The sequence below is a fragment of the Harmonia axyridis genome, chromosome 2 (genome assembly GCF_914767665.1).
Source record: "Harmonia axyridis chromosome 2, icHarAxyr1.1, whole genome shotgun sequence".
NCBI classification, from domain to species: domain Eukaryota; kingdom Metazoa; phylum Arthropoda; class Insecta; order Coleoptera; family Coccinellidae; genus Harmonia; species Harmonia axyridis.
In genome coordinates this window covers 39,599,091-40,175,806 of record NC_059502.1, presented here as the reverse complement: position 1 = coordinate 40,175,806, position 576,716 = coordinate 39,599,091, and the positions used below count along the sequence as shown (strand labels likewise).

General features: G+C 34.8%; 14 protein-coding genes, 7 long non-coding RNA genes and 1 pseudogene across 38 annotated transcripts in view; 11 read left to right on the top strand and 11 right to left on the bottom strand.

The window, feature by feature from the left end:
- Positions 1 to 95,703: 95,703 nt before the first annotated feature.
- LOC123672379 (pyruvate dehydrogenase phosphatase regulatory subunit, mitochondrial) lies at positions 95,704 to 376,497 on the bottom strand. Of its 3 annotated transcripts, XM_045606474.1 has the most exons (15): positions 376,142 to 376,497; positions 375,723 to 375,935; positions 282,079 to 282,242; positions 281,425 to 281,661; positions 229,764 to 229,874; positions 229,526 to 229,704; positions 202,419 to 202,770; positions 202,104 to 202,273; positions 201,417 to 201,565; positions 97,977 to 98,071; positions 97,780 to 97,922; positions 97,542 to 97,721; positions 97,281 to 97,484; positions 97,116 to 97,222; positions 95,704 to 95,883 (listed from the first exon to the last, which is right to left on the bottom strand). In XM_045606474.1, exons 1-15 carry the CDS (start codon positions 376,363 to 376,365, stop codon positions 95,775 to 95,777), a joined length of 2,637 nt encoding a protein of 878 aa, XP_045462430.1. In that variant the 5' UTR covers positions 376,366 to 376,497; the 3' UTR covers positions 95,704 to 95,774. The 3 variants fall into 3 exon arrangements, with proteins under 3 accessions (XP_045462430.1, XP_045462429.1, XP_045462431.1); XM_045606473.1 differs by having other exon boundaries at positions 97,780 to 98,071; XM_045606475.1 differs by lacking the exon at positions 375,723 to 375,935 and having other exon boundaries at positions 97,780 to 98,071.
- LOC123672407 lies at positions 110,406 to 111,347 on the top strand. The gene is made up of 3 exons (XM_045606517.1): positions 110,406 to 110,947; positions 111,085 to 111,189; positions 111,251 to 111,347. The coding sequence occupies exons 1-3, from the start codon at positions 110,459 to 110,461 to the stop codon at positions 111,305 to 111,307; spliced, it is 651 nt and encodes a 216-aa protein (XP_045462473.1). The 5' UTR covers positions 110,406 to 110,458; the 3' UTR covers positions 111,308 to 111,347.
- Positions 169,136 to 175,012, top strand: LOC123672382. Its single transcript, XM_045606480.1, has 5 exons — positions 169,136 to 169,369; positions 169,560 to 169,685; positions 169,742 to 169,771; positions 171,920 to 173,618; positions 174,461 to 175,012. The coding sequence occupies exons 1-5, from the start codon at positions 169,274 to 169,276 to the stop codon at positions 174,907 to 174,909; spliced, it is 2,400 nt and encodes a 799-aa protein (XP_045462436.1). The 5' UTR covers positions 169,136 to 169,273; the 3' UTR covers positions 174,910 to 175,012.
- Positions 204,096 to 205,891, bottom strand: LOC123672396. The gene is made up of 2 exons (XM_045606505.1): positions 204,289 to 205,891; positions 204,096 to 204,223 (listed from the first exon to the last, which is right to left on the bottom strand). Exon 1 carries the CDS (start codon positions 205,695 to 205,697, stop codon positions 204,549 to 204,551), a length of 1,149 nt encoding a protein of 382 aa, XP_045462461.1. The 5' UTR covers positions 205,698 to 205,891; the 3' UTR covers positions 204,096 to 204,223; positions 204,289 to 204,548.
- On the bottom strand, positions 244,685 to 252,336 carry LOC123672383. Of its 2 annotated transcripts, XM_045606483.1 has the most exons (7): positions 252,264 to 252,336; positions 252,084 to 252,200; positions 245,586 to 247,189; positions 245,314 to 245,507; positions 245,170 to 245,256; positions 245,035 to 245,112; positions 244,685 to 244,928 (listed from the first exon to the last, which is right to left on the bottom strand). In XM_045606483.1, the coding sequence occupies exons 1-7, from the start codon at positions 252,273 to 252,275 to the stop codon at positions 244,723 to 244,725; spliced, it is 2,298 nt and encodes a 765-aa protein (XP_045462439.1). In that variant the 5' UTR covers positions 252,276 to 252,336; the 3' UTR covers positions 244,685 to 244,722. The 2 variants fall into 2 exon arrangements, with proteins under 2 accessions (XP_045462439.1, XP_045462437.1); XM_045606481.1 differs by having other exon boundaries at positions 245,314 to 247,189.
- Positions 268,363 to 271,189, top strand: LOC123672395. Its single transcript, XM_045606503.1, has 2 exons — positions 268,363 to 268,966; positions 269,259 to 271,189. Exon 2 carries the CDS (start codon positions 269,263 to 269,265, stop codon positions 270,430 to 270,432), a length of 1,170 nt encoding a protein of 389 aa, XP_045462459.1. The 5' UTR covers positions 268,363 to 268,966; positions 269,259 to 269,262; the 3' UTR covers positions 270,433 to 271,189.
- On the bottom strand, positions 330,964 to 335,077 carry LOC123672392. 2 transcript variants are annotated; one of them, XM_045606495.1, is made up of 3 exons: positions 334,661 to 335,077; positions 333,236 to 334,368; positions 330,964 to 333,156 (listed from the first exon to the last, which is right to left on the bottom strand). In XM_045606495.1, the coding sequence occupies exons 2-3, from the start codon at positions 334,362 to 334,364 to the stop codon at positions 333,104 to 333,106; spliced, it is 1,182 nt and encodes a 393-aa protein (XP_045462451.1). In that variant the 5' UTR covers positions 334,365 to 334,368; positions 334,661 to 335,077; the 3' UTR covers positions 330,964 to 333,103. The 2 variants fall into 2 exon arrangements, with proteins under 2 accessions (XP_045462451.1, XP_045462450.1); XM_045606494.1 differs by having other exon boundaries at positions 333,236 to 335,077.
- Positions 346,664 to 354,565, top strand: LOC123672385. The gene is made up of 4 exons (XM_045606486.1): positions 346,664 to 349,702; positions 349,893 to 350,018; positions 350,075 to 350,104; positions 352,236 to 354,565. The coding sequence occupies exons 1-4, from the start codon at positions 349,607 to 349,609 to the stop codon at positions 353,985 to 353,987; spliced, it is 2,004 nt and encodes a 667-aa protein (XP_045462442.1). The 5' UTR covers positions 346,664 to 349,606; the 3' UTR covers positions 353,988 to 354,565.
- Positions 376,498 to 376,541: 44 nt separating the features above from the next.
- Positions 376,542 to 378,013, top strand: LOC123672433. 2 transcript variants are annotated; one of them, XR_006746293.1, is made up of 3 exons: positions 376,542 to 376,657; positions 376,711 to 377,347; positions 377,602 to 378,013. It is a non-coding gene; the product is annotated as an uncharacterized LOC123672433 (long non-coding RNA). The 2 variants fall into 2 exon arrangements; XR_006746292.1 differs by lacking the exon at positions 377,602 to 378,013 and having other exon boundaries at positions 376,711 to 377,462.
- Positions 377,733 to 379,355, bottom strand: LOC123672417. 4 transcript variants are annotated; one of them, XR_006746268.1, is made up of 5 exons: positions 379,112 to 379,355; positions 378,842 to 379,036; positions 378,308 to 378,784; positions 378,076 to 378,248; positions 377,733 to 378,016 (listed from the first exon to the last, which is right to left on the bottom strand). It is a non-coding gene; the product is annotated as an uncharacterized LOC123672417 (long non-coding RNA). The 4 variants fall into 4 exon arrangements; XR_006746267.1 differs by having other exon boundaries at positions 378,308 to 378,436; positions 378,527 to 378,784; positions 378,842 to 379,338; XR_006746266.1 differs by having other exon boundaries at positions 378,308 to 378,436; positions 378,637 to 378,784; positions 378,842 to 379,316.
- Positions 379,356 to 390,258: 10,903 nt separating this feature from the next.
- LOC123672406 lies at positions 390,259 to 392,012 on the top strand. Of its 3 annotated transcripts, none has more exons than XM_045606514.1 (5): positions 390,259 to 390,305; positions 390,369 to 390,551; positions 390,605 to 390,676; positions 390,878 to 391,766; positions 391,820 to 392,012. In XM_045606514.1, the coding sequence occupies exons 4-5, from the start codon at positions 391,058 to 391,060 to the stop codon at positions 391,990 to 391,992; spliced, it is 882 nt and encodes a 293-aa protein (XP_045462470.1). In that variant the 5' UTR covers positions 390,259 to 390,305; positions 390,369 to 390,551; positions 390,605 to 390,676; positions 390,878 to 391,057; the 3' UTR covers positions 391,993 to 392,012. The 3 variants fall into 3 exon arrangements, with proteins under 3 accessions (XP_045462470.1, XP_045462471.1, XP_045462472.1); XM_045606515.1 differs by having other exon boundaries at positions 390,282 to 390,300; XM_045606516.1 differs by lacking the exon at positions 390,259 to 390,305 and having other exon boundaries at positions 390,317 to 390,551; positions 391,820 to 391,961.
- Positions 392,013 to 403,390: 11,378 nt separating this feature from the next.
- On the top strand, positions 403,391 to 404,813 carry LOC123672435. The gene is made up of 2 exons (XR_006746295.1): positions 403,391 to 403,920; positions 404,285 to 404,813. It is a non-coding gene; the product is annotated as an uncharacterized LOC123672435 (long non-coding RNA).
- A 10,794-nt stretch (positions 404,814 to 415,607) lies between these two features.
- On the top strand, positions 415,608 to 417,242 carry LOC123672427. Its single transcript, XR_006746284.1, has 3 exons — positions 415,608 to 416,321; positions 416,377 to 416,511; positions 416,565 to 417,242. It is a non-coding gene; the product is annotated as an uncharacterized LOC123672427 (long non-coding RNA).
- Positions 417,033 to 418,079, bottom strand: LOC123672434. The gene is made up of 2 exons (XR_006746294.1): positions 417,927 to 418,079; positions 417,033 to 417,563 (listed from the first exon to the last, which is right to left on the bottom strand). It is a non-coding gene; the product is annotated as an uncharacterized LOC123672434 (long non-coding RNA).
- Positions 418,080 to 418,324: 245 nt separating this feature from the next.
- Positions 418,325 to 419,651, top strand: LOC123672415 (replication protein A 70 kDa DNA-binding subunit-like). 2 transcript variants are annotated; one of them, XM_045606525.1, is made up of 3 exons: positions 418,325 to 418,461; positions 418,527 to 418,721; positions 419,406 to 419,651. In XM_045606525.1, exons 1-3 carry the CDS (start codon positions 418,459 to 418,461, stop codon positions 419,505 to 419,507), a joined length of 300 nt encoding a protein of 99 aa, XP_045462481.1. In that variant the 5' UTR covers positions 418,325 to 418,458; the 3' UTR covers positions 419,508 to 419,651. The 2 variants fall into 2 exon arrangements, 1 of the variants encoding a protein (XP_045462481.1); XR_006746264.1 differs by having other exon boundaries at positions 418,409 to 418,765.
- Positions 419,529 to 420,278, bottom strand: LOC123672418. Its single transcript, XR_006746269.1, has 2 exons — positions 419,735 to 420,278; positions 419,529 to 419,681 (listed from the first exon to the last, which is right to left on the bottom strand). It is a non-coding gene; the product is annotated as an uncharacterized LOC123672418 (long non-coding RNA).
- Positions 420,279 to 443,549: 23,271 nt separating this feature from the next.
- LOC123672437 lies at positions 443,550 to 443,940 on the top strand. Its single transcript, XR_006746297.1, has 2 exons — positions 443,550 to 443,765; positions 443,822 to 443,940. It is a non-coding gene; the product is annotated as an uncharacterized LOC123672437 (long non-coding RNA).
- A 1,853-nt stretch (positions 443,941 to 445,793) lies between these two features.
- Positions 445,794 to 446,276, bottom strand: LOC123673309. Its single transcript, XM_045607797.1, has one exon. The coding sequence runs from the start codon at positions 446,274 to 446,276 to the stop codon at positions 445,794 to 445,796; it is 483 nt and encodes a 160-aa protein (XP_045463753.1).
- A 6,204-nt stretch (positions 446,277 to 452,480) lies between these two features.
- LOC123672411 lies at positions 452,481 to 454,166 on the top strand. Its single transcript, XM_045606520.1, has 3 exons — positions 452,481 to 452,760; positions 452,819 to 453,072; positions 453,582 to 454,166. The coding sequence occupies exons 1-3, from the start codon at positions 452,663 to 452,665 to the stop codon at positions 453,758 to 453,760; spliced, it is 531 nt and encodes a 176-aa protein (XP_045462476.1). The 5' UTR covers positions 452,481 to 452,662; the 3' UTR covers positions 453,761 to 454,166.
- Positions 454,167 to 481,837: 27,671 nt separating this feature from the next.
- LOC123672416 lies at positions 481,838 to 482,261 on the bottom strand (annotated as a pseudogene).
- Positions 482,262 to 494,780: 12,519 nt separating this feature from the next.
- On the bottom strand, positions 494,781 to 500,035 carry LOC123672391 (uncharacterized protein K02A2.6-like). Of its 2 annotated transcripts, none has more exons than XM_045606492.1 (2): positions 498,411 to 500,035; positions 494,781 to 497,679 (listed from the first exon to the last, which is right to left on the bottom strand). In XM_045606492.1, the coding sequence occupies exon 2, from the start codon at positions 496,619 to 496,621 to the stop codon at positions 495,266 to 495,268; it is 1,356 nt and encodes a 451-aa protein (XP_045462448.1). In that variant the 5' UTR covers positions 496,622 to 497,679; positions 498,411 to 500,035; the 3' UTR covers positions 494,781 to 495,265. Both variants share the same exon structure in this region, with proteins under 2 accessions (XP_045462448.1, XP_045462449.1).
- A 12,436-nt stretch (positions 500,036 to 512,471) lies between these two features.
- The window catches only part of LOC123672378 (ubiquitin carboxyl-terminal hydrolase 47), a 312,797-nt gene continuing 248,552 nt past the window's right edge, over positions 512,472 to 576,716 (bottom strand). For 5 of the 6 annotated variants that reach the window (XM_045606467.1, XM_045606472.1, XM_045606469.1 and 2 more), the window contains 2 exons: positions 559,901 to 560,939; positions 512,472 to 513,301 (listed from right to left, as the gene is read on the bottom strand). In XM_045606467.1, coding sequence (XP_045462423.1) covers positions 513,127 to 513,301; positions 559,901 to 560,939 — 1,214 coding nt within the window. In that variant the 3' untranslated portion in view covers positions 512,472 to 513,126. Of the gene's footprint in view, positions 513,302 to 530,821; positions 531,123 to 559,900; positions 560,940 to 576,716 lie in introns of all 6 variants that reach the window. The other variant, XR_006746263.1, reaches the window with a different exon arrangement.

Genomic DNA, 576,716 nt, shown 5'->3' with positions numbered 1-576,716 from the left:
AACTGTCACCCTCAATATCAACCGAAGATGATAGTTCTGCATTAAGCCAAGTTTCCGTAAGACCAATCAAATCAAAATTATGATATTTAAGTGTGTCTTTGAATTCAGACAAATTAGCTATTAATGAACGAACATTTAAATGTGCACCAGTCAGACCGAATTCGGAACTTCCCCCCTTAAAATATATCAGAAAACAAACAAGAAATTAATTGAAACAAAAAAAAAATTCCCCAATATTCCCCCCAAACAGAGAATGCAAATATATGTACAACCTTTATTCTCATGAAGAAATTACTTCCTCCTACTCCGCGATTCCACTCTTCTCTCCATCTAACATAACCAAGTCTGCGTCAGATCTTATTAGCATTTTTCTAGCACCCACTTTTGTATAAACATTACCATTAAGAGTCCATACATCTCTACTTCCCATCCTATCCATACTTCGTTTGAAAAGGGCATAGTTAGTCTTAGTTAAATCCTCAGTAATGACCAATGTTACAGTTTTATATAGTTTAATAGTCAGTTGGCTTTTCAATCATTCAAACATGTTATATTAAAGTTTTCATAGTAATAGTAAAATTTGTTATTCTAAGTTAAACAGTTTTTGTATAAGTCAGAGCATTAAATAGTAATTTACGTAACAAGTCCGAAAAATAAGGTGTTTTTGGACGAATAGACAAAATTCCAGGACGAGCGTAAGCGAGTCCTGGAAGTCTTTGAGTCCAAAAAAACCATTTTCGGGCGTGTTGCGTACAATATTTTTTCGGCAACCATGTAAAATAACACTATCGCGGCTGCTTTCCATATTTTATTGCGATTGCGATCAGAAAACATGCAAATTTTTGACAACTAATTTCATATGAACTGTCAGCGGTTATCTCGGTTGCTATGGATTCTATGATTCTTTTCCGGCCTAGTCCGGGAAGTACGTACTTTCCGGACTAGGCCGGGAAATGCTACTTTCTCAGAGAAAAAGCGTCCGGGAAGAGAGCACTTCTCGGACGGTTGCCGAAAAAAGTTATTATTAGCCAAAAAATAGTTATTATTAGCCAGCGTACAATAACATTTGGTCCTTCGAGCAAAAAACTGCCTAGTCCGTGGAAAAATAGTCAATAAAGTATTCGGGAAATAATCATGTCTGTCAGAAGAAGCAGTAGGAAGAATTTGGGAGTACCTCCAGAAAGATATGGGGATGATAGCCAACCCAAAGCAATATCCGAACCACAAATTATTCATCGACGTGAACCCGGAGAAATTCCAAAAGATCAAGAGGTTTTGAGTGAGAGAAAATCATTATCATCGAAAGCCTTATCGAAGATGACGAGAACCAGCATAATCCGAAGACGAGAACTAGAAATAGAACTTGAAGCCCAACGCCGGATCGTGCAATTGGAGAAGTCACTCATTCTGAAAGAAACTGAGCTGAAAAAAGCAGAGTTGAAAGAACGACAAGACTTAGGACATACTGAGTCGTCAGAAGAAAGAAGTGAATGTGGAGATCAAGAAACCGACATATGTCTCTAAATGCAGAACCCAAAATTGGGTTGAGGTTCATTCTTTTAATGATAAAAAACTTGTTTTAAGTTCTAGGTCTGGCAAAGATCCTGAACATCTTTTGGGTAGTGAGACAGGGACAGAAGACAGTGATGAAAAGAAGAAACTACACCAGAAGAATGAAGAAAAGAAGCAGAAGGTCAATTATGAAGAAAAAATTAAAGTAAAACAAGAAGATCATAACTTATGCAAGTTTTCATCAAGACAGTCCATTCCCAAAGAACTACTAATATTTTCCGGAGATTCAACTGAATGGTTGCAGTTTGTAACAGCCTTCAGGGAAACCACTGAAATATGCGGCTTCAGTGATAGGGAAATTATTGCCAGGTTCCAGAAATGTTTAAGAGGAAAAGCTAAGATAAGTGTTCAAGCATTATTGAATTTCACCTGTGAAGTGGATAAAATAATAGAAACACTCGAAAAGAGGTATGGAAAGTCGGAGTTCATTATTAATGATTTGATAGCTTCTATTAGAAAGTTTCCGCAATTGCGCGACGATAAATTAGAACCTTTATTAGATTTCTCCGCAGCAGTTCAGAATCTGTCAGTAACAGTGACAAGTCTCAACTGTCAACAATATTTTTACAATCCACAGCTACTGACTGAACTAGTTTCAAAGTTGTCAACCTCTTTGAAATTGGAATGGGGCAAAAAAGTGAATTGTCTAAATGTCAAAACTGAAACCATTAATATTTCAGATTTTTCTAATTGGTTCGCTGAGATAGCAAATGCAGCATGTTGTGTTCTAAGTTATCCGGAAACTGAAAATGAAAAGAAGAAGAAATACGTATGTGCCGCCAGTGAGGAGAACTCTACCCGCAAATTCAATTGCCTGTTCTGCAAAATGAACAATCATTGGACATATACTTGCAGTAACTTTAAGCAGTTGGATTCAGACAGAAGATGGGAATGGGTAAAGAAAAATAAAATTTGTTTCTGTTGTTTGCGTAACAATCATCAGATTAGGTTTTGTAGAAAGAAAAATGTGTGCAACAAAGATGGTTGTGATAAATTCCATCACAACTTACTCCATTCAAATTCTCCGAGAGAATATATTGCCACAGCACCAATTTCTGCGACTGAAAATGTGAGTTATCATACGAAAGACACAGAAAAAAAAGTTTTATTGCGCATAGCTCCTGTAATTTTAAAAGGACCTGAAAACGAGGTTCATACATATGCGTTATTCGATGAAGGGTCCACTATTACCATGATAGACAAAGAGTTAGCCTCATTTTTGGGAGCAACAGGTCCAACTGATCCTCTAAGAATACGCTGGACAAATTCAACTGTTAATGAAGAGAACGATTCTCAGAGGATCAACTTAACTATCAAAGGCAAAAATGAAAATAAAGAATTTTTTATGACGAACGTAAGAACTGTCAGCGATCTGAATTTACCAACTCAGACAATTAGTTACGAGAAATTCATGAAAAAATGGAATTATTTGCCACCAATTAACCTTCCAGACTTAATAGATGCGCAACCAAAAATATTAATCGGGCAAGACAATATTCATTTAATAATTGCATGTGAGGTTATAGAGGGTGAAAAAAATTCACCAATATTATCTCGTACTAAGCTTGGTTGGGTTGTTCATGGCAATATGATGCACCGTGGCCGTGTTGACAATGCATTCATTTTATATGTCGATAGGGATGAAGAATTGCATGAATTAGTTAAAATGTCTTTTAAAATTGATAGCCTTGGAGTGAAGATGGAAGAGAAAATATGAGTAGAAGAAGCTAAAACAATGAAAATAATGGAAGAAACAGCTAGGAGAGTCGGAAACAGATGGGAGATAGGCCTTCTATGGAAAGAAGATGATGTTAAAATACCTCAGTCGAGGTCAGCAGCAGAAAATCGTCTCAAAATTATGGAAAAGAAATTAGCCCGGAATCCAGTATTTTCCAAGGAATATTTAAACAAATTGAATGAATATGAAGGCAATGGGTTTGCAAGAAAGGTCATAGATATGGAAATACAGGATGAAAAATTATGGTATCTACCTCATTTTGGAGTTGTGAATCCCAAAAAGCCTGGAAAGGTAAGATTAGTTTTTGATGCTGTCTCTAAGGTAAATGGTATCAGTTTAAACGAAAAATTATTAAAAGGTCCTGATTTTTTAAATTCCTTACTGGGTGTACTCTTCAAGTTTAGACAAAAGAAAATTGCATTCACAGGAGACATCAAAGACATGTTCCACAAAGTATACATCAGAGAAGAAGATAGAAAATTTCAAAGATTTTTGTGGTGGGGAGAAAATGGACAAACGACGGAATATGAAATGACAGTGATGATTTTCGGAGCAGCTTCTTCTCCAGCTTCTGCGCAGTTCATAATGAGAAAAAACGCGAAAGAGTTTGAAGACGAATTTCCTGAAGCAGCAAGGGTAATTTTAGAACAGCATTATATGCATGATTATTTAGATAGTGTTGATTCTGTAGAAGAGGCATTAGATTTAATAACCGGTGTCGAAGGGGTTCATAAGAGAGGTGGTTTCCAAATAAGAAATTGGACAAGTAACTCCAAAGAAGTTTTAAAGCTGATTCCGACAGAAAAAAGAACAAGGGAATTGAATGATGTAGAAATAGAGAAAGAGCTTCCAACAGAACGTGTTCTAGGACTTCACTGGAATCCGAATGAAGATTGTTTTTTGTTCAAAGTCGAACCCAAGGAAATTATGGAAATTTTAGAAAAGAAAGCAACAACTACCAAAGGAAACATGTTGAAAATTGTAATGTCAGTTTTTGACCCTCTTGGGTTTCTATGTCACTTCACTGTCAAAGCAAGAATTTTGTTACAAGAAATTTGGAAAATGGGTTCTGGATGGGACGACAAATTAAAACATTCGGTAAATGAAAAAAGGCTCAAATGGTTGCAAGATTTAAGGAAATTTGAAGGTGTGAAAATTCCTAGATGCTATTTGGATGATAATACGGAACGTAAAATACAATTGCATACGTTTTGTGATTCCAGTTCGAAAGCCTACGCCGCAGTTTCGTATTTTCGAATTTTATCATATCAAAAAATTTATTCCAATATCGTTATGGCAAAATCAAGAGAAGTCCTCTGAAAACCTTATCTATCCCTAGATTAGAACTTCAAGGAGCAGTACTGGGAGCTCGTTTGGCTAGAACAATAAGAGAAAATCACAGTATTCCTATAAGTCGTCAGTATTTTTGGACGGATTCCCGGCCAGTAATCAGTTGGTTGAAATCAGACCCTTGCAAACTTAAGCCATTTGTGAGTCATAGAGTTAATGAAATATTGGATATATCTGAAGAGAATGAATGGAATTGGATTTCAACAAAGGATAATGTAGCAGATGAAGCAACTAGGGATAATATAAATTGTGAATGGTCCGAATTAAGTAGGTGGAACATTGGTCCATCCTTTCTTAGATGCGATGAAGACACGTGGTTCAGAGAAAACGAAATAGAGATAGACAAAGGAGAAAATGAAGAAATGGAAGAATTTTTCAGGGAAATGAAAAAAGAATACGTTGCTCTGACAACGGAAGGAGACAATTTAATTGAGTCTATTCCGAAAATTGAAAGGTTTTCATTTTATATTCGACTCATAAGGTCAACTGCCTGGTTGTTGAGAGCTATTCAAGTTTTCAGAGGTACCATAATATCGTTCTCTGAGTTATTACCAGATGAAGTAGACAGAGCTGAAAAATTATGGTTCAAACTTGTACAGGAAGCATGTTTCAGGGAAGAAATTCGAAGTTTAAAGAATAAGAAGCCTGTCGATAAAACGAGTAGACTTTATAAATTATCGCCAATGTTGGATATTGAAGGAATTGTAAGGATAAACGGAAAAATAGGAGAATCAGAAGATATCTGTTATGAAACAAAATTTCCAATCATTCTTGATAGAAAACATTATTTTACACGTCTTTTGATCCTTCATTATCATAAAAGAGCCAGTCATCAGGGACAAGAGTTGGTTTTGAATGAGTTATGTAACGAAGTGAAATTCGTTACTAAAATCACCCGGTATAATTTAGCCCAGGTCAAGAATTCAATAATTATTTTACTAGAATCACCTAGTATAATTTACCCCAGGTTTAGAATTCAATAATTATTTTATTAGAATCACCCAGTATAATTTGCCCCAGGTTTAGCATTCCATCATTATTCTACCAGTCATATGAGTAGGTGAAAATAAAATTTTAATTGAGAGCAGTGAAGGTATTTTTCGTCCAATTCAGAAATTTTCATTTGGAATAATTTCTGATTTATTTATTTCATGAAAATATAACGATGCAATTTAAAATATCAGCCTATGTATAAAAACTTCCGTGCGATACCGCTACAGACGTTATCTCTTCAATATGTTCTTTTTTACATGTTGCCGTTTGTTTTTCATATTCACACCGCCGATTTTGAGACTCGAAATTTTCCCCTTCCAACCGAGATTACAAGTGAAGTATTTCGGAAAAGGAGAATTAGTCTCGCCGGTGTCTTCGAAGTATCAAGATATTTTCCGATTTACTCCTGTCGGAGTCTTCGAGCTATATATTTTCATAGTTATTGAGCGGATTTTCTTAAGTAACAATTTAGAGTTTAATTTTTAGTTTGCAATTTTTCTTTTGAACGTTGGACGTTTTAGTGCCGTATTTTAGATTCGTGAATTTGACACTTAGCACGTACACGAAAAGAAATTTGAGTTCGTGTAGTGAGGTGGGAAATTCTTAGGATTGGTAAGAACCGTTTTATTCCTGTCTGTATTATCGGTGACTTTCCTGTGTTCCATCGATACTTTCCGAGTGTGATTTATTTGTAATTTATTTTATTTCTTAGATCTTTCTCAAGTGGAGTTTGTCTGTTCGGTTCCTTATTGCGAGCAACTCTTATTTGGAACTACCAGGCAAAACTCCTTACCTTGGGGAGAGGGGTCGTTTATTTCCGATCTCCGGATCATTGCGGTCTTTAAGGTTAATTACCCTGTCTGGTCCGACTCGAGTCGTTAATTGGTGGATGCACCGAGGTATTACGTAAGTGAAATTTATTTCTTTGATCTTTCTTTCTCAAGTGGAGTTTGTCTGTTCGGTTACTTATTGCGAGCAACTCTTATTTGGAACTACCAGGCAAAACTCCTTATCTTGAGGAGAGGGGTCGCTTATTTCCGATCTCTGGATCAACGTGGTCGTTTGGGCTAATTACCCTGTCCGGTCTGACTCGAGTCGTGAATTGGTGGATGCGCCGGAGTAAACCCTGAGCGAAATTTATTTCTTAGATCTTTCTTTCTCAGGTGGAATTTGTCTGTTCGGTTCCTTATTGCGAGCAACTCTTATTTGGAACTACCAGGCAAAACTCTTTATCTTGAGGAGAGGGGTCGCTAATTTCCGATCTCTGGAGCACCGTGGTCTTTTGGGCTAATTACCCTGTCCGGTCTGACTCGAGTCGTGAATTGGTGGATGCGCCGGAGTAAACCCTGAGCGAAATTTATTCCTTAGATCATTCTTTCTCAGGTGGAGTTTGTCTGTTCGGTTCCTTATTACGAGCAACTCTTATTTGGAACTACCAGGCAAAACTCCTTATCTTGGGGAGAGGGGTCGCTAATTTCCGATCTCTGGAGCACCGTGGTCTTTTGGGCTAATTACCCTGTCCGGTCTGACTCGAGTCGTGAATTGGTGGATGCGCCGGAGTAAACCCTGAGCGAAATTTATTTCTTAGATCTTTCTTTCTCAAGTAGAGTATGTCTGTCCGGTTCCTTATTGCGAGCAACTCTTATTTGGAACTACCAGGCAGAACTCCTTATCTTGAGGAGAAGGGTCGCTAATTTCCTATCTCCGGATCACCGCGGTGGTTAGGGCTAATTACCCTGTCCGGTCTGACTCGAGTCGTGAATTGGTGGATGCGCCGAAGTATACCGTGAGCGAAATTTATTTCTCAGATCTTTCTTTCTCAAGTGGAGTTTGTCTGTCCGGTTCCTTATTGCGAGCAACTCTTATTTGGAACTACCAGGCATAACTCCTTATCTTGGGGAGAGGGGTCGCTTAATTCCGATCTCCGGATCACAGCAGCCTTTTTGGCGGATTACCCTGTCCGGTCTGACTCGAGTCTAGAATTTGTGGATGCGACAAAGTATACCCCGAACGAAATTAATTTCTTAGATCTTTCTTTCTCAAGTGGAGTTTGTCTGTCCGGTTCCTTATTGCGAGCAACTCTTATTTGGAACTACCAGGCAGAACACCTTATCTTGGGAAGAGGGGTCGCTTAATTCCGATCTCCGGATCACAGCAGCCTTTTCGGCGAATTACCCTGTCCGGTCTGACTCGAGTCTAGAATTGGCGGATGCGCCAAAGTATACCCCGAACGAAATTTATTTCCTAGATCTTTCTTTCTCAAGTGTGTCGGGTCCCTTATTGCGAGCAACTCTTATTTGGGACCACCAGACAGAATTCCTTATCTTGTGGAGAGGGGTCGCTTATTTCCGATTCACGGATCACTGTGGTCATTTCGGTGAGACACCCTGCCCAGTCTGACTTGAGATTTATTTTGGTGGATGCGCCGACGAGTACCCTGATTGAAATCTGTTTCTAAGACCCAACTTTCTCAAGTGGAATCCGTGTGTCGGGTTCCTTATTGCAAGCAACTCTTAGTTGGGACCACCAGACGGAATTCCTTATCTTGTGTAGAGGGGTCGCTTATTTCCGATTCACTGATCACAGTGGTCATTTCGGTGAGTCACCCTGCCCAGTCTGACTTAATATCAATTTTGGTGGATGCGCCGATACAAGACCTGATTCGAAGATATTGTTCAGGCTTGCTTTTTCTAATAAAGAGGTATCGAACCGGACCGTACGGAACACAGGATAGGTAGTCACATCTGACTTATTAGACTGCATTTCACACGCCAATATGCATGCTTTCCACACTTGTCCGCGCTTAACCGTTTTTATCATCGCTCAATTTGCTTGCTCACTGCTTACTCATTTCTGCTGCTTGATATACGCCACCTGCTCACCTCGCTTATTTCTCGTTCCGTACCGTGTTGCATTGTAAATATTTGCTTTTGGTGTTTAGTAGCCTTTTGCATTATTGTATATATATAGGATAGTATTGTATATAATTTGATGTTGTACATAAGGGAACGGATATTGTTAAATATAGTGTGTTTCGTCAGGGTGTCTTTTATTTATCTCATAGACATTTACTGCCATTTAGCGAAATAAATCACCACTGGCCAATCGCTCTTACCTTAGATTGAATCGAACCCTTCTCCAACTGTTTAAAAGCTACCCAGAGTCGATAATAGTGAGCGACGTAAGGAATTGCGACCTTATAAAACCTATCGCAATTGGTGCCCGAGGTAATATAGAAGGGAAATAGTAAACAATCAACAATCCGAAGAAAGTCGCCGTCACAAATTGGCGCCCGAGCAGGGACCTGATTTTTTTGTGCTATAGGACTGACAGAAGAGCCCTTTAGAGTATTTCTTGTGTAGAATATTTTTCAGAGGATAATGGAGGTGAACAGATTGAGAGCGGAAGAGTTGATATGGGAGCTGGAGGCTCGTGGTCGTAGAGCCGGCAGAACCGTACAAGAAAACCGAAAGGAACTAAGGAAGGTGTTGGCACAAGAGGTACAGTTCTGTCCCATGGAAAGAGACACCGAGGAAGAACTGAACGATGCCAGCCGAATCCTGAGAAGCTTGATGGAACATGTTCAAGCTTTTGACGAGGAGAACACCGCGAATGAGGAGCCGCGTATCAGGAGTAGACTCATACACCTACAGAACCGTCTCAGCCTGGTGAGACCGACTACGATGGAGGAGCAGGCCAAGGCCGATGAGCTGTCTGAGTTATGGAAACAAACAGACGAGATGCTGGGAGACGCCGTGGTCTTGGCCAGAGCTAAAGTTACCCGGAACGGGATGGGGGATGTTTCGGAAAACCCTGAGCTGGGTGAAGTATCTCAACCGGAAAGAGAAGTAAGTCTTATCACCTTCGAGGATCCTCCCATGGAAGACCAACAAACCACCGGCGCTGATAACGGAGGCACCTTCAAGGGAGACCAAACGCAGATTTTGCAGCAGGAAAATAGCGAGGGAGGTTTCTCATTGAATTTCTTCCGGCGGTTGCACAACAGGGCTTGTGAAGCTGTCCGTCGACGATTAAACTTCACTAGTCTCTGGAGAACAGATGAAACTTCTGGACCGCTCATGCGAGCGAATAGGCCGGTGGTGGCTGAGTCGACTCGGAGAATTTCGTTCCCATTTTTGGTACCCGAGGATTCGAGAGATACCGAGCAGGATGTAGCCCACACGACGGCTACGGGAGGTCAAGCTGATCTAGGCAGATCAGATAGTTTGGAGCGAGGCAGATCAGGACAGGACAACGGGACTGGAATGGATAGATCATTTAACCAGCCAGCCTTATCTGTTTATAAGTGGAATATACAATTCGATGGATCAACCAGCGTTAACGCATTCCTGCAGGAGGTCGAACATCTAGCCGAAACTCGCAAGGTTACTCGACAGTACCTCTTCGAATCTATCTTCGAGTTACTACGGAAGGATGCCAGGGATTGGTATATTCCCAGGAGAGGTACATTCAGAGGTTGGGAAGACTTCAAGGAGCAACTGCGTGAAGCTTTCCTCCCCCTCGACTACGAGGAAACGCTTCTAGAGGAAATAAGGAAGCGAACCCAGGGGGGGGACGAAAAGCTATTGACGTTCGTCACAAGGATGCAGAACCTGTTCCTGAAGTTGACCACAAAACGACCTCCTGAAGCTGAGCAGGTGAATATGATCAGGAAGCGTCTGTTGCCGGCCCTGCAGAAGGCGCTGGCTTTTCAAGAGATCAACAATTATGCCCAGCTGTTGTCCAAAGGAAAGGTGTTTGAGTTGGTTCAGTGGCATGCGGACCAATTTACTCCACCTCCAGCCCACAAAGGTCTAATCGATGATCCACACCTGGTATATGAAAGACCTCGCCGAAAACTTCCACAGACCTTGATCGTCGAGTTTCCACCGTCCAAGAGGCCGGAAGAAATAAAGCCACCGGAAAATGCACCAAAGTCGACGCCTAAGGCCCAAAAGGAAACACCAAACAGGGAGTCTGCATCAAGTAGAGTCAAACCTGGAGACCCACCACCCCGTGATGCGAAGGTCGTTTGGTTCGAAGACACAAGGCTCCGAGAACTTCAATGCTGGCGTTGTGGTAAGGTCGGACACTTGAGAAGGGAGTGTCAATCAACGCCGAGGCTGTTTTGTTCCCGATGTGGGAAGCAAGGCGTGATGTCCAGGGATTGCCGATGTTCGGAAAACTAGAGCGGAGCTGCCTCGCGGGGAAGAGACAGTTCCGTTCCATGGCATCCCCAATCAAGCAGTCAGCGTACACGCAGGATAACCGGCCAATAGTCGCTGTCCACATCGGAAAACAGTCCGTGGCAGCCCTGCTAGACACTGGTGCGTCTAAGTCCTTTTTGAGCAAAAAGGCAGCAGAGGCATGCAGGAGGATGAGAGTTTTTCCGTCGGAGATCGCAGATATGGTGGCCACAGTGGCCGACGGAAGTTCAATCACCGTGCAAAAGATGTACGAACCCATAATACGGTTTGGGGAGGAGGAGATCAAATCTCGACTCCATTTGGTGCCCCATCTACCGATGGATCTGGTTCTGGGAATGGACCTACTGGCTTCGCACGATTTTAAGATTGATTTCCGTTCCTCGCAGTGCTTCCTCAAGGGCAAGTTGCTAAAGAGAGCCGTGTCGCCGATCTCCGTGCCGTACAACTCATCGATCAGTTCCTTACACCGACAGGAAACACGAGTCGTTCAGAAGTTCCCGGAGAAGGAACTTGGAGGTTCCGAAGGAACAAGGATGGCCCAACTGAAGAAAAAAACGAAAAAGCCTAGATATCGTCCGAGTAAGCCCAAGATGAAGAAAATCAAGGAACAGGCCTATGTGGTTAAGAACACGAACCGATGCCCGTGGTATACCAAGAAATACCAGGAGGTCTCGAAGAATCCTGTGGAATTTCCAGATTACCGGATACAGGAGGGAAGGTTATATAGATATTTTTGGAGCGCTGACGACTTCACGGAAACAGAGATGGGAACGCTGTGGAAACTGTGCATCCCGACAGAGGATCGGCAGTCGATACTGCGGGAGAACCATGATGAGCCGGTGGCTGGTCACTTGGGAATCGCAAAGACCATATTTCGAGTGGCCCAAAGCAGTGGCCTGGGATGTTCCGTGAAGCAGCCCAATACGTTCGAAGGTGCAAGCAATGCCAGAGGTACAAGGTTTGCCAACAGAAACCCCCAGAGAAAATGCAACCGTACCACATCACCGAATCATGGCATACTGTCTGCACGGATCTAATAGGCCCATTACTTCGTTCCAAAAGGGGTAATACTTTCCTCGTGATGTTCCAGGACCGTTTCTCGAAGTGGATCGAATGCAAACCACTCCGGGCAGCCACGGGTAAAGGTGTGTTCCAGGCGTTTTACGATCTAGTGTTGCTGAAATTTGGATGTCCAAAGACCGTAATTAGCGACAATGGTTCTCAATACGATGGAGGTCTATTTAGGGAAAACCTGAAGAGTTTGGGTATCCAACATAGATTTGCTCCGGTCTATTCGCCGCAGTGCAATCCCGTGGAAAGAGCTAACCGGACCATCAAAACCATGATAGCACAATTCTGCGAGCAGGATCATCGCTCCTGGGATGAGCGAGTGGGAGAACTGACTTTCGCGTTGAATTCTGCCAAACATGAGTCCACCGGATTCACACCGGCGTTCCTGAATTTCGGTCGGGAGGTTCACTCCCCAGAAACGAACCGTCGGACATCAGGAACCAAAGGTGATGCAGAGAAATCAACGGAAGAACCACAGGTCCAAGGGTTAGACCAATACGCAAATCGCATCAAGCGACTCCAAGAGACCCGGGAGTTTGTTAGACTCCAGCTGGCTCGTGCATTCAACCAACAGAGTCGGTATTATAATCTCTGAAGGAGAGCGTGGTCGTGCCGGGTAGGTGACAAAGTTTTGCGCCGAGAACATCCGTTGTCGTTGGCGGCAGAAGGCTTTGCATCTAAATTAGCGCCCAAATATTCTGGTCCATATACCGTTACCAAGGTCATATCTCCAGTGGTTTACAACTTGAAAAGCGAGTCGGGTAAATGCCTCCGTCATATCCACGTGAAAGATTTGAAACCGTTCCACGAGGATGAGCTAGGTGGAGAGCATGCCAATAAGGTGTAACCGTGTTAGCCGCTTTTTTTTTGAGAAGCTCCGATCTTTGGTGGTCACATCATCCGCCTCTTCTGTAGATGTGACCACAATGCGAATTTAGACTCCCAGAGTGTGAGGCCGTCCATCAAGATGTCCTTATGTTGGAGTCCGAAGTGGGTAGTCGTTGGTCGTGGGGGATCCATACGAATGGTCGCTAATCCTTTTATGTTTCAGAATAGAGATGTCTAAAAGTAGTAGGACCTATTCAATGTCAGGCTGGTGGATTCCATGTTAGAACGCCTAGACGAGCTGGTGGTAGAAGCATTCGACTACTGGCCAAGACTACGAGAGGGTAATGTCCAGGGAATACTTGTGCCCGAAAGAGTTCCCCCAAGATAAGGCGACAAGAGGAGCCATCGCGAGCTGAAGAAAACCGCAATCAGCAGGCGAGGTCAGACCAGCCAAACCCCGAGTCCATTGGAATCCAATGCGAGCTGCTGCGAACCTCGACGAACCTCCATCGCTGGTCATTGAAGATTCATCCAGGGGTTATATTGGCCGTCTGCCAATAGATTTCTGAACAACGAGGTAGCAGGTGGTCATAAAAAAAAACTTTCGTTTTTTTTTTGGGGAAGTAAGGGGGGTGTGTAACGAAGTGAAATTCGTTACTAAAATCACCCGGTATAATTTAGCCCAGGTCAAGAATTCAATAATTATTTTACTAGAATCACCTAGTATAATTTACCCCAGGTTTAGAATTCAATAATTATTTTATTAGAATCACCCAGTATAATTTGCCCCAGGTTTAAATTCCCTCATTATTCAACCAGTCATATGAGTAGGTGAAAATAAAATTTTAATTGAGAGCAGTGAAGGTATTTTTCGTCCAATTCAGAAATTTTCATTTGGAATAATTTCTGATTTATTTATTTCATGAAAATATAACGATGCAATTTAAAATATCAGCCTATGTATAAAAACTTCAGTGCGACACAGCTACAGACGTTATCTCTTCAATATGTTCTTCTTTACATGTTGCCGTTTGTTTTTCATATTCACACCGCCGATTTTGAGACTCGAAATTTTCCCCTTCCAACCGAGATTACAAGTGAAGTATTTCGGAAAAGGAGAATTAGTCTCGCCGGTGTCTTCGAAGTATCAAGATATTTTCCGATTTACTTCTGTCGGCGTCTTCGAGCTATATATTTTCATAGTTATTGAGCGGATTTTCTTGAGTAACAATTTAGAGTTTAATTTTTAGTTTGCAATTTTTCTTTTGAACGTTGGACGTTTTAGTGCCGTATTTTAGATTCGTGAATTTGACACTTAGCACGTACACGAAAAGAAATTTGAGTTCGTGTAGTGAGGTGGGAAATTCTTAGGATTGGTAAGAACCGTTTTATTCCTGTCTGTATTATCGGTGACTTTCCTGTGTTCCATCGATACTTTCCGAGTGTGATTTATTTGTAATTCATTTTATTTCTTAGATCTTTATTTCTCAAGTGGAGTTTGTCTGTTCGGTTCCTTATTGCGAGCAACTCTTATTTGGAACTACTAGGCAAAACTCCTTATCTTGGGGAGAGGGGTCGTTTATTTCCGATCTCCGGATCACTGCGGTCTTTAAGGTTAATTACCCTGTCTGGTCCGACTCGGGTCGTTAATTGGTGGATGCACCGAGGTATACCGTAAGTGAAATTTATTTCTTTGATCTTTCTTTCTCAAGTGGAATTTGTCTGTTCGGTTCCTTATTGCGAGCAACTCTTATTTGGAACTACCAGGCAAAACTCCTTATCTTGAGGAGAGGGGTCGCTAATTTCCGATCTCTGGATCACCGTGGTCTTTTGGGCTAATGACCCTGTCCGGTCTGACTCGAGTCTTGAATTGGTGGATGCGCCGGAGTAAACCCTGAGTGAAATTTATTTCTAAGATATTTCTCTCTCAGGTGGAGTTTGTCTGTTCGGTTCCTTATTGCGAGCAACTCTCATTTAGAACTACCAGGCAAAACTCCTTATCTTGAGGAGAGGGGTCGCTAATTTCCGATCTCTGGATCACCGTGGTCTTCTGGGCTAATGACCCTGTCCGGTCTGACTCGAGTCGTGAATTGGTGGATGCGCCAGAGTAAACCCTGAGCGAAATTTAATTCTAAGATCTTTCTTTCTCAAGTAGAGTTTGTCTGTCCGGTTTTTTATTGCGAGCAACTCTTATTTGGAACTACCAGGCAGAACTCCTTATCTTGAGGAGAGGGGTCGCTAATTTCCGATCTCTGAATCACCGCGGTGTTTAGGGCTAATTACCCTGTCCGGTCTGACTCGAGTCGTGAATTGGTGGATGCGCCGAAGTATACCCTGAGCGAAATTTATTTCTCAGATCTTTCTTTCTCAAGTGGAGTTTGTCTGTCCGGTTCCTTATTGCGAGCAACTCTTATTTGGAACTACCAGGCAGAACACCTTATCTTGGGAAGAGGGGTCGCTTTATTCCGATCTCCGGATCACAGCAGCCTTTTCGAAGAATTACCCTGTCCGGTCTGACTCGAGTCTAGAATTGGCGGATGCGCCAAAGTATACCTCGAACGAAATTTATTTCCTAGATCTTTCTTTCTCAATTGTGTCGGGTCCCTTATTGCGAGCAACTCTTATTTGGGACCACCAGACGGAATTCCTTATCTTGTGGAGAGGGGTCGCTTATTTCCGATTCACTGATCACCGTGGTCATTTCGGTGAGTCACCCTGCCCAGTCTAACTTAATATCAATTTTGGTGGATGCGCCGATACAAGACCTGATTCGAAGATATTGTTCAGGCTTGCTGTTTCTAATAAAGAGGTATCGAACCGGACCGTACGGAACACAGGATAGGTAGTCACATCTGACTTATTAGACTGCATTTCACACGCCAATATGCATGCTTTCCACACTTGTCCGCGCTTAACCGTTTTTATCATCGCTCAATTTGCTTGCTCACTGCTTACTCATTTCTGCTGCTTGATATACGCCACCTGCTCACCTCGCTTATTTCTCGTTCCGTACCGTGTTGCATTGTAAATATTTGCTTTTGGTGTTTAGTAGCCTTTTGCATTATTGTATATATATAGGATAGTATTGTATATAATTTGGTGTTGTACTTAAGGGAACGGATATTGTTAAATAAAGTGTGTTTCGTCAGGGTGTCTTTTATTTATCTCATAGACATTTACTGCCATTTAGCGAAATAAATCACCACTGGTCAATCGCTCTTACCTTAGATTGAATCGAACCCTTCTCCAACTGTTTAAAAGCTACCCAGGGTCGATAATAGTGAGCGACGTAAGGAATTGCGACCTTATAAAACCTATCGCAATTGGCGCCCGAGGTAATATAGAAGGGAAATAGTAAACAATCAACAATCCGAAGAAAGTCGCCGTCACAGTTACGACAGAAGTTTTGGATTTTACAAGCTCGAGCTGCTGTCAGAAGTGCATGGAACTCTTGATATAGGTGCAGGAATTTCAGAGCGAAACCCATAGTCCCAGAAATGTCTCCACTCCCAAAATGCAGGGTAAGAGCCATTGTAAGACCTTTTACTTTTACAGGTATGGACTACTTTGGTCCAATGAATGTCACCATTGGCCGTCGACACGAAAAACGTTACGGGGTTTTATTTACTTGTATGAGTATTCGAGCCATCCACTTGGAGATTGCAAATTCTCTAATTACCGACTCCACCATTATGGCCATCAGAAGAATGATCGGACGAAGAGGTTGTCCTAAGAAAATATTTGCTGATAATGGTACGAATCTGAAGGGAGCCGAGAGAGAAATGAAGAAGGCGTTGCAGGAAATGAACGAAAATCAGATTTTAGCCGAAATGACTACTATGGGAATCGAGTGGGTAAGGATACCACCGCTTACACCACACATGGAAGGTTGCTGGGAGAGGATGGTGAGATCCGTAAAAACGGCCCTATCAGTCACTCTCAAAGAGAGATCGCCAAAAGAAGAAGTTTTGTCTACACTTCTCATCGAAGCTGAAAATATAGTAAATAGTAGACCCTTAGTCCACGTTCCAATAGATGCCGCAGATGGAGAAGCTTTGACGCCGAACCATTTTCTTATAGGGACTTCAAGTGCTTCTCCACTTCCTTGCCTCTTGTCGGAAAGAGATCTAGTTACGAGATAGCAGTGGAAGATATCCCAATATTTTTCAGACTGTTTCTGGAAACGTTGGATCACGGAATATCTTCCAACTCTCACAAGAAGGACGAAATGGCACAAGAAGACGACAAATTTAGTCGTAGGAGACGTAGTAATGATAATCGATGGTGACTTGCCCAGGAACTGCTGGATGAAAGGGGTGATCGAAGCTGTTTTTGTTGGAAAGGATGGACAAGTCAGAAGCGCCGACGTCAAAACAACACTGGGAACATACAGAAGACCAGCTGTTAAATTATGTCCCCTAGATATTCAATGAAGTTGTTGTTTTATTTATTTTTGGGGGGGAGAATGTTACAGTTTTATACAGTTTAATAGTCAGTTGGCTTTTCAATCATTCAAACATGTTATATTCAAGTTTCCATAGTAAAAGTAAAATTTGTTATTCTAAGTTAAACAGTTTTCGTATAAGTCAGAGCATTAAAAAGTTATTATTAGCCAAAAAATAGTTATTATTAGCCAGCGTACAATAACAACCAATCTAGTTCCTTTCAGCTTACTTTTATTCTTGAAAATTAAGTCTCGAGATTGTACATATGAAAAGTGAACTATGACAGGTTTGGCCCTTTTAGTATTTGTTTTCATTCGATGGCAATAATCAATTTGAACATCGTTACGTTGAAGTTTTAATTTATCAAGAAACGTTTTTTTAACTATAGCGGTCAGATCTTCACCCTTTCTCTCTTCAAAACCAAGCAATCTTATACAGTTTCGTCGACGCTGTTGATCCAAATAATTAAGTTGTTTTTTCAAAATAAGATTTTCATTCCTCAATACAACAACCTCAGTTTCAACCTCATTTACTTTTTCTTGCAGGGAATTCCATTTCTCGTTCAATTTATCAACAACCAGATAAGCGACAGTTTCAGCGAGCATCGATAAGATTATCTTATCTTCAAATGTGTTTCGGATGATATCTTTAACATCACTTTGTTGTTGCGACGTAAGAACCATTTTCAAAATCAAAAATTGGGATTCAAAACACTTGAAAATTGATATTCCACTTATATATTTCAATGGGAAAATATGAGAATTTTGTATATGACACAGTTTTTTCAGTCTGAGCAGAAATTAACCTCTCGAAAATATCAAAAAACGATGGAGAGATTGACGAGCGACTATCTCTGACTAGAGCACATATTTGATCCTGATTGCAAAGTTTCATTACAATCGGAAGGCTACTCGAGGAGATTTAGGTCATTTTGTGTCAATATCGAGTAATTTTCTTCTATGGTTGTGATGCAACCACAGAAATGAAATTTGGCACAACTCTCTGTTCAAGGACTGTGATCTTTAGTGCGAAGTTTCATCACAATCAGATGAGCACTCGCGGATATTCAGGTCATCCTGTGTCAATATCGAGTAATTTTTTCTATGATTGTGATGCAACCACAGAAATGGAATTTGGCACAACTCTCCGTTCAGGGAATTTGATCCTGATTGCAAAGTTTCATTATAATCGGAGAAGTACTCGGGGAGATTTAGGTCATTTTGTGTCAATATCGAGTAATTTTCTTCTACGGTTGTGATGCAACCACCGAAATGAAATTTGGCACAACTCTCTGTTCAAGGACTGTGATCTCTAGTGCAAAGTTTCATCACAATCAGATGAGCACTCGCGGAGATTCAGGTCATCTTGTGTCAATATCGAGTAATTTTTTTCTATTGTTGTGAGGCAACCACAGAAATGGAATTTGGCACAACTTTTTGTTCAGGGAATGTGATCCTCATTGCAAAGTTTCAATACAATCGGAAGGCTACTCGAGGAGATTTAGGTCATTTTGTGTCAATACCGATTAATTTTCTTCTATGGTTGTGATGCATCCACAGAAATGAAATTTGGCACAACTCTCCGTTCAAGAACTGATATCTGTTATGTTAAGGCTTATGCAATGTTCAAGTCTTTTCTGACAAATAGATTTCAGGCCACCAAATGGGGAAATTACATCTCGCGAGTGTTGGAGTTGAAGGTTGGTGTACCGCAAGGCTCTATATTAGGGCCTATATTGTTCATACTCTATATGAACGACATTCATGACAATGTCGCAACCGAAAAAATAATTTGCTATGCGGACGATACTGGACTAATGATTAGATCAAAGTCAAGGAAAGATCTTGAAGACAGAACAGATAGGGCGATAATTTCTGCCAAAAACTGGTTCCAAGTAAACGGTCTACAAATGAATGAGGAGAAAACACAAAAGATAATTTTTCACAACAACGCTCGTGATAGTTGTTCATTGACTTACCTTGGTCTTGAATTCCAGTCATCTCTTAGTTGGGTATCACACATAGATTACTTGTGTAAAAAATTGTCAACCGCGATATTCATGATAACAAGGGTGAAGCAGATGTCAGATTTGGAGACGGCAAGACTCACACATTTTTCTAGTTTCCATAGTCAGGCCCTATATGGAATAATAATTTAAGGACAGTGCAGCGATGCTTCAAGAGTCCTGCTACAACAACAGAAGGCCATTCGAGTACTTTTCAGTATGAAAAGTACAGAAAGCTGTCGGGAGGTATTCAAAAGGGAGGGCTTGCTCACCGTAACATCTAATAATAATAATAATGTTTATTAACCAATTCAAGAAAACTACAATATAGACAATAATTCTGATACATTCTCAAAGTATGAAGAATTCGGAAAAATAAACTTGGGGAAACTCAAAAAAGCTCGGAGGAGCTTGTCCTTGAGATGTAGCAGCTCATTATTTGCAATATCTTCAAACTAAAGAGTAAAGGGTCGATGACCCCGCATCAACTGAGTGATGAATATGGTGAGCATTACATTATCACATTATGAGTTTTTGTCTGTACTCGCACATATGTACACTCGTTCCCGCACATACAAACCCGTTATACATACACATATATACACTTATATTAACCTATGAAATTTAGATATTTTCAGGGAAAATGATGGCATAAATTGTGTGTCTCTCAGATGAAATCAACCATTTTTTCAGCTTTTTCTTGAAAGGGCGAGAATGCATATAACTTTTCAGCGCGTCGGGGATAATGTTTATTAATCGTGGAGCAATATATGCGAAATATCTCTGGCCAATTGCTTTTTTAGCTCGCGGTAAGTATATCTTATGCTCATTTCTTGTGTTGTGGATGTGATTTACGGTTTGTATACCAATTTTTTTCTCGCTATAGAACACTAGTATGTTTTGTGCATACAGCTTTCTCATATCCATTACGTTCGCGTTTTTAAATAATTGGTCGCTGGAATATATACGTGGGACTCTCATCATAACCTTTAATATCCTCTTCTGTAATATTTCAAGAGGAAGAATGTGGCAGTCTCGTACTCCTCCCCACGCTATAATTCCGTACTGCAGTAGAGACTCAACAAGAGCATGATACAGTATCTTCAGTTTGGGGAAAGGAATGAAGTTCCCGAACTGGTAAAACTTATAAATGAGGGATCGGATCTTTTTAGAGAGTTCCGTAATATGAATATTCCATCTCATGAAACTATCGATGTGGACTCCGAGGTACTGGACGGTTCTTTCAAGTACAACTTCTTCATTTCCTACCCTGACGGTGAAAGTTGGTAAGTTAGTTTCATAAGATGTGAAAGGTAATATTTTAGTTTTTTTAATATTGACAGTAAGTAGATTCACTTTAAACCAACCAATAATTTTTTTAATGTCTTTTTCAGCTTTTTCTTTAACTTCCCTCCAAGAGTTTCCGTCATAAATGAGAGCCGTGTCGTCAGCAAAAGAAATAACAGTGCCTGTGGATCGTATTTTCAGCAAGTGATTAATATAAATAAGGAACAAAACAGGTCCCAGGACGGTACCTTGGGGTACTCCGAATCGAACAGTTTTTTCTGTGCTACGGATTCCATTTATTTCCACCACTTGTTTTCTATCGTACAGATAATTTTCGATTATGTTGAGGATTCTGCCACGGAATCCCAAGCGTTCCAGTTTTTCCAGCAGGATCTTATGACTTACCGTGTCGAAAGCCTTCGCGAGATCTAAAAAGACACCCAGACACGGACGATTGGAATCCAGGGCCTGATATATTTTTGACGTCAACAATGCGAGAGCATCTTGGGTTGAGGTTTTCTCTCTGAATCCAAATTGTGAACTGGAGATAATGTCATTTTTATCAAGGTAAGCTATAATTCGCGTTTTTATAATTTTCTCGTATACTTTAGCAATGCCCGATATTAGCGATATTGGACGATAGTTGCTGACATTGAGTTTATCACCATTTTTGTGGATAGGTTTGACAATTGCACATTTGAAATGAGTTGGAACTTTTCCTGTACGGAAGGAGAGATTGAATAAAAATGTTAGAGGCTCTGCTATATACTCGCAGCTAATTTTTAGCGTTTCATTCGAAATTCCGTCCGGTCCTGGCGCTTTAAAGTCCTCCAGTTCGCGAACAATTTTGCTCACTGAACTTACTACGACTTCCTCAAGGAACATTGAATGTAGCACTGTGCTTTTATCAGTTATTTCATTTTCCGTATCGTCGTCAACAAGAGTAGGGTCGATTTGAGCAGCTAGCTCCGCACCTATATTTGCAAAATATTTATTGAAACTGTTTGCAATTTGTTTTGGGTTATGGATAACTTCCCCAGATTCCATCTCTATTTTATTCATTTCATGGGCTCTCTTTCTTCTACCATTTCCTGCAAAATCATTCACGACATTCCATAGGCCCTTTGAGTTGTTAGCATTCTGGACAATTTTGTTTGAGAAATAGTCGAATTTGGTTTTTTTTAATATTTTTGTAAGCAAATTACGGTATCTCTTGAGTCTACATTTAGTGTTCTCAGATGGATCTCTAATGTAATCTTGATAAAGCTTGTCCCTCTGTTTGATTGAGTTTATTATGCTGAGAGTTATCCACGGTTTTTTTTTTCGGAATTGTTTAATTCTATGTGTTGTAGAAGCATTTGTTATATGTTTCTTCAGGATATTTTGGAAATTCGACATTCCGCTTTCTATATCGAGACAATTGTAGACGTCAAGCCATGTTTCATTTTTCAGGGTTTGTGTGAGTTTTCGTTTATTAAGTTTTTGGATGGAAATTTTATTAAGAGAATTGACCAATTTTGTCTCCGTGCCGCGAATCTTTATTGCTGTTGCGTAATGGTCGCTAATATTTGTTTTGATAATACTTGACGTAGTATTTTCCATCTCATCTACTCTTGTTCTGGCAAAAATATGGTCAATAGAAGTTTTACTATGATCTGTGGCGCGGGTGTAGTTGTTAATCTGGGATACAAATCCGTTTTCATACAGAATGTTCAAGTACTCTTCCGCATAATCACTCAAGTCATCCATGATGTTAATGTTCATATCTCCAACGATCAGAAAGGTATCAATGTCCCCGTAATTGACGTTTTTCAAAAAGTTTTCGAGGTCATTGTTAAATTCGTTTGGGCATGTGGACGGGGACCTGTAAACTGCAAATATAGCAATGAATTTGGTATTGACGTGCAAATTAACAAGAATCCCGTATCCTTCGCCTATCTTGTAGAAACTGGTCGTATAGTCAATGTTTTTTTTTATATATATTATAATACTGTCGGCTTTGTTTATGCTTTTTTCATTATTGTGAACTAGGTTGAAGTTGTCTATTGCTATTAAGTCACTGTCCTTTATATTCCAGGTTTCTGTTAATATCATGCAGTGGAGAGAATCATGGATCTCGGATGTACTACACAGAAATTCGTCGAAATGCCTATGAATGCTCTGGATATTATTGTGGATCAGTGAAAAACCATTGGACGACATTTCCTGCTCAGTATATAAGGTTTCTCTCATTTCGCTATATGAATTGAATTTCAGGGTATCAACAGTTGGCGCTTGGAAATCTCTGATGAACTGATCCATGTTGAGAGTTTAACTAATTAAAAAAATACAACACAAGAAAAAATCAAGAATAGGATGAACTTGAGTTCTTGTATACAGATAATACCCACAATCTAATATACACACATATATGGATTTTTTTTTTTTCATAAATTTATTAAAGAGGTCTCACTAAAACTGGAGTGGCATTACTGCGCCTAATTTTTGTTAACGGACCGTGTTCTTGGCTTTTCCTGCATTGGTTTTTGTGTAGGGAACATTTGTACTTGCTTCTTCGCTGTGGAAATCCTTGGAGTGTTGGGGACCCGGGGCTGTGCAGGTGCAATTTTCCTTGTAGCCTCAACTGTAGGAGTGGGAGGTGCACTATTGTGTTTAGGTTCCGGGCTTTCCTCTTTTTCAAGATCTTCAATTCCGTAAGCAATTCCGTCAACAAAAAGTCTGTTTCCCTTTATGAAACAATCCTCGTATTTTCCTTCCTGCCTGGCGAGAAGGAGATGCTTCCTCAGTATTTTGATTTCTTGTCTTTGCCTGAGGGTTAAGTCGTTAGCTATCGATATATTCTTCCCTTTTAGCTTATTACAATTTTTCAGAACTTCTCTCTTCTTAGGATTTGAATTGAATTCAATTTTAATGGGGCAGTTTTCCGACTTTCCCAATGGATAAACGTCACCAAAGTCGCTGTCTTTTAACTCAACACCAAGCAAATCCCTGAGATCCTTGCACAGATTTCCTGCTGTAACCTCTTCACGTTTCTTCTTAAGCCCAAATATCAAAATGTTCTTTTTATTTTGAGCTCTTTTGAGGAATTCTACCTCTCCCTTGAGTTCGACGTTTTCTGTTTCAAGTTTCGTTACTGTACTCTTGAGTTGTTCTATCCTCAATAGGAGTCTAGCTTCACTAGCCTCTATACAGTTTTTTATTTCACTGCGAGTTTTTGAAATTTCTTCCCTGATGTTTTTAACTGCCGCATCCAAATCTATCATTTTAAACTATATTTGGGAATAGTATATGTCCTCCTTTACTAATTGACACTGTTTCCTATTGTATGCGTTATTGTAAGCACTGTTCAAAGTATTAGAAACTAGTCACCCTCAGATGCTATTTACGTAATTATACTTCCACACTGAAACTTTGAAACCTATCGCCTATATTTTCAAGAAATTTTGCTTTTAAATTTTTGCCTCAATATATTTCATTCAGTGCAGTGCAGTTAATATACTGGTGAAAAAAGGAAAAACAGGGACACCCTTCACAACGGCTGGGCCGATAGCCGGTGACTAACAGACACACAAGAGGGCCACGGAAAACACAAAGCAGGAATGGATAGGTTACACCAGTATTTAATGAAAAACAAAGAAAACCCCGCAAACTAGATTTGAACAGCAATAACACGATACCAAAAATGAACGCACCCCGTATACAAAGAACGAGAATCGCTCACCAGCCGACACAGATATGACAAATAACCGGTAGCTAGGTACCACACGTGTCCCCGGAGTCCAGATATTAACGAAACGAATATGAATATTATGAATTTGACAAAACAAAAAGGGAAAAAAACAGTGAAATATATTCTGATATATATATCAGATATATTGTATAGGTACTTGCCACCACTTCAGTCTCGAAACAAACCAAAAATACCAGAATTCTCACCACTAAAATCAAATTAAACGGGAGCAATCACTACTACATGTGCATCTCGTGAACTCTACCTATATACTTGCCTCAGTGAGCTATGTACACCAACATCTGAAGCAGTATCCAGCGGGCTCAAATTACCATGAATATAACACTCGAGGAAAAAGCTCACTGGTGATACCTCACTCCAGGATAAAGCGGACCCAATAAGGTCCAAACTACACTGCGGTTAAACTTTATAAAAGACTCCCCCAAGAATTTAAAACGCTTCCATTCACTCAATTTAAAGGGAAGGTGAAAAATTTATTACTCAAGGAAACAATTTACGACTTGAGGGAAATTTTATCTTGAAATGTAATGAAATAGTTTGTATAAAATACGTCCTATGTTATATACCTATTTGTAAATTTCTGCTGTTGTGACTTACCATGTAATATTGATGGTGCATTTTTATGCTTGTATCTCTACATGTCATAAATAAATAGTAAAAAGTAAATAGTAAATTATCTCTAGTGCAAAGTTTCATCACAATCGGATGAGCACTCGCGAAGATTCATGTCATCTTGTGTCAATATCGAGTAATTTTTTTAAATTGTTGTGAGGCAACCACAGAAATGAAATTTGGCACAACTCTCCGTTCAGGGAATGTAATCCTCATTGCAAAGTTTCATTACAATCGGAAGAGTACTCGGGGAGACATAGGTCATTTCGTGTCAATATCGAGTGATTTTCCTCTATTGTTGTGATGCAACCACAGAAATGAAAATTGGCACAACTCTCCGTTCGAAGACTGTGATCTCTAGTGCAAAGTTTCATCACAATCGGATGAGCACTCGCGAAGATTCAGGTCATCTTGTGTCAATATCGAGTAATTTTTTTAAATTGTTGTGAGGCAACCACAGAAATGAAATTTGGCACAACTCTCCGTTCAAGGACTGTGATGTCTAGTGCAAAGTTTCATCACAATCGGATGAGCACTCGCGAAGATTCAGGTCATCTTGTGTCAATATCGAGTAATTTTATTAAATTGTTGTGAGGCAACCACAGAAATGAAATTTGGCACAACTCTCCGTTCAGGGAATGTGATCCTCATTGCAAAGTTTCATTACAATCGGAAGAGTACTCGGGAAGACTTAGGTCATTTTGTGTCAATATCGAGTGATTTTCTTCTATGGTTGTGATGCAACCACAGAAATGAGATTTGGCACAACTCTCTTATCAAGGACTGTGATCTCTAGTGCAAAGTTTCATCACTATCAGATGAGCACTCGCGGAGATTCAGGTCATCTTGTGTCAATATCGAGTAATTCTTATCTATTGTTGTGATGCAACGACAGAAATGGAATTTGGCACAACTCTCTGTTCAAGGAATGTGATCCTCATTGCAAAGTTTCATTACAATCGGAAGAGTACTCGGGGAGACTTAGGTCATTTTGTGTCAATATCGAGTGATTTTTTTTAAGGTTGTGATGCAACCACAGGAATGAAATTTGGCACAACTCTCTGTTCAAGGACTGTGATCTCTAGTGCAATCAGATGAGCACTCGCGGAAATTCAGATCATCCTGTGTCAATATCGAGTAATTTTTTTCTATTGTTGTGAGGCAACCACAGAAATAAAATTTGGCACAACTTTCCGTTCAGGGAATGTGATCCTCATTGCAAAGTTTCATTACAATCGGAAGAGTACTCAGGGAGACTTAGGTCATTTTGTGTCAATATCGAGTGATTTTCTTCGATGGTTGTGAAGCAACCACAGAAATGAAAATTGGCACAACTCTCCGTTCAAGGACTGTGATCTCTAGTGCAAAGTTTCATCATAATCGGATGAGCACTCGATAAGATTCAGGTCATTTTGTGTCAATATCGATTAATTTTTTTCCACGGTTGTGAGGCATCCACAGAACTGAAATTTGGCATAACTCTCTTTTCGAGAGCTGTGATCTCTAGCGCAAAGTTTCATAACAATCGGATGTGTACTCGCTGAGATTTGGTTCGTTTTGTTTCAAAATCGAGTAATTTTTCCCTTCGGTTTTGATGCAAACACAGAAATGAAATTTGACACAACTCTCCGTTCAAGGACTGTGATCTCTAGTGCAAAGTTCCATCACAATCGGATGAGCACTCGCGAAAATTCAGGTCATTTTGTGTCAATATCGAGTGAGTTTCTTCTATAATTGTGATGCAACCACAGAAATGAAATTTGGCACAACTCTCTGTTCAAGGACTGTGATCTCTAGTGCAAAGTTTCAACACAATCGGAAGTGTACTTTCGGAGATTCAGGCCATTTTGTGTCAAAATCGAGTAATTTTTTTCTATGGAGGTGATACAATCACAGAAATGGAATTTGGCAAATCTCTCCGTTCAAGGACTGTGATCTCTAGTGCAAAGTTTCATCACAATCGGATGAGCACTTGCGGAGATTCGCGTCATTTCGTGTCAATATCAATTAATTTTTTTCTATGGTTGATGAGCAACCACAGAACAATCGGATGAGCACTCGCGAAGATTCAGGTCATTTTGTGTCAATATCGAGTAATTTTTTCTATGGTTTAGAGGCAACCACAGAAATGAAATTTGGCACTACTCTCTGTTCAAGGACTGTGATTTCTAGCGCAATGTTTCATAACAATCGGATGTGTACTTGCTGAGATTTATTCCGTTTTGTTTCGAAATCGAGTAATTTTTCTCTTAGGTTGTGATGCAACCACAGAAATGAAAATGGGCACAACTCTCCGTTCAAGGACTGTGAGCTCTAGTGCTAAGTTTCATCATAATCGGATGAGCACTCCCGAGGATTCAGGTCATTTTGTGTCAATATCGAGTAATTTTTTCTATGGTTTAGAGGCAACCACAGAAATGAAATTTGGCACTACTCTCTGTTCAAGGACTGTGATTTCTAGCGCAATGTTTCATAACAATCGGATGTGTACTCGCTGAGATTTGGTCCGTTTTGTTTCAAAATCGAGTAATTTTTTCCTTCGGTTTTGATGCAAACACAGAAATGAAATTTGACACAACTCTCCGTTCAAGGACTGTGATCTCTAGTGCAAAGTTCCATCACAATCGGATGAGCACTCGGGAAAATTCAGGTCATTTTGTGTCAATATCGAGTGAGTTTCTTCTATAATTGTGATGCAACCACAGAAATGAAATTTGGCACAACTCTCTGTTCAAGGACTGTGATCTCTAGTGCAGAGTTTCAACACAATCGGAAGTGTACTTTCGGAGATTCAGGCCATTTTGTGTCAAAATCGAGTAATTTTTTTCTATGGAGGTGATACAATCACAGAAATGGAATTTGGCAAATCTCTCCGTTCAAGGACTGTGATCTCTAGTGCAAAGTTTCATCACAATCGGATGAGCACTTGCGGAGATTCGCGTCATTTCGTGTCAATATCAATTAATTTTTTTCTATGGTTGATGAGCAACCACAGAACAATCGGATGAGCACTCGCGAAGATTCAGGTCATTTTGTGTCAATATCGAGTAATTTTTTCTATGGTTTAGAGGCAACCACAGAAATGAAATTTGGCACTACTCTCTGTTCAAGGACTGTGATTTCTAGCGCAATGTTTCATAACAATCGGATGTGTACTTGCTGAGATTTATTCCGTTTTGTTTCGAAATCGAGTAATTTTTCTCTTAGGTTGTGATGCAACCACAGAAATGAAAATGGGCACAACTCTCCGTTCAAGGACTGTGAGCTCTAGTGCTAAGTTTCATCATAATCGGATGAGCACTCCCGAAGATTCAGGTCATTTTGTGTCAATATCGAGTAATTTTTTCTATGGTTTAGAGGCAACCACAGAAATGAAATTTGGCACTACTCTCTGTTCAAGGACTGTGATTTCTAGCGCAATGTTTCATAACAATCGGATGTGTACTTGCTGAGATTTATTCCGTTTTGTTTCGAAATCGAGTAATTTTTCTCTTAGGTTGTGATGCAACCACAGAAATGAAATTTGGTACAACTCTCCGTTCAAGGACTGTGATCTCTAGTGCAAAGTTTCATCACAATCAGATGAGCACTTGCGGAGATTCGGGTCATTTTGTGTCAAAATCGAGTAATTTTTCTTATGGTTGTGATGCAACGACAGAAATGGAATTTGGCACAAGTCTCTGTTCAAGGAATGTGATCCTCATTGCAAAGTTTCATTACAATCGGTAGAGTTCTCGAGGAGATTTTGGTCATTTTGTGTCAATATCGAGTAATTTTCTCCTTTAGTTGTGATGCAACCACAGAAATGAAATTTGGCACAACTCTCCGTTCAAGGACTGTGATCTCTGATGCAAAGTTTCATTACAATCGGATGAGCACTTGCAGAGATTCGCGTCATTTCGTGTCAATATCAGTTAATTTTTTTCTATGGTTGTTGAGCAACCACAGAAATGAAATTTGACACAATTCTCCGTTCAAGGACTGTGATCCACAATGCGAAGTTTCATCACAATCAAAAGAGTACTTGCTGAGATTCTGGTCGTTTTCTGTCAAAATCGAGTAATTTTTTTTTTTTGGTTGTGAAGCAAACACAGAAATGAAATTTGTCTTAACTCTCTGTTCAAGGACTGTGATCTCTAGTGCAAAGTTTCATTACAATCGGAAAAGTACTCGGGGAGATTTGGGTCATTTTGTGTCAATATCGAGTTATTTTCCTCTATGATATTGATGCAACCAGAGAAATGAGATTTGGCACAACTCTCCGTTCAATGACTGTGATCTCTAGTGCAAAGTTCCATCACAATCGGATGAGCACTTGCGGAGATTCGGGTCATTTTGTGTCGAAATCGAGCAATTTTTTTCATTGGTTGTGATGCAACCACAGAAATGAAATTTGGCACAACTCTCTGTTCATAGACTGTGATCTCTAGTGCAAAGTTTCATCACAATCAAATGTGTACTTGAGGAGATTCAGGCCGTTTTGTTTCGAAATCGAGTATTTTTTTTCTATGGTTGTGATGCAAGCACAGAAATGGAATTTGGCACAACCCTTTGTTCAGGGAATATGATCCTCATTGCAAAGTTTCATTACAATAGGAAGAGTACTCGAGGAGATGAGGAGATTTAGGTCATTTTGTGTCAATATCGAGTAATTTTCTTCTATGGTTGTGATGCAACCACAGAAATGAAATTTGGCACATCTCTCTGCTCAAGGACTGTGATCTCTAGTGCAAAGTTTTATCACAATCGGATGTGTACTTGCTGAGATTCAGTCCATTTTGTTTCGAAATCGAGTAATTTTTTTCATTGGTTGTGATGCAACCACAGAAATGGAATTTGGTACAACTCTTTGTTCAGGGAATGTGATCCTCATTGCAAAGTTTCATTACAATCGGAAGAGTACTCGAGGAGACTTAGGTCATTTTGTGTCAATATCGAGTAATTTTTTTCTATGGTTGTGAGGCAACCACAGAAATGAAATTTGGCACAACTCTCTGTTCAAGGACTATGATCTCTAGTGCAGAGTTTTATTACAAACGGATGTGTACTTGCGGAGATTCAGGCCATTTTGTTTCGAAATCGTGTAATTTTTTCTTTGGTTGTGATGCAACCACAGAAATGAAATATGGCACAACTCTCCGCTCAAGGACTGTGATCTCTAGTGCAAAGTTTCATCACATCACTCATCCGGATGAGCACTTGCGGAGATTCGCGTCATGTCGTGGCAACCACAGAAATGTAATTTGGCTTAACTCTCTGTTCAAGGACTGTGATCTCTAGTGCAAAGTTTCATCACAATCGGAAGAGTACTCGAGGAGATTTAGGTCATTTTGTGTCAATATCGAGTAATTTTCTCTTATGGTTGTGATGCAACCACAGAAATGAAATAAGGCACAACTCTCTGTTCAAGGACTGTGATCTCTAGCGCAAAGTTTCATCACAATCAAATGTGTACTTGCTGAGATTTAGTCCGTTTTGTTTCGAAATCGAGTAATTTTGGATTTGGTATTGTGTAACAAATTCAGGGTGAAAGAGCTAACTAGATCTTGGGTCCCAATTGTAAATGAGGATGACCATCACCCAGCTCTCGAATTTTTGTTTGATTTCAAGAATTATAGCTATTTGAAGGAACCTACTGAATATCGGCTCAATTTTAAAAAGGCCGATTTCGAGGCAATGAATACCGATTTATCAGAGGTCGATTGGATTTCTCTTTTATCAGGTTCGGATGTAGAGTCCCAGGTGAAGGTTTTTTACAGCATTCTTAAATACCTTATAAAGAAGTATGTACCTAGGACTAAAAGTAGGAAAAAGTGTCCTTTATTTTACTCCGAAGAACTAATCAAAACTATAAAGAGCAAACTTAAAGTACACAAAATTTAAAGTCTATAAAAATAAATCCGATTATGATCTTTTTAAAAATCTAAGAACACTTTCTAAATACTTAATGGTGAGAGATTTTTAAAACTGATTTGGTTCAGTCTATACTGAAGGAGTGTGCCAAAAACTCAAGAACTCGTCCTTTGAAAGTACGTTTGTCCTCTCCTGATTTGGTTCCTGTTATATTGCGCAGGTTCAGAAGATTGAGGACCAGGTTCGAGAAAGTTTATATCACCCCGGATAGAACTCCCCAGCAGATGGAATTTTATAGATCTGTCAGGGCTGAGCTAGATCATCGCTTGTCTGCAGGAGAATCCGATCTCCGCATAAAGTATAATATATCCGGAGTTCCTTCGATCGTACGCTCGACTTCGGAAAACTAGCTGGCTTCAACGGGATTGCTTCTGCTGATTTGTCTCGTGAGTCAGTGGGTGTGACAGTTTATTATCAGAATGCAAGAGGACTTAATACAAAATTGTCTCAATTTTTCAAATCTGCTTGTGAATGTACGCATGATATAATTTTTATAACAGAAACATGGCTTAGTGATTCGGTTTACGATGGTGAAGTTTTGCCGACTGGCTATAGTGTGGTGAGGTGTGATAGGCAGTTCGCAAGGGTTGATAGATCTCGCGGTGGTGGTGTGCTTGTTGCATTCTCTGTCGTCGTAGTCTTCGGTATTTTGAATACAGCATTTTTGACGGATCGTGTTCCATTGACAGACGTTGTTTTGTGTCGTTGTGCCGAGCCGTTTCCTTTCGTTATCTGTGCACTATACAGGGTGAGTCTTTGACTTGTATATATATTTGAACCGAAGATTCCTGAAGTCAAAAGAAACACTTTTTTCCCTTATAATTTTTTCCGATTCGGCCCGGTTACAAAGATACAGGCTGTTGAAAATCGATTAAAAAATTTGATTTTCGGCTATATCTCGTAAATGGTTCTATCGAAGGGAATGATTTTTGGAATATAGCTATTCCTTGATGTGATACATCTTTTCCGAACACAAGATTCCCTACACATCTTTCAGTTTCTTCATTATGAACATTACATCCCATAAAAATACCAGAAATTCAAAGAACCCAACTCTCAAAAGTAATTTGAACGTTCATTGAAGAATATTTGGCTAATTTGAAGAATAAAAGGATTCTTCATATTTTCTTGTACAAAGTAACTTTTCGAGTAACTTGATCTTAAAAAAAAAAATTATCTGTGAAATTCAAAAAATTGGGTACTTTGGCTAAATGCAACTCTGTTCTGTTGTGGAAAAAATCCACAGAAATGAATATTTACTATGATGTCATGTCCCAGGTTTTAGAATTGAAGTACTAGCCAACTTAGTTTGAAAATAAAGTCATTTGAATAAGCTCACCTCAACTCCTCAATTTGATTTCAAATTATTATTATTAAAGAAATTACAGAGTGGAGGCAAAAGCCTATGAACTCAAAGAAAGGTGAAAAAAATTGTTGAACATACTATATATACAGACATGTTCAGATGCGAAACCCATTTTCAAACCAGGCGTCAAGTCTGTTCTTGAAGGTGTTTACGGAAGGTGCATTCACGACGTCACCGGGGGAGTCTATTCCATACACTGAACACTCTATTAGAAATAAAATATTCGCGGCACTTTGCACGAAAACTTTCACGCTTGAGTTTTAAACTGTGACCACGTAGATTGTTTGTGTTCAGTTGGTATAAATGCGAGATATCGGTACCGAACATTCCATGGAGCGCACGAAAGGTGATGATCAAATCCCCGCGCAGCCGTCGATCTTCCAGTGAAGACAGCCCCATCCTCTCCAACCTCTCCGGATACGATGGTCTCAAGACACCATAAGGCAGACGAGTCACTCTGCGCTGAAACCCCTCCAAGAGAATCAGATCGCCTCTGAGCCAAGGGTGCCAGACAGGACCGGCAAATTCTTAAATTGGCCTCAGGTATGTTTTATAAATCTGGCCTACGGTAGCGACATCACATCCCTGGAAAGATCTCTGTATAATAAAGAGGAGTCTCCTTGCTTTGTTCAGCGTTTTTGTTATGTGGCTTGACCAGGAGAGATCACTGGTAATGGTCACACCTAAGTCAACATGTGCGGTACAACCCTCCACTCCGAAGCCATCAATACAATAACTGTGTCGGGGATTGTTTGTACCGAGATAGAGAACACGACACTTTGACTGGTTAAGAGGTATCAGCCAACGAGATCACCAGAGGGAAACCCTATTAAGATCCTCCTGAAGTTGTCCATAGCAAGTCACAGCCCCTCCGAAAAACTTGACATCGTCCGCATAGGATGCACTTGGTGAGACAATAGAAGAAGTCAGATCACTTACATATGCTATAAACAGAAGTGGGCCAAGTACCGACCCCTGAGGCACACCGCTAAGCACCTCCCTGGGCTCCGAATACGATTGTCCGACATTCACTGAGAATGTTCTGTTGGTCAAAAATCCCCTGATCCAGTTGAGGAGTGCACCAAGAATGTCAAAACTTTCCACTTTGTACAGCAAAAGAGATATTGTAACCTTATCAAAGGCCCTGGAGAAATCCAAATAAATAACATCAATAGGTATCTTTCTATTCAAGGCTGACGTCCATTTATCCAAACAAAATAATAAATTAGTGATTATGGATCGACCAGGGACAAATCCATGCTGTGAATCAGGAATTAGTCTGTGATTCAAGAGGAAAGATGTTAGCTGCTCAGAAATAACTCGCTCAAGAATTTTACAAACTATTGAAGTTAAACTAATTGGCCGATAATTGTCAGGATTGTGCCTGTCACCCTTCTTAAAAATTGGTTTGACCTTGGCCTCACGCCAGGGGGAGAGTAAATCACCAGAGGCAAGAGAAAAGAAGAATATGGACGCAAGAGGCACAGATAGACTGGTAGCACACTCCGACAAAAATTTGGCACCGATATTATCGGGACCAGGTGACGATGAGATCTTAAGCGATCTAAGTTGTCTTTCAACTTCTTCATGTGTGATCACGATTTCAGAAATGGATGACTCATTACGGGGAGTTGTCAGCGGCGGCATCGGGCCTACCGGCTCAGAAATAAAGGCGAGAGAAAAGCAAGATGCAAACGACTCCGCTGTCTCAGTGGGACCGAGTAGATCACCATCCTCAGCAGATCGAATTGAAGGGGTGAACACCTTGCAGTTGAGACATTGGCGTGTGATTTTAAAAAATTTCTTTTTGTTGTTGGATGTCGTCAGGCTGTTAATGTAAGAAATTTTTGCCCTTTTAATTGACTGTGACAGAGAGTTGGACAACTGTCGATGCTGCTTAAATATAGCTTCACTCTTGCTTCGAAGGTATCGCCACCAAAGGCTCTTTTTATACCTTATAGTTTGCAAAAGTTGATTGTTAATCCATGGTTCAAGTTTATCTTTAACAGTCTCCACGAATGTTGTGTTTTTGTCGATTGCACTACATATATAGTCAAAAAAGTTCTTCCACCGCTCATCAACACTGCCCTTGCCCAATACAGAATCCCAATCAACTGCGTCAAGAGCTTTTCTCACCTCTCCATAATCAATGACTTTGTGAGTCTCTCCCACGATATTGTTTTTCAGCGATGGAATTCTTAACTGAAGTTGAGTGCTCAAAACCAAGTGATCCGATTTTCCAAGTGGAGGACTATACCTGATATCTGATACCATGTCCGGGTCATTCGTAAATATTAAATCAGGACATGTAGGGGTCTGATTCGCCCTATAACGAGTGGGCTTTTCCACCAGCTGTTGTAGGTTGGAGTTGAAAAACATATCTATGAATAGAAAGGATGGAGAATTCGCAGATGGGGGTCGCGAAACTGGCCACTCTCTAATATCACCCAGGTTGAAATCACCGACAATGAAGACATTTTTTTCACGTTCTGAGATAGTTTTAATGTGATCGCAGATAGTGGCATCATGTTCGGATGGTCTAGGGCGGTACACACATTCAGTAAATAGAGTAAAATTCCCAGAAACCATTTTTAAGAACAAGTTATCTATTCCGGGTGTTGGCAATGAAAACTTGGTGATAGAGAAAATATCTGCAACACAATCATGAACGTATATACACGACCCTGCATGCCCCGGTGTTGTCAGGCTATCGCATCGAAACATAGAAAAACCAGGTATATGGAAGGCTTGGTCGGGCATCTCGGGAGACAACCAGGTTTCAGTGATGAAGATGAAGACTGGTTTACAATCCTCCACAAGAAGAAGAAGATCACCAAACTTTGCAGATAGAGAAGCTAAATTCGTATACAAAATTGTCCAATCCATGAGTTCGTCCACTAGTTTTCCGACCCAGATTCCTTGTTGATGCTGACTATCATGGGGGAGCCCCTTACATATTTTATAGTCAGATTCTTTTGCCCAGATAACCTCCTCTGATCCAGTTCCTTTCGCAAGTTATGAAGTTGCTGGGTCTGCATGGGTGTTTTATCATCCGATAAAGCTACTTTACTGAAGTTTGGAAAACCCATGAGAGCCCTTTTATTACGGAGGATACGAATGGCAGTATTGAGATTATTGAATTCGATCCTAATCGGTCTTGGTCTATGACTCGACTCTGCACCCAGCCTAACTACAGAGGTGATGGAATTCACGGCCCCCTCATCAATCTTTCCAATCACTTCCCGTGCAACTGCGTTATCGGAGATGATACTGGAGCTCTCGGGAACATTACGAACAATAATGTTGTGTGACCTTTTGATGCGTTGAATAATCTCATCCTGTGCTACACCCTGACCACCCACAGAAGGTGATGATGATTGCTCGACAGTCCTTGCGATGTTCTCAATCTGGTCCATCCTATCACCGATTGTCAACAGATTTGTTTCTAGAACGTTATGGGTATCCTGTAAACTCTTTACGTCCTTTTGACGAGTTTTCAATGCGTTGCTATGCTCATTCAATATCATCTCATGAGCTCTGAGTGTATCAGTGCACTTCTCCAATTGCTCAGTTAGCTTATTCTGAGTGGACTTAATCGAGGCTATGTCTTCGGCAATTTGATCAAGAACAGCAAGTTTTCCCATGGCTCTCAGGATCTGGTCAATGCGTGTATCAGGCAAGGAAGGATTTCCCGATACAGAAGGGGAGACCGGAGTGCCCCCAACATTGCGGCTACGCAGCTGTCTTGCTGAACTAGAGCATGATGGACATGAAAAAGGTTCGCCGCTTTCAAAAAGAAACTTTGCATCCTGAGTCTTCAGGTTCACACAAGCCAGATGAAACGTTCTACAACAGACATTACATGAGATCTTATCCCTGCTGCTCACATTCTTCGTACATATTACACAGTTCGTCATGATTATGTTATGGGAAGTCTCCAGGTGGACGGAACCCTTTATTCTCTAATATTAGAATTCAATCGAACTTGTGGTAAATCAGCCAGCGAACACGAATAAGAGAGCGAAAATAATCAAGAATCACACAAACTAATCGAGCTGATTATAAGCCGGGGGAAAGGAGAAAGACAGGGGAAACACACTTTTCACTTTCTGAGGCCGACCAGAAAGACTTTGAGTAGACGAACACGGGTGGGCCTAGGAAAAGCAAGGGTATTCCTACAGAGGAAAATCACAAAGGAACTGGGTACTTGTATTCAGTGATCACTTTCAACAAACTACAATATAGAAAATACGAAGAAACTCTCGTGTATGGTCTTCCTTAGTCACGGGAATACCGATGTGCTTATCAGAAACGCAGATGTTAACTTAACTGATTACAGATGAATGTGATTCTCGATCCAAGAAAACCGATTAAACTGAATTGGAAGATTGTTTCGAATAACAAATTTGAGGTGATATAACGACAAAAATTGCAACAAAATCACACAAAAACTCACGCGTGTACCCTTATCCGTCACCAGACAACAGGAAAATAGAAAAGAACCCTGAAAAATCACAAAAAACACCGCACGATAAATTAGCCTGCCACACGATTGTATGCTCAATCAATATAAAAAATTACTGAGCTTTGGCACAGCTCTGATAATGAGAAGATACTTCATTAAAATCAACATTCTTTTTGAACTGTCCAGATTACCCATAAAGCCAAGTTTAAGAAAGTTTTCACAAAATAGTCCCATTATAATGAAAACCATCAATATCCCACTAAAGACTGCTATCGAACAACACTATATTCTTCTTCGGGCCATTCAAACTCACATCGAAACATACCACTAGGTACATACTAGACAAATTTTCAATTGATTGAGATTGAATACTTTTATTCTTTTGCTATTCCATAAATTCATCCTAGAGCATATGATTGACATACTTCCAAGAGTGCCATAATTGTTTTAATGTGAAAACAAATAGTTGAGTTGAAAGGAACAGGCAACAGAAATTGTAGATATTTATATTAAATATTTCTCATTTATTTTCAATGGCAAAATCAAGATGAATCATGTAGTAGGGTTGGCTATAATGTAGGTACATATTATAGTATAAATTTGATTACAAGTGGAGTTCAACATTTTCCATTGATTACAGAGCCATAAAACTTCATTTCCATATTTTCACACTGATGGCTTCAAAAATATCGATGCAGATCAATATTTTTATGAGATAGTTGGAACGAATCAAATGCTTCATTTCATGAAGAAATTGCTTTCTATCAGAATGCACACTTATTTATTTTGTATCCACACAATTATTTTGGAAATTGTTATTAAATTTCTTGAAAATATGTATGGAACTTCAATATTTTGTTAGGTTTCTTCAAATCTTGAAGTATTTCAGTTCATATAAAGAATGCGATAATTATTTTTTCTCGAAATTTTTCATAGAAAAGGGATTGTCGAGTGTGCGTAAACACTCCAGGTTATATCACCGAAAGATAATTTAGGTTTGAAATCGAGAAAAATAACGATGGTTCTCCAACAAATCGCATTGAATACAATCCGTTATTCAGTAAAACGTTTCAAGGTGGTTCTAAAAGCTGCACAAGTAGTAAATGGTTGGTTTCCAATAATGAGAGACAAACCTGCCCTGTACGTCTTACAACTGAAAATGTGTCTGAGGATTTCAATTGAATTTACCGACTTTTTTTAATCAATCAAACAGGCAATCTTCTGCGAGTGTACACGTTACAATCGACCTTGCCTCATTTTGTGGCTTGATCAGTTCCATAGTAAATTTCTCAATGAACTGCTTTTCTTGTTGATAATAAATAATATTTGTTTAAGGGTATTGAGACTCATGTATCATTTAGGTAAAAAGTGTACTCTTTTTTCTTCACCAAGCTTTCGCAATTTATTTATTGCATCTTCAGGGTTTCTAAAATTACAGATATAGTTCATTTAAATAAAATTTGTCTACTATAATTTGTTTGTTATTACCGAAGTTGAGATGGAAGATCACGAACAGGGAGTTCCCTTTCTCGACACAAAAGTATACCGACATAACAACACCATAAAATTGAATTGGTACAGAAAAAATAAAGCATCTAATAAATTCATTAATTACCACTCAAACCATAATATGAATATAAAAGTTAATTTTATCGTAGGAATGAAGGAGATAATAAACAGAATATGCCATGAATCCTTCAGACAAGATGCATTGAAAAAATTATTTGAAATTTTGAAATAAAATTCATATCCAACAGGTTTGTTGAATAAGCTTCTGTACGCTTCGGATACAACACTTGAGTCACGTAGACAACAGGAGAATAATGACACAGTGGAAAAATTTTATGCATCATTCCCGAATATAAACAAACTTACCTCGAAAATTAAATATATTTTCAAAAATGAAAAAGTTCTATTGGCAACTTACAACCAAAAAACAATAAAATCATTATACAGGGTGTTTCCTAAACATGCGGCAAAAATTCAGGGGGTTGTTCCTTGGACTATTCTAAGAATATTTTGTCCTCTGATGATTTTTGAAAAACCTATTTGTTTCGAAGATATAGGGGAAACAAAATTTCAGATATTAACATTTTATTATGAAAAATTACATGAAAATTCAACTCAACCTACAAAAACTGTTGAAAATGACCACCTCTAGCCAGCATACAAGCATCCAATCTTCTCCTCATTGACTGCCGAACCCTTTCAAAAACACCAGGATCATTTCTTATTAAGTTACACCCAGCAATGATCCGATTTCGCAAGTCTTCCACATTTTCTTCTGGAGTGGTATAAACTAATGATTTTAGATGGCCCCATAGGAAATAATCTAAGGGGTTTAAGTCCGGGGAACGAGCAGGCCATAAATGAAATGCATGTCAGTCATCTCGGTGTTTGTATAGCGATTCATAATAGTCAAAGATAAAATGTTAATTGCTAATACATCACAAAACGAATTCAAATGAAAACCGTATTCCTTTGTATTCCTTTACCATCTGCACTTATCAATTTTTAGTCAAAAACTGGCCGTTTTTAGTAATTGGAATGTTGTTAAACAAATTTAAAAATAAATTGTACCTACTTAGTAAACACAGTGCGGTACGCATTTTTATTTAAACTATTATTAATTTTAAAAATATGAAAAATGTTGTTCGCCCTGTATCTTCGAAACAAAGATGTTTTTCAAAAATCATCCAAGTACAAAACATGCTTAAAATAGTCCAAGGAACAACCCCCTGAATTTTTGCCGCATGTTTAGGAAACACCCTGTATAGTTATCTCAAAGACCCAATACCAACTAAATCAAAAAGTAATGTAGTGTATCAGATAAAATGTCAAGATTGTCAGGGTATGTATATTGGTCAAACTTCCCAGTGGGTTAAAAGTAGAATAGCTCTACACAGATCGGATATAACAAAACAGAAAGATCGATGTGCACTTACAACGCACGCTCAAAACTTGGACCATAAAGTTGATTTTGAAAATGTTGAAATACTCAAAACGGAAAGAAACTACCAAAAAAGATTGATTCATGAGATGATCCAGATTAATAAAAATGAAAATACTATCAACAAGAAATCCGATACAAAAAAACTCAGCAATATTTACAGCTATTTGTTGGAAAAAGAAAAAGAAAATGAATTTTACGACGGTCCATTAGATGAATGATAAGAAAATCACGATTAAAAACATTTCAATCTGACTTGTCATCGAGACATATTGACCACTAATTAATAAGAGGAAATAACCCAAATCAAAACAGATCACATTGTTGTTTTTAAAATGTATTCGTGTAAATTTATTATTATTTTTATATCAAATTAGTTTTATACCTGTAATATGAATTGTCGAGCTCACAACTCAATAAGTTTTAATACATAACCTCAACTTGCAACGATTTCGCACGCTTCATTCCATGTTACGCTACTGGAATTTTTGAAGACGCGGTAATTTGTCAATTAATCGTATCATATCGTGTACTATCGGTCGGAACGCAGATGCGCGTTTCTGGAGAGAACCTTCTGAAAGATTTTGAATGATTATTGAGACTTCAGCAAGAATACGTACCTAAGATTTAGATATCCTGGTTACGAAAATATTTCGATATCCTTCATTAAAATCTGTTGTCCTCAAGTTCTACCATTTATTTTGAACATCTTCAAGTCTATTTTGCTTAGTTCCAAATTCCCAGCTTCCTGGAAGCACGCTCAGATTACGCCTATTACCAATTGTGTTGAGCAGGATATGCACGCGAATGACTGGACTCCGCGTTTTTTCACAATCAAGCTACAACTCGAATACTACATGTTTGTACTTCTATTTGTGGAAATAAAGTTCATTATTATTATTATCATCCTAAGGAGCTATCCGATCTAAGACCCATCAGCATTCTGTCTGGTTTATCCAAACTTGCCGAATATCGCGAAAATAATTCGATTTTGCCTGCAGTGCAGTCAGGTTTTCGTCCGTGATAAAGCTCTACTGGTGCACTGCTGGGGGTAACTGATGATATCCTGCACTCACTTGATGAGTCGAAGTGTGTTGCCCTGTTTCTGCTGGACTTCAGCAGGGCTTTCGATACGGTTAAGCATGATATTCTTTTAGCTATTTTAAGATCTTGTGGAGTCCTCGGAGATGCTCTTCGACTCTTCGAGTCATATCTTACAGGACGATCTCAGAGTGTTAGGCTGAGTGAGAAAGTCTTCCATGCTGGAGATGTTCTGGATGGTGTTCTCAAAGGCTCAGTCCTTGGTCCGCTCCTTTTTTTTGGTTTACACCACCCAATTAACGGAATTTATTCGATATGCATGAAGGGACTTAAATGATGCAGCATTAAGAATGAATGATGATCTGAATCGACTAGCGGACATCGCAGCAAAACATTCATTGAAATTGAACCCGAAGAAATCATCTGCTTTAGTATTGAGTATTGCTCTCGCAGAATAAAGACGTAATTTTAGTGCTCCTGTACAAATCTACCGAATTCTACAAGAATACGGAATTTGAGAAGACAAAATTTTTGTGACAAAGTTGTGAAGTAAATCGGTGGCTATATAGGGCTGTTGTTACATAGGGCCATAAGTTTCAAATGACACTAATAAAGCTGGATTAATAACAAGAATTGGGACTTTCTCTCACCATCAAGTTATCAATTTTCATCATGCCCAGCTGACTGATAGGGATAAGGAGTTCCATACAGTTGCGGATCACTCGTGGTAGAATATCTGATAACGCAGTGGATGTTATTTCGGCTAAGAAATTATTGGACGAAATAATCAAAACACGAAGGGAGTTAAAAATAGGATCACCGCATCCAAAACAAGGCTCATTTTGGAAATACAGAACCTAAATAATTTGGAAGAGGAAAATTTACAATTGAGGGAGCAATTGGAGCAAAGCAACAGAAATCACAATAAAAACAATATAATCGTATTTGGGTTGAAGAAGAAGAATGATGAAACAATAACAAAATCAGTCTGCGATGAAATAAGCCAATTTTTGGACGTTAAACTGGAGGAATTTGAGATAAACGACCTTTTCAAATTGGGAAAGACTGAAAATAGCCCAATAAAGATCGAGCTGATCTCTCATCAGAAAAAAAGACAGCTTTTAAAAACGCCAAAAAATTGAAAGGAACGGGTGTATCCATTGCAAATGACCTTACTGTCAACCAACGTGAAGAAATAAAAACGCTAACTTAATTTCTCAAGAAGGCTAGACAACAGGGTAAGGAAGCATACATAAGGGGAAATAAGTTGATAATTGAAAAAAGAGTATATACGGTAGTAGATTTGGAAAACACTGAAGAGGAAGAAAAAGCAAGAAGTGCTCCCCACACACCTCTAATAGAGGAAGAGGAAGGCGGAAACGAACTCACGGAAGAAGAAGAAAACGACTCATCCTGTGCGGTACCAACTGAAACTGAAATAGAAGTCAAGGCAACAACATCGAAATTAGCTTGTCAAAAAACAAATATGTCATCCAAGAATACACCATTAAGAGGCGAAACAATGAAGAAACTTCGTAAGAGGTTTTTATAGGAGGGATTAAATCAGAGATCACAGTGGAGGAGCGTCTAGATGACAAGATAAAAATTGGGATAAGTAATTAAATATTGAGAAAGTTGTAAAAAAAAGAAAGTGTTTAAATATAATTTCAATTATTTGAAATGCAAAACATGAAAGTAAATTTTTATTAACTTTAATCATTGAATTACCATAAAATATGTTAAAGGTTCGCCGAAGATTGTTCCTGTTCAACCTACTGTGGCATCAAAAAACTAAATATCAATTTGAACTGGAATATTGTATACTCTAATGTGCAAAGTTTACCATCTAAATTAAATGAAATCTTAGCATTCGTCCAGCTTAATTCTCCTACATTTTTACTGTTTACTGAGACTTGGCTCAAACCATCTATTCCTGATGTAGCTGTATCAATACCTGGTTATTCTATTTTCCGCAGCGATAGTGTTGTAACCCCAGGACATGCTGGAGTCTGTGTTTTCATGAGAGATGAGAATTTACTTGACTTTCATCTGTCTGTATCTAGTATCAATACACCTGGAATTGATAATGTTTTTCTGGATATTTGTGGACTAGGAATATCAGTAACACTGGCCTGCATATATCGCCCTCGTCAGTCCAGCCACGATGATACATTATTTCGGCATCTTTCTCATTTATCCAACACCAAGCAATCTGTTGAAGTAGCAGGTGATTTCAATTGTCCTGCCATTTCCTGGCCTTTAACAACATTACCACCTGTAAACTCACCCGCATCAGAGTTTGTGAATGTTATCATTAGTTCCAGTTTTTCACAAATTGTGACTGAGCCAACCCGAATTCGTATGGGACAGCGGCCTTCCTTACTAGACCTTTTAATGACAACAGATGAGAACATCCTCTCTGATTTGGAATATTTACCACCATTTGGGAAGTCTGATCATTTGGTGCTGAAATCAAACCTCCATTTATTCACAACCAATCCTCCAAAATGTACGAATAAAACCTTCAAACAAATAATCTATCACGACCTCAATCGAGATCTGGAGAAAATAGATTGGCGAAACTTGTTGGTCGGAAATGTTGAGAGCATGTGGGGGGCATTCTTGGAGGTTCTCAACAGTTCAATGTCTACTAACACCTCAATAAAAACATCTAAACGGAACCTCTTGAAGCCTTGGATCGGCAGGGATATATTGCAAATGATTCGTCACAAAAAAGCATTATGGCAGAAATATAGACGTCACCTCCGTTCTCAAGATTATGTGAATCACCGGATTTACTCTAGGGAGCTCAAGAGTATGTCAAAGTCGGCGAAAAGGCAGTTGGAAGATAAGATAGCTTCATCACAGAAAGACAGAAAGAAATTCTAAAAATTCGTGAGGTCCACCATCAAGACGAAGGTTTCGACGCCCAGGATTCGTAGAGCTGATGGAACATTGTGTGAGCTGCATCAAGAACCCGCGGAAGTTTTTGCAGATAGTTTCGAGGCTTCTTTCTCCTGAGAACCAGACGGACCAATGCCGGGGCTAGGGATCCCCAGGTGTGTTCCCACCTTTGATTTCGTGGAGATTTCTCAGGATATGGTGTTGAGACATCTCTCTGCCCTCAAGGATTCCTCACCAGGGCGCGATGGATTATCTCCTGCCATTTTACGAAAATGTGCGAGTTTACTTGCGTTACCTCTATCTCTTATTTATCAGGAGTCGCTCCGCTCGCATTGTCTGCTATCTTCCTGGGTCTCAGCCTCTGTAATACCAATTTATAAGAAGGGCGATAGAGAATCTGCAGCAAATTATTGACCTATAAGCTTGACATCGGTTCCATGTAAGGTATTAAAGCGGATTATACAAGAACAACTACTTAAGTTTGCCCTGGAGAACGGGTTAATACCTCCAGCACAACATGGTTTTGTTCCTGGCAGGTCCATTCTAACTAACTTGCTTTCCTGCGTGAATGATTGGACCAGAATGGTCGACGCTGGTGAGCCAGTCGATATTATTTACTTGGATTTTTCCAAGGCTTTCGATCGGGTTCCACTTCGCCGCTTACTATTCAAGTTGAGACACCTGGGTATCGCGGGAAATGTTCTGCTTTGGATCGAAGCTTTCCTGACGGGACGGGAGTTCAGTGTTAGGGTGGGGAACGATTTTTCCACCTCAAGACCTGTGTGTAGTGGAGTGCCTCAGGGCTCAGTTTTGGGTCCTTTGCTCTTTCTTCTCTATGTTTCTGATTTGCCGTTCATGCTGAAGTCTAATGTGGTAGCTTATGCTGACGACATGAAAATTTATAATTGTTCATTGAAAAACCCATGGTTCTACAGGCTGATCTGAATATCCTGAATGAATGGTGCAGGGACTGGATGCTGCCCCTCAATCTGGAAAAGTGTAAGGTGATGCATCTCGGCAATAATAACCCGAAATCACAATATTCCATCAACGGACACGTGCTCGAAACCACAAGAAGTCATTGTGATCTTGGTCTCACAGTAACGGCGGACCTTAGTTGGTCCCAGCATACCCTGAATGTCACAAGACGAGCTGGAAGGGCTCTGTACCTTATTGAAAGCACATTTCGTGGTTGCAGCCCTGCAACTGCCTCCCTGTTATATAAGTCCTACGTCAGACCCATTATTGAGTTCGCGGGTCCTGCTTGGTTTCCAACCTTCCACCGAGACATGGAGTTATTGGAGAGACTTCAACGAAGAGCAACACGCTTACCCTACGGACTTGATAGGAATAGACCATCTTATTCCGAAAGATTGAATATCATGGGAATCACTGAATTTCAGAGGCGTAGAAGCAGAGGTGATTTGATTGTTACATTTAGAGCCCTAAACGGATTTTTCGGTGTTGACCTGTCCAGTCTTTTTGTCCTGAATCCTCATAGTCACCTGAGAGGTCACCATCTGAAACTATACAGAGAGCAGTTCAGGACAAGAGCCCGTCAACAATTTTTGTCGAACAGAGTTTTTGACGAGTGGAACAGACTGCCCGTCGAGATCATTGCATCCCAAAGCGTGAACTCTTTCAAGAATAATTATAGTGACTGTGGCTGAGTGTTGTTTGTTGCTTACTGTTATTTTTTGTATTAGATGAGTTATATAGGATTACCTCAACTCATATCATGTAATTAATAATAATAATAATTGATATATATATATATATAAATATACAGGGTGTTTCAAGTTCGACGGCCTATAAAACGTTTCTGGAGAACAGGGCCGATTTGAAATCTGAAAATTCGGAATATGACATTATTTATGATGGCCTATCCAGCTAAAATATTTTCGAAGTTCCGGCACTTCCGGTTATACAAGAATAAAAAAAAATTTCTAAAAAAACTCTTTTTTCATTTTATGTTTCAGATATCATCAAGAGTTTCATTCTGAATTACTCTTTGCTAAAATAATTGCATTAGTCCTCATAGTTTTCAAAATATTAAGAAAAAACCGAAAAAAAGAGAGAATTTCCTTAGTCACAATTACGTGAATTATTTTTACTGTGAATATCCTATGCGTATACTCAATTCACTTTCTCAAACAAGAATGATGTTGGAATATCGTGCATATCTTGAATTTGAGAAATATCACACAGGGTGTTTCAAATATTGTGCCAAGCCTGCCAAGTTTAAAGGGACTGAATACGTCCGTTGGATAAATATATATATATATATAAATATAGCAAACAGAAACAATCTTGACGCTCGCGTCCGGTTGTTTCTGCAAAATCCACAGACTGCTGTGTGAAGTAATATATATATATATATATATTATATATATATATATATATATATATATATATATATATATATATATATATATATATATATATATATATATATATATTTATATATATATATACCTTAAGTATATCAAGTTCATCTGGAGCCAGTAGTTTCCGTGTTTTGATGTTCTTCACTTGGGCTACCAGATGTTTTCCCGTGAGTTGATTTTCGGGATAGGTCTCGATCCATCGTTCCGCCAGTTTTTCTGCGTATTTCTTAGTCTGTGTTTCTCCCTCAGTTACATGAAAGTATGCGTTGATTAGACATATATTCATTTCCCTCGTCCAACGCTGCCTTTCTCGTCTTCGAGTTTGAGCGGGACCGCCTGATACAGGTTCTACCGAACTGTATGGCGGATCCAAACTCTCACCCTGCGTAGTCCTTGTCGAGATGCCAGGCCTTGTGGATCCATTTCGCAAAGGAGTGCCACTCGCTTCACTCGCATTTGCTAGAGACTGTGCCGGTCTTCCCCCTGGTGCAGTCCCCACACCGGGGGCGGTTTCCGAGGCTTCGTCCTGTATATCGAAAGCAATATCTTTCACAATGTAGGGGCTGCTAACCCCTAGCGTTGGTTGACTCGGGTATGCGGGGTCGTCACTCCCCGATATATTTCGCCACCCTGCATATATATATATATATATATATATATATATATATATATATATATATATATATATATATATATATATTTTTATATATATATATATATATATATATATATATATATATATATATATATATATATATAAAAATATATATATATATATAAAAATATATATATATATATATATATATATATATATCGTTAAGATGGCGTCAGGCGATGATGATCGTAGTGAAGACGAGAGCGTAAGAAGTGATAAAAGTAGCAGTGTAATAGACAATTATTATAAATGTTGTTCCAAAAAGGCATGTACTATACAAGTTTGTATAAATTGCGAAGGAATTTTTCACGGTTCCTGCGTGAAAAAGAAAAATTTCAAAGTTTTAAGCAAACGTCATATTGAATGCTGTGATAAGATTCCCGACGAAAACAAAAAGTTAAATAAAGAAGAAATACTAGAACTGAAAATTGAAAATCTGAGTAAGTTGCTAGCTGAATGTCAAGATAAAAATGATGTTTTAAAAGAAAATAATTCCCTATTGAAAGAAAATAATAGGTTATTAACATTACAATTGAACTCCATTCATAAAAAAAGTGAGACAAAAAGTGAATCTCAATATGCAAACGTTGTCAAGCGCGTAAATAATAATGATGTCAAAAAAATAGTTCCAAACGTTCCGCAGATTGTAGTTCAAACATCTGAGAGAAGTGATATGAGACCTAACCCTAAAAAACATAACCTCAGTATTCTTAGCAAATCCAATGTAAACTCTGTCAATGAAAATATAATTAATTCTGGAGACACGGACAACTACAATCAGTTAGAAACAGCACAGAGAAAAAAAATGGAAGAAGTAATAAATCTGGGTCAACACACAGACTCAATTAATAACAGAACACATTTAACGCCTGAAAATCAAGAAGAATGGAAAACAATGCATAGCAGAAAAAAGAGAAAATTCAGACCAACTAGATTTGGGACCTGTAAGATGACAGAAGATATTGCAGAAAACAGCTTCGTTGGGCAAGAAAAAAGAGCATGGTTCTTCATTAGCCGAGTAAAAGCTCATGTCACTGAACCTATAATTGAGGAATATATAAGAAAGAAACCGGGATTCGCTAAAGAGGTTGTGGAAATTAAACAATTAAATTTTGAAAATAAAAAAAGTGCTCAAAAGAGTTTCCTAGTGAAAGTTCCTTTTACTAAAAAGGATGAATTATACAAACCCGAATTTTGGCCCGAAAATGTAGTTATAAAAAGATTCAACATGCATGTGTATAAAAAAAATAATACTGCGGTTGATTTTTTATAAGAAACAAGTCGCAGAAAGTCAAAACCAGACATGAAACAGCCAATAGAGAGTGTAGTATTATACATCAAAATCTGCAGTCTATGGGCAATAGTATCAACGCTTTTCAACATTTTCTCTTGACTCAACCTATCTGCAAGGTTGTTTGTGTAACAGAGCACTGGAAAAGTGAAGATGAATTAGTGCACAAGTTGAATAACTTCAACTTGATATCATATGTGTGCAGAGACAGAGGCAAACACGGTGGATCAGCAATATACATCCATGAAGAAGTCAAGTGCAAGCGGAGAAAGAAATTAGAAGAGTTTTCCATAATTGGTCAGTTTGAGTGCGCATCTGCTGAGTTATCACTGGGCAGTGAAAGTTTTATTGTGCTGTCAGTGTACAGACCATGCAGTGCGGCAAGTGACATAGAGGTGTTTCTATCACAACTAGAAAAAGTTCTTGCTGTGATTATTGAGGAAAACAAATTCATCATTGTGGCTGGAGATTTCAATATTGACATTTTGGAGAATACTAGTAAAAGGTCGGATTTCCTTACATTATTGTGTTTATACCAACTTTTTCCCACAATAAATGTTCCTACTAGGGTTACAAGTTGTACAAGTACTTGCTTAGATAATATTTTTGTTAATTTTAATGCTGATTCAGAAGTGCTCAGTACTACTGTTTCAGATCATTTCGGACAAAAAATAAGTTTTACTGTCATGAGTAAAGAAAATAATAACAATAGGTTAGTCTATCGTAGATTTTATAATGAAGAGGATAAAATTAATTTCTGTGATGGTCTGAAACAGGAGGACTGGCAAGCAGTATTTTCGATTGAAGAATCTCATATTGATTTACAGTGGGAGTCTTTTATGAAATCCTTTTTTTTAATATTTGAGGAGCATTTTCCATTGAAATTGGTTAAATTGGGTAAAAAGAATTTGAAAAATTATTATGACACAAAGGAGGTTAGGGAGAGTAAGCGTAAATTAGACATTTTGCTCACTTTAAAATCACATGATAGTTCTTGTAAAGCTTTATACAATATTGAAAAACAAAATTATGATAAACTCCTCACAGCAGCTAGGACCGATTTCTATAATGTGAAAATTCAGTCATCGGACAATAAAAATAAAACAATGTGGTCGATTTGTAATGATATTAGAGGTACAGAAAGTAAAAATAAAAATAAATTTTTTAATGAAGGTCCTGATAGTATAGCTGAAAAATATAATAAGTTCTTAGTTGATAAAATTCCCATTATGCTAAGTGATTTGGGTGATGAGGTCTTTTCTTGTAATTTACCAAACAACCCCAGGTCAATTGATTTACATCCAACTAATCCTAATGAAATAGTCGAAATAATTAATAAAATAAAGAATAAATACTGTAGTGGCGATGATGGTATACCTGTCAATATTATGAAATATTGTGCAGATGAGATAAAGGGTGTCATTTCATATATAGTCAACAATTCTCTTAAGTTTGTAATTTTTCCTAAGAATTTGAAATTAGCGTTGATAAAACCCATTTATAAAAAAGGAGATGATACTTGTTTTGAAAGTTACAGACCTATCAGTATACTGTCCAGTTTTTCCAAAATATTTGAGCATGTAATGTGTGAAAGACTGTTGATATTTATGAAGGAGTGCAATCTGTTTAATGACTCTCAGCATGGCTACTTGGAGGGTCGATCTGTTCAGACTGCATTATATCAGTTTACGGAAAGGGTTATAAGACTTCTGGAGGAGGATAAACTTGGGTTGGGTTTATTTGTTGATCTGGCGAGTGCTTATGACTGTTTGTTCAGACCTTTTCTTTTAATAAAACTTGAAAAGCTGGGTATTAGAGGTAGTGCAAAAGACTGGATAGCTTCATATCTTTCCGAGCGCTCGCAGAGAGTGTCTATTGTTAAAAATGGCAAAGATGTAAAGTCAGATATAATTGAATCAAATTATGGGGTACCTCAAGGCAGTGTTATAGGACCCATCCTATTCATAATTTTCATAATAGATATATGTGATGTTATTGAAGACATCCTAAAATTGTTAACTTCTTTTGTTGATGAGACAAATTTGATGATTGGTGGAAATGATTTTGATGATATCAAGGCAAAAACACTCTCAATTTATAATGAATTAAAATCGTGGTTTACAAAGAACAAATTATTAATGAATGAAAATAAAACATCAGCTGTGCTATTTAGCACAAGCAGATCGCAGAAAATGAGGGAAAATGTGTTGGATTTAAAAGGTTGTAATGTCAAGATTGAAGAGTCAATTAAATTTTTGGGGGTATATTTGGATGGTTTCCTTAAATGGTCATATCACATAGATTACCTGTCAGGGAAGCTATGTCGTGTAGGATTTGGAATCAGAACATTATCAAGGTATTTGAGTCTAAATAATTTGAAAACAGTTTATTTTGCAAATTTTGAATGCCTTTTAAGATATGGAATTATATTTTGGGGATCAAGCTCAGAGGTCAATAAATTGTTTGTGTTACAAAAAAGGGTGATGAGGTATATTTTTAAAATGACTTCAATTCAATCATGTAGGGGATTATTTAAGAGAAATAAAATGTTAACAATTTTTGGTATTTATGTATTAGAATGTTTGCTTTTCTTTTTCAAGAACAAAGATATTTTTTCAGTTCACACAATTAAAAGTATTCACCCTTTAAGATCGCAGAACTCACATTATCCTATACATAGGTTATCTCTATCAGAAAAGCACCCATCTTACATGTGTATTAAATTGTATAATAAACTACCTGATAGTATAAAACAGATGGATGATTTTAAGAATTTCAAGAAAAATGTCAGAGAATATTTGATTTGTTTGGAACCATATTGTCTTAATGATTATTTGAGTTAATTTTAGTATTTTTGTGAATTTTGGCAATTTGACACTATTTCTTTTATGTATAGTACACTGTACAGACATGATATGAAATAAAGAGTATTATTATTATTATATATATATATATATATATATATATATATATGCAGGGTGGCGAAATATATCGGGGAGTGACGACCCCGCATACCCGAGTCAACCAACGCTAGGGGTTAGCAGCCCCTACGTTGTGAAAGATATTGCTTTCGATATACAGGACGAAGCCTCGGAAACCGCCCCCGGTGTGGGGACTGCACCAGGGGGAAGACCGGCACAGTCTCTAGCAAATGCGAGTGAAGCGAGTGGCACTCCTTTGCGAAATGGATTTTTTTTTTACTTCACAAGCAGTCTGTGGATTTTGCGGAAACAAGTAAAAGAAATATATAAATATATATAAAAAATATATATATATATATATATATATATATATATATATATATATATATATATATATATATATATATATATATATATATATTCTATCAGAGTTGCAATTAGCCAAAGTAAGTGTGTTAAGTGGAAATTAGCAGAATGTATTCTAACCAGGAGATGGTAGATATGTTGGAATGCTATTTCACAAATGGGAAAATAGCGGGAAGAGCTAAAGAAGCTTATGGAAGGCTGTTTTCAAATAGGAGACAGTCAAATGAGAGAACTTTCGTAAGGATTGTTCAAAGATTCATTTCTCTGGGTCTTTTCTATCAGAGTTGCAATTAGCCAAAGTACCCAATTTTTTGAATTTCACAGATTTTTTTTTTTTTAAACACATATGACTCGAAAACGGTTCAATATACGAGAAAATATCAGGAATACTTTTATTTTTCAAATTAGCTAAATATCCTTCAATGAACGTCCTAGTTACTTTTAAGAGTTCGGTTCTTTGAATTTCTGGTATTTTTATGGAATGAAGTGTTCATAATGAAGAAACGGGGAGATGTGGATAAAATTTTGTGTACGGAAAAGATTCATCACATACATGAAAAACTATATCCCGAAATTCATTTTTTTCTATACAACCATTTCCGAGATATAACGGAAAATGACGGGGGAAAATGAAGGAATTGGATTTTTTTTCATTTTTCATCCTAGAAGCTTATGAGTTTCATGAATCTTCAATATTCCATTATTGACTAATTATTGATCTTGATTTTTGTATTAAAAATGAAATGGTGGTATTCAATATGAATATCCACTATTGAATATTCTGCTTCTTTCAACTCACTGAAGTTTTTTATTTATTTTCACGTTAAAACAATTTTGGCCCTCTTAAAAGTATGTCAATCAAATGTTCTAGGATGAAATTATCGAATAGCAAATGGATAGAAGTATTCAATCACGTAAAAATGAAATTTTAGGATGTATTGTTATGTATCGATGAAAGCTCAGAAGACTGGAAGAAGATTATAGTAATGTTTGGTAGCAGCAGTTTTTAATGGGATTTCAGATCTTGATTGGTGTTATTTTATAAGGAGCCTAGTTTGTGAAAATTCACTTGAAAATGAGTTTCGATCAGAATTATTCAAAATAGAATATTAACTTTAATGAAATCTCTTCATATTATAGGGCTGTGCCAAAGCTCAGTAAATTATTATGAAAATATTTGAACTCCTTTTCTTCTTAGTGTTCACTAATGCCAATATTCTGTCTGAAAATTTGATACCCAATAGGTAACTCCAAAAAATGCTCTCGAGTACTTTCGATAATAAAGAAGCAATTAGTCTTTCCTTGATATTATCAATGTTATAATCAACATCTTCGAAAATTTCATTTTCCTGAAGATGGTAAAATGGTATTCGGCTAGAAAAAAGGAAGTACAACGTACAAGTAAATTTACTTGTTTGTTATCAAACAGATAAACTGAAAATATTATGAAACTTCCCAACAATTATGTAATCTTTTTTTTTTTGTTTTCACATATCAACTACATGTAAAATAAATTTTGAATTCTTGTAAGGTATACCTTTTTTTCAAAAGTACTCAATAAACTGAAGCTTTTGATAAACTTATCGAAAGATTAACAGTGACTTGAAATCATGTATTATTGCCAAATCCACTCTTTTACTATAAGTCCAGTATTCAAATCAAAATAGAAAAATATTTCTCCTGTGTATCTTGTAGGTATACAACATTCAAAGCAATTTGAAATAAAGATTTTTCATTACTGAAACAAAAAAATGCATATCAAAAAACAGAAATTGAAGTAGAAACTACCATAATAATAAATTGTCTTTATTTTCATTTAATTTATAAATAACCAGGTTTAACATTTTTTACTCTAATACTTCTTACGTAGATTCATTCAGCCTCAGATGGATTGTGCGAAATAAAAAACATTCAATAATTATCAAATTAGGCCTGCCATTATTCGAATTAATTCTCAATTATTCCTGATCTCAGATGTATTCATTATATTATTATAATATCTATAAACCACGGACAGTAACTACAAACTATGTATATGCCTTAAAATATCAATAGCTATTGATTCTGAAACATATGGATTGGATCAGTTCATGTACTAGATAATAGGATAGGATCTGCGTTAATGGTGAAATCAGTGACTTTGCAATTATTTTTCAGTACATCGATGAGTATGAAGTTTGAATAAGTATTCATTACAGAACAAGTGCTTCACTTATTCAAGTAGTTGAATTTATCAACAGAATCATTGTATTGTAGATTTTTGGTTATTTCAATTAATCAATTTACTTTTCCATTTATTATATGGAAAAATTATCCTTATGAAATCCTCACAGCAAACTGTTTCCGGTTGGATTTAATTTGAAGGGGTTCAAGATTCTCTTTGAATACAGGTCATCTGAAACTTCTCTGTATCTAGTGGGCAATCATCTTCACGAAGGAAAATTGTCGTCCAATTAAATTCATTATGGTGTTTTTCTGAATGATTCGATGAATTATTAGGAGATCTGGAAAAATACAATAATTATTCAATATATTATTTATATTATATAACTTAGTAACTTACTTACGCCGAACTATGTTGTTTCTTATTGAAACATAAAATATTTTCGAATCATATATCGAATTATTCCATTTGTTTGCCAAAAATAACCACAATTCTTCGAGATTTCTCAAATTTTCAGTTTGACCATGCGCATAGAGTAATAAACTCTGAGGCCATGCGCAATAGTTCAAATCGTTCATAACATACGGTAATCTAGCATATTATGACTTATTTTATTATACAAAATTCGATTTAACATTTCGGATGACACTAATTATTACATTTAATGAAATTCATAATAAAATAAATTTATTAATTCATAAATTTGATGGTTTGTTTGAAAACTGATTCGAGATTCTTCTATGTTGATCGGTCATGCGCATAGAATGATCCGAAAACAATTGAAATTCGAATTTATGGTATCATGATTTCTGTTGCTTTGTTTAATGTGAATGATAAGTATTGAGTATATTTAGTTTGTTAGGTGCTACCTAAGTGCATTTAACTTGTTAAGTGTTAAGTTTGTTTAGTTTGTTTAGTGTAAGGTGTTTGTTCAGTGTAAAGTGTTTGTTTATGAAGTTCTTTGAGTGTGTTAAGTGGAAATTAGCAGAATGTATTCTAACCAGGAGATGGTAGATATGTTGGAATGCTATTTCACAAATGGGAAAATAGCGGGAAGAGCTAAAGAAGCTTATGGAAGGCTGTTTTCAAATAGGAGACAGTCAAATGAGAGAACTTTCGTAAGGATTGTTCAAAGATTCATTTCTCTGGGTCTTTTCTATCAGAGTTGCAATTAGCCAAAGTACCCAATTTTTTGAAATTCACAGATTTTTTTTTTTTTAAACACATATGACTCGAAAACGGTTCAATATACGAGAAAATATCAGGAATACTTTTATTTTTCAAATTAGCTAAATATCCTTCAATGAACGTCCTAGTTACTTCTAAGAGTTCGGTTCTTTGAATTTCTGGTATTTTTATGGAATGAAGTGTTCATAATGAAGAAACGGGGAGATGTGGATAAAATTTTGTGTACGGAAAAGATTCATCACATACATGAAAAACTATATCCCGAAATTCATTTTTTTCTATACAACCATTTCCGAGATATAACGGAAAATGACATTTTTTTATCGATTTTCAACAGCCTGTATCTTTTTAACCGAGCCGAATCGGAAAAAATGGTAAAGGAAAAAAGGGTTTCTATTGACCTCAGGAATCTTCGGTTGAAATATATGTACAAGTCAAAGACTCAGCCTGTATATATATATATATATATATATATATATATATATATATATATATATATATATATATATATATATATATATATATATATATATATATATATATATATATATATATACAGGCTGAGTCTTTGACTTGTACATATATTTCAACCTATATATATATATATATATATATATATATATATATATATATATATATATATATATACAGGCTGAGAGTCTTTGACTTGTACATATATTTCAACCGAAGATTCCTGAGGTCAATAGAAACCCTTTTTTCATTTACCATTTTTTCCGATTCGGCCCGGTTAAAAAGATACAGGCTGTTGAAAATCGATAAAAAAATGTCATTTTCCGTTATATCTCGGAAATGGTTGTATAGAAAAAAATGAATTTCGGGATATAGTTTTTCATGTATGTGATGAATCTTTTCCGTACACAAAATTTTATCCACATCTCCCCGTTATATATATATATATATATATATATATATATATATATATATATATATATATATATATATATATATATATATATATATATATATATATATATATATATATATAGCAAACAGAAACAATCTTGACGCTCGCGTCCGGTTGTTTCTGCAAAATCCACAGACTGCTGTGTGAAGTAAAAAAAAAATATATATATATATATCTGCAGTCTGTGGATTTTGCAGAAACAACCGGACGCGAGCGTCAAGATTGTTTCTGTTTGCTATATATATATATATATATATATATATATATATATATATATATATTTTTTTTTTTTTTTTTTTTTTTTTTTTTTTTTTTTTTTTTTTTTTTTTTTTTTTTCACACGCAATGTGTATGTATATATATATATATATATATATATATATATATATATATATATATATATATATACAGGGTGTTTCCTAAACATGCGGCAAAAATTCAGGGGGTTGTTCCTTGGACTATTTTAAGCATGTTTTGTCCTTGGATGATTTTTGAAAAACCTCTTTTTTTCGAAGATACAGGGCGAACAACATTTTTCATATTTTTAAAATTAATAATAGTTTAAATAAAAATGCGTACCGCACTGTGTTCACTAAGTAGGTACAATTTATTTTTAAATTTGTTGAACAACATTCCAATTACTAAAAACGGCCAGTTTTTTGACTAAAAATTGATAAGTGCAGATGGTAAAGGAATACAGATTAAACACGGTTTTCATTTGAATTCGTTTTGTGATGTATTAGCCATTTTTAGTCAAAAAACTGGCCGTTTTTAGTAATTGGAATGTTGTTAAACTAATTTAAAAATAAATTGTACCTACTTAGTAAACACAGTGCGGTACGCATTTTTATTTAAACTATTATTAATTTTAAAAATATGAAAAATGTTGTTCGCCCTGTATCTTCGAAACAAATAGGTTTTTCAAAAATCATCAAAGGACAAAATATTCTTAGAATAGTCCAAGGAACAACCCCCTGAATTTTTGCCGCATGTTTAGGAAACACCCTGTATATATATATCGGGTGTCCCAAGGTGAGTGGCCTATTAGATTATTATGGAAACTATTGATGGTAAAAATTTCAAATTTTGTGGATAGATATTTGGCCATGTTAGGTACATTTTTAAAATAATTTCACAATTCCAGTGTTGCCGGATGTACCACAATTTGGCAACAACTTTGTTATTTTGAATAGGACATCCGGTATTTCTATTTTTTTTATGATACTCCATAAAATATTAAATCTATTCACTCTTACTTTTCCATCCCTATCTTCAACGGTTTTTGAGTTATTAATTATTTTTCGAAATTTTTGATCAAATTGGCGTATTACGAAAATGACTCTAGTTCGTTCAATATTTGAGATTTAAGTCAGAAATTTTGCAAGTCGTTAGATATTGATCTGATCTGTGTCACTGCTCTTGAATTATGGTTGTCAATAATACAGGACGGACAAAAAAATTCATCATTTGCCAAGTTACAAAATTGTGAAAAAGTCTATTACTTCAAATTAGACACCTAGTATATTTTTCAATTTTTGGAATCAGTACAACACACTCTACAATTTTTCTATTCACGTTCCTATACCTATCTCAACTGGATTCCGAGTTATATGCGTTTATTAGATTTCACATTGATTCAATAAGTGTTAATTTCTTTTGTATTGTTATTTTCTCTTTGTCATTCATAGATCGATATATCAATGAATCAGTTCAATCCATAAATGTCAAAATAAACAATAATTGCCTAACAGGTGTTTTGTTCCGAGGTTTTTCTATAAATAATGGCTCAAGAAAGATATACACATATAACGCATATAAATCGGAATCCAGTTGAGATAGGTATAGGGACGTGAGTAGAAAAATTGTAGAGTGTGTTGTACTGATTCCAAAAATTGAAAAATATACTAGGTGTCTAATTTGAAAAAATAGACTTTTTTACAATTTTGTAACTTGGCAAATGATGATTTTTTTTGGTCCGTCCTGTATTATTGACAACCATAATTCAAGAGCAGTGACACAGATCAGATCAATATCTAACGACTTGCAAAATTTCTGACTTAAATCTCAAATATTGAACGAACTAGAGTCATTTTCGTAATACGCCAATTTGATCATAAATTTCGAAAAATAATTAATAACTCAAAAACCGTTGAAGATAGGGATGGACAAGTAAGAGTGAATAGATTCAATATTTTATGGAGTATCATAAAAAAATAGAAATACCGGATGTCCTGTTCAAAATAACAAATTTGTTGCCAAATTGTCGTACATCCGGCAACACTGGAAATGTGAAATTATTTTAAAAATGTACCCTACATGGCCAAATATCTATCCATAAAATTTGAAATCTTTACCATCAATAGTTTCCATAATAATCTAATAGGCCACTCACCTTGGGACACCCGATATATATATATATATACAGGGTGAGTCTTTGACTTGTACATATATTTCAACCGAAGATTCCTGAGGTCAATAGAAACCCTTTTTTCATTTACCATTTTTTCCGATTCGGCCCGGTTAAAAAGATACAGGCTGTTGAAAATCGATAAAAAAATGTCATTTTCCGTTATATCTCGGAAATGGTTGTATAGAAAAAAATGAATTTCGGGATATAGTTTTTCATGTATGTGATGAATCTTCTCCGTACACAAAATTTTATCCACATCTTCCCGTTTCTTCATTATGAACACTTCATCCCATAAAAATACCAGAAATTCAAAGAACCGAATTCTTAAAAGTAACTAGGACGTTCATTGAAGGATATTTAGCTAATTTGAAAAATAAAAGTATTCTTCACATTTTCTCGTATATTGAGCCGTTTTCGAGTAATATGTGTTTAAAAAAAAAAAAAAATCTGTGAAATTCAAAAAATTGGGTACTTTGGCTAATTGCAACTCTGATAGAAATGACTCACAGAAATGAATATTTGCTACGTTGTCAGGTCAAAAATCATGGATTGAAACACTGAATTTGCATTGACAAGTCAGGGAACCAGCCGACTTAGTTTGAAAATAAAGTGATTTGAATAATCTCACCCATTGATAAAATTCAATTCTTTTTGGTAAATCCGTCGGCAATAAAGCTTGTACCTTTTGAATATGGTATGGGTACAATCCTTGATCTCTCAAGCTGCGATCCACCGTAGATTGCGATATGTTATATCGCAATGCGAGACGTCTCGTACTTGTTTTGGGGTGCTGTTGCACGTCATCTAGAACATCATCCATTGTCTCATGATAGCATTCGGCCATTATCCACCATGTTGATAGCGAGGGTTCCATGATCACGCAATCTTTGAACAATCCTTACGAAAGTTCTCTCATTTGGCTGTCTCCTATTTGGAAACAGCCTTCCATAAGCTTATTTAGCTCTTCTCGCTATTTTTCCATTTGTGAAATAGCATTCCAACATATCTACCACTTAACACACTTAAGGAACTTCACAAACAAACACTTTACACTAAACAAACTAAACACACTTAACACTTAACAAGTTAAACGCACTTAGGTAACACTTAACAAACTAAATACACTTAATACTTATCATTTACATTAAACAAAGCAACAGAAATCATGATACCATAAATTCGAATTTCAATTGTTTTCGGATCATTCTATGCGCATGACCGGTCAACATAGAAGAATCTCGAATAATTTTTTGAACAAACCATCAAATTTATGAATTAATAAATTTATTTTATTATGAATTTCATTAAATGTAATAATTAGTATCATCCAAAATGTTAAATCGAATTTTGTATAATAAAATAAGTCATAATATGCTAGATTACCGTATGTTATGAACGATTTGAACTATTGCGCATGGCCTCAGAGTTTATTACTCTATGCGCATGGCCAAACTGAAAATTTGAGAAATGTCGAAGAATTGTGGTTATGTTTGGCAAACAAATGGAATTCGATATTTGATTCGAAAATATTTTGTGTTTCAATAAGAAACAACATAGTTCGGCGTAAGTAAGTTATATAATATAAATGATATATTGAATAATTATTGTATTTTTTCAGATCTCCTAATAATTCATCGAATCATTCAGAAAAACACCATAATGAATTTAATTGGACGACGATTTTCCTTCGTGATTTATTTCGTGAAGATGATTGCCCACTAGATACAGAGAAGTTTCAGATGACCTGTATTTAAAGAGAATCTTGAAGCCCTTCAAATTAAATCCAACCGGAAACAGTTTGCTGTGAGGTGTTCATGATTTCATGAGGATAATTTTTCCATATAATGAATGGAAAAGTAAATTGATTAATTGAAATAACCAAAAATCTACAATACAATGATTCTGTTGATAAATTCAACTACTTGAATAAGTGAAGCACTAGTTCTGTAATGAATATTTATTCAAACTTCATACTCATCGATGTACTGAAAAATAATTTAAGTCACTGATTTCACCATTAACGCAGATCCTATCCAATTATCTAGTACATGTACTGATCCAATCCATATGTTTCAGAATCAATAGCTATTGATATTTTAAGGCATATACCTACATAGTTTGTAGTTACTGTCCTTGGTTTATAGATATTATAATAATGTAATGAACACATCTGAGATCAGGAATCATTGAGAATTAATTCGAATAATGGCAGGCCTAATTTAATAATTATTGGCTAAATATTGAATGTTTTTTATTTCGCACAATCCATCTGAGGCTAAATGAATCTACATAAGAAGTATAAGAGTAAGAAATGTTAAACCTGGTTATTTATAAATTAAATGAAAATAAAGACAATTTATTATTATGGTAGTTTGTACTTCAATTCCTGTTTTTTGATATGCATTTTTTTGTTTCAGTAATGAAAAATCTTTATTTAAAATTGCTTTGAATCTTGTTTACCTACTGTATGGCACAAGAGAAATATTTTTCTATTTTGATTTGAATACTGGATTTATAGTAAAAAAGTGGATTTGGCAATAATACATGATTTCAAGTCACTGTTAATCTTTCGATAAGTTTATCAAAAGCTTCAGTTTATTGAGTACTTTTGAAAAAAAGTATCCCTTACAAGAATTCAAAATTTATTTTACATGTAGTTGATATGTGAAAACAAAAAAAAAGATTACATAATTGTTGGGAAGTTTCATAATATTTTCAGTTTATCTGTTCGATAACAAACAAGTAAATTTACTTGTACGTTGTACTTCCTTTTTTCTAGCCGAATACCATTTTACCATCTTCAGGAAAATAAAATTTTCGAAGATGTTGATTATAACATTGATAATATTAAGGAAAGACTAATTGCTTCTTTATTATCGAAAGTACTCGAGAGCATTTTTTGGATTCACCTATTGGGTATCAAATTTTCAGACAGAATATTGGCATTAGTGAACACTAAGAAGAAAAGGATTTCAAATATTTTCATGATAACAAATTACTGAGCTTTGGCACAGCCCTATAATATGAAGATATTTCATTAAAGTTAATATTCTATTTTGAATAATTCTGATCGAAACTCATTTTCAAGTGAATTTTCACAAACTAGGCTCCTTATAAAATAACACCAATCAAGATATGAAATCCCATTAAAAACTGCTGCTGCCAAACATTACTATAATCTTCTTCCAGTCTTCTGAGCTTTCATCGATACATAACAATACATCCTAAAATTTCATTTTTACGTGATTGAATACTTCTATCCATTTGCTATTCGATAATTTCATCCTAGAACATTTGATTGATATACTTTTAAGAGGGCCAAAATTGTTTTAACGTGAAAATAAATAAAAAACTTCAGTGAGTTGAAAGAAGCAAAATATTCAATAGTGGATATTCATATTGAATACCACCATTTCATTTTAATACAAAAATCAAGATCAATAATGGAATATTGAAGATTCATGAACCTTATAAGCTTCTAGGATGAAAAAGGAAAAAAATTCATTTCCTTCTGGAAATTACTTATTCCTTCTCATACTACTGTTATTTTTAACAAGATAAAATCGGAATTTTTCCATCACAAAATTACCTCTGTGTGATACAGAGGTGATTCCATCTTCCACATAAATCCATTCATGAAACTGCCTTTTCATTTTCGAGCTAAGTTATTGTGTAGGTACTTAGATAAAGTATTCTGGGTTCATTCAATCCAAAATGCAAGCGTTCTTACACTTCTTGCTACCCTAAAAATTTAAAACTTTTCTCACTGATTCCATGATAATAAGAATTCAAATTGAACACTGGTTTGAATACCACTTTTTTGCTGACCTCTAGATAACAAAATATACTCAATTAGCCCAAATTTCTAGTAATGTACAAAACTTCAACCGTTTGTTGGGTTTCTTGAATTTTATTGACAAAACATAACATAACCTTTAAACATAACATTACAGATGCGAGATGATTAGTATTCATAGGTACATAGATTTAGCTTATTATTCTGTAGGTTTTTTGTCATTATACAGTTTTGTGACTGTAAACTTGGCAACGTGAAAAGTCCACAGATGTTTATTTACCTTTATGAAAATTAAAGGTTATATGAATTGTTAACTCTTGTACCTACGAAAAGAGGTGAAAAAGCGAAAATAAATGATTGGATATGAATATCAGATTTAATATGGTTGGTTGCAAGCTGAATTTTTTATTATTATCGAATATAAAATAGAAATCAAGAGAAAAATAATCAACATATTTATCTCCCACGAAATTGCTATAACTCATTTATTATACTGAAAATAATACTTCGGTCACCAAAGGGAATGGAAAAAGTGAGTTTATGCTTGTGTTGCTAATATAGTAACCCATTTCCAAAGTTCAAATGGTATAAATTTATGCTTGGAAAAACTTCAGTGGGCTGATTTCCAGGTTCGGCATAGCTCATTATGAAAACTTAAAATGGCCATATCTTTTCAACCGAGCCGAATCGGAAAAAATGGTAAATGAAAAAAGTGTTTCTTTTGACCTCAAGAATCTACGGTTAAAATATATGTACAAGTCAAAGACTCACCCTGTATATATATATATATATATATATATAGCAAACAGAAACAATCTTGACGCTCGCGTCCGGTTGTTTCTGCAAAATCCACAGACTGCTGTGTGAAGTAGAAAAAAAATATATATATATCTGCAGTCTGTGGATTTTGCAGAAACAACCGGACGCGAGCGTCAAGATTGTTTCTGTTTGCTATATATATATATATATATATATATATATAGCAAACAGAAACAATCTTGACGCTATATATATATATATATATATATATATATATATATATATATAGCAAACAGAAACAATCTTGACGCTCGCGTCCGGTTGTTTCTGCAAAATCCACAGACTGCAGATATATAAATTTTTTTTTTACTTCACACAGCAGTCTGTGGATTTTGCAGAAACAACCGGACGCGAGCGTCAAGATTGTTTCTGTTTGCTATATATATATATATATATATATATATATATATATATATATATATATATATATATATATATATATATATATATATATATATATATATATATATATATATATATATATATATATATATATATATATATATAACGGGGAGATGTGGATAAAATTTTGTGTACGGAAAAGATTCATCACATACATGAAAAACTATATCCCGAAATTTTTTTTTTTCTATACAACCATTTCCGAGATATAACGGAAAATGACATTTTTTTATCGATTTTCAACAGCCTGTATCTTTTTAACCGGGCCGAATCGGAAAAAATGGTAAATGAAAAAAGGGTTTCTATTGACCTCAGGAATCTTCGGTTGAAATATATGTACAAGTCAAAGACTCAGCCTGTATATATATATATATATATATATATATATATATATATATATATGTGGGAAAATTGATAAGTGTTATAATTTCACTCTTCTTTATTTCATTTAGTCGACGTTTCGATCCCGATGGGGACCTTCTTCAGGACTCTACAATAGCAATAGAAAACAGTCAAAAACATGGCAACCACAAAACATGTAAAAATAGTACATACCGAAATACAGAGTTGTAAAGATCTTATTTGAACACAAATCAATAGCTCTCAAGAAAGCAATGAACAAGAACATCAACAAATTTAGCGAAAAAAGATCTGATATTTCGTTAGCACAAGAGTAGAAATCAATTATCATATGTAAATAAGGTAAACAGAAAAATCAACAAAATGAGAGGTTGTCAAAAATGTTGTCAACCAGACTTGCCACAGAATACACGCACATGACAATTGAAACATAGAATAGCATTAAATCACACTTGGTCGCAGTAATTCACTCTCACCGAACTCAGAACAAATGCGATTATTGAAAGACTCCATGAACCGAATCCAATCCCCTCTCACAGAAATAGTCCGGAACACAGATTTCATTATTACGTTATCCCGACTGTAGAACTTGTGAAAATATTCATTCCATTTGATCCGTCCAATTCTCTGCCACCAAACTGGTCATAATGAATCAAATAAGTATAGATGGAGCTAATATTGTTTACATCCCTTCTGTAATTCATAGAACAAGTGTGTCGTTTAATATGGTACATCTCTAAGAAACATCTTTTCTTTCCACTAACTGCACATTCAAGAATTTTGGTGGAATCATAATCCATTGGGTGATCTTTGTCCCGGGTATGGTCTGCTAGGGCACAAATCTTATTTGGATTCTTGATGTCGCTCTTGTGTTGAGCAATCCTTCTCTTCAAAAGCTGAGATGTCTGACCAATATACACCTCACTACATATTGAACATGGAATACAATACACCACACCACTCATATTATCAACAGTCATCCTATCTTTCACTCGACTGTATAGTCTGTCAATTTTAAAATAAGATTTCGGAATCAATTTAATTTGTGTGGTCTTTAGGAGGTTAATTAATGCATTAGTCATACCATTTATTAGGGGAATAGAAGAGTAAAGAATTCTATCTACGTTCTCAGTGTCCACAGTGGTGGATGCGCCCCTCTCTCCATTCGTTGGCTGTCTCGAAGGAGTGGTATTGTATATCAATCTGGACAACAACCTCTTTGGGTATCCATTCTCTAGCATCAATTGTAACAATAACCTCAGATTCTGCTGCCTTAGACTTGGATGGGCAACTTTTTCGATGCGATTCTTCAATCCTAAAATCATGTTTACCTTTTGTCCATGTGGATGATTGGAAAAATAGTGTAAGTATCTCCCTGAACTTGTTGGCTTTCGGTACCAATCCAGAATCAGCCTATTTTCCGGTGTTCGAATCACCCTTGTATCCAGGAATGGGACACCACTCGCTGTTTCTTCCTCCAACGTAAACTGTATACTTTCATGTTCACTGTTGAACCTGTTTAGAACGAAAGCAACCTGGTCTTTAGGTACAGCACATATTAGATCATCAACATATTTCTTGATGAAAGGAATGTGAAAAGGAATGCTAACAAGAATGCAGTCCAGAAGGAAATCCATTACTACTTCAGCAATGGACGGACTGAAGTTGGAACCCATAGGGGAACCGAGCACCTGTTTGAAGAACCTACCATTAAAAAGAAAATAGTTAGAAGAAAACAGGAACTTAATGGCATATATGAATTCTTCTTTTGGTAGACTAGTGTGGTTTTTGATAGTATCCCACTTGTTCTCAACAGCTGAGACTGCCAACTCTACAGGAATGTTGGTGAAAAGAGATACAACGTCCAGGCTGATCAGGACATAATCAACAGGTAACTGGAAACCATTCACACATTGGGCAAAAGCAAAGGAATCTTCAATAAAATATCTACTTCTGGTGGAAGAAATATATATATATATATATATATATATATATATATATATATATATATATATATATATATATATATATATATATATATATATATATATATATATATATATATATATATATATATATATATATATATATATATATATATATATATATATATATATATATATATATATATATATATATATATATATATATATATCTGAGTCGAGCTCAGAAGGAGGTTGTACTGGCCACAACCCGAGCAGTCCGGAAGTTCCTTACCAGCTCCTGAGGACACCTTGTCTGCAGAGTAGACCGGTGCTCCCAGCGAACCGACCCGTCTATCGGTGGATTAAAAAAAAAAAAAAAAAAAAAAAAAAAAATATATATATATATATATATATATATATATATATATATATATACTGCCTCTGGTCATGTCAACAAATGGATTGGTCGAGAAACATCTGGTTGAGAATACACAGAGACTGGAATTGGACGAGGAGGTCATCAGCGCAGCCCAAAAAGAAGTTATCCTCGCGAACACAAGACTGGTGAGGAAGTTCCTGACATCCCTCTGACCTGCTTTGGCAGAATCTGCCCAGCAGCGAAAAGTCCAACCCTATATGGTGAAGAGGAAAAAAAAAAAAAAATATATATATATATATATATTATAAGTGAAGTTAAGAGTCTCAGGAATATTTAGAGGAATGAGATAAGGGTTTATCGACTCAATGTTTGGAGGAATAAATAAAAAGATGAACTCTTTATTAGTTTTATTAGTTTTACCAAGGCATTTCTCAGTTGTTCGTATATATATATATATATATATATATATATATATATATATATATATATATATATATATATATATATATATATACGAGCAACTGAGAAATGCCTTGGTAAAACTTACCCGGCACTCTCAATGGCCTAACCCTAGAATGGTGAAGAAAAACAAAATATATATATATATATTTAATAATAGTGACACCAACATTCTGACTCAGCTCCCGCCGATTATTATTCCATCTGTCGGATGAAATCAGGAATATAATGAGTAAATTTCCTAATAAGCTGACGTTTGGTGATGATCAGATCCCCTCGCTACTCCTGCGAGGGTGCAGCTCAGCACTTGCCAGGCCCCTGCAACTAATTATATCCATGAGCCTTCGTACCTCTACTCTTCCCAATAGATGGAAGACAGCTCGGATTATTCCGATATTTAAAAAAGGTGATTCATCTCTTGTGGAAAACTACCGACCTATTTCTGTGCTGCCAAATTTCACCAAGGTTTACGAGGAGATCTAATATTCATGTATTTACCATCATGTCAAGCCACATTTGTCCTCAAGGCAGCATGGTTTCATACGAGGTAGGTCAACAGTAACTAACTTGGCCACATTCTCGCAAGATCTTGCTGAGTCTCTTGATGACGGAGGTCAGATAGATGTCATCTATACAGATTTTTCACGTGCTTTTGATACTATAGATCAAGTATTGCTTTTGAGAAAACTTGGATCATTTGGCTTAGCTCCTTCTTTTCTGTTTCTAATGCGTTCTTATCTGAAGGAGAGGATGAATTACGTATTTTATTATGGCTTCAAATCTTATGAGTATGAGCTCAAAACTGACGTTCCTCAAGGATCTAATCTAGGTCCATTATTGTTTGTCATCTTCATAAACGATCTTCTGTGCTCTCTTAATTGCAGGGCTTTGGCCTATGCGGATGATTTGAAGCTTTATTTGAGAATATATCGAACTGTTGATGTTTTGCGTCTTCAATCTAGTCTGGAGTTTGTCCATGGATGGTGCTTGCGGAATGGGATTATTTTGAATTTGAAAAAGTGCTTTAAAGTTACTTACACGAGAAAAATGCAGTCGCTCACTTTTAATTATCATATTGGAGACCACCTGATTGCTACTGGAAGATGCTTTCGTGACCTGGGAGTCCTATTTGACAGCGATTTGAGTTTTGTCCCACACATTGAAGAGATATGTGCCTCTTCTTGTAGGTCATTGGGATTCCTCTTCAGAAGCTTTAGGGAGTTTGATGATTTGTCTGCTCTTAGAAGCGTTTACTTCTCGCTTGTTGTTAGTAAGTTGGAATATGCTAATTTGATATGGTTTCCAATATATGCAACTCATCTCACTCCGGTTGAGCGAATCCAGAGGAAATTTCTTAAGTATATCATGTTCAGGAGGACGGGGAGGTATCCTGAGCGTGGTGCTGATCTTTCGGGTATCATGGAGGAAATGGGAATTTCAAGTTTCCTTACACGTCAGACCATACAGTGCGCAAGATTCGCACAGAAGCTCCTTAGCGGAAGAATAGACTGCCCTTTCCTGCTTTCCCGAGTCAACATCCTGGTGCCGAGAGTGGTAACCAGACATCCGCTGGCGTTTGGCCTGCCTACCCCTCGGACCAACATTATTCGACGAGCCCCTGTGTATCGATTTTGTGAAAGTGCTAATAAAGTTTTGATGTGTTTTTATAGTTATAGTATTGTAGTTAAGAGGGAATGCTACCACTTGACTGCTCAGTTCAAAACTTAAAGGGGAAAAACTATTCTTGCAGATCACCGATTTGTATGGGGTTTTCTGATAATTTCTTCAAACAATGATCTGAAATGAAAGGAAGGGATTGGCTATTTTTAATTTGCGAATGAAAAAACAAAAAAAAAAGTTGGTAACTTTTCGTTTTTCGCAAATGAATTGATGATATGGATAAAGGGCTTATCACTGATTCATTTTAAAATTATTCGTAAAAAAAAAACTACAGAAAAACATTTCAAAAGGGCTGAAATCACTTCGAAATAAAAAAGAATAATCGACAGTCGTATAGTGCTGCCCCTACTGTATAAATTCACAACGAATCACCAGATTCTTCAATACTACCTACAATCTGATAATTCCGGCAACGTTGCTGCGTTATGAATCAGTTCTCAGTTAGAGTCGTAAACAGTATTAGGTGAATAGAAAGATTTCCAGCTTCCAGTTCGTTCCTTTTCGAACGCTTGAAGGGATGAACAGACCGACGTTGAACTGGTTGATAATTATAGGGGAATATTGAAGTTCAGTACTAAGATGTTATTATTGTTTAGAAATTTCTTGATTCGGCATAGTCAATTTCTGCCAATGAGATTAGAGTCTTTTTTTTCTCTTCAAAATTGTTGGATCGTAATCCTGAGCATTGAGAATTAATGCGAGATTTTGATATAAGAACTGATTTTTGTATGTAGCCAATTTCTGAGAATGAGAATTTTTTATAATTCCATTCCTTTTTTTGCCTTCAAAAAATTAATCGTAATCCTGAGCGTCCTGAATATTAAAATCAATGCGATATTGCTATATAACAACTGATTTTTATACATAGTGAATTTCTGGAAATAAGAATCTTTGAAAATGTTAATTCTTTTTTTGCCTTAAAAATTAATGGATGAGTATGGAAAATCAAAGCGATATCGCGATATAACAACTGATTTTTGTACGTGAGCAATTTCTTAAAATAAGAATTTCTAAAAATGTGAGTTATTTTTTTGCCTTCAAAATTGATGGATCGTAATCCTGAACATGGAGAATCAATGCGATATCGCGATATAACAACTGATTTTTGTATGTAAGCAATTTCTTAAAATAAGAATTTCTAAAAATGTAAGTTATTTTTTTTGCCTTCAAAATTAATGAATCGTAATCCTGAGCATGGAAAATCAATGCGATATTGCTATATAACAACTGATTTTTGTACGTAGTAAATATTTGAAAATAGGCTTTTTTTTCAAATTCCAGTCCTTTTTATGCCTTCAAAATTGATGGATCGTAATCCTGAACATGGAGAATCAATGCGATATCGTGATATAACAACTGTTTTTTGTACGTAGGCAGTTTGTGAAAATAAGAATTTTTGAAAATTTTAGGACTTTTTTTTTGCCTTCAATATAAATGAATCGTTATATTCAGCATGTTGATCAATACGATATAACAACTGACTTGAAATGAATATTAGTCATTAATGCCCATGTTTGAGATTGCTCCACTCATCCTGAAAAGTGAGGGCTTCTGAGAGGGGCTGGGGGGAGCTGAATAGGTAAACTTTGACAGATGCGCCCGAACGCACGTGGTACCATTCTCTCTTAATTTTTATATTTGTAGAAAATTTTGAGTTTTGATTTGGGATGTCTCTTTCTTATTTATGAAATACTTATTCATTTGTACCCTCTAATTGGGAACTCTCCTATTGGGTATAATAAAGATTTATTATTATTATTATTATTATAACTATTTAGACCAGATTGACCAAAGACTTTCACAAGATCCTACAGAGTTTTTCAAGTTCATATCCCATAAGAAAAAACATGGCAAATTTCCCTCACAGATGAAAAGTGATAATGTTGAGGCTTTCTCATCTGAGGATATAGCCAATCTCTTTACTCAGTTTTTCAGCGGTGCTTTCGAGTCGTCTACGAAAAACCACGATAATCTTAATGAAATACAGAATCTTCATAACAGTATGTACTTGTCTGAAATCACTTTGAATGAGATAGCAGTAGAAAAGGCTTTAAATGCTCTAAATCCTGATAAGGGTCCCGGCCCAGATGATATTCCACCACTTATTCTGATAAAATGTAGAATAAACATATTGAAACCGCTCACTATAATTTTTAACTCATCTTTACATTCGGGGATTTTTACCCATAGATGGAAACTCTCGAAGATAGTCCCTGTTCACAAAGGTGGCGCAAAAAATTTCATCAAGAACTATCGCCCCATATCCATACTCTCGGCTATTTCTAAACTCTTCGAGTCACTGATATACGATTTCGTTTCTAATCATGTAAAATACATAATAATAGAAAATCAGCATGGGTTTGTCAAGGGTCGAAATCTGCAAACAAATTTATTGAATTTCCTAGAAAATCTTCATGAAGGCTTTGAAAGCCATTCTCAGGTTGATACTGTTTATACAGATTTTAAAAAGGCTTTTGACAAAATAAATCATGCTGTTTTATTGCGAAGACTTGCGGAGGTGGGTATATGTGGGAGCTTGTTGAGGTGGATACAGTCCTATCTTCTACATAGATCCCAATTTGTATGCGTGAATGGACAGTATTCAGGCATTTTTCATAATGGATCCGGTGTTCCTCAGGGATCTCATCTGAGGCCCTTGTTCTTCATTATTTATTGAAACAATATATCCTGCTGCTTTCATTTTGCTAAGTTCTTGGTGTACGCTGATGATCTTAAAATATTTCTGAGGATAAGTAGTTACGAAGACTGCATAAAGCTTCAGGAGGATTTGGACAGGTTTTATGAGTACTGCTCTGTAAATTTCCTCTTTTTGAATTTTGACAAGTGCCTCAAAATATCTTTCACTAGGAAGTCAACACATTTGCATTTGATTATACTATCAATCAGGTGATTATAAAGCAGGAAGATGCTGTGAGAGATCTGGGGGTATTACTGGACTCGAAGTTAACATTTGACGTGCATATCAACGGAGTTATTGAGTCATCGAATAAGATGCTCGGGTTTGTTCTCAGGCATGGAAAATTGTTCAAGAAAAATGAAACATTGTTGACTCTTTACTATTCATTTGTATTCAGTGGGCTTAATTTTGCAACGTCAATGTGGAATCCACAGTATAGATGTTATATTAGTAAATTAAAAAGTGTACAACATAAATTCTTGAGGTTCTTGACTTTCAGAAGTAAAATTCAGATTATTGATCATGACTACACCGAAATTCAACGAAGTTTTAAAATATTAAGCTTGGAGAATCGTAGAAGACTTAATGATATGTGTCTGCTTTTCAAATTAGTAAATAATATACTTTATGTCCCAGAAATTCTCGAATCTATCGATTTTATAGTACCGGAGAGAAGACTAAGATCCCGTGCTTTATTCCCGGTTCCATTCCGTAGAATTAATATAACCCAAAATTCGCCACTGTGTAGAATGCTGTCAACATTTAATTCTTTTTCATGTGATGTTGATATTTCCAATGTTCAACTCCATGAATTGAAGAGAATTTGGAAATTAAAGTTGCCCTTCCTTTTTTCAGAATGCTGATCATTTTCAGATAATGTTATGTTTAATTTTCAGTTTATAGTTCATAGCATAGCTTGAATTTTGTTTTCATTATTTCAATATCTTGTATGATATATTAATTGTCCAACTGTGAATGCTGTATTGGGTTTTACCTGTTTGTATTCCTATTTGTCTTAAATAAATAAATAAATAAATATCGAGTAATTTTTTCCTATGGTTGTGATGCAACTACAGAAATGAAATTTGGCACAACTCTCTGTTCAAGGACTGTGATCTCTAGCGCAAAGTTTCATCACAATCGGATGTGTACTTGCGGAGATTCAGGCCATTTTGCTTCGAAATCGAGTAATTTTTTTCTTTGGTTGTGATGCAACCACATAAATGAAATTTGGCACAACTCTTTGCTCAAGGACTGTGATCTCTAGCGCAAAGTTTCATCACAATCGGATGTGTTCTTGCTGAGATTAAGTAGGTAAGTAATTTTTTTCTTTGGTTGTGATGCAACCACAGAAATGAAGTTTTGCACAACTCTCCGTTCAAGGACTGTGATCTCAAGTGCAAACTTTCATCACAATCGGATGAGCACTCGCGGAGATTCAGGTCATTTTGTGTCAATATCGAGTAATTTTTTTCTATGGATGTGAGGCAACCACAGAAATGAAATTTGGCACAACTCTATGTTCAAGAACTGTGATTTCTAGTGCAAAGTTTTATCACAATCGGATGTGTACTTGCGGAGATTAAGTCCGTTTTGTTTCGAAATCGAGTAATTTTTTTCTTTGGTTGTGATGCAACCACAGAAATGAAATTTGGCACAACTCTTTGCTCAAGGACTGTGATCTCTAGCGCAAAGTTTCATCACAATCGGATGTGTTCTTGCTGAGATTAAGTAGGTAAGTAATTTTTTTCTTTGGTTGTGATGCAACCACAGAAATGAAGTTTTGCACAACTCTCCGTTCAAGGACTGTGATCTCAAGTGCAAACTTTCATCACAATCGGATGAGCACTCGCGGAGATTCAGGTCATTTTGTGTCAATATCGAGTAATTTTTTTCTATGGATGTGAGGCAACCACAGAAATGAAATTTGGCACAACTCTATGTTCAAGAACTGTGATTTCTAGTGCAAAGTTTTATCACAATCGGATGTGTACTTGCGGAGATTAAGTCCGTTTTGTTTCGAAATCGAGTAATTTTTTTCTTTGGTTGTGATGCAACCACAGAAATGAAATTTGGCACAACTCTCTGTTCAAAGACTGTGATCTCTAGTGCGAAGTTTCATCACAATCGGATGTGTACTTGCGGAGATTCAGCCCGTTTTGTTTCGAAATCGAGTAATTTTTTTCTTTGGCGGTGATGCAACCACAGAAATGAAGTTTTGCACAACTCTCTGTTCAAGGACTGTGATCTCTAGTGCAAAGTTTCATCACAATCGGATGTGTGCTTGCGGAGATTCAGCCCGTTTTGTTTCGAAATCGAGTAATTTTTTTCTCTGGTTGTGATGCAACCACAGAAATGAAATTTGGCACAACTCTCCGTTCAAGGACTGTGATCTCAAGTGCAGAGTTTCATCACAATCGGATGAGCACTCGCGGAGATTCAGGTCATCTTGTGTCAATATCGAGTAATTTTTTCTATTGTTGTGAGGCAACCACAGAAATGAAATTTGGTACAACTCTCCGTTCAGGGAATGTGATCCTCATTGCAAAGTTTCATTACAATCGGAAGAGTACTCGGGGGGAGATTTGAGTCATTTTGTGTGAATATCGAGTAATTTTCTTCTATGGTTGTGATGCAACCACAGAAATGAAAATTGGCACAACTCTCTGTTCAAGGACTGTGATCTCTGTTAGAGTTCACCCTGTGTAATTTTTTTTTAAACATGCCTACAACAAATCAAATCGATTAGTCCATCTAGCGGCAGCTAGATGAACTAGATTATAGAGGACAATTGGTCCTTCTAGCGGTGAATAGACGAACTAGCGTATGAAGGACGATGAGTCCTTCTAGCGGCCTATAGACATACTCCTATAGAGGAAAATTAGTCCATCTAGTGGTCAAGGGAGGTAAAGGATCGGTTGACGGCCGTTACGTGATGTTTCCATACTAGAGTCGATGACTGAAAGTGGTGGATGTAACTCACGTGTTTTTCGAAAAATCTTGTTAAAAAGGAAGTATAGTTAATGGTGTTGAATACGAAATATCTAAGTTGGTAGCAGAGCGAATAACTCTTAATTTTTGATAACAGTCTTTTTGTCGATATCATTGTGAAATAATTGAAATAAATCCCATATAATAAAATGGACAACAACCAAGTATATGACGTTCCCAGCAATACAGAAGCTCAAATTGAAGACCTTGATTGGATGATTGCATCTCCACACCATAAAGAGGAAGTGAATAATATGGATTTGGCTACTTTAATAAAACAGCAAGTAAATTAAACTCTTGCCAATGGAGGGTTAGACTTTAACTGGGAGTTCGTTCATTGAATCTACTAGATTTCCTAACTGAAGAATAAGGAAGTTTGTCCTACAATATGCCTTTTGGTAATAGAGTTCTTCATGATGCTCAAGCAATGCAATATTTAATATCAACACTATCTAAGGGGATTGCAAATAGTCTGTTGAAAAGTAAAATCTGCTAATAGAAAATATAAGCAGATCCTAGAAATGTTTTCTGGTCAAAAACTTCAAGAATTTATTGTTATTGAAGAAAACTATAATAAGTTGCATTTTCGTGATTATGACTGTCCTATAAAATTCGTGAAAGAATTTCAAAACAGTATCGAAGAATACAGAAAACTGGGAACAGTATTTGAAGATCTATTGATTGCTAGATTCTCGCCAAAAAAAAAATTAAAATTGAGAATTGATATGAATCTGGAAATCCATATTCTACTTATTATAATATGTTGAGAAGCTTGCCAGAACACCTGAAAAACTTCAATACTCACATCCGAAAAAGGAAAAATGAGAGTGAAGAAAGTTAAACATGGAAGAGAAGTAAACACACAACCCCACTGAAGGAAATGAAGCATAATGAAAATCAGAACCAAAGAAGAAATATTGATTTCAAGGAAAGAATAAGCATGACTGATTTATACTCCAAGGTTTGGACACAAAAAAAAAAAATGTAAAGAAAGTGAGTATGAGAAGGATTTATAATGTATGATGGTGACTCGAACAGTCGAATTGTTAGAATCGCAGGGAGAATTGTGGTATGAAAGGTGTGCTCACATTTCCTCTACGTACTTGAATAAATTACGGAATGTGTCAACAGGTATGACGGGAAAAAAAAGCAATGGACCTCCACATGCTCTCTATCGAAATTTACTAGGAAAACGATAAACAAAGCCAGAAATGGGTCAAATAGATCATGTGAAATAATTCACACAGATTTAATTGGTCCAATCACACCAGCCACATTTGTTAACAAGAATAAATATATTCTAACTGTTGCGTTTTGAGTTGTATTGATTTTGATTTATTTATAGTATGCTTTGATGAAAGTTGTCAGAATAAAAAAATAAAAGAGAACAGTCACGTTATTTCAAAGTCCAAGAAAGATTTCGTATAATTTCCATTTTTAAGCACAATTGAGAGTTTTTCTATTTGAGAAAGTTACATTTGGCGACCGTGACAGGACTGAGAAGATATAAAATAACTTTCAAGATGGAAAAAGCGCTTAAAGCTCGTTGTGTTTTTCGCAAGTCTTTCTCTTTGGAATATAAAAAGATTCTGGACATAAGCAAGAAATGTTCAGAAGTGGAACTGAAGGCAAGTTTCCATCTTCTAGAACAGAAATATGAAGATATCCGAGCATTCGATAGAGAAATTTTTGAATATCTCCTGGATAACAATACATCTGAAGATGGTTTGACTATTGAATGTGAAGAAGTCAGTGATAATAGTCAAAAATTTTGTATGATTAAAGAAGAAGTGAGCAAATTATTAGAGAAAGGAGATAGTGACTCAGTCAATAATAATTCTGCTATTGAGAAGTTTAAGTTACCCCGTCTAGAATTGAAAAAGTTTGATGGTGATTTACGCAAGTGGATTCATTTTTGGGGCTCATTTCAGAAGATTGATGAAAATGATCAATTGGATAACATTAGAAGTTCAATTTTTTGATTCAATCTACAGAAGAGAATTCAAGAGCACGAAGAGTAGTTGAAAGTTATCCTCCTAGTGCTGAGAATTATCCAAAAGCCATTGAATCTCTGAAAAACAGATTTGGACGGGAAGATTTATTAATTGAGATATATATAAGAGAACTTGTAAATTTAGTGACACAATCAAATTTATCACTGACAGATTTGAATGACAAACTCGAATGTCATATAAGATCTTTGGAATCACTAGGTGTTACAACTGATAAATGCTCAGCAATGTTATATCCAATGGTTGAGTCGTGTTTACCGGAAGATATTTTGCGAATCTGGCAGCGTACTTATTCTTCTTCAGATACATCAAAAGTGAAACTAGAAAGCCTTTTGAAGTTCATCAGATCAGAAGTAGAGAACGAAGAGAAGATTTCGATGGCAGTTGCTGGATTTAGTGCATCTAAGACTTCCAGGAAGAACAAAACTTCAAAAACTGAACAGATGTCTACTGCTGCTGTTCTATTATCTAATAGAATTAATTGTTCCTTTTGCAGCAAGAGCGATCACAAGAGTTTTGAGTGTCCTACTGGATTGAATATGTCTTTTAATGATAGAAAACAATTTCTTTTTCAGAAAAAATGTTGTTTCGTCTGCTTAGCCCCAGGACATACTGCAGGAAGGTGTCGATTGCGAGGTGTAAAATGTTCAAAATGCAAGAGAAGACACTACTCTTTGATGTGTCCAATTTCCTCACGAGAATCGCAAGTTCAGCCTGGAAGTTCCGGTGAGGTAACAAATACCACTATCTGTGCCAGTGAAAATTCTTTGGCGTGTCAAAATTTTTCCGATACCCGAGAAAATGTTTCATTACAAACAGTTTCAGTATATTTATGTAGGCCAACCGGAAAAATGCGTCGTGTTCGTGCTTTATTTGATACAGCAGCACAACGTTCATATATTCTCAAAGAAACTGTCTTAGAAATGGGTTATCAATCAATAGAGTATGAAACTGTAGTTCATTCCCTGTTTGGTGGTATTGTTACAGATGAAGCGTTACATTCTAAGTATAGGATTGAAATAGATAGTTTGGATAGGAAGTTTCAATGTAGTCTGACAGTATTAGATCAACATATAATTTGTGGTGATATCAGAGTTGTAGGGCCCGATTAAGATGCATAGAATACCTGGTGTGTCTACTTATATCTGTAAAACTTTCAGACAAAACGGGAGATTTTTCGGATTTATACCTACTTGATTTCGAGGGATCGCGGGCTTCAGGTGGCGCATACATCGTTTACATTTGACATTTCTCTCAATTCTCGACTCTTGTGAACCAAGGGCGTAGATCTTTTTTTTCTTGGGGAGGGATAATCGAAAAAAAATTTTTTGACGACAACTTTTATTCATATCTGTTATGTTAGAAAAAGAGGTTTGATAATGAAGTTTGAACCAAATTACTCGAAATAATTTTTGTTGTACTAATTCGGTTGTTCTTACCTTGTTCTCAAATAAGAGTTACGAAGGAAAATGAGAAATTACTTGGATAATTTTGAGGAAAAAGAGTTTCATGAATATGAGCCCACAAAGGCTTTGCTTTCAATATACAGGTTGTTTCTAGTGTGTCGTACAGTTTATCAAATACTTATTAATCTTCGCTACAGATTAGGTAAATAAATACCAAAACTTATAATTAATGCATTCATTAGAGCTTACTAGCTGGATCTTAAAAATAATTTGGATTTTCCTGAGGATTACTAGAGATTTTTCTCGAAATCGATAGCAAAACTATAACAAACCAAAAAGTGTAGTACTGGACCAGAGTTTTTTTTCTACATTTTTAGATATACTAATCGTGGTACTATGGGGGGGAAAGGGGAAAGAAACGTGTTTTTCGGCAACCGTCCGGGAGTGAGCACTTCCCGGACGCTTTTTCTCTGAGAAAGTAGCATTTCCCGGCCTAGTCCGGAAAGTACGTACTTCCCGGACTAGGCCGGAAAAGAATCATAGAATCCATAGCAACCGAGATAACAGCTGACAGTTCATATGAAATTAGTTGTCAAAAATTTGCATGTTTTTTGATCGCAATCGCAATATACAGGAATGGAAATATATGGAATATATGGAAAGCAGCAGCGATAGTGTTATTTTACATGGTTGCCGAAAAAATATTGTACGCAACATGCCCGAAAATGGTTTTTTTGGACTCGCTTACGCTCGTCCTGGAATTTTGTCTATTCGTCCAAAAAAACCCTATTTTCCGGACTTGTTACGTAAATTACTATTTTTTAAAAGGGAAGAAAAGTTTAGACTTTTTTCGACCGTTCGCAGAGAAGTAGGAAGGGACGCGATAATACGTTTCGAAAGAGGAAAGACGGACATTTGTTACGCTACCGGGGTTTTTCGGCAAAAGTACCCCGATTATTTTATAATTATTCTCAAACTGGACGAAAAAATCGATTTTCGTCGAAAAGTGAAAACTTCTAGAAACGAGATGGGGCGTAGGATATCGTCGGGACGAGATGTTTTGGCTCAATCTGATGCAAGAAAGATGAACTGGAAAAGTAACGGAACCCTTTTTTCGATTTTCGTCTTTGTTTTCTCGAAAAATTCACGCAAAAATGTGCAATTTTGGTAACATTTTGACGTTTCTCTTAAATCTGTGTTCCCCGATATCATCCATCGATGGCATTCAAAGTAGGAACGCCCCTAATTATAAATACGAAACGTCAGATGATATTCGACTAGAAACCAGGGGCGGATCCAGGCGATGTCTGAGGGGAGGGCCATAAAAAGTAACGGCTCATATCGATTAGCAAAATAGCGGAATTTTTTTGTTGGTGGCTACAGGGTCAAGTATTTTTTTTAAAGAAAGATGTATTTAAGTAATTCATATCATATTCAGTTTCCAAAATTGTTGTAGTACAAAAACAAGTTCAAACAATTTCATGAATACATGTAGATTTATTTCATGAGAAAACTCAGGCACAGGAAAATATGAGGTATGGAAAAAAATCATTATTTTTGCATAAAATCAATAATTCAATTACCACAGTTAGAATGATCCAATTTAAGTCGAATATGCGCCGTTTTGTTCTATAACTTGTTGTCATATTGAAGGTTTTTTGTATGCCTCTCTCATAGAAACCCTTGTCGCTATTGGCAAAAAAAAATGAAGACAGTCTATTTTCACAAGCCTCTGTTGAAACGAATTTTTCACCAGCAAAATTGTTTGCGATGGACAGCAAGAGATGCACTTGGGGCTAGTTCCGGACTATAAAGTGGATGCATAAGAACCTCTGGCAAGTCACTATCAATGTGTTTGGACTTACGTTGTCTCCATGGAACACAATTTCTCTCCTATTGGTCGCTTATGGGCAATTGCTTCCTTCAGAAGGTCCAAATGTTGACAGTACAGTTCAGAGTTAACATTTGTGCCTTAGGGGAGCAGCTTGTAGATAATTCCCTTCCAATCACTCTTAATACACAGCAAAACCTTCCTGACCGTTTCCGATGGCTCACCGCTTTTTTACCACGATTGTTTTCGCTTGATGTTGTTGTGAGTCGTCCACTTTTCATCACCAGCCACCAACCTTTTCAAAAACGGGGTGATTTTGTTGCGATTCGCAGATTATAATTCGGTCTAAGAAGTTTTTTGCGGTAACTCATGTGGTACCCATACATCTAGTTTCTTCTTGAGACCAGCCTTCTGCAAATGGTTCCAAACGGTTTTTTGTGCAATCTTCAACTCTTGAGCAATGGAAACAGGACTCGATAATGTCCATGATTCTGTCGATCTTTTCGACAATTGGTCTCAAGTGCGTGATGCATCTTTGACATAGAAATTACCAAGATGGAATCGACGAAACTAAAATTGCGCGTGATTGTCTATTACAGTATCAAAACCATAACCATTATTTAAATTTTCAGCCGCTTGGCTTGCATTTTCGACTTTATCGAAGAAAAACTATAATATAATGTAGTTTTTCTTTAACGCGCGCTCAAACTAAACGAAGTAAACTAATCATAAAACTGTCGAAAAAGATTATGTAGTACGAAATCTCATCTTTCTAACGCCATTTAGTTGAACCCGATCGGACCTATAAAACATGAAACGCAGATAACTAAAGCTATCTATTGGAAAAAAAAATTAAAAACTAAATGAGTGAAGAGTCTTCGGTAATTCAGGATACACTTTTATATTTATAAGGTCCTCGAGGGGGGGGCCATGGCCCCCATGGCCCCCCCCCTGGATCCGCCCCTGCTAGAAACATTGAAATTTGGACGAATTCAGAGGAAAGATGCAAGAAAATATGATTAATATACGATTTCTATCCTTTTTTCCATGTATATTTGATGATATTTTCAAACGGAATCGTTTTGTGTCAATGGGAAACTTGATAAGCCAGAAGTCTCTACAGGAGTCATTTGAGGAGTTTTTAACGAGATATTCAAGGAAATAATAAACTACAACTGTATGTACCGACTTTTTATGATGGTATTATTGCGTTTTGTTGAGATTTTCATGGAAATTGGTCAAATCTTATAGCATTCCGTTTCATGTAAGTTGTCAAGGAGAGACGTGAATTTTTCATTTTGGACTGATGAATCGGTAGGTACAGATATAAATATTCGATTTCCTTCATATCTAATGGTTTTAACACGAAAATCATGAAAATTCTTCAATTTTATAGAATCTCTGTATCCTGTGATTTTGACGTTTTCCCTATAAGAAGCACAAATGCAGTAACATCCTCAACGTTGTCATGGCTGGAGGATATGAGTCGCGGACTGATAAACTGTGGCGCAGCGCTACTGCAGGTTCGAATCGCTGCCAGAATTTTTTTTCTTATTTTTCGCCAGTTATTAATTCTTATATTATTTAGCGGTGAATGCTTTGAAATGATGAAATGGATCATTTTTTTTTGGTCTACTGTGAGAATGATTCCGTAATATACATATTATATATTTATGTTTTTGCGTAGTTTTCAAAGTATCTACTTATGAGAATAACGATTATACAGTGTTTCTGAAGTTACAGTGCCTATTGGAGGTTTCTTGATGAATAGACCTATTTGAAATATGAAAATCTGTATAATAAAATTAATGAACTGATTTGAAAATAATAGGGGTTCCCACAATCTCATCTCATACGGGGTGTACAATAGATTTATAGTTGAGATTATAGCTACAGGTTATTATTCCATAGCATAATTCTTGAAGGTATATACTAAGTGACTGACGATCATATACAGGGTGTTTCATGTCGAATTGATTAAAATTATTCCTCAAATTACATACATACTGTGCGTTGCTAACGCGTATTTATGAAAATACTGAAACCTTAGTATCTCGCTGTATATTAGTCCGATATCGATAATACAGAAGATATGCAGTATTTGAATGAATTTTATATAGATTTTTGGCCAATGCAGATCTATGGACAATGTGGATCTATGGACAAAGAGGATCTATGGGCAATGTAGATCTACCTACAAGGTGTATCTACGGGCAAAGCGAATCTACCTACAAGGTAGATCTACGGCGCGTACCTACTAGTTCTAAACTAACAGCCATTCACCAAAATATAGATTTGGAGAAAGGAAGCAGGCATCCTTCCAGAAAATATATCTCCCTGTAGGTTTTCATTCAAAATTAGCATATCACATAGTGAAAACTTTAAACTGGAATATCTATGGCCAATTCATATTGAATATCTTGTGAAGGGAAGGTTATACGAGAAAATAATTTGAACTTCAACACATGTATCTCAAAACAAAATGTTTGGGGACTCATGTTATAGGATTTTTTTTCTTAAAATATCCGGAAATCTGTCATTTTCATTCGTATCCCCAATTTAGGAGCACCGTGTAATTACCCCCAGTATCCCCTTATTTCTACGCTCTTGTCGTGAACTTTGAGTATAGAACAATAATATTTTATATTCTATGGTCTGTCATTATATTCCATTCATTTGAGTAAAAATTCGATATGAACTGAATTGTAATTTATTGTGAATGTTTACAGTGTCTAAAATCAGTATTCCCTTTTTAAACGGCACCAGGCAGATGCGGGAATTCGAAAAATTTTAAAGAGCGCCACCTTACAGCACTCTGGTGAAGCCGACCACCAAAGCAACAGGTGGGTCTCTCAAAAAGTCTGAAACAAAATCGAATCAGTAAACACACCAGGTATTCTATGCATCTTAGGCCCGATATAATTCTTTTGCAGAATGAATTAGCCGATTTAGGTATTATTATTTCAGATCAAATATCAGGTAAAATCGAAATTCTGTTAGGTGCAGATGTAGTTGGAAAATTGTTTACTGGAAAAGTTATTCAGCTCTCATCTGGTTTAACTGCGATAGAAACTCATTTAGGGTGGAAAATTCTGGGAAAAAATCGTGTATCAAACTCTAATTCGAATGCTATGGTTATTACTTCATTGTTATTGGAAGAAATGAATATTGAAAATCTGTGGGAATTAGATCACATAAGAATCAAAGATCCTTATGAATTACAATCTTCCAAATGTAGGGAAAAGGAAGTGTTAGAAAATTTTGAACAAAGTGTCAAAAGAGATTGTGATAATAGATATATTGTTAATCTACCTTGGATGAGGACTCCTGATGACCTACCTTCCAATTACGATTTAGCATTGCGGAGATTACAGGTTACATTGAAAAGACTTCGAAAAGATAATTGTTTAAAGGAATATAACAATGTTTTTGAGGAATGGCTCAGTGAAGGAATTATAGAGGAAGCAAGATTAGATAGATCTCATGGTCACTATCTACCTCATAGACATATTTTAAAACCAGGTAGTATAACAAAAATTAGACCCGTATTTGATGCTTCAGCTTCTTCAAAAAATTCTTTCTCTTTAAACAGTTACCTTGATAAAGGCATAAATTTAATAGAAAATATTCCTTCAATATTATTTAGATTCAGACTTTTCAAATTTGGGGTTATATCGGATATACGAAGAGCTTTCCTACAAATTGGGTTGAATGAGTACGATCGAGATTTTTTGCGTTTTTTGTGGATAGATGCGAGGGAAAACATTGTAGTATACAGACACTGTCGTGTTGTGTTTGGTGTGACTAGCAGTCCATTTTTATTAGGTGCAGTCATTCAGTATCATCTTCAAAATTCCCTGAAAAACATTGAGAATGAGCCGAAAAAATATTCTTTAGAGACAATCAACTTATTGTTGAACAGTTTTTATGTAGACAATTGTGTTGTGAGTTTAGAAACTGAATCCGAAGCTGGGAGGTTTATTGCCGAATCTAAAGAAGTTATGAATGAGGGTAAATTTGATCTGAGAGGTTGGGAATCTAATAGTATAGGACTTAGTGAAGAAAAAGAGAAGATTGAATTCAATGTGTTAGGTTTAATTTGGAATCATTCGGATGATATGTTATACATTCAGACAGAGAATTTCTTGAAATTGCGTCTGGATAAAATAACAAAACGTCTAATTTTATCTATTTCACATAAGATTTTCGATCCGATTGGTTTCACTGTGGTAGTGACTTTACTCCCAAAAATTCTCCTTAGAAATTTGTGGGAACAAAAGGTTGGTTGGGATGAGGAACTATCAGAAGATTTGAGGAATGAATTTTTAGAGTGGTTTGAAGATTTACACTATTTGAAAGAAATCAGAATTCCTAGATGTTTCATTCTATCACTTAGATCGAATTGGAAAAATATTAGTATTCATACATTTTGCGATTCGTCAAAATTGTCTTACGCCTGTGTCTCTTTTTTGAGAATTGAAACTTCAGAAGAAGTTTACGTTCAATTGGTTCAAGCTAAATCAAGAGTAGCTCCAATAAAGAAAATAAGTATTCCTAGGTTAGAGTTGTTGCCTGCTACTATTGGTTCACGATTAGCTAATTCTATGACAGAATATTTTCTCTCCGATCTTCAAGCAAGTTTCATTTTCTGGACAGATTCATCGACAGTGTTAGCATGGTTAAATCGGGCAAATAACTGGTCGGTATTTGTTCGAAATAGAGTGAATGAAATTTTAACATTGACGAAAAAGCAGCAATGGCATCATGTTCCAGGTGATTTGAATCCTGCCGATTTGCCATCCAGAGGTTGCTCCGCGAAAAAGCTACTGAAATCAAGATGGTGGGAGAGACCGCAGTGGTTGAAATTCCCTTCATCAGAATGGCCGAGTCAGGATTTTAGCTTTAATGAGGAGGATATAAAGAATGAAACACTCAAAACTTTAGTTTGTAATCTTGATTTCGCAGATTCTGGTTGGTATTATAAATATTTTAGTAGATTTTCTGAGGTTGTTCGAATGGTTGCTTGGATGAAACGTTTTATTGACAATTGTAGAACTCAGACTCGATTTGGCTGGATTTGGAACTCGATTTGGCTGAACTGATAATTTTAAAATTTATTCAAAAAGATTGGTCAGCAGATTCGGACAATCTTAAATCGATTAATTGTTTATTGCCATTCAGAGATGAATCTGGGTTACTCAGAATCAAATCAAAATTGATTTACAGAGAGGATAGTTTAGATTTCAGATATCCCATAATACTTCCCGCTTCACATCTTTTAGTTCATAGACTCATATTCGAAGTACATGTTAAAACGTGTCATGCTGGAGTTCAAATTTTGATGAATACTCTGAGGGAAAAGTATTGGATACTTGGAGGACGTCGAACAATACGATCAGTTATTTCAAAATGTATTCGGTGTAAAAGGTATTCCACAAAGCACTTTTCTGTTGGTCCTTCATTTCTTCCCGAGACTAGAGTTCGTAATGCATGCACTTTTGAAGTTGTATGTGTTGACTTGGCTGGTCCACTTTTTGTTGAAAATGGTGTAAAAGTATGGATAGTACTTTTCACTTGTATCGACCTCCAAAAGGTAATTTTGATGATTTTTCAACCATTATTGACAGAGCTTTGTGCCTTGTGAAATCTGATGTAGTAGTAACTGGTGATTTTAATTGTCTTTTTCAAACTGATGAATCAAGTGCTGATGCGAACGCTTTGTCCCTCGTTGAGTTGCTCAGTACTCATGGATTTGTGCAGAATGTTTTTTCAGGAACCAGAGCGAGCAATTGTATAGATAACACTTTCACTAACTTTTCTGAGAATCAAGTTGAGATTGGTGTAAACCCGGTAGAATTTTCTGACCATAAGGCTACTCAATGTAATTTTCATGTTGTAAACCCGAACCTAAAAAGATCTTTTACATCTCTTAAATGTAGGCTTCTTACAATGGAGGGGTTTTCAGTGTTTCACACTAACCTTGGAGGAATTGATGTGTCATTTCTGTCGGATGACTCATTGAATGCGAATATGTGCTTCAAGATTTTCAGTTCGATATTTGTCAATATTTTTGAGATGTCTTTTCCTGAGAGAACTATGAAGGGAAAAAGTAATGATGCTGGAGTTAAGTGGTTCAACGGAGGTTTAAGACTGATGCGAGAAAAACTAAGATTAATAAATGAAATGTACCTGAAGTTCAAAACCGAAGATCTAAAGCGGGCTAGAAGTTTACTATCAAAAGAATATAAATCCTCATTAAGACAGGCTAAGACTAAAGCTAATGATAAGTTCATTTTCAAATCAGATAATCCGGTTCGTAATATGTGGAAATTGATTAACGCGAAGAGAGAAAATAAGTGTAAAGAGTCAAATAGTATTTCTGCCAATAGCTACAGTAACTTTTTTTCCTCAATACCGAGAAAAATACTCGAGTCTCTGCCACCCACCAACTCTAATCCCCTGCATTTAATGCCTAACAAAATTAATATGAACTTGAAATTTAAATTCAGAGAAGTAAGTCTGATAGAAGTACGAGATATAATAGATGGTCTCAAATATAGCAAAACCACGGACTATTCTGGATTATCAGTGGCCCTAATCAAGAAGAACATTAACACGCTAGTTTCTCCACTTACAAAATTAATCAACAAGTGCATAAATGAAAGAATATTTCCCGACTGTCTAAAACTTGCCAAGATAATTCCAGTCTACAAAAGAGGAGGAAAAAATATTGTAGAAAACTATCGCCCGATATCCATATTGCCTGTATTTTCCAAGGTTGTAGAGAAAGCTTTATATTTCCAAATAATGGAATATTTCGAATCAAATATGTTATTCTCAAATAAACAATTCGGATTCAGGAAACATAAAAAAACTTTGGATGCAGTTTATCAGTTTCTGACTTTTACACTGGAATGTTTCGAGAAAGGTTATCACTCACTGTCCCTATTCTTAGACCTGAGTAAGGCCTTTGATTGTGTTGGACAGTCAGTACTATTGGAGAAAATGAAACGGTATGGTTTTGAATTAGAAAGCTTGGACCTTATGAGGTCATACTTCGCCAACAGACGTCAGCGGGTGTTCAGTCAAGGTATGTGGTCACAGTGGGAGTCGGTGAATGTGGGAGTTCCTCAGGGCTCCATTTTGGGACCATTGATGTTTCTTATATTTGTCAACGATTTTTCTGACTATATGTCTGATTTTGATCATCTTCTATGGGCGGATGATTCGAGTATTATGGTGGGAGGACGTGATATGTCTGCTGTCTGTGAGGACGTTCAGATTGCTGAACTGAGAGCCAAGAAATGGTTTAACACCAATGGTTTATGTTGTAATGATGACAAGACAGAGTACCTGCTTTTTACTTTGAGAAGGATCGCTGATGAGTCGCTGATGGGATCATCGAGGTTCCTGGGAGTTCATATGGATTCTAAACTGACGTGGAACGTGCATATTGAGAATATAAGCACGAAGATTAGTAAAAATATATTCGTGCTGAGGAGACTAGTGGGAAGTGTATCATTGCCTGTGCTCAGAGGTGCATACAGTGCCCTGTGTGAATCCCACATGAGATACTGTGTAATATTATGGGGACACAGTTCAGGTAGGGAACGCATTTTCAGGCTACAAAGAAAAGCTGTGAGGCTAATGGCGAATCTCGGATACAGGGATGATTGTGAGGCAGCCTTTAGGAGTTTGAGAATTCTGACATTTCCTTCACTTTTCATTTATGAGTGCCTTAAGTATGTTCATGTAAACAAAAAGACCTTCAACTGCAATATAGATTTTCATGATCACAATACTAGAAGAGCTAATGATATAAGATCCGATTATGTGAGACTGAAGAAGTCGCACGTCGGCCCAGCTTTCTTAGGCCATAAACTTTTCAATAAATTATCGTCGTCAACTCGAAATCTACCTGAAAAGATGTTTCTGAGAACTATCAGAGAATTCTTGATTGAGAAAGCCTTTTATAGCGTTGCATCATTTCTTTCTGCCACTATTGAGCTATGAATTTGAACTTTTATCTAACACATGACATATGTATATATATATTTTTTGTATGTTTGTCGTATAATTATGTTGTTGTACTTTTCAATCACTTTTTGTCATATGTTATTTCCCTATTTTATTTTGACGTGTGTAATATACCTGTAAAGTATAAAAGGCACGAAATAAATTACTTACTTACTTACTTGTGCAGTTTATAGGGCTGTCCATCTTGAATTAGTGTCCACATTGTCTACAGAGGTCTTTTTACAAAGTTTCCGCAGATTTGTAGCAAGAAGAGGAAGACCGAGTATCGTTTATAGTGATTGTGGAAAAAACTTTGTCGGTGCTTCAAATCTTATAGAAAAAGTCGATTGGGAAGAAGTAGTCAAGAAGACAGCTGTTGAACGTATCGTGTGGAAATTCAACCCACCATCTGCAGCATGGTGGGGTGGCTGGTGGGAGCGTCTCATAAGGTTGTTGAAGGAATTATTGCGAAAAGTGCTAGGTAGAGCAAATTTGACTTACGAGGAACTTTCAACTGTGGTCTGTGACTGTGAGGCTGTAATAAATGGAAGACCAATTTCATATCTTTTTGACTCTGAACAAATTTTATCGCCTTTGACTCCCGCAATGTTTCTAAAAGATATAAAAGAATCTGGAATTCCAGATTTTGAGTTTTTAGATCAGGAAAGCCTTAATCGAAGGATTAGATACAGAAATAAGCTGAGTTTAGATCTGAAAAAACGATTCAGGATAGAGTACTTAGGTGCTTTGAGACAACATTATAATCAAAAAACAGAAAGAAACATAAATTTGGGGGAATTAGTGTTGATCGGAGATGATAATAAGAAACGCATAGATTGGCCTTTAGCAAAAGTGATTGAAATATTTCCTGGCAAAGATGGTGGTATTCGTGTTGTTCGAGTTCGGACTGAAAAAGGAGAAATGTTAAGACCGGTCCAAAAAATATATCCACTCGAAATAGGTAGTAGTGACACGGAAGTCTCATCCTCGACAAATCCATCTTCCTCCAGTAATGTTTCTGAGAACACAGCAACGAGTAAAGGTACACTCAAAACTCGAAGTGGACGATGTATTAAAAAACCCACCAAATATTGTTTATAGTGAAGATTGATTGCAATTTATTTGAAATTGCAAGGTGGGAGTGTTGCGTTTTGAGTTGTATTGATTTTGATTTATTTATAGTATGCTTTGATGAAAATTGTCAGAATAAAAAAATAAAAGAGAACAGTCACGTTATTTCAAAGTCCAAGAAAGATTTGGTATAATTTCCATTTTTAAGCACAATTAAGAGTTTTTCTATTTGAGAAAGTTACACTAACCTTTCTTGATAATTATACTTGCTTTTTGCAAACTTTTGTATATTAAAATCCAAAAAACAAGTACCTGAGTGTTTAGAGCAAACAGCTAAACCATATACTCAGAACATAATGGTACAATTGAAAGATTGAATCGCACTTTAGAAGAACGCATTCGAGCTTTACTTGTAAGTTCAGGATTTTCACTATCTTTTTGGGGCCTAGCTACTCAATGCGCAACTTATTTATACAACAAAACCCCTTTTAACAAGAGCAATTTACTTACTTCATTAAAGCACTGTTTATGTTGATGTATTTCATTGCCCAAAATTAGCCTTATATAATAATAATCTTTATTCTCTGACCTCGAATCAGTAATGTTAACATAACTATTTTAGATATTATTGAATGCAATATAAAACTGTTTTTTATTAGGGCTGAAACTTATAAGTAAGTAAGTAGGTGAGTTTATTGATAAATAGGAATAATAATAATAATAAGTTGTCTTTTCAGAGAATTCTACCACTTGTTTGTGTATTCGAAGCGGTCTGAAACTCTGTTTCTAGAAAGCTACCATTTGATTGACTATTCAAGGCTATCTGAAACTATGTTTCGAGAAAGCTACTACTTGATTGATTATTCGAAGCGATCTGAAACTCTGTTTCTAGAAAGCTACCATTTGTTTCATTGGTCGGAAAGATCTGAAAATATAACGAGAAAGCTACTAATTGATTGACTATTCGAGCTATCTGAAACTGTGTTTCGAGAAAGCTACTACTTGATTGACTATTCGAGCTATCTGAAACTGTGTTTCGAGAAAGCTACTACTTGATTGACTATTCGAGCTATCTGAAACTGTGTTTCGAGAAAGCTACTACTTGATTGACTATTCGAGCTATCTGAAACTCCGTTTCGAGAAAGCTACTACTTGATTAACTATTCGAGCTATCTGAAATTCTGTTTCGAGAAAGCTACTACTTGATTGACTATTCGAAGCGATCTGAAACTCTGTCTCTAGAAAGCTACCATTTGATTGATTATTCGAGCTATCTGAAACTGTATTTCGAGAAAGCTACTACTTGATTGATTATTCGAAGCGATCTGAAACTCTGTTTCTAGAAAGCTACCACTTGATTGATTATTCGAAGCTATATGAAATTGTGTTTCGAGAAAGCTACTACTGGATTGACTATTCACGCTATCTGAAACTCTGTTTCGAGAAAGCTACTACTTGATTGACTATTCGAAGCTATCTGAAACTCTGTTTCGAGAGAGCTACTACTTGATTGACTATTCGAGCTATCTGAAACTGTGTTGCGAGAAAGCTACTACTTGATTGACTATTCGAGCTATACGAAACTCTGTTTCGAGAAAGCTACTACTTGATTGATTATTCGAAGCGATCTGAAACTCTGTTTCTAGAAAGCTACCATTTGTTTGATTGGTCGGAAAGATCTGAAAATGTAACTCGAAAGATACCACTTGATTGATCATTCGAAGCTATCTGAAACTCTGTTTCTAGAAAGCTAATACTTGATTGATTGTTCGAAGCGATCTGAAACTATGTTTCTAGAATTATTATTAATTATTAAGAACAAAATGAAACTGTACTTCATTATAGCTGAAACATATAAGGTTTTTTTTCTTTCAAATAAAGAACCAACTCGATTTGCAGCGAAATAGTATTCTAAAGCGAAAATTCGGATTAAAAAAAAAGAAAAAAATTTTAATGAATTTTCTCACTTTTACCTTGTCGGCATGGGAGGGGGTGTTAGAGTTCACCCAGTGTAATTCTTTTTTTAAACATGCCTACAACAAATCAAATCGATTAGTCCATCTAGATGAACTGGATTATAAAGGACAATTGGTCCATCTAGCGGTGGATAGACGAACTAGCGTATGAAGGACGATGAGTCCTAGCGGCCCATAGACAAACTCCTATAGAGGACAATTAGTCCATCTGGTGGTCAAGGGAGGTAAAGAAATGGTTGACGGCCGTTACGTGATTTTTCCATACTAGAGTCGATGACTGAAAGTGGTGGATGTAACTCACGTGTTTTTCGAAAAATCTTGTTGGGAATGAAATTTGGCACAACTCTCCGTTCAAGGACTGTGATCTCTAGTGCAAAGATTCATCACAATCGGATAAGAACTTGCGCAGATTCAGGCCGTTTTGTTTCGAAATAGAGTTATTTTTTTCAATGGTTGTGATGCAACCACAGAAATGAAATTTGGCACAACTCTCTGTTCAAGAACTGTGCTCTCAAGTCCAAAGTTTCATCACAATCGGATGAGCACTCGCGGAGATTCAGGTCATCTTGTGTCAAAATCGAGTAATTTTTTTCTATGGTTGTGATGCAACCACAGAAATGGAATTTGGCACAACTCTTTGTTCAGGGAATATGATCCTCATTGCAAAGTTTCATTACAATCGGAAATGTACTCGAGGAGATTTAGGTCATTTTGTGTCAATATCGAGTAATTTTCTCCTATGGATGTGATGCAATCACAGAAATGAAATTTGGCACAACTCTCTGTTCAATGACTGTGATCTCTAGCACAAAATTTCATCACTATCAGATGTCTTCTTGCTGAGTTTCAGTCCGTTTTGTTTCGAAATCGAGTAATTTTTCTCTTTGGTTGTGATGCAACCACAGAAATATATTTTGGCACAACTCTCCGTTCAAGGACTGTGATCTCTAATGCAAAGTTTCATTACAATCGGATGAGCATTTGCGGAGATTCGAGTCATTTCGTGTCAATATCGAGTAATTTTCTTCTATGGTTGTTAGACAACCAAAGAAATGAAATTTGACACAACTCTCCGTTCGAGTACTGTGATCCTCAGTGCGAAGTTTCATCACAATCGAAAGGGTACTTGCGGAGATTCAGGGCATCTTGTAACAAAATCGAGTAATTTTTTTCTGTGGTTGTGATGCAACCACAGAAATGGAATTTGGCACAACTTTCCGTTCAAGGTCTGTGATCCTTAGTGCGAATTTTCATCTCAATCGGATGTGTATTTGCGAATATTCAGGCCGTTTTGTTTCGAAATCGAGTTTTTTTTCTATGGTTGTGATGCAACCACAGAAATGGAATTTGGCACAACTCTCCCATCAAGAACTGTGATCCTCATTGCAAAGTTTCATCACAATCGGAAGGGTACTTGCAGAGATTCAGGTCATGTTGTGTCAAAATCGAGAAATTTTTTTCTAAAGTTGTGATGCAACCACAGAAATGAAATTTGGCACAACTTTCCGTTCAAGGACTGTTATCTCTAGTGCAAAGTTTCATCATGATCGGATGAGCATTTGCGGAAATTCGGGTCATTTTGTGTCAATATCGAGAAATTTTTTTCTATGGTTGTGATGCAACCACAGAATTGGAATTTGGCACAACTCTCCGTTCAAGTTCTGTGATCCTCAGTGCGAAGTTTCATTACAATCGAAAAAGTACTTGCGAAGATTCAGGCCGTTCTGTTTCTAAATCGAGTTATTTTTTTCTATGGTTGTGATGCAACCACAGAAATAGAAATTGGCACAACTCTCCGTTCAGGAAATGTGATCCTCATTGCATAAATTCATTACAATCGGAAGAGTACTCGAGGAGATTCGGGTCATTTTGTGTCAATATCGAGAAATTTTTTTCTATGGTTGTGATGCAACCACAGAATTGGAATTTGGCACAACTCTCCGTTCAAGTTCTGTGATCCTCAGTGCGAAGTTTCATCACAATCGAAAAAGTACTTGCGGAGATTCAGGCCGTTTTGTTTCTAAATCGAGTTATTTTTTTCGATGGTTGTGATGCAACCACAGAAATAGAAATTGGCACAACTCTCCGTTCAGGAAATGTGATCCTCATTGCAAAGTTTCATAACAATCGGAAGAGTACTCGAGGAGATTCAGGTCATTTTGTGTCAATATCGGGTAATTTTCTCCTATGGTTGTGATGCAACCACAGAAATAGAAATTGGCACAACTCTCCGTTCAGGAAATGTGATCCTCATTGCAAAGTTTCATCACAATCGAAATAGTACTGGCGGAGATTCAGGTCATCTTGTGTCAAAATCGAGTAATTTTTTTCTATGGTTCTGATGCAACCACAGGAATGGAATTTAGCACAACTCTCCGTCCAAGGTCTGTGATCCTCAGTGCGAATTTTCATCACAATCGGATGTGTAATTGCGAAGATTCGGGCCGTTTTGTTTCGAAATCGAGTTTTTTTTTCTATGGTTGTGATGCAACCGCAGAAATGAAATTTAGCACAACTCTCCGTTCAAGGACTGTGATTCCCAGAGCGAAGTTTCATCACAATCGGATGTGTACTTGCGAGGATTCAGGCCGTTTTGTTTCTAAATCGAGTTATTTTTTTTTATGGTTGTGATGCAACCACAGAAATGAAATTTGGCACAACTCTCCCTTCAAGGACTGTTCTCCTCAGTGCGAAGTTTCATCACAATCTAAAGAGTACTTGCGTAGATTCAGGTCATCTCGTGTTACAATCGAGTAATTTTTTTCTATGCTTGTGATACAATCACAGAAATGGAATTTAGCACAACTCTCCGTTCAGGGTCTGTGATCTTCAGTGCGAAGTTTCATCACAATCGAAAAAGTACATGCGGAGATTCAGGTCGACTTATGTCAAAATCGATGATTTTTTTTTATGCTTTTGATGCAACCAAAGAAATGAAATTCGACACAACCTCAAGTTCAAAGACTGTGATCCTCAGTGCGAAGTTTCATCACAATCGGATGTGTATTTGCGGAGATTCAGGTCATTTTGTGTCAAAATCGAGTAATTTTTTTCTATGGTTGTGATGCAACCACAGATATCTAATTTGGCACAACTCTAAGTTCAAAGACTGTGCTCCCCAGTGTGAAGTTTCATCGTAATCGAAAAAGTACTTGCGGAGATACAGCTCATCTTGTGTCAAAATCGAGTAATTTTTTTCTATGGTTGTGATGAAAACACAAAAATTAAATTTCGCACAACTTTACGTTCAAGGGCTGTGATCGTCAGTGCAAAGTTTAATCACAATCGGAAGAGTAGTCGAGGAGATTCAGGTCATTTTGTTTCAATATCGAGTAATTTTTTCTTTGATTCTGAGGCAACCACAGAAATGAAATTTGGCACAACTCTCCGTTCAGGACTGTTATCCTCAGTTGTGCAAAATTTGATTTCTGTGGTTGCCTCAAAACCATAGAAAAAAATCACTCGATATTGACACAAAATGACCTGAATCTCCTTGAGTATTCTTCCGATTGTGAAGAAACTTAGCACTTAGGATCAAAGTCCATGAACGCATAGTTGTGCCAAATTTCATTCCTGTGGTTGCATCACAATCATAGAAAAAATTAATCTATTTTGAAACAAAATTGCCTCAATCCTCGCAAGTACACATCCGATTGTGATGAAACTTCGCACTGAGGATCACAGTCTTTGAACTTGGTGTTGTGTCAAATTTGATATCTTTGGTTGCGTCCCAACCATAGAAAAAATTACCCGATTTTGACACAAAATGACCTGTATCTCCGCAAGTGCTCGTCCAATTGTGATTAAACTTAGCACTAGGGATCAAAGTCTTCGAACGGAGAGTTGTGCCAAATTTCATTCCTGTGGTTGCATCACAACTCGATTTTGACATAAAATGACCTGAATCTTCGCAAGTACTTTTATGATTGTGATGAAACTTTGCATAGAGGATAATAGTCCTGAACGGAGAGTTGTGCCAAATTTCATTCCTGTGGTTGCCTCACAACCATAGAAAAAATTACTCGATATTGAAACAAAATGACCTAAATCTCCTCGACTACTCTTCCGATTGTGATTAAACTTTGCACTGAGGATCACAGTCCTAAACGGAGAGTTCTGTCAAATTTCATTTCTGTGGTTGCCTCACAACCATAGAAAAAATTCAACTATATTGACACAAGATGACCTGAACCTCCTCGATTACTCTTCCGATTGTGATGAAACTTTGCATTGATGATCACAGTCCTTGAACGGAAAGTTGAGCGAAATTTAATTTTTGTGTTTGCATCACAACCACAGAAAAAAATTACCCGATTTTGACACAAGATGACCTGTATCTCCGCAAGTACTTTTTCGATTGCGATGAAACTCCGCACTGGGGATCCCAGTCTTTGAACTCAGAGTTGTGCCAAATTTGATATCTGTGGTTGCATCACAACCATAGAAAAAAATTACACGATTTTGACACAAAATGACCTGAATCTCCGCAAGTGCTCATCCGATTGTGATGAAAGATGAAACTCTGCATTAGAGATCACAGTCCTAGCAAGTACACATCCGATTGTGATGAAACTTCGCACTGAGGATCACACTCTTCGAACTTGAGGTTGTGTCGAATCTCATTTTTGTGGTTGCATCACAACCATAAAAAAATTACTCGATTTTGACACAAGTTGACCTGAATCTCCGCAAGTACTTTTTCGATTGTGATGAGACTTCGCACTAGAGATCACAGTCCTTGAACGGAGAGTTGTGCCAATTTTCATTTCTGTGGTTGCATCACAACCATAGAAGAAAATTACTCGATATTGACACAAAATGACCTAAATCTCCCCGAGTACTCTTCCGATTGTAATGAAACTTTGCAATGAAGATCACAGACCCTGAGCGGAGAGTTGTGCTAAATTCCATTTCTGTGATTGCATCACAACCATAGAAAAAAATTACTCGATTTTGACACAAGATGACCTGAATCTACGCAAGTACCTTTTCGATTGTGATGAGACTTCGCACTAGAGATCACAGTCCTTGAACGGAGAGTTGTGCCAATTTTCATTTCTGTGGTTGCATCACAACCATCGAAGAAAATTACTCGATATTGACACAAAATGACCTAAATCTCCCCGAGTACCCTTCCGATTGTAATGAAACTTTGCAATGAGGATCACATTCCCTGAACGGAGAGTTTTGCTAAATTTCATTTCTATGGTTGGCTCACAACAATAGAAAAAAATTACTCGATATTGACACAAGATGACCTAATCTCCGCGAGTGCTCATCCGATTGTGATGAAACTTTGCACTAGAGATCACAGTCCTTGAACGGAGAGTTGTGCCAAATTTCATTTCTGTGGTTGCATCACAACCAAAGAAAAAATTACTCGATTTCGAAACAAAACGGCCTGAATCTCCGCAAGTACACATCCGATTGTGATGAAACTTAGCACTAGAGATCACAGTCCTTGAACAGAGAGTTGTGCCAAGTTTCATTTCTGTGGTTGCCTCACATCCAGTGGCGGCTGTACCTTGAGTGCGCTCGTGCGCTGAACCACCAATTCAAAAGATTTAAAAATTACAAAATAACTTCATCCTTATTTTTAAATTACCGTATTAATATTTATTTTTTAAACATACAAAAACATATAACAAATAAAATGTCCAACTATGACGAAGCAATTTAAGCGCTTTGCTAAACTATTAAGACTTATTTTCCCTGTAAAGAAACATTCTCGTGCGCTACGGCGAGCGCACGAGGACTGCTAATACAAAATGTATGGGTTACGAGCTAATACGCCTGACGCGTGACGTGAGACAAAAGATAGTTCATAGAAATGTACCGAGTATTGAGTCTGTTCTCGAGCGCCGCACGGGCGAACCGAAGGTTAGCGAGAGCACCCGATGTTTGACGAAATTCGCCAGGTCTGCGACGGCGGCGTTCTACTTTTCCCGATAAAGATTTCACGATCACAGTTTCCACTTACGCCGCTTTGGACAAATACAAATTGAAAAACGAACTCTCCGCAATTTACAATTGCGACGATTTCATCAACGCAAATATTGCAATTACAATTACTCCGAATTCAATTATGATTCATTTTAATTTACAATATGTCAAGTGGATATTTACAATTCATAAATATGTATATAATACTAAGCATCAAATTTATCTTTGTTTCTTGTTGCTCTATAAACATCACGTTCTTGATCTGGATATTTTGTTGGTAGAATTGGTGAGTGAATGTTTACTTTTGCTGGAAACCTGTAAATATAATGTGTAAATATAAAAATAAGGCAAATTTCTATTATCCATAAAGTTAAATAAATAAACAATTTGACTTTATAATTCTATATTGAATATTTTAGGATTAATTTTGGTAATATTTGAATGAAGTATTAATTTGTTTACAATCATAAACAACAATCGTTCTTTCGGATCATTTATTAAAGTTTCAATTTGTAGATTTCATAATATTAAACTAAATTTCAGATAATCATCCTTATTATTTATTTTTTATTCCGGAAAGTAGATATTGAATTTTATATTACTTATAAATATAGATAGATCATTTTTTCTCTCTTTTGTACTTATTACACAAATTTTTTCTCTTATTCAAATTCTACAGATTTTTAGTACTGATTTTATAATTTGTATCATGGTATTACCGGAAGAGTTAGTTGAAACAGAATATGAATCAACCACCATTTCGATCTATACTAATACATCTATCTATTCTGCATGTTTGAGTATCAGTCGACATTGGCGGAGTCCACCATCGTATAAATTTGATGCTCAAGAAGATCAAAATATTACATACTGTGGAAAAAAACCCTTTGGCTAACATCTGCCCAACAATCCTCCACCAAATTGAAGCTATAGATACCAATCAAGTATATCAATTGAATATTGGAGAGCACAACGTTTATGTTCACGCTGCTTCGTATCTAATCTAAATTATTGAGTATATATTCAAGTGAGATCTCAAATATTTCTGTCCTAACTCATTCCAATCAAAATTCTGTATGAAATCTAGTCAATTTATTTTTGTAAACATAATTTCTTTTTTTTGTTTTTGTAATCAGCCTTCCGCATTTTTCGGATTGTAATTGAGTTTGTTGAATAAAATTATAAATATCAAATTTCTTTGAGCAAGATTTCACTCGGTTTACTTGTTAAACGTTAGACCTGGCGCCCAACTAAAAGTAAGCCCTATGAGGTTCATGGGTACAACCCTCACCGTATCAATTTGAACAGCTTAACAACTTCAATAACAAAACAAAACATAGTGCTGCTCAGCATCAGAAAATATGATGCCGAATGATAGCCTCTAATGAATATTTTTGTCAGTTGAGGGAGTCCAATGCTGAAAAACTCTCAAAAACTGAAGATATCTGTGAAATTGAATCTTTTTTTTCCTTATATGATTACACATTACAGAAATTTAGTATTATGATTCTAGTGGGTTTTTGAAACAACAATGATTATGAACTCACTTCATTCCAGCAATATCTACTTCATATTCCCCACTCATAACATAGTCATTAGTTACCTTCCGCAGCTCACCATTTGGTCCTATATTTCGGATAAAACCTAAGCATACCTAAAATTTGAAAAATGTGATGTGAAAAGAAGTCATATTATATAGTTAGATTTTTCACCTGCTTCTTGAAGGTATAGCCATAACCAGTAGTAGTACATGTTCCAACAAATTTTCCATTCCTATAAATAGGTTCACCACCCCACGGCCAAAGATCTGTTTCAGAACAAAAATCCTCATCTAAAATGAGTTGGACGTATTTTCGCTCAATTCCTTCATTCCTTTGTCGTAATAACGCATCTCGTCCAATGAAATCCATATTTTTCTATCAACATAACATTTTTTATCAACAAATGAGGAATTATGGGAAAGAGTAACTTACATCGAATTTCACACGCCAAACTCTTCCACATTCCAAAGGAGTTGTCCTGGTATCTAGATCTTGTCCCCAGAATGCATAAAATTTTTCAACTCTCAAGGCTCTTGTTGCATAATATCCTGCATGTCTTAGTCCATATTTTTTTCCAGCTTCAACAAGTATTGTATAAACATGGAGAGCAAACTACAATAAATTAGATTAAAAAAATATATACTTTTTATGCCAGACGCATAATCCTCACCTCGTTTGGAATGTACAAAACATAACCCAGTTCTCCAGTATGTGTTAAATTCATTGTTCTGACTCCAGTTGCAAGACCAATATCCAATGTTTTGTGTGTGAAAAATGGGAAGTTTTTTGGTTTCAAATCTGTTTCAGTCATTTCTGATAATAAAATTCGAGTAAATGGTCCCATTATACATAGGGCTGTATACATACTGGTGACATCGGACATAGCTACCTCTCTTGGTAGATGTCGTTGAAGCCAAACTTTGCATCTGGTTTGCTGGATTGTAGGTGCAATCATCATGTACCTTAAAATTCCAATGAAACTACTTAGAAACTAATAGCGACAATTTTTTTCATTCTATCTCATTTATGAGAATTTTTTCAACCAACTAGCGGAGTCCCCTAGCAGCCGGGGTATTTATTGAGGGTTGCTACTCTAAAATAACCATATAATTCGAATTTTATTGCCAACAGGTAGTAGTTCATTAGTTGAACAATAGTATCATGGTTGAACACGTCCTACAAAAATACTTTCTTAACTCGACAAAATCTATTGCTCAGTCATAAAAATATGCAATTATGCTACTCGGAAAAGTTTCGAAGTAATAGAAACGTCTGGTTTCAAAATTTCAACAACGATCTGTGTTATCCTCATTCATGTGTTCGATTGATCGGAGTAATGACTCTTCGACTGATTTAAAAAAGTTTGAAAATTATATGAAATGGATTTAGAAACAGCCAACGAAATAACCTCTAAATGCGAATTCAAGGTGTGAAAGAAGGAATCAATTAATTTCCCTTCCAGTTGAATTAGGTGTACCACAAGGGAGAATTTTGGGTCCATTCATTTTTATAAATTTCATAAATGATCCATTTGCTGAAATAGCCCAATCACTGATTGTTCACTAATAAATTACGCAGATCTTATTGAAAGCCACAACCATTAGTACTTTAGAAAGCACATCGAATCTACCATCAAGAAATTGAATGAGTGGTTTCTTAAAAATCAATTATGTTTGAACATAATTTGTCTTCTGAGGAAGACAAGTGCTGTTATGTTTCACACCAACCATGCAAAAATTGAATTTCCTCAATGCATCAGGATGGTCGATTTTGAGCTCCAACTGGAAAGAAACTGTAATTTCCTGGATTTGGAAAATTTTAACTGGGGTAATAATATCACCAACTTATGTGGAAAACTCTGCTCCAACTGTTATTCAATATCAAAATTTTTGTTCAATCAGGAAACATTGGGTGTGAAGCTTTAAACGAGTAGTGTGTTTTTAATTTGCTCCTGCGGAAAATACTTTGTGTCACTTCATCTGATCTCCAAAAATTCAATTTTTGTGTTAATCCTTCAGCTTACATGGCATTGAGACTTCTCCACTAGTTTGAGCCCCAGAGTAACAAACTTGGATCTATGGATCTAACCTAGACTCTGTTGTATTTATTGTCGTTTACCATCTGGCTTGGCGATTTGCTTATCAGTTGCTGTTTCGTTTCGTCCAGTTCTAAAGGATGACATACATTATAATAAAGAAGAATAAATTCTGACCAGTCGTCATTATGCCATCTTCCCAGAAAGTTATCGCTCATGATTCCGACTCAATATCCTGCCCAACTTGTACAAATCATTTTCATTTGAAATGCGTCCAGTTTATCTCTGAAGACAAGAGGACACTTGATTATGCTGATTCCAAAAGGTAATGCTCCTACTGCACCTCATCCCGGAGAACTAAGCGGATGGCTCCGGCCAACATGACTGCCAACCAACATGACTGCCAACAAACAGTATAAATCGAGTTCCAGCCCCTATGATACGCCACTCACGATGCGTGAATTTCGACCGAAGACGGAAAAACTGGACTAACATTTCAGAAATTCCAGGTAATATTGCTACAATAAAAGATACTCAGCGAAGTCTAAAGATTCAGGTTGCTCGTTGCTCATCTTCAATTGCTGAGCATGATCAGGCGTTGGCCCAACATGAACGGAAATTTGAACAGGGTGAGTTTGAGTTAGTAATATCACCGCTGGTCTCTTTGAGGTAATGAAGGATATTTTAAAACTGAGTTCAGATACTCGTCCAGATACTGAAATCATGGAGAATTCAAACAGCATCATAATTCGCAACGTTCCAGAGTCGTAAGTTGTTGGACAGGACAGTCTTGTGGTCGATCAGATAGTCGATAATATTATTCCAATGCGATACGTTGCCGTCAACACACGCTAATCGGGATACGGCTAGTGATATTTCGTCATCTTAAATACCACTACCTTCTTTTTGTTCACGTTTTCCAACTTCATTTAAAAGTATCAACATGAGTACTAGACAAAATCTGAATTCGAAAAATCCTTGATTGAAGCATTAAAATCTGATAATGTGATCAAGGAAAATATCTGATGCCATCGTCACCACAATCAGCAGAAAATTCGCTGAAAATTTTATTGTTTATGATTGGAAGCAGAAATACAATTATTGAAATCCAATGCCGATAAAAATGAGAACAACTTCACCGAAGGCTCCTGTAAGAAACTCGAAAAAAAAGTGGATTTCCTCGAGCAGAGGACAAAAAGGAAAAACATTCGTTTTATCGGTATCTTGGAATCCCAGGGAGAAAATGTGGTGACCCAGGTCAAGAAATTGTTTCGACATAAACTTAACATACCGGCCGCCGATGAGACCTCCTCCGTATACAGAACACGTGCTGCGAATAAGGAAAATTCCCGTAATCTCATTGTTGTTTTCAGAGATTCGAAATATAAGAATATTATATTCAGGAAGAAGACATTTCTCAAAATTTCGCACATAGTTATGAAGGAAGATCTAACATACGACAGATGAAAACTTGTCAGAAATTCATCGGAAAAATATGGGTTCAAGAATGTTTGGACGTCTAATAGAGCTGTTTTCGTCAGGTCGGATACAGGTGTTGAAAGACTCATTTCTGGTGTGTAATTATTTAGTTTTATTCAGTTTTTTTCAATGATTCGCTGGCTGTATCTTTTTTTGCACTTCTATTACGCACTGGCGAATTTATTGGGGTATGATTTTGTTGGGTCATTTGAATGTGCAATCTTTGTTTCCTAAATTTTATGAATTGAAACTTTTTAATGAGCATAATAAATGTGACATGCTTGCACTGTCAGCAGACTTGGTTGAATGATTCAGTTGATACGGAATGCTTAATGATTACAAATTTTAATTTTGTCAGGGTAGATAGAAATACGGGTGCAAGGGGCGGAGGAGTCTAGTTATAACGGGTGTTTTTTTCGAGGTATATAATTTCAAGTTGGCATTTCTGTTCGAGATGGCGACCGATTTAACAGCTGTCAAGTGATTTAGAGCACGTTCACATGACAAGCGCTCTACGCGCGTTTGAATGAGCGCTGGATAATTGGATACCGTTCACATGGAACGCGCTTGCCAAGCGCTGAACGCTCGTTGCCGGAACGGCCGTATTCAGTTTGAATTCTACATTTTGGTTTTAATCTGGATTCAGTATTAGATTTAGGTGAAAATTAAACTTTTTTAAGTTTTCATAGGTAATTATAGATCGAATAGTTTCTATTATTCATCAATTAAAACTGATTCTACTTAAATCATCTTCGTTTTGCCGATGACATCGTCCTAATAAGTAGCAACATGCAGGAATTGAGCGAGAATGTTAAAACAACTTAGTGATGCTCTGAAAAATGTAGATTTGAAAATTAATGTTTCGAAGACCAAACTCAGCAACAACACCACAGAACACATACACATTGACGGCACACAACTTGAAAATGTAGAAGAATATATATATACTTAGGACACGAGATTTGCAGGCTCTGTGGATCGGAAGTAGAAACTTCTGAACACTTGATATGCAAGTGTCCAGAGCTGGCTGGCCTAAGAACCATTCACATGGGCAAGCCGGTCCTGGATACCAGAGAGGTAATGGCCAAGGCCCCTAGGGAGGTTGTCAATTTTATTAACGTCGTTGACGACCTCCCTGGGTTTCTATGAATGAGTAGGGTAGTGAACAAAAGATCTGCATGGTCGCAGTTCCCGGAAGGCTCACCGAAGCAAAACGACCCCAGTTCAAATAATAATAATAATAATTGTTTTAGCCCTTTTTAAGTTATTATGATTTTAGTTTTGGCAACGTCGCGCATTCTGGGAAATCGAGACGTATGTTTTGTTAGATAGAATTAAGATGTATCGGTTCATCGGCGGTCGGAAAGAAAAGTTAAAGGTTGTTAGTATAAAGTTTTCGGTGTTTAATATAACGGTTTTGGTTTAATTAACGGACATTTCAAATATATTAGGATTACAGTTCATTAGAAGGTCAGTTTGCATTGTATAAGTCCCATTTTGTTCCATTTCAATCCTTATACCCTGTTCCCTTACATCCTTATACAGTGCGGTGCTGTGTGGAAGCAAGAGAGCAGTTTATATTGGTAAGATTATTATAACATCATTTTATTGGTTCAAATATAGGGAAAATGCAACATTTTTTGGTTCTTCGAGCACGGGTTTTTTGAACTTTAATTCAAGTTTCGGTTACATTTATTTAGGTTTCAATCGGTATACAGAGTTTCGGAACTCATTTTCATTTCATTCCTAATTGTATTCGGAAATATTAATTCAGTTTTTTTTGTTCGTTCATACGGTATTGAGCGAAGTAAAAACGTGCGGTAGTTTTTTGTATTTTTTCAGCGGTTATCAAATACGATTCGAGTCCCAGAGTAAGCCTTGTTGCCAAGCGTACACAAAAGTATTCAATTCACAGTTTAGACTCGCGGGGTTAGTTTTCGAGTATTCTGCGCACTTGACTTTCAACACAATGGGTGGAACGTCAACTGAACGGAAAATTAAGATGCTTATTGCTAAGAAAGAATCTTTATTTTCGATACTGCAGAATTTATTGGATTTGTCAAAATCATTAACAAGTGAAGTAGCTAAAACTAAATTTTTAACAATGGTCAGTTCAATCAATTCAACAAAGAATGACCTACTGAAAATAATAGATGATATAACAGAGCTCAGTTTTGAAATTAATGATGAGTTCGAACCAGACTTTAATATATTTAGAACTATTGATGAAATGTGTTGTCACATTCAAGTTTCAGCGGCTAAATTGGAACGAGAACAAATTCAGAAAGATGTTTCTTCGGTTAATGTTGATTCTCAGGGAAGTTTGGGATTGATACGTAATCTTCCTACATTACCGAAGATTGAATTACCGGAATTTTCGGGAAATATTAGAGAATGGGAAACCTTTTATTCAATATTCAAGAGTTTGATACATGAAAATAAATTACTTACGGATACTGATAAAGTTAATTATTTAGTAGGTCGTTTGAAAGGATCTGCGTTGACTATTTGTTCTTCGTTAGCTCCTACTGGAGAAAATTATGAAATCATTTGGAATTCGCTTGTGGAAAAATATCAGGATAAGCGCGCTCTTGCAACTAATTATCTACGCCAAATTTTAGAGTTCAAATCGATACAGGGTGAGTCATCTAAGGGTCTCAATATATTTTTGGAAAAATTTGATTGTGCGGTACAGGCTTTGAAAAAGCTTAAATTAGATGATATGTCGGATTTCATTTTAATGCATCAGGCCCTTTCTAAGCTTGATTCTGATACGGTGAGATCGTTTGAAATGACTATTAGGGGTAATGGAATACCTACCTATGAAAATTTGATTAAGTTTGTGAAGGAACAATCGAAGATTTTGGCTCTAAATCAGCAATCAACCATTAGTAGAGGTGATAGCTATAAAACCCGTAATTCGAAATCCTTTTTTGTACATCAAAATAATTCTTGTGTAGGAATGGATCGGTCGAATATATGTATTTTTTGTAATCGGAAAAATCATTCGTTGAGTAGATGTGATAAATTTAAACAACTATCGCCATCTAAACGATATGCTACAGTACGGGATAACAACTGGTGCTATAATTGTTTATCGCCAAATCACGGGGTGAGAGACTGTCCTTCAGACAAATTATGTTCAGAGTGTTCCAGAAAACACCACTTCCTATTACATTTGGGACGTATACAGGGTGAACTGGAAAAATATCCAAATTCGAAATCGGATTCGAATACAAATACGTTGGTTTCAACAGATAACAATTTTTGTGCTACTGCTTTGGGTGATCGGAATACTCATACGGTTTTATTGTCGACGGTTGTGGTAAATGTTTTGAACGGTTCGGGTGGTTTGAAGAAAGCTAGGTTTTTAGTAGATAGTGGCAGTCAAGTTAACTTACTTACTTATAGGTGTTGTAAGAAATTAGGATTGAAGTTTTCACAATGTTCAACGTCAATTCATGGGGTTGGATTCAGTTCAAATTCAATTAAAGGTTTTACAAGTATTATTGTTTCGTCTAGGTATGATCTTAATAAGAAATATTCTATTGAGGCATTTTTAGTAGATAAAATTACGGATAAACTTCCAATAGCCAAAATTGATCGCGGTGTTTTAAAGAATTTTGGAAATATACAATTGGCAGATGAAAAATTTGACGAACCGGCTGAAGTTGATGGCATTATGGGGGCGGATCTTTTCTCGATTATTGTGGGTAATTCGGTACCATCAGCATCGGGATCTCCAGTGGCGGTACAAACGGTATTTGGTCATATGATTATGGGAAAGGTTCGTAAGTTAGAGTCAAAGGGAGAGTTCGGTGTATTCTTCAGTTTAAGGGAGGAGTGTCGGTTAAATGACTTGGTTAATAAATTTTGGGAGATGGAACAAGTTCCAAAGAATATTTTGCCGGACCCAGCAGAAGTAATATGCGAAAATTTGTTTTCTACATCTTTTAGTAGAGATTATGAGGGACGTTTCACGGTAGCGCTTCCTTTTAAGAATTCTCCGAATACTTTGGGTAATTCTAAGACAACGGCATTGATTCGGCTCTATTCATTAGAAAGAAGGTTGGCGAAATTTCCGGAGTTTCGTTTGAGTTATAATGAGATAATGAAAGAAGCAATTCAGTTAGGTAATATGCATTTGGTTGAGGATGAATATTTAAAAGATTCGGAACCTGCGTATTACATTCCTCATCATGCCATTGTTAAGCAAAGTAGTTCGAGTACACCAATTCGTGTAGTTTTAGATGCTAGTACATCATCCGATAATGATGTTTCGTTGAACGACATTTTACATGGTGGTCCAAAACTACAAACCGATTTATTTTCTTTATTGCTGAATTTTAGGTTGTTTCGAATAGCGATTACAGCGGATATTCGACGAATGTATCATCGAATAAAATTAGTTGATCATCAATGGAGGTTTCAAAGATTGCTTTGGCGTTTCAGTCCTGATGATCCGGTTCAGGTATTTGAATTTAATCGTTTAGCGTTTGGGGTGAAATCAAGTCCATATTTAGCTCTTCGTACTATAAAGCAATTGATAAAAGAAAATGGATGTAGTTATCCTTTAGCAACGAAAATAGTTTCGACAGATGTTTACATAGATGATTTGGTTTGCAGCATTCCTTCGGAAGAGGAAGCATTCAATTTGTATTCACAATCAGTGTCATTATTCGCAGAAGGAAAATTCGAGTTAGTTAAGTGGTCTTCTAATTCTCTCGATCTATTGAAGTTGATTCCTAATGATCAACAACTTGTAAATTCGGTGACATTTAAAACGGACACAAAAATTTTGGGTATGTACTGGAACCCGGAGACGGATTATTTAAAATTTTTCTTTCAAGTTCCAGATTCAAAATGTACGAAGCGTATAATATTGTCCACGGTGGCTCGATGTTATGATCCATTGGGACTTCTTGCACCGTTTTTATTACACTTAAAACTTTTGATAAAGCAATTGTGGAAACGGACTTTGGGTTGGGATGATGATGTAACGGAGGATATATCGAAAAGTTGGTCAATATTAAGAAAAGAATGGCCGATACTTGAGCATTTTCAGTTTGCACGACATTCTGGTGTTGTGACAACATCTCCGATTATGTTGATTGCTTTTGCAGATGCGAGTAAAGATGGTTACGGTGCAGTTGTTTACGTGAGAACAATCGGAAATGATGGTAAAATCGTTGTCAATTTATTATGTGCAAAATCTAAAGTATCCCCGACTAAATTAATTACAATTCCTAGATTGGAATTAGCTGCGGCTGTACTTTTATCCCAATTAGTAAAACGTGTTACAGAAGAGTATGAAAAACGAATTATCATCTCGAAAATAATAGCCTTTTCAGATTCTTCGACGGTTATTCAATGGTTGAATACTGTATTTCTAAAAGACATATATGTGGCGAATCGGGTATGCCAAATAAAAGAAAATTGTCCAAAAGCACAATGGTTTCACATCTCCGGAGTAACAAATCCCGCTGATATTTTGTCTAGAGGTTGTATTCCCTCACAATTAATTGATAATCCTTTATGGATGTCCGGTCCAATTTGGTTACAATCTTCAGACAGAGATTGGCCTATCACTAGGGAGACTTGTTTAAGAGATTCTGAAGATGAAATAGAGCAAACTGGGTGTTATGTATCTATTCAAAATGAAGCGAATGAGTCGTTTTATACAATGTTTTCGAGAGTTTCGTCGTGGATTTCTGTTTTGCGGATTACGGTTTGGGTACTTAGATTTTTGAAGAAGATTCCCAAGAGAAAATTTATTATAGCAGATGATTTGAAAAAAGCGGAGATCGTATTGATAAAAATTGTTCAGAATAAAGCATTCGGATCGGAAATAAGGTTATTGAATTTAGAAAAAGAGATCTATGGAAAATTACGCAAATTGACACCTTTCATCCAAGATGGAGTTCTCAGGGTGGGGGGACGATTAGAAAATTCTTCACTCAAGTTTACTAGCCAACACCCTATTCTACTTCCAGGCAAAGATCCTTTTACGGTAAAATTAACCCATTAAAGCCCATAATTCCCAAATGGGGATTTTTGTCTGAAATTTGATATAATGAATCGATAAGACTTAAAAAATTATATTTCCTCATAAAAATAATGAACAAACATGCAGTAGGGTAACTTTGGAGTGGCAACTTTAGTTGCCACTGGGATGATTCATATATACATCAGTCCAAGTCCAATAAAACTAGGATATCATAAATATTTCTATATTGTTATTCAACAGCTTAGTATTTCATATTATATTTTATTGAAAAATATTATTTCACGCAATGAAAACCTTGAAGCACTCATCAAGGTGGACAGGAACCTCGCACTTTTAGCATAAATAAATTATACACCTGCCATATATTTTACAAGGGCGGTATTTAGAACCGAGTACCACCAAGTCCTCGGGAACTAAATTCTTCCTACAAATTGACTAACGTGAATAGATTGTCAAAGTCAAAGATTGACAATTTCATGTGTTCAATAACTCCAATGACTACATTGTCCCCTTGGTCAAGACATGATGAAAGTACCCACAGCTCCGCAGCTACCCACAAGTTGATGTCAAATCTGATCGGTTAACCACGAATTGGTCGATATTCACATTCAGGTTCAGGTAAACTTGAAGATAACTCATTGATCATCGGCTTCCAAGTACGAGTTGGCGACAGCTTGCGTTTGGTGCTTTGAACTCCCTTCTGCGAAGAAGTCCTAGGTGTATGGCCCTCATCTTGGTTGACCTGATTGCTGAGATCATCATTGTATTCTAAACCCCGCATTTCCACCAGAGAGGGTAATAACGGACAGAAAAGTGTTCAATATCTCCAACTACCTCTTCATCTGACAAATCAGAGTCCTCATCTGTATCTGCACCACTGCACCAGGAAGCTCAACTGGAGGACATATGGCTATAGTAGTAGGTGATATATCCTCATCGTTCTCGAGAAGACCAAGTGATTCCTGAAGAAGTAACCCAGTACATACCTGTCGAAATATTGCATTGAGAAATGTAAATATTTCCGAAATTGATGTCATATGTTCCCCTTGGCAACTTTAGTTGCCATCAAATTTTGCACGTATGCCAAAAACAAAACACTGCACGAAACTATTGTTGCGTTATTGAAATATGTTGCTATATTCATATTGAACGAAACTGATACGAAAATACAAACATAAATACATCAATCAATCAGAATAATCACAATCGCTCATCGACTGCCATTATTGTGAATAAAATACGTCAATAACCCTGAATAAAACCTTATATGCAAACTCACTGTATGACAATATCTGATTGACTGCTGTGCTATATGAGGCAGGAGATATCATATTTTCAAAACTGGCTAATGGAACCTGTACAAATACGCGCATGCGCATTGTATGGAGCAGAATGTGCAGTGGCCACTTTTGTTGCCACAGGGCTATAATGGGTTAATTCAATACTATCATAAAATAAATCTCCATACAGGTTCATTTCTTTTAGAAGCGTTGTTGAGACAAAAATATTGGATAGTGGGTGGTCGTAATGTTATACGACAGCAAATACATGCCTGTAATCATTGTTTTAGGTTAAAGCCCAGAAATAATTATCCTCTGATGGCGAATTTGCCTGCTTCAAGAGTGAATCCTACAAAAGTGTTTTCTCAAACGGGGGTAGATTACTTTGGACCGTTCGAAATATCACTCGGTAAAAATAGAAAAACGCAAGTGTATAAGGGATATGTTTGTTTGTTTATATGTATGAGCGTGAAAGCAGTTCATTTGGAACTCGTCAGTTCATTATCTACGGATCATTTTTTGCAAGCCTTCAAACGGTTTTTATCTCGAAGGGGTACTTGTAATGTTCTGTATTCAGATAGGGGCACTAACTTTGTGGGTGCTAAAAAAGTTCTTCGCGAAATTAATGAATTTATAAATTCGGATCAGTTTATAACTTCTTTTCAAAATGAATTAGCTTTGAATGGTATTGAGTGGAAATTTAATACGGCCGGTGCACCCCACATGGGCGGTTTGTGGGAGAGCAATGTTAAATCGGCTAAGAATCTGATTTATAAGGTAATAGGTACTCAAATTCTAACTTTTGAAGAGTTCAGCACTCTTCTTACGCAGGTGGAAGCTTTATTGAATTCACGTCCTCTTTGTCGTCTGTCATCAGATTCAAGTGCACCAGAAGCATTAACACCTTCACATTTTTTGACAATGTCACCATTAAAATGTATTCCAACGCATGATTTGTCGGATATCAAGTTGAATAGACTTGATCGTTTTCAACTGATTGACCGGATGGTTCAGGATTTCTGGAAACGCTGGAAATTAGAGTATTTAACGACTTTACAAACTCGGGAGAAATGGCATTTGAAATGCTCAAATATAGAAGTTGGCGCGGTAGTCATATTAAAGTGTGAAAATTCGCCACCACTGCATTGGCCATTGGCGTTGGTCACAGCGGTCCATCCCGGAAAAGATGGTATAGTCCGTAATGTAACGATGAAAACGAGTAAAGGTACCTATACACTATAGTAAAGGTATGTCCTTTACCGACCCAGTAGTCAGAAGAGTTGACTACTATATATATTTTTTTGTAGGTTAGTTTTTGTTTCTTTTTTTTGGTGAATTTTTTTTCTAGAAGGGGATGATTTTGACAAGTTCATTTATGAAAGGTATTTGATTTCAAAGTGACTGAAATTGAGTTTTCAGGGCGGGGGGTATGTTTTAGCCCTTTTTAAGTTATTATGATTTTAGTTTTGGCAACGTCGCGCATTCTGGGAAATCGAGACGTATGTTTTGTTAGATAGAATTAAGATGTATCGGTTCATCGGCGGTCGGAAAGAAAAGTTAAAGGTTGTTAGTATAAAGTTTTCGGTGTTTAATATAACGGTTTTGGTTTAATTAACGGACATTTCAAATATATTAGGATTACAGTTCATTAGAAGGTCAGTTTGCATTGTATAAGTCCCATTTTGTTCCATTTCAATCCTTATACCCTGTTCCCTTACATCCTTATACAGTGCGGTGCTGTGTGGAAGCAAGAGAGCAGTTTATATTGGTAAGATTATTATAACATCATTTTATTGGTTCAAATATAGGGAAAATGCAACAATAATAATACTTAGGACACTCAATAAGAATCGGCAAAGAAAATCAAACAGCAGAGATAAAAAGAAGAATCAGGCTAACTTGGATGGCTTTTGGAAAGATGAAATATATATATATATATATATATATATATATATATATATATATATATATATATATATATATATATATATATATATATATATATATATATATCATCATTCGTCATTCGTCGCTCAACATGGCACCACGTATTAATAATAGTGCAGAAACTTTCTGTAAGAAGTGTGTGAAAGAAGTGAAAACCTTCATAACATGCAACAATTGTAATAGTACATATCATTTCAGTTGTGTACTGAAAATTTGTGGAATTTTTGTAGACCAGGATGGAAGTTTGGTTTGCTGTGATGACATAACCTCAAAACTGTGTCAAGCAGAATTGGAAATCCAAAGTTTGCGGTCTCGTCTTATTAATCTTAACGAAGTGTGTTTTGAGAATTCCGTCTCCCAGATTGAAAGTTTAACTGAAGTAGATGAAACAGTTGGGCTGAACAATATTCGTAAAACCCCATTGCAAAATGACGAAATCAAAAATAATATGGAATATCAATATCTGAACATAATTATTGAAAGTAAGGACAAACTGATTGAGGAACTACAGGATAAGATAAAAATACTGAAGAATTATAATCATGTCTTAGAAAAAATCGGAGAAAATCAAGGAAATTTTTCTGGTGAAAATTCACCTAGTATGGTGCCATCTACGAGATCTCCTACCGACTCTCATAAATCTGTGCAGAAGTCATTGTTACCGTCTCTTGTGTGTGGAAATGTAAAAAATTCAGATGAATCTGTGCATTCAGCCAAACAGGTGAATCAAGAAATGAACAAGGATAGCAGCGAAATTTCCGTCTCTTTATCTGAAGATAGAATAAAAACTAAAAATATGAAGTTTGGTAGTTCAAATGAATCAACGTCAACAAATAAACAAGGAAATACTGCCGTCAAACTTAGACAGATGTCAAAGAAAGTCGTGAATCAACAAATACAAACAAACAAACCTGTTGTCAATTCGAAGACATCAAAGAATAAAAATAATAAATGGTCCATTATGGGAAAGGCAACAGATAGCAATATAAAGGCTATTCCTAAAAAAGTATCTCTTTTTGTTTCAAGGATCAATACACAAACAACATCATTGGATTTCATAAGCATGGTGAAGCAGAATTTTGAGGAGGCTGTATGTACCCAGTTACAATCTAAACATCCTGAATACTATCATTCCTATAAAGTCTCCATTAATGCAGAAAATCTAGAAAAAGCCAAATCATGTGATATCTGGCCGAGTGATGCTTATGTGTCGATGTTTTTCCACAGGAAAACCACACGAAAGGAACAAACATGACCAACAATAAAACTAAAGATGATACACACACCTTCCAAGTTTTACATTTGAATATTCAGGGACTGAGTCCCCATAAGGTAAATGAATGGGACCTGTTTCTCATGGAAAATAATATGTGTGATGCGATCTGTGTGACAGAGCACTGGCTGCCATTGGGGGTTGCAGACACATACTGCTCAAGTGGTTGGCACGTAGCTTGCAATTTCTCAAGAACAAGAAATAAACGTGGAGGTACGATGATTTTAAGTAGAAACCATGAATACGAAGTCCTGGGAAAAATAGTGGAGTTATCAGTAGAAGTTGATTGTGAAGTAGCTGCTATAAAGAAACAGGGGTTAACCCTGATATCAGTTTATCGTTCACCTGTAGGTAATTTTAATAATTTTATGAATATAATTGAAAATGTTTTGAATTTTGTAAATATTAATGATGATCTTGCTATTGCAGGTGATTTTAATGTGTGTTTTAATATAAATAGCAATAATGTACTGGACAGGAACGCAGAAGTACTGTTGGAGGTCTTTCAATCGTACGGTTTGAAGCAAACAATATATGAGCCAACGAGGAACAATAACTGCATTGATAACATTTTTGTAAGGTATTCGGGATCGAGCAGTTTTTTTCCCAAAATTTTGACAGTAGAGTTTTCTGATCACAAGGCACAGTGCATTAATATCCCAAGACCCTTAGCACTGACTAACTATATTACCAAAAACAGATACAGACTCTTAACTCAGGTAGGCTTTTGTATGATGCACAATATATTGAGCGAACAAGATTGGTCTTTTATATATGATGATTCATTGTCACCCAATGATTGTTTTGACGCTTTTCACAATCGGTTCATAGAAATTTTCCTCGAATCTTTTCCAGAGGTTGATATTAAAACCAGAACAAGCGACTCCGGGGTAAAATGGTTCTCTGGTAACATGGTAGCGATGAGGGAGAAAGTGAGACTTTACAATGACATGTATAATCACTTTAGAACTGATGACATAAAGATGGTGCGGAATAAAGTACGTAGTGAGTACAGAAAAGCTTTGCGCATGGCTCGAATGTCAGCAAATGATAATTTCATATTGAAATCAAATAAATGGCAAAAACATGTGGAAAATAATAAACAGGAAGAGACATCCTGAGGCAATTCCATCTATCCCTATAAGCTCCCAGGATTTTAATTCTTATTTTATTTCCTTACCCCATGAACTTGTAGATAATTTGCCAAAAACGGGAATTACTGAACCTAAGAATTTTACAGATACAAACTATCAATATAAAAATGGTTTTCGATTTCAGGAAGTGTCTTTCAATAATGTAAGAGATGCAATATGTTCCCTAAAGGGTAGTAAATCGAGGGACTACAACGGTTTATCAATATCACTCCTGAAAAGGAATATAAATCATTTAGTGAGGCCCCTCACTAGAATGGTGAACCGTTGCATTGAGGAGGGAGTTTTTCCAGATTGTTTGAAGGTGGCAAAAGTAATCCCTATACACAAAAAAGGTGATAAGAATGACAAAAAAAACTATCGACCGATTTCGCTACTCCCAATTTTCTCAAAAGTCTTCGAGAAAATAATCCATAATCAGGTAATGAACCATTTTGAGAGTGAAAATCTCTTATACAAAAATCAATTCGGATTTAGAAAGAAATCGAGAACATGTGATGCAATATTACGTTTTGTTGAATATACGCTTGACTGTTTTGAGAAGGGCTTGCTTTCACTATCAATATTTTTAGATCTGAGTCGAGCTTTCGACTGTGTTTCCCCGCTGGCTCTTCTAGACAAGCTGGCAAAGTATGGGTTCGATGAGATTAGTCTTAGACTAATTATTTCATATTTCACAGACAGGAAGCAGAAGGTCTTTTGCAATGGTACATGGTCTGCAGAGGGTCTGTTAAGTCTTGGGGTACCACAAGGTTCCATATTAGGACCCCTATTATTCATAATTTTTATGAATGATTTCTCCTACTTCATGGCTATGTATGAACACCTACTGTGGGCTGACGACTCTGGAATTACAGTGGGGCATCGAGAACTGCATGGGGTTGAACAGCTTGCGAGAGTGGCAGAGCTGAGAGCCAAGGAATGGTTCGTATCAAATATGCTAGTTTGCAATGCAGAAAAGACAGAAACTATGTTGTTCAATTTGAGAGGGATTTCAAATCATACTACCAGTGAATCGGTCAGGTTTCTGGGAGTTTACCTAGATCCAAGTCTCACCTGGATCTCCCATGCCAATGAAATAGCATCCAAAATAATAAAAAATACCTTCCTGCTCCGTAACTTGGCCAACATTGTGTCAAAGGATGTTATCAAGGTTGCTTATCATAGTCTGGTCGAGTCACATCTGAGATACTGTGTACTGATCTGGGGTAACTGTTCTAGTAGGGAGGGTATTTTCAGATTACAAAGAAGAGCAGTTAGAATAGTTGCTGGATTAAACTACAGGGATGATTGCGTAGACGCCTTCAAAAAACTTAAAATCCTGACATTTCCCTCTATCTATATTTATGAATGTCTTGTTTATGCATATAATAATAACAGGGATCTTCCGAAGTTTGGTGATACCCATGATTATTACACACGATATAGAAACAACATTAAATCTAAGTATATGCGATTAGAAAAATCCAAGAATGCACCTAATTTCATTTCACATAAACTTTTTAATGAGATACCTGAAGAGGTGAAAAGGCTCAGTCTCAAAAAGTATAAGCAAACTGTTGGTGAATTTTTGCGGCAGCATGCGTTCTGGAGTGTCCAAGAGTTCCTGTCCAGTAGTTTGAATTTTAATCTCTTTTAAATTAATTTATTCTTTGTGTTGTAATGTTTGTAAGGAGGAATGGTATTTTATATCATTCATAGTCGTATTACTTTATTGAGTAATGCTTTTATATTTTGACAATGATACTATGTATCATTTAAGAATTGTATAACTTTATTGAGTTATTCCAATTTTAATCTCTTTTAAATTAATTTATTCTTTGTGCTGTAATATTTGTAATGAGGAATGGTATTCTATATCATTCATAGTCGTATTACTTTATTGAGTAATGCATTTTTATTTTATATTTTGACAATGATACTCTGTATCATTTAAGAATTGTATAACTTTATTGAGTTATTCCAACTATTTTTATATTCTGACATTGATGAGAAATGCTCTATTCAATTTCGAAGTTCGAAGTTTATTGAGTAATGCCTTTATATTTTGACAATGATACTTTGTATCATTTAAGAATTGTATAACTATATTAAGTTATCTCTATTATTTTTATATTCTGACAATGATGAGAAATGATTTATATCATTTCGAAGTTGTACTTTTTATCGAATCCTGTGACGTGTGCAATACAATGAATTTTTGTAAAAGAGCATCAATAAATTATCTATCTATCTATCTATCTATTCAGGAATAACGACATCCCAATAAACCTTAAAAGGAAAGTTTTCGATGCCTGCATATTACCGGTAGCGACATATGGCCTGGAAACTATGGCTAATTTAATTTTTTTTTTTTTAATTTTATATCCAATATTTAATCATCATAACATACTGGAGTCTTAAATTAAAATTTGAGCCTATGTGGGTATTGAGAAGATTTCAAACCGAACATAGCAGATAGATAAGCTAAAAGTATTTTTTTATCGGCGTGTTTCCTAATTGCTTCATGAATCAATGAATCAACAACCTTCTGATCCTCTTTACGTTGCTCACTAGCTTTGTATCCCTCTTTCTTGGTTTGGAAGATGTCGCCTTCCTCTTTCTCGGCTCTCTTTTCCCTCATCCTCTTGAAGTAATCATCATTAATGTGTTCTGGTATCTTAACATCACTCAAATCAATTTTAGTCTGAGTACCAATAACATACCTCTGGCAATAACTAAGAAGACCGCAGACCAGCTGACGGTGATGCAGAGAGCGATGGAAAGAACTATGCTCAATGTCAGTCTAAGAGACAGAAAAAGGAATGAAGAAATCCGACAAAGAAGTAGAGTCGTAGATATTATAGCGGGTGTTGCAGAATTGAAGTGGCAGTGGGCAGGACACGTGGCTCGACAGAACAAATCGAGATGGACATATAAAGTAACACACTGGCGACCAAGAACGACGGAACGCAGTGTAGGTAGACCACAGAGAAGATGGCTCGATGATATAAAGCAGTATGCGGGAAATAGATGGTTTCAGATAGCTCAGGACAGGAAAGCATGGAGGAACATGAAAGAGGCCTACATCCAGGAGTGGATAAGGGAAGGCTGACGAAGAAGAAAACTGAAGAACTGGCTTTTTACTGAGCCGTATTTTAAAAACAATTGAAAACATATATTTCATTAACAAAACATTCACATGGTGCGCGTTGCCAAGCGCTGAACGAGCGTTGCCAAGCACTGAACGCGCGTTGCCAAGCACTGAACGCGCGTTGCCGTGTCCGCCCGTATTCAGTTTGAATTCTACAATTGTCAAAGATGGAAGTAGAAATAGTTTTAACGGTGATTTGATACCGACGGCAGCAACAACGAGACAGAAGACGTAGATATTGGGTTCACCCAATTTTTTCATACAGGCTGACTGAAAGCCAGTACATAATTTTGTAACCCAAGTTGAGGCAATTCGAGCCCAAATTTTTCAACTACTTTAGAATGTCCATCAAGTCATTTGATGATTTAGTGGCTCTCATAAACGATGAACTCGTAGCAGATAAAAACGCTGTGCGATATTGTATTGCACCTGAAGAAAAACTCATAATTACACTAAGATAGGTTTTTTATCAAAACTAACTTATTTATAAATCAATACTTGAATTCAAATTTAAAATTGAAATTTAAAGAAAAAAGGAAACATTTCGTTACTCGTAAAAAATCTCCGATTCATTGCTGGCATTAGTTTGTGCAGGCGATGAAGATCCCATTGATGTAGTATAATAATGGGCTAAATCATTTGATACACTAGATTGCTGTTAGCTATTATCATTTTTATGTGGTCCTATAATACATTTTTTTTCTTCATTAGCATCTCCTTCACAGGATATTGACGAGTTTTTCCCAAGCCCGTCTCCTTGAGTTTTTATCTGAATGTACACTACTTGTCATGTCGCATATTACAGGAAAATTCTCAATTTCATCTATGAATAATTTAGGAGCGTCCGGTTCCATTTCGAAATATTTCTGACCGAACGGATTGAAGGAAAATACGTAAATACGTCTCTGGCATCTATCAGCTCGTGCAAGCGCGCTCATCTGAACGGTTACATTAGAAACCTATGATCTCAAAGCGCGAGCCAACGCGCGCTTACTACGGGCAAGCGCTAGAACAGCGCTCCATAAAAACGCGCGTGTGTACGCTTCGAAGAAAATTCATGTACTTGTAAACGCGCGTTGTCAAAACGCGCGCTGAGCGCTTGTCATGTGAACGGGCTCTTATTCTCAGTTTGGTTTGGCAATTCATCATGAATAGACTCACGCCTGAACAACGCTTGCAAATAGTGCAATTTTATTTCAAAAATAATGGTTCTGTGCGGAATACGTATCACGCAGTACGTCCATTTTATTTTGTTTAGCGATGAAGCGCACTTCTTATTGAATGGCTACGTCAATAAACAAAACTGCCGCATTTGGAGTGAAGCTAATCCTCGAGTGTATGTCGAAACACAGTTACATCCAGAAAAATTTATTGTTTGGTGCGCTTTATGGGCTGGTGGAATCATTGGTCCGTACTTCTCCAAAAACGATGATGGCCAGAACGTTACAGTCAATGGTGATCGGTATAGAGCCATGATTACTAACTTTTTCATTCCTGAATTGAACAACCATGATGTCCAGGAGCTGTGGTTCCAACGAGACGGCGCAACATGTCACACAGCTCGTGCCACAATCGATTTATTGAAAAACACGTTTGGTGACCGCCTAATTTCACGTTTTGGACCTGTGAATTGGCCTCCAAGATCTTGTGATTTAACACCGCTAGACTACTTTCTGTTGGGCTATGTAAAGTCATTGGTCTATGCGGATAAGCCACAAACCCTTGAGCATTTGGAAGACAACATTCGCCGTGTTATTGCCGATATACGGCCACAAATGTTGGAAAAAGTCAACGAAAATTGGACGTCCAGATTGGACTACATCCGAGCCAGCCGTGGCGGTCATATACCAAAAATCATATTTAAAATGTAATGCCACAAGATTATCTTGCGGATAAATAAAATTCATGTCAATCGAAAAATCCATCGTTGTTTTATTGCAATTTAAAGTTCTATAGCTCTAAAAAAATACCCTTTATATTCATGACAGATTTCGGTTTGAACTGTTTGATGTTCCAAACAATTCTGATATAGAACAGTTATTTGTCAAAATTCAATATAATGGAATATCCTTCGTAACTGCCGTTGTTTATAAACCACCTCACTTGCCTTCTAAACTCTTTATTGAAGTTCTGGAAACTAGTTTAACTCATGCGCTGTCTGGATGTAATTTGTGTTGGCGATGTTAACGTTAACTTTCTTGATGCTAATTTACCTTCGGTAAAGTATTTCGGTTCAATGCTTTCCTCTATTGGTATGAATCAACTCATTCGGGGGCCAACTCATATAACGCCTTCTTCAGATTCTCTGATTGATGTGTGATATTGTGCAATAAAAATGGCATTGTTTCTACGACCTTCTCGTGTCCATCTAACTTTTCTTTGCATGAATGTATATCATGTAAGGCGAGAGTACAGAAACCGAAGATTTAACCACGAATTTTCACTGTCAGATTGCAGAGGGTTTAATGAGAGATTGCTTTTCGATGATATTACAGATGCAGATTTTTCCACATGTACGATGTTGAAGAGAAGGTGAAATTTTTTTCGGATAATCTAGCGGTTTTATTTGATAAATATTTTCCTGCAAGAGTTATTAGAGCATCGAAAAGGCATGCTCCGTGTATGACTGATGAAATAAGGGGTTTGATGAAGGAAAAAAATAGGGCTAAAGCACGACATATAAAAAAAAAACGCAGGTTATGTGGGACGAATACAAGCGTTTGCGTGATATGGTAAATCATGCCATAACTAGGGAGAAGCGATTATATTTTCAATGTATCACCATGAATAGTTTTAGTAAGGAACAATGGAAAGCACTCAAATCGTTAGGAATTTCGAACAAATCACGGTAGGATCTGAATTTTCATGACACTGATGAAATAAATGATTATTTTCTGAAAAATACATCCCCAGGTTCAGATAGTTCGGTTCTCGATTATTATAGGGACAATCTCATTTGCTCTGAACAGTTTACATAGTTTTCGTCTTGTTGATGAAGAAACTATCCTGAAATAGTTGCAGAAAATCAAAAATAGTGCTCCTGGTTACGAAAATATTTCGATATCCTTCATTAAAATCTGTTGTCCTCAAGTTCTACCATTTATTTTGAACATCTTCAACTCTATTTTGCTTAGTTCCAAATTCCCAGCTTCCTGGAAGCACGCTCAGATTACGCCTATTCCCAATTGTGTTGAGCAGGATATGCACGCAAATGACTGGACTCCGCGTTTTTTCACAATCAAGCTACAACTCGAATACTACATGTTTGTACTTCTATTTGTGGAAATAAAGTTCATTATTATTATTATCATCCTAAGGAGCTATCCGATCTAAGACCCATCAGCATTCTGTCTGGTTTATCCAAACTTGCCGAATATCGCGAAAATAATTCGATTTTGCCTGCAGTGCAGTCAGGTTTTCGTCCGTGATAAAGCTCTACTGGTGCACTGCTGGGGGTAACTGATGATATCCTGCATTCACTTGATGAGTCGAAGTGTGTTGCCCTGTTTCTGCTGGACTTCAGCAGGGCTTTCGATACGGTTAAGCATGATATTCTTTTAGCTATTTTAAGATCTTGTGGAGTCCTCGGAGATGCTCTTCGACTCTTCGAGTCATATCTTACAGGACGATCTCAGAGTGTTAGGCTGAGTGAGAAAGTCTTCCATGCTGGAGATGTTCTGGATGGTGTTCTCAAAGGCTCAGTCCTTGGTCCGCTCCTTTTTTTGGTTTACACCACCCAATTAACGGAATTTATTCGATATGCATGAAGGGACTTAAATTATGCAGCATTAAGAATGAATGATGATCTGAATCGACTAGCGGACATCGCAGCAAAACATTCATTGAAATTGAACCCGAAGAAATCATCTGCTTTAGTATTGACTATTGCTCTCGCAGAATAAAGACGTAATTTTAGTGCTCCTGTACAAATCTACCGAATTCTACAAGAATACGGAATTTGAGAAGACAAAATTTTTGTGACAAAGTTGTGAAGTAAATCGGTGGCTATATAGGGCTGTTGTTACATAGGGCCATAAGTTTCAAATGACACTAATAAAGCTGGATTAATAACAAGAATTGGGACTTTCTCTCACCATCAAGTTATCAATTTTCATCATGCCCAGCTGACTGATCGGGATAAGGAGTTCCATACAGTTGCGGATCACTCGTGGTAGAATGTCTGATAACGCAGTGGATGTTATTTCGGCTAAGAAATTATTGGACGAAATAATCAAAACACGAAGGGAGTTAAAAATAGGATCACCGCATCCAAAACAAGGCTCATTTTGGAAATACAGAACCTAAAAAACAGGATAAATAATTTGGAAGAGGAAAATTTACAATTGAGGGAGCAATTGGAGCAAAGCAACAGAAATCACAATAAAAACAATATAATCGTATTTGGGTTGAAGAAGAAGAATGATGAAACAATAACAAAATCAGTCTGCGATGAAATAAGCCAATTTTTGGACGTTAAACTGGAGGAATTTGAGATAAACGACCTTTTCAAATTGGGAAAGACTGAAAATAGCCCAATAAAGATCGAGCTGATCTCTCATCAGAAAAAAAGACAGCTTTTAAAAACGCCAAAAAATTGAAAGGAACGGGTGTATCCATTGCAAATGACCTTACTGTCAACCAACGTGAAGAAATAAAAACGCTAACTTAATTTCTCAAGAAGGCTAGACAACAGGGTAAGGAAGCATACATAAGGGGAAATAAGTTGATAATTGAAAAAAGAGTATATACGGTAGTAGATTTGGAAAACACTGAAGAGGAAGAAAAAGCAAGAAGTGCTCCCCACACACCTCTAATAGAGGAAGAGGAAGGCGGAAACGAACTCACGGAAGAAGAAGAAAACGACTCATCCTGTGCGGTACCAACTGAAACTGAAATAGAAGTCAAGGCAACAACATCGAAATTAGCTTGTCAAAAAACAAATATGTCATCCAAGAATACACCATTAAGAGGCGAAACAATGAAGAAACTTCGTAAGAGGTTTTTATAGGAGGGATTAAATCAGAGATCACAGTGGAGGAGCGTCTAGATGACAAGATAAAAATTGGGATAAGTAATTAAATATTGAGAAAGTTGTAAAAAAAAGAAAGTGTTTAAATATAATTTCAATTATTTGAAATGCAAAACATGAAAGTAAATTTTTATTAACTTTAATCATTGAATTACCATAAAATATGTTAAAGGTTCGCCGAAGATTGTTCCTGTTCAACCTACTGTGGCATCAAAAAACTAAATATCAATTTGAACTGGAATATTGTATACTCTAATGTGCAAAGTTTACCATCTAAATTAAATGAAATCTTAGCATTCGTCCAGCTTAATTCTCCTACATTTTTACTGTTTACTGAGACTTGGCTCAAACCATCTATTCCTGATGTAGCTGTATCAATACCTGGTTATTCTATTTTCCGCAGCGATAGTGTTGTAACCCCAGGACATGCTGGAGTCTGTGTTTTCATGAGAGATGAGAATTTACTTGACTTTCATCTGTCTGTATCTAGTATCAATACACCTGGAATTGATAATGTTTTTCTGGATATTTGTGGACTAGGAATAACACTGGCCTGCATATATCGCCCTCGTCAGTCCAGCCACGATGATACATTATTTCGGCATCTTTCTCATTTATCCAACACCAAGCAATCTGTTGTAGTAGCAGGTGATTTCAATTTTCCTGACATTTCCTGGCCTTTAACAACATTACCACCTGTAAACTCACCCGCATCAGAGTTTGTGAATGTTATCATTAGTTCCAGTTTTTCACAAATTGTGACTGAGCCAACCCGAATTCGTATGGGACAGCGGCCTTCCTTACTAGACCTTTTAATGGAAACAGATGAGAACATCCTCTCTGATTTGGAATATTTACCACCATTTGGGAAGTCTGATCATTTGGTGCTGAAATCAAACCTCCATTTATTCACAACCAATCCTCCAAAATGTACGAATAAAACCTTCAAACAAATAATCTATCACGACCTCAATCGAGATCTGGAGAAAATAGATTGGCGAAACTTGTTGGTCGGAAATGTTGAGAGCATGTGGGGGGCATTCTTGGAGGTTCTCAACAGTTCAATGTCTACTAACACCTCAATAAAAACATCTAAACGGAACCCCTTGAAGCCTTGGATCGGCAGGGATATATTGCAAATGATTCGTCACAAAAAAGCATTATGGCAGAAATATAGACGTCACCTCCGTTCTCAAGATTATGTGAATCACCGGATTTACTCTAGGGAGCTCAAGAGTATGTCAAAGTCGGCGAAAAGGCAGTTGGAAGATAAGATAGCTTCATCACAGAAAGACAGAAAGAAATTCTAAAAATTCGTGAGGTCCACCATCAAGACGAAGGTTTCGACGCCCAGGATTCGTAGAGCTGATGAAACATTGTGTGAACTGCATCAAGAATCAGCGGAAGTTTTTGCAGATAGTTTCGAGGCTTCTTTCTCCCGAGAACCAGACGGACCAATGCCGGGGCTAGGGATCCCCAGGTGTGTTCCCACCTTTGATTTCGTGGAGATTTCTCAGGATATGGTGTTGAGACATCTCTCTACCCTCAAGGATTCCTCACCAGGGCGCGATGGATTATCTCCTGCCATTTTACGAAAATGTGCGAGTTTACTTGCGTTACCTCTATCTCTTATTTATCAGGAGTCGCTCCGCTCGCATTGTCTGCTATCTTCCTGGGTCTCAGCCTCTGTAACACCAATTTATAAGAAGGGCGATAGAGAATCTGCAGCAAATTATCGACCTATAAGCTTGACATCGGTTCCATGTAAGGTATTAAAGCGGATTATACAAGAACAACTACTTAAGTTTGCCCTGGAGAACGGGTTAATACCTCCAGCACAACATGGTTTTGTCCCTGGCAGGTCCATTCTAACTAACTTGCTTTCCTGCGTGAATGATTGGACCAGAATGGTCGACGCTGGTGAGCCAGTCGATATTATTTACTTGGATTTTTCCAAGGCTTTCGATCGGGTTCCACTTCGCCGCTTACTATTCAAGTTGAGACACCTGGGTATCGCGGGAAATGTTCTGCTTTGGATCGAAGCTTTCCTGACGGGACGGGAGTTCAGTGTTAGGGTGGGGAGTTCAGTGTTAGGGTGGGGAACGATTTTTCCACCTCAAGACCTGTGTGTAGTGGAGTGCCTCAGGGCTCAGTTTTGGGTCCTTTGCTCTTTCTTCTCTATGTTTCTGATTTGCCGTTCATGCTGAAGTCTAATGTGGTAGCTTATGCTGACGACATGAAAATTTATAATTGTTCATTGAAAAACCCATGGTTCTACAGGCTGATCTGAATATCCTGAATGAATGGTGCAGGGACTGGATGCTGCCCCTCAATCTGGAAAAGTGTAAGGTGATGCATCTCGGCAATAATAACCCGAAATCACAATATTCCATCAACGGACACGTGCTCGAAACCACAAGAAGTCATTGTGATCTTGTTCTCACAGTAACGGCGGACCTTAGTTGGTCCCAGCATACCCTGAATGTCACAAGACGAGCTGGAAGGGCTCTGTACCTTATTGAAAGCACATTTCGTGGTTGCAGCCCTGCAACTGCCTCCCTGTTATATAAGTCCTACGTCAGACCCATTATTGAGTTCGCGGGTCCTGCTTGGTTTCCAACCTTCCACCGAGACATGGAGTTATTGGAGAGACTTCAACGGAGAGCAACACGCTTACCCTACGGACTTGATAGGAATAGACCATCTTATTCCGAAAGATTGAATATCATGGGAATCACTGAATTTCAGAGGCGTAGAAGCAGAGGTGATTTGATTGTTACATTTAGAGCCCTAAACGGATTTTTCGGTGTTGACCTGTCCAGTCTTTTTGTCCTGAATCCTCCATAGTCACCTGAGAGGTCACCATCTGAAACCATACAGAGAGCAGTTCAGGACAAGAGCCCGTCAACAATTTTTGTCCAACAGAGTTTTTGAAGAGTGGAACAGACTGCCCGTCGAGATCATTGCATCCCAAAGCGTGAACTCTTTCAAGAATAATTATAGTGACTGTGGCTGAGTGTTGTTTGTTGCTTACTGTTAATTTTTTGTATTAGATGAGTTATATAGGATTACCTCAACTCATATCATGTAATTAATAATAATAATAATAATTGATATATATATATATATATATATATATATAAATATACAGGGTGTTTCAAGTTCGACGGCCTTTAAAACGTTTCTGGAGAACGGGGCCGATTTGAAATCTGAAAATTCGGAATATGAAATTATTTATGATGGCCTATCCAGCTAAAATATTTTCGAAGTTCTGGCACTTCCGGTTATACAAGAATAAAAAAAAATTTCTAAAAAAACTCTTTTTTCATTTTATGTTTCAGATATCATCAAGAGTTTCATTCTGAATTACTCTTTGCTAAAATAATTGCATTAGTCCTCATAGTTTTCAAAATATTAAGAAAAAACCGAAAAAAAGAGAGAATTTCCTTAGTCACAATTACGTGAATTATTTTTACTGTGAATATCCTATGCGTATACTCAATTCACTTTCTCAAACAAGAATGATGTTGGAATATCGTGCATATCTTGAATTTGAGAAATATCACACAGGGTGTTTCAAATATTGTGCCAAGCCTGCCAAGTTTAACGGGACTGAATACGTCCGTTGGATAAATATATATATATATATATATATATATATATATATATTTATAGAAGTCCTGAAGAAGATCCCAACCAAGGATCGAAACGTCGACTGATGAAATAAAGAAGTTAGTAACAATTGAAGTTTTCCAACACCCCTTAAACCATTGTTTATTAATTACTTTAGGAAATTATCACATTTTGTATATATATATATATATATATATATATATATATATAGCAAACAGAAACAATCTTGACGCTCGCGTCCGGTTGTTTCTGCAAAATCCACAGACTGCTGTGTGAAGTGAAAAAAAAAAAAAAAATATATATATATATATATATATATATATATATATATATATATATATAATAGATAACAATGTTAGGATGTTTCGATCTAGGAAATTCAGTGATACACTTTTATATCATCCAAGCTTTCGGTAAGACTTCTTACCTTTCTCAAGGATCTGCAATATATATTAAATATAAACATTACAAATAGCAAGTTCACAAAACTAACGTACATATATTGTGGTTTTATTCCTTCCTTATTTCAAAATATTCAAAAAACAAAATAGTTCAACCCAACTACTCTCTCACAGTAATAAAGATTAAACATGTAAATAATATCATTGATAACACTCATATATTCTGTCAGACATCAATTCATGTAAGGTAAACAAAACATGACACCATATATATATACAGGGTGAGTCTTTGACTTGTACATATATTTCAACCGAAGATTCCTGAGGTCAAAAGAAACACTTTTTTCCGATTCGGCCCGGTTACAAAGATACAGGCTGTTGAAAATCGATAAAAAAATGTGATTTTCAGCTATATCTCGTAAATGGTTATATTGAAGGAAATGATTTTTGGAATATAGCTTTTCCTTGATGTGATACATCTTCTCCAAACACAAGATTCCTTACACATCTTTCAGTTTCTTCATTATGAACATTATATCACATAAAAATACCAGAAATTCGAAGAACCCAACTCTTAAAAACAATTTGAACGTTCATTGAAGAATATTTGGCTAATTTGAGAAATAAGAGTATTCTTCATATTTTCTCCTACAAAGCGCCGTTTTCGAGTAACTTGATCTTGAAAAAAAAAATTATCTGTGAAATTCGAAAAATTGGGTACTTTGGCTAAATGCAACTCTGTTCTGTTGTGGAAAAAATCCACAGAAATGAATATTTACTATGATGTCATGTCTCAGATTTTAGAATTGAAGTACTAGCCAACTTAGTTTGAAAATGAAGTTATTTGAATGAGCTCACCTCAACTCTTCTATTTGATTACAAATTACTGAGCTTTGACACAGCTCTTATAATAAGAAGATACTTCATTAAAATCAACATTCTATTTTGAAAAGTCCAGATTTCCCATAAAGCCCATGTTTGAAAAAGTTTTCACAAAATAGTCCCATTATAATGACAACAGTCAAACTCACACCGAAACATACCACTAAGTACATACTAGACAAATTTTCATGTGATTGAGATTAAATAATTTTATTCTTTTGCTATTCCATAAATTCATCCTAGAGCATATGATTGACATACTTCCAAGAGTCAGGGCCGTCGCTAGGGGGTAGGCAGGGGAGGCGACCGCCTAGGGCGGCAGAATTCTGGGGCGGCATTTCAATCTTGATCAACAAAAATCATATGTGTAGAAATTCAAAGTAAGAAATGAGATTTAAATCGGTTAGAAACAACACGAAAATATACAGACAATTTAATCAACATTTTAAACTATCAGAGGTGCCGCATTATACACAACAACTCATAAATATCCAGATGTCGTGTAAACCCTCTCACAGCTGTTTACTGTTTACGAGATATTGATGCTAAAAAACACATGTACTAATCAGGCGTGTCGGGCTTCTCTTTGCTACAATGCTCAATTTTATTGCTTTATTAGGGTAGCGAGGATATTTTTGTCCACAATTCTTCAACCGGAATGCCTATTCCCAGATTAATGCAAAATATACGAGAAACGTTTCCATTTCATCATTTCCATCACATCCTGCCTAAGAAATACATATCTGAGAAGTTAATTTCATTCTATACCACGTTCCATTATATAACAATATTTTTTTGATCGTACTGTATGTGCAAAGTGAGTGTTATATTCTGAATTTTTCGATTTGCCTTTGGATTTAAGGATTTCAAAGTAGATTACTGAAGGTAAGTTCTATAATTCTATTTTCATCATTTCCTTATTATTATCATTTTTCGGCACTGGGAAGTACCTACGTTCGAAGCGTCGGATGATGAGATAGACTTAATAGAAAAAATCATATTCATTTATTTCAAAATAGGTATAATGTTCTCAAAGAAATATGATCCGTGTTTCTTTCAGGTACGTTTCCGGGGTGGTAGTAGTGCGCCCCAAAACTGTCCAGGCGCCCCCTGGAGAAAAATTGGGGCGCTTAGATTCAGTTACGATATTCTACTTTATGAACAAAAATTCACATGTTCAAAATGTAAGGTGCCGAAAGAGAAAACAAAAATTTCAAGATAATATTTTTCTAAAACGTTCTCATACTTCCCTCGCCCGGAACTTTCAATTGCCCCTTGAAGAACTTTTTCTTAATTAAATACTGAATCAGGGCCCGCTCTGGAGGCTGCCTAATTGGAATTTTGCCGGGGCGGCAAATATTGGAGGGCGGCAAATATTGGAGGGCGGCATTTTCAATTTTTTTCAGAAATCCGAATTCCAAGAAAAAAGTGTTGAATACTTTTTTTTTAATTTCAAAGAATTTCACACATGATTTTTTATCAAATTAATTAGTTTTGGGGGTGGGCGCATTCGAATTTGAAATAATGTAGCTTATCTATCCATTGAATCTGAAATGGCAGAATCATTAGATATCAAAGAACTTGTGAGCAAATTTGCAAAAATGAAAGCTCGAAAAGTTAATTTCTAAAGAGTTCTTTGAATTTTCTGAGTAATATTTCTAGATTTGTATCACTAATCAACTTATCTCATTATATGTAGATATATTGTACTTATAATTTTCTTCTAGTCATTTATATTATGTATTTCTATCTTTACATTTGTTTATTTATACTCGTCATGTATATTATTCGTTTTTACCAATCCTTAAATGCCAATTTTGACATTCAATTAATTAACTTTTCGATCATTTATTCAAATGATCGAAAAGTTAATTTTTGAATAATTCGTTGAATATTTTTTCCGGAAAGATATTTTTTGTTCTAGTCATTCATATTATGTATTCCTATTATTGTTCCTTACCAATCCTAAAATGATTTTCATTTTTTGTAAAAGTTTGAACTTGTTGGTTTTGTTTATATTTTTTCTATGTTATTATAATTAAAATTTTACAAACTGTCGCCTTCAACTTTTTCATATTTCGGTAGAAGACCCCGATAACCCAAAATAATTTTTTTGCATTCTGCAGAGTTGACTGTTAGGGCGGCAAATTGGGTATTTGCCTAGGGCGGCAATTTGGCTAGCGACGGCCCTGCCAAGAGTGCCATAATTGTTTTAATATGAAAACAAATAGGTGAGTTGAAAGAAACAGGATATTCAACTGTGGATATTTATATTGAATAGTTCTCATTTATTTTCAATGGCAAAATCAAGATGAATCAAGTAGTAGAGTTGACTATAATGTAGGTACATATTATAGAACAACTTTGATTACAAGTGGAGTCTAACATTTTCCATTGATTACAGAGCCATAAAACTTCATTTCCATATTTTCACACTGATGGCTCCAAAAATATTGAAGCAGATCATTATTTTTATTTTTATGAGATAGTTGGAGCAAATCAAATGCTTCATTTCATAAAGGAATTACTTTCTATCAGAATGCACACTTATTTATTTTGTATCCACACAATTATTTTGGAAATTGTTTTTAAATTTCTCGAAAATATGTATGGAACTTCAATATTCTGTTGGGATTCTTCAAGTCTTCGATGATTTTCATTTCATGATAACATATTTTTTTTAGTAATATCAATTATCATAATAACAACAACAGTGTAATTTCACTGTAAATAAATATTTTAGGTTAGAACATAGATTATTCGAACTGCTGTGTTTAAATTTGCAACACTCGAAATTTGAGGTTCAAACTTAAAACCACAGACTACTAGTTAGTCTGTGTTAGAACTCAGATGAATATTATTTATTTGAGAATGTGAGGTTAAATTGTACGAAAATAAATAAACAACGATATATTATAAATGCGATATAATAAATGAATGGATATAAATTATGAATATCAGAGCTAAGCAAATATGGGTGGTAGCGAGCTCAATTCGTTGTGGTTATCGAAAATGAAATGGAAGATCAACAGAAAAACATTTAATCTTTATCGTCAATGAAATTGGGATTACTTATTTATTGTATTATAAATACTACTTTGTTCAACAAATGGAATGTTTAAGTGAGTTTATGATGCTTTTCCAATATAGTAGCTTATTTCCAAGGTTCAAATTGTATATCTTATACTTGCGAAAACTTCAGTGTTCCGGTTACCAGGGGTGAATTAGCTCATTATGAAAATTTAAAATGGCTATATCTTTTCAACAGGGCCGAATCGGAAAAAATGGTAAATGAAAAAAGTGTTTCTTTTGACCTCAAGAATCTTCGGTTAAAATATATGTACAAGTCAAAGACTCACCCTGTATATATATATATATATATATATATATATATATATATATATATATATATATATATATATATATATATATATCAACAATTTTAATTCCCAATATACAACAATAGTTATAAGTTAGATAAGGGGTGTGGGAAAATTGATAAGTGTTATAATGTCACTCTTCTTTATTTCATTTAGTCGACGTTTCGATCCCGATGGGGACCTTCTTCAGGACTCTACAATAGCAATAAAAAACAGTCAAAATAAGGCAATCACAAAACATGTAAAAATAGTACATACCGAAATACAGAGTTGTAAAGATCTTATTTGAACACAAATCTATAGCTCTCAAGAAAGCAACTAACAAGAACATCAACAACTTCAGCGAAAAAAGATCTGATACTTCGTTAGTAAAGGAGTAGAAATCAATTATAATAAGTAAATAAGGTAAACAGAATAATCAACAAAATGAGAGGTTGTCAAAAATGTTGTCAACCAGACTTGCCACAGAATACACGCACATGACAGATGAAACATAGAGTAGCATTAAATCACATTGGTCGCAGTAATTCACTCTCACCGAACTCAGAACAAATGCGATTTTTTTTGAAAGATTCCATGAACCGAAACCAATCCCCTCTCACAGAAATGGCCTAGAACACAGAATTCATTTTCACGTTATCCCTACGACTGCTGAACTTGTTGAAATTCTTTCTGTATGTGATCCATCCAATTCTCTCCCATCGAACTGGTCATAATGAATCAAATAAGAATAGATGGAGCTGATATTATTTACATCCCTTCTGTAGTTCATCGAACAGGTTTGGCGTTTAATATGATACATCTCTAAGAAACATCTTTTTCTTCCACTAACTTCAATTTCTAGGATTTTGGTGGAATCATAATTCATTGGATGATCTTTGTCCCGGGTATGGTCTGCTAGGGCACAAATCTTACTTGAATTCTTGATGTCGCTTTTGTGTTGAGCAATCCTTCTCTTCAGAAGCTGAGACGTCTGACCAATGTACACCTCACTGCATATTGAACAAGGAATACAATATACCACACCACTCATGTTATCAACAGTCATCCTATCTTTCACTCGACTGTATAATCTGTCAATTTTAAAATAAGATTTCTGAATCAACATAATTTCTGTGGTCTTTAAGAGGTTAATTAATGCGTTTGTCATACCATTAATTAGGGGAATAGACAAGTAAAGAATTCTACCCGTGTTCTCAGTGTCCACAGTGGTGGATGCGCTCCTCTCTCCATTCGTTGGCCGTGTCGAAGGAGTGGTATTATAAATCAATCTGGACAATAACCTTTTTGGGTATCCATTCTCTAGCATCAACTGCATCAACAACCTCAGATTCTGCCGCCTTAGACTTGGATGGGCAACCTTTTCTATGCGATTCTTCAATCCTAAAATCATGTTTACCTTTTGTCCATGTGAATGATTAGAAAAATAGTGTATGTATCTCCCTGAACTTGTTGGTTTTCGGTACCAATCCAGAATCAGCCTATTTTCCAGTGTTCGAATCACCCTTGTATCCAGGAATGGGACTCCATTCGCTGTTTCTTCCTCCAAAGTAAACTGTATACTTTCATGTTCACTGTTAAACTTGTCTAGAACGAAAGCAACCTGGTCTTTAGGTACAGCACATATTAGATCATCAACATATTTCTTGATGAAAGGAATGTGAAAAGGAATACTAACAAGAATGCCGTCCAGAAGGAAATCCATTACTAATTCAGCAATGGATGGACTGAAGTTGGAACCCATAGGGGAACCGAGCACCTGCTTGAATATTCCTTTAAGGGAGGTGTCCATGTCGAGGCTGTTGTCAGATGTGGAGGGCATTATTGATCTTAATGATAGACTGTCAGATGAGGGAAAGAACATCAAACGTTCCCAAGCTGTTAATATTATCACAAACTACATCAAACCTGGAAAAAGGACTAATAATGTTTTCCAGAGAGAATTTTACCACTGTAAGAGATACCTAAGTGAACATCAAGAATTGCTTGTGTTACGGGCTGATAAAGGCAATGTTACGGTTTTGATGGATAAGGATCCATAGAGCTCTCCAACGAAATTTTACTTAATGAACAATATTACCAACTTCTTACTAACAGAGATCCAACCGTTACAATACGAGGTGAATGTAATGCATTGATTAAACGATGGGTGTGTGAGGGCCACATAACACAAATACAAGGTAAATCACTGTACATTTACAATTCAGTTCCAGCTAGATTCTACGGTTTACCAAAAATCCACAAACCCATTCTTGCCTTGAGACCAATAATATCATCTGTTAACACCCCCACATCCAAACTGTCAGTTTTTGTTTCAGACATCCTGTCTAAATGTCTTTCTTCTACCAGAAGTGGATATTTTATTGAAGATTCCTTTGCTTTTGCCGAGTGTGTGAATGATTTCCAGTTACGTGTTGATTATGTCCTGATCAGCCTGGACGTTGTATCTCTTTTCACCAACATTCCTGTCGAGTTGGCAGTTTCAGCTGTTAAGAACAAGTGGGATACTATCAGAAACCACACAAGTCTACCAAAAGAAGAATTCATCCATACCATCAAGTTCCTGTTTTCTTCAAACTATTTTCTTTTTAATGGTAGGTTCTTCAAGCAGGTGCTCGGTTCCCTATGGGTTCCAACTTCAGTCCATCCATTGCTGAATTAGTAATGGATTTCCTTCTGGACGGCATTCTTGTTAGTATTCCTTTTCACATTCCTTTCATCAAGAATTATGTTGATGATCTAATATGTGCTGTACCTAAAGACCAGGTTGCTTTCGTTCTAGACAAGTTTAACAGTGAACATGAAAGTATACAGTTTACTTTGGAGGAAGAAACAGCGAATGGAGTCCCATTCCTGGATACAAGGGTGATTCGAACACTGGAAAATAGGCTGATTCTGGATTGGTACCGAAAACCAACAAGTTCAGGGAGATACATACACTATTTTTCTAATCATTCACATGGACAAAAGGTAAACATGATTTTAGGATTGAAGAATCGCATAGAAAAAGTTGCCCATCCAAGTCTAAGGCGGCAGAATCTGAGGTTGTTGATGCAGTTGATGCTAGAGAATGGATACCCAAAAAGGTTATTGTCCAGATTGATTTATAATACCACTCCTTCTACACGGCCAACGAATGGAGAGAGGAGCGCATCCACCACTGTGGACACTGAGAACACGGGTAGAATTCTTTACTTGTCTATTCCCCTAATTAATGGTATGACAAACGCATTAATTAACCTCTTAAAGACCACAGAAATTATGTTGATTCAGAAATCTTATTTTAAAATTGACAGATTATACAGTCGAGTGAAAGATAGGATGACTGTTGATAACATGAGTGGTGTGGTATATTGTATTCCTTGTTCAATATGCAGTGAGGTGTACATTGGTCAGACGTCTCAGCTTCTGAAGAGAAGGATTGCTCAACACAAAAGCGACATCAAGAATTCAAGTAAGATTTGTGCCCTAGCAGACCATACCCGGGACAAAGATCATCCAATGAATTATGATTCCACCAAAATCCTAGAAATTGAAGTTAGTGGAAGAAAAAGATGTTTCTTAGAGATGTATCATATTAAAAGCCAAACCTGTTCAATGAACTACAGAAGGGATGTAAATAATATCAGCTCCATCTATTCTTATTTGATTCATTATGACCAGTTCGGTGGGAGAGAATTGGATGGATCACATACAGAAAGAATTTCAACAAGTTCAGCAGTCGTAGGGATAACGTGAAAATGAATTCTGTGTTCTAGGCCATTTCTGTGAGAGGGGATTGGTTTCGGTTCATGGAATCTATCAAAAAAAATTGCATTTGTTCTGAGTTCGGTGAGAGTGAATTACTGCGACCAATGTGATTTGATGCTACTCTATGTTTCATCTGTCTTGTGCGTGTATTCTGTGGCAAGTCTGGTTGACAACATTTTTGACAACCTCTCATTTTGTTGATTATTCTGTTTACCTTATTTACTTATTATAATTGATTTCTACTCCTTTACTAACGAAGTATCAGATCTTTTTTCGCTGAAGTTGTTGATGTTCTTGTTAGTTGCTTTCTTGAGAGCTATTGATTTGTGTTCAAATAAGATCTTTACAACTCTGTATTTCGGTATGTACTATTTTTACTAGTTTTGTGATTGCCTTATTTTGACTGTTTTTTATTGCTATTGTAGAGTCCTGAAGAAGGTCCCCATCGGGATCGAAACGTCGACTAAATGAAATAAAGAAGAGTGACATTATAACACTTATCAATTTTCCCACACCCCTTATCTAACTTATAACTATTGTTATATATATATATATATATATATATATATATATATATATATATATATATATATATATATATATATTTTTTACTTCACACAGCATTCTGTGGATTTTGCAGAAACAACCGGACGCGAGCGTCAAGATTGTTTCTGTTTGCTATATATATATATATATACAGGCTGAGTCTTTGACTTGTACATATATTTCAACCGAAGATTCCTGAGGTCAATAGAAACCCTTTTTTCATTTACCATTTTTTCCGATTCGGATCGGTTAAAAAGATACAGGCTGTTGAAAATCGATAAAAAAATGTCATTTTCCGTTATATCTCGGAAATGGTTGTATAGAAAAAAATGAATTTCGGGATATAGTTTTTCATGTATGTGATGAATCTTTTCCGTACACAAAATTTTATCCACATCTCCCCGTTTCTTCATTATGAACACTTCATGCCATAAAAATACCAGAAATTCAAAGAACCGAACTCTTAAAAGTAACTAGGACGTTCATTGAAGGATATTTAGCTAATTTGAAAAATAAAAGTATTCCTCATATTTTCTCGTATATTGAACCGTTTTCGAGTAATATGTGTTTAAAAAAAAAAAAAAAATCTGTGAAATTCAAAAAATTGGGTACTTTGGCTAATTGCAACTCTGATAGAAAAGACTCAGAGAAATGAATATTTGCTACGTTGTCAGGTCAAAAATCATGGATTGAAACACTGAATTTGCATTGACAAGTGAGGGAACCAGCCGACTTAGTTTGAAAATAAAGTGATTTGAATAAGCTCACCCATTGAGAAAATGCAATTCTTTTTGGTAAATCCGTCGGCAATAAAGCTTGTACCTTTTGAATATGGTATGGGCAATACGAGACGTCTCGTACTTGTTTCGGGGTGCTGTTGCACGTCATCTAGAACATCATCCATTGCTCATGATCGCATTCGGCCATTATCCACCATGTTGATAGCGAGGGTTCCATGATCACGCAATCTTTGAACAATCCTTACGAAAGTTCTCTCATTTGACTGTCTCCTATTTGGAAACAGCCTTCCATAAGCTTCTTCAGCTCTTCCCGCTATTTTCCCATTTGTGAAATAGCATTCCAACATATCTACCATCTCCTGGTTAGAATACATTCTGCTAATTTCCACTTAACACACTCAAAGAACTTCATAAACAAACACTTTACACTGAACAAACACCTTACACTAAACAAACCAAACAAACTTAACACTTAACAAGTTAAATGCACTTAGGTAGCACCTAACAAACTAAATACACTCAATACTTATCATTCACATTAAACAAAGCAACAGAAATCATGATACCATAAATTCGAATTTCAATTGTTTTCGGATCATTCTATGCGCATGACCGATCAACATAGAAGAATCTCGAATCATTTTTCAAACAAACCATCAAATTTATGAATTAATAAATTTATTTCATTATGAATTTCATTAAATGTAATAATTAGTGTCATCCGAAATGTTAAATGGAATTTTGTATAATAAAATAAGTCATAATATGCTAGATTACCGTATGTTATGAACGATTTGAACTATTGCGCATGGCCTCAGAGTTTATTACTCTATGCGCATGGTCAAACTGAAAATTTGAGAAATCTCGAAGAATTGTGGTTATGTTTGGCAAACAAATGGAATAATTCGATATATGATTCGAAAATATTTTATGTTTCAATAAGAAACAACATAGTTCGGCGTAAGTAAGTTACTAAGTTATATAATATAAATAATATATTGAATAATTATTGTATTTTTCCAGATCTCCTAATAATTCATCGAATCATTCAGAAAAACACCATAATGAATTTAATTGGACGACAATTTTCCTTCGTGAAGATGATTGCCCACTAGATACAGAGAAGTTTCAGATGACCTGTATTCAAAGAGAATCTTGAACCCCTTCAAATTAAATCCAACCGGAAACAGTTTGCTGTGAGGATTTCATAAGGATAATTTTTCCATATAATAAATGGAAAAGTAAATTGATTAATTGAAATAACCAAAAATCTACAATACAATGATTCTGTTGATAAATTCAACTACTTGAATAAGTGAAGCACTAGTTCTGTAATGAATACTTATTCAAACTTCATACTCATCGATGTACTGAAAAATAATTGCAAAGTCACTGATTTCACCATTAACGCAGATCCTATCCTATTATCTAGTACATGAACTGATCCAATCCATATGTTTCAGAATCAATAGCTATTGATATTTTAAGGCATATACATAGTTTGTAGTTACTGTCCGTGGTTTATAGATATTATAATAATATAATGAATACATCTGAGATCAGGAATAATTGAGAATTAATTCGAATAATGGCAGGCCTAATTTAATAATTATTGAATGTTTTTTATTTCGCACAATCCATCTGAGGCTAAATGAATCTACGTAAGAAGTATTAGAGTAAAAAATGTTAAACCTGGTTATTTATAAATTAAATGAAAATAAAGACAATTTATTATTATGGTAGTTTCTATTTCAATTTCTGTTTTTTGATATGCATTTTTTTGTTTCAGTAATGAAAAATCTTTATTTCAAATTGCTTTGAATGTTGTATACCTACAAGATACACAGGAGAAATATTTTTCTATTTTGATTTGAATACTGGACTTATAGTAAAAGAGTGGATTTGGCAATAATACATGATTTCAAGTCACTGTTAATCTTTCGATAAGTTTATCAAAAGCTTCAGTTTATTGAGTACTTTTGAAAAAAAGGTATACCTTACAAGAATTCAAAATTTATTTTACATGTAGTTGATATGTGAAAACCAAAAAAAAAATTACATAATTGTTGGGAAGTTTCATAATATTTTCAGTTTATCTGTTTGATAACAAACAAGTAAATTTACTTGTACGTTGTACTTCCTTTTTTCTAGCCGAATACCATTTTACCATCTTCAGGAAAATGAAATTTTCGAAGATGTTGATTATAACATTGATAATATCAAGGAAAGACTAATTGCTTCTTTATTATCGAAAGTACTCGAGAGCATTTTTTGGAGTTACCTATTGGGTATCAAATTTTCAGACAGAATATTGGCATTAGTGAACACTAAGAAGAAAAGGATTTCAAATATTTTCATAATAAATTACTGAGCTTTGGCACAGCCCTATAATATGAAGAGATTTCATTAAAGTTAATATTCTATTTTGAATAATTCTGATCGAAACTCATTTTCAAGTGAATTTTCACAAACTAGGCTCTTTATAAAATAACACCAATCAAGATCTGAAATCCCATTAAAAACTGCTGCTACCAAACATTACTATAATCTTCTTCCAGTCTTCTGAGCTTTCATCGATACATAACAATACATCCTAAAATTTCATTTTTACGTGATTGAATACTTCTATCCATTTGCTATTCGATAATTTCATCCTAGAACATTTGATTGACATACTTTTAAGAGGGCCAAAATTGTTTTAACGTGAAAATAAATAAAAAACTTCAGTGAGTTGAAAGAAGCAGAATATTCAATAGTGGATATTCATATTGAATACCACCATTTCATTTTTAATACAAAAATCAAGATCAATTATTAGTCAATAATGGAATATTGAAGATTCATGAAACTTATAAGCTTCTAGGATGAAAAATGAAAAAAAATCCAATTCCTTCTGGAAATTATTTATTCCTCCTCATACTACTGTTATTTTTAACAAGATAAAATCGGAATTTCTCCATCACAAAATTACCTCTGTGTGATACAGAGGTGATTCCATTTTCCACATAAATCCATTCATGAAACTGCCTTTTCATTTTCGAGCTAAGTTATTGTGTAGGTACTTAGATAAAATATTCTGGGTTCATTCAATCCAAAATGCAAGCGTTCTTACATTTCTTGCTACCTTAAAAATTTAAAACTTTTCTCACTGATTCCATGATAATAAGAATTCAAATTGAAACACTGGTTTGAATACCACTTTTTTGCTAACCTCTAGATAACAAAATATACTCAATTAGCCCAAATTTCTAGTAATGTACAAAACTTCAACCGTTTGTTGGGTTTCTTGAATTTTATTGACAAAACATAACATAACCTTTAAACATAACATTACAGATGCGAGATGATTAGTATTCATAGGTACATAGATTTAGCTCATTATTCTGTAGGTTTTTTGTCATTGTAGTGTTTTGTGATTGTAAACTTGGCAACGTGGGAAGTCCACAGATGATTATCATTTATGTTTATTTACTTTTATGAAAATGAAAGGTTATATGAATTGGTAACTTGTACGAAACGAAGTGAAAAAGCGAAAATAAATAATTGAATATGAATATCAGATTTAATATGGGTGGTTGCAAGCTGAATTTTTTATTATTATCGAATATAAAATAGAAATCAAGAGAAAAATAATCAACATATTTATCTCCCACGAAATTGCTATAACTCATTTATTATATTGAAAATAATACTTCGGTCACCAAAGGGAATGGAAAAAGTGAGTTTATGCTTGTTTTGCTAATATAGTAACCCATTTCCAAAGTTCAAATGGTATAAATTTATGCTTGGGAAAACTACAGTGGGCTGATTTCCAGGTTCGGCATAGCTCATGATGAAAACTTAAAATGGCCATATCTTTTCAACCGAGCCGAATCGAAAGAAATGGTAAATGAAAAAAGTGTTTCTTTTGACCTCAAGAATCTACGGTTAAAATATATGTACAAGTCAAAGGCTCACCCTGTATATATATATATATATATAATTACATAATACGACCCCATTCTGATCATACGACCTATTTTCGAATCTTCATTTATTACTTTATATTTCATGATAGAATATTGTTAACTCATCAATCTCAAACACGGGATAATGTGGGTGGAATGAATGCCTATTGTAACTATAATACATCCTTTGTTCTTACAATGTAATTTTGCTATTTTAGCTATTCTTTGTGTGACGCTTAGGATCACGCCACATTTTGCATTAGAGATAAGTAATGTTATAAATTCTCAGATGCATTGTTTTTTAGGCAGTCAATAGTCAATAATAGATCAGTCAATAATAAGTCGTTTTGAATTGTACCTTTCGTCTTTTTCTTGTAAATAAAGTTTTTTTTAAAAACAAGGTTTTCCATCTCAAAAACATAATTGGCGACGAGGATGGGATGTTAAAATTTTTTCGATATTGAAATATTTTGAATAATAAAATATTTTTAATACGGTTTTTTCGTTATCGAGTTCGATCGGAAAAGTGCGACGCAACTCATCGAAAACCGAAATTCGAAAAAAGTGCCGGTCGTGAAAGTACGTAAAAACTTTCAAGACTTTCAGTTTCAACTGTTAAGGTGACAAGCAACCCTGAGAAGGAAACCACCTAGAAGCCCTGATCTTTGGAGTAGCGCCCAAGACGACTTCATTACAAGGAATACGAAACAAAAAAAGGTTAGCAATCCTTTCTAATTGACTCCCAGTTTACCTATTCTGGCCCAAAAATAGTCAACCTTTTCCCAAAGTTTTGAGTGTAAAACTTGTAGAACAGTTTTTCCTAGGTTTCTTTAAAAAACCGACATAAGAGTTTTTTCTAGGTTACTCATTTAAAAAACCGATTACCAATTTTAATTCAAGATTACTTCAATAAAACATTTTAAAGGCCGTAAAGCGCAAACAGTAAAAATGGCATTAGAAAATATAAACTTAACATTACCGGAAAAGTTCGGGATGCTTTTGCCAAGATTTTCAGGAGTGGAGAATGAATTACATTCTTTTATAAAAAGTACAGAAGAATATTTAAGGATGTTCACAAATGAACAAAATATAGTAAAAAGTTATTGTTTATCAGTTGTTAAAAGTAAATTAGTAGGAAGAGCGTTAGCTGAGGTAGCAACTTCCGATATTCCTGATGATTGGAATTCTCTAAAGAGATTCTTACAGATTAAATTTGGCGATCAAATTAATTTAGATGTATTGATACACAAATTACAATTTTTGAATAAATCACATAATGAAGATATAATAGATTTTATTGATAAGATAATTTCCTTAAAGATAAGAATAAATTATAGAATTGACGCGGATCCCATGCCAGATCCAGAAAAACAATTATATAAAACTAATATTTTAAAGATTTGTAAAACAGTTCTTATATCAAATGCCCCAATAGAATTAAGGACTTATTTAATAACAAATAATGCTTTGAATTTTGACGGAACAGTAAATGCAGTTAAAGATTATATATCGAATTTAGCTCAATATGATTTACTCGATAAAAGCAGAAGACAAAAATTTCAAACACGCCCTGAAAAAAATAATTTCAGAAATAATCCCAATACGAGAACAAATAATTATAGATCAAATTATATTCCTAATAATTATCATTTTAGATCGAATAATAATTATAATTCGAATTCAAATTCAAATTTCCCCTCACAACCTATTCAGTTTAATCAAAGACCTGTGAATAGATACTATCCCTCAAACAAACAAGTTTTTGGACATACTAATACTAATACTAATGTTTTTAAACCAAATCCTAACCAAAGAATTAATACACCACCAGAAAAAATGTCAGTACAAACAAGAGTTTACCCCCAAAAACGTCCAAATTATTCGACGCAATTCCCAACGAATCCCCAAAAGAAATTTTTTAATGAACGCGTTTCTAATGAACCACATTTTACTTTTGAAGAATTAACTCAAATAGGATCAAATCCTAATAATGAATTCTTTGATAGATTTAATTATAATAAAAATCATGATAGAGATTTTTATTCAAAACCTTCAACTTCCAAACAAAATTTTCGGGACCCTACTTTAGAAAACGAATTGACATGAAGCATACCCTAGATAATACAAATCAAAATCCTATTAAAGTACCAGTAGACCTTAGTCATCTAGAAAATAAAAAGAAAGATTTATCACAAAAACAGAAACTGCATATTGCAAGTGATTTTAGAAAATTAAATGAAAAAACTATTGACAGTAATAATCCCAAACCGGAAATAAATAGTCAATTGTCGAAATCTATAGAAATGAATAACATTGAATACGTATTTTCCAAATGCGATATAACTAATGATTCCAATAAAAGCGAAACCAATGAAATTGAAAATAATAAAGTCACGGAAGAAAAATCAGATAAACCCTCTGAATTATTAAATACTATTGAACAAAAAGATGATAATGTTTTGATTCATAAATCGATAGAAGATGTAAATGATCATAATTATACGGATATTTCCAGTGATCCAAAACGAAAATACTTAAGGACAAAAATAAATAAAGAATTTTTGAATGATATGAATTCCCATAAATTTCCCCATGATATTTATCGAAAAAGCAAATTCAAACGTTCTCCCATACAATTTCAATCAAGTTACGTAGGTCACGAACCGTTCAATTACTCCTATTGTAATACGAATCCAACTGTTATCAAAGCACCGATTATTCGCAACCTTGATCCTATATTCAGAAGAAAGCAAGTATGCAATTCCCGATTCTCAACTAATAAAGAATGTGCTTACCCATTGAGTAGAATTATTTTAGAATCTAATAATGAAATGAATCAAATTGAAACATTGAATTCCCAAATAGATGATTTGAATGAAATTAAAGATTTAAATTGCATTGAAGATTTTAATGGTATTGAAGATTTAAATGGTATTGAACATGATTTAGTTTCAGTGATTAATCAAGTTACTGACGAAGAACTTGATGAATGCTTAGAATTATTAAATGCGAGTGAATACGAAAATAATGATAATAATGAATTTACTAATGAAATTGAAGATGATATAATTGACTTCGAAACTCAAAATGTTATTATTCATGACAATATAACTATTCATAGCAATATTGAAAATCCAATTTTCGAAATACCTTATACAGAAAGAAGTATTAACTCATCTAATTTACAAATAATATTCAAAACTGCATCTAATTATAATGTTATAAAAATTAAACTATTCGGAGAAAAACTCAGATTTATTGTTTCCATAAATTCAATTGAAAGCGATTTATATAAATTTATTAAAGAATATATTAGACCAAAAAGTTCCTATACATTATTTTTTAAGTCACCAGAATTAGAAAAACCGCTTATACGAATTTTGCAAGAGAAATTCGACTATAAGAGTTTTGATTTAAAAATTTCAAGAATTCTGTTAGAAGACGTTGAAGACATAGATGAAAGACAACTTAGAATCACTCAGTATCATGAAACCAAAACGATACATCGAGGATTAAGAGAAAATCTTATTAGTTTGAAACGGAAATTTTATTGGCCGAATATGAATAAAGATGTTCAAAATTATATAAATTCCTGTGAATATTGCCAGAAAAGCAAATATGAAAGAACTCCAATTCAGTTACAATATAAACCTAATCCTGTTGGTTCTAAACCTTTTTCTCATCTTTATTGCGATACAATACGATTTGGTCAAACATACTGTTTAAGTATAATAGATTCATTTTCTAGATTTGGACAATGTTATCCATTACTTCAAAAGAACGGATTAGAAATTGTAGACAAATTAATAATTTATTTCAGCCATTATGGTATACCTAATAGAATAACATGTGACAACGGTATTGAATTTAAAAATAATGTTGTACAAGATCTATGTAAAGTGCATAAAATCGAAATTCATTACATTACAAATTACAACCCAAATTCGAATGCTTTAGTGGAACGATTTCATTCAACACTTATAGAACAATTACGAACTATTGAAGGTAAAAACAGTACTTTTCAAAATAAATTAGCTCAAGCTTTATTAAGTTATAATAATTCAAATCACTCAAGTTTAGAAATGACCCCCATGCAAATTATTAAGGCAGACTTAAATTACTCATTACCTATTGAACGTACGCATAACGAACAAGTTCAAAATTATGTAGAAAATTATATTGAAAATTTGAATGACATCACAAAACAAATAGAAAAACAACGAGATAAACAATTAAATCGCTTAGAAAAAACGAATTATAAGAGACGTGCGAAGGAAGATCACCCTCTCAATAAAAACCCGACCTATATCAAAGCCCCAATCACAAGAAAACTTGATCCTGCATACAAAAAGATAAATGCGAAAGAAATTGATTCACATCGTATTCAAGACGATAAAAATAAGCATATTTATCATAAAAAAATTCTGAAACAACGGAAAAAGTAAATTTTAATTTTTATTTCAGATTGAAAATGAATTATTTCATCGTGACACTCACACTACTTGAGATTATCATAGAATCATTTACCTTAGAAATTATTCCTACTGAAAATAATATTTTACCTATACAACTTGGAAGAGCATTTATTACAAATAGAAATTTGCAATTAATATATCATATTGATTTAAGTGAGATTGAAAAAGTAATTAGCGAATATCAGAAAGAAATTGAGAATATTAGAAAAGAACCACTAGGTTTTGCACAAACAGCGAATTTTAAATATTTAAGACATTCCAATGAATTGAATATCAAGGCCCTTGAAGAATTATTAAATGAAAATATAAAAACAAAAAGAGGACTTATTAATCTCGGTGGAAAAATATCAAAGATTTTATTCGGAACTTTAGATTCAGATGATGAGGAATTATTTAAGAATTATTTTGATGGTATAAAGAAAAATGAGAAAATACTCATGAGGAATCAAAAGAATATTGCTACTGTAGTTAATGACTTAAAGAATAAATATTACGATAAATTTCAAAAAATAACTGAAAATTTGAAATTATTACAAATTGTACCTGCACTCCAAGAAGTCGAACAAATGCATCTTATGACATTTCAAATTAAAGATATTAAAAATACTATTGATGAAATTCAAACGGCAGTCAGTTTTGCTAGATTACATCTTTTACACGAATCTATTCTGCCTTACAATCAATTTTCTGAATTAATCAAAAATGTTACGATAATCCCTGTTCATCATTTGAAGGATTATTAACTTTGTTATACGAAAGTTATTTTCAAAAACAAGATGTTATTGTTCTTAATATCGATTCCAACTATTTATGAAAAGGAATACGAGTTGTATAAGTTTTACTTCCTATCACAAAATAATGAAACCCTTCCTTACACCGATTCCTATTTGCTATCTCAAGAAGAAATATTACAATGGTCGACAAGTGAATGTCATCCAGTTGAAAAGGACTTCCTATGTAATCAAGAATCCATGAAGAAACCTCCAAGATGCCTCATCAACGTTTTGAAAACCCATAAAGAAAATTGTACCAGAACAACATCAGCTCCCTATTCAGATTTGAAATTATTAGAAGATGGAAATATTTTATCTCTAGACAATAGAAAAGTTATAGAGAAATGCCCTCACCAAATTAAACATTATTTTATTCCGCCAATGGCCCTGTTGCATTCTAAATGTACTATAAGTAATTCACAAAAAGAAATTTTTCCTCTAACCATCATAAATGAAGAAAAATATATTATTCTACCCAAGCAGACCCATTTTATCAAGAATGATTCTCAAGAAGAACTTATCAAGAATGAAGATATTCCAGACATCGTTTTAGAAGAATTAGAGCAGTGGAATCTTCAACCTATTGGAATAACATTTGCATTTATTTTGACAATACTTATAATTATTATTGTTATTGCTTTTGCTTGTAGATATTTCAGAAAAAATGTATCTTTAAAAGCTACACCTCAGCAAGGTGATACCTTTTTCCAAGAAGGGGAGGAATTACATAATACGACCCCATTCTGATCATACGACCTATTTTCGAATCTTCATTTATTACTTTATATTTCATGATAGAATATTGTTAACTCATCAATCTCAAACACGGGATAATGTGGGTGGAATGAATGCCTATTGTAACTATAATACATCCTTTGTTCTTACAATGTAATTTTGCTATTTTAGCTATTCTTTGTGTGACGCTTAGGATCACGCCACATTTTGCATTAGAGATAAGTAATGTTATAAATTCTCAGATGCATTGTTTTTTAGGCAGTCAATAGTCAATAATAGATCAGTCAATAATAAGTCGTTTTGAATTGTACCTTTCGTCTTTTTCTTGTAAATAAAGTTTTTTTTAAAAACAAGGTTTTCCATCTCAAAAACATAATTATATATATTGAAGTTTTCCAACACCCCTTAAACCATTGTTTATATATATATATATATATATATATATTAATATATATATATATATATATATATATATATATATATATATATATATATATATATATATATATATATATATATATATATATATATATATATATATATATATATATATAAATATATATATATATATAAAATTCGTAGGAAAATTATTGATCGCAATATATCTAATAGATAAGAATGTATATATATATATATATGTATATATATTTTTTTTTTTTTTTTTATCACCGTTGTAGGGTAAGGCTTCGAGGTTGCCGGTTCCTCACAGAACAAGGAAGAATGCATATATATATATATATATATATATAAATATATATATACATTTTGATCATGTTATTTACCTGCTCTTTAATAGTCAATAGTATTTTCTTTATTTGGATGTCATATACATAAACCCAATTTTATGTACCACTCCTGAAAAGTCGGTAGAGTATATCGATATATATATATATATATATATATATATATATATATATAATAATAATAATAATAATAATATTTCCTTATTTGGATTATATCCTGACGAATATTGCTAGGGAGCTTTTGACTGATAGGGTTGTTGATGCTGGTATTGGAGATCACAAGGCTGTAATTGTATCTGTCATCACGAACACCATGAGGGTTCCCAATACGGGCGAGATTCGCACATTCAGGTTACTTTCAGGTAATAATCTTTTTAATCTCGCCTCTATGGCCTCTTCTACGTCATTTGAAGACGTATATGATACATCTGATCCTAACGACGGTTGCAAGCGGTTCTTCGATTTTCTGGAGTTTCTGTTGAACTCAGCTTGTCCTATCAAGAAGAAAAAAATTTTGAACAACCGGAAAGCACTGTGGATAACTGAAGAGGTAAGAGTAGCTAATCGTGAATTGAAAAATACTCATTGGCTATTTCAACAATTGAAATCTGAAAGGGCTAGAGAACTTTACCTTTCAAAAAAGAGGGAGTACAAAAATTTGCTGAACCAAACCAAATTAAATTTTCATAAAGATCTCGTAGAGTGTTCTAGCAACAAAGTTAAAACAATTTGTAATCTTGTTCGGAAGGAGACTGCCAGCAAGAGCTGCCATAGTAACCTCAATTTAAATGTAAACGGGAGAATTTATTGTGATGAACGAGAGGTAGCTGATATTTTCGGTGAATATTTTTCCAATATTTGTTCTTCGAGTTTGAGTCAGCATTTTCAAGATAGTTTGTCTGGCTCCTGTACAACTGAGCCACTATCAGCTCGAATTTTTTTTTTTTTTCCGGTGGTTGCCGATTAAGTTTATGCCGTTATAACAATAACTTTAAGAATAAAAATAGCTGCGGATTCGATATGATTTCGATTAAAGTTTTGAAAGTTCTTTCACCTCAGATCTCGCAGCATCTCGCCCACCTGATTAACTTGTCGATCACTTCGGGTAAATTTCCTAGTGTCTTGAAAATCGCTAAGGTTATCCCCGTACACAAGAAGAATGCTGTTAACGACATTTCAAATTATCGTCCCATATCTCTTTTGAGCACTTTTTGGAAAGTCATAGAGAAATTGGTATTCAATAGAATGTTGGATTATTTGAACAGGTTTTCATTAATTACTGAAAGCCAACACGGCTTCCGACTCAACCGATCGACCAATACAGCTGCTTGTGATTTACTTAGTTTTGTGTACGACTGCCTTGATGGCGGATCCTATGTTGCAGGGCTCTTTTTCGATGAATCAAGAGCATTTGACTGCCTTAATTTTGAGTTCATTCTGGCTAAGTTATACAGCCTTGGATTCAGGGGTGTTTTTCTTGAGTGGGTCAAGGATTTTTTGAATAGTAGGTATTTCTATGTCCGCATAGGACAACAGAAATCTTCCAGATATCCAGTTGAATTGGGGGTCCCGCAGGGTTCTGTATTGGGACCTCTATTATTCATTCTGTTTGTCAATGATCTTCCTCTTCACGTCATGATGTATTCAGCAATGTTGGTCCATATCAAGATAGTTCTGTTTGCTGACGATACATCCTTTATAATTTCCGCATCAAGTCTGATTGAACTCACAGCCAGGTGTGAACTTTTGGTGCGCTGTTTCACTGATTGGTGTTTTCGTAACTCAATAATTCTGAATGTCAATAAAACCGATCTTTTGTACTTTCAGTCGCGGGATATGGGTCGCCAGTTAATCTTGGAACTTCCGTCGGGTGAGTTGAAGTGTTCCGAATGTGTGAGGTTTCTTGGACTGCAGGTTGACGGTGTCCTGAGTTGGAGGAACCACGTTGACTCAGTATGTTCGAGATTGAGTAGTGCATTTTTCGCCATTAGACGTCTCAAGCAAGTCCTTTCGGAGGAATCTCTAATTTGCGTCTATTATTCTTTGGCCTACTCTCACCTTAACTACAACATCGTGTTATGGGGAGGATCCTCCTCGAGTCATCGTGCATTCATCGCACAGAAAAAAATCATGCGGCTCATTTTCGGCCTTTCACCAGTGGAGTCCTGTAGACCCTACTCATTTCCAACAGATTGTTGAGTTGAGAAAAATGCTCTGATTACCATGATTACGATACAAGACATAAAGATATTCTCTGTATTCCAAAACATAGAACAACAAAATTTCAGCACTCGCCAACGTACTATGGTATCAGATATATCTTCGTGCGGAAGTGCGCGGTCACTCGCGGAATCACGATGGTCCTACATCGCGTACTACAGGGAAACGGCAAAGGCAGTCGCTGAACGCGGCAGGCGACAGCTGCCCCAACACACGCCGCTTGTTTTTGAGGGACCGAAACAGTGGAGTAGACTTTTTAATCGACACCGTCGCAGACTTGTGCGTATTTCCGCGACGTTTAGCGAAAGGCCGACGAGTAAAAACCGGTTATGAGCTAACAGCGGCTAACGGTAGTGCGATCGATACGTACGGCTCAATTCCACTGACACTTAACCTCGGTCTCCGCCGTGATTTCGCGTGGAATTTCGTCATCGCGGACGTGTCCAAGGCCATCATCGGGGTGGATTTTTTAACCCATTATGACCTCCTCGTGGATCTGCGCATCGGACTCTTACTTGACCGATCCACGAGTCTCAGTGTCACGGAACGGGACTCCAAGTGCGCGACTATCGCCGGAATCCGAACATCCGCAGGCGATACTCGATATCACGCGTTGCTCCAGCAGTTCCCGGAGCTGACGCGCCCCGATGGCGCTTGCAAAGCAGCGGATGTGAAACACCGGACAGTGCATCACATCCACAACCCGTCTTCCAGAAGCCACGTCGCCTAGCCGCGGATCGCTACCTCGCCGCTAGGAAGGAGTTCGAATCAATGCTCCAATTGGGGATTTGTCGCCCATCGAAGAGCAGTTGGGCTTCGCCACTCCACATGGTGCCAAAGAAGGAAGACGAATGGCGCCCTTGTGGAGACTACCGGGGACTAAACGCGCGCACTTTACCAGACCGGTATCCAGTGCGCCACATCCAGGACTTCGCCCAAATGCTCCGTGGAAAGTCAATTTTTTCCACCATTGACCTGGTACGAGCGTACCACCATATCCCGGTGGCCCCTGAAGACGTGGAGAAGACGGCCATCACCACTCCGTTCGGATTATTCGAATTCCCGGCAATGAGCTTTGGACTACGAAACGCCGCCCAAACATTCCAGCGGTTCATCGACGAGGTTCTCCGGGGACTCGACTTCGTGTATGCCTATATTGACGACCTACTGGTGGCCTCCTCGTCCGAGGAAGAGCATCATGAACACCTACGCATTCTTTTCGAACGTCTCCAGCGGTACGGAATTGTCGTCAATTCAGCGAAATGTTACTTTGGCGCTAAGGAAGTAAAGTTCTTGGGGTACCTAGTATCTGGTGATGAAACAAAACCACTCCCCGAGAAAGTCGCTGCCATCCGCGAATATCCCAGGCCAACAACAGCAAAAGATCTCCGACAATTCCTTGGCATGTTGAACTTCTACAGGCGTTTCATACCCGGAACTGCTAAGACCCAGGCACCACTCAATGACCTGCTCCACGGAAACATCAAAAAGAAGACACCAGTGAATTGGAACAAATACGCTGATGCCGCATTCGCCGCATGCAAGGAAGAACTTGCAAAAGCGACACTTCTGGCACACCCCGAACTTGGCGCCGAGGTCTCATTGGTTTGTGATGCATCGGACCACACCATTGGGGCTGCACTACATCAACGGGTTGGCAACGAGTGGGAACCACTCGGTTTTTTTTCGAAGAAGCTGGCTGGCGCTGAGTGCAAGTACAGCGCCTACGATCGGGAACTCCTGGCCATCTACAAGTCGGTCAAGTACTTCCGACACATGGTTGAAGGACGCCACTTCTTCATTTTAACTGACCATAAGCCGCTGACCTTCGCCTTCAGTCAAAAATCCGATCAATGCTCCCCACGCCGATACCGCCACCTGGACTTCATCGGGCAGTTCACTACAGATATCCGGCATATATCCGGAAAGGAAAACGTCGTCGCAGATGCCCTTACCAGGGTGGACGAGATCGCAGCACCACTCGACTTCGAGGCCCTCGCAGCATCCCAGCAATGTGACCCAGAGCTCCAGGAGTTCCGCCAGAAGCAAGACTCTGGCTTACTTCTACGCCAAGTCACGATACCAGGATCCAACGCTGCCGTCTTCTGCGATATATCCACCACTAAGGCACGACCCTTCCTGACGGCTCCATTCCGAAAACCAGCTTTTGACGCCATCCACGGCCTGTCCCATCCAGGCGCCAAGACCACCACAAAGCTGATGAGCCAACGATACGTCTGGCCCTCCATCTCCAAAGATTGCCGAGCGTGGTCCCGAGTCTGCAATTCAAATTCCTTAAACAATAGAGTAATCCAAGTATTCGCTGACACTATAAAAACAGTTCATCAACAACAATTCCTTAATGTCATTCTTAAATTTTCTATACTCCAAAACTTTCAGTCTCTCCGGAAGATGATTGAACAATCTGATACCATAGTACGTTGGCGAGTGCTGAAATTTTGTTGTTCTATGTTTTGGAATACAGAGAATATCTTTATGTCTTGTATCGTAATCATGGTAATCAGAGCATTTTTTCAGCAACCTTGAGTTCTTTTTGATATACAATAAACAATTTAATATGAAAACGCAGGGAAAACTCAACAATCTGTTGGAAATGAAGTAGGGTCTACAGGACTCCACTGGTGAAAGGCCGAAAATGAGCCGCATGATTTTTTTCTGTGCGATGAATGCACGATGACTCGAGGAGGATCCTCCCCATAACACGATGTTGTAGTTAACGTGAGAGTAGGCCAAAGAATAATAGACGCAAATTAGAGATTCCTCCGAAAGGACTTGCTTGAGACGTCTAATGGCGAAAAATGCACTACTCAATCTCGAACATACTGAGTCAACGTGGTTCCTCCAACTCAGGACACCGTCAACCTGCAGTCCAAGAAACCTCACACATTCGGAACACTTCAACTCACCCGACGGAAGTTCCAAGATTAACTGGCGACCCATATCCCGCGACTGAGAGTACAAAAGATCGGTTTTATTGACATTCAGAATTATTGAGTTACGAAAACACCAATCAGTGAAACAGCGCACCAAAAGTTCACACCTGGCTGTGAGTTCAATCAGACTTGATGCGGAAATTATAAAGGATGTATCGTCAGCAAACAGAACTATCTTGATATGGACCAACATTGCTGAATACATCATGACGTGAAGAGGAAGATCATTGACAAACAGAATGAATAATAGAGGTCCCAATACAGAACCCTGCGGGACCCCCAATTCAACTGGATATCTGGAAGATTTCTGTTGTCCTATGGGGACATAGAAAAAATCCTTGACCCACTCAAGAAAAACACCCCTGAATTCAAGGCTGTATAACTTAGCCAGAATGAACTCAAAATTAAGGCAGTCAAATGCTCTTGATTCATCGAAAAAGAGCCCTGCAACATAGGATCCGCCATCAAGGCAGTCGTACACAAAACTAAGTAAATCACAAGCAGCTGTATTGGTCGATCGGTTGAGTCGGAAGCCGTGTTGGCTTTCAGTAATTAATGAAAACCTGTTCAAATAATCCAACATTCTATTGAATACCAATTTCTCTATGACTTTCGATAAAGTGCTCAAAAGAGATATGGGACGATAATTTGAAATGTCGTTAACAGCATTCTTCTTGTGTACGGGGATAACCTTAGCGATTTTCAAGACACTAGGAAATTTACCCGATGTGATCGACAAGTTAATCAGGTGGGCGAGATGCTCCGAGATCTGAGGTGAAAGAACTTTCAAAACTTTAATCGAAATCATATCGAATCCGCAGCTATTTTTATTCTTAAAGTTATTTATAACGGCATAAACTTAATCGGCAACCACCGGAAAAAAAAGAAATTTCGAGCTGATAGTTGATCAGTTGTACAGGAGCCAGACAAACTATTTTGAAAATGCTGACTCAAACTCGAAGAACAAATATTGGAAAAATATTCACCGAAAATATCAGCTACCTCTCGTTCATCACAATAAATTCTCCCGTTTACATTTAAATTGATGTTACAATGGCAGCTCTTGCTGGCAGTCTCCTTCCGAACAAGATTCCATATTGTTTTAACTTTGTTGCTAGAACACTCTACGAGATCTTTATGAAAATTTAATTTGGTTTGGTTCAGCAAATTTTTGTACTCCCTCTTTTTTGAAAGGTAAAGTTCTCTAGCCCTTTCAGATTTCAATTGTTGAAATAGCCAATGAGTATTTTTCAATTCACGATTAGCTACTCTTACCTCTTCAGTTATCCACAGTGCTTTCCGGTTGTTCAAAATTTTTTTCTTCTTGATAGGACAAGCTGAGTTCAACAGAAACTCCAGAACATCGAAGAACCGCTTGAAACCGTCGTTAGGATCAGATGTATCATATACGTCTTCAAATGACGTAGAAGAGGCCATAGAGGCGAGATTAAAAAGATTATTACCTGAAAGTAACCTGAATGTGCGAATCTCGCCCGTAGTGGGAACCCTCATGGTGTTCGTGATGACAGATACAATTACAGCCTTGTGATCTACAATACCAGCATCAACAACCCTATCAGTCAAAAGCTCCCTATCAATATTCGTCAGGATATAATCGATTTTGCAAGATGACGTTATTCCGTGAATATTGGTGAATATCCTAGTGGCTTCCAAGGAACTGATACTCAGACCAAATTCCAAGAGAAGGCAATCTAAATGTCTGTGGGATTTGAAGTAATCAATATTAAGATCTCCACAAATAAAAACTGATATTGACCCTGTGTAACAATAATTAAGAACATAAGTGAACATTTTACAGAATAATTCAATATCACCAGTAGGAGGCCTATAGACACTTACCACACAAATGCTTTTAGACATATATTTTAAATTCATTGCACAAAACTCGCAATGTATCTCTAGCGAGAATTCTTCAATTTGAGGAATATTCTTAAATTGTTGTGTATTTTTTAAGTAAATTACCGTTCCCCCATGCATTCTTGTAGGACGACAATATGAGGCGGCCAAAACATAATTTTCAAGGTTCATGAAAGCAATCTCTATTTTATCACACCAATGTTCAGCAATGGACAAAATATCAGGTTTCTCGAGATCAGTGAAGACTTCGAGTTGGTTGATTTCATTACAAATACCCTGAGCATTCAACTGAACAATTATTAAATTGTCGAGTGAAGGATTACCCTCAGGAACCTTTACATATTTTAAATTATCCCCTAAGGGGCTATGCTGGATTGACGACGCTTCATAAAAAACTTATTTACAGCAACGCCTTCTGGCCAAAATTAGGATCCAAGACCTTTTGAAGAAGCTCAGCTGGTAAAGTGACTTTGAATGACGAGTAAATCTCGGGTCTTCTAGAAATTAATTTTTCGCATGTCACATTAGGTATAAGTTCACCAAAGAAATCCTTCAATTCATCATTGGTAGTTGAAGGACTGAGACGCGAGACGTGTAAATGTGCAACATGTTTAGGGACCACTTTTAGGTTACTAGATGTTGATGTACCCACTATTGGCTTCAATACTCTTCTGGATGATTCAACATTCTTGGATACCAAAGCAGTAGTATGACTAGCTGGTCCAATGGGATGGTAGCGTTTCTTTTTCTTGCCAGATGTGAACAGAGTCCACTGGGAACTCTCGGAAGAGACATCATTTTTGAATCTTCCATTCGTCTCCGCCACTGCTCTGTTATTCACGGCAATTTCCTTGTCTTTCTGAGTCATAATCGTATTAGACTGTATTGCATGCGATTCAGATGGGCCCGCAACGGAATTCCCAATATGTGGAATCTCGGAAACACTCATGTCAGCTGTTTCTGCGATAAACGCATATTTCTTTCTTTAGTTCTTGGGTTTGTTTAGATTGACTTTCTAACATAGTTTTCAAAGTATCAATTTCTTTTAAGAAAACTGTAGATAATTCACTCACAATTTCCATCCTCATAGCGGCTAAGGTCTCCTTAGTGACGAAAATACTACCAGAGGAATTCCCCGTTTTGACTCGTCCCACATCAGAAGTCTTTGGTTGCCGACAGGCTTCGCAAATCCATTTATTCGTGGGATTTTCACGAATTTTATTGAAACCTTCCACAGATAACTTTACACATTTAATATGATAAGTTTTCTCACAATTACTTCAACAAATAGAATCATCGTATCTATCTATTTTAACGGAACATTGAGAGCAACTAATTCCACGACTGTTCGACATGTTGGATATATATATATATATATATACAGGGTGTCCCGTAAAGACCACGTCAAACCGAGGGAGAATGTAGATCAAAGGATAACCCACCTGCTATGACAAAATTCCTATTATAAAAGTCTTACCATTTTCGATATATTTTTTTTTGTGAAAATAATGAATTTTTCCCCCCTTCCAATAGTTTTGTCCTTTCGGTTGGTACAATTCTACATCTTTTTGGTTAATTTTTTCAGTAAAATATTGCTGAAGAATGATTTCAACGTTTACGTTAAAAACATCCTCCGAACATTTTAAAGAGGGGCTATGAAAAATATTTTTATTGGAGATTTTGGTAGTGGATTATTTTTCTCATGAAGTTTATCCCATCGTAGTGGAAAAAAAATGTACCGAGCTACTGCTGCACATTACACCAATAAATTGTCTATTTTATAGTGATTTCAAAGATGTATCACACAAGTCATTTGTTATTCAAAGAAAAAAGATATGGCTGTTTTTATCCAAATGGGTACGTTTCTGACATAATCAAGTTTGTCAATTCTGTTAAGAAATCTTCGATATTGCATTACTTAGTGAACAATGGCAATTGTTTACGTGCGAAAATATTACTCGCATAATTATTCACCTCAACGAAATTCAATTTTGCCGGCAAATTTTGCGAAAACATCATGCAGATCCAGATTTTTTTAATAAGATCATTAGGAGCGACGAGTCTACCTGTACATGAATCTCCACAATTTGCATGGCTGGAATATCATAAATCTACACGAGGTGAGAGAAGATAGATCCCAATATCGATTCAAGATCAATTTATGGACTGGAATATTTAATGGTCCAATTTTGGGCCCGATCGAACTGCCGCCATTACTGAACGCAAACAATTATTTGGAATTTTCAACCAACCAGCTGCCCATTTTATTGGAAGATGTGCCACTAGCGCTGCGACGTAGTCTGTGGTTTCAACATGATGGATGCCCAACACATTACGGACTCGAAGTTAACGCTCATTTAAATAGAACGTATCCCCTGGATTGGAAGAGAAGGTGAAATTTTGTGGCCTCCTCGTTCACCTTACCTAAATCCTCTGGACTTTTAATATTGGGGCTGCCTAAAAGACAAAGTATACGCAATACCCATACGTGATGAAGCCGAATTGCGGATGCGTTCTCTCAATTCTTCTTCATCTCGCATCATCACCTAAATCCTATATGGACTTTTATTATTGGGGCTGCCTAAAAGACAAAGTATACGCAACACCCATGCGTGATGAAGCCGAATTGAGAGAACGCATCAGCAATTCGGCTTCATCACGTATGGGTGTTGCGTATACTTTGTCTTTTAGGCAGCCCAATATTGAAAGTCCAGAGGATTAAGGTCTTCATGTACCCATCCTTGGTGCAGGGAGACTCTTCGCTCCAAAATGATCTTATTGAAAAAATCTGGATCTGCATGATGTTTTCGCAAAATTTGCCGGCAAAATTGAATTTCATTGAGGTGAATAATTATGCGAGTAATATTTTCGCACGTAAACAATTGCCATTGTTCACTAAGTAATGCAATATCGAAGATTTCTTAACAGAATTGACAAACTTGATTTTGTCAGAAACGTACCCATTTGGATAAAAACAGCTATATCTTTTTTCTTTGAATAACAAATGACTTGTGTGATACCTCTTTGAAATCACTATAAAATAGACAATTTATTGGTGTAATGTGCAGCAGTAGCTCGGTACATTTTTTTCCACTACGATGGGCTAAACTTCATGAACAAAATAATCCACTACCAAAATTTCCAATGAAAATATTTTTCATAGCCCCCCTTTAAAATGTTCGGAGGATGTTTTTAACGTAAACGTTAAAATCATTCTTCAGCAATATTTTACTGAAAAAATTAACCAAAAAGATTTAGAATTGTACCAACCGTAAGGACAAATTTATTGAAAGGGGGAAAAATTCATTATTTTAAAAAAAAAAAAATATCTCGAAAACGGTAAGACTTTTATAATGGGAATTTTGTCATAGCAGGTGGGTTATCCTTTGATCTACATTCTCCCTCGGTTTGACGTGGTCTTTACGGGGGACACCCTGTATATATATATATATATATATATATATATATATATATATATATATATATATATATATATATATATATATATATATATATATATATATATAGGAGGTGTGGTTGGGTATCTAGGCAATTTAGAAAAGATCAACAGTCTATAGTCTATTCATCTATATTTCGAACCAATATGCGGTTCTTCTTCAGGATGCTAAAAAAATTATACAGAAATGGGTTTCTTTGATGACATATATATATATATATATATATAAATCATAAGGATAAGGACAGGAAAGCTATATAGCTTTCCGCGTGGTGATGTCGGTTGTTGCCCGAAAACACATTGGGTCTTCCTGCTGAAACCACAAATGGATTGCTGGCTTCTGTTGACACGAAACACGTGTCTACGGTTAGCATTTCTCTGTGAGGGACTGTCCTTATCCTTTTGTGCTTTGTTTTATGAACAAAAACCCTCGTTATCCTTAACACATGTGATAATCCCGGGACTCGGATGTCACGCAGGTAGCTATAGCTTCCTACGTGGTGATGTTGGTTGTTTCCCGAAAACCCATTGGGTCTTCCTGCTGAAACCACAAATGGACGGCTGGCTTCTGTTGTTGACTCTGTTTGTTTGTTGTTTGTTTCAGGTGTTGCTCATCCTAACACTTTTGCACCGTACTGATGAGGGCCTAAAGCCCGAAACACGTGTCTACGGTTAGCATTTCTCTGTGAGGGACTGTCCTTATCCTTTTGTGCTTTGTTTTATGAACAAAAACCCTCGTTATCCTTAACACATGTGATAATCCCGGGACTCGGATGTCACGCAGGTAGCTATAGCTTCCTACGTGGTGATGTTGGTTGTTTCCCGAAAACCCATTGGGTCTTCCTGCTGAAACCACAAATGGACGGCTGGCTTCTGTTGTTGACTCTGTTTGTTTGTTGTTTGTTTCAGGTGTTGCTCATCCTAACACTTTTGCACCGTACTGATGAGGGCCTAAAGCCCGAAACACGTGTCTACGGTTAGCATTTCTCTGTGAGGGACTGTCCTTATCCTTTTGTGCTTTGTTTTATGAACAAAAACCCTCGTTATCCTTAACACATGTGATAATCCCGGGACTCGGATGTCACGCAGGTAGCTATAGCTTCCTACGTGGTGATGTTGGTTGTTTCCCGAAAACCCATTGGGTCTTCCTGCTGAAACCACAAATGGACGGCTGGCTTCTGTTGTTGACTCTGTTTGTTTGTTGTTTGTTTCAGGTGTTGCTCATCCTAACACTTTTGCACCGTACTGATGAGGGCCTAAAGCCCGAAACACGTGTCTACGGTTAGCATTTCTCTGTGAGGGACTGTCCTTATCCTTTTGTGCTTTGTTTTATGAACAAAAACCCTCGTTATCCTTAACACATGTGATAATCCCGGGACTCGGATGTCACGCAGGTAGCTATAGCTTCCTACGTGGTGATGTTGGTTGTTTCCCGAAAACCCATTGGGTCTTCCTGCTGAAACCACAAATGGACGGCTGGCTTCTGTTGTTGACTCTGTTTGTTTGTTGTTTGTTTCAGGTGTTGCTCATCCTAACACTTTTGCACCGTACTGATGAGGGCCTAAAGCCCGAAACACGTGTCTACGGTTAGCATTTCTCTGTGAGGGACTGTCCTTATCCTTTTGTGCTATATATATATATATATATATATATATATATATATATATGATTTTTAGTAGTAGTAAGTATATACAGGGTGGCCACTTTTTCAATGGGATTGAATTGGTAACTTTTAAACCATAAGAGTTAGAAGGTTGGTCAAATGGAGAAAAAGTTGCATGCATAGAAGCATTATCAAGCAGTTCAAACAAATCGAGATTATCAGGGACGGTTTTCGAGATATCATAAGAAAATTAAATTATGTCATTTTGATTTTTCTTTTTTTCCTACTTCATTTCAAATATATATATATATATATATATATATATATATATATATATATATATATATATATATATATATATATATATATATAAATCATAAGGATAAGGACAGGAAAGCTATATAGCTTTCCGCGTGGTGATGTCGGTTGTTGCCCGAAAACACATTGGGTCTTCCTGCTGAAACCACAAATGGATTGCTGGCTTCTGTTGTTGACTCTGTTTGTTTGTTGTTTCTTTCAAGTGTTGCACATCCTAACACTTGTTCACCGTACTGATGAGGGCCGAAAGCCCGAAACACGTGTCTACGGTTAGTATTTCTCTGAGAGGGACTGTCCTTATCCTTATGATTTGTTTTATGAACAATTACCCTCGTTATCCTTCCGACATGTAATGCATTTCACCCGTAAAACGAACGGTGATATATATATATATATATATATATACATTTTTTTTTTTTTTAACCACCGTTCGTTTTACGGGTGAAATGCATTACACTTCGGGCGCTTTGCCAAGATCTGTATAGCCACTACGGACCTTGGAGAAATTTTCTTACTGTTCTTGTCGTATACAGTATTATTTGCTTTTGTGAGCTGGATATCACATTTCGGTCCAGGCAAAGCCTTTTGGTGTTCTCAGGTAGATGTTTCTCCACCAGGCCGTTAACTGAGATTATCATCGGGAGCACATTTACTGATTTCAGCCTATACATCTCACGTAGTTGGATAGCCAGATCGGAGTACTTTGTTATTTTTTCTGTGTACGCCCTTGCCATGTTGTCATCTGCTGGGACAGTGAAGTCCAACAGCAAGCAAGTTTTCCGTTCCCAATCAAAGATGGCAATGTCTGGCCTATTGTGCGCCGCTCCTCTGTCCGTCACGAGAGTTGCGTCCCAATACATTTTATGGCGTTGATTTTCCAAAATGGTTTTTTGGCATGTATAAATGTTGCTCTACCTCATCCTTGAGCAACCCAAGTTTTAAAGCAATCTGCTGATGGTATATACGTCCCATCGCATCATGCCTACCAAGATATTCCACGGGGCAAGTATGGGACACGAGGAGGTGATATGCTGTATGGACTCCGGAGCCTCAGCGCACCTCCTACATCGGTCAGATGGGACCTCTTGCTTCGCAATATGCTTCATATACATCCTTGTGGGCATCACCTAGTCCTGTATCGCCAAGAGTCTTCCTTCCGTTTCCGGGAAAAGGTAGCCTGCACGAAGGTAAGTAAGAGATTCTACCCTTTCTACTTCTCTACTTTTCAGGTGAGATGGATATCGGCCGTGCAAAGCTTTGGCGCTTCACTCCGCGATAAGGTCTTCCGCAGAGGGTTGAGAGACCTGATATTCCAAGTCGGAGAGCTTCAGTGGAGACAATTTCTCGTCCGCTTCTCGGATCGCCCTAAACATTGGTGAGTTTCTTTTGAGGAAGTACTGCCTGAGGTTGCTGATATTCTTTCCATGGTCTGCCTCTAAGCTTAATAACCCCCTTCCCACTTGATGTCGTGGTAGGTAAAGCCTGATAGTGGAGGAGTGGGGATGGTGCACTCCATATTTAGTCAGGATTAATCTCACATCCCTGTCTAGGGCACGGAGCTCAGTCGTCGACCAATTGAGTACACCGAATGAATAAGCCATGATTGGGATCGCCCATATATTGATGGCCATGAACAGAGCCTTGGAATTCAGCTTGACTCTGAGTAGCAAAACGACCCTTGCCAAAAGCTTCTCCTTAAAGGACTCTTTCATCTCTGGTGTTCTTATTTCCAACGCCTGTTTGATCCCCAGGTATTTGTATGGGACTTCTTTATCCAGTGCGGGTATTGTGATGTTATTCATCAAGGCTACTCCCTCCGTAGTATCCTCGATTTTTCCCCTCCAGACATCGAGCACGGCACATTTTTCAACCCCCAGTCAATTGGGATGAAGATCCCAATTGACTCGCTGAAAGCTGAAACTATCTCCAACATTCTTCTCAGTTGTTCGGAGTTCGCTGCATAGAGTTTCAAGTCGTCCATATATAAGCGGTGAGAGATGGTGACTTGTCTGTTCTTATTTATGACATATCCATATTTGGTGTTGTTGAGGATTATGCTGAGAGGATTGAGAGCCAGACAGAACCAGATGGGGCTCAATGTGTCTCTGTGAAATATACCCCTATTCATCTTTATTTGTTCTGTCTCCACTAGTGCATCTCCCGATCGCACGAGAAGGGAGGTCCTCCAGTTCTTCATCAGGTGCCCCAGCAGCTCGATCACCTTTCCAGCTACCCCATGCATTTCCAGGACTTTCAGCAGCCATGTGTGCGGGACGGAGTCAAAAGCCTTTTTGTAGTCCACCCAGGCAACGGAAATATTTCTGAGCTTTTTTCGCGCTTGGTTGGTGAGAATATGATCTATGACTAAAAGCTCTTTACACCCCTTTGTCTTCTCTCGGCAGCCACCTTGCTCTTTGGTCATTAAGTTATGCTCTCTGATGTGTCTACTGATATATTTCGTGAGCACTCCAGTTAAGATCTTATAAACCGATGAAAGACAAGTTATTGGGCGATAGTTCTTGGAATCTTTTTTATCGCCATCTTTTGGAATCAGGTAAGTGACTTCCCGCGTGAGAAAGCCTGGCAATAGGGTAGGGTTGTTGATGGCATTTTGTAGGAGCAGTGCTAGTTTTTCGTGCACATTGCTGAAATACTTCCACCAATAGTTGTGGAGTTTGTCAGGCCCCGGGGATGCCCAGTTGTTGGAGCCCCTGAGTATTTCAGGTATATCCGACTGCCACAGGTTTATTTCGTCCATAGGTTGTATGGATATTCCCTGCTGTGCTTCCTCTATCCAGTACGCGTTGTCATCATAGGTGCTTTCCCTAGACCACACCTCAGTCCAGAAGCTGTGCGCTTCATCGGGTTCTAGTTGACCAATTTCCCCTTTGTCTCCTATCTCCAGAGTACGAAAAAATTGTTTCTGGTCCTTATAAAATAGATTGTTGTTTTTGTAGCGTTTAGTCCTCTCGTCATATCGTCTAATACGGTTCCCCAATGTCTTGATTTTTTGTTTCAGGTGATCGGAAACGACTGTTATCCTTTCTTTGAAGTGCGGGTCCTTGCATTTAATACGGGATTCCGAGGCTATCTTCTTAACAGCTTTGATAACCTTAACATTTGAAGTTGCAGAATGGAGGTAAGTATGGACTACACCAATCTTCTTTCTAATAGCTGTGATCTTTTGCTCCAGGCGCAGCTTCCAAGGAAGTACTGTGAGTGATCCTGGAGTATTTTGGTGGTGATCAGTCCGTTGCCCAAGTGCTTCAGAGACCGTCACGGCGCCCGCATAGACTACATCCACCAGCTCTTCAAGCGTCTCAACGTTCACAAGGTGCTCCGGTAGGATTGAGTTCACCTTTATCACCATATCGCGAGTCGCCCTAGAGAACCTCAGCCGCGGAATCCTTGGTCTCCTCTCCGCAGCTACTCCCGAAAACCTCATTAGGTTACCAGTGAAGGATCTTTGTATTGAGTCTTCTTCCGGCGTCTTTAGGAAAAGACCGCTCCTTCTAATGCCGATGGATGGCTTCCTTCTAGCTTCCTCTGGTGGGTCTGTGGCATCTTGAGTTGCGATGGTCGGATAGCAGGCTGCCTTAATGCACTCCAGCTCAGCTCGGCATAGTTTTTGGTTGTCAAATATCCATCGAACCCTATTGGAGAGCAGTTAACCATATGCCGGGCGATACGGGCAGATTTCGTTCCATATCTCCAATAATAGGTTCCTGTAAGTGGTATTACGGGTCTCAACAAGGTCCAATGCAATAAAATGAGCACGCATAACCATGCAATTCTCTTCCTTTGACCAGCGTGTTCGCCTATCCAGCTGTGGCTTTGCCGTAGTGGTGTGGACCGTTTGTCCACCCAAACTATCGGGGCTTTCTCCATGTGGCCTTGCGGTGCCATCTCGGAGGGGTGCGCCGCTTGCTCCACACGTACCTCCAACAGGCCGAACATCTGGACGGTTCCGAAAGGAGCCGGCCTGAGACTCCTCACCGCCCTGCGTTCTACTTCTCGTTACAGGAGATGATACAATTCCCTACCAAGGGTGCTAGCCTTGGATAGGTGAGGCGACTCGGGTACGCGGGGACGTCACACCCCGATAGTCTCACGACCACCCTGCGTATTATATATAAATTATTCTCAATATATATATATATATATATATATATATATATATATATATATATATATATATATATATATATATATATATATATATATATATATATATATATATATATATATATATATATATATATATAATAGTTATAAGTATGATAAGGGGTGTGGGAAAATTGATAAGTGTTATAATTTCACTCTTCTTTATTTCATTTAGTCGACGTTTCGATCCCGATGGGGACCTTCTTCAGGACTCTACAATAGCAATAGAAAACAGTCAAAAACATGGCAATCACAAAACATGTAAAAATAGTACATACCGAAATACAGAGTTGTAAAGATCTTATTTGAACACAAATCAATAGCTCTCAAGAAAGCAATGAACAAGAACATCAACAAATTTAGCGAAAAAAGATCTGATATTTCGTTAGCACAAGAGTAGAAATCAATTATCATATGTAAATAAGGTAAACAGAAAAATCAACAAAATGAGAGGTTGTCAAAAATGTTGTCAACCAGACTTGCCACAGAATACACGCACATGACAATTGAAACATAGAATAGCATTAAATCACACTTGGTCGCAGTAATTCACTCTCACCGAACTCAGAACAAATGCGATTATTGAAAGACTCCATGAACCGAATCCAATCCCCTCTCACAGAAATAGTCCGGAACACAGATTTCATTATTACGTTATCCCGACTGTAGAACTTGTGAAAATATTCATTCCATTTGATCCGTCCAATTCTCTGCCACCAAACTGGTCATAATGAATCAAATAAGTATAGATGGAGCTAATATTGTTTACATCCCTTCTGTAATTCATAGAACAAGTGTGTCGTTTAATATGGTACATCTCTAAGAAACATCTTTTCTTTCCACTAACTGCACATTCAAGAATTTTGGTGGAATCATAATCCATTGGGTGATCTTTGTCCCGGGTATGGTCTGCTAGGGCACAAATCTTATTTGGATTCTTGATGTCGCTCTTGTGTTGAGCAATCCTTCTCTTCAAAAGCTGAGATGTCTGACCAATATACACCTCACTACATATTGAACATGGAATACAATACACCACACCACTCATATTATCAACAGTCATCCTATCTTTCACTCGACTGTATAGTCTGTCAATTTTAAAATAAGATTTCGGAATCAATTTAATTTGTGTGGTCTTTAGGAGGTTAATTAATGCATTAGTCATACCATTTATTAGGGGAATAGAAGAGTAAAGAATTCTATCTACGTTCCCAGTGTCCACAGTGGTGGATGCGCCCCTCTCTCCATTCGTTGGCTGTCTCGAAGGAGTGGTATTGTATATCAATCTGGACAACAACCTCTTTGGGTATCCATTCTCTAGCATCAATTGTAACAATAACCTCAGATTCTGCTGCCTTAGACTTGGATGGGCAACTTTTTCGATGCGATTCTTCAATCCTAAAATCATGTTTACCTTTTGTCCATGTGGATGATTGGAAAAATAGTGTAAGTATCTCCCTGAACTTGTTGGCTTTCGGTACCAATCCAGAATCAGCCTATTTTCCGGTGTTCGAATCACCCTTGTATCCAGGAATGGGACACCACTCGCTGTTTCTTCCTCCAACGTAAACTGTATACTTTCATGTTCACTGTTGAACCTGTTTAGAACGAAAGCAACCTGGTCTTTAGGTACAGCACATATTAGATCATCAACATATTTCTTGATGAAAGGAATGTGAAAAGGAATGCTAACAAGAATGCAGTCCAGAAGGAAATCCATTACTACTTCAGCAATGGACGGACTGAAGTTGGAACCCATAGGGGAACCGAGCACCTGTTTGAAGAACCTACCATTAAAAAGAAAATAGTTAGAAGAAAACAGGAACTTAATGGCATATATGAATTCTTCTTTTGGTAGACTAGTGTGGTTTTTGATAGTATCCCACTTGTTCTCAACAGCTGAGACTGCCAACTCTACAGGAATGTTGGTGAAAAGAGATACAACGTCCAGGCTGATCAGGACATAATCAACAGGTAACTGGAAACCATTCACACATTGGGCAAAAGCAAAGGAATCTTCAATAAAATATCTACTTCTGGTGGAAGAAAGATATTTGGACAGGATGTCTGAAACAAAAACTGACAGTTTGGAAGTGGGGGTGTTGACAGATGATATTATTGGTCTCAAGGCAAGAATGGGTTTGTGGATTTTTGGTAAACCGTAGAATCTAGCGGGAACTGAATTATAAATGTACAGTAATTTACCTTGTACTTGTGTTATGTGGCCCCCACTGACCCATCGCTTAATCAATGCATTACATTTACCTTGTATTGTCATGGTTGGATCTCTGTTAGGAAGAAGTTGGTAATATTGTTCATTGAGCAAAATTGTGTTGGAGAGCTCTATGTACTGATCCTTATCCATCAATACCGTAACATTGCCTTTATCAGCCCGTAACACAAGCAATTCTTGATGTTGACTTAGGTACCTCTTACAGTGGTAAAATTCTCTCTGGAAAACATTATTAGTCCTTTTTCCAGGTTTGATGTAGTTGGTTATAATATTAGCAGCTTGGGAACGTTTGATGTTCTTCCCCTCATCTGACAGTCTATCATTAAGGTCTATAATGCTCTCTACATCTGCCAACAGTCCCGACATGGAAACCTCCTTCAACCTCCTTGCTTTTGCCCAATGTGTGAATGGTTTCCAGTTACCTGTTGATTATGTCCTGATCAGCCTGGACGTTGTATCTCTTTTCACCAACATTCCTGTAGAGTTGGCAGTCTCAGCTGTTGAGAACAAGTGGGATACTATCAAAAACCACACTAGTCTACCAAAAGAAGAATTCATATATGCCATTAAGTTCCTGTTTTCTTCTAACTATTTTCTTTTTAATGGTAGGTTCTTCAAACAGGTGCTCGGTTCCCCTATGGGTTCCAACTTCAGTCCGTCCATTGCTGAAGTAGTAATGGATTTCCTTCTGGACTGCATTCTTGTTAGCATTCCTTTTCACATTCCTTTCATCAAGAAATATGTTGATGATCTAATATGTGCTGTACCTAAAGACCAGGTTGCTTTCGTTCTAAACAGGTTCAACAGTGAACATGAAAGTATACAGTTTACGTTGGAGGAAGAAACAGCGAGTGGTGTCCCATTCCTGGATACAAGGGTGATTCGAACACCGGAAAATAGGCTGATTCTGGATTGGTACCGAAAGCCAACAAGTTCAGGGAGATACTTACACTATTTTTCCAATCATCCACATGGACAAAAGGTAAACATGATTTTAGGATTGAAGAATCGCATCGAAAAAGTTGCCCATCCAAGTCTAAGGCAGCAGAATCTGAGGTTATTGTTACAATTGATGCTAGAGAATGGATACCCAAAGAGGTTGTTGTCCAGATTGATATACAATACCACTCCTTCGAGACAGCCAACGAATGGAGAGAGGGGCGCATCCACCACTGTGGACACTGAGAACGTAGATAGAATTCTTTACTCTTCTATTCCCCTAATAAATGGTATGACTAATGCATTAATTAACCTCCTAAAGACCACACAAATTAAATTGATTCCGAAATCTTATTTTAAAATTGACAGACTATACAGTCGAGTGAAAGATAGGATGACTGTTGATAATATGAGTGGTGTGGTGTATTGTATTCCATGTTCAATATGTAGTGAGGTGTATATTGGTCAGACATCTCAGCTTTTGAAGAGAAGGATTGCTCAACACAAGAGCGACATCAAGAATCCAAATAAGATTTGTGCCCTAGCAGACCATACCCGGGACAAAGATCACCCAATGGATTATGATTCCACCAAAATTCTTGAATGTGCAGTTAGTGGAAAGAAAAGATGTTTCTTAGAGATGTACCATATTAAACGACACACTTGTTCTATGAATTACAGAAGGGATGTAAACAATATTAGCTCCATCTATACTTATTTGATTCATTATGACCAGTTTGGTGGCAGAGAATTGGACGGATCAAATGGAATGAATATTTTCACAAGTTCTACAGTCGGGATAACGTAATAATGAAATCTGTGTTCCGGACTATTTCTGTGAGAGGGGATTGGATTCGGTTCATGGAGTCTTTCAATAATCGCATTTGTTCTGAGTTCGGTGAGAGTGAATTACTGCGACCAAGTGTGATTTAATGCTATTCTATGTTTCAATTGTCATGTGCGTGTATTCTGTGGCAAGTCTGGTTGACAACATTTTTGACAACCTCTCATTTTGTTGATTTTTCTGTTTACCTTATTTACATATGATAATTGATTTCTACTCTTGTGCTAACGAAATATCAGATCTTTTTTCGCTAAATTTGTTGATGTTCTTGTTCATTGCTTTCTTGAGAGCTATTGATTTGTGTTCAAATAAGATCTTTACAACTCTGTATTTCGGTATGTACTATTTTTACATGTTTTGTGATTGCCATGTTTTTGACTGTTTTCTATTGCTATTGTAGAGTCCTGAAGAAGGTCCCCATCGGGATCGAAACGTCGACTAAATGAAATAAAGAAGAGTGAAATTATAACACTTATCAATTTTCCCACACCCCTTATCATACTTATAACTATTATATATATATATATATATATATATATATATATATATATATATATATATATATACATTAAACCGCCTTTGGAGAGCCATACATTGTCGTTTTACCATCATTTCGACGTCCTCTTGCAATCCGACGTCCGATATACGGACGTCGAATTGTTTTGCCCAATTCTCAATGTATTATGACTTCATGGCACGTCCTGAGTGCGTATGTCAATTTTTGCCGATGACGTCAGGTATTCTCATCGTGTACAAAATCGTATATTTCAGTTCAAACAACGAACGACCGTAGCGCTGACTACTACCTCTCGCGTATATGTTATATACATCTTCCCCGTTTCATATTGAGAGGATTTGACGACATAAAGTTTGGCAACATAGTCTCATAATAATTCTTATACAGTGCGATCAAGGGACGTCCGTTATACTTTGTTATCTAAAAAAAACTGTTTTCCATGCGTAGCGTCGCTTCTCGATGAAGTGCTTGGAGCTGCATTTATGAATACTCACGAAAATCGTCTATCCACATATCACCGTGTGATGAAGTGATGATGATGTGAGAGACAGAAAGGAGATGATAGTATATCAATTAACTACCTTCGTGAATTTCATAACGACCAACCGTTATGGGATGTTTAATTGATATCTTTGTTTTTTATGGAAATTGTTGATCTGCTATATAAATTATTTTTTTTAAATATTATTGATATTAAATGGAAAATAACAAATAATAAGGGTGTGGTAGAAAAATCTATCACAGAAATTGGAATGACCGTCGATAAAAACAAACAACTCGAATCATTGATTCTCTAGATTGAATGTATTTTCGAAAGTAATATATCCTTTATTCCTGAAGGCTACCTCACACGGTCAATATTATTGAAGCAATATCCATATTCATCAATATAATTAACGTGTGAGGAGTACATAGAAATAATCATATCTATTGATGGCGATAATTTAAAAAAAATAAAGAAGCACTGACCTGAAATCAGAAGCTTTTGCGCGTTTGTCTATATTGGGAAAAAGATAAATCCAATTTGAATACCCTGAGGGCTATTGATTTGATTCTACTCGTTCATGAATTCATCTTTCCTTTTTGAGAGGATTTGACGACATAAAGTTTGGCAACATAGTCTCATAATAATTCTTATACAGTGCGATCAAGGGACGTCCGTTATACTTTGTTATCTAAAAAAAACTGTTTTCCATGCGTAGCGTCGCTTCTCGATGAAGTGCTTGGAGCTGCATTTATGAATACTCACGAAAATCGTCTATCCACATATCACCGTGTGATGAAGTGATGATGATGTGAGAGACAGAAAGGAGATGATAGTATATCAATTAACTACCTTCGTGAATTTCATAACGACCAACCGTTATGGGATGTTTAATTGATATCTTTGTTTTTTATGGAAATTGTTGATCTGCTATATAAATTATTTTTTTTAAATATTATTGATATTAAATGGAAAATAACAAATAATAAGGGTGTGGTAGAAAAATCTATCACAGAAATTGGAATGACCGTCGATAAAAACAAACAACTCGAATCATTGATTCTCTAGATTGAATGTATTTTCGAAAGTAATATATCCTTTATTCCTGAAGGCTACCTCACACGGTCAATATTATTGAAGCAATATCCATATTCATCAATATAATTAACGTGTGAGGAGTACATAGAAATAATCATATCTATTGATGGCGATAATTTAAAAAAAATAAAGAAGCACTGACCTGAAATCAGAAGCTTTTGCGCGTTTGTCTATATTGGGAAAAAGATAAATCCAATTTGAATACCCTGAGGGCTATTGATTTGATTCTACTCGTTCATGAATTCATCTTTCCTTTTTGAATCTTAATTCTACGCTGAAAGTTTTGAAGTCGTTCCTTCCACCCTGTATACCTCGCGGACTATTTTCATACCTACAAACTACATTTTCATAAAAATTGGTCGAGTCGTTTCGGAAAAGTTCGTAAATTATCACCGTAACACGGAATTTTTACATATAATATTTTCCTCGTTGAAATTTCAAAGTTCATCAACTTCAATGGTTAGTTCGAAAAAAACGTTGTCTCAGAATTAGTATCTCATCATTCTCAACCCACATTGGAATTGATATACATTAATGCTCCGATCGGTCATGAATTATAACACAATATATTAAATTCTATTGCTTATACATCTTCACGAAAAAAAAAATGTGATACAACTAATTCTTGGAATAACATTAGGCGAAAATATAGGGACCAATATGAATAAATTTCCAATTCGATTTCAATTTGACGACAAACATCAATTCAATAATTGCAACCAAATGAGAGATTTAGGGTTTTTTAACAAAACTACAAAGAATCTATAGGGGCACTTGTATAGATCTATATATTAATTTATTTTGATTAATCAGAATTGGGGAAAACATTCTTTTGACTTATTCGTATGTTTTTATTTTTTTTATGATATTCCGTTACTAGCGTAACTATACACATATCTTATCACACTATTCCTAATAGTCAAAAAAACTCTGCATGCTGAATTTTATCGAATGGAATTTGATGTAAGCAGTATATACTGACATAAGATACTATTTTTTCATCCAGAAAAATCTTATCATTTATGAATATTTCAATATTTTAGAAAGTATGCATCCCTACATTCTTTTTTGTTCTTTCACAACCCTCTTATTAATTTGATTGGAATTTACCAGCTCTTGAATGAGTGTATCAACAGGTCCGACTACTGTATATACTCCGTACAGAGTCAGCTTTTTCGACGTCCATTTCATTAGGGTGTATTTTCATGGGTCGCTTTTTGGACGTCCATATATAACAAAATGTTATTATGAATTAATTTATGTTGATGAATTTCTCTGAGAAATATTCGAAAACGGAAACATGATTCAAAACAGAAACTGTTCTTATATTAGAACATTGAACAACAAACCCTAACTAGAACATTTGAAAGAAACAAATACGGCATTGCATCATTTTAATTCTTACGATGATTCCTATTAATTTGGATCGGACTAAACCGGAAAAATGCGAAATTTTAGCGGGAAAAGATCTGGAATTGAGGAGTTCCTATGATATCGTTTCAGTGTTGTTGTGAGAGTGTAGGTATAAGAAAGTGCAAGATGAACCGCCACCTAACCAGAGCACGAAAAATTTTATCGAGCGCATTGGGTAAGTAGCTATTTTATTATAATTTCGGAAAACATATAATAATAACATATAATAGGAGAGTAATATTATGTAATACCAACAGAGACCAAATTCTATAGTCTATACCCAAAGAGTCTCGATTTTAATATGGAAATAGGCAATAAATATTGCTTAGCAATTTCGCGGAAGACGTTTTATCGAAATTTTGAAATATAACAATCGAGAAATTTCACCTGCTGAGATTTTATCTCGAATGGTATTCGGAAACACTATACATGGAAAAATTATTCGCAAAGTAATATGATCACTTTCGACAAATTTTCATTTCCTAAACTATTTTGAATTTGGAGAAATGACCAAATAATGGCTAAACGAAGTTGTTAGTCTAGCCGACTTGCATCGTCTTTCATTTTCTAAATAAAAATGGAATGAGAATGTCTAATTACTGAAGAATGAAAGGATAATTTTCACATCATATTTTTCTTTTTCGGAACTTTTTTTTCATTTTGGCTTTGCACTTCTTTAGGAGAACGAGAAGCAGACCTAAAAATGAATGAAGAATTGAAAAACAATTCATGGAGAAAGTTTTGTAATGTTGACCCTAAAGAATCTTTCAAAAACTCTGACTTTGAAGTACCAAAAGAGGTAAGCTTCTTAGAAAATTGCAATTCATTATTCGAAAATGGAACTAAATCGAGAATCAGAACTCAGTTCAATGTGACAGTGTATCAATATTGTCATATCCTCTAGAAAAATTAATCGATCAATTTTGTATTGATCATTTTATATTGATCTATCGATTTTATATGTGAACTGAAAGTCTTCGATTTTCTAGATGGAATTTGTTGAAAAAATCCCAGAGAATGAAAATGAGGCAGATGATGCTGGAGTCCAAGAAAACTTGTCTTATTCTTTATCCTTTTCGGATTTAGACGTTGACTACGTTCCGTCCAGTTTTGAGGTATATGAATATTTTTTGAGATTTTGCAACTTCATACGACTGCTTTCATGTTTCAGATCTCGAATGAGGATAATTGCAATTCCCAGGTTAGTGAAGCATTCTCTGTAGCATGTTACATTTTTTTTCATTATGGTAATTTTTATTCTCTCATATGCACATATTAATATTTTGAGTATGATTCAACTAGCACTCCTCACTCGAAAAGTGCTAGTTGTATTATGTAAACTTCCATACTGCCATACTGGTAAAATGGGGTGAGTAGAAACAAAATATTTTTTCTGAGGGATCAATGAACGCCAAGAGGTTTTCAAGAACGAAAACAACGGACTATACGAAAACCAAACTTTCTAACAGTCGGTGGAATGGGGAGCTTTTGAAAAAAACCTGTGTGGTATTTCGAGCTTACAAGATTACTTAGAGCTGATTTCAAAATACAACAAAGAAAAAAATATTGATCAAATTTTCGAAAAATTGTTTTGAAATGTTCATTTGCGGTTTTGTATAGAATAAAGAACGATCTTTTCCAAAAGCTCAATACCCAAAATGGACAACTCAGAGAAAAAAATATTGTGTTTTCGCTTTTTGAGTGCTCGTTCTATTTAAACGAGTGTTATAATCGTTTTGCCTAAATGTCTGTAATTTTCGATTTTCGAACCGATAATGGTCTCATCTCAAACAACAAGGTTCGATTCACTGATGAAGAATCCGTAGTCAAATTCAATTTCGCCCGTAGGGCCGTCCGTTTACACGATTACTGTCAAAGGAAATGTCCTAGAGACTGGAAATTTTCAGTACCGCGGTTGAGTTCGTTAACGACCAAAATAATCAGGGTGTTCCATAAAAGTGGGCATTCGAAATTTTGTTCCCTCAATATCTTAGACAATACTGAACCCATCAAATTGAAATTTTGAGGTCATTTGTACCATATCCATTTCAAGCTTCATACGAAATTATGTGGCAATCGCTTCACCAGAACCATAGAAAATTCAATTGAAATATCGAAAAAAAATTCAATTTTTTTAACAACTGAAATCAATTGGCACATGCAAAATATCAGAGGGATTGCATGATCAGAACCATAGAATTAAATTTTTTTAAATTATCGATTTTTCAGATAATCATAAAATTGTGAATTCGATCATGCTGAAATTTCACAGTCATATATTTAACACCAATCATCAGCCTCATACAAAATTTTGTGGCAATAGTACAATGAACGATTGCTCAAAATTTTCTGCACAGGACTTCTCATAATTTTTTTTAACAACTAGAATTGAACTAGAATTGATAAATTTCAGAACATTCCTTTTTTTCTGACTCGTTCACGTGGAATGCCCCCAATTCCAGTTTTCCTTTACTTCATTAGAATCTCCCAAAATGGATTTTTCATCATTAAAACTTTCTGAGTTTCCACAAAATGAATAAAAGTTATATACAGTGTGGCCATTTAATAAAGTGCCACTTTTAATATCTCGGCCATGATGAAAAATCAGAAAAAATGCAAAAAGAACTAGGTTAGGATTTCATGGGAAACATTTTATACGGTAGATTTCAATCCAGTTGTATCAACCCTGTGAGCATGCAACAGCTAAAATCTTGAATGGGAAGGGCTTTAAATGTCACTTTATTTCAAAGGTGATCCCGTTTATGGTTAGTAATTCCGAAAAAAAAATGGAATTTTGAGCAAATTGGATTGGTAGAATGTTCACTACACTCCCCATTTTTACCACCCTTAGAATTCTTTTTCCGGAGACATTTGAAGGTGGTTGGGTATAAAACACATCCCAGAGATGTAAATGAATTCAATGTAAGAAAAGGCACTGCAAGCCGAGGAATTCAAGTTTTTCAAAACCTAAGGTTCGAATTTTTGTCTACAAAATAATGAACAACATTTTCAAAATCTTTTATAGTAATTGCAACTTTTGCTATCGTAACTAGGTATGCTACCGTTTTTATTTTTCGGAAGTTCTGACAAGGAAGGGCCAGTGTTTCGTTTTTGTAAGAAGGCATTATAATTACGGTTGAAACAAGGTTACACGTAACCACCTTTTCATTTAAGATTTTAGGGTTTGATGTCTTCACTTTTGCAGGGCTGATACAAATTGATTGGAAAAATCCCTACGAACTAAACTTTATCTCTTTATGCGTTTTTTCTGTTTTTGCATGGGGAGCGAGATATTGACGGTGGTACATTTTCAAATTGACACACCTCATCTCATTGGTACTTCTTCCAGGATTCAGATATACCAGTTGAAATACTTAATTTCGACACGACCTCTGAAGCAAAGGACTTGGAAATTATGGAAAAAGAAAAAAATATGAAACCGAAAAAAAAATATAAAAAGAAGGCACCTGAGAGGGACAATTGCTACTTTTGTGAGACTGAGGTTCTTAATTTTAGTAGACACATTGCAAGATGTCACTCAGCTGAGATAGAGGTGCAGCGATTACTTGCGAAGCCTGTGAAGAGTAAGGAAAGACAAAATCTAATAACGAGCCTAAGAAAAAAAGGAAATTATTTGAGAAATTCCGAGGTATGTTCCAAGCCGATGAAAAAACCACCATGTGGAGATACCAGTGAATATTTGCCTTGCCTTTACTGTCTCGGATTTTACTCTCGTAAGCAGTTGTGGCGACACAAGAAGAGGTGCACAGAAAATCCTCACTTGGAGAATAACATAAGCTCCACTTCAGCATTATACTTCAAAAATCATAAAACAGATCCTGATTTACGTGACAAAGTATTTCCTAGAATGAGACCTGATAAAGTGTCTATAGTTGCCCAACAAGATGCACTTATTTGTGCTTTTGGGTCACGTTATTTGAGGGTTCACCGAGAGAAGCATTTCAGAAATGTGACTTCAAGAAAAATGAGGGAACTCTCCCGATTATTAATCGAAGCCAAGAAACTCGATAAATCAATCAACACAATGATGGATATGCTCCAACCTAAATATTATGACACAGTTGTAACAGCTACCAAACTTTGTGCTAAGTATGATAAGTCTACAGAATGTTTTCTGTCGCCAACATTCGCCATGAACATAACAACTTCATTAAAGCAATGTTGTGACTTGGCAATAGTATTCGCTCTAAAAAGAAAACATATTTATGCAACGGTATCTGCAGCAAACGCTGAATCGGCAATAAAAACTTTCGCACAGCTCATTGAAGCCAACTGGAGGTATGATATCTCAACCGTTGCATCGAATAATCTGCACATAAAAAGATGGAATAAAATAACCATCATACCCTTAGCCAAAGACTTGAAACTGATGAAAAATTACCTGACTACTGAAGCTGATAAATCCAAACAAAAATTAAGTAGTGAAAATGAAAACAAATCGGCATACAAAGTTTTAACTGAAACTGTCTATTGTAGGGTGTTATTACTTAATAGAAAGAGGCCAGGAGAATTACAGAGACTATTAATCGATTTATATAATCAATCATCCAAAAGACAAAATTATGAAGAATTTTCCGATGCTATTTCACCTACGGAAAAAATTTCAATGAATCGATTCAAGAGAATTGTTATAAGAGGAAAGAGAAATCGCGGCGTTCCTGTCCTATTCAGCACAGAAGTTCAGAAAGACATCTCAATAATGAATGAAATAAGACACAAATATGTCAGAGAGGAAAACAGATTTTTATTCGCCCTTCCTGACAGCGATTCACATATCGTGGGTTATAAGGTTCTGGCGAAATATGCAAAAGCCTGTGGGGCAGAAAGACACGATGCACTTACATCTACGAGACTAAGGAAGCACCTAGCCACCCTATCACAGATATTCAGCATGACGGATTCGGACTTGGAGCAATTATCAACATTTATGGGACACACTCCTGGAACCCATAAGAATTCTTATAGATTGCCTGATGACGTTTACCAATCATCTAAAATTGTGAAAATTTTGCTCCTCATGGAACAAGGTAATGTATTTGAAACACATAACTCATTGAAAATATTATTGCAACTATTAGTAAGCCAATACTAAATTGGTCAATTATCTTATCATTGCAGTTCAGAAATCACTTACGAAACAATCTCTACGTGGAATTTTATTATTTTATCCCAAAAATAGTATTATATAATACAGTACTTCTCACATGGCAACATGAATGAAGAAGAAATGATGTTAAAGAAAGAATTGATCTATACCTACCATGCATGCATAAGCATATTTGTAAAATAATGATGATTAATATTGTTGGTGGTGAATTAATGTATTTGCCATCAGAATGAAAATAATGAGAGCTTTTCAGAGCAATTTGAATTTAAAAAAAATTTCATGGATTTTTTGTTGTAAGTTGTGTGTACCGTTTATCTTCAATTCCCAAAAAAAAAGCACTAAAAGAGCGCGAATAAACTATTTTCATTCTGAAACCAGGTGAGGTAAACGAGTAGTAACCCAATTTCGAAACAAAATAGTCATATCTGAGATTGTTTATTGAATTCTTTTACTAAGCGAGATATGTCAGACTCAGATTCTGTCCTCTTTTCGATTTTGCTCTGAAGTTCTGTATCTAGTATAGTGTCTACAATTTTGCCAGATTTTCGAAAGATTATCATCCTTCAAATCAGTTAATTTGGTTTATGAATTTGAAATACTCAAACATTTTCGCATTGAAAAAATTTCATTCGGATGATTAAAAACCGATTCAATGGAATTCATTCATTCATTTTGTTAAATCTAGACGCATTAGCCCAGATTAATAAACTTCAGAGCTAAATTCATACAAGAATTATATAGCATGTCATGAAATATTTTCAGGTACATCTGCTTCTTTCAAAGGGAAAACTCTTGATGAAATCGAAGTTGATTTGGAACAGAACCTAGAAGATGAACTAGAACCAGATGAAGATGCCATTCCAAGCGATGTGAATGATGATATTAATATGGACTACGAAACACTTGAAAGGAGTAGTAGGCAGATTAACATTGAAAGAAGAGAAGAATCTGAGAACGAAAACCAGAAGGATGAGGTTCTGAAAAAAAAGAATAAGAGAAAAAACAACAAAATTCAAAGAACGCCGTGGACAGAGGAACAGAAGAAGGTTGTTAAAGAATTTTTCCAAACCAATATCCGAAATAAAGTACCACCCAAAAGAATCGAGTGTGAAAAACTCATAAGCCAGAATAATGAATTATTGAAGAACAAGGACTGGCTTAAAATTAAGGTTTTCATACAGAATGTATATACCCTTAAATGTAAGGGTTAAAATTGAAAAATTGTATCAATTTCAATAGTTTTTTTTTGAATAAAGGTTCACAAATAGACGAGGTTTCATTTTTTCTTCTTCTTTTTCCTCAGTCAGGATATTGGGGATTCTAGAGCTGACCAGGCATATTATTCTTCTTTTGAATTACATTTGATATTCCTATCCGAATTTTTCTTCGAGAATAATTATTGTTCAATATAAAGCAATCGTTTTTCCACCCCAAGATTAATTTATTCACACTGCCGAATAATAAACAATATGAGTCGAATGAAAATAAGTGTTATTTTTCCAAAAAACAGATTAGGAAAATACTCGTTCCAGAAGATTAACTATTGATAGATGGGGAATAAAAATGGGGATTATATCATATCAACATCGAATGGTTTTGCATTGTATCGAATAATATATATTATGATATATAGGTATTTATTTTTAGTACTTAGGGCAATTCTTCCTTCTGAATTATTTCACTATAGATCAATGGCGTAACTAGAGTTGACTCATGGGAGGGGTAACCCCACTTTGGAAAAGCAAAATCTTTCTTTCTTTCTTTTTTAAAAAATTTTTTTTTTTGTATTGTTACTTAGAATTTTTTTATTTCTTCTAATCAATGGTGAGGTTATGTCCCCAATTACCACTTCTCGTTACGCCTATGCTATATATATATATATACAAATCATCTATCTGAACCTCAACTTGCATAAAAATAATCGTTGAAATTCTGTTGCACTCTCAAATTCTGTGAATTACTTACCGATTCTTGGTAATGAAAATAACTATGGAGGATTTTTTTCTCATTTCCAAGCAACGCTAAGTTATTCACAGAATTTGACTGTGTAATCCTATTTTCCTGAATATTATTATTCAAGTACCTAGAGGTTCTTCGGTCAACTCCATTTTGATTTGATATAAAAAAAAATCCCTAAATAAAAAAATTAAAATTTCGTCAAGTTATTGACAAATCTGACAAAATCGTTCAAGTTCAAGACATTTATGTTTAGGTATGTTGTTATTTTTTGAATATTTCTGTGAAGGGTTCACCTTGGTTATAATTGTAGAAAAATTATGCATTAATAGGGGATCGTCGATTTCATATACCTACATGAAATTACCGCATTCTTTTGTGATTATTTCATATCAACATCTGGTATTTTATGACAAATTTTTTCAAAGTCTTGGCCCTATTAACATGGGCGCCCGCAGAAATTTTTCTCAGGGGGGGCAAACTGAAAATTATTGAAAAACGATAAGGCGTCCATGATTGTCATTGAAAACCGAAAAATTGTTGAGAATCCATTACTTTCCTTTTTTCTATGCCCTTTGAATAGAGAAAGTAATATTGAGGGTGTTGTGCTGAAAAATGAGACAATCAAAATCTCAGGGGGGGCCATGGCCCCCCCTGGCCCCCCTCTGCGGGCGCCCATGCCTATTAACCTAATCAGCCTTGCTTCAAAAAGTAAGTTAGGATTTGTAAGGAGTTATTCGCATGGCTTCGATGGAGAAACCGTTTGATATTTAATGATTCTGTGTACATGTTCCTGTTGGGTAAGAAAGAAAGTAAAATCGTGAGGAATATAACAGAAAAATTTTGTGCTGAAGACATTAAAAAAAAATCGTGTTCCATGTTAGAAAAATTTCTTCAAAGAAAATCTCAGAAAAAAATATGAAATTCAAATTGCCAAACAAAAACAAATCATAAACTTTGTAGCTTTTTTTTCATTTCGATTTTGTTTTCAAAAATCCTCACCCTTTCCGTATTGAGTACACAAAAATACTGAGATATGACCTGAATCTGATATTTCTTGAAAGGTTGCACATAACTGACTCCACTCAATTCAATATTTCTCAAGAATGATGTTCAACTCTTGTATCTGGCTTATACTTCGAAAACAAGTCATATGTCATTGGACAAAAAAAATTAGACAGTTGATGGTGAGACACTTATTGTATTTATTCAATAATTTCCTACTGAATATGTTCGATGAAGATGAACATAAATTTTCTCATTGAAAAATCCAATTTATCTAAAATCAGTTGATACATTTTGATGAAGACCATGCTAATGAAATATTTAACTTTGTCTTTTGAATATTTCCTGATTTGAAATTGATGTCATTTTTAGTAACGGAATATGCTATTTGTTATTTGAAACACAATTTCATATTCTGTGATCACTTTACATTTTTCAATCCTTCCTAAATCAAAATGTCATCCCTTAAAGCAAAAAAAAAAAAACGGTGGTCATATGGAACATAAGATTAGATATATGAAACTTTTGATTGAATTCTTGTTTTTCTTTACCATACTTCTGAAAAATGGATGAAACTTCAATAATACAAACGAGAAGCACCATAATATTCTGCCCTATATTTTAGAGAATAAGCATTTCAAATTAGTAGTATTATGTATAACTCTTACACACTAGTTCTCAACATGGATTTTAGCTGACCAATAAAAAAAATGGGTTCTCATTTGAAAAAAATTTTTGGTTGTCTGACTCTGACATTAAAATAGAAACAATCTGCATGTTCAATAGAATTTTCAATCAACGTAGGAGAAGCATTGGTATGTCTTCTGATAGAAACTAGAAAATTAGGAATTTTTATGCAAAAATCTGCAAATTGATAACATTGGAATTTTGGGGTTTTTTTCAGATTTCACACAACTTTTCTGAGAACAATATATAAATAAAATTAAAACAATGTAGAATTCAATGGGTAATCTGATTATCAATGATAAAATGATCAATGAAAGTTAGTATCAATTCCAGTTAAACCGAAAGTCGAACGAATCTGAAATTATTTCCAAGTATTTATCTCTTATAACAGAGCTTAAATAAAAGAGTTTATCTTTAGTCTTTCTCTGAAATATTCTAACGAACGGTCTTTGCGAATCACCCTGGAGGTATCGGGTTGTCAGTCAATGAGCTTGATGTTCATATTAACCTCTTCATTGTTACAGCCTGTAATATTTCAATGTTCATTTTTGTGCTCTGAAGAAGGCAAAGTGTTCATCCGAAAGCTAGGCTGGTCAATATGAACATATGAACAAGTTTGAAAGCATATTCCTAATTTCCATGATTCTCAAGTGAGAATTCAATGAAGTCTACTGATTATAAGCTGAAAATGAAAGAAATTCCTGCGATGGACCATAAAATCTATCTGTTATGATTATTCTTAATATTTTCTTAACTGACTTGAGCAAAGGAAGTGGAAATTGAGAGGGAAGAAGACTGAAATCGAGGTTACTCGATAGGTGAAGTCATCTCATTAATTCTTCCTCTCTAAGTCTAGTTGTCATTGAATTACGATTGACTTATGTTTTTCCTATTAATTCATCACAAAGAATGAGAATATTCATAATAAATAATGATACGAAATTTGTAAATCATGAATCCTTGATGAAAATATGGAGGTTTCGAAGGTTTCGAGAATGAAAAAATGTGAAAAATTAGATGAAATATATTCCCATTTCCTCAAAAAGTAAAGAATTCGATGAACTGATAATGAAAAAGAGGTATTTTAAGTAGATACCAATATCAATAGAATTTTAGAGGGAAAGAAACTTCAATTTTGAGGAAGTTTCACACGGAAAAGCTTTTTTTATGCATTTTCATATTTTGAAAACTTGGTTCTTCATAGGCGGTTATCTCATCACTCATCAATAAAGCAAACTGACAGAAATATAATAATCATTTCATAAAATGTTTACAATACATGATTATTCATAACTGAAACCTCATTTTTTGGAATATGACAATTAGGAACTTTCCGAGTAAATATGACATAACCTGTTAATCAATTACAATAATTATTTTCTACCATTCAGAACTGAATTCGTTATAATTCGATGTGAAAATCTCGGCACCGTCCATGTATACTGCATTTCGTTTTCATTTTTAGAGAAAAATATCCTGCATATAAAATCGTATAACGTTACAACAAAACCCCCCCCCCCCCCAATATTACGAAGCAGGCACCTCTCCGAATGCGTAATACAAATAAAACGTTTGGTCGTAAAATGAACTCATTAAATACAGTTGGGTGCATATACGTATCCGAGTCAATAGAACTTGTGCAGACGCTAAAAGGCAACACTGTGGGACGTCTAAGATACACAGGATGTACGCATTATATACTTTCGGTCGTCAAATTGAAAGAGGATGAAAGGGTATGAGATAGCACTGAAATAACTGAAAAAAAAATTGGTGTATGAGAAAAACTGAGTACGGTTACTGAACCCACAGGGGCACACTTCATTATATACCTGATGAAATTTACAAAAAGCCGACTATTTCTGATGGACGTTGTAAGCCTAGATTTATACTGGACGTCTATCAGCACCAGGATTTATATATATATATATATATATATATATATATATATATATATATATATATATATATATATATATATATATATATATATATATATATATATGTATATATATATATATATATATATATATATATATATATATATATATGTATATATATATATATATATATATATATATATATATATATATATATATATATATATATATATATATATAATAGTTATAAGTATGATAAGGGGTGTGGGAAAATTGATAAGTGTTATAATTTCACTCTTCTTTATTTCATTTAGTCGACGTTTCGATCCCGATGGGGACCTTCTTCAGGACTCTACAATAGCAATAGAAAACAGTCAAAAACATGGCAATCACAAAACATGTAAAAATAGTACATACCGAAATACAGAGTTGTAAAGATCTTATTTGAACACAAATCAATAGCTCTCAAGAAAGCAATGAACAAGAACATCAACAAATTTAGCGAAAAAAGATCTGATATTTCGTTAGCACAAGAGTAGAAATCAATTATCATATGTAAATAAGGTAAACAGAAAAATCAACAAAATGAGAGGTTGTCAAAAATGTTGTCAACCAGACTTGCCACAGAATACACGCACATGACAATTGAAACATAGAATAGCATTAAATCACACTTGGTCGCAGTAATTCACTCTCACCGAACTCAGAACAAATGCGATTATTGAAAGACTCCATGAACCGAATCCAATCCCCTCTCACAGAAATAGTCCGGAACACAGATTTCATTATTACGTTATCCCGACTGTAGAACTTGTGAAAATATTCATTCCATTTGATCCGTCCAATTCTCTGGTCATAACTGGTCATAATGAATCAAATAAGTATAGATGGAGCTAATATTGTTTACATCCCTTCTGTAATTCATAGAACAAGTGTGTCGTTTAATATGGTACATCTCTAAGAAACATCTTTTCTTTCCACTAACTGCACATTCAAGAATTTTGGTGGAATCATAATCCATTGGGTGATCTTTGTCCCGGGTATGGTCTGCTAGGGCACAAATCTTATTTGGATTCTTGATGTCGCTCTTGTGTTGAGCAATCCTTCCCTTCAAAAGCTGAGATGTCTGACCAATATACACCTCACTACATATTGAACATGGAATACAATACACCACACCACTCATATTATCAACAGTCATCCTATCTTTCACTCGACTGTATAGTCTGTCAATTTTAAAATAAGATTTCGGAATCAATTTAATTTGTGTGGTCTTTAGGAGGTTAATTAATGCATTAGTCATACCATTTATTAGGGGAATAGAAGAGTAAAGAATTCTATCTACGTTCTCAGTGTCCACAGTGGTGGATGCGCCCCTCTCTCCATTCGTTGGCTGTCTCGAAGGAGTGGTATTGTATATCAATCTGGACAACAACCTCTTTGGGTATCCATTCTCTAGCATCAATTGTAACAATAACCTCAGATTCTGCTGCCTTAGACTTGGATGGGCAACTTTTTCGATGCGATTCTTCAATCCTAAAATCATGTTAACCTTTTGTCCATGTGGATGATTGGAAAAATAGTGTAAGTATCTCCCTGAACTTGTTGGCTTTCGGTACCAATCCAGAATCAGCCTATTTTCCGGTGTTCGAATCACCCTTGTATCCAGGAATGGGACACCACTCGCTGTTTCTTCCTCCAACGTAAACTGTATACTTTCATGTTCACTGTTGAACCTGTTTAGAACGAAAGCAACCTGGTCTTTAGGTACAGCACATATTAGATCATCAACATATTTCTTGATGAAAGGAATGTGAAAAGGAATGCTAACAAGAATGCAGTCCAGAAGGAAATCCATTACTACTTCAGCAATGGACGGACTGAAGTTGGAACCCATAGGGGAACCGAGCACCTGTTTGAAGAACCTACCATTAAAAAGAAAATAGTTAGAAGAAAACAGGAACTTAATGGCATATATGAATTCTTCTTTTGGTAGACTAGTGTGGTTTTTGATAGTATCCCACTTGTTCTCAACAGCTGAGACTGCCAACTCTACAGGAATGTTGGTGAAAAGAGATACAACGTCCAGGCTGATCAGGACATAATCAACAGGTAACTGGAAACCATTCACACATTGGGCAAAAGCAAAGGAATCTTCAATAAAATATCTACTTCTGGTGGAAGAAAGATATTTGGACAGGATGTCTGAAACAAAAACTGACAGTTTGGAAGTGGGGGTGTTGACAGATGATATTATTGGTCTCAAGGCAAGAATGGGTTTGTGGATTTTTGGTAAACCGTAGAATCTAGCGGGAACTGAATTATAAATGTACAGTAATTTACCTTGTACTTGTGTTATGTGGCCCCCACTGACCCATCGCTTAATCAATGCATTACATTTACCTTGTATTGTCATGGTTGGATCTCTGTTAGGAAGAAGTTGGTAATATTGTTCATTGAGCAAAATTGTGTTGGAGAGCTCTATGTACTGATCCTTATCCATCAATACCGTAACATTGCCTTTATCAGCCCGTAACACAAGCAATTCTTGATGTTGACTTAGGTACCTCTTACAGTGGTAAAATTCTCTCTGGAAAACATTATTAGTCCTTTTTCCAGGTTTGATGTAGTTGGTTATAATATTAGCAGCTTGGGAACGTTTGATGTTCTTCCCCTCATCTGACAGTCTATCATTAAGGTCTATAATGCTCTCTACATCTGCCAACAGTCCCGACATGGAAACCTCCTTCAACCTCCTTGCTTTTGCCCAATGTGTGAATGGTTTCCAGTTACCTGTTGATTATGTCCTGATCAGCCTGGACGTTGTATCTCTTTTCACCAACATTCCTGTAGAGTTGGCAGTCTCAGCTGTTGAGAACAAGTGGGATACTATCAAAAACCACACTAGTCTACCAAAAGAAGAATTCATATATGCCATTAAGTTCCTGTTTTCTTCTAACTATTTTCTTTTTAATGGTAGGTTCTTCAAACAGGTGCTCGGTTCCCCTATGGGTTCCAACTTCAGTCCGTCCATTGCTGAAGTAGTAATGGATTTCCTTCTGGACTGCATTCTTGTTAGCATTCCTTTTCACATTCCTTTCATCAAGAAATATGTTGATGATCTAATATGTGCTGTACCTAAAGACCAGGTTGCTTTCGTTCTAAACAGGTTCAACAGTGAACATGAAAGTATACAGTTTACGTTGGAGGAAGAAACAGCGAGTGGTGTCCCATTCCTGGATACAAGGGTGATTCGAACACCGGAAAATAGGCTGATTCTGGATTGGTACCGAAAGCCAACAAGTTCAGGGAGATACTTACACTATTTTTCCAATCATCCACATGGACAAAAGGTAAACATGATTTTAGGATTGAAGAATCGCATCGAAAAAGTTGCCCATCCAAGTCTAAGGCAGCAGAATCTGAGGTTATTGTTACAATTGATGCTAGAGAATGGATACCCAAAGAGGTTGTTGTCCAGATTGATATACAATACCACTCCTTCGAGACAGCCAACGAATGGAGAGAGGGGCGCATCCACCACTGTGGACACTGAGAACGTAGATAGAATTCTTTACTCTTCTATTCCCCTAATAAATGGTATGACTAATGCATTAATTAACTTCCTAAAGACCACACAAATTAAATTGATTCCGAAATCTTATTTTAAAATTGACAGACTATACAGTCGAGTGAAAGATAGGATGACTGTTGATAATATGAGTGGTGTGGTGTATTGTATTCCATGTTCAATATGTAGTGAGGTGTATATTGGTCAGACATCTCAGCTTTTGAAGAGAAGGATTGCTCAACACAAGAGCGACATCAAGAATCCAAATAAGATTTGTGCCCTAGCAGACCATACCCGGGACAAAGATCACCCAATGGATTATGATTCCACCAAAATTCTTGAATGTGCAGTTAGTGGAAAGAAAAGATGTTTCTTAGAGATGTACCATATTAAACGACACACTTGTTCTATGAATTACAGAAGGGATGTAAACAATATTAGCTCCATCTATACTTATTTGATTCATTATGACCAGTTTGGTGGCAGAGAATTGGACGGATCAAATGGAATGAATATTTTCACAAGTTCTACAGTCGGGATAACGTAATAATGAAATCTGTGTTCTGGACTATTTCTGTGAGAGGGGATTGGATTCGGTTCATGGAGTCTTTCAATAATCGCATTTGTTCTGAGTTCGGTGAGAGTGAATTACTGCGACCAAGTGTGATTTAATGCTATTCTATGTTTCAATTGTCATGTGCGTGTATTCTGTGGCAAGTCTGGTTGACAACATTTTTGACAACCTCTCATTTTGTTGATTTTTCTGTTTACCTTATTTACATATGATAATTGATTTCTACTCTTGTGCTAACGAAATATCAGATCTTTTTTCGCTAAATTTGTTGATGTTCTTGTTCATTGCTTTCTTGAGAGCTATTGATTTGTGTTCAAATAAGATCTTTACAACTCTGTATTTCGGTATGTACTATTTTTACATGTTTTGTGATTGCCATGTTTTTGACTGTTTTCTATTGCTATTGTAGAGTCCTGAAGAAGGTCCCCATCGGGATCGAAACGTCGACTAAATGAAATAAAGAAGAGTGAAATTATAACACTTATCAATTTTCCCACACCCCTTATCATACTTATAACTATTGTTGTATATTGGGAATTAAAATTGTTGATATATATATATATATATATATAGATATATTAAAATATATATATATATATATATATATATATATATATATATATATATATATATATATATATATATTAAAATATATATATATATATATTTTTTTTTTTATTTTTTTTTTATTTTTTTAACTCTTCACACAGCCTGCTGTGTGAAGAGTTAAAAAAAATAAATAAAAAAATATATATATATATATATATATATATTTTAATTTCACACTTCTCGTAGTAGCCGTGATACCCGGGCGCACGCATATATATATATATATATACAAGTCTTTGACTTGTACATATATTTTAACCGAAGGTTCCTGAGGTCAAAAAAATACTTTTTTCATTTACCATTCTTTCCGATTTGACCCTGTTAAAAAGATATAGCCATTTTAAATTTTCAAAATGAGCTAATTCACTCCTGAAAACCGGAACACTGAAGTTTTCTCAAGCATAAGATATACCTTTTGAACCTTGGAAATAAGCTACTAAATTAGAAAAACCATCATAAACTCACATTTAACATTCCATTTGTTGAACAAAGTATTGTTCATAATGAAATAAATGAGTTATTCCAATTTTGTTGACGCTAAAGATTAAATATTCTTCTCTTGATTTCTATTTCATTTTCGATAATCATAACGAATTGAACTCGCTACCATCCATATTAGCTCTGATACTCATATCCATTCATTCATTATATTTCATTTATATGATATCGTTGTTTACAAGAATTGCCATTTAACCTTAAAATCTCAAATGAATAATATTCATCTATGAAAGTTCTAACACAAACTATAGTAATCTGTGGTTTTAAGTTTGAATTTCAAATTTCGAGTGATGCCAAATATAAACACAGCAGTTCGGTTCGAATAATCTATGTTCTAAACTAAAATTTTCATTTAAAGTTTATACTGTTATTGTTATAAGATATTTGTTATGAAATGAAGCATTTGATTTGGTCACACTATCTCATAAAAATATTGAAATGCATCAATATTTTTGAAGCCATCAGTATGAAAATATGGAAATATGTAAATATTCTGGCTCTGTAATCAATGGAAAATGTTAGATTCCACTTGTAATCAAATTTGTTCTTAATGTGTACCTACATTATAGCCAACTTTACGACTTAATTCATCTTGATTTTGGCATTGAAAATAAATGAGAAGTATTCAATTTAAATATCCACAATATAATATCCAGTTTCTTTCAACTCACCTAATTTGTTTTCACATTAAAACAATTATGGCCCTCTTGGAAGTATGTCAATCATATGCTCTTAGGATGAATTTATGGAATAGCAAAAGAATAAAAGTATTCAATCTCAATCACATGAAAATTTGTCTAGTATGTACCTAGTGGTATGTTTCGATGTGAGTTTGAATGGCCCGAAGAAGAATATAGTATTGTTCGATAGCAGCAGTCTTCAGTGGGATATTGATTGTTTCCATTATAATGGGACTATTTTGTGAAAACTTTCTTAAACATGGGCTTTATGGGTAATCTGGACTTTTCAAAAAGAATGTTGATTTTAATGAAGTATCTTCTTATTATCAGAGCTGTGCCAAAGCTCAGTAATTTGTTATCAAATTGAGGAGTTGAGGTGAGCTTATTCAAATAACTTCATTTTCAAACTAAGTTGGCTAGTACTTCAATTCTAAAACCTGGGACATGACATCATAGTAAATATTCATTTCTGTGGATTTTTTTCCACAACAGAACAAAGTTGCAATTAGCCAAAGTACCCAATTTTTTGAATTTCACAGATTTTTTTTTTTTTAAGATCAAGTTACTCGCAAATGGCGCTTTGTACAAGAAAATATGAAGAATACTTTTATTTTTCAAATTAGCCAAATATTCTTCAATGAACGTTCAAATTACTTTTGAGAGTTGAGTTCTTTGAATTTCTGGTATTTTTATGGGATGTAATGTTCATAATGAAGAAACTGAAAGATGTGTAGGGAATCTTGTGTTCGGAAAAGATGTATCACATCAAGGAATAGCTATATTCCAAATATCATTTCCTTCGATAAAACCATTTACGAGATATAGCCAAAAATCAAATTTTTTTATCGATTTTCAACAGCCAGTATCTTTGTAACCGGGCCGAATCGGAAAGAATTATAAAGGTAAAAAGTGTTTCTTTTGACTTCAGGAATCTTCGATTAAAATATATGTACAAGTCAAAGACTCACCCTGTATTTTTTTTTTTCTTTCACCGTATAGGGTATTGGTCCCACATCAGCCGGGTCAAGTTTGACCAAGACTAATCTAGGTTGTCGTCAGGAAGATTCTCACTATTCTTGCTGTCCAGAGCAGTACTTCCTTCTGAGCTGTGTCAATAAGGTTTAGCTCGAGATCTAAGGAATTTGTGTGGTCTCTTAGATGGCTTTCAACAAGCCCGTTAGTACCTACTGATTATAAGAGGGAGAATGGTTACTGTTCTCAGTTTATGGATCTCTTTCAGTTCAAAAGCGAGGTCCTGATATTTGCTGAGCTTCTCAGAGTATGCTTTGATGATATTATCATCAGCTGGGACCGTTATATCTATTATAGTGGCTTCTTTATCTACCTTGTTGCACAGCACTATGTCAGGTCTATTGTGCGCTATCTTCCTGTCGGTTTGGATGACATTATACCAGTACAGTAAGTATCTGTTATTTTCGAGCACAGTAGGTGGTACATACTCATGTATTTTCTTTCTAGCTGTATATATATATATATATATATATATATATATATATATATATATATATATAAAATATATATATATATATATATATATATATATATATATATATATATATATATAAAAAATATATATATATATATACATCCCGCTATCTTCAAAGCGTCCATTCGAAAAACAGTCTCTGAGCGTCCGTGGCGAATTTCTCGCACAATCCCTAACTTATCGAATATATACTTTTCATCACTGAACAGAAGAGGTCGTTAGATGTCCGCAAACTCGCAAACTTACTTTGGTCAATATCTATTTTATCAACTCTTATTCTAACGATTTCCGAGCGTCATTTCAAGAAACCTTCCTAGAGCGTCCAAAATATACAACAAAACTTTCACCTTGCCGATTACTAGGCGTCCAGGCTATGTTGCCAGTTAGGGCACTGTCGGCAAGACCGAGGCTTCTCTAGAAACAAACAAGAACAGACTCTGCCGACTGATTTACGATCATTCATGCGTCATTAATTGTAGAAAAAAATCACAACAGCTGCACTCGCGTTCCAATAAATGAATCTCGACCGAGTTTGGCGTTTGAAACTTTTGCTTCAAGCGTTGACCTCGCTAGGCCTAGCCTTGATATTAATAAATGGGGATTGGATTGGAATATAATATGAAACGAATTTTCAAAACTTGGATATTTCAGAACCTGTTTGTCACATGGTGTTGAAATTTTGTGTCTATATGCGTCAATTTTATTATTAATTGATTGTAAATTCAGGTTAGAAATTTTTAACTTATTTTTGTTACTGATCTCTTTAATTTTGGAAATCTCCTGATCTGTGGCCTCTTTGCGAACGAAAAAATACAAAACGCTTGACAATGATATTTGCTGGCCAATTTTCTTCTCTGTACAGTTCGTCCAGCATATCCAGATCTGCACTTACTTTGAATGAACAGCTATTTGCCGAGTCACGCACAGGTAGCGCTTCAGCCGTGAATTTTCTAGTTGGAAACTTGTTTTCTAAATGCTTAATAACTGTTTCGCTAGTTGTGCCTAGTCTCGCACGTCCCACATAGATTCACGCCTTTTTCGGATAACTGGCCAAGGGGGATGTTGTATCGGTGCCCTCAATAATTTTTGTACCCGCCATGCAACTTTCGACCTTTTTGGCCGGCTCAGACACAGTTGTGCTCCTCTTCACTTCCTTTTTCGGAACCTCATCTACCAGTAGTGTCGCTTTTACTGAATTTCCAGCACCAGCGGCAACACTGTAGGGTCTCTTGCTTTTGTTTACATTCAGGACTGATTCCTGCAGCTCAATTATTGTTATCTGGTGTTCATTTATGTTCAGTAAATCATTTGTCTTTAGCTTAGCTGAGTCCAGTTTAGTTTTAAGGATCTCAATTTCACTCTTCAGCTTAATTACCTGTTATTTTCTAGGTTAGGTTGGTCTGTATCAGCTGTTACGTCGAATAAACCCTCTTCAGACTGTGAATTTATATGTTTCCGAAGGTTCTCACTTATTATAACACCTTCTGGGACACGTTTGTTAATAATGATTTCTATTAACTTATTTTTATTCAATTTGTTAAGTTCACTAAGATAATCGTCGTGGCTCGCCATGTTGCCCTATTCCATATTGAGAGTTTCTTCGTTGAGACAACGGTTTGCAACCGCTCGCCTCCTTCAAAATCAGCTTGAGCAAACTCATGGGGTGCAAATTAGCACTCAGACAATAAGAAATCGCCTCAGAGAATATGATTTAAGGCCTCGTGTCGCGGCAAGAGGCCCAGCTCTTACCCCAGCCTATCGAAGGGCGCGTTTGGATTTTGCGAGAGAGCATATCCATTGGGAAGAGGCTGATTGGGAAAGAGTTCTCTTCACAGATGAGTCTAGATTCTGCCTCTACCATTGTGATCGACGTTCCCTTGTATACAGACGTCCTCATGAAAGATATGTTCAGTGCAATTTCCCGAATACTACTGGTTTCGGAGGAGGATCGATTATGGTATTGGGTGGAATATCTTTGACTGCTCGCACAGGCCTAGTGGTCGTTGATAATGGGGCTGTAGTGCCATTTGCCCCATACATTGGTGTAAATTTCATTTTTATGGACGATAATGCCAGACCCCATCGTGCGCGCATCGTTCAGGAGTACCCTGAAGAGGTTGAAGTCTCTCGAATGGAATGGCCAGCAAGTCCAGATCTCAATCCGATTGAGCAGGTTTGGGACAACCTCAATAGAAGGCTGAGAAGTTCAGAAAATCATCCAGCTACTCTTAATGACTTAGGAATCCAACTCAGAGAAATCTGGGAAGGATTAGATCAGAACATTTTGAGATCATTCACTTTGAGTATGAACCGTCGCGTCGTTGCCGAGCTGTAATTAACGCAAGGGGTGGAAATACCAAGTATCAAATCACTTATCAGCATTCCAGTATTTTGAAAATTGTTTATTTCTCTTCTTTCACATAAGATTCGGTGAAATCCTGAATTTTTCTTGCATTTAATGTGTCTTGTTTCGTTCAAAATTTTTCCGAGAGAACATAAAAAATAACTTATAAAGTCAATGTAGAGTTAACTTTCATTGAAATTGAGGTTTTCAGAATGTGCGTTAATTGTTTTGCGCAGTGTATATTGAAAGTAATTTGATATATTCACAGAAAATTATACAACTTGGTGATGTGGCATTGCTAGATATAGACCTTTTCATCAACCGGAATACAGAAATCAAAATAACTGCTTTATATAGTCGCCACAAATAAGTGTCAATATTTTTAATGACAGTTTATTCGAATTTCTTCGCGGCATTCCTCCTAGTCGCAATCATATTATCGTTAGCGATATGAACGTCAACATTTCATCAGATGATAAAAGTGTCGAAGAATACTTGAATATATTATCTTTATTTGGATATGAGTCTTAAATAAATGAATGTACTAGACCGCAAAGTGGTGGTTGCCTCGACCATGTATTCGTGAAAGGAAAACAAATGCGAGATTTCAATACCAACGGTTTCGTGTTGCAATATCTATTAATTGATCACTTTCTCACTATGTTGACGTTTGAGTTACCAAAAAACTATTCAAGTTAAATACATATAAAAAAAATAACGAAACACAAAATATATATAGACTATTGCCGACTTAGAGAGGAGTTGCTCTGTACAACGTGGCACGATATATATGAGTCCGATGATCCAAATTTTATGATTGAAAGATTTATTGAAACACTGAAATCCTGTATAGAAAAACATGAAAGAATTGTTAAAACGAAGAAGCATCAGATTGGAAGAAAAGATTGGATCACACCAACCCTCTTGAAACAGATAATTGAAAAAAACACCTTGTATGAAATTTTGAAAAATAATGTCGGTAATGAAATAATAAAAAAAAATAAAGCAGATGCAATACTGAACTAAAAATACTGATAAAGAAAGCTAAGGAAAATCACCTAACAAAAATACTTCAGAAGGAAACATTAGAATCGAAAGCAGTTTGGAAATGCGTAAGTGCTGCATGTGGTGATGTTGAAGTCAAAACTGATATAAAGTCCATCAAAATAGAAAATGAATTGATTCATGAAAAGAAGGTCATTTGCGAACTTTTAAATGACTATCATAGTACCTTAGGTGGCGACTGAAATACATGATCCCGCAAATTTTGTTGAAGACGATGCTCATCAGATTAACTCATTCTTTCTGGCTCCTACCAATAAATTCAAAGTAGAGGCAATAATAAATTCACTCAAACCTAGAAAAGCTCCAGGTTTTGATGGACTGAAATCCGAAACTCTGAAACAAATAAAAGATGTCATCTCACAACCCATTGCACACATCATAAATTTTTTCATGGAGAAAGGTATCTTCCCAGATCAATTAAAGTTAGGAATGGTTACTCCAATTTATATAATTGGTGATAAATCAGAGATTAAAAACTACAGACCGATCACATTAATCTCGAGTATTGCAAAAATTTTTGAGACGGTGTTGAAGAGGCAAATGATTAGATTCCTGGATAAGTATAACATAATTCACGATAATCAGTATGGATTCAGACAAGGCAGGTCCACGGAGGATGCCATAAGAGAACTAACAGCACAAATTTACATCTTGATAAAACAATAACTTCACTTGTAATATTTTTGGACCTCTCGAAGGCATTCGACACCGTGGATCACAAAAAGATGATCGACAAACTTTGGAACTGTGGATTTAGAGGATCTGTTCACAATTTACTTAAGAGTTATTTGAACAATAGGTAGCAGTTTGTCAAAATAGATAATGCTGAAAGTGGCAGACGAACGGTTGAGTACAAGGTACCCCAAGGAACAGTTTTGGGACCAGTGCTGTTCCAAATATACATAACAACAACAACAACAACTTTATTTCAAATAATGTTGATCGCTACATAATTCAATGCACATACACACCAACAATAAATGAAATGACGTCACAGCACAGTAAACAAATATGTACATTAGACTAACTGTGCACCAAAATATTCTGCCAAGTTATATGGCTCCAAGTTTGTCAGCAAAGAATACACTTCTTTTCTGAATTTTCTGAGATTACTTATACATTTTATTCTATTAGGCAGTTTATTAAATATTCTTATACACATATATGATGGGTTGTTCTCTGTCAATGTTAGTCTATGTATAGGATAATTTATATCCAATGATCTAGACGAGTATTTTTGAGTTATATTGAAATTATTTCTATTTTTAAATAAGAATATTAAACAATCATTTAAATATAGGCCACTTACAGTTAAAAGACCTTTTTGTTTGAATACTCCCCTACAACTTTCTCTGTATTTCATTTTATACATAATCCTTATTATTCTCTTTTGAATTATGAACATTGTTTCTAAGTTTTCTCTACGTCCCCAAAAAATTATGCCGTATCTTAATCTAGACTCAAAATTAGCATGATACAGTATTTTAAGTGATTCTACTCCAACATACCTAGAGGTTATTCGCATAGCATAACAAATTCCACTGAGTTTTTTTGACACAATGTTTGTATGGTGGTCAAATTTCAAAAACCTATCAATGTATACACCTAAGAATTTTGTGTATTCCGAGAGAGAAAATTCATTATCATTTATGGTTATTTGTTCTGGTTTTTCTAATCTACATCGGTTAGTACTAAAAATTACAACGTTCGTTTTTTTCTCATTTAACATCAATTTATTTTGTTTAAACCATGATTGTGCTCTGTTAAAGAAAATTTCACTTTTATAAATCAATTCTGCCATTGTTTTTGCTCCTACCAACAAATTCGTGTCATCAGCAAAACTTGAAATAGTTGAATCTGAGTTAAGTGCGATTTTACACAAATCGTTTATGAAGATTATAAATAATATTGGACCTAGAATACTGCCTTGTGGTACACCCACAGTGTTTTCTATTTTCTCTGATCTCGCTCTAACACCGTCCTTTCTTATTTCAACTCTTTGGCATCTAGCTGAAAGATAGGATTTGAACCATGCCATAGCATTTCCTCTAATACCGTACATGTAAAGTTTTTCTAACAATTTATTTCGATCTAATGTATCATAGGCTTTGGATAAATCTAAAAATAGTCCCAAAGCAATGTTATTATCTTCAATTAGGTTGACTATATTCTTTGTGAATTGAAAAATAGCAGTTTGAGTTGATCTTCCAGCCAGATAGCCATGCTGTGTTTCAGTAAAAATACCACTATCATTAAAAAAAAGCAAGTACCCTGATTACAATCACATGTTCAAAAATCTTTGAAAAACTCGGTAATAAACTAATTGGACGATAATTATTTATATCTGTTGGATCACCTGTTTTTAGTAAAGGTTTGATTAATGCAGTTTTTAAACCTTCTGGATATATCCCATATTTGAGTGACTTATTAATTATATATGATAAAACATATTTGACTTCCTCTATGCAGAATTTTGCAATAAATATAGGAATTTCATCTTCCCCACTACTATTTTTGTTCTTCAAAGATCTCGACAGCTCGACAATTTCATCCGGAGTAGTAGGCTTCAAAAAAATTGACCTATCATTCCTAGTGCATATTTTCCACATAGTTTTGTTTTTGTTGTCAGATTTTTTAATTTCCTCCTGAAAATGGTTTGCTTTCAACCTGCATGATAGCTCATCATATTCTTTTTTTGTTTCTTTATATAATTGTTTGTATCTACTATCTTGATTATTTAAAACCAACAAAATATCTAGCCTATTCTTACATTCTACCACCTGAGGGTCTTGTTTTAGTTTTGTTGCAGTCTGTTTTTTTATTTTCTATTTTAACGGAAAACATTCATCAAACTGTCTGAAAAATTCAGAGCTGAAATTATTCCACTGTTCATTCACTTCACCTTCATCTACACTATACACTGTCTTCCAATCTTGTTCTCTTAGTCTTGATATGAAAGTCTGCTTCGCCTCTTCGTTAAAAAATCTGGTATACTCTCTTACGTTTTCTCTTGTTGTTTGCACTGCAAAAGTTAACTTTTGCGCTGTGTGATCTGAAAGATGCATTCTCACAACACTACTTTTAAATTTCATTATGTTCGTACAAATGTTATCCAAACAACTTTCTGATTCTGGTGTTATTCTGGTCATTTCATTCACAGTATGATATAATCCAAACGATGCTAACTGGTTGATGAAGTCGGTTCTGTCCTTATTTGTATATTCGATATGTATATTGAAGTCGCCTGCTAACAGAATGCAATCGAATTTATATTCTCTTGTGGATATTAAGAACAATTCCAGCCTATCAAAAAACATATTGACACCTGAGCCACTTGGACGATATACTGAAGCCACTATGCAGACAGTACCATCAATATTACACTCGACAGCAGCACACTCAAAGATACCACTGATACTCAAGTTTGTTAGTTTTTTTAATGGTTTACATTTTATGTCTTCTTTTATGTAGACTGCTGATCCTCCATGTTTACCTTTGTCCCTACAAAAACTTGAAATTAGTTTGAAATTTTCGATTGCCATCTTCTTCAGTCTTCCAGTGTTCAGTTATGCACACCATAGTACACTCTGGATGATTTTTCAGTTCACATTCCAGTTCGTTAAATGCAGTACCCAACCCCTGGACATTCCAGTGAAATAGTCCAAGACTTGAACTGCACCCGCCTTTTGATAATGAACCTGCATTTCCTAGGTATTTTGGGTATGCATAAGGTGCTACCCTACTTTTAATTGTTTCTATTGGCTCGGGTATAGTGTTTGTGATTGTTGTATTCACTACTGGGTGTGAGGTTCCTTTTCCCCTGCATTTTGTTCTAGAAAATGTTTGCCACGGTAAAAACTGAACCTCTCAAATCTGATCCCTACTGGCCAAAATTCATTACTGTATACAGTCTCTTTCATATCTAGTGGAACACCCACCATGAAACACTTCGAGTTATCTTCCATTGGTTTTGTGTTTAGAGCTGACACTGATATATCTTCTTTTTCGTATTTACTTTTATTTGCAATATATTCTTGAATATGTTTGTCTTCAACACTTTTTTGTGCCTTTGAGATGAAAAGCCAAAGTCTTTTGTCCTTCTTGATTGGTTTGGTTGATTTGAATGAATTTTCATCTTCGGCTGTGTGTGTACCAACGTTTCTTACTTTTTTACGTCTGTTTTTATATCTAACTGTCTTAAATTCGTTCAGATTTTCTGATTCGGGTTTGTTATTTGTTTCTCCTCCTAAATTAGTCATAGCAGGAAAACTTTTATTTTGTTCATGTTTATGTTTCATGTTTAGGTTAATTACATCGGCGGTAATTTGATTATCTTCTATGTTTTGTAGTTTGTTTGCACTCGGTGTTTCCACTTGATTGCTGTCATCTGTAAGTTTATCCTTTGTTTTGATTTTGACATTTGCAGCAAGAATTTGATTCTGGTTAAGTTGATTACCTGCGATGTTTACATTTTTTCCTGTTATCGCCTGCGTATGGTTTTTTGCTTCAGAGCGCTTATCTTGCATGGATTCAATTTGAATACGTAATAGACTGTTACATTCAGTCAATACACTATTTTTTTCCTGTGTTTCTTTCAAAAGTTGCTTTAAATAAGCAATTTCAATGTTTAGTATTTTATTTTGTGTCACCAAATCGTCACTCGGTTTCACAGACTCAGTTGTGTACTGTTCTAGTCTTTCATGCTTGCATTTTGCATTTTTCGCATGCAGGATGGATGAAAGTTATCCAGACACTTGGCACACTTTACATCACCTGTCACACTTTTACCGCAATGGGCACATTTGAACTCGCTATTTTCGAAATTTTTATGGGAACTCTGTTCCGTGTTATTCTCTCCCGGCGCCATCTTTCAATCTCATAAACAGCCTATTAAAAATGAAGAGTTCTGGTCTTGTTATGAGCTTCGCAGATGACACAACAGTACAATTTACAGCAGACAATTGGACCGACTTGGAACTGAAAGTAAAAAATGATTTTCCAAATCTACAAAATTGGTTCAAGCGTAATAAACTGACTCAATCTGGAGAAATCAAAGTGTATACCGTTCGCGTCATATGAGTCTGGACTACCTGAATTGAAGGAGTTACAAATGGATGATAATACAAGGATTCCGTGTGTGAAAAGTATTAAATATTTAGGAGTCAAAATAGACTGTCACCTAAGATGGGACCATCATGTTCGATTCTTGGTTGGAAAATTAAGACGATTTCTTCATAAGTTCAGAATACTGGAAAAATATTTGAAAGATAGGAAGGATCTTGAAATAATATATTATGCGTTGGTTCAGTCTCAGATCAGTTACGGTATTATAGGATGGGGTGGTGCATATGAACGACATATTATTAGAAATTTGAACGTCATACAAAAATGGATCCTCAAGATTATTCATAACAAAAAAAGAACGTACCCGTCTCAGCTGTTCCAGTTGTCTCAGGTCTTAGATATTAGACAATTATACGTTTTGAAGATTTTAACTAATGTGCATGCTTCCAAGATCAAATTGAATAAAGTCGATTACCTACATAACACACGGCCAAAAAGATCAGGCCTACAAAACCATTAGATCTAATAAAAGAATTGGTCAAAGATCTGCTTCTTACTTGGCACCTAGAATTTTTGCCGTTGTACCGAGTAGTCTGAGAAATACAATGAATTGTTCAGCGTTCAAAAAAAAAGTTTCTGAATGGTTGAAAGATCCTGAAAACGAAGGGGCACTCAAATCAAACATATTCTCGATGGACTAATAGGATGGAATGATTAATTACGAACACAAGATAATGAAAACGACAAATCTAAGAAAACATAAACTGTATGAACTGGATGAATACAGTGGAAAAAACACATGATGAACGAAAAAATGAATACGGAAGGTAACAAACATCTCTGACGCGAGATTTGTGCTGCGACAATTATGGGGAATGAGATTACACATAATGTGTATATTATAGAATAGTTATAGGTCATAAGTACTTTAATTTTTGCGGGGAGTAATTGAGGAATTTTTTTTATGTTACTCACAGGAATCCTCTGTAACGAATTGTATGTTTATTGACAATTGTCTTAATAAACTTATTGCCTGATTGATTGATTTGGCTCGAACAAGAACAAAACAATTTTCAGACAAGTACAAGCCAACAATAAACAATGATGTCATTCAATTTGTTGATTGCCCAAGAAACTTGGGCTTGATCTAGGACGATTCTCTGAGATTTCGTGAACATGTGGTGAGTGTGGTTCGGAGAGAGTATGGAGCGTTGAGATTGCTGTATCCTCATAGGTCGTGCCTGCCCCTGCATACTAAATGGTTCTGTGCGAGACTCTGGTCTTGTCACAGTTCACTTATTGTTCACCTGTGTTTGGTTCTTGTCTTGATCAAGAACCGCTTGGAAGGATCCAGCGTGTGCAGAACTCCTGTTCATTTATGGAATTAGGAAGTATGATCATGATCATCATCAACATAAGTTGAGGGAATTGAATTGGCTTCCGATGGGATTTTTTTTAATTTTACTCTCTGTATATTTCATAATATCATTCTGAAGAGAAGCCCACCTTATCTCTTCAATAGATTGGTTTACAGAACTGACGTTCATAATATTAACATACGTCGTAGGAATATATTGTCATGTCCCTGTCACAGAACATCTACTTTTGAAAGAAGTTTCAGTTATAACATTTGCATGCTGTAAAACGGTATTCCTGATAATTTTATACTGTTAAATCAAAATGTTTTTAAAATAAAGATTAAGGCCTATCTCCTCAATTCCTTATCAGTGTAAGTTTTTGCCAGTTTAATGGTTTTGTTTATTGATATGCTCATTTTTTTTTCTTTTTTTGATAATTTCTGTATATTTTCATTTTTGCATAAGTTATACTCAAATGTACATTTTGTATACAACAAAGGGTTATGTGATAGAGCACCTTTGGGTGAACTTCCCCTTGAGATTTCCAGTGAAATAAAGACGTGATTATTATTATTATTCCTCAGCAATCTCATGTCACCTCGCTATCCCCGATTTGATCTCTGGCTCTCCCCAAGAACCGACCTATTCTTGCGTCTTTCGACAACGTTAATATTGCTAAGAGGATATTGAAGAATGAAAATCTTTTGAAGGGTGTGGATTCTTTCAGAGGAGTTTCTCTCTCAGACGACTTGACCCCGAATCAATCCAGCTACCTTCGCGATCATCTCCAGCAGAGTCCACAACACTACTACATTACTATCAGGTTGAACAAGTTGAACGAATTCCGGACCCTTGTCGATCACCTCAGGCCTCACCTGATACTCGTTGCCGAGACCTGGTTTCATCCAGAGAGAGCAGATTCTTCTTCAACTATTGATGGTTACTCCTTGTTTCGGGGAGACTATACTACAAACGATGGGTACGGTGGCGTTTGCGTTTATGTTGTGGATGAGTTGTTGTGGTGTTTTCCATGTCGGAGTCAACAGTCTTGACTTTCCCAGCATTGATAGTTTGTTTTTGGATCTGTCTTCTCCGAACTTCTCTACCTATATCGGCTACATATACCGTCTTCGTCTCTCAACTTCTGATAATTTTTATTGTAAAAAGGATATAATTATTACTGGCGATTTTAATTTAGCTCACTTAGCCAATAACTAATTGTTCTCTAGGAGGTTCACTTGCTGCACAATTTGTTTTGGTGATGAATGATACAGGTTTTTCTCAGCTAATTAATAGTCCTACAAGGTTTGTGCCGGATCAGAGTTACCCTGTTGGTATATCTGATCACGCAGTTATAACTGCAAATGTTCATTCATGTGTCAGCCGAGGATCTCTTGTAGCAGGAAAAAACGAAGAGAACTATAGATTACTGCTCTCTAAACGAAGATTTGTCGTCAATAGCATGGGATCAGTTACTACTTCACTTTGGCGTAGATGTTGACTCTGCAGGGATCTCCTTCGTTTCCATTCTCAATGAGAACTTGGACAAAAACTCTACATAATAATAATACTTCTTTATTTCAAATGAGGTTTACGAATAAGATGCTCACCTGAAGTGAAATAGTGTCTACTTAACATCAATTTGTTAGCTTTCTAATGTGACATTTGAAAAATCTCCCAACTCATAAGGCTACAGTTTCATAATCAAAGATTTTATCTTCATTTTGAAAATTCTTAAAATATGGAGAGTTGAATCGACTCCTACCCACCGCAGATTCCAGGAGCTCCCTGACCCGGGAAGCTGAAACCTGTCGAAGGGTCCCTGTCCAAGGTAACGGACGAAGCCGTGTGGAAAGCAGCTCAAGAATTCTCCCACCGTAGCTCTGCGGATCGTAAAAAGCGATCAAAGGCCGTCTCCCCCACGACACGGTGGAACCCATGAATGATGGTGAATTCAAGGAATAGGAATATAGAGCCGCTGCCTGAGGTTCGTCAGGGCGTGTCTGGAGCCGGCGCTGGACATGACAGTATGCGGGACGTCGGTGACAGAGTGCTAAGGAGACGGGCGTCTGTCGAACAAAATGCTACGCCTCCACAATCTCAACATTCTAGGAGAAGAATAACACGAGTTTCTCCGACCGCCAAAGGTGCGGCGCAGGATCCCAACCAGCACTCACCCAAGCAGGTCTACCAAGAAGACGCATGAAATGGACAAGTTCGATAAATGAAACGATTATGCGCATATATTATGAAGTGACTAATACGGAAGGGGATAAAATAGGCTACCGTCAAAAATTATTTGCAGAATTCCACAGAAACTATCCCGAACTTCAAGTTTCTGAGCAAAGAGTAGCCGACCAATACTGGGTCATATTGAGAAATAAACTTGTAACCGATGAGAGACAACACCATAAAAAATTAAGTCCAACTGAGGCTACAGAATAGAAACCTTACTAACAACGAAACGACAGTTGAAGAAAACTACGATTGTGCTGAAAACCAACACAACATCAATGCACAAATGAACTCTGAGGAACAAAACAACGCAGATGTGATTGCAATAAGTGATGCTCAACGACGGAATATATATGCTGCACCCGTCGAAAATCCAGAAGAAGACCAAAGAGAACTACTGGAGCGATTATTTGCCACAATGAATAGATGCGTTATAGATTGGGAGGCTCACCCAATTTACAAAAGGTTCGCCGTCTAGAAGATTACAAAAAATGGTGAATATAATAATGGATCGTCACCGGCAACATACAACGTATGATCCAAACAATGAAAATGCTCAACAAATTTTAGACACACTGAAACAAAAACTTAGTGTGTACTCCGAAAGACTCAGAAGATACAATGAGAGCTATAGAAGAAAACAGGATAATATGATTTTTAAAATCTCCGAAAGAAAATTCTATAGAATGTTAAACCATAATATGCATGTTCAATTCTTACATACTCTTTCGGTATCATTCCATGGACCAAAACAGATATAGAAAACCTGCAACGCAAAATGAGAACCTTGATGACGAAAGCACACAAGCACCATCCGAAAAGTAGTATTGAGAGGACGACACTGCCGAGGAATAAAGGAGGCAGAGGTCTGCTAGACATCATGGAATTTGCCCATGGGCAAATTGAATGCCTAAGAACATACTTCAAAGACAAATCAGGCATGTCAGAGACCTACAAAGTACTGTGTGAAGCAGACGAATCAACACCTTTACAACTGCACAAGGAGCAATTGTCATACAACCACCAGACAATCAAAGAAAACTTGAAAAAATGGAGAGAAAAGCCCCTACATGGACGACATTTCAACAAGGTGAACCAGGATCATGTCGACATTGAAGCGTCGAACTATTGGCTCACATCAGGTGCGATGTATCCAGAAACGGAAGGATTTCTTTTAGCCATCCAAGATCTAGTGATCTCAACAAAAAATTACTGAAAGCATATCATAAAGGATCGAACTATTACTGACGATCGATGCCGTTATGGGTATCCAACAAATGAGACAATCCAACATATCACGGGAGGATGTCAAATGTTTGCAGGAAATGAATATAAAGAGAGACACGATGCAGTAGGAAAGATACTACACCAAGAAATGGCTAAATTAACACTAATTCATTCTGAAAAAGTGCCATACTACAAGTACCGACCGGAAACCATTCTGGAAAACGAACGCTATAAACTGTACTGCGATCGTACGGTTTTGACTGATAAAACAGTCCCTCACAACAGGCCAGATATATTGCTAGATGATAAACATCAAAAGGCAGCAATACTCATCGACGTAGCAATACCTAATAACAACAACATGCGTCAAAAAGAGGTCGAAAAAATTTCAAAATATAGGGACCTCGAATTTCAGACAAAGCGCCAGTGGGGAATGATATCAACGAGAACTATTCCAATTATCATCTCAACAACAGGAATAGTACCCAAAAATCTCAAGAGAAATATCAAGCAACTAGGACTTAGTGAGTAAATATGTAATATAATGCAAAAAACTGTTCTTTTAGGTACTGCAAGGACGGTGAGAAAATTCCTAGGAAGCGAAGGACAGGTCCAAGGATCGCGTGTAAGAGGACCACAAGTTCGACGAGAACCAGGGGGACCACAAGGACCGGACACGACCGAGTTCTACCCTTCTGATATTTTAAATATCTGGGACTGAGTGAATGCTCCTCTTAGCGAGGAGTGAGAAGCCGACGGCGAGGAGAAATCCTACGCGTATAGGCAAAAGTCGGGATAATAACAATACTTCATTGCATATGCAATTGGCCATCGACCAAGGGTCCTTCAGCCTGTAAGTTAACAATCTTTGGAACATACAATTTGTTTAAGGTAAAAGGTTATTAAGTTACATATTTCATTTTTTCATATCAAACTTTTGATTTTTGCTAATAGAGGGAGTTCTGGATGTTTTCTCTTAGATGTTTTTCTTCCGTCTTCCTGGTATTGAGAAATCACTTCATCCAACTGAAGTAACCAATTGTTGAATGCTTTATTCAGTTTGTCCATTCTTATCTCAATAGGCTCTATTCTGGTATTAAGATAAAGTAGATTGTTTGTAGGATTATGCAGTGAATTTCCAGGATGTTTCATTCGAGTTATGGTTCTCAATGCTGTCCTTCCTGCTACTGTGCGATTTTTAAATGCTGGAGGCTTGCAGTTGGCAGACACTGGGTGTGCGTATTCTAATAAAGTTTTACAGATTGTTTTATATATCATTGATGCACTTTTGATGTTAATGCCTTGCTTTCTGCGATCTATAATTTGGAAAAATATTTTGCTCTTGATATGGTTTTTCTCTTCATCAACTTGGTGTGTAGGTTTATTCACATTCACATTGAATAATAAAAAATAAATAATAATAAAACTCTTAAATAATTCAATAAAATATTTATAAGTCACCTATTCTCGGATATTCTTGCCAGAGAGCAGTCATTTTCATAACCTCCATTCTTATTTTGCATTCCAGTATGAATGATACTATCAACTGGGACATCCACATCATTGGAACAAATATATTGTAGGGCAGCGACTACTTCATCACCTTTAGACTGAAAACAGTTTTTTTCAAATTAAAAGAAGTAGTAGATACATACATACTTTTGATTTATATGAATGTATTTATTTGTATATGTTCTAACAGTGCTTAGTACGTGGATTTGGAAATATAATAAATAATTTTCCAGGAAAATTTCAGATAATTGAAACTGTGATAAGTTAATAATAAATTTAAACCCCCAGATACTGATGTATAATGAAGCAAGATACTGATACAATACCATCATTAAAGCGATTTCAAGCCCTTCAATTTTTATTTTATCATCATTATTTTACCTAAACATAGCCACATATTTACTTAGGGCTTGAAGTCCCTTCATTTCAACTTTTTTGCTAATTATAGACGTTTTTCCTAGTACGTTAAGATATGGCCAAATCCAATTTGAATAAATATTCTTCAATTCTTCATATTCTAATATCTTCATTCCGTTAGTATTGCTATTCAAATTTCAGCATTATTATCAACTGTTTCCAGGTAACCGTCAAATTAAAAATGTATTTTAAAAAGTGAATATGAAATAAAATATTTACCCACAAATCAATTTTGGTGAAAGAAGAATAGTCACTCAAACCAATGCCTTCTCTACATGAAGCATATTCTAGGCTTACTCTATCGAACCAATGTGGTTTTCCGAAACCTTTTGCGGATGCTACTTGGAAATTAGTAGCCCAATCTTCAATTGATTGATTTGATGAGTATTCTGAAAAATAATTCAGTTGCAAACATGTGACATAAAATCGTTTTGAGGTGTCGAAATTGAGGCAATAATAAATAATTAATATACGAAGATCTATGCTATGTTAAAATTATAATAATAAACATTAAGAAAAAAAATTTGAAATTACCGTCTGAGTGACTTTCTTCAAACCAGGTTGGTCTTTCATAACCCATTGTTTGACCAAATACAGCCCCAGCTTCCCTCAGCTTAGGATAAACTGGAGACATTCTTAGATTTCTACCAGTAACAAACTCGTGAAAAGGGAAGTTTATGGCGTAATGTAAACTTGGAACTTCCCTTACTCGATCTCTCAAAAATTTTCTGTTATTGTGCAAACCTAAGAAACGTGATACTTCCAACTCGTACATATCAAAACCAGTATCGTTATATACAATCATTTCTGCAGTCGCTTGACCCACTCCTCCTGCCGCTGCTATACCTACTGTTTTCATTCCAGCTGCAATATAATAATTTTGAATCTGAAACAAACAATTATTTCTATATACAAAATACATATATATTATTTTCATTTGGATACTTATTTTATTCTTTCACTCTCATTTCAAGTTTCAAATTTTTTGATTTTCATCTCCTCCAATAATAACCCATTTGCTCATCAATAACTTTCGGTTCATAATTTCTAATAGGCAGAGATAACAACGAGATGGTCAACTGCGCACTAAATTTCTGTTCGAACTTCTCTCTCTAGCCTTGAAGTTATAAACCTATAACTTTCGGGATTCAAGGCTAGAGAAAGAATTTCGTACAGAAATTTAGTGCGTCACCGCGCTATGGGCGGAAAATGAATAGCGGAAAATCCAATTTGTTATTTTTTGGAGCTTCAAATATTCTGAACTATTGACAACAAGGTGGAAGGGAATATGATGCTAATATCGAGTAATAGGTAGAATCCGTTCGTCTGAAGGTTTTTTCGGGAACTATGAGAGCTTTTCGCATTACATTTGGTACAAAAATCAGTTGTTATATCACTTATAGCGCATTGATCCTTCATACTCAGGATTCTTCTTCTTCCTCAGCTATTCTTCATCCACTCCTGGACGTAGGCCTCCTTCAAATGACTCCACTCCGATCTGTTCTGTGCCACCCGATGTCATCCAGGATTACGATCCATTGATTTTGAAGGTAAAAAAAGGACTCAAATTTTTTAAATATTCTCATTTTCAGAAATTACCTACGTACAAAATCAGTTGTTATATAGCAATATCGCATTGATTCTCCATGCGCTGGATTACGATCCATTGATTTTGAAAGCAAAAAAGGACTCACATTTTTTAGAAATTCTCATTTTCAGGAATTGACTACGTACAAAAATCATTTGTTATATCGCAATATCGCATTGATTCTAGATTATGCGCAGGATTATTATTCATTAATTCTGAATGAAGAACGAGAGGCCTGCGAAGCGAATATGGGAGGCCAAAATCCAAAGGAGGAAGACCAGATCACAAACATGGAACAACACCATCACCGAAATAATTAATGAGCGAGGACGAACATGGAGAGAAGCAAGAGATATGGCTGTGAATAGGAGAGCATGGGCCAAATTCGTGCATGGGGATAAATCCGACAATGAAGAATTGAAAAATTTTAATGTTAAATGTTAAATTATTGAATAATTCTTTTATGATGTAATATTGCACCCTACACCATTTTCATGGTAATTGGGTTATTTTGATTATATATATATATATATATATATATAAATGTATATATATATATATATATATATATATATATATATATATATGTATATATATATATATATATACTTCAAACTTATTTTTAAGAGTCTTTAGTGTATAACTGTGAACTATTGATAAGGGTCAAACGACTCGATTATTTTGGAGAATAAAAGAAAACTCTTTATTCCTTGCCAAGCTTTCGAATTTATTTAATTCTTCTTCAGGGCTTCTGAAATACAATACAAATCCTTCACATATTCAGTTTAACAATAACTTCGTTAATAATTCACTTACAGAATGTGAGGTTATGTTTAGGAAACTTGCAAAACTACAAAACATTTGTCTTAATTCAATTCACATTGATCCTTTGGACATTAAAACGACAATAATTTTCTTCAATTTGAAACGTCAACAAAATAAAAACATTTTTCTCACAACCAAAATATATTACTTAAAATATTTAATTTATTTATTTTTTCTCCTTTGTGTCAACTGGCTAGATAGGTATATTGTTTTGTTTGTTTTTGACACTTTCGTAATCTGCCTTCTTCCTTTCACTCGTCAACTGGACCATCGAAAAAGTATATGTTTTCTTCCGATTTTTCTAACAAATATCCATATATAGCACTCAACTTATTTGTGTCTGTTTTTTTGTTAATAATATTTTCCTGTTTATTTATCTCTATCATTTCCAATATCAACCTTTTTTTGTAATTTTTTTCCGTTTTTAACACCTTTGCTTCTTCGAAATTTATTTTATGATTTAAATTGAATGCATGGGTTGCTAGTGCGCATCTATCCGGATGTTTTGCAATATCTGATTTGTGTAATGCCAATCTGCTTTTCAACCATTGAGATGTATGTCCTATGTATATTTTTTCGCAATCTTCACATTTTACTTCATAGACTACGTTGCTTTTTAATAGTGTTTGAATAGGATGTTTTAATTTTGTATATAAATTGCCCACAGTTTTTTTATTATAAATAGCAATTTTCACTTTTTCATGTTTAAATATATTTATTAGTTTTTTTGTTAATCCATGTATATTTGGGTATGATGCATAATGAATTTCCTCTGTTTCTTCCTCGCTTCTTATTAGTTGTGGTGCTTCTGTGGTGTCACTTGCATACAATAATTTCTTCAACATTCCATAGGGATATCCGTTCTGTCTTAATATCTCCAATAAATTTTGTATTCCCTCCTGTATGTAAGACTCATGACATATTCTTTTTATTCTATTTTTCATTTGTTTTATCATGTTAATTTTTATATTTATGTTATGGTCTGAATTATAATGGATCATTTTGTTTGAGTGGGTTTCTTTTCTATGCCATTTTAACTTTATAACATCATCTTGTCTTTGTACTTTTGTGTCTAAGAAAGGTACACATTGTTCCAAGTTTTCTACTTCCAAAGTGAATTGTAAGTTTTTGGAATAAGAGTTAAAACACTTCAACGTAGTCTGTATATGTGTTTTTGGTACAGTCAATAATAAGTCGTCTACGAATTTTTTTAAAATGGGTATATTAAATGGTAACTTTTCCACACATGATTTTACCAAGTGATCCATGACATATTGGGCTAGTCTTGGACTTAGTTTAGAACCCATAGCACATCCAAATATTTGAAGGTAATATTTTTCTTTGAACACGCAGTAGTTGTTATTCAATATAAACAAAATAATTTCCATAAACAGCTGCATATTGATGTTTGTATGTTCTTTAATTATGTCCTATTTTTGTTTCAGGACTTCAATAATGTCATTTTTGTCCAGATTACCGAATAAATTTATGACGTCTAGGGAGATTAGTGTGTAGTTTTCTGGTAATTTGAAATTGTTAACAGTTGTTGCAAAGTGGAATGTATCTTTGACATAATATTGGTTTTCTTCATCATATGCGGTATATATATATATATATATATATATATATATATATATATATATATATATATATATATATAATTCGTGCATGGGGATAAATCCGACAATGAAGAATTGAAAAATTTTAATGTTAAATGTTAAATTATTGAATAATTCTTTTATAATGTAATATTGCACCCTACACCATTTTCATGGTAATTGGGTAATTTTGATAATATATATATATATATATATATATATATATATATATATATATATATATATATATATATATATATATATATATATATATATATATATATATATATATATATATATATATATATAGATGTTTATTATTTGTATGTAGGAATCCAAGTTATTTTGTGAATTTTAAAAACATCAATAGAACTAGACAAAACTCACATTTCCTATACCCTTCTCATCATCTGAGTATAACGGAGTCTAATGTACCTTATATATGTTTGAAATTGTTTAATTTGTTACCTAGAAAATTTTATAATGTGGATCTTAAATTATTCAAAAAAGAGATTCAATCACTTATTATTGAATGTGAACCCTATTCTATGAGAGAATTCGATTTTTTTTGTAAGAATCTTTGATTTTGTTTCCTTTAACTGACGTATTTCTTTTCTTTGTACCAGATTCTATGTACAAGATTTCTGAAATAAATTTATTGTTATTGTTAAGTGCAGTATTGACTTGCTGGAATTGTAAGCAACCTGGTCATTGTAAGATGACCAAAAATAAGTACTGCTTTAAGTGTGGTCGTCCAGGTTCCACTGTTCGGACCTGTCATAAGTGTAAGCCCTCGGAAAACTGAGGAGGAAGACCTCTAATGGCAGTATGTGTGCCTTCCCTCATTTCTCTGCCCGTGATCGTTTACCTTTACACCAGAAATCTTTGTTAGATGAAGTGTCGGTGCATGCGCAAAATGATGAACGTCCATATTTTAGGTCTTTTGGATTCTGGTGCTTCATGCACGATTATAGGAGGCCCTGGATGGGCGATGTTGAACAATTTGAATTTGAATATTAATGTCGATAATGTTCTTTCTTGTAGAGTCGCTAGTGGACAAAGTTGTTCAAGTATCGGTTCGGTGGATCTAAAAATTAAGCTTGAGAATAAGGTTAAGATTATTTCAGCCTTAGTAGTTCCTGAGTTGCCGCACTCTTTAATCCTAGGCATTGATTGTCGTACCGGATCTTCGTTGTGGGAAATGGGTATTTCAACGAGATGCTGATGTCTCTGTGGATGCGATTGCATCAGAGGAACACCTTACCCATGAGCAATCTAGGATTTTGAATGAGGTTGTGCAGGAGGCTTTTCGGAACATGGGGGACGATTATTTCAGCCTTAGTAGTTCCTGAGTTGCCGCACTCTTTAATCCTAGGCATTGATTGTCGTACCGGATCTTCGTTGTGGGAAATGGGTATTTCAACGAGATGCTGATGTCTCTGTGGATGCGATTGCATCAGAGGAACACCTTACCCATGAGCAATCTAGGATTTTGAATGAGGTTGTGCAGGAGGCTTTTCGGAACATGGGGGACGAGTGAGGGTGTACTAAACTGGTGGAACATGAGATTAAAACCTATTGTCGTCCCATTAAGCAGAGGTATTATCCTGTGAGTCCGGTAATGCTAGGTCATATTGATGCAGAGTTAGACAACTTACTGGACCTGGGCATTGTTGAACCTTCGACCAGCCCCTGGTCGTCCCCGATTCTTCTTGTTAAAAAGAAGGATGGCTCGTACCGATTATGCGTTGATTACAGGAAATTGAATGCCGTCACATAAAAAGATGCATATCCTCTCCCCTATATAAATTCTACCTTGGATCGGCTCCGCAACGCCAAGTTCTTGTCCTCTATGGACATTAAGTCGGCTTATTTTCAAGTGCCCTTAGAAGCATCCTCTCGCCCTCTAACTGCGTTCTCAGTACCCAAAAGAGGTCTGTTTCAATTCCTCCGTCTGCCTATGGGACTGTATAATAGTCCGGCTCCCATCCAGCGTTTGGTTGACAGAGTTCTTGGTCCGGATTTGGAACCATATGTGTTTGTCTATTTAGACGACATAATTATCATTACTGATACCTTCGAAAAGCATGTAGAAGTATTGAAGGAAGTCTTTAAACGACTCAAAGCGGCTAACTTAGCGGTTTCAAAGAAGAAGTGTCATTTTTGTCGACCGGAACTCTTGTATCCAGGTTATGTAGTAGACTCAAAAGGTCTAAGAATGGATCCAGCGAAGGTTCAGGCCATTTTGAACATACCAGTCCCCACTTGTGTTTCGGAGGTTCGGCGTATACTGGGTTTGGCTTCATGGTACCGGAGATTCGTACCAAACTTTGCGGATCTGACTACTCCCTTAACGGAGCTGCTTAAGAAAAATCGGTCCTTTAAATGGAGTTGCCAATGTAATGAGGCCTTGGTTAAATTGAAGGAATGTTTGATCAGTGCCCCTGTTTTGTCTTGCCCAGATTTTTCAAGATCGTTTACCATACAGTGTGATGCTTCCGGTTATGGGATTTGTGCTGTATTGACTCAGCAACAAGAGGATGGAGAAAAGGTGATATGCTATTTTTCTAGGTCTTCAACCCGGTTAGAAAGCAATTACACCACTACGGAACGTGAATGCCTTGCCGTTTTATGGGCGATAGAGAAACTGCGACCGTATATTGAGGGGTCACATTTCTCGGTTATCACCGATCACGCTAGTTTGCTCTGGCTGGATCGACTGAACTCACCTTCTGGAAGATTGGCCCGGTGGGCTATCAGACTCCAACAGTATGACTATACCATTATCTATCGTAAAGATAAAGATAACATCGTACCTGATACCTTATCTAGGGCTGTACCTATCATTGATGCTGTTGATACTTCTCAGGGTCATTCCACGGATTTGGGGTATGACAAACTGCTAGGAAAAGTGACTGATGCCCCTCACCGGTTCACATCCTGGCAAATTATTCAGGGTAAGCTTTTCAAAAATGTAACACCTCGAATTCCCGAACTAGCCTCCGATTCTGATTACTGAAGAGAAGTTGTTCCTCGTCCTCGAAGAAAATCTCTAATTAGGCAGGTCCATGAATCTTTACTACATGTAGGAGTTTTCCAAACTTATAGCAAGTTGGCACCGCGGTATTACTGGCCAAAGATGCGATATGACGTGGCTTCGTTCATTCGTTGCTGCAGAACCTGTCATGCCATCAAACCAAGCCAGGAGAAACCTTCTGGCCTCATGCTATCCAAAGGTCTCAATTTCTCGACCATTCGAGCTTCTGTCTGCGGATTTGGTTGGTCCTTTACCTCGGTCTCGCTCCGGTAACCAGTACATTTTTGTCGTCGCGGATTGTTTCAGCAAATTCCCTCTTCTTTTTCCACTGCGTACGGCTACCGCGTCAGCCATTATAAAAATACTGGATACACACACACATGTCTTTCCTGTCTTTGGGTGTCCCAATTCCATCATTGTCGATAATGGCGTACAGTTTCGGTCTAAAGAATTCGTTAAATTTTTAAAATCTTATAATGTTAACGTTCATTATACCGCGCTATATCATCCTCAAGCTAATCCGGTCGAAAGAATTAATAGGGTTATAAAAACCATGTTGAAGTCCTACCTGTCAGAAGATCAGAGAGGTTGGGATAGACAGTTGAACCAGGTTGGGTTAGCTATTGGTTCCTCAAATCACGAAGTCACCGGTTATTCTCCAAATTTTATTGTTTTTGGAAGGGAAGTTTCGTGTAAGGGTGAAAATACCTTTCTTGATTTCAGCGCGGGTATCCCCTTGGACTTATGAACTAGAGGGTGATGACGGTAAATACCAGGGAGTTTGGCATATAAAGGACTTAAAAGCTCATCCACCGGATCAACTGACGGATGAACACTTGTCGGACTAATTTTGGCTGTTTTTGTTGCATTTGGGTTGAAGGATGGTTAACCCTTGCCTTGAGCATAAATTTACTAGGGTGGTCACTACCCCCATCTAGTGGCTGACATAAGCTTAACATCTTTTGTATCGTCAGATCCACGATAGCAACATGCTATATTATCCATTTCTGTTTCACTTTGGTGATATTGGACATTTGGAGTTAATTCAAGTGTGACGATTCTGGTATTAGTTTTGTCGGTATTGAAGTTTCGCTGGTGTTGTTTTCTTTAGGATTCATTGAAGTATTGTCGCTGTTTGATTTACTGTATTTGGCTTTTTGAAGTTACTGGCAGAAAAAAAATTTCTAATGTCTAAAAATAAATAACGGTTAGATTTACACCATTTGATATTTCGGTTGGTAATGCGCCCTCTAGAGGTTGATTGTTGATTTAGCTTGGAATATTCCGTGTTATTATAAATCTGAATTTATTATAGAACACTTATTTCCGTATTACTGAGATCGAATATCATTACCGTGGGGAAATATTTTATAATTTCTGGATTTCTTGTTATTATTTTTCTTCTGTGCGGGAAGTTTCGTTTGACAACTGGTATAGTCTGTGGTTAGGAATGAGATTGTCAAAAGGAGGTTATCGGCGATTTGAGATAATTTTGAGAGATCGGTTGGAAAAAAATTTGACTAAATTGGACAATATTTGATCTAGAATCATCCTTGTTATAGGCGATTATTTCTTCAATTTGGGTAATTCCCTGTTTGATTTATGGTATTGTGAATATTTCTGGGAAATACGTTTGTTCGATATTGAATCGAATTTTCGCGGGTTGTTTTTGAATTAACGGAGTACGAGGATTTGAGAGGAATTATCTCCATATTCAAATCCTTTCTGAGATCCTGACTTTCCCATCCCCTCCACAATTTTAGCACACTTGGTTTTCCGCATCCACAACGGACGTTACGCACTGTCATTTTCAATGGTTTTTCGCTAATCCTGGAATAAGGAAAAATCGCAGTTTCGCATAAAAACTCAATTCGTTTTTAAGTTCGTTAACAGCTTCGTGAGAGGACACATCATAGTTAAGTGAAGAAGATTGTTTAGTTTAAGTTTTCAAGGTGGAAAGTCAGAGAATCAACGGAGACCAGGTGAGTCCCTTTCCTGTTAGAATTTTCCTTCTTCTTGCTGACTGTTCCGGGTGGTATTTCCTCTCAAATCTCAGAAATTAAGCGAGTTTCATTTCTTTTATATCGGATAATTCACAAACTTGTGTGGCGGAGCAATCCAATTAATAATTACATACATAATACAGTCCACTAGAATAACTTTTAAATATAATTTGGATTGATCCGTAACATAATTGATCCATTCGGGCCAGATTTATTATATATTCAGGGGTCTTTAGAAAAGGGTTTAATTGTTTTTTTTTCTTTTCTTGCGGGCGGCATGAGATAAGTCCGTCAGATTTTATCAATCGGTAGGCGCGCAGGTTCGATATAGCAATCGACGTATTGAATCGATTCACTTGCCTACTTGTAGCGGGGACTGTTTATAAACAAACATAAAGAGGTTAGAGTTTCTTTTAGTTGTTTTCAATAATTTCAAGAATGGGAAAGGAAACAGGAGAAAAATCAGATTCTAAGGCACCGACACCAAGCGCGGAGGATATTCTTGTTTTCACGCAGGCAAAAGGGCGTTTGGATAGAATGTGGGTAAGGGTACAACAAACGTACGATTTAATTGGGAAACTTCCTTCTTCTCTGAATTCGTTTATGATTCGTTCCGAAAAGATCGAACAAACAGCTGAGGAATATGAAAGTTGTCTTTCCGAGTTAGACGCGATCGGTATACGTCATCGAGATTTAAGGAAGGATACGAGCGGATTATCAAAGGCATTCGATGACTTATATTAAAAATATTAGAGGTTAGAGCTGCTCACCAAATTCAATATTCAACTGCTCAGGGTTCGGATGAAAAACCGGCGTCCAAATCCTTACCAAACTATATGCCGCAAATTCAGTTACCACGATTCAATGGTGAACTCGAAAGTTTTTCGGGTTTTATTGCACTTTATGATAAAGTGATCCATACCAACAAGGATTTGTCTGATATAGCAAAATTTGCATTTCTGCTTTCGTATTCAGATGGAAGAGCCTTAACTCTTGCACAAACGGTGGTTTTTGATCCGAATAACTACGAAACCGTATATGATCTCCTTAAAAACGAGTTTTCAAATGTTAGAGTTGTGGCATCTCACTACTTGAATCAGGTATTTTCATTGCAACCAATCAAATCGGGCAATCAGAATTCCTTGAGAGAGTTTTCTGACACTTTACAAACTAATGTCAATTGTTTGAGTAAACTCGAAATTCCAGATTTGGGACAGTTTATGCTATTATTTTGGAGTTCGAAACTTCTTGATTCCCATACACGTCGGAACTTTGAAACAAGATTTCTGAATACCGATTTTCCCAAATTTACTGATCTGATTAAGTTTCTTAGAGATCGTTGCGCGGTTAATGACTTGAGTTCAGACACACTCAAAGCCAAAATTCAAGCTAACTCTCCGGTTACAATAAAAAATAAGAGGGTTCGAGTTACGACACGGGAAGAATCCACTTCTACACCGAATGAACAAAATGATTCATTGTGTCCGTGTTGTGAGGGTCGACCTAAATTTGCGCAGTGTCCTGAATTTTTGCAATCTTCGCTTGATACACGGAAAAGGTTCATACAACTACATAGAAGAATTTATGCATGTTTGGGTCGGCATTCAATTTCGAATTGTAATTCTAAAAATTGTTGTCGCAAGTGCGGAAGTAGAAAACATAATACGTTGATATGTTTTCAGAAATCGAATATCGAGGGTGTTTCATTTTCCGGAGTTAGTTCACGAGGGAAGGTCCAAGTTGACCCGGTTCAAAAAATTGATGAACCTTCCACTTCGAAAGGTTTAAAAATTGTAAATACTTGTTCGTATTCGACTATGGATACAACTTGTCTTCTTGGAACGGCTCGCGCTAGGGTTCGAGATATAAACGGAATATGGCAAACCTGTAGGTTGGTCTTGGATCCTGGTAGTCAGATGAATTTCGTCACCTCGAATTTTGCATTGAGGATTGGAATTGCGAGAAAAAAGTGTAAACTTCAGATTTCCGGGGTTGGTAATAACCCGCTCTTTTCGGTACGAGGTTTGATTTCTTGTTCACTTACTTCGATGTTCAATGATGATACATTAGTCTGTTTTGAAGCGGCTATTGTGGATAAGATAACTTCGGATCTTCCGACAGAGAATCTCCCACCTACAATGAGAGATCGCTTTTCTAATCTACGACTCGCCGATCCCGAATTTTGTTACCCTGCTCCTGTTGATATCTTATTGGGGGTTCAATCATATTTCGTTATTCTGACGGACGAACCTCAGCATATAATCGGTAAACCAAGTGCGATATCCACGAGATTAGGCTGGGTTATAATGGGAAGTGTATCGTCAGCGATTTCCCAAATTGTTCAGTCATTGTTTGTGATATCCGAGGAAGAGTCACTCAATGACACCTTGAAAATGTTCTGGGAATCGGAAGATATATCAAATCCGGACGTGAATCTCTCCCCAGAGGATACCTTTTGCGAAGAATATTTCTCTTCTACGGTATCACGAGACTTGACGGTAGGGATGTGTGGTTCGTTCAATTTCGACGAACCGGGTCGAACCAGATCTATGGCTGAGACGACCCGGTTCAAAAGACCCGTTCAATTGACCCAATGGTTCTTTTCAGCTCACTAGCTCAGATCGAATCATGTACGATTTGCGCATGATTCAAAAATCCGTAGATCTGGTTCTTTCGTTCTTTGTTTTTTTTTCTTGGTAAAGAATGTTAAGTTAATATCAGCTTTGTATTTGTTAGTCGGTATGTTTTTAATCGGATCGTGAATTTGTGATAATGATTTTTTTGAGACATAATCATGAACATAAAGGAGATTATCCATTATCATAAAGTTATAAGTTACTGAGATGGCAGAATATATTAAATTGATATCTGGTTCATGAGATGATTATGGACCTTTCGAAAAAATTTCAAAATCTGATATATATTCCTCGTTCAAATTGATGATTTTGGAATATTTAAATGACTAATGAAGAAGTAGAAGTAAATCACGAATGTACTTTGTACAGAACACTAAATTCACGAGGTCTTGAATTATTAATTTTAACGAAAACTACCTAATGATCATTACCTGTATCTATTCCAACCAAATAAATACAGAAGATCTGAAATCCCTCAAACTGATATTAACCCTAATTAATATATTTTGTTCCCGAAAAATATTCATTTTGATCAACTTTACAAAGTTAGGTTTGAATACATAGTTAAAAAAATTCCCAAAAAATAATGAACAATATTTAAAACCATAACATTTTCAAGAAATAATAATTGGTGCATCTAAGAGAGTGCAATTATTACAGAGCCCAGTTTCTTTTATTATCTATCATCTTTCTTCAAAACCGGGTGCCAAGTGCCGAGCCGATGATTCATTTGCGGAATGTATGTATTTTATTACTACCATAATTATGTTCCTTTAAGGTCAGTCCAAACCAAAACCCATCTTCCTAGGCTCGGATAACGAACCATTCTATGGATCTTTGGGTCCTAAAAGATCCTCAGATTGAATGAAATGAATGTGAAAGTTTGGCTCATTCGGATCGGTTCGAACGAACGAATCATTTTCAGAGAGACGACCCGATCGAACCATTCGTTCTGAAGACCCGGGTCTTTTGATTCGTTCGTTCGTGAACGACACATCCCTACTTGACGGGACGGTACATAACTAGACTCCCCTTCAGAAATAATTCTCGTCCTAAGTTAGGCACAAATCGACAGCGATCATTGGCGCGGTTTCATAAGCTGGAGTGTAGGTTCAGACACGATCCGGAGTATTACAGGTTATATAAAGAAAATTTGAGGAAATATGTAGAACAGGGACATATGGTCCCAGCTCCTCAAAGTTCCGACTATGTGATGACGCATCATGGTGTTCTGAAATCGTCGGCGGGGAAATCTTAATTGAGAGTAGTGTTTTCTCCAGCAGAGACTTCATCGGGTGTGAGTCTAAATGAAAAATTGTGTACGGGCCCGAAATTGCAAAGCGACATTGGACAAATAGTTACCCAATTTCGCCTTTTTCCCATCGCTGTGACTTGTGATATCAAGCAAATGTTTCGAGCCATTTGGCTGCATCCGAAAGATTGCGAGTACCAGCACATTTTTTGGCGGTTTTCTTTCGATGATCCTCTCACCGAGTGGGAATTGCGCACGGTAACATTTGGCATTTCAAGTAGTCCGTTTTTGGCACAGCGAACCCTCAAACAACTTATATTGGATGAGGGTGCGAGATTTCCGCGGGCGGCTCAAATACTGGAATCCTACCGGTTTATGGATGATATTCTCTTTGGTGCCTTCAGCACAACCGCGGCTAGCGAATTGTGTCAGGAGTTGGTCGCGCTGCTTCGGCTCGGCGGGTTTGAACTGGGAAAGTGGGCAAGTTCTTGTACTTCAATTCTCGAAGATTGTTCGATCGAATTCAAGGATCTTTCTATTGCCGGCACTTCTTCAATTAAAGTTTTAGGTTGGATATGGGATCCAATAGGAGATGAGTTTCGCTTCAAGGTGGATGATACTCAGACGACTCTGACAAAACGCGGTATTTTATCACGAGTCGCACGAATTTATGATTATAATGAGTATCTATCTCCGGTTACTTTTGCTATGAAGGTTATTCTTCAAAGGCTTTGGCTGCTGAATACTTAATGGGATGAGCCCTAACCTCCTGAAATTATTGAACTATGGAATCCTCTCGAAAAGGAATTCAAGATGTTGGAGGGCATTTCTATTCCTCGGTGTGTGGTGCCTAGTACTTCGTTGAGGGCACAAGTCATTGGGTTTTGCGATGCTAGTATTCTGGGAATGGCAGCGGTTGTATACTTGCGTGTTGAAAATGAGCAGAGAATATTTTGCAATTTACTTTGTTCAAAAACTAAGGTTGCCCCACTTAAAAGCTGGACTATAAATCGTCTCGAGTTGGGATCCGCTGTCCTACTCAGTAAACTTCTTCGTTCGCTTCTGCCACTCCCCCCACCTCTGTCCGAATTAGAAATAATTTGTTTTTCGGATTCCACAACCACTTTGGCTTGGATTCAAACTCCTCCTTATAAGTTGAAGACATTCGTATCAAATCGAGTCATTCAGATTTCCGAAGCATGTCCGAGTGCGATCTGGAGGCATATACCCGGAGAACAAAATGCGGCGGACCCAGCGAGCAGGGGACCAAAACCATCTCAGTTTTTCTCTAACCGGACATGGTGGACCGGTCCATCCTTTCTTGAAACTCCGATTAATACGTGGCCTGAAGGGACCACTATTGTAGATCAGGATCTACCGGAAACGAAGGTCATACCTCCAGTTTCATACGTGGCTGCGGTCGAAAGAGATTATTTACTGACCTTTTTCGAACGGTTTTCTTCATTATTACGGACACAAAGAGTGTTTTTTAATGGGTTAAAAACCAGGATTTATAAGTCTTCTGTCCCTTCGAAAATTACAGGGAGTATTTCGGCATCAGAATATCGGAATACCTTAAAGCTTTTCATTCGTCTCACCCAAGATCATTACTTGGGTTCTGAAATCATTTCTTTGAAAACGGGAAAATAATGTTCACCGAAATTACGTGCACTCTCCCCGTTTTTGGATTCTTCCGGGTTTTTGCTGGTGGGGGGCAGGTTAAAAAGAGCCTGTCTTCCTTATCACACGAAACATCCTTATTTTATTCCTCGAGATTCTCACTTAGCACGTTTATTGTGTGATTACTATCACATTTTTTCTGGTCATGGTGGTCCAAAGTTGGTGCAGTCTCTCCTACAGAGAGAATATTATATTCCTTCGGCAAGGAGTCTCATTCGAAATCGAATATTCCGCTGCTTGCCGTGTTACAGGTTCCAGGCGGTTCCCTTACAGCCTCCGATGGCTGATCTTTCCTCATCGCGTGTTACACCCTCAAGGTGTTTTATGCAATGCGGTGTAGATGTCGGTGGTCCTTTCCTTACGAAATATACCACCAGAAGAAATGCTAAAACGGAGAAAACATACATAGTTTTGTTCGTATGCTTCGCCACGCGCGCAGTTCACATTGAGGTAGTCGTGAGTCTATCCACAGCCGCTTTTTTAGCTTCTCTTGACCGATTTATCGCTCGCAGAGGTATTCCTTCCTGTATATATTCGGATCAGGGTCGAAACTTCCGAGGCGCAGCACGGGAGATTTCAGAGCTGACGCAGTTTCTCCAGTCGAAAAATGATTAAATAAAGGGTCATTTGGCTCAGAGATCGATACAGTGGATCTTCAATCCACCTTATGCTCCGAACTTCGGCGGCATTTGGGAGGCAGGCATAAAATCGGTAAAACATCATCTAAAAAGATTAATTGGGGCTCAGATTCTTTCGCTTGAGGAATTTCAAACGGTCACCATTCGCGTGGAAGGAATTTTAAATTCACGGCCTATTGGAGTACTCTCTAGTTCTCCAAATGATATTCAAGCGCTCACTCCGGGGCATTTTTTGATTGGGACGGAACTTCTCTGTGGCCCGGAAGTAGACTTAACTGAAGTACCAATAAAGTTGTTAGATAGATGGCAACTTACGCAGCAGATCGTTCAGGGATTCTGGAGACGAAGGGGTCGACAGTGCGTCGAGGAAAACTTGAAGCGGAAAAAATGGACAACCCCGTCTCCTCCGTTGAAGGTGGGCGATGTCGTGCTTTGGTATGAACCTGGTCGTCCTATGGCTGCATGGCCATTGGGTATTATTCGGGAACTCATTTTGGGTAGGGATAACGTGCCGCGGGTGCTGAAGATTCATTCTTGTAAGGGTATTGTAACAAGACCCACTAACAAAGTTATTCTACTCCCAGTAGATGCCTAGATGATTTTTCATTACTGAATAATTCCAGGATTCAGAGGAAGGATGGTGTTCCATAATAAATTTTTTTTTGTCGATTATACGTTTCCGATGAATTCGGTGCCGGGGTCTTGATTTTAGTTTTTTTTTATTTTCAATGTAAAAAGATACTTTTTTATTTTTTGTTCACAAAATAACTATTTTGGGTGGGGGGTATGTTCGATATTGAATCGAATTTTCGCGGGTTGTTTTTGAATTAACGGAGTACGAGGATTTGAGAGGAATTATCTCCATATTCAAATCCTTTCTCAGATCCTGACTTTCCCATCCCCTCCACAATTTTAGCACACTTGGTTTTCCGCATCCACAACGGACGTTACGCACTGTCATTTTCAATAGTTTTTCGCTAATCCTGAATAAAGAAAAATCGCAGTTTCGCATAAAAACTCAATTCGTTTTTAAGTTCGTTAACAGCTTCGTGAGAGGACACATCATAGTTAAGTGAAGAAGATTGTTTAGTTTAAGTTTTCAAGGTGGAAAGTCAGAGAATCAACGGAGACCAGGTGAGTCCCTTTCCTGTTAGAATTTTCCTTCTTCTTGCTGACTGTTCCGGGTGGTATTTCCTCTCAAATCTCAGAAATTAAGCGAGTTTCATTTCTTTTATATCGGATAATTCACAAACTTGTGTGGCGGAGCAATCCAATTAATAATTACATACATAATACAGTCCACTAGAATAACTTTTAAATATAATTTGGATTGATCCGTAACAACGGATCTCTTGTATTGAATTTACCCTGAAGATCTGAGAGGTATGATATTATTCCTATATCTTGAGCTATTGTCTGAAATTTCTGTTTTATTAGGATTCGCTTCCCGCCGATTAGTTCGAATAACTGTTGAACTTACACGAGGAATATCAAGAAGATCCTTTTCCCTCGAACAACAACTGAGAGGTATAAATCCTTTTGTATTTTGTGAACAATATCTTATAGTCTTTTATTGGAGCCTAGTGCCTGGTTGGATTGAGAATCCTAGTGCTGGATATCTTGGAGAATCCTAGTGCTTGGTTAGATTGAAGAATTCTGGTGACTGGCAACAGTCTGGAATGCTATGGTTTGAGTTTATGGTATTTATTTTCTGGTATATGGTGGTGAATTTCTGGTACAGTTCTGGTGAATGGTACATTCTGATAGATGGTACAGTTCGAGCACATAGTAAATTGCTGGCATATGGTGTACCTCGAGTAGATGGTACATTCTACGTATAGAGATCTCACCGTTAGATTTGCTGTCAACCTTCAATATTGACTTTGTATCAGGTAACCGGTGCTTCCACTGGCTTTAATGAGTATTGTATTGAGATTCGATTTTAGAAGTAACTATTTAGTGTACTCATAGTTAATCAGTTATTTGAATAGGAGTTAACGGTTTTATTATTAATTTTCTATCCATTGATAGTTAGATTGAAATATATTGAATAAAGGTTGTTTCATGCTCATTATATACTGTCGAAATTGTAAACAGTTTGAGGTGAGGTGCACTTCACTAACTGGCCATTTATTTTAACAACTATAATCCTTGTGTATCCCTTCAGGATTTATGACTTTAATTTATTTTCACCTTATTCAACCAGCTATTTTATACCGGCCAGTTATTACAACCACTGCATTTGTGTATTCCTTCAGGATCTTTGGTTGTGCTCAATCTTTTAGTTTAACTTGGTTATTTGTCTGGTTTATTATCTGGTGAATTTGGAGTTTGTTGAACTCCGTTTAGGTTTAGTTTCGGTGCTGATATTTAAGGTTTAGCCTAAGCCAAGTATAGGCTGATATAAGGCTTCTATTTTCAGGATTAGGTTAGGTATTATAGTTTGTAGGAAGCCCTTCTGGCATTTGTTGTTAGTTATATTTTATAGGAAGCCCTTCTGGCATTTGTTAGTGTTAGGTAAAGTTTTGGAAAGCCCTTCTGGCTCTTGGTAACTTTGATAATTCCTTTTTTTATTGTTTATTATCAACCACTGCAGAAATTTTAATTTTAATTAAACGTTTGACATTGAGTATTTGTTTTATTGCTACTCTGGTAGAGGAGTACGCAATTTGTTCTTAAGACAGGCACATCTCTACCTGGCGCCCATTATTATTTCTCAACTTATTTTGAAGAACTCGCTCCCGTCTACACTGAGTGTAGTCGCGAGCCGAATTTTAGCCTAGTGACCGGCTTACTCAAGGTCGACACGTCATACGGCCGCATACTTACCCGAGGAATTCCGGGCAAAGTCGACTAGTTTAAGAACAGCATCCTCCGTAGAGAGGCCAGGCCTGAATCCGAACTGAAGAGGGGAGGACTCATCACGATCAAGTAAGACCCGAGCAAGTCGAGAAAGCATCAGTCACTCAAGGGTCTTTCCTAAAATCGAAAGCAGGCTTATAGGACGGTAAGACTTTGGATCCTGTAGAGGACGCTCCCTAGACTTCAAAAGAAGACAGACCGAGGCCTCCTTCCAACTGTCGGGAAAATGACCAGTGAGCAGACAGCAGTTGTACAGTGACAGCAGCAGGCCAGGTATCACCGACCACGCTCTACGAAGAATCAAGTTATAAAATCCGGTCAGGGGTAGCTGTAATAGAGCATCGAGTTCCTCAAAAGTGAATTGGCGAATAGAGGATGGTGAGATTGTTGTAGAGACTGAAGTCTCAGCACGAACAGCAGCCTGAACCGCGAAGTCCTCAGATGGGTCATCTCTGGGAAAGAGTCGGTCTAAGATGACATCGACCGACTCTTGCAAGTCCAGGCGGCGGACGGAGGAAGAAATAGTATTCTGTGTTAATTTGCCAGTAGAGATCTTATAAGCCACACCCCAGGGAGAGCTCTTTAACTCCGTACTGACGAATCTAGACCAGCTGTCAAACTTAACACAATTTAAAAAAGGTTCTCCGTCGAGAAAACTACAAAAATAGTGGATGCAATTATGGACTTAGGCGACATGCAAACTACGACGCCAACAACATTCATCACATATGGCTTGTCGAGACTAGACGTGTTGAATTGCTTTCCCGACGGTATCGATATCGAGTTCTAGTCCCGAAAAACTCAGAATTTCAACTTTTAAAATAAAGATACTTCATTCTTAGTTGAAAAGCTCAATTTAGCAGAGTAGTGAAAATGGGCCTTACTCGTGAAAGCAAAGCTGAGATTAAAGAAATCGTCAAGCAAACTGTCGCAGAGGTTTTAGAATTGTACCTGGATGGAATAATGGATAAAATTCTGTCGAAGGTTAAATCAAGTTTTCAAAAGGATTTCGACCAAATTAAGAAAACCTTGCACGAAACTCAGGAAAAATTGGATAAATTACAACAGGAGAATAAGAAGTCCAATCTGATTGTTTTTGGTTTGAATGAAACACCGGAGAAAAACATCAGGGAAAAACTTATCGACACATGTAAAGATGTTGACGTTACTTCAGTTGTAAATTCAATCAGAATATGTCATCGGTTAGGAAAAACAAATAATGAGAATCCACGTCCGATATTGTTGAAATTCAAGAATGAAGACTTTCGAAATGAATTCCTAGCTATGCGAAAATACTATGCAAAATCCAAAATTTATGTCAAAGAAGACCTGACTAAGAAAAGATTGAATTTGTTGAAATATGCGGGTGGCAAATTTGGTTTCAAGAATGTGTGGTCGACCCGTGGCATTGTTAAAATAAAGATTGGAGATGGAATATTTTCGGTGCAGACTGAAGATGACTGTGACGGATACAAGGTTGGAAATTAGGGAGGATTATGATTTTGTTCCTATTCTATAAGCTATGTTCTATATTTTTCATTTTACATTTTTCATACATTTGCTTTGATTGATTTACATGCTAATGTTACCTAATATGCTTTTTAAGGAGGGAAAATGTGTAATTATCGGAATTTTGGGTTGTGTATTGTTTTTGCTTTTGATTATGAAAACATAGTACTTTCGATACCTTTGTTTTATTCTGTTCGGTGTCGCAATTTTCACGCTGCTTATAGTTCTCAGTTTAGATATAGTCATATATTAATCTTGGGACGCTTTATAGTGTCCTTTTCTCTAATGAATATATTGGAGACTCTTGGGGGGGATAGGGTGCCGGGGGCGGCAGTTGTCGGTGAGCTTGATGCGGGGGTGTGTTTTGCGGGAGGATCCTCACGATTTGGAGTGGTTCACTTTAATATAAGAAGTATCTATAGAAATTTCGAAGAACTGTTGATATATCTCGAGAAAATGGATATAGAAAAGATACATGTGATCATTCTATCGGAAACTTTCAATATAAACGAGCTTGACCGATTCAATATACGAGGTTATAGTCTATTTCATAACAATTCTGTTTATAATAAAAATGACGGCTTACTAATTTACATTCGAAATGATTTAAATGCCGAAACAAAAATTTTCGAGCTTACTGAAACTAATATTTCTAGGTTAAAAATAACATTTGATAATTATAAGATGGGGATAACCGCAATTTACAGACCACCTTCCACAAATTTGAACTTGTTTTTGACTGAGCTTGAAGAATATTTTGCAAACTTGAAACAAGAACAAATTGATTTACTCATAGGAGATTTAAATGTCAATATTCTCGATGAAAAAGATAAAGTTAGTAATGTGTATATGAATTTGTTAACTTCTTATGGCTACGAAAACTATCTGAATCAACCAACCAGAGTAACAGAGTCATCTTCCACATTAATTGACCATATTTTTGTGAAATGTAAAAATGATCTGAAAAATCAACTTTTATTAAAACCTTTTATTTTCGAATACGCTTTAACTGATCATTTCCCGATAGGACTGGAGATTGATTTTAATAAAAACATAAAACTTTCAAAAAGTATTAAAATAAACGGGACGAAAATCGACATCAGAAAGCTAAATACTAAGCTATCAAAAGAAAGCTGGCAAAATGTTTATGACATTAAAACAGTAGAGGAGAGTTATCTTTGCTTTAAAAATATATTAGTGAATCATATGAACAACTGTGAGAAAACCTTCGTTATAAATAATAAAAACAGGAAACTGAAACCCTGGATAACCCTCGGAATAATAAATTCTATTCGGAAAAGAGACAAAATGAAATCGGAATTAAATAAACTCTACTCTGATCAAAAGAAATCTGAATACATAAATTATAGGAATAGCCTCAAGAAAATTGTGAAACAAGTGAAGAATGAATAAAACCAAAATTAATAATTCTAAACATGATCCAAAAAAAATTTGGAGTTTAATCAATGAAGCAGTGAATATTACCAAAACAAAACAGATAATTAGTAGCATCAAAAACGAAGACAATCAAGTAATTACTCAACCGGTGAACATCGCCAATACTTTCAATAATTATTTCACTAGCATAGGAAACCGAATGCAATCAAATGTAGCGCCAACTGGAAAAAAATACAAAAATAATTTTAACACGCACAGTTCACTTTTTCTAAAACCAGTAACCCCCCAAGAACTAATTCAGGAAATTTCAAAGTTAAAAAACGATTCAGCACCTGGGGAGGACGGCATTAACAATAAAATTATCAAGAGTGTGCATGTTCATCTAATTAAGCCTTTAACCTACCTAATCAATTTATGCTTTGAGAAAAACGAAATACCCTCGGATTGGAAGACCTCGGTTGTAATACCCATATATAAGTCTGGTGACAAACAGAAAATGGACAACTATGGACCGATTTCTCTTATCAATAATTTCACCAAACTTTTTGAAAAGTGTTTGAAAACACGAATCATAGAATTTTTAGAAAATAACAAATTACTCAATAAACATCAATATGGTTTCAGAAATAACCTCAGTACAGAGGATGCAGTTTTTAACTTAATAAATGAAATTAATAGCAACCTCAACTCCGACGGGAAGACCTTGGCAGTTTTCATTGACTTAGCAAAAGCGTTCGATACAATTCCTCATGAACAATTGTTATACAGAATGGAGTATATAGGCATTAGAGGGACTACAAATTTACTTCTCAAAAAGTATTTAACAAACCGAACCCAAAAAGTTAAAATCGAGGATTATTACAGCAAACCAGAGAAAATTTCAATTGGTATACCGCAGGGAACGGTTTTGGGTCCTCTCTTGTTCCTCATATATATAAATGAAATAGGAAGAATTTTGGATAGAGCTGTCGTAATTTCCTATGCGGATGACACTGTTGTTGTCTTTAGTGGTTCGAGTTGGGATGTTGTTTTCAGGAGGGCGGAGGAGGAGCTAAGAGAACTGTATAGTTGGCTAAATTATAGTCTCCTAAGTTTAAACCTAAAAAAGACAAAGTATATCGCTTTTTCTGTCTCCGATGTTGGTAGGCCGCTTAATATGGTTTTAAAAATTCATAACGAATACTGTGTCGACCATGTTAACTGTCAATGCGAAATAATAAAAAATGTAGAAAATATTAAATATCTAGGTGTTATTGTCGATAATCATCTGAGATGGAACGAACACGCCTATTACATCAATAAAAAAATAAGAAACTTGCTTTATCGGTTCTATCAACTGAGGGAGATTTTAAATACTAAAATGATTAGAATTGTTTATATATCATTGGTTGAATCTATACTGAGATATTGTTTGATAGTTTGGGGGGGTTGCTTCAGAAACGCTCTGAATAATATCTTCGTCACTCAAAATTATGTTCTCAAAGTTATATATAAAAAAAACGGACATATTCCACAGAGTCTCTATACAAAGAAGCAAATATTCTTCCCCTGAGAGCGCTTTTCATCCACAGCTGCGTTATCTATCTACCAAAAATTAGATCTATGCTTCCGGACTGCACTGTAGATTATAATCTAAGAATAGGGTCATTGCGAACTAGACTATATACCAAAGCTCATACTCAGAGATTCGTAACTTACTTTGCTCCGAAATTTTTCAATAGACTTCCTCCTACCATAAAATCAACAGTAAATAACAAGAGAAACTTTAATGTATTAACGAAGAAATATATTCAAGAACACTATGGGACGTTTTTTGACTTATTATAAATTAAGATGGTGAGATGTTCATGTGAAAATCTCAGGGATTTTTTTCTTGAGATTTCCTCCCGTGAATGCTTTTCCCGCTGTCCGCCGGCTGGGTCGCCTTTGGCTCTTCTTTTCTCCACGGCTCCATTTCTCATTTGCGTTCAACAGTTTAAGGTTGGGCAGAGGTTTCGCAACACGGACCTGGAATTTACTTCCAGGTTTAGCGCGGAACAGCTGCCATTCATATTTTTTTTTGTTTTGAATTTATGTATGTGAATTTTAATTGTAATTTTTGTTATGATAATGATGAATAAAGATTGATTTGATTTGAAAAAGAAAAAAAAAAAACAATGAAGTGCTCAAGAAATTCTAGATAAACTCAAACAAAAATTGAGTGTATACTCTGAACGATTGAGAAGATACAATGAGAGCTATAAACGAAAACATGACAATATGATTTTTTGAAAACTCCGAAAAGAAATTTTATAGAATGCTGAATGAACAAACGTCAAGAAAATTAGGGAGTCCTCCAAGCGCCGAAGATATGGAGAGTTTTTGGACCAATCAACTGTCAACACCGACTCGATTTAACTCCCAAGCGTGTTGGATAAGAAGGGAGGAGAAATAATCTGATACGATAGAAAGTATGCCACATAGTATAATAACGTCTGAAGAACTACAGGAAATATTGAAGAACACTCACAATTGGAAATATCCAGGCCCAGATGGAATTCACAACTTCTGGTTGAAGAAGTTTTAGTGTCTGCACGGCAGGCTAGTCGAATACATAAATAACATAATACATAATCCAAGAGAAATGCCAACATTTTTAACAACAGGTATCACTTACCTAATACCGAAGGATTTTCAAAAAACTATGGATCCATCAAAATACAGACCTATAACATGCCTACCAACAATATACAAAATCATCACATCAAGTTTAGCATCTCGTATCTACAAACATTGCGAGAAACATGAAATAAATACAACACAGCAGAAAGGATGTTCCAAGAATGCACAAGGATCGAAGGAACAGCTGGTAATAGATTCCATCATATGCAACCAAGCCTTCAAAAAACATAGAAACCTTTTCATGACTTGTTTTGATTATAAGAAGGCCTTCGACTCTCCTCCACATGGCTGGCTGAAGAAAATTTTGGAAATATACAAGATCGATCCAATTATAACAAATTTTCTAAAGCTTGTAATGGACAATTGGAAAACGAACATCGAGCTTTCCACGGCAAACATAAAAACCAAGCTGATTCCAATTCCTAAGGGAATTTTCCAAGGAGACTCCTTGAGCCCTTTATGGTTCTACTTGACTCTGAACCCTCTCTCTAAACAGCTGAATGCTACTGAAAAGGGTTGCAACATTAAAGGAAATAATAATACTACCACCCTCAATCATTTGCTGTACATGTATGATTTAAAACTGATAACAGGCAATAAGAACCATCTAGAAATTATGGTCAAACTAGTGGAACATTTTTCTAAAGATGTAGGTATGGAATTCGGATTGGACAAATGTCGTACTCTCAGCGTAGTGCGAGGAAGAATTCAAGATGAACCGATCACTTTCGCAAATGGACAGCAAATAGAAGCAATGAAGTCGGATGATCTTTATAAATACCTTGGAATAAAACAGAACTGACGAATCAACCACCAAAGAATGGAGCAAGACTCAACGACTGAGTTCATTAGGAGAACCAAAAAAATCTTAAAAACAAACCTCAACAGCAGGAACATGACGAGAGCCATCAACACATATGCATGTTCAATTCTAACTTACTCATTCGGTATAGTTCCATGGAGCAAAACAGACATCGAAAACTTGCAACGTAAAATGAGAACGTTGATAATGAAAGCAAACAAGCATAATCCGAAATGCAGCATTGAGAGGACTACACTGCCGAGAAATAAAAGAGGCAGGAGTCTAACGGACATCATGGAACTTGCTAGTGGGCAGATAGAAAGCCCACGGGAATACTTCAGAGATCAAGCAAGTAGATCGGAGTTCTACAAAATACTGTATGAAGCAGGCGAATCAACACCTTCACAACTTCACAAGGAGCAATTTTCATACAACCACCAGACAAACCAAGAAAACTGCAAAGATGGAGAGAGAAGCTCCAGCATGGAAGACATTTCAACGAGGTGAACCAGGATCATGTCGACATTGAAGCATCGAACAATTGGCTCACATCAGGTTCAATGTACCCAGAAACAGAAGGTTTTCTTTTAGCCATCCAAGATCCAGTGATCTCAACTAGAAATTACTGCAGGCATATCATAAAGGATCGAACTATTACTGACGATCGATGCCGATATGGGTGTCCAACAAATGAGACAATCCAACATATCACGGGAGAATGTCAAATGTTTGCAGGAAATGAATATAAAGAGAGACACGATGAGGTAGGAAAGATACTACACCAAGAATTGGCAACCATATTAGCTAATTCATTCTGAAAAAATGCCATATTACAAGTACCGACCGGAGACCATCCTGGAAAATGAACGCTATAAGCTGATCTAGGATCATACAGTTTTGACTGATAAAACAGTCCCTCACAATAAACCAGATATATTACTAGTCGATAAACATCAAAATACAGCATTACTCGTTGACGTAGCAATACCAAATAACAACAACCTGCGTCAAAAGGAGGTCGAAAAAATTTCAAAATATAGGGACCTCGAATTTATAAAGCGTCAGTGGGGAATGATATCAACGAAAGCTATTTCAATTGTCATCTCAGCAACTGGAATAGTGCCCAAAAATCTCAAGGGGAATATCAATCAACTGGGACTTAGTGAGTATATATGTAATATAATGCAAAAAGCTGTTCTTCAAGGTACTGCAAGGACAGTGAGAAAATTCCTAAGAAGCGAAGGACAGGTCCAAGGATCACGTGAAAGAGGACCAGAAGTTCGACTAGAACCGGGGGGACCACAAGGGCCGGACACGACCGAGCTCTACCCTTCTGATATTTTAAATATCTGGGATTGAGTGAATGTTTCTCTTAGCGGGGAGTGAGATGCCGACGGCAAAGAGAAATCCTACGCGTATAGGCAAAAGTCGGGGATAATAATAATAAAAAAAATACTCGAAAACGCAGACAGCCCTCTACAAACACATCGTAGATAATGATCACACATTAAATTTCGAATGAACGAAAATATTAGAAAAAGAAAAAAATAAGAAAACCAGAGAATTCCTTGAAATTATTCATATTAAGCAAAATCAAAATTCAATGAATGATAGAACAGACATAAAGGGACTTAAGAAAATTTATTCGACACTGATACAAAAAACAAAACGTAATACAAATCAAAAATAAAAGAAGAAAACACAGTCTAACATTTGTTGCTCATGACATTTAGTATTCGACAACATAAGGTGACAAGTTAACGTTAACAATTTGATTTCCAAACTGAATATTGTAATAAGCATAATTTATATCACTCAAAAAGGTAATGAATCTCTGTCTGTTTGTTTTTTATATATAATGTTTGTAATTTATTATGGTTTTTTAGACATTGAAAAAGGGTTCTGCCCGAAACGTTTGCATATATTTTTGGCGTTGATAAAAATCAAAATAAAAATTAGTAGAGGATAATCCCTACAAATCAAATACCCAATACATCAGCTTATTATATATAGGTACTTGGTTACATAACATTGTTGCGAATAATGTACAGGCTGTTACAACGCACTACGTACGAAACGACGTATAAACGGAAAACGCGATGCCTATGAGACGTGTCCGAACTCCGAACATTGTTGATATTAATGTACGCTTGATAATACTAGCTTTTATCGCCTAAGGAATTTGTAACTCTGTTCGGCCTACGGGAGTCTTTGATTAATCACGTAAATTCGGCTGATCATCATTCACTACACTTGGAATTTGGGCATTCTGCATTAAATTTCAATTATAAGTTGTTTACACTTTCATTACAACATTTCTATTTGGTCATTATGAGTTGTATTTAACAATATCAGAAATTCTATATTCTACCGACCGCTTGTGAGCTGTAAGTCTACAGGCTACGCTAGACAATAATTTCGGTCGATAAAGGGATAAGTATCAGTGATTAAATTCATATGCATTCAATGCATTGTTTGCAATAAAGATCCGAACATGATTTCCAAAGAATTGAGGAAATAAGAAGTTGTATGTTCAAGAGATTTTTCTGAAGAAAATAATAATAAATGTGAATAGTTCACTGCTTGTGATAAAATTTTAATTATCAGTGAATTTAGATTATGCAATAAGATTTTTTTCGGATATGAAAGATCTACATAATGGTTGGTTGTTTTGTTTCTACTTGATGTAAATTCATCAATAATTGATTTATCCAATATCAATTTATAAATTAATTGAAATACATATTGATAGCCAATTTTTATGAAGGAGATAACTTTAGGAGTAACAAGAATCGAGAATATACTAGATAATCAGCAAAAATTTGTTATAGAGACATAAGAGGAAGAGAAAAAAAAACGTCAGGTACTTGGATGAATGATAGATGAAGTGATCTTGGCGAACATGAACTATCTTTTAGGCGATTCCGATTCCGGCTGATTCCGAGATTTCAAAAAATAAAAGAAATTATGTAGAAATAACCAATTTTCTTGTTAAATATCACCAGACCTTTATAGAATATGAAAAATATAAAAGAATGGTCCTACTTTACGAGGTCTCAAACATGCCTCTAAATGCATTTTTGTGTAAAACTTGCATTATTTAGTTGATCCTTTTGAAATACACATATTTTAATCTTTCTCAAACAATTTACCTCAGGAGCTTCACCAACTATCCATTTACAATCTGGGCTGAATGCTTCAGGTTCGTTACAAAGACGATCTAATACAACATTTTCCAAACAAGGTACCCTATGTAATAATTGTTCAAGTAATATATGAAAATGATCCCAATTTGCTTCAAGGTATCGATCTTGTCCTTTTTGTTTATCAACTAAAAAGAATTAAATAAAATTCAACTCTGAAAATCATCCTGAAAGAAAAATGTCCTACCTGGTACATTTCCATTTTCAAATGCTGCATTGGCAATAGGCTCAAAACCTCCAGCTAATAATCTTCCATTATTTTCTCTGAAGTAAATATAGCCATCTTGATCTCGAACAACTAAAATAAATCAAACAATTTCAATAATAATCTGAAAATATCAATTTTCATCAACAGGTGCAGCATGAGTATGAGAATATTAAGTGACAATGTGTCTATGTAATAAACTGGCTTGTAGTTGGGTGCTGATGTTTAAAAAAGGAACTTATTAGAAGAGCGGCTTTCTATAGTTCCGGCCAGTACAGTTATTTTGAAATTAACACAATTTCTTTTTTTTATGAAAGAACCTTTCGTGCGTCCGGCTCATGCCCTAGGATAAGTCTTATATTTGATCTTTTTCTAGGAGGTGTTTCACTGAATGAGACCAAGTATTCTTGAATAACGAAGTTTAATAATTGATTGAAATAATTAATGAGAAAATACAGTCAATAAAATTTGCACATTACTAGCCTATGGCAAACACCTTAAAAGTAAATAAGAAAAATAGTAATACTCGACAATCTTGGACTATTTGGTAAATCTGTTATAAGAAGAAAAATCAAACAACAATATATATAGAAATTAAATTAAAAATCCTTACCCTGGATATCACAATCACTTCCAAACTGTTCGAATAAACCTTTCAACAAATTCCCTATTTGTACCTTTCCTGAAACCGTTCCCGAAAACCGACTTGAACTTTATTCAACTTAGAATCGAACTTGAACTGTCTACCGAATTGAAAACTATTGTTTTTATAGTTGAATAATCGTCACCCTCCTTCTACCAAATTTTTTTAAGCGTCTATCTTCTCTTTCCTTTCGTCCAATCAGAGTAATTGTCCTTATGTACCTAGATTATTGGTTCCACCCCATGTTATGTACTATTGACATGGGGTTGTACCGTTAGCCCCGCCTAAAATCAGGGGCCATTTTTAACGTACCGCTGGTGGTCCCTCCGAATAAAGCAGATTTTCATGTTCTAAGTTTTGGGCCATTTAATCCTCCCTAGAGATTTTACGACTGAATTTTGATTACTTTGACATCCTGTACAAATCTCTTGAAATTAGAGCCTGGTTGTTTTATCGTGGGATACCGATATGTGCCAACCAACCTGGGGTGTTTACCTTAAGCCAGGATGGAGGAATTAATGCCTAATAAATGTGAGGGGTGACAACGACTTCGTTTGCGTTCACTCTACTGGGATAGAAACGGGAATTTGTTGAATATCCTTTCAATGAGCCTGTAGTTATTGCGAATTATATATATATATATATATCTATATATATATATATATATATATATATATATATATATATATATATATATATATATATATATATATATATATATATATATATATATATATATAATCTGAGATAAGAGCCTTTTTAACTATAAACACTATGCTTCAGGGAATAGAGGCTCAATTGTGATAGGAAAAAAAAAAGTAATGAAAGAGAGAATAAACAAAATATGCCATGAAAGCTACAGACAAGATGGATTAAAGAGATTATTCGATATTTTAAGACAGAATGGATATCCAACATCAATGATCAACAAATTGATTTATGCGTCGAATGAAACAACTGAATCGAACCAACAAAATCAAGTGAAAAATGAACCAACAAATAAACTTTATGCCTCTTTTCCAGATATCAAGGGGCTGACATCAAAGATCAAATCCATTTTTAGAGATGAGGAAGTGTTAGTAACAACTTACAACCAAAAAACCGTTAAATCATTATACACCATACTCAAGGACCCTATACAGAAGACATTGAAAAGTAATGTTGTGTATCAACTAAGTTGTCAAGATTGTCACGGTATTTATGTTGGCCAAACTTCCCAATGGGTGAAAAACAGAATAAATCTACACAGATCAGACATTAGAAGCGGTAAGGATAGATGTGCATTGGCGACACATGCGCATAACCTAGACCATCAAATTGACTTTGAAAACGTAGAAATTTTAAAAACTGAAAACAATTATCATAAAAAACTTATCCACGAAATGATCCAAATAAATAAAAGAGAAAAGTCTATAAATAAAAAATCTGATACTAAAAAATTAAGTAGTATACACAGCTATCTGTTAGAAAAAGAAACTGAATTCTATGACGGCCCACTCGATGAGTGATTAGACATAAGGACAGATGACATTCCGTCAAAAAAAAAAAATACGACCCAGTAAAAAAATATAAGTTGAAACAAGATTGCCATAGTACTTTTTAAGTTAAAATTAATTAGACATACTAAATTGTATTTTGAAATGAAAGGATTTTGCCATTTAATGATTGCACCAATTTCAATTGTTCATTGTATAACCTCAATTTCGGTAATTTACGAGATGATTTTAATTTACGTAATTGTATTAATGTTTTGTATCTGTTTATTTTAGACACCCTGAAGAAGCAATGAAGTATTGCGAAAGCTTGGTTTAGAAAAAAGAGTACCACCTTTTTTTTTCCTATCACAATTGAGCCTCTATTCCCTGAAGCATAGTGTTTATATATATCGGGTGTCCCAAACTCGATGGCCTATTAGACGTTTCTGGAAAACTAATCATAATTTTGAGCTGAAAATTTGCATATTGGGGTATGAGACAATGATCTTTCTCCCTAAAATATTTTCAGATCTCTACAACTTCCGGTTATACCGGAAACAGACTACCACTTCGTTATTTCAAATGGCACACCCAGTATATCATTGCATTATTAGATAGCTTTTTTGATGCCAATTTCGGCAATATGCCATACCTTGGGTAAAAATTCAACGGTTCATGAGTTATTGGGATTCTTATGAAAAAAAAGGTGGCGATAAGGACTCACATTTTTTTGAATATTCCAGCAGAAAAAGCCTTTTTCGAAAAAAATTTGTTTTGTTTCGTTTACGCAAATACTTAGTATTATAAAACTGTTTTCGGCTTGGACCAAAAATGTACAGGGTGTTTATAAGAGGATCATGAACTTGGACAACTCAAATTCATCAAAACTCAAGATTTTCAAATTAGAACCTATATTTTTTATTATTTCAGTCGATTCTACGTACTAAAATAGTGGGGGTTACTTAAGCAGACCATATACCTAAAATGAATACTTCAAGAGTTATCGGGGAAAAACTTCAAATGAGGAAAAACCGCTATTTATAACTGTGGGAATTTTTTTCCAAAAAGGCTTTTTCTGCTGAAATATTCAAAAAAATGTGAGTCCTCATCGCCACTTTTTTTTCATAAGAATCCCAATAACTAATGAACCGTTGAATTTTCACCCAAGGTATGGCATATTGCCGAAATTGCCATCAAAAAAGCTATCTAATGATGCAATAATATACTGGGTGTGCCATTTGAAATAAGGAAGTAGTAGTCTGTTTCCAGGATAACCGGAAGTTGTAGAGATCTGAAAATATTTTAGGGAGAAAGATCATTGTCTCAAACCCCAATATGCAAATTTTCAGCTCAAAATTATGATTAGTTTTCCAGAAACGTCTAATAGGCCATCGAGTTTGGGACACCCGATATATATATATATATATATATATGTGTTATATATATATATATAGTATTATATATATATATATATATATATATATATATATATATATATATATATATATATAGATGTAATGAATGTGAATGATAATTCGCAATAACTACAGGCTCATTTTTAGGATATTCAACAAATTCCCGTTTCTATCCCAGTAGAGTGAACGCAAACGATTCTGAGCACCGATTTTGGTCTTGGCAATTTGCTTGCCCGGCCGAAATCGGAATGTACCCCAAGTAATGGTGAAGGCAAAAAAAAATAGGGCTATTTAAAAATAATCATACATCAAACTGGTTAAAAAATCATACAACCAAGTCCAAAATAAAAATTAATTACTAACAAGTCGAGAATTGTCAATATGTCAAATGTCAGACAGTAAACTGTATGAAAGGAGAAAGAGGGAAGAAAAAAAAATTAAAATTATAAAATTAATGCGTAATATTACACGAAGTAGGAGAAGATTTGTATGTTGGCTAGTTTAAAGTTTAAGAATTTCAAAATTTCGAAAAAATATCATTGTAAGAGTTATAGGAATCTCAAATTCTGTAAGTTTGTGTGTTTCTTTTTATTTGAATACATGTGACTGATAAAAACCTTTGTAGTAGCTCTGAGGAAGGAATAAAATATTCCGAAAGCTTGGCAAGAGAAAAAAGACTTTTCTTTATTAAACCTGGTCGAGACCCTTAGGAAAGCAGAATAAAATATAAACAACCGTCATACAAGTACATTATTGCAGAAATGGGATTTTATGGGGAAATATCTGTGAGGTACAGTCAAGAAGTAGCAACACAACTGAGAAGATGGAGCACACAGAACAGCAAGTTAGCATCAGCCTACAACAGTCGTATCTTCCTACTGGAGTGTAAAAGGAAAGGTCTAACACCAAAACACATAAGTTCAAGCATTAAAAGTACGATACAACTCTTGGAAATAGAAGCAGGTAGGAGGTATAATGGGAATGTGGAAGCACTGAATAATACAATAACTGTCAAAATTATTAGAGCAGAAATAAGCCATATAAATTACAAAATAAACTATTTAGAGCGAAGTAATAGAAAGTTGATAGAAGAAATAAAGAAAAAACTACCTTTGGCGATCATCATAGAATTTAAACGTAGACAAAAAGCAAGTTATAACAAAAAATTCCATCAAGTTAAACAACGAAATCTAAAAAAGGTGAAAAACCTTGAGAACATCAACAAAAATAAGTTAGTGGTACAAGAAAAATGGTTTAGAAACCTTACAAAAACAGAGATTCCACCAAATGTAGAGAAACTTCTTTCACTGGGTTCAAAATTCAACTTACCAGTTGTGACAAAGGACATCCCCATGTTTAGACTCATTGCAGACATAGAAGACATACTTCAGAAAACAACGGAAAGCAAACGGGACTTACTTAGATCGAAAGTGACAGGTATTATTACAGGCCATGTTCATGCTAGAAAATTTGAAAAAACATATATGGACCAACTCTACACTGAAACAAGGGTTTTTCTCAAGTCAAATCCACATCTGACTGTATTGAACAGTGATAAAGGAGGTGTAACAGTGGTTATGGACAGGAACGATTACGAACAAAAAATGAAAGAAATATTACAGTCGGATTGCTTCATAAAGTTAAGAAATGATCCAACCCTTATGACACAAAATAAATCCAATAAATATATAGCACAGTTAGAACCTAAATATATTAAGTCCAATAAGAGCAAAAACTTTAAAAAAGTACAATTCAACTTGTCCAAAAATGTACGGAAACCCCAAAATACACAAAGAAGGAATACCCATGTGACCAATAGTTTTAACTATAAATGGACCAATGGCGAATATCTGTAAGATAGTAACTGACATTTTAAGTAAATCATATGACAAAAATAATGATTATTATGTGAAGGACTCTTTCCAATTTGCAGAGTTCATAAATAACTTCCAACTACCTGAAGATTATGTCATTATATCATTGGACGTAGTAAATTTATTCGGAAACATCTCAAAAGACTTAATAATGAAGATCATCGAACAAAAATGGCATACAATAGGACAGAACACCGAAATTCCAAGAGAACTATTTATCGAACTAGTCAACTTCATTCTTACACATAACCAATTTTCATATAAAGATGAATGGTACCAACAGACTTTTGGATGTTCAATGGGTTCCGAGGCAAGTCCCAACTCGCACAATATATCATGGACGATTTGTTAAATGAAGTCATCAAAAAACTCAATTACAGATTAGCATTCCTTAAAAAATTCGTAGACGATCTCATTACTGCACTACCTGAGTCAGAAATAGAAAACACTCTGGAAATTTTCAATAGTTATGATCCAAACTTAAAATTCACGATTGAAAAGGAAGATGAAAAAAGATCCGTTCCATTCTTAGACACAAGATTATATAGAGTAGAAGGTAGAATTCATTCAAATTGGTACAAAAAACCCACTGCCTCAAACAAGATTATAAATTACCACTCAGACCATCCAATGAAAATGAAACTAAATAGCATAAAAGAGATGAATAGAAGAATAGAGAAAATTTGCCACCCAACATTTATAAAAGTCTCCAAAGAGAAATTGAAGAAGATTCTAGAAGAAAATTCCTATCCATCAAGATAAATATCGAAAATATTATATTCAACACACCATGACAACAATGTGGAAGAAGCTCCTCCACCAGAAAATCCAACAACAGATGAAATTAAATTTGGAAGTATGCCAAACATCAAGAATCTTACGAATAAAATCATAAACTGCTTCAAAGAAGAGAATGTAAAAATAGCTCAATACAATTTAAAGTCAGTAAAAAACCTGTACAGCAAATTAAAAGATCAAACACCAAAAATGGTTCAATCAAATGTGATTTACAAGGTTGAATGTAAGGATTGTAATGGAAAATATGTGGGACAGACAACACAATGGTTAAAAAACAGAATATCGCTACACAAAAGTGACATTAGAAAAGAAAATCAAAGATGTGCTTTGGCAGAACACTCCATTGAAAGAAAACATGAATTCGATTTCGATCAAGTTGAAATTCTGGACAAGCATGCAAACTATAATAAAAGGCTGATACTGGAGATGGTCCACATTAACAAGGAAACTGACGTAGTTAACAAGAAGTCAGACACTCAAAATTTAAGTAACATTTATATGATACATACCTACTTACCTGCCCAAATAGAGAACCATATTATGAAGGCCCTAGAGATGAATGATGACGAGATAAGATATTAGATTTTCTATATATTTTTTGTATGTTTTCTTGTTTTCTTGTATTTGTATTGTTTTGTCTAGTCTGTAAGTTTTATTTAATGACGAATGTTTGAGCATGATGCTAGTGACTTCAAAAATCTCACATTCGAAGCCCTGAAGGAGCATTAAAAAAATGCGAAAGCTTGGCACAGAATAAAGAGTTCATCTTCATCTTTTTATTTATTCCTCCAAACATTGAGTCGATAAACCCTTATCTCATTGATCTAAATATACCTGAGACTCTTAACTTCACTTATAATATATATATATATATATATATATATATATATATATATATATATATATATATATATATATATATATATATATACAGGGTGAGTCTTTGACTTGTACATATATTTCAACCGAAGATTCCTGAGGTCAATAGAAACCCTTTTTTCATTTACCATTTTTTCCGATTCGGCCCGGTTAAAAAGATGTTGGGCTGTTGAAAATCGATAAAAAAATGTCATTTTCCGTTATATCTCGGAAATGGTTGTATAGAAAAAAATGAATTTCGGGATATAGTTTTTCATGTATGTGATGAATCTTCTCCGTACACAAAATTTTATCCACATCTCCCCGTTTCTTCATTATGAACACTTCATCTCATAAAAATACCAGAAATTCAAAGAACCGAACTCTTAAAAGTAACTAGGACGTTCATTGAAGGATATTTAGCTAATTTGAAAAATAGAAGTATTCTTCATATTTTCTCGTATATTGAGCCGTTTTCGAGTTATATGTGTTTAAAAAAAAAAAAAATCTGTGAAATTCAAAAAATTGGGTACTTTGGCTAATTGCAACTCTGATAGAAAAGACTCACAGAAATGAATATTTGCTACGTTGTCAGGTCAAAAATCATGGATTGAAATACTGAATTTGCATTGACAAGTGAGGGAACCAGCCGACTAAGTTTGAAAATAAAGTTATTTGAATAAGCTCACCCATTGAGAAAATTCAATTCTTTTTGGTAAATCCGTCGGCAATAAAGCTTGTACCTTTTGAATATGGTATGGGCAATGCGAGACGTCTCGTACTTGTTTCGGGGTGCTGATGCACGTCATCTAGAACATCATCCATTACTCTTGATCGCATTCGGCCATTATCCACCATGTTGATAGCGAGGGTTCCATGATCACGCAATCTTTGAACAATCCTTACGAAAGTTCTCTCATTTGGCTGACTCCTATTTGGAAACAGCCTTCCATAAGCTTCTTTAGCTCTTCTCGCTATTTTTCCATTTGTGAAATAGCATTCCAACATATCTACCAACTCCTGGTTAGAATACATTCTGCTAATTTCCACTTAACACACTTAAAGAACTTCACAAACAAACACTTTACACTAAACAAACACCTTACACTAAACTAACGAAACACACTTAACACTTAACAAGTTAAACACTTAACAAACTAAATACACTTAATACTTATCATTTACATTAAACAAAGCAACAGAAATCATGATACCATAAATTCGAATTTCAATTGTATTCGGATCATTCTATGCGCATGACCGATCAACATAGAAGAATCTCGAATAATTTTTTAAACAAACCATCAAATTTATGAATTAATAAATTTATTTTATTATGAATTTCATTAAATGTAATAATTAGTATCATCCGAAATGTTAAATCGAATTTTGTATAATAAAATAAGTCATAATATGCTAGATTACTGTATGTTATGAACGATTTGAACTATTGCGCATGGCCTCAGAGTTTATTACTCTATGCGCATGGCCAAACTGAAAATTTGGGAAATCTCGAAGAATTGTGGTTATGTTTGGCAAACAAATGGAATAATTCGATAGATGATTCGAAAATATTTTATGTTTCAATAAGAAACAACATAGTTCGGCGTAAGTAAGTTACTGAGTTACATAATATAAATAATATATTGAATAATTATTGTATACTTTCAGATCTCCTAATAATTCATCGAATCATTCAGAAAAACACCATAATGAATTTAATTGGACGACGATTTTCCTTCGTGAAGATGATTGCCCACTAGAGACAGAGAAGTTTCAGATGACCTGTATTTAAAGAGGATCTTGAACCCCTTCAAATTGAATCCAACCGAAAACAGTTTGCTGTGAGGTGTTCATGATTTCATAAGGATAATTTTTCCATATAATGAATGGAAAAGTAAATTGATTGATTGAAATAACCAAAAATCTACAATACAATGATTCTGTTGATAAATTCAACTACTTGAATAAGTGAAGCACTAGTTCTGTAACGAATATTTATTCAAACTTCATACTCATCGATGTACTGAAAAATAATTTCAAAGTCACTGATTTCACCATTAACGCAGATCCTATCCTATTATCTAGTACATGTACTGATCCAATCCATATGTTTCAGAATCAATAGCTATTGATATTTTAAGGCATGTACATAGTTTGTAGTTACTGTCCGTGGTTTATAGATATTACAATAATATAATGAATACATCTGAGATCAGGAATCATTGAGAATTAATTGGAATAATGGCAGGCCTAATTTAATAATTATTGAATGTTTTTTATTTCGCACAATCCATCTGAGGCTAAATGAATCTACGTAAGAAGTATTAGAGTAAAAAATGTTAAACCTGGTTATTTATAAATTAAATGATAATAAAGACAATTTATTATTATGGTAGTTTCTACTTCAATTCCTGTTTTTTGATATGCATTTTTTTGTTACAGTAATCAAAAATCTTTATTTCAAATTGCTTTGAATGTTGTATACCTATTGTGGAGCACAAGAGAATAGTTATTTATAATACAAGTGCAGAAGGCATTGATATTCTTCCACGAGTTCAAAATTCAAAAACGAGCCACGAAGTGGCGAGTTTTGGAATGAACGAGTGGTAGAATGAGCCTTCTGTACGAGTATTATACATTATTTTCTCTAATTCATTGCATTTTCATTGAAATTAATGAAATATTTCCATAAATATATTTTAGTGATTTTGGCATTGAAAAATGTTGGTTGGCAGAACTGATTTCTTCAAGGCAAATTGATGATTTGACAGATAATGCCGTGGCGGAAAGTTCGGAGTACCAACATAGAATAATAAAATATAACCATGAAAACTGTGCGTTTCTGATATATTCTCGCACGATTTTGTTCTACAAGATGTGGAAGAATGAACGGAATAACCACAGAATTAGAGAAATATTTTTCTATTTTGATTTGAATACTGGATTTATAGTAAAAGAGTGGATTTGGCAATAATACATGATTTCAAGTCACTGTTAATCTTTCGATAAGTTTATCAAATGCTTCAGTTTATTGAGTACTTTTGAAAAAAAGGTATACCTTACAAGAATTCAAAATTTATTTTACATGTAGTTGATATGTGAAAACAAAAAAAAAAGATTACATAATTGTTGGGAAGTTTCATAATATTTTCAGTTTATCTGTTCGATAACAAACAAGTAATTCTACTTGTACATTGTACTCCTTTTTTTCTAGCCGAATACCATTTTACCATCTTCAGGAATATGAAATTTTCGAAGATGTTGATTATAACATTGATAATATTAAGGAAAGACTAATTGCTTCTTTATTATCGAAAGTACTCGAGAGCATTTTTTGGAGTTACCTATTGGGTATCAAATTTTCAGACAGAATATTGGCATTAGTGAACACTAAGAAGAAAAGGATTTCAAATATTTTCATGATAACAAATTACTGAGCTTTGGCACAGCCGTATACTATGAAGATATTTCATTAAAGTTAATATTCTATTTTGAATAATTCTGATCGAAACTCATTTTCAAGTGAATTTTCACAAACTAGGCTCCTTATAAAATAACACCAATCAAGATCTGAAATCCCATTAAAAACTGCTGCTACCAAACATTTCTATAATCTTCTTCCAGTCTTCTGAGCTTTCATCGATACATAACAATACATCCTAAAATTTCATTTTTACGTGATTGAATACTTCTATCCATTTGCTATTCGATAATTTCATCCTAGAACATTTGATTGACATACTTTTAAGAGGGCCAAAATTGTTTTAACGTGAAAATAAATAAAAAACTTCAGTGAGTTGAAAAAAGCAGAATATTCAATAGTGGATATTCATATTGAATACCACCATTTCATTTTTAATACAAAAATCAAGATCAATAATTAATCAATAATGGAATATTGAAGATTCATGAAACTCATAAGCTTCTAGGATGAAAAAGGAAAAAAATTCAATTCCTTCTGGAATTTATTTATTACTCCTCATACTACTGTTATTTTCAACAAGATAAAATCGGAATTTTTCCATCACAAAATTACCTCTGTGTGATACAGAGGTGATTCCATCTTCCACATAAATCCATTCATGAAACTGCCTTTTCATTTTCGAGCTAAGTTATTGTGTCATTATAGTGTTTTGTGATTGTAAACTTGGCAACGTGGGAAGTCCACAGATGATTATAATTTATGTTAATTATTTACCTTTATGAAAATGAAAGGTTATATGAATTGGTGATACGAAACGAAGTGAAAAAGCGAAAATAAATAATTGGATATGAATATCAGATTTAATATGGGTGGTTGCAAGCTGAATTTTTTATTATTATCGAATATAAAATAGAAATCAAGAGAAAAATAATCAACATATTTATCTCCCACGAAATTGCTGTAACTCATTTATTATATTGAAAATAATACTTCGGTCACCAATGGGAATGGAAAAAGTGAGTTTATGCTTGTTTTGCTAATATAGTAACCCATTTCCAAAGTTCAAATGGCCATATCTTTTCAACCGAGCCGAATCGGAAAAAATGGTAAATGAAAAAAGTGTTTCTTTTGACCTCAGGAATCTTCGGTTAAAATATATGTACAAGTCAAAGACTCACCCTGTATATATATATATATATATATATATATATATATATATATATATATATAATATTAACTATAAACACTATGCTTCAGGGAATAGAGGCTCAATTGTGATAGGAAAAAAAAAGTGGTACTCTTTTTTCTAAACCAAGCTTTCGCAATACTTTATTGCTTCTTCAGGGTGTCTAAAATAAACAGATACAAAACATTAACACATTTACGTAAATTAAAATCATCTCGTAAATTACCGAAATTGAGGTTATACAATGAACAATTGAAATTGGTGCAATCACCAATTGAAGTAAAAGGATTTTGCCATTTAATGATTGCACCAATTTCAATTGTTCATTGTATAACCTCAATTTCGGTAATTTACGAGATGATTTTAATTTACGTAAATGTGTTAATGTTTTGTATCTGTTTATTCTAGACACCCTGAAGAAGCAATAAAGTATTGCGAAAGCTTGGTTTAGAAAAAAGAGTACCACTTTTTTTTTTCCTATCACAATTGAGCCTCTATTCCCTGAAGCATAGTGTTTATACATATATATATATATATATATATATATATATATATATATATATATATATATATATATATATATATATATATATATATATATATATATATATATATATATATATATACACACTATGCTTCAGGGAATAGAGGCTCAATTGTGATAGGAAAAAAAAAAGTGGTACTCTTTTTTCTAAACCAAGCTTTCGCAATACTTTATTGCTTCTTCAGGGTGTCTAGAATAAACAGATACAAAACATTAACACATTTACGTAAATTAAAATCATCTCGTAAATTACCGAAATTGAGGTTATACAATGAACAATTGAAATTGGTGCAATCATTAAATGGCAAAATCCTTTTACTTCAATTGGTGATTGCACCAATTTCAATTGTTCATTGTATAACCTCAATTTCGGTAATTTACGAGATGATTTTAATTTACGTAAATGTGTTAATGTTTTGTATCTGTATTGCGAAAGCTTGGTTTAGAAAAAAGAGTACCACTTTTTTTTTTCCTATCACAATTGAGCCTCTATTCCCTGAAGCATAGTGTTTATACATATATATATATATATATATATATATATATATATATATATATATATATATATATATATGTATAAACACTATGCTTCAGGGAATAGAGGCTCAATTTAGGTTTAGAAAAAAGAGTACCACTTTTTTTTCCTATCACAATTGAGCCTCTATTCCCTGAAGCATAGTGTTTATACATATATATATATATATATATATATATATATATATATATATATATATATATATATATATATATATATATATATATATATATATATATATATATACTTCGAAAATGTGATTACGAGATCCCTGTAAAATTTCAACGCTACGAGGTCCATGTCTCATAAACCAACAATCCGAGATCCTCTCCTATATACCCTATATACATGGTATACCGCGAGTCAACGAGATCCGTTCGACGTTGCCACCCTGACGGATCTCGTAAGATGCGAGATGAATATCAAAATCTTTGTATATCAATAAGGGTCAAAATAGCATATTCGTCGGATCTCGCAAGATGCAGAACATGTCGTGTAGGTACTTGGAATATGTATTTATGCCAACGTTATTAATTCCATTAATGTTTTTCCTGAAATGATTAGTTTTTGAGTGGTTGTTTCTACGAATGATCGCTCTATCATTTCGTATTGATTTCTGTATTTTTAAAATTCTTCTTTTTCAGAATTTTTTTCAAAAGGATCTCAAAATTCAGTTTTTCCTGATGACGAATTCGTCTTCGAATTGAATGGTGTTCCTGCTGCCGTGTTTACGATTTTTTCGCACTAGATACTCAAAATTTTCAGGGTAGATTCAGATGGCAAAAATCTCTGTCAAGTCCGTTAACGGGCTAAATCTGATCAGAGGTTCCGGAAATATTGCTTTTCGAAATGTTATGTTATCAATAATTCAAAACTGCAGGTTTCATTTCGATGAAATTTTGCATTTAGTTCAGATGAACACTGATAATTCCTAACGCCTTGCACAATTTTTTGTTCCTTGTTCAACCAGAGCCAGAAAAATATAAGGAAGAATATCGAAAAAATATAGATTACAGATTCGATCGACTTGAATATTTTCGTGTGAATGAAGAATAGCCATCTTAAGCTTCTCGCGAAGTTTAGTTCAGTTTCCTCATCTAGAACCACAGAAAATGCGAAAGGAATATCGAGAAATAAAATCCTGACATATGTCAATGAGGTAAGATGATGCTATTGGCTATTCGTGGATTTTGGCACGTATGTGAAAAAAAAGCAGTTCCAAACTCCGTGCAAAATCAAGATCTGATAACATAACCAGAAATATAAAATTTTTAAGAATATTGAAAAATAAACGACTCATATTTCGTTGATTAGGAGTGAATCGTGTAGAAAACTTGCGCGAGGATGAAAATTAACCTTTTCAAGCTTCCTTCAGAATTTCTCATGGATATCATATCCAGAACCATAGAAAATTTGAAAAAAATAGGAAACTATAGAAAAACAAAATCTCGATGCTTCAGTGGTAAAAGATCCACCAAATTGTAATTTTGTATGTATAGGTACAAAGCAAATCATTTCAAGCTTCGTGCCGAATTTGGTGTGCATACAATCACCATCAGAATGATAAAAAATGAAGTTAAATATAAAAAATCGTCATATGTTAGTGACGAAATATCGGACCAAGTATTTTCGTGTACATAATAATAGCAATTCTAAGCTTCGTCCAAAATTTTGAGCGGACAAACAACCAGAGATGCAATTGGTTCATGGATAAAAATGACCGTCAGTGCTTTTCCCAATTTTTTCTCGAATTTGGTTCATGGACATCACATGCTATGTATTTTTAACTCAATTCTCATTCTAAATTCCATCAATTTCGGTTTCATTTTTTCATTTAAAATGCAGTATTTCAATTAAACCTCCTCTGAAATGTCATTCTTTCTTTAATTATTTTTTCAAAAATTCAGATGCCTTCTCCGTTTTGGTTTCTTGAACTAAACAATCTCTTCTTTATGATTTTTCATATTTGAGTTATAACATGTTTTCATAATATGTTGCTCAGTTTCTTCATTACAAATTCAGTTTAGGAAATGTTCAGGAGATAAATGAGGGAAATATTCTCAACAACAAATGTATGAAGAATATAATTTACAAATCATTTCAGATTGAGAGAAATTCAAAAAACAGGAATAATAACTTGATTTTCGAAAAAGTTATAACCATACACAAATACAGGCAAACATACATCATTTGTTTCGATATGCGTTGAAAACAAACGCTTTTATTTGTTTCCAAGTTTTATTGTTCATGAATGGATGAACAGATTTGAACTCCTTGATTTCCCCTTCTGTGGGCGTTTTTTTCCTATGAATATTTCTCTGAAAATATCTCACAGTTGCATTTTTTTGTTGTTCTGTCCATCTTATTTTCGGATGTTTCACTTTTGGTGTTTCTGAGATAAAATAAGAAGTTTTGATATAATTTCCCAATAAAATGCAATTAATAAAATGGCTTTCAATTAAACGAATGAAAACTACAATTATTTGTTGATTAATTACCCTTCTCCTCAGAATCGCTTGAATTATTCGACACTCTTTTTCTCTTGACTTTTTGCATTTTCAGGAGCCGCTCTTCCTCTAAAATTAAATCAATGAGGTCATAATCATTAAATTGAAAAAATATTTCCTTCATACCTTCTTCATCAAAATCGTTTGAAGTTTTCTCCGGTATTTTGGTTTTTCTTTTTTGGTTCTTCCGGCACAAGGATTTCTGTTCTGAAGCTAAAATATGAATCAGGTGGAAGTAGGCATACAATTAAGAGGTTGTGAAACTTTTACCATCTTTCTCTGCGATTGCTAGGTTATTATCGGAAGATAATGCCGGAATATCCTCTTCAACCTCTTCCTCTTCTTCAGAATGTAATTCTTCATTCAAATTTTCGTCATTGTCACTCGAATTCTCTATATTTTCGTCCTGGGACTTTAGCAAAAGTTTTGTTAACTTAGCAGTTTGGTAAATCTCCTGTGGTAATCTGAATTCAGAGAGAGAGAAACATATAATGCTCAGTTTAGAATCATCTGATAATAAATTAATTATCAATATTACATACCTATAATAATTATTATGTGTGGATAGTGTATGTCCTAAAAAAGTACAAAGTTGTTCCATTTCTGTCTGTGACAAATCTGACACCTGTGAGATCGTTGCAATATGTTTCCTAAGTTTGCCGGATGTCAGAGCTTGAGGATGTTCTGCTCCACATTCTTTGGCAAAATTTTTTAGTGCAGTATAACCATCTAAACAGGTTAGTTTTCCCGGTGTCGCGAATAAGTAGATATTTTCTTTGGAAACGAAATTGTCACGGTGTTTCAGCAACTGTTCAATATATTTCTGCACGGTTGAAGAAAATAATACAGGAACAGGCTTGTGACGTTTTCCTCTTATCATTATTCTCTTATACCTTTCCAGAAGAATTTTTTCAGACTCTGTCAGATTTCTCTGGAATTCTTCTGAAATTATATTATTCTGTTCTCTTGAATAACTTTTCAGCTCAATTCGTTCTAGCTCCCCAATTCTTCTTCTGTTCAAGGTTATTAAAAGCGAATAACAACATTTTTGCAAATTACTGAAAGCTTTTTTATTATTTTCATCCTCCTTCAAAATATTGGAAGAATCTTCTGCCTTCTTTTTCACGTAATTATTCAGCTTTTTTATATCAGAAGTGAGTGGTACAATAGTAGGCTTTTGCCACTGATTTTCCATTAAATTTTGGTTAGCAACACTGCTAATTTCCGCATTCCAATTACTATTAATTAATTGTTTCAATGTTTTTATCTCTTTGGCCTTAGTATATGTATCAATGTTCGTAGTAAAGAATTTGTTCGCTTGCATTGTTTCTGAGTAAGCATGGTCACACAACTGTTTTAAAGTCGTGCCCATGTGTAAAGCTAACGAAGGCGCTTTATCAAATTTTTGTGTCGAAGAGTTATATCCGCATATATTTCTTGTACTATCAACAAAACATTTAAAATTTTCTGGTCTAAGAGCGTCATAGAATTTTGCTTCCTTAATATGGGGAGCCATATCTATCCATAGTCTGCCTAATTCCCTCAACTTATTTTTGGTTACTTTATTCAAATGACTATGCATATGTCGTTTCGCATAAAAAGAACCAAACGATAATATAAGAGGTTCGCTCTTCACAACTAATGATACCTTATCGCATCTCATGTCAAGCACACCTTCTTTCATTTTCATTTTATTCACGAATTCCGTTTGTAAGCATTTGAAGGCCAAAAATGTCTGAGCATCCGATGCCTTGTGGCTTTTCGAATCTGCACCAATATTTACTGGTCGTGATGAACATGAATTCATATGACGGTTCAGATAATTTTTCATGAAAAAGCCATTACAATGAATGCATGGTAAGATTTGTTCCGCAGAAACTTGCTTTGTGGGACGCCTCACCGGTTTTATTTGATTCAGACCAGGCGATAAAAAGTTTCCTTTCTTCCTCAACATATCTATGAATTTCTTCCTTTCGATGCTACCAACTTTCATGTCATTCAAAAATTTAACAGCTGGTTCACTCAGATGTTTGCGCAATAAATGGCGGCTGAAATTAGTAACATTTTCGAAGCAGAACATACACAAATCTGTTTTGTCCCAAATTCTTTCTTTTCGTTTCGAAACCGGAACACTTGAGTGGAGATACTGAAAAACAATCAATTCAATATTTTTCATACAAGCACATTTTGCAGAGTTCTAGCATTTGATTTGTCAGGGAAAAATCTTCGCCACTAATGTTTTTCATTGTCTCATTAATGCATTTTTCTAAGTTAACTTGCCATATGGAAAAACATCGATTTCAATGACAGTTTTCAAAAAAACAAAAAAAAGATAAAAAAGAACGTAAAAATTGTAAAATTAAGCTCTTAATCAAAAACATTGAAGAAACGACTTATGTTGAGTGTGCCTTTTACTGTTCAATTCTTTATCGGTGGCTTTATCAAAATAAATAAAAAAAAAATTCCAAAAGCCCAAATTCGAGAACTATCAGGAGCTTTTCCATTTACGCCAAGTTGCAAATAAAAGGTTGGACTTTTTCGAGGTTTATCGAGTGTCCCAAAGGACCAGGCAGCAGCCTAATGGAAAAATTTTCACCACTTAATTTTTCTGAATTTTTGGTATTTTGTAGAATTTGACATTCTAAATAAGAAAATCAATGGGACCAACTCAATCATATTAGTAGTTTTCCAGAAACAGGATGTCTGAAACATGTTGAGTAAAACACTTTTGCGCGACAAATATTGCTTACCCATAAGGCAACAATTTTATTCTGGTTTTCAATGAAAATAATTGTTAGATATGGGGTAAGCAAAAAATTTTTCAAACTGAAATTTGTTTTGTTCCTAATTTTCTTTGAAATTAAAAAACAACAATTAAAAAACAACAATGAAAATGTCAGGTACAGAGTAGGGGAAATGCGGAAAAACGACATATGCGGACAAAATATACTTTAAGGTTTTTTCAAAATTGGCGCCGTATAGCTCGTGTTTTTACAGTGATTCAGGTCCCGCTTGTGATGATGACATTCCTGTGAAGAAATTGACATCCTTCTGTCTGTTATACTGGTGCATTAACCACAAATGTGTTTTGGTTGGGTATGTATCTTGTGAAAAATAATAATAATAATAATAATAATAATAATAACTGAGTTCATTAGGAGAACCAAAAAAATCTTAAAAACAAACCTCAACAGCAGGAACATGACGAGAGCGATCAACACATATGCATGTTCAATTCTAACATACTCATTCGGTATAGTTCCATGGAGCAAAACAGACATCGAAAACTTGCAACGTAAAATGAGAACGTTGATGACAAAAGCAAACAAGCACCATCCGAAAAGCAGCATTGAGAGGACTACTCTGCCGAGAAATAAAGGAGGCAGGGGTCTTACGGACATCATGGAACTTGCTAGTGGGCAGATAGAAAGCCTACGGGAATACTTCAGAGATCAAGCAAGTACATCAGAGTTCTACAAAATACTGTGTGAAGCAGACGAATCAACACCTTTACAACTTCACAAGGAGCAATTTTCATACAACCACCAGACAAACCAAGAAAAATTGGATAGATGGAGAGAGAAGCCCTTGCATGGAAGACATTTCAACGAGGTGAACCAGGATCATGTCGACATTGAAGCGTCGAACTATTGGCTCACATCAGGTGCAATGTACCCAGAAACAGAGGGTTTTCTTTTAGCCATCCAAGATCAAGTGATCTCAACTAGAAATTACTGCAGGCATATCATAAAGGATCGAACTATTACCGACGATCGATGCCGATATGGGTGTCCAACAAATGAGACAATACAACATATCACGGGTGGATGTCAGATGTTTGCAGGAAATGAATATAAAGAGAGACACGATGCAGTAGGAAAGATATTACACCAAGAAATGGCAACTAAATTAACACTAATTCAATCTGAAAAAGTACCATACTACAAGTACCGACCGGAGACCATCCTGGAAAACGAACGCTATAAACTGTACTGGGATCGTACAGTTTTGACTGATAAAACAGTCCCTCACAACAGGCCAGATATATTGCTGGTTGATAAACATCAAAAGGCAGCTATACTCATCGACGTGGCAATACCTAATAACAACAACTTGCGTCAAAAAGAGGTCGAAAAAATTTCAAAATATAGGGACCTCGAATTTCAGATAAAGCGCCAGTGGGGAATGATATCAACGAGAACTATTCCAATTATCATCTCAACAACAGGAATAGTACCCAAAAATCTCAAGAGAAATATCAAGCAACTAGGGCTTAGTGAGTATATATGTAATGTAATGCAAAAAGCTGTTCTTTTAGGTACTGCAAGGACGGTGAGAAAATTCCTAGGAAGCGAAGGACAGGTCCAAGGATCGCGTGTAAGAGGACCAGAAGTTCGACGACAACCAGGGGGACCACAAGTACCGGACACGACCGAGCTCTGCCCTTCTGATATTTTAAATATCTGGGATAGAGTGAATGTTCCTCTCAGCGAGGAGTGAGAAGCCGACGGCGAGGATAAATCCTACGCGTATAGGCAAAAGTCGGATAATAAAATGGTTTAGGTGAATAACCTATCGATTTATGATGATTACAATATACCAGGAACTTCTAAAGGATTATTTTCCTTTCGTCGTGAAATTCTTTCATCATTTCCTCGGGGACAAGTCCTAATTTGACAAAAATCAAGGCTAAATCTGCTGCGGACAATCCACCCAAGAAAAATAAACAAGAAGTAACTTAAATATTATTCAATGATAAAAAAACTCGGTGGTAAAGAAAACAAGACCGTTGAAATATAACAAAGTCTATAACCACAAAGAATCCGACACTAAACTGTTTAAAATTAAGAAGAAAATTAGGATGACGAAGACTGCATTAATTCCAAACCTGGTGAATAGTGGCTTCGTTGTATTCAGTGTTTTCACTGGACTCATACATCGTTTGCTACCGTCTCGAAAAGAACCAAAACGTTTATTTGCGAATCTTGCATTTAAATATTTTGTATGTCCATTACTAGTGTGTCATATTGTCTGTAGTATACGGACAAAACGGATTTTGTTAGAAGTCAAAATAACTCCTCATATCTTTTATTTTTATTGGTCAATTCAATTTTCAGCTTATTATACTTGAAAACAATTAACCAAAGATAGTATTCAGCACCAAAATGGGAGTATTATTGAAATAACTGAAAATATATGATTGAAAAACTAAACAATATGTCATTTTGTCCGCATTTCCCCTAATTATAAGAGACACGTTGGCCTTCACTTATTGTTATTCTGTCATTGAACAATGAAATACAGGGAATCCCAAATTCGAAGCTCACTGAAAGCATCTCAAGAACTATAACACACAGAATAAAAAATCTTCAAAGACACTCGGTCTCTTTTTTTGAAATAATCACATATCAGAAACAATATAATAGATATTTTCATTCGTTTTCGAAGTTCCAGTCGTTTCTTGAGAAGTTTATTTGAAATATTTTGCTATATCTATGATCAGTTATGAGTTTCATATGAACCATAAAAATTACAAAAAAAAAGTTGTAGAATTTTTCGAATATCTCGAACAGAAATCAAGAAGCGAAATATTTGATACAGTCATTTTTCAGAAACGCCCTGTCACTCGATAACGAATCAAGATTTTTATCATCTGCCTTCTGAAATGTGATTATTTGGAAAAAAGATCAAGGGTCTTTGAAGATTTTTATTCTGTGTTTTATAGTTCCTGAGATGCTGTCAGTGAGCACCGAATTTGGGACACCCTGCATTTCATTGTACAATGACAAAACAACAAGAAATAAGAGCCAACTTGTCTCTTACCGTTAGTTTTTATGAAATTTTCAATGTACACAACCTTTTGACAACTTTTGGAATAACAGTCGCGCCTATTCAGAAAAATTAACCAAAATTTCCATTTGGCTGCTGTTGTATGGTGAGGGGAACTGAGTATCTTTGAACTATAAAAAAATGTATGACAGCTCTTCCGGCTCGAGTTTCAATATTGTGAAAACCGCTACTTTACAAATTCAACGGTTTTCAAACAACAAGAGAAAATTACCTGAGATGAAAAGTTCTCATTACTTCTTAATTACTGGCGGTATAAACATAAAACAAAAAATTCACTTTTTTTCCAATGGATTCACATCCACTGGTGAAAACATTCGGTTTTCATTACCATAGGTTACCATATGTTTTGTAGTTATAATAAAAAATTGTGTTTCTTTGAATGTTAACCTAAAATTTCTATAACATATATTTTTATTTATATATTTCTTTCTTCCTTTCCCAAAAATATATAACATGATATTTAAATTTCAGATCTATAAATATCATCAGATGTTTCAGTTCCACGGCAAATTAACCAAGATGAAATCAAAATATTCGCTGGCCACTAAGGGCGCCTTGGTAGCCACCAAATATTTGAATTATGTAAAGTTCACAGATTATCATAGATAGCCAACTGGTTGATTACCGTATGAAACTTTTGATGATTTTATATCATGTTATATATTTTGAAGTTAAAAGGAAAAAGAGGTTACATTTGTTATAGGAATTTTCATGGTTTACATTCAAATGAACACGAAATTGTATTATAACTTCTAAACTAATGGCAATAAAAACAAATGATTCTACTGAAAACAGTGCAAGTAAAATGTTTTATGTTTATAGAACCAGTAATAAAGAGGTTATGGAAACTTTTAATTTCATGCCATTTTCCAACTTTCTCTTATAGTTTGGAAAAAGTTGAATTTCGAGGTTGCGGTTTTCACCAAATTAATTCTCTCAAAAATCTAGCCGGAAATTTGCCTTCTCTTTTTCACTAGCTCATTCTACGGATTCTTCTCACTAGACAACAAATCGATACATTGTGAAAAAATAAAAATATGTCGCAAGCCCTTTGTTTCGAATAGGGTGATTATTTATATTATATTGTTGATAAGAAAAAACAAATTTGTTGAATTTAAATTGAATGTCATTGGAAAAATATTCCCGCAATATTCATCTCATCTTCTAATCAATAATAAATAGGAACTCACACCACTTATGTTATAAGGTAATTGTGCCGGTGCTACTAAACCAGGTTCTATATCCGTTGAATCTATGCCGATAGGATTATCTTTGGATGCCTTTTCCCCTGAAGATGATACCATTTCCTACATCAAACAAAAATTCGAGCAATTTAATGGTTTTGAAATGTATTTTACTATTCAAACTACCTGTGATTCCATGTTAGATGTTTTATTGCAGAAAGCAAATTCTTTAGATGTTCCCTCTCCTGAATGAAATACTTCACTCTCCTCCTAGATAATATAATAAAATCATTTTGAATATTTCAATGCAGAGCAGCTTGTAATCACTTTACCTGAGTTTGAAAATTGATATTAAGTTCTTTATTTTCTACGATTGCATGCTCCGAAACATTTCCTAGTTCCTTTTCCTTAAAAAAAAAGTGTTAAAACATATGTACCATTACCTGCTAAGAATACTGCTAGTAATGAAAATATAATAAACTTCTGACAAAAATCATCGAACATCTAATCAAATATTTTTCATGTTGATGCAAAACATTACAGTAGGTATATTTAGAATATTTTCATTTGTTTTTTTTTTAGAACAGCTTTAAGAAATTCTGGGAACAAACTTATTATCGATACGCGAAAATATTTGAATTTCAACTCAAAGATCCTTATTGAATGAAAAAAAAACTTGACTCACTTCTACATTACTGAAATTTAGTGAGGTATGTGTTCCATTAATCGGTACCTCTTTGTCATTCATAGTATTTGGAGTTGAACACAGGATATTCGCTCTTTCCCATGAAGTATTCTGTAAAGTGAGGTATTTGGATATATCATATATACAAGGTGTCCCGGGTAGAATGCGACAAACGAATACCATGAATTAAAGTCATCAAAGAGGACCCGTATCAAGAGGTTTCAATCGCCTGAGTGCCTTCGTTTTGGATATACAGGGTGATGTTCATCTTATGAGTGAAATTTCACTGCTGAATAACTCTTTAACTAATCGACCGAATAATTTCAAATTTTGAAGTTTTGTCACCCTTTTCTATCGCCTTCCTTAAATATTTCTGAATTCGAGTAAATCAGATCCGGACTAGGAAAATTCCAGACTTTTTCCATTTTCGTGAATATTGGATCACCCTGTACGTGAACATTATATCTGATTTATTCGATTTCAGAAATATTGAAGGAAGGCGATAGTAAAGGGCGACAAAACTTCAAAAATTGAAATTATTCGGTGGATTTGTTGAAGAGTTATTGAACTAAAATAATTTCACTCATAAGGGAATGTTTATTGATCACCCTGTATGACCGTGCCAAGCAGAGATTTAGAATTTTTATAATTAATTGATTTTTCGTGGTTCCGAAAATAGGAAAAAATCCTAATGTTCACGTACAGAGTGATCCAATATTCACGAAAATAGGAAAAGTCTGAAATTTTCTTAGTCCGGATCTGATTTACTCGAATTCAGAAATATTGAAGAAAGGCGATAGAAAGGGTGACAAAACCTCAAAATTTGAAATTATTCGGTCGATTAGTTAAAGAGTTATTGAACTGTAAAATTTCACTCATAAGATGAATATCACCCTGTATATCCCCAACGAAGGCACTCAGGCGATTGAAACATCTTGATACGGGTCCTCCATGATGACCTTAATTTATGGTATTGGTTTGTCGCATTCTTCCCGGGACACTCTGTATATATTATAACTTCGTCATTATGGAAGTAAGATATACCTTGTCACTATCAAGTATTTTATGCAGTTGTGAATATTTTCTTGGGTAATTCTTATATGACGTTATATTTTCTAAGGATGAATCCGTTGGGGTTGTACATACGAAACTATATACATCACTTTCCTGTAATTGAATAATTAATTTTCGAAAATATTTTCACATTGTCGGAACTTACTGTTGAGTTTTCTGGTGAATTAGTTGTAGAAAAGTCAACTTCTTCGATTGTAGTAGCTGACGTCGAGACATCTCCTTAAAAAAAAAATCATTCAAAACCATCAATTATTGGTATGAAAACTTCGATATGGTAATAAAACAAAATGAAAAAAGATCTATTTCTCAGTGTTCCTGGAACCAATTTTCATTTGAATTCATAATTTGAATGAGTTTTTATACTTTAATCGGTTTCGGCAACTAATTTTGTTAAAATTGTTACCAGAAAATAAAGTTTAACCACAATTAACTGTCGCCTATCAGTAAATAGGTACTATAAAAAAAAAATTGATTTGAATACCTAGAGGATATGAGTCAAACGAGACAATGCCCTAATATTGTTTGTACAATGAACTAAGCATCCTTTAGATATGTCGAAATTAAAAAATATACTATATATCTACTTACCCTTTTTGGATTTCACCAAAGATAAAATTTTGCTCGATCTTGTAGGATACCTTTTTGAACTGAAACTCATCTTGCTTGCAGTTATTTAATGAGAAGTGATCACTTTGCACCCTGTTCATACAACTACCACTATTTAACTAACAATGAATTCAAAAAGTTTTCCTTTATATAGGAATTTTTATTTTCACCTCGTACCACCAAGATAAGGAGATGCGAATGCAGAGGCGTTGACAGGCATGACGCAAAACAATCCACTTCTTCCAGTCGAAGATCATTTTTAGGGCTTTCAGTCCTTAAAATTCACACTATCCATGAAATTTCTATTATAAATGAAATCGCTTTTTTCTCCCTTTTCAAGAATATTCAACATGATGATATAACGTCGTATAAAAATTAGAGGGAATTATTCCACAACCGTATAAAATACTTGATAGTGACAACGTAAATCTTACTTCCATAATGATGAAGTGATAATATATCCAAATACCTCACTTTACAGAATACCTACTTTATGGGAAAAAACTAATATTCTGTAGTCAACCCCAAATACTAAGAATGACAAGGAGGTACCGAATAATAGAACACATATTTCTACATACTAACATTCAGTAATGTTGAATTGAGTCAAGTTTTTTCTTCATTCAGAAAGAATCTTTGAGTTGAAATTCAAATATTTTCGCTTATCGATAATTAATTTTTTTCCCAGAATACCTAGAATTGTTCAACAAAATCAATTGAAAATATTCAAAATATCCATACTTCAATGATTTCATTTATATGAAAAATATTTGATTAGATGTTCGATAATTTTTGTCTCAGGCTTATTATTATTCATCATTATTTTCATTACTCGCAGTATTCTTAGTGATGGAACCTTTGTTTCAACAGTTGCACCATTTGCCTAAACATCGATTAAAAATTCAAACATGTTGTTTTTTTGGTCAATTTCTCATATGAAATCTTTGATGTCCTCCGAACGCTATTTGAAATGAAGGGAATATTCTGGGAACGACAGGTGCAGTAACAAGTGCATGAATTAAAATATACTTTTTGGTTTAGAATAAATTCCATCAAATTTCCATGATAACGCATGACTTTTTTTTTAATTTTCGGTAAATTTCACATATGAAATCTTCGATGTCCCTCGCCCACTACGTGTTTTAAAAGAAATATTCTAGAAACAACATGTGCAGTGCAATTTGATGGAAATAATTATAAACGGAATCATAAAACGGAGCATTAACTTGTAAAGGGTGAGTACTCCTTTGAAATCGAATATTAACGAGTGAAATCTGAATTTATCCAAAATGCAATTTCATGAAATTATATATATTAACTTAATCTCCGCAGGTAGATGAGAAATAATCAGATAAACTCTACGCTTGGCCTTTCTTCAGAGACATAGTACAAAAGATACATATTTCTCATTACTTCATTATTGGTAGATTTCATCATACGTCAGCATCAATTTCATATTCAATTTGTAGGTTGCTTCAAAAGCCAGTTAAAAATCAAATTGTTCAGAATTAAGTTGAAGTTGATGAAAAAAAAAATCAGCTTTCTGTATTGGTTCAAAACAGGCCTGCCGCTAACTCTTTTGGCGCCGCGAGCATTAAGTATCGTATAGTCCAAATACAAGTTTGTTATGTCAATTGTTTAGAAGATTGTTATAGACAAATGCGTTGTTTGCAACATAATTAAATTGATTCTGAAACATATTAAGATCAAGAAGCGTATTTATTGATAAACAAAAGTTTTATTCGACTTATTATTATTTTCGAGTAACTAACTAACACTTCCATAGTTTATTCTGCTCTTTCATAATCATGAAAAATATTAATTACATTCAAAATTGAATTGTTCATTTAATGAATAATTCGTTATGAACAATTGGTTTTCTTCCTTATGTTTGTTTTACTTAATGAAACAAAAACAACCAGAGGCCGTATTTTGAGTAAATAATTAAATTATTTATTTATTTCGATATGTACGCGCATTGAGTTCTATTTTATGGATTTCAAATACAGGCCTTCCTTATTTTATTAAGATACGAGCGACCAATGTTTATTCAAAGAAACTTTCAATCATAATCATAATAATGTTTATTGACTAAATCCTACATGATGTCAGGTTAGTCAAAAGAAATAGAGTTCATGGTGAATATCCATTATTCAACAGGAAATAATGAAAAAATAGTTGTAACTGTATAGGTAAACGAAATAATAATGTGAATTTTTCGAGAAATTTGAATTATTTTTTGATTTCGAACATATGAAAGAACCATTACATTGGAGGAAAAAAATTTGAATTAAAACAAATTTTACAAGAACTTCAAATTCTCAAAAAAAGTTCGTCTCAGCAACATAGTTGACTTGAACGTTTTATGTCGAATGGTGTTCACAATTCAGATTATTTTGGAACTATATATTTTCTAACAATGTCCTGGAAGCAGAGGTTATATGAGAAAATATTTTGATTGAATCTTCATAATACAGTTGGTGTAGAAAATACATGAAAACCTAGGGAACCCGTTTTTTTGTAATGATAGAGAAGAAATTTTATTTAAATAACTTTCGTTTTCCGAGAAATGATCTGCGGAGACTCAGACATGTACAGGGTGGGCAAATTTCGATGCGATATCGAAAAACATTCATATCTCCGTTGATATTGATGATAGAGCTCTGAAATTTAAACATTATACAGGCACTTTTTTACGTAGAATCCAGTGGTGTACTCGTCTTTTCGAAAGGGTTTTTAATTACGAAGCTATGACCCAAAGTTATGTTTTTTTAAATGGGACTACTATATTTCTGTGACATTTTTTGAAAGCTTAATTTTTCCTGATTTCAAAAATATATAACATCGTATAGTTTGTATGAATATAAATAATGGAAAATGGTCAAAAACTTTTCTCACCTAAGTGTCTCAATATTTCTATGGTTTCAAATGTTGATGAGCACAGAAAAATATAGCTTCTTATAACAAGAGCAGTATCCTTCCGTCAATCTGATTATTTATATGATTTTTACTAATTTCGACAAAATTCGGATTTAGATATATTTTATAAATTTTTCATTCCAAAATGGTTTCGGAAATAATGAAAAGATCCACATCATCGACTGTTTTAATCGAGATAGTTGTAATGAGATGAATGCATTGATAAATTATTTCTATAGGTCACTAGAATGAATACGCACAGTCAATTTCAAATAGCATATGACATAAAGGCATATATGATTAAAATCAACAATTTAATTAGGAAAGAAACAAACAAGAAATAATATTTAACCTAATAGTGATAACAATTGACCAGAAATAACTTTGAACGAGTATAAAATTTTTAGAGAAGATGTTAAAATCGTTGACCATCCGCAGCCATGCACAGTCGACACCTCTTCTCGATACTTCGCACCGAATTAAATAGATGAATATTTGAAACTGTGTTCAAGCAAACTAGGAAATTTTCTTTCAGTTCATCCAATGATATCATACAATGCTAAATTTTTCTGTGCTCATCAACATTTGAAACCATAGAAATATTGAGACTCTTAGGTGAGAGAAGTTTTTGACCATTTTCCATTATTTATATTGATACAAACTATACGATGTTACATGTTTTTGAAATCAGGAAAAATTAAGCTTTCAAAAAATGTCACAGAAATATAGTGTTCCCTTTTAAAAAAACATTACTTTGGGTCATAGCTTCGTAATTAAAAACCCTTTCGAAAAGACGAGTACGCCACTGGATTCTACGTAAAAAAGTGCCTGTACAATGTTTAAATTTCAGAGCTCTATCATCAATATCAACGGAGATATGAATGTTTTTCGATATCGTCATTTTTCCAATTTTCGCTTATAACTCGAAAACAAAAGAAGGTGGCCAAAAATGAATACTACCCTTGATAGTTTCTCAGAAAAAGAGATCGAGAAGTGGGTATCAGATTTTGTCTATCACCTCTGGTTTAAAAGTTGTAGTGCTAAAACATCGAAATTTGCCCACCCTGTACACAATATTCCAGTACAAATAATGACTAAAAACAAGGAAGGCAGTGGATAGTAGATAGTTTTGATTTCAACAGATGTCAATTAACATTTCTAAATTTTCAAATGTTCATTATGTTCAACTCAAATCTCAATCCTTATCGCAGTTTATTATTACAACTACAAACTTTATTGTGAAAAATAATGGACACTCATTACATGATTTGAATGCACGTGAGTGGCTCGTTAGAAATAGGTATCACCTATATAAACGGGTGAGCTATAATTTCAATTGTATCATAGTTTTGATTATTTCAATAATTTTGGTTCGAATCTTGTTTCAGAATTGAATTTAGGTGAAAATATTTTAAGTTTTCAAAAGGTCATTAAAGATCGAACAGTTTCACTTATTTATTAATTAGAACTAAAAATGTTTGCAAAAAGGAGAAGTGGCTCTTCACTAGGCCATATTGAAACATAATCAAAAACATATCTTTTAGTAACAAAAACATTTATTATATGGAAATAAAACAGATTAGAATCTAAAACAGTATCAGTTAGTACTTGAATGAATATATTTGAAATTCCAAAGAAAAATACTGTCAATTTCGTTATAAAATTTCCTCAAAATTTTAGTCACCGAATTTATTAAATCGTTATGAATGGTTTTCGATAATTCACACCATACAGATGGAACGAAAATATATATTTCTCAGAATCTTCGCATAACGTCACGGCGAATTTAGCAAGCTCCTAAAAATGTTCCTGATTGTCCGAATCAACACTTTCATTGTTTCCCCTAAAAGTTCTTGTGTCGATAGGAGAATGAACATGTTCACTAAATACTTCATATCATTCATATCATTCTACGCTTTTCCCTTTACTCATTATCAACACTGTTGATGAATTCGCGTTGAGCAGTGTACAATGTATTTACATTATTCTGAACAATTTAGATTTCATAGCCGGATGAATATATTCTTTGGTAATTTCTGGTTTACCCGTAGCGCGAGAAACTTCAAGTTATTTTATCCAGTCGAAACAAAAGGCCCGTTTTGATAGGAATGTAGCAGACAGTATCATCAGAAAAGTTTGATTAGAATTTTGCTACCGGTTAACCAACTGAATTTTTTGTGAATAGTTTTTGAAAAAGTACGATTCTGACTCATTCGCTGAACCAGTTTCGACATTGAGGGTCCTAGAAAATGGTAACTCTGTCACATCATTTTTGGCGGTGTATGAAAATTATGGAACTGTAATCTCCATTATGAAAACCTTACAAAGTCACCGTTACTTGACACTTCCCACCATAATTCGATCACCGAAAAAATTCAGAATTAACTTAGATTAACGAAATGAAGCAAAGAAATAAAAAAATTTGTGCACCCCTGACTTTTTCGCATTTTATCGCGTAATTCAAATAAGCGATTCGATTCTAGATTGTCCCCACCCTCTTGATCGGCTGGCCGATGTATCCCAAAATTCCAAATAACCCGCATCGACTCCACTCGACCCAGTGTACAATTGAAATTGTCTTTATATTTGCATAAGTAAGTTCGAGCTTGAGTTATCAAGCTCGAACTTACTCATGCAAATTCCTTCAAGAATGAGATTTTCAGAGCCGAGTTTTCATATTAACATATTTTCTCGATAACACAGAAATATTTCTTACGAGATAGATCTCATGTCAGTAATTTCTAATTGCTTTCTTATTCATGTGATGAATGAAAATGTTGTATGAAAATAAGTGTTACCTACTATTAAAAATTATGGTCCGATAATCACTCGATATCTTTAAACGGTACGAATACATTATTCAGTGAACCTGATATGTTATAATTAACCATTAATTTTATACATTATTGTACATTGGTCCCAGTGGATTCCACTGAAACATCAGAGATTTGATAATATTATTCATATTATTCAATAATTAAATTATGTCACAACATTAAAAAACTGTAGTAACATTCCCGCGCAAACAAAATGCTTAGGGAAGTCCCAAATTTCTTCGGCCGACCGAGTATGTATCAAGTCGCTATCGCCGTGAGCCGTAGGTCCTGTATACAATCATGACTGAAGGGTCGGCCAGACGACCAAGTGTTGAGTTGAAAAACTGATATGAATGCGTTAAAAGTTATCTTCGTCTGGGCGAATTGGGTTATACCTGCCAACGCTTGAAGTGTCGCCCTGCATATCGGCCTTTCTTCGAGATGTCACCTAATTGAGGTCGATGTGTTAGAATGGAGACACGTCAATATTATTCATAACACTATTGCTTCTTTTCCTAAAACGTTCATATACAGAGTGTCCATCAATTTTTCAGAATAGCTTAGAACGTCAGAATAGCTCTTAGGAACTAATACTATTCATGTAACTTCAGAATAGGCCGTCAAACGTTTTGTTGATTCTCTGCATGATATTTTCCGGAAAATATGAAAATATTCAAGCGCCATAACTTTCGAGCCACAGAATAATTATTATGGTTTGATATTCTGTTACGTAACCTTCAAGTCCTGATAAATATTCATAACATAATTCAAACGTAGTGTTAATAAACCTTTTTGGTATATACTGAACTAACATATTTCTAAGATAATAATAAAAAAATAAGGAAAATGTTTCATTTCGAGTAGAACGAATTCACTTACCCATGAAACTTCGATGGTTTAAATACACAGAGTGTATTTGGTTCCAAATTGAAATAAAATATTCCCATTGAAAAATGAATAAGACTTTTTCAATGTTTTTTTCTCAAAAATTGTTCGTTGCAGAGAATATAATAAATTATAAGTAATTTTTATTGGTTAATAGTGAAATTTCCAGACTTTTTCAAACATCTTCGAAAAGGTTAGTTTTTCCGGATCCGAAAAAATATACATTTTTCACTGGAAATTAAATGAAGAAAGCGACATTTTTCTGATTTTACCAGTGGCATGAAAAATAGAGAAGAAAAGGAACCATGTAAGCCACTGGTGGCATCTGCAAATGTGATTATTTGTTCAAAATGAAGCACCTTTTGAACACAAACATACTTTCAAATTTAATTGAAAAATTTTGAGAATTGTGAAAGTATTGTGTAAAGTTACTTTGAATTTTTTATATTCACTGCAATGATCGATTTTTGGAAAAAAAATTTAGGATTCTCATTTATTTTTCGAGGGATATTTTTCTTTCTGAATTTGGCACTAAGTTTCCAGACCTCCGTCCCTGAGGTCTTTTTTCGAAATAATCAGATGATATCAGAAGGCTGATCACAGATATCTTGCTTCTTTCTGAGTTAATGTTACAAATATTTCGCTATATTTTGGTTTCTGTTGGACATATTCGAAATATTCTAAAATATTTTTTTCAGTAATTTTTATGGTTTAAATGATACTGGTAACAGATCATTTGATGCTGGTAACATATCATAGAAATTAATTACCGTTTTAGAGACACAGAGCAAAGTTGATGTTTCTCAATGGAACACCTCATATTTTTCAACGCAGTTTTTTGTCCGCAGATTTGTCTTGAAGAATCCAGTTATTTTTCAAAAAATGTCATCCGTTTCAAAGATATTGAGTTTTTTGACGTCACTGTTTCGATAGGACACCTTTTATATGAATAACTTTCACTTATTTTGATATTTAATTCATTTTGTGTTTCTCCAGTGATATTATGGTTCATAATTTATGCATGAAACATCATAGGAATTAATAACCGTTTCAGAGATATAGAGGAGAGTAGTTCTTTTTCAAATGGATACCCAACATAAGACTTGACTGAAACTATACAATGAACGAAATAAATTAAACATATTGAAACATATTCAATCGAAATAATTGAGTCTGTTATCCGTTTCAAACATGGGACACCGTTCTGATGAGACACCTTATTCAGGATGAGTTTATAGTGCTCGATCGGTCGATAAATTCTGTTAATTTTGGGCTGGGAAAATCATTAAAATTTTTACGGAATCGACAGCACTCAACGCATAAGCTTAAATTATTCTGAAAGTAGTGAAACACGATACCTACTCATTTTTCAAATGGGAATGCCAATTTCTATATAATACTAATAACCTACATGAAGTTCTGATTGAGAAATACCCCATTTGCCTTCATTCATCTATAGTACTTTTTGACAAAGGTCATTTTCTTCGAAGAATTTCATGGTTTTGATGATTTCAATTGAATATCATCTTGGAAACCGTTCGACATAATTGAAGGATTCATTTTTTATTGAATTCCCAAAAAATATTTCAGTCTTCTGCAAATTTACGGATTACTCTGCAGGTTATCCGGAGGACTGCAATTTTTTAAATTTGTTGTTCATAAGTCTATTTTTTGAAATCGCATATCCTGAATTTTTTGTCGGATATTCCTATATATTTGTCATTCATTTGGAGATTTAATTCATTTCGTGTTCATTGTAGAATTGTAATCCAGTCATATAGGGTGTCTCATCTTAAAAATACCACCACTCGCTTATTTATTTAACAATATTTCATTTCTAATTGAATAGGAACACTGTATATATTACATAATAACAATTATATGATGGATACAAAATAAATTAAAACTCAAAATAAATGAAAAATTTTTAAAGGGTGAGTCAAAATTGCTCGATCGGTCGATAACTCCAGTAAATTTTGGATCAAATCAAAGAAATCAACAAAATATTTAAAACATTCATTCAGGAAAAATGAAATGGAGACTATGCGAACAAACAGAAATATTGTTTATGAAATTTTTGCCTGTCGAATAGCCCAGTGAGTAGTATTCAAATTTTATCTGGACAATTTGTGCCTAAAATGAATTAATTTCAAAATGCTTCGCATTTCATGTTCTATACTGTCATTCGGACAAAATGAAATGGAGACCACTTGAACCAACAGAAATATAGTCAGAATTCTTCTAGGGAGTTTGAAATGACTGCATATTTTCAGCTGAAAAAGTGTCATTAATATGTATCGCTCATATGATCTGCTCAGATGTCTGCAAACTTTTTTAATAATTGAAGTTCGAATTGAAGAAAGTTTGCAGACATCTGAGCAGTTCACATAAGCGATAAATAATTTCGATGACTCTTTTTCAGCTGAAAATATGAATTCATTGTGAACTCCCTAAATTAATTGTGTTTGTTTCTGTTAGTTCAATTGGTCTATTTTGCTGATTTCTTTGATTTGGCTTATCTTCAATTGATATTATTATCTGGTGTGAAATAGAGTTGAGTAATGTTATACCTTGAAATTGTATGCGTGAAAAGCATACTGCCAAAAAAACATGAAATGCGAAGCATTTTGAAAATATTTCATTTTAGGCACAAATTGTCCAGATAAAATTTGAATACTACTCACTAGGCTATCCGACAAGCTAAAATTTCATGAACTATATTTCTGTTTGCTCACATGATCTCCATTTCATTTTACCTGTATATGTTTTAAATATTTCGATGATTTCTTTGATTTGTTCCAGAATTTACCGGAATTATCGACCGATCCAGCACTTTTGACTCACCCTGTAAATATTTTTCATTTATTACGAGATTCGATTTACTTTGTGTCCATCGTATTATTGTTATTATGTAATATATAGGGTGTTCCCATTTGATTAGAAACGAAATATTGTTAAATAAATATAGGAGTGTTGTCTTTTTAAAATTGGACACCCTATATGACTGGATTACAATTCTACGATGAACACGAAATGAATTAAATCTCCAAATGAATGACAAATATATAGGGTGTCCCATGAAAAAAATTTGACGAAAATCTCAATTTCTTCCAAAAAGTTGACATTTTTGGTAAAACGATAACAGAATAATTTTTCTACAAATCTGGGGCTAGAGAACTGCGTTTCTTAAGGGGACACTATATTTAGAATGTCCATTTAGGAAACATCAACTTTTTCTATGTAGGTACTTCAAAACGATAATTAATTTCTATGATTTGTTATGAGTATTATATAATAAATCATAAAACCTACTGAAAAAAAGTATCAGAATTTTTTAAACATCTCGAACAGAAACCAAGATATACCGAAATATTTGAAACAATTATTTTTCAGAAACGCCCTGTAACTCGAGAATCGAGATATCTATGATCCTTGAATATTTTTCTCTGTCTTATAGTTTTCGAGATGCTTTCAGTGAGGATCAAATTTAAGACACCTCGAAGATATATGATATAACTTAAAGTTATTAGTTCCTTAATAATTTTTTCATATAACTATATTTATACGTAAAGGACAATCCCGTTGTGAATTATATAATTACAAGACATTCTCTTCATTCACCGTGAATTTCCGAAGTGCATAGAGTTCCAAGACATTTTGATACACAGCATAGGGTTCCAAGACATTCTTGTCATATATGTATTAAGCCCACTTTCATCTTCCACCATCAAATTTCCTTGATGACGAATGAATTTTATGTCCTCCAACCACTACGTGATATAAAGGAAATATTCTAGAAATAACATATGAGATGGAAAAAAACGAAATCATAGAAAAACTATACCTTTTTTGTATAGGGTGGGTACTCTGTTAAGTCAGCCGAAAGCTACGTGATTTAAACTGGAATGTTTTGAGAAACACACGAGAAGTAGAAGATGCTATTTCATGAAATTATTCCACAATTCTCCAACTTGATTTGAAACGTTATTTGAAATGATTTCTTATGTGACAATGTTGGTAATTGTTAAGAATTATTTAATTATTTGACCGAATCGGACTGCAGGTAGATCCGAAATAATCAGAAGTACACTACGCTTGGCCTCTCTTCAGCAACAAAGTAAAAAGATTCATATTCCTCATTACAGTATGGTAATACAACTGATTCGATTTGAAAAGGTTGAAATCAAAATGTTCAAAATTGAGTTGTAGTTGACCCACATAAAAAAAAACATTTTTTTCGGCAACCGTCCGGAAAGTGTTCACTTCCCGGACGCTTTTTCTCTGAGAAAGTAGCATTTCCCGGCCTAGTCCGGAAAGTACGTACTTCCCGGACTAGTCCGGAAAAGAATCATAGAATCCATAGCAACCGAGATAACGGCTGACAGTTCATATGAAATTAGTTGTCAAAAATTTGCAAGTTTTTTATCGCAATCGAAATAAAATATGGAAAGCAGCAGCGATAGTGTTATTTTACATGGTTGCCGAAAAAATATTGTACGCAACACGCCCAAAAATGGTTTTTTTTGACACACAGACTTCCAGGACTCGCTTACGCTCGTCCTGGAATTTTGTCTATTCGTCCAAAAAAAACCCTATTTTCCGAACTTATTACGTAAATTACTATTCTGTATTTGTTCCAAACATGCCCGCCGCTAAATAAAAGTACGAATTAGTAGTCCTAGTACAAATTTTTTATTCGTTGTTTGAAAAATTGTTAAAGACAAATGTGGTCACAACATTATTTAATTGTTTTTGAAGATTAATCTTGATACATAAACTTGATGATAAACTTATCCATTTTCAAGAAAAAAATTCAACGAAATTATAAGATTTGATTCTTTTGAAATTGGAATTCAAGCAATTCGATGAAGATGTTCTAATAAAAACTGATGTTTTTGATACAATTATTGGGCTCAAATTTGTAGTAACTTGTTAGAAATATTTTTTTCAACACCCTGTATATCAGAAGTGAAAAGATTTAGCACCTATATTTGCATTGACTTTATTTTAATTGTCATTCGTCTTCTAGAGAAAAATTAATTTTTCAAAAAAGAAGAGGAGGTTCTCGGGGAACACCAGGTGTGAAGAAATCTTCTTCCCTTACAATTTACTGATTGAAAATTACAACAAAGCAACGGAAATTTAATTCAACAATACCTAATTTCTCCCAAAAAAACATACACGAATATTGCGTATATATGAGACATTATATTGAAGCTTTTTAATGATACCTACAATCTGCCTTGTGTTATTCGAAATCATTTTGTTCCTGTCCAAGTTATGATATTTTGCGTTCCCCCTACATTTATTTTCAGTAGCTACTTCCGTTTGTTGTTGGAAACATAATCAGGTTCATAAGGCTTATGTAACATTTCAATTTTCATGGAAAATATTTCTTGAGAGAATGTAACACAACTTTTCCTCCAATAAAATTTCTTTAAAATAAAATTCACCAATATCACTTTCGGTCTCAAACAAATTGGCATGCCATCCGTAATGATGATATCCATTCTTAGAATTATAAATTAACAATAACAAAATCCAAAACAAACATCTATTGACTCACACCTAAAGGTTTTCAGATAGTCGAGAACTTTGGTCGAATCGAGTGTGTTTTATTTCATAAAATCAATTCAACATTTAATCTCCTCAATTTGAGCACTACCAATAATTTATTTTTGCGCAAAGCCTACCACAACTTCATGCAGATGTAAGAATACTCAATATTTTTCTGTGTCGAGTTCATAAAATATGCAAAAGAATGGTACGTCTTGAAGGATTTCATTTATATTATTAATTCTGAAAAATAGTGATATTTCTTCTTATAAAGATAAAGCACTTCAATACATATATTTAAGAAAGTGTTAGTTTTCGGTTATTAGATATGTACTTCTCTTTATTAATTTCGTTCAATTTCACTTTTATGATGTATTTGAACATGTACATTCAGAAGTTAGAAATTCCCAATAAAAACGTTCTGGTAGAAACTCACTTCAAATACACTTATCGGAAAAACAACTCAAACTGCGCTAGTAACAAGCGTCGTCGAGAATTCGAATCCCAAGGAGCGAAATATACCTATGTCTTTTCAAACCCTTCTCGGAAACATTCACGTAGGTGAATCAACCCGACATGCATAATAGGTATTTATTTAATTTTTCAAAGTGATAAAGAGTTTCGACTTTCCGAGATCCACACAGTGTTGCATTTTACGGATCTCTCAAAGTTCGTATGGCACCTCTACCACGATATACATTTTCGATGCCAGCGCCAATTCTCTCAAACTTCATTTGTACAATTTGCATGTAATTAGTGACCGCTATGAGCTCCATCTCAAACTTCGCCAGAATGATATATACTACCTCAGGATACCGAAAATGAACGAAATACGTTACGAGATCCGGCCATCGGATCTCATGATCTCGTAGCGTTGATAACTTGGTTGTATACGGATCTATATATATATGTTGTATACGGATATATATATATATATATATATATATATATATATATATATATATATATGTATAAACACTATGCTTCAGGGAATAGAGGCTCAATTGTGATAGGAAAAAAAAAGTGGTACTCTTTTTTCTAAACCAAGCTTTCGCAATACTTTATTGCTTCTTCAGGGTGTCTAAAATAAACAGATACAAAACATTAACACATTTACGTAAATTAAAATCATCTCGTAAATTACCGAAATTGAGGTTGAAATGAAAATAATATTAATAAGAAGATTGACTTAAAGAATTCAAGTGTTATATATAGTTATTTATTATCCTTAGATCGTAGGCCATCTAGACAAACATGACTTTATGTCACTTCCTGCATTGTTGTTTTCTCTGTGTTCCCTTGTCTGTGAATGTTAACCTATAATTTTGACAGATTCATTGTGATAGCGTTTCTTTCCTTTCTTTTTGGTTTATTGTAATTTTTATGAGCAGAAGACCTTGCTATACTTATTAGCATTGATAATACTGTTTTGTCGGATGTAAGCATGAGTTGTTTTTGCAGCTTTCCAACTCTTGATTTTGTAATTTGTGTGATTTTAGCATCCTGAAGAAGAACCGCACCTTGGTTCGAAATATAGATGAACAGACGATAGATTGTTGATCATTTCAAATTGCCTAGATACCCAAATCACCCCTACTTATATATATATATATATATATATATATATATATATATATATATATATATATATATATATATATATATATATATCTTAATATATATATTTCTTGTGTGCGTGTGTATGTGACTGAACTCCTCCTAAACGACAGGACCAATTTTGATGAAATTTTTTGTGTGTGTTCGTGGAGATTCGAGAATGGTTTAGATTTACAGTTTGGTCTACTGGAAAATGTTTTTTCAATTAATTTCTTATTTATAAGGAGTTGTTGATTTTGGAATGTTTTACATTAGATCCGGCGGACGGCGCTATCATCGCATTCAATATTATTCTATTTCAATTTTAGTTTGTCCCGACAGATAGTGCTACGATTAATTTGTAAAAAATTTTGTTATTCAATTCTTGTGCTGATTAAAATATTAAATGTAATTATTTTTTAAAGAGTTTTGAAGTGTGTATAAATAATTTTGTGAATTCAGATGTTTTTTTAATTAATTTTTATTTGTAAGGAGTTTTTGATTTTGGAATGTTTTACATCAGATTCGACGGATGGCGCTATCATCGCATTCAATATTATTCTATTTTAATTTTAGTTTGTCCCGACAGATAGTGCTACGATCAATTTGAAAAAGTATTTCGTTATTTTGTGTTATAATTGTGTTATTCAAGTGAAGTTGCTAATTAAAATATTTAATGTCATTAGTTTTCGAAGAGTTCTGAAGTGTATATAAATAACTTATACATTTTGTAAATTTAGTGCGGAATCGAAGTGAGTATATTTTTTATAAATTATATTTTTTAATTTACACGTGCGTTTATTAACAACCAACATAACCTTCAAGTTTATTTGTGTAGTTAGAGGATTGAATTTTTTTAATTATTTTTATTGACAATTAATTCATTTTTGGAGATATTAAATAAAAAAACTCACAAAATGCGATTACATGTTCTTTATCTAACATTTGTCATAATAAATCTTTTGAGTTAATTAATTAAAAATTCATTATCAATAAGTAACTCATATTCATTGTATATTATTTTGCAATATTTTATTTTTGTAGAAAAATGCCACGTCCTCGTGGAAGAGCAAGAAATATTGGTCGACGTACTCAGCACGCGCAATTAGTTCATGATCATCGATTGAATAGAACAGTAGAAGAACATTCTATGGATAATGTAAATTTAGGAGATCGAGCTGCATGTACACGTGCAAATGAAAATTTAGAACAACGTGCTCAATGTCTTCGTGCTAATACATTAAGACAACGAGAGGCACGTCAACGAGCGACCAACGCACATAGAGAACGTAACCAACAGCGAGTACAAGATAATCGAGCATTGGCACGAGCATCACTTAATCGTCTCGCGTTTGAATATGATCCTGAAATAGATTATTCATCACATGCATTGATCACGATTGGTAGTATGGACAAAGAGTGTCAACATTGTCATGCTTTCAAGTACAAAGGTGAATCAGCTGGTTTATGTTGCGCATCTGGAAAAATATCACTGCCACCGCTAAAACCACCACCAGAACCTTTAAAAACGCTTTTAGCTGGAATCTCATCTCAATCGAAATTATTTTTACGGAAAATTCGTAAATTAAATTCATGCTTCCAATTGACATCATTTGCAGCAACAAAAATTATTCATAATGAAGATGGCCGTAATTTTGAATCCACATTCAAAATTCAAGGCCAAGTATATCACCAAATTGGTTCGTTACTTCCAATGCCTGATGCCGATCCAAAATTTTTACAAATTTATTTTATGGGGAATGAAGAGCAACAATCACATACACGCTGCGTTTACAACCATATAGAACAGATGGAGGAACAAGAAATTGTGGACATTTTGGAAAGGTTTTTGCAAAACCATAACCAATTAGTACAATTGTTCAAGACTCTTTCTAACAGACTGCAAAACGATAACTATGTCATTGTTATTAAAGCAGACAAAGTACCCTATGGAGAGCACGCAGGCACATATAATGTTCCAACCATTAATGAAGTGGCAGTTGTTATGGCTGGTGACCCATGTGAACGTAGAGACATTCGCATACAACGCAGAGATAATACGATGCAAATAATTCAAGACAATCATCGTTCTTACGATGCTTTGCAGTATCCGTTAATATTTTGGGAAGGAGAAGACGGATGTCATTTAAATATTAAACAACGGAATCCAACTACAGGTACAACTTATAGATTATCTTACAATTTTTTTTTTGAATGAATAATTTTTGTTTATCTCATAATTATATTTATTTACAGGTGGAGAACTGACCAAGAAAGTTAAAATTCAATCAAGCAAAACTTCGAGCTGAAGAGTATATTCATTTGCGTGATGCAGTAATCGGTAATGTAGATGCAACAAACGTCATTAACAACATCGGTACCACATATATTCTCCCATGGTCATATATTGGTAGTCCGCGTCATATGCAAGAATATATTCAAGACGCTATGACATACGTACGTGCATACGGTCGACCAGATCTTTTTATCACATTTACATGTAATCCAAATTTGGGATGAAATCAAAAACTTGCTGTTGTCAGGTCAAACATCGATGCATCGCCACGATATCACTGCGCGTGTCTTTAAACAAAAATTAAAATCTTTGATGAATTTGATCACACATTACTCGGTTTTTGGTGAAACACGTTGTTGGCTTTACTCTGTTGAGTGGCAAAAACGAGGTTTACCTCATGCGCATATTTTGATTTGGTTGGTGGATAAAGTACGCCCAGAAGAAATTGACAAAATTATTTCAGCGGAAATTCCAGATCCGAATGTTGATCAAGAACTGTTTAACATTGTTACTACTAATATGATTCATGGTCCATGCAGTACTCTAAACATGATGTCACCATGCATGAATGATGGAAAATGTACGAAACGTTTTCCAAAACCATGTCAAACTGATACTATCACCAATATTGACGGTTATCCATCTTACCTTCTTACATCATCAACAGTGATGTTCAACGTGAACACCAGTTTGATAAGACTTCGTTGGATACTTTTGTTGCTAATAATGAAAAAGTGCTTACAGCTGAACAACGAAATGTATATGATCAAATTAACGTATCAATTGCAGCACAACAAGGTGGATTCTTTTTTTTGGATGCACCAGGTGGCACTGGTAAAACCTTTCTCATCTCACTGATACTTGCGCGCCTTCGATCACAAAATCATATTGCATTGGCCATTGCTTCATCAGGCATTGCAGCGACGTTACTTGATGGTGGACGGACTGCGCATTCAGCACTTAAGTTACCTTTGAATGTTCATACAAATCCCGAAGCAATGTGTAACATAAAGAAGCATTCCGGCATAGCTGAAGTTTTGAGAAAATGCAAAATTATTATTTGGGATGAATGTACAATGGCCCACAAGCATTCGCTTGAAGCTCTCGACAGGTCCCTGAAGGATATCAAAGATAATACTAGGCTTTTCGGTGGTGCTCTACTGCTACTGTCTGGTGATTTCAGGCAAACATTGCCAGTAATTCCACGTGCGACATATGCAGACGAAGTAAACGCATGTTTGAAGGAATCTTATCTATGACGGAGTGTCAGTAAATTGAGCCTTACTATCAATATGCGCGTTCAACTACAAAATGATCCATTAGCGTCAGGATTCTCTGAACAATTGTTAGACATTGGCAACGGTAAAATTCAACTGTATGAAGATACCCAATTTATTAAATTTCCAGAGAAATGATGCAACATGGTGGCTACCAAAGATGAATTAATAAATAGTATCTTTCCAGATTTAAGATATAACTATACTAATCATGAATGGCTACGAGAGCGAGCTATTTTAGCTGCAAAAAATTTAGATGTAGACGCCATCAATTTTAAAATACAACAGTCATTGCCTGGTAATGAAATTACATTTAAATCAATTGACACCGTTGTTGATCCTGACGAAGTGGTCAACTATCCAGTAGAATTTTTGAATTCTTTAGATTTACCTGGAATGCCACCACATAATTTGCGACTGAAGATTGGCTCACCTATAATTTTGCTTCGTAATTTAAATGCCCCGAGATTGTGTAATGGCACGCGATTAGTTATAAAAAAAATCATGGGCAACATTATTGAAGCGAATATTTTATCTGGAAAATTCCAAGGTGAAATTTTACTTTTACCGCGGATCCCAATGATTCCTTCAGATTCACCTATACCATTTAAACGCTTACAATTTCCGATCCGTTTGGCATATGCTATGACTATTAATAAGTCACAAGGTCAAACGATGACATTTTGTGGCTTAGATTTAGAAAATCCGTGTTTTTCTCAGGGCCAATTGTACGTTGCGTGTTCCAGAGTTGGAAAACCATCGAGTTTGTTTGTTTATACTCCTCATGGACTAACTAAAAATATTGTACATCCAATGGCATTACGATAAATCAAGTTTTTGTAAATTAAAAAAAAATAAATATATATGTTATAAAATGTTTTGAGTGCAAGCTTTTTCACCTTTCATTAAAATGAGTTAAAGTTTTCATTTACGATGCTGTTATTTATTTAACAAAGTAATAACTTTTCAATAATAATTTTCATCAAAGCGGTCCAGATTGTTTCAGCTCATTAAAAAAAAGTATGAAATTAAAGACGTGTGTACAGGACAACGTCTGTCGGGTCCGCTAGTATATATATATATATATATATATATATATATATATAGATCAATGAGATAAGGGTTTATCGACTCAATGTTTGGAGGAATAAATAAAAAGATGAACTCTTTATTCTTTGCCAAGCTTTCGCATTTTTTTAATGCTTCTTCAGGGCTTCTAAAAGAATGTACAATAATTTTCACAATGAACAATTTAAAATATTTTTTTACACATTGAACTTACCGAATGTGAGATTTTTAAAGTCACTAGCATCATGCTCAAACATTCGTTATTAAATAAAACTTACAGACTAGACAAAACAATACAAATACAATTATCAATGTAAATTAGCCGCATCGCAGTTTATAGAAATAAATGATTGATAAACTTGTTATTGTTGCTTTGTTTACGAAATAATTACAGGTTATGTTACAGCTCTCTGTGGATTTAGATCTTTACTTTGTGTTCCCAAATCTTCCTGGTTCATTATTCATCTACAGGGCCATCGTAAAAGTTCTTGTATTTTGATCTTTCCAACAAATAACTATATATTGAACTCAAATTGTTGGTGTCCGTTTTTTTATTTATCACCTTTTCTGTTTTATTGATGTGGATCATTTCATGTATCAGTCTTTTATGATAATTTGGTTCAGATTTCAATACCTTTACACTACCAAAATCTACACGATGGTCTAAATTATGCGCGTGAATAGCTAGGGCACACCGTTCTTTATATTTTGTTATGTCTGATTTATGTATCGCAATTCTATTTTTGACACATTGTGAGGTTTGTCCAATGTAACTGCGGTCGCAACCCAAGCACTCTATTTCGTAGACGACATTACTTTTCAGAGGAGTTGGTATAGGATCCTTTATCCTGCTGTATAAATTTTTTACGGTTTTTTGATTGTACACTGCAATTTTAACGTTTTCATCCTTGAATATATTTTTAAGTTTTTTTGTTAGGTTGTTTACATTTGGATATGATGCAATATGTACTCTACTTGTGGTTGTATTTTGGTTTTCTATCTGACGTGATGTTTGTGTCTCATCATTAGCATAAAGCAATTTGTTCAGCAGACCATTTGGATATGAATTTTGTTCGAAAATTTCCTGTAATCTTTTTATTCCCTCTTGTTTGAATGTATCATGGCATATTTTGTTGATTCTATTTTTCATCTGTTTTACGGTGTTAATTTTTATATTTATGTTGTGATCTGATTGGAAGTGAATGATCTTGTTTGAGTGGATATCTTTTCTATGCCATTTTAGTTTTATTCGGTTGTTATGTCTAAGTGCTTTTGTATCCAAGAAAGGTACTGCTTGTTCATTATTCTCTATTTCGATGGTGAATTGGAGATTTGCAGAATGTGAATTGAAGCATTCGAGTGTAGTTTGAATATGATCTTCAGGTACTGCCAATATGATGTCGTCCACAAACCTCTTTATGAAAAGTACCTACTCTGAATGATAATTTAATCAAGCAGGAATCCACTACATGATCCATGACATATTGTGCTAGGATGGGTGTAAGTTTTGAACCCATTGCACACCCAAAAACTTGAAGATAGAAATTTTGTTTAAATGTGCAATAGTTTTTGTTCAGCAAGAATTCGATTATTTCAATAAATAATTCCATATCTACAGTCGTATGATCTTTAATGATGTTCCATTTGAGTCTTATAATCTCAAGTATTTCACCCTTGTCCAAATTACCAAATAAATTAACGACATCCAGGGAAATTAGTCTGTAGTCATCTGGTATTTCAAAATCGTTAATATCCTGTGCAAATTGAAATGAATCCTTTACATAATATGGATTGTCTGTATTATAGGCACTTTTGAGGATATCAGCCACAAATTTTGACAGTGAATTCATTGGGCTATTTATGCTGGATACTATGGGTCTAATAGGGTTTCCCTCCTTGTAAATCTTTGGATTCTCATATATTCTTGGGGCTACAGAGTTGTATGTCTTCATTTGTTTAGCCTGTTTTTCTGTTATATATCCTTGTTGTTGCAACCTTCCTATGTATTTGTTACATTTGTTCTGTGTAGTTTGGGAAGAAGCATTAAAAAAATGCGAAAGCTTGGCAAAGAATAAAGAGTTCATCTTTTTATTTATTCTTCCAAACATTGAGTCGATAAACCCTTATCTCATTGATCTAAATATACCTGAGACTCTTAACTTCATTTATAATATATATATATATATATATATATATATATATATATCGTGAATCTATTAAGGGAATTCGACTGATAAGAAGGATATATATATATATATATATATATATATATATATATATATATATATATATATATATATATATATATATACCTGTGAACTATTGATAAGGGTCAAACGACTCGATTATTTTGGAGAATAAAAGAAAACTCTTTATTCCTTGCCAAGCTTTCGAATTTATTTAATTCTTCTTCAGGGCTTCTGAAATACAATACAAATCCTTCACATATTCAGTTTAACAATAACTTCGTTAATAATTCACTTACAGAATGTGAGGTTATGTTTAGGAAACTTGCAAAACTACAAAACATTTGTCTTAATTCAATTCACATTGATCCTTTGGACATTAAAACGACAATGCTTTTCTTCAATTTGAAACGTCAACAAAATAAAAACATTTTTTTCACAACCAAAAAATATTACTTAAAATATTTAATTTATTTATTTTTTCTCCTTTGTGTCAACTGGCTAGATAGGTATATTGTTTTGTTTGTTTTTGACACTTTCGTAATCTGCCTTCTTCCTTTCACTCGTCAACTGGACCATCGAAAAAGTAAATGTTTTCTTCCGATTTTTCTAACAAATATCCATATATAGCACTCAACTTATTTGTGTCTGTTTTTTTGTTAATAATATTTTCCTGTTCATTTATCTCTATCATTTCCAATATCAACCTTTTTTTGTAATTTTTTTCCGTTTTTAACACCTTTGCTTCTTCGAAATTTATTTTATGATTTAAATTGAATGCATGGGTTGCTAGTGCGCATCTATCCGGATGTTTTGCAATATCTGATTTGTGTAATGCCAATCTGCTTTTCAACCATTGAGATGTATGTCCTATGTATATTTTTTCGCAATCTTCACATTTTACTTCATAGACTACGTTGCTTTTTAATAGTGTTTGAATAGGATCTTTTAATTTTGTATATAAATTGCCCACAGTTTTTTTATTATAAATAGCAATTTTCACTTTTTCATGTTTAAATATATTTATTAGTTTTTTTGTTAATCCATGTATATTTGGGTATGATGCATAATGAATTTCCTCTGTTTCTTCCTCGCTTCTTATTAGTTGTGGTGCTTCTGTGGTGTCACTTGCATACAATAATTTCTTCAACATTCCATAGGGATATCCGTTCTGTCTTAATATCTCCAATAAATTTTGTATTCCCTCCTGTATGTAAGACTCATGACATATTCTTTTTATTCTATTTTTCATTTGTTTTATCATGTTAATTTTTATATTTATGTTATGGTCTGAATTATAATGGATCATTTTGTTTGAGTGGGTTTCTTTTCTATGCCATTTTAACTTTATAACATCATCTTGTCTTTGTACTTTTGTGTCTAAGAAAGGTACACATTGTTCCAAGTTTTCTACTTCCAAAGTGAATTGTAAGTTTTTGGAATAAGAGTTAAAACACTTCAACGTAGTCTGTATATGTGTTTTTGGTACAGTCAATAATAAGTCGTCTACGAATTTTTTTAAAATGGGTATATTAAATGGTAACTTTTCCACACATGATTTTACCAAGTGATCCATGACATATTGGGCTAGTCTTGGACTTAGTTTAGAACCCATAGCACATCCAAATATTTGAAGGTAATATTTTTCTTTGAACACGCAGTAGTTGTTATTCAATATAAACAAAATAATTTCCATAAACAGCTCCATATTGATTTTTGTATGTTCTTTAATTATGTCCCATTTTTGTTTCAGGACTTCAATAATGTCATTTTTGTCCAGATTACTGAATAAATTTATGACGTCTAGGGAGATTAGTGTGTAGTTTTCTGGTAATTTGAAATTGTTAACTGTTGTTGCAAAGTGGAATGTATCTTTGACATAATATTGGTTTTCTTCATCATATGCGGTTTTCAAAATGTCAGCAATGAATTTAGATAAGGAATTCATTGGACTATTTATACTTGATATTATTGGCCTCATGGGATAACCATCTTTATGAACTTTTGGATTCCCGTAAATTCTTGGCGCAACAGAGTTGTATGTTTTCATTTGCTTCATTTGTTCTTTTGTTATGTATTTCAGTTCTCCTAGTTTGTCAATATATTTATTACATTTTGTTTGTAATGTCTGTGTGGGATCTCTGGGTAGTCTCTTGAAATCTTTGGATTCTAAAATAGATTGAATTTTTTTCATTATACATTTTTTCATTCATTACAACTGTCACTGCACCCTTGTCACTATTCAATATAATTAAATCATTGTTTTCTTTTAAAAACCATTTGGTGTCCTTATACCATTTTTGTATCAGAGAATTTTCTTCTATAGGTCTATGTATATAATTTGTGACTGCATTTGTGACTTTCGCTCTCTGTACATTTTTTCTTCCATCTGGTATTGCTTCTAGGATATATTCTGTATCTGCTATTATGCGATCAATGTTTATATCTTTTTTTGTAGTTGTTACACTGAATTTGGATCCTAATGATAACAGACTTTTGACTGTATTTGGTATTTCTTTGTCAGATAAATTTTTTATCCATCTATCTTGAGTTGTTACGTTCGGAATGCTAGTTGTCTTGAGGTTGTTGATTTTCTTTAAATTTGTCATTTTAATCTTGTGGAACTCTTTGTTGAACGAGCATTTCAGTCGGTCTTGATACTGTATAAGCATATATTCTGGTAAATGTTGTAAACTCTGTCTTATCTGGGTGTTGAGTAATTCCAGTCTTTTTATTTTGTGATTAACCTGACACAGTTCTAGGTTTATTATTTTTTTGCTTGTTGAATTATTGAATTCGCGTATTTTTCGATTCAATCGTTGATTATTATACTCAAATAATCCCATTATACTTTTAACATTTGATGTTATATGTTTTGGTATAAGTCCCTGTCGCTTACACTCCAAAAGAAATATTCGCCTGTTTAGAGCTGCAGCTAATTTCCTGTTGTTTGTACTCCATAATTTCAGTTCCTTCGTTGTTTCAGGACCATAATTGTGAGATATTTCTTCAAAGAAACCCATTTTATTGATTAAACTTCAAACTTATTTTTAAGAGTCTTTAGTGTATAACTGTGAACTATTGATAAGGGTCAAACGACTCGATTATTTTGGAGAATAAAAGAAAACTCTTTATTCCTTGCCAAGCTTTCGAATTTATTTAATTCTTCTTCAGGGTTTCTGAAATACAATACAAATCCTTCACATATTCAGTTTAACAATAACTTCGTTAATAATTCACTTACAGAATGTGAGGTTATGTTTAGGAAATTTGCAAAACTACAAAACATTTGTCTTAATTCAATTCACATTGATCCTTTGGACATTAAAACGACAATGATTTTCTTCAATTTGAAACGTCAACAAAATAAAAACATTTTTTTCACAACCAAAATATATTACTTAAAATATTTAATTTATTTATTTTTTCTCCTTTGTGTCAACTGGCTAGATAGGTATATTGTTTTGTTTGTTTTTGACACTTTCGTAATCTGCCTTCTTCCTTTCACTCGTCAACTGGACCATCGAAAAAGTATATGTTTTCTTCCGATTTTTCTAACAAATATCCATATATAGCACTCAACTTATTTGTGTCTGTTTTTTTGTTAATAATATTTTCCTGTTTATTTATCTCTATCATTTCCAATATCAACCTTTTTTTGTAATTTTTTTCCGTTTTTAATACCTTTGCTTCTTCGAAATTTATTTTATGATTTAAATTGAATGCATGGGTTGCTAGTGCGCATCTATCCGGATGTTTTGCAATATCTGATTTGTGTAATGCCAATCTGCTTTTCAACCTCACATTCTGTAAGTGAATTATTAACGAAGTTATTGTTAAACTGAATATGTGAAGGATTTGTATTGTATTTCAGAAGCCCTGAAGAAGAATTAAATAAATTCTTGTGTGTGGGAAAATTTTCCCACACCCCTTATCTAACTTATAACTATTGTTGTATATTGGGAATTAAAATTGTTGATATATATATATATATATATATATATATATATCAACAATTTTAATTCCCAATATACAACTATATATATATATATATATATATATATATGGTGTGTGAATAAGTCTTTCCCGTTTTTTGTAAGAGATGGCGCCACCAATACTGTGCGAGTATTTAATGGTTACATATGTCATAATCAAAGCTTATTCATCTGTCAACAATTCCACACTAACACATTAGTTGAAATTTTTTCGCATCATAAATTTTTGAAATCGTGAAAATGTCGAAATTTGAGCCGAGTCGACGTCATTTGCGGGAAGTTTCACTTTATTGGTTCAATTTGAAGAAATCTGCTGCCGAGGCGCATCGGTTGCTTCAGGAAGCTTATGGAGAAGGTTGTGTCGATGATTCAAGTGTTCGCGGATGGTTTCGACGCTTCAAAAGTGGCGATTTCGACGTGGAAGACAAGGAGCGTTCCGGGCGGCCGCAAATCTTTGAAGATCAAGAATTGGCGACTTTGCTTGATGAAGATTCGTGTCAAACGCAAGAAGAACTTGCTGAAGCATTGGGAGTTGACCGAACAACCATTTCCAAGCGTTTGAAAGCCATGGGAATGATCCAAAAGCAAGGAAATTGGGTGCCGTACGAACTGAAGCTGAGAGACGTCGAACGGCGTTTTTTCACTTGCGAACAGCTGCTTCAGCGACATAAAAGAAAGGGTTTTCTGCATCGTATCGTGACTGGCGATGAAAAGTGGATCCGTTACGATAATCCGAAGCGAAGAAAATCATCATCATCGACGGCCAAGCCAAATATTCATGGCGCCAAGCTCATGCTCTGTATATGGTGAGACCAGCTAGGTGTGGTTTACTATGAGCTTCTGAAACCGAATGAAAGGATCACAGGCGAGGTCTATCGACGACAATTGATGCGTTTGAGCCGCGCACTGCGAGAAAAACGGCCACAATACTCCGACAGGCACGACAAAGTTATTTTGCAACATGACAATGCTCGCCCACATGTTGCACAGCCGGTGAAAACATACTTAGAAACGCTCAAATGGGAAGTCCTACCCCCCCCCGCCGTATAGTCCAGACATTGCTCCGTCTGATTACCATCTCTTCAGATCGATGACGCATGGCCTGGCTGACCAGCACTTCCATTCCTACGAGGAAGCCAAAAAATGGGTGGATGACTGGATAGAGGCCAAACCGGTCGAATTTTTTCGCAACGGGATTCGTATGTTGCCAGAAAGATGGGGAAAAGTTGTAGCTAGCGATGGCCAATACTTTCAATAATTCATTTGTAACCATTTTTTCACAATAAAGGCTCAAAATTTGAAAAAAAAACGGAAAAGACTTATTCACACACCTTATATATATATTTTTTTTTTCAATCACCATATAGAGCATATATATATAAATAAATATAAAATATATATATACTTCATAATATATGCGCATGATCGTTTCATTTATCGAACTTGTCCATTTCATGCGGCTTCTTAGTAGACCTGCTTGGGTGAGTGCTGGTTGGGGATCTTCAGCACCTTCAGCAGTCGGAAAAACTCGTGTTATTCTTCTCCCAGAATTTTGAGATTGTGGAGGCGTAGCATTTTGTTCGACAGACGCCCGTCTCCTCAGCAGTCTGTCACCGACGTCCCGCATACTGTCATGTCCAGCGCCTGCTCCAGACACGCCCTGACGAACCTCAGGCAGCGGCTCTATATTCCTATTCCTCAAATTCACCATACTCCGTGTCGTGGGGTAGACGGCCTTTGATCGCTTTTTACGATCTGCAGAGCTACGGTGGGAGAATTCTTGAGCTACTTTCCACACGGCTTCGTCCGTTACCCTGGACAGAGACCCTTCGTCAGGTTACAGCTTCCCGGGTCATTATTATTATTATTATTATTATTATTATTATTGTATAATAAGTAGGCAGGTGATTTAAATTTCTATAGATTTTGGAATAGAAGCAACACATAATTTTTCCCTATACGCCATATTAAGCTAACTTGATTCATCCAAATACGGGGTTATGTGGTCTCTCCTCTTTACGCCGTAAAGAAGTCGGAGATAAGAATTTTCTATCTTCGGTTTTCGATATAAGCAGTTATAATCTAATCAAGGAATATACACTGCACAACATAAATTAAACTGAGAAAGTACGAGAGTTTCAAGCAGAACTTTTTCAAATTTCATCGGCAGATAATGCCTATGACCATAAATACCCTTCAGATGCCACTCTGAGCTTTGATGTAACATGCTCCTAGAATCGCAACTTTGAGTTCAATATAAGCCCCAAACTCTTTAAACATCACAAAATTAAAGTAAAAACTTTTGCTTGCTGAAATAGGAATAACCTAATTCTACCTAAATTGCTTATTCCCAGATACTAGGGATCAATAATATAGCTTACTCATTACCTGGAGTTAAAGGATTCAAATCAGGTACATATTTTGTATGAAGATAGTAATGTTCCACAGCATGAAGGGGTACTTTTATGTAAGGTTCTGATAACTGACCAACTTCTCTAGCCCAAAATCCGGCACAGTTCACGAAAAATTCACAATCAATTGTTCCATTTTCTGTTTCCACACCTTTGACAATGTCATTTACTTGTAGAACTTTGGTTATAGGGCAGTTCTCTACTACTGTGACTCCTGAAAATTAATGTTTGGTCATTCTAATACAAAAACCGAAAAATTGGATATAGTTTCCTGATAATTTTCGTGAAATATTTAAGTTAAAAAGATGTAACTTTTTATTACCATAAGTTAGAAAAGTTTTTGGAAATTATCTTGATGCATTGTTTCTATGGATTAGTTACAATGAAGTGATTTCCGTTGAAAAAGAAAAGAGACTTGTTAATTGTTTGTTTTTATGAAATACTGATCAATAACGTCGTCAGTATGCATAGTGCATTATAGTTGAAATAAGTCATTAAACATAAACATCCAAATAAGCACTTTTATGCGAACTCTTTTTCCCACATTACTTTTGAATTCAGAATTCTCCAAAATAACACGAAAAATGCTGTAATTTCTAGTATGTTTAGAGAACAATAATGAGTATCTCACCCATTTTCATAGCCTCCTCCAAAAGTGATGTGCAAACTCTATATGGATCACCCACACCATCTTCTGGAATCCATATACCACCAACTAGATCTTCTACATATAATAACGGACATTTCTCCTTGCATTGTGCAGGTGTAAGCAACTCACAATCAATGTTCCATGAGCTATCCAAGATAAAATACATATATGAATTATTGGCAGAAATATATTTTTAGTAAAATACAGGGTGTCCCGGGAAGAATACAACAAACTGTAAGTTAAGGACATCGTAGAGGACTCGTACCAAATGGTTTCAATCGCCTGAGTGCCTTCGTTTGAATATACAGCGTGATGTTCATCGTATGAGTGAAATTTCACAGTTCAATAACTCTTTGACTAATCGACCGAATAATTTCAAATTTTGAAGTTTTGTCACCCCTTACTATCCCCTTCCTTCAATATTTCTGAAATGAAGTTAATCAGATCCGGACTAGGAAAATTTCAGATCATTCCTATCTTCATGAATATTTGATAACCCTGTACGTGAACATTATAATTTTTTTTCGTTTTGGCATACACAAAGAATTGATTCACAATAAAATTCTAAATCTCAACTTGGCACGGTCATACAGGATGAACAATGAACATTCCCTTAAGAGTGAATTTATTTTAGTTCAATAACTCTTCAACTAACCCACCGAATACCTTCAAATTTTGAAGTTTTGTCACCGTTTACTGTCGCCTTCCTTCAACATTTTTGAAGTCGAATATATCAGATTCGGACTAGGAAAATTTTAGATCTTTTCTATTTTCTTGAATATTGTATCACCCTGTAAGTTGATATCATGATTTTTTTTCGTTTTCGTAACCACAAAGAATCAATTCATTATAAAAATTCTAAATCTCTGCTTGGCACCGTCATACAGGGTGATCAATAAACATTTACTTATGAAATAAATTTCGTAGTTCAAGAAATCACGATTTATCGGTAGAATTATTTCGAAAATTGCAGTTTTTTAACCATTTACGAATGCCTACCCTAAATTTTTAATTTTTAGTCCACAAACTGGATGAAGAATGAAACATTAACAGCAAATAAATTAAAAATATTCAAACTTGAAAACAACGAATCAAAAACAAAATAAATAAAGTATTTTCATTTCAGCAGAAATTGTTCAAAATGGTGTCCCCCCATTTCAATGCATTTTTGAGCATGTTGATATAGTTGTGCCAGAGATTTCGCTATCGTATTCGGTTGAGATTTAATAATATCGCAAACACCAATAATTCTTTGTAGCAGTTGCTCCCTACTGTTAGTCTGTACCGCAAAGACCTTTCCTTAATAAATGAGCCAAGGGTGTCAGATAAAGGGATCGAGAAGGCTAAGTCATTTTTCCACTTCCCCAATCCATCTGTTTCCAAAAGTTTCAGTCAAATATTTACGCACTTTTTTTTTGTTAGTGCGCATTAGATCCATTCTGTTGCAACCACAATGTTTCCATTGGAATGTTTTCTAACAAACAAAATTATGTATCTAAAAATTTTCATAAATTTCTCATTTCTATTTTGAAAAATATTAGGGCAAATCAAATTGTTGTTGTAGATACCGCACCAAACATTTATCGAGAATCTACCTAGGGATGGTGGGGACACTTACAGCGTATGGAAGATGATAGACAAGTTAAAAAGGTATGGGAGGCGAGAATAGAGGAGAAGCCAAAGAGAGGAAGACCACAACAGACAGATGGAACAATAATGAGTGAAATACAGAGGAGAGCATAGAACCTAAAAGAAGCGAAAGAGTTAGCGACTAACAGGGCATAATGGAAGAAATTCAGTAGATCATAGTTAAGTTTTATTTATTGGAATGAATATACAGGGTGTTTCCTAAACATGCGGCAAAAATTCAGGGGGTTGTTCCTTGGACTATTTTAAGTATGTTTTGTCCTTGGATGATTTTTGAAAAACCTCTTTGTTTCGAAGATACAGGGCGAACAACATTTTTCACCAGCGCATTTTAGTTTGGTTGCTCGTGAGTTTTTAACATTAACATACGGAGATCGCTGGATTGGAAGAGGTAGACCTCATTTATGGCCTGCTCGTTCCCCGGACTTAAACCCCTTAGATTATTTCCTATGGGGCCATCTAAAATCATTAGTTTATACCGCTCCAGTAGAAAATGTGGAAGACTTGCGAAATCGGATCATTGCTGGGTGTAACTTAATAAGAAATGATTCTGAAAATGGTGTCCCATTCCTTGACACCAAAGCTATCAGATGTGCAGGTAACATTGTAAAATTGGATTGGTACCAAAAACCGACCTCTTCAGGTCGTTATATACATTATAGTTCCAACCATTCTTGGGCTATGAAAACTAACTTAATTAAAGGTATGTTTCGTAGAATTAAGAAAATCTGCCATCCAGACTTTCTTCATAACAGTGAAGAAAAGTTGCTTAAGATCTTTGAGAACAATGGTTACCCTAAGATGTTTTTGAACAGATGTCTGCATTCTCTAACTTCTGACCAAATCGACGAGGTCCCACAAATAAGAACATCGACATTAGTCGAACCTGCCACACATGACAAATATGTAAGCCTGCCCCTCATTCCACCATTAACAGGTAAATTGACCAAAATTCTAAAAGAAATTGAGAACATAAAAATTGCGAAGTACAATCCTTTAGTAGTAGGCGTTCTTTTCAGCCAAACTAAAGATAGGATCCACACCATGTCTAGATCTGACGTGGTTTATCGCATTCCATGTGAGAACTGTGAGTCTGTGTATGTTGGACAGACATCACAATGTTTAAAAAGACGTATCTCAATACATAAGAGTGACGCCAGATTACGACCTGATAGATGTGCATTAGCTAGCCATTCGTCCTCTCTAGACCACCATTTTAAGTTTGATGAAGTTGAAATATTATGTACCAATTCTAACTATAATAAAAGAAGTTTCCTTGAAATGTGTTTTATAAATGAAAATGAAAATAATATAAATAAGAAGACTGACTTGAAGAATTTAAGTGTTGTATATAGTTGTTTGTTATCCTTAGATCGTAGGCCATCTAGATAAACATGACTTTATGTCACTTTGTGAATTGTTGTTTTCTCTGTGTTCCCCTGTTCTATGAATGTTAACCTGTAAAATTGACATATGCATTACGGCAACGTTTCTGAGATTTCTACATTTATTGTGATTTTTATTGAATTATATGAGTAGAAGACCTTTCATAGCTGCACTTATCATCTTAAATAATTCTGTCTTGTCAGATGTAAGCATAGATTGCTGTTTTTACAACTTTCCAACTTTGTAATTTGTGTGATTTTTAGCATCCTGAAGAAGAACCGCATATTGGTTCGAAATATAGATGAATAGACGATAGACTGTTGATCTTTTCTAAATTGCCTAGATACCCAACCACACCTCCTTACTTTATTCGGCAAATAATTTATCTTACTGTATATAATTATATATATATATATATATATATATATATATATATATATATATATATATATATATATATATATATATATATATATATATATATATATATATATATATATATATATATATATATATATATATATATATATATATATATTATATTGCCACCTATCTTGCGACAGATTCCGGCAGGACCAATTCCTGCAGGAATCGTAGCTGCCATTCTTGTCTTGACGACCAGTCCGACAAGTATGGGTAAAACCTGTTGCAAACAGTGATTATTAAAAAAAAATATATAAATATATATATCAACAATTTTAATTCCCAATATACAAAAATAGTTATAAGTTAGATAAGAGGTGTGGGAAAATTGATAAGTGTTATAATGTCACTCTTCTTTATTTCATTTAGTCGACGTTTCGATCCCGATGGGGACCTTCTTCAGGACTCTACAATAGCAATAGAAAACAGTCAAAATAAGGCAATCACAAAACATGTAAAAATAGTACATACCGAAATACAGAGTTGTAAAGATCTTATTTGAACACAAATCAATAGCTCTCAAGAAAGCAACTAACAAGAGCATCAACAACTTCAGCGAAAAAAAGATCAGATACTTCGTTAGTAAAGGAGTAGTAATCAATTATAATAAGTAAATAAGGTAAACAGAATAATCAACAAAATGAGAGGTTGACAAAAATGTTGTCAACCAGACATGCCACAGAATACACGCACATGACAGATGAAACATAGAATAGCATTAAATCACATTGGTCGCAGTAATTCACTCTCACCGAACTCAGAACAAATGCGATTTTTCGAAAGATTCCATGAACCGAAACCAATCCCCTCTCACAGAAATGGCCTAGAACACAGAATTCATTTTCACGTTATCCCTACGACTGCTGAACTTGTTGAAATTCTTTCTGTATGTGATCCATCCAATTCACTCCCACCGAACTGGTCATAATGAATCAAATAAGAATAGATGGAGCTGATATTATTTACATCCTTCTGTAGTTCATCGAACAGGTTTGGCGTTTAATATGATACATCTCTGAGAAACATCTTTTTCTTCCACTAACTTCAATTTCTAGGATTTTGGTGGAATCATAATTCATTGGATGATCTTTGTCCCGGGTATGGTCTGCTAGGGCACAAATGTTACTTGAATTCTTGATGTCGCTTTTGTGTTGAGCAATCCTTCTCTTCAAAAGCTGAGACGTCTGGCCAATGTACAGGGTGGGCAAATTTCGATGTTTTAGCACTACAACTTTTGAACCAGAGGAGATAGACAAAATCTGATACCCACTTCTCGATATCTTTTTCTGAGATACTAACAAGGGTAGTATTTATTGTTGGCCACCTTCTTTTGTTTTCGAGTTATAAGCGAAAATTGGAAAAATGGCGATATCGAAAAACATTTATATCTCCGCTAATACTGATGATAGAGCTCTGAAATTAAAACATTATACAGGCACTTTTTTACGTGGAATCCAGTGGCGTGCTCGTCTTTTCAAAAGGGTTTTTAATTACGAAGCTATGACCCAAAGTTATGTTTTTTCAAATGGGAACACTAGATTTTTCTGTCATTTTCTGAAAGCTTGATTCTTCCTGATTTCAAAAATATATAACATCGTATGATTCGGATCAATATAAATAATAGAAAATGGCCAAAAACCTCTTTTCACCTAAGAGTCTCAATATTTCTATGGTTTCAACTGTTGATGAACAAAGAAAAATTGAGCTTTCTATAACAAGAGCATTGTCCTTCCGTCAATCTGATTATTTCTATGCTTTTCACTTTTTTCTACAAAATTCGAATCTAGATATGTTTTATAAATTTTGTATCTAAAAATTGATTTGGAAATAACGGAGAAACCACAAGATCGAATTTTTCAATCGAAAGAGTTGTATTGAGATGCATGTATCAGGAGATTATTTACATAGGTCTCCAGAATCAATACGCACAAGTACCAATCCATTTTAAACAGCATATGAAACAATGCATATATGATTGAACTCAACAGTTTAATTACGAAGGGACAAACAAGAAATAATATTTAACCTAATAATGATAACAATTGCACAATGCACAGTCGACACCTCTTATCGATATTTCAATAAATGAATATTTGAAACTGTGTTCAAGCTACCTAGGAAACTTTTTCCAAGTTCGTTTATCTTTTCGAAACTATTTGTATGAAATAAATATAGAATCGAATTTTGTAGAAACAAGTGAAAAGCATACAAATAATCAGATTGACGGAAGGACACTGCTCTTGTTATAGAAAGGCTCATCAACAGTTGAAACCATAGAAATATTGAGACTCTTAAGTAAAAAAAGGTTTTTGACCATTTTCTGTTATTTATTTTGATACGAATCATACGATGTTATATATTTTTGAAATCAGGAAAAATTAAGCTTTCAGAAAATGGCACAAAAATTAAGTGTTCCCATTTGAAAAAACATAACTTTGGGTCATAGCTTGTAATTAAAAACCCTTTCGAAAATACGAGCACGCCACTGGATTCTACGTAAAAAAGTGCCTAAGGTTTTAATTTCAGAGCTCTATCCTCAGTATTAGCGGAGATATAAATGTTTTTCGATATCGCCATTTTTCCAATTTTCGCTTATAACTCGAAAACAAAAGAAGGTGGCCAAAAATGAATACTACCCTTGTTAGTTTCTCAGAAAAAGAGATCGAGAAGTGGGTATCAGATTTTGTCTATCTCCTCTGGTTCAAAAGTTGTAGTGCTAAAACATCGAAATTTGCCCACCCTGTACACCTCAGTGCATATTGAACAAGGAATACAATATACCAGATAAGATAAGATAAGATATTTATTGGTGATTAATACAAATAATACATTGTTTTCACACGTCATTAAGGGTAATTTACAAACAGCAGTATAAATAGTATATTGAATCTCAGCTCCAGAACAATATTATGCTAAAATAAATAAATATATAATAGAAACATAATATAAAATAAATAAATAAATAAATGCTATAAATAGTATATTAAATCTCAGCTCCAGAACAATATTATGCCAAATCAGTTTCATCCAGAGTCATATTATAAAATTCGTCAATTGAATAAAATACCTTCAATGTCAACATCTTTTTTATTTTTATCTTGAAAACGTTCATTCGCAGATTTTTCAGCCCACCAGGAAGTTTGTTGTACAAAGACACCGCTCGAAATCCAGGAGCGCGCTGGGATTTACTCAATCTCAGAAAATCTTTCCTAATGAGTGATTTGTTCCGTGTACCATATCCATGTATGTCAGATTGTAGCACATATTTATTCTTGTTTTTATGAATATATATAACACTCTCCAATATGAATAGCGATGGGAATGTAAGAATACCCAAATCTTTAAAGGCATTTCTACAGCAGTCACGGTAGCCCAGCCCTCCCAAAACTCTTATCGCTCGCCTCTGCAGTCTGAAAACAGCCTCACGACCCGCACTGTCCCCCCACAGCAGGACGCCATATTTCAGATGTGATTCTACCAGGGCAAAATATACGGCACGTAACATGTCCGGTGTCAGGGAAAAGGATAGAGTTCTCAGGGCAAAAATATTTCGACTCAGCCTGGCCAGTAGGTTGTCAATGTGGCTACTCCACGTGAGCGCCGAGTCCACATGAACACCGAGGAACTTTACTGAATGAACCATGTCGTCTTCCCCATCAAACGGTCCCAAGGTCATAATCATATTGTATGTTTTCTCCTCATTCACACTGAGGCCGTTTGCCGTGAACCACTCCACGAGCCTCACTCGCTCTATACGTGAACGCTCAAGCAATGTCTGTGAGTTCACGTCCCTTATTGCGACTGTAGTATCATCTACAAATAATGTAGCTTCAACTTCAGGTATATAATCTGGTAGGTCGTTAATATACACCAGAAATAGCACTGGTCCCAAAACTGAACCCTGTACCACTCCCATATTAATGGGGCTCATCTGAGATCGTGTTCCGTCCGAGCTGACTATTTGATACCTCTCGCTCAAAAAAGAAGCCATCAGGTCCATCGCCCTGTCGTCGAATCCATATATTTTCAATTTTTCGAGGAGCTTGTCGTGGGGTACACAATCAAAGGCCTTTGTAAGATCGACAAATGAGGCCAGACGGTGATCCTTATTCTCAAAGCTTTCGATAGTAGAGTTGACAAAATCGATGATCGCCTCAACTGTATTCCTCCCCTCGCGGAAGCCAAACTGGCGATCAGTTAGCAAGTTGTTGCACTCGAGATATGCAACAATCTGTGTAGACATAACTTTTTCTAACACTTTCGAGAAGACAGGCACGAGAGAAATCGGAGGGTAGTTGTTGACATCATTCTTGTCGCCCTTTTTAAATACAGGGATCACCTTGGAGACCTTTAAGCATTTAGGGAACTTGCCGGTGATCAACCCCTCGTTAATCAACTTGGTAAGCGGAGATATGATAGAATTGATGTTTCTTTTCACTACTTTAATTGAAAGCCCATAGTAATCGGCAGAGTTACTATTTTTAATATTTCGTACTATATCTCTCACTACATTTTGTCCAACTTCCTGGAAACTGAATGTTTTCCCCGGTGGAATCTGTTTTCGGAAGGTCTCGTCGAAGCGCACGTTGGTTTGGGGTAGACTATGCAGAGCCTTCTGCGCAACAGTTGCAAAATGCGCACCGAAGCTGTCAGCATCAATGTTGGCTAATTCCCGTTTGCTGCCGTCTTTGATATAACCATTTATTATGCGCCAGGCCGCTTTTGACTTATTATCTGAAGATTCGATTTTGCTGTTGTAATAACATAATTTTGCTCTCTTTATTGCTTTTCTATACTCCAGACGTAGTTTGTTCCTGTGTTCGCGTAGATCAGACGATGCATAGTACTGATACATCGAGTTTATGAGCAACAAGTTTTCTCTAATGTCTATTTCGCGGGTGAACCAACCGATATCAGCTCGTGTATCCTGGACTCTCAATTTTTTTTCCGGGAATGACATCACAAAATCTTCAACGATGTTCTGATGAAACATACTGAAGCGTGCCTCAAAATCCAAAGTATTGTCATAAATAAAACCCCAATCTCTTCTTTGGAGAGCACCATGCATCTCGAAGAAACCCTCGGCAGTAAGAGGTCGCAATTTTATGTACTTATATGGTTTAAGCTTATTGGGAATCCTCGCACTAAGGATCTGCGCATCATGGTCCGAGAACGTTGTCGGTATCACGTCCGCATACTCATCCTGTGCGTCAAAATTTGTGAAGATGTTGTCGAGACAATTATTGTTCCTGGTCGGCTGAAAAATTTTCTGCTTGAACCCGAAGGATGTCAAAAGATTTAGAAACGTTTTAGCCTCCCTATCTGCTACTCATATTCTATCATTCACTCGACTGTATAATCTGTCAATTTTGAAATAAGATTTCTGAATCAACATAATTTTTGTGGTCTTTAGGAAGTTAATTAATGCGTTTGTCATACCATTAATTAGGGGAATAGACGAGTAAAGAATTCTACCCGTGTTCTCAGTGTCCACAGTGGTGGATGTGCTCCTCTCTCCATTCGTTGGCCGTGTCGAAGGAGTGGTATTATAAATCAATCTGGACAACAACCTTCTTGGGTATCCATTCTCTAGCATCAACTGTACCAACAACCTCAGATTCTGCCGCCTTAGACTTGGATGGGCCACCTTTTCGATGCGATTCTTCAATCCTAAAATCATGTTTACCTTTTGTCCATGTGAATGATTAGAAAAATAGTGTATGTATCTCCCTGAACTTGTTGGTTTTCGGTACCAATCCAGAATCAGCCTATTTTCCAGTGTTCGAATCACCCTTGTATCCAGGAATGGGACTCCATTCGCGGTTTCTTCCTCCAAAGTAAACTGTATACTTTCATGTTCACTGTTAAACCTGTCTAGAACGAAAGCATCCTGGTCTTTAGGTACAGCACATATTAGATCATCAACATATTTCTTGATGAAAGGAATGTGAAAAGGAATACTAACAAGAATGCCGTCCAGAAGGAAATCCATTACTATTTCAGCAATGGATGGACTGAAGTTGGAACCCATAGGGGAACCGAGCACCTGCTTGAAGAACCTACCATTAAAAAGAAAATAGTTTGAAGAAAACAGGAACTTGATGGCATGGATGAATTCTTCTTTTGGTAGACTTGTGTGGTTTTTGATAGTATCCCACTTGTTCTCAACAGCTGAAACTGCCAACTCGACAGGAATGCGTTTGTCATACCATTAATTAGGGGAATAGACGAGTAAAGAATTCTACCCGTGTTCTCAGTGTCCACAGTGGTGGATGCGCTCCTCTCTCCATTCGTTGGCCGTGTCGAAGGAGTGGTAATATAAATCAATCTGGACAACAACCTTCTTGGGTATCCTATGTTGGAGAAATCAAGGCGTCTCGTTCTTCAATTTGAGATCACTGTGACTGTGACCAGGATAGGAGGAATGGAGTGTGATTCTTCCAGGTTGTGGCAGATCTAGGAGGGGTTGCTTCCACCAGAGATGCTAAGTCGTTTTGAAACTTACCAGTCCAGAAGGTACAGAAGAGAATTTGCTGCTATCAGGGAGAGAAATCTGATGAAGGTGAGAGCTCTATCGGATGAACTTCTAAAGAGAGTAGAACCACAGGAAAGGTGAATTAAGAATGTTAGTACTGTTATTGTACCAGATAGAATATTGAAATTTCTAGCACTGGGCCCCAAATTCGGCATTGATATTCCTTTAAGGGAGGTTTCCATGTCGAGGCTGTTGTCAGATGTAGAGAGCATTATTGATCTTAATGATAGACTGTCAGATGAGGGAACGAACATCAAACGTTCCCAAGCTGTTAATATTATCACAAACTACATCAAACCTGGAAAAAGGACTAATAATGTTTTCCAGAGAGAATTTTACCACTGTAAGAGGTACCTAAGTGAACATCAAGAATTGCTTGTGTTACGGGCTGATAAAGGCAATGTTACGGTTTTGATGGATAAGGATCAGTACATAGAGCTCTCCAACAAAATTTTACTTGATGAACAATATTACCAACTTCTTACTAACAGAGATCCAACCATTACAATACAAGGTAAATGTAATGCATTGATTAAACGATGGGTCAGTGAGGGCCACATAACACAAATACAAGGTAAATCACTGGACATTCACAATTCAGTTCCAGCTAGATTCTACGGTTTACCAAAAATCCACAAACCCATTCTTGCCTTGAGACCAATAATATCATCTGTTAACACCCCCACATCCAAACTATCAGTTTTTGTTTCAGACATCCTGTCTAAATATCTTTCTTCTACCAGAAGTAGATATTTTATTGAAGATTCCTTTGCTTTGGCCCAGTATGTGAATGATTTCCAGTCACCTGTTGATTATGTCCTGATCAGCCTGGACGTTGTATCTCTTTTCACCAACATTCCTGTCGAGTTGGCAGTTTCAGCTGTTGAGAACAAGTGGGATACTATCAAAAACCACACAAGTCTACCAAAAGGAGAATTCATCCATGCCATCAAGTTCCTGTTTTCTTCAAACTATTTTCTTTTTAATGGTAGGTTCTTCAAGCAGGTGCTCGGTTCCCCTATGGGTTCCAACTTCAGTCCATCCATTGCTGAAATAGTAATGGATTTCCTTCTGGACGGCATTCTTGTTAGTATTCCTTTTCACATTCCTTTCATCAAGAAATATGTTGATGATCTAATATGTGCTGTACCTAAAGACCAGGATGCTTTCGTTCTAGACAGGTTTAACAGTGAACATGAAAGTATACAGTTTACTTTGGAGGAAGAAACCGCGAATGGAGTCCCATTCCTGGATACAAGGGTGATTCGAACACTGGAAAATAGGCTGATTCTGGATTGGCACCGAAAACCAACAAGTTCAGGGAGATACATACACTATTTTTCTAATCATTCACATGGACAAAAGGTAAACATGATTTTAGGATTGAAGAATCGCATCGAAAAGGTTGCCCATCCAAGTCTAAGGCGGCAGAATCTGAGGTTGTTGGTACAGTTGATGCTAGAGAATGGATACCCAAGAAGGTTGTTGTCCAGATTGATTTATAATACCACTCCTTCGACACGGTCAACGAATGGAGAGAGGAGCACATCCACCACTGTGGACACTGAGAACACGGGTAGAATTCTTTACTCGTCTATTCCCCTAATTAATGGTATGACAAACGCATTAATTAACCTCCTAAAGACCACAAAAATTATGTTGATTCAGAAATCTTATTTTAAAATTGACAGATTATACAGTCGAGTGAATGATAGAATATGAGAGGTGTGGTATATTGTATTCCTTGTTCAATATGCAGTAAGGTGTACATTGGTCAGACGTCTCAGCTTTTGAAGAGAAGGATTGCTCAACACAAAAGCGACATCAAGAATTCAAGTAACATTTGTGCCCTAGCAGACCATACCCGGGACAAAGATCATCCAATGAATTATGATTCCACCAAAATCCTAGAAATTGAAGTTAGTGGAAGAAAAAAATGTTTCTTAGAGATGTATCATATTAAACGCCAAACCTGTTCGATGAACTACAGAAGGGATGTAAATAATATCAGCTCCATCTATTCTTATTTGATTCATTATGACCAGTTCGGTGGGAGTGAATTGGATGGATCACATACAGAAAGAATTTCAACAAGTTCAGCAGTCGTAGGGATAACGTGAAAATGAATTCTGTGTTCTAGGCTAGGCCATTTCTGTGAGAGGGGATTGGTTTGGGTTCATGGAATCTTTCTAAAAATCGCATTTGTTCTGAGTTTGGTGAGAGTGAATTACTGCGACCAATGTGATTTAATGCTATTCTATGTTTCATCTGTCATGTGCGTGTATTCTGTGGAAAGCCTGGTTGACAACATTTTTGACAACCTCTCATTTTATTGATTATTCTGTTTACCTTATTTACTTATTATAATTGATTTCTACTCCTTTACTAACGAAGTATCAGATCTTTTTTTCGATGAAATTGTTGATGTTCTTGTTAGTTGCTTTCTTGAGAGCTATTGATTTGTGTTCAAATAAAATTTTTAGAACTCTGTATTTCGGTATGTACTATTTTGACATGTTTTGTGATTGCCTTATTTTGACTGTTTTCTATTGCTATTGTAGAGTCCTGAAGAAGGTCCCCATCGGGATCGAAACGTCGACTAAATGAAATAAAGAAATATATATATATATATATATATATATATATATATATATATATATATATATATATATATATATATATATATTGTTAATGCAACACTCATTGTTTATTTTGTTCTAATTTTATTCTAAATTCAGTTATATAATTATTTATTTTGTTTCGAAACAATCGTTGAATCAATGCGTCGATTTCTTCAATTAATGTTCACATTTATTCCGTTCATTTATTCATTTCATTTAGTTGTAATAAAATACGTTGGGAAATCTCGGACTGCATATGGTGACATATGGGCGAGAGATCAGTTCGAATTCTCGTTCCAAAAAGTGCGCTACGCCGTGAATTGATTCAATCGAAATCACGAAATTTTTGGACATTTTCGCTATTTTCTGCAAGTTTTCTCAAGACAATAGATACTGGGAAGTACCATCTCCAACTCTGGCGTTCATTCCAACAAAGGTAGATCGAGTGCTTCCAACGTATCTTTTGTGTATTCTTTTTCTCAAATTCTTTTTCCTTATTTTTCTAAATTTTCTGAGCTATCGTAACATTGGACCTTCGAGCCGGATTTTCTTTAATTTTCGTTGCTTCGACGATTGTTTCGAAATTATTTCAGTTCAATATTTGACTTAATTTTTTTCACTATCGATAAATCCATTCACATATTGAGTGTTGCAGTATAATTTGATTTCTTATTAGTTATTTATTTACATTCAGCTTGTTCATTATGAGTGCTAATAAATTGAAACAAAATTATGCTATTCGACAGTTACAAATTGACGATGTTGAGGAAATTCTTTCTTTAGCGACAGCAGCGGTCGATGATGCAAGTCGTCATGTTAGATTCCGACTTCGATATGAAGAGTTGGAGGATATTCATGAAAAATTTCATAACACTCACAATTCAATTATTTCAACCATTTCAGTTTTAGAAAACCCTGATTTAGTGTCAGAAAAACAGATAAAGTCAGCATTCAATGATACATATTCCACCATAAAAACCATTTATAATAATTTATTCCCCACAATCAGTGGTGATGTTTCGGTCAAATCCTTGAAAGTTACACCTAATGTCAAACTTCCGAAGATTTCTTTGCCATCATTCAGCGGAAATTATAAAGATTGGACAACCTTTCATGACATATTCACTAGTCTGATTCACAATAATGCTAATTTGTCTGATATTGAAAAATTCCAATATCTTCTAAGTTCCTTAAAATCTCAAGCTTTGTCATTGTTGAAAGGTTTTCCATTAACAGCACAAAATTACCATATTACATTCGACACCTTGACTAAACGTTATCAAAATAAACGTCTTTTGGCGAATTCATATTGGCAAGATATCACGAACATATCAAAGTTGACAAATGAGTCGGTTGAAGGTTTGAGGAACCTACTCGATACATTCTCTGAGAATTTGTCATCTTTGAAAAACTTAGGTTTGCCAGTTGATCAATGGGATTTTGTACTTTTTCATATGATTATTCAGAAACTAGATAACGCTACAATTAAACGTTTTGAATTACAAGAATGCTCGTCAGATATTCCATCGTTCCGAAATTTACACAATTTCCTTCTGAATCAGTGCACCGCTTTAGAATCTGCAGCTCTCTCTACCTCCATTAAACCCAAATACAGTCCACTTGCTCAAACTCAAACCAAACAGCAAAAACCTTCCTCGAGTAAATCAACCTCCACTTTTCTGGCTCAAACTAATAATATTTCTTCAAAAATAAAATGTAATTTTTGCAATTCACCGCATACTATTTACAAATGCTATTCATTTCTGTCCAAAACTCCAACTGAAAGATTGAAAATTGCCCAAAGTAACAATTGGTGTATTAATTGTTTGCATTCAGCGCATGACATTTCGAAATGTGCTTCTAAATCAAGTTGTCGCACTTGTTCTAGGAAACACCATTCTCTGCTCCATATCGATTCCGATGAAAATGAAAAACAAACCTCTCCCTCTTCTTCTGATATCAATTCATGTAACTCCGCTCAGAGTTTCACTACCACTGCGTCTTCCAACGTTCTTCTCGCTACAGCTCAGGTAGAAATTCTCGATGCCTGGGGGAATTATAAAACTGTCAGAGTTCTTTTAGATAGTGGTTCCCAAACTAATATAATTACTAAAAAGTGTGTTGCTTCACTAGGGTTAACATTATCTAAATCATTTCTTTGCATAAAAGGCGAGGAGAAAGGAAAGGAGAAAGGAGAAAGATCATCACCATCAACTTCCACTGCCACTTGCACAATCCGCCCCCGAGAAGGGATTCACCCAATCTTTACCTTCGATGCTGTTGTCATCCCAAAAATATGTTCAGACTTGCCAAACTTCACAACAAAATTTTCATTCCACGATTCACTGAATTTGGCGGATCCAAATTTCAATAAACCTGGTAGTGTCGACATGCTTTTGGGAGCTGAAATATTTCCCTCTTTACTTCTTGATGGTCGTCAAGAAGGTGGAGTAGGAGAACCTTCAGCACTCGAAACTGTTTTCGGTTGGGTCTTGATGGGTAGAACTCATTCTTCTTTTAAGGTAGTAAATTCATTGCATGTGACTCTAAATTCATCTCTGAACGCAACTTTGAAGGCATTCTGGGAACTCGAAGAACTTCCAATTTTGGCATCAGAATCACATTCTCCCGATGAAATTCTCTGTGAGGAGATTTTCAAGAAAGATATCTCTCGAAATTGTAAAACACGTCGTTTTAGTGTATCATTACCCTTCAAACAATCAATTCCCGTTTCATTCGGTGACACCTATTCATTGGCATTGCGTCGTTTCTTGTTGCTGGAGAAACGACTCAATAAAGATTCCTCTCTGCGGAAACAATATAGTGATTTCATGAAGGATTATTTGGAATCTGATCATATGACATTGGTAGATTGGATGCCTTCTGATGAATTCTCCTATTTTATCCCACATCATTGCGTTCTCAAACCCGATAGCACTTCCACCAAACTAAGGGTTGTGTTTGATGCCTCAGCAAAGGTGGCTGGTCATTCATCTTTGAATGATTGCCTTCTTACAGGCCAAAAGTTGCAAAAGGATATTGCCACCATCCTTCTCCGATTTCGTACACATAAGTTTGTCTTCACGGCCGATATACGACAAATGTATCGGCAAATTCTGATTCACACGAATCATCGTAAATATCAGCGCATTCTCTGGAGATTTTCACCCTCAGAATCCATAAAGTGTTATGAGTTAAACACTGTCACGTATGGGCTGTCTTCGGCTCCTTTTCTAGCGCTTCGAACCTTGCGTCAGTTGGCTATAGATGAAAAAGATAGTTGTCCTTTAGCTTCTAGGATCCTTGATGAGGATATATACATTGATGATGTCGTGTCAGGTTCCGATAATGTTCAGAATGCCATTGATCTCAGAAATGAGCTCATTTATCTTTTGAACAAAGGGGGCTTCGAATTGCGAAAATGGGCCAGTAATGAGCCGGAAATCCTCGAAGGAATTCCAATAGAACATCAGCTGATGCAGTCATTTTCATTCACTGATGGGGAATTCATGAAGATTCTTGGACTTTGCTGGAATCCGAATATCGATACTTTTTCATTTGTTACATCTAAAATAGATTCCATTTGCACGAAACGTAGCATATTATCACAACTTGCTCGAACTTACGACCCCTTGGGCTTCTTAACTCCTTTTACTTTTTTCATGAAGCATCTCATACAGGTTCTTTGGACTCAAGGTTTACAGTGGTACCAGACCCCTACTTCTGACGTCGTAAACTGTTGGAATCAATGTAAGTTTGAACTTTCTCATCTACAAAATCTACGTATTCCTCGTTGCATTTTTCCAGAATCATATACCAGATGTGAATTACATGGATTCGGTGATAGTAGTGAAAGAGGTTATGCAGCAGTCGTCTACTTTCGTTTCTTTTATTCATCGGGACAAATTGAAACTTTTCTTATTTGTGCAAAATCCAAAGTTGCTCCCATTAAGCGCATATCTCTTCCTCGTCTGGAGTTATGTGCTGCTCTATTATTAGCGAAACTTATTTCCTTTGTAGTCTCAACCTATCCATCAGGTATATTTTCTGACCTATTCGCCTGGTCAGATTCAACCGTTGCTCTATCTTGGATAAAATCGTCCCCTCATAAGTGGAAATCTTTTGTGAGCAATCGAACCACAAAAATTCAAAATCTTGTTCCCCCTGAAAACTGGTTTCATGTTAAATCAGAGGATAACCCTGCTGACTTTGGCTCTCGCGGTTTAACTCCGCTAAAATTGATAAATTGCAGTAAGTGGTGGTCGGGACCAGCTTGGTTGAGATCGAACCAAATTCTGAGCACTTCATTTGTTGATTCGGAAGATTCTCCTCTCTGTTCGGAAGAAGAACGGAAAATTGTCCTGATAACATCAGTTCAGGCATCCTTGACTGATGACCTAATAACAAAATTCTCATCTCTCCCGAAAATTCAACGGATTTTAGCATATGTCTTAAGGTTCTGCTTCAATACTCGAAATTCTTCATCGCCTTGCCAAGGCAAGTTGACTTTTCCGGAGCTAACACAGGCCTCACTTTTTCTGGTGAAACAAGTTCAAGCAGATATATTTGCCGTGGAAATCGATCAGCTTCGAAAAGGTAAACTTTTATCTAAGCCCCTCAGAAAACTGAATCCTTTTCTTGACTCAGATGATGTTCTCAGGGTGGGCGGTAGAATTTCTCTTTCAGGGCTCTCTTTTGAGAGCAAACACCCTGCCTTACTTCCTTGCCAACATCCTCTGACGGACCTCATAATTCGTCATTTCCACCTTAAACACCTACATCCAGGTCACCAAGCATTGCAATACCTTATTTGTCAGCAATTTTGGATACTTTCATCTAGGCGAGCTATACATCGCGTGCTCTCCAAATGTAACACTTGTTTCCGTTCGAATCCTAAGCCAGTTCAGCCGTTTATGGGAAACTTGCCTTCTAGCCGTTTACACCAGGTAAAGCCATTTCAATGTGTTGGTGTTGATTTCGGTGGTCCTTTCCTCATCACTATGACAAGGTCAAGAGGTACTAAATACACAAAAGCATACGTTTGCCTTTTCATTTGTTTCGCGGTTAAGGCAATACACTTAGAGTTGGTTTCTGACCTTTCTTCAGAAGCGTTCTTAGCAGCATTACGACGCTTTATAGCACGTAGAGGTCGGTGTAATCGAATATTTAGTGACGGTGGTACCAATTTCCGTGGTGCCTACACTCTTTTACGTACTTTGTTCCGCAATGCTACCGAGGCTGAAAATATTGATTGGAGTTTCAATCCTCCATCTGCACCTCACTTCGGCGGTCTCTGAGAAGCTGGCATAAAATCAGTGAAAACACATTTAATGAGAGTGATAGGTGAGCAGAAATTGACTTATGAAGAACTGTATACGGTTCTGACACAAATTGAAGCGGTTCTAAATTCACGACCCCTCTGCCCATTGAGCAGTGATCCAAATGACCTATCCGCCTTGACACCGGGTCATTTTTTGACTCTTGCACCCTTGACTGCGCTACCAGATGATGATTTGTCCCATTTACAAATCAATAGGTTGTCTCGATGGCAATTGCTCTCGCGGCTTCATGCTGATTTTTGGAAACGTTGGCACACCGAATATCTACATACGTTACAACAACGTCAAAGGTGGGATAAACATTCAGATTCCACCCTAAAACCAGGAATGCTTGTCCTCATCAATGATGGACCTATTTCTCCTTTGCGCTGGCGATTGGCAAGAGTCGAGAAATTACATCTGGGTACAGATGGAATAGCTCGTGTAGCTACCATTCGCACAAGCCAAAGTGTGATGCAACGACCTATTGTAAAGTTGTGTCCATTGCCACAGCAATAGTCATTGCTAAATTTCATTTTCAATTTTCTTTTTTTTTTTTTTCTTTCTTTAAAATATGTATATTTTAGGTGGGCGGTTATGTTAATGCAACACTCATTGTTTATTTTGTTCTAATTTTATTCTAAATTCAGTTATATAATTATTTATTTTGTTTCGAAACAATCGTTGAATCAATACGTCGATTTCTTCAATTAATGTTCACATTTATTCCGTTCATTTATTCATTTCATTTAGTTGTAATAAAATACGTTGGGAAATCTCGGACTGCATATGGTGACATATGGGCGAGAGATCAGTTCGAATTCTCGTTCCAAAAAGTGCGCTACGCCGTGAATTGATTCAATCGAAATCACGAAATTTTTGGACATTTTCGCTATTTTCTGCAAGTTTTCTCAAGACAATAGATACTGGGAAGTACCATCTCCAACTCTGGCGTTCATTCCAACAAAGGTAGGTCGAGTGCTTCCAACGTATCTTTTGTGTATTCTTTTTCTCAAATTCTTTTTCCTTATTTTTCTAAATTTTCTGAGCTATCGTTACATATATATATATATATATATATATATATATATATATATATATATATATATGTAAAGAAAACCACATTTTATTAGGGTTTCCTTTAGTTTTCTAGTTACCTGGAATGTCAATAACTGACATTTCAGAATTGTCAAAAAGATAATCTGTTTTATTTCATAATTGTGATAGAGGCTTTAAATGTAGTTTCCCTCATTTATTGCAGGTTTGTTTTTATATTGTTGATGTAATTGTTGCTTATAAAATCCCTCATTTATTGCAGAGAAACACAATTAAGTCGATATCCAAATAAATAGGACTTATTATAAAACTACATTTTCGTCATCTACTCGTACCTATCCTACCAATCATGGAAAAACTCAGATTCGATTTCGTTGTGAAACCTACGGCAGATGGAAAGTCAAATATTTTATGTGTTACTTCAATAGCAACAGGCAACTGGGAGGTTTTTGGATTACCTGATGAATACCAACCAGTAAATTTGCATCAGCACCTTATTAATACTCCAAATTTTATGAAAGTGAAAAAATCCTTGACTAAGAGATATCAAAATAGAAGAATATGGATAAAATTAACAGAAGATTTAGCGAACACTTATTTAGATGAAGAGCAAAATTTACAATTTGATGATATTTACCTAGAAGAAATAAGGGAAGAAGCAAATACTAATAAATCTACCTCTACTAGCACTAGCTCAGAGCAAAGTTTGGAAAAACTCCTAGAAAAATTAATTGACAATAAGCCAGCACAATTAGAATCAAAAAATTTAGGACAGATTGCGAATGAATTTATGATAGGAAAATTTACTGGCAGAAATTTCAATGCAAACCAATGGATTGAAGATTTTAATAAAGAGTGTGAACGTTTTGAAATCAATGTGGATAAACAGAAAATTAAAATTTTGAAAGATTTTTTGCAATATTCCGGTGCAGAGTGGTACAGTTGCATGATGATTAAATTTTCAATAGACTCAGAATGGAATATATGGGAAAGAAATTTTTGTGATACTTTCACTAACAGAGGATGGTCACCGGCTAGATATGCTTTAGCCTTCAAATATAAAGCAGGTTCATTGCTCGAGTATGCAATAAAAAAAGAAAAATTATTGTTAGAAGTCAGGAAATCAGTTGATACAGGGACACTTATAGACCTCATAGCATTTGGTTTGCCTAATTATGTTGTTGACAAGATTGATAGGGAAACTTTACGAGGAACCGAAGATCTTCACAATGAGATTGGAAAATTAGAATATCTGGTTGCGAAAAATATTAAATATGATAACAGAAGAAATATGGATTCTGGTGAAAAACCAAAAAGAAATGATGATAGGAAACCATGCCGAATCTGTGTGAACGAAAAAAAAGGGATACGTTATCATTCCGAGAAAAACTGCTGGTACAATGGGGAAAATCATAGAGGAAATTTGAAGAATGTGAATAACACTGAATTGGAGATTGAACTAAATGGGATTAATCAAAAAAACCTAGATGTGCCACCATTGATAAAAGTAAAGTTACTATTGAATGACATTTTAGAAGTTTCTGGAATTTATGATTCAGGTTCGAATGTTTCGTTGATTAATGCGAAATTATTGAAAATACACCCGAACAAAATTGCTAGCAATAATCAAATAGTGAACTTGAAGACTATCAATGGTGATGGAAAAACAAAAGGTATAGTAACTCTTAAAATCAAAATTTATAATATAGAAAGATTTATGAACATTTTTGTAGTGGACAATGAAGATTTTAAGTATGATTTCTTAATTGGTTTAGATTGCTTCAAAAATTTCGAACTAGTTCAAAATGAAAATTTAGAAATCACACAATTTGATTTAGAACAAAATGATATGAGCTCCAATAAAGAGTTTGCCGAAAGGAATAATCTCGTGAAAAATAATTCCCTGAGTTCAATAAATTTAAAAATTCCTGATGTACTGGGTGAAAAGAACGAGGAGAATTATTTTTCTGATTCTGATGATCAAGAAATCGAAAATTTTAATAGGTTTGAGATAAATTTCAATGAACATATAAATATAGATGAATTTGAGATAGTCGTGAACCATTTAGATTCAAACAAAGAATCAGAAATAGAGAAATTGATAGAGAAATATAAATCAGTATTTGCAAAAGATAAATATGACGTTGGTACTGTAAGACATTACGAAGCTCATATTGATTTGATAGTGGATAAATACTGTTACAAACGTCCATATAGATGTACGAATGAAGATAGGAAGGAAATAGAAAATCAAGTATCAAAACTATTAGAAAAAAATTTGATCGAAGAATCTTATAGTCCCTTTGCTGCTCCAGTAACTCTGGCATATAAGAAAGAAGATGGAAAAAAAACAAGGTTATGTATAGATTTCAGAGAATTAAACAAAATTGTTGTTCCCCAATCACAACCCTTTCCATTGATCGAAGATTTAATGATCAAAACTGTAAATTGTAAATATTTTTCTACTCTCGACATTAATTCAGCATTTTGGTCAATTCCTTTGAAAATACAAGATAGATACAAAACTGCATTTGTAACACAAGAAGGCCATTTTCAATGGACATGTCTTCCATTTGGATTGAGGACATCTCCAGCCATTTTCCAGAGGATATTGAGTAACATTATTAGAAAATACAAACTATCCGATTTTGCAGTAAATTTCATAGATGACATATTGATTTTTTCGAGAAGCTTTGAAGAACATTTATCACATCTATCAATATTGTTGGAAAAAATTCAAATAGAAGGATTCAGACTAAAATTTTCAAAATGTACATTTGCGAATAGTTATGCCAAATATTTAGGTCACATTATAGAAAATAATTCAATCCGGCCACTGAAAGATAATTTAGCAGCTGTGAAAAATTTTCCAGTTCCAGTTACAAAAAAAAATATACGTCAGTTCTTAGAAAAGATAAATTTTTATAATAAATTTGTACCAAAGAGTTCCCTAATCCTAGACCCTTTACACAATTTATTACGGAAAGATGTAAAATTTATATGGTCTACAGAATGCCAGGAATCATTTGATAAAATAAAGTTATTACTGTGTTCTGAACCAATCCTAAAGATCTTCGACTCTGACCTGCCAATATACATTTACACAGATGCTAGTATCAAAGGAGTGGGGGCGGTTCTAAAACAAAAAGATGAGAACGGATGCAGCTTATTTTTCAAAAAAATTAAATGAAGCACAAAAAAAGAAGAAGGCAATATATCTCGAATGTTTGGCAATAAAAGAAGCTGTGAAATATTGGCAACATTGGCTGATGGGAAAATAATTCGTGGTCTACTCAGATCATAAACCATTAGAAAACATGAACATTAAATCTAGAACAGATGATGAACTAGGAGATTTAACATATTATTTATCCCAATATAATTTTAAAGTCAAATATAACCCAGGAAAGACGAACCAAGAAGCTGATAGTTTGAGCAGAAATCCTGTTTTGGAACCAAATGAAAATGATGATGATTTTTTGAAAGTAGTCAATTTAATAAATCTTGAAGATATAAAAAGAGACCAACATAGCAATTTGAATTTACAAAATGGAAAATTCATATTAGAAAATGGAATTTATTTCAAGCGGAATAAGAAAAGAAAAAAAATTATGCTGTCAGAAAAATTTAGTATAACTTTAATTAAAAATGTACATGATCTCTACTGTCACATTGGACGAACTCAGATGCAAAATAACATAACACCATTTTATTCAGCAAATAATATCATCAGGAACATAAAACTAATTTGTGATGAATGTGAAATCTGTATTAAAAACAAATCGAGGAGAAAACCAAAATATGGGTTAATGTCACAATTAGGTCCAGCAACTCGGCCATTTGAAATTGTGTCTATTGACACCATTGGAGGATTTGGAGGTTTGCGATCAACAAAAAAAATATTTGCATCTTTTGGTTGATCATTTCACTAGATATGCCTTCATTTTAACATCGAGAAATCAAAGCTCTGATGATTTCATTAAATTGTTAAAAAATGTGATACAAACTTACAATATTGATATGGTATTAACAGACCAATACCCTGGAATAAATTCGAAAGAATTCAAGAAATTTCTGATGAAAGAAAACATAAAATTGATATTTACTGCTGTGGATGCACCATTTTCAAATGGACTCAATGAAAGACTGAATCAAACTATAGTAAATAAAATAAGATGTAAAATTAATGAAAGTAAAAAAAAAATTGCATGGTCTACTATTGCACAAAAATGTGTAGAAAAATATAATGAAACAGAGCATACAGTCACAAAGTTTGCTCCAAAATATCTCTTGGAGGGTGAAAATGTAGATATTCTACCTAATGAATTAAAGTCGACAAGTACCAAGGAAATTCTTGAAAGAGATAGAAAAATAGCTTTTGAAAACACAAAAAAATCACATGAATATAATAAGAAAATATTCGACTCACACAGGAAGGAATATGAATTCAAAGAGGGAGACATAGTCTACGTAGAAAATGAAAATCGATTGAATAGGAAGAAATTGGACGAATTGAGAATTGGCCCATTTGAAATTCTGAAGAAGATTTCCGGTTCAATCTATGAAGTGGATACTGGACACAGAAAGGCAGAATCAAATTTTTATCATATAACGAAATTATCTCCAGTATTTGTCAGTGAATGATCTATTATGCACATTATCAATTGTAAATTTTCTCTCTTTGAGGAGGGGAGATGTAAAGAAAACCACATTTTATTAGGATTTCCTTTAGTTTTCTAGTTACCTGGAATGTCAATAACATTTCAGAATTGTCAAAAAGATAATCTGTTTTATTTCATAATTGTGATAGAGGCTTTAAATGTAGTTTCCCTCATTTATTGCAGGTTTGTTTTTATATTGTTGATGTAATTGTTGCTAATAAAATCCCTCATTTATTGCAGAGAAACACAATTAAGTCGATATCCAAATAACTAGGACTTATTATATATATATATATATATATATATATATATATATATATATATATATATATATATATATATATATATATATATATATATATATATATATATATATATATATATATATATATATATTAACACATATATATATATATATATATATATATATATATATATATATATATATATATATATATATATATATATATATATATATATATATATATATATTAACACATATATATATATATATATAGTTATAAGTTAGATAAGGGGTGTGGGAAAATTGATAAGTGTTATAATGTCACTCTTCTTTATTTCATTTAGTCGACGTTTCGATATATATATATATATAAAAGAAAAATATATATATATATATATATATATATATATATATATATATATATATATATATATATATATATATATATATATATATAAAATATATATATATATATATATATATATATATATATATATATATATATATAATATATATATATATATATATATATAATATATATATATATATATATATATATATATATATATATATATATATATTTTGATTATGTTATTTATATATATATATATATATGTTATTTATATATATATTATATATATATATATATATATATATATATATATATATATATATATATATATATATATATATATATATATATATATATATATATATATATATATATATATATATATATATATATATATATATATATATATATATATATATATATATATATATATATATATATATATATATATATATATATATCGGGTGTCCCAAGGTGAGTGGCCTATTAGATTATTATGGAAACTATTGATGGTGAAGATTTCAAATTTTGTGGATAGATATTTGGCCATGTAAGGTACATTTTTGAAATAATTTCACATTTCCAGTGTTGCCGGATGTACGACAATTCGGCAACAACTTTGTTATTTTAAATGGGACATCCGGTATTTCTATTTTTTTATGATACTCCATAAAATATTAAATCTATTCACTCTTACTTTTCCATCCCTATCTTTAACGGTTTTTGAGTTATTAATTATTTTTCGAAATTTTAGATCAAATTGGCGTATTACGAAAATGACTCTAGTTCGCTCAATATTTGAAATTTAAGTCAGAAATTTTGCAAGTCGCTAGATATTGATCTGATCTGTGTTACTGCTTTCGAATTATGGTTGTCAATAATACAGGACGGACCAAAAAAAATCATCATTTGCCAAGTTACAAAATTGTAAAAAAGTCTATTTTTTCAAATTAGACACCTAGTATATTCTTCAATTTTTGGAATCAGTAGAACACACTCTACAATTTTTCTATTCACGTCCCTATACCTATCTCAACTGGATTCCGAGTTATATGCGTTTATTAGATTTCACATTGATTCAATAAGCGTTAATTTCGTTTGTATTGTTATTTTCTCTATGTCGTTCATAGATGGATATATCAATGAATCAGTTAAATCCATAAGTGTTAAAATAAACAATTATTGACTAACAGGTGTATTGTTCCGAGGTTTTTCTATAAATAATGGCTCAAGAAAGATATACACATATAACGCATATAACTCGGACTCCAGTTGAGATAGGTATAGGGACGTGAATAGAAAAATTGTAGAGTGTGTTGTACTGATTCCGAAAATTGAAAAATATACTAGGTGTCTAATTTGAAAAAATAGACTTTTTTACAATTTTGTAACTTGGCAAATGATGATTTTTTTTGGTCCGTCCTGTATTATTGACAACCATAATTCAAAAGCAGTAACACAGATCAGATCAATATCTAGCGACTTGCAAAATTTCTGACTTAAATTTCAAATATTGAGCGAACTAGAGTCATTTTTGTAATACGCCAATTTGATCTAAAATTTCGAAAAATAATTAATAACTCAAAAACCGTTAAAGATAGGGATGAAAAAGTAAGAGTGAATAGATTTAATATTTTATGGAGTATCATAAAAAAATAGAAATACCGGATGTCCCATTTAAAATAACAAAGTTGTTGCCAAATTGTCGTACATCCGGCAGCACTGGAAATGTGAAATTATTTCAAAAATGTACCTTACATGGCCAAATATCTATCCACAAAATTTGAAATCTTCACCATCAATAGTTTCCATAATAATCTAATAGGCCACTCACCTTGGGACACCCGATATATCGGGTGTCCCAAGGTGAGTGGCCTATTAGATTATTATGGAAACTATTGATGGTAAAGATTTCAAATTTTGTGGATAGATATTTGGCCAGTTAAGGTACATTTTTAAAATAATTTCTCGTTTCCAGTGTTGCTGGATGTACGACAATTTGGCAACAACTTTGTTATTTTAAATGGGACATCCGGTATTTCTATTTTTTTTATGATACTCCATAAAATATTAAATCTATTCACTCTTACGTTTCCATCCCTATCTTCAACGGTTTTTGAGTTATTAATTATTTTTCGAAATTGTAGATCAAATTGGCGTATTACGAAAATGACTCTAGTTCGCTCAATATTTGAGATTTAAGTCAGAAATTTTGCAAGTCTTTAGATATTGATCTGATCTGTGTCACTGCTTTTGAATTATGGTTGTCAATAATACAGGACGGAACAAAAAAAATCATCATTTACCAAGTTACAAAATAGTAAAAAAGTCTGTGTAAGTGAATAGAAAAATTGTAGAATGTGTTGTACTGATTCCAAAAATTGAAAAATATACTAGGTGTCTAATTTGAAAAAATAAACTTTTTTACAATTTTGTAACTTGGCAAATGATGATTTTTTTTGGTCCGTCCTGTATTATTGACAACCATAATTCAAAAGCAGTGACACAGATCAGATCAATATCTAACGAATTGCAAAATTTCTGACTTAAATCTCAAATATTGAGCGAACTAGAGTCATTTTCGTAATACGCCAATTTGATCTAAAATTTCGAAAAATAATTAATAACTCAAAAACCGTTAAAGATAGGGATGGAAAAGTAAGAGTGAATAGAGTTAATATTTTATGGAGTATCATAAAAAAAATAGAAATACCGGATGTCCCATTCAAAATAACAAAGTTGTTGCCAAATTGTCGTACATCCGGCAACACTGGAAATGTGAAATTATTTTAAAAATGTACCTCAACTGGTCAAATATCTATTCACAAAATTTGAAATCTTTACCATCAATAGTTTCCATAATAATCTAATAGGCCACTCACCTTGGGACACCCGATATATATATATATATATATATATATATATATATATATATATATATATATATATATATATATATATATATATATATATATATATCATCAACATATTGATAGGTAATCGGCACCTGGAAGGGCAGTAGAGGAATGCAATATTTCAAAAGCACTGACATGACTATATTAGCCAAAATGGGACTGATTTTACTCCCCATTGCACAGCCAAAGATTTGTGAAATGAAGGAACCCTTGAAAACGAAATAGCTGGACTCAAACAAAAACTTTAAGATCATTATAAAAAGGGATATATCTATGGTTGTGACCTGACTTACTCTGGACCATTCCTGTTGGATAATTTGTATAACTAGCTCTAGTGAAATATTCGTGAATAAACTGACAGCATCTAAGGAAATGAGTTTATACCCTTGGGGTAATATAAAGTTATTAATTTTGGAAGCAAATTGGAAAGAGTCAGCTATGGTATAATCATGGAAATCTGAGAATGCTTCTGTGAGAATCTGTGTCATAAATTGACTGAGTTCAACTGACGCTGAGCCAATTGTGGAGACGATGGGCCTCAATGGGATGTCTGCTTTGTGTACTTTAGGAAGTCCATATATTCTTGGTGGAATCGCTTTATAGGTGGTTAATTTTCTGGCCATGGAAGCATCAATAAAACCTTTGTCTTTCAGTTGTTTGACAATTTTGTTGTTTTTACATTGAAATTCATTGGTAGGGTCTCTCCTTAATTGTTTGTAAACTGACGAGTCTTGTAGAAGCTGGTTCATTTTCTGTTCATACTGTTCTGTGGAAAGTATTACTGTGATGTTACCTTTGTCAGCAGGAGTGATAACCAAGTCATCGTGTGTCTTGACAAATCTTCTAGCATTGGTCAAAAGGTAGTGCTCAAAGTTATGTGTCATCTTTGAATTGTGCACGAAGTTGGTAATAGCATTAGTGCATTTAGCCCTCAAGATATTCTGCCTGGTGATAGGAGCCAAGTTGATTATGTTCTCTACATCTGCCACAATATTCCTGATAGGTATGTCTTTAACAGGAAGGGGAGCCACACCAAATTTAGGTCCCAGACTCAAGATAACCTTAACTTCTGTGGGAATCTGTGTAGTAGTGAGATTGCAAAGCCATTCATCTCTGATTTGGATGGACTGGATTTTTCGTTTTTTTAGTGCAAGGAACTTCTTTTCAAGAAGCTTCTTGTTGTTGGAAAATACTTTCTTGTATGATCGGTTCTGTGAAATGTAAAATCGTTCAAGGATGTTAGTTGGAACGAGTACCAACAATTCAGTTTTCAGGTATTCCAAAGTGGAAGAAAAATTATTGATTTTCTTTATGGTGAAGGAAATCTCCATGTTAAGAATTCTGGTAGATATTTTTTTGTTAAAAAGACTAACCTTTCTGTTGTTTTCGGCATCATCTGATAAGAGGTTGGTCAAACATTTGATGTTCTGGACGATATGTCTGGGTAAAATACCGGTCGTTCTGCAATGGAGCAAGAAGTTTCTTCTACAAGCCAACTTCGCCAATTTGGTGTTCAAGGCTATGGGCTCACTTGAACACCAAAATACCGGTCGTTCTGCAATGGAGCAAGAAGTTTCTTCTACAAGCCAACTTCGCCAATTTGGTGTTCAAGTGAGCCCATAGCCTTGAACACCAAATTGGCGAAGTTGGCTTGTAGAAGAAACTTCTTGCTCCATTGCAGAACGACCGGTATTTTACCCAGACATATCGTCCAGAACATCAAATGTTTGACCAACCTCTTATCAGATGATGCCGAAAACAACAGAAAGGTTAGTCTTTTTAACAAAAAAATATCTACCAGAATTCTTAACATGGAGATTTCCTTCACCATAAAGAAAATCAATAATTTTTCTTCCACTTTGGAATACCTGAAAACTGAATTGTTGGTACTCGTTCCAACTAACATCCTTGAACGATTTTACATTTCACAGAACCGATCATACAAGAAAGTATTTTCCAACAACAAGAAGCTTCTTGAAAAGAAGTTCCTTGCACTAAAAAAACGAAAAATCCAGTCCATCCAAATCAGAGATGAATGGCTTTGCAATCTCACTACTACACAGATTCCCACAGAAGTTAAGGTTATCTTGAGTCTGGGACCTAAATTTGGTGTGGCTCCCCTTCCTGTTAAAGACATACCTATCAGGAATATTGTGGCAGATGTAGAGAACATAATCAACTTGGCTCCTATCACCAGGCAGAATATCTTGAGGGCTAAATGCACTAATGCTATTACCAACTTCGTGCACAATTCAAAGATGACACATAACTTTGAGCACTACCTTTTGACCAATGCTAGAAGATTTGTCAAGACACACGATGACTTGGTTATCACTCCTGCTGACAAAGGTAACATCACAGTAATACTTTCCACAGAACAGTATGAACAGAAAATGAACCCGCTTCTACAAGACTCGTCAGTTTACAAACAATTAAGGAGAGACCCTACCAATGAATTTCAATGTAAAAACAACAAAATTGTCAAACAACTGAAAGACAAAGGTTTTATTGATGCTTCCATGGCCAGAAAATTAACCACCTATAAAGCGATTCCACCAAGAATATATGGACTTCCTAAAGTACACAAAGCAGACATCCCATTGAGGCCCATCGTCTCCACAATTGGCTCAGCGTCAGTTGAACTCAGTCAATTTATGACACAGATTCTCACAGAAGCATTCTCAGATTTCCATGATTATACCATAGCTGACTCTTTCCAATTTGCTTCCAAAATTAATAACTTTATATTACCCCAAGGGTATAAACTCATTTCCTTAGATGCTGTCAGTTTATTCACGAATATTTCACTAGAGCTAGTTATACAAATTATCCAACAGGAATGGTCCAGAGTAAGTCAGGTCACAACCATAGATATATCCCTTTTTATAATGATCTTAAAGTTTTTGTTTGAGTCCAGCTATTTCGTTTTCAAGGGTTCCTTCATTTCACAAATCTTTGGCTGTGCAATGGGGAGTAAAATCAGTCCCATTTTGGCTAATATAGTCATGTCAGTGCTTTTGAAATATTGCATTCCTCTACTGCCCTTCCAGGTGCCGATTACCTATCAATATGTTGATGACCTTCTCCTTGCTATTCCCGAAGACAGGACTGCTACGACTTTGGCAGTTTTCAATAACTACGACCCACACATTAAGTTTACTGCAGAAGAAGAAACTGAAAATGGTGTCCCATTCCTTGACACCATAGCTATCAGGTGTGCAGGTAACATTGTAAAATTGGATTGGTACCAAAAACCGACCTCTTCAGGTCGCTATATACATTATAGTTCCAACCATTCTTGGGCTATGAAAACTAACTTAATTAAAGGTATGTTTCGTAGAATTAAGAAAATCTGCCATCCAGACTTTCTTCATAACAGTGAAGAAAAGTTGCTTAAGATCTTTGAGAACAATGGTTACCCTAGGATGTTTTTGAACAGATGTCGGCATTCTCTAACTTCTGACCAAGTCGACGAGGTCCCACAAATAAGAACATCGACATTAGTCGAACCTGCCACACATGACAAATATGTAAGCCTGCCCCTCATTCCACCATTAACAGGTAAATTGACCAAAATTCTAAAAGAAATTGAGAACATAAAAATTGCGAAGTACAATCCTTTAGTAGTAGGCGTTCTTTTCAGCCAAACTAAAGATAGGATCCACACCATGTCTAGATCTGACGTGGTTTATCGCATTCCATGTGAGAACTGTGAGTCTGTGTATGTTGGACAGACATCACAATGTTTGAAAAGACGTATCTCAATACATAAGAGTGACGCCAGATTACGACCTGATAGATGTGCATTGGCTAGCCATTCGTCCTCTCTAGACCACCATTTTAAGTTTGATGAAGTTGAAATATTATGTACCAATTCTAACTATAATAAAAGAAGTTTCCTTGAAATGTGTTTTATGAATGAAAATGAAAATAATATAAATAAGAAGACTGACTTGAAGAATTTAAGTGTTGTATATAGTTATTTGTTATCCTTAGATCGTAGGCCATCTAGACAAACATGACTTTATGTCACTTTGTGAATTGTTGTTTTCTCTGTGTTCCCCTGTTCTGTGAGTTTTAACCTTTAAAATTGACATATGCATTACGGCAACGTTTCTGATATTTCTACGATTATTGTATTTTTATTGAATTTTATGAGTAGAAGACCAATTATAGCTGCACTTATCATCTTAAATAACACTGTCCAGTCAGATGTAAGCATAGATTGCTGTTTTTACAACTTTGTAATTTGTGTAATTTTTTTAGCATCCTGAAGAAGAAACGCATATTGTTTTGAAATATAGATGAATAGACTATAGACTGTTGATCTTTTCTAAATTGCCTAGATACCCAACCACACCTCCTTATATATATATATATATATATATATATATATATATATATATATATATATATATAATGTTAACAGAGGCATGCGGGTGGTGGATTCCATGCCTGGTTAGGAGGGCTCGTGCTTTTCGATCTAGATCTTGTAGATCTGAAGTGGACCATTTGATCACTCCGAATGAGTACTCTATGCAAGGTATGGCCCAGATGTTGATTGCATTAAACATTGCCTTGGAGTTCAACTTGCTTTGAAGCACTTTTCTGAGTCTGGTCAGAAACTTCTCTCTGAACACACCCTTCATCTCAGTGGTCTTTATGTCCAGGGCTTGTTGCACTCCAAGGTATTTATAGGACTCTTGAGGACCCAGCCCTGGTATGGTTATATCGTCCATCACATGCAGACCAGCACCGTCATATATATATATATATATATATATATATTTTTTTTTTTTTTTTTTTTTTTTTTTTTTTTTTTCTTACCACCTTTATAGGGTATGGCTTGAGGAGCGAGAATGCCGGGCCGAGTTGGCCAAGGCATTGTTACTCACTGGTCAAAAATCCGCGTACAATTCTTGTCGTCCACAAGATCACCTCTCTTTGTGCATCCGATATGAGTCTCTCTTCCAATCCAAGATGGTGAGTATTTTCAACTAAATGTTCCTCAACCAGTCCATTCGTGCTGATGATAAGGGGAAGTATCGTAGTGCTGGTGAGTTTGTAGATTTCTTTTAATTCGAATGACTATATATATATATATATATATATATATATATATATATATATATATATATATATATATATATATATATATATATATATTGCGATCAATAATTTTCTTATATATATATATATATATATATATATATATATTGTCTCCAGATAACAGTCGTACTATAAATATCGTGAATCTATTAAGGGAATTCGACTGATAAGAAGGATTTCGGTTTTACTCTTTATTCATACCAAGCTTTCGGAACTGATTGGTTCCTTCCTCAGGGTTACTACAATTTCAACAATTAAAATTAAAATTACATATACAAAAAAAACTATCACAAATCTTTAAAAACAGTCACTTACAGAATTTGAGGTTATCTCCTTAATAAGTTAAAATTCATCAATTAACGCAAATTTTCAAGTAAATTAGTCTCAAATACTCTATCAGTTGGATTAATCTTTCTTTGTCAATTGGATGTGAAGTATAAAAAGTGTGTCTAACCTAACTTGATTATTTTCTTTGGTACATATCACAGAATCGCGTCGCGTCAACTTTGGTTCACTTTTTCTTCTTATTTTTATTCGTCTAGTGGTCCATCATAGAATCGTTCCCGGTTTGGATATGTTAACAGGAAGGTGTAAACATTGCTTAATCTTTGTACGTCGGTTTTTTTATTTATTGGATTTTCTTGATTTCTTATGTTGATCATTTCTTGTATCAGTCTTTTATTATATTTACCTTCCGTACATAATACTTCTGTATTTTCAAAATCAATTTTGTGATCCTTTTTCATTGAGTGTACAGCTAAAGCACATCGTGGGTTCATTGTCCGGATATCACTCTTATGTAACGTTAATCGACTCTTTAACCATTGAGATGTCTGTCCCACATAGGTGCCATCACATTCGAAACATTTAATTTTATATACTACATTAGATTTCAGTGGGTTTGGTGTTTTATCTTTCAATTTACTGTATAACATCTTGATAGTTTTCGTGTTGTATGTACTTATTTTTACTTTTTCATCTTTAAAACAATTCTTAATTTTGCTGGTTAGATTTCCTATGTTGGGAAGGCTGCCATATTTTATTACAGGATCATCTTGAACTATATTTTCAATTTGTTCAGGTTTTCGTCGAGGTTCTGTTATGGAGACTCTGTCAGTTTCATACATTAGTTTGTCGAGCATTTGTTTTGGATAGGAATTTTGCCGAAAGATCTCATGTAATTTCTTTATGTTCGCATCCACCATATCTGGATCGCAGATTCTTTGTATCCTGTTTTTCATTTCTTTGATACAATTTATTTTCATGTTTATCGGATGTTCTGATTTGAAATGTATGAATTTGTTTGAATTTGTTTCTTTTTGATACCAGTCCAGTTTAATTATGTTATTTATTCTGCAAACCTTTGTATCCAGGAATGGAACAGAATTATTTTCATCTTCTCTTTCACTTGTAAATTGGATGTTCAAGTCAAAACTGTTAAATACCTGAATTATCTCCTCCAAGCCTGTTTTCGGTATTGCAAGTATCAGTTCCGAAAGCTTGGTATGAATAAAGAGTAAAACCGAAATCCTTCTTATCAGTCGAATTCCCTTAATAGATTCACGATATATATATATATATATATATATATATATATATATATATATATATATATATATATATATTTATCCAACGGACGTATTCAGTCCCGTTAAACTTGGCAGGCTACCTCAGACCCATGTGATCCGAGTGGTTTCTTGGAGTGTATATATGAAAAATCAGCTGTTTGAAAATATAACTCCTTAGGCATCCAAAGAGGGGAAAACTTTTTTTTCATTCAAGAAAGTTATATATTTAGTTCTCTTTTTGAGACCCGTCACGTTCCGCCGACTTTTCATTCCCACATATACTCGACTGACATGTACGGCCGCCCTTGTCGATCCCAGCGGTGTTGTCAGATCGCAGGGTCTTATCGCGTCTATTCGATATACGATATTGTTATAATTGTATAAGTGGCGTTGAGAATTGAATAAGTGAAGATAATATTGCATTTTTCGCATGGTTCAGCTATTTCATGAAATATGTTTATCGAATCTCAACTGGTACTTTGAATGAATGAAAATTTGCTAGAAGGTCCGTAATTTTCTAATATCAAGAAATGATCTCAAACGATTGTAATTGAATCCTTTATGAAAAATCTGAGGTAAAACCGATTCTGTTTTTACATGCGATAACTTGTGAAAAGAACAAGCTACAGTCTCATAACTTCTTGAGTAGCTTGATAATACGAAATCTTTGCGCGATTTCGAAGATAAAGCCGTCTGAAATTTTATTTCCTCAGTGTTAGAATGCTACCAATTCAATGAATTGAAATTTGGAAATCACTTGAACTACAATGGATCAATTGAATGGGCAGAATGAGTATGAATCAATCCGCTAGTGATTCAAGAATAAATATCGGATAAAATTTGAAATATCAGAAAATGCCTGTCAGATGTCGATGGAATTTTAGGTTTTATGTGTAAGGGTGATAAGTCAGATGACTTGTCTCAAATTTCAGTTTTGTAATCATTATGCATCAAATCTAATCGATTGAACTCCGAATAAAACATAAATTGTTTTCTGTGAATAATAATAAATTCAGAAAATATTGATATCGTACAATATATCCGCCACATCACGATTATATTATGTTTGTATCTGGAGTTAATTGATGAAATATGTTATCTCAAATTTCGGTTATGTAGGTTTTTCACGTGAATCAATGAGTTCTTGTGTTTGAAGAGACCACAGCGAAACTTTCGTGAGATGTTGTATTTGATCGACCAGTTTTTGACTAAGTACATAAAAAGCAGGACGAACAATCAAATGATGTGGAATTTATAGCGAGAAAACAACGAGAAAAAATAAATGGCAAAAGAGATATTATGATTTTGTCAATTTCTTAATACGTTTAATAGTAATAATTCTTAGTTACAACTAAATTGAATGAGATAAACATTCTTAGAATTTGTCTCAGAAACTGAAATCATCTGAAAAAATTAGAATGTGTGAAGGAAATAGATATTGTGAGCGGGTATATGAATGAAAAACTCATTGAAAAAATAATAATAATAAAAACTCAAAATATCACATGACTGCAAGTCTGCAAAAAAGGTTTGAAAATAACAAAACAAAAATAAAATGAATACTTTTCAGTCTCAATGAAATATTTTCGATAACAATCTATTTTTGCTGGAATTCTATATATAACAGGATTTTAATTCTAACTCAGTCATAATTCTGGAAACTTGGTGAATGCATTGAAATGAATTCCATACATTCACCTATTCTGGGAGGCTTCTTGTTCCTTACATGATTACATGAAGTGTTTGAAGTTTTAAATTATTCTCCTCTTCTGACCATATGTGGCGTTCCTGTTTTATTTCTTTAAGTGCCACGTCAGTTGAAGAAGTATCAAATATTAGATTTTTCTTGAAAATTTCTGGGCTTTTCACTGCCATTATATTAAACAGAACCTATATAAAACATTTAATATTCCTGCCTGATTTAGAAGGTGTACAGGGTGGGCAAATTTCGATGTTTTTGCACTACAACTTTTAATGAGCACAGAAAAATTGAGCTTTCTATTACAAGAGCAGTGTCCTTCCGTTAATCTGATTATCACTATGCTTTTCACTTATTTCTACCAAATTCAAATCTAGATATGTTTTGTAAATTGTTCATCTAAAAATTGATTTGGAAATAACGAAAAGATCCATATGATCGAATTCTTCAATCGAAGGTCTTGTAATGAGATGGATGTATCAGAATAGTAATTTACGTAACAAGTCCGGAAAATAGGGTTTTTTTGGACGAATAGACAAAATTCCAGGACTCGCTTACGCTCGTCCTGGAAGTCTGTGAGTCCAAAAAAACCATTTTCGGGCGTGTTGCGTACAATATTTTTTCGGCAACCATGTAAAATAACACTATCGCTGCTGCTTTCCTAATTTTATTGCGATTGCGATAAAAAAACATGCAAATTTTTGACAACTGATTTCATATGAACTGTCAGCCCTCATCTCGGATTCTATGGATTCTATGCTTCTTTTCCGGCCTAGTCCGGGAAGTACGTACTTTCCGGACTAGGCCGGGAAATGCTACTTTCTCAGAGAAAAAGCGTCCGGGAAGTGAGCACTTCCCGGACGGTTGCCGAAAATATTATTTTCATAGGTCTCCAGAATGAATAAGCACCATTTTAAATAGAATATGAAACATCGCATATAGGATTGAACTCAACAATATAATTACGAAGGGAACAAAATAATATTTAACCTAATAACGACAATAATGCACAGTCGACATATCTTCTCGATATGTCGCACCGAATTCAATAGATGAATATTTGAAACTGTGTTCAAGCAACCTAGGAAATTTTCTCCGAGTTCATTTATATTTTCGAAACTCTTTTTATGAAATATATCTAGATTCGAATTTTGTATAAATGAGTAAGAAGCATAGAAATAATCAGATTGCCGGAAGGACACTGCTCTTGTTATAGAAAGCTCAATTTTTATGAGCTCATCAACATTTGAAACCATAGAAATATTGAGACTCTTAGGTAAAAAAAGGTTTTTGACCATTTTCTGTTGTTTATTTTAATACAAATCATTCAATGTTATATATTTTTGAAATCAGGAAAAATTAAGCTTTCAAAACATGGCATAGAAATTTAATGTTCCCTTTGAAAAAAAACATAACTTTGGGTCATAGCTTCGTAATTAAAAACCTTTTCGAAAACACGAGCACGCCACTGGATTCTACGTAAAAAAGTGTCTGTATAATGTTTAAATTTCGGAGCTCTAGCATCAGTATTAGCGGAGATGTAAAAGTTTTTCGATATCGCCATTTTTCCAATTTTCGCTTTTATAACTCGAAAACAAAAGGTGGCCAAAAATGAATTCTACCCTTGTTAGTTTCTCAGAACAAGAGACCGAGAACATGGGGTATCAGATTTTGTCTATCACCTCAGGTTTAGAAGTTGTAGTGCAAAAACATCGAAATTTGCCCACTCTGTGAGGAGAAAATCAAATTTTGTCCCAGATATACAACATAAATTAACTATTGAACTGCTCAAAATAGTCATCATTCATTTTTCATTGCAATTAAGTTTTGAAATCATTATACAAACGTGTTTTTTCAGATGTAAATCAGAAATATTTCTATGCAAAATAACAATTTTCTTCCTTCTGGAACATATAAAAAACTAAATATTAATTATTCATCAAACTTCAAAAATCATCGAAAGTTTTACTTTCACATGACACTTCAGACAATGTTAATTATCGTTGGGCATCCAAATTTATGAATTTAACTTCGTTAGATTTGTCCCATTGATCACATTTGAAGAGCACCATTTATCAGATGAAAAATTCTGAAAAGAAAATACTCGGCAATGTTTAATTCAGAAAACTGTGTGGCCACCAAATTTAAGTATATGACGTTCTCAGATTATAATGGAAAGGCTTTAGGATGATTTGCTTTGTGGAACTGAATTTTTTGACTATTTATATAGTTTGATGAGCAATTTATATATCATGTTAACATTATGAAAGGGAAATGAAAGCAATTTCATTTCTCATATAAATTTATATGATACACATTTAAAAATCACAAGATTGTATCATAACTATAATAACTAATTGCAATACAAAATGATTACACCAATAGATACTAATGAAAAAAGCGCCTGTAGAATGTTTTTGTTTCATATCTATAGCACTAATGATAAAAATGTTATGGGAAATATTCTTTATACCCCATTTTCAAATTCTTGTTGCTTTAACACAGATATACAGAAAGGCAGACCAAGAAACATTTGAATGGACGGACATACAGAAGTACGAAAAAACAATCAGACATACGGATGAAATGACATACACACAAACAGGCATACTGACGGAAGGACAAACAAAAAATTTGACATACGATTTTTCATCAGGGAGTCGAACTCTATCGTTCGAGATAATTTTCGGCTTACTATGCGAAAACGAAATAGTTATTTATTATATAAGGGAAAAAAGTATCATTATCGTTTTTCCTGTCACAGAAAAAAATAGTGTATTATACACGGGAAAAAAGTATTAGATTTTAGCTCTCGGTTTTTTGTCTCCCTCCGCTTCGCGTCGGGAGACAACATAACCTCGAGCTAAAATCTAATATTTTTCCCGTGTATAATACACTATTTTTTTCTGTGACAGGAAAAACGATAATTCAATAGTGAAAGACCATATTATTACAATATATTAAAGTCAGAATGTTATCGATATGAAATTTTAATTTTTAAACTAGTAAGCTGCAATTAGACCTGCGTTGCTAAGGGAAACTTCAAAGTAATCAAATATCTGTCAATTTAATTTTGTGGTTTGTTTCAAAAATTGCGAACTCAGTAATAATTGTTTAGTAGTTATTTTGTTGAATAATATAAATTTAAAAAATGTCTGATTCCGTGTTTTCTCTGACTCCACTGGAGTTGATAGAAGCAGCGAAAGTAGCGTCACGAAAATTATTGACAGCTAAATCGCGGAAAATATACGAAACCGCGTATTCAAGATTTATGGAATGAAAAATGAAAAAGACATGCAGTTCTTTCTCGGAGACAGTGTTATTGGCTTATTTTTCTGGCACAGCAACAAAAGACATCAACAGTGTGGTCGAATTATTATTATTACTTTATCTATATGTAGATAAATATATATCCGGGAAAAAAGTACTCACTTTTTTCCCGGGGAAAAAAGTAATTTCGTGAAAAGTCATATTTTGTTACCTGTCAACAGAGATAAAATGTCAAATTTTTTCCCGTCACAGAAAAAACTATTTTTCTCATCTTTAACATTCTGTGTTATTCGAATCAGAAATGCATGTATGGGGTCCTAGGGAAAAAATAAAATAATCTTGGCTAGGAATAACTTCTAATATATTTACACTATCTTCCGATCTGTAATGATGCCTCTTCGGTGCACATTGCTTAATATAAAGAACCTCTCTTTCAATGTCGATACCTACAATACAGATTTCAGTTGAGTAATAATTTGTATTAGGAGGATTGCTGGTAAGAGGTGAATAAACGTAGCACAGGATAGGGAGACATGGAAGCGGTTGAAAGAGACCTATGTCCAGGAGTGGACGAATACAGGTTGAAGAAGAAGAAGAATAATTTGTATCACTAAAATTAGTGAGGCTTTAATAAAATATTGCTTCAAACAATATCATGAACTAATGAAATTGTCTAATGGAGTAATCAGAATCTATTCTATAAAAAATTGTAATAATAATAATACTCATCACTGTCGCAATTTTTACTATTCATTTTACTCCGCGTGGACATAGTTCCTTCAGTTCTCAACACAACTTATGCCAGTTAAACGATGCTACAATAACCCGAAAATTTCACGCTCTTTTGAATGTCGAATAAACAAGATCGAATTCGACATGCGAGAACGCCCCACTCTGTATATAATTGTTATGGTCCAATCAACGTCTCCAGTCCCTCAATGTAGTAGGCTGAAAATGAAAGGCAACTATTTCTATATTAGATATTTCATCCTTTCTGCATATGAACCTGAAACTAACACTTGGCAACTTATACAAGCCCAGTAAATACGGCCGTCGTCATGAGAAATACTCATTTGGAATTTTCTGTACGCAGCTCGAAAATCATATATTTCAGCTATTTACATTCTATGCAGGTGATGTATGTAAGGAAGGAAAACGTTTTCATGATTTGATTCTTGTATGAAAATTAGAAGGATTATCTACTGTATATGGAAATAAAGTGATTAAAATATCTATTTCACAACAACGAACAATATCTACGCTTTGTTCCATCAAAATCGTAAGAGAATGAAAAATTGTATCGTCATCCGAAAAAATTCTTTCACGCAGACGGCATCGGAGGTTAGGTTACCTAACCTAACCTCCGTTGCCGCCTGCGTGAAAGCCTTCTTTCGAATGACGAAACAATTTTTCATTCTCTTACGATTTTGTTCGAACAAAGCGTAGATGTTTTTCGTTGTTGTGAAATAGAAAGACGATCACTTTATTTCCAAATTTAGTATATACAGAATGGAAATGCTGTCCTAACCTCTTTCTTCAATAATTGGTTTCCTGAACAATATAATTGAACAATTCAATTTGTTATGGTTTTTTGATGGCAAAATATTTCTTGCAGAATTTTTATATTGTGAATACTTTTCTATTGTCACTAGATCTCTTCAGTTCTCATTTCATATCAATGAGTTAGTGCACCAAAGAATGAAATATTCTAAGATTTTGTGTGTCTGTATTGAAAGTGGTCAGATACACTTGTAAGCTTCGATTTATTTCAAAAAAAGTTTGTACTCTGCTCTTTCGATATTCTTTTCCAAAGTCTATTTATATATCTAAAATATCATTCTCACAAAAATAATTCCGAACATGATGCAGAGTAATATTATTCGATGTTTATTCAGAGCAGTTATAAATATCAAAAACCCTAAACTCGCCAACACACTATTTGGGCTGTCTGGAATGTATCTGGAAATGAGGCTGATTTCGAAAAAAAAATTGAAATACTCCTTCTAATTTTCATACAAGAATCAAATCATGAAGTTGCTTTCCTTCCTTACTTATATCACCTGCATATAAAGTAAATAGCTGAAATATATGATTTACGAGTTAACTTAAGTTATTGCGTAGACAATAACTCAAGTTCTATACAGGGTGATTCCAAATTAGACTTGAATCTTGGAGAATAAGTTGGTATGACTCATTTGCGGTCGTTTGAGTCATATTTATTGATAACCCTAAATCCATAGTTTCCGTGTAATTTGAGTTCTTTTGATTCTTAAAAGATTTTCTACCTTAGTTCATTTTTCGTCTTCATTTTCCACGTTGATCCCAATTCGATAATTATTTCGCTTTGAAGTTATCTGAACAGTATATGTTTGGCATGCAACTTTTGATTTGCGAGAAATATTTTCGAATCTGGCCAATTTACTTCTTTTTTTCTCAAGAGAAGTTTCCGCATTCACTTGTTTCGTGCAATCATAGGCAGAAAAATTATGAAGAATTTTTGGAAACAGATATGAAACCTCTTTTCTCGAAGTTTCGTTGATTGATAGGCGTGAAATAATTTTTCAATAGAATGAGTGTTTCGCAAACTAGGCTCAACGTTCGTATATTTTTGAACGAATTGCTTCCTTATCGAAGGATACATATGACGGAACCTGTTTCGTGCCCAGTGAGATGTACAGCTCCAACAACTTCGGATTTTTAAGTTTGGGACAGATTCAAATGAATGGTATATGAAAAATCCTCTTACGTTCACGTATAATTTGGAATCATAGTTTATACGTTTCATTTAAGTTATTAAGAAAATTTGTACCACTTATGAAAATTTTCATGTATCTCTGTTCCATTAAGCAGAATTCCACGTTCTCTAAAGGAAAGCATTTATTACAACGACTCCCATGGAAGAATACTATTAGTTTCAATAAGTTCTTCAAATATGGGTGCTAGGTTCATAATTGAAAGGATCACTATTCAATTCTCATGACGTCTATTCAATGTACCGGGTTTGTATAACCTTCAAATCGTATGGTTTTTAGATGTTTATATCAGAAAAATGGAATATCCGATTTACAAGCTCTATAAGAACAAATAAAAAATGATTTCTATCGACGTCGGTCCTATATACCGGGTTTGTATAAGCAGTGCGGAGTGTGAGGTTTAAGTTTATATACAATCTACAGCGTTGTCATATTTAGGGTCTGGAGAAGTAGATCGAATATATCAATTATATACAGCGTGCTGGCCTCGATACAAGCGCCCTCGCACTGGCCGAACCCTGAAGTTTTCTGTATATATTATGATGTTTCACCAATTTTTCACACCCGGCTGAAAATTTACCCCTGGCATCCCCGAACGTCCCTGATCAAGAATATATGGTTAAACGTTACCAGACCCGGAGCCGGGTCTGACAACGTCAGTTTTGGACTGAAAAGTCGGTAGAGTATATCGATTCGGGTCTGTATAAGCGGTCAAACAAATCTATATATATATATATATATATATATATATATATATATATATATATATATATATGATTTTTAGTAGTAGTAAGTATATATATATATATATATATATATATTTTGTTTTTTTTTTATATATATATATATATAAAAAAAAATATATATATACAGGGTGGCCACTTTTTCAATGGGATTGTATTGGTAACTTTTAAACCATAAGAGTTAGAAGGTCGGTCAAATAGAGAAAAAGTTGCATGCATAGTAGCATTATCAACCAGTTCAAACAAATCGAGATTATCAGGGCCGGTTTTCGAGATATCATAAGAAAATTAAATTATGTCATTTTGATTTTTCTTTTTTTCCCACTTTATTTTAAATATTATCAAAAAATGTTACAGGAATTTTTTATTCGACAGTAAATTATCCTCAATTTGACTTAATCAGATTTCGTATCCAACGTTTCGTACTCTCTGGGCCACCCTCAACCTCATTTTTTTCAATACGGACCTGCATATTTTATGACATTTTTCGGAATAACTTTTAACGCTGAATTCAACGATATATCATACAATGTAATTCAAAGTTGATTTTCAGGTGATTTAGACCCTCATCCAAATTTAATGGTGTGTATGTAAAAAAAAGAAGTCTATTAACGATATCAATGTTCTGACCCAAATTCAATCGAACCCAGAAAAAAATCGAGAACTGGGGCCAGTGAATGGAATTTTTCAAAAACTGCTGTTAATAAAATAGTCAAGAGACGCCTATACAATAATTTTAAATTTGAATACCAAGCCTTGCAAAAATTATATCGTAATTATCTCAAAATAAAGTTCGATTCTGTAATTTGTTTCAACGGAACAAATGACAAATACAACAATAGTGATCCTCGCGAGAAAATTGAGAATGTTTCGGAAGGTATTCAAGGAGACCAAACAAGCAAATGTATAAGAAGTATGGGTTCCAGAACCGTAAAGTGCATTTTACAAAATGGTGGACATTTCGAACATTTACTTCATTAATTTTCATTTACTTTCGAATAATCATTTGATTTTTCTGTCACTAAATGATACTTTCGTTTAATTATTATGAATTGAAATATTAAAATGATTATTATGAAAGAAGAACCAAGAAACCAGTATACTGGTTTCTTGTTCTGATTCTAATATATTCCATTTAGTTCAAGATGGGTAAGTTGATTTTCTTATCGAAATTTATTGCATATTGCATGTTGTTAATTAAACTAAATGAAGGTAATACAGATCCGACCCAAAGAAAATTGGATAAGGGTCAAAATCACCTGGAAATCTACTTTGAATGCCATTGTATGATATATCGTTGAATTCAGCGTTAAAAGTTATTTCGAAAAGTGTCTTAAAATATACAGGTCCGTATTGAAAAAAATGAGGTTGAGGGTCGCCCAGAGAGTACGAAACGTTGGATACGAAATCTGATTACGTCAAATTGAGGATAATTTACTGTCAAATAAAAAATTCCTGTAACATTTTTGATGATATTTGAAATGAAGTAGGAAAAAAAGAAAAATCAAAATGACATAATTTAATTTTCTTATGATATCTCGAAAACCGTCCCTGATAATCTCGATTTGTTTGAACTGCTTGATAATGCTTCTATGCATGCAACTTTTTCTCCATTTGACCAACCTTCTAACTCTTATGGTTTAAAAGTTACCAATACAATCCCATTGAAAAAGTGGCCACCCTGTATATACTTACTACTACTAAAAATCATATATATATATATATATATATATATATATATATATATATATATATATATATATATATATATATATATATATATATATATATATATATATATATATATATATATATATATATATATATATGACGGTGCTGGTCTGCATGTGATGGACGATATAACCATACCAGGGCTGGGTCCTCAAGAGTCCTATAAATACCTTGGTCACGTGTTTCGGGCTTTCGGCCCTCATCAGTACGGTGAACAAGTGTTAGGATGTGCAACACTTGAAAGAAACAACAAACAAACAGAGTCAACAACAGAAGCCAGCAATCCATTTGTGGTTTCAGCAGGAAGACCCAATGTGTTTTCGGGCAACAACCGACATCACCACGCGGAAAGCTATAGCTAACTGCGTGACATCCGAATCCAGGAATAATAACATGTCGGAAGGATAACGAGGGCAATTGTTCATAAAACAAATCATAAGGATAAGGACAGTCCCTCTCAGAGAAATACCAACCGTAGACACGTGTTTCGGGCTTTCGGCCCTCATCAGTACGGTGAACAAGTGTAAGGATGTGCAACACTTGAAAGAAACAACAAACAAACAGAGTCAACAACAGAAGCCAGCAATCCATTTGTGGTTTCAGCAGGAAGACCCAATGTATTTTCGGGCAACAACCGACATCACCACGCGGAAAGCTATAGCTAACTGCGTGACATCCGAATCCAGGAATAATAACATGTCGGAAGGATAACGAGGGCAATTGTTCATAAAACAAATCATAAGGATAAGGACAGTCCCTCTCAGAGAAATACCAACCGTAGACACGTGTTTCGGGCTTTCGGCCCTCATCAGTACGGTGAACAAGTGTTAGGATGTGCAACACTTGAAAGAAACAACAAACAAACAGAGTCAACAACAGAAGCCAGCAATCCATTTGTGGTTTCAGCAGGAAGACCCAATGTGTTTTCGGGCAACAACCGACATCACCACGCGGAAAGCTATAGCTAACTGCGTGACATCCGAATCCAGGAATAATAACATGTCGGAAGGTTAACGAGGGCAATTGTTCATAAAACAAATCATAAGGATAAGGACAGTCCCTCTCAGAGAAATACCAACCGTAGACACGTGTTTCGGGCTTTCGGCCCTCATCAGTACGGTGAACAAGTGTTAGGATGTGCAACACTTGAAAGAAACAATTCGGATGTCACGCAGTTAGCTATAGCTTTCCGCGTGGTGATGTCGGTTGTTGCCCGAAAACACATTGGGTCTTCCTGCTGAAACCACAAATGGATTGCTGGCTTCTGTTGTTGACTCTGTTTGTTTGTTGTTTCTTTCAAGTGTTGCACATCCTAACACTTGTTCACCGTACTGATGAGGGCCGAAAGCCCGAAACACGTGTCTACGGTTGGTATTTCTCTGAGAGGGACTGTCCTTATCCTTATGATTTGTTTTATGAACAATTGCCCTCGTTATCCTTCCGACATGTTATTATTCCTGGATTCGGATGTCACGCAGTTAGCTATAGCTTTCCGCGTGGTGATGTCGGTTGTTGCCCGAAAACACATTGGGTCTTCCTGCTGAAACCACAAATGGATTGCTGGCTTCTGTTGTTGACTCTGTTTGTTTGTTGTTTCTTTCAAGTGTTGCACATCCTAACACTTGTTCACCGTACTGATGAGGGCCGAAAGCCCGAAACACGTGTCTACGGTTAGTATTTCTCTGAGAGGGACTGTCCTTATCCTTATGATTTGTTTTATGAACAATTGCCCTCGTTATCCTTCCGACATGTTATTATTCCTGGATTCGGATGTCACGCAGTTAGCTATAGCTTTCCGCGTGGTGATGTCGGTTGTTGCCCGAAAACACATTGGGTCTTCCTGCTGAAACCACAAATGGATTGCTGGCTTCTGTTGTTGACTCTGTTTGTTTGTTGTTTCTTTCAAGTGTTGCACATCCTAACACTTGTTCACCGTACTGATGAGGGCCGAAAGCCCGAAACACGTGTCTACGGTTGGTATTCCTCTGAGAGGGACTGTCCTTATCCTTATGAGTTGTTTTATGAACAATTGCCCTCGTTATCCTTCCGACATATATATATATATATATATATATATATATATATATATATATATATATATATATATATAATGATTTCTAAGGGAATCGACCAAGGTTTACATCAAAAAAATACTCTGTTTTCTTTGCCGAGCTTTCGGATTTTATTCAATCCATCCTCAGGGCTTCTACAAGATATCAACAAAAATTATCAGTTACAATAAAAAGAAAAAATAAACATAAAACTGTCACAATGGTACATACAGTCATCGATAAAACTTGATTAAAATGAAAAACAAAAACAATTGAAAACATACTCACTGAAATCGAGGTTAAGGTGTCAACAAATATAAATTAATCACTAAGTTATTCATAAATCTAACAAAAATAAAAATATTTCAGGAATCTCAAAGTGACAACTGGGTATCTTATGTCGATAAAGGTCAATATTTTAATGTGGAATATAGAATGAAATAAGATGGTGGTATTTGCACATGCGTTTAAATCATTCAATTTAGACAGAAGATAAAAATCAATGAGACAAGGCATCAAACAATGGGTACAAGAGAGATGGTGGGTTTTGTTCACAAATTTTATTATTCATCAATAGGTCCATCATAGAAATTTTTCTCTCGGTTTGGGTATGTTAACAAATATGTGTAGATATCACTAAGATTTTGCGTGTCAGATTTACTGTTAATTGCTTCTTCTTCCTCATTGATATGGATCATCTCTAATATAATTCTTTTATTGTAATTCCGTTCTTTATCAATTATCTCTACATTGTCAAAAAGAAATTTATGATTTTGTTCTAATGAGTGCTTTGTTAGGGCACACCTTTTGTTCTTTTTATTTATGTCGCTCTTGTGAAGTGATATTCGATTTTTCAACAATTGAGATGTCTGACCTACATAACCACGCGAACAATCTTCACACTGTATTCTATAAATTACATTTGAATGCAACATAGTTGGAATGGTATCTTTCAGCCTACTATACAGTCTCTTAACAGTTTTGTAATTATATACTGCTATTTTCACATCTTCTCTACTCAAACATTTTTTTATTTTACTTTTACTATTTCTCTTAGAAATCATTATTATGGATGATCTACTGGATGAGTGCACAAGAAGATTAAATTTCAAAGTACCATTCTTAAAAAAATTTGTAGTTGACATAATTGCAGCAATACCTGAAGATCAAATTGAACAAACTCTTGAGTACTTAAACGCCTACAACAAAGATTTACAGTTCACAATCGAGAAGGAAGACAATGATCAAGGAGTTCCATTCCTGGATACCAAGGTACACAGACATGAGAATATTGTAAAATTAAATTGGTACAGAAAAACCACTTCATCAAATAAATTTATAAATTACCTATCAAATCATAATATAAATATCAAAATAAATTTTATAAAAGAAATGAAAGAGAGAATAAACAAAATATGCCATGAAAGCTACAGACAAGATGGATTAAAGAGATTATTCGATATTTTAAGACAGAATGGATATCCAACATCAATGATCAATAAATTGATTTATGCGTCGAATGAAACAACTGAATCAAACCAACAAAATCAAGTGAGAAATGAACCAACAAATAAACTTTATGCCTCTTTTCCAGATATCAAGGGGCTGACATCAAAGATCAAATCCATTTTTAGAGATGAGGAAGTGTTAGTAACAACTTACAACCAAAAAACCGTTAAATCATTATACACCATACTCAAGGACCCTATACAGAAGACATTGAAAAGTAATGTTGTGTATCAACTAAGTTGTCAAGATTGTCACGGTATTTATGTTGGCCAAACTTCCCAATGGGTGAAAAACAGAATAAATCTACACAGATCAGACATTAGAAGCGGTAAGGATAGATGTGCATTGGCGACACATGCGCATAACCTAGACCATCAAATTGACTTTGAAAACGTAGAAATTTTAAAAACTGAAAACAATTATCATAAAAGACTTATCCACGAAATGATCCAAATAAATAAAAGAGAAAAGTCTATAAATGAAAAATCTGATACTAAAATATTAAGTAATATATACAGCTATCTGTTAGAAAAAGAAACTGAATTCTATGACGGCCCACTCGATGAGTGATTAGACATAAGGACAGATGACATTCCGTCAAAAAAAATACGACCCAGTAAAAAAATATAAGTTGAAACAAGATTGCCATAGTACTTTTTGAGTTGAAATTAATTAGACATACTAAATTGTATTTTGAAATAAAAGGATTTTGCCATTTAATGATTGCACCAATTTCAATTGTTCATTGTATAACCTCAATTTCGGTAATTTACGAGATGATTTTAATTTACGTAAATGTATTGATGTTTTGTATCTGTTTATTTTAGACACCCTGAAGAAGCAATAAAGTATTGCGAAAGCTTGGTTTAGAAAAAAGAGTACCACTTTTTTTTTCCTATCACAATTGAGCCTCTATTCCCTGAAGCATAGTGTTTATATATATATATATATATATATATATATATATATATATATATATATATATATATATATATATATATATATATATATATATATATATATATATATATATATATATATATATATATATATATATATATATATATATATATATATATATATACTAGCGGACCCGACAGACGTTGTCCTGTACACACGTCTTTAATTTCATACTTTTTTTAATGAGCTGAAACAATCTGGACCGCTTTGATGAAAATTATTATTGAAAAGTTATTACTTTGTTAAATAAATAACAGCATCGTAAATGAAAACTTTAACTCATTTTAATGAAAGGTGAAAAAGCTTGCACTCAAAACATTTTATAACATATATATTTATTTTTTTTTAATTTACAAAAACTTAATTTATCGTAATGCCATTGGATGTACAATATTTTTAGTTAGTCCATGAGGAGTATAAACAAACAAACTCGATGGTTTTCCAACTCTGGAACACGCAACGTACAATTGGCCCTGAGAAAAACACGGATTTTCTAAATCTAAGCCACAAAATGTCATCGTTTGACCTTGTGACTTATTAATAGTCATAGCATATGCCAAACGGATCGGAAATTGTAAGCGTTTAAATGGTATAGGTGAATCTGAAGGAATCATTGGGATCCGCGGTAAAAGTACAATTTCACCTTGGAATTTTCCAGATAAAATATTCGCTTCAATAATGTTGCCCATGATTTTTTTTATAACTAATCGCGTGCCATTACACAATCTCGGGGCATTTAAATTACGAAGCAAAATTATAGGTGAGCCAATCTTCAGTCGCAAATTATGTGGTGGCATTCCAGGTAAATCTAAAGAATTCAAAAATTCTACTGGATAGTTGACCACTTCGTCAGGATCAACAACGGTGTCAATTGATTTAAATGTAATTTCATTACCAGGCAATGACTGTTGTATTTTAAAATTGATGGCGTCTACATCTAAATTTTTTGCAGCTAAAATAGCTCGCTCTCGTAGCCATTCATGATTAGTATAGTTATATCTTAAATCTGGAAAGATACTATTTATTAATTCATCTTTGGTAGCCACCATGTTGCAAAAGTTCTCTGGAAATTTAATAAATTGGGTATCTTCATACAGTTGAATTTTACCGTTGCCAATGTCTAACAATTGTTCAGAGAATCCTGACGCTAATGGATCATTTTGTAGTTGAACGCGCATATTGATAGTAAGGCTCAATTTACTGACACTCCGCCATAGATAAGATTCCTTCAAACATGCGTTTACTTCGTCTGCATATGTCGCACGTGGAATTACTGGCAATGTTTGCCTGAAATCACCAGACAGTAGCAGTAGAGCACCACCGAAAAGCCTAGTATTATCTTTGATATCCTTCAGGGACCTGTCGAGAGCTTCAAGCGAATGCTTGTGGGCCATTGTACATTCATCCCAAATAATAATTTTGCATTTTCTCAAAACTTCAGCCATGCCGGAATGCTTCTTTATGTTACACATTGCTTCGGGATTTGTATGAACATTCAAAGGTAACTTAAGTGCTGAATGCGCAGTCCGTCCACCATCAAGTAACGTCGCTGCAATGCCTGATGAAGCAATGGCCAATGCAATATGATTTTGTGATCGAATGCGCGCAAGTATCAGTGAGATGAGAAAGGTTTTACCAGTGCCACCTGGTGCATCCAAAAAAAGAATCCACCTTGTTGTGCTGCAATTGATGCGTTAATTTGATCATATACATTTCGTTGTTCAGCTGTAAGCACTTTTTCATTATTAGCAACAAAAGTAGCCAACGAAGTCTTATCAAACTGGTGTTCACGTTGAACATCACTGTTGATGATGTAAGAAGGTAAGATGGATAACCGTCAATATTGGTGATAGTATCAGTTTGACATGGTTTTGGAAAACGTTTCGTACATTTTCCATCATTCATGCATGGTGACATCATGTTTAGAGTACTGCATGGACCATGAATCATATTAGTAGTAACAATGTTAAACAGTTCTTGATCAACATTCGGATCTGGAATTTCCGCTGAAATAATTTTGTCAATTTCTTCTGGGCGTACTTTATCCACCAACCAAATCAAAATATGCGCATGAGGTAAACCTCGTTTTTGCCACTCAACAGAGTAAAGCCAACAACGTGTTTCACCAAAAACCGAGTAATGTGTGATCAAATTCATCAAAGATTTTAATTTTTGTTTAAAGACACGCGCAGTGATATTGTGGCGATGCATCGATGTTTGACCTGACAACAGCAAGTTTTTGATTTCATCCCAAATTTGGATTACATGTAAATGTGATAAAAAGATCTGGTCGACCGTATGCACGTACGTATGTCATAGCGTCTTGAATATATTCTTGCATATGACGCGGACTACCAATATATGATGATGGGAGAATATATGTGGTACCGATGTTGTTAATGACGTTTGTTGCATCTACATTACCGATTACTGCATCACGCAAATGAATATACTCTTCAGCTCGAAGTTTTGCTTGATTGAATTTTAACTTTCTTGGTCAGTTCTCCACCTGTAAATAAATATAATTATGAGATAAACAAAAATTATTCATTTAAAAAAAAAATTGTAAGATAATCTATAAGTTGTACCTGTAGTTGGATTCCGTTGTTTAATATTTAAATGATATCCGTCTTCTCCTTCCCAAAATATTAACGGATACTGCAAAGCATCGTAAGAACGATGATTGTCTTGAATTATTTGCATCGTATTATCTCTGCGTTGTATGCGAATGTCTCTACGTTCACATGGGTCACCAGCCATAAAAACTGCCACTTCATTAATGGTTGGAACATTATATGTGCCTGCGTGCTCTCCATAGGGTACTTTGTCTGCTTTAATAACAATGACATAGTTATCGTTTTGCAGTCTGTTAGAAAGAGTCTTGAACAATTGTACTAATTGGTTATGGTTTTGCAAAAACCTTTCCAAAATGTCCACAATTTCTTGTTCCTCCATCTGTTCTATATGGTTGTAAACGCAGCGTGTATGTGATTGTTGCTCTTCATTCCCCATAAAATAAATTTGTAAAAATTTTGGATCGGCATCAGGCATTGGAAGTAACGAACCAATTTGGTGATATACTTGGCCTTGAATTTTGAATGTGGATTCAAAATTACGGCCATCTTCATTATGAATAATTTTTGTTGCTGCAAATGATGTCAATTGGAAGCATGAATTCAATTTACGAATTTTCCGTAAAAATAATTTCGATTGAGATGTGATTCCAGTTAAAAGCGTTTTTAAAGGTTCTGGTGGTGGTTTTAGCGGTGGCAGTGATATTTTTCCAGATGCGCAACATAAACCAGCTGATTCACCTTTGTACTTGAAAGCATGACAATGTTGACACTCTTTGTCCATACTACCAATCGTGATCAATGCATGTGATGAATAATCTATTTCAGGATCATATACAAACGCGAGACGATTAAGTGATGCTCGTGCCAATGCTCGATTATCTTGTACTCGCTGTTGGTTACGTTCTCTATGTGCGTTGGTCGCTCGTTGACGTGCCTCTCGTTGTCTTAATGTATTAGCACGAAGACGTTGAGCACGTTGCTCTAAATTTTCATTTGCACGTGTACATGCAGCTCGATCTCCTAAATTTACATTATCCATAGAATGTTCTTCTACTGTTCTATTCAATCGATGATCATGAACTAATTGCGCGTGCTGAGTACGTCGACCAATATTTCTTGCTCTTCCACGAGGACGTGGCATTTTTCTACAAAAATAAAATATTGCAAAATAATATACAATGAATATGAGTTACTTATTGATAATGAATTTTTAATTAATTAACTCAAAAGATTTATTATGACAAATTTTAGATAAAGAACATGTAATCGCATTTTGTGAGTTTTTTTATTTAATATCTCCAAAAATGAATTAATTGTCAATAAAAATAATTAAAAAAATTCAATCCTCTAACTACACAAATAAACTTGAAGGTTATGTTGGTTGTTAATAAACGCACGTGTAAATTAAAAAAGATAATTTATAAAAAATATACTCACTTCGATTCCGCACTAAATTTACAAAATGTATAAGTTATTTATATACACTTCAGAACTCTTCGAAAACTAATGACATTAAATATTTTAATTAGCAACTTCACTTGAATAACACAATTATAACACAGAATAACGAAATACTTTTTCAAATTGATCGTAGCACTATCTGTCGGGACAAACTAAAATTAAAATAGAATAATATTGAATGCGATGATAGCGCCATCCGTCGAATCTGATGTAAAACATTCCAAAATCAAAAACTCCTTACAAATAAAAATTAATTAAAAAAACATCTGAATTCACAAAATTATTTATACACACTTCAAAACTCTTTAAAAAATAATTACATTTAATATTTTAATCAGCACAAGAATTGAATAACAAAATTTTTTTCAAATTAATCGTAGCACTATCTGTCGGGACAAACTAAAATTGAAATAGAATAATATTGAATGCGATGATAGCGCCGTCCGCCGGATCTAATGTAAAACATTCCAAAATCAACAACTCCTTATAAATAAGAAATTAATTGAAAAAACATTTTTCAGTAGACCAAACTGTAAATCTAAACCATTCTCGAATCTCCACGAACACACACAAAAAATTTCATCAAAATTGGTCCAGTCGTTTAGGAGGAGTTCAGTCACATACACACGCACACAAGAAATATATATATTAAGATATATACATATATATATATATATATATATATATATATATATATATATATATATATATATATATATATATATATATATATATACATATATATCTATATATATATATATATATATATATATATATATACATATATATCTATATATATATATATATATATATATATATATATATATATATATATATATATATATATATATATCAACAATTTTAATTCCCAATATACAACAATAGTTATAAGTATGATAAGGGGTGTGGGAAAATTGATAAGTGTTATAATTTCACTCTTCTTTATTTCATTTAGTCGACGTTTCGATCCCGATGGGGACCTTCTTCAGGACTCTACAATAGCAATAGAAAACAGTCAAAAACATGGCAATCACAAAACATGTAAAAATAGTACATACCGAAATACAGAGTTGTAAAGATCTTATTTGAACACAAATCAATAGCTCTCAAGAAAGCAATGAACAAGAACATCAACAAATTTAGCGAAAAAAGATCTGATATTTCGTTAGCACAAGAGTAGAAATCAATTATCATATGTAAATAAGGTAAACAGAAAAATCAACAAAATGAGAGGTTGTCAAAAAAGTTGTCAACCAGACTTGCCACAGAATACACGCACATGACAAATGAAACATAGAATAGTATTAAATCACACTTGGTCGCAGTAATTCACTCTCACCGAACTCAGAACAAATGCGATTATTGAAAGACTCCATGAACCGAATCCAATCCCCTCTCACAGAAATAGTCCGGAACACAGATTTCATTATTACGTTATCCCGACTGTAGAACTTGTGAAAATATTCATTCCATTTGATCCGTCCAATTCTCTGCCACCAAACTGGTCATAATGAATCAAATAAGTATAGATGGAGCTAATATTGTTTACATCCCTTCTGTAATTCATAGAACAAGTGTGTCGTTTAATATGGTACATCTCTAAGAAACATCTTTTTTTTCCACTAACTGCACATTCAAGAATTTTGGTGGAATCATAATCCATTGGGTGATCTTTGTCCCGGGTATGGTCTGCTAGGGCACAAATCTTATTTGGATTCTTGATGTCGCTCTTGTGTTGAGCAATCCTTCTCTTCAAAAGCTGAGATGTCTGACCAATATACACCTCACTACATATTGAACATGGAATACAATACACCACACCACTCATATTATCAACAGTCATCCTATCTTTCACTCGACTGTATAGTCTGTCAATTTTAAAATAAGATTTCGGAATCAATTTAATTTGTGTGGTCTTTAGGAGGTTAATTAATGCATTAGTCATACCATTTATTAGGGGAATAGAAGAGTAAAGAATTCTATCTACGTTCACAGTGTCCACAGTGGTGGATGCGCCCCTCTCTCCATTCGTTGGCTGTCTCGAAGGAGTGGTATTGTATATCAATCTGGACAACAACCTCTTTGGGTATCCATTCTCTAGCATCAATTGTAACAATAACCTCAGATTCTGCTGCCTTAGACTTGGATGGGCAACTTTTTCGATGCGATTCTTCAATCCTAAAATCATGTTTACCTTTTGTCCATGTGAATGATTGGAAAAATAGTGTAAGTATCTCCCTGAACTTGTTGGCTTTCGGTACCAATCCAGAATCAGCCTATTTTCCGGTGTTCGAATCACCCTTGTATCCAGGAATGGGACACCACTCGCTGTTTCTTCCTCCAACGTAAACTGTATACTTTCATGTTCACTGTTGAACCTGTTTAGAACGAAAGCAACCTGGTCTTTAGGTACAGCACATATTAGATCATCAACATATTTCTTGATGAAAGGAATGTGAAAAGGAATGCTAACAAGAATGCAGTCCAGAAGGAAATCCATTACTACTTCAGCAATGGACGGACTGAAGTTGGAACCCATAGGGGAACCGAGCACCTGTTTGAAGAACCTACCATTAAAAAGAAAATAGTTAGAAGAAAACAGGAACTTAATGGCATATATGAATTCTTCTTTTGGTAGACTAGTGTGGTTTTTGATAGTATCCCACTTGTTCTCAACAGCTGAGACTGCCAACTCTACAGGAATGTTGGTGAAAAGAGATACAACGTCCAGGCTGATCAGGACATAATCAACAGGTAACTGGAAACCATTCACACATTGGGCAAAAGCAAAGGAATCTTCAATAAAATATCTACTTCTGGTGGAAGAAAGATATTTAGACAGGATGTCTGAAACAAAAACTGACAGTTTAGAAGTGGGGGTGTTGACAGATGATATTATTGGTCTCAAGGCAAGAATGGGTTTGTGGATTTTTGGTAAACCGTAGAATCTAGCGGGAACTGAATTATAAATGTACAGTAATTTACCTTGTACTTGTGTTATGTGGCCCCCACTGACCCATCGCTTAATCAATGCATTACATTTACCTTGTATTGTAATGGTTGGATCTCTGTTAGGAAGAAGTTGGTAATATTGTTCATTGAGCAAAATTGTGTTGGAGAGCTCTATGTACTGATCCTTATCCATCAATACCGTAACATTGCCTTTATCAGCCCGTAACACAAGCAATTCTTGATGTTGACTTAGGTACCTCTTACAGTGGTAAAATTCTCTCTGGAAAACATTATTAGTCCTTTTTCCAGGTTTGATGTAGTTGGTTATAATATTAGCAGCTTGGGAACGTTTGATGTTCTTCCCCTCATCTGACAGTCTATCATTAAGGTCTATAATGCTCTCTACATCTGCCAACAGTCCCGACATGGAAACCTCCTTCAAAGGAATATCAATGCCGAATCTGGGGCCCAGTGCTAGGAATTTCAATATTCTATCTGGTATAATCACAGAACTAACATTTCTAACCCACCTTTCTTGTGGTTCTACTCTCTTCAGAAGTTCATCCGATAGAGCTCTCACCTTCATCAGATTTCTCTCCCTGATAGCAGCAAATTCTCTTCTGTACCTTCTGGACTGGTAAGATTCAAAACGAATTAGCATCTCTGGTGGAAGCAACCCCTCCAAGATCTGCCACAACCTGGAAGACTCACACTCCATTCTTCCTATCCTGGTCACAGTCACAGTGATCTCAAATTGAAGAACGAGACGCCTTGATTTCTCCAACATAGCTTGAACCTGTCTGGACGAACCTGAATCACTTGCTGAGCTGAACAAATAATTCATATTGCTGGAAATATGTTTGGGAAGTAAACCCTGTCTTTTGCATTCCAAAAGGAACACTCTTCGGTTTCTATAAGATGCCAGTTTCATATTGTATGAAGACCATGACTTCAACGCCTCATATGCTACTCTTCCATAGTTGTTTCTCACTTCTGCATAAAACCCCATGCTTAAATATCAACAATTTTAATTCCCAATATACAACAATAGTTATAAGTATGATAAGGGGTGTGGGAAAATTGATAAGTGTTATAATTTCACTCTTCTTTATTTCATTTAGTCGACGTTTCGATCCCGATGGGGACCTTCTTCAGGACTCTACAATAGCAATAGAAAACAGTCAAAAACATGGCAATCACAAAACATGTAAAAATAGTACATACCGAAATACAGAGTTGTAAAGATCTTATTTGAACACAAATCAATAGCTCTCAAGAAAGCAATGAACAAGAACATCAACAAATTTAGCGAAAAAAGATCTGATATTTCGTTAGCACAAGAGTAGAAATCAATTATCATATGTAAATAAGGTAAACAGAAAAATCAACAAAATGAGAGGTTGTCAAAAAAGTTGTCAACCAGACTTGCCACAGAATACACGCACATGACAAATGAAACATAGAATAGCATTAAATCACACTTGGTCGCAGTAATTCACTCTCACCGAACTCAGAACAAATGCGATTATTGAAAGACTCCATGAACCGAATCCAATCCCCTCTCACAGAAATAGTCCGGAACACAGATTTCATTATTACGTTATCCCGACTGTAGAACTTGTGAAAATATTCATTCCATTTGATCCGTCCAATTCTCTGCCACCAAACTGGTCATAATGAATCAAATAAGTATAGATGGAGCTAATATTGTTTACATCCCTTCTGTAATTCATAGAACAAGTGTGTCGTTTAATATGGTACATCTCTAAGAAACATCTTTTCTTTCCACTAACTGCACATTCAAGAATTTTGGTGGAATCATAATCCATTGGGTGATCTTTGTCCCGGGTATGGTCTGCTAGGGCACAAATCTTATTTGGATTCTTGATGTCGCTCTTGTGTTGAGCAATCCTTCTCTTCAAAAGCTGAGATGTCTGACCAATATACACCTCACTACATATTGAACATGGAATACAATACACCACACCACTCATATTATCAACAGTCATCCTATCTTTCACTCGACTGTATAGTCTGTCAATTTTAAAATAAGATTTCGGAATCAATTTAATTTGTGTGGTCTTTAGGAGGTTAATTAATGCATTAGTCATACCATTTATTAGGGGAATAGAAGAGTAAAGAATTCTATCTACGTTCACAGTGTCCACAGTGGTGGATGCGCCCCTCTCTCCATTCGTTGGCTGTCTCGAAGGAGTGGTATTGTATATCAATCTGGACAACAACCTCTTTGGGTATCCATTCTCTAGCATCAATTGTAACAATAACCTCAGATTCTGCTGCCTTAGACTTGGATGGGCAACTTTTTCGATGCGATTCTTCAATCCTAAAATCATGTTTACCTTTTGTCCATGTGAATGATTGTAAAAATAGTGTAAGTATCTCCCTGAACTTGTTGGCTTTCGGTACCAATCCAGAATCAGCCTATTTTCCGGTGTTCGAATCACCCTTGTATCCAGGAATGGGACACCACTCGCTGTTTCTTCCTCCAACGTAAACTGTATACTTTCATGTTCACTGTTGAACCTGTTTAGAACGAAAGCAACCTGGTCTTTAGGTACAGCACATATTAGATCATCAACATATTTCTTGATGAAAGGAATGTGAAAAGGAATGCTAACAAGAATGCAGTCCAGAAGGAAATCCATTACTACTTCAGCAATGGACGGACTGAAGTTGGAACCCATAGGGGAACCGAGCACCTGTTTGAAGAACCTACCATTAAAAAGAAAATAGTTAGAAGAAAACAGGAACTTAATGGCATATATGAATTCTTCTTTTGGTAGACTAGTGTGGTTTTTGATAGTATCCCACTTGTTCTCAACAGCTGAGACTGCCAACTCTACAGGAATGTTGGTGAAAAGAGATACAACGTCCAGGCTGATCAGGACATAATCAACAGGTAACTGGAAACCATTCACACATTGGGCAAAAGCAAAGGAATCTTCAATAAAATATCTACTTCTGGTGGAAGAAAGATATTTAGACAGGATGTCTGAAACAAAAACTGACAGTTTAGAAGTGGGGGTGTTGACAGATGATATTATTGGTCTCAAGGCAAGAATGGGTTTGTGGATTTTTGGTAAACCGTAGAATCTAGCGGGAACTGAATTATAAATGTACAGTAATTTACCTTGTACTTGTGTTATGTGGCCCCCACATTCTTGCCTTGAGACCAATAATATCATCTGTCAACACCCCCACTTCTAAACTGTCAGTTTTTGTTTCAGACATCCTGTCTAAATATCTTTCTTCCACCAGAAGTAGATATTTTATTGAAGATTCCTTTGCTTTTGCCCAATGTGTGAATGGTTTCCAGTTACCTGTTGATTATGTCCTGATCAGCCTGGACGTTGTATCTCTTTTCACCAACATTCCTGTAGAGTTGGCAGTCTCAGCTGTTGAGAACAAGTGGGATACTATCAAAAACCACACTAGTCTACCAAAAGAAGAATTCATATATGCCATTAAGTTCCTGTTTTCTTCTAACTATTTTCTTTTTAATGGTAGGTTCTTCAAACAGGTGCTCGGTTCCCCTATGGGTTCCAACTTCAGTCCGTCCATTGCTGAAGTAGTAATGGATTTCCTTCTGGACTGCATTCTTGTTAGCATTCCTTTTCACATTCCTTTCATCAAGAAATATGTTGATGATCTAATATGTGCTGTACCTAAAGACCAGGTTACTTTCGTTCTAAACAGGTTCAACAGTGAACATGAAAGTATACAGTTTACGTTGGAGGAAGAAACAGCGAGTGGTGTCCCATTCCTGGATACAAGGGTGATTCGAACACCGGAAAATAGGCTGATTCTGGATTGGTACCGAAAGCCAACAAGTTCAGGGAGATACTTACACTATTTTTCCAATCATTCACATGGACAAAAGGTAAACATGATTTTAGGATTGAAGAATCGCATCGAAAAAGTTGCCCATCCAAGTCTAAGGCAGCAGAATCTGAGGTTATTGTTACAATTGATGCTAGAGAATGGATACCCAAAGAGGTTGTTGTCCAGATTGATATACAATACCACTCCTTCGAGACAGCCAACGAATGGAGAGAGGGGCGCATCCACCACTGTGGACACTGTGAACGTAGATAGAATTCTTTACTCTTCTATTCCCCTAATAAATGGTATGACTAATGCATTAATTAACCTCCTAAAGACCACACAAATTAAATTGATTCCGAAATCTTATTTTAAAATTGACAGACTATACAGTCGAGTGAAAGATAGGATGACTGTTGATAATATGAGTGGTGTGGTGTATTGTATTCCATGTTCAATATGTAGTGAGGTGTATATTGGTCAGACATCTCAGCTTTTGAAGAGAAGGATTGCTCAACACAAGAGCGACATCAAGAATCCAAATAAGATTTGTGCCCTAGCAGACCATACCCGGGACAAAGATCACCCAATGGATTATGATTCCACCAAAATTCTTGAATGTGCAGTTAGTGGAAAGAAAAGATGTTTCTTAGAGATGTACCATATTAAACGACACACTTGTTCTATGAATTACAGAAGGGATGTAAACAATATTAGCTCCATCTATACTTATTTGATTCATTATGACCAGTTTGGTGGCAGAGAATTGGACGGATCAAATGGAATGAATATTTTCACAAGTTCTACAGTCGGGATAACGTAATAATGAAATCTGTGTTCCGGACTATTTCTGTGAGAGGGGATTGGATTCGGTTCATGGAGTCTTTCAATAATCGCATTTGTTCTGAGTTCGGTGAGAGTGAATTACTGCGACCAAGTGTGATTTAATACTATTCTATGTTTCATTTGTCATGTGCGTGTATTCTGTGGCAAGTCTGGTTGACAACTTTTTTGACAACCTCTCATTTTGTTGATTTTTCTGTTTACCTTATTTACATATGATAATTGATTTCTACTCTTGTGCTAACGAAATATCAGATCTTTTTTCGCTAAATTTGTTGATGTTCTTGTTCATTGCTTTCTTGAGAGCTATTGATTTGTGTTCAAATAAGATCTTTACAACTCTGTATTTCGGTATGTACTATTTTTACATGTTTTGTGATTGCCATGTTTTTGACTGTTTTCTATTGCTATTGTAGAGTCCTGAAGAAGGTCCCCATCGGGATCGAAACGTCGACTAAATGAAATAAAGAAGAGTGAAATTATAACACTTATCAATTTTCCCACACCCCTTATCATACTTATAACTATTGTTATATATATATATATATATATGTATATATCTTAATATATATATTTCTTGTATTAAGATATATACATATATATATATATATATTTTTTTTTTTTTTTTTTTTTTTTTTTTTTAACTTCACCACGATGGGGATGGTTCGCCAACTACACCGGCCCGCTTAGCGGACAAGGTGTTCAGGAGGTAGAAAGGAACTTTCGCACTATCCTTGTGGTAGCAAGAATAACCTGTTTCTGTGCAGTACTTATCAACTCTTTTTGTAGACCCAGCATGAGAGTGTACTCCTCTAGGTGTGCCTCAACCAGCCCACTGGTGGAAATTATGAGAGGGAGAATCACCACCGACCTGAGATCGTAAGTAGTCTTCAATTCGAAGGCAAGGTCTTGATACTTCGTAAGCTTCTCCGTGATGTATATATATATATGTATATATATATATATATATATATATATATATATATATATATATATATATGTATATATCTTAATATATATATTTCTTGTGTGCGTGTGTATGTGACTGAACTCCTCCTAAACGACTGGACCAATTTTGATGAAATTTTTTGTGTGTGTTCGTGGAGATTCGAGAATGGTTTAGATTTACAGTTTGGTCTACTGGAAAATGTTTTTTCAATTAATTTCTTATTTATAAGGAGTTGTTGATTTTGGAATGTTTTACATTAGATCCGGCGGACGGCGCTATCATCGCATTCAATATTATTCTATTTCAATTTTAGTTTGTCCCGACAGATATATATATATATATATATATATATATATATATATATATATCTATATATATCTAATCGAACCCACGAGAGTGTGAAACAAAAAAAAATCTGGATCTGCATGATGTTTTCGCCAAATTTGCCGGCAAAATTGAATTTCGTTGAGGTGAATAATTATGCGAGTAATATTTTCGCACGTAAACAATTGCCATTGTTCACTAAGTAATGCAATATCGAAGATTTCTTAAAAAAATTGACAAACTTGATTTTGTCAGAAACGTACCCATTTGGATAAAAACAGCCATATCTCTTTTCTTTGAATAACAAATGACTTGTGTGATACCTCTTTGAAATCACTATAAAATGGACAAACTATTGGTGTAATGTACAGCAGTAGCTCGGTACATTTTTTTTCCACAACGGTGGGCTAAACTTCATGAACAAAATAATCAACTACCAAAATTTCCAATAAAAATATTTCTCATAGCCCCCCTTTAAAATGTTCGGAGGATGTTTTCAATGTAAACGTTGAAATCATTCTTCAGCAATATTTTACTGAAAAAATTAACCAAAAAGATGTAAAATTGTACCAACTGTAAGGACAAAACTATTGAATGGGGCGAAAATTCATTATTTTCAAAAAAAAAAAATATCTCGAAAACGGTAAGACTTTTATAATGGGAATTTTGTCATAGCAGGTGGGTTATCCTTTGATCTACATTCTCCCTCGGTTTGACGTGGTCTTTACAGGACACCCTGTATATATATATATATATATATATATATATATATATATATATATATATATATATATATATATATATATATATATATATATATATATATATATATATATATATATATATATATATATATATATATATAATTAATTACATGTAACATGTAAGATCAGTTGACCATCGAATGGACTATGATTCGGTGACAGTCTTGGAGTGCGAGGAGAATATGAGAAAAAGATGTTTCCTGGAAATGATTCACATTAAGCGACATGAAAATTCCATGAACTACAGAAAGGATATAGAGAACATTAGCAACATTTATTCATATCTGATACATTCAAACCAACTTAGTGAGAGTGAGTTGTTGATCTCAAGTTCTATGTTCTCCAATGTCAGTTGAAGATCTATGATGTTCTATGAACCCGACCTAACCCCTTTCGTTTTTTACGCAGTTGTCAGATGGATGAAGAAAGAATTTCAAAAATAAGTTTTCAAGAGAATAAGGAAGTGTGTGATATAAAAAAGAGACGTTATTGTATTAGAGACTATTTTGTGTTCAAGTTAATTAATAATTTTTTCCTCCAAATCTGTATAAGATTCAGTGCAACTTAAGATCTGGTAACTCTTCGCATTTCGGTGCGTTTTAACATGTTGTCTTTTCTGCAATGTTTGTTATATTTGTATGTTGTTTGTTTTATAGAAGTCCTGAAGAAGATCCCAACCAAGGATCGAAACGTCGACTGATGAAATAAAGAAGTTAGTAACAATTGAAGTTTTCCAACACCCCTTAAACCATTGTTTATTAATTACTTTAGGAAATTATCACATTTTGTATATATATATATATATATATATATATATATATATATATATATATAATAACTATTGTTGTAAGAGCCAAAATAAATATATTGAATGAAATTTAAGGGTCTTTAGGCTCGGGTTTTGGGAGTAAATGAAGAGAGTTACTAAATTGTGTATAAATAAGATTATCAACCGGAAGAGTTTTTAAATTGTAAAATAGATTTAGTTGACGTGTTTTTGGAGAATTCCTATGAAATCAAAATATAACTTTTTGTTTTTATTGGTTACAACGTTTGTGGCAGATGTTATCCATGTAAAACCTCACATTCAGTGAGTAAATTTGTTTGTTTTCTAAAATTTGTTATTTATTAATTGTATATTATTGATCTTTTGCAGAAGCCCTGAAGAAGCATTAAATTAATGCGAAAGCTTGGCATAGAATAAAGAGTAGTCAATCATTTACTCCCAAAACCCGAGCCTAAAGACCCTTAAATTTCATTCAATATATATATATATATATATATATATATATATATATATAAATAGAACTGATCCCCACCGGTGGATTGGAAGAGAAGGTGAAATTTTGTGGCCTCCTCGTTGCCCTGACCTAAATCCTATGGACTTTTATAATTGGGGCTGCCTACAAGACAAAGTATACGCAACACCCATGCGTGATGAAGCCGAATTGAGAGAACGCATCCGCAATTCGGCTTCATCACGTATGGGTGTTGCGTATACTTTGTCTTTTAGGCAGCCCCAATATTAAAAGTTCAGAGGATTAAGGTCTTCATGAATTCATCCTTGGTACAGGGAGACTCTTCGCTCCAAATAATCTTATTGAAAAAATCTGGATCTGCATGATGTTTTCGAAAAATTTTCGGCAAAATTGAATTTCGTTGAGGTGAATAATTATGCGAGTAATATTTTCGCACGTAAACAATTGCCATTGTTCACTAAGTAATGCAATATCGAAGATTTCTTAAAAAAATTGACAAACTTGATTTTGTCAGAAACGTACCCATTTGGATAAAAACAGCCATATCTCTTTTCTTTGAATAACAAATGACTTGTGTGATACCTCTTTGAAATCACTATAAAATGGACAAACTATTGGTGTAATGTACAGCAGTAGCTCGGTACATTTTTTTTCCACAACGGTGGGCTAAACTTCATGAACAAAATAATCAACTACCAAAATTTCCAATAAAAATATTTCTCATAGCCCCCCTTTAAAATGTTCGGAGGATGTTTTCAATGTAAACGTTGAAATCATTCTTCAGCAATATTTTACTGAAAAAATTAACCAAAAAGATGTAAAATTGTACCAACTGTAAGGACAAAACTATTGAATGGGGCGAAAATTCATTATTTTCAAAAAAAAAAAATATCTCGAAAACGGTAAGACTTTTATAATGGGAATTTTGTCATAGCAGGTGGGTTATCCTTTGATCTACATTCTCCCTCGGTTTGACGTGGTCTTTACAGGACACCCTGTATATATATATATATATATATATATATATATATATATATACATTAAACCGCCTTTGGAGAGCCATACATTGTCGTTTTACCATCATTTCGACGTCCTCTTGCAATCCGACGTCCGATATACGGACGTCGAATTGTTTTGCCCAATTCTCAATGTATTATGACTTCATGGCACGTCCTGAGTGCGTATGTCAATTTTTGCCGATGACGTCAGGTATTCTCATCGTGTACAAAATCGTATATTTCAGTTCAAACAACGAACGACCGTAGCGCTGACTACTACCTCTCGCGTATATGTTATATACATCTTCCCCGTTTCATATTGAGAGCATTTGACGACATAAAGTTTGGCAACATAGTCTCATAATAATTCTTATACAGTGCGATCAAGGGACGTCCGTTATACTTTGTTATCTAAAAAAAACTGTTTTCCATGCGTAGCGTCGCTTCTCGATGAAGTGCTTGGAGCTGCATTTATGAATACTCACGAAAATCGTCTATCCACATATCACCGTGTGATGAAGTGATGATGATGTGAGAGACAGAAAGGAGATGATAGTATATAGATTAACTAACTTCGTGAATTTCATAACGACCAACCGTTATGGGATGTTTAATTGATATCTTTGTTTTTTATGGAAATTGTTGATCTGCTATATAAATTATTTTTTTTAAATATTATTGATATTAAATGAAAAATAACAAATAATAAGGGTGTGGTAGAAAAATCTATCACAGAAATTGGAATGACCGTCGATAAAAACAAACAACTCGAATCATTGATTCTCTAGATTGAATGTATGATATTTTCGAAAGTAATATATCCTTTATTCCTGAAGGCTACCTCACACGGTCAATATTATTGAAGCAATATCCATATTCATCAATATAATTAACGTGTGAGGAGTACATAGAAATAATCATATCTATTGATGGCGATAATTTAAAAAAAATAAAGAAGCACTGACCTGAAATCAGAAGCTTTTGCGCGTTTGTCTATATTGGGAAAAAGATAAATCCAATTTGAATACCCTGAGGGCTATTGATTTGATTCTACTCGTTCATGAATTCATCTTTCCTTTTTGAATCTTAATTCTACGCTGAAAGTTTTGAAGTCGTTCCTTCCACCCTGTATACCTCGCGGACTATTTTCATACCTACAAACTACATTTTCATAAAAATTGGTCGAGTCGTTTCGGAAAAGTTCGTAAATTATCACCGTAACACGGAATTTTTACATATAATATTTTCCTCGTTGAAATTTCAAAGTTCATCAACTTCAATGGTTAGTTCGAAAAAAACGTTGTCTCAGAATTAGTATCTCATTATTCTCAACCCACATTGGAATTGATATACATTAATGCTCCGATCGGTCATGAATTATAACACAATATATTAAATTCTATTGCTTATACATATTCACGAAAAAAAAATGTGATACAACTAATTCTTGGAATAACATTAGGCGAAAATATAGGGACCAATATGAATAAATTTCCAATTCAATTTCAATTTGACGACATACATCAATTCAATAATTGCAACCAAATGAGAGATTTAGGGTTTTTTAACAAAACTACAAAGAATCTATAGAGGCACTTGTATAGATCTATATATTAACTTATTTTGATTAATCAGAATTGGGGAAAACATTCTTTTGACTTATTCGTATGTTATTATTTTTTTTATGATATTCCGTTACTAGCGTAACTATACACATATCTTATCACACTATTCCTAATAGTCAAATATATACGGCTTTTTCTGATAACTTTGGATTTACATCTTCCGAACGAATTAAAAAACTCTGCATGCTGAATTTTATCGAATGGAATTTGATGTAAGCAGTATATACTGACATAAGATACTATATTTTCATCCAGAAAAATCTTATCATTTATGAATATTTCAATATTTTAGAAAGTATGCATCCCCACATTCTTTTTTGTTCTTTCACAACCCTCTTATTAATTTGATTGGAATTTACCAGCTCTTGAATGAGTGTATCAACAGGTCCGACTACTGTATATACTCAGTACAGAGTCAGCTTTTTCGACGTCCATTTCATTAGGGTGTATTTTCATGGGTCGCTTTTTGGACGTCCATATATAACAAAATGTTATTATGAATTAATTTATGTTGATGAATTTCTCTGAGAAATATTCGAAAACGGAAACATGATTCAAAACAGAAACTGTTCTTATATTAGAACATTGAACAACAAACCTTAACTAGAACATTTGAAAGAAACAAATACGGCATTGCATCATTTGAATTCTTACGATGATTCCTATTAATTTGGATCGGACTAAACCGGAAAAATGCGAAATTTTAGCGGGAAAAGATCTGGAATTGAGGAGTTCCTATGATATCGTTTCAGTGTTGTTGTGAGAGTGTAGGTATAAGAAAGTGCAAGATGAACCGCCACCTAACCAGAGCACGAAAAATTTTATCGAGCGCATTGGGTAAGTAGCTATTTTATTATAATTTCGGAAAACATATAATAATAACATATAATAGGAGAGTAATATTATGTAATACCAACAGAGACCAAATTCTATAGTCTATACCCAAAGTTTCTCGATTTTAATATGGAAATAGGCAATAAATATTGCTTAGCAATTTCGCGGAAGACGTTTTATCGAAATTTTGAAATATAACAATCGAGAAATTTCACCTGCTGAGATTTTATCTCGAGTGGTATTCGGAAACACTATACATGGAAAAATTATTCGCAAAGTAATATGATCACTTTCGACAAATTTTCATTTCCTAAACTATTTTGAATTTGGAGAAATGACCAAATAATGGCTAAACGAAGTTGTTAGTCTAGCCGGCTTGCATTGTCTTTCATTTTCTAAATAAAAATGGAATGAGAATGTCTAATTACTGAAGAATGAAAGGATAATTTTCACATCATATTTTTCTTTTTCGGAACTTTTTTTTCATTTTGGCTTTTCACTTCTTTAGGAGAACGAGAAGCAGACCTAAAAATGAATGAAGAATTGAAAAACAATTCATGGAGAAAGTTTTGTAATGTTGACCCTAAAGAATCTTTCAAAAACTCTGACTTTGAAGTACCAAAAGAGGTAAGCTTCTTAGAAAATTGCAATTCATTATTCGAAAATGGAACTAAATCGAGAATCAGAACTCAGTTCAATGTGACAGTGTATCAATATTGTCATATCCTCTAGAAAAATTAATCGATCAATTTTGTATTGATCATTTTATATTGATCTATCGATTTTATATGTGAACTGAAAGTCTTCGATTTTCTAGATGAAATTTGTTGAAAAAATCCCAGAGAATGAAAATGAGGCAGATGATGCTGGAGTCCAAGAAAACTTGTCTTATTCTTTATCCTTTTCGGATTTAGACGTTGACTACGTTCCGTCCAGTTTTGAGGTATATGAATATTTTTTGAGATTTTGCAACTTCATACGACTGCTTTCATGTTTCAGATCTCGAATGAGGATAATTGCAATTCCCAGGTTAGTGAAGCATTCTCTGTAGCATGTTACATTTTTTTTTCATTATGGTAATTTTTATTCTCTCATATGCACATATTAATATTTTGAGTATGATTCAACTAGCACTCCCCACTCGAAAAGTGCTAGTTGTATTATGTAAACTTCCATACTGCCATACTGGTAAAATGGGGTGAGTAGAAACAAAATATTTTTTCTGAGGGATCAATGAACGCCAAGAGGTTTTCAAGAACGAAAACAACGGACTATACGAAAACCAAACTTTCTAACAGTCGGTGGAGTGAGGAGCTTTTGAAAAAAACCTGTGTGGTATTTCGAGCTTACAAGATTACTTAGAGCTGATTTCAAAATACAACAAAGAAAAAAATATTGATCAAATTTTCGAAAAATTGTTTTGAAATGTTCATTTGCGGTTTTGTATAGAATAAAGAACGATCTTTTCCAAAAGCTCAATACCCAAAATGTTCAACTCAGAGAAAAAAATAATTGTGTTTTCGCTTTCTGAGTGCTCGTTCTATTTAAATGAGTGCTATAATCGTTTTGCCTAAATGTCTGTAATTTTCGATTTTCGAACCGATAATGGTCTCATCTCAAACAACAAGGTTCGATTCACTGATTAAGAATCCGTAGTCAAATTCAATTTCGCCCGTAGGGCCGTCCGTTTAGACGATTACTGTCAAAGGAAATGTCCTAGAGACTGGAAATTTTCAGTTGAGTTAGTTAACGACCAAAATAATCAGGGTGTTCCATGAAAGTGGGCATTCGAAATTTTGTTCCCTCAATATCTTAGACAATACTGAACCCATCAAATTGAAATTTTGAGGTCATTTGTACCATATCCATTTCAAGCTTCATACGAAATTATGTGGCAATCGCTTTACCAGAATCATAGAAAATTCAATTGAAATATCGAAAAAAAATTCAATTTTTTTAACAACTAAAATCAATTGGCACATGCAAAATATCAAAGGGATTGCATGATCAGAACCATAGAATTAAATTTTAATTATCGATTTTTCAGATAATCATAAAATTGTGAATTCGATCATGCTGAAATTTCACAGTCATATATTTAACACCAATCATCAGCCTCATACAAAATTTTGTGGCAATAGTACAATGAACGATTGCTCAAAATTTTCTGCACAGGACTTCTCATAATTTTTTTTAACAACTAGAATTGAACCAAATATTGATAAATTTCCTTTTTTTCTGACTCGTTCACGTGGAATGCCCCCAATTCCAGTTTTCCTTTACTTCATTAGAATCTCCCAAAATGGATTTTTCATCATTAAAACTTTCTGAGTTTCCACAAAATGAATAAAAGTTATATACAGTGTGTCCATTTAATAAAGTGCCACTTTTAATATCTCGGCCATGATGAAAAATCAGAAAAAATGCAAAAAGAACTAGGTTAGGATTTCATGGGAAACATTTTATACGGTAGATTTCAATCCATTTGTATCAACCCTGTGAGCATGCAACAGCTAAAATCTTGAATAGGAAGGGCTTTAAATGTCACTTTATTTCAAAGGTGATCCCGTTTATGGTTAGTAATTCCGAAAAAAAAAATGGAATTTTGAGCAAATTGGATTGGTAGAATGTTCACTACACTCCCCATTTTTACCACCCTTAGAATTCTTTTTCCGGAGACATTTGAAGGTGGTTGGGTATAAAACACATCCCAGAGATGTAAATGAATTCAATGTAAGAAAAGGCACTGCAAGCCGAGGAATTCAAGTTTTTCAAAACCTAAGGTTCGAATTTTTGTCTACAAAATAATGAACAACATTTTCAAAATCTTTTATAGTAATTGCAACTTTTGCTATCGTAACTAGGTATGCTACCGTTTTTATTTTTCGGAAGTTCTGACAAGGAAGGGCCAGTGTTTCGTTTTTGTAAGAAGGCATTATAATTATGGTTGAAACAAGGTGACACGTAACCACCTTTTCATTTAAAATTTTAGGGTTTGATGTCTTCACTTTTGCAGGGCTGATACAAATTGATTGGAAAAATCCCTACGAACTAAACTTTATCTCTTTATGCGTTTTTTCTGTTTTTGCATGGGGATCGAGATATTGACGGTGGTTCTTTTTCAAATTGACACACCTTATCTCATTGGTACTTCTTCCAGGATTCAGATATACTTAATTTCGACACGACCTCTGAAGCAAAGGACTTGGAAATTGTGGAAAAAGAAAAAAATATGAAACAGAAAAAAAAATATAAAAAGAAGGCACCTGAGAGGGACAATTGCTACTTTTGTGAGACTGAGGTTCTTAATTTTAGTAGACACATTGCAAGATGTCACTCAGCTGAGATAGAGGTGCAGCGATTACTTGCGAAGCCTGTGAAGAGTAAGGAAAGAAAAAATCTAATAACGAGCCTAAGAAAAAAAGGAAATTATTTGAGAAATTCCGAGGTTTGTTCCAAGCCGATGAAAAAACCACCAGGTGGAGATACCAGTGAATATTTGCCTAGCCTTTACTGTCTCGGATTTTACTCTCGTAAGCAGTTGTGGCGACACAAGAAGAGGTGCACAGAAAATCCTCACTTGGAGAATAACATAAGCTCCACTTCAGCATTATACTTCAAAAATCATAAAACAGATCCTGATTTACGTGACAAAGTATTTCCTAGAATGAGGCCTGATAAAGTGTCTATAGTTGCCCAACAAGATGCACTTATTTGTGCTTTTGGGTCACGTTATTTGAGGGTTCACCGAAAGAAGCATTTCATAAATGTGACTTCAAGAAAAATGAGGGAACTCTCCCGATTATTAATCGAAGCCAAGAAACTCGATAAATCAATCAACACAATGATGGATATGCTCCAACCTAAATATTATGACACAGTTGTAACAGCTACCAAACTTTGTGCTAAGTATGATAAGTCTACAGAATGTTTTCTGTCGCCAACATTCGCCATGAACATAGCAACTTCATTAAAGCAATGTTGTGACTTGGCAATAGTATTCGCTCTAAAAAGAAAACATATTTATGCAACGGTATCTGCAGCAAACGCTGAATCGGCAATGAAAACTTTCGCACAGCTCATTGAAGCCAACTGGAGGTATGATATCTCAACCGTTGCATCGAATAATCTGCACATAAAAAGATGGAATAAAATAACCATCATACCCTTAGCCAAAGACTTGAAACTGATGAAAAATTACCTGACTACTGAAGCTGATAAAGCCAAACAAAAGTTAAGTAGTGAAAATGAAAACAAATCGGCATACAAAGTTTTAACTGAAACTGTCTATTGTAGGGTGTTATTACTTAATAGAAAGAGGCCAGGAGAATTACAGAGACTATTAATCGATTTATATAATCAATCATCCAAAAGACAAAATTATGAAGAATTTTCCGATGCTATTTCACCTACGGAAAAATTTTTAATGAATCGATTCAAGAGAATTGTTATAAGAGGAAAGAGAAATCGCGGCGTTCCTGTCCTATTCAGCACAGAAGTTCAGAAAGACATCTCAATAATGAATGAAATAAGACACAAATATGTCAGAGAGGAAAACAGATTTTTATTCGCCCTTCCTGACAGCGATTCACATATCGTGGGTTATAAGGTTCTGGCGAAATATGCAAAAGCCTGTGGGGCAGAAAGACACGATGCACTTACATCTACGAGACTAAGGAAGCACCTAGCCACCCTATCACAGATATTCAGCATGACAGATTCGGACTTGGAGCAATTATCAACATTTATGGGACACACTCCTGGAACCCATAAGAATTCTTATAGATTGCCTGATGACGTTTACCAATCATCTAAAATTGTGAAAATTTTGCTCCTCATGGAACAAGGTAATGTATTTGAAACACATAACTCATTGAAAATATTATTGCAACTATTAGTAAGCCAATACTAAATTGGTCAATTATCTTATCATTGCAGTTCAGAAATCACTTACGAAACAATCTCTACGTGGAATTTTATTATTTTATCCCAGAAATAGTATTATATAATACAGTACTTCTCACATGGCAACATGATTGAAGAAGAAATGATGAAAAAGAAAGAATTGATCTATACCTACCATGCATGCATAAGCATATTTGTAAAATAATGATGATTAATATTGTTGGTGGTGAATTAATGTATTTGCTATCAGAATGAAAATAATGAGAGCTTTTCAGAGCAATTTGAATTTCAAAAAAATTTCATGGATTTTTTGTTGTAAGTTGTGTGTACCGTTTATCTTCAATTCCCAAAAAAAAAGCACTAAAAGAGCGCGAATAAACTATTTTCATTCTGAAACCAGGTAAGGTAAACGAGTAGTAACCCAATTTCGAAACAAAATAGTCATATCTGAGATTATTTATTGAATTCTTTTCCTAAGCGAGATATGTCAGACTCAGATTCTGTCCTCTTTTCGATTTTGCTCTGAAGTTCTGTATCTAGTATAGTGTCTACAATTTTGCCAGATTTTCGAAAGATTATCATCCTTCAAATCAGTTAATTCTGTTTATGAATTTGAAATACTCAAACATTTTCGCATTGAAAAAATTTCATTCGGATGATTAAAAACCGATTCAATGGAATTCATTCATTCATTTTGTTAAATCTAGATGCATTAGCCCAGATTAATAAACTTCAGAGCTAAATTCATACAAGAATTATATAGCATGTCATGAAATATTTTCAGGTACATCTGCTTCTTTCAAAGGGAAAACTCTTGATGAAATCGAAGTTGATTTGGAACAGAACCTAGAAGATGAACTAGAACCAGATGAAGATGCCATTCCAAGCGATGTGAATGATGATAGTAATATGGACTACGAAACACTTGAAAGGAGTAGTAGGCAGATTAACATTGAAAGAAGAGAAGAATCTGAGAACGAAAACCAGAAGGATGAGGTTCTGAGAAGAAAGAATAAGAGAAAAAACAACAAAATTCAAAGAACGCCGTGGACAGAGGAACAGAAGAAGGTTGTTAAAGAATTTTTCCAAACCAATATCCGAAATAAAGTAGATACCACCCAAAAGAATCGAGTGTGAAAAACTCATAAGCCAGAATAATGAATTATTGAAGAACAAGGACTGGCTTAAAATTAAGGTTTTCATACAGAATGTATATACCCTTAAATGTAAGGGTTAAAATTGAAAAATTGTATCAATTTCAATAGTTTTTTCTTGAATAAAGGTTCACGAATAGACGAGGTTTAATTTTTTCTTCTTCTTTTTCCTCAGTCAGGATATTGGGGATTCTAGAGCTGACCAGGCATATTATTCTTCTTTTGAATTACATTTGATATTCCTATCCGAATTTTTCTTCGAGAATAAGTATTATTCAATATAAAGCAATCGTTTTTCCACCCCAAGATTAATTTATTCACACTGCCGAAGAATAAACAATATGAGTCGAATGAAAATAAGTGTTATTTTTCCAAAAAACAGATTAGGAAAATACTCGTTCCAGAAGATTAACTATTGATAGATGGGGAATAAAAATGGGGATTATATCATATCAACATCCAATGGTTTTGCATTGTATCGAATAATATATATTATGATATATAGGTATTTATTTTTAGTACTTAGGGCAATTCTTCCTTCTGAATTATTTCACTATAGATCAATGGCGTAACTAGAGTTGACTCATGGGAGGGGTAACCCCACTTTGGAAAAGCAAAATCTTTCTTTCTTTCTTTTTTAAAAAATTTTTGTATTGTTACTTAGAATTTTTTTATTTCTTCTAATCAATGGTGAGGTTATGTCCCCAATAACCACTTCTCGTTACGCCTATGCTATAAATATATACAAATCATCTATCTGAACCTCAACTTGCATAAAAATAATCGTTGAAATTCTGTTGCACTCTCAAATTCTGTGAATTACTTACCGATTCTTGGTAATGAAAATAACTATGGAGGATTTTTTTCTCATTACCAAGCAACGCTAAGTTATTCACAGAATTTGACTGTGTAATCCTATTTTCCTGAAAATTATTATTCAAGTACCTAGAGGTTTTTCGGTCAACTCCATTTTGATTTGATATAAAAAAAAATCGCTAAATGAAAAAATTAAAATTTCGTCAAGTTATTGACAAATCTGACAAAATCGAAGTTCAAGACATTTATGTTTAGGTATGTTGTTATTTTTTGAATATTTCTGTGGAGGGTTCACCTTGGTTATAATTATAGAAAAATTATGCATTAATAGGGGATCGTCGATTTCATATACCTACATGAAATTACCGCATTCCTTTGTGATTATTTCATATCAACATCTGGTATTTTATGACAAATTTTTTCAAAGTCTTGGCCCTATTAACCTAACCAGCCTTGCTTCAAAAAGTAAGTTAGGATTTGTAAGGAGTTATTCGCATGGCTTCGATGGAGAAACCGTTTGATATTTAATGATTCTGTGTACATGTTCCTGTTGGGTAAGAATGAAAGTAAAATCGTGAGGAATATAACAGAAAAATTTTGTGCTGAAGACATTAAAAAAAAATCGTGTTCCATGTTAGAAAAATTTCTTCAAAGAAAATCTCAGAAAAAAATATGAAATTCAAATTGCCAAACAAAAACAAATCATAAACTTTGTAGCTTTTTTTTCATTTCGATTTTGTTTTCAAAAATCCTCACCCTTTCCGTATTGAGTACACAAAAATACTGAGATATGACCTGAATCTGATATTTCTTGAAAGCTTGCACATAACTGACTCCACTCAATTCAATATTTCTCAAGAATGATGTTCAACCCTTGTATCTGGCTTATACTTCGAAAACAAGTCATATGTCATTGGACAAAAAAAATTAGACAGTTGATGGTGAGACACTTATTGTATTTATTCAATAATTTCCTACTGAATATGTTCGATGAAGGTGAACATAAATTTTCTCATTGAAAAATCCAATTTATGCTATTTGTTATTTGAAACACAATTTCATATTCTGTGATCACTTTACATTTTTCAATCCTTCCTAAATCAAAATGTCATCCCTTAAAGCAAAAAAAAAAACGGTGGTCATATGGAACATAAGATTAGATATATGAAACTATTGATTGAATTCTTGTTTTTCTTTACCATACTTCTGAAAATGGATGAAACTTCAATAATACAAACGAGAAGCACCATAATATTCTACCCTATATTTTAGAGAATAAGCATTTCAAATTAGTAGTATTATGTATACTTCTTACACACTAGTTCTCAACATAGATTTTAGCTGACCAATAAAAAAAATGGGTTCTCATTTGAAAAAAATTTTTGGTTGTCTGACTCTGACATTAAAATATAAACAATCTGCATGTTCAATAGAATTTTCAATCAACGTAGGAGAAGCATTGGTATGTCTTCTGATAGAAACTAGAAAATTAGGAATTTTTATGCAAAAATCTGCAAATTGATATCTAACATTGGAATTTTGGAGGTTTTTTTCAGATTTCACACAACTTTTCTGAGAACAATATATAAATAAAATTAAAACAATGTAGAATTCAATGGGTAATCTGATTATCAATGATAAAATGATCAATGAAAGTTAGTATCAATTCCAGTTAAACCGAAAGTCGAACGAATCTGAAATTATTTCCAAGTATTTATCTCTTATAACAGAGCTTAAATATAAGAGTTTATCTTTAGTCTTTCTCTGAAATATTCTAACGAACGGTCTTTGCGAATCACCCTGGAGGTATCGGGTTGTCAGTCAATGAGCTTGATGTTCATATTAACCTCTTCATTGTTACAGCCTGTAATATTTCAATGTTCATTTTTGTGCTCTGAAGAAGGCAAAGTGTTCATCCGAAAGCTAGGCTGGTCAATATGAACATATGAACAAGTTTGAAAGCATATTCCTAATTTCCATGATTCTCAAGTGAGAATTCAATAAAGTCTACTGATTATGAGCTGAAAATGAAAGAAATTCCTGCGATGGACCATAAAATCTATCTGTTATGATTATTCCTAATATTTTCTTAACTGACTTGAGCAAAGGAAGTGGAAATTGAGAGGGAAGAAGACTGAAATCGAGGTTACTCGATAGGTGAAGTCATCTCATTAATTCTTTCTCTCTAAGTCTAGTTGTCATTGAATTACGATTGACTTATGTTTTTCCTATTAATTCATCATAAAGAATGAGAATATTCATAATAAATAATGATCCGAAATTTGTAAATCATGAATCCTTGATGAAAATATGGAGGTTTTGAAGGTTTCGAGAATGAAAAAATTTGAAAAATTAGATGAAATATATTCCCATTTCCTCAAAAAGTAAAAAATTCGATGAACTGATAATAAAAAAGAGGTATTTTAAGTAGATACCAATATCAATAGAATTTTAGAGGGAAAGAAACTTCAATTTTGAGGAAGTTTCACACGGAAAAGCTTTTTTTATGCATTTTCATATTTTGAAAACTTGGTTCTTCATAGGCGGTTATCTCATCACTCATCAATAAAGCAAACTGACAGAAATATAATAATCATTTCATAAAATGTTTACAATACATGATTATTCATAACTGAAACCTCATTTTTTGGAATATGACAATTAGGAACTTTCCAAGTAAATATGACATAACCTGTTAATCAATAATCAATTACAATAATTATTTTCTACCATTCAGAACTGAATTCGTTATAATTCGATGTGAAAATCTCGGCACCGTCCATGTATACTGCATTTCGTTTTCATTTTTGGAGAAAAATATCCTGCATATAAAATCGTATAACGTTACACCCCCCCCCCCCCAATATTAATGAAGGATCAGAATAACGAAGCAGGCACCTCTCCGAATGCGTAATACAAATAAAACGTTTGGTCGTCAAATGAACTCATTGAATACAGTTGGGTGCATATACGTATCCGAGTCAATAGAACTTGTGCAGACGCTAAAAGGCAACACTGTGGGACGTCTAAGATACACAGGATGTACGCATTATATACTTTCGGTCGTCAAATTGAAAGAGGATGAAAGGGTATGAGATAGCACTGAAATAACTGAAAAAAAAAATGGTGTATGAGAAAAACTGAGTACGGTTACTGAACCCACAGGGGCATACTTCATTATATATCTGATGAAATTTACAAAAAGCCGACTATTTCTGATGGACGTTGTAAGCCTAGATTTATACTGGACGTCTATCAGCACCAGGATTTATATATATATATATATATATATATATATATATATATATATATATATATATATATATATATATATATATATATATATATATATATTCTAACGAAAATAAGAACACGCCGCATCACAGAGAAGGAAGGGATAACACCGATGAAGATGTAGAAACCGAACCGCGATACAATCTGCGGCGCTGGAAGGCACCTCCTAATTAGTATCAAATGTATTCTTGATAAAGACACATGTTATTATATATATATATATAAGAGAAAATTTGAAATAAGGAAGTAGTCTGAAAATATTTTGGGGAGAGAGATCATTTTCTCAAACCCCAACATGCAAATTTTCAGCAAAAATTGGGATCAGTTTTCCATAAACTCCTAATAGGCCATCGCGGTGAATCACCCTGTATTTATAAGATAATTGCATTTGCATATTATAGCTATCTTGTAAAACACATATTCACAAGTATTAGAAGGAGTGAATGTTAGATTAATAATAGTAGTATGTAATACCAAGTGACGGCAATACTGAGAATAGCATTAGAATAAAAGCAAAGGCAATATGTTAATATGACTGATATTAAAATGGAATGCATAAGAGGAGTTTCGCTGGCTTGGTGAAAAGAGGTCTAGAAAATCGGCTTCATTTATTTTGGATAAAATTATTGTTTTTCATATATACAGGTATTGTTTCAATACGCGTGCATATGAAAAACTTATTTATTTATTTATTTATTCAATGTCAACGGATTATATCGAAGATCCTTTTGACAAAATTATAAAAAAAGAAAATTCCAGTAGTAACAAATTTGCTAACACAAATACAGCAATATGAAATGAAAAACAGTTCCATGCAAATATAAGAACACACAAATTTAGCATCAGAAAAATGGATTTTCATTAGAAATAACGATTAACAATCGACCTTAGCTCTTTCTTAAATATTCTCAAATTATTAGTATGTAGCGCAGCTGTGGGCACAACAATTTTGTTCCACTTCCTCCTTAACCTAAAAATGGCCGAGCCATAAATATAATTATTATGAGTTCCACGCTCAATAAGCTATCTTGCACATCTAAGCTCATAAGGAACCTCCCTTTTAGCCAAAAACTCGAGAACACCCTCGCAATTTACAAGACCCATTAGTGCTTTTTTAATGAAATAAACATCATGACAGTCACACATGTGCATCAGCCGTGTAAAAATCGAATTTATTCAAGTGAAGAGTCAGTTTAAAATTGCGGAAAACAATATTTCTGATCACCCGACATTCAACGCCGACGACTTCGAGACATTCTATACTTCGGAGATGTCGCAAACAGGCGATGAAACAACGCAAGATACTTCGGCAATGGAAGAGGAAACAAATAATCAATTCCAAACAGTAACAAGGAAAAAACGGAAGAAGAAAGGTAGAGAATCCAAACTACCTTCTAAAAAGAAAGACGAAAAAGCATCCCCAGAAGTGAATAGTCAACAAACGGCACTTAATCCTTACGTATTCAAAGTTCAAAATACGCAAAAAAAACCTATCAACAAAACTCCAATCCTTAAAACATGAACACTGATAAAAGAGCAACAGATAAACACGCATCTGGAAATAAAAATACAATACACAAAACATTTGAGAACCTGTTTCTCATGAATACACTACCCAACACAACAAGAGTACAAATTGCGAATTCATGGATTTAAATATTTCCTAATAATACAGATATAATATTGCAAACAAGACAAGGATTCATAGTTAAATCAGACAACACTAAAAATAACTTAACTAGAGCTCTTGAATACCTTAAAAAGAGAAAATAATATTGAATTGTTATGGCACAACAGAAAATAAAAAATTTGACCCAACTAAAAGATCAACTGAATCTTACTCCGCTGATCTCACACGTGGATATAGAAATAGAAGAGCAAATCGCTATGGTTTTGAACGAAAATCAAACAACACCGATAAACGGATTATCTCCAAGAAAACAAACAGAGCATCACTTTTTATTAGAATTACCACAGGAGATATCGCATCTTATGAAAGGCTAATAAATGAAGGAATTTATTACAAATGTAGACACTACACTGCAAATCCAAGTCACCCACCCGACCCTATTCCAATACCTTGTACAAAATGTTCACTATTCACACATAGAACAGAAGACTGCAAAGAACCTGTGAAGATTCGATCAATAAACAAAAAAACCGCTGAAATTGGCAAAGTCAAAACTGACACAAGTAGGATCCACCAAAGCATAACAATCCACGATTACATCATTGAAACATACATTAATAAAATTAACAAGCCAAAGAATACGGATAGACAAATACTTATACAAAAACTGCAAAAACGATTCATGGAAACCTATCGAATAAACACAATACCAACTTTTGTGGGAAACAGGCTATATGTGCTGATGTTCGATATGGAAAAGGAACCCAGAACAATCGAAACTGAACCATCAGAAGAAACACAACTTCACAGAACTATAAATGATTAAGATAATTTATTGTGATATAAACAGTTTGAATAATAAAAAAAAACAGATACGTCACTATATAGAAGAAAACAAAATAAATTGTGCAATGTTTGTAGAAACCAAAACAAATGAGAAAAACACTTTCGGCTACAGGCACTGGAGAACAATATGTAAGCATGGAACTATACTAGACCAGAACGTCCGCGGAGAAACAATGGTGCTGGCTGAAAAAATAGTCCAAATTGGAAAAAGCAATCCACCACATTTTAACAACCCATGGAATGACGTCCTGCACTTCACAGTCCCCTTCAAAAATGATAAACTCCATATATTCCTGGTATACATGCATCACTCTAGCAGACTAATCGAAGAGAATTTATTTGTAAAAGCATCTCAGTACAGATATGCTATAATTTTGGGAAATTTCAACAGGAACACCCGAAGAAAAACCCAACTTTGCAATTTTATGAAAAACTCTGACTTCACCAAGATAGACACTCCTCCGACATTCATAACCTTAACCCTGACCTAGGTTCTGACCACATTGCAATCGAATTCACAATAAATACCAACAGAAACCCAATAAGATAACCAATCATGGAAGAAGAATATTGCAAGGCCCTATTTTTCTCAATTACAGGCAGAAACAAATATAGAACCAATCATGGAAGAAGAATATTACAAGGCCCTATATCACGGAAAAAACACAACACCTGGATATGACAATATCCCCAGAGGAATATTGAGGAAACTGGAGCCCCCTATACATAGCCATATAATTAAAATATATAATTTCTGCATCACCAACTCTTACTTCCCCAATGAATGGAAAAAAGGAATCCTTATCACCATAGCAAAAACCAATACAGACCACTCAAAAATAGAAAACTACAGGCCTATAACATTACTCCCAGTTTTGGGAAAAAATTTTGAAAAAATTCTAGCAGAGAGGATCCGTACAGCAGTAAGAAAGTCCATACCTTCATACCAATTTGGATTCAAAAGTCAAATCTCCACAACTCATCCCCTAACAATCTTAACATCAAATGTCCAATGTAATAGGAAAAATGGAAAAAAGTCGGCAGCCCTATTTATTGACATTCAAAAAGCACTCGACAGTGTTTGGCACAATGGACTCCTATTCAAATTACACCAACTACAATGTCCAATATACCTCCTGAAATTTATTTCCAATTTTCTATCAGGAAGAACTTAACAGATTAAAGTGAAAACACAAACTTCAGCTCCATTTGTGCCACAACAAGGTACTCCACAAGGTTCACCACAATCACAATCAAGAATCAGAATACCATATTAACAAACAAGCATATATGCTGCAATTTGCAGACGATACAACACTCATTGCACATGATACCACGATTAACAACTGTATGGAAAAACTACAAAAACTAACAGACACACTGTAGCATGGATGAGACGCTGGAGAATTCAAGCAAACCCTACGAAATCGAGACTTTTGATTTTTAACTACAAAATTGAACATAACTTGTTGGGATGCAACAAATATATTCTATGGTGGAACATTTGGCGCGATGTCTCCGCTATCCCCGCCACGACGCGATGAAGAGGTCCAGGACGCGGTCAGCTGGTATAGTCAGTTCGTCCCAAACCATCGACCGGTGATCGTCTCCGTATAATTCATGTTGTTACAATTACGTATTTATTTCATTGTTCATTTGCGAAAGAATATTATTACTACATTCACTGTGTTTACTCAATAAACTTATTAAACCAAATAAACATTTAATTAACCCAAAAGGTTATGGGCTCTCTGTGACTATTTTTCGTGAGTGAATGAACAGTTTTGAGTGAAAAACAGTTATCAAGCAGTTTCAAAGTGCACCAGTTAAAGCAGAAAACATGGGTGACATGTATCGTTCCTCTATACAGAAGTTAAATACGGATAATTACGGAATATGGAGTAAAAAAATGGAACTACTTCTCATAAGGGAAAAAGTCTGGGAAGTTGTAAGTAAAGAGAAACCCATATTTAATAATACTGAAAAAGATAACGAGCAGGCATGGCAAGACAAGGATGATTTAGCAAGATCATCAATAGGTCTTCTGATCGAGGACAGTCAGTTTTTACACATACAGGATTGTAAAACTGCAAAGGACTATTGGGACAAACTCAAGGATTACCATCAGAAATCAACATATGCAGGAATTATATATTTATACAGAAAGCTGTTCAATCTTCGTCTGCAAGAACATCATACAGGTACTTACCCTTTTCAACAAACTTAATGCATTAGGAGAAGAATTGAAAGACAAGTTTAAAGCTACGTTACTTCTCACCAGTTTGCCGGAATCCTATAACTCGCTTATCACTTCTCTAGGAGATCAGAAAAATGAAAATTTTACACTTGATGCTGTAAAAAGCCGAGTTATTGATGAATACAGTCGGAGAAAAGAAAACACATCAGGGAACAGTGAGGCAGTTCTAAAAACAGTGCAGTCTAAAGAAAAGAATTATCAAAGAACAAAGGATATAACATGTTTTTTCTGCAAGAAGCCAGGTCAGAAGAAAGAATGTTTTGGCTACAAGAAATGGAAGAATAATCAGAAGAATAAAGAAAATAAAGAAAAAGAACAGGCCAGTATAGCAACGGAAGAATTACTTCTAAGAAAGTATTGTGAAGATTCTGTAAAATCAACAAATGGATAGTATGTAGACTCAGGTGCCACAGGTCACATGACCGGTTCGAAAGAATTGTTCCACTATCTAGATGAGACGCAGAAAGGATGTATACAGTTGGCAGAAGAAGATTAAATTTGTAAGATGGAAGGTAAAGGATCAATACTCATTAAATGCTGTGTCGATGACCAGGTGAGTGAAATATTTTTGAAAGACGTTCTGTATGCACCATCTCTCAAATCTAGTCTATTATCAGTGAAGAAGCTTGCTATAAATGGCTATAAAGTAGATTTTAAGGAAAATGTATGCAACATCATGAAGGATGAAAGAATCTTAGCAAAGGCATATACAGGTAATAGACAGGAGGATCTCTACAGGGTGAACACAATAACTGAACGAGCTAAAGCAGCCATGGACTCAGAGAAGCATGGTGAAAACTGCTACCACATCTGGCACAGGCGTTTCGGTCACAGGGATACCAAGGCAATAAAAGATTTAGTCAAAAAGGATCTTGTTTCAGGATTGAAAATTCGGGACTGTGGATTAGAAAGCATTTGTGGACACTGCCTGGAAGGAAAGATGGCAAGAAAACCATTTCCCAAAGAAAGTAAAAAGAAGACTCAAGCTATACTCGATCTTATACACACGGATGTTTGTGGACCCATGCAGACAGAATCACCTGCTGGAAAAAGGTATGTGATGACTATTATTGATGACTATTCGAGATTTGCATTTGTATATTTTTTAAAACAAAAAAGCGAGGCTGGAAAGTATATAAAAGATTTCATCAAAGAAATGAAAACACAGCATAAAAAAGTTCCAAAATGCATCAGGTCAGATCGAGGACGGGAATACGTAAATTCAGATCTAATTAATTACTTAAAGAGTCAAGGAACAAAAATTCAATACACAGCTCCCTATTCACCACAACAAAACGGCGTTGCTGAAAGAAAGAATAGATATTTGATCGAAATGGCAAGATGCATGTTATTAGACGCAAAGTTAAAAAGAAAATTTTGGGCAGAGGCAGTAAATACAGCAAATTTTTTGCAAAATAGATTGCCCACAAGAACTCGTGAAAAAACGCCATATGAAATTTGGAATTCAAGGAAACCAGACGTAAGTTATTTCCACATTTTTGGCTGCGAAGTTTATGCCCATATTCCAGACGAATTACGCCGAAAACTGGACGTAAAAGCTGAAAAATACATCTTTTTAGGGTATTCAGAACAGTCGAAAGCCTACAAACTTTTGAATAAGAAAACAGAAAAAATAAAAATCAATCGAGATGTAGTATTTCTTGATAAATATGATAACACCAGTGAGGAAATTGATAATAGTATGGTCGAAATTGATTTTTCACAAGAAGATGTCAAGCAATCGACAACGGAGAGCAGTTCAAGTGATGAATCTGCCCAGAAGCAACTTCAAGTAGAGCCAGAGTGCAGAAGATCAACAAGAAAGAATCGGGGTGTACCTCCAGGTCGCTATCTTGATGCAACAAGTTTGACTGCAGAAATAGAAGATGATCCAAGAACAAGAAAAGAAGCACTTGACAGACCTGATAAAGAAGAATGGATAAAGGCTATGGATGAAGAGTTAAGTTCTCTGAAACATAACAATACATGGACCATCGTTGAGACCCCAAAGGGTGCATACATAGTTAGCTGCAAATGGGTATATAAAACCAAAAGACATTCGAGAGGTGAAGTCGAACGCTACAAAGCAAGACTTGTAGCTCGTGGTTTCTCTCAAAAATTTGACACAGACTACGATGAAGTATTTGCACCAGTTGTTCGACAGACAACATTAAAAGTTTTACTGACTATAGCAGGAAAGAAGAATTTAATCATCAAACACTTTGATGCAAAATCAGCATTCCTAAATGGAGATTTGCAGAAAGAAATCTACATGCAGCAACCCAAAGGATATGCAGTGGCAGGTAAAGAAAAATATGTTTGCAGGCTTGAGAGGGGGGATATATGGTTTGAAGCAAGCTGCAAACATATGGTATGAAAAGTTAAGGAATGTTTTAAAATATTATGATTTTAGCCAGAGTAGGGAGGACCAATGTTTGTTTACGAAAAAGATGAAAGATGATACATTGTACTTGATTGTACACGTTGAAGATTTCTTGATTGCAGCAGAGAAGGAAGAGAACGTTGACAAAGTTGCTGTATACTTGAAGACGAATTTCGAATTAATCGATCTTGGAAACATAAGCAAATATTTGGGAATAAACATCCGAAAAAATAGTGAAGGATATTTCTGTATGAATCAGTCCGACTATATCAAGAATATTTTGACCAGGTTTGGGTTGCAAGAAGCCAAACCATCAAACATTCCTATGGATACAGGATATCAAAAACACAGAAAAGAAACTCCGTTAATGCAGAATAATGAGAAGTACCAACAATTAATTGGAACACTCTTATATTTATCTGTTAACACAAGACCAGATATCGCAGCAAGTGTTTCAATTATGAGCCAATTTAACAGGTGTCCTACAGAAATGGACTGGACCGAGGTAAAGAGAATATGCCGATATCTAAAAAGGAACTATCAATTATGAACTTGTACTTGGCGGTCACAATGCTGAAGAGAAGAACTTGGTAGGTTACTCGGATGCTGACTGGGCTAGTACGAAGGAGGATAGAAAATCTAACAGCGGATATGTGTTCAAATTATGGAACTCTACAATCAGCTGGGGTTGCCGCAAGCAAGCTTCAGTTTCTTTATCATCAACTGAGGCAGAATACCATGCCCGGGCAGATGCAGTACAAGAAGGTATGTGGATTAACCGACTGTTGAATGATTTTAAGATAAACACTCAGAGTAAATTTCGCATCTATGAAGATAACCAGAGTTGTCTAAAAATTATAGAAAATAATAAATTCATAGAACGAAGCATATAGACACCAAATTTAACTTCATCAAGGATTTGAAGGAGAAAAATTTAGTAGAATTACAGTACTGTCCTACCAACCAGAACATCGCAGATATGTTAACGAAACCTCTGGATAGGATTAAGCTGCAGAGAATGGCTGAGGAGTGCGGGCTGGCAGTGCATCCTCAGTAACATATCATTTGTTGAGGACGGGTGTTGGGATGCAACAAATATATTCTATGGTGGAACATTTGGCGCGATGTATCCGCTATCCCCGCCACGACGCGATGAAGAGGTCCAGGACGCGGTCAGCTGGTATAGTCAGTTCGTCCCAACGACCATCGACCGGTGAACGTCTCCGTATAATTCATGTTGTTACAATTACGTATTTATTTCATTGTTCATTTGCGAAAGAATATTATTACTACATTCACTGTGTTTACTCAATAAACTTATTAAACCAAATAAACATTTAATTAACCCAAAATAACTCCAAGACAATTTTGTTCGGAAATTGCACAATTACACCCACAAATATGTGTAAATACCTCGGTATCAAATTAGATCAAAAACTAAATTTTAAAACCCACATAATAACACAAAAGAGAACAGCTATTACCCGAGCCGGACATTTCAGATCGCTCACATATAAAAATCTAGGAATTAGCACCAAAACGGCGAGCAAAATATACAAGATGATATGCAGATCCTTACTGAAATATGGACACATAGCATTCTTGAACATCCCAAAGACAACAATGAAAAACATAAAAGTTGCCGAAAGAACTTGCCTTAGAAAAATTACCAAACTGAGACACCCAAACAATCCACTGCACAACCCATCTAACCAACTGCTATACGAAACTACAGAAGTAGAACCAATAATGGGAAGACTCGAAAAACTTGGCAAAAAGTTCATCACTAACCAGAATAACATAAATATGATGAATCCACTGATACACAGCTACCAAAGGACAACACCACCGAAAGCCAAAGTACCGGCACTCCCAATCTTTGAATATATGAAATCTCTTTGAATGACAACAATAAAGCAACTGCACCAAAGGCAAAGTCACCACTCTTCAAACGCAAATAGAATAATAGTTTTTTTGTTAAATATGTTTCCTGATAATTAATAGAATGTAATATAAAAATGTGTATAACTGGTTGGAAGACTGCGGTCGATAACTATTGGATTGAAAATTCAATAAATCTTATCGTAGACCTAATAATAAAACCCAGAGTCCTATAAGTCTTAGAGACAGTGGCATTAAGGTGCAAGTCAAATGCGAAATCACTCTGGTGAATTACACCCAGATCCTTGATATTGCAAACATTTTCAAGAATTTGACCATTAACAGAATAATTAAAAATAAGTTTGTTATTTAGATTTCTAACAATCGGAAAAAAACTTTACATTTGGCACAATTTAGTTTGATTTAGTTAATAGAAGACCAATTGTATATTAGGTCCAAATCTTTCTGCAACTTAATCTGGTCGTAGAAGCACCTAACTCTGCAGAAAATTTTTATGTCATCAGCAAAGATTAGGACGACAGCAAACTTAAGAGAATCGGACACATCATTGATGAACAATATGAACAGCAATGGACCCAGGTGAGAGCCCTGAGGCACACCCGATGTTGCAATAAACTGATCAGATAAACTCCCTCTAATGCGTACTCGAAGTTCACGACCTGCAAGGTAGGATAATAACCACTTCAGAGTGCCACCGCTCCAAACTTAGATAATTTATAAATAAAAAGGTTATGATTGGCTGAAGCCTTTGCGAAATACAAATAAATAGAATCCACCTGTTTAACGTCGTCAGGGCAAGATGCATCATTGAGTGTATCAGCAATAAAATTATTATAAAATATAAAGTTGGTAATAATAGACCTCCCCTTGACAAATCCATGCTGATTTTGAATTATAAACCAAAGACACAATTCAGAGAGCTTCACAGCAACAACGGAATCAAAAATCTTAGAAATAGTACCAATAATGGCAATAGTCCAATAGTTCATGACATCGCATTTGTTGCCAGCTTTGAATATTGGGGTTATAAAAGTTTTCTTCCACAAAGTGGGCATCAGGGATTGCTGATATAAACAGTAAAGCGGTTCAATTATTGCACTAGAACAATTTTTAACTAATAAAGTAGACAAACCATCTGGCCCAACAGAGTCAGATTCTTTCAGATTTTTAATAGTTAAAGCAATCTCCTCCCTAACAATAGTGAAATCAAGTTCCCCATTCAAATATAACTGATGCTGAAAAGAGGTGTTTGCATTTAAATAAACCAATTCAAAATTCTTAGCAAACAAATTACATGCAGATTTACCACTTTGACCAAATTCACCATTAAAAAATACCTCTTCAGGAATATTATTAGACGTTGATAAAAAATTTACATAAGTTTATTTCAACATAATTAGCTCTCCAAAAGTCTTGTTCACTCTTCACCGCCCTAATTTCACCGCTGCACCCAAAAGAAACTTCAAAAAGCACCTGATTATGATGAAGGTCCAAAGGAACCAAAGAATCAGAAGTCAACCAAACGAACACAGTCGTCCCGAAGCGACGAGAACGCTAAATCCAAAGTATAACCCTTGGTAGCATGCACAGGAAAATATTGGCACATTCCAGGATAAGAAAAAAAATTCACCAAAAGATTCACGTTTTCATGAACACTTGAGTCAGAGCAGTTACAGATGGCAAGCAGATCATCTGACAGTTCACTATAATTTGACCAAATAGTCTCTCTCAAATTATAATCACCCAAGAAAATGAATTCATGGTCGACAAACTCCCGAACCAATTTGTCAATGGTTTGAACATGTGCATTGTAGGTGTCAACAACCACATAAAAGCACCCAACCAATAGATTCCCCGATTCGCCGCAGACCTCCACAAACAATTCCTCAATGATCTCACCAGACAAGACAAGTTTGGCCTTCAAGTGATTTCTAACTGCAATCAATAACCCACCCCCATTCAGTGCATTATTATTATTATATCTGTCTCTACGAAAAACAGTGTAATTGTTCAGAACCAATTCTGCATCCAATATGCCAGGGTGAAGCCATGTTTCGACAAGGCAAACTACGTCCGGTAAGGGTGATAATAAACCAATGTTAAGCTTAAGTAAATCGAGCTTGGTACGCATGCCCCGAACATACTGATAATATATGATGAGATCATTGACCGTTGACTTTACATGTTTTTTGTATCCTCAATAGCACTTCCACCAGAATCGTTGTTCCCAGCAGACCGTTCCTTACATAGAGATGGTGCAGTAACCAGAACTGGATTCCCATTATGAAACCTAACAAACTGAATTTTATTGTTCCTCCTGTTTGCCTCACCACCATTAAATACTTTAGCTTGATTTTTTAATAGGTTAAATCTATCACGTTGCAGCTTGGTGAAATCATACGAGATATAAACAGATTTGGGCACCAGACGCCAATGAGTAATCACATTTGTAACATCAGCGCGAGTATCAAACCTTACAAGTATCGGACGGACTTTAATCAGCATCAAATACACCCAAACGCTTGACATCTTTTAGGTCGAGTTTGGTGCCAATATTATTAATATTTTTGAGAACATCAAACACCTGCTTTGAATCATAGTCACGTTTCAGACCATTTTCCGCAGATTTAATCTGCTCTGGAACATTATACAGGGTGTGGCGTAATTAATGGATAATCCTGTACTGGCGAATATGAGAGGTCATGGCCGACCAGAAAATGTAAAGTTATGTTCAGTAAAAATATTATAGTTTTCGAGATATCGGACAATTTCATTTTTTTCTAAAAAGTGCACCTTTATTCACTAATTTCAATGATGTGATCACAAATCTTGTTATTTCTTTGGGCATTGTTTTTTATTTTACTCTCAGATAGCTGTACTATGAGATAAACTACCAAATTCCTACCATCTTGCTTAATTTAGAAAAAAAAAAGTTGGATAATCCTCATGTTTGCACTTTTTAGAAAAAATGAAATTGTCCGATATCTCGAAAACTATGATATTTTTACTGAACATAACTTTACATTTTCTGGTCGGCCATGACCTCCCCTATTCGCCAGTACAGGATTATCCATTAATTACACCACACCCTGTATTTGAGAATATTGTTCTCAGGATATTTACTGTCAGAAATCTCTTTCATGATCAAATCAGCATTCGCCAATGTTCCAATGTCCACAGTGGGGAGCTCAACCAGCCTTGAACAGAAATATCGTTCTCCAATATTTTGACCCTTTCTTCAAGGATGCCTATAGACCGTTTGATATCATCATGCTCTACACCAATCACTCTGGTGAGATCATCTTGAGACTGCTTTATTTCAGAAATTTCCTCATTAATTCCAGGAATTACCACCTTTGTAAGCTTTTTTATATTATCATTCAAGCAATTTATCCACTGATGCCTGGAGATTTGAAATAACTTCAACTAGTTGAGGAGTTATGCCACCATTATCACGACACTCTTTGCAGCGATAAAGCATGAGACGTCTGGACTTGAGTTTCAAAACACGAACTTCAGATACTGTAGTTAAAGAGCAATTTTTGCCAAATCCCTCATTAGCCTTTTCATTGCAGTGAAACATAGACAAGTAAACACAACATGTGGCAATAAAGTCACCCTCCATAAAGGAACCTTTACAGCCCTCACACACAGACATTATAATGTATTGGTGTGTTCTCAAAAGCCACCCTCAAACGCGATTGTTCGAAGATTGCCTGTATTATGAACTTAAACAAAATTGTAAGTAAGGAATGAACATGAGAAACAAACCTTCACTTGACTGTGGCTCGTCAGAGAAACTTTTGCGACAAACACAGGAGGCCGAGAATAAGAATAGGAAATACAGATGGAAAGAACAGAGGAATTTTTCAGTGACCCCATACAACAATCTACGCCGTCTATTTACACTTTATAAGGTTCCGCGAATCCAAGCTTATCTACTCTACATATATATACACTGATATTCGGAAAATGAATGAATCATTAACACGAAGCAAATTGAATCAACTATTTCGGACCGCATCCGATCGATAATATGCAACAAATATGGACAGCAACACAAGGAATTAGAATGTACAACAAGTTTACCACCAAGGTGTACTGGCATAAAATGCCCAAAAAGACCAGTTCAGCCCATAGAAGGTATTCCAAACATCAAAATGAGATCAATAAATAAAAAATCAGCTGATATGGATATTTAAAAAGTGGAAAAAAGCAGAATACACAAAGCTATTACAATACATGATCACATCATAGAAACATACATACACAAAATCAACAAACCCAAAAATATTGAAAGACAACAACGGATTCAAAAACTCCAGAGACGCTTCATCGACAGCTACAATATTAGCACGGTACCCACTTTTGTTGGTAACATACTTTATGTACTCATGATTGACCTCGAGAATGAGAACAAAACAGTGGATACAGAGCCAGCGGAGGGGGTGCAGCTATATGGGGACATTCATGCTTAAATTTTTGTATGCAAACATTAACAACTATATCAACAAAAAAGAGTTGATCCGATATTATCTTGAGCATAACAATGTTTACTGCACAATGTTTGTGGAAACTAGAACTAATGCAACCACCAACATTCAATACAGGGATTGGAGAACATTGTTCAAACATGGAAGTATATTGAACCAAAACACCAGAGGAGGTGCACTAGTGCAGGCTTCTAACAGAGTATAAATTGGTAGAAACAATCCGTCCCACTTCAAAAACCCATGGAACGATGTTCTGCATTTTACTGTTCCTTTCAATAACGAAAAAATCCATATGTTTCTGGTCTACATACACCACTCCAGCCGACTTGTTGAGGAAAATTTACTGGTGAAAGCATCACAATATAAATATTCCATTATTCTAGGAGACTTCAACGTGAACAACCGAAAAAAAACTCAAATTAACAACTTCCTCAGAAACTCAGATTTCATCAAATTGGATACACCACCAACATTCCTAATGGAAAACAACCCAGACTCCACACCAGACTCGCTAATGTAATATAAAAGATAATATTCAGAACATAACTCTTACCCCAGACTTAGGATCCGATCACCTTGGAATTGAATTCTCAATTGATATAAAAAAACAGCCTGAAGAATACACTCAAGAGACCAAATTACTTTATGAAAAATGCAACATTAAAGAAGTGAATAAAATAATGCTTGAAGTGATTGAACCCCAAATTGAAATGACCCCTGAGTACATAACTTTTTTCCACAACACTCTATCAAGAATAATAACAGAGGTACTTAACCAAACCCTTCCTCCCTACATCATAAAGTTGATAAGAACAAAAAAACAATTGTTTCGTGAATACCAGACTAACCAAGATCCAAGTTTAAAACGAAAATTCAACAAATTGAATAGGGATATTCATAACATGATCTTGCAATACAGATCCAATAAATATCTAGAGGCTTGCAAAGAAATCGAAGATCAAAAAGGCAGGACATACTGGAGAACAATTAAAAAACTTGCAAAGTACACAACCCATCAACTTTCAAATCCAATACAATCTCTCATTAAGGATAAAGATATTGCTGATGCTTTCGCAAAACATTTTGAAAAGCTGTTTGAAAAATCCGCAAACAAAGAATTCAATGAGGAGCATAGGAAGCAAATAGAGAATTGGTACAAAAATGAACTACCCCAGATTCCATCAGAGATAACATTTGAACCTATCCTAGAAGAAGAATACTATACGGCACTCAACCATGGTAAGAACACAACACCTGGCTATGACAACATTCCAAGAAAAATACTGAGGAACCTAGACCCTTTAGTTTACGATATTATAATCAAAATTTATAATTATTGTCTCTCTCATTCCCTCTTTCCAAGTGAATGGAAAAAAGGCATTTCGATTACCATCCCCAAGGCAAATACAGATAATTCTAACATAGAGAACTACAGGCCTATTACACTTCTACCTACATTGGGAAAAAAATTTGAAAAAATATTGGCAGAGAGAATATGCAATGAGATAGGAAAATATATACACCATGTCAATTCGGGTTTAAAAAGAAGACATCGACTGTGCACCCTTTAACTATACTCACTTCAAATGTTCAATGCAATAGAAAAATGGGAAATAAAACAGCTGCTATATTTATGGACATTCAAAAAGCTTTTGACAGTGTCTGACACGCCGGTCTTATCTCCAAAATTTTCCATCTAAAGTGTCCCATTTATTTGATAAAAATTATAAACAATTTCCTTCTAGACAGAAAATTACAAGTCCGGGTCAAAGGTGAAACCTCAGAAAAATTTACAACAGCACAAGGACTACCACAAGGCTCACCACTCTCTCCTCTACTTTACAATTTGTTCTGCAGTGACTTGTACAGACAATCTAATTTCAGAAACCAGGACATCGACAGTCTACAGTATGTTCTCCAATTTGCTGATGACACAACTTTAATATCCCACCACAAAACACTGAAAGAGTGTATGAAAGGTCTACAGAAGTTGGCGGATATAACAGTGGCATGGGTGAGACGTTGGAGAATACAACCTAACCCAAGGAAATCAAAACTCGTCATTTTTAACCATAAAATCAATGCCAACTCTCCTAATATAAAACTTGGAAGTGACACAATAACTCCAACAGATTCCTCCAAATACCTAGGCATAAAGATTGATAACAAGTTGAACTTCAAAGCACACTTAAAACTTCAAAAGAAAAAAGCCATAACACAAGCTGGGCATTTTAGATCTCTTACATATAAAAACAAAGGAATCAGTAGTAAAACAGCTATATAAAATGATATGCAGACCTTTATTGGACTGTGGACATATAATCTTCTCAAATTCGACAAAAACAGCTCTGAATGCAATTGAGGTAGCGGAAAGAACTTGCTTACGTAAGATTACAAAAAAAAGCTTTTATATCAGACAACGGGAATAGAACCAATACTGGAAAGAATGCAAAAACTAAGCAAAAAATTTATCAATAATAATAATATCAACATAATGGAGCCATTGATACAACATTTCAGCAGACCAACTACACCAATGGCAAAGTTGCCAGCTTTGCCACTTTTCGAACACTTGGAATCACTAGGATGATGTTTATTTTTATTTTTTTAATACTCATAAATAATATGTTATATAAAAATGTATGCAACTGGCTGGAAGACTGGTTGATAGCCATTTGATTTATCAATAAATTTAATTTCTCTCTCTCTCTATTTTGAAAGTATTCCTACTATTCACACATGTACACCGTAAGTATATATTCTTATATTATTATTATTCTTTCATTCAAAATAAAAGGGGAATAAACATTTGAAGGTGATTTTCTAGACCTCTTACAAAATGGATAGTTTTGCGCCAAGCCAGCAGATTAAGATTTAGGTATAAATTGAAAAAATTATATGATAAAGAGGAAATTTGATAGAAAGTATTAGTTGAAGTAGTGTAGTTAATTTCAACAGAAACCTCACACAGATTGAGCTTTCATCCTTCGAAACATGGTCATTCGGTCTTTAGTTCTTGCTATGTTAAGACTACCACATTGCTTCCATCCAGTTTGCAATCCTTTAGAATGTAATGTTTCATAAAGATCCACACTAGATCTTGTCAATTTTACTTGTGCAAGGCTAGGTTTAAAAACACCAACTAATCCAGATGTATTCCAAGTTGTTCCTCCTCCAACTCTATTCAAAACATAAAGTACGATTCAGAAGTCATTGGTCTTTTACTATGTTATTTAAAACACAAGAGAAAGTTTCAAAATAACGGATATAAAAAAGTATATTTAGAAATAGGTATGAGAGAAATTCGAGAAAATTTATAGATTTTCAAGAATGAATTCCTCAAAAATGAAAAATATATATTTGATTAGACGCTAGTGGTTACAAACCTGTTTTTCTCTATCAGAACTGTTTCCTGTCCCCATCCTAAAACTGCAAGATGATATGCTACCGATGCCCCCATTACACCACCACCACAAATAACCACTCGTTTATTTTGAGGTGGTAGTTTTGCAGAATTTGATAATTGTTTTTTATCAAAATTAAGAATTGCAAGGGAATATTTTTCCATGAAGTTGTGAATATGGTTAACTGAATATCTTCTCGGTAACATTATTTGAATGTATAATCGACTTATTCAATTATTAGTGATAATTCTAGTAGTCTGTGATAATTCACTACTAACATTATGATAAGCTAAAACGGACCAAATATTTGGACCCGAAGCTCATGAGTTACAGATACTCCCAAAGATCCTAAATGAAAAGTAACTGTCATGCGCGAGAATGACGAGAATTCCCTTCAAATACGATTTTGACGTTGATGTTATTTTGTTCCAAACGACAACAAAATTTACATTTTCTGTTGTTTCCCATTTTAATTGCAGAGTGGGATGAAACAGATAGGTATATATGTAGAATTTTTCCAAAATTTGTCTTTAATTGAGCTTTCTTTGTAGATGAAATTTGGTATTATTATATCAACAGCTACAAAAATATACAAAATCTTCTGCAGACCAATTTTTAATATAAACACATTATACAGAACTGAACTAGTGCCAATAAGGAAAAGACTGCAAAAAATTCCAAGGAAACTCTTCTAAAGTCTACACAACATAGAACTAAAGTGACCATTGATGTGAATATGATAGAAGTTGTTTATTATTATTATATTTATTTGTAGGTTGATCAATTAATGTGATTTGATAATATGAAAGAGAAGTTTGTATGATGAGATTGAATTGAAAGTGCCCTTTTGTTACTATGAATAAGTATTCAAATTAAAACTTCTTATAATTATTTTATGTGAATTGAGAAATTTATTGTTTGTAATAATGGATTGAACTTTAAGAAATTACATTAAAATATCTAGAAATGGATTTTTAAAAGTACTACTAGCTTGTTTCATATTAAGATTAGTTTGACATTTCACCTGGATAATAATTTCAAACTTTAAATCAATGTGTTATGTGAAGGATCAGGGCAAGAAAAAGATTATTTCAGATTGTAGCATCCCTTATACTATTATATATAGATCATTCAGAAACCACTCATGAATCTCAAAAAAGATTTCTCTTGGGGTTTCAATACAGAAGGGTAATATCATTCAGTGATTATGGTAAACACTCGGACAATAATAGGTATATGATTGATAAAAAAATTGGAGGACCAATTTTGTCACTTGTATCATAATAAATATGAATTAAATATTTCTTTTTTTTTAATAAGAAATCCAAATTGTTAATTTTTAAGTTTTCTTGCACTCTATAATAGTATACTGAATAATTTAACGATATTACTGGGCAGATGCTCCATTACTAAAAATGCTAATGAGGTAATTTTATTTTCAGATTAGGATATAATGCATATAATGGAAATATAATAAAATCTGTATCAAATTCTTTACAGCATAGAGAATTTTGGCTGTTCAACACAGTTGAGAATACACTTTCATTGAGTTATGGGAAATGAAATCGTATAATCAATACAGGAAGTAGTTTATTGTAAGAAAACTTACAGTTGTTCAAAATTATCAATAATTATATTATACATATTATTATATAATATATTAATTTCATCAATTTATGTAAAGGATGTATGTCATATTTTATTTTGATATTGACTGGTTCTTCTATCCACATTTGAACATTGTACGTCTCTTATATGTGTAACATGCTGGTTCAGTTAGAATTTATTACCTCGATTTTTTTGTCAATCTCATTTCAATGTTCTAAATTATTTGCTATGAAGTTCTAGTAGTCTCTGCTAATAATGAAAAAAGAATATGAATTGAGAGAAAAGTCATTTTCATAGAAGATGCATACTATTCATTTTTTTTCTTGGGAAATAGATTTGCTTCTCAATTTTCACTTCTTAGATGTTAGTTCTTCTTGCCATTGACCCTATGTTTGGAAAATTTTCCATTGATAGTTGCAAATACTCTCCTCTTTCCTTCTGCATTGAGAGTCTTCAATTGTTTTACACATTTCAGCAAATCCTAAAACAGTTGAAATAATGAATTATACAAAAACTTGAATTGAGCTTGCTTTAACTTACATTTTCTGTGTCATTGCTTATAGATGTGAAATTTTGTGAACCAGAAATGGTTTCATCTATAAAATGTCCCACATCTTCATTATAGTTAACTTGTTTATGGCTCATTAATTTTTAAATTGTTGTCGTCATCTTAAACAGAATTTATTCTTTGTCCGAACATAGTACCAGCATGCAAATGCTTGCACAATATAACTTTGATGCTATTAGTGGAACACTCACATTTATATTTGTGCAAGCATATTTAATGATGACTACAATATCCTTAACCACAATATGGATCACATGATGATATAAATTGTGTATTATAATATTTATCATCATATACAGACCTCCTCTATTAAGTCTTTCATTGTTTCTGCTTTTTTATGAGATTCTACAGAAATTTTTTGTTGATAGTTAGGTCTTTCATTTCTCATAATTTTCATCCACGTCTTCTCATCAACTATTTCTTCCAACAAATCTGATAGCTTGTCAACTCTAAAACAATGAATACTCGTAAATTGATAATTGCAAGAATATAATTATGTATAATACCTTATTTTCTTTTCCTTCTATTTTATTAGATTTCGGATATTTATTCAAGCTCTCTATCGCCATATTTGTATGAATCTTCTTCTTGCAATGCATCTCCTATCGGAGGTTAGCTATCATCACAGCAATCCGGACCCTGTTGACTATTTGTATGAATACCTGCTCATATTCTTTTACAATAGGCCACATCATTATTCTCTGTTGGTTTTGAAAGTAATGATTATTATATCCATGATTAGTTTCGTTAGAAACAATCTGCCAAATTCTGCTCACTTTTGCAGATGATTTAGGAATTTGGGTAAAATTTGTTCTTCCTCATTAACCAATATATTTGTATGAATTAAGCAATAAAAATTGCTCTTCTACACTTTTTCACTTGAAAAATTCGAATTTACCCAAATAGAGGCAAATGTATTGTCACTGTGTCTATTCATAACAGTTGACAAGTGTCAAGTAATGATTTTAGTTGCAGATCCTCGGGAACTCGAGGATGTACGACACAGCCGATTCACGAAGAAACCCGAATCATCGATCGGGTCCAAATATTTGGTCCGTTTTAGCTTATTCCTCTAAACATTAGGGATGTTACGAAAAGAACCGAACAGGTTAGCTCAGCCTGTTCCATGTACCTGTTCTTTTTAAAGAACCGAACCTGTTCTTTTCGAACGATTCAGTGCTTCTACGCATAAAGAATTGAATCACAGACTAACCAGACAATTTCACTCTGCCGTTTTTAGGCACGGCGTTTCGTTGACGAATTTCACTATGAACCATAGATGAACTGGTTCAAACTTCGTTATCAATCTTTTTTTTAACATTACAGATGTGAGTAGAGGTTGTCGTCAAAATTTTTTTTTTCCATTATCCCCTCTCAAGAAAAAAAAGATCTACGCCCTTGGTTCACAAAAGTCGAGAATTGGGCGCTTTCAGAAGAAAGATCGGTAGCGTAAGTAGCTCCGCTACTGATAGGTATCAGTTTGGTAACGTTGATTTTCTCTGCTGGACGGGTTGCTCCTTTTTTTGACTGTCAGTTCTGTGGTTCCTTCTTGAAGGTTATGTTATGATTAAAAATAACTTTCTGTTATATTAGAGAGTTATTGCAACGCACAAATTAGCGATCTTTTATTAAAGGATCCTCTATCGTGGACGTTAAAAGTGAACTATTGCAAGGTGCTTTTAACGAAAGTCAGTAAAGTGACCATGGGCGCCCGCAGAAATTTTTCTCAGGTGGGGCAAAAAAAAATTATTGAAAAACGATAAGGCGTCCATGATTGTCATTGAAAACCGGAAAATTGTTGAGAATCCATTACTTTCCTTTTTTCCATGCCCTTTGGATTGAGAAAGTAATATTGAGTGTGTTGTGCTGAAAAATGAGGCAATCAAAATCTCAGGGGGGGCCACGGCCCCCCCTGGCCCTCCCCTGCGGGCGCCCATGAAAGTGACAGATCTTTAAATTTGACATATTTATATTTTGTCACCTTTATTTTGTATTCTGTGTTGAAATCAATGATTCACGTTTACATTTTCCCTAATTTGTTTGATATATTAAATATACTAAGTAGGTGTAAGAATGTCAGATTGACAGTTAATTTAATTAAAAAAGTTACGTTTTTATAAACGTGTTTTTCCTAAGATATTTCCTTTAAGTTCAAACTTCAACAGGTTATGGGCTCAGTGCCGCAGGACTAGTGAAAAATAGAAATTTTGAGTTGTCAATTGAACTGATCAGTATTCGAATTTACGTTTTGTAAGAATAGACAGTTATGGAAACAACAAGAATCAAAATTGGTTTACTTGAAGGAAAGTCTAACTGGACGACTTGGAAATATAAGTTGTGCATTCTACTACGAGGAATTCCAGGCGCGATTGATGTCATAGAAGGTAGAATTGGGTCTCCAACACCTACGGCAGCAAACGCAAGTGCAGAAGATAAATCGAAGTATGAATCCGATTTAGAATTTTTCACGAAAGCAGATTGCACTTCTAATTATGACAACCAATATGACGGAGGAGACGCTTCAGAAAGTTATGCGATTCTCAACAGCACGTGAGGTTTGGCTAGAACTGCATAGATTATACGATGGAAATGCAGAAGATAAGACATATGATTTATGTACGCAGTTTTTCAGTTATAAGCGACAGCCTGGAGATGACATTGCCACTCATACATCAAAACTGAAAAATTTGTGGAATGAACTACAAGTTGAGATTGTAAAAGATAAAGAAGCAGCCAATAGTTCACGTAAATGTAACTTGCCAGAGATTTTACTTATATGCAAGATTTTGGGTACTTTACCAGATGAGTATTTTTCGTTCAGGTCGAGCTGGATGCTGATGGCAAAAGCTGAAAGAAAAATCGACAATCTCACAAATCAGTTGTGTGCTCACGAGAAAGCATTGTTGAGCAAAAGTGAATACAATCAAGAAGCTTTGATTGTAGAAAAAGCTAGTTCAAGCAAACCAAAAATGAAGCAGAAAAAAGGTTTTATTTGTAATTATTGCAAAGCACCTGGACATATAGTTCGCCATTGTATGAAGTGGAAATCTGATGGAAGACCTCCTAAACCAAAGAAGAATACAAGCGGTGATACAGTAGGACAAGGCAGTAATGTTAATATGTCTCTTCTTGCAGTGACCAGTAGCGTACTTTCTGTCGATTGTGATCAAGATAATTGGTTTGTTGATAACGGTGCAACAAATCATATCACTAATCGAAATGATCTTTTTGGAGAATTCAAGTCATTCGATGAAACTCACACGGTTACCACTGCGAATGGAGATTCCATTGTAGCTATCGGAAAAGGTACTATTACCGTAGAAGCATCCAATGAAGGCAAATCAGAGAAATTCACTCTAACCGATGTTTGGTATGTTCCTAGTATAAAGAAAAATCTATTTTCTGTTCTGTCTGCACAAGATAAACATCCTAATAGTGAATTTATTTCCAAGGCTGAAACGTGTTGCTTTATAATTGATGGACAAGTGAAACTTGTTGGTGCACGAAACCGATATGGTGGGTTATTCAAACTGTCTTTGAAAAATGTTATGCCAGTTACAGAAATGCAAGTGAATCTGATTTCGAATGACAATGTATTGCAATTATATCACGAAAGACTTGGTCATCAAAATAAAAGACACATAAAATCTGTTATATCACGCGAATTGGGCATAAACGTGAAACTGGACAGTGAATTATGTGAAGGGTGTATATACGGCAAAGCTCATAGACTAAAATTTGGAACTAGAGAATCGTGCAAAAATGTCAGGTGAACTCATACATTCGGATGTATGTGGACCTTTTTGTGAACTCTCTATCGGGATATCGTTATTTTGTCCTGTTCAAGGATGATTACAGTCGTTTCCGTTATGTTTATTTCATTAAGGAGAAATCTAATGTCCCTGATGCGCTAAAAATTATGTTAGCTGAATCTAAAGTTGCAGGACATGTAGTCAAGGAGCTCCTTAGTGACAATGGCGGTGAATTCGATAGCAAACGAGTGAAAGACATCCTACAACAGAATGGAGTTCGGCAGAGATTAACAATGCCTTACACGCCGCAACAAAATGGTTGTTCTGAGAGGGATAATCGAACTGTTGTTGAGACTGCAAGATCAATAATGCACGCACAGGAGGATTTACCACAGTATTTATGGGCTGAAATGATCAACACAGCCACATATATTTTGATGACTAATTGTCCTCTATAGGAGTTTGTCTATAGGCCGCTAGAAGGACTCATCGTCCTTCATACGCTAGTTCGTCTATTCCAATTGTCCTCTATAATCTAGTTCATCTAGCTGCCGCTAGATGGAGTAATCGATTTGATTTGTTGTAGGCATGTTTAAAAAAGAGTTATACAGGGTGAACTCTAACACCCCCTCCCATGCCGACAAGGTAAAAGAGAGAAAATTCATCATAAATAATAATAATAATAAATAAGTTTATTGAAGCAGAAAAAATATAACAAAAAACAGTTTCTGAAATACAATCAATTTGTAAGGTACGCATCAATAAACAAATTATAACCCACAAAAGTATATACTTGTTCGTGGGGGAATAATATAACAATCATAAACTCCAAAAAAAAACAACTACCAATGAGTTTAGATAAAACAAATACAATATAAGTACAACAAAACAAATGTTCTAAACAAAGTTAACCCTGTTGAAAATTTTCTTCCAAAATTTATTATCTTGTGACTTGATCCACGTCTTGACTCCTCTGGTGAAAAGTGTTCGAGAATTTACTGCCCTTAGGTTTGAAGGTAAGATGCTATATAAAACCGGTGCAAGGTAGGTAAAAGTTCGCAATCCCAATGTCTTTCCGACTTGCGGTCGCTGTACTGGATTTCCCCTGATCTCATAATGTCTTTGTATTATCTGTGGTCGTTCATACTGGTATGACAAAAGCGATCTTCCATATAATTGCCTTATGCTGAACACCTCAGCTTCCCTGTACAAAATATCAGTAGGATAAGTCATATTTTTCCTATACATCACTTTCAAAATCCATTTTTGTATAACTTCAAGGGGTCTACAATAAAAATCCGCCAGGCCGCCCCAACTCAAAAGGCCATAATTAAAATGTGGTTCTACCAACGCGTAATATACTCGCCTGAGCTCTTTCATTTCACATATATCTCTCAACATTCTGAACACAGGTAGCAGTTGTCGTAATTTTTTAACAATATAATCTGATTGTATTTCCCATCGTAAGTGATTATCAATGTGAACCCCCAAGTATTTAATGTCATCTGTTTTGAATATTTCAGTATTTCCCACCTTCAGACTTTCAAAATTTGGAAATTCCTTCTTCTTGCTTGTGAATAGCATGTATCTGGTTTTGTCATAATTTAAAGTTAGTTTATTTACTGTAAAATAATCCAGAATGATGGTAAAATTTTTAAGAGATCTTGATTTCAATGCTTCCCAAGTTTGTGCTTCAAACAAAATAACTGTGTCATCAGCAAAACTAATTATCTCACACTCTAATTGCAAGTCAAATAAGCCATTTATGTGAATCAGAAACAATATAGGTCCCAGTACTGTACCTTGGGGTACACCACATGATACTATATTCTTTCTTCACTAATTACGTTATCTATTCTGACCACTTGTTTCCTATTTGACAGATAACTTTCTAGCAACTTGTAAGCCACCCCTCTGCAACCCACATCCTCCAACTTTACTAATAGTAGTTTGTGATCAACTGTATCGAAGGCCTTTTTTATATCCACAAAAATACACATAACAGGAATGTTATTATCAATTCCTTCAGAAATTTTTGAAACTAACTGGGCTATAGCATCTTGAGCAGATCTCCGTTTTTGGAAGCCGAATTGGTTTTTCGAAAGCAGTTTATATTTATTCAAGAAGTCACATAATCTTTTCTTCAATATTTTCTCAAATATTTTTGATAATGCTGTAGTCAAGGATATGGGCCTGTAGTTTGTTAGTTCAGTTCTACTTGAAGATTTATACAAGGGAACCACAATTGAGAGTTTCATAATATCCGGAAAAATGCCTTCTTCAATACTTTTATTTATTAGATGGACCAATTGATGTTTTATGGTATGTCCTATTTCATTTAATATCTTAGCATCGATACCGTCATGTCCTGATGCTGATTTCTTCAGATCTTTAATCACATTTAATACCTCGGTCTCATCTGTACTTAAAAGAACAATAGAACTCATGTTACTCTTTCTATGTTTTGGTTGGTAATCTACATTTCTATTTGAAGTTTCATTTCCCAACTTCGCCCCTATTTCTGAGAAATATTTATTAAATTCATTTGCAATATCATCTTTAGTACTTAGAATTTTATCTCCTTCTATACTTGTAATTTTATCAATGCTTTTTTTCGTTTTTTTTGTTTTCATTAATTACTTTCCACAGGCCTCGTGAGCTATTTTTGTTTCCGTCTATTTGGGCTCGATAATATTTTCTTTTTGCTTCAGTGATGAGAATTTTGAGTTTATTTTTGAATTTTTTGAACAACTTTAATTTTTCAATACTATGCGGATTTTTTATCATGTCTTTGTATAATCTATTTTTGTGATTTATAGAGTTTACTAAACCAGCTGTTATCCAAGGAGTAAGTTTTTTTTGTGAGTGTTTAATATGAACTTTCTTGGTATTTTTCTTAATTTTTTCTCTTAAAATTTCAACAAAAGAGTTCCAAGCCTCATTTACTTCACGCGTGTTGTAAAAGCTATTCCAATTTAGTGTAAGTAGATCATTCCTCAAATTATCATAATCAATGTAACGTCTTGCATTTTGCAGTCTTTTTTCTTCTCCTACTAATTTACTACCGGAACAGTATTGTGCGAATACAGTATAGTGATCAGTTACAGTGGTTTTGATTATTGCTGCATTAAAATTTTCTCTATTTATTTTAGATTTCAAAAATATATGATCTATACAAGATTTTGATACTTGCGTCACTCTTGTATGCTTATTAATTAAAGAAACAAAGTTATTTTCGGCCATTATATTCAAGTAGGTCTCAGAGTCTTTTGATTTTGATAATATATCAATATTTATGTCACCTACAAAAAAGACCATTTGTGAGTTGCTTTTACTATTGCAGATGTCGAGGAACCTTGACAGATTGTTATTGAACTCGGCTGCAGGGAGGCCTGGAGAACGATATAGTGAAATAATACTTATTTGTTTATCTGCCTTATGTATATTCGTTATTTGAACCTTTATTTCACCTAAATTTAAAATTTCTATTTCATGTTGTAGATCTTCCCTAACATATGTTATCATTCCATCATTTTGGTTCAAATGACTATGATTGTAATATTCAATATAACCCTGAACCTTATACAAACTGACATCTACTATATTCCATGTTTCTGTTAAAATTACGACATCTACCCTCAGTTGAAGCGTTGATAAGACTAATTTGAACTCATCTAAATTTTTTGCAATGCTCCTAATATTATTATGCAATAACCCAAAATTTGCTTTATTTTGACCTAAATTTTCTTTAAAATCTTCCACACTTTCCACCTCTTTTATTTCAAATGGTTCAACAACGAAATCATCCACGAAAATTTGCATAATTGCCCAAAACTAAAAAAACTGTTATCTCACAAAATCTATTATAATAATAATAATATTTCTTTATTTCAAATGATTTGTAGTTACATAACATAAACTATATAAATTAAGTGAAATGACGTCACAATTTAAGTTTTACATTGCTCTTTCAAAATATTCCTGGAGACTAAGGTTCTAATTGAATAAGTAGATTTTTCACTTTGATTTGGAATTTTTTATATTGTGAAATGCTTTTTATCTCGTTTGGTAGTTTATTGAAAGCTCTTATACTCATGTAGGTTGGACTTTTTTCAGTTAATGTTAATCTATGTGTTGGGAAAGTTATGTCTAGAGTTCTTGTATTATATGAATTTATATTTTCGCTTGTGAATTTGCTCCTATTTTTATGTAAAAACATTAAACATTCAAACAAGTAAAGACCATACACTGTTAGAATATTTTTTGATCTAAATCTTCCTCTGCATGATTCCCTAAATCCCAATTTGTATATTATCCGAATTGCTCTCTTCTGTAGTAAAAATATTCTTTCCAGATTTTCATTTGTTCCCCAGAAAATGATTCCATATTTGTAGGTGGCTTCAAAGTTCCCAAAATATACTACTCTTAAGGTGTTCTCATTCATATACTCGGTGATTGATCTCAGTGCATAACAATTTTTGCTTAATCTTTTTGATATTATTTCTGTGTGTTGACGCCAATTCAGAAATTGATCGATGTAAACACCAAGAAACTTGACATTCCGATAGTTGAAAATTATTATTCGATAAGGTAACTGAATCTGACTTTTGTTTCTGTGATCTGTTTGTATCAAAAAGAACAAGTTTAGTTTTATTCTCATTGAGGATCAAATTGTTTTGGTCAAACCATGACTTTGATTTTAAGAAAATTTGGTTTGCTCGTCTTGTTAGTTCTTCAAATTCTTCTGCACCAGTTAATAAATTTGTGTCATCAACGAAATTGACTATGCTACCTTCATTATCTTGGATTATGTTACCTAGATCATTAAGATATACTAGGAACAGTAGGGTACTAATGACACTTCCTTGATCAATTCCTATGGTTCTCATTAATAGATTTGATTTAGTCTGGATATTGTTTTGTGTGATAGAAACTCTCTGCTTTCTGTTGGAAATATAGGACTTGAGCCATTTGTTTGTATTTCCTCTAATACCATATAATTCCAATTTCCTAAGAAGATGTTCTCTGTTCAGTGAGTCATAGGCCTTAGAAAGGTCGAGGAATATACCTAAAGCCATATTCCTGTTTTCTAGTAATTCCAAAACATATTGTACAAACTGAAATATTGCTGTTTGTGTAGAACGTCCATGCAGGTATCCATGCTGAGTGTGGGAAAACAGATTATTTTCCTTGAAAAATTCCATCAATCGTACAGACATGAGCATTTCAAAAATTCTGCTGAATGCTGGTAACAAGCTTATAGGTCTGTAGTTGTTTAATTCTTCTGGATTGCCTTCTTTTAAGATTGGTTTTATTAGTGCCAGTTTCAGGGACTCTGGAAATATGCCATATCTAAAAGAGTTATCAATTATGTATGACAGTATTTCGCTGACTGCTGGTAATGATAATTTAGTTACTATGATGGGGATTTCGTCATCGCCGCTGCTGAATTTATCTTTTATAGATTTGCTCAGGTTTTTTATTTCAGAAGGTGTGGTTAGTTTTAAATAAAAAGATTTATCAATATTTCTTATGTGTGAATAATCTACTTGAGTTGGAGTTAGATTATTTAAGAGGGTGGTTACTACATTATTGAAGTGTATATTGAAATTTTCAACTATCTCTTCTGGTGTTCCTTGTATTTGACAATTTTCTATGTTTCTTGTTGTTCCAGTTAGTTCCTTACAGATGTGCCACATAGTTTTGCTTTTGTTATCAGATTTTCTCATTCTTTCTTCATAAGTTTCTACTCTTTGTTGCTTCAATGCATTGTCATATTTTTTTTTTGTATTTTTATATAGCTCCATATGTTGTCGACTTAGTGTACTCAAGATCAAAAGGATATCTAATTTATTTTTTATTTCATCAATTTCTGGTGTTCTGAAATTGTTTTCATGTTTCCTATTGATAGATGGTTTTTTAGGAAAATTTTCATTGAATATATCGGTGAATTTGGACATGAAGATATCCCATTGCTTATTCACATTTCTTTTTTCTACCTCTCGTACAAGATCCCAATTTTGATTTGATAGTTGTTCTATAAATGAGGTTTTTTCCTTTTGTCCATAGAATCTATGAAAACAGACGTTATTAGGTACTATATTATCAAGAGTGAAAGTGATTTTCTGTGCTTTGTGATCAGATACATGTAAATCAAAAACATAACTTTCATAGTGTTGGATATTGGTGAAGATGTTATCAATACAAGAGCTTGACCTATTTGTAACTCTTGTATCTTGACTTATCGTTGGCCTGATGTTGAAAGATTTCATAAGGTTTGTTAGGTCTGATCCATCCTTGTTTGTTCTTAATAATTCAATATTAAAATCACCAGCAATAATTATTTCCTTTTTTTCCTGAAGAATCTTGATCAAAATTTGTTCCATTTTTGAGAAAAATGTTTGTAAGTTTCCATTTGGTGGTCTATATATTGATAAAACTATTATGTTGCCATTTTTTCTTATCCATTCTCCAGCTGCGCACTCGATTTCACCACATTTAGAGAGTTTCTGTAATTTTGTTCTAGATTTGCCCTTGAGTGTTTTATGAAAGTAGAGAGCTACTCCACCATGACTTTTTTCAGGTCTGCAGAAGCTTCCTATTATGTTGAAATCCTTTATTGGTAAGCCCATTAGTTGTTCATGTGACTTCCAATGTTCTGTTATACACAATATTTTGCATTCTTTATGTTCGTTAAGTCCATACTCTAGTTTGTTGATTGCATTTCCTATAGATTGTATGTTCTGGTGCATAACACTTATATTGGTTTTTTTGTATTTACTTTTTTGTTTGTTTGTTTTTTCTTGTTCATTATTGTTTATTGTACAAAAAAATTTCCACCGTTTGATTTTTTGTAGATCTCAAATTTAAATCTTCGAATTCCTACATTTGGAGGCCAAAATGAGGGTTCATACATGTTGTCTTTCTTTATTAAAGGTGCTGTTACACAAAAACTTTTGAGTTGTCCCTGTTTTGTTTGCAATTCGGTTACAGTGACATCCTCATTTTCGAAACCAGGCTGTTTTTTTATGTGATTTTTTACCATATCGGTGGTTACATGCTTATTAACTCTATATATATTTAGCCATACTTTTCTTTCAGGGCCAGAGAAACCTGATTTCATTGTATCATCTGACACAACCCCTGTTCCTAACCTTTTCTTTGTGTAGTGCTTTTTTCTACGTACTTCGGTAAATTCTGCTTCTTGTTCTTTTCTCGTTTCTTTATTGGTGTTTTCAGTATTAGTGTTTGGCGGTTGTGGACCTAGATTGCGTATAGTAGGTAATTTTGGGCTTAATACATTTTTCTTGTGTTGTTGTTGTTGATTAATATTTAGGTTAACTTCTCTGTCATTGTGGCTGGGTTTGTATGACATTTGAACTACTATTTTGGGAACTATTTTATCCGAGATGACATTTTCTCTTTGATAAGTTGTTTTGACGACATTTGAATATTGTTTATCAGTTTTTATGCTACTTTTTTCTTCTCTGATACTTATCTGTTGGTGTAATAAACTATTGTTTTCTTTCAAAATTTGGTTGTTTTCTTTCAGGACATTGTTCTTTTCTTGTACCTCTGCTAACAATTTGCTTAAATATTCGACTTTGAGTTCTAGAATTTCTTCCTTGCTGGTTTTTTTCGGTTTTTCAGGGATCTTGTCACAACATTCGACGTATCTTCCACTGATTACTTTGATGTTTCTTTTCTTGATGCAAGAACCATGATATATACCTTCACAACAGTGACGGCTCGTCAGGGTCGGCAGGGCCGACCCAAAAATTATCAGGAAATAGAAAATAGTTCTAGATATTCAATTCATTCAAACTCAATCGGAGTTATCGATTTCGATATCCAAATTCCCTCGGTAATGAATATTTCCACTCAGAACAGGAAAATATAACTTATACCGGCCAATATTTTCTTTCGGACCCACCTAATATTCGATTTCCAAAGCATCCAGCGTTGTTATTCCCTTTCATAAATTGTAACAAACCACAATCGTAAATGGTTACTTTTCGTAACATCACCCCAAACAAGTTATTCCAGAATTGTACGTAACACCGTAACATTAGGTCTGAAATGTAACACAAATGTTACAATTATACAATTGACCATATTCAGCGTCGCCATATTGAATTGCGACAATACCAACTACCCAGGGTTCCCAACGGAGAAATATTGAGTTTACTAGAAAAATACCGTACCGATTATGAGTATGGTAAGAGAGGTTATAAAAATTGATGGTAAACTTTGGTTAAGTATTTTGTGTGTGTTTTTTCAGAAAAATTGAACTGAAGATAAAATCCAGGAAATATGGGTAGATATCAATATAGTGGAGGCAGTCGTTGTTGTGTCAGTAATTGTTCAGCAAGAAATAGATGTAAAAATGAAAAAACTGACACCAAAATATTCTCTACAAGATGTAATGGCAAAATACTAAAATTCTGTCTGAAACATCTCAAAGGTAAGTGTGATCACATCTTCAGTATTGTGGGTGATTATTCCGGATAATTTCAGATTACCAGGCTCTAAAAAAAGAAGAGGTCAATTCATCCAATGATTCGACCAATGCTAGCTACAACGTTGGAGGTAAATCCGTAGAAAACTCTTTTCAATAAGTACTTTTGACATATTGTCACCCCCAGTAAAACAATTGTAGCACCAATTATAAGGAATGAAATATGGAATGTCTACTTGTCAGTGTAGAATAGAGATAATTTTTCAGTTCATAGTATCCATCCTTGTACTCTAATGTGAAAATCATAGACTGTCTATTCAATTATTTTTCAGAATTCCAAGCACAAATTAAACTGTCAATGAAGAAATCTTTCGACTTCGACCACAATTATTATTTCCAACAAAATGACTTAAACAAGTTACAAAATCTGCTGAACTATGTTCACCACCTTGAAATGAAGATCGAGGAACATAAGATGAAACATTCTACCAACTCCATTCAGTCTTCAATCAATGATCCCCACTTTCTACACAGGATTCAGTGATGTCATTACCTACAAGATTTTTACAAGCATAATCATCAAGCATGCACTGGCATACAGAAAAAAGTACTTGGGCAAGGACAACAGTAATCTGGGAATGGACTATGAAAATCAGATATTCATAGTTTTAGTAAGGCTTCGTCTTGGTCTCTTAGAAGAAGATATCGCATATAGATATGATATTTCCCAGTCCACAGTCTCCAGAATGTTTAGGTTTTGGATAAATGTGATGTATTCATATTTCATACCTATTTGGCCTTCGAGAGAAATCATGAAAAAGTATATGCCAGAATGTTTCATCAGTAAATATCCTAGTACAAGAATTATTCTGGATGGAACTGAGATTTTTATTGAAAAACCTTCTGATTATACAGTGCAGAGTAGCACATATTCTGTGTATAAGGCACATAATACCGCCAGGGGCATAATTGGAATAACACCTAATGGATTTGTGTGTTTCATATCAGAACTCTACCCGGGTAGAACTTCTGAGATGGAAATAATTTTAAATAGTGGCTTACTGGAAAAGCTGGAACCAGGGGACTCAGTAATGGCTGATAAGGGGTTCACAATTTCCAAAGAACTTGCAGATATTGATGTTGATTTGAATATACCACCATTTTCATATGGCAATAATCAACAATTCACTGACGCAGATGAAACTCTGACTAGGGATATTAGTAAGGAGTGAGTTTTTTTAATATACATTTGATCAAATGATTGCAATTTTTAGGTGTTCGTGTTCATGTTGAGAGAATTATAAGAAATGTGAAATTAAACAGAATATTGTGCTGTAGCATTCCAAATACTATGGCTGACCAATTGAACCAAATTTGGGTGGTGTGTTGCCATCTGACAAATTTTAGAAAAAAACCCCTGTTGGATATAAAAACCAAGAAAAAATAGAACAGGAGATTATAAGCTCATTTCAGATGTATATTATTTGTATTTTTGTTATAAAATATTTATGAAAATACCTTTTTTTTTGGGTGTACATTCTTCATTATATCAATAAATTCATTTTTTATGATCATAAAAAAAGCAAGTCTTTATTCATCAATTTTGAATTCAAAAAGTTGTTGTTTATTGCTGCAACCTCTTAAAACAGTTCTTAGTCTTGTGCAATGAACATTTTCATTGTACATTATAAATGTATATGTATAAAAATGAACATCCTACTAAAAAAATCAAAACTTTAATCCCTCTCAAACAAAAACTCAACACTTTCTAACTAGTAATATTATTAAATATAATTAATAAAAAAAATAAACAAAAACAATATGAAATAAATAAATAATTTTTCAGTCTTCTCATAAAATAAAAACTTATTCTAAAGATATTCATAAAGTGAGGCAAACTAGAAAATGTGTATCAGCAGATATTTAGATAGATGCTTTAAAGTAAGTAAAATAAAATCTTATTAATTTTGGTAAATGTTCGTTAGCCCATAAATGTTCGTCAAAGGTTATTCTTTGAATAAACACATCATTTCCACTATCAACCATAATATCACAGTACTTGAGACAACTTAAGGCCAATTGCCCCTGGATTTGTGTATAATGAGAATGAGTTTTTTCAAGCTTATTCTTCCATTGACTATTTCCAAAAATGGAGCGAAGCCTTCATTAATACACTCAGCCACGGTTAATTTGTTTATAAAACCACCTTTCACTAATGTTTTTATTTCCTAAAGGTGAAATTTTTGTGAAATATTGTCCCAAACAAGCCTATCTGGCGTAGCAGCCAGAAAAGGTACTCCAGGATTTACACATAAACCACACTTATAGACTTGATATTGTGGAAATAATTCATTGTATTTTTTCACTGCCTTTTCTTCATTAGCCAGTCCAAGTTTCATCATCGATGATTGAAAAAAAGTTTTTGGCCAAATTCTTTTGATGAATTTATCATTAATTTCGACTCTTCTATTTACTATTTCATGAAAACGGCTGGATGTAATTCTTTTCCGTCTCTCTATATACCAGGCTGGACAATCACTCTGTAGTCTGGTTTTTTTCTCTAGTAGTTTTGCGTTATTTAGAGAAATACTAACGTTTTCTATTAAATGAATATTGGGAATTACATCAGTCAATAGGCTATTGATATAAACATTAGTCCATTTTATTCTTGTTGGAATAACCAATATATCATTTTGCCTTTCATCTGTTGTTGATCTACATACATTTTTGACTGGAAGAGGATTGTATTCATTTCATTTCAATATTTCACCAAACATGGAGAAGTCATTTTTCATCATACTAATAGCCAATTGTTTGATATCAGTATTTTGCACAGGAGTTTTCAAATGTTGTTCGAAAACTATTCGTCTTTTATCTATATTTTTTTTCGTCTTCTTATATATATTGTATGGATCTGGTTTTATAAAATTCAACATTTGAAAGGGCTGTGATGGGGGTGCCTTCTTGGAACCAGTTCCCCAAAGTCTTGGCTGTGAGGTTGAGGGGATATCTATTGAATCCACTATATTTGATTTTTCTTCTCTAACGTAATCAAGTAACTGCCATAGAAGTGCATAAACATGTTTGCATCGACCTGAGACTCCTGAAATACAGGAGCAGGCACCTTTTAACACTTCTCCATCGCTTTTCAAGTGAACATTACACTTATAAATAAGTTTTTTCATTGCCGCTTTCACCTGAGCTTTTATGATAACACCATCGGCACTATAACTCAGCAAAACATTTTCAACTTTATTAGCCTTAAACATACGATAACCCAGTGAGTGATGTTTAACACTGCCTTCTGTAGATTTCTCTTTGAATTTCAAAATATCATCTTCCTTATATGTTTTTGGAAAATCCAAAAGGTTTTTTGTCCACGGCCCATTGGGAAGACTCATAACTATTACTTAAATAATATTTATTACTAAAATAATATATTAATAGTGATAATAATATTATTGAAAAATATAATTCAACTTATTCCCTCTCATCTGACATTTTTTCAGTTAACGACTTTGGAATGCATTTTACAAATATTCTCATTTAAACTTTCGCGGGGCTGAGAAATTTCTCTCAACATCGAATAACGAAAGTTACTAATTAGTAACTTTCGTTATTCGATGTTGAGAACCCTGGGTAGTTGGTATTGTCGCATTTCAATATGGCGACGGTGAATATGGTCAATTGACCATATTCACCGTCGCCATATTGTTTTGCGACAATACCAACTACCCAGTGTTCCCAACGGAGAAATTTTGAGTTTACTAGAAAAATACCGCTAATATCAAAAATACTATCAGCCATAGAGACTATTCTTCCACTGACTATTTCCAAAAATGAAGCGAAGCCTTCATTTATACACTCGGCCACAATTAATTTGTTCAGAAAATCACCTTTCACTAATGTTTTTATTTCCAAAAGGTGAAATTTTTGCAAAATATTGTCCCAAACAAGCCTATCTGACGTAGCAGCCAGAAAAGGTACACATAAACTTCACTTAGAAACTATATACAGTAGAACCTCGATTATCCGTTCTCCTATTATCCGTTTTACTCTGTAATCCGTGCTCGTCGACATTTTCACTCATCCGTTCCCACGAGCAGACATCCACTCGATTATTCGGGATTCACTTCATTACGCATGCGCCATAGTAATAATTTGGTAGAATTGTTGAAGAATGGCTAAATTCGGATTTAAATAAACCCGGTTATCAGATACTGGACGATTCAGAAACCGCATCAAATTTCTCCCAACCTAACCACTGTATGGATACAGACGATGAAAGTGTTGAAGAATTTTCCACGCAGGAAAACACTGTTTCTTCCGAAGACTCGTTGAGATTCGCAAATGGTCTGATGCACTATTTAGAGCAGGAAAATGATACAGATTATATTGATGTCTTCCACTTGAGGAAAATTTGGGCTCACATTTGTCTCAAGATGAATAATAAAAAAAGACAGACAAAAATTACAGACCTTTTCAATTAATATATATAAATTGTAATATAGGTATAGTACATATATCCAAAGTCACTTGAACTAGTCTATAAAAGCGCTTGACCAGAGATAATTGCAAAACAGTTATAAACCATAGGCGCACACTTTTCAAACCCTTGAGTTGAAAATAATATTCTTGCGCATGTATGGGACTCAGATGTCGATTCTTTCAGAAAACTTGTGACGAGAGTAGCTTTCGGTGTTACATCAAAAATGATACCATGTCATTCTACGGTGTTATGATTTGATTATTCTTTATTCTCGACCTGTAATATACTATCAAGGAACGTTATCAACGATGATGAACTGATCGTTGAATAGAATTATAAGAGCACGATGTTTGAGATTAATTCGGAAATGTTCTGTCTGAAGATAAGACAAACTAGGGTAGAATAGGTGCATGACCTTGAGGTGCTTGAGTGACATCAAGTCACTCAAAAAGTTTTTTGGAAGAAACCTATATTTTTTTATTCATTCAGTAAATAAATAGGTATAAAGAGAGAGGGGTCTCAAGCAAATCCTATACTCAAAGAGTTATCGAGGAAAAATTGAAGCAAGGAAAACTGCAATTTCTCATTGAATAGCGTAGTCTATGACTTCCAGAAATCATAAAAAGAAACTAAAAAGTCGAAATTTCATGAATTGTAATAAATTTTTTGTATTCAAAATCAGAATAAATATTCAAAGATATATGTAACCTATTATTAAAACTGTCCTGACTGATGGTAGGAAATGGTGAAATATTTCTAATTTCTATAAAATACTTGATTGATTTCTCGATTTGGCTACGTAGCTGTTAATTTGACGTACTAAGAGCCTCAACATCATATGCTTATTCTTCATGAGTTCTCAAACCAGAAATAACATTGCTAAAATCAGAAAATGTAATGAAAATTTTGTTGGTTAATCTCATTTTAATCAATTCTTCCTTTAGTGGAATGAAGATATTTAGGATGCGAAATCATTTTCTTCAGAACCCGTCATATATCAATTCTGACTTTGAAAGTAAACAGAGGAATAGATTTGATTGCGAAATATTCATCTTTTTTTACATGAACCATAGAATTGTGCCGAACATCATAGTCGAATCATTAAAAGCATCAGTCACGAACTAGAACTACGTAAAAATGCATTTCAATAATTACCTTATGGACCACACTGGTCTATGGCAATTATTAGAAAGTAATTAAGAAGTGATAGATGCAGCCAATGAGTGTAACCAAAAACGCTCTCAAAGTGGAAAGGGGAATACGAGGGGAAATATTCAGCCAATAAGATCAATCTAATCGGGACCTTCTTGTTTCCAAGACGATTTGCTAAATACCGGGGTTTATTTGAGAGTATTGATAGCAATATTTTCATAAATTCCAAAGGAATTTCTGAAAACTTGGACAATCCTTGTATAATTGAAATATTCAGGCTTCCTCCAAGTGACTTTGGATATACTATACCAATGCAATGATTTGTTTTTCATTTATATATTTTTATATGATATTATGATTCTATTGATTTTGTTGCTCAATAATTAATTATACCCCATACATTTTTCCCATTTTCATAGTTGTTGTGCGTATTTTGAGAAATTTCGATTGTCCGTGTTTTTCGATTAACCGGGAACCGTTTCCCCTCCATTAGGCCGGATGATCGAGGTTCTACTGTATTGTGGAATTTTTCTAGTAAACTCAATATTTCTTTGTTGGGAACACTGGGTAGTTGGTATTGTCGCATAACAATATGGCGACGGTGAATATGGTCAATTGACCATATTTACCATATTTATATTTCTTCGTTGGGAACACTGGGTAGTTGGTATTGTCGCATAACAATATGGCGACGGTGAATATGGTCAATTGCAACTCCTGGAATATCACTGAAAGCATCTCATCACGTTAGGTCGGCCGAGAGCCGATGGCGGAACCAGCGCTACCGAGAGCGCTACGTAAAGGAAAAGATACTACGACATACGCCCAGAATACGACCACTCAGTAGAACGGCACAACAACTCGATGTAAGGTCGCTTCCCAATACACAGGGTCGGCTGGCCGGTTATCCTATTGCAGAGCGTCAAGCAGCAACTTTTTACAGTTTATTTCAAATATTTGATAATTAAATGAATGGTTAATTATGAGACATTATGTCCAAATCAGAAAAGAACTTATTTATGCCGTTCGATAGTAGCTATTGATTTTCAGATCATGAAAATATAATAAATATATTCAAATGAATGGTTGATTATGGGATATAACGTCTTAATCAGAAAAAAACTTATTTATGCCGTTCGATAGTAGTTAGGTATTGATTTTCTGATCATGTACTGGGACAATGCTATCTTCGGCAATTCAAATATGCTGAATGGTATTACGGAATTCATTTTCTCAAATAATATTGTTTCCGATGTTCCTGAATTATATAAGTTATTTTGTTTGATTTTGTCCCTGCCACCAACATCCGCGTCAGTAGAAAGAAGTTTTTCAGCGCTCAAAAGAATAAAATCTTTCAGTAGGAACATGATGTCTCAAGACCGTTTAAATAACCTGGCACTGATATCAATCGAAAGAGGTTTAGTTAAAGAACTAGCCAGAGGAAACATTTTTTTCGAGAAAATAATTGATGACTTCGCGACAAAGAAAGATCGTCGAATTGATTTGATCTATAAAAATGAATAAAGGGTAAGCAAGCTCATACATTTTCGACCAGAATACATGCGGTCATTTCCACAATATTTTTTGTGGTCTTTATAAGATTTTTTTATATTTTATACATTTATTTATATGTTTTCGTGAGAGGTTTTCTCTATGTTTATTCAAATATATATTTTATGTTGATAATTGAATATTTTATTATTTCTGTTTTTTCAAGAGTTTCATTTTATTTCAGTTTTCATTGATTTGAGAACTACATTTTCATATTGGGTTATAATAGGGCTATTCTAGGTGAGGTTTCCCATTAATAACAAAAAACCAACCCGTCTTCTTGGGTGACGTGGAAATCTATTTGTTTATATATATTTATTTATATAGTTATAAGTATGATAAGGGGTGTGGAAAAATTTATATATATATATATATATATATATATATATATATATATATATATATATATATATATATATATATATATTTGAACTTTGTGTGTTCCGGATTGGACCGCGTCTAATATTTTGTCGTGTTCGACGTTTCGGCTCCGATTTTGGAGACATTTTCAAGAACCGTTGACTTTACGCCGGGGTCTCAATCTGCCTACTCCCCAGGTATCATCAACAAGAGTATTATCGTAGGTGTGGTTATCTTCCGTCCCTCGAGGCAACTGAACGTTAACCACGAGAGGTCCTGTATTCATAGTAGAAGGAGGTGACCCACGTGATGGAGGTTGCGCAGGAGCCGGTTGCGCAGTTGTTAGGCAGCCTCCAGTCATCGATCGAGCTGTCATCGATCGAGTTGTTATTGATCGAGTTGTTTTCGATCGGTTTGTTGTCGATCGAGTTGTTATCGATTGTGCAGGAACCGATGGTGATGTCACGTGACTTCGAGTCATCGATCGGGTTGTTATCGAACGGGTGGCAACTGGGAGCCTGGTACGGGTGGTATGAAGTTGAACTGTCGATCGGGTTGTTGTCGAGGGCTGAGTTATCGATCGATGTGTCGCCATGAGACGGGAAATCAAAGGTTTCCAAGTGTTGGGTAATCTTTGACCATCATCCCGTTTGTTGAGACAATTGGGTCGTTTTTCGATCTCGAGTGCTTCACGGATTATCCTACATGTGAGGGTTCTCTCTGCAGAGATGGTCTTACATCCCTCAAAATCAACGTTATGTCCTGTTTCAGAGTAGTGCTTGAATAGGGCAGATGTTGGATCTCCTTGGCGTATTGCGAGTTGGTGCTCATATACTCTGTTAGTTATACGTCTGTTGGTTTGTCCTATGTATGTTCTAGGACATGCGGAACATGGTATCTCGTATACTCCTTGAGACTCGTTATCGATCGTATCCTTTGGTGTTCGAAGAAATTTGGAAATTTTGTTATCGGCTGTGAAAACTGTTTTTATATCCTGTTTTCGTAGTATGCGACTGATTTTGTCAGTGACACCTTTGATAAAAGGTAGAAAAGCTTTATGAGGGAAATTTTCTGGAGGATTTTTGGGCTGTTGTGTATGGGTCTGATGTCGGTTGATGGCTTTCTGAACTTGTTGACTGTTGTAGCCATTCTGTTGTAGGGCGGTTTGAAGGATGTTGATTTCTTTTTGAATGTGTAGGTTATCTGTCAGTTTTACGGATCTATGGATTAAGGAGTTCAATACGGAGTTGATTTGAGACGGATGATGGTGTGAATTTGCATTCAGGTAGCGGTTTGTGTGGGTTGGTTTTCTGTAAATCGTGTGTGTGAAGGAATCGTTGGATTTTGCTACGAGGACATCAAGAAAAGGGAGTGAGTTGTTGGTTTCAACTTCCATAGTGAATTTGATATGGATATTTATATTATTCAGATGTTCAAAGAAGTCTTGGAGAGTTTCGGGTCCATGTGGCCATATGACGAAGACATCGTCCACATATCGAAGCCAGCAAGTAGGTTTTAGGTGAAACGATTCGATGGCGTTGGTTTCAAAATCTTCCATGTAAATATCAGCGATGGCTGGAGAAAGTGGAGATCCCATGGGTGCACCCTTCACCTGTTTGTAAAATGTACCTTGAAAGAGGAAGTACGTGTTCGACATGCAATGGTTTATAAGGGTCAATGTATCCTGGGGTATGTGATGTTTGGTCTCCAGTATTTCAAGGGACTCTTTGAGTGGAATATTGGTGAAGAGAGATACGACGTCAAAACTGACAAGAATGTCTGACTCATGGATTTGATACGTTCTTAAGGTTTCGATGAAGTGGAAAGAATTCTTTACATGCGATGATGATTCTTCAGCTAGTGGTTGAAGTGTAGAAGCTAAGTATTTAGCAAGATGATGAGTTGGGGATCCAAAGGCACTGACTATTGGACGAAGAGGGATGTCCGGTTTGTGAGCCTTTGGATCCCCAACTCATCATCTTGCTAAATACTTAGCTTCTACACTTCAACCACTAGCTGAAGAATCATCATCGCATGTAAAGAATTCTTTCCACTTCATCGAAACCTTAAGAACGTATCAAATCCATGAGTCAGACATTCTTGTCAGTTTTGACGTCGTATCTCTCTTCACCAATATTCCACTCAAAGAGTCCCTTGAAATACTGGAGACCAAACATCACATACCCCAGGATACATTGACCCTTATAAACCATTGCATGTCGAACACGTACTTCCTCTTTCAAGGTACATTTTACAAACAGGTGAAGGGTGCACCCATGGGATCTCCACTTTCTCCAGCCATCGCTGATATTTACATGGAAGATTTTGAAACCAACGCCATCGAATCGTTTCACCTAAAACCTACTTGCACTTGGAAACCTTTGATTTCCCGTCTCATGGCGACACATCGATCGATAACTCAGCCCTCGACAACAACCCGATCGACAGTTCAACTTCATACCACCCGTACCAGGCTCCCAGTTGCCACCCGTTCGATAACAACCCGATCGATGACTCGAAGTCACGTGACATCACCATCGGTTCCTGCACAATCGATAACAACTCGATCGACAACAAACCGATCGAAAACAACTCGATCAATAACAACTCGATCGATGACAGCTCGATCGATGACTGGAGGCTGCCTAACAACTGCGCAACCGGCTCCTGCGCAACCTCCATCACGTGGGTCACCTCCTTCTACTATGAATACAGGACCTCTCGTGGTTAACGTTCAGTTGCCTCGAGGGACGGAAGATAACCACACCTACGATAATACTCTTGTTGATGATACCTGGGGAGTAGGCAGATTGAGACCCCGGCGTAAAGTCAACGGTTCTTGAAAATGGCTCCAAAATCGGAGCCGAAACGTCGAACACGACAAAATATTAGACGCGGTCCAATCCGGAACACACAAAGTTCAAATATTTCCTACCGCGGAAACCTATCCGAACATATATATATATATATATGTATATATATATGATGTTTTGTGTTCAAAAATAATTAATTTTTTTTTCCTCCAAATCTGTATAAGATTCAGTGCAACTTAAGATCTGGTAACTCTTCGCATTTCGGTGCGTTTTAACATGTTGTCTTTTCTGCAATGTTTGTGTTATATTTGTATGTTGTTTGTTTTATAGAAGTCCTGAAGAAGATCCCAACCAAGGATCGAAACGTCGACTGATGAAATAAAGAAGATAGTAACAATTGAAGTTTTTCCAACACCCCTTAAACCATTGTTTATTAATTACTTTAGGAAATTATCACATTCTGTATATATATATATATATATATATATATATATATATATATATATATATATATATATTTATTGACGTTTCAACTCATCTATTTGTTCATGATTAATCAATAAAATTATTTTGGAGTACTCACTTTTTCTACAGAAGACATTTCCATCCTTTGCCCAAACAAACTTGAATCCTGCACTCTTAAGTTCTCTTCCCTTCTTTAACAGGTCCTGAATGAGTTTCGGCAGGTCTTCATTTATAAAGATCTTCCTCTTCGGGCCTCCGATTTCCATACTTTCCGTGTCTATTGCTCCTCTTGTTCTTCTGTTCATCAACACCAAATTTCTTTGAACTTCTTCCTTGAATGTAACAATAAAGGCTTTTCTTTCCTTGTTTATCAACACCTGCTTAAACTTCAATTCCTCCTCATCTATAGGAACGTCGAGTTTTTTCATCACTTTTACAACATCTTCTTTTTTATTCAGTCCTGAGACTATTATATTCTTCTTTCTTTCTTGTGTCTCCTTTGCTAAAGCGTTTATTGCCATCTTATCCTTCATTTCCTTTACTTCTTTATGTAAGAGTTCTACTTCCACCTTTATCTTATCATGCTCTTTTCTCAATTGTTTATTTTCTCTTTTTATCTCTTCGAAGGAATGCTTCATTTCTTCCACCAAATTGTTACTGAACGTGACCGCTTTTTCCAGTTCTTCCACTTTTTTGACTAATTTCTTTAAAATCTCATTGGTTTCTAGGTTTTCCCTTCCGGAGCCCATGTATCTATCCTTACTATTTTCCTTCCTTTGATCCAAAAACTGTTCATCATCGGATGATTTGATCTGTTGTTTCCGCCTCCGTTGATGCATTATTACATTTCGGGCAGGTCCAAATCTCTCCCCCTTTTTCTATTTTGTCTTTATCTAGGTCAGTACAAGTTAGGTGGGCCCATCTTTTGCAACCCTTCGCGCACTTCACTTTGTAACTGCTCTTCCCTATGGCTTTATCACAAATCACACACTTGAATTTACCAGCCATCATAAAATACCCTGAATCCGAATCTGTTCAATGTTGACACCTGATATAACACACCAACAGATGCGTCTACTATGTTATTGTTCTTTTTGTTGTTGATTCCCGCAGGTTAACTTTGACATCAAATATTACTTTTTCGATTTTTCTTCAATAACAATAGACTTCGAAAAAGAAACAAGGTCCATCAAACGTTGAGTAAATTATCATTAAAATCATTTTTTTTTTCAATCCGAATTTTCGCTTCAGAATACTATTTCGCTGCAAATCGAGTTGGTTCTTTATTTGAAAACACAAAAACCTTATAAGTTTCAGCTATAATAAAGTACAGATTCATTTTGTTGTTAATAATTAATAATAATAATTCTAGAAACATAGTTTCAGATGGCTTCGAACAATCAATCAAGTATTAGCTTTCTAGAAACAGAGTTTCAGATAGCTTCGAATAATCAATCAAGTGGTATCTTTCGAGTTATATTTTCAGATCTTTCCGACCAATCAAACAAATGGTAGCTTTCTAGAAACAGAGTTTCAGATCGCTTCGAATAATCAATCAAGTAGTAGCTTTCTCGAAACAGAGTTTCAGATAGCTCGAATAGTCAATCAAGTAGTAGCTTTCTCGAAACAGAGTTTCAGATAGCTCGAATAGTCAATCAAGTAGTAGCTTTCTCGAAACAGAGTTTCAGATAGCTCGAATAGTCAATCAAGTGGTAGCTTTCTCGAAACAGAGTTTCAGATAGCTCGAATAGTCAATCAAGTAGTAGCTTTCTCGAAACAGAGTTTCAGATAGCTCGAATAGTCAATCAAGTGGTAGCTTTCTCGAAACTCAGTTTCAGATAGCTCGAATAGTCAATCAAGTAGTAGCTTTCTCGAAACAGAGTTTCAGATAGCTCGAATAGTCAATCAAGTAGTAGCTTTCTCGAAACAGAGTTTCAGATAGCTTCGAATAATCAATCAAGTAGTAGCTTTCTCGAAACAGAGTTTCAGATAGCTTCGAATAATCAATCAAGTAGTAGCTTTCTCAAAACACAGTTTCAGATAGCTCGAATAGTCAATTAAGTAGTAGCTTTCTCGAAACAGAGTTTCAGATAGCTCGAATAGTCAATCTAGTGGTAGCTAGATGAACTAGATTATAGAGGACAAGTGGTCCATCTAGCGGTGAATAGACGAACTAGCGTATGAAGGACGATGAGTCCTTCTAGCGGCCTATAAGCGCGTTCGGCAATAGCATCCGAGAGCGGACGGATATTTTATCCACGTGACCACAGATATGTCGGATTTTACAGATTTATCTGTAATAAACGAACGGTACAGAGCTTCCTGAGCTTCAGCTGTTATGTCAGTTCTTTGATATACGCATGTGGCGCCCTTTGTGGCTAAATGAAATGAAATCATTAGTAAAACATAATCAATATTCATAATATACACTTTTACTGTCTTGCCTACTGAAGAGGCGTTAGAAATTTATGCTTTTTTTAACTATACTAAGAAGTTTTGAGTTGATGTTGTTTTCAATATTGAAAAATAGGGAAAAATTCTGAAGGTATGGACTTTAATATTATCAATTATTTACTGCAAGAAATTCACAAATTCATTGCTATGTAGTTGGTTGCCACAATTCATATTACAATAAGAAAAAGTAGCTCGAGAAAGAAGGAAAGATATGGTGATATGGATTATTAGTGTGAGAAGAGTTTGATAAGAATATTTTGGAAATGATAGCAAATATCTCTCATCTAAAACTTATTGTAGTGCTGATCATATTTTGAGAGAAATGGAAACCTGAAGTATTCCATAAAATATGAATATGAATTATTCAGGAATTTGGACCAAATTCCTGAATAAATTCGTTTTATTATTAGTTTAAATTATGTTACGTTTATCTAATTTCATTCTACTTATTTCAGAAGTATAAAAAAACGGATACTTAATTCCTCTACAAAAATGAAAAGATATAAAAAGAAAAATGGTCTGATCTAGTAGAAAGTATATTTCCAAGGAGGAATCACTTCTAAAATCTCCATTCGTTTCATGAAGACAAAAATGTTTCAATGGAAGTTTAAGAAGGAAAAAAGGAATTTTCATGTCAAATTGATCCAAGTGATTTGGAAGATGATATCTTTTTATTTTCATCAGTAATTTAATGGACTATGGTGCCAAGGGAATGTATGATGGGATAACTTATACTGCCATAGGATAAATAAATGATATGTAAAATCAATGCAGTATTTGATAATAATAATAATTTATTTGCACACAAGAAATTCATAAAAACATACGCCATCAAAAGTTTACATGGCTTGTCAATCAAAAAATCTTAAACTATAAATGAGTAGTATTGAAAGTCATTGTAATGAAAACATGAATATGTTTGTAGTTACAAATTATCAAATAATATTTACAAAAATGATTCCTAAATAAATCACTCAACCTGTATATTTTATGATCCAATAGCAAATCCTTTACTCTCTTACTAATAACAACTGGACTCAAATTTTTCAATAGTCTGGAAGTTATAACATGTATAACTTCAGACATGTATGATTCGGAACTTTTCTTATTCTGGATGGTCTTATTACAGCATAATTAAGGCTTGGAAAAATATCTTTCTAATTGAAAAATTTAAACTTTCATGCTACACAATGTGTAAAGCATATTTTTAAAATAAATCATTTGAAGTTTTAAGAATTATTTTTTTGTGAATTCTTCATCAAATGGCTCACTATCAGTTTTGGATGTCTTATCACCAGATGAGAACACTATAGAGTCGCAATTTTTCAAATTCATAATTGCCATACTTAATCAGACTCTAGCATAATGTTTATTTATTCTTTCAAATTAGCTGGCTTTTCCTCTTCTCAAATATTGGCAATGGTGCTCAGTATTTTCAGCAGAAATAATTCGACCTGAAATTATAAACAATTATAAAAATAATCTCTTTAACTTACTAGAAACTTACCAATGAATAGACATTTGATTTCCAATAATTTCACTGACTCCCCATTCTTGAAAATAACACCATTCAGAAAAGCAACAAGCCTCGGGTCCAACTGACAAACTTCAAGTCCTTTTCCTGAATATGGTATTTTTTTCTCTGAAACTTTCGTATGATAATAAACTATTAGCTGACACAAATATAGATATAGTACCTTGAATACACTGATCTGGCTTTATATTCCCAATTGATTCCATGCTGGGTATATTTATTGCTGAACAGGAAATTTATAAATACTTCTGGGACACTGATGTCCCAGTCGATACCCTTGAACGAGTTAATTTCTTCTGCTTCATCCATTACATAATTTCGATATAATAAGGTGGAAAATTCACTGAAGTCTGTCTCATTTATTTAGAAGTAATGAAACCAGTCCACTTCATATATTGTAAACATAGTCAGCTTTTTTAAAAGCTTGGCCTTTTTCTTCATATCCCTAGCTTGAATGTCCATCGCTCTTCTGAATAAACTGAACATGCACAACGCTTTATATAATTACACGAAAAAATTATCTGTCCCCAAAGTCTTACTAATGATATTGTCCAAAGTCACCACCAGATATCTCATTCCAAAAATATACACACTGCCTATTCATTTGTTATCTGCATTCCATACCCATAATTTTATTTAAAATCCAATTATAGAATTATAACAAGTTAGGTATTGAAATTTTTCAATACAAACTACGACGAAATGTTAATTTTTATAAATAAACAAACATCAAAGACAGATAAAATCCAATAATCCATAGACAAAGGTAAACTCTGTGGATAAAATCCCTTTGCTAGCTCGAAAACGTCCGACGAAAAAGATCGACATCCGATTGCTCAGATATATTTGCCGAACGCTCCAGATGTGTATTCCCCTCAATCTGGATGTAATAAACGAACGGTTGCGACAAGTCCGAGCGGTCCGAGGTAATAACCGAACGCGCTTTATTAGCGATTCAAGTTCATCCCCAAGCCACCTATCGGAAGAAACTGTAATATCGGCTCAAGGTACGGTAGGAGTGAAAGCTTTGACGGCGTGCATTTCTGCAGGTTAAATTTTTATATTTTAGTGTTCGAGGAGTTATAATATATATGAAAGTTTGTTCAAAGCATTTTGAAGAGTCTGATTTTCATACACAAAGTAAGTTGTAAAAATATCAGTATCAATCGAGCTCCATGTGTAGTAATATTTTTCAATATTCAGGTAAGGAGCTGAGACACGCAGATTTGTGTTTGAGACCGAGAAAAACTAACTTGAGACGAAAGAAATGCAGTTCCAACAAAAAACCTTCCTACAGGTACTCATGAGAACATAAAGAAGAAAGAAAGACGGAATTTAACTAGATATGATCCTGTACAACAACCAATTGTAATTATATAATGATCCTTCTAAATGAAAATAAATCTAATATTTACAAAATTTTCAGTTGAAATCTGACTGTGAAGTAATGACACAAAATCAAGATGAAAATGAACTTCATGCTCAGGTAAAGTATTGAGATATTCTAGTTGAATCAAATGATGATATTGAAATTTCAGGAAATGATTCACAGGCCTGATGAATTGTTGGCTGCTGAAGCTCTATGTGCTTTTATCAATAAGGACAATTTGTGACAATATTACTACAAATCAAAAGCTTAACAGCTTGACAGGGTTGAATTCTTTCGAAATGCTGAAAACTATTGAAATTTTAGTATTAAGAATAAAAAGAGAAAATTTTGTTTCATCCCTCAATATTAGGGAAAAAATACATTTACAAAACTAAAGAATGACACGAGCTATGTTGTATTGTCTTTACTCTTTGGAAACATCAGTTCCCAAAGTATAAAAGAAATTTTTTATGACATGCTAACTGTGTTAGCGACAGTATTGAAACCTGCGAGCTATCTTCCACCTATTGAGGAAATTCGTAATAATTTGCCGCAACACTTTGAGCAATTTACTGATGTGAGAGTCATTCTTGATTGTACAGAAATCTCTGTTCAGAGAACTAAATGCCTGTGTTGTAGAGTAAGATGTTATTCTCACTATAAAGGGAATAACACAGGCCGTGACGCCTGCAGGATTGATTAGTTTTGTCAGTGAAGCTTATGGTGGAAGAGCATCTGACAAAATAATTTTTGAGCAGAGTGGTTTCATATCCTCCCTGAAGCCTAATGAGGATGCCATTATGGTGGATCGAAGTTTTCTAATTGATGAAATTTTTCCGGAAAACAGAATAGAACTGATTCGCCCACCATTCATGCGAAACAGAAAACAAATGTCTCTTCAGGAGGTTGAACAAAATATATTCATAGCTTGAGCAAGAGTCCATATCAAACGTGTGAACCAGAGAATACAAATTTTCAAAATTTTGAGTAATGTTTTACTGTGGAACCTGGTTCCTAAAATAGAAGAAATAATGATTATATTTTGTGCGATTGTAAACCTGTCCAGCCCCATTTTTTCTGAAGATAATTTCTGAATATTTTTGTATTTTGCCTTTATTTCGAGTAGCAATATAGATGTTAAATCTAAAGCTTCTGTGTAGCGAAACAGTTGTTATTTATATATATATATATATAATCTGTATCCCATTTGTTACCTTTCGGTGTATGGGTTAGTTGTTATTTAAATAATTAATAAGTGGAAATAGAATAACTGTAATTTTATTTCAAAAAATATATTAATTTTTCAATTATTCATTACAAATATGGTGTAACATTTTCTCAATATATTTTTTTTGTTTGTTTTTTAGATAATGGACGATTATTCTTAAATTAGAATGAATTCACCTTCTATCACATTCCTATTATTTGGAGTTGCTTCCAAATACCGGAAATATTCAGTTAAACTGAGGAATACACTATTTTCTTTGTCCATCATATTTCTTTCTTCACAAATAACACTCAAAACATTTTTGTTTACAATATCATACCTTCAGCCGAAAAAGCATGCTGAAGAGGGCGCTGCCTACCCTTGAATCGGGAATAGACAAACTCCTATAGAGGACAATTAGTCCATCTGGTGGTCAAGACTCAAGGGAGGTAAAGGAACGGTTGACGGCCGTTACGTGATTTTCCCATAGACCTATAATAACATGGACTAACCGACTAACCCTCACGTGGCTTCTACTCACTGCGCTCTGCGGACTATCGAAGAGGGAGAGGTGTTGTGAAGGAAGGAAGTAGAAAGGCAGAAAACGCGAATTTACTAAGGGAATAGCGCGTTTTAAATTTTTTTTTGGAGAAATATTGAGTTTTTCGCATTAGTTGATTATTGAAATAGCTAAATGGCTATAGGAATAAAGCGTTTTTAATTTTTTCAATGAGAAATATTAAGTTATTCGGATGGAATTAGAATTGAAAGAGCTTGATATGGCTATTGGAATAGCGCGTTTTTAATTTTTTTTTGGAGAAATATTGAGTTTGTCGCATGAGTTGATTATTGAAATAGCTAAATGAAACACATTTAAGAATTGTATGGTATCGATTTTTATGTTATCTAAAATTTCTCTCAGAAAAAGGTGAATTTTATTGAGTGCTACCTGAAAGAAAATATTTTTTAGATAGTTCAGTATATCAATAATATAATAGACAATTAAATTTATATTCGATATAATATAGCTACAAGTGTAACTGAGCTTTAGGAAATTCAAAATTTGTGATAAGTAAAAACACAACAGAAAATTTATGAAATTTTTAAAATTTTATATATTTTATCTTCTGAAAAAATAGCCAAAATATTTTTAGAAATAGAATGAGGAAATTAAATAGTGAGTGTTATTAGGAATGAAAGTGCCATATTTTTCCTATCAAAGGACAAATTCAGCCTTACGTTCCAAAAGTATACATCTTCCTCTACTCTAACGGTTTGAAAAAGAACTGCAAATTTTATACATGGGTTTATTGTATTACCTTTTATCATCAAATATGCAAGCACATATGGAAAAAAAAACATATAATAAATATCAATATAAAAAAATTGTGATTAACATCCGACGAAGAGATTCGAATCAGGGCTTCGAAACTGGAATAACATGGACAAAAATTCATAACTCCGTATCTATGAAGGGCAGAAATTTGCTGTATAGTATTCATTATTATTATAGTAACACATGTTCAAATATCAAAATTGTATGGCTCCTTTCTTCAAAACTTTGGTTCCATATAGAGATTGACATAATCGTCCTCTGTTTTGAAGTGATTACTACATATTACGGTTGTGGCAGAAGGTTTTTTGTCTTTACTCCATATTTCCATCACCCATTCAATTTATTTTCACAGAAACCTGTGAAAATATTCAATAAAATGAACGATAAATCCCTTCTTGTTTTCTTACCTATGAAATGTCACGTCCAACCCTTTTTTGGATATAACAACACAATTATAAGCTACACACGAAGCAGAGATACTTAAAATTGTTCATTAGTACAAAAATAAGCACCAGAACACCAACAAACACTCAGTAAATTGTTTAAAAATTAGTAATCACCACAAGAAAACACATACAATCAGTTCAGAAAATCAATGTTATGCCTTTAAACTTTCATCCTTGTCACAATACACCGATATCAATGGTCTCTCTCTAACGCTCAGTCCATGTTATTAAGCTGCTTTCCAGCCAACGTCAGGAGCTCCTCGGTACAGCTCCGAAGCGCACTTGTAGCTTGTAGACTACAAGCTGTGTCGATCACGATCGATCGAATCATTTTGATTCGATTATAACCTATAAAAGAACGATCGGGTCACAGATCTCAAAATGATTCGATCATCCGACCGACTCGATGATATTCGAATATGCTTCGAGATTTATGGTAGATTTCTATAGTTTCAGAAACCAACCGAAAGTTGTGGTATTTATCTGATAGATGGCACTCATATCAGTCAAAGTGACCCAGTGCTTCTCCGAGAGTCCGAATAGCTCATGCTGAAAAGATAGAATGAAATGATCGGGTCGGTCGTGATTGGTCGATAGGAGATCGAGATTCGAGAGCGAGCTTTGAGATCGAATTTCATATGGAGCTGAATAGATAGAATGAAATGATCGGGTCGGTCGTGATTGGTCGATGGAGATCGAGATTCGAGAGCGAGCTTTGATTGAGATCGAATTTCATATGGATCATTTGCACCGTATGACCGTAACCTACTACCTGCGAACTGATCGTCTGCGTTCAATATTTTTCGTGTATTCGAAATTTGATATATTTGATTTTAACGGAACATTATTAATTAATATAATTAATAAAAAAAAATATCTTTTTTTCAAGAAATCCCTCGAAATTTCATATTTTGATAGTCCAGTGACTGTTTTATTTTTTATTCCTACTTTACTACAATCAAAAAATTGGCAACTTTCTGTCCATTCTCTTCATAAAAATGTATGTTCATGATATATTTGGTTCATTTTTGTCTTGGAATTCAATTCAATTATTATTATTGTATAAAGAATTAAATTATGCTATTACTTAGGATAAACATTTTTTCAATTCATACCACCATCCCTGACCGCTTATTGTTAACCTTAATTCAACAAGCAAGATAAATGAGTACTACCCATGAGACAAGTACAAGAAATCATTTCCCTAAGAGTAATTTGGATTAATTCAATAACTGGCTCCAAATGATCCAACCAAGAAATTGGCAACAATTCAGTAGGCATCGAATTTATGAAGGTTATTTTGTGTGCCATTCACATTTTGATAAAAAATATCATCTTCCAGGAAGCCATCGTGGTCTTACTTGCAATGCCATACCTACAATCAGTATTCCAGGTAATTTTATCGAATTACTCAATTTTAATCATATTTAAACCCCTTAAATTTTTGTTCCATGTGTACTGTCCAATGGAGCTGTAGTATATTCTGGTTTAAACGATACTAAGAATTAGGCGTTACATAGTATATATTTCAGTAATAGTTATAGGATGTAGTATGTTTCTAGTTTGTTGGTTTTTGAATTCTGATGAACATTTGATTTTTTGTAGGTACTGTATGCACTGATGGATTCTCTCAATGTATCAAAATTCGAAATATACAGGGTAAGTTTTTGAAGGAACCAATAACCACAAAATCAGAACATGAAATCTTTTGGAAAAAATCAATAAAATTTTTTGGAAACATGTATTTTTATGATGAAAAAAAAAAATGTAGTGGTACCTACCATAAAAAATTTTATTTTGACTTTGAAAGCTTTCGTTTACTTTAAGAGGAGGTTGTTAACTGAAAAAAGTTTCAAGTATATCTTGACTGGTGCTTTCAATCAAGATTGCCTTGAAAATTTTTTCAGTTATATCCGAGGGCATGGTGTAAGGAACACTAATCCAAATATTGGCCAGTTTATGTCCTCTTTCAAATGCCTTACTTTGAATAACTTCATGTCCTCCCATTCTGTAGGTTCCAACTGTGAAGATAATTTGGATAATCTAAAATCATTTGATTTATCAAAATTTCCTTTACCTCAAAATGTTGTGCTTGAAGATTTAAATATAGTTATTCCGAAATTAATAGTACTTGAACAAAAATCAAAATTTAGTAGATGAACTTTAGTTTATATGTGTGGATTCATTTGTAAAATAAATTGATCAAACAATGTGATAAGTGTAAAAAAAATTTAACCTTTAATAGTGAAGAATTTGGGGGACATGGATTTTATTCAGGTAAGGCAGTATAAACACGGAAAGTTGACAAAACCTGGGCAATGTGTATCATTTTTATTTCGGCACTCTCTGAAATATCTTTTCTATATTATTCCGCGAATTTGTGAAAAAAAAACATTTCCCTCTATTTAAAACGTTTTTAATGAAATATTTGGACTTCAAAATGTTAAATTGTGATGAACATATGTTGGGGGAAAAAGTATGTGAGACAATAATAAGGTGTTCCTTGCACTGGTGGTGCAAGCAGGTAAACGAAATTATGAGTGGTGCCGACACAAAATTTTCCAAGTTCCTTCTAACTTCCCCTAGTGAAGAATTAATTGATCCTATCAAAATAGGGGCAAAAAGGATCTTTGATACAAAGAGAAAAAAAAATGATTTATTCATTTAATTTTATATTCATTTATTTATTTATTCATATATTTATTTATTTATTCAAATTAATTTATTCATGTTATTCATTTTTGTTGAAAGTAATTTTATTATTGTTGAAATTAATTTATTCTTTTATTGTTTGAACTAATTAATTCATTTGATGTTTATGCTCCTTTATTATTTCAATGTTGATATATTTATACATATATTGTTTATTTTTTGTTGATTTTTTTATTTTTGTTTACTGCTAATAAATTATATGTTTATTCTACTATCCACTTCTATTTGCACAAAATGTAATATCATCACATATTATACCAGTTATTTATAAAAAAATTCAAATGGTTTTTGGTCATCATAGCACCAAACTCCATTTGAATTGCTTAATATTTCGTTAATAAATTCAAAACAAGTATAGGAAAACCACTCACTTCAAATTTCCCGCGTTTGTCGAGTTTGTTCTTGTCCCGGTCGCCAGGGGGAGTTAATTTCAAATGATTCTACTTTAGACGAGAGGATAGATAGCCCAGGAAAATCCAACGTTGCCAAATGTAATCTAATGTAGGTTATGGCGCGAAATACAAATTAATTTGAACTTGAATCAGTTAATTCTGTTTGATAGATGATATCTTAAAATGTCTTATATGTGCATATATTGTGGAAGATTGCTGAATCGATCGTCAAATCAAAATCAACAGCAAAAAATCGAAATATTTTTACTCTCGCCCGGTAAATTAATTTTAATTGTGAAAAATTTCCCATATAAATGTTTTAATTTTTGAGACTAATATATGAATCAATGTTCATTTTGTGGATAAAATGCTTGCATTATCCTTTTTTATTACTTCTCAAAATAATATTTTGGTTATTTTGACTGTTCTTCATGGTTGTAGAAAAATACATAAATGTGATTACATATTGAGGAATAACGCCTACCATAAAATAAGTAATGAATAAAAACAGCAAAATATATTAAAAAAATATGTTTCTGATTGATAGTAGTCATGGACAATTTAATAACAGAGATGTAGGTTATATGAAATTGTTTATAAGTAGTTAAAAAAAAAGGGATGCAAATCACAAATAGTATTTATTTAAAAAAAATGTCAGACTGAAAACATTACATATCCAATCCAGTAATTCAACAATATTGATGGTCATTCAATGGTTCTACCGATTTATAGAGAAATGAATCTTCAGAGGCACGGCTTAAATTTTCTGCAATGTTAATAGCTTCCTGTAATGTTGGTCTTTTGAGACTGGTCTTTGATTTTATGCATTATTTTTTGTGGAAGTCAATCTTATATGGGATTCTATTAACCTTTTATTAGATTCATTTCTTAATTGAAACTTGGTATTGTCATTAATGTCATTTGGAAAATTAGAACAACTCGTTATATTTTTTGCAATTATTAGGTGGTGATGAATTTTGTTGATAGTTTCATCATCAAACTTTTCAAAGTCTAAACTCTCAAATTTGGAAGCTAAATCTTTTATATCCTTAATTTTTTTATTAGAGGAATTTGGTTTTTCAGACAACGCTAACAGTTCTGTGGATATATTATCTACTCTGAAGTCAGGAACAGTTTCCAATTTATTTTCAGTTTGAAGCTTATTTATTAGCATATGAATGTGTTTACACATAGTCCTGTTTTCCAAATAAAATTTGCATTCACATGAAAACATGCGAGTACATACTTCACAAAACAAGCATATTTGCTCACAACACTTTATATCTAATAATCGGTAAATAGTATATGAAGTTTGTTCATTTTTCTTAATAGTCCAACTAATATTGTAATTATTTGTTTCAATAATATAATTATCAATGTGTTTGAGAACTTCCTTGTGATTCTGAGATAAAAATCTTGTCTGCTTCGTATGTTCACCTTTAGTCAATCTAATTATTCTTTCAACACTTTTATCTCTCACATACTTCAACACAGCAATCAATCCCTCATCAAGTCGTTTTACTGTCTTCCTTTCCAGGTAAAAGTATTTTATGACTTTATGCATTGACTCCAAGTGCATATTTGTATTGATTCCTGCTTCAACCCTGAAACAATAAGCCCACTTCCTGAAATTATAAGCATAATTCTTTTTAAAATATTCTCCAAAATTTCTCGTTTTTTCATTATTGCAAATGTAAGTTAAAGCATTAGTCAAAGCAGAAGTGAATTGTAACAATGGTGTTTCTCGTTGCAAAGTTTTCAAAATTTTATAAATTTCTGAACGCTTCTCTCTGTCAGAAATTTTAGTTAAATTACTTTGCCATGCACGATCAACATGCCATGAGCAAAACAAATGTTGTGGATAAGATGCATTCCCTTCACCCATCACCTCAAGCCAACCATTAAAAAAGCATTCAGCCATATCTGACATGAAAAACTTACAAAACACAACACCTGAAATAAAATAATGTCAATATTCATACAAAATAATAGAAAGAAGCACCATTCTCATTATAAATAAAACCTAATAAGTGATATATACTTTTGAATATAATGAAAAAATTATATTTCTTCACTCTTAGACAAAATTTTACTCCATTACCAAATAAATCTGAAGCATGCATGTCCTGAATGTTTGCAAAAATTGAATACTGAACTATTATTATACATAGGTATTTAGAATTGTAATTTGAGTTTCAATCCCTCACCATAATTTGAAAGTTTTATGATCAATTGGTATTCTTGAATATATAAGACTCTGTCACAAAGTTCATTGAGTGATCATTATGTAAATGTTGCATTAGATTTTTGTTGTTAGAAAACGATCTATTGCGTTTGGTTCAAGACAATGGCTACTCCAAACAGTATTCCTTTCATAAGATATTGGCTCTGCAACTTCATTATGCACTTCGTTAATATTTCTATTGTGGTTAGATTGATTGCTGAAGACTTTTTCACAAAATTTGCATATAACAGGCATTTTGAGAAATGAACTTGCGAATTACTAACGACTAACAAATAAATGTTCTAAGCCAACGATCAGTTCTTAGCAGCCAAGTACTCAACAGAGACAAATGACAAACTTCAAAACTTGTATTTCGCGCCATAACCTAAAATAATTGTATTTCGTACATTTGGCAACGTTGGATTTTTCTGGGCTATCTATCCTCTCGTCTACTTTAGGTAGGGGAGTGTCCATAGACCTATGTGATATAAGAAGCGCGTTCGGTTATTACCTCGGACCGCTCGGACTTGTCGCAACCGTTCGTTTATTACATCCAGATTGAGGGGAATACACATCTGGAGCGTTCGGCAAATATATCTGAGCAATCGGATGTCGATCTTTTTCGTCGGACGTTTTCGAGCTAGCAAAGGGATTTTATCCACAGAGTTTACCTTTGTCTATGGATTATTGGATTTTATCTGTCTTTGATGTTTGTTTATTTATAAAAATTAACATTTCGTCGTAGTTTGTATTGAAAAATTTCAATACCTAACTTGTTATAATTCTATAATTGGATTTTAAATAAAATTATGGGTATGGAATGCAGATAACAAATGAATAGGCAGTGTGTATATTTTTGGAATGAGATATCTGGTGGTGACTTTGGACAATATCATTAGTAAGACTTTGGGGACATAATTTTTTCGTGTTATTGTATAAAGCGTTGTGCATGTTCAGTTTATTCAGAAGAGCGATGGACATTCAAGCTAGGGATATGAAGAAAAAGGCCAAGCTTTTAAAAAAGCTGACTATGTTTACAATATATGAAGTGGACTGGTTTCATTACTTCTAAATAAATGAGACAGACTTCAGTGAATTTTCCACCTTATTATATCGAAATTATGTAATGGATGAAGCAGAAGAAATTAACTCGTTCAAGGGTATCGACTGGGACATCAGTGTCCCAGAAGTATTTATAAATGTCCTGTTCAGCAATAAATATACCCAGCATGGAATCAATTGGGAATATAAAGCCAGATCAGTGTATTCAAGGTACTATATCTATATTTGTGTCAGCTAATAGTTTATTATCATACGAAAGTTTCAGAGAAAAAAATACCATATTCAGGAAAAGGACTTGAAGTTTGTCAGTTGGACCCGAGGCTTGTTGCTTTTCTGAATGGTGTTATTTTCAAGAAAGGGGAGTCAGTGAAATTATTGGAAATCAAATGTCTATTCATTGGTAAGTTTCTAGTAAGTTAAAGAGATTATTTTTATAATTGTTTATAATTTCAGGTCGAATTATTTCTGCTGAAAATACTGAGCACCATTGCCAATATTTGAGAAGAGGAAACGCCAGCTAATTTGAAAGAATAAATAAACATTATGCTAGAGTCTGATTAAGTATGGCAATTATGAATTTGAAAAATTGCGACTCTATAGTGTTCTCATCTGGTGATAAGACATCCAAAACTGATAGTGAGCCATTTGATGAAGAATTCACAAAAAAATAATTCTTAAAACTTCAAATGATTTATTTTAAAAATATGCTTTACACATTGTGTAGCATGAAAGTTTAAATTTTTCAATTAGAAAGATATTTTTCCAAGGCTTAATTATGCTGTAATAAGACCATCCAGAATAAGAAAAGTTCCGAATCATACATGTCTGAAGGTATACATGTTATAACTTCCAGACTATTGAAAAATTTGAGTCCAGTTGTTATTAGTAAGAGAGTAAAGGATTTGCTATTGGATCATAAAATTTACAGGTTGAGTGATTTATTTAGGAATCATTTTTGTAAATATTATTTGATAATTTGTAACTACAAACATATTCATGTTTTCATTACAATGACTTTCAATACTACTCATTTATAGTTTAAGATTTTTTGATTGACAAGCCATGTAAACTTTTGATGGCGTATGTTTTTATGAATTTCTTGTGTGCAAATAAATTATTATTATTATCAAATACTGCATTGATTTTACATATCATTTATTTATCCTATGGCAGTATAAGTTATCCCATCATACATTCCCTTGGCACCATAGTCCATTAAATTACTGATGAAAATAAAAAGATATCATCTTCCAAATCACTTGGATCAATTTGACATGAAAATTCCTTTTTTCCTTCTTAAACTTCCATTGAAACATTTTTGTCTTCGTAAAACGAATGGAGATTTTAGAAGTGATTCCTCCTTGGAAATATACTTTCTACTATATCAGACCATTTTTCTTTTTATATCTTTTCATTTTTGTAGAGGAATTAGGTATCCGTTTTTTTATACTTCTGAAATAAGTAGAATGAAATTAGATAAACGTACATAATTTAAACTAATAATAAAACGAATTTATTCAGGAATTTGGTCCAAATTCCTGAATAATTCATATTCATATTTTATGGAATACTTCAGGTTTCCATTTCTCTCAAAATATGATCAGCACTACAATAAGTTTTAGATGAGAGATATTTGCTATCATTTCTAAAATATTCTTATCAAACTCTTCTCACACTAATAATCCATATCACCATATCTTTCCTTCTTTCTCGAGCTACTTTTTCTTATTGTAATATGAATTGTGGCAACCAACTACATAGCAATGAATTTGTGAATTTCTTGCAGTAAATAATTGATAATATTAAAGTCCATACCTTCAGAATTTTTCCCTATTTTTCAATATTGAAAACAACATCAACTCAAAACTTCTTAGTATAGTTAAAAAAAGCATAAATTTCTAACGCCTCTTCAGCAGGCAAGACAGTAAAAGTGTATATTATGAATATTGATTATGTTTTACTAATGATTTCATTTCATTTAGCCACAAAGGGCGCCACATGCGTATATCAAAGAACTGACATAACAGCTGAAGCTCAGGAAGCTCTGTACCGTTCGTTTATTACAGATAAATCTGTAAAATCCGACATATCTGTGGTCACGTGGATAAAATATCCGTCCGCTCTCGGATGCTATTGCCGAACGCGCTTAAGGTCTATGGGAGTGTCCCATCTATGTTATCCGTAATCTGTGCTCGAAGCTCTAGTGCGCCGAGCCCCGGGGTGACAAGCACCTGACTGGAAAGCAGCTAATAGGTCTATGGATTTTCCATACTAGAGTCGATGACTGAAAGTGGTGGATGTAACTCACGTGTTTTTCGAAAATCTTGTTAAAAAGAAAGTATAGTTAATGGTGTTGAATATGAGATATCTAAGTACCCTGCCAAAAGAATTAAACCAAATTTTTGTTATTTTCAGATTAATGTTGCTGATTGGAGTGGAAACTCATGGTTGAGCATGTTTACAACAGAAGCTGAAACTATTCTAGGCATGCCAGCACAGGAAATAGGAGATGCGATAGAAAACAACTCTGAGGCAGCAGCTGGTATTGTAGAAAGAGTCAATTTCAAACAGTTCATCTTTAAATGCAGAGCTAAAATGGAAACTTACAATGTAATAAATTTCTTCAGGCAAATTTTAGGGCAGAAAGACTTATGGTGGGTTTCATAAAATTTTTATCATGATTATTTGTTTAATCAAATCATTTCTGTGTTCAATTTCAGTTAATTTTTGACACTTCTTTAGATTTCAAACTAACGAGCTTTCTTTAAAATTCGTGGTCAAGAGTGCTGTGGAGAAATTAGAGTTGATTTTCTGTAATTACAAGTAGCACTTAGCTTGTACCATATTATTCTTCCCAGATTCAAAGTATGATACAAGTAAAGCGTGTAAAGTAGTGACTCCTAGTCACAGAAAATCAACTCTAAGTTCTCCACAGCACTCTTGAAAACTAAATTTAATTAACGCTTGTTATTATCAAGGAGTTAATCTGTCAAAAGTTTTATGAAACCCCTTGTAAAATACATGACTCAAAACTGTTTGGTATTTTCCTACAAAAAGTGAGTCTTGTTTTTAGTGCGCCAAAATATACATATATAATGCTTTAGTATAACATATATATGAATAATACATTCAAAATAATTAACCTTGGAATTGTTAAAAATTTCAGTAATTTTTGACTTAGTGCTTTAGTCTGATGACCCAATAATTAATACACAGATGATAAAATAACAAATGAGACAGCTAATAAACTATTGGCTGGTTTTGTCTTTCTTTTTTATCTTGAAATTTTTTTAGGATGAAGCACGTCTGAAAACAATTGCCGTAGAAGTTAAAACAATAGATTATAAAGACTTGAATAACCAAGTCATTAAAAGAATTAAACAGTTGATGGGTTAATTGAATATTATTTAGTTGTGATTATACATTTTTGGTGAAGTTTATTTACATTTACTCCACAATAAAATAATGGTTGATACAATATTATAACATTGAATTTTTCTTATTACATTTTTCAAACAATAAAATAATAGTTAATGTGTATTTCGGAAATTTTATTTCTCCAATATTTTCCTGAAACAAAAATACTTTCAATTTTAGTTTCAAAGAGCAAATTTCATTATCACCTTCATATCTGTTCAATGTACATTTTCCTTCTGGCATAAGCTCCTAGACAAGCTAATAGACCAAGAGTACCAATGATTATTCCTAATAAAAGAGCAATTGTGTCGGCGAAATCGAACATTTTCTTAGAATGTATTTTAAAAAAACCTAACAAACAAGTCGAGTTTAACCACAAATTCTTAACTAACCACAGATAACAGAGTAGAATAACTAACGAAAAAAACAAACATGTATTAATAGTCATAGAATATTAGTAGTTTGGAGCATAGAATATAAAATATCTTTTATTTTATACTCGAAGGCTTCATGCTACTTCACTGAAAAATCCGAACATCCGAAAAAAATCTGCTAATTCATAGAACCATATATTATTTAAAAAAATAACCCAAAAATTAGATATTTTCAATGCGCTCAAGTAAAAGAAAACTGACTGACTCTTTCTGGTTTACAGCGAATGCCCAATATTAATTTAACAATAAGCGCGTTCGGTTATTAGAGAGTTATTGCAACGCACAAATAAGCGATCTTTTATTAAAGGATCCTGTAATAAAGGATCCTCTATCGTGTACGTTAAAAGTGAACTATTGCAAGGTGCTTTTAACGAAAGTCAGTAAAGTGACAGATCTTTAAATTTGACATATTTATATTTTGTCACCTTTATTTTGTATTCTGATAAATAAAATAATTCATTTGGTAAAAGTTCAAAATCGAAAATGAAAGAACAAATAGCGTTAGCAATTTTAGCTGGGACCATTATTGAGGAATTGATTTTTCATAATAGATACAGTTGGTGTAGAAAATATATCAAAACCAATTCAAACAAATCGACTAGTTGACTTGGAAAATTTTTACTACAAGTATCGCAATCATTATCGAAGTTTATTTTTATAACTGCAATCTTCATTGCGGAAAATCATGGACACTTCTAAGATAATTTGAATGCACATAAGTGGCTTTATAGAAATAGTTATCAGCTATATGTACAGGTAAGCTATTAGCTGAATTAAACTTAAATTATTATATATTATATTACCTTAATTCGCTTTTAGTCTACCAATTCGTAATATGGGAGGAGCTGTACCAAACTACTGGGGTTTTATCGATGAAACTATTAGAGAAATTTGTTGACGAAGTATCATCAAGTTTGAATGGAAGTCAATCAAGTATTTCTTTTTATGTGAAACCACCAGTATTGGAAGATTATTTTGTTTAACAGAATTATGTTATGTATTTTTGTACTTTTTCCTACAATAATTTTGAAAAAAGTGTACTTAACGTATAATTTTATAATAACATTACTGATAATTAATTTGTTTCTGCATTGTGATTTGCTTTTTTTATGCTATGTTGATTCAATATATAAAAAAGTACTTAGGTAACAAGTTTATTATTTTTCTTTCAAAACAATCCCATTGGTGTGTCCATATTACAGAATGAATTATTTATATTCAATATAAAAAAAATAATATTCAGTATGCAGTAGCATTCTTTAACCATAGTATAAGGAATGCGCTCAACATCAACAAAATCGAAAAAAGCACTACACTGGCTTACTATCCTTTCCTCATACTATGCTTTAACAATACTACATTACACATATAGGAAAATTCTTATTTCTAATAAAATTCAGGATTTATCAGTATTATTTTCAATTCTTTTAGTAGGTTCAAATTAAATATGTTTCGTTGAGAATCGTATAAGTTCTTGAAAAATTCGTTATTGAGAGCACATTTTTTTTCTCGAATGAAATGGTTCCCACAGATGCCCCAAATCAAGAAATGAAATGCAAATTTCTCAAAAAGTTTACTTCATTACTTTGTTTACCTAAACAGCTACAAATATTTATAGGTTAGTTGTTGTTGAATAACGACGACAAATATTCGTCATAAACAGATATCTGTCAAAATGAAGGATCCTTAATATAAATAAAAGTTGGTCGCCTGTATTTAAATAAAGTAAGGGAGGCCTGTATTTTAGATTTAAACAATCCTTAATATCTGACTCAATGCGCATGAGTACATGTCAAAATAAGAGATCCTGTAATAAAAGATCGCTTATTTGTGAGTTGAGGCGACACTAAATTCCGGGAAAACCTCGGAGGCGTTCGGCAAATTCCGTTGACAAACGGTACTTTCAAATAGGCGGTAGATTTGAATATACGCTTAATAAAAGAGCTTGGCGGATGTTGGATCATAGTGCGACTATTCAGACTACATGAATAGAATGTATATATATATATGTGTGAATACAATCAATTAGGAACGAAATTTTTTTCCTATCGATCCTGAATTATCTAGTTAATAATTTTAATTACATCTTTTTAAAATGATATGAAGAGTACAAGGAAGAAAGGCGAAATGTCAGTCAGATAACATTTCGAGGAAATCGAATTTGGATGTTTGAAAATATAGCATAGCAAGAACAATTAATGTCATTTTTAGGTATTTTATCCTGAGAACTATTTCGTAATATTTCACGAATTAACGCGCGGACCTTTCTTCCATGTACAACTTTTTCATTTGCGTTATAGCTTTGGCTTTTTCTCAGGGCCCCCGCAAGGGTCATCAACGCCCGCGTGCCGAAAATATTTTGGCGCCCCTTAAAGGGGGGAAGTGGAGAAAAACGTCGCAGGATAATCGGCAAAAAATGTTTCAGTTTTTGTTAGGAATTTATTTGTAGAAGGGTTAAAAAAACTATCAGCAACCTTTATTGAATGCCTTAAGAACTTTATGCTGTCAGTTGTTGCATAATACATTTTTTAAATGTTTCATTATTTTATTCAAGCATTCGATCAAAACCGCATTTTATTTTAATTTTGTAATGAAACTGCAGAGTTTTCAAAACCTGAGCTTTATTCTTCTTTGAATTATTCATAATATTATATTAAAATATTAATATTATTATTAATAATTATTAAATATTATTCCATACTCCCAACCATCCTCCCTTTGTTGAAGTCTAGCTTTTTTTTGCTCTCGAAATTTTGCAGTAGAAGGTCGTTTTCTCTTGTATGGCTCCTAGAATTTAAGAAAAACTTGATCCAAAATTGGTTAAGACATTCACCCATGATTTACTTTGCGCCATCCCTTTGAGAATAACCCGTATGTTTTCATTTTTATGAATTTGAACCTTAAATCCGAGCCTTTAAACCTAAACGGAGTTAATATTAATAATAATAATAAGTTAAGACCGATCTGAAGCACATACCCTGTTCCTGTTATAATAATTAATTTTTGGCAAAGGTGAAATATAATTTTTTTAGAATGTCAAACGGCTACGAACATCAAATAAATAATACAGATCCAGGGTGCATATTAAAAAAAAATTAAGTATAATATATGATGGTGGCCCCAGGTAACAAATTCAAAATATCAAAGTCGATTCAATTTTTTCACGATTACAAACAATACTTCCCTATTTGAAGCAAATAAAAATAATATTATAGTATATAGGTATGGGCTAATTTAGGATGTGCACCATTTTAAACAGAAAAAAAATATTGAATTTTATAGACTAATAGAAATGCTAATACTGTATGTGGATAGGTACTTACCATTACATAAAATTTAATTTAATCACAACAAGAAACAGTAAAACAAACCACAATTACACAAAATACAAATCTTTCCAATTATCTGAGTATTTTAATTTTTTGCGTCTTGACCTCAACCCCTAAACGTTGCAAAACAAAATAACTATTCTTTGGATAGGTTTCTGCTGTTATAGCATAGCAAGCAGATTTTGGTAGTTTCAGAAATTCTCTGTAACATGTAGTATTTTTCCTACAGATGGTGGCGAAAGTTTCAGTAATTCCCCTGGCTAAAAGCTATCGCTTCGGTATTTATGATTGTTTATGTGTACCATATGCGTTTTAGTGATGATCCAAGAAATGGTGCCCGCCGTCCGGTGCAAGGTGGCCCATAAAGAAATCCCGTACCGACAAAGGGATGATTATTTATGATTTGTTTACTCGAAAAGAATCGTATAATTGCAATCTGTGGCCGAGGTTATTTTATAGGGATTGTGACGTTCGGGAACTTGTTTGGATGTGTAAAAGATGTCTTTGCACGTTCAAAATTGTTGAAAAAATAAAAAAAAACTTTTTCAAAAACCTTTGGTCTTTCGGATTTTCATGCGGTCTATAAGAGATTTTGGCGCCCCTTAAGAGTGGCGCCCGTGTGCGGTGCACGCGTTGAACGCGCGGTTGCGGGGGCCCTGCTTTTTCTCCGTTCTGCGTGTGCCTTATGAAACTAAACTACTACTTTTTCTCTACATATAGAAAATAATGAAAAATGGATAGTACTACCTGTCTTCCCTGGACCCTTCATGTCTTATATCCTCATGTGCTAGATTGGGGCTGGATTCATGAATGTCTGAATATAACTAAAGATATTTTATGCTGAAGAAATATATAGAGGATAGTTTTTGAGCAATATTAAAAATTTATCATATGAATTTTGAGCTCTCATCATGAGACCCAATAAACTCTTATTAGGTATTCACTTGACAATGTTGATTTTATTATTAATAGTACTACATGCTATGTACTATTATTAATAATAAATCGTTTGTGTGGATATATCATATCCACACAAACGTTTTTGAATACCATCAGGCAATTATTATATTTGTTTTCAATTGTTACCTTGTATAGGAGAGGATTTCTATAATACTGAAGGATAAAACAATAAAATTCGTTGTTTTGTCATAATAGGAATTTATTTTATGGAAAATATCTTTCGAAATTAAAAAAAAAATCTACATTGTTTAATGTTCACAATAGCATCAACAGAATCTCAATTCACTGAACCCATTGCAATAAAAAGCCCCTTTATTAACAAAAGCACTAGCAACCAAGAGATTCTAATCCTTCTTCTCATGTACAGGGTGGGCAAATTTCGATGTTTTAGCACTACAACTTTTAAACCAGAGGTGATAGACAAAATCTGATACCCAGTTCTCGATCTCTTGTTCTGAGAAACTATCAAGGGTAGTATTCATTTTTGGCCAGCTTCTTTTGTTTTCGAGTTATAAGCGAAAATTGGAAAAATGGCGATATCGAAAAACATTCATATCTCCGTTGATATTGATGATAGAGCTTTGAAATTTGAACATTATACAGGCACTTTTTTACGTAGAATCCAGTGGCGTACTCGTCTTTTCGAAAGGGTTTTTAATTACGAAGCTATGACCCAAAGTTATGTTTTTTTAAATGGGAACACTATATTTCTGTGACATTTTTTAAAAGCTTAATTTTTCCTGATTTCAAAAATATATGACATCGTATAGTTTGTATCAATATAAATAATGGAAAATGGTCAAAAACTTTTCTCACCTAAGTGTCTCAATATTTCTATGGTTTCAAATGTTGATGAGCAAAGAAAAATATAGCTTCTTATAACAAGAGCAGTATCCTTCCGTCAATCTGATTATTTATATGATTTTCAGAGAAGATGTTCAAATCGTTGACCATCTGCAGCAATGCACAGTCGACACCTCTTCTCGATACTTCGCACCGAATTAAATAAATGAATATTTGAAACTGTGTTCAAGCAAACTAGAAAATTTTCTTTTAGTTCATCCAATGATACAATGCTAAATTTTTCTGTGCTCATCAACATTTGAAGCCATAGAAATATGACACTTAGGTGAGAAAAGTTTTGACCATTTTCCATTATTTATATTGATACAAACTATACGATGTTATATATTTTTGAAATCAGGAAAAATTAAGCTTTCAAAAAATGTCACAGAAATATAGTGTTCCCATTTAAAAAAACATAACTTTGGGTCATAGCTTCGTAATTAAAAACTATTTCGAAAATACGAGTACGCCACTGGATTCTACGTGAAAAAGTGCCTGTATAATGTTTAAATTTCAGAGCTCTATCATCAATATAAACGGAGATATGAATGTTTTTCGATATCGCCATTTTTCCAATTTTCGCTTATAACTCGAAAACACCTCTGGTTTAAAAGTTGTAGTGCTAAAACATCGAAATTTGCCCACCCTGTACATTATAATTATCGATGATGTTTATCAATAATTAATTAAATTTTTCGAGTATGAAGAACCTTAGCATCGCCCTTCGAAAGGTTTCCACAATGAACACATATTTATTATTACCATTGTTCCTTAAACCTATTACTACCTAATATTTCTGTTAATTTCTGAAACTCCAATTTAATATCATGCTCCAATGCTAAATGAGTTTCTAATTTCTTATAAGTTCCACACTGCAGCTCATTTTTCTTACAAAGCGGACAAATAATATGCGACTTCGAAGTCGGAGTATTGTTCACTTCATGAATACTTCGCAAATGCCTATTTTTTGAAGAAATGGTAGAAAACTCCACACCGCAAAGAGAGCAAACTTTTTCCTGGTTTTCCATATCTGCCATGTCACAAAATATATCCATTGAAAAACTTCCAAACTTAAAAAACTCAAAACTGCTAACACTGCTGTTTCAGTTGAAAATTCCACTTTGCCGCGAAATCAGTCTGGCAGCTGGCTGTCAATATCCCGATTGTCAACGAGACTTGCCGAAAGCCTCCGAGGTTTTCCCGGAAATTAGTGTCGTCTTGTGAGTTGCAATAACTCTCTATTACCTCTAGGGATGGGAATACCGGTTACTCACCAGTCGCGTTACATTCGCGACCGCTCCAGAAAAATACCGCGATTTTGTAACTGTGGTTACAGGTAACAAAACCGTAGGCGATTGCAACTAAGTTGCAAGTTCTACTCTGTTATCTGTGGTTGCAAGAGGAACGAAGGAAACGAGACCGTTGGGATGAAGTTTTATTTTCCTCCCAATTTTAAGCATAATGTTTCATGGAAAGTATATCAATGAATTAAGATTAGGAAAACATAAAGAAATGAGATATTATCCACTGAATTTTTACACAATAAACATAAATTCCATATACTCAACTCCACTTGATGGACCCAAGTAAACATTATACTACAGTTTACGCCTTTAACTTTCTTTCTTCATTATATGATCCTCACTCGGAAGAAGTCGTTTTGAATTTTCATCACTTGCTTTAGATAAATAAATAAATATTACTCTTTCAACATTTATAAGCATCCATTATAACATCAATAAAAATCAAGAATTCATGATTGAAATAGGACCAAAAAAATTTTACCTATAAAGGTAAAAATTGATCGAGGGAAGACGGGTATTTCATTGTGTGGACATATGTTCGTCAATATGGGTACAAGAGTTGAGTTATAAACAAGAGTGATTTAAAGGATACCACACAATATCGAACTTCAATGATATGATGCCAGAAAGCGTGGACGAAGAAAGTTTGACATTGAGAGATCTATTACAGGAGATCAAAAAGTCCAAGGAGGAAGTTAAAAATTGTATTTCGGCAACGGAAGTGAGACTGCGGTTGGAAATTCAGGCACTTAAAAATAGGAATGATGCATTAGAAAAAGAAAATGAAATTTTGAAGAAAAAACTTTAAAAACGGAACAATATCAAAAAAAAAATAATATTGTTATTTTTGGGCTGAGCAGAAGAAGTGAACTAACAGGGGCGTACCTTTGTGAGCAAATAAACCGTTTATTGGACATACAGATTGAGCCAAGGAAAATAAGCGACTACTACGCATTGGGAAGAGAAGAGAACAGCCCAGTTAAGGTGGAGTTCGTTTCTTATCAATGTAAGAAAATCATCTTTGAAAATATAAAAAAACTAAAGAAAAAAGATGTGGCTATCGCAAATGATCTCACCCTGAAACAACGCCAGGACTTCCAAAGATTGAAGACATTTTTAAGAGAAGCTAGATCAAAATATTCTGAGAAGTCTTACCTGAAAGGAGACAAATTGATGATAGGGAAAAGATCATACACATTGGAGGAATTAGAGAACTCGAGTGGAGAAGTAACAAAAGGAAATAGCGCCCCAAATACACCTACCTTAAGTTATGAGATAGTTGAGGAGAAAGGATATAATTTTATAACGAATATACACATTTTTATATAAGTAGTCTTTCAATTTCATTGAAAATTGTCTTGATGTGGGGTGTTAGTTGAGAACCCTCAAGAGCAGTCACTGAACAAGCTATCACTGGTCTAGAGACTCCACATGCACGACCTAATGCTTGTTTAGACCTAACAAATACATATGCCACATTCTTGTCCTCGCACAAAAGGGGGATATGGAGTAAAATTTCAAGGGGTAGAGCATCACCTGCCAAAATAACCAATTCCGAAATTCCTCGTTTCAATGTTTTAGTAACCTCGTTTGCACCTTTTCTTAATTGGTTGTAGTTCTGTGCCATCTGTACCAAATTCAAAATTTTCATTGTAATATGAGGAAGGAAATAACTTGATGTCAGAAGAGGAGAAAGGAGAATCAGCAATACGAGAAAAAAATAAGAAAATCCATAACACACCTCATCTTCCAACTCATAAAAAAATTTTTTCCAAGGGCAGCAAACCGCCCATAAAGGAAAAGAATACTGGAATGAAGTTAAGACAAAAGTAAAAAGAAAAGTTAACTTCCTCAGTCCTCTTGAAACAGTGAGTAATTTGGATATAAAAATAGTGGGATGTATTATTGTTTATTTTGGGAGATATACGATCGATTTTGTTTTGGGATGGGTTATTGAATGAATTTATTGCCGTATTTGATAGTTTTTGCATAGTTTATTGTGTCGAAATGGACCCTTACATAGAACAATATACAAACGATGACTTTGATACTGTTATCATTGAGAGTATTGATGAAGTCAATAAATTCAAGATTAAAAAAACATTCAATATTCTTCAGATGAATATAAGGAGCATTCAAAAGAATTTTACTTTGAACTATTACTGGAGGGGAGTGAGATAGAGTTCGATATAATTGTACTAACGGAGACATTCACAGTGGATGATATTAATATGTTTAAATTGAAGGGTTACGAACATGTCTACAATGAAGGGAATTACAATAAAAATGATGGAACAGTAGTATATGTCAGGGAGAATATTGGTTTCGATCACGAGATCATAAAACTAGGAGATATAAATGCTATAGAACTGAGTATTCGACATGAAAAAGAAAAAATTAAATTAACTGCAATATATAAATCACCGAAATATTGCACTAGTGAGTTTAATGAAAAATTGGCAATTTATTTAGAAAAGAAAAAACATTATAAGAGACACATCATAACTGGGGATATAAATATCAATTTATTATCTGAGGAAAACAACGCGGAGGAATACAAAAATATTATGAACTATTTCGGATTTGTATCGCTTGTCAATAAAGTTACACGGCCTGACAGTAATTCGTGCCTGGATCATCTGTTTGTCAAAGGTATTCAACCAGGAGACTCGAATGTGTATGGTGTGATTCTTCAGAATCTGATTACTGATCACTATCCTATATTGTTATGCACAGATCTAAAAATCGAAAAAAAAAATATTAAAAGCAAAATTGAAAAGAAATACACGAATTATATCGGCTTGAAGAATTCATTGAGATTAGAGACATCGGAGAACGTATATGACAGCGACGATGTAAATAGTGGAACTGAGTGCTTCATAGATACTGTAAAATATTACATAGACACAAATACTACGACTGTCCACAGAAGAAATAAGGACAGGATTAAAAAAGAATGGATTACTCCGAAAATATTAGAAGATATAAATGAGAAACAGAAAATGTACGCGAAGTTAAAAAAAGATGTAAATAATGATAAACTTAGAAAAGAATATTCTGAACTGAAAAATAAGTTGCGTAAATCGATACAACAAGCTAAACAAGATTATTTCAAGAAATGCACCGAGAAACATCAGAACGAATCAATAGCGTTATGGAGGTGTGTACAGAATAATTTAAGAAAGGAAACGAATATTAAATATATTAAGTTGGACGATGATACGCTTATCGAAAATGATCAAGAGATGTGTAATGCTTTCAAGGATTTTTTTACCAAATTGGAGGAAAAATATGCCAGGGAAATAAGAGAACCAGCAGATTTCACGGAAAAAAAGATTCAAAACAATTGTTCTTTTTTCTTATACCCCACAAACTCCAATGAGATCGAAAGGCTTATTAGTAGTCTCAAGTCAGGAAAATCTAGTGGATGCGATGGAATCCGTTCAGAAGTTCTGAAATAAGTGAAACAGGAAGTATCAGAACCCCTTGCCTTTTTGGCGAACATGTGTTTCGAGAAAGCATGTTTCCCAGAAACTTTGAAACTGGGAGTAGTAAAACCATTACACAAGGGAGGTGACAAAGCAAATCTAAATAATTACAGACCAGTTACACTTGTGTCCAATATTTCTAAGATCTTCGAAAAACTCATTAAAGTACGTATGGTTGCATTTATGGACAAATACGGTATAATTTCGAAAAATCAATTCGGATTTCGCCGAGGGATGTCGACAGAGGATGCCATAAAAAGGGTAACAGAAAGAATATATAAGAATATAGATGAGAATATACCAACTCTAGCGATAGTCATAGATCTAGCAAAGGCTTTTGACACCGTGCACCATGGAAAATTACTAGAAAAACTTTCAGATTACGGCTTTAGAGGCAAAATGATTAGCTTACTCCGTAACTTCCTTACAGGCAGAAAACAGATCACGAACTTGAATGGAACATTTAGTCGTACAAGCACAGTTACTTATGGCTTTCCTCAAGGAACAGTGCTCGGGCCTATCCTTTTTTTAATATATTTGAAAAGTATATTCGACTTGAAGAGTAAGGGAGAAATAATTAGTTTTGCTGACGATATGTTAGTCATCTACGAGGATACAACATGGGAGAATCTAAAACAAAAAACAATAAATGACTTGAAGATTATGAAGAAGTGGTTTGAAATCAATAAACTCACCTTAAATCAACAAAAGACAAAATATTTGAACTTCTCATCCAATAAAGTCGGGCTTCCAGATTTAGGAATACTTCAAGTGACCAATGACCTAAAAATCTCAAATACAAATGCCACAAAGTATCTAGGAATTCATATAGATCAACATTTGGGATGGGATGTACACATGAATAATTTAAAAAAAAAGTTAAGAGGTATTGCGTACAGATTCAGAGTCATCCGGAAAGAAGTTCCATCTGTAAATCATCTCCAAGTACTATATGACGCATTAGTTCAGTCCCAACTTTCATATGGAATAATTGGATGGGGGGGAGTATTAGATTGCCACAAAAGAGGATTGGACATTATACAGAAATACATCTTAAAAATAATGTACGGAAAAAAGTTAACATTCCCTAGTCGTGAGATTAATGAACTGTCGAAGGCATTGGATATAAGACAAATATTTGCGAGTAAAATAATCATAAACATACAACAGAACAAGATACCTCTGGAAATAAAGGAACATAATTTCTCAACAAGAACAAAGAGAGACAACTATAGAAGACCGAAAGCGCAAAAGAGAATAGAACAACGAAGCTGCACATATTTAGCATCAAGACTCTACCCAAAAGTGCCCACTAGAATAAAAGAATTGAAGAATATGAAAAAATTCAAGAGGGATCTAAAAAACTGGTTGATTACAGAAGATAGATCATGGGTTCACAAAATAATAAACTCTTCATGAAATAGTTGAGGGGCAAAAGAGCAGATGAAGACAGAAGTTCCCGAGTTCTACGAAACTGAATCCCAAACTGTGACGAAAAACACCCGATTGAGACAAGATATCTGATTAGGAGTAAAAAAAAAAAACCGAATGTGACAGAAAGAAATTGAGAGTTTAATTTAATAAGTGGCGAATTTCGATCTTGATGATGGTTCCGCGGTCGTTAGAATCAAATTTATTTTTCAAAACTGTAAACAGTTATATAATAATAACTCACAGTTTTTGTTGTTTTTTCTTCAGAGTTTACTTCATATTTCATATTGTATAATACATTATATTATGTTGAATAAACTCATATCTATCTATCTATCTATCTAAAATAGTTGTCTATGATATACAGGGTGTCCCGTAAAGACCACGTCAAACCGAGGGAGAATGTAGATCAAAGGATAACCCACCTGCTAAGACCAAATTCCCATTATAAAAGTCTTACCGTTTTCGAGATATCTTTTTTTTGAAAATAATGAATTTTTGTCCCATTCAATAGTTTTGCCCTTACGGTTGGTACAATTTTACATCTTTCTGGTTAATTTTTTCAGTAAAATATTGCAGAAGAATGATTTTAACGTTTATATTAAAAACATCCCCCGAAAATTTGAAAGGGGGGCTAAGAGAAATATTTTTATTGGAAATTTTGGTAGTGGATTATTTTGTTCATGAAGTTTAGCCCATCGTAGTGGAAAAAAAATGTACCGAGCTACTGCTGCACATTACACCAATAAATTGTCTATTTTATAGTGATTTCAGAAAGGTATCACACAAGTAATTTGTTATTCGAAAAAAAAAAGAAATGGCTGTTTTTATCCAAATGGGTACGTTTCTGACAAAATCAAGTTTGTCAATTCTGTTGAGAAATCTTCGATGTTGCATTACTTAGTGAACAATGGCAATTGTTTACGTGCGAAAATATTACTCGCATAATTATTCACCTCAACGAAATTTTGCCGGCAAATTTTGGAAAACATCATGCAGATCCAGATTTTTTTAATAAGATCATTTGGAGCGACGAGTACATGAATCTTCACAATTTGCATAGCTGGAATATCATAAATCCACACAAGGTGAGAGAAGATAGATCACAATATCGATTCAAGATCAATTTATGGACTGGAATATTTAATGGTGCAATTTTGGGCCCGATCGAACTGCCGCCATCACTGAACGCAAACAATTATTTGGAATTTTTAACCAACCAGCTGCCCATTTTATTGGAAGATGTGCCGTAGTCTGTGGTTTCAACATGATGGATGCCCAGCACTTTACGGACTCGAAGATACCGCACATTTGAATAGAACTTATCCTCACCGGTGGATTGGACGAGAAGGTGAAATTTTGTGGCCTCCTCGTTCACCTTACCTAAATTCTATGGACTTTTATTATTGGGGCTTCATCATGTAAGGGTGTTGCGTATACTTTGTCTTTTAGGCAGCCCCAATATTAAAAGTCCATAGGATTCAGGTCAGGTGAACTAGGAGGCCACAAAATTTCACCTTCTCTTCCAATCCACCGGTGAGGATATAGGTCTTCATGTACCCATCCTTGGTACAGGAAGACTCGTCGCTCCAAATGATCTTATTAATAAAATCTGGACCTGCATGATGTTTTCGCAAAATTTGCCGGCAAAATTGATATTCGTTGAGGTGAATAATTATGCGAGTAATATTTTCGCACGTAAACAATTGCCATTGTTCACTAAGTAATGCAACATCGAAGATTTCTTAACAGAATTGACAAACTTGATTTTGTCAGAAACGTACCCATTTGGATAAAAACAGTCATATCTTTTTTTTTTTTCGAATAACAAATTACTTGTGTGATACCTCTTTGAAATCACTATAAAATAGACAAATCATTGGTGTAATGTGCAGCAGTAGCTCGGTACAATTTTTTTCCACTACGATGGGCTAAACTTCATTAACAAAATAATCCACTACCAAAATTTCCAACAAAAATATTTCTCTTAGCTCCCTTTAAAATTTTCGGGGGATGTTCTTAATGTAAACGTTAAAATCATTCTTCAGCAATATTTAACTGAAAAAATTAACCAGAAAGATGTAAAATTGTACCAACCCAGGGGCGGATCCAGGGGGGGGGCCATGGGGGCCATGGCCCCCCCCTCGAGGACCTTATAAATATAAAAGTGTATCCTGAATTACCGAAGACTCTTCACTCATTTAGTTTTTAATTTTTTTTTCCAATAGATAGCTTTAGTTATCTGCATTTCATGTTTTATAGGTCCGATCGGGTTCAACTAAATGGCGTTAGAAAGATGAGATTTCGTACTACATAATCTTTTTCGACAGTTTTATGATTAGTTTACTTCGTTTAGTTTGAGCGCGCGTTAAAGAAAAAATACATTATATTATAGTTTTTCTTCGATAAAGTCGAAAATGCAAGCCAAGCGGCTGAAAATTTAAATAATGGTTATGGTTTTGATACTGTAATAGACAATCACGCGCAATTTTAGTTTCGTCGATTCCATCTTGGTAATTTCTATGTCAAAGATGCATCACGCACTTGAGACCAATTGTCGAAAAGATCGACAGAATCATGGACATTATCGAGTCCTGTTTCCATTGCTCAAGAGTTGAAGATTGCACAAAAAACCGTTTGGAACCATTTGCAGAAGGCTGGTCTCAAGAAGAAACTAGATGTATGGGTACCACATGAGTTACCGCAAAAAACTTCTTAGACCGAATTATAATCTGCGAATCGCAACAAAATCACCCCGTTTTTGAAAAGGTTGGTGGCTGGTGATGAAAAGTGGACGACTCACAACAACATCAAGCGAAAACAATCGTGGTAAAAAAGCGGTGAGCCATCGGAAACGGTCAGGAAGGTTTTGCTGTGTATTAAGAGTGATTGGAAGGGAATTATCTACAAGCTGCTCCCCTAAGGCACAAATGTTAACTCTGAACTGTACTGTCAACATTTGGACCTTCTGAAGGAAGCAATTGCCCATAAGCGACCAATAGGAGAGAAATTGTGTTCCATGGAGACAACGTAAGTCCAAACACATTGATAGTGACTTGCCAGAGGTTCTTATGCATCCACTTTATAGTCCGGAACTAGCCCCAAGTGCATCTCTTGCTGTCCATCGCAAACAATTTTGCTGGTGAAAAATTCGTTTCAACAGAGGCTTGTGAAAATAGACTGTCTTCATTTTTTTTTGCCAATAGCGACAAGGGTTTCTATGAGAGAGGCATACAAAAAACCTTCAATATGACAACAAGTTATAGAACAAAACGGCGCATATTCGACTTAAATTGGATCATTCTAACTGTGGTAATTGAATTATTGATTTTATGCAAAAATAATGATTTTTTTCCATACCTCATATTTTCCTGTGCCTGAGTTTTCTCATGAAATAAATCTACATGTATTCATGAAATTGTTTGAACTTGTTTTTGTACTACAACAATTTTGGAAACTGAATATGATATGAATTACTTAAATACATCTTTCTTTAAAAAAAATACTTGACCCTGTAGCCACCAACAAAAAAATTCCGCTATTTTGCTAATCGATATGAGCCGTTACTTTTTATGGCCCTCCCCTCAGACATCGCCTGGATCCGCCCCTGTACCAACCGGAAGGGCAAAACTATTGAAAGGGGCAAAAATTCATTATTTTCGAAAAAAAAATATATCTCGAAAACGGTGAGACTTTTATAATGGGAATTTTGTCATAGCAGGTGGGTTATCCTTTGATCTACATTCTCCCTCGGTTTGACGTGGTCTTTACGGGACACCCTGTATACAAAGACATTTTTCAGGAATATTTTTATTCAATCTATTCCATTCCATATGTATCTTATTCCAAATTTCCTCATCAGAAGAATGATCACTATCATATGCTCTTTCAAAATATGATCTTAGTTCACTTTTATATTTATTTTCTACTGTATCAATAAGAGCTTTAGAATTTATAGGTTTAGCAGGATCAAAAATTCTTTGTATGTATGTAAGTCCGTAACTATCGTTACTTTGGAACCGGTTACTTTACATTTGTGGAAGGCGCGACTACGTTACTCAAAAATACCGTTCCAAAATCGCGGTATTGAAATACCGTCTCAACCCTAATTACCTCGTGTTAACGTAAGTAATGCTGGCCCAGTGTGGCAGCATACTTCGTTAGGTTGGCAACCTCGCAATCGGACATGTGTGCACACACATATATTTAGTATTCTGTAGTGCACACCACAGCATACTAAATATATAAGAAGTGCTAACCACAGAATACTAAATATATAAGAAGTGCTAACGCCGTGTTAAATCAAGGCAACAATTTGGCCGATATTTTGTCCGCCATCATTAAGTGTTACATGGCGGGAAAATTTGAATACGAAGGTACAGGGCCCCCGCAAGGGTCATCAACGCCCGCGTGCCGAAAATATTTTGGCGCCCCTTAAAGGGGGGAAGTGGAGAAAAACGTCGCAGGATAATCGGCAAAAAATGTTTCAGTTTTTGTTAGGAATTTATTTGTAGAAGGGTTAAAAAAACTATCAGCAACCTTTATTGAATGCCTTAAGAACTTTATGCTGTCAGTTGTTGCATAATACATTTTTTAAATGTTTCATTATTTTATTCAAGCATTCGATCAAAACCGCATTTTATTTTAATTTTGTAATGAAACTGCAGAGTTTTCAAAACCTGAGCTTTATTCTTCTTTGAATTATTCATAATATTATATTAAAATATTAATATTATTATTAATAATTATTAAATATTATTCCATACTCCCAACCATCCTCCCTTTGTTGAAGTCTAGCTTTTTTTTGCTCTCGAAATTTTGCAGTAGAAGGTCGTTTTCTCTTGTATGGCTCCTAGAATTTAAGAAAAACTTGATCCAAAATTGGTTAAGACATTCACCCATGATTTACTTTGCGCCATCCCTTTGAGAATAACCCGTATGTTTTCATTTTTATGAATTTGAACCTTAAATCCGAGCCTTTAAACCTAAACGGAGTTAATATTAATAATAATAATAAGTTAAGACCGATCTGAAGCACATACCCTGTTCCTGTTATAATAATTAATTTTTGGCAAAGGTGAAATATAATTTTTTTAGAATGTCAAACGGCTACGAACATCAAATAAATAATACAGATCCAGGGTGCATATTAAAAAAAAATTAAGTATAATATATGATGGTGGCCCCAGGTAACAAATTCAAAATATCAAAGTCGATTCAATTTTTTCACGATTACAAACAATACTTCCCTATTTGAAGCAAATAAAAATAATATTATAGTATATAGGTATGGGCTAATTTAGGATGTGCACCATTTTAAACAGAAAAAAAATATTGAATTTTATAGACTAATAGAAATGCTAATACTGTATGTGGATAGGTACTTACCATTACATAAAATTTAATTTAATCACAACAAGAAACAGTAAAACAAACCACAATTACACAAAATACAAATCTTTCCAATTATCTGAGTATTTTAATTTTTTGCGTCTTGACCTCAACCCCTAAACGTTGCAAAACAAAATAACTATTCTTTGGATAGGTTTCTGCTGTTATAGCATAGCAAGCAGATTTTGGTAGTTTCAGAAATTCTCTGTAACATGTAGTATTTTTCCTACAGATGGTGGCGAAAGTTTCAGTAATTCCCCTGGCTAAAAGCTATCGCTTCGGTATTTATGATTGTTTATGTGTACCATATGCGTTTTAGTGATGATCCAAGAAATGGTGCCCGCCGTCCGGTGCAAGGTGGCCCATAAAGAAATCCCGTACCGACAAAGGGATGATTATTTATGATTTGTTTACTCGAAAAGAATCGTATAATTGCAATCTGTGGCCGAGGTTATTTTATAGGGATTGTGACGTTCGGGAACTTGTTTGGATGTGTAAAAGATGTCTTTGCACGTTCAAAATTGTTGAAAAAATAAAAAAAAACTTTTTCAAAAACCTTTGGTCTTTCGGATTTTCATGCGGTCTATAAGAGATTTTGGCGCCCCTTAAGAGTGGCGCCCGTGTGCGGTGCACGCGTTGAACGCGCGGTTGCGGGGGCCCTGCGAAGGTATGACAATTCATTGAAATTGTTGGAATATTATTAGTATTTATTTTAGGTTATGTTGTTATAATTTCGAATTAAAACAAAAAAATATCATTGAAAAGTTTTATTTATCAAAGGAAATTTACATATTTGCTTAAAATAATAATTATTTATAAAAATCAATACATAATATACATTATATTGGGAGATTTACACTATACCTGACTGAAAAAAAATACCTATTTATACCTACTCTATAAAATTATATCTGATGAATAACTGAATTGATACATTTCTGAAGCAATATTCAAATTTCTACACATACATGAAAGATAAAAATCTTCAGTTGGTTTAATCTATCTTCCTGCGTTACAGTGCTCATTTCGTAATTCACTTTAATTATCACAGGTCTTCTTTGGTACTTCATTTTCAGCTCATTTGGAGGTTGTAGGTGGATATGAAAAAAAAAGATTATAAATAGCGATCAATTAGTAGGTAATTCATTTTAATTTGATATGATAATTCTGGATCACGTAGATGGTTATTGTTAGAATCATTAATATTTTCCATACAAGAAACATTTGGGGAAGTTCTACAATCATATGGCTGATGATTATAAATTTGATACTTCAATAAATGCCGAGGAACAGAATTTAACTTTAATATAGTTGGTTCTGAAGGATTATAAAAATCACAACTAAGGATATATTAGAACATTGAATTACAATATGAGGAAAACCCCGGTCTTATTTTGTTCTAAATTTATTTTCTCATGGATTACCTGACCTTACCTTACCTGAAACCTAAAACAGAACTTGTAATAAATAAGTGACAATAAAAACTACTTTATCTGTTCATTGCCACCATACAAATACAAACACAATTTATTGTTGGTTATATATATCATATTGAAAAACTCGAACGCTGATTGGCCTGTTATGAGAATAAAATTTTTACATCGTGATATGTATGCATGATGTATACCGTGTATGCTGAGTGTATGTGACGTCACATCTGTCTGTTGCCAATGCTAGCACTAGCGGTTTCACCCCCCTGGTGCACACCTTAGAACATTAATATATTCTATCTATATTCTAAGGGTAAAACATAATAAATAGTCATAATATACCCTCTTACTGTCTTGCCTGCTGAAAAGGTGTTAGAAATTAAAGTTTTTTAACTATACTAAGAAGTTTTGAGTTGATTTTGTTTTCAATATTGAAAAGGAATTCTGAAGGTATGGACTTTATTATTATTAATTATTTACTGCAAGAAATTCACAAATTCAGTGCTATGTAGTTGGTTGACACAATTCATATTATAATAAGAAAAAGTAGTTTTTTTTTAACATTTCTGGTTCCTACGAAAGGAGATATCCTGTAATGTTCAGAGAAAATCGTGAGAACCAAGGACAGAAGTGGATTATTAGTATGTGAAGAGTTTGGTAAGATTATTTGAGAAATGTTAGCAAATGTCTTTCATCTAAAACTTATTATAGTGCTAATAATTTTTTGGGAGAAATGGCAACCTGAAGTATTCCATGAAATATGCAGTTCACATTTTGTATGAAACGTGAGGAATAATTATCCTGAAAGAACTTCATCCCATAGACCTAATATCCATGAACCGAGTGTCACGAGTGTCCATGGATATTAGGTCTATGATTTAACCCAAAGATTTGTACAGGTTAGTTCAATTTAAATTATGTTACTAATCTCATTCTACTTATTTCAGAATTATAAAAAAATGGATAATTCCACTACAAGAATGAAAAAATATAAAAGAAAAATAGCCTGATCACATATACGTCAAACTTTAAACGTAAAATCACAGCCCAAACGGGACCATCTAGAGCAAAAATGACAAGAATAAGACCCCCCTCAAAATCGTCTGGAGATCCCGGGAAAAATTCCAAACCTTCGATTCTCCCCGCGGTTTTCGAGTATACGGGGTGTTTCGGATCATTTTGACATTTCAAGTCCCATATTTCTGTGGTATCTGTGGACAATTTGACTGTCAGTGTCATGTTAATAATAAATATTCCATTTCGATATATGAAAGTTCTTGAAAAAGTTTGCAGTTTCCAAAATTGTTATTCAATATTTAAATAAATGCCGACAGATAAAATGCAAAGTCTTCGGCTAATCAAAAATTCGATAGATATTTGTCAAAATTTGGAAATGAACATTTATAACATCGAATGCATTTTCCTCAATTCAGGTTTGTTTGAAGGGTTTGTATTATTTGGAATTAATTGGATGAATGTTACTTTATTTCAGGAATTTTTCGTTTATTTTCCACAACTATAAAACTACATTCCCTTTCGTGAGAATTTGAATTTATTGCGACAGAAGATGGAACTACCAAAGAGAATAGAAGCTTCATTCATCAATTCAGTCTTGGATTGGAGTAAAAGTTATGCTACTATGAAACAGTATTAAACAGATAGAAAGACTCCTTATAGATAATTAACAATTGGCTTTATTACTGGAAAAAAAGAGTCAAGTTAGTCAGATAACAGTCAAAAGTTTCCATGAGTTTTTTGAATATCTAAAATATACACTTTTACGACAGAGGAGTGCAAAAATATAAGTGACCACTCCGTTTTTGAAGAATTTGAGTGCAGTGCTGTTGAATTTATAATGAATAAGTCAAATCTTTCATACTAATAATTTCAACTATATATGTATACCCTGTTATATTATTTTCCACTCAACTGAAACATGTATTAATAAGCCTTGGAAATTAGAGACTCTCAAACTTATAACCTGATTTCTCAAAAAGGTTTCACCAAGATAAGATATTGTAGGTAATTGCTTATGAGGTAACATAGGCCATGGGTATTTGAAAGGCAAGTCTATTCATTATGTCTCTTTTTAGTTGGTTTATTATAGCTATACTGAATATTTCTAAAAATAACATTCACTTCAGATGTGAATTAATTAAATTTGGACTTATGCTTCATATCATATATGACTATGAAATTGAGAAAGACATATTCTTCTAAATTCCATTATAAGTCTTTCGAATAGTACTTTGAAGATATTGATTTCAATGACGTATGGAATATATCAGTTGAAATACTAGTCAAAATGTTACGACAAATAAATTTTGAAGGATCATTCAGTATATGAAGAATTTTAACATGGCAGTCACTTTCGAAATTGGTATCAATTTTCCAGCAATTCAATGAAGGTATAAAATACTTTAAAAAGCAACTATTTAGTGAAAATTTCCATGTCATGAATGAATGATCAAATTTGTATAAAAATGTAGATACCTACCTATTTGTTCACTAAAGTTTCCAATTTTTTAATCATTATAGGAATAGGTGCTATATGGCCATTTCAAAAATGCTATCCTACTGATTTATTCATTGCTTTTCATTTTGGTAAGAATTAAATTATTCATTGATTCAGATCCAAAGTTAACATTTGAAAAAATCAAGTCAATGTAGTTATTCGAACCCACTAATATGGGTCAATAGTATTGGCCGATACAATTTTAGTACCGATTTCAAATACTCAGTTCCTTTTGACTGATGTAAAAATTGAACAATGATCTTTGTATCTTGAAATGAGTTTTGCACTTTTCCAGTGTTCAACAATGAGATAATTATTAAATTGACTCAAGAAATTAACAGAGTATGCTATATCAGGACTAGTTAATACTGCTGAAGATATTAATAAACCTATTAATTTCTTATATGGTTCATCATTACAACTCTCTTTTGTTGAATCAAAATTCAATTTAGTTTTCACATGTTCACAATCAGACATGTTGAATTATTGCAATACATATTTGAAGAATATAATCGATAGCTTTACTACCTTTTCCATAATTTCTAGTAATATTCATCCCTAATCATTTTTTAGCTTCCCCTAATTTCTTTATCATAAAATTTTCTATCAGAAAATTCATTCAGAATTAACATTAGTTAAAACAAAAAAGTCATCCATGTACAATGCAACAATAGTAAGCCAGTTATTTTTTGATTTATGTAAATACTATGATCAATTGTTGATCTTTTGAAACTTTTATCTATCAAAATTTTATTTACTATATAGGACATAAATTGCCCTGTTTAATTCACCCAGAGCCACAAGTCTCGTTCTATAACATAGCATCAATACAATCTTCAGATACTAAAAAACTCCTTAGTTCGTCAGGAATTTCCAATAGGTCCTTCAAATTGTTGCAATTATATTGTATTTCTTCACAAAATATGGAATAGAAGAATAATTTGCTGCTCAACTGAGAAATGTATTGATAAACCTTGGAAATGAGGGACTTCTTATAACCTGATTTCTCAGATATAGGTATCCGAAAGGTAGATCTATTATTCATTCTGCCTCTTTTCAGTTTGTTTATTACAGCTATACTGAATATTCCTAAAACAAAAATCTCACTGTAGGTCTTTTCGTAGATCTTATCGAACGATTATGTAAATTCCATATTTGTCAAAACTGAAAATAAACATTGAATGCAATTTCTTTATTTCAGGTAGTATTTCTATTAATGAGTCAATTGAATAAATGTAACTTCATTTTGGGGCCCACAAGTAAATATCCAATGGAATGATAGCCCTTAAAATATATCTATTATTCATTTTGAATTGACTTACAAGAATATCAATATTTTCATCGGCAAGACATAAAACGACAAATTTTCTTTCAAAGTTGAAATTCAGAGAAAAATATGCTAATAATTGTCTATTGTAACTATTAAATAAACAAAAAAAAGGACCATAAAAAGGATTACAACTTAACTAACAAACATAAACTTTTTTTGTCAATTTTTCCCACCCAATCATCAATTAAATTTGGACTTATGCATCATACATGTCTCTATAAAGAAGAAATGTGCTAATTTGAAATCTTAATGTTGGGATTATATTATTATTCAATATTCTCTAAAAATTTTTTACAAACCTATACGCATGAATAACTTTCTTGAAAGACTGACGCTCACATTTTGATTATTCATTTCTCCCAAATTCTTCAAAGAAAGAAATTGCCATTTCTGGAAAAATGAGATCTGGGAATTTGGTTGATATCGGTTATTTTTTATTCATTATTAAAGAATACAATATACGATTTATATTTCAACAAAATTTTAAAACATGCGTGTCACTGACAATAATGATCTTAGAGAAATCTTTGTTTATGGTTATGACTGCGTTCGGCAAATCCACACTAGGGATGGGCAAATGTCAGAAAACTATCGATATCTATATATTGTATCGATATTTTCTGACACTATCGAAATGTGTCGAAATATGTAAGAGTAAAATATCGATATATATCGCTGTGATATTTTGGTGTGAGAAAATTCTGTTGATTTGAATAAAGTTTTTCTATCATAGAGGATAATAATAAGATTCAGATGACAAGATTCAGTGGAAAACGACATATTTAGTAGTTTGCTTCCATTTTTATGGAGTATTTTGTCCTCCTGAACATTTATAGGGACATTGATGTTGACGAGGACGCTGTGATTACAAGGTTTTCAAAGGGTTCAAAGTTTTAAAGACCAAATTAGATTTTGTGATGTAGTTGCCAATTGTCTTTGTCTTCTTTTTTTCATATTAAACAATGTAATTTTTTTTAAATTTCTACCTGAATGGTTAAAACCCTGATAAGTAAATAATGGTATTATAATACAACAAATACATAAGGGTACAACTTTTTTTGCGAAATTCGAGGCTTTATTGTAAAAAACTGGTTATACATTTATAATTCAAAGTATTGCCCATCGCTGGTCACTACTTTCTCCCATCTTTCGGACAGCGTACGAATTGAAAAAACTGGTCATCTTTTGAAGCGATCCACGAATCGATTCAAGTTTTTACTTCTTCATAAGATCGGAAGTGTTGGTCAGGCAGGCCGTGTGCTATTAATTGAAACAAGTGATAGTCCGTGGGAGCAACGTCTGGAGAATACGTCGGGTAGGGTTGTGGGGTAGGAATTCCCATTTTAACGTTTCCAAGTATATCTTGACTACTTTCGCAACATGGGGTCGAGCATTGTCATGCAGTAAAATCAATTCATCTTCTCTCTCGTTGTTCTTACTAATGATTTTGCCCAAAGTCAACACCAGATATCTCATTCCAAAACTATGCACACCGCCTATTCATTTGTTATCTGCATACCATACCCATAATTTTATTTAAAATCCAATTATAGAAGTATTAATTTTAGGATATGCTAAAACGGACCAAATATTTGGACCCGAAGCTCATGAGTTACAGATACTCCCAAAGATCCTAAATGAAGAATAACTGTCATGCGCGAGAATGCCGAGAATTCCCTTCAAATACGATTTTGACGTTGATGTTATTTTGTTCCAAACAACAACAAAATTTACATTTTCTGTTGTTTCCCATTTTAATTGCAGAGTGGGATGAAACAGGTAGGTATATATGTAGAATTTTCCAAAATTCGTCTATAATTGAGCTTTCTTTGTAGATGAAATTTGGTATTATTATATCAACAGCTACAAAAATATACAAAACCTTCTGCAGACCAATTTTTGAATATAAACACATTATACAGAACTGAACTAATGCCAATAAGGGAAAGACTGCTAAAATTTCCAAGGAAACTCTTCTAAAATCCACACAACATTGAACTAAAGTGACCATTGATGCGAATATGATAGAAGTTGTTTATTATTATTATATTTATTTGTAGCTTGTGATTTGATAAAATGAAAGAGAATTTTGTATGATGAGATTGAATTGAAAGTGCCCTTTTGTTACGATGAATAAGTATTCAAATTAAAGCTTCTTAATTATATATATATATATATATATATATATATATATATATATATATATATATATATATATATATATATATATATATATATATATATATATATATATAATCGGGTTCAAAACGTCTTTCGACGTTGTCCGATGCCTAATTTCCACATCAGAGGATCACTGCATTGATCTTCAGTAAGGTTTCTTTCACTCATCGCTCTCAATATTCCTTCCTTCCAGGTCTTCCTCTTTTCCTTCGTCCTGCTGGTATCCACTCCATAGTTCTCTTAGGTTTTCTCGTGCTAGGCATTCTCTGGATGTGTCCGTACCAAATCAGCTGTCTTCTTTCAATGTCCGTTGTCAGAGATCCTTCCACACCCATTCGGAGCTTCACTTTTTCATTTCTTACTCGATCTCTACGAGATATTCCCAAGGATCTCCTGAAAACGTCCATTTCCACTGCCTCCAGTTTTCTTTTATTTCTCTCTGATATTCTCCACGTTTCGGCTCCATATAGAAGGTTGCTCTTAATAAGCGTTTCATATATATTGAACTTCCGCTGCTTCCCTATTTCTTGAGACCAGAATATTCCATTGAGGCAACCAATAGTTCTTCTAGCCTGGGCTATTCTCTTTTTTATTTCTACGTCGTCTTTCCCTGTAGTATCGAAGACAACTCCCAGATAGGTGTATTCGTCACATGATGTAATTGTTTCATTATTTTCTAGGTGGATATTCGAGAGGGCAGTTCCTATGGGAAGATATTTCGTTTTTTGTATATTTATTTCTAGCCCCCATCTTCGGTACTCTTCTTGCAATTTCCTGGCCATATATTCAACATCGTCTTTATCATTGGCCATGATGACCTGGTCGTCTGCAAACTGTAGTGTCAACAGACACATCTCTCCCAGATCTACACCCATCCCTCTGCATTTACGTTTCCACTGATTAAGTGCTCTTGCAATATAGATCTTGAAAAGGGTGGGTGATACACAGCAGCCTTGTCGCAGTCCCTTATTCACAGCAAATTTTGTTGACAGTTTATTGCCCATTTTTATTTGTGATGTTGTCCCGTCATACATGTTCCTCAAGGCCTTGATAACTGTTTGGTTCAAGTTAGTCTCTTGTAGTACTTTCCACAACCTATTCAGAGGAACAGTATCATATGCCTTGTGCAGATCGATGAACATCAGGTGCGTTTCCTGATTTACGGCCGACTTCTTCTCTATCAGTTGTTTGAGAGAAAATATATTATCGTTACAGGATCTTCCAGCTCTGAAACCTGATTGTTCTTCCTCCTCCTCTGTTTTGTATTCAGTCTCGATTAGATCTCTGATAATTCTTCCGTATAGTCTGCTCAAAGTGCTAGTCACTGCTATGCCCCTGTAGTTTGTGAGGTCCAATTTATTGCCTTTCTTGTGAATTGATGTTAAATATGAGTTCTTCCAGTCGCCGGGTATTTCCGCTCCATTTAAATATTGGTTCATACACCACGTAAGTGTCTCGAATAATTTTTCGGACGCGTTTTTGATGAGCTCTGCTGGTATTCCTTCCGGTCCCGTGGATCGCGCATTTTTCAAATCTTTTATGCGTTTTTTTACGAATTCGGTATCAACGACTATATTTTCTCCTTCAATAATCACTTCTGAGGGTGAGATACTGTTGTATTCATCTCTATTTTCTGAGAGTAGTTGTCCATAGTATTCCTTCCAATCTTCTATCTTTTCTCAATTCTATATTTGTTTTCACTTTTTCGTTTGCTTTTAGTCGACCTATGAACTTCCACGTTTCCGAGCATTTTCTTCCCCCAGTATAGCTATTGACCTCTTGGCATTTACGGTCCCACATCTGTCTTTTAGCTGCTGTTACTGACTGTCTGGTTGTTCTCTTTATTGCCATATATACTTCCTTATCTTCCTGCTCTCTACTACTGATCCATTTCAAGTAGGCACTCTTTTTCTTTGCAATGAGGTCTTCTATCTCTTCCGTCCACCATAGTTTGTTACTTGCCTTCTGTCTCCATAGTCCAAGCGCCTCTTCAGCAGCTTTTTTGATGCTATTCACCATGTTCTCATAAACTTCTTCCACCCTTTGTTCTCGGAACCCATCTGTCAGTTTTTCATCTAATCTTGTACGGAACAGTCCTCGTGCTTTCATGGGTCAGGCTGTCCAGGTTGTATTTTGTATATGTCATCATTTCTGCCTGGTCGTTGTTGTTCGTGTCAGCCCCTCTGAACTGTTTGAGTGGAAAGAGAATTTTTGCTTTTACCAGATAATGGTCCGATCCACATGTGACGCCTCTGTATGCTCGGACGTCATTTGTCTGTAGGGCCGAGTCTTGTTTAACAATGATAGAGTCAATTACAGATCGTAGATTCCTTGTTGTAGGTATGTATAGCTTTATGTTTGTAGAAGCCATTTGCTATCTTCAGTTCATGGCTTTCACATAATTCAATAAGCCTTTCTCCGTTGTCATTTTGATCGTCTTCTCCATATGGTCCCACCACTTTACTGTATTTTCTCCTTCCAACTCTCCCATTCAGATCTCCCATAATAATTAACTCTCGGTTGTCTCCAATTTTCAAAATTTCATCGTTTAGTTTTTCAAAGAAATCATCCTTCACAGCATATGGTTCGTCATTGGATATAGAGAGATACATTTATTTAATCATGTAACCAATACAGTTGTTGATCTTGTCAATCGCAATTCATTTACAAAAGGTAAAGCCAAAAAAACAAAAGAGTAAGAAAAATAAATTCTACAGTTCCTCAAAATTTCTTTCATTTAGGAACTCGTTTAAACTATAATAGCATTTCTTTACAAGAAAACTTTTAAGGGTACTTTTCTGTACCCTGAGAGATCGATTTTTGAATTTTTCAGGTAAATTATTCCATATTGACAACAAACTATATATAACATTTCTCTGCAAGTATGAGAAGTTTGGCTTATCCTCAATTAAACGATTTTTCCCTCTGGTGTTATAGGGATGTTCTATATTTTTGAACTCAGAAGGATTATTAATGACAAACATTACACACTCATATATACACAAACTGTAAAGGGTTAATATACTAAAGTTTTTAAATATAGTTTTACAGGTTTCAGTTTGTTTCATTCCAAAAATTACTCTTAAACATTTTTTTTGTAGTAGAAAAATTCTACCGTATACACCCAGTATGGTAATCGGTTGACCTCTTAAGTTGATGTTAATTCTCAGTATATTCTCGTCTACGGCCTCATAGAAGGTGATATTCCGTTGGTAGGTCTTACGTATCAGAACCGAGACTCCCCTTTTCGCTCTCTGGTGTTTTGCAACTCCAGTATGCACATGCACATAATTCCCTACTATTTCTATTCCGACTCCCTTCTTCTTTGTCTCAGTTAACACGACAATGTCAATACTCAATTTTGTTATTTCCTCGATCACTTCCTCCATCTTTCCTGAAATATCCTGCACATTCCAGGTGCCCTGGTGCCCATACTCATTATCCTAATTTTGTCATTGAACCACAGTCAACGTTGAACTGTTGGTGAACTTGGAATGAACAACTGGCCCTAAATATACACATCTGGAGCGTTCGGCAAAGATATCTGATCAATCAGATGTCGATCTTTTTCGTCGGACGTTTTCGACCTAGCAAAACAATTTTATCCACAGAGTTTACCTTTGTAATAGATCAAATGCATATTACTGCGTTCGATATATGCCCATCGGTGCGGAGCGTGCGGTGTAAGGTGTAAACGGTTGATAGGTCACGTGACCACGGAGCAATAGGTGCGTACTTGATTTGCCGAACGATGACGGAGCTGATATCGAAGAATTTTTGAATGTGTTTTGTGAAAAGAAAAAAGCAATTTCGTCGATTGAAATTATTGGAGACGGCCAGACTAGATCTAATTTGTCTCCTCGTGATATCAGGATGTATTCTACATAATGTGTTTATCTTGAAAGAGTTGAAAGGAGATAATCCTGAGGATATTGTTGATGAACCACTTAATGAAAAAGTTGGAAATTTTGTAGACATCGAAAATATGTATCATCAATCAGGGAACCAATTAGAAGAGAGTAAAAGGAATTTTATGATCTATTCTTTGAACATGGATGAATGATTTCTTCTCTGAGATACAATTATGAACTTCGTAATATAAACCGTTATTTTTAATAATAATATTTTTTTCCTAAATGCCTTTAACATATACAAACATAAGAAGAACTCTAAATATACAGGGTGTCCCGTAAAGACCACGTCAAACCGAGGGAGAATGTAGATCAAAGGATAACCCACCTGCTATGACAAAATTCCCATTATAAAAGTCTCACCGTTTTCGAGATATTTTTTTTTTGAAAATAATGAATTTTTGCCCCTTTCTATGGTTTTGTCCTTACGGTTGGTACAATTTTACATCAGTCAGAAGGACCTGTGTTTGAAATGACTGCCTCGGTACTAAAATTGTATCAGCCAATACTATTGACCCATGTTAGTGGGTTCGATAACTACACTGATTTGATATTTTTCAAATGTTAACTTTGGATCTGAATCAATGCATAATTCAATTTTTACCAAAATGAAAAGCAATGAATAAATCAGTACGATAGCATTTTTAAACTGTCCATATAGCACCTATTCCTATAACGATTAAAAGATTGGAAACTTTAGTTAACAAATAGGTATATACATTTTCATAAAAGTTCAATAATTCATTCATGCCATGGAAAGTTTTAATAAATAGTTACTTTTTAAAGTATTTTATACCTACATTGAATTGCTGGAAAATTGATACCAATTTCGAAAGTAACTCCCATGACCTATGTTACCTCATAAGCAATTGTAATATCATATCTTGGTGGAACCTTTTTGAGAAATCTGATATATAGTCATTATCATGATTCATTTCATCACTAGCCCACCACTGAATCCGGATTATCTAGTGATATTTCTATATCATCCCTTTTCTATGATAACTTCATCTCGACTGGTACTAATTACATTGTTACCTGGATTCTGTACCCCTTTGATCGTTCACCAGAACCCACAAAGATCATTTTTGTCCATATACCTTTGAGAAATATGCAACAGAAGACTATGCAAAATACATCAATACAATCTTAAGATGCTAAAAAACTTCTTAGTTCTTCAGGAATTTCCAATAGGTCCTTCAAATTGTTGCAATTATATTGTATTTCTTTACAAAATATGGAATAGAAAAATAATTTGTTGCTCTACTGAAAAATGTATTGATAAACCTTGGAAATGAGGGACTTCTTATAACCTGATTTCTCAAAGATGTTACACCTAGATATGATATTACGATTATTTATGACGCAACATCAGCCATGGGTATCAGTTTGTTTATTATAGCTATACTGAATATTCCTAAAACAAAAATCTCACTGTAGGTCTTTTCATAGATCTTATCGAACGATTATGTAAATTCAATATTTGTCAAAACTGAAAATAAACATTGAATGCAATTTCTTTATTTCAGGTAGTATTTCTATCAATGATTCGATTGAATAAATGTAACTTCATTTCAGGGCTCACAAGTAAATATTCAATGGAATGATAGCCCTTAAAAATATATCTCTTATTCATTTTGAATTGACTTACAAGAATATCAATATTTTCATCGGCAAGACATAAAATGACAAATTTTCTTTCAAAGTTGAAATTCAGAGAAAAATATGCTAATAATTGTCTATTGTAACTATAAAATAAACAAAAAAAAGGACCATAAAAAGGAATACAACTTAACTAACAAACATAAACTTTTTTTGTCAATTTTTCCCAGCTATTCATCAATTAAATTTGGACTTATGCATCATACATGTCCCTACAAAGAAGAAATGTGCTTATTTAAAATCTATAAGCATGAATAACCTTTAAAGACTGATAATAACGCTCACATTTTGATTATTCATTTCTCCCAAATTCTTCAAAGAAAGAAATTGCCATTTCTGGAGAAATGAGATTTGAGAATTTGGTTGATATCGGTTATTTTTTATTCATTGTTAAAGAATACAATATACGATTTATATTTGAACAAAATTTTAAAAAGCATGACATGCGTCTGTCTGACAATTATGATCATAGAGAAATCTTTGTTTATGGTTATGATGAAATCGTTACGGTTACTGACTGCGTTCAGCAAATCCACACTAGGGATGGGCAAAGGTCAGAAAACTATCGATATATATTGTATCGATATTTTCTGACACTATCGAAATATGTAAGAGTAAAATATCGATATATATATCGCTGTGATATTTTGGTGTGAGAAAATTCTGTTGATTTGAATAAAGTTTTTCTATCATAGAGGAGAATAATAAGATTCAGATGACAAGATTCAGTGGAAAACGACATATTTAGTAGTTTGCTTCCATTTTTATGGAGTATTTTGTCCTCCTGAACATTCATAGGGACATTGATGTTGACGAGGACGCTGTGATTACAAGGTTTTCAAAGGGTTCAAAGTTTTAAAGACCAAATTAGATTTTGTGTTGTAGTTGCCAATTGTCTTCTTTTTTTCATATTAAACAATCTAATTTTTTTTAAATTTCTACCTGAATGGTTAAAACCCTGATAAGTAAATAATGATATAATAATACAACAAATACATAAGGGTACAACTTTTTTTTGCGAAATTCGAGGCTTTATTGTAAAAAACTGGTTATACATTTATAATTCAGAGTATTGCCCATCGCTGGTCACTACTTTCTCCCATCTTTCGGACAGCGTACGAATTGAAAAAATGGTCATCTTTTGAAGCGATCCACGAATCGATCCAACTTTTACTTCTTCATAAGAGTGGAAGTGTTGGTCAGCCAGGCCGTGTGCTATTGATTGAAACAAGTGATGGTCCGTGGGAGCAACGTCTGGAGAATACATCGGGTGGGGTTGTGGGGTAGGAATTCCCATTTTAACGTTTCCAACTATATCTTGACTACTTTCGCAACATGGGGTCGAGCATTGTCATGCAGTAAAATCAATTCATCTTCTCTCTCGTTGTATTGCGGCGGTTTGTCTTTCAATGCTCGACACAAACGCATTAATTGCGTTCGATAACGATCGCCTGTGATTCTTTCAGTCATAATACACTACGCCGAGCTGGTCCCACCAAATACTGAGCATGACCTTAGAACCGTGAATATTCGGTTTGGCCGTCGATGTGGAAGCATGGTCGGGATATCCTCATGATTTTATGCGCTTGGGTTTATCGTAATGAACCCATTTTTCGTCTCCAGTCCCAATCCGATGCAGAAACCCCTTCCGTCTTTGTCTTGCAAGCAGCTGTTCACAAGCAAATAAACGCCGTTCAAACACCTCCCGGCTTCAACTCGTACCGCACCCAATTTTCTTGTTTCTGAGTCATTCCTATTACTTTCAGGCGTTTTGAAATAGCTTTTAGTGTCACTCCTATTGATCCTACCAATTATTGTTGCGTTTGACATGAGTCTTGATCAATTATTGCCTCCAATTCTGCATCTTCAGAAAACTTCTCTCTTCCACCGCGATGCTGGTCTTCGACATCAAAATCACCATTCTTGTAGCGTTGAAACCACTCTTCTATTTATTTATTTAATCAAACGGAACAAGCCATTTTACAGATGTACCAGAAAATAACTAAACCTAGACATAAACAATATCGTTGGTACGTTCTTCCACCAATATCGGTCTCACTATAGGTATTTGAAAGCATTCGATGAACCTCAGCCGCGGATTTCTTCATATTTTAGTAGAAAATTGAAACCTCCCGCAAATGACGAGAATTTGGCTCTTAAGCTAACATGGTTAATCGTGAATAACTTTATGATGCAGACACAAATCGACTAACATGTCAATGGCGTTATGTTCACAAATACCACAAATACAAATACAAGTTTGAGTATGGATGTGTGGTCTGGAGCCCTAGGTATAGTGTACACATCAGAGGTTTGGAAAATATACAGAGGCGATTCTTGAAGTACGTTAGTTTTAGGCTCGATGGTGTTTATCCAAACCGTGGTGTACCACATGATCAGTTGTTGAGTAGATTCCAAGTTGATTCTTTAGAGCGGCGTCGTACCTACTTAGGTATACTCTTTCTTAGAAATTTATTTCATTCATTAATCGACTGTCCCTGTTTGCTATCACTAGTTGAACTTCATGTTCCTAGATTGCCTGTACGCAGCCCAACTACATTTTATATACCTTTTCCACGCTCTAACGTCCTTCTTTTTTCGCCTCTGTATCGTATATGTCATGACTACCAAATATTAGGGAGAGAAAGAAATGAAACGAAGCGACCCAAGGACGCCAGCGACATCTGGTCTGTCAGTTGTAAACAAAATTGGTTAAAATATTATTACGGAGGCTATTTATAAACTATATAAGATTAGATTAATCTAATCTAACCTAATCTTTGCTTTTGAGTTAAATCAAAGATTAGGGTTAAATCTTTGTTTGTAAACGTGCTGTGCAAAGATTAGTGTTGTGGTTATTAAGCACACGTGTTATTGAACCTGTTTATCAAAGATTAATATTAATTTGCTGTTCTTTTCAAGATGAGTCGTGGTTCATATTGTTTGGTATTAACCTGCCCGAACAATAAAAATAAAAACCCAAAGCTCGCGTTTTTTACATTACCGAAGGACATGAAAATGTAAGTTTAAGTAGTCAATTCAATATAACAAAATCATCTAATTTCTATTATTATTCAGTGCCAAAAGTTGGATCGAATTCTCTGGACGCAAAGATCTTGGGGACCTGGGTGCTTCGAAAGACTATAGAATGTGTAGTGAGCATTTTACAGAAAACCAGTTCAAATGTATATATCCACGGACATTGCTTTGGCGTGGAAGTATTCCTCATGTGAATGGACCTAAATCAGATGTTCTTCCTGAATCAGAGTCTAAGATGATCATCCATGAAGAAACTGTTCAAACGGATCAAAACGTACCTCTATCTGATATTGGTGAGTTTTTCCTGTTATTAATTGAATCACAAATGTTTAGATTAAATATCACACAAAGGAATTGAAAAATGTGTGACATTGTATTTCTTTTTTTGTAGAAAGATTCTGCGTTTGCTGTGAACAAATATTATCATTTGATAATTTTTGAAAAGCGGACACATGAATAATAATAATAATAAAGTTTATTCGCTTTCAACACAACCTAATATAATATTCTAATAAATATTGCAAATAAACACGATAAACAGAGGCTCACTAGAGGTTCGCCTGTTAGTTCTGAAAAAAAAAATACAAAAATTCTCTTCCTTGAACATCGTGACAACAGTATACAAAAAAAAATTTCGTTCGGTATGAACAATAACACAAATGGAATCATATAAAATCTAAAAGTCTATTATCGGGTTGAATGCAAATCATATTTGTAAGTCTAGTTACTTGAAGTTGTTGAATGAAATTATCAATTCAAATTAGTGATAAATGCAATAAGATCAAATTGTTTTTTTTTCTAGATGTTACAATGGAATCAGAAGGTTTTATAGAAGCAAGAAGCAGTTCGGCCACCCCCAAACGTAGTGGTAGTAAGCTGAGTCCCTTAACCAACCAGAGAATTGAAAGAATGAAGGCTAAAATCAATTCTTTGAAGTGCAAAATATTTAGGCGTAAAGTTCCCCACTGTTTTTGCAAATGAAGACCCATCGAGGCTACCAATAGAACAAATATCTCAAGATTGATATGTGAATCAAAACGATACCTTTCCAAAGATGCTCATATTATTTTTGCTAATGAGTTGAAAGCAAACTTTGATAATAAATTCAACAGAAGATATGATGATGACTTGAAAGAAATGTGCTTGTTATGGTATTATGCTTCACCAAAGGGTTATAAAGCATTATCCAAATCACTCAACTTACCCACTGTTAGGAGTTTGAGAAATTGGCAGGCGAAGCTTAAAATTTCTCCTGGTATAAGTCCAGCCATAGAGGAATCGCTCAAAATTCATTTTAAAAATTGCACAGACCAAAAAAGAAAAATTTGCATATTGATTTTTGACGAAATTTCTCTTAGTGAAGAGATTCATTATAATAGGGCGACAGATAGAGTAATTGGAGTTGTTGATACTGGCAAATGAGAAGACTACGTCTGCACTTGTCTGTATGGTAAGCGGCATCGTTTATAATTGGAAATTCACTTTGGGGTACTGGTTTTTGGGCCGTACGGCCACGAATGAATTTTTACCATCAATTTTTTCTGATTCACTTGACTCTGCTTTTAAAGCAGGATTCATAGTGAAAGCTGTAGTCTGTGATCAAAGTCCTGTGAATCAGAATGTGGCCAGGCAGCTCAGAATTTCAGTAAACCAAAGTTGTTTTTTCAGAAATGATGAGAAATTTTTTTTTCTGTTTGATGCTCCTCACCTACTGAAAAGTGTCAGGAATAATTTGGCGAAATATGACCTAATTTATAAAAACAAAACTGTTAGGTGGAAATACATTGAATCAGCTGGCAAATCTTCAAACCCTCTACGTGTGCGCTTGCTACCTAAACACTGAAGAGCATTTCAATGTGACATCATTTTTGCAATGAGGGTAAAATATGCCACTCAAGTATTAAGTGAATCGGTAAGTGTAGCAATGCTCGTATAGTATATCCAAAGTCACTTGAACTAGTCTATAAAAACGCTTGGCCAGAGATAATTGCAAAACAGTCATAAACCATAGGCGCACACTTTTCAAACCCATGAGTTGAATATAATATTTTTGGGACTCAGATGTCGATTCTTTCAGAAAATTTGTGTCGTGAGTAGCTTTTGTTGTTGCATCAAAAATGATACTATACGTCATTCTACGGTGTTATAATTTGATTATTCTTTATTCTCGACCTGTAATATACTATCAAGGAACGTTATCAACGATGATGAACTGATCGTTGCATAGAATTATAAGAGCACGAAAATGTTTGAGATGAATTCGGAAATGTTCTGTCTGAAGATAAGACAAACTAGGGTAGAATAGGTGCATGACCTTGAGATCCTTGAATGACATCCAATTTTCTACGTCAAATTGGCAGCTATACGTTGCCAAATTGAATTTTATTTCTTCGTTAATGTAAGGCGAAATTTATGTCCCTCAGTGGAAGCAGAATGAAAATGATATACAGGGTGATTCACCGCGATGGCCTATTAGACGTTAATATAAAACTAATAATAATTATGTGCTGAAAATTTATACAATTTCCTTTTATACCGGAAACAGAGTACTTCTTTCTTATTTCAAACGTCACACCCAGTATATTATTGCATTATCAGATAACTTGGTTGATGATAATTTCAGAAATATGGCAATACTTGAGTATACGCTCAACGGTTCATAAGTTAAAGAGATTTCTATAGATATCTTATGAAAAGTTTTTTGGAAAAAACCTATATTTTTTATTCATTCAGTCAATTTTACGTAGGTATAAAAAGAGAGGGGTCTCAAGCAAATCCTATACTTAAAAGAGTTATTGAGGCAGAACTTGAACCTCAGTTCAAAAAACTGCAATTTCTCATTGAATGGAGTAGTCTATGACCAAAAAAAAAAAGAAATCAAAAAGTAGAAATTTCATTGATTGTAATAAATTATTCGTCAAGATGGTTGAAAATTCATGAACCAATAAAATTTTCAATTACGAATAATGAATGACATTTCATGAAATGTAAAATTTAGTTATCCGAATTTCGATTTTAGTTTATATGTTTTCAGGAAGTCATAGACCGAGTCATAGACTACTCCACTCAGTTAGAAATTGTAGTATTTTCTCAGTTCAAGTTTTTCCTCGATAACTCTTAAATTGTTCGTATTCAGAATCAGAATAAATATTCAAAGATATATGTAACCTATTATTAAAACTGTCCCGACTGATGGCAGGAAATGGTGAAATATTTCTATTTTCTATAAAATACTTGATTGATTTTTCGATTTGGCTACGTAGCTGCTAATTTGACGTACTAAGAGCCTCAACATCATATGCCTATTCTACATAATTTTTCAAACCAGTAATAACATTGCTATAATCAGAAAAAATGTAATGAAAATTTTGTTGGTTAATGTAATTTTAATCAATTCTTCCTTCAGTGGAATGAAGATATTTAGGATGCGAAATCATGTTCTTCAGAACCCGTCATATATCAATTCTGACTTCGAAAGTAAATGGAGGAATAGATTATATTGCAAAATATTCATCTTTTTTTACACAAGCCATAGAATTGTGCCAAACATCATAGTCGAAATCATTAAAAGTATCAGTCACACAACGAACTAAAACTACGTGAAAATGCATTTCAATAATACCCCTATGGACTACACTGGTCCATGCGAATTATCAGAAAGTAATTAAGAAGTGATAGATGCAGCCAATGAGTGTAACCAAAAACGCTCTCAAAGTGGAAAGGGGAATACGAGGGGAAATATTCAGCCAATAAGATCAATCAAATCGGGACATTCTTGTTTCCAAGACGATTTGCTAAATACCGGGGTTTATTTGAGAGTATTGATAGCAATATTTTCATAAATTCCAAAGGAATTTCTGTCGAAAATCTATTCGCCACTGTAAGACAACAACACGGTTGTTGCCGGAACCCAAGTTCTTTGCAATTTGAGAATGGTCTGCGGCATACATACCTCACAAGTATTTCAAAGTTGTCAAGTCAGACAAACTGTGAAGATGACTTCTCATTTTCATTGAGAAAATTAAGTGAGTTGAGTGAGCTTTCCGAAAGTCAAATAAACAGTCAACCTGAAGCATCTTTGTCTTGGAAAGCTATCGATAATATTGATGTTGACCTGCAGGATGAAAATGCCATATATTATGTTAGCGGATATATGGCAAAGAAATTTCTAAAATTGCACCCTTGTGAAAAATGTAAAAGTTTACTCGTGGACGATGAAAAAAAATTAACAGGTCAGCATCAATTGTTCACATATTTCAAACAGGGGGAATCACTGCCAGAATCTGAAGAATTGGTTTATGCTTCTCAAAGTTTTTATGAATATATAAAGAAGCTTGAAGTAATCCATAATGTGCACTTCAAGGACCTTCTACATAGTAGGCATATAGTGGGGGATCTAGTGGAAATAGTCAGAGGAAAAAATGAAATTTGATCTGTGTACACCAGAAGCCTCTGGCCATTTCCTCAAGATGTTTATGACTACACGTTGTCTTTGGGGTGTTCGGTTCGAAAATCAAAATGAAATAAAAAAAGTAAATACAAAAAATCAAAAACTCAGAAATCTATGCAATGAATAATGATTCACATTTAAGATTACTTATATATTACTTATTTTTATGTATATATTCTTCTGTACATTTTATTATGCTTATTCAATTGAATTAAAAATTCCACTAATTTGACAAAGCATTTTTATTTAAATAATCTCTTAATATGTTAATTTTATTTTATATATCATTATATATATATAATTATAATATTATATATATATATATATATATATATATATATATAGATTTGTTTGACCGCTTATACAGACCCGAATCGATATGCTCTACCGACTTTTCAGTCCAAAACTGACGTTGTCAGACCCGACTCCGGGTCTGGTAGCGTTTAACCATATATTCTTGATCAGGGACGTTCGGGGATGCCAGGGATAAATTTTCAGCCGGGTGTGAAAAATCGGTGAAACATCATAATATATACAGAAAACTTCAGGGTTCGGCCTGTGCGAGGACGCTCATATCGAGAGTAACACGCTGTATATAATTGATATATTCGATCGACTTCTCCAGACCCTAAATATGACAACGCTGTAGATTGTATATAAACTTAAACCTCACACTCCGCACTGCTTATACAAACCCGGTATATAGGACCGACGTCGATAGAAATCATTTTTTATTTGTTCTTATAGAGCTCGTAAATCGGATATTCCATTTTTCTGAAATATACATCTAAAAACCATACGATTTGAAGCTTATACAAACCCGGTACATTGAATCGACGTCATGAGAATTGGATAGTAATCCTTTCGATTATGAACCTAGCAGTCATACTTGAAGAATTTATTAAAACTAATAGTATTTTACCATAGGTAGTCGTTGTGATAAATGCTCTCTTTTAGAGAACTTGGAATTCTGCTTAAGGGAACAGAGATACATGAAAAATTTTATGAGTGGTACAAATTTTCTTATTAGCTTGAATGAAACGCATACGTGAACGTAAGAGGTTCTTTCATATACAATTTTTTTAAATCTGTCCCAAACGTAAAAATCCGAAGTTGATGGAGCTGTACTTCTCACTGGGCACGAAACAGGTTCTGTCATATGTATCCTTCGATAAGGAAGCAATTCGTTCAAAAATATACCAACGTTGGGCCTAGAGTATGCGGAACACTCATTCTATTGAAAAATGATTTCACGCCTATCAATCAACGAAACTTCCAGAAAAGAAGTTTCATATCTGTTCCCGAAAATTCTTCATAATTTTCCTGCCTATGATTGCACGAAACTAGTGAATGCGGAACTTTCTCTTGAGAAAAAAAGTAGTAAATTCGCCAGATTCGAAAATATTTCTGGCAAATCAAAAGTTGCATGCCAAACATACTATTCAACCTCAAAGCGAAATAATTATCGAATTGGGATCAACGTGGAAAATGAAGACGAAAAATGAACTAAGGTAGAAAATCTTTTGAGAATCAAAAGAACTTCAAATTGAGGGTTATCAATAAATATGACTCAAACGACCGCAAATGAGTCATACCAACTTATTCTCCACGGTTAAAGTCTTATTTGGAATCATCCTGTATAGAACTTGAGTTATTGTGTAGTGCAGCATGTTTTTCTGCTTGTTACAGGAGAGCTGCATGCGATCATTTTTCTCCAAAGACTTTGATCTTCGGATTTTGAAAAAAAAAATTATCAAGCAATTGAATTCGAATATTTGATGAGTAATTGTCGTTCGAAATCGATTCTGTCGGGCGCAGACATGATGAGTATAGAATCAAGTTTAATGATTTATGACTACCTATGATATAACTTTATTTTATATTGTTTTGTATAAACAATGAAAATATTATATAAATGAACCGAATAAAAACCATGCTTCACAATCAAAACTATGTTGGAAATGATGGCCAATCATAAAAAAAACGGTTTGAATTCAATCAATTAGGAGTGTTAAGGAAGAATACAATAGACTAGTGTTATGAGGAGATATTGAACGTTTTCTGTGAAAATCATAGGAATATCGAAACTAAAAAGAATGAATCAAAATAAAATCATTGATATAAATGTTATATCGATAACTAGAATGATCTAATTCTTAGTTACAACTAGTTGAATAAAATAAATATTCTTAGAATTTGTCTCAGAACTGAAATCATCTGGAAAAATAAGAATGTGTGAGTGAAATAGATATTGTGAGCGGGTACTTGATTGAAAAATTCATTGAAAATATGATTATAATAAAAACTGAAAATATCACATAAGTGCAAGTCTGCAAATAAGGTTTAAAAATAACAAAACAAAAATAAAATGAATACTTTTCAGTCTCAAACAAATATTTTCAATTACACTCTATTTTTGCTAGTATTCTTTATATACCAGGATTTTAATTCGAACTCGGGCATCATTCTGGAAACTTGGCGAATGCATGGAAATGAATTCCATACATTCATGTTTTCTGGGAGGATTCTTATTCCTTACATGATTCTTGAAGTGTATTAGTACTAATTGCTTCTCCTCTCCTGACCTTATATGGCGTTTTACTTCTTTGAGTGATCACGTCAGTTGATGAGCCTTGAAATATAAGTATCAAATATAAGATTTCTGGGCTTTTCACGGCCATTATCTGAAACAGAACCTATATAAAACATTTAATATTCCTGCATATTGAGAAGGTGTACACTCTGTTTGTGAGGTGCGAATCAAATTTTGCCTCAGATATAAACATTAATTATTGAACTGTTCAAAATAATCATCATTCGTTTTTCATTACAATAAATATTGGAAGTCATAACACAAACATGTATTTTGTTAGATGTAAATCAGAAAAATTTCTATGGAAAATAACAATTCTTTTTCTTTCTAAACATATATAACACTAAATATAAATTATTCATCAAACTTAAAGAATCATCGAAAGTTTTACTTTCACATGGCAAATGACTTATTGAAATCTGTGGACTTCAGATAAGGGAAATTGTCCGTGGCCACCAAGATTTACTATCGTTAGATTTGTTCTTTCGGTCACATTCAAAGAGTATCATTCATCAGTTGAAAAATTTCGAAATAAATTATCCGGCACTGTTAAATTCAGAGAACTTGGTGGCCACCGAATATATATGTAGTTCACAGATTATAATGGATAGGCTTTAGGGTGACTTGCTATGTGGAACTGAATTTTTTGATTATTTAAATAGTTGGATGAGCAATTTATATTCCATGTTATCATTATGAAAAGGAAATAAAAAGCGATTTCATTTCTCATAGAAATTTTTTCGATTAACATTAAGAAACCACAAGATTGTATCACATCTATAATAACTAACAGCAATAAAAAATGATTACACAAATAGATTCTACTGAAAAAAGCTCCTGTAGAATGTTTTTGTTTCATTACTATAGTACCAATGATAAGAATGGTATGGGAACTTTTCTTTATACTCCATTTTCAACTCTCTTTGTGTAGCTTGAAAACAGATATACAGAAGGGCAGACCAAGAAACAGATGAATGGACGGACATACAGACGTACGAAAAGATAATCAGACATACGGATGGAATGTCATACATATATACAGACAAACAGGCATATGGACGGAAGGACAGACAATGAATTTGACTTATGATTTTTCATCAGGGATTCGCAACTCTATCGTTTGAGATAATTTTCGGCTTAACATTCGAAAACGAAAACTTTCCTCGAAAAACGAGCGCGCAAGTACTATTTTTCTAATCTTTAACATTCTGTGTGATTCGAATTAGGAATGCATGTATGAGGTTCTAAGAAAAAATTAAAATTTTCTTGGTTAGGAATAACTTTCGATATACTTACACAATCTCCCAATCTATAATGATGACCCATCGATGCACATTGCTTATTTAAATGAACCTCTCTTTCAAAGTCGATACCTACAGAACAGATTATCAGTTGTTTCATAATTTGTATCACTAAAATTAGTGAGGCAATAATGAGTTATTGCTTCGAACAATATCATAATCTAAAGAAATTGTCTCATGGAGTATTCATAATCTATTCTATTTGAAAATATAATAATAATTTTTACTATGCAGTTGCTGCGCGCGGACATTGTTCCTTCACATCTCAACACAACTCATACCAATTAAACGATACCACAATAACACAAAAATTTCGAGCCCTTTTGTATATCGAATAAACAAGATCGGACCCAAATGCGAGAACGCCCCACTCTGTATATAATTGTAATGGTCAATCAACGTCTCCATTCCCTCAATGTGGTTGACCGCAGATGAAAGGCAACGATTTCAATATTAGATATTTTATCTTATCTGTATATAAACCTAAAACTAACACTTGGCTACTCATACAAGCCCGGTAAAAACGGCCGTCGTCATGAGAAATGCTCATTTCGAATTGTCTGTACCCAGATCGAAAATGAAATATTTAAACTATTTGCATTATTATTATTTGAACTGGGGTCGTTTTGCTTCGGTGAGCCTTCCGGGAACTGCGACCATGCAGATCTTTTGTTCACAAACTATTTGCATTATATGCAGGGGATGTATGTAAGGAAGGAAAACGACTTCAAGATTTGATTCTTGTATGAAAATTAGAAGGAGTAGTTCAATTATTTTTCGAAATCAGCCTCATTTCCAAGATACATTCCGTACAGCTCTAATAGTGTGTTGGCGAGTTTATGGTTATTGATATTTGTAACTGCTCTGAATAAACATCGAATACAATTACTCTACACAATGTTCGAAATTATTTTTGTGAAGATGATATTTCAGACATATAATCAGACTTTGGAAAAGAATATCGAAAGAGTAGAGTAGAGTAGATACTTTTTTTGAAATAAATCGATGCTTACGAGTATATCTGACCACTTTCAATACAGACACACGAAATCTTAGAATATTTCATTCTATGGTGCACTAACTCATTGATATGAAATGAGAAGAAGAATTTTTTCGAATGACCAACAATTTTTCATTCTCATAAGATTTTGATGAAACAAAGCGTAGATGTTGTTTGTTGTTGTGAAATAGATAAATTAATCACTTTATTTCCATATACAGTTGATACTCCTTCTAATTTTCATACAAGAATCAAATCATGAAGTCATTTTCCTTCCTTACATACATCACCTTCATATAATGTAAATAGCTTAAATATATGATTTACGAGCTGCGTACAGAAAATTCCAAAACAGTATTTCTCATGACGACGCCCGTATTTTCTGGGCTTGTATAAGTAGCCAAGTGTTACTTTCAGGTCCATATACAGAAAAGATGAAATATCTAATATCGAAATAGTTGCCTTTTATTTTCGGCCTACCACATTGAGGGACTGGAGACGTTGATTGACCATAACAATTATATACAGAGTGGGGCGTTCTCGCATGTCGAGTTCGATCTTGATTATTCGATATAAAAAGGGCGCGAAATGTTCGTGTTATTGTAGCATCGTTTAATTGGTATAAGTCGTGTTGAGAAGAGAAGGAACAATGTCCGCGCGCAGCAACTGCATAGTAAAACTTGCGACAGGAATGGGTATTATTATTATTACATTTTTTTATAGAATAGATTCTGATTACTCCATGAGACAATTTCATTAGTTCATGATATTGTTTGAAGCAATAACTTATCATTTTCTCACTAATTTTAGTGATACAAATTATGAATCAACTGAAATCTATTCTGCAGGTATCGACATTGAAAGAGAGGTTCATTGAAATAAGCAATGTGCACCGATGATCTAATATTGAAATCGTTGCCTTTCATCTGCGGTCAACCATATTGAGGGAATGGAGACGTTGATTGACCATAACAATGATATACAGAGTGGGGCGTTCTCGTATTTGGGTCCGATCTTGTTTATTCGATATGCAAAAGGGCTCGAAATTTTCGTGTTATTGTGGTATCGTTTAATTGGTATGAGTTATGTTGAGATATGAAGGAACAATGTCCGCGCGCAGCAACTGCATAGTAAAAATTGCGACAGGTATTATTATTATATTTTTAAATAGAATAGATTATGAATACTCCATGAGACAATTTCTTTAGATTATGATATTGTTCGAAGCAATAACTCATTATTGCCTCACTAATTTTAGTGATACAAATTATGAAACAACTGATAATCTGTTCTGTAGGTATCGACTTTGAAAGAGAGGTTCATTTAAATAAGCAATGTGCATCGATGGGTCATCATCACAGATTGGAAGATAGTGTTAATATATTTAAAGTTATTCCTGGCCAAGAGTATTTTAATTTTTCCCTAGGACCCCATACATGCATTTCTAATTCGAATTACACAGAATGTTAAAGATGAGAAAAATAGTTCTTGCGCGCTCGTTTTTCGAGGAAAGTTTTCGTTTTCGCCGAAAATTATCTGAAACAATAGAGTTTCGACTCCCGGATGAAAAATCATAGGTCAAATTTTTTGTCTGTCCTTCCGTCTGTATGTTTATTTGTCTGTATGTATGTCATTTCATCCGTATGTCTGTTAACATATAATATATAAATTGCTCATCAAACTATATAAAAAGCCTCTCAATTTATTATTGCCAGGTATTTTCTTTTCAAAATTTTTCAACTGATGAATGGTGCTCTTCAAATGTGATCAAAGGGACAAATCTAACGATGTTAAATTCATAGATCTTGGTGCCCACCGACAATTCACATTATCTGAAGTCCACAGATTTTAATATGATATTTGACATGTGAAAGTAAAACTTTCGATAATTTTTGAAGTTTGATGAATAATTAATATTAAGTGTTTTATATGTTTCAGACGGAAAAAAATCAATTAGCATAGAAATTTTTCAGATTTACATCTGAAAAAACACACGATTGTATTATGATTTCAAAACTTAATTGCAACGAAAAATAAATGATGACTATTTTGAGCAGTTCAATAGTTAATTTCTGTTTTATATCTGAGGCCAAATATGATTTGTTCCTCACAAGCAGAGTGTACCGGGTGGCCAAATTTCGATGTTTTAGCACTACAACTTTTAAACCTGAGGTGATAGACAAAATCTGAGACCCTATACTCGGTCTCTTTTTCTGAGAAAATAGCAAGAGTTGTATTCATTTTTGGCCACCTGCTTTTATTTTCGAGTTATAAACGAAAATTGGAAAAATGGCTATATCGAAAAACTTTTATATTTCCGCTAATACTGATGCTAGAGCTCCGAAATTAAAACATTATACAGGCACTTTTTTACGTAGAATCCAGTTATGTTTTTTCAAAGGGAAACACTAAATTTCTGTGTCATTTCTTGAAAGCTTAATTTTTCCTGATTTCAAAAATATATAACGTTGTGTGGTTTGAATCAAAATAAATAACAGAAAATGATCAAAAATCTTTTTTAAACTAAGAGTCTCAATATTTAACTTTAATTTTGGGTCGAAGCTTCGTAATTAATGACCCTTTTGAAAAAACAAGACCGCTACTGGATTTTACGTGAAAAAGTGCCTCGATAATGTTTCAATTTCAGAGCTCTATCTTCAGTATTTTCCCAATTTTCGCTTATAACTCGAAAACAAAAGAAAAAGAGACCGAGAATCTGTATGAGATTTTGTCTATGTCTAATGGTTTAAAAGTTGTAGTACTAAAACATCGAAATTTGCCCACCCTGTACACCTATTGAAGTAGGCAGGAATATTAAATGTTTTATATAGGTTCTGTTTGAGATAATGGCAGTGAAAGCCCAGAATGTTTAAAAAAAAATCTAATATTTGATACTTATATTCCAAGGTTCTTCAACTGACGTGGTCACTTAAAGTGAAGAAGTAAAACAGAAACGTCATATATGGCCAGGAGAGGAGAAGAATTTAGTACTTCAAACACTTTGAGAATCATGTAAGGAATAAGAAGCCTCCCAGAAAACATAAATGTATGGAATTCATTTCCACGCATTCACCAAGTTTCCAGAATGATGACTAAGTTAGAATTTAAATCCTAGTATATATAGAATTCCAGCAGAATAGATTGTTAATAAAAATATTTCATGGAGACTGAAAAGTATTAATTATATTTTCAATGAGTTTTTTAATCAAGTCCCCGATCACAATATCTATTTCACTCACATATTTTAATTTTTCCAGATGATTTCAGTTCTGAGACAAATTCTAAGAATGTTTATCGTATTCAATTTAGTTGTAACTAAGAAGTATTAGTATTAAACTTATTATAAATTAACAAAATCATAATATCTATTTTGCCATCCTTGATGTTTTCTCGGTATAAAGTTTCGCTGTGCTCTCATCAAACACAAGAACTCATAACCAAAATTTCAGATAACTTATTTCATCACCTAACTCCAGATTCAGACATAATATAATCGTGATTGGCGGATATATTGTAAGATATCGATATTTTCTGAATTCAATTACAATCGTTTGAGATCATTTCTACTCGATATTCGAAAATTACGGACATTCTAACAAATTTTCATTCATTCAAAGTAACAGTTGAGATTATTCAATAAACATATTTCATGAAATAGCTGAACCATGCGAAAAATGCAATATTATCTTGATTTGTTCAGTTCTCAACGCCACTTATACAATTATAACAAAATGGTATATCGAATAGACGCGATAAGACCCTGTGATCTGACAACACCGCTGGGATCGACAAGGTGGGCTGTACATGTCAGTCGAGTATATGTGGGAATGAAAAGTCGGCGGAACGTGACGGGTCTCAAAAAGAGAACAGAATATATAACTTTCTTGAATGAAAAAAAAAATTTCCCCTCTATGGATGCCTAAGGAGTTATATTTTCAAACAGCTGATTTTTCACATATACACTCCAATATATATATATATATATATATATATATATATATATAGTCAATAGTATTTTTTTATTTGGAAGTGTCAGGTTTTTAATGAAGTTGTTTATTTCATATAAAAATATGTATAATTATACGTTTCGGAGAGACTCTCCTTCTTATAGAGGAGTAATTAGTAATTCGGAGGTTGGGGGTTCGAGCCCCGCTCGAGGAGGTACTTTTTCCAGAATTGAAGAATTGTCTGAATGCCGTAAAATTGATTTGATAAACAAATGTCATGTTGTTCGTCATCTTGGGTAGAATTATGCGGTACTGATGATCCCTAATAAGGGTGAAACCGGTATATCGCTATTCTCTCTTGATGACACGCATTCTCCTTGGGTTCTTTTCGATTATGATTCCTACGTGGTGGCGTGGAGACCTTTTGTCTGACAATGGTTATGTTGATGGCAGTTTCCTACTGCCGATACATTAACCAGATAAATAATTTAATATCGTTTGATATCATTATTTTGTGGGAAATTGTACTAAATAAATAAATACCTAAACTTATTGTATGACATCTACGATATATTTATTTCTACTACCACTTACCGTTACAGCCATCTATTGCAAAACGGCGGACGCAAAGTTGTACGGCTGTGATAGTTTTTGCCCTCGCGTTCCTCAGCGAGTGTGATATTAACACATTTCGTTTTAAAACCAGTATCCATCTTTACGTTTCATGCGAAACGGTACTTCGAGCCGGTTAATTCAGCTCATTTCAGTAATGTTTTCGAAGTTAGAATTTTTTTTCTTTCTCATTAAAATCGAAATTTTCAATTTAGCTTGCGGCCATTTCGAAATATTTTCATTATTCAAAGCATAATAATCATCACAGCTGTTGTTATTGCATATCACAATTTCTAAAGTAAGTTTTTTTTTTCTCTTGCCAGATTTTTTTCAACTATCGTTCGATATGTCGCCAAAAACAGATACAGGCAATAGTAAACTGAACAAATTAGTTGACAAAAGGGCTAACATTTTCTCTATTACATCTGGAATTTGGAGCAGAGTGAAAGATTATGATGCTTCTAGATTGTATGAATTTCAGGCTTACTATGAAAAGATTACTCATTATGAATATAAATTTCAAAGTATACAAGAGGAAATAATGGACATAAATGGAGAATTGCCAATTGATGAACGCATAGAAACGGCGAATTCCGAATTGTCGTTTACAGAAGTGGTTGCTCGAATAAAAGACACAATCAGCATCTACTAATCAACAAAGTTCAATTTCACAATTTAATGCACCTTTATTGATTCCTAAAATTAATATTCATACTTTTTCTGGGGAAAGTTCTGAATGGCCTGAGTTCTTTCAACTTTATAATTCATTAGTCCATGAAAACAATGAACTAGCACCCATTCAGAAGTTTCAACTTTTAAAATCATATTTGCGAAATGATGCTCTATCTGTCATATCTGGTCCTCAACTGTCAAATAAAAATTATGCTCTAGCCTATAACGCTTTAAAAGATCGTTTCCAAAATCCACGAATGTTAGCAACCATGTATTTGAATAATATTTTTCATTACAAATGTTCGACAAACAATTCAGTTTCCAATCTTAAAGAATTTTTGAACTGTCATCAAACTGCTGTTAATGCAATTAGGGCTTTGAATATAAAAAATTTAGCAGATTTTCTCTTGTTTTCCTTAACTTTGCTTAATTTGGATCCTTATACCAGAAAAGCATTCAAGGGTCATCTGAGCTCATCAGAAATTCCAGAATATAAGACTCTAATAGATTTCGTTACTCAACAATTGAAGGCTCAAGAATATTGTGAACAAAATGCTTCCAAACCTGCCTCCAAAGTAGCTTCATTTCGGCAAATAAATTCTAATAAAAGTAAAATCAAAACGTGTTGATCACCAACTCTACACCTCCTTCCCATAATCAAAAATCCAATGTTCCCGGAAAATTTAGAAATTTCCGCTGTCCAAAATGCAATGAAAGTCATCCTCTGTTCGTTTGCCCTTCCTATCAGTGCTGCCAACCCACTGAGCTCAAATAAAGGTAGATAGGGGTTCGAAATTTAGGTAGATGTTGCCAAATTTAGGTAGATTATTTTTTCCTTTATTTTTAGGAGTTTTGAAAGAACGGAGTCCATAGTATTATACTTTATTAATGATAAATATTTATGAATTAATAAAAAAATATAAGAATTTACATAATAAAAAAAATTAAAAACAATAAAATATAAAGTAAGAAATATATAGTTGAACACGAAAGAATAAATAGTCTTTGAAATATTTCATTTCAACAGATGTGGATAATTTGCAAGAAAACGCTTGTTGTCCAAAAACTTTTATTATTTTAACACCCAAAAGGGTCTTTTATTGCTTCCAGAATGCAGCCTTCGATGCATTCAGACGGTCTCATCTCATTCCTTTCGACGATATTACTTTATTCTGTTTTTTTTTTAAGCATAAGGATCGATTCAATTAATCTGCGAGCAATAGGAACTTATCTATTATTCCTACGTACATGCAACCATATTTACCATCGCTATTTTTCTATCAAGCAAGTGCGTATTGAGGCGCAGCCATCGTTATTTATTAGTTTATTACCCATTTCGGTCCTTTCTTTGCATCTGTAGATCGAGCTCAAAAAAGGTAGATAGGTAGATTAGTTCAAATTTAGGTAGATCTACCTAAATTTAGGTAGGGTTGGCAGCACTGCTTCCTATACCGCAATGTCAAGGAAGGATAAGTAGTTAGGGGTAAGGGGCTTCTAGGCCAAAGCCGAGCATAACCTCACTTTTGGATATTAGTTGGGTTCGGAATATTGGAGTGCGACGCCATCTTGTGGTAGACTTTGGAAGCTAGTGGTGGGAACTGTTTTACCGTTCGCGGCGCCATCTTGTGGTGGATAGCGTAAGTTTGGGTGGTGGAAACTGTTTTACCATTTGCCATCTGGAACTGATAAAAAAGTCTGAGTGGGATTCGAACCCGGGGCGTTGGATTGGGATCCAAGGCTCTTAACGACTAAGCTATAGGGGAGAGATGCTGTAAAGAAGTAAATTAGTGGTACAAATAGATGGTAGTTGAAAGATTGGATTTATCCGCAGTGGATTTCTGTAATTTTCCATACTGTTCATAATGTTGAGCGTGTTTTATTTGAATTGAGTGTGTGGCTTAACGCATTACCATTTATAGGGCCTGAATGTACTGGGTGTCGTCTCATGATAATCAAGGCATTTTGGCATTCAATGTGATATGAAAAAGCAAATTACACTTTTTAACTAGGTAGCTTTTCGCTGTGGGATTCAGGAAAATATTTTAGGATTCAGCCAAATCGTCTGAAAGCGATTTTGTTGAAGGAATTTTTGTCAACAACAAGCATGTGAGATATATCGGGGGATGGAAATATGGTAACATATCGTTTTGCTTTCGAGATAATCTAAACAATAACAGCTGAGTATCGTTGATTAGAAAGCAGTACCGGACTCAGTCAAAAGGCAAACCGATGATTGCAGAATCACGACTTGACAATAAAATTTAGAGATTAATTTGATTATAGTATAACTTCAAGATGTCGACTGTGAAAATTTTACCGAATTCCCGAACTGAAACCCGACTTGAAAAATTAGTCATACAAAAAGCCAAAGATCCTTGCTTCCTGAATCAGATCACATACGAATCTAGGCTATCATTGGTCAAAATGTATGAAACAAAAACCCTCACAATTAGCTGCCTCAGGATTTTACTGGTGATCAAACCATGTGTTTTTACTGCGGAGGAGGCCTTGAAGATTGGAGTGACGATGATGATCCTTGGGAATAGCATGCCCTTTGGTTCCCCAAATGTAATTTTTTTTTATTGTTGAAAAAGACTCCAGCATTCGTTGAAGCAGTTCATGAAAAATATAAGAGTTTATTGTCTAGTAAAAAGGATGCGATTAACGAGATTTCGAGTACTGAATCAGAGCAAAGCATCACTTTATGTAAAATTTGTTTCAAAGACGAGTTGGCTATCGTTTTTTCACCTTGTGGGCATATGGTGGCTTGTACCGATTGTGCTTCAGCGTTCAAAGAGTGCCCAGTGTGTCGAAAAAACATTCAAGCAACAGTACATGCATTCCTATCATAATAAAGTAAAACATACATTTTTCAATATGTGAGTTTATTTTTTGGAATAAAATCCTGTTCGATTAGATTTGTCATTAACATTCCATGTGATTTTTTCCCAACATATGAGATTATCTGCAACTACAATATTGAAAACTATTTGGGATAAGCTCTTTTGTTTCTGCATAGCAGTCAACTCTCAAATGTAAACAATATTGTGAGTCACATCTCCTAGAGGGTGAATTGAGCATATTTAAGCAGCCGTTCTGCTTACTAAATCACAGTTTTCTCCCTCATTTGCGTCTGACAATACATTGTTGTTGTTCATTCGAGTTGCAATTCGAAACTTTATTGGAGCGGTTGACCATATCTCTCGCTGTGCGTGTGTGTACTCTGTGGGTAAGCATTAATTTGAAAATTTTGTATACTTATATAAAAAATATTTACTTCATTCATAGAGCAGTAGCAGCATCAACAACAACAACCACAGCAACAGCGTTAATCGTTCATAACAGAAATTTCCATATTATTCAGTGGCTTCTACGTATAAAAACAAAGTAAGTTTTTGCTCATCTCCCATCTTAAGCATGTTTTTTTTCTTATTCAATTTCATTTTAGAAATGGATTTTTTGTCGAAAATTAATAATAAATCTCTCATAGAAGATAGGAAAGCTACAAAAAGCATCGGGGAGCTGGAAGAGGATAAGAAATATAAAATCCAAAAGGCCAGATTGGTGAATACAAAGTTTGGTCCCAGCGTGATTTTGGAGCTCGAGGATTTTTTAACCTTTCTCCCAAAAAGGTTAACAGAACCGTACAAAGAACACACCGATGAGCTTTCTACAGGGAACTATTCACTAATATTCCGAGGGAAAAAGGACACAGGGAAAGCACACCAGGCAATTTCCTTTGAAATCGTTGTAGCATAAGTAACAAGGTATTGTAATTTATTTTCTATACCAACCTCATCTCCACTTTTTGTATTTTTTGTTTGTGTGTGAGTGTACTGAATAGAAATGAACAATTTTGAAGGTACGTTGACCAAAATCGATCAAACTTTGAAATTAATGGAAGAGAATCATTCTCCTTCGAATGCAAAAAGATGGTTACGAGTTATATACCAACATATTCATAGATGTAATTCAGCATTGAAAAGATTCAATTTCACTATTGGTCAAAAACGTAAAATATATTCAAAAATTTCGCAATTGAAAAGAATGTGTGTTTTCATAAAATGTTGTATTCGAGAAAAATCAATAGGTTCAGGTTTAGGGCAAACTGAAAGGCGCAGTTCTCGCGTTATTTGGCGCACAATTAATGCCATCTACAATTGTAGAGTAAGAACAGGTATTGTTATAAATTTAAGTCATATTGATGTTAAACCATTTTTGGTTGATGCTTTTCACTTATTTAAAAACAAAATTTTAAGAGTTTTGAGAGATATGCCAATGTTGAAAGTGAACACAACTTTTTGTGCAGATTTCATTAAAAGTAATGTTGATGGTGAAATTGTTGATCGTAAATTTTTCGCTACTCCTAATGCTATGATTGATTCATCTACCGAATTGAAAGTGTGGTTTGATTTTCATATAACTGAACGTATCGTAGCTGATATGGAAGACATGTCAAACAAGGGCAGCGGTTGGGCATTGAGTAAAATTATTCATTTAGAAATTGCAATTAATAAATTCGAAATGGGAAATTGTGCTGGTGGTGTTGGTGGATCATCTTACATTAAACTACCTAATCAAATTTCGAAGAAAAAAGCATGTATCAACGTTAAGAATAACGATGAGGCGTGTTTTTTTTGGAGTGTTGTTAGCGCACTTTACCCAACAAAAGCTCATTCTTATCGTACTACCAATTACCCTTTTTACTCAAGTGTACTTAGAACTGATGGATTAGAACTGCCTATGAAACTATCTCAAATTACGAAATTTGAGAAAATGAATGATATATCTGTGAACGTATATGGTTTACAATTGACTGAAAAAGAAAATCAATCATTTTATTCAGTTTCACCTTTAAGACTCACACAACATCATCTTGCACACAATCATGTGAATTTACTAATAGTTCAAGATAAATATTTCCCAAATTTGAGTGACTACGATGTGGCAGCAGCAGCAGCCCAACCATTAGAAAATATAAGTATTTCTGAAATTAAATATCACTATTGTTGGATTAAAGATCTTTCCAGACTTGTTTCAAGACAGCTCTCGAAACATAAAACGAAGAAATTTATATGTGACAGGTGTTTGAATTATTTTTCATCTCAGATAAGATTGAATGAACATTTTGAGTGGTGTAAAGATTTGAATAATCAAAAAGTAACTTTTCCAAAGTACGATAACGTTGAATTTAGGAATTTTGTTTTCAAACAAAAATGTCCCTTTATTGTGTTTGCAGACTTTGAATCCTTACTAAGACAATGCAATAAGAAAATCAGTGAAAAATCATTCAAGTATCAGGAGCATGTGCCATATAGTGTGGGTTATTATTTAAAATGTGTATATAATGATAATTTTTCGCGTTATGCTAGTTTTCGTGGTGAGACGTGCTTGGATTGGTTTGCTGATGAAATAGATAAAATTGCCTCCTTTGTTTATAGCAATATTAAACACATTGAACCTATGTCAGCTGCACCTAGAGATGATGGCACACATTGTCATATTTGTGAAAAAAGTTTTAACGATAAGGATGTAATAGTTAGAGATCATGATCATTTTTCATCAGAATTTAGGGGATGGGCACATCAGCAGTGTAATCTTAATTTCCGAAAACTCTTTATTGTGCCCATAGTTTTTCATAATTTATCGAATTACGATGGGCATTTTATCGTGAAGTCTCTTTTACATCGAGGCAACATCACTACTTTACCAATTAATAAGGAAAAATACATTTCATTCACATATTTTCATCAGGAAACCAAACTCAGATTCAGATTTATCGACTCATTTAAATTCATGGGGGCTAGTTTGGATGAATTAGCTTCTACTTTAATTCTTGAAAATTTTTACAATCTTAAGAAAGAATTTTCAAGTTTGCACGATAGTGAGTTTGAGCTGCTAACTAGAAAGGGTACTTTTTGTTATGATTATATGACTGACCTGGACAAGTTAAACGATACAACACGACCATCAATCAATGAATTTCATAATAAATTAACCAACTCACACATTGATGCTGAAACCTACCATCATGCTCAAACCGTTTGGAAAACATTCAAGATAAAATCGTTAGGTGAATATAGTGATCTTTACATGAAAACAGATATACTTTTGCTCGCTGACGTAATGGAGAATTTTCGGAAAACAGCTTTAGAGACATACAAACTCGATCCGGCATGGTACTACACTATCCCGGTTACACCTGGGACTGTATGCTAAAGTATACTAAATGTAAACTACAGATACTTAAAGATAGTGATATGGTTATGTTTGTGGAACGGGGTATACGTGGGGGAATCAGTTGCTGCATGCATAGACTGTCTGAAGCTAATAATCCCCAAATGGATAATTTCGACACATCAAAACCCGAGTCATATTTACTTTATCTTGATGTAAATAATTTATATGGATGGGCGATGAGTCAATATTTACCATTTGGAGATTTTGAATGGTGCGATACGTCTGTTGATGTGAGCATTGTTCCTGATGATGGTCCAGAAGGATACATCCTTCAGGTGGATCTGGAATATCCGCAACATCTGCATGATCTACATAAAGATCTACCACTGTGTCCGGAGCACAGCGTCCCTCCTGGTTCAAAGTTGCCAAAATTACTATGCACACTCTCCGATAAAAAAGATTACATTATTCATTATCGCAATTTGAAGACAGTGTTAGAATTGGGGTTGAGATTGATAAAGATTAAAAAAGTTTTGAAATTTAAACAATCTCCTTGGCTGAAACCCTATATCGATCTCAATACAGAACTACGAGCAAAGGCAACAACCAAATTTGGTAAAAATCAATTTAAATTTGCAAATAACGCAATTTTTGGTAAAACTATGGAAAATATTCGACTACACAGGGTAGTTCGTCTGGTAAATCGCTATGAAGGTCGTTTCGGAGCCAAAAATCTGATAGCATCGCCAAGATTCCATAGTCGTACGGTTTTCGGTGAGGATTTAATGGCGATCGAACTCAAAAAGAATGAGCTTTTGTTCAATAAACCTCTATATATAGGTATGGCTATTCTTGATATTTTAAAGGTGTGTATGTATAATTTTCACTATAAGTATATGCTACCTAAAAATCCTGATGGTTGTAAGATTATGTATATTGATACCGACTCATTTTTTTATGAAATTAGAGGTTGTAACCCATACGAACTCATTAAAATGGATTGTTATACACACTTTGATACTAGTGATTACCCTAAAACCAATGCTTTCAACATTCCATTGGTGAATAAAAAGGTACCAGGTTTAATGAAAGATGAAGTGAATGGTGAAATTATCACACATTTTGCGGGTTTAAGATCTAAAATGTATGCTTTCAAGGTTCAAGGGGGAAAAATCACAAAAAAATCAAAGGGTGTGAAAAATTATGTTGTCAAAAACCACTTGACTTTTGATGATTATGTGAAATGTCTCAAAGAAAATGAAAAACTGGTTTTACCCCAAAATACAATCGGCTCCTTTGCACATGACATCTATTCAATTCAGCAATCGAAAATAGTATTGAGTGCACAAGACGACAAACGCTACTTAATTCCTTCATCTTTTGATACGTTACCTTGGGGTCATTATTCACTACAACCACACACATCATCACTACTATTTTGATCGAAATGTTGATAGAGATTTTTTTTTTATGCTAAATCCATACACATTCCAAAAGATTTGTAACTTCTGGAGATGAATATAGTGCTATAGATTATTAGAATTGTATAAGATCGAAATGTTATTCGATATAACTAAAGTTAAGATAATTCGTACTATTTATAATAAAAAATGTAAATAAACATGTTACGTTGATGAGTTTTTTATTTTTTATTCCTCATGTACTGATACAATATACAAGCACATCTGCAAGAACCATAAGCTACACAATGTGTTCCAGATCCGTCTGATGAATCCTCTAAAGTTTGAGATTTTTAATTTTATAGCATAATCAACCAACTCATAGTCGAATAATGCTCTATTGGGTAGCTTCACAGTTAGATTTTTTTTGCTTTTAACATAGAGTCCATAACCTTTCTTATATTTCTTCACATAAAGACCATGCCCAACTGCTTCCATTACCTTGTTGTGGCGTTGATGTTCAACTAATTTTTTTGTAACATTTTTGGCATCGATAAAAGTTTTGACAACAGCGCTTCCACCACCAAGTAAGCTACCCAAAGTGCTCAAGCCCACAAGAATTGACATCAATGGCAATATGCCTCCTGACTTACTGATTTCTCTTGAAATAATATCTTTTCTTTATAAAAATGAAACCTCATATTGGAAAACCCTTCATAGGCCAAACATCACAATACCAGATGATTATTCCATTCATTAGCTTAATCAGTGAAATTCATAATAATCATAATGATCGAACGAGCGTGCAGAAGCTTCTCTCACGAATTTCAGCTGGAGCAGCAGCTGCTCCAGCTGCTGCTGCTCCTGCTCCTCCTGCTGCTGCTCAAGCTGCTCCTGCTCCTGCTCCTCCTGCTGCTGCTCCAGCTGCTGCTGCTCGTGCTCCTCCTTCTGCTGCTCCAGCTGCTCCTGCTCCTGCTCCTCCTGCTGCTGCTTCAGCTGCTCCTGCCGCTCCTGCTGCTGCTCTTGCTGGACTTATGCCACAATCAATGTATAGAGAAGCAGATCCCAATCTACATTCTATTTCCAGACGAAATTGTTGGTTCAACAGGTAGTGCTTTTCGTTTTTCACTGCAGCATTAGCTGCTGCAGCAATAAAGATAGGAGCAGCAGCAGCAGCAGGAGCGGCAGGAGCAGGAGCAGCTGGAGCAGCAGCAGGAGGAGCAGGAGCAGGAGCAGCTGGAGCAGCAGAAGGAGGAGCACGAGCAGCAGCAGCTGGAGCAGCAGCAGGAGGAGCAGGAGCAGGAGCAGCTGGAGCAGCAGCAGGAGGAGCAGGAGCAGCAGCAGCTGGAGCAGCTGCTGCTCCAGCTGAAATTCGTGAGAGAAGCTTCTGCACGCTCGTTCGATCATTATGATTATTATGAATTTCACTGATTAAGTTAATGAATGGAATAATCATCTGGTATTGTGATGTTTGGCCTATGAAGGGTTTTCCAATATGAGGTTTCATTTTTATAAAAAAAAGATATTATTTCAAGAGAAATCAGTAAGTCAGGAGGCATATCGCCATTGATGTCAATTCTTGTGGGCTTGAGCACTTTGGGTAGCTTACTTGGTGGTGGAAGCGCTGTTGTCAAAACTTTTATCGATGCCAAAAATGTTACAAAAAAATTAGTTGAACATCAACGCCACAACAAGGTAATGGAAGCAGTTGGGCATGGTCTTTATGTGAAGAAATATAAGAAAGGTTATGGACTCTATGTTAAAAGCAAAAAAAATCTAACTGTGAAGCTACCCAATAGAGCATTATTCGACTATGAGTTGGTTGATTATGCTATAAAATTAAAAATCTCAAACTTTAGAGGATTCATCAGACGGATCTGGAACACATTGTGTAGCTTATGGTTCTTGCAGATGTGCTTGTATATTGTATCAGTACATGAGGAATAAAAAATAAAAAACTCATCAACGTAACATGTTTATTTACATTTTTTATTACAAATAGTACGAATTATCTTAACTTTAGTTATATCGAATAACATTTCGATCTTATACAATTCTAATAATCTATAGCACTATATTCATCTCCAGAAGTTACAAATCTTTTGGAATGTGTATGGATTTAGCATAAAAAAAAAATCTCTATCAACATTTCGATCAAAATAGTAGTGATGATGTGTGTGGTTGTAGTGAATAATGACCCCAAGGTAACGTATCAAAAGATGAAGGAATTAAGTAGCGTTTGTCGTCTTGTGCACTCAATACTATTTTCGATTGCTGAATTGAATAGATGTCATGTGCAAAGGAGCCGATTGTATTTTGGGGTAAAACCAGTTTTTCATTTTCTTTGAGACATTTCACATAATCATCAAAAGTCAAGTGGTTTTTGACAACATAATTTTTCACACCCTTTGATTTTTTTGTGATTTTTCCCCCTTGAACCTTGAAAGCATACATTTTAGATCTTAAACCCGCAAAATGTGTGATAATTTCACCATTCACTTCATCTTTCATTAAACCTGGTACCTTTTTATTCACCAATGGAATGTTGAAAGCATTGGTTTTAGGGTAATCACTAGTATCAAAGTGTGTATAACAATCCATTTTAATGAGTTCGTATGGGTTACAACCTCTAATTTCATAAAAAAATGAGTCGGTATCAATATACATAATCTTACAACCATCAGGATTTTTAGGTAGCATATACTTATAGTGAAAATTATACATACACACCTTTAAAATATCAAGAATAGCCATACCTATATATAGAGGTTTATTGAACAAAAGCTCATTCTTTTTGAGTTCGATCGCCATTAAATCCTCACCGAAAACCGTACGACTATGGAATCTTGGCGATGCTATCAGATTTTTGGCTCCGAAACGACCTTCATAGCGATTTACCAGACGAACTACCCTGTGTAGTCGAATATTTTCCATAGTTTTACCAAAAATTGCGTTATTTGCAAATTTAAATTGATTTTTACCAAATTTGGTTGTTGCCTTTGCTCGTAGTTCTGTATTGAGATCGATATAGGGTTTCAGCCAAGGAGATTGTTTAAATTTCAAAACTTTTTTAATCTTTATCAATCTCAACCCCAATTCTAACACTGTCTTCAAATTGCGATAATGAATAATGTAATCTTTTTTATCGGAGAGTGTGCATAGTAATTTTGGCAACTTTGAACCAGGAGGGACGCTGTGCTCCGGACACAGTGGTAGATCTTTATGTAGATCATGCAGATGTTGCGGATATTCCAGATCCACCTGAAGGATGTATCCTTCTGGACCATCATCAGGAACAATGCTCACATCAACAGACGTATCGCACCATTCAAAATCTCCAAATGGTAAATATTGACTCATCGCCCATCCATATAAATTATTTACATCAAGATAAAGTAAATATGACTCGGGTTTTGATGTGTCGAAATTATCCATTTGGGGATTATTAGCTTCAGACAGTCTATGCATGCAGCAACTGATTCCCCCACGTATACCCCGTTCCACAAACATAACCATATCAATATCTTTAAGTATCTGTAGTTTACATTTAGTATACTTTAGCATACAGTCCCAGGTGTAACCGGGATAGTGTAGTACCATGCCGGATCGAGTTTGTATGTCTCTAAAGCTGTTTTCCGAAAATTCTCCATTACGTCAGCGAGCAAAAGTATATCTGTTTTCATGTAAAGATCACTATATTCACCTAACGATTTTATCTTGAATGTTTTCCAAACGGTTTGAGCATGATGGTAGGTTTCAGCATCAATGTGTGAGTTGGTTAATTTATTATGAAATTCATTGATTGATGGTAGTGTTGTATCGTTTAACTTGTCCAGGTCAGTCATATAATCATAACAAAAAGTACCCTTTCTAGTTAGCAGCTCAAACTCACTATCGTGCAAACTTGAAAATTCTTTCTTAAGATTGTAAAAATTTTCAAGAATTAAAGTAGAAGCTAATTCATCCAAACTAGCCCCCATGAATTTAAATGAGTCGATAAATCTGAATCTGAGTTTGGTTTCCTGATGAAAATATGTGAATGAAATGTATTTTTCCTTATTAATTGGTAAAGTAGTGATGTTGCCTCGATGTAAAAGAGACTTCACGATAAAATGCCCATCGTAATTCGATAAATTATGAAAAACTATGGGCACAATAAAGAGTTTTCGGGAATTAAGATTACACTGCTGATGTGCCCATCCCCTAAATTCTGATGAAAAATGATCATGATCTCTAACTATTACATCCTTATCGTTAAAACTTTTTTCACAAATATGACAATGTGTGCCATCATCTCTAGGTGCAGCTGACATAGGTTCAATGTGTTTAATATTGCTATAAACAAAGGAGGCAATTTTATCTATTTCATCAGCAAACCAATCCAAGCACGTCTCACCACGAAAACTAGCATAACGCGAAAAATTATCATTATATACACATTTTAAATAATAACCCACACTATATGGCACATGCTCCTGATACTTGAATGATTTTTCACTGATTTTCTTATTGCATTGTCTTAGTAAGGATTCAAAGTCTGCAAACACAATAAAGGGACATTTTTGTTTGAAAACAAAATTCCTAAATTCAACTTTGGAAAAGTTACTTTTTCATTATTCAAATCTTTACACCACTCAAAATGTTCATTCAATCTTATCTGAGATGAAAAATAATTCAAACACCTGTCACATATAAATTTCTTCGTTTTATGTTTCGAGAGCTGTCTTGAAACAAGTCTGGAAAGATCTTTAATCCAACAATAGTGATATTTAATTTCAGAAATACTTATATTTTCTAATGGTTGGGCTGCTGCTGCTGCCACATCGTAGTCACTCAAATTTGGGAAATATTTATCTTGAACTATTAGTAAATTCACATGATTGTGTGCAAGATGATGTTGTGTGAGTCTTAAAGGTGAAACTGAATAAAATGATTGATTTTCTTTTTCAGTCAATTGTAAACCATATACGTTCACAGATATATCATTCATTTTCTCAAATTTCGTAATTTGAGATAGTTTCATAGGCAGTTCTAATCCATCAGTTCTAAGTACACTTGAGTAAAAAGGGTAATTGGTAGTACGATAAGAATGAGCTTTTGTTGGGTAAAGTGCGCTAACAACACTCCAAAAAAAACACGCCTCATCGTTATTCTTAACGTTGATACATGCTTTTTTCTTCGAAATTTGATTAGGTAGTTTAATGTAAGATGATCCACCAACACCACCAGCACAATTTCCCATTTCGAATTTATTAATTGCAATTTCTAAATGAATAATTTTACTCAATGCCCAACCGCTGCCCTTGTTTGACATGTCTTCCATATCAGCTACGATACGTTCAGTTATATGAAAATCAAACCACACTTTCAATTCGGTAGATGAATCAATCATAGCATTAGGAGTAGTGAAAAATTTACGATCAACAATTTCACCATCAACATTACTTTTAATGAAATCTGCACAAAAAGTTGTGTTCACTTTCAACATTGGCATATCTCTCAAAACTCTTAAAATTTTGTTTTTAAATAAGTGAAAAGCATCAACCAAAAATGGTTTAACATCAATATGACTTAAATTTATAACAATACCTGTTCTTACTCTACAATTGTAGATGGCATTAATTGTGCGCCAAATAACGCGAGAACTGCGCCTTTCAGTTTGCCCTAAACCTGAACCTATTGATTTTTCTCGAATACAACATTTTATGAAAACAGACATTCTTTTCAATTGCGAAATTTTTGAATATATTTTACGTTTTTGACCAATAGTGAAATTGAATCTTTTCAATGCTGAATTACATCTATGAATATGTTGGTATATAACTCGTAACCATCTTTTTGCATTCGAAGGAGAATGATTCTCTTCCATTAATTTCAAAGTTTGATCGATTTTGGTCAACGTACCTTCAAAATTGTTCATTTCTATTCAGTACACTCACACACAAACAAAAAATACAAAAAGTGGAGATGAGGTTGGTATAGAAAATAAATTACAATACCTTGTACAACGCTTCAAAGGAAATTGCCTGGTGTGCTTTCCCTGTGTCCTTTTTCCCTCGGAATATTAGTGAATAGTTCCCTGTAGAAAGCTCATCGGTGTGTTCTTTGTACGGTTCTGTTAACCTTTTTGGGAGAAAGGTTAAAAAATCCTCGAGCTCCAAAATCACGCTGGGACCAAACTTTGTATTCACCAATCTGGCCTTTTGGATTTTATATTTCTTATCCTCTTCCAGCTCCCCGATGCTTTTTGTAGCTTTCCTATCTTCTATGAGAGATTTATTATTAATTTTCGACAAAAAATCCATTTCTAAAATGAAATTGAATAAGAAAAAAAACATGCTTAAGATGGGAGATGAGCAAAAACTTACTTTGTTTTTATACGTAGAAGCCACTGAATAATATGGAAATTTCTGTTATGAACGATTAACGCTGTTGCTGTGGTTGTTGTTGTTGATGCTGCTACTGCTCTATGAATAAAGTAAATATTTTTTATATAAGTATACAAAATTTTCAAATTAATGCTTACCCACAGAGTACACACACGCACAGCGAGAGATATGGTCAACCTCTCCAATAAAGTTTCGAATTGCAACTCGAATGAACAACAACAATGTATTGTCAGACGCAAATGAGGGAGAAAACTGTGATTTAGTAAGCAGAACGGCTGCTTAAATATGCTCAATTCACCCTCTAGGAGATTTGACTCACAATATTGTTTACATTTGAGAGTTGACTGCTATGCAGAAACAAAAGAGCTTATACCAAATAGTTTTCAATATTGTAGTTGCAGATAATCTCATATGTTGGGAAAAAATCACATGGAATGTTAATGACAAATCTAATCGAACAGGATTTTATTCCAAAAAATAAACTCACATATTGAAAAATGTATGTTTTACTTTATTATGATAGGAATGCATGTACTGTTGCTTGAATGTTTTTTCGACACACTGGGCACTCTTTGAACGCTGAAGCACAATCGGTACAAGCCACCATATGCCCACAAGGTGAAAAAACGATAGCCAACTCGTCTTTGAAACAAATTTTACATAAAGTGATGCTTTGCTCTGATTCAGTACTCGAAATCTCGTTAATCGCATCCTTTTTACTAGACAATAAACTCTTATATTTTTCATGAACTGCTTCAACGAATGCTGGAGTCTTTTTCAACAATAAAAAAAAATTACATTTGGGGAACCAAAGGGCATGCTATTCCCAAGGATCATCATCGTCACTCCAATCTTCAAGGCCTCCTCCGCAGTAAAAACACATGGTTTGATCACCAGTAAAATCCTGAGGCAGCTAATTGTGAGGGTTTTTGTTTCATACATTTTGACCAATGATAGCCTAGATTCGTATGTGATCTGATTCAGGAAGCAAGGATCTTTGGCTTTTTGTATGACTAATTTTTCAAGTCGGGTTTCAGTTCGGGAATTCGGTAAAATTTTCACAGTCGACATCTTGAAGTTATACTATAATCAAATTAATCTCTAAATTTTATTGTCAAGTCGTGATTCTGCAATCATCGGTTTGCCTTTTGACTGAGTCCGGTACTGCTTTCTAATCAACGATACTCAGCTGTTATTGTTTAGATTATCTCGAAAGCAAAACGATATGTTACCATATTTCCATCCCCCGATATATCTCACATGCTTGTTGTTGACAAAAATTCCTTCAACAAAATCGCTTTCAGACAATTTGGCTGAATCCTAAAATATTTTCCTGAATCCCACAGCGAAAAGCTACCTAGTTAAAAAGTGTAATTTGCTTTTTCATATCACATTGAATGCCAAAATGCCTTGATTATCATGAGACGACACCCAGTACATTCAGGCCCTATAAATGGTAATGCGTTAAGCCACACACTCAATTCAAATAAAACACGCTCAACATTATGAACAGTATGGAAAATTACAGAAATCCACTGCGGATAAATCCAATCTTTCAACTACCATCTATTTGTACCACTAATTTACTTCTTTACAGCATCTCTCCCCTATAGCTTAGTCGTTAAGAGCCTTGGATCCCAATCCAACGCCCCGGGTTCGAATCCCACTCAGACTTTTTTATCAGTTCCAGATGGCAAATGGTAAAACAGTTTCCACCACCCAAACTTACGCTATCCACCACAAGATGGCGCCGCGAACGGTAAAACAGTTCCCACCACTAGCTTCCAAAAGCTACCACAAGATGGCGTCGCACTCCAATATTCCGAACCCAACTAATATCCAAAAGTGAGGTTATGCTCGGCTTTGGCCTAGAAGCCCCTTACCCCTAACTACTAGGATAAATTCGGATTTTTGAAAACCTTGAAACGGTGTTTTAATTGTTTGGGTCTTCATAATATTAAAGACTGTGGTTCGAAGAATTCATGCGAAGTTTGCACATCTAATCGCCATCACACAAGTCTTCATCCAGATGATGAGAAATGCGACGATAAAGTGGTTTCCAATAAATTGGTTCATATCAATGAGTCAAATGAGTGCGGTTGTTCTTCTGGCAACCAGGACAATAACGGTTCTGATAAATTCAATCGACCAAGTTGTTCAAGTGAAACTTTTAACTCATATCACGTGAATGGAAAATCTGAGTCAGTTAGTCAAGTACTTTTAGGTGCCATCCAAGCACAAATAGAATCAGTTGATGGAATAATGATTCCAGTTCGAGCTGTACTTGATCCGGGATCTCAGATTTCGGCTATTAATTTCCGCCTAGTTAAAAGGTTGGGTTTGAAAATTGACCCAATAAACATTTCAATCTTTGGCATTGGTGAAACAAATGCCAAACCGTTAGGAATGGTTAACTGTATCCTAAATCAGGCATGGGTTCATTCCAAGTACGGTGTGTCGCATTGCCTCATATAACTTCTAATTTACCATCTATCCCCTTGACTGAGGAAATACTCAATCATTTCAAAATCTTGAACTTGGCTTATGAAACTTTTCACATCTCGCAACCAATAGATATGCTATTGGGAGCAGGCACTTATTCATTGGTATTCGATCGTGACGGTCGTATGACTTCTCCCGGCTATCCGACGGCTGTTAATACCTTTTTCGGTTGGACTATCATTGGTCCTATTCAAGACACATTATCTTCAAACAAATCGATTTTGTTTATACAATCTGATCTAAGTGATCAGATACAAAAATTTTGGTCATTAGAAGAAGTTTCAGATATCCAAGTTCTCAATCCCTGCGACGAATGTGTAGAAAACCATTTTTTGTCCACACATTCTCGTGATCAGAACGGTCGCTATATTGTTTCCCTGCCATTCAAAATAGAACACACCTCTCCTCAGCTTTTTTCAAATTCAAATAGGTCATTCAAATCATTTTTATCACTAGAAAAACGATTATTGCAACAATGTGATTCCTACAATTCATATAAAAAGTTCATGCTTGAATATTTAGAATTAAATCATATGTCACCTGCTCAAATTTCTGAAGAATATGTTATACCTCATCATGTGGTTCGAAAGGAGTCCAGTTCAACAACAAAAATAAGAGTTGTTTTTAACGCATCCGATTCAGATTCCTCCGATCAATCGCTTAACGATCGACTTCTAAGCGGTCCAAAATTACAAACGGACATCAAGATTATTCTCTTGCGATTCAGAATGTATCCTATAGCTATCTGCGCTGACATAGAAAATATGTACCGACAGATTTTACTACGTCAAAACGAGCGCAAATATCAACATATATTTTGGCGTTCATCTCCAGGAGAACCTGTTACTGAATACGAATTGAATACTGTTACCTATGACCTTCTGCATTTCTTGATATTAGAGTTTTAAGGCAGCTTGTATTCGATGAAGGTAGTAACTACGCGAAAGCATCCCCAGTTGTCTTAGATGACATTTATGTCGATGACATCATCACCGGTGCATTTGATATTCGTGAAGCAATTCAAATACGTAATGAACTACAGGAATTATTAAATAAGGGATGTTTTCCTTTGAAAAAATGGTCTAGTAACCATTCAGAAGTTTTGCTCGGGTTACCTTCCGATTCTGTTGAATCTCAATTCACTTTCGATGATGATACCTCAGAATAGTTATTTATAATACAAGTGCAGAAGGCATTGATATTCTTCCACGAGTGCAAAATTCAATTGAATGAACGAGTGGTAGAATGAGCCTTCTGTACAAGTATTATACATTATTTTCTCCAATTCTGTGGTTATTCCGTTCATTCTTCCACATCTTGTAGAACAAGATCGTGCGAGAATATATCAGAAACGCACAGTTTTCATGGTTATATTTTATTATTCTATGTTGGTACTCCGAACTTTCCGCCACGGCTTTATCTGTCAATTCATCAATTTGCCTTAAAGAAATCAGTTCTGCCAACAAACATTTTTCAATGCAAAAATCACTAAATTATATTTATGGAAATATTTCATTAATTTCAATGAAAATGCAATGAATTAGAGAAAATAATGTATAATACTCGTACAGAAGGCTCATTCTACCACTCGTTCATTCCAAAACTCGCCACTTCCGTGGCTCGTTTTTGAATTTTGAACTCGTGGAAGAATATCAATGCCTTCTGCACTTGTATTATAAATAACTATTCTCTAATTCTGTGGTTATTCCGTTCATTCTTCCACATCTTGTAGAACAAAATCGTGCGAGAATATATCAGAAACCCACAGTTTTCATGGTTATATTTTATAATTCTATGTTGGTACTCCGAACTTTCCGCCACGGCTTTATCTGTCAATTCATCAATTTGCCTTGAAGAAATCAGTTCTGCCAACCAACATTTTTCAATGCAAAAATCACTAAGATATATTTATGGAAATATTTCATTAATTTCAATGAAAATGCAATGAATTAGAGAAAATAATGTATAATACTCGTACAGAAGTCTCATTCTACCACTCGTTCATTCCAAAACTCGCCACTTCGTGGCTCGTTTTTGAATTTTGAACTCGTGGAAGAATATCAATGCCTTCTGCACTTGTATTATAAATAACTATTCTCTAATTCATTGCATTTTTATTGAAATTAATGAAATATTTCCATAAATATCATTTAGTGATTTTTGCATTGAAAAATGTTGGTTGACAGAACTGATTTATTTAAGGCAAATTGATGAATTGACAGATGAAGCCGAGTCGGAAAGTTCGGAGTACCAACATATATGATAATAATAAAATATAACCATGAAAACTGTGCGTTTCTGATATATTCTCGCACGATTTTGTTCTACAAGATGTGGAAGAATGAACGGAATAACCACAGAATTAGAGAAATAAAAATTTTAGGTTTGAAGTGGATACCCAGCACGGATTCATTCTGCTTCAGTGTGAGTAGTTTTGATCAGACACCAACCAAACGATCAGTGTTATCATATATCGCTCGTATTTATTTTTTAGTAGCATTGGTTATATCAATGAAAATTTTTATGCAACAATTATGGGCAAAATAGCTTGGTTGGGACGAAACTCTGCCAAGTTCTTGTATGAACGAGTGGTCAAGATTTGTCGATGATATTCAGTTTGTAACGAAGTCTGATTATTCCCATAGGAATGATCAGGCTCCGTCTAAAGAATATTTTATTGTTTTCCGTTCAAATTAATCATTCTGATATATTCCGTAAATATTGGAAATAATTTATTAATTGTTCACCGCGATGATGAAAAAGCCCATGCCTCATGTTTTTCAACCGACCAGGGCCTCGAATAATCCGATTGAAATAATATAAGAAATTATTTATTTCGGCGTTTTTTACCGCTGATATATTTTTTTCCATATGTTAGATTACGTTCCGCCAAGAGAATTTTCTCGAAAAACGAGGTTTTTGTCGACATGAAGAGTCACGTGGGCTGAATTCTTTCACCGCCCCGCACCGAAGTTATAAAAGGGTGTAACCGACCCAAAATCGGGAATTCACGTTCAGGCAGTAGTAATAAAATTCATGTTTAGGCATTCAGTAGATAGAGTATTAGAGATTTGCAGATTTAGTCAGTAGTATAGTAAAGATAGTTAGTTAGTCAGATTTAGAGATTTAGGCAGTAGATAGTTTAGTTTAGTTTAGTTAGTTATTTAGTTATTCAGGTTTAGGCAGTAGTTTAGTTTAGTTTTAGAAAAAGACATTTTGGTTAAGTAGCTACAAAGTGACTGGACAATAGTGAAATTGGTAATTGAACGCCAATAGTTACAAATCCGTTTCTGAGGTCGAAAATCGCCATTTTCATCAGTTAACTTACTTGTTAGTCCTTTTCTGGTGAGTTTGCTAATTTTTACTTGTGACTTTCTTACGAGTGAATATTCAAGGGTTTCATTCAACGCGTTAGGATTAGTTTTCATTCCTTCCCGACTCTACAAAATCCACGATTCTCAATCTCCAAATATCATAATTTCCCGGCTCCCGGATCCGACTAACTTGTTCAACGGTTCTGACTGACAATAAATTGATGAGGTAAGGACAAAGTAGTTGTAGACAGTACAAATTATCTCAGTAACCGAATTGAAGTATACAGATTGATATAGTTTATGCTTTTTCTTATTTCCCGTTTTTGCTGAGATTGTCTGTATTGTGGAATTGAATCAGTAAACCTATTAATTCTGTGGCGTTATTTGTTACTTGGTCACCGCTACCATCCTAGGTGACACCGAATCCTGTCTTCACTAAGCTGCACTGGTAAGGTTTGTCAATTTCTCCCTAAAATTGGCTGGCGCTCGAGATACTACTGCAAAGTGCTGAAGGGCAATTGGCAGAGGCGCCCAGTGACGCAAAAAGGAGCGTTACAAGTTATTGTCAAATATGGCAGGTTTCTGCGATGCGTCAGAGAGAGCTTATGCAGCCACCCTGTACCTTTCGGTGTCATATGGTGATCACTTTTCATCACACTTATGGGCTTCTAAAACGAAAGTAGCACCTTTAAAGACATTATCTATTCCTCGCTTGGAATTATCTGCTGCGGTTTTGCTCGCTAAGTTGGTCAAGAATATTTCAATTAATAAATTTCCTCTTTCAATTGCAGAAGTGAGATTATTTTCTGATTCCCAAATCGTTCTTTCATGGATATCCACGCCCCCACAACTTTTGTTGCAAATCGTGTTGTCACGATAAACGAGTATGCTCCTCAAGCTTCCAGCTGGATTTGATTCCGATGAAATGTGGTGACATTTCATCGGAATCAAATCCAGCTGATTTGCCTTCTCAAGGTCTCACACCCGATCAGTTTTTGAATCCAGAAATTCATAAATTTTGGATGCATGGTCCACGTTTTTTGAGTTCTTCTCTTTCTAGTTGGCCAGCTTAGTTCACTTCCACCAATGAAAATAGTTGTTGTTACCTGAATTAAAGACTAATATTCACGTTGCAACCACAGAACAGCAACCAATAAATGAGCTATTTACATTTCATAAATTTTGGATGCATGGTCCACGTTTTTTGAGTTCTTCTCTTTCTAGTTGGCCAGCTTAGTTCACTTCCACCAATGAAAATAGTTGTTGTTACCTGAATTAAAGACTAATATTCACGTTGCAACCACAGAACAGCAACCAATAAATGAGCTATTTACAGCGCCGTATCTAGGTACTATTGCGCCTGTGGCAATATCTTAGACAGCGCCCCCAGTTCCGAAGATTTTTTTTCATCGATTATATTTTCTTATAGTATTTTTTTGTTCATAAGTTAAGTCATATATCTTGTGATTATTTTATGCTTCTAGGAACGGCTAGCAATATTTTCAATGTTTCCAGCAAGGGCGTAGAAATGGGTGGTAATCATTGCAAATTGCAATTTAATTGTGCAGATATCAGTTTTGAATTGATTATATCTAATGCTGTTCCTAATGTGTACAAATCAAAATTTGAGAGAAAAGTCCTATAACATGAATCTGCAAACGCTTTGGTTTTGAAATACCGGTCATGTTTTTTTCTCATAGCACCTTCCCTTCACAAGATATTTAACTTGAATTGGCATAGATCTTCCGATTTAATGTTTTTATCTTGTGATATGCTTATTTTGTATGCATATCTACAGGGTGATATTTTTTCTGGAAGGGTACCTCCTTTTCCACCAGAACTATTTTTTAGTGAAGCACTGGTTCTATAGAAAAATGTGAAAAGAAAATCTGGTCTAGTACAACACTTTTTGGTTTGTTGTAGTTTTGTCGTATCTGCTATCGATTTCGAAAGAAAAATTCGAACAGCTCTCTGGTAATCCTCAGGAGAATCCAAATTATTATAAAAATCCAGTTAGTAAGCTGTAATGAATAAATTAATTATAACTTATGGTACTCATCAACAAATTCTGTAGCGAAGATTAATAAAGATTCGATAAACTAATAAATATAAGCATCACTAAAAAGTATGACTATACAAGAAACACCCTGTATCTTGAAAACAGAGCGTTTGCGGGCTCGTGTTTATGGGAATTTTTTCTCTTAAAATTATCCAAGGAATATTTTCCTTCGTAAGTCCGTTTTAGGAAAACCCAGTATAAGGTGAGAAGAATCGAATTGATAAAAAAAAAAAAATTTTTGAGTAATTAAGTTCCAACTTCGTTATCAAACCTCTTTTTCGCACATCATAGATATGAGTAAACGTTGTTGTAAAAAAAAATATTTTTTCGAGAACCCTCCCCCCAAGAAAAATTAAAGATCTCCGTCCTTGGTTTCCAGATTCCTCGGCATTGCTCGTTGCGAGGCGGATACATGAAAACCGAGTTGTGATCTTTCGAATTATTATGTCTGGTGCTCCAATATTTTTTTCTCTTGATATTTTGGGGCGCCCCTGCAGACCTTGCGCCCGTGGCAAGTGCCACCTTTGCCACGCCCTAGATACGGCACTGGCTATTTACATTCATAGATAAATTTTCGAATTTAACTAAAGTTGAACGAGTATTTGCTTGTATACATAGATTCATTTTCAACTGTCGTTCTTGATTGAATTCCAAATCAAGATTATCTGGTCCAATTTCCAAAGATGAATTACATAATGCTTTCAATTCAATATTGTTGATTACACAAAGTCGGTTTTTCCATACTCTAAAAAAAGATATAAGCAGCAAGCAACCGATTGTAAAATCTTATAGAAATTTGAATCCTTTCTTTGACTCTCTAGGCTTGATTAGGGTGGGCGGTAGATTACAGTTTTCTTCCTTGTCTCAGGAAGCTGAACACCCAATTTTACTTCCAAAAAAGGCAACTGTGTCTCGTTTGATCTGTTTACATTTTCATGTGGTATCACTCCATTCCGGCCCTAATACAACAATGAGTCTAATAAGACAAAATTATTGACAAAAATTGTTTACGGTGACGAGAAAATGCCTCTTAAACGATGGGAACAACATCGTAAAATATTTCAACAATTCTGGAGATAATGATGTCAAATATACAAATAAACCTTGAACAAGAGGAAGATGATAATGATTTAGACCTTGATTTGGAAGGAGTAACTTTAGATGATAATATAGATACTATTGATGTTAATATGATTTGCTGGATGATGATTAACCATAAATTTATATATACAGTAATGTATTATTTTAGTGTAAGATATAAATATGTATTTGTTATTTAAATAGTTTCAATGCTCAGCACTCAAATCTTATGCAATTTTATTAATTTCTAATAAAACTGACTATTTATATACAATTACGCAACGAACAAAGTGGCAATATGAAAAGCCATGTCCGAATATTGACGACGTAGTCCTCATCAAAATTAAATTCAAGTCCTGCCACTTGGCCTATCGGAAAAATTAGTGATCTTCTTCCTGGACCTGATGGTATTACCCGGGTTGCATCCATAAAGACTTCCACTATACCAGGTCTTTAACAAAATTGGTGCCACTTAATATTTAATTATTGTTTTCTCTATTTGTCTCTGTTGTTTCCTCTTTAAATTGGTTCTCTGTTTCATTAAAATTGCGTCAATTTTAGGTGGGCGGTTATGTTCACACCAAAGTGAACCGCGATTTATTTATTTGTATCCGCTGAAGTGAATAATTTAACAACGGCTGTGATAGTTTTTGCCCTCGCGTTCCTCAGCGAGTGTGATATTAACACATTTCGTTTTAAAACCAATATCCATCTTTACGTTTCATGCGAAAGATATTATATTATAGTTTCCAAAACAATTAATTTTCTGCTTCCTTACGAAATCATTTTCGATTGGTAAAACAAGTGAAAATTGCTTCCATTGAATATTTCATTCGAAATATAAAAGATTCCGTTGTGAAAAGTACGTAAGTCGCTACCAGTGGCGTGCTGTGCAAAAGGCAGCAAGGATAAGGGGAACCGAACTTACATTGACAGGACTTCATTCCAAAGGATCTCCACGTCTAGTTCAGTTTGTTGAGCTCAATCACTCTGCTTCTGGAGCGTGAGTACAGTATACATCCATTCGTAAAGTTCGACCATTTAAAGGTAAGAAGTTTTTTATTGGTTTGGGTTCACTTATCCTTTTCGTAATATGTTGGGAATATTTTGAAATTCACATTACAGTCCACTTTCTTTTTACTCATTATTGATCGGAAAACTCCCCAACAAATATTCATATGAATATCTAAATATAAATATTTTTGAAAGGTTAGGCTTGATATCGGTATAATCTGGGATTTGGTCCCATAGAAAAACTCGAAGCCCATAACGGCGAATCCCCTCAAAATTTAAGGCTAGGACCGCCCTTGATTTGTCGTCATGGAAAGTTATTTGCATCAAATATTTTCATGTGAGCAAGGGCGAAACGGTATGTTCTAGGAAAAAAATCATATAGAATTCCACCTTAGAATCAGCATAATATACCGAGTGAATCGTCTGAAATCAGATAACGATACAAGGTTTCCGAAAAAAATCTTTTATTTTCTAGACGGATACCCAGTGAAAGATCTACCGGCATAGTGACGGGGTCCAAGGGGCGGAGCCCCTTTGTCGAGCAGAGCGAGTCATTTGATAAAAGCTGAGTTTGGAGGTTATTGCAAGCATATGAAGGAGGTTTCTCACTTGATAAACGTGGCAAATGAATGAGAAACTGTAAAGACAACAACTGCAGGTGACCTGTCCGTTATTACCAAAGATAACAAACCCATTGTGTTACGTGATGTATTGACCTGTGACAAACTATAAATTATAATCTATTTCCAGTCAGAAAATGGTAGAGGCAGGAATGAAAGTTGAATTCTAGGAGAAAGTGGTGAACATTTGGAAAAATTGTCAAAAACTATTACAGGGTGAACATGCTGGAAACCTATTCATTTTAAAATTGCGTTTAAATTTCCTGTAGATGGTATGTGCGAGATATGCCTGAAAGGAAAACAGTCGAATACAAAATTTCTAAAATGTATACCAGAAGAGAGAAAAGCGAGAAGATTATTGGAATGCATTTCGTCCGATGTCTGTGGAAAGATAAGTCCTGCTACACATGACGAGTATGAGTACTTTTTTCATTGATCATTTTAGTCATTTTGCAATTATATATTTAATGAAGAGAAAAAATGAGGTTGAGTCATGCCTAAGAAAATATGTGGCTATGACTGAGAGTAAGTTTAACACACGAATATCAAAGATACGATGCGATAATGGTGGAGAATATGTGTCTGGTAGCAGACGAAATTTCTGCTCTGAGAAATGTATCGAACTTGTGCATACTGTTCGTTATCCTCAGCAACGTTTCAATGGTACAGTAATGGATAAGGCAAGATGCATAATTTTTGATTCAAGTTTCGGTAAGCAGATGTGTGGTGAAGCAGTTATATCAGCTACGTACCTAATTAATCGTACACCAAACTCGGTTTTGCCGGATGACTCAACACCTGCTGAACGATGGTATGGGTATAAAGCCGACTTGAGCAAATTTCATATTTTTGGATGCACCGCCCCTGAGATGGAAAGCTTTCGCGACATTCGAGGAAGTTGAAGTTTATCGGTTAGTGTAATAATAGATATAGACTATGGGATGAAGACAAGCGTAGAGTTCTGACGTCTCGTACGGTGATTTCTGATGAACCTTTGAATTTCATTAAATGTGGTTCAGATTCTAATCTAAGTGATGAAGTGGCTAACGACAAGTCAGAACAATCAAGTGAAGATGAAGATAGGTTAGCCCTTGAAGCATCGATGCCAAAGGTGCAACAATTATCTGAGGGTCAGCAGAATGGTCAACCTGAACTCAGAAGAAGCAGACGAAATCGAGAACCCCCTGCTCATTTCAATGATTTCGAGATGATGATGGTATTATCCGCAGGTAACATTCCATCTGAGGTACCTGCATCATATGATGAAGCGATAAAAAGTGAAGAATGGAAGAATGCAATAGATGCAGAATTGAATTCAATGATCTTCAACAAGTCATGGGAATTAGTAGACAAACCAACAGATACAAATGTATAATTGATTCAAGGTGGGTATTCACTGTCAAAATTAACGATAACTCCTATATAAAGAAAGCTTGTTCAGTAGCAAGAGGTTTTTAACAGCATGTAACCGAAGATGATATTAAGTACAAGGCCCGTTATTTACTTTTCGGTTGCTTATCTTGGCAGATTACAAAGTTGTTACGATAATAATAATAGTATTTATTAATCCTCTACAATCATTGTTAACAAAGAAGAGCTGACAGGTTCGATATATTTCATCTTAGATTTATAAATTATCTCCGCATTTTTCAAAATATTCATTTAACCTATATGGTTCACAATTCATAAGGTGCTTGGTTAGTTCTTTTTTAAATATTTTTATGTTACTTATAACTTGAAGGTTTCTGGGCAGAGAGTTGTAGATCTTCATACACATATATTCCGTGCTACTTTGTGTGAGTGATAGATGTCTTCTGGGGTATATGTATGGATATGTTCTCCTTGAATTATGTTGGTTTCTGTATTGTTCAAACAGTTCCCTGTTGCTGAGAAGAAAAACTGAGCATCTTAGTACATAGATTGCTGTCAAAGTCAGAATACCCTCTCTCCTGAAAACACCCCTACACGATTCCCGGTACTTCATACTGTCGATTGCTCCCAGGGCTCGTTTTTGCGTTAAAAATATTCTGTTTTGCATTGTGCTGTTTCCCCAGAATATAATTCCATAAGAGATGAGCGACTGGAAATTGGCAGAGTATAATATCTCAATTACATTTTTTCGAACATGGTGCCTCATAAAGTTGAAAGAATAGATCACTGAATTGAGTTTTTTGTTCAAATTTTCAATGTGTGGTTTCCACTTCATGTTATTGTCTAACCAGATTCCCAAGAATTTAACATTTCCTGTGGGTACTATCTCTGTGTTACCTAGTGATAAAAATATCGTTAACAGCATAGTCCTTCAATCCACAGATCCGACAGAAATAAGAAACATTATCCTGAAGGTGACGAATATCAACTCTACCGGACATGATGGAATACCGGTGAGGATACTGAAACATGTGGCTGATGAGATATCGGGACCACTATCCTCCATCATAAACTTCACCTTTGAAACAGGTGTATTCCCAGATCAACTCAAGAAGGCTCAAATAAGACCGGTGCATAAAAAAGGAAAAAGGGACGATATGAACAACTACAGACCAATTGCGATACTATCTAACATCAGCAAAATCTTTGAGAGAGCACTCGACAATCGCATAATAAATTTCCTTGAGTACTTCAACCTTATATATCAACATCAATATGGCTTCCGAAAAAGAAAAACAACGGTGCGAGCACTCTACCGAGTAATCTCCAAGATAATAGATTCGCTAAATAAAGGAAAATATACCCTGCTTTTGTGTGCTGACCTTACGAAGGCTTTTGATAATGTGAACTGTTAAATATCTGTCGATATTTAATTGATATATTTCTATAATTTGATATAAATAGGTTCATTCAATTCGGAATGAAGTTCACAGCACGTTCTCTTAAATCCGTTTATTATTCAACTGAACTCTGTTACAACTAAACTGCACATCGGCACATATCACATATGCGCAATTGCCGTTGCTATGGATATAATATGTAACATTCCCCCCCAGACAATTCAAAACATAATGGCACTAATTTTAATCCCTATATTACAATTTCTTTATTTATAATATAATACATAGGATATAAATTTACAATCCAAATCTTTCAGGTGGTTCAACAATTCTTTTAGTTCTCCTAAGAGTTAAAGGTTCTTCGTCAACAGTTTCATTTTTTACAATACCTGTTTGTGTTTCTACACTAATATTAGTTTCTTCTGTCTTGGGAACTTCGTTTTCAAGTGGTAATGACAAATCTAAATGATCTTTACGCAATTGATCAACGTGCTTTTTCAGTACACAATTTCTACTTGGAACCCATACTAAGAACATGGATTTACTTATTCTACTTCTTATTGTACCTTTTTCCCAATACTCTCATTTCTCACTAAATTTCCTGACAAGAACTCTCTCCCCTGGGACAAAGCATACCGTTCTTTGTCCCTTGAAACATGACTTTTGTTTCAATTGTGAACATTTAACTTTTTCTTTCACTACAGGTGAACAAGGTGGTAATATCGATCTGAATTGACTTCGAATTTTGTGTCGAAACATCAATTCTGAAGGTGTTACTCCAGTCGTGGAATGAATTGAATTTCGATAATCAAATAAAAATTTAGACAAAGCATAGTCTGTATCGTTGAAATTATCTTGGATTAATTTCTTTAGCGCAGTTTTGATCACTTTAACTGAGGACTCAGCTTGACCATTTGATTGTGCATGCCGAGCAGGTCCGTCGATATATATAATCCCATTTTTTGCCAAAAATGTCTGAAATTGATTGGATTTGAATTGAGTACCTTGATCAGACACAACAACTTCCGGTAAACCGAATCTCGCGAAAGTTTCTCTAGTCATTTCTGAAGTGGTACTTTTCATAGTTAAAACTTCCAACCATTTTGAATGGGCGTCAACAATAATCAAATACATAGTATTTCTAAGTGGTCCAGCGAAATCTAAATGAATACGTTGCCAAGGTTTTTCTGGCCATGGCCAAGGACTTAGTACCGACCTCGGTGGATTAGGTTGATTCATTTTACAGGATTCACAATTTTTAATATAATTTTCAATGTCTCTATCGATTTTTGGCCACCAAAAATATGATCTGGCAGTTGATTTCATTTTAACTATACCTAAGTGACTTTCATGTAACTTATTCAACAATTTCGATCTTAGTTTCGTAGGAACTATAACTCTATGATTCCATAAAAGAGCGTTACTCTCAATTGATAACTCAAATCGCTTAGAAGCAAAATATTTGTAATCATTTTCCTTATATGCATAACTTGGCCAACGACCGTCTTTCACAAAATTCAATATTTTCGATAAAATTTTATCTTGTTTAGTCACATTAGAAAAATAATAAATATAATTTGGATCGACATCCGCCCAATTTTCATCAGGATTATCGACCGGTAGTCGAGATAAAAAATCTGCTTTATTCAAAGAAGACTTGACATAAGAGATTTGATAATTATAGTTAGCAAGAATGGTAGCCCAGCGTCTAACTCGATTCGCTGAAAACTCTGGAATACCCTTAGAAGGGTTGAAAACATAGGTTAAAGCTTTATTATCAGTTTCTAGATAAAAATGATTTCCGTACAAATCCTGATTAAATTTACTCAAACCGAAAATAATCGCCAAACCCTCTCTCTCTATTTGAGCATAACGCTTTTCTGCTGTTTTAAGAACTCTTGAGGCATAAGCTAAAGGTCTATCTGAACCATCTTGCATTACGTGACTCAAAACCGCCCCCAAACCGTATTCAGAAGCGTCTACTGTTAATTTTAAAGGTAAATTAGGATCATACGATACAAGAAGATTATTACCTGTCAAACAGTGGCGGCCGCTCAGAGGAGGCAGAGGAGGCCGGGCCTCCCAAAATTTTACCGCATTATATTTAATTCTTAGTTCAAGTCCAACTATATTATGGTAACCTAAATCAATAGAATATTCAAATTTCTGGATACTTTTTACCCCAATATTTCATCATATTTATACATTCTCCGCAACAGACTTCAAATCTGAGAAGATTGCGCACCGCTGCACCGTACTACAGGCATGCGATGCGCTAAAGAATACAGCAGACTCCAGACGCGGGTCGCGGAGGCCCAATTCCTCTCTAGTCGCGTTTGTCTTGAACGTAGAATTTCAAATTTCTCCCGATACGAAGCTCCGGCCACTCCAAATGCGAGCTGGATACCACGTGACGGAGGCCCGGTCTCCGTTGACCGGAGCATATATATTCGTTTAACCCGAACATGATCCACGGCGATTAACGATGGGTCTATATCAGCTGTTTCTGTTTATTAGCGCCAGAATTAGGGAAAGATAAAGATAGGTCAGAACTTTTTATTCCTTTCGGCGTGTGCATTGTGGTTTCGTGTTAGGATTGTTCGGCAAAGTTTGTAGGTAAGGAAGGATATTGGCTGGCTATTCAGATATATTTTATCGAGAAAAATGGAAACGGAAACGTCGGAAACTAGAAATGAAAATGATAGTGTCAGTAGGGAACTCAGAGTTACTGAAGATATTGTAGATTTTATTTTGATTAAAAAGTTCAGCCAAATGCCTTACGATGGCAAAATTTTCATTACCAAAACTATATACTTATTCATTCTTGCACTTGGGTATGTATTTCGCTGGCTAAGTAGATACACTAGTGGTATACCTATTTTTTTTGCTTGGCCACCTCTGAATGAAAGCTCACGAGCTGCCACTGCTGTCAAACTCTTTTTGACTTGCTCAAATGAAATTTCGCATTCATTGGACCAATTCCATCGCCTTTCCTTCTGTAATAAAGCATACAGGGGGTATAATGAAGATGATAAATTTTTGATAAATTTTCCATAATAATTAATTTAACCAAGAAATGACTGTAATTGCTGTAATTGGTCTAGGTGCTCTCAAAATGGCTTCAATTTTACTTTCGCAAGGGTGAATACCCTGAGCATCAATTTTATAACCTAAATATTCAATAGATTTTTGGAAAAAGAAACATTTTTCCGATGAAATCTTTAACCCTGAACTTTCAGGAATTTCTAAAACTATCCTCAACCGAAATAAATGTTCAACACGATTTCTACCCGTGACACGAATGTCATCGATAAACACAACAACACCTTCTATACCTGCTAATAATTTTTCCATAAATTTTTGAAAAATAGAGGGTGCACTATTACTGCCAAATGGTAATCTTTTATATTTAAATAAACCTAAATGAGTTGAAATTACCAAAAATTTCTCAGAATCTTCATCTACCAAAATTTGTTGATATGCATTAGTTAAATCAATTTTTGAAAATTCTATTCCTCCTCCTAATTTATCAAATAATTCTTGTGGTTTTGGAAGAGGATGTTTATATAATAAAAGATGGGGGTTGATTGTAACTTTAAAATCTCCGCACAATCTTATATCCCCATTTTTTTTATGACTGGTACCACCGGGGTACCCCATTCTGCATAATCGATTGGTGTAATGATATTTAACTTCAGCAATCTATTAATTTCCTTTTCTACCTTACCTCGTAAAGCATAAGGCACTGCACGAGCCTTGATGAATTTTGGATGTACCGACTCTGGGTTTTTCAGTAATAACTTAGCTTTACCCTTATTGAAGGTTCCCAAGCCAGAAGAAAATAATTCAGGATACTCATCAAAAAGCTGTACAACTTCTGGAAAAAATTCAGTGCTGAAATGAAATAAACTATCAAATGCATTCAAAAAATTCCTTCCTAAAATTGGTGGACCTCCATTCTCAATTACATAAATGGTCAATCTAGAATCTACTCCTCCAAAGTTTACAGGAAGAATGATACAGCCCATTGGCTTAAATTTTTGACCAGTATAAAGAGAAAGAATGGTACTAGTTTTAATCAATTCAAAATTACGAAAATACTCAAAATAAAATATATCAGAGACTGCAGAAACTGCAGCTCCAGTATCTAATTGAAAAGAAAATGTTCTACCTAAAATTTGAAGTTGAACAGAAATTGGATTAACCTTTTCATTTTCTTTAAGGTGACTCATTGAATATAATTCTTCAGAATTCAATTTTTCAATAAAATTATTACAATTTTTAAATTTGTTACCAGACTTCCTATTCCTCCAATTATTTGAATTGGAATTCGAAAAAGAATTGTTATTTTTCTTGGAATAACACATTGGAGCTAAATGCCCTGGTTTACCACAGATGTGGCACAAACACTCGCGAAATTGACACCTATAAGCTTCGTGATTCTTACGACCACAAACAGCGCAGCAAACCGCACGTGACCCACTAGCTTCTTTTTGATTCGCTGGTTTCACCTGACTACGACTGCGTACTTGAAACAATTCCTGGGCTTCTTTCTTGAGCGGAAATGGTGGTGATTTTCCGGATTTTCCTACTGCCGCTTCTCTGCTTTTCGCTATCTTGACTGCTTCAGCAAATGTCAACAAATTGTCTGATTCGAACAGACGATCCCCTATTTGTCCACTAGGTAGACCCATTATGAAACGATAACGAAGACAAATTTGAAGTTCTCCGCCAAAATCATAATGGACGGCCAAAGATCTGACTCTCGCTGCCCAATCTTTGATAGTTTCATGAGGTCCACTTTAAGCTTCATAAAATTTTCTTCTTTCACCGAATATACTTCTCTGCCCGCCGAAATGTCCATCAAATAGCTTCACTAGTTCTTCATAACCTAGTTTTTCCGGCGTCTTTGGGATACATAGGTTGAATATCAATCTATAGGAATCCTCCGACAGGGAGTTTAAAAATATAGCCCTTCTTCTACAGACATCTTTGATATTATTCGCCTCGAAATAATTCGTCAATCGAAAACGAAAAACTGTCCAGTCATTTAAATTAACATCGAATTCACGTAAATAATAATAATAATAAAGTTTATTTGCTTTCAATGACCGACCACATGTTCAGATGGCTGATCTGAAGTCGACATTCTTGATTGATTTATCGAGAATCTCGGTAAATTTTAATTTCCAATATCCTCGTCGCCACTTGTTAAATATCTGTCGATATTTAATTGATATATTTATACAGGGTCTTTCACGAGGAACCTCACCCATATTTATACGGGAAACTACTGAACGTATTTTCATGAAATTCAGCACTTATAAGTATTTCACGATGCTGATGAAATCTAAAATATTTTCAAGGCATGCGCACCTCCGGTTTTTCCGGAAATGAAGTCAACTTCCGTTTTTCAAATTAGAACACCATTTTTTTATTGCAGAAATAGATTCCTTAGAAAATTTCAAGTTATTTTGATGTAAAATTTTTCAGTTTTGGTTGGAAAATTCTCTCTGAGCGGGAAAATTCGAAAAAAAAATCGAAAATAGAGCTCCGCTGAAACAAGAATAACTTCGGGGTTTTTGGATGGAAAATTTTCATTTTTGGGATTTTTCAAGATGTAAGATTGATGTATCCACTTTGAAAATCAAAATCGCGATTCATGATACAGGGGGTGAAAAAATCGCTTTCAAAGTTAGGGATGACAAAATCGTGAAAAATCAATTTTTTCAAATTAGAACCCCATTTTTTTATGGCAGATATTGAATCTACGTTAAAAAATAATGTGAGTGTATGCATCACACCCTTGCCCTAAAGTGGATATTTTCTGAGTTATTCACAAAAAACTGTTTTTCGTCTTGAATTTTCAGCTATTTCTTTTCCCTTCACGCCAAAAAGATGAAATTTTCAGGAACTGTTACTTAAACCATGTTTTAGATTTTACTACCCTAATATGCAAGAGAAAAAAGTTACAGATTGTTCCTAAATAGATGGCTAATTTTGATTCGAATTTGTATCGGAAACCTCTTTATTTCAACTAATCTGGATCGGTCAGGAAACCTCTCAATGAACAGTCGAATCGTTCGATGAAGTAGAATGAGATTTAAATAATCTTCATTGGTAAAATTAGGCATAGTGGTCGATTTTATAACTTAATACGAATTATCACCAAATTAATAGTAAACACAAAATGCTACTGAATAAAGAGGAATTTGGCAGATGTAATTAATGATATCTATCATTAAAAAAAAAGAATGTAAAACATGGTAAGTTTTTGCATATGGTTCATAAGGAATTATTTATTTATCACTGGAGAGAAAACCGATGGCCGATTAGTTGAAATAAAGAGGTTTCCGATACAAATTCATCTATTTAGGAACAACCTGTAACTTTTTTCTCTTGCATATTAGGGTAGTAAAATCTAAAACATGGTTTGAGTAACAGTTCCTGAAAATTTCATCTTTTTGGCGTAAAAGGAAAAGAAATAGCTGAAAATTCAAGACGAAAAACCGTTTTTTGTGAATAACTCAAAAAATATCCACTTTAGGGCAAGGGCGTGATGCATATACTCACATTATTTTTTAACGTAGATTCAATATCTGCCATAAAAAAATGGGGTTCTAATTTGAAAAAATTGATTTTTCACGATTTTGTCATCCCTAACTTTGAAAGCGATTTTTTCACCCCCTGTAACATGAATCGCGATTTCGATTTTTAAAGTGGATACATCAATCTTACATCTTGAAAAATCCCAAAAATGAAAATTTTCCATCCAAAAACCTCGAAGTTATTCTTGTTTCAGCGGAGCTCTATTTTCGATTTTTTTTCGAATTTTCCCGCTCAGAGAGAATTTTCCAACCAAAACTGAAAAATTTTAAATCAAAATAACTTGAAATTTTCTAAGGAATCTATTTCTGCAATAAAAAAAATGGTATTCTAATTTGAAAAATGGAAGTTGACGTCATTTCCGGAAAAACCGGAGGTGCGCATGCCTTGAAAATATTTTAGATTTCATCAGCATCGTGAAATACTTATAAGTGCTGAATTTCATGAAAATACGTTCAGTAGTTTCCCGTATAAATATGGGTGAGGTTCCTCGTGAAAGACCCTGTATAATTTGATATAAATAGGATCATTCAATTTGGAATGAAGTTCACAGCACGTTATCATTAATCCGTTTATTATTCAACTGAACTCTGTTACAACTAAACTGCACATCGGCACATATCACATATTATGCGCAATTGCCGTTGCTATGGATACAATATGTAACATGAACCATGCTATTCTTCTGGAGAAGCTGAATAGACTGGAAATCCGGGGACTCCCGCTCAACTTAATAGAGTCCTACCTGTCAAATAGGAAACAAACTGTTGTAGAGTTTGACAAAACCACAGGAAAACTGATCGAATCTGAAGAATTGCATATTAAGAAGGGAGTTCCACAGGGAACAATTCTTGGGCCGCTTTTGTACATTATATACACAAATGATCTTGCTCAAGTAGTGCACGAACTAACACTCTTCGCGGATGATACATCCTTGGTGCTATCGGGGGATCCCAGTGACATACCAGTAAAATATTCGACGCATTAGATAATCTAAATAACTGGTTCATCAGAAATAACCTAATGCTAAGCCCTGAGAAGACACAATTAATAAAATTTGAATTTACCACAGAATTTCACCAGCGATCCTATGATGGTGCCGATAGATCACTGACCACCACAAACTCCGTACGTTTCCTGGGTGTTGAAGTAGACTACCGTCTGGATTGGACATCTCATATAGGCAGCCTGTGTAAGAATCTGGCTAGGTTTGGAAATCTATCTCGTCTAGTGAGCCCAGAAACAGCAATGACAGCATACCATGCATATGTACAGGGTGGGCAAATAAGCGAGGTAAGCGGCTATATCTCAGGATCCACTCATCGTAGAGACTTGCGGTGAAAAATTTCACCACTGAAGAGAACAAGAGAACACTCTGGAAATTGTTTTGAAGTTCATACCTCTACCGCTAGGGGGCGTAATAGCTACCGTCGAGTAGAAAAATGAATTTTACTCGAAAATGTTTCATATGAAGTTGAAGAAAAAATATCATTACTGTAATCCTTGGAAAATTCTCTATCTTTTTAAATTATCACTTTCGATTTTACGACATCAAATAAGGGTAGGTGAAAGGGAGAAATCTGACTGATTGAAACGCCTGTAACTTCAGTTTGGCTCAACATTTCTGAGCAACATTAGATCTCGTCTGAAAGATAATATCTTGTTGATTGAGGACAAAATATACTCATGATAAATTTGTTTTTGCTGCTTTCGATAGGGGGCGCTAGGTAAGAAGTTCATTGTTTTGTTCATTTTACTCCGAAATTTCGAATGTAATGATAGGATTTTCTTAACAGAAACGGAAATTCCATCAAATTTCCATGAAAAAACCTGAAGGTCGCAAAGCGATAATTTCCGGCGTTCTGAAGTTATGGCCGAAAGAAGATATTCTTCAACTGATGCACTGCGAGAAACTAAATTGTGTCTTTAGGTTCCGACAGAAACAGAAATCCCATCAAATTTGTATGAAAAAGCCAGAAGGTTGCAAAGCGATAGCTTCAGGCGTTCTGGAGTTATGGCCGAAAAAAGATATGCTTCATCTGATGCACTGAAAAACTAAATTGTGTCTTCTTTCGGCCATAACTCCAGAACGCCTGAAGCTATCGCTTTGCGACCTTCTGGTTTTTTCATACAAATTTGATGGGATTTCTGTTTCTGTCAGCACCTAAAGACACAATTTGGTTTTTCGCTGTGGATCAGTTGAAGAATATCTTCTTTCGGCCATAACTTCAGAACGCCTGAAATTATCGCTTTGCGACCTTTAGGTTTTTTCATGCAAATTTGATGGAATTTCTGTTTCTATTAAGAAAATCCTATCATTACATTTGGAATTTCGGAGTAAAATGAACAAAACAATGAACTTCTGACTTAGCGCCCCCTATCGAATGCAGCAAAAACAAATTTATCATGAGTATTTTTTGTCCTCAATCGACAAGACATTATTTTTCAGACGAGATCTAATTTGCTCAAAAATGTTGAGCCAAACTGAAGTTACAGGCGTTTCAATCAGTCGGATTTCTCCCTTTCACCTATCCTTATTTGATGTCGTAAAATCGAAAGTGATAATTTAAAAAGATAGAGAATTTTCCAAGGAGTACAGTGATGATATTTTTTCTTCAACTTCATATGAAACATTTTCGAGTAAAATTCATTTTTCTACTCGACGGTAGCTATTACGCCCCCTAGCGGTAGAGGTATGAATTTCCAAACAATTTCCAGTGTGTTCTCTTGTTCTCTTTAGTGGTAAAATTTTTCACCGCAAGTCTCTACGATGAGTGGATCCTGAGATATAGCCGCTTACCTCGCTTATTTGCCCACCCTGTACATAGCAGGATCAGATATGGGATCGTGATCTGGGGCAACTCAACACTCAACAAACACTTTGTGGATCACGGTATTTTAACAGTGGTCTCATTATATATATATATATATATATATATATATATATATATATATATATATATATATATATATATATATTTATATATATATTTATATATATATATATATATATATATATATATATATATATATATATATATATATATATATTTTTTTTTTTTTTTTTCAAATTCACACAGTTGTGGAGTAATCCAGAGCTACCCGTGCGAGGACGCCAAGAGCAACTCAGTCCGTTAATGAGGATAAAGCACCTTTCGCAAGATGTTGACTGTGCCCAATATCACAGCCTTTTGCATCCACATCAGAGTATTTTGTGGTAAGTTTAGTTCCTTCAGATGTTCGGTTGTTTTACGATGGACGAGTCCATTCGCGCTGACGATGATAGGTTTTATATTCACTTTCTTCAGCTGCCACATATCCCTCATTTCTCTTGCTAGTGCCTCATATTTCGAGATTTTTTCGGTGTAGCTTTTAGAGAGGTTGTAATCTTGAGGCACAGCGAAGTCTATTATGAGGGCGGTTTTTGCTATCTTATCCCACACCACCACGTCCGGTCGGTTATGTTAGACACCTCTATCTGTGATGACGGTCAGGTCCCAATATATTTTTGTTGTTTCATTCTCCATAAGCGTCTGCGAGTTGTATACGTGGTGCGGCGTGAAGCACTGTAAGAGTTGCTTTTGGAGACATAACATCTGATGCACAACTTTCCCCATGTTATTATGCCTTGCCAGATACTTGGTGCCAACAATCGCTGAACATCCAGACGAGAGATGTTGCACCGTCTCCTCCGCGCCATTACATAATCTACACTTGGTGTTGTCTACAGCTTGTTTCATTATGTGTTTGGCATATGTCCTGGTCGAAACAACCTGGTCCTGAATGGCGAATAAAGTACCTTCCGTCTGAGGAAACAGGTAGCCCTGGGTCAGGTAAGTATTGGTGCTATGCATATCTACTTCCGATTGATGCAAACTGGCATAAAACCTTCCATGTATAGATTTGGCTTCCCATGCTTGCCTGAGTGTTTCAAAGTTGTTTTCGTTTTCAGGTACTTCCTCGTTAGATGTTTCGGAGACAGAGACGCGGCCACATGGAGCTACCCACTGATGAACAGGTAAGTTACTTTTTCAGAAGTAGTCGTTAATTTTTTCTGTCTCTTTCAGGGCCGCTCTTCCTATCTTCGTCATTCCTCGACCACCCTCTTTTCGGGGAAAGTATAATCGTTCCACTGCCGAGTTTGGATGCTGTACACCATGCTGTGTCAACGAAGTCCGAATGCTTCTATCGAGTTGTTCTAGCTCCGACTTTGACCATGAGAGAATTCCTGCTGTATAAGTAAATGTTGGTATGGCCCAGCTGTTAATTGCCATTATCTTATTTTTAGCCGATAGTTGGGTTCTCAGCACTTTCTTTACTCTTTTAAGCAGTTCGTTCTATATATGAGGGAGCCCTTTTTGTTGCCAACAATCCTCCATTCTTTCATGAAATGGAAAAAAAGCACAAATACGCCACTAGAGCCAAAGAACATCTGAACGTGCCCTCATTGAGATACTCATACCTTCAGAGAAACTCTTTACATACCCTCGTGAAGATTTATAATAAAATACCTGATGAGATCAAACAGCTGCCTCAGAAAAGGATGGAGAGAGTACTTTTCAACTACATGAAGGACATACCGTACTATTCATTGAATGAATTTTTAAACACTTGATTCTTGAATGTTTTTAACATAGATTGTTTAGGGACACCTTGTTTGTGATTGTATATGTTTGTACCCTTTGTTTCTATTTTACATTTTTTATATTGACTAGCTATACACCCTAACAGGGTAATTTGTATTGGAGTATTTAAATAAATGATGATGATGATGTTCGGGTATTATGCATTTTGTTCTTTCTGTGTGGAAGATGGTACATTCTGTTTTATCAGCATTCAACTTTAGTCTGTTGTTCGTGCACCATTTTTCTACTCTGCTGAAGATGCTATTTGCATTGTGTGTAGCTGTACGTAGGTCATCCGCCGATGTCAGAACATTTGTGTCATCAGCATAAATCGTGATGTTGGTTTTACATGATTCGGGGATTTCTTCCGATATTTCTTGAATTTGTAATATATCAGGAAGGTCATTGATGTAAACTATGAATAGAAGGGGTTCTAGTAAACTGCCCTGTATGACTCCCATCGTTAGTTCTTCATCTGTGGATATATATGTTTCCCATTTGTTGTAATTATGACTCTTTGTGTTCGATTTTCTAAGTAACTTTCTATTAATTTTAGTTGGTTTTTCCTGACCATTCTTTTCTAACTTCTTCAGAAGTATAGAGTGATCTACACTGTCGAACGCCTTTGTTAGGTCTAGAAATAAAGTCATTGGAATTTGTCCGCCATCAATTGTCTCCATAATTTGCTGTGTTAGTTTGTATATAGCAGTTTCTGTACTTTTTCCATTGATAAATCCATGTTGATGAGCAGTCAGCACTTTATTTTTCTTGAAGAAGGATATTATACGATTGGCTTTTATCTTTTCAAAAACTTTCGACCAGGATGTAAGCATACTTAGTGGACGGTAATTTTCTAATTTTTGTGAGAAACCTTTTTTGTGTATCGGTTTTACCAATGCTATTTTCAACGATTCTGGAAATATTCCTTCAACTAATGATGCGTTAATCATGTGAGCAATTATATCTGTGATGGGTTCTATTGTTTCCTTTACTAGGCTCATTGGAATTTCATCGTATCTCCTCGAAAAGTTATTTTTTATCGATTTAACCGTTTTTCTGATTTCTTCAGATGTGATTGGGAATACAAACATCGACTTCTCATTTTTCTTTATTTTGGTGTTGTTATCTCCTGTCGGTAGATATTCATTCAGGTTTGGAGCCATATTAACATAATACTTGTTGGAATTATCTGCCAGATATCTTGCCAGTAGGAAGAGTGAGGTGAGATTCGCTATTGGAGATAGATTTCAAATTCTTTATGATCTGCCATGTTGTTTTTGTTTTGTTGTTGGATGATTTAATTTTTTCAGAGTTTAAAATTTGTTTGAATTCTTTGATTGTGTTGTCATATTTTTTCTTTATTTTTTTATAAACTTCTGTTAATTCTGATTTTTTGGTAGCTGCAATGAATAGGAAATCTAATTTTAGTTTTAGACTTTTTAATTCTGGGTCTTCGTTATATGGAATCTCCTTTTTTGATTTTATTCTTCTTGTTGTGTAAGGAAAGAACTTTTCAAACAACTCACAGTATTTGTGAAAGAAGAAGTCCCACATACCATTAACTTCCTTCGCTTCGAATTCATAAATTTTAGTCCAGTCTGTTTTCAAAAGTTCTTTATTAAATTTGCTTATAGCTTCTTCAGAGAATTTCCTTCTTCTTAATATTTTTAAACTTGAATTATTTGTCATGTTTTCTGTTTGAAATTTGTAGCATTGGGCAAGGTGGTCTGATAGATGGGGTTGTATGATAGAAACTGTGCCTTCTTCTATATTTGTAAAGATGTTGTCAATACATGTTTTTGAGGTAGGTGTTATCCTTGTTGGTTCTCTAATTAATGGTTTCAATCTGTATGTTTGGAGTATGGATTTCAAAATCTGGGTGTTCCTATTTTCATCATTAAGTATATCTATGTTGAGATCTCCTGTAATTATAAATTTTTTGTTTTTTTCTTTGGTCAGTTTTTCCAATATCAAAGTGAACTTTTCATAGAAAATGTTAATTTTTTCATTATGAGTGTTTGGTCGGTATAAACATACAAGAACTAACTTTGTACTGTCTTGCATTTCAAATTCTAGTGCTGCACATTCAATTTCATAGGGTACTGTATGATTATTCAAATCCTGTCTTATTCTACATTTATCTGATAAATTTTTCCTAACAAAGATTGCACATCCCCCATGCCTGTTTAATTCTCTACAAAAACTTGTGATCAATTTGTATTTATCAAAATTGTATGTTGTCAGTTGTTCTTGTGAAATCCAATATTCTGTTAGTGTCAGAAAATCCGTTTCGGTTTCCTTGGTGAACTTCTCTAATTTGTTCAAAGACGTGCTCAATGATTGAATATTTATGTGCGTCGTTGTGTAGGTTACTAGTTGTTTACTGTTTTTCCTGTGTTCAGTCAATGCACTTAAATCAGGTTCTTGTATTATACTGATATTAAAATGATTGCTTTCTTGTTTCTTTTCTATTTTTAAAGGATGGCTGTTGGATGTTCCGCTCTTTACTTTCTGATCTCGTCTAAAAAACCGCTTCCTTGTTGATTCAGAAATTCTCTATGTTTACTTAAAATGAATCGCTTCACTCCTACATTTCCTGGCCAGAAATTAGTGTCATACATTTCATAAATTTTGTCGAAGGGTGCAGTTACTACGAATCTTGTCAGTTGACTTTCCTCACTTGGTAATTCCTTTACTGTTATTGAATTTTTTTGAAATACTTCTTTATCGGTTATGTAATTAAATATGTGTTGTTCTTCGGTTGTTCTTTTGACTCGGTAAATGTAGAGCCAAATCTTCTTTTCTTCTCCAGTGAATCCGTTTGTTTTATTTTCTTCATTGACTTCTGCCGTTCCTAAGTATTTCATCTGTCTTCTTCTTTTATATGTTGTCACTTTGAAACCATCGTTGTTTGTGATTGCAGTGTTATTCAATGGATTAATTCCGTTTTGTTTATTTTCCTGTGAGTTTCTTGTTATGTTGCGTTGTTGTTGTTGAGTTGTGAGGTTTGCTCGTTTATCCTGTCTTGTCACTTGTCGGATTTCGTTCTTTGGTTCGTTTGAACTAACTACCTTTGAGCCTACTCTGCTTGCATATGAGTGATATTGTTTCCGTTCGTTATCTTTGTTTTCTTCTGTTATCTTAATGATGGGAATCAAGGTTCCGTTATTTTCAGTTTTTTCTTTTCTAACCTCACTCAGCTTTTATTGTAGGAGTTCACTATTTAAAGTAAGTACCTTATTTTTTCACGCATTTCTTCCACTAGGAGTTTCAGGTAGTGAACTTCCACTTTCAATGCTTGGATTTCAGCCTTATCACCCTCAGTTTCATCGTTATTTTTTGCATCACAACATTCGATTGTTTTATCGTTGATCACTTTTACGTTTTTCAGTCTTCTGGTGCAGCTATCGTGGAAAATTGAGTAGCAATTTCTGCACATGCACACTTTGCACGGTTCTGCACAACATTTGAAATTTTTATCAAATGTAATTCTTGGATTAATACCTAATTCATCGGTATCTCTGTCAGATGCGTCTGTATCATCCACCATCTTAAATTCTGGGATATATATAATTCTGGAAATACTTGAGAAATGTCCTACGGTATCTAACTGGTACTCAAGATTTGGGCTTAGTGTATGTAAAAGATAATAACTCTAAAACTAAAGTTATAGCGTATGCTGATTCAGATTTTGCTTCATATATTAATGACAGAAAAAGTGTGTCAGGTTTTTTAGTAAAATTGAACAAAAATATTTTGTATTGGTCTTGGAAAAAACAACCAATGGTTGCAATTTCCACAAGCGAGGCGGATAATATCGCTCTTGCTATGCGTATGTGTGAATGTTTGATTTTAGGACAGCTTCTAGGAAAAATTTCTAATGAAACAATTTTTCCCATTACAATTATGGAGGATAATCAATCCTGTATATATATATATATATATATATATATATATATATATATATATATATCTATATATATATATATTTTTTTTTTCACCTCGTAGGGGTTTGGCTGGGCCCGAAGATGTCGGATCAAACCTGATCAAGACAACTTCAGCCATTGACAAGAAATTTTCGGACTATTCTTGTCGTCCACAGGACTACCTCCTTCTGCGCTGTGCTTATGATGTCCTGATCCAATCCCAATAGAGCTGTGTTCTCTCCCAGATGTGTTTCCATATATATATATATATATATATATATATATATATATATATATATATATATATATATATATATATATATATATATATTATATATATATATATATATATATATATATATATGTTCTCTCCCAGATGTGTTTCCATATATATATATATATATATATATATATATATATATATATATATATATATATATATATATATATATATATATATATTATATATATATATATATATATATATCATATATATGGAAACACATCTGGGAGAGAACACAGCTCTATTGGGATTGGATCAGGACATCATAAGCACAGCGCAGAAGGAGGTAGTCCTGTGGATATATATATATATATATATATATATATATATATATATATTCTGAAGTCTTCAGAATACAAAACCACCCCGCAGGACATTACAACCTATCTAGAAAAGAAAACCAAAGCTCTCATCACTGCCTCGAAGCTTCCGATAGAAATCAGAAAATCTCTCATCCCAAGGGAAAAATCTTCTCGAATCCCTCAAATCTACGGATTACCTAAAGTTCACAAACCGGACATCCCTCTTCGTCCAATCGTCAGTGCCTTTGGATCTCCAACTCATCATCTTGCTAAATACTTAGCTTCTACACTTCAACCACTAGCTGAAGAATCATCATCGCATGTAAAGAATTCTTTCCACTTCATCGAAACCTTAAGAACGTATCAAATCCATGAGTCAGACATCCTTGACAGTTTTGACGTCGAATCTCTCTTCACCAATATTCCACTCAAAGAGTCCCTTGAAATACTGGAGACCAAACATCACATACCCCAGGATACATTGACCCTTATAAACCATTGCATGTCGAACACGTACTTCCTCTTTCAAGGTACATTTTACAAACAGGTGAGGGGTGCACCCATGGGATCTCCACTTTCTCCAGACATCGCTGATATTTACATGGAATATTTTGAAACCAACGCCATCGAATCGTTCCACCTAAAACCTACTTGCTGGCTTCGATATGTGGACGATGTCTTCGTCATATGGCCACATGGACTCGAAACTCTCCAAGACTTCTTTGATCATTTGAATAATATAAATATCCATATCAAATTCACTATGGAAGTTGAAACCAACAACTCACTCCCTTTTCTTGATGTCCTCGTAGCGAAATCCAAAGATTCCTTCACACACACCATTTACAGAAAACCAACCCACACAAACCGCTACCTGAATGCAAATTCACACCATCATCCGTCTCAAATCAACTTCGTATTGAACTCCTTAATCCATAAAACTGACAGATAACCTACACATTCAAAAAGAAATCAACATCCTTCAAACCGCCCTACAACAGAATGGCTACAACAGTCAACTAGTTCAGAAAGCCATCAACCGACATCAGACCCATACACAACAGCCCAAAAATCCTCCAGAAAATTTCCCTCATAAAGCTTTTCTACCTTTTATCAAAGGTGTCACTGACAAAATCAGTCGCATACTACGAAAACAGGATATAAAAACAGTTTTCACAGCCGATAACAAAATTTCCAAATTTCTTCGAACACCAAAGGATACGATCGATAACGAGTCTCAAGGAGTATACGAGATACCATGTTCCGCATGTCCTAGAACATACATAGGACAAACCAACAGACGTATAACTAACAGAGTATATGAGCACCAACTTGCAATACGCCAAGGAGATCCAACATCTGCCCTATTCAAACACTACTCTGAAACAGGACATAACGTTGATTTTGAGGGATGTAAGACCATCTCTGCAGAGAGAACCCTCACATGTAGGATAATACGTGAAGCACTCGAGATCGAAACAGTTTCACTGTGTTATTCTTAACCCAATAATCATATCCCACTCCAGTCAGACCCCAAGTTCACACACCACTTGAATGAACTAGGTAATAAATTATCAAGGGAAATCTTTGTTATAAGGAGAACAAGACAATAGGCCGGTGAACAGGCTGCAAAGATTGCATACTTCGGAGAGTTTCATTCAGCTATCTCATACGGAATATTATCTTGGGGAAATATGCCAGGAGAGGAAGATATATTCCTGAAGCAAAAAATGCAGTTGGAACTATATTCAACGCCAAAAAAACAGAAAGCTGAAGACAACTATTCATGTTTGAAACATCCTCACCCTGATATCTTTATTTGTACTAACCTGTTTCCTTTATATTCATGACCATAAGGAGAGCTTCCTCCGAAACAGTTTCCACCATTTGAGATTTTATGTGTTGCTATGAAAAATAACCATTTCAAAACTACATATATCTATATATATATATATATATATATATATATATATATATATATATATATATATATATATATATATATATATATATATATGAATAACGAAATTAAAGAAAAAACTAGTATTAATTCAGAGAAATTTATTTTCAAAAAGTTCGAATAATTTTCATAAAAAAAGAAACATTATGGCCAGGTATTACAGAGATGAATTTTCAAAAGTTTTATGATTTTCCTCAAGATCAATTCACCCTGGTATCTCAAAAATAGATGCATTTGTGCAGTTGTCATTTTGAGGAATTTCATTTATTAGAATTCCTATATTAAAACAAATTATACTATGACCAATGGATAAATTTTGAAAATATTAACCAAAACGCAGTACCTTTTTTATGAAATAATACACAACCTTACTTACACCATTGAGTAATTGTATCTCAGGTAAGGAAACTTAGTCATGGTGCAAAAAAGTGGAAACAAATATAAATATATGCTCCATACCAAACGTTGACATAAGTCCTGTAACCCTTTAATTTCGTTGTTATTTTATTATACTAGCGGGCATTACAAACAAGGTATAATACACGTTCAAATAAATTACAAAAGACGTCCATTCAAAAAACCAATAAAATTAAAAATTATTGATAACAATGATGCAAACAATGACATTGTGGCAGAATCTTGATGGATAAATACGATGCAACAGAAATTAATAATGAAACAAACAATGATTAGACCATTAATCACTACACAGTAGAAAATTGAATGCAGTTTATCTGCTGGTCAATCTATACAATTTTTTTTATTAGGCGATGTATCTATATATATCTTAAGAGCCCTCTCTTTGCCAGGGGAGTAAGTTTTTATACTATTATGTAGACCTAAGCGTTTGTTTTCTTGCAAATTCATTTCTTTCTTTTCCTCAACTGTTAATGTCTTGAGAGGCTCCCTATTATCTCTGCAACATAAATGGAATATGTTAATGTTTTTAAAATCATTTGAATGATTTTTCATAAATTCATTATTTCAATTTTATCAAAAAAAACCAGAACAGATAAGTAAAGTATATGAAGAAATTCTAGCCGAATCATAAATACCAGCACAGAAAAATAAAGTATATAAAAAAAAATCTAGCCAAATGTTGGTTGAAAATTCTGGTCATGGATAGTATTCTACTAATAGTAGAGATTAGATGAGGATCAGTTGGAGTTTTTCAGCATCAAGTGACAATCTACAAACTACGAACCTCTGAAATTGTTCACCGCAAGACTTTATTTTAAAACAAGTAAATGTGATAGAAATCAGGTCGGTGTTCCGCACGATTCACACGAAAATGCAAGGAGAGTTCATTAATTTTGGAGTGAAATTATTTTGAATCCTCCACAAATACCATAAATATACACCACACCCGGGGTTGACAACATCGCATGGTCCATTGTCAAAGCCCTAAATAAGAGTACATACAAGAAACTGATAAAAAATTCAAGTATTGCTTAAATAACAAAACATATATATATATATATATATATATATATATATATTTTTTTTTTTTAATTTCACACTTATTATGGGTTTCGTCGAGTTATCCGGACGCCAAGGCATCAAGGATAACCCTCTTTTTGATCAATGGGGGTATACGACCTTCCGTAAGATATTCACGGTTCCCAAAATCACTTTCTGCATCCATGTGATTGTGTTCTTAGGTAGATTTAGCTCTTTGAGATGTTGAGTGCTCTTATATATATATATATATATATATATATATATATATATATATATATATATATATATATATATATATATATATATATTGTCTCCAGATAACAGTCGTACTATAAATAACCTTCTTATCAGTCGAATTCCCTTAATAGATTCACGATATATATATATATATATATATATATATATATATATATATATATATATATATATATATATATATATATATATATATATATATATATATATATATATATATATATATATATATATTGAATGAAATTTAAGGGTCTTTAGGCTCGGGTTTTAGGAGTAAATGATTGACTATTCTTTATTCTATGCCAAGCTTTCGCATTAATTTAATGCTTCTTCAGGGCTTCTGCAAAAGATCAATAAAATACAATTAATAAATAACAAATTTTAGAAAACAAACAAATTTACTCACTGAATGTGAGGTTTTACATGGATAACATCTGCCACAAACGTTGTAACTAATAAAAACAAAAAGTTATATTTTGATTTCATAGGAATTCTCCAAAAACTAAATCAACTAAATCTATTTCACAATTTAAAAACTCTTCCGGTTGATAATCTTATTTATACACAATTTAGTAACTCTCATCTAAGATAACACAATAATGACATTTGATGGTTATGTTTCTGTTATTATAGAAAACTAGTCTCTCACTCCTCTATGTTCCCTGTCTTCTTTATTCATCTATTGGGCCGTCATAAAAAGGTTCCATTTTTATCCTTTCTAACAAATAACTGTATATAGAGCTTAATTTGTTCGTATCTGTCTTCTTATTTATGGTTTCATCTTCTTTGTTTATGTTAATCATTTCGTGAATCAATCTTTTTTGATAATTTCTCTCTGTTTTGAGTACCTCAACACCTTCAAAATTCACATGATGGTCCAGATTATGCGCATGCGCAGCCAATGCACATCTCTCTGGGTATTTTCTTATGTCCGATCTATGTAGCGCCACTTTACTTTTCAACCATTGGGAGGTATGTCCTATATAACATTTGTCGCAAGTCTCACATTTTATTTTATAAACGACATTACTTTGGAAGGATGTTGGAATGGGGTCCTTTATTTTGGTGTACAATGACCTCACCGTTTTTTGATTTTGGACTGCAATTTTGATGTTTTCCTCTCTGAACACATTTTTCAATTTTCCTGTCAAGTTTGTAACATTTGGATACGATGCATAATGTGTTCTATCTGTTGTCATATTTTGTTCTTCTGTTTGTTCATTTTGAGTGGTACCATTAGCATATAGTAATTTCTTAATCATGCTGTTAGGATAATCATTTTCTTTAAGAATCTGGTGTAATTTTTTAGTCCTTCATCTATGAATGATTTATGGCATATTTTTGATATTCTTCTTTTCATTTGGTTTATTGTGTTAATTTTCACATTTATGCCATGGTCTGAGTGGAAATGAATAATTTTGTCTGAATGTGTGTCCTTCCTATACCATTTCAATTTTACTATTTTATCTTGTCTATATGCTCTAGTGTCTAGGAAGGGTACTGAGTGATGGAGATCTTCTGTTTCTAGTGTGAACTGTAAATCTACACAAAGCGAGTTGAACAAGTCAAGTGTCAGTTGAATAAATGTTTCTGGTACTATCATCATGATGTTTAGAGAGACAAAAGAATTTCTAAAGAACAACGATGACCTTGTTGTTTTAAACAGTGACAAAGGCGGTACAACTGTCATTATGGATCATCAAATATACAAGGAAAAAATGAAAACTATACTTCATTCTAAGGACTTCAAAAAGCTATCTAGGGACCCAACAGATAGCATTCAAAAAAAGTGCAATTCATACATTGAAACGTTAAAACGGAAGAAATATATAACACCAAAACAGGCCAAAGAAATGAAAACTTATAATGGAGTAGCACCTAAAATTTATGGAAATCCAAAATTACATAAAGAAGGACATCCACTAAGACCAATTATTTCTGGCGTAGATAGTCCAGTAAATTCACTGTCGAAGTTTATGGCGGATGCGCTAAAAAGTACTTATAATACCGACAATAGATACTACGTCAAAGACACATTCCAGTATGCACAGGAAATTAATGACTTCGAGATACCAGATGACCACAGACTAATATCACTAGACGTTGTTAACTTGTTCGGAAATTTGGAAAAGAAAAAAATCATCGAAATTCTAAAGCTTAAGTGGGAAAATATAAGACCGCACACGAACTTAGACATGAATTTATTTATGGAAATAATCACTTTTCTTCTTGAAAATAATTACTGCACGTTTCAGGGAGAATTTTATCAACAAATTTTCGGATGCGCGATGGGCTCAAAGTTGTCCCCTATTCTGGCACAGTATGTTATGGACCATCAGTTGGACTCAATCTTACCTAAATTACCATATACTGTTCTATTCGTAAAAAAGTTTGTGGATGACATCATGATGATAGTACCAGAAACATTTATTCAACTGACACTTGACTTGTTCAACTCGCTTTGTGTAGATTTACAGTTCACACTAGAAACAGAAGATCTCCATCACTCAGTACCCTTCCTAGACACTAGAGCATATAGACAAGATAAAATAGTAAAATTGAAATGGTATAGGAAGGACACACATTCAGACAAAATTATTCATTTCCACTCAGACCATGGCATAAATGTGAAAATTAACACAATAAACCAAATGAAAAGAAGAATATCAAAAATATGCCATAAATCATTCATAGATGAAGGACTAAAAAAATTACACCAGATTCTTAAAGAAAATGATTATCCTAACAGCATGATTAAGAAATTACTATATGCTAATGGTACCACTCAAAATGAACAAACAGAAGAACAAAATATGACAACAGATAGAACACATTATGCATCGTATCCAAATGTTACAAACTTGACAGGAAAATTGAAAAATGTGTTCAGAGAGGAAAACATCAAAATTGCAGTCCAAAATCAAAAAACGGTGAGGTCATTGTACACCAAAATAAAGGACCCCATTCCAACATCCTTCCAAAGTAATGTCGTTTATAAAATAAAATGTGATACTTGCGACAAATGTTATATAGGACATACCTCCCAATGGTTGAAAAGTAGAGTGGCGCTACATAGATCGGACATAAGAAAATACCCAGAGAGATGTGCATTGGCTGCGCATGCGCATAATCTGGACCATCATGTGAATTTTGAAGGTGTTGAGGTACTCAAAACAGAGAGAAATTATCAAAAAAGATTGATTCACGAAATGATTAAAATAAACAAAGAAGATGAAACCATAAATAAGAAGACAGATACGAACAAATTAAGCTCTATATACAGTTATTTGTTAGAAAGGATAAAAATGGAACCTTTTTATGACGGCCCAATAGATGAATAAAGAAGACAGGGAACATAGAGGAGTGAGAGACTAGTTTTCTATAATAACAGAAACATAACCATCAAATGTCATTATTGTGTTATCTTAGATGAGAGTTACTAAATTGTGTATAAATAAGATTATCAACCGGAAGAGTTTTTAAATTGTGAAATAGATTTAGTTGATTTAGTTTTTGGAGAATTCCTATGAAATCAAAATATAACTTTTTGTTTTTATTAGTTACAACGTTTGTGGCAGATGTTATCCATGTAAAACCTCACATTCAGTGAGTAAATTTGTTTGTTTTCTAAAATTTGTTATTTATTAATTGTATTTTATTGATCTTTTGCAGAAGCCCTGAAGAAGCATTAAATTAATGCGAAAGCTTGGCATAGAATAAAGAGTAGTCAATCATTTACTCCTAAAACCCGAGCCTAAAGACCCTTAAATTTCATTCAATATATTTATTTTGGCTCTTACAACAATAGTTATTATATATATATATTGTTATGGATCTTATATTCGAGTTGAGATTATGTTGTTGTTGATTTGATTTAAATTGATTCGATCCAATAACTAAATTTGATACTATATATTTTATAATTTTGCGCCGACTATATATCTCAGGAGGGTTCATTCAAATTCAATTATATATTTTTTTTAATTTAATTAATATTTTCGAAATTCACTAACTATAAAGAAATTCTTATCTAATAACTAAATTTATATTAATCTAATCTTATATTTACGTATTTAAAACTTCATCGACCTCATCAGTGTTCTATATTATGGTATGGTATCGTCTTCTATGCTCCTAACCTCGAATGGATTATAACCTTAATTCGTATTAATTCAGTTGCATTGTTTTGAATCCATTTTCCATTTAATATTGCTTCACTGCTTCAACTTGTTTGAATCCAGGGAAATTACTTCTTGAGATTGATTAAATAATTTTTCACTTCTTCTCACAATGATTTTCAGGTACGTATTTAACAATTTTAATATCTTGCAAATTTTCGTAAATAAATTCTTTCGTTTATCAATTATTTCAGGTATATTTCTTGAGTCAGGTGATGTGCTCTCAACAATGGTTTTTTACTGACTGATTAGCTGTCATTCGGCTGGGCTTTATATAGATTTTCAATTTTTTCTTGAAATCAAGATTGCCTTGGATGTCAAAAATTTTTCCAAATATGATGCTTTCGCAATTTTCTCTTTTGAGGTAAGTTTTCTCTCTTCAATCTTGATCTAGTTAATTTCTTCATTTAATTCCCCATCTTTTGGTACCACATATGTTGCATTCGGTCGATTCGAAGTTACAAAATTTTCAAATATTCTATATACAATTTTGAAATTTTTCTAATATTCACTTTTTTTGACCTAATATTCAAAGATTTCTATCTATAACTCCTAAAATCTACTACATATTTTTAAATTATACTATAATCTAATGAACTATATACATTTTTGTATGTTTGAGACATTAATTACTTTGGAATCCCTGATTTATCATTCGATATCCTATCCCTATCCATTATTTACAATTTTATTAGGAATTTTGGCTAGTATTACATTTTTGAGATTGCATCTAGATGTAATTCACTAGATCACAAGCTATTTCATGAAAATTAATGAAATTAAATATAAAATAAATGATTATTTTTTATCATTTTGAATGAAAATTGAATATTCAGTCTTTTGACTCTTTTAACATTATTTACATGATATATAAATGGTTCCTGATACTTGAGTTGAATATCTTTTGTTGATTTTATCAAATTGAACTTGAATTTTATTAATATTTTCATTTTGTTTCAGATCCTGAGATGCTTTGAATGAATATTGATATAGTACTTTAGAAATATTGGATTTATGCTACTTTTATAATGTGCAAATGAATGGAATAAATGAATAAAGTTACTCTACTTTTCTTTAAAATTATTGGATCATATCAAGTTAAAATTTATTATCTATTTGATGAATTTGCTGTATTTTCCGAATGATAGAGTCTGGTAATGTATTCTCATTGATTTTATAAGTTGATAATACCATTCCATAACAATTCCCCAAATTTAATATTTGAAATTTTTTATTTTCAATATAAAATTTAAAATATTAAAATTTCTCCAACATTTTGAAATTTGATTGAAATTTAAATTAACTTTCATTCGTTGTCTGGATGAATTCATATAAATCATTAATATGAAAAATTCCTCTTATTCTTTCTGTTTCTAATTCTTTTAATACATAACTATTCAAACCATTCTCATTATCTATTATATATGGTCCCTCGAATGGAGTTTTTAATTTCGCACAAATCTTATTCCGCTTGTCTGTTACCCTGTGGAATCGTACAATAACCAAATCTCCTTTTTTTTTTAAACTTCACATATTTCCTTCTATTCCTTCTCTCCATTTTTTTTTGTATCTTTTTCTATTCTTTTTCAATCTTACTTTTACCTTCTTCATGATGTCTTCATTATTTATACGACTTGTTCTGTAACAATTTCTTTCTTGTTTCATTGAATATAAATTTGTTTCTACTCTAACTGTATTATGCGTTGTATTCAACAAAAATTCCACTCTGTTTAATTGTATATCCCATTTGTTTTGTTCTCTATTGACAAGTTTTCTTGAATATTTCACTACTTCTTGAATGTATCGTTCGGATGGTTTTGCTTGAGGATCCCTTATACTGTTATAATTCAGAATTATCTCTTTATTTTCATAATATTTGTCTTCTATTGAATTTTGTGGATTTTCTATCTCATATGTATTTTGGTCAATCTTGTTTTTACTTTCTGAAAATTCTATTAAAGGTGCTGTATACTGATTTATTAATTTTTCATTGAAATTCATGTTGATCTCTCCTAAAATTTTCAATTTTTCATTCGACTTCTCATTTTGAATTCTTGCAATTTTATACATTTCAATCTTATTGATTTCTAGTTGCTCATTTTGTTTTTCAATATCATTATATATAATACTCAGATTTCCTTCTGTTAGATTGTGAACTCCAGTTTCACAAATCTCCAAATTCTCTTCATATATTTTACTTTCTGTATCTAATTCAGCTGAAGATTCTTTTTGTACTTTATTTCTTTTGGTATATAACCTTTCCTTGCAAATCATTAATATATTCCCAAGATTCTTTTCCATTTCAATTACCTTATCTGCCAAATGAATTTTCATTTCTTCCTTAATTTCTTTAAAATTTTTATTCAGTTTTTTCGACTGATCTTCAAATTTTTTTAATTGATCTTCCAATTTTTTCGAACGATCTTCAAATTTTTCCGACTGATCTTCAAATTTTTTACCCATATTTTCTTCTAAACTCTTCGAACAATCTTCAAATTTTTTACTCCAATTTTCTTCTAATTTTTTTATTGCATTCATTATATCCCATAAATTCAGTTCTTTTCTATTTTCTTCATTTATTTCCATATTTCCTCTTGCATTTTCTTCTTCATCCCCTTTTTCTCCAATTTTAGTTTTACTTCTTGTTTCCATTTTTATTGAATAATCGATGATATGATTCCAACAATTATGTATTAATTTGAAATTTTTTTAAAATAATGCTGTAATTGAATTAATATAATCATGCTGTAATTGAATTTATATAAGCCACGCGTTGGGCGACAATTGTTATGGATCTTATATACGAGTTGAGATTATGTTGTTGTTGATTTGATTTAAATTGATTCGATCCAATAACTAAATTTGATACTATATATTTTATAATTTTGCGCCGACTATATATCTCAGGAGGGTTCATTCAAATTCAATTATATATTTTTTTTAATTTAATTAATATTTTCGAAATTCACTAACTATAAAGAAATTCTTATCTAATAACTAAATTTATATTAATCTAATCTTATATTTACGTATTTAAAACTTCATCGACCTCATCAGTGTTCTATATTATGGTATGGTATCGTCTTCTATGCTCCTAACCTCGAATGGATTATAACCTTAATTCGTATTAATTCAGTTGCATTGTTTTGAATCCATTTTCCATTTAATATTGCTTCACTGCTTCAACTTGTTTGAATCCAGGGAAATTACTTCTTGAGATTGATTAAATAATTTTTCACTTCTTCTCACAATGATTTTCAGGTACGTATTTAACAATTTTAATATCTTGCAAATTTTCGTAAATAAATTCTTTCGTTTATCAATTATTTCAGGTATATTTCTTGAGTCAGGTGATGTGCTCTCAACAATGGTTTTTTACTGACTGATTAGCTGTCATTCGGCTGGGCTTTATATAGATTTTCAATTTTTTCTTGAAATCAAGATTGCCTTGGATGTCAAAAAATTTTCCAAATATGATGCTTTCGCAATTTTCTCTTTTGAGGTAAGTTTTCTCTCTTCAATCTTGATCTAGTTAATTTCTTCATTTAATTCCCCATCTTTTGGTACCACATATGTTGCATTCGGTCGATTCGAAGTTACAAAAGTTTCAAATATTCTATATACAATTTTGAAATTTTTCTAATATTCACTTTTTTTGACCTAATATTCAAAGATTTCTATCTATAACTCCTAAAATCTACTACATATTTTTAAATTATACTATAATCTAATGAACTATATACATTTTTGTATGTTTGAGACATTAATTACTTTGGAATCCCTGATTTATCATTCGATATCCTATCCCTATCCATTATTTACAATTTTATTAGGAATTTTGGCTAGTATTACATTTTTGAGATTGCATCTAGATGTAATTCACTAGATCACAAGCTATTTCATGAAAATTAATGAAATTAAATATAAAATAAATGATTATTTTTTATCATTTTGAATGAAAATTGAATATTCAGTCTTTTGACTCTTTTAACATTATTTACATGATATATAAATGGTTCCTGATACTTGAGTTGAATATCTTTTGTTGATTTTATCAAATTGAACTTGAATTTTATTAATATTTTCATTTTGTTTCAGATCCTGAGATGCTTTGAATGAATATTGATATAGTACTTTAGAAATATTGGATTTATGCTACTTTTATAATGTGCAAATGAATGGAATAAATGAATAAAGTTACTCTACTTTTCTTTAAAATTATTGGATCATATCAAGTTAAAATTTATTATCTATTTGATGAATTTGCTGTATTTTCCGAATGATAGAGTCTGGTAATGTATTCTCATTGATTTTATAAGTTGATAATACCATTCCATAACAATATATATATATACAGAGGATCTCGCCTTGGTGCTGGCACCCGGCGAATCTGATTGAACCCACGAGAGTGTGAAACAAGAAAAAAAAAAAAGGAAAAAAAAAAATATATATATATATATATATATATATATATATATATATATATATATATATATATATATATATATATATGTTCGGATAGGTTTCCGCGGTAGGAAATATTTGAACTTTGTGTGTTCCGGATTGGACCGCGTCCAATATTTTGTCGTGTTCGACGTTTCGGCTCCGATTTTGGAGCCATTTTCAAGAACCGTTGACTTTACGCCGGGGTCTCAATCTGCCTACTCCCCAGGTATCATCAACAAGAGTTTCCTCGTAGGTGTGGTTATCTTCCGTCCCTCGAGGCAACTGAATGTTAACCACGAGAGGTCCTGTATTCATAGTAGAAGGGGGTGACCCACGTGATGGATATTGCGCAGGTGCCGGTTGCGTAGTTGTTAGGCAGCCTCCAGTCATTGATCGAGTTGTTATCGATCGAGTTGTTATTGATCGAGTTGTTGTCGATCGGTTTGTTGCCGATCGAGTTGTTATCGATCGTGCAGGAACCGGTTGTGTTGCTGTCATGTGACTTCGAGTCATCGATCGGGTTGTTATCGAACGGGTGGCAACTGGGAGCCTGGTACGGGTGGTATGAGGCTGAATTGTCGATCGGGTTGTTGTCGGGGGCTGAGTTATCGATCGATGCGTTGCCATGAGACAGGAAATCAAAGGTTTCCAAGTGAAGATAACCACACCTACGAGAAAACTCTTGTTGATGATACCTGGGGAGTAGGCAGATTGAGACCCCGGCGTAAAGTCAACGGTTCTTGAAAATGGCTCCAAAATCGGAGCCGAAACGTCGAACACGACAAAATATTAGACGCGGTCCAATCAGGAACACACAAAGTTCATATATATATATATATAAATATTTTGTTTTTTTCCTTCACACGCAATATATATATATATACATATATATATATTAAAAAAAAAAATATATATATATATATATATATATATATATATATATATATTTTTATATATATATATATATTTTATATATATATATATATATATATATATATATATATATATATATATATATATATATATATATATATATATATATATATATATATATATATATATATATATATATATATATATATATATATATATATATATATATATATATATATATATATATATATATATATATATATATATATATATATTATATATATATATATATATATATATATATATATATATATATATATATATATATATATATATATATATATATATATATATATATATATATATATATATATACAGGGTGTCTGGTGAGGAATGGGACAACGTTTAGGTGGTGATGAGGGATGTCTAAAGGAGTGAGAAAATGCCATTTGAAATCATCTGAGGTATATGGTTCCTGATATACAGGGGGTTTTAGAAAAAATGAGGAAATTTCAAATGACCATAATTCAGGAAATATAAGAGCTAATCCGATGATTTTTCGTATGAACAATGATAGAGTGAGTACGAATCTGTTTGAACGAAAAATTCGAAATAAAATCAGATCCGGACTCAGAAATTTTAGTTTTTCTGAAATTAGGTAAAAATAACACCCTGTATGCGGTTTTCAATTTTTTTGACTTCAGATTGTGAAAGAGCAGGAAAAATACTTTCGAACTCAACTGTCATCCCGAATGGCACAAATTTTTCCTCCTTTCTATGACCCTTCGAATGTCAATCTTCCGATTTTCGCTCCTTACATATTATTTTCTCGACATTACAGAAACATGAGATCTTAGATAGTTTGTCATAAGTAAAAAAAAAGATCATAAACGAATCAAAACTTTCATAAAAACTATCAAAAATGCGAAAAACAGTTAACATATTGAAAATTAATGACTAATTCTTCAAATATTGTTCGAAATGAAAACCGACAACTTCTACACATTTATCTGCTCTTTTCATTAAGTTCAAAACTGCTTTCCTTATCACATTCGGGTTGTTTCGTATCTCGTCACATGCGTCTATTATTCGCTGAATTAATTGTTCCCTTGTATTTATTTCTCGCCCGTACACCATAGTTTTAAGGTGTCCCCAAAGGAAATAATCTAATGGTGTCATGTCGGGGGACCGAGGTGGCCATGCTCTTGGACCTATCCATCTATTTGGATATACCTCGTTCCAATGATTTCTCACTAAAATTGAGAAATGTGGGGGTGCTCCATCATGCTGGAAGATAAGTCCTCTCTGATTAATATTTCCTAATAAATTAGGAAAAACATTCATTAGGAAATCTCTATAAATTTCTCCGGTGAGCCTTCTTCGAAAAAATGGGGACCTATTAAATTATTATCATAAACTGCGCACCACACATTAACACTGAAACGTCTCTGTGATTGTCTTTGTACGACAGCGAAAGGATTCTGTTGATGCCATAGGTGATTATTTCGAGCATTGTTTATTCCATCGCGAGTGAATTGAGCTTCATCTGTGAATAATATTCTTTGGACATTTCTTCTATGACTTCTTATCCACCTGGAAAATTGAAGCCGTGCGATCTCATCGCCAGGTTCCAACTGCTGGACAACTTGAGGGTGATATGGGTGATATTTTTCACTCTTCAGAGTATTCCAAACGTACCATTTCGATACTTCATGATTTGAAGCCAATCATCTGATACTTACTCCCGGATCGTTTTGCACAGTTTCTAAAATATTTTCACGGATATTCTCTTCTATTGTATGTGGTCTTTCAGAAACTGTTTTGCTGGGAAAAGTACCATGTTGTTTCGTATGCGCAACAAGGCGGGCAAAAATTTTGTGATTTGGAACCCGACGATTGGGAAAACGTCTACGATACTCCCTTTCAGCTGCTCTTCCGTTCATATCACATTTACCATACACCAAAAGCATGTCAACATACTCTTCATTAAAAAATGTGTGCGGCATGATTTTCAACAAATTGAAGTGAGATTGTATCAACAATTAAATCACTAGTTTGACAGATAACTAAATGCTCTATCTTTTCTCATCATAAATGATAGCACACCATAGAATTGACATAACTGGCAACTAGATTCAAGACTAATGATAGAAATATGTACATGACGAATGAAACTTTGGATATTACAGGAAAAAATGATCCAAACTCATCTGAAAGGTCGACTAAGAGAAAAGAAGTTGACGGTTTTCATTTTGAACAATATTTGAAGAATTAATCATTAATCTTGTTCCTACTGAATTAGTACTTCAGAAATAGTTCGTAACTGTTTTTCGCTTTTTTGATAATTTTTATGAAATTTTTGATTCGTTTATGACCCTTTTTTTTCTTATGAGTAACTATCTGAGATCTCATTATTCTGAAATGTCGAGAAAATAATAATATGTAAGGAGCGAAAATCGGAAGATTGACATTCGAAGGGTCATAGAAAGCAGGAAAAATTTGTGCCATTCGGGATGACAGTTGAGTTCGAAAGTATTTTTCCTGCTCTCTCAGAATCTGTAGTCAAAAAATTTGAAAACCGCATACAGGGTGTTGTTTTTACCTAATTTCAGAAAAACTGAAATTTCTGAGTCCGGATCTGATTTTATTTCGAATTTTTCGTTCAAACAGATTCGTACTCACTTTATCATTGTTCATACGAAAAATCATCGGATTAGCTCTCACATTTCCTGAATTATGGTCATTTGAAATTTCCACATTTTTTCTAAAACCCCCTGTATATCAGGAACCATGTACCTCAGATGATTTCAAATGGCATTTTCTCACTCCTTGAGACATCCCTCATCACCACCTAAACGTTGTCCCATTCCTCACCAGACACCCTGTATATATAAGGTGTGTGAATAAGTCTTTCCCGTTTTTTTTCAAATTTTGAGCCTTTATTGTGAAAAAATGGTTACAAATGAATTATTGAAAGTATTGGCCATCGCTAGCTACAACTTTTGCCCATCTTTCTGGCAACATACAAATCCCGTTGCGAAAAAATTCGACCGGTTTGGCCTCTATCCAGTCATCCACCCATTTTTTGGCTTCCTCGTAGGAATGGAAGTGCTGGTCAGCCAGGCCATGCGTCATCGATCTGAAGAGATGGTAATCAGACGGAGCAATGTCGGCGGGTGGGGTAGGACTTCCTATTTGAGCGTTTCTAAGTATGTTTTCACCGGCTGTGCAACATGTGGGCGAGCATTGTCATGTTGCAAAATAACTTTGTCGTGCCTGTCGGAGTATTGTGGCCGTTTTTCTCGCAGTGCGCGGCTCAAACGCATCAATTGTCGTCGATAGACCTCGCCTGTGATCCTTTCATTCGGTTTCAGAAGCTCATAGTAAACCACACCTAGCTGGTCCCACCATATACAGAGCATGAGCTTGGCGCCATGAATATTTGGCTTGGCCGTCGATGATGATGCATGGCCGGGTAGTCCCCATGATTTTCTTCGCTTCTGATTATCGTAACGGATCCACTTTTCATCGCCAGTCACGATACGATGCAGAAAACCCTTTCTTTTATGTCGCTGAAGCAGCTGTTCGCAAGTGAAAAAACGCCGTTCGACGTCTCTCAGCTTCAGTTCGTACGGCACCCAATTTCCTTGCTTTTGGATCATTCCCATGGCTTTCAAACGCTTGGAAATGGTTGTTCGGTCAACTCCCAATGCTTCAGCAAGTTCTTCTTGCGTTTGACACGAATCTTCATCAAGCAAAGTCGCCAATTCTTGATCTTCAAAGATTTGCAGCCGCCCGGAACGCTCCTTGTCTTCCACGTCGAAATCGCCACTTTTGAAGCGTCGAAACCATCCGCGAACACTTGAATCATCGACACAACCTTCTCCATAAGCTTCCTGAAGCAACCGATGCGCCTCGGCAGCAGATTTCTTCAAATTGAACCAATAAAGTGAAACTTCCCGCAAATGACGTCGACTCGGCTCAAATTTCGACATTTTCACGATTTCAAAAATTTATGATGCGAAAAAATTTCAACTAATGTGTTAGTGTGGAATTGTTGACAGATGAATAAGCTTTGATTATGACATATGTAACCATTAAATACTCGCACAGTATTGGTGGCGCCATCTATTACAAAAAACGGGAAAGACTTATTCACACACCTGATATATATATATATATTTTTTTTTTCCTTCACACTTTCGTGGTTATATAGGATCAACCGGGTGGGAGCACCAAGGTAAAATCCTGTCGTCACCTTCAATAGGAGTAAAGCACCTGGCGGATGATGTTAACCGTCCCCCGTTAACCGTATATATATATACGGGGGACGGTTAACATCATCCGCCAGGTGCTTTACTATATATATATATATATATATAGTCAATAGTACTTTTTTTATTTGGAAGTGTCAGGTTTTTAATGAAGTTGTTTATTTCATATAAAAAAATGTATAATTATACGTTTCGGAGAGACTCTCCTTCTTCAGTAAAAATGATTCATTTGATAGTTTACAATATAAAATATTAAATAAAATTGAGCCTATAAAAAAAACACAAACATTTAAAATAGTATACACAATAGTTTACCCCACAAAATAAGTAAATTAAAATAAATGTATCCCACCTTCAATTTCTCGTCAATTCACAATATTGGAACGTGAATGTCAAAGTCAGTCTTCTTTGGTATGTGTCACGTTTTAGGTCTTGTCTGCTTCTTTTTGTTGTGTCGGTTTTTTAATGAGTGGTACATAAAATTGACTGAGTTGTTTTACGTCTTGTCTATCATTTACTGTTTTTTCCAAGTTTGATTGTATGTGTATCATCTCCCATATTTCTCTCTGTTTTCGTTTTGGCTCTATTGTTAGTATTTTTGTCTCGTCATAGTCGAATTCGTGTTTTTTTGTCTTTTTATGTTTGTTTAGTGCCGTTGTTGCGTTTTTTGTGTATTTATGAGCGTTGAGTCTGTCGTGTAATCTCTGTGATGTTTGTCCAATGTATTGCTTGTCACAGTTTTTGCATGGAATAGTGTAAACTAGATTAGACTTCTTAGATTTGGGTGTTGAAGTTTTTAATTTAGTGAAAATCTCCTTTATTTGATTTTGAGGTTTATGGACTAATTCGATGTTGTGGGGTTTTAATATTTTCGTTATTTTATGAGATAAGCTTTTTGTGTAGGGAATTGGTTGGTATTCGTGTTTTTTGTTCTTTCTTTTCCTCAGTTATTATCGTGTTGTACAGTCTATGTATTCTTTGGTTTATTAGTGGTGTAGTCATCTTTGTAGGGTAGTTGTTCTTAATAAGTCGGTCTTTCAATTCTTTTATAATTTTTGGTCTCAATTCCGGTGATGTAAGTTTAAGGGCTCTGTCAATGTATCCAATTATTGTGCCTCGTATTTGTCCGGTGTGATGGTTGGAATTATAGTCCAAGATGCGGTCGGAGTTTTGTTTTTCATTTTTCCATTTTGTTAGTATTTTGTTGTCTTTGTTGATGAGTGTCATGTCCAAGAAGTCTAATGTTTTGTCTTTTTCCTGTTCGATCGTAAATTGTAACAGTGTATGAGCATTGTTGAAGTCTCGTAAAATGTGTTTCATTATTGTTGGTGTGGTTATTGAGAGACAATCATCAACATATCTCCTGAAAAAGGCTTTGTTGTTGTACTTTTTCATGATTTTTTCTTCTATGTGTTCCATTACACTTGATATTGGGGTTCCCATGGCTACTCCTTTAATTTGTTTGTAGAATTCATCCCTATATTGAAAATAGCTGTTATTGATTATAAGTTGAGTTGTTTCTATGAATTCATTTTCAGGTATTTCTGTGTGTGATGTTAGTTGGTGCCATCTTTCTTTTATTGTTTCTTTCACTAGCTCGATAGGGATGTTTGTGTATAGAGATACTACATCAAGTGAATATAATTATCATTTTTGTTTATTTTTAATTTATTTAATTGTTATTTTAGCTGTATTGAGTTTTTCGTGTTAGTATTTCCGATAGGTATTTTGATAGATGGTATGAAGGTGATTGGACACAATCACCTTTATATATATATATATATATATATATATATATATATATATATATATATATATATATATATATATATATATATATATATATATATATATTTATAGTTGAAAACGTGCGACGACGTTATCCGATGCCTAGAATCCATTGCTTGCGATCTTCCCATTGCCCTGCTTGCAAGTTTCGATCTCTCATTGCTTTTCGTATTCCCTCCATCCAGTTCTTTCTTGGTCTCCCTCTTCGTCTTGTCATGTTTGGTATCCACTCCATTGTTATTTTTGGCAATCGTGATTGTCCCATTCGTTGAACATGTCCATACCAGATCAGCTGTTTTCCCTCTATATCATCCATGATTGTGCCTTCTACTCCCATTTGATTACGTACTTCCTGGTTTCTTATTCTTTGCATTCTAGATATTCTAGCCGATCTCCTCAACGCATCCATCTCTGCAGCCTCTATCCTCCTCTTATTTCTTTCTGTTAGTCTTCATGTCTCAGATCCATACGTTAATTGGTTTTTGATCATTGTATTGTAGATGTTGAACTTTCGTGATCTGGTTATATTTTTGGTATTTCATTTAAACAGCCAATCACTTTTCTTGCCTCTGTTACTCGTGATCTTATCTTATTGTCATCTGTACCGCTTGTGTCGAACTTCACTCTCAAATACTTGTATTCTTTGCAAGGTTGTATGCTTTCTGTACCAATATCCAGTTCACTCAATTTGTCTCCAATACAAATATATTAAGTCTTTTCCAGATTCATTTCCAATCCCCAATACTCATATGTTTCTTTCAGTTTACGTGTCATGTATTGTAGATCTTCTTTGTCTCCTGCGATTATTACCTGGTCATCCGCAAACTGTAGGGTGTATATGTTCGTATCATTCAAAGGTATGCCCATCCCAGAACATTTTCGTTTCCATTGCATTAAAGCATGCTTTATATAGATGTTAAATAAAGTGGGTGATATAGTGCATCCCTGTCGTAATCTCTTATTTACATAAAATGGCCGTGACAATCTGTTCCCTATTTTAATTTCAGATGTTGATCCATAATATAGATTTTTCAATGCTCCAATCAAAGTCTGGTTTATGTTATATTATTATAAAACAAATCTCCTATCAAGGTAGAACTAATTTCAAACCTGGAGAAAAAAGTTATATTTTCAAAGGTTAAAAAATTGAAGGGCACAAACCAGAGTATAGCTAACGATTTGACTTTGAAGCAGCGAAATGAATCCAAGATACTAAGAACTAATCTTATCCAGGCAAGAGCTAATACATCTTGCAAGTCATTCATTCGAGGTGATCGTCTTGTAATTGGCACCAAACAGTATACAGTAGAGGACCTGGTGAGCATTCAGCCAGAGAGAAAGCCTCACAGTGCACCCTCCACACCTTCAACCTCTTCTCATCCAACCAAATTACGAAAACATCTACAGGACGAGGAAAGTCAAGATAGTAGTGAAGCGGGCTGGGAAACTACGGATGACCATGCTGAAACGAGTAGGGCACTAATGAAAACACCACTCAACTCCAATGAGTCACCTGGAATTCCGAGAATCCAGAAACCCTCAAAAAACAATCACCACATAAAAAGGTATCCAAGTTGGGTATGAAGTTAAGAACGGGCTCGGCAAAATCTTAAGGCTCAAGGATGAATCAATTTATTGGGGAGTATCAGGAGGGTAAATATGAAACAGAAATTGTAGAAAATATCAAATCATTTAAACATCTTGAAAAGCAACATACATTTAAAGCATTTCACATGAATGTTAGAAGCATCAATAAAAACTTCGATGAATAAGTAATACTTCTGGACTGTCTTCATTCAAGTTCGACATTATAGTATTAACGGAAACCTTCCAGATATCTAAGCCGGAAGTTTTCAATATTGAAGGATATCAGGCAATTTATAATGAAGGTACCAAAAACAAAAATGATGGTGTCTTAGTTTATCTTAGAAGAAATATACAATTTACACATAAAGTAATAACTATAGGTGAGAGTAAATCTCTAGAAATAAATGTTATCGACAAAAATGGCCTTACCTTAACGGCCATATATAGATCTCCCCAAACCTATGTGAATACCTTTAATAAAGATCTCTTTAGTTATTTGGAAACAATGCACCAGGCTGAAACACATGTGTTGGTCGGAGATATGAATATCAATTTATCAGCAGATAACGATTTTGTTGAAGATTATAAGAATATTATGTATACATTCGGGTTCATGTCAATTATAAACTAATATACGAGACCAGTTGGAAAAAGTTTTATCGATCACATATTTTTGAAGAAATGAAACCTTGAAAATCAATTGGACAACATAAAAGGATACATATTGCATTATCTCATAACTGATCATTTTCCAGTCATACTTACTCTCAATATATTTGATGAATTGAGGGTGTAAAAGAATAATGATAGGAAAGTAAAAAAATATATAAACTACACAAATTTAAGAATGGATTTGCGAAATGAATCATGGACGCGTACGTATGAACAGAATGATGTTGACGCTATGGCCAATTCTTTTACTGAAACATCGACAAATCATATTAAAAATAACACACATTCTATGAAATTCAATAAGAAAGAAACTATTCGCGAAAAATGGATTACACCAGCCCTATTAAAGAAATCAACAAAAAAAATAATCTCTATAAACAGTTGAGGGAAAATCCAAACGATAATACTCTTCATTCTGAATATACTTAGTATAAAAATAAAATAAAAATATTAATAAATAATTCAAAAAAAATATATCTACAAAAAATAATAAATTCAAATCAATTTGAATCGAAAGCTGTATGGAAAGGTATGAAAGAAATATGCGGAAATACCAAAATTTCGAATGGAAAAATAAAACATATTGATTACAACGGCGTTGAAACTCACGATGAAAAGGAAATAGCCAATATGTTCAATCAACATTATTCCAACATAGGAAAGGCGTTAGCAGACAAAATCGAGTGTCTTGAGGAATACAACGTAGCGGGTATTAGGCAATCTAGCTCTTTCTTCTTGGCTCCTGTTGACCCCACAGAAATACAGTATATTATAGGGCAACTCAAATCAGGCAAAGCTACAGGTCATGATTCAATTAAATCTGAAACGCTTAAAGAAATTAGGACAGAAATATCGACACCCTTGGCTTATCTTATAAACAGTTGTTTCGAAATAGGTTGCTTTCCCGATACCTTCAAACTAGGTATGATTAAACCAGTTTACAACAGCGGCGATCGTTCACGAGTGAATAACTACAGGCCTATATCTTTAATATCTAATTTGGCAAAAATAATTGAAAAAGCTCTGAAAAAGCGGATGACCAGCTATCTTAAGAAATACGACATTATTGATGAAAAGCAATACGGATTTATGGAGGGCAAATCCACGGAGGATGCAATAAGAGTATTGACAGGGAGACTATTCGAAAGTCTAGATGAAAAAATTCCTTCCATGTGTATATTCATCGATTTGTGTAAAGCATTTGACACTGTCTGTCATACTCGATTACTTGGAAACCTTGAAAAATATGGATTTAGGGGACCTATTTGTGAATTGCTAAAAAGTTATTTGTCCAACAGGAGACAAGTTGTAGAAATAGAACAGACCAGAAGTTCTTCGGAGACCGTGACATATGGAGTACCACAAGGGACTGTATTAGGACCTATCCTTTTTCTAATATTCGTGAATGATCTTCTGAAAATGAAGGAGTCTGACGACGCTATTTGTTTTGCCGACGATGCAGTCGTCCAGTATCGAGCGAATACATGGGAGGAATTGAAGGAAAAGGCACAAACGATGTTTTTAGAAATAAAAAAATGGTTCAGGAATAATAACCTCACCCTCAACGTCGATAAAACGAAATATATGGTCTTCAGTTCTTACACTAAAAATCTGCCAGAGATGGGAAATCTAGAAATTGACTGTGACACATCGATTGAAAGGACAAAGAAAATCAAATGATTAGGAATCACCATTGATCAACAGCTAAGATGGGATAAGCACATAAAAAACCTCGTCAATAAGATAAGGGGTCTACTCTTCAAGTTTAAGCAATTACGTAAAAACATTAGTGACACGAAGCATTCAAGAGTTTTTTACCAAGCCTTAGTTGAATCCCAAATTTGCTATGGTATAGTTGGATGGGGTGGTGCCTATCAGAACCAGATAAAACCTCTGGAAGTAATTCAAAAATGGATCTTGAAAATCATCTACAAGAAAAAGCGCACATTTCCTAGCCAATAGTTATTTGATATGGCAGGAGTCCAAGATGTAAGACAGCTGTATGCTCTTGAACTTCTTTCTAACATCATCTCAGGAAAGACAACTTTAAATACGTTACAGCATCAATATTCGACGAGAGGAAGAGATCATACTTACCAACCACCCAGATGCAATAAAAGTATAGGCCAGAGAAATCACACCTACCTAGGAACAAAAATTTACAATGGTCTTCCTGATCAACTCAAGAACTTGAAAAATCTAAGAACATTCAAAAAGCGTTTAAAAGCTTGGTTGGATGGTAAGAACAGAAAGATAATCAGTGACTTGATAAATAATAGTTGAGATCTCAAATACAAGACTGAAATTATATAAGACTGGCCACAATTTTTGAAACCGAATAAAGAAATGCACTCACCAATTTATTACAGATTATGCAACGATGACGACTTCAATAATTACCTGATTGAGACAGTATAATACAATTAATTATAAATATCGGATGTGAAATAACTTTATACATTGTGCTTATGATATTTGTTTTTCTCCTGGTATTGTAATTATTTTCTTTTGAATTATCTTATGGAACATTTATTTCAGAAATCTTAATTAAGTTATTATCACATACAGGTCATACCTCATGTACCTCCGTGATGTAAAGTGTTTATTTATGAAATAAACTTTATTATTATTATTATTTGTGTTCTGTAGTGTTTTCCATAGCCTACACCAAGGTATTGAGTCATAAGCCTTGTTTAGATCTTCGAATAAAATATGTGTTGCTAGGTTTACTGAACTTCTTTTTTTCAATTATTTGTTTCATACAAAATACATTGTCGGTATAAGACCTCCCAGCCCTGAAACCGCATTGCTCCTTCTCTTCGTCCAATTCTATTTCAATTAGGGTTCTTTATATTCTTCCGTACAGTCTACTAAGCGTACTTGTAACTGATATGCCTCTGTAGTTCGAGCATACGTCTTTTCTCCCTTTTTTATGGATTGAAGATAAATAAGCCACTTTCTAAGTATTTGAAACATCTTCCCCAAACCAAACCAAACTGAGAATAAATCACTTGACAGCTGTTAAATCGGTCGCCATCTTGAACAGTAATGCCAACTTAAAGTTATATACCTCGAAAAAAAAACACCCGTTGTTGCTCTTCACTCTGTACTATATGTATTATTTCATATAGTTAGATCAGAGTCAGTGTTTTTGACATAAAATAGTTTTTTGACATAAGTTTTTTTGAAGTAGTTTGTCAATTCAATTGTGAAGAATATTTGTCGAATAAAAGTTAAAATTGAACACAACTACAGACATTATTTGATAAAAAGACGACGTAACATTGGTCCTTCGAGCGGATAACAAGTCCTTTGGTGAAGAAACAGTTCCAGAGGAGTTTTGAGATATGCCAAATACAAGAAAGACTGCAGGTACCCATAGTAGACTAAACCCCAGTTATGAGTGGCCACCTGCTTTTGGATTGTTAAGACGACATTCAGTCAGTGTCATGTCGAACAAATCAGAAATTGTTCAGAGCCAAAGAATAGATGAAATTCAGACAAATAATATAATGGACAAACGAGAGGAAGTGAACAAGGTGAACTCAAGCCAGACAGACAAGCAGAGTCGATGCCTAGAACCCAAAGACGTCGGTAATGATTTACCAAAAACTTCATCCGTTCTTTCTATGAAATCCAATCTTTCAAAATCAGATAGTGTTTCTCTTCGTAAAAAAAGACATGCCGTTGAAGTCGAGAAAATCAGACAAGCGATCGAAATGAAGAAGCTAGAAAATCAGCTAAAAATCTTAGAACTAGAAAATGAAGTTCGAGAGACTGAAATTGAAGAACTTCAAGGAGACCGATCTCAGTTATCAGTACAGAATATTGAATGCCAGATGCCAGAGGATGAAAACCATTCTTCAGAGAAGACAAGAAAATGGATAAATGATTTGCATTCACCCTCCAAAGATGAAATCCAGCCAAAAGAAGGAAATGAAGAAATATCTGAAATCAGACAATTATGCAATACCATCAGTAAAGCCATAAAGTCTGTTGCTAGTGCTCCAAAGCAAAATAGATTTGCAGCAAGGCAAGTTGTGGACAAAGAGTTCTGTATTTTTGACGGCAATTCCGAAGAATGGCCAACATTCATTTCACACTTCATGCGTATTTCAAAATTATGCGAATATTCTTCAGAGGATTTCCTCTGAAGAATATTCGCATAATTTTGAAATACGCATGAAGTGTGAAATGAATGTTGGCCATTCTTCGGAATTGCCGTCAAAAATACAGAATGATAATACAGAAATGATAATACAGATAATACAGAATGATAATACAGAAATACAGATGATAAAACTGCAAAAATGTTTAAGAGTTGAAGCCAAGCTTGCAGTATCAGGAATGATGACGTCCCCAGATAACATTGATTTAGTTTTGAGGACACTCGAAATGAGATTTGGTAGACCTGACCAAATCATCGAGGGGCTCATCACGAAGGTGAGAAATCTTTCACCAATTAGAGAAAACAACATGGACACTTTGATTCACCTCTCCAATCATGTTTGCTGTCTCGTGGCTACGATCAAATCATTGGACCATTTTGAACACCTCCAAAATCCGCAAATACTACGAGAATTGGTTCAGAAACTACCTTATTCGTTGAAACTCCAATGGGGAGAAGAAATGATGCGAAAAAGGGAAACGACAAATCTGAACGACTTTTCCATCTGGATTAATGAAAAGGCAACTGCAGCGTGTTTTGTCAATAGTTCCAAGAGTTTCAAGATAGAAACAAAACCAAAACTTCAGTTCTCTTCAAGACGACAAGAAACTACTTTGATTTCGACAGATATAAAAAATCATGACGAGAAATGTAAATATTGTGCAGAAAAAGGACACAAAATAGAGAATTGTTCGAAAATGTCCTCTGACGACGTTGATACAAGATGGGCGGTTATTACAAAACAGAAACTGTGTTTTTCATGTCTCCGACGTAATCACCAGACCATGAAATGCAGAGCAAGACGAATGTGTAACATCAATGGTTGTAAGGGTTCCCATCATCAGCTGCTTCATAAAGATACCCAAAGATCAATCGAAGATACTGATACCCATTCAACCCAGACAGAATTCAAAAACAATGAGAACGTGCTTGCAGTTGGACATGGAGAAGGCAATGTTTTGTTGAGGATGGTGAAAGTGAAGTTGTATGGAAACAACACTGTTTTGGAGACCGTAGCTTTATGTGACGAAGCTTCTTCTGTGACTCTCGTAGACAAGTCGATAGCTAACAGATTGGGACTGAATGGCACACCTCAACCGCTCTGCATCCAATGGACTAACAATTTAGCCTCTCGCCATGAAGATTCAAGTTGTTTAAATAATGATATATCGGGAGTATTCGACGGAGCTAAGATTTTCAGTATGAATAATGTCAGAACAGTACAAAATTTAGCTCTCCCCATTCAAGAGATTCGAAAATCCGATTGGGAAAGGTATTCTTATTTGTCAGGAATTCCCTTCCACGAAATAGGAGAACGCCCTATGATTTTATTGGGTCAAGACAATGTACGCCTCACTGTAGCCAGAAAAGTCATTCAAAGCACCGAAAATCTTCCCATTGCGACAAAAACCAATCTGGGTTGGATACTTCACGGAGGAAACTGTATCAGACAAGAAAAACAGGTATATTCCTTCCACATCTGCAGTTCTGGAATGTCCGACGATTCACTCCATGAAATGGTGAAACAATCTTTTACCACAGATGCCTTTGGAGTAGTTCCAATGAAAACGAACGTGAATAAAGCAGAAAAGAGGGCTATGGAGATAATGAGAAATACAATCAGACGTGTAGGAAACAGATTCGAGATAGGGCTGCTGTGGAAGGAAGACAACATCCATCTCCCAGAGAGCAAAACAATTGCCATTCAGCGACTGAGATGCGTGGAGAAACAAATACAGAAGGATAGGGAATTTGGGAAGCGATACTCTGAGAAAATAAGAAGCTACGTCGAGAAAGGATATGCAAGGAAGTTGACTCCTGCAGAATACAATGAAGAAGGTCCTCGATGCTGGTATTTGCCGCATTTCGGAGTAATTAACCCCAATAAGCCGAAGAACCTTCGTTTAGTCTTTGATGCCGCCTCAAAATCGAACGGAACCAGTCTGAATGATAATTTACTATCTGGCCCAGACTTGCTACAATCATTGGTGGAGGTATTGATTAAATTTCGACAAAGGAAAATTGGATTCTGCAGTGATGTCAGAGAAATGTTCCATCAAGTTATGGTAAGAAAGGAAGACCAAAGCTCCCAGAGGTTTTTATGGCGAAATGGGGATACGAATCGACAATGGGACGTTTATGAAATGCAAGTTATGACCTTTGGTGCCACTTGCTCCCCAACCTGTGCCCAGTTCGTCAAAAATGTGAATGCTGAGGAGTTATCCAGCCAGAAAAATGTTATCGATGCTATAACAAAAAAACACTATGTAGACGACTATCTTGACTGTACCGATTCTGTAGAAGAAGCCTTGGAAACAATCTCCGAAGTGTCCAGGGTTCAAAAATCAGGAGGATTTGAGCTTGTCAACTGGATACGCAATTCAGGAGAAGTCATAGAAAAACTATCATCAGACGATTCAGTATTCAAGGACTTCTGTGTGGATTCGAATTCGACAATGCAAAGAGTACTTGGCCTTTCTTGGGATTCAAAATTGGATCTATTTTGTTTCAGAATTTCAAAATTCGAAGATAAATTTAGAGATAGTAGACCAACCAAGCGACAAATTTGGAAGACGGTAATGTCAATATTCGACCCTTTAGGACTCATTGCGAATTTCACAATAAAAGGACGTATTCTCATACAAGACATATGGCGATCTGGGATTGGATGGGACGATAGTATAGACGAGGACCTATATCACACGTGGAAACATTGGCAAAGCGATTTGAGACAAATAGAAAACATTTCCATCCCAAGATGTTATTCTGTGAATATTCCTGAAGCCAATAAGATAGAACTGCACGTCTTTTGCGACGCTAGCAAGAAAGCATACGCAGTAGCATCCTATCTACGAGTTTTGTCTAAAGACGAAATAGATGTAACTCTTGTTATGGCCCGAGCGAGAGTAGCTCCAACAAAACCCATTTCTATTCCACGTTTGGAGTTGCAGGCTGCGGTGATGGGAAGCAGGCTCGCAAAAACAATCAAGGACACTTTGGAGATAAAAATTGACGAAGTATTTTTATGGTCAGACTCTACTACGGTACTTTGTTGGATCAAAGGTGATGGAAGCAAATTGGGACAGTTCGAAAGTCACCGCATCGGAGAGATCCAAGAATTAACAAACATCAACAACTGGCATTGGATTCCCTCAAAGTTGAATTCGGCCGATATTGCCACCAGAACCTACAACAAAGACGACGGCAATAAGACGACCTACGCAAGTTGGTTTAAAGGTCCTGATTTCTTGTATGAATTAGACCAAACCTTATGGCCCAAGAAGAATATTGTGAGTTTGGAAGATCTTCCATATGAAGAAATTGAAATAACAGCAGTTACTACAGAAGAAGAATCATATCTGCCTGACATCAACCGATTTTCAAAATGGACTCGGTTGATACGCGTCACTGCTTGGATGTTGAGATTCGTAGATATTCTTCTGGACAGACTGAGAAGAAGCAACAAAGTTTTTCTAGGGCAGTTGGATGTTTCCGATATTAAAAAATCTGAAACCCTTTGGATCAAACGGTGCCAGCAGGAGAGTTTTGGGGAAGACATAAGATGTATAGCCAAAGGAAAACCATTGTCAAGTAAAAGTCGCCTGAAAAACCTCTCACCAATCCTTGACGAAAGAGGAATATTGCTCCTGAGCAGACGCAGCTCTTCTGGAGTCGGTTCAACGGTGGGTAACTCGATTTCCTTATGGACCCATTAGACCCTCTTATGAGGAAAGACTGCAACTCTTCAGTTTGCCAAACTTTGAAGACATGAGAACAAGAGGCGATATCATTTTTACCTTCAAAGCCCTTCGCAATCATTTTGGCGACGATATCCGTCGCTTGTTTTCCAGAAACCGCAACCACCTTAGGGGCCATTCACTTAAGCTCAGGAGAGAACAGTTCCGCACGCCTCAGAGACAGCAGTTCCTCACAAATAGGGTGTTCCACTTATGGAACAGTCTACCGAGTGATCTTGTAGATGCAACCTCCACCAACGCCTTCAAGAATGGATATGACCGATGGATTACCCAACCTCGAGAATAATACGTCCTAATTTTTTTTTGTCATTGTAAACCATAATTTTTGTTTTGAGTTATATTTAGTTTCCGAATGTTATTTTTTTTTTAAGTTTGAGTTTATAGGTATTTGTACCTCTACTCTTATTGTAACAATAATAATAATAATAAGGACAAATCTAGCTCCTGAGATGTCAATTTCTGCCAATCAACCCATAATACTCCCCACAAAACACCAATTCACGCGACTACTCCTCCAAAAGTATCATGAAAATTTCGCTCACCAAGGAGTGGAAGCCGTTTTAAATGATGTAAGGCAACGCTTCTGGATAATTGATGGAAGAAGTGCGGTGAAGTCGGCGTTCAAGAGATGTCAGAAATGCAGAATCACCAAATCAAAACCAATTATTCCAAAAATGGGACAGCTTCCTGTAGCACGTTTGACACCAAATATCCGACCATTCACGTTCACAGGAATGGACTATTTTGGACCGTTATTGGTTTCCATAGGACGACGAAGAGAGAAGAGATGGGGAGTGATTTTTACCTGCCTGACTATAAGAGCTGTCCACCTCGAGGTAGCGCATTCACTCACCACAGATTCAGCTATTTTAGCTATTCGTAGAATGATAGCTAGAAGAGGACAGCCAAAAGAGATATATTCCGACAATGGAACGAATTTTCGGGGTGCAGCAGAAGAGCTGAAGAGAGCACTCGGAGATATTGACCAGGCAAGAATCACTGACACCTTCACACAGGAAGGTATCGACTGGAAATTTTTGGCACCAGCATCACCACACATGGGTGGTGTCTGGGAACGCATGGTGCAGTCCGTTAAAAAAGCATTCTACACCATTTTGAATGGACAAGTTCTTAAAGATGAACTTATGCTGACAATATTTGCCGAGTGTGAAAATATCATAAATACGAGACCATTAACAAAAGTTTCAACAGACCCAAATGATTTAGAGTCCCTGACCCAAATCATTTTTTACTAGGATCATCTAATTATATCACTGATTTTTCAAAAATGAAAGACTTCAGGAAAGAGTGGGTCAAATCACAGAAAATAGTCGATTGTTTTTGGAAACGGTGGACCAAAGAATACCTGCCTAGTTTAACTAAAAGAACAAAACGGAATAATGACGGAAAGCAGCTGAATATCAATGACATAGTCATCATTGTTGAAGAAAATTGTCCAAGAAGACAGTGGAAGTTAGGAAGAGTAGAGACACTTTATCCAGGCCCTGATGGACGAGTTCGAGTAGGGAGTGTCAGAACTAGTAACGGAGTATTTAAACGCCCGGTTGCAAAGTTGTGCAGAATCGAGATGGAAGATGGCTAGAGTGAGAGAAGCTGAAACTTCTTCACGGAGGGGAGAAAATGTTGCTCTTCACTCTGTACTATATGTATTATTTCATATAGTTAGATCAGAGTCAGTGTTTTTGACATAAAATAGTTTTTTGACATAAGTTTTTTTTGAAGTAGTTTGTCAATTCAATTGTGAAGAATATTTGTCGAATAAAAGTTAAAATTGAACACAACTACAGACATTATTTGATAAAAAGACGACGTAACACCCGTTATATTTAATGAATTCTTTAAATTTTATTTCTGTCCATTGCCATTCACCTCAAGGGCTGTTCATCTTTGAATGTTCAGTACGGGGATCGCCAAACCCGAGATACCCGAGGACCTGGTGGCTTGCCACCTTCTACATATCGTCCTGACCTAGACATATGTGGGGTGGATGGGGAGCTTGGCTTTATCGCCTGGCTCAAAGAGGAGATTACCTCTGTAAAAACCTTGAATCTCAAGGTGAGATAGGTGCCGATGAGATGCATGACCGGTGGGATGTCCGGTCCTTAACTTTCTCATCACTGGGCACTTGGCGCACCCGGTGGGAAATATAGCCTTCAGTCTGGTATGGTCGCACTGCCATTCAGTGACCACCCTTTTCGACCCTTCTCGTGGGAATCATTTTGTCGCAACCTCCTAAAAAACCTAGTACTACGAGGGATCGTGCTTCCTCTATATCCGCACGCTCACCTGCTCTTTCTTCCGCATCAATTTCTGATCTCTCTTACTGAACTTCAGGGTTTATCTTCTAGTCTGTCTAAACTGGTTATTCCACCACCCCAGTCAGGTAGCGCTGCCTCCTCTCCAACGGTGCCCTCCCCTTCCAGCTCATTATCGGGTCACCTTTTTCCTCTACCACCGGATTTTTCGATTTCCACCGCTGGCTCTATTTCGTCCGTTAGGAAACTTCTGGAGGCTAGCTTGTTTTCATCTGCTGCTAAGATCCCGAAGGCACATATAGAAATCGTTCTTGTATCATTCCGCCGAGTGGAGCAGTTATACTCTTCCGCTCAAAAATGATCTCCTATTTGGAGGGCCGCCTCGAGGAAAGAGCTTCTGGTCTTTCTGCGTCCGCAGCGGATGATGCTGCTTCTCCTCGTTAATTTGCTTCTGTAGCCGCCACCCTTCCATCTGGGTCGTCTCCCCCAGTTTCACCTAGGACTCACTCTCTAATTATTAATTCTACCATCTCAAGTGATGCAGACGAGGTGAAGTTTACTGTGGCGTCCATGTTGCGGAAATCACCATCTGTTCGCATTCACAGCGTCAGAAAATTGCGTAGCGGCTCGGTTATTGTTGATGCTTCTTTCAAATAGTCGTTTCAGTCATAAAGAAAACTATCGCTTCCTCGAAAACTCTAAGCTGTTCAGATCCTAATAAGATTCAGCCTCGAATAAAAGTTTTTGATGTCCCCAAAATTATCATTGAGAAGCGCTTCATTGATGATCTTCTCATCAAAAACGTGGACAACGAAGCATTAAGGTCAACTTTCCGCCCTCAAATCAAGTTAGTGACTCGCCTTAAGTCTAGATTCCCTGATAGAGAACATTTCGTTGTCAGTGTTCCGACGGCTCTTCGTCGTGGTTGTGGTCGACTTTTCTTGGACGTGGGCTGCCATCATGTTGACCATTTCAAAATTATGAGATGTTTCAACTGTCAACAATTCGGACATTCATCAGGGTTGTGTAAGAGATCGAACTGCTGTGGTTTCTGTACTGAGAATGGTCACTCCTTTAAAGAGTGCCCTAACAAATCATCCCCACCATGCTGTTCCAACTGTAAGGCTGCGAGCGGTGGTGCAGCTTTGACTCAGCAAACCTCCATCTTACCTGAAACATTTCGCTAGGTATGAGAGCCTCATTGACTATCAACAATGAGTGCTCTTAAGTTGGTTCAGATCAACGTTCAGCGCTTGGCGTCCGTCACTTCCGCGGTTTGTCAACTGGCAGGTCAGTGGTCAACGGGCATCCTGGTTATCCAGGAGCCGTACCACGCTTTCGGTGATCTCAGGTGTCTTGGTCTGCATTCTTCAGTTACTTCATCGAAAGGGGGGGTTCCAATGTCAGTGGTTGTTGTTCTAGATCCAGTTTTGAAAGTTTTCGCTCTCTCACAGTTTTGCGACACTCAAATAACCTTAGCCCTCATAACGTTAGGTCCCCGTAAATTAATCTATTCAATGTTTATTGTCAGTTCAGTCAGTATATCGAGGTATTTCTGAACAAGCTGGATCTCATAATTTCATCGCTAAATAGCACTCCTTTTATTATATGCATGGACTCGAATGCAGAATCCCCCTTTTGGTTTTACAACTCACGGTATTCTCGAGGGTCTTCCCTTGAGGATTTCATCGCTCAACATCGCCTTGTTGTTTGTAACATGCACGGCTAGCCCTCTACATTTTGGTCTACTAACGGGGAATCTAATATTGATGTGACCCTGGTCACGTCAGCACTTGCAGATTGTGTCGGACGCTGGCGCGTCTATGACGGACTTGGTGTCGGTGACCATCGCCTCATCTCTTTCAGCATCGATCCCAGCATTTCCGGATCTCATCAGGTTGTGCCTTCGATCAGCAGACCATGTTTCATCCATTCCCGGGCCGACTGGGAGCTCTTTGATGCTGAACTGAAGTCTCGAATGCATTGCTTCTTTGGCTGCTGAGGCCGCCACTCCTGACCGTGGTGCAACTGGATAACTGGACCTATTCTGCGAAGAGCCTCGTCGGTAATCCCTGCTCTTTTGCTGTCGTTGTATAACTTCTGCCTTTTCATGGACCATTTTCTTGATGTTTGGAAGGAGGCGTCGCTCTGTCTTTACGTTATATAACCTGAATTCCAATTCATGAAATCATGACTGAATGAGTCCCTTTGTAGTTTTGAAAATTTGGGATCTTTGAGGAAACAAAATTGATGAAATTTTCCTGTAGTGGCCCTCCAAATAGTTCTAAGTCTGTATAGTGAATTCGATAAAGCGACTAATTTCAGCAGAAGAAAGAACTGACGTTCGCGTGGATTCCGCGTGGAAATATCAAATTTGATCGCCGACATCGCGCGAATTTCGAGCGAAACAAACAGTTTTACAACCGATACGACGGCGACAGCGCTATTATATTCCAATCTTTGATTTATTCACTTTGGCCACGTCGCTCACAGTTCGCTCACGCAGGACGCAGCGTTACGCTCCTATCCAAACCACGCCGTTACATGTACAGCATATATACAAATAGCCCGTTCCCTTCTTTTCCTTTCCTTGTAAATTTTTATATTTATTCACTCCTTTGTAGGTATATACATCTAATGTTAAGGCTTATTTATTATTGACTGAGGCTTTGGCTAATAACCTTAGTACTTGATGCCAAAAAAATCCAATGACCCTCATGTAAGTTCTGTTGTGATTCTTACTTTTATACAGGGTGAGTCTTTGACTTGTACATATATTTTAACCGTAGATTCTTGAGGTCAAAAGAAACACTTTTTTCATTTACCATTTTTTCCGATTCGGCTCGGTTGAAAAGATATGGCCATTTTAAGTTTTCATAATGAGCTATGCCGAACCTGGATATCAGCCCACTGAAGTTTTTCCAAGCATAAATTTATACCATTTGAACTTTGGAAATGGGTTACTATATTAGCAAAACAAGCATAAACTCACTTTTTCCATTCCCTTTGGTGACCGAAGTATTATTTTCAATATAATAAATAAGTTATAGCAATTTCGTGGGAGATGAATATGTTGATTATTTTTCTCTTGATTTCTATTTTATATTCGATAATAATAAAAAATTCAGCTTGCAACCACCCATATTAAATCTGATATTCATATCCAATCATTTATTTTCGCTTTTTCACCTCTTTTCGTAGGTACAAGAGTTAACAATTCATATAACCTTTAATTTTCATAAAGGTAAATAAACATAAATGATAATCATCTGTGGACTTTCCACGTTGCCAAGTTTACAGTCACAAAACTGTATAATGACAAAAAACCTACAGAATAATAAGCTAAATCTATGTACCTATGAATACTAATCATCTCGCATCTGTAATGTTATGTTTAAAGGTTATGTTATGTTTTGTCAATAAAATTCAAGAAACCCAACAAACGGTTGAAGTTTTGTACATTACTAGAAATTTGGGCTAATTGAGTATATTTTGTTATCTAGAGGTCAGCAAAAAAGTGGTATTCAAACCAGTGTTCAATTTGAATTCTTATTATCATGGAATCAGTGAGAAAAGTTTTAAATTTTTAGGGTAGCAAGAAGTGTAAGAACGCTTGCATTTTGGATTGAATGAACCCAGAATACTTTATCTAAGTACCTACACAATAACTTAGCTCGAAAATGAAAAGGCAGTTTCATGAATGGATTTATGTGGAAGATGGAATCACCTCTGTATCACACAGAGGTAATTTTGTGATGGAAAATTCCGATTTTATCTTGTTAAAAATAACAGTAGTATGAGAAGGAATAAATAATTTCCAGAAGGAAATGAATTTTTTTCCTTTTTCATCCTAGAAGCTTATAAGTTTCATGAATCTTCAATATTCCATTATTGATTAATTATTGATCTTGATTTTTGTATTAAAAATGAAATGGTGGTATTCAATATGAATATCCACTATTGAATATTCTGCTTCTTTCAACTCACTGAAGTTTTTTATTTATTTTCACGTTAAAACAATTTTGGCCCTCTTAAAAGTATGTCAATCAAATGTTCTAGGATGAAAATATCGAATAGCAAATGGATAGAAGTATTCAATCACGTAAAAATGAAATTTTAGGATGTATTGTTATGTATCGATGAAAGCTCAGAAGACTGGAAGAAGATTATAGTAATGTTTGGCAGCAGCAGTTTTTAATGGGATTTCATATCTTGATTGGTGTTATTTTATAAGGAGCCTAGTTTGTGAAAATTCACTTGAAAATGAGTTTCGATCAGAATTATTCAAAATAGAATATTAACTTTAATGAAATATCTTCATATTATAGGGCTGTGCCAAAGCTCAGTAATTTGTTATCATGAAAATATTTGAAATCATTTTCTTTTTAGTGTTCACTAATGCCAATATTCTGTCTGAAAATTTGATACCCAATAGGTAACTCCAAAAAATGCTCTCGAGTACTTTTGATAATAAAGAAGCAATTAGTCTTTCCTTAATATTATCAATGTTATAATCAACATCTTCGAAAATTTTATTTTCCTGAAGATGGTAAAATGGTATTCGGCTAGAAAAAAGGAAGTACAACGTACAAGTAAATTTACTTGTTTGTTATCGAACAGATAAACTGAAAATATTATGAAACTTCCCAACAATTATGTAATCTTTTTTTTTGTTTTCACATATCAACTACATGTAAAATAAATTTTGAATTCTTGTAAGGTATACCTTTTTTTCAAAAGTACTCAATAAACTGAAGCTTTTGATAAACTTATCGAAAGATTAACAGTGACTTGAAATCATTTATTATTGCCAAATCCACTCTTTTACTATAAATCCAGTGCCCCAGGTATACAACATTCAAAGCAATTTGAAATAAACATTTTTCATTACTGAAACAAAAAAATGCATATCAAAAAACAAGAATTGAAGTACAAACTACCATAATAATAAATTGTCTTTATTTTCATTTAATTTATAAATAACCAGGTTTAACATTTTTTACTCTTAAACTTCTTACGTAGATTCATTTAGCAGATGTATTGTGCGAAATAAAAAACATTCAATATTTAGCCAATAATTATTAAATTAGGCCTGCCATTATTCGAGTTTATTCTCAATGATTCCTGATCTCAGATGTATTCATTATTATAATATCTATAAACCAAGGACAGTAACTACAAACTATGTGTATGCCTTAAAATATCAATAGCTATTGATTCTGAAACATATGGATTGGATCAGTACATGTACTAGATAATAGGATAGGATCTGGGTTAATGGTGAAATCAGTGACTTTTAAATTATTTTTCAGTACATCAATGAGTATGAAGTTTGAATAAGTATTCATTACAGAACTAGTGCTTCACTTATTCAAGTAGTTGAATTTATCAACAGAATCATTGTATTGTAGATTTTTGGTTATTTCAATTAATCAATTTACTTTTCCATTCATTATATGGAAAAATTATCCTTATGAAATAATGAGCACCTCACAGCAAACTGTTTCCGGTTGGATTTAATTTGAAGGGGTTCAAGATTCTCTTTAAATACAGGTCATCTGAAACTTCTCTGTATCTAGTGGGCAATCATCTTCACGAAATAAATCACGAAGGAAAATCGTCGTCCAATTAAATTCATTATGGTGTTTTTCTGAATGATTCGATGAATTATTAGGAGATCTGAAAAAATACAATAATTATTCAATATATTATTTATATTATATAATTTAGTAACTTACTTACGCCGAACTATGTTGTTTCTTATTGAAACATAAAATATTTTCGAATCAAATATCGAATTATTCCACTTGTTTGCCAAACATAACCACACTTCTTCGAGATTTCTCAAATTTTCAGTTTGGCCATGCGCATAGAGTCATAATCTCTGAGGCCATGCGCAATAGTTCAAATCGTTCATAACATACGGTAAACTAGCATATTATGACTTATTTTATTATACAAAATTCGATTTAACATTTCGGATGATACTAATTATTACATTTAATGAAATTCATAATAAAATAAATTTATTAATTCATAAATTTGATGGTTTGTTTAAAAAATTATTCGAGATTCTTCTATGTTGATCGGTCATGCGCATAGAATGATCCGAAAACAATTGAAATTCGAATTTATGGTATCATGATTTCTGTTGCTCTGTTTAATGTAAATGATAAGTATTAAGTGTATTTAGTTTGTTAAGTGATACCTAAGTGCGTTTAACTTGTTAAGTGTGTTTAGTTTGTTTAGTGTAAGGTGTCTGTTTAGTGTAAAGTGTTTGTTTGTGAAGTGTGTTAAGTGGAAATTAGCAGAATGTATTCTAACCAGGAGATGGTAGATATGTTGGAATGCTATTTCACAAATGGAAAAATAGCGAGAAGAGCTAAAGAAGCTTATGGAAGGCTGTTTCCAAATAGGAGACAGCCAAATGAGAGAACTTTCGTAAGGATTGTTCAAAGATTGCGTGATCATGGAATTGAATTTTCTCAATGGGTGAGCTTATTCAAATCACTTTATTTTCAAACTAAGTCGGCTGGTTTCCTCACTTGTCAATGCAAATTCAGTGTTTCAATCCATGATTTTTGACCTGACAACGTAGCAAATATTCATTTCTGTGAGTCTTTTCTATCAGAGTTGCAATTAGCCAAAGTACCCAATTTTTTGAATTTCACAGATTTTTTTTTTTTTTTAAACACATATTACTCGAAAACGGCTCAATATACGAGAAAATATGAAGAATACTTTTATTTTTCAAATTAGCTAAATATCCTTCAATGAACGTCCTAGTTACTTTCAAGAGTTCGGTTCTTTGAATTTTTGGTATTTTTATAGGATGAAGTGTTCATAATGAAGAAACGGGGAGATGTGGATACAATTTTGTGTACGGAGAAGATTCATCACATACATGAAAAACTATATCCCAAAATTCATTTTTTTCTATACAACCATTTCCGAGATATAACGGAAAATGACATTTTTTTATCGATTTTCAACAGCCTGTATCTTTTTAACCGGGCCGAATCGGAAAAAATGGTAAATGAAAAAAGGGTTTCTATTGACCTCAGGAATCTTCGGTTGAAATATATGTACAAGTCAAAGACTCACCCTGTATATATATATATATATATATATATATATATATATATATATATATATATATATATATATATAAAAGTAAGAATCACAACACAACATATATATATATATATATATATATATACAGGGTGAGTCTTTGACTTGTACATATATTTTAACCGTAGATTCTTGAGGTCAAAAGAAACACTTTTTTCATTTACCATTTTTTCCGATTCGGCTCGGTTGAAAAGAAATGGCCATTTTAAGTTTTCATAATGAGCTATGCCGAACCTGGAAATCAGCCCACTGAAGTTTTCCCAAGCATAAATTTATACCATTTGAACTTTGGAAATGGGTCACTATATTAGCAAAACAAGCATAAACTCACTTTTTCCATTCCCTTTGGTGACCGAAGTATTATTTTCAATATAATAAATGAGTTATAGCAATTTCGTGGGAGATGAATATGTTGATTATTTTTCTCTTGACTTCTATTTTATATTCGATAATAATAAAAAATTCAGCTTGCAACCACCCATATTAAATCTGATATTCATATCCAATCATTTATTTTCGCTTTTTCACTTCGTCGAAATGAAGTTACAAGAGTTACCAATTCATATAACCTTTCATTTTCATAATAAGGTAAATAAACATAAATGATAATTATCTGTGGACTTCCCACGTTGCCAAGTTTACAATCACAAAACACTATAATGACAAAAAACCTACAGAATAATAAGCTAAATCTATGTACCTATGAATACTTATCATCTCGCATCTGTAATGTTATGTTTAAAGGTTATGTTGTTTTGTCAATAAAATTCAAGAAACCCAACAAACGGTTGAAGTTTTGTACATTACTAGAAATTTGGGCTAATTGAGTATATTTTGTTATCTAGAGGTCAGCAAAAAAGTGGTATTCAAACCAGTGTTCAATTTGAATTCTTATTATCATGGAACCAGTGAGAAAAGTTTTGAATTTTTAAGGTAGCAAGAAGTATAAGAACGCTTGCATTTTGGATTGAATGAACCCAGAATACTTTATCTAAGTACCTACACAATTACTTAGCTCGAAAATGAAAAGGCAGTTTCATGAATGGATTTATGTGGAAGATGGAATCACCTCTGTATCATACAGAGGTAATTTTGTGATGGAAAAATTCCGATCTTATCTTGTTAATAATAACAGTAGTATGAGGAGGAATAAATAATTTCCAGAAGGAATTGAATTTTTTTCCTTTTTCATCCTAGAAGCTTATAAGTTTCATGAATCTTCAATATTCCATTATTGATTTATTATTGATCTTGATTTTTGTATTAAAAATGAAATGGTGGTATTCAATATCCACTATTGAATATTCTGCTCCTTTCAACTCACTGAAGTTTTTTATTTATTTTCACGTTAAAACAATTTTGGCCCTCTTAAAAGTATGTCAATCAAATGTTCTAGGATGAAATTATCGAATAGCAAATGGATAGGAGTATTCAATCACGTAAAAATGAAATTTTAGGATGTATTGTTATGTATCGATGAAAGCTCAGAAGACTGGAAGAAGATTATAGTAATGTTTGGTAGCAGCAGTTTTTAATGGGATTTCAGATCTTGATTGGTGTTATTTTATAAGGAGCCTAGTTTGTGAAAATTCACTTGAAAATGAGTTTCGATCAGAATTATTCAAAATAGAATATTAACTTTAGTGAAATATCTTCATATTATAGGGCTGTGCCAAAGCTCAGTAATTTGTTATCATGAAAATATTTGAAATCCTTTTCTTCTTAGTGTTCACTAATGCCAATATTCTGTCTGAAAATTTGATACCCAATAGGTAACTCCAAAAAATGATCTCGTGTATGTTCGATAATAAAGAAGCAATTAGTCTTTTATCAATGTTATAATCAACATCTTCGAAAATTTTGTTTTCCTGAAGATGGTAAAATGGTATTCGGCTAGAAAAAAGGAAGTACAACGTACAAGTTAATTTACTTGTTTGTTATTGAATAGATAAACTGAAAATATTATGAAACTTCCCAACAATTATGTAATCTTTTTTTTTTGTTTTCACATATCAACTACATGTAAAATAAGTTTTGAATTCTTGTAAGGTATACCTTTTTTTCAAAAGTTCTCAATAAACTGAAGCTTTTGATAAACTTATCAAAAGATTAACAGTGACTTGAAATCAAGTATTATTGCCAAATCCACTCTTTTACTATGAATCCAGTATTCAAATCAAAATAGAAAAATATTTTTCTTGTGCCCCACAGTAGGTAAACAACATTCAAAGCAATTTGAAATAAAGATTTTTCATTACTGAAACAAAAAAATGCATATCAAAAAATAGGAATTGAAGTAGAAACTGCCATAATAATAAATTGTCTTTATTTTCATTTAATTTATAAATAACCAGGTTTTACATTTTTTACTCTTATACTTCTTACGTAGATTCATTTAGCCTCAGATGGATTGTGCGAAATAAAAAACATTCAATAATTATTAAATTAGGCCTGCCATTATTCGAATTAATTCTCAATGATTCCTGATCTCAGATGTATTCATTATATTATTATAATATCTATAAACCACGAACAGTAACTACAAACTATGTATATGCCTTAAAATATCAATAGCTATTGATTCTGAAATATATGGATTGGATCAGTACATGTACTAGATAATAGGATAGGATCTGCGTTAATGGTGAAATCAGTGACTTTGAAATTATTTTTCAGTACATCGATGAGTATGAAGTTTGAATAAATATTCATTACAGAACTAGTGCTTCACTTATTCAAGTAGTTTTGAATTCATCAACAGAATCATTGTATTGTAGATTTTTGGTTATTTCAATTAATCAATTTACTTTTCCACTCATTATATGGAAAAATTATCCTTATGAAATCATGAACACCTCACAGCAAACTGTTTCCGGTTGGATTTAATTTGAAGGGGTTCAAGATTCTCTTTAAATACAGGTCATCTGAAACTTCTCTGTATCTAATGGGCAATCATCTTCACGAAGGAAAATCGTCGTCCAATTAAATTCATTATGGTGTTTTTCTGAATGATTCGATGAATTATTAGGAGATCTGAAAAAAATACAATAATTATTCAATATATTATTTATATTATATAACTTAGTAACTTACTTACGCCGAACTATGTTGTTTCTTATTGAAACATAAAATATTTTCGAATCATATATCGAATTATTCCATTTATTTGTTTGCCAAACATAACCACAATTCTTCTTTAAGTGTGTTAAGTGGAAATTAGCAGAATGTATTCTAACCAGGAGATGGTAGATATGTTGGAATGCTATTTCACAAATGGAAAAATAGCGAGAAGAGCTAAAGAAGCTTATGGAAGGCTGTTTCCAAATAGGAGTCAGCCAAATGAGAGAACTTTCGTAAGGATTGTTCAAAGATTGCGTGATCATGGAACCCTCGCTATCAACATGGTGGATAATGGCCGAATGTGATCAAGAGCAATGGATGATGTTCTAGATGACGTGCAACAGCACCCCGAAACAAGTACGAGACGTCATGTTATGCCCATACCATAACCAAAAGGTACAAGCTTTATTGCCGACGGATTTACCAAAAAGAATTGAATTTTCTCAATGGGTGAGCTTATTCAAATCACTTTATTTTCAAACTAAGTCGGCTGGTTCCCTCACTTGTCAATGCAAATTCAGTGTTTCAATCCATGATTTTTGACCTGACAACGTAGCAAATATTCATTTCTGTGAGTCTTTTCTATCAGAGTTGCAATTAGCCAAAGTACCCAATTTTTTGAATTTCACAGATTTTTTTTTTTTTAAACACATATTACTCGAAAACGGCTCAATATAAGAGAAAATAGGAAGAATACTTTTATTTTTCAAATTAGCTAAATATCCTTCAATGAACGTCCTAGTTACTTTTAAGAGTTCGGTTCTTTGAATTTCTGGTATTTTTATGGGATGAAGTGTTCATAATGAAGAAACGGGGAGATGTGGATAAAATTTTGTGTACGGAAAAGATTCATCACATACATGAAAAACTATATCCCGAAATTCATTTTTTTCTATACAACCATTTCCGAGATATAACGGAAAATGACATTTTTTTATCGATTTTCAACAGCCTGTATCTTTTTAACCGGGCCGAATCGGAAAAAATGGTAAATGAAAAAAGGGTTTCTATTGACCTCAGGAATCTTCGGTTGAAATATATGTACAAGTCAAAGACTCACCCTGTATATATATATATTTTTTTTTTTTTTTTTTTTTTTTTACCTTCACACGCAATGTGGGTCAGTCAGATGACCCGGGCATCGCTGCCAAGAGCCATCCCATCTGTTAATGAGGGAAAAGCACTTGCCGTATTATGTTGACCGTTCCCAAAATTACGGCCTTCTGCATCCATGCAATGGTGTTATGGGGGAGATCCATCTCAAGTAGATGTTTTACTGTTTTTCGGTGCACCAACCCGTTACAGCTAATAATCAGTGGCTTTACTTTTACGTTATTCAGTTGGTAGGTGCTCTTCATCTGTCTTGATAAGGCTTCGTATTTCGTTATTTTTTCGCCATAAGCCTTTGAGAGATTCTGGTCAAGCGGCACTGAAAAATCGATGATGGTTGCCGACTTCTTGCGCTTCTCCCAAACGACCATGTCAGGTCTGTTGCTCTCAACGCCTGGGTCTGTACACACTGTCAAGTCCCAGTACACCTTGACATTATCATTTTCCAAGACAGATTTCGGCTCATATAATATATATATATATATATATATATATATATATATATATCTATATATATATATATATATATATATATATTATATGAGCCGAAATCTGTCTTGGAAAATATATATATATATATATATATATATATATATATATATATATATATATAGAGCAATACAAATTATTAATTTCAAACAATCAAGCATACGTGTCGATGAATTTCAGTATTAGCAGAGGAAATGTAACGGGGCATCATACATTTCAACGTATATGTGATTCTTATTTACTCTCTCTAGAAAGTTGAAGAGGTGAAAAAAAGGTATATAAAAATATCAATGTGGGCGACAAAATGAGGAAAAAAAGCTTATATTGGAAACTACTAAACGGATTTTATGCGGTCTTCAGAGCCGTATCTAGGTACTATTGCGCCAGTAAAACGAATATTTAGGACTTAAGTTATGAACAAAAAATACTATAATATAAGAAAATATAATGGATAAAAAAAAATCTTCGAAAATGAGGGGCGCTGTCTAATATATTGCCACCAATATATTAGACAGCGCCCCTCATTTTCGAAGATTTTTTTTTATCCATTATATTTTCTTATATTATAGTATTTTTTGTTCATAACTTAAGTCCTAAATATTCGTTTTACTGGTCATTTTAGGCTTAGTACGCAATTCTAGGGAAGGCTAGCAATATTTTCAATGTTTCCATTCCTCGGCATCGTTCGTTGCGAGGTGTATACATTTGGGATTCACGGCTTGACTTGATATTCAAGTTACTTGGCTTGGCTTGATTTGAAATCAAGTCAAGTTCAAGTCAACTAATAGTTTTTCAATCTCAAGTCGAGTAAAGTATTTATTTATGAAGTACTTGAATTCTATCAGGTGATTTGGTTTTTAGCATTTTGCAGTGTCACATCAAAAATAAAATAATGAAATGAGAAGGAACCTTGCAAAAAGCACATTCATTTATTAAACTATTTCGTATAAAAGAACCAGAAATATCAACAATTTTAAAATGGGCAACCAAAATTTAATCACTATAAATAATAATAATAACAATATAAAAAATACAATTTCTTAATATTTAGAAACCTTCAAGCACTGTTTGATTACATAATTTGGCTTTTAGGTTTTGCTAGTGTTCACGCCTAAATACGACCCTGTTTCTCGCCTAACTCCGACTCTGTATACTCCACCCCTGACCCCGAACTTCAAGTACCACCGAGACGCTGAAGACGGAACGAAGAGGCAGTATGCAGCTAACAATCTAGGGGTTAACATCTTAATTTTACCCTAATTTCAATATTTTTCAACGCTGTATGCTCTTAAGCAATAAACGCAGTTTTTAAGTTTACAATTGAATTTAAAACCACACAATCCCCAACATGGTCCTTCGAGCCGGATTTGAATCCAGTGAATTCAGAAAAGCGATACACATTCGAATCCAGTGAATCCAGAAAAGCGATACACATTTGAATCCAGTGAATCCAGAAAAGCGAGCCACATTCAAATCCAGTGAATCCAGAAAAGCGATACACATTTGAATCCAGTGAATCCAGAAAAGCGAGCCACATTTGAATTCAGGGAAATCAGAAAGGCGACACACATTGAAGATTTCAAGCATCCAGACGTCCAGTGAAACTCAATCCTACGCATTCCAATCCAAGGGCGCAGTGGATCACCGCAATCGTCGAAGCGATTCAACTCTAGATCCAGGCATACACACAAGCTGGGCAACTGGAACTACTTCGTGAGGGGTAAATAAAATCCTTCTTTCTCTCTTATACTGTTGCTGATTTTGAGCGATATTAACTTCAACGTCCCATAAGTATTCCACTACTCTTTTCAATATTTCTAATAATCGTTCACATTCAATGATGAATTTAGAAACTCTTAAAAGAAATCGCGGTGCTATTAAATCAAAACTAACGATATTCACGAATTTCTTGAACGAAATCAAGTCAAAAGCGGAATGACTTAGCACTGATTACATACAAATTTCAGAAAGGCTTTTGAAATTTGATAACGTTCTCGAGGAATTTGAGGAAGTTCAGAATCTAATTGAGAATTTATCGGAAGATGAGGAAGTCAATTTTTCGGAAAGAGAATCTTTCACAAACAAGTACTACATGCAAAAGGCGTTCGCTAAATCAATTCTAGATAAAAAAGAATCCGAAGAAAACGCAAGTTCTATCTCAATTCAGAATAATAGTAATAATTATTCAAACTCGATCAAGCTTCCAACTATTGAGCTACCTAAATTTCATGGAAATTATCAAAATTGGTTAGAGTTTCGCGATACATTCGAATCTCTGATAGAGAAAAATCAAGCCATAAATGAAATTCAAAAATTTCATTATCTTCGGGCATCTCTGGAGGGAAGCGCGGTACAGGTGATTCAATCATTAGATTTCTCCGCTACGAATTATGCAGTGGCGTGGAATAGCTTATAAGAACGGTACGATAATAAACGATTACTCGTACACAATCACATTAAATCTATCTTTCACTTTGAAACTATCACGAAAGAATCGAGTGAAAAAATACGTAATCTTTTAGATACAGTTTCGAAAAATCTTCGAGCTCTAGAGCAACTAAACCAGCCCACATGTCATTGGAGCACATTAATAGTTTTTCTCATTCAAACCAAACTAGACTCAGTAACGGTACGCGAGTGGGAAAAATTTAGGGCTGACAAGGATGTTCCAACTTGGGACGATCTGAAAAAATTCCTAAAGTCTAGAGCGGATTTTCTTGAAACGATAGAAACGAATCACACAGAAAAGCATATTGAGAAAAAATATCAAAGGCACAATACTACAAGAGGTTTTTATAGCAGTGGGGCAGAAAACAAACCCAAATGTGTTTTTTGCGCAAAGAATCACTACAGCCAAACATGCGAAAACTTCTTGAAACTTTCTGTGAACAAAAGAAAAGAGCGGATTAAAGAATTGAAATTATGTATGAATTGTCTACGTCTAGGTCACTTCAGCGAACAATGTAGATCTTCAAATTGCAAGAAATGCAATGGCAGACATCATACACAAATTCATTCTGATATAGTTAACGTAAAAACGCCCAATGTCAATACCAATAATTCGTCGTCAACAAATTCAAACAACGCGTTATCATATGCGTTGTCAGCGAATAAGTCAAACTCATGCGTACTCCTCTCCACACCAGTTGCTCATATTGTGGATAATGAATCAAATCGGCAAAATATCCGAATTCTATTAGATTCCGGTTCGGAATCTAGCTTCATCAGAGCAGATGTCTGCAAACGTCTAAAACTAAAGACTACTCCGGTGAATGTTGAAGTTTGCGGTCTCAATCGTGCGGTTTCCTACATAAAATCAAAATGCTCTGTCGATGTTCACTCTCGTAATAATTCATTCTCCATGAAAATTCACTGCTACATTCTTCCTGAAATCACAGGAAACATTCCATCCTCAAAAATCCTCGATTATTCTCATTTGAACATTCCGGACGACATCAATCTTGCAGATCCTAATTTTCACGAACCAAACACGATTGAAATGCTAATAGGTGCAGATTATTTCTATTCCATGTTAAATGTCGGTCAAATCTCTTTAGGTACTAACCAACCAGTATTACAAAAAACCAGTCTCGGTTGGGTACTTTCAGGACCCATAAGCAAATCAAGGCCCAAGCGCATCGCATGCAATTTCGCACGAACCGTCAATGTACAAAAACAATCAGCGCAATTTTTGGAAATCGAAAAAATTCCAGTCGATAAACCACTGTCAGAGGAGGGAAAGCTGCGTAAAGAGCACTTTGCTCAAAACACACAACTGATTACTTTCGAACAATTTTCAAGTATCAACAGACTTGAAAGATGCATGGCTTATGTCTTGAGATTTGTGAACAACGTTTCAAAAGGTCATAAAAAACAAACCGACACACTGTTTCCTAACGATTTGAAGTCAGCGCGTACGAAACGAATAAAATTAGCTCAACTCGAATCATTTTCCATCGAAATCAAGAATCTGGAAATGAAACAGAAAACAAATTCAAGCAGCACAATTTTAAGTCTGAATCATTTCCTTGATGAACAAGGAATACTCAGAGTGAGAGGAAGAATTTCTCAATCCATGTTCGCGTTTGACAAAAAACATCCGGTAATATTGAGCCACAAGCATCATTTCACGAAACTGTTGTTCGAAAATGAACATAGAAAACTACTGCACTCCGGTCCTCAACAATTGCTTTATGCACTGCGCGGAACTTTCTGGCCAACCTCTAGTCGATCTTTCGCAAGAAAAGCCGTACGCCACTGCATGAAGTGTTTTCGGAACAAACCAATGATAGTCCAGCCCATAATGGGCGATCCACCTCTAAAAAGAGTAAAACCGCAACCACCCTTGATTTCAGACTTAAGCAAAGACGCCTTTGTATTAGCACTTCAAAGATTTATATCACGCAAAGGAAAACCTCATAAAATACATTCCGATCATGGAAAAATTTTCGTAGGCGCCAATTCTGAAATCCAAAATTTACTCAAGTTAAAAGAACCAAATTTAACATATGCCCTTTCTTCAGAAGGCATTCAATGGAAATTTATTCCACCTGACTCCCCTCATTTTGGCGGTCTTTGGGAAGACGGTATGAAATCAATAAAACACCACATGAAAAGAGTGATGGAAAACGCTCATTTGACGTTTGAAGAGCTATATTCATTATTAACGCAAATTGAAGCAACAGTTAACACCCGTCCACTCACACCGCTTTCCACCAATCCCTCAGACCTTTTACCTCTTACACCTGCACATTTTTCGATCGGGCGACCGCTAACCTCCGCCCCAGATGTCGACTTGAGAGATGTCTCCACGAACAGATTGTCCTCTTATCAACGCCTGCAACAGTTAAACCAACATTTTTGGGAGAGATGGAGCAAAGAATTCATCTCTGAAACACAACAGCGGGTGAAATGGAAAAGCTCCCAACAAGCCCTGCAAACTCAAACCCTTGTAATAATGCTCAAAGAAGACAATCAACCTCCACTTGTCTGGAAGCTAGGAAGAATCGAATCCTTACACCCTGGAAAAGATGGCATCTCCCGAGTAGCAACCATACGAACGTCAACGGGTCTAACGAAGAGAGCCTTCAGTAGAATTTGTCCGCTTCCTGTTGATGTTGAAAGCCAGCCCTTTCAAGGCGGGGGCCATGTTCACGCCTAAATACGACCCTGTTTCTCGCCTAACTCCGACTCTGTATACTCCACCTCTGACCCCGAACTTCAAGTACCACCGAGACGCTGAAGACGGAACGAAGAGGCAGTATGCAGCTAACAATCTAGGGGTTAACATCTTAATTTTACCCTAATTTCAATATATTTCAACGCTGTATGCTCTTAAGCAATAAACGCAGTTTTTAAGTTTACAATTGAATTTAAAACCACACAATCCCCAACAGCTAGCTTAACGTTGAGCTAGCCGAAGCCGCGATTTCTCCGACAATAGAGCGGAAAAAAATTTCAATAGGATAATATATTAGGCTGAAATTATGGCCAAAAATAAATCTTAAGTTCCAAAAGTGGTTCTGCTAGATTGATTGGGGTAAGCAATAAATATCGCAAATCAAGCCAAGTTCAAGTATGTATGTAATATTTCACGAGCTTGATTTTCAAGTCAAGTAGTTAATTAAAATATCAAACTACTTGGTTTGATGAATCCTTAGAATACATGAAAACTGGGTTGTGATCTTTCGAATTATTTCGCCTGGTGCTTCAATATTTTTTCTCTTGATATTTTTGGGTGCCCCTGCGGACCTTGCGCCCGTGTTTGCCACGCCCTAGATACGGCACTGGCAGTCTTTAAAAAATCCAGAATCAGCTCAGTAAAACATTAATGTTTGTATTTTTGACTTCAGGTCAAAGGATAAAAATGATAAAGATATACTTGACAGGGCATACCACCTACAGTTAAAAATGAACTTATTGAACTCACCTATAGTAGAATATTGAACCATCACTGGCATATAAAGGATGACCATCTATATTCTTTGAATTGGTTTTCCAATCTAATTCGTTTATCTGTAATCTATGCATATCACCAGGAATACAAACATTTACTAACGCCACTTCACAATGATTTAATGGTATACTAGATATTTGAGAAATATTTTCTTTCAGTTCTTCCATCGACGGTGTATTCAGAACAATTTCCTGAACCAGATCTAAAGTCAGAGTTGAAGGCCTCCATCTCCTTATGAAAAGCACAAATTGTTTGGAACTAACTACTTTTTCAGGCTCCTCTAGTTCTTGTAGAAAAATTTCAATATCATATGTAATCATATATATATCTTCACCAAATACTTGATAGTCTAAATATACTTTCTTTACTTTCTTCAAATTTTTTTCACGTAATCTACATTTTTGAAAGTTTAAATCTTGAATACCTCTTTTTTTTGCAGTATATACTATCTCTTTAAGTACTTGACCAACTGTTTGTCCTTTAGCTATTATAAAATCAAAAAGGAAATATATAGGTTCTTTGTGATTTGGTCTCAGGAGAAAGATTTTAGCATTATGTTCATTTTCTTGAAGTACTCGTCCTAATTTGATACTGAAAACATCTCCATCTTTTCTGCACCTCAAAGTATCAGTCAATTTATACCATTCATCCTCTGGAGGAATCGAAAGAGTTGTATATTGTCTAAAAACTTTGAAATAATTAACAGGTACTTTTACATAAGGCTCAAGATGTTTTTTCAGCCTTTCAAGTGTCATGCGCTTATCAACCAGTATTTTACATAGTCTAGTAAATGGATAAAATCCACAATCTTCGTTTGTGATATACACCATTTTAAAATACAAACTATTCTGTTGTTGCTCTTCTTCTGTTTCATGATCGTCCCAATGCATCTCTTCCGAAGGGTTTCCCAAAACATCATGATTATAAGAATCTTCAGATGGGTCAGTCGGAGAAGCCATATGCTGATCGCCTGGAGAATTCGAATTATTTGGGGATAATGCCATACCATCACCTTGAAAAGAAAAATCGATATTGAGCGCGTTAAAAATACTATTTTTCTTGACATATACAATAATGCCTTATATTACATACAATTGACTGAACAGAACTTTTTTAATTTTCAAGGGCAGAGACGAAAGCGCAATTAGATAGTTCTGCAAGCATATATATATATATATATATATATATATATATATATATATATATATATATATTTTTTTTTTTTTTTTTTTTTTTTTAATTCACCGACAAGCGGGATGGATCCAAGACAACCGGGTCACCACAGCGACCAAGGTTGTACTCAGGAGCTAGTAAGAAATCTTCTGACTGTCCGCGTGGTACCTAGGATGACCTCTTTCTGTGCTTGGCTAATCAGGTAAGTATCTAATTGTAGACGTTTCGTGTTTTCAATCATGTGTGTCTCCACCAGGCCATTTACCGATATTATGAGTGGGAGAATTGATGTTTTCCTCAGACCGTACATTTCTTTCAGCTATATATATATATATATATATATATATATATATATATATATATATATATATATATATATATATATATATATATATATATATATAAGGAGTTAGAATAGTATATTCTGCGTCAAGGTTAGAATGAAAATGAGGAGGAGCCTAAGGAATCACGAGCATCGGATTTCCATTCTAATCTTGACACAGAATATAGAAACGCAAAAACATATTTTGAACGGCAAAACCTATGCAATGATACTTATAGAATTTTGACAATTAATGAAATTGAAAACCGATGCGGAGTTATTTGGTCAAGAATTCTCTATAACATGTTTCTCATAAGATGAAGTTATGTTTGTATGAGTAGTATTTGTTAGAGATGGGCTATTCGAATCATTCAATTCGATTGATTCGAATAACTCCCCGACCGAATCGATTCGAATAACTTTTGAATCCATTCGAATCAATTCCTATCGTATGTGCCAAGCGAATAGCCAATCGCGTTAGGTTCGTAGCCTAGCGTCGTAGCATAACTCCGTGATTCAAATCAACTTGGATATGCTGGGAGCTTACGAATGATTCGAATGAACTTCGACTCAATTCGTATACCGAATATTCCCGATGTGAATTGTGAATCTCTCATCTCAACACAAAGCTCAAGTTGGGTTGGTCAGTGCTCTCTGAAAAAGAGTAGCAAGGGTTTGATGGGTGCTCGGGAAATGCTTCCACCAATAATTCTGGATCTTGTCCGTTCCGGGTGCCGCCCAGTTTTTTTCAGCACCTGTTCAATATCCAGTTTGGTGATCTTAATCTCTTCCATGTTGTACCTGGAGCTTTCAACCTCCGCCTCCATGATCCAACGAGCCGCATCGTCGTGTTGGTTGTTTTTATCCCATATTGCCTGCCAGTATGTGTACCGGGTTTTTCACCATAATTTAACCCCCCCTCTAACTTTGTTACTAAAAAAGGTACAAAAAATATTTTCTACAAAATTTTCACGAAATCGACTAGTGTTTTTTAAAATGATTGCACAAAACGAAATATATACGGAGGGCAACATATTGATAGCAACTTCATTTTTTCAAAAAGAACACCCTGTATATTTTTCTATATTTGACTAGCTCTTTTTGCTTTTAGCTAATTATTTTTGTTCGGATAGGTTTCCACGGTGGGAAATATTTGAACTTTGTGAGTTCCGGATTGGACCGCGTCTAATATTTTGTCGTGTTCGAAGGACGGAAGATAACCACACCTACGAGAATACTCTTGTTGATGATACCTGGGGAGTAGGCAAATTGAGACCCCGGCGTAAAGTCAACGGTTCTTGAGAATGGCTCCAAAATCGTGGGAAAATTGATAAGTGTTATAATGTCACTCTTCTTTATTTCATTTAGTCGACGTTTCGATCCCGATGGGGACCTTCTTCAGGACTCTACAATAACAATAGAAAACAGTCAAAATAAGGCAATCACAAAACATGTAAAAATAGTACATACCGAAATACAGAGTTGTAAAGATCTTATTTGAACACAAACAATATAATATATATATATATATATATATATATATATATATATATATATATATATATTCGATGAACTTCAGAAGGGATGTAAATAATATCAGCTCCATCTATTCTTATTTGATTCATTATGACCAGTTCGGTGGGAGAGAATTGGATGGATCACATACAGAAAGAATTTCAACAAGTTCAGCAGTCGTAGGGATAACGTGAAAATGAATTCTGTGTTCTAGGCCATTTCTGTGAGAGGGGATTGGTTTCGGTTCATGGAATCTTTCAAAAAATCACATTTGTTCTGAGTTCGGTGAGAGTGAATTACTGCGACCAATGTGATTTAATGCTACTCTATGTTTCATCTGTCATGTGCGTGTATTCTGTGGCAAGTCTGGTTGACAACATTTTTGACAACCTCTCATTTTGTTGATTATTCTGTTTACCTTATTTACTTATTATAATTGATTTGTACTCCTTTACTAACGAAGTATCAGATCTTTTTTCGCTGAAGTTGTTGATGTTCTTGTTAGTTGCTTTCTTGAGAGCTATTGATTTGTGTTCAAATAAGATCTTTACAACTCTGTATTTCGGTATGTACTATTTTTACATGTTTTGTGATTGCCTTATTTTGACTGTTTTTTATTGCTATTGTAGAGTCCTGAAGAAGGTCCCCATCGGGATCGAAACGTCGACTAAATGAAATAAAGAAGAGTGACATTATAACACTTATCAATTTTCCCACACCCCTTATCTAACTTATAACTATTGTTGTATATTGGGAATTAAAATTGTTGATATATATATATATATATATATATATATATATATATATATATATATATATATATATATATACACTAAAGACTCTTAAAAATAAGTTTGAAGTATATATATATATATATATATATATATATATATATATACAGAATGTGATAATTTCCTAAAGTAATTAATAAACAATGGTTTAAGGGGTGTTGGAAAACTTCAATTGTTACTATCTTCTTTATTTCATCAGTCGACGTTTCGATCCTTGGTTGGGATCCAATGTTTGTATTATATTTGTATGTTGTTTGTTTTATAGAAGTCCTGAAGAAGATCCCAACCAAGGATCGAAACGTCGACTGATGAAATAAAGAAGATAGTAACAATTGAAGTTTTCCAACACCCCTTAAACCATTGTTTATATATATATATATATATATATATATATATACATATATATATATATATATATATATATACAGGGTGTTTCATCATAAACTGGACAAACATATATATTCGTGTAGAGGGCATCGAGAGAATCATTTCTACACGAATATATATGTTTGTCCAGTTTATGATGAAACACCCTGTATAAATATATATATATATATATATATATATATATATATATATATATATATATATATATATGTATATATATATATATATATATATATATATGTATATATATATATATATATATATATATATATATATATATATATATATATATATATATATATTATAAGTGAAGTTAAGAGTCTCAGGTATATTTAGATCAATGAGATAAGGGTTTATCGACTCAATGTTTGGAGAAATAAATAAAAAGATGAACTCTTTATTCTGTGCCAAGCTTTCGCATTTTTTTAAATGCTTCTTCAGGGCTTCTAAAATAAAGTACAATAATTTTCACAATGAACAATTTAAAATATTTTTTTACACATTGAACTTACCGAATGTGAGATTTTTAAAGTCACTAGCATCATGCTCAAACATTCATCATTAAATAAAACTTCAGACTAGACAAAACAATACAAATACAATTATCAATGTAAATTAGCCGCATCGCAGTTTATAGAAATAAATGATTGATAAATTTGTTATTGATGCTTTGTTTACGAAATAATTACAGGTTATGTTACAGCTCTCTGTGGATTTAGATCTTTACTTTGTGTTCCCAAATCTTTCTGGTTCATTATTCATCTACAGGGCCATAGTAAAAGTTCTTGTATTTTGATATTTCCAACAAATAACTATATATTGAACTCAAACTGTTGGTGTCCGTTTTTTTATTTATCACCTTTTCTGTTATATTGATTGTTTTAAACAGTGATAAAGGTGCGGATAAAGGATCCTTTACCAACTCCACTGAAAAGTTATGTCGTCTACGAAATAGAGTGCTCGAGTTGCGACCGCAGTTACATTGGATAAACCTCACAATGTGTCAAAAATAGAATTGCGATACATAAATCGGACATAACAAAATATAAAGAACCTGGCTATTCACGCGCATAATTTAGACCATCGTGTAGATTTTGGTAGTGTAAAGGTATTGAAATCTGAACCAAATTATCATAAACGACTGATAAATGAAATGATCCACATCAAGAAAACAGAAAAGGTTTGAAGAATTCGATTATTTCATTAAATTATTCCATATCTACAGTCGTATGATAAATAAATGATGTTCCATTTGAGTCTTATAATCTCAAGTATTTCACCTTTGTCCAAATTACCAAATAAATTAACGACATCCGGGGAAATTAGTCTGTAGTCATCTGGTATTTCAAAATCGTTAATATCCTGTGCAAATTGAAATGAATCCTTTACATAATATGGATTGTCTGTATTATAGGCACTTTTGAGGATATCAGCCACAAATTTTGACAGTGAATTCATTGGGCTATTTATGCTGGATACTATGGGTCTAATAGGGTTTCCCTCCTTGTGAATCTTTGGATTCCCATATATTCTTGGGGCTACAGAGTTGTATGTCTTCATTTGTTTAGCCTGTTCTTCTGTTATATATCCTTGTTGTTGCAACCTTCCTATGTATTTGTTACATTTGTTCTGTGTAGTTTGGGTTGGGTCCCTTGGTAGTTTTTTGAAATCTTGGGAGTCTAGTATTTGTTGTATTTTTTCGTGATACTCTTTTTCTTCCATTAGGACAGTCACCGCACCTTTATCACTGTTTAAAACAATCAATATAACAGAAAAGGTGATAAATGAAAAAACGGACACCAACAATTTGAGTTCAATATATAGTTATTTGTTGGAAATATCAAAATACAGGAACTTTTACGATGGCCCTGTAGATGAATAATGAACCAGAAAGATTTGGGAACACAAAGTGAAGATCTAAATCCACAGAGAGCTGTAACATAACCTGTAATTATTTCGTAAACAAAGCATCAATAACAAATTTATCAATCATTTATTTCTATAAACTGCGATGCGGCTAATTTACATTGATAATTGTATTTGTATTGTTTTGTCTAGTCTGATGTTTTATTTAATGATGAATGTTTGAGCATGATGCTAGTGACTTTAAAAATCTCACATTCGGTAAGTTCAATGTGTAAAAAAATATTTTAAATTGTTCATTGTGAAAATTATTGTACTTTATTTTAGAAGCCCTGAAGAAGCATTTAAAAAAATGCGAAAGCTTGGCACAGAATAAAGAGTTCATCCTTTTATTTATTTCTCCAAACATTGAGTCGATAAACCCTTATCTCATTGATCTATATATATATATATATATATATACATCCCGGTATCTATAGGTCCTCCTCATATGATCCAGCAATAGGTCGTCTACCAGAACCAATGAATGTATATTAGATTTCTCTTCATATATTGGTTTTTTGATAAGTTTATAATATGAATCCGCACTAATATTGGTCTCGAAAAATTTTTTTTTCAACGCACTTTCCTATATTTAGGTCCTCCATTCGATAATCCGGCATTGGCTCCTCTATGTGTGTATACTTTTATCCATAACACCATATTTGCGTCTTCCACTGTATAAATCATATCCTAAGTGCAATAGATAGTTCCTCCGACGTATATTTCTCCTGCCTTTTTGCAGTGGATAGTTCTTCCGACAGTGTTGTCAGAATTGATGGTAATAAAAAATTGGCGGTTTCATCATTTGTATCGTCTCACAACGAACAACTACATAGTGTCAGTATTGATTCTTAGCGTGTTGAGTTCACACATGTTCTAGTATTAGAAGGGTAAGTATCTTTTATTGTTTGAATATTATAGATAGATACGATCACAAATTTAATGTAGATAAATTTAATTGTAGATAGATACGATCACAAGTTTAATGGAAAAGGGAGAAGCTGGCAAATTCAAAGGCAAATCGCTAGACGATATCGACCTGAATTTAGAAGAAAATATATTGGAACCAGATGATAACAAAGACGAACAGATTTATCTGAGGAAAATAATATCGAAGATGTAATTGAAGCCATCCTGATATATCCAAAGAGCAACCCCAAAAACTCAAAAAAGGAAAAAAAAAGAGTTCTCATTCCTCGGACAACTTCAGAAAAGAAAGTTGTTCTCGAATTCTTTAAAACTCATATAAAGAATAAAAGAACTCCAAAGAGGGGAGAGTGAGACGACCTGATTTCAAAAAATAAGGAACTATTTAAAAATTTTTTTCAATTAAATTTGCTCATTTTCGATCTTCCGATTTTGATTTCATAATATGTTCAGTTTTTTAATGTTACGTACATGAAGTTATCATTCATTTTGTGCAATAAATCAGTTTTTACACATCAAAATGCATTAATCAATTTCCTAACAACTCAACCCCTTCTATTCGAGAGATCCCAAATTTAGTCATTGAGTAATAGTTGAATTAATTATTCGGGGATATCGGGTGTGGTAGTCAATATCAATGTACAGTTGGTTATAGTTAAATTAAGTTTCAATGATTTAACATTTCACGGATTAAAATTATTTCTTTACACGTGTAATAGTCGATTTCATTTTCGTCTAGATTTCTCGTCCATGCCTAGAATTAATGATTCTGTAATAACATAACGACGGACTTCTTCAGCATTTTTGAAAATAAAAAAAAATTGTGGCCGCCGTAGCAAAATTTTATGCTTTTCCTATCGACTTCAATACCCATAATTCTGCACATAAATACCGTAAGATTTCTTTTTTTATTTCAACCATAAAAATCTATTCAACCAGGAAATCTATAAAATTCACCCCGGAACATCATATGAATGGTAAAAGAACATTTTTCTGATAGTTTTTTTTTATTTAGTTAATGAGTTCATTGATATTCATCCCCATTGAGTAAACTATCACTTATTTCTATGTCTGATCATAAAAAACTTGAATCTCCATTCACACATCTATTATATTCTTAATTTAAAGCGAGGCAAAATAATAAGGACATACCCTCAAGAAGGAGTGCTGACCGTAAACACGTGTTTCGGGCTTTCGGCCTTTTCGGTGAAAAAGTATCAGGATGAGCAACACTTGAAGGAAACAACAAACAAACGCAGTCAACAACAGATGCCAGCCGTTCATTTGTGATTTCAGCAGGATGACCCAATGGGTTTTTGGGCAACAACCAACATCACCAGGTGGGAAGCTATAGCTACCTACGTGCCGAAAATAATTTTTGAATTTTCTCTATGAATTAATTATTTGTGGTTACGAATTCGAGATGAAATATAAGTCACATACAGGGTGATTCAATATTTCCGAAAATAAAAAAAGTCCGGATGTGATTTGTTTGCGATTTCAGAAATATTGAAGGATGGCGATAGTAGAGTGACACCACTTCAAAATTTGAAATTATTCGGTCTATTAATTAAAGAGTTATTGAACTAGAAAATTTCACTTATAAGGTTAACATCACCCTGTATATAGCAAACGGCGATCTTGATACGAGTCCTTCATGATGACCTTCATTTATGCATCCATTTGTGGCATTCTTCCCGGGATACCCTGTATATAGCCTTACTATATAAAACAATTCTCAGACAGAAATTTTAGTGAAAATATTAACGGCAAGGGAAAACGAAAAAGGGAGATTCCTTGGATGAAAAAAGTCCTATGAAAATAGAGCCACAAACGTTTTGCGATTGATCAAAAAAAAACATATGTTTAGAAATTCGGAATGAGATGCAATTCGGTAATAAACAACAGGCAGGAATACCGACACAGTTAATTCCCATAAAAAAAGGGCAGCATCATAGTCAAAAATATCTAGATTGACACTGAAAGACACGTGCGGTCGTTAGGGCTGGTCGGCATCCCTTTGTGCCGACGAAGAAACCACATAAATTTGCCAAATAGGTTCAAGAGATACGAATATACGTCATTCCGTTCCCGTGAAAAAGAAAATGAAATCATCGAACGCCATGCACTTCCCATGTCAACCTAGCTTGAAGGTATGTCTTCACTCTTTTCAACTCAAAAAAAAGTTGACATAAAAAAATATTTCATTTGGCAAAAATTCTCATTTTCGGATTAATTCTCTCATCCACGTTTTATTTCATCCCACTTATTAACTTCAACTTCATTTTCTCACTCACCCAACAACTTATTCACATTATTTCTTTTTTTTTTTCTACTTAGAGCACTGATTCATTTTTACAGATAGACAACCTTAAAAAGTACATTATTGATTCTCATTTATTGGTTGTATGGATTGCATCTTCATATATTATCTTTTGTGTTCTCTCAAAAGATCTTATATTGCACAATTTTCTTCAAAAGTTAAATATATCTCTGGAAATGAAAATCAGAAAAATGAGGGCACAACATTTTGAACTGTCATCTATAAAATGGCAAATTTTTCGCTGATATTTAACAGCATTTTCCATCATCTCACAAAAAAAAATTGAAAAATTGCAGTCGCGTATCGAAAAATTCAATTTACGTGTCAGGTGAAAAAAATTATTCGGTATATAAGATAAAAACAATTGAATTGAAATTTGAAAAGAGCGGAAAATATAGAGTAAAGTTCAGGTTTTTGTTTGAATAGCCCAAATTTTGTATTTATTTATTTATTTAACATAAACAGGAACCCTAACAGGAATAACCCAATTACAAGGATTCACCACAAAAAAGAAGATATTCTGAGATTCTAAGATAAGTGTCCCAGATAATAGGATGTATGTTAGCAAGCGAAGATAACCACACCTACGAGAATACTCTTGTTGATGATACCTGGGGAGTAGGCAGATTGAGACCCCGACGTCAACGGTTCTTGATAATGGCTCCAAAATCGGAGCCGAAACGTCGAACACTACAAAATATTAGACGCGGTCCAATCAGGAACACACAAAAATCAAATATATATATATATATATATATATATATATATATATATATATATATATATATATATATGTGAGGGACTGTCCTTATCCTTTTGTGCTTTGTTTTATGAACAAAAACCCTCGTTATCCTTTACACATATATATATATATATATATATATATATATATATATATATATATATATATATCAACAATTTCAATTCCCAATATACAACAATAGTAGTAAATTTGATAAGGGGTGTGAGAAATTTGAGAAGTGTTATAATGTCACTCTTCTTTATTCCATTTAGTCGACGTTTCGATCCCGATAGGGATCTTCTTCAGGACTCTACAATAGCAATAGAAAACAGTCAAAACATGATACATCACAAGCATGTAAAAATATATAAAAATGATAATAATACAAATAGTACATACCAACAACTTCAGCGAAAAAAGATCTGATATTTCGTTAGCAAAGGAGTAGAAATCAATTTTAATCATGTAAACAAAGTAAACAGAATAATCAAATGAGAGGTTGTCAAAAATGCTGTCAACCAGACTTGCCACAGAATACACGCACATGATAAATGAAACATAGAGTAGCATTAAATCACATTGGTCCCAGTAATTCACTCTCACCGAACTCAGAACAAATGCGATTGTTAAAAGATGCCATGAACCAAACACCAATCCACTCTCACCAAACTGGTCCAGAACATAGGAATCAATCACGTTATCTCTAAGACTGCAGAACTTGTGGAATATGATTCATTCAATTCACTCCCACTAAACTGGTCATAATGAATCAAATAAGAATAGATGGAGCTAATATTGTTTACATCCCTTCTGTAATTCATCGAACAGGTTTCGCGTTTAATATGGTACATCTCTAAGAAACATCTTTTCTTTCCATTCACTTCACATTCAAGAATTTGGTGAAATCGTAATTCATTGGATGGTCTTTGTCCCGGGTATGGTCCGCTAGGGCACAAATCTTGTTTGGATTCTTGATGTCGCTTTTGTGTTGAGCAATCCTTCTCTTCAAAAGCTGAGACCTCTGACCAATATACACCTCACTACATATTGTACAAGGAATACAATATACCACACCACTCATATTATCAACAGTCATCCTATCTTTCACTCGACTGTGTAACCTGTCAATTTTAAAATAAGATTTCTGAATCAATCTAATTTTTGTGGTCTTCAGGAGGTTAATTAATGCATTAGTCATACCATTCATTGGGGGAATAGATAAGTAAAAAATTCTATCTGTGTTCTCAGTGTCCACAGTGGTGGATGCGCCCCTCTCTCCATTCGTTGGCTGTATCGAAGGAGTGGTATTATAAATTAATCTGGACAACAACCTTTTTGGGTATCCATTCTCTAGCATCAACTGTAACAATAACCTCAGATTGTTGATATTCAAGCATGGGGTTTCATGCAGAAGTAAGAAACAACTATGGAAGAGTAGCATATGAAGCGTTGAAGTCATGGTCTTCGTACAATATGAAACTGGCATCTTATAGAAACCGAAGAGTGTTCCTTTTGGAATGCAAAAGACAGGTTTTACTTCCCAAACATATTTCCAGCAATATGAATTATTTGTTCAGTTCAGCAAGTGACTCAGGTTCGTCTAGACAGGTTCAGGCTATGTTGGAGAAATCAAGGCGTCTCGTTCTTCAATTTGAGATCACTGTGACTGTGACCAGGATAGGAAGAATGGAGTGTGATTCTTCCAGGTTGTGGCAGATCTTGGAGGGGTTGCTTCCACCAGAGATGCTAAGTCGTTTTGAATCTTACCAGTCCAGAAGGTACAGAAGAGTATTTGCTGCTATCAAGGAGAGAAATCTGATGAAGGTGAGAGCTCTATCGGATGAACTTCTAAAGAGAGTGGAACCACAGAAAAGGTGGGTTAAGAATGTTAGTTCCGTCATTATACCAGATAGAATATTGAAATTCCTAGCACTGGGCCCCAAATTCGGCATTGATATTCCCTTAAAGGAGGTTTCAATGTCGAGGCTGTTGTCGGATGTAGAGAGCATTATTGATCTTAATGATAGACTGTCAGATGAAGGAAAAAACATCAAACGTTCCCAAGCTGCTAATATTGTCACCAACTACATCAAACCTGGAAAAAGGACCAATAATGTTTTCCAGAGAGAATTTCACCACTGTAAGAGGTACCTAAGTGAACATCAAGAATTGCTTGTGTTACGGGCTGACAAAGGCAACGTCACGGTATTGACGGATAAGGATCAGTACATAGAGCTCTCCAACACAATTTTGCTCAATGAAAAGTATTACCAACTTCTTCCAAACAGAGATCCAACCATTACTACACAAGGTAAATGTAATGCATTGATTAAGCGATGGGTCAGTCAGGGCCACATAACACAAATACAAGGTGAATTACTGTACATTTACAATTCAGTCCCTGCTAGATTCTACGGTTTACCAAAGATCCACAAACCCACTCTTGCCTTGAGACCAATAATATCATCTGTTAGCACCCCCACATCCAAATTGGCAGTTTTTATATCAGACATCCTGTCTAAATATCTTTCTTCTACCAGAAGTAGATATTTTATTGAAGATTCCTTTTCTTTTGCCCAGTATGTGAATGATTTCCAGTTACCTGTTGATTATGTCCTGATCAGCCTGGACGTTGTATCTCTTTTCACCAACATTCCTGTCGAGTTGGCAGTTTCAGCTGTTGAGAACAAGTGGGAGACTATCAGAAACCACACAAGTCTACCAAAAGAAGAATTCATCTATGCCATTAAGTTCCTGTTTTCTTCGAACTATTTCCTTTTTAATGGTAGGTTCTTCAAACAGGTGCTCGGTTCCCCTATGGGTTCCAACTTTAGTCCTTCTATTGCTGAAGTAGTAATGGATTTCCTTCTGGACTGCATTCTTGCCAATATTCCTTTTCACATTCCTTTCATCAAGAAATATGTTGATGATCTAATATGTGCTGTACCTAAAGATCAGGTTGCTTTCAATCTAGACAGGTTCAACAGTGAACATGAGAGCATACAGTTTACGGTAGAGGAAGAAACAGCGAATGGTGTCCCATTCCTGGATACAAGGGTGATTCGAACACCAGAAAATAGGCTGATTCTGGATTGGTACCGAAAGCCAACAAGTTCAGGGAGATACTTACACAATTTTTCTAATCATCCACATGGGCAAAAGGTGAACATGATTTTAGGATTGAAGAATCGTATTGAAAAAGTTGCCCATCCAAGTCTAAGGCAGCAGAATCTGAGGTTATTGTTACAGTTGATGCTAGAGAATGGATACCCAAAAAGGTTGTTGTCCAGATTAATTTATAATACCACTCCTTCGAGACAGCCAACGAATGGAGAGAGGGGCGCATCCACCACTGTGGACACTGAGAACACAGATAGAATTTTTTACTTATCTATTCGCCCAATGAATGGTATGACTAATGCATTAATTAACCTCCTGAAGACCACAAAAATTAGATTGATTCAGAAATGTTATTTTAAAATTGACAGGTTACAGAGTCGAGTGAAAGATAGGATGACTGTTGATAATATGAGTGGTGTGGTATATTGTATTCCTTGTACAATATGTAGTGAGGTGTATATTGGTCAGACGCCTCAGCTTTTGAAGAGAAGGATTGCTCAACACAAAAGCGACATCAAGAATCCAAACAAGATTTGTGCCCTAGCGGACCATACCCGGGACAAAGACCATCCAATGAATTACGATTCCACCAAAATTCTTGAATGTGAAGTGAATGGAAAGAAAAGATGTTTCTTAGAGATGTACCATATTAAACGCGAAACCTGTTCGATGAATTACAGAAGGGATGTAAACAATATTAGCTCCATCTATTCTTATTTGATTCATTATGACCAGTTTAGTGGGAGTGAATTGAATGAATCACATTCCATAAGTTCTGCAGTCTTAGAGATAACGTGATTGATTCCTATGTTCTGGACCAGTTTGGTGAGAGTGGATTTGGTTCATGGCATCTTTTAACAATCGCATTTGTTCTGAGTTCGGTGAGAGTGAATTACTGGGACCAATGTGATTTAATGCTACTCTATGTTTCATTTGTCATGTGCGTGTATTCTGTGGCAAGTCTGGTTGACAGCATTTTTGACAACCTCTCATTTGATTATTCTGTTTACTTTGTTTCTCATGATTAAAATTGATTTCTACTCCTTTGCTAACGAAATATCTGATCTTTTTTCGCTGAAGTTGTTGATGTTCTTGTTCATTGCTTTCTTGAGAGCTATTGATTTGTGTTCAAATAAGATCTTTATAACTCTGTATTTCGGTATTCGTATTATTATCATTTTTATATATTTTTACATGCTTGTGATGTATCATGTTTTGACTGTTTTCTATTGCTATTGTAGAGTCCTGAAGAAGGTCCCCATCGTGATCGAAACGTCGACTAAATGGAATAAAGAAGAGTGACATTATAACACTTATCAATTTTCCCACACCTCTTATCAAATTCACTACTATATATATATATATAAATATATAAATATATATATATATATATATATATATATATATATATATATATATATATATATATTTTTTTTTAATTCACATTTATTAGTGGGTTTCGTAGAGTTTCCCGGACGCCAAGGCATCAAGGCTAACCCTCTTTTTGATCAATGGGGGTATACGACCTTCCGTATATATATATATATATATATATATATATATATATATATATATATATATCTATATATATATATATATATATATATATTTATTCCGTATATATATATATATATATATATATACGGAATATATAAAAAAAAATATATATATATATATATATATTTTTTTTCTTTAATTTCACACTTCCGTGGAGTTCCTTGAAGCGTCTCGGGCGTTAGCCAAGAGATCTTCTATTGTCTTGGTGGCATTAATGCGGAAAAATAACCTGCCTTATGATGTTCACCGTACCCAATATTACTGCCTTCTGCATCCACGTGATAGCATTGTTCGGCAGGTTCAGCTCTTTTAGGTGCTTGATCGTTTTTTTGTGTACAAGGCCATTAGTACTCATTATCATCGGCATTATATCCACTCGTTTCAGCCTCCACATATCTCTTATTTGTCGAGACAGTGCCTCATATTTCTGTATTTTTTCTCCATAAGATCTTGTCAGGTTGGAGTCCCAAGGCACTGCGAAGTCCACAATCACTGCGTGTTTCTCCGCTTTTTTCCATATTACGACATCAGGTCTATTGTGCTCCACGCCTATGTCGGTGATCACTGTCAGATCCCAGTATATTTTATATTTCTCATTCTCCATAACTGGCTGAGGAGAGTAAAGGTGATATGTCATGAAGTGCGGGAGCAGTTGGTACTGCAGACACAGCAGCTGGTGCACCACTTTTCCCATGCTGTTATGTCGGGCCAAATATTTTGTTCCAGCGATTGCCGAGCAGGCTGACGATAGATGTTGTACCGTCTCTTCCGCAAAATTGGCACAATCTGCATCTTGTGTCCTCGATGGAAAGCTTCATGATGTATTTGCTATGAGTCCGCGTCGGCACAACCTGGTCCTGGATCGCGAACAGGGTTCCCTCCGTCCGGGGATACAGGTATCCCTGTGTGAGGTAGGTGTTGGAATGAATTGGATCTACTTCGGGTTGGTGTAGGCTAGCGTGAAATCGTCCATGCAAAGCTTTTGCCTGCCAGCTTCGTTCCAGTCTTGTTGTAAAATTCTCTGTTTCAGGTTCCCCTCGGTTCTCCTCTCTTCCCCAATCGGTGGTGCCCTCCTGTGTTGCTATCCATTGATGTACAGGTAAGTCTGTGTTGTTGAAATATTGTGCTATATTCTTTTCCTCTTGCAGACACGCTGCTTCTATACAGACTAAGCCGCGACCTCCCTGCTTGCGTGGTAAGTACAGCCTTTCCGTTGCTGAGTTGGGATGAAGCATGCCGTGCTCGGTGAGTGTTGTTCTTATGTGCCTGTCTATTTGTTGTAAGTCCGTCTTAGACCAGGTGAGTATACCAGATGAATATGTGAAGGTAGGTATGGCCCAGATATTTAGTGCCTCGATTTTATTTTTTGCTGAGACCTGCGTTTTCAAAATCTTCAGGACTCTTGTCATCAGCTCTTTTGACATTCTGCTTATTTTCAGTTTGTTTGATTTCATATGTCTGTTGAATGCCCAAATATTTATACCTTTCCTCCATTGCCAATTCCGCTATTTCCCTTCCATCAGCCATTCTTATATTTCCATCTCTCACCATCTTTCCCCGTTTGACCTCCACCATGGCGCACTTGTCCAGTCCTAGCGACATTCCTATGTCATCACTGAACATTCTGACAAGTTCTATTTCTCCCTCAAGCTGTTTCCTTCCTCTTGCGTAAAGTTTGATGTCATCCATGTAAAACAGGTGATTAAGTTTTACTGATTCGTTCATGGAGTAGCCATACGCTGATCTATTGAGGAGCTTGCTGAGTATATTAAGAGCCAGACAGAACCATCGTGGGCTAAAGCCATCTCCCTGGAATATGCCACGCCTTATTTTTACAGTGTAGCCTGGTGTTGAGTGCCCAGCCACCGTTATCGTTGTTCTCCAAGTAGACATGAGGAACTGAAGAAGGAGGATGATCTGTTCATTCACCCTGTATATTTTCAGGATTTTTATCAGCCATGAGTGGGGCACAGAATCGTATGCTTTCTGATAGTCAATCCAGGCCATCGAGATGTTCTTCTTCCGAG

Coding starts and splice junctions, on each gene's coding strand:
- LOC123672407 (XM_045606517.1), top strand. CDS start 110,459: ATGGTGCCATCTACGAGATCTCCTACCGACTCTCATAAATCTGTGCAG. Junction 110,948..111,084: donor AGCAGAATTTTGAGGAGGCT/GTATGTACCCAG, acceptor GTTTTTCCACAG/GAAAACCACACGAAAGGAAC. Junction 111,190..111,250: donor AGGGACTGAGTCCCCATAAG/GTAAATGAATGG, acceptor TCTGTGTGACAG/AGCACTGGCTGCCATTGGGG.
- LOC123672396 (XM_045606505.1), bottom strand. CDS start 205,697: ATGCAGCTGTTTATGGAAATTATTTTGTTTATATTGAATAACAACTAC.
- LOC123672395 (XM_045606503.1), top strand. CDS start 269,263: ATGCCACGTCCTCGTGGAAGAGCAAGAAATATTGGTCGACGTACTCAG.
- LOC123672382 (XM_045606480.1), top strand. CDS start 169,274: ATGAATGAAGAATTGAAAAACAATTCATGGAGAAAGTTTTGTAATGTT. Junction 169,370..169,559: donor ACTTTGAAGTACCAAAAGAG/GTAAGCTTCTTA, acceptor TCGATTTTCTAG/ATGGAATTTGTTGAAAAAAT. Junction 173,619..174,460: donor TTTGCTCCTCATGGAACAAG/GTAATGTATTTG, acceptor AAATATTTTCAG/GTACATCTGCTTCTTTCAAA.
- LOC123672385 (XM_045606486.1), top strand. CDS start 349,607: ATGAATGAAGAATTGAAAAACAATTCATGGAGAAAGTTTTGTAATGTT. Junction 350,019..350,074: donor ACGTTCCGTCCAGTTTTGAG/GTATATGAATAT, acceptor TTCATGTTTCAG/ATCTCGAATGAGGATAATTG. Junction 350,105..352,235: donor AGGATAATTGCAATTCCCAG/GTTAGTGAAGCA, acceptor TACTTCTTCCAG/GATTCAGATATACTTAATTT.
- LOC123672415 (XM_045606525.1), top strand. Junction 418,722..419,405: donor CTAAAATGGAAACTTACAAT/GTAATAAATTTC, acceptor AAATTTTTTTAG/GATGAAGCACGTCTGAAAAC.
- LOC123672391 (XM_045606492.1), bottom strand. CDS start 496,621: ATGCAAGATGGTTCAGATAGACCTTTAGCTTATGCCTCAAGAGTTCTT.
- LOC123672383 (XM_045606481.1), bottom strand. Junction 247,190..252,083: donor TACCTTATAACATAAGTGGT/GTGAGTTCCTAT, acceptor ATTGTTTTTCAG/TATCTCCACTCAAGTGTTCC. Junction 245,257..245,313: donor AGCAATCGCAGAGAAAGATG/GTAAAAGTTTCA, acceptor TTCATATTTTAG/CTTCAGAACAGAAATCCTTG.
- LOC123672392 (XM_045606494.1), bottom strand. CDS start 334,364: ATGCCACGTCCTCGTGGAAGAGCAAGAAATATTGGTCGACGTACTCAG. Junction 333,157..333,235: donor ACAACGGAATCCAACTACAG/GTACAACTTATA, acceptor ATTTATTTACAG/GTGGAGAACTGACCAAGAAA.
- LOC123672379 (XM_045606473.1), bottom strand. CDS start 376,365: ATGTTACCGAGAAGATATTCAGTTAACCATATTCACAACTTCATGGAA. Junction 202,771..229,525: donor TAGTTGGTGAAGCTCCTGAG/GTAAATTGTTTG, acceptor TGTTTGTTTCAG/ATTCAAAATTATTATATTGC. Junction 97,722..97,779: donor TTTTGTACATTCCAAACGAG/GTGAGGATTATG, acceptor AATTTATTGTAG/TTTGCTCTCCATGTTTATAC.
- LOC123673309 (XM_045607797.1), bottom strand. CDS start 446,276: ATGAAAGCACGAGGACTGTTCCGTACAAGATTAGATGAAAAACTGACA.
- LOC123672411 (XM_045606520.1), top strand. CDS start 452,663: ATGAGTCGTGGTTCATATTGTTTGGTATTAACCTGCCCGAACAATAAA. Junction 452,761..452,818: donor TTACCGAAGGACATGAAAAT/GTAAGTTTAAGT, acceptor ATTATTATTCAG/TGCCAAAAGTTGGATCGAAT. Junction 453,073..453,581: donor CGTACCTCTATCTGATATTG/GTGAGTTTTTCC, acceptor TTTTTTTTCTAG/ATGTTACAATGGAATCAGAA.
- LOC123672406 (XM_045606514.1), top strand. CDS start 391,058: ATGATCCCCACTTTCTACACAGGATTCAGTGATGTCATTACCTACAAG. Junction 391,767..391,819: donor AACTCTGACTAGGGATATTA/GTAAGGAGTGAG, acceptor TGCAATTTTTAG/GTGTTCGTGTTCATGTTGAG.